Source organism: Schistocerca nitens, chromosome 9 (genome assembly GCF_023898315.1).
Source record: "Schistocerca nitens isolate TAMUIC-IGC-003100 chromosome 9, iqSchNite1.1, whole genome shotgun sequence".
NCBI lineage: Eukaryota > Metazoa > Arthropoda > Insecta > Orthoptera > Acrididae > Schistocerca > Schistocerca nitens.
The window spans coordinates 513,177,753-513,630,319 of NC_064622.1; the positions used below are offsets into that span (position 1 = coordinate 513,177,753).

Sequence of the window (452,567 nt, forward strand, 5' to 3'; positions counted from 1 at the left end):
CCAGTGGGACAACTGGCTCATGGGACACAGACATACAGAAAATAGAGCAAATGCAATGCAACTGTAGAATATTTGGCTGGAAGTGAGTCGATGCATTCAACTACAGCGCGACTGTCCGACTAATTTGCTGTTCTAGCTCGTACATAAGAATGATACTCACGAAGGACTGCACAAAATAACGTGATTGTGGTAATCATCTGCCACCATCGTGGATCTGTAGAGTATTAACGGAGGTGTGCTAGGCGCAGTAGGATGCCTTGGAGAATCTAGACAACCTTGTTACAAATACTGGTAATGTAAATTGTATCTGAAATGTTACATTCTTTAGCAGGATGAATTTAAACGTGCTTACATCCGCCGCAGAACCGTTTTCACTATTTACAGAGCTGCAGCAATGTCGAAAATAGTACAGGTAGCTGAAATCGAGACCTCGCGATTGGTAATATGCTTGTAGAGTGTCTGTGTGCATATGTGTACAGCTGCCAGCGGTGGATGCTTGCGGTTTGGACACATAACTTGCTAACTGGTCGTCTACAAATGACCCTGACGCACTCTGTAGATCGACAAGGGAAACTCTTACGGCCCAAGATGTTACCTGCAGTCGACACACTAACGAATAACTTATTACTGGGGTATTAAAAATATAAATACTCGAGAGCTTTAATTTGTAGACGGCCACAAACCGCTACATATCAGAGTTGGAATGTATTAACGAAATAACTAAGCACATCTGGTAAGCAATAAGAGCATATATGTATGGGAAAAAAATCTGAGCAGCAACGGACATCATTTTCGAACACATGTCAACTCCCAGTTGCAGACCCCTACACCACGGAATGGAAGTCAAATGGACATGTAGAACTGTTGCCAGACTTTACGTTTCCCTTAACTGCAGCGCTGCATGAGTCTGCAGACTTGCTCACTGATGGATCGTGTAATACAACAGCCTGCTATAAAGAGAAGAGACACTTTATTCAGTCACAAACATGCACCGCAGACGCACAGGCAGCGCGCTAAGATCGGATCATACTCGTGTTGGCAGCTGAAACTAGGTTGGCGAGGAGCACGCTGGGGGGCCAGTTTCACACGGTGCCCCGCAGGTGGGCTTGTCTCTGGGCTTCCACCGGCCGCTGAGGTGACACGTGACCGGGTAAACACTTCCGTTGGCCAGGACAATGGCTGCTTGTTTTTCACGGCCGCTTCTCGCGTCCAGTGATAAATTAAAGCTTACCCAACGGTTAAAAAAAAAATTCAACCATACGTGTCGCTAAAGAGCCAGTAGGCTCATCTGAAGCAGAACAGGTGGAGGACTAGGCATGCGATGACCCGCCTCCGACACCGCATTAGTTTATAAGTTACTGCGAGGTAAAGTGTAAAAGTGAATATCTCGGTAACGCTATATGCGACTGCAACAAACGAGGTGTCTACGGATACATCTCGTAAAACTGTATCGGACTCTGATAGTCCATTCACAAAAATTATTCACATATTCAAAAGAGAGGCCTAAAGGTGGATTTTGCTCAATTAAAAACACCTTTTATTACTGAATAAATAGAGGAACAGCAAAAAGTACAGGCAGTACTGTAAATATAGATATACAGCAAATTATTTAATTTATAATTTTAGTTGTTTGTTAATACTTACACTTACAACTTCGAATACAGTGGAAAACCATACAAATTATTGTTTATAAATAAACTATGGTAGATAAGAGGAAACTGATAACAACATAATATATCTCGGAAAATTTTCATATGAAAGGTAAAATTAATAATTTGAGTAAGTTTCTGGTCCAGTAGTTTAAGTGACGTCAGTGGTGCTTGAGCCAGGTATCCTGCGTTAATTTGGGGAGGGGGGGAGGAGGGACCAGGTTCGGACGCCGTTGGAGGTGGTCAGCTGTGTTAGGGGAAACTTTTGTCTGATGACCAGTGGAATAGCGTTAGTTCGTATGTGTGAATTATTCAGAGACCCTACTTTGGGACACAGATATTTTTCGCTATCTCATGAACTTCTTGGTTTTCGGGTTGCATGTGATACAAGCCACATTTGTAAGGTTTCAGTGTGTAGCCATTGTGGAATTTATAATCTGGTGTACGGTGGAACTTTAACGGTTTTCTAAAGATAACTGACGCAAGTAACCTTGGCTTATTCAACCGCATCCAAGATCTTAAGAATCTTGGTCAGTCTCTGGAATGAATTTACTATGGGCTGTTACTGTCGATTTTTCTATGTTCTTATCGGAAATAAACTCGAATTTTTGAAACTTTAATAAATATGTGAATGCGTACATGCTTTATGCATAGCAAATCCTGCCTGAATTTATGTTAAATACTTTTGTGGAACATTGAGTACACTGCGACGAATGTGAGTTGGCGCCCCATCGACGAAACCTAGCCAAACCTGTAAGTCTAGCCACATTTACCGGGACCCATTGAAATTTTTGTGTTGTGTAATGTGTGGGTAAATCTTTTTGTGTAGTGTGGGGGTCCGAGCTGATATAGAACTTTGATTTTCGGCGAGTTGATGAGAGAGATTGTATTTTACTTCGTCACCCACACCACAAGCACAGTCACATGCTACCCGTACGATGGCTTCCAGGCTTCAAGTTTCCAATACATCCATCATCTGCACAACTCGTTGAGTCTCACATGGGTACATAGCGAGTGTTACTATACTTTTCATTATCGTCCTATCTAAAGAGCATGCGTGTGGATCATTGGGGAGAGTGGAACTCAGATTTTTTAGTAGGTTCGTGTATAAGACGCGCAAATATTCTCGTAGCAAACCAAACGACACATGGATATGCGAGCAATATGACCGTATACTTATGGGAAACTGTCGAAACAATATGAACAACGTCATAAAACGGGTAAAGTTCAAAGAAAACCCGTTATAATCACGAAAAATTGATGTAAAATACGTAAAGATTAAGGGAATACGATGAAATATGTAAAATCGCGAAAATGTAATAAGACTATGGATACTGACTGAGAATATATACAATTAGAGAAAAAACACCATGCAATTAGCAATGAGAGAAATCAATAAAATTGTGTGCTGTGGAGGAAGAGAGTGATGGATGCTCCTCTGGCTACTGATCGTGGTGTTTATTTCCTCGTAAGATGTCACTGTTCCTTCCTATGCATTTTCGGCTATCGGCGATCGTTCTATGCAACTGTTGTGAACGTACCATAATTTCCGAGCCGTAATCAGACTTGAACTTCGTAAACGACAGGCGTCATACGTCTCCGGAAACCTATGTAGTGTTTATGTTACAGAGAATCAATGTTAGTGTGCAAAGCAGTTGTTTTATCACTTTGCAGTTTATTGGAGAGAAACTTGCAGGGAGGCATGTGCTGCAAAGATATTTCTAACATTGGAATATTAACAGCGTTGCACTCCACACGACTAATAGGTCGGAAATTGCACAGCTCTAGCATTATACAGTGTTTAAGTGCAGAAACGTGTAGCCCTTGGAATGTGTTTGCGTACCGCAATCATTTCTCTCTTTCCAATATCTTCTTGGTATGGATACCAATTTTTCCCGAGGACATGCAGCTTTACTGTATGATTAAATGATGATGGCGTCCTCTTGGGTAAAATATTCCGGAGCTAAAATAGTCCCCCATTCGGATCTCCGGGAGGGGACTACTCAAGAGGACGTCGTTGTCAGGAGAAAGAACACTGGCGTTCTATGGATCGGAGCGTGGAATGTCAGGTCCCTTAATCGGGCAGGTAGGTTAGAAAATTTAAAAAGGGAAATGGATAGGTTAAAGTTGGATATAATGGGAATTAGTGAAGTTCGGTGGCAGGAGGAACAAGACTTTTGGTCAGGTGAATACAGGGTTATAAATACAGAATCAAATAGAGGTAATGCAGGTGTAGGTTTAATAATGAATAAAAAAATAGCAGTGCGGGTTAGCTACTACAAACAGCATAGTGAACGCATTATTGTGGCCAAGATAGACACAAAGCCCATGCCTACTACAGTAGTACAAGTTTATATGCCAACTAGCTCTGCAGATGATGAAGAAATTGATGAAATGTATGACGAGATAAAAGAAATTATTCACGTAGTGAAGGTAGACGAAAATTTAATTGTCATGGGTGACTGGAATTCGTCAGTAGGAAAAGGGAGAGAAGGAAACATAGTAGGTGAATATGGATTGGGAGGAAGAAATGAAAGAGGAAGCCGCCTTGTAGAATTTTGCACAGAGCATAACTTAATCATAGCTAACATTTGGTTCAAGAATCATAAAAGAAGGTTGTATACCTGGAAGAAACCTGGAGATACTAAAAGGTGTCAGATAGATTATATAATGATAAGACAGAGATTTAGGAACCAGGTTTTAAATTGTAAGACATTTCCAGGGGCAGATATGGATTCTGACCACAATCTCTTGCTTATGAACTGCAGATTGAAACTGAAGAAACTGCAAAAAGGTGGGAATTTAAGGAGATGGGACCTGGATAAACTGAAAGAACGAGAGGTTGTAGAGAGTTTCAGGGAGAGCATAAGGGAACAACTGACAGGAATGGGGGAAAGAAATACAGTAGAAGAAGAATGGGTAGCTCTGAGGGATGAAGTAGTGAAAGCAGCAGACGATCAAGTAGGTAAAAAGACGAGGGCTAATAGAAATCCTTGGGTAACAGAAGAAATATTGAATTTAATTAATGAAAGGAGAAAATATAAAAATGCAGTAAATGAAGCAGGCAAAAAGGAATACAAACGTCTCAACAATGAGATCGACAGGAAGTGCAAAATGGCTAAGCAGGGATGGCTAGAGGACAAATGTAAGGATGTAGAGGCTTGTCTCACTAGGGGTAAGATAGATACTGCCCACAGGAAAATTAAAGAGACCTTTGGAGAACAGAGATCCACTTGTATGAATATCAAGAGCTCAGATGGCAATCCAGTTCTAAGCAAAGAAGGGAAAACAGAAAGGTGGAAGGAGTATATATAGGGTTTATACAAGGGCGATGTACTTGAGGACAATATTATGGAAATGGAAGAGGATGTAGATGAAGATGAAATGGGAGATACGATACTGCGTGAAGAGTTTGACAGAGCACTGAAAGACCTGAGTCGAAACAAGGCCCCGGGAGTAGACAACATAACATTAGAACTACTGACGGCCTTGGGAGAGCCAGTCATGACAAAACTCTACCATCTGGTGAGCCAGATGTATGAGACAGGTGAAATACCCTCAGACTTCAAGAAGAATATAATAATTCCAATCCCAAAGAAAGCAGGTGTTGACAGATGTGAAAATTACCGAACTATCAGTTTAATAAGTCACGGCTGCAAAATACTAACGCGAATTCTTTACAGGCGAATGGAAAAACTGGTAGAAGCTGACCTCGGGCAAGATCAGTTTGGATTCCGTAGAAATGTTGGAACACGTGAGGAAATACTGACCTTACGACTTATCTTAGAAGAAAGATGAAGGAAAGGCAAACTAACATTTCTAGCATTTGTAGACTTAGAGAAAGCTTTTGACAATGTTGACTGGAATCCTCTCTTTCACATTCTAAAGGTGGCAGGGGTAAAATACAGGGAGCGAAAGGCTATTTACAATTTGTACAGAAACCAGATGGCAGTTATAAGAGTCGAGGGGCATGAAAGGGAAGCAGTGGTTGGGAAGGGAGTGAGACAAGGTTCTAGCCTCTCCCCAATGTTATTCAATCTGTATATTGAGCAAGCAGTAAAGGAAACAAAAGAAAAATTCGGAGTAGGTATTAAAATTCATGGAGAAGAAGTAAAAACTTTGAGGTTCGCCGATGACATTGTAATTCTGTCAGAGACAGCAAAGGCCTTGGAAGAGCAGTTGAAAGGAAAGGACAGTGTCTTGAAAGGAGGATATAAGATGAACATCAACAAAAGCAAAACGAGGATAATGGAATGTAGTCGAATTAAGTCGGGTGATGCTGAGGGAATTAGATTAGGAAATGAGACACTTATAGTAGTAAAGGAGTTTTGCTATTTGGGGAGTAAAATAACTGATGATGGTCGAAGTAGAGAGGATATAAAATGTAGACTGGCAATGGCAAGGAAATCGTTTCTGAAGAAGAGAAATTTGTTAACATCGAGTATAGATTTAAGTGTCAGGAAGTCGTTTCTGAAGGTATTTGTATGGAGTGTAGCCATGTATGGAAGTGAAACATGGACGATAACTAGTATGGACAAGAAGAGAATAGAAGCTTTCGAAATGTGGTGCTACAGAAGAATGCTGAAGATAAGGTGGATAGATCACGTAACTAATGAGGAGGTATTGAGTAGGATTGGGGAGAAGTTTGTGGCACAACTTGACTAGAGGAAGGGATCGGTTGGTAGGACATGTTTTGAGGCATCAAGGGATCACAAATTTAGCATTGGAGGGCAGCGTGGAGGGTAAAAATCGTAGAGGGGGACCAAGAGATGAATACACTAAGCAGATTCAGAAGGATGTAGGTTGCAGCAGGTACTGGGAGATGAAGAAGCTTGCACAGGATAGAGTAGCATGGAGAGCTGCATCAAACCAGTCTCAGGACTGAAGACCACAGCAGCATGGATACCAAACAATACTTCAGGAATCGTTAGCGCAAGTGATTTACGTAAAATGTAACTCGTTTTCTAAGTCACTGACAGAGGTTTGTGAGGTACTGCAAATCCTGTGTGTGTACATTTACTTGACAGTTGTCGTGCTTACGAGGTTAGTACAGCATGGTGTGTAACTTCATATGTGAAACATCGGTGCCATGCATGTCACTGTTTCCTCCATTGCTGGTGATCATTTTATAGGACTGATGCCAGCATACCATACTTTCTGAACCATAATCCGATGTGAGGACTATGCACAATACATCTCCGGAAAGTGTAATATGGATGTATCACAAAGAATCTATGTTTTTCTTTGGTGCGGAAGGAAGTAGTTTTATCATCTTAAAGTTTGCCACCGTAGTAAGTGGGATAGAAAACTTGCAGGGTGGATATATGCCAGATGATGGACATATATGTCCTGCATTTAAGTATTAAGACCGTTGCACTCTGAGTGACTAATATTTCGGAAACAAGACGGCTTGAACATTGTAGAGCGTTTAAGTGCAGAACCGTGTGTTTATGTTACACGATCGTTTCTGTCTTGCGAATATCTTCTTGGTACTGACCCCAGACATTTTTCGGGCAGAATGTTTTAAACAGGAGCATATTTGCGTTCTTTGTGCTCCGACAGTAATATTTTTCTTATAGTTTTGACGTGGCTGAGTTTAAACGGGGTTCCAGGCCGTGGGTGAAGAAAGTATCGCTAGGGTCGGGAGTGGTGAGGAGGAGGAATGTTTTGCAGTAAGTGTCTGCCCTCAGTATGCGTAGGTAACTTTCTTTATGAGGAGCAGTTCTCGCTAGCTCGATGCACTAAGAACTGGTTCATTATTCTGTGGGAAAGAGTTTGTTAGAAATATTCTGTACCAACCCTCTCATTGACTAATCAGTTTGTGGTATAATACAACACCTATAATAACCAAATATCATTTATCTTTCGACATTTTAAAAACAGAAATGTTCAAGAAAATTCGTTTTCATTCCAAAGCCAAAGTTCAGTTAGGCACTAACGTCGATAGGGTGATTTAGAGGCAGGGGGGCTACTAACCAATATCCAATTGCAATTAGAGATAATGCTCTCAGAAAGATTGGTAAACACTGATCTACAAGCTAGACTGCTTACAAAACACCATCCTAGAATATTACTCATATGTGTGGGATCTATGGCGAACAGGAATATCAGGTCATATTGAACGAATGGAATGGGAAGAAACCTCAATATGTGATAGATGTAGTACAATGTGACATGCACATTACAGTGGTTTGCAAAGTATGATGTAAATGTGGGTGTAGAAATTTATGTATGCTGTCTGAGAAACCGCGAAAACGAGGTGCGAGGTGCATTTCTCTCTCTAAAAATAAATAAATAAATAAATCGTAGAGACAGCAGGGCGAGCAGCGATGGTGCAGGTCACCCGCTTCACTAGGACTCACTGAACGAACATGGCAGGTGCCATAGCCTGATTTCGCAGAAACTTCGCTCCGTGGAAGAGGAGACATAATAAGCAAACACGTGTCTCGTCTTCTCCGTAAGTTGTCGGCGGCTACTGATAAAACGACCATCGTGATTTTGGATGTAATTTAGATGTCTTTTACAGCGCAAGAATCTCAGCGCAAGTGGCGTAATAGTGGCAAGCGTCGCAGAATCTCAGTTTTGCGTCCCGAGTTCGAAACCCGGTTATAGTCTTTGTTTTATTATGTTTTTTTTATCTACCCATGTTCATAGAAGGTTAATATATGAATGTTTCCTACCGAATTAGGAATAGGAGAGTGTTTATTGATTGTAGAATTACAACTAGATTTCACAATAAATCTCATACATTTACTAGTGTGTATATGGTATTTTCAGAGGTTACAGTCTTCTTAAATTTTCATAATCTTACATCAGTTTGTAATTCTTATGTTTTATTCTTATGTTTATTGTTTGGAAAGTTTAAGAGCAGCCCCTTGGATAATACCGATCACTGAAGCATTGAAAGCATAGAAATTCCGAACATCGCACAAAGGCGGGTTTGCCAGGTTCTTCGAATGGATCACATTCGAGAAAGAAATGTCGTTAACATTACTGAATATTTAATGCTGTGGCAACAATTTCGTAGCAAATCACGCATAGTGGATCACTTTTCCGAAAACAGGCGCTTGCAACTGATTATGAATCAAGATAGTCTACAGGAATTTCTCAAAAAAAAAAAAAAAAAAAATTCAAATAATTTTCTTATTTTTTAAATTCATTCATCTTACATATAATTAAAAGACGAATGAGGACAAAGTTCCCAGAATGAGATTTTCACTCTGCAGCTGAGTGTGCGCTGATATGAAACTTCCTGGCAGATTAAAACTGTGTGCCGGACCGAGACTCGAACTCGGGACCTTTGCCTTTCGCCGGCAAGTGCTCTACCAAGAGCACCTTTGCCTTTCGCGGGCAAGTGCTCTTGGTAGAGCACTTGCCGGCGAAAGGCAAAGGTCCCGAGTTCGAGTCTCGGTCCGGCACACAGTTTTAATCTGCCAGGAAGTTTCAAGGACAAAGTTATTTCAACATACATTGGAAAACATTCGTGTTGTAATGTTCTACGGATAAAGATAGATAAATGAAAAACAAAAATAAAAACAGAAATAATAACGGGGTTTCGAACACGGGGCGTAAAGGTGCAAATACTCGACCCTAGTCACTGCGCCACCTCTTCTGTTAGAGGCACATGAATTATAGTACCTCGAATATTTGGACTGTCGTTTTTCTCAGAAACGGTCGAATATCAACGGACAAACCGACACACGTGTTCGCTTATTTTTCTGAGAAATCGGATTATGGCACTTGCCGTGCTCTTTTCGTCTGCGGCTTGTTTCATCTGCGTCGGGTCACGCTGGCAACGTGTGAGCAGCGCCGTGCAGTTTTAAACGCACCCTCGTGCTTTTGTTGTGCCGACACTAAGTCGCCTAAAGCCAGAGCGCCTTCATAGTCCGGATAGGTCACGGTGCCGCGTTAGCAATGCCGAATCGGCTCTATCGGCGCCGAGTGACTCGCGTACCGCAGCCGTAGCAGTGCCTGCTGCGTGCAGTCGGCGTCGCGCGTGGAGCCGCGGGGCAGAGTGGCCGGCCCGGACAGGGCGGCACCGGCCCGCACACTCACACAGTCACACACTGTGTGACGTCACGTGGCCGCTCTGGCCGTCGCCTGCGGCCGCCGCTGTGACAGGCAGTGGCGCAGCACAGGCCGCCGAGCGCAGCCGGGCCGCCGCAGCTGAGGTAAGGTGAGTGCCGCCGAGCGCCGGCGAGTGCCGACTTCCGCTTACGGCGGGGGGAAGAACCGCCGCAGCCACGCGCACCACTTCCTTACGCAACCCAACCCGGGATTCCTGGATTGCGCTAAACCGCAGCCTGTAGTGTTGTGGACGGGCACGACTCGAACGGCCCGAGCAGTTTACGTAAAAGTCCGCGAAATCTAGAGGCTCTGATTGAATTTGTGGTCTAGCGACTTCCGGTGGTTCGTACGTGTCTTGGCACACCATTATATTCCAGCGATATTGTCGGTTTTAACATTCAACGTTGTAACATAACGTTTTCCAGTTTGCTCGCTTCTGTGGCTGTTGTCTGCGCCAGGGAAAGAGATTTGTGTAGCAGCTTTGAAATTTGATCTCTTATCTTATATTCTGTACGTCAATATGATTTTGACGTACACAGCTGCCCGACTGCAATCTACCGTATTAATATATATATATACTAAGATGGTATCTGTTCTTTCGGACATGTCCGAAAGAACAGATACCGTCTTAGTATATATGTACAGTTACGGCTCACCGGCCACTTGCCCATCTTCTTCTTCTCTGCGAATGCACAAACAGTGCCCGAACTCTTACGGGAATCGGCAACGCGCCGCGAGTAATGAGTATAATGGGTGGTGGCACTACGAATGTAGTGCGGGACAATACGTTGAGAGTGTGGGTTTCGCGGGAGGCGTGCCAGAGATAAATCCATCCAGTCGCGCTTCCTCTGTGTCTTCGGTGGCTCAGATGGATAGAGCGTCTGCCATGTAAGCAGGAGATCCCGGGTTCGAGTCCCGGTAGGTGCACACATTTTCATCTGTCCCCGTTGACGCATGTCAACGCCTGTAAGCAGCTAAGGGTGTTCATTTCAATGTAATAACTACCGTAGTAACTCGACAAGCCCTGAAAGTATCAATGTAAGCCGCATATTCAATCGTGTAGTTGAAGCCCAGAGCCTGGTTATCTCTGTATATACATAGATGGATCCAATTTTCTACAGCGGAAACAGTAGCAACCTTGGACGCAATGTAGTTTGCAGGCCCTTTCTTTCTCTCCTAAAAACACTAATCGTCTCCGGCTCCGAGAGTGTCTTCAGTAATCAACCACGGAGATGGAATAAAACAACCGAGCGTTGTACACTGAGGTGAGAGAAGTCACGGGACAGCGGAGTGCACGCACACACATGGCGCTAGTGCCGTGCACACAAGATGTAAAAGGGCCGTGTACTGCCAGAGCTGTCATTTGTGTGCGTACGGTAGCTGCAGCTGGACGCACGGGAAACTGTCAGGGAATTCAATATTCAGAGATGCACAGTGTCGAAAGTGTGCCGACCGCCTTCACTTACGGACCGAGAACAGTGGCCTCTGCGTAAAGTTGTCAGCAGTAAAAGAGAAGCAACACTGCGTGAACTGACCGCAGAAATCAGTGTGGGACGTACAGCGAACGTATACTTAAGTGCGGCAAAATCTGGCGTTAGTGGGCTATGGCAGCAGTGCCTTTGCTAACAGCACGAGATCGTCCACAGCGCCTCTCCTAAGCCCGCAATCGTATCGGTTGTACGCTGGACGACTGGAAAGCTGTGGCCTGGTCAGATGAGTCTCGATTGGTAAGAGCTGATGGTAGGGTTCGATTGTGGCGCAGAGCCCCAGAAGTCGTGGAAGCAGGTTGTCAACAAGGCACTGAGCAAGCTGATGGTGGTTTCATAATGGTCTGGGCTGTCTTTACATGGAATGGGCTGGTTCCTCTGGGCCAGCTACACCGATCATTGACTGCATATGGTTATGTTAGGCTACTGGGAGACCATTTTATGGACTTAATGTTCCCAAACAACAGTGGAATGTCACTGGGCCACAGTTGTTCGCGATTGGATTGAAGAACATTCTGGAGAATCCGAGCTAATGATTTGGCCACGCAGATCGCCTGACATGAATCTTATCGAAAATACACACATAAAAAAAATTGGATCAGCCCGGTTCCCAGAACTCCTGAAGATAGACGTTGACTGTGGATATTGTATCACAAATACAGTCATTTCGACTGTTCAGAGATGTCACTAAACCCGCCCAAAGATGTAAACAACCATGCATGAGCAGCGCCTATTAGATGGAGGGCGTCCGACAGCCGATGAGTTCCAGTCAGTCCACGAGGAAGGAGGTACACGGCACGTGTTGTATGTAGTTCAACCACGCCTAGACTGTCATTACCGCGGTTCGATCGTGACCGCATGTTACTTTGTGCCAGTAAGGGCTCTCAACAAGGGTACTGTCCAGGCGTCTCGGAGTGAACCAAAGCGATGTTGTTCGGACGTGGAGGAGATACAGACAGACAGGAACTGTCGATGACATGCCTCTCTCAGGCCGCCCAAGGCCTACTACTGCAGCGGATGACCGCTGCCTACGGATTATGGCTCGTAGGAACACTGACAGCAACGCCACCATGTTGAATAATGCTTTTTGTGCAGCCACAGGACGTCGTGTTACGACTCAAACTGTGCGCAATAGGCTCATGATGCGCAACTTCACTCCCAACACCCATGGCGAGGTCCATCTTTGCAACCACGACACCATGCAGCGCGATACAGATGGGCCCAACAACATGCCCAATGGACCGCTCAGGATTGGCATCACGTTCTCTTCACCAATGAGTGTCGCATATGCCTTCAACTAGACCATCGCCGCGCGGGATTAGCCGATCGGTCTAAGGCGTTGCAGTCACGGACCGTGCGGCTGATCCCGGCGGAGGTTTGAGTCCTCAAAAATGGTTCAAATGGCTCTGAGCGCTATGGGACTTAACATCTATGGTCATCAGTCCCCTAGAACTTAGAACTACTTAAACCTAACTAACCTAAGGACATCACACAACACCCAGTCATCACGAGGCAGAGAAAATCCCTGACCCCGCCGGGAATCGAACCCGGGAACCCGGGCGCTTCGAGTCCTCCCTCGGGCATGGGTGTGTGTGTGTTTGTCCTTAGGATAATTTACGTTGTGTCTAAGCTTAGGGACTGATGACCTTAGCAGTTAAGTCCCATAAGATTTCACACACACATAACTAGACCATCGTCGGAGACGTGTTTGGAGGCAATCCGCTCAGGCTGAACGCCTTAGACACTCCGTCCAGCGAGTGCAGCATGGTGGAACTTCCCTGCTTTATGTGAGACCGACGTACGCCGCTACTGGTCATGGAAGGCGCCGTAACGACTGTACGATATGTGAGTGCCATCCTGCGACCGATAGTGCAACCATATCGGTAGCATATTGGCGAGGCATTCGTCCTCATGGATGACAATTCACGCCCCCATCGCGCACATCTTGTGAATGACTTCCTTCAGGATAACGACATCACTCGAGTAGAGTGGCCACCATGTTCTCCGCACATGAACTTTCTCGAACATTCCTGGGATACATTGAAATGGGCTGTTTATGTACGACGTCACCCACGAACCACTCTGAGGGATCTATGCCGAATCGCCGTTGAGGAGTGGGACAATGTGGACCAACAGTGCCTTGATGAACTTGTGGATACTATGCAACGACGATTACAGGCATGCATTCATGCTAAAGGTCGTTCTACGGGGTGTTAGAGGTACCAGTGTGTACAACAGTCTGGACCACCACCTCTGAAGGTCTCGCTGTATAGTGGTACAACGTGCAATGTGTGGTTTTCATGAGCAATAAAAAGGGCGGTAATGTTGTTTATGTTGATGTCTATTCCAATTTTCTGTACAGGTCCAGGAACTCTCAGAACTGAGGTGATGCAAAACTTTTTTTGATGTCTGCATATGATACATAACCAAGTAGTCACCTAGTGTACAAGCCCCTGCACCGGCAACGCTGTCGCAGCTATGGACGGCTATAGAGGCAGCAAGGCTCAGTGGTTCTGCGTGGCTTTCGAGCGTCTTGTAGAGTCCGTGCCACGTGGAGCTGCTGCATGAGACCCGGCACGCTGTTAGGAGGTGCCTCGGTGTGTACTGGATGTGATTTCGGAATACGTTCGCTGTAAACGGAGGGAGCAGACAATCCACCTGTCATGGGTGCATTTGCACCCCGGCATCCGTTACAGTGAGGAGGCTGACTTTAGCGAAGCAAGCTGTATCTATAACAACTGTCGTCGATATTAAATTATCGTACACAGACTACTTACGTGAGGTAAGGAGCCACGGTAAACAACCTCAAATTCCTACAATGCCATGCTTTACGAGGACCCGTGTGGACTGATGAGCGATTTCCAGAACCTTTCCTGTCCGCTTTAACCACGCCGCTTTTTTCTACATCTATACGGAATAAACATTTACGGTTCTCCTGCATTTGAGTGTGATTCGGAGTCAGAAGCTGATGTGAAGCACATTTTGTTCTCGTGTTCCAATTTTGACTGTGAAAGATAGGAATCGCTGAAAACATTGATGAGCATGGGATATCATACAGTTGCTTTTATAAATGGTAAAGTTCTTTAGGAGTATAAGGAAAAATCTGTAAGTTTTAAGAACATTCCTATTTTCATATTTATTTATAGCTTATAATTACATTTAAGAAATAGAACGCACGAATGTATAATTCCAGATTTAATAATATAAGGAGATAATTTGAGATCATCAACAATGTTTCAGTTCAGATCTATAGGGTCGTCAAAAACAGCCTGAAAAGCTTTTAAGTGTGTTTCAGCCGAGATTGTGCTGAGAAGTAGTGCTTAAAAAAAAAGCGCCACACGTGTTCTCTGTATGTTTTCCTGAAATCGAAAAAGAGAGCGATACAAAAGTTGGACGTGGGACGGTAGTGGGGATCGAACCCGAGCCAGAGGCTGCGCAGTCAACGGGGATATCTGTCGCCTGTCCTGTGAGGACTGCTGGCACTGATGGTACCTGGAGGGCCGCCTGGAATTGCTCGCGAGGACGGGCTTCATTTACAAACTTCAATGTTAAGTAAGTCGGAAAAGACACAAGGTATGTTACTTTTTCCTTAACAGTTATTTCTCAGCGCAGCCTATCCTGCAACACATTTACCAAGTTTCCAGACTGTTTCTGACGACCCTATATACAATTTTAATAACACGAAAAGTTTACTAGGAATAATTGGCTTTTACGTACAGCGTGTCTATAAATAGTAAGACTTAATTGTGAAAAATGTAAATAACTTACAGAAATCTTTCATACAGCGCATTTACAAATGTTCAGTGTGGATATCTTTCGTAACACGACAAATGTCCCACGTGTAAACATGAAGCAAGTCTGGGTGTATCGTGGCAGCTGCACATGTTGCCCATTGTCGCAGTTCTCCGACATTTCCCGGAAGCAGAGGAGCGAACCCTCTGTATTTAATGTTGCCCCACACCGCAGAAGTCCACTGGGGTTAAATAAGGTAGATTGTGGGGGCTAGGATACTGTTCCACAACGTCCAGTGCTATGGCGATACGCGACAACTTCTCGATGATAATGTGGTGGCGCTCATCTCACTGGAAAATAAATTCTGTGCCCGTGTCCTATTGTAATTGAGGCACGAGATAATGTTCGAGCATGCCCAGGTGCGATATGCCAGTTACAGTTGACTAGGCAGGAAAGAAAGGAGCGCAAATCTCGTTACAGCTTATAGCACAGAATGCATTTACCTTAGGCGACTCCCGTACATGTACGATTACGTGACGCACTTTGTGCTCATCTCATATCCGAACATTATGCCGATTCGTTCTACCACAGGAGTGGAAGGTGGCTTCGTCACAGAACACAACTTTTTTAAGAAAATCGTCTTCAGTCTGCATTTTGTTGATCATTTCTACATATAACTCAGCCCATTATTCTTTGTCGGTTTCTCTCAAAGCTTGTAATAGTTCCAATTTGTAGGGTTTGAATGACCGACGTTTCTCTAATACCTTCCAGTCTGCAACACTCGGCATATTCAATTCTAAGTTTAGGCATCTCGTTTATTTACCCGGACTGGGAATGTGGGCTGTCGAAGGTGGTCAGAGAGACCGCTGGCCAAAACCCTGACCCGGCGGAGACTCCTGTGTGATGCACAGCCAGTTTCCGAGAAACGATCGTACCAACCAATAACACTTCGTCTCTGAGGTGGTGGCTTGCGACATTTAGTCCTGAATTGTTCTGAACTTTAGAAGCACATTTGGATAAGATGAAATTGTGAAAGACACTGCACACGCTCTGCACCATTATGTGACTCCATGACAGAATAACTCATGCACATGTGCCACCTTGGGGGGAACTTTGCAACCAACAGTGTTAGGCGAGAATAAAACTTGAAAGTGTACTCCATCAAGGGCTGTATCAAACTTATCTGTAAGTTGTTTACTTGTGTGTGTAAGTTGCTTTTGCGTGAGTGTGTGCGTGTGTGTGCGTATGTGTCTATTGTTGACGAAGGCCTTATTGGCCGAAGGCTTTAATTGTGAGAGTCTTTTTGTTGTGCTTATCTGCGACTTAGCATCTCCGCTATATGGTGAGTGGCCACATTCCTTCTCATAATATTGCAAGTTATTTATCCTTTTGACAATTGAATTTCAGTTTTTTAAACACCCTACATATAAGTTATCGACCTACAGCAAACATTCCGTGCGTAACCATCGATTTTCTGGGATATAACAACTTTTCTGTGACTCCTATAAACCTTAGTTCTTGAGGCATGATAGACTGAAAGGGTTGTGTAACGAGAAAGCTACCTACTCTGCATGATATAGGAACACTTTATAGATCAGTTTGACTTGCATCATAGGACAATTTTAGAGAAACACGTTGTCTGCCACCTATATCACGAAGAAATTTCATTTATAAGAAGAGGTATTTGTAATGTATCCATTTAGTGTAATGTACCGATTTACTAACTTCTGTTTGCTGCAGCATCCTTGAACATATTCTCAACTCGAATATAATAAACTTTCTTCAGTCTGAGAAGCTTATGTCCACGAATGGTTTTAGAAAGCATCGCTCGTGCGAAAGTCAGCTTGACCTATTCTCACATGATATACTGAAACTATCTGCCAACAGTCAGATTCCGTACTTATAGATTTCCTGAAAGCATCTGACACAGTGTCCCATTGCAGGCTGTCAACGAAGTTACAAGCACATACAATAAGTTCACAGACATGTAAGTGGCTCGAAGACTTCTTCAGTAATAGAAACCAGTATGTTGTCCACGACGGCGAGTGTTCATCAGAGACGAGGGTACCGTCAGGAGTGCCCCAGGGAAATGATTTGGCGACAGGGTGGGCAGCAATGTGCTGATGTACGGTAAGGTATCGGAATGGAGTGGCTGTAGGAAGATACAAGACGACTTGGACAACATTTCCAGTTGGTATGTTGAATGGCAGCTAGCCCTAAATGTGGAAAAATATAAGTGAATCCGGATGAGCAGCAACATGTAACCTGTAATGTTCGGATACAGTATTACTAGTGTCCTGGTTGACATAGTCAAGCCGTTTAAATAGCTGGGCGTAACGTTGCAAAGCTATATGACGTCGAACGAGCACCTGATAACTGTGCTAGGGAAGGCGAACGGTCCACTTCCGATTATTGGGAGAATTTTAGGAAATAGGGGTACATTTGCAAAGGAGACCGCATGTAGGACGCTGGTGCGATCTGTTGTTGAGTACTGCTACAGCGTTTGGGATCCTTACCAGGTGGGATTGAAGGCAGACATCGAAGCAGTTCAGAGCCGGGCTGCTAGATTTGTTACCGGTGGGTTCGGACGACACGTAAGTGTTACGGAGATGCTTCGGGAACTCAAATGGGAATCCCTGGAGGGAAGGCGACGTTCTTTTCGAAAAACACTATTGAAAAAATTTAGAGAACGAGCAATTGAAGCTGACTGCAGAACGATTCTACTGCCGCCAATACACCTTGCGCGTAAGCACCACGAAGATAGGATACGAGAAATTAGGGCTCATACGGAGGGATGTAGACAATCGTTTTTCCCTGGCTCTGTTTGCGAGTGGAACAGGAAAGGAAATGAGAAGTGGTGGTACAGGGTACCCTTTGCCACGAACCGTACGGTGGCTTCGGAGTATCTATGTGGATGTAGATGTACTAAAACACGAGTTCCCATAGCACGAGTCTATCAGTCATTTGTGTAATAGCTCGTCTGCAAAGACTAACTTCCATACAAACTCTAAATGTTTACTTGACACTACAACAGTTAAGCTTTAGTCACAGTATATAAAAATATTTTTCTTAACCGGTTTCAACGAAATACGTACTCATCTTCAAATGTAAAAATATCAGTTGGAGAATATATAATGGGCATTATGACCATACATCTGACAAAAATTACGAGAAATAATGATACCAGGCAATTGAGGAACGGTGGAACAACTAAGTCAGTACAAGTTGTGCCTATGCTTGCCCAAACGTTCATTCCATGTCCTAATGTAGAACAGATAAAAACCACGCCACGGTGAAATTTTCCATGGTAAATGTTACGCTTTTCGGTCGTTTCAGATTTCTTTTTAATGGCTTGTTAGCCTTTTAAAACTGTTGAAGAGGCAGTAGAATACCGATTTTCTGAAGAGAAAGAGGCAGATATGGTAGCTCTTCCTCCAGTTTTAAATGAGTAGACAGATGAAAACATAGAAGATAGCTTGTTAGGAAATACCTGTGTTAGCTATATTACATGTACTACTGTAATTTTACATGAAAGAGACAAACGAAGACATTATTCATGTTTCTTTTGAAGGAGTCCGTAGACAGGTAGTTAAATGATGTAATCAAGTTACAAAATTTTCGTTTTCTGACTTGGGGAAGTAAGATTCTTGTCTGTCAGATGAACTGAAAGCGAAGTTGCATAGTCTCAATCACAGGCAGGTTTTTGAACATCGCTTTTCGGAAGAAATTGTAAGCATTATTGTAGAGGAATCTGAAAGATACGTTTGGGACTGTAAAAATAAAATACACTTTTCAGCTGCAGCTTATGAAATTTGTGTGTTTGATGGGTTCTTGATCCTTAATGATTATCGTAAATATTTCAGTGGACGAGATTCCAGATCTCAGGATGACGATCTTGTTGTTGAGATAGTGAAGGCTGCAATGAGTCGTAACAGGTATCTTGAACTGAAATGTGTATCACATTTCCGTAGTAAAAAAAAAAAGGCAATGAAAACAAAAGTGACATATCTTTCAAAATAAAACCACTAGCTGGTGCAAGATTATCAAAGGTGAGGAGTCTTTCAGGAAAATCTAATAGTTGATGAAATGATTGTGAGATCCTATGGACGTCACTCTATGAAGCAGATTCCCAGACTCAAGCCCATACGCTTTAGATGGAAACTATGGTGCTCATCTGGTACTGATGGTTACAGTTACAGCTTCTTACTATATTATGGGAATGATCAGAAGAATGATAGTTGGGATCTTCCTCTGGGTAGTTTTGAAAATGCTGTCCATTATTGACGAGTTGGATAGTTACAAAGTATTTTTTGACATTTATAATTATTTTGCTAGTCCGACTAAAGGAAGCAGGATTCCGTGCAAGTGGAAACATAAAAGAAAACAGAACAAGGAAGTGCTCCCTATCACCAGATGATGTAATGAAAAAGAATTGGGGCGTACTTTGAGTCCAGATTTGATAGAAAGAAGAAAATTTGGGTCAGAAAATGGAATGATAATAAGTGTGTTGCTCTACCAACTAATTTTAATGCCGTGCTCCCTAACGTTAATGTCCGACACTGGAATTCATCCCAGAACGAAAAGTTCAGCGTTCCACAACCACATGCTTTCAACACCTACAAGAATTTCGTGGTAGGCGTCGATCTTCACGATTGGCTTAAAGAGAAACACACAATTGCAGTGCGTGGTAAAAGTGGTACTGATACCTTTTTATAAGCTTGGTTGATATGACTATTGTAATGCATACCTTGGTTTCAAGAGGTGCAATGAAGGAACTTCTCTTTCTGCGAAAGAATTCACAACACAAATTACTAGAAAATATCTGAAAAAATGAAATCGGCATGAGGTCAACTGAGGAAAGACCAACAAAACTCGTCTCCTCTCCCAGTACTAATGTAGCAGATATACTTTGTGACCAGAAACTTCACGTCATCCAGAAGCGTGAAAAGCAAAGAAGATGCCAGTTTGAGAATTGTAAAGGAAAGGCTAGAACATATTACGGGAAGTGTAATGTTACGCTCTGTATAGAATGCTTACCCAAATATGATATTAGGCCTTAATTAAATTTTGGTTTTGGAGGTTTTTGGGTTAAAACTTTTCTAAATACAAGTTACTGTACTATGCATAATAATTTTGAAATGTTATTCCGAGTTTATTATCCCCTTATCTCTTGTTATTTTTCTAGTAAGCAGAGTAATGACAAAGTAAGAGCCAAGCTCTCAGTGTCCGCAAATGAGGACAGCCCAATATTTTACATTTAGGCCCCAAGTGAACAAAATTTCCTCATATTTCGATAAATTGGGTTGCCAGGACACAGTTTTCCAAAAATTAAGAATATATGTTAATTGGGTGCTAATGGGTTAAAGGCATCACTCTCCGAGATGATCGGAAAGTGCCCGAGCAGAACTGCACGCCGGCTCGTGAGACACTCTTCCTACTCTTGTAGGCTCTCCATCCCGCACATATCACTTAGCTGGTCGCTCAGGATCAACAACTCCGCCCCAGAAGGAACACGACACTACCCACATCCGTGGGGGCAGTCAGCCTACGCCTCTACCTCAGGAGATCCAGAGCCACTCCAGGAAATTACTTAACATTTCGACCTTTCTGCCCATGTCAGGAGCAAGATGTAGGCCTTTTCATTGGCCATTTACTGCTCCCATTATAGCGCCACAGCTAGCTAGGGGGAATTGCATGGGAGTTAAAAATAGCATATTGACGACAATATTGTCCGAGCATCCGAACTGCCAGTGAAACTGTAGGCACGTGTACAACATGCTGAAAGCGACATTATCGGCCACTATTGCCCTGCAGTGTTGGGGTAACACATTTGCGAGCCGGAACTGTTTACAAGGGGCCACACTACGGCACAGAAATGGACGAAAGAGACCTAGAGGAAAAAAGTTTACATGAAAAAGAGAAACTGGGTTTTTTGGGTGTGCTTCCGAACCCTTAATTTGTGAACTGATACTGGATAGATACCTTTCCCAGATCGCTGAAACCAGATTTTGAGCATACACTGCCACTGAAAAGTTTTCTATCACCTATCACAATTATCCAATTGTGGTTGAAACAGGGATTTCGTTTTGAATATTCTACCGTATCCCCATTATGATACTAAAACAAGTATAAACCCCTGTGTATTCGACTGCTAGCTGGAATAGAGGGGTTGCTCACGGGTATCCACAACAATGCTGACGTGCCCTTACTGGAGATGGTTCGCATTGTTGTACAGTACATTGTGTACATACAATAGTGTGTTTATATATCTGATCGGGTTGATGATGGGACGGACGCAGGAGAATGGGATTGAAAAATGCGCTGTAATTGTAGCTCTGAATCAGGAAGGTTGTTGCAGTAAGACAATAGCAATAAAAGTCGGCGTAGCACAATCCACAGTGGTGTTTATATTGCAGCAGTTCAAGATAACTGCTGCCAATGCACCTGTTTCGCGATATGGAAGACCCAGAGTAACAGCATACTGAGGAGATCAGTCTGTGTATGTGCAGAGTGAACGTCACAGGACTCGTACTGCATCTGAAATTCGCGGGAAAGTAAACAGTACGCGAGCAGCTCCCATCTCTGAGCAGTGAAATACCGTCCAAGCGAACAACGTGTGATGAGTTACGTAGCAGCCAAAAAGACCTGTATCACGGAAACAAAATAAGGTGGAAAGATTGCAGTGTGCAGCTGTGGTCCAAGGCGTTGTTCACGGACGAATCAAAGTCTGAAATACTTGGAAGCCATCGTCAAATGTTTGTTCGTCAACTGTGTGACGCTAACGGAGAAGCATGGTGGGAGGTCGGTCATGGTGTGATGATATTTAGAGCATGACAGAGTCGGTGATCTAGTGATAATTAATGGAACGTTAAAGAAGGGATACCAAACAGCGCAGACCGACAGTGCAGCTCCATCTAGAAGGAGTCTTACTGGTCGTTCCTTTTGGTACCAGGCGTGAGAAACACTTTGGTAGAAGGACTCAAGAGATTCATTAAAGTAGTCTGAAGCAACAATGAAATGCATTTGTTAATATTTTATTGACGTTCACGAGTACAGAGAGAGCCCTAGTAATTTCCTAAACGCGATACATCTACGACCATACTGACGGGACATGAAAAGTAATGTATACAAGCACCATAAAAATGACAAACTGCTGCCCGTCGAACAGACGTGATTCAGTAGTGCAGATCTACTAAGACGGTAGCAGTGAGAATGTGCTTTTTCAAACTTCAGTCTTTGTAGACATCCTTTTCTGTGTTCCTTAGCACTGCTCCTAGATGTACGAGACCCATCATATTTACGGAATCCGTGGTCTCTTGGTTTCCCCAGTTCTACATTCCTGTAGATCAGCGTTTCTCAACCGCCGTGTCCCAACGCATTGATTTTCTGGAAATACATGCCAGGTATGCCGCGAGATTTTATGTTCGTACTTAAGAGTGATAAGTTTCTTTTACTGCATGCCTTACGTTTACATTCACATGTTCCTATTCAAGAGTCTTACGTAATAACTTTGTAAAATTTGTATCTCACTGTTCCATAGCAAAGAATATATTGTCTGCACTTTACGTGCTTACTTTTAGCATCTGTGGAGAAAATCATATGTACAGGAATCGCGAAAGTTTGAAACATACTTTGGTGTTCCTCAAACCAAAAGAATGGTTGAGAAGTTTCTTTTACTGCATGCCTTACGTTTACATTCACATGTTCCTATTCAAGAGTCTTACGTAATAATTTTGTAAAATTTGTATCTCACTGTTCCATAGCAAAGAATATATTGTCTGCACTTTATGTGCTTACTTTTAGCATCTGTGGAGAAAATCATATGTACAGGAATCGCGAAAGTTTGAAACATACTTTGGTGTTCCTCAAACCAAAAGAATGGTTGAGAATCGCGACTGTATACAACAAAATAGTCGACTACCTCTACGTACTCCCACCAGATTACGAACTGAAGCTTAATGATGCTGTTTCACGTGACTAGGGACTGCAACGATGTTGGAGTGAGAGAGAGGAAACTAGGCTCAGAATGGGAGGGAAGCGTTAACAGATAGACGCGGCCTGACCGTACGAAATATTCTCCTCATTTGGTAGCCAGCACCAGCAACACTTGGAAAACACATCGGTAGCTATGCCAGCTGGAATTTTTGTGATTTTCCACGGAGGCTGATTGTGTGGATCATGATATTCTCTTAGAAAAACTCAAGTTTTATAGAATTTATGGCTTTAAACACGGATGGTTTCAATCATACTTGAGTAACAGAATACAAAATTTAGTGCTGCATAATTCAGAAATGCCAGAAAGGTAGAAAATTTTAGTGACTGGAAGAAAAGAGACATAAAGGGACTCCTACAGGGTTCAGTTTTTGGTCCACTCCGATTTCTTATGTTTGTGATAACCTCCCACTTAACATTCAACAACCAAAATTGGTACTTTTTGCGGACGATACTAGTGTTATAATAAAACCCGTTACAGAGAAAAAAAATGGTTCAAATGGCTCTAAGCACTATGGGACTTAACATCTTGAAACGTCCCCTTTGAAAAATTATACAGGACTGTGCTTAACCTGACACACAACATTTTTAGCGCAACGCAATCTGACTTTCAAAAATCCCTACAAAAGAATGGCCCTGACTAACATTAACCTATACCTTTCACAAATCACTTACCTCACCAAAAAGCTTCGTTACTCGAACTACTGCAAAACAGCGAGCGCCACTACTGCCATCTAAATAAAAGATTCAAACTACGGAAGGCACTAACTACTGGTAGGCATAGTTAGGAAATGAAAGATTTTAGTAGAGAACAAACAATGTATTTACCTTAATAGTGTTGAAAAATCATAACATACATAACAGATCATGACATCCAGTCTTACAAATTTCCAAACTCCGCCATCTCTCTCCCCACATCCACCACTGCTGGCGGCTCACCTCCAACTGCGCAACGCTACGCGCTGTTCACATCCAGCTGCCGCTGCCCAACACTACAATGGCAGACAACAATGCAAACTAGCCACAGACTGCACACAGCACAGCCAGTGATTTTCATACAGAGCGCTACGTAACGTTGCCAATAAGAAAACATAAACAGCCTACTTACATAGCCCCCATGCTCCCCACAAAAAATTTTATAAATTGTTTGGGCAGTGGCCAATAATGATTTGATAAAATTTTTCATAATTACAATAACAAAGATATCAAATGTACACACTTATTGATACTATGTTGGTCAAAAGCTAAAATTTTCTCACAGTCCATAAAGACAGTCCTGATCATTCATCACAGTACAATTGCAGTGTTTTTCTCAAAGTCTGAGCAGTAAAAGAAAATGCACACGAAAGTAGTGGATTTCCACGCAGTCTTGAATCAGTAGTGTTGTCCTTCCAAAGAAAAGCCAGTGCTGACTCTTGACATGCAGACAGGTAATGGGCCACAACAGAGCAAACCCACCGCAGAGTCAGTCGAAGTTTTGAAGAATACTGGTAGGTAGGTCATCACAGAGTAGACCCACTGTAGTCCTGGTAGAGATTACGGTATTGGTGGGCCACCAGAGGTGCAGACCCACTGCAGTCCTTAAAGAAATAATGGTATTGGTGGGCCATCAAAGATGCAGACCCACTGTAGTCCTTGTAGAGATGGCTAGCAGCCATCCGTTGCGACTGTGCAGGTGCGCAATCACCATCTAAGATTCTTGCGGAGAATATAGCAAGTCCATAACCACCACTTGTGCACTCACAAAGTTTTTGGAATTGTCCTCAGAACCAGCAATGCTGTTATCCAGTCCCTTGCTGAATTATTAACACACGTGCAAACACTAACAGTCTCTACTTCTCACATATTGTCCATATACTATGACCAACAAAAACGTGTGCAGTGAAATGGAACTTACAAGTTACTTAATTTGATGAACTGGTGTCAATTACAATTTTATAACATAAGAATACAATAACAAAGGTGCAAAATACATCATTAAAAACATAACAATACAGATAACATTTGTGGTAATGCAGGCTTTACAGAAGAATCGAAATAACATATACATCAGTGTTACAGGAATTATGAGATAAGTACATACATAAAGGATCAGAATAACTTTCGAAACATCATCTTCACACATGAGCATTAAAACAAAACAGAATAAATAATGTCTAAACATCTTTACAAAGTATATACATATTATTAGAAAAATACTACAACATAACTCCTATTAGCTAAACACATAAAGTCCAACCCAAAACTTCATTCCATATCTTTCGTCTTATTTCAACATTTGTTTTCACCAAAACATCTTATCCAAGCATGCTTTCTGTATTTATATGTTCACATATTTCTTACCTCATTATTTTCCATTATCTTACATCATTTATTTCCAAAAAAAATCCTACCTAAACTTGTTGTCTCTAAACCCTACTTTTTTGTTCATCTCCTCTTTCAAAATACCTTTTTTTTGGCCAAACCATATTCTTATAGCTTTTCAATGCATTTCTCCCAATTCATCATAGTTAGTTTCTTATATAGTCTACCCCCTCTTAAGCTAACTTAAATCTACTGAGCTCAGATGCTAAACTAAGGAACGAGGCAATGCAGCAGCACAAAACAATTAACACAAACAGCAATGATAAAAAATACAAAAGGCAAAGCAAGCAGCATAAGTTACAACTAATATAAGGCAATGAGCAGCAAACAAGAAAAATAAATCAGTAGTAAAACTGGCTTAAAAGAATAATACAAAGTGAAATTTAGTAGCACTATGCCTGGCAAACAGCAGCAGCAAATGCAAAAACTTATATCTAAACATGACATAGCTCAAACAGAAAAAATATTACACTAAAAATGGCCATGTCTAATACCTATGTCACATCTTAACACTAGAGTGATGCATCACGAGAACTTACACTAGCAGATAAGTTACCAAATCGTAAAGAAATTATTTATGTAATTCCTGTGAAGGGAAATGTCTATTTATGTGCCCTTGTTTCCTTGGAAGTAGATCACAAATTTCTTATTGACTGGATCTGTAGGCATAAAATAACTATATTAGTACATATATTAAATTTTATTTTAACCAATGCTGCAGTGCAGCTAGAAACTAGATATTAAAGAAAATGAGCAAATATGTACAAAGGACGGCATGAAACATCATTCATTAGCCATATGGCGTTTCATAAGGCAGTAAAAATTCTCTCAATTCTCGAGAAAGACGCTTGTCATAATCAGGTGTGCGGATGTAAGTATCTTTCCAAGTAATGAGCGTGTCGTATTTGCGGTGCTTTCTACAAAGGAATGTCAATAGCGAGGATAATGGCCTTTTTTTTTCTCTCCACCTAATGGCTTTCTTTTGTCAGACGACTACCTCTCAGCTGGGCGCCCAAAACGCATTACATCAAGGTCACTTACCTTTCTAACTGAAATATTTACAACAGCAGTCTCATATAAAAATATTTTCACAGGTTGAGAATTTGCGTTACAAATGTGTAGAAAATAAAATCCTTTAAATATAACAGTGTCCAAAAAATTTTCGCCGGCATTGTGATACATTCACGCATTTACACACATTTCATAACTCTTAAAGTACGATTCTTGGTTTCCAACATCCTTTTCATAAATCAGAGTCCCTAACCACTACTCATTATTCCTTACCTTATTACACATATACATATTCGTCGACACTTCTTCAGTATTTCATCATAATAAATAGATATCATAATAAGCATTCCTCATATAGCATCAGCTTATTGATCATAAACATACCTCAACAGCAAAATACACATGGTCGTCATAATAATAACATCATAACACCACAGTCAAATCTCAAAATCGTCGTAGCTTCCTCCAATAATATCAAAACCTAAAGAAAATTCTCTGCTCATTTCAATAGTGTCATCTACCTCAAACGTACTTTAAAAATCATGCTCCCTTACCAAATACATCATTCAAAGCTCTCATAGTATCACAATGGTTCCAAAAAAATATGAACAGTTCACAAAGTACAGACAAAATACAATTTCATAAGTGTGAAGTTACCCAACTGTGTAATTGCGTAAACATGTGTCACTGACATAGTAAAAAAGTTTGTTTCTCTGTTAAATAATCAGATAGCTGTGTAATTTATGTGTTAGAGAAATATGGTACTGATGTGTAAAGTTGTAAAAGCAAATACCATATTAGCTAGGGCTCCTTGTGCTTGCCAAACACATGGTACACAAAGTAAGCGTGTACCCCCCTGAGGATTAATGTAATTATACCCTCAGGTGTTACAGATTACAGCAATGGAATGAAATGTATCACGGAAAACCTTTGTATCATTGTACTTCAAATATCGTTAAAAATAAATGATTTAAGTACAAAGTTAATCACTCAAATACGTGTCCTGTAGCGCTAAATGTGCGTCTTGCTGTAAGATAATCTCTGTGGAAGTGTCATAGTTATCGTCCTCCGAAAGCTAAGTTCTGCAGAAGCCAATGTACTTACCTCATGATACACCAAATTTCAAGTAAAGCAAAATGTTGCATTAAAATCTCATTAGCAGTACTGGTAAATGTTCTAAGTATGTGAGCCTTATCATTGTTACGTAATCGTGTAACTAACAAGCAAGAATGTACAAATAACAACAATGTGTCGTCTGTTCACTATAACAATGCATTCATAATTTCTGTTGAAATAAGTTCTCTTGGTTCTTGACTGGATATTTAACTTCAAACATTGTTGCATATTAACAGATTCTAAGTCTGACAAAGCCTACTATCAATGTAAAGTGAAAAGTTTTATGGCAAAGACAAAGTTAAAAAGCAGATTATCTTTCAATAAACGGTTTTACATGTGAAATGTGGTGTAAACCTTTACTCTTCCTAGTACGCAGCATTTCAACTTCAACGCAATTATCATGTGGTATACGTCGGATTCTGTGAGGTCCATTGTAAACTAGAAAGAATTTGTGACTCAAGTGTTTCTTCTTATGTGACAATGAATGAGCTTTAATGAGAACTTTCTGACCAATATATAATTTCTTTGCATTTGCTTTACCGTGTAGTTTTCTCCTTTTGTCTGCTGCAGATTTTATATTTTTAATAGCCAAATCAATTATGTCTTTGTGTCGAAGTTTACGTGTATTCGGGAAAGGTACAAGCTCTCTGATTCTGTTCGGTGGTTCTTCATTCTTCAGTACAAGAGTAGGTGGTAAAGCAGTGGAGTCATGAGGCATTTCATTCAGCACGTTTTGAAATAAGTGTAAATATCTGTCCCAATGCTGATGCTTTCTGTGACAATAAAGTCTGCACAGCTTATTGATTTCTTTCATAATCCATTCGGAGGGGTTACAATGTGGTGAGTACAATGAAATAAAAAAAGGTTTGATTTTATGATTCCGAAGCATGCGTGACCAAACAGCAGATCTGAATTGCGGTCCGTTATCTGAAATGACTTTACTAACGTGTCCAACTTCACGTAAGAAATTTTTAACAAAGGCGTTGCATACAGACCGTCCAGTGGCTTTACGTAACGGTGTGAAGGAAACAAATTTTGAAGTAAGTTCAACAGCGACTAGAACGTACGAAAATCCATTAGATGTTCTGACAAGCGGTCCCAAGAGATCAACAGCAGCAAATTCTTTTAATTTAGAAGGAATGATAGGAAACAGCGGAGCACGATGGGAGATAGTAGATGGTTTCGCCTTTTGACAAAGTTTACAAATAGACAAGACTCTTCGAATTCTCTGTTCCATATTGTTAAAATAACAAGTCGTTCGAAGAATATGATAACATTTTCGTGGGCCAAAATGTGCATAGCTGAAATGAATGTACCAAATGAGCTTATTAACAAAATCGTCAGTAATGCAAAGTACCCATAGCTTGTCATCAACAGTGCAGCGTTTGAACAGTATGTTGTTTCTAACCAGATAATAATGCCGAATCTGTGTGTGTGTCTTTTCATGCCATTTGCTCTTGATGTCTTTCCAAATCGGATCTTTATCTTGTTCATGAGCAATGTCCTTTAAAGATGTGGTGATGAAGTTTTCAAAGGCGACTTTCTGAATATAAAGAATACTGAAATTTTTCTCGAGGTTGCCTTCTGTGTTACTTTTCTCAAGCCCAGCCGGTGCGCGTGACAGTGCGTCCGCAACAATGTTCTCCTTGCCGGGAATGTAGGCTATTGTGAAGTGGAATTCTTGCAGAAACAATGCCCAACGTTTTAACCTGTCATGATTTAATTTTGAAGACATAAGAAATTGTAATGCACGATGATCACTGTATACTTTTACGTGCTTACCAGAAAGAAAGAAACGGAATTTGTTAAATGCCCAAACGATAGCTAAAGCTTCTAATTCAGTAACGGAATAATTTTTTTCAGATTTTGTTAGCACTCGGCTAGCAAAAGCAATGGTTTTCTGAATGGTAGTGTCATTTTCTATGGCTTCTTGAAATAAATGGGCACCAAGACCGACTTTAGAAGAATTCGTGCTAAGGCAGAAATCTTGTGACAGATCTGGATGAGCTAGTAGTGGCGCGTTAAGTAGCGATTCTTTCAAAGAATTGAATTCCAACTGTGCTTGTTCGTCCCAGTTCCAAATACTATTTTTTCCAGTGAGAGAACAAAGTTTTGGTGTAACTAGGATTTGCATATTCAGAAAACGACGGTAAAAATTTACGAGACCTAGAAAACTGCGGACTTGTTTTTTTGTGGATGGAACTGGAATGGCTCTGATTGCTTCTAACTTTTCAGGATCCGGCTGAATGCCTTCAGAAGAAATAATATGTCCCAAAAACCTCACCTTTGACCTACCGAATTCAGACTTTTCCAAGTTAACTGTAATTCCAGATTCTGCAAAAATACGTAACAAACTGTTGAGGATGCGATTATGTTGTTCCCATGAAGCTTCTGCTATTAGAATATCGTCCACATATAAGGTGATGTGACGTTTTAAGAACTCAGGTAATATGGAATTTAGCCCGCGAATGAATGCTGCCTAAGAAATGTTCAAACCAAAAGGAAGTTTCCGAAACTGATAACAAACGCCGAAACAAAGGAAAGTTGTCTATTTTCTACATTCTGGATGAAGTTCGATCTGATAAAAGCTGGATCTGAGATCAATGGAAGACAACACTTTTACACCATTAAAATTTTGAAGAAGTTCTTCCAACGTTTGCGGCCTGTCTGTTTCAGGAATAATGATAGTATTGATTTGTCTCGAATCTAAGACAAGCCTGATCGATCCTTCTTCTCAACAACATGTAATGGATTGTTGTATGAGCTTACTGCAGGCTCAATAATGCCCTCGTCAAGCATAGATTGTATTTCTGTTCTAACACGGTCCCTATAATGTGCTGGAATTACGTATGGTCTAACACAAAATTTAGTATGCTCAAGAACACGAAATTGGTATTGAAATCCCTTGATTGTTCCTGTTTTGTGAGTAAAAACTGTGGAATGTGCTTGTAAAATCTCAAAAAGGTCCTGCCTACAGTGTCATTACAATTCTCAATTGTTTGAATTTTATTCTGAATTAACTCATTAGTATCAAATGTGTCGTCGATATCATCCCTGTCAGTACTTGCAGAGTGATTGTTAGTGTCTAGTTCCGTAGAAAATTCCGAACTGTTGTCTAACAGAAGGTAAAGCCGATTAATTTCCTCGTCATGGTTTGAGAGCCAATCTTCAAATTTCAAAGCTATTGACTTGCCTTCTTTCGATAAACTTATTTCAGCATCGTGAAAGTTTAAGATTGCTTTGTATTCATTCAAAAAGTCTACTCCCAATATAATTTCCGTCGACAATAATGGAACAATGAGAAAGTTCATGGAGAAGCTGTGGCTTTGACAAAAGAATTCTAAGTTGGTTTGTTGGCGTACATCTACACTTTTTCCAAAGATTGCACCTTGTAATTTAATCTTACGTAACGGAAGTGTGGGGCAATCGTTCGATTTGTTACATTTGCTAAAGGCTGTTTCACTAATTACTGAAATGGGACTGCCAGAGTCAAGTACTGCCGTAAATTTTACGTCATTTACTGTAATGTGAATCACAGGATATGCAATGTTGTTATGTTTTACGTCGAGTTCCTGGAGTAAGATGTCCCTAATGTCTTCCATTTTTACGTAATTACTAGCTACGGCAGCTGCTTCGTCAGTTTCATACGTAAGTTTCGTGGCTGCCAGTGGTATGAGTCATTGCCTATTATCTCTTTGTTGGCGCGCGTCGTTATTGGGATTTGGAGACCTAACTTCTACAAATTCACCTCCTCGAGAGGGCCCTGCTCTGTTTGAATCCCGCCAGTTCTGATGCAATTCAGGTCTGTCGTTACGATCATATCGTCTGTCGTCATGTCGGTAGATTCCATAGTTTCTTTCTTGTCGGTCACGTGGTGGAGAATTTCTCCCTGAATCGTAACTGCGCGCTGGACCGTTGCGTCTAAAGTTATTCTGTCTCCCTTGATAATAATTATTTTGGTTCCCAAATTGTCTGTTTCTCTGATTGTCTCTGTGATAGTCACTACCGCGGAGAGGTGATCTTTCCCTGTAATTATTACTACTCTGCCAACGGTTGTCATACGGGTGGTGTCTGTTTTGGTCACGATATGTGTTGTGAGAATAGCCTTGTCGTGTCCAGTTATTATTTCTTTCATCGCGGAATTGTGACAGATGTGACCTGTAATTGTTGTGCTCCTGTTTTCGCGTTCCGCGATTGTCAGTGTCAATTTCCAGTTCTTGTAAGAGTCCCTGAAAAGCTTCAATGTCGTCTTTGCAACGTCCTGCTAAAATAATATGTCGTAAATGTTCAGGCAATTTGATTAAGCAAATGCGGATGAGTTCTGAGGGGCTGTATGGGTTTGAAAGATACTGATTCTTATGCAACATGTCTTCAAAATATTTGACAAGACTGGAAAATTCAGATTGATCAAAGTGTTTCATCATCATGATGCTATATTTTACTCGGTCTTGTCTAGCTTGAGACCAATATGCTGAGAGGAAGGCATGGTAAAATTCTCCTTCACTGTGACAATCGTGAATGACCGATCGCATTCTTACAGCTGGTTCATTCTCTAAATAGCGACACATAAATTCTAATCTGTGTTCTAACGACCAGTTGGGAGGAAAACAATGAGAGAATTGATGGAGCCATGCTTGTGGATGAATGTCGTTGGCAGAATTCTTAAACGTTTTGAATTTACGTGTAGTAATGAACAGCTTATAGTCAAAATCATCATGTCGGCGAGTCGCATGTCGGTCATTGTTACGTCGTGTCGGCGGTTCCATCTCAAAATTCGGTGCACATTGCCAATTTCTTTCATAACTTCCGAAATGCCCTGTGTTATTATTTTGTGGCTTTTCCGTATTTCTATGTCCCTCTTCCCGTACTGGAGCGCGAGTGTCCTCTGAAATACGTAATTCTTGTATTACCTGTGTCAGCTGATCTTGTACTTCCCGGATTTCTCTTTTGTACTGTGTATTGATTTGATTTTGATTTTCTTTGAATTTTCTAATTTGTTCATACTCTTCAGTGTCAGTGAAGGCTACAGGTGTTGTGTCATTCAGATCATCATCTACCTTTGTAGATAAGTTAGTGAACTGATCTGAAAGTTCGGCTACTTTATCTGATAGTGAAATTATTTTCTCTGTATGTTTTTCTGAACCAATTTTCAGAGTGTCCATTTGTGTTGAAATCGTATCTACTGTGTCCTTTAAGTTTTCCTGAGTTTTTGCAAGTTGCGTAACCGTATCGGTAGATGCAACTGAGTCAATTTTATCTTGCAAGGTCTCATGATTTTCATGAACAATAATTTGCAGTTCTTTTATGGCTGCTTCGTGATTCTGTAATGCATTTTCATAACGCGAAGAAATAGGTTGGAAATGCTCACAAATTTGTGTTTTTACGTCATTACAGACTTTTTGACATTTCGATTCGATTTTATGTAACTCAGTAGTTAAATCTTCACGTGTTTGTTCAAGTGTGGTGTCTAACTTTTGAAGATTTTGTTCCATTGTGTCTAACTTTTTAAGATTTTGTTCCACTGTGTCTAACTTTTTAAGATTTTGTTCCATTGTGTCTAACTTTTGTAGCTTTTGCTGTGTTTGACTCTGATTTTGTTCCATTGTGTCTAACTGTTGCTGTGTTTGTCTCTGATTTTGTTTCATTTGTTGCATTAATTGCAATAATAATGTATTAGTGTCTGGAATCTGTTCCTCTATGCTTTTCGGCAGTGCATTTGCACTGGCAACATTCACATTTTGACAAGCAGAAAATGTGTCTTGACTTATTTGAGAAAACGGTGAGGACCCAAAACCTGAATCTACAGTATTTGCGAGATTGTTTCCTGTCATTTCGGATTCCTGAGGCGAGATGTTGCCGACCGATCGACCGATAATGCTTCCCTGTTCACTAATTGTTTCACTGTGTACACCATTATTTGCAACCCGCTCCATTTCCCTATGCGCAATTACCAAATTACTACTTTGAACATTAGTTAATTCATTACTTTGCGGCGCTAACACACTGCTTTCGTCTTCACTGTCATTTCTCAGTTTACTTTGGAGCCTAGTATTACGTTTTTCACACGCCATAATTGTCACAATATTTCACACGATAACACAGAAAAGCACAATTTGAAGAGCAAAATAAAATAACATAGCAATGGAAATAATGTCTACTTAATTGCAAGCGCAGCTGCGAAATACTTGGTGCAAATCTACATGCATGCCACAACTGTTTTACTGTACAACAATGAAAAACTACACTACAATGGAAATTCTCTCTATAATTACGCGCTGGCAATGAACAAAAGCTACACTAATTACACAAACTACAAGAAATAAATCAGAAGATTCCAGTGAGGTATCCTGGTAGGGTCGCCATATGAAACGTCCCCTTTGAAAAATTATACAGGACTGTGCTTATGAAAATTCCTGGCGGATTAAAACTGTGTGCCCGGCCGAGACTCGAACTCGGGACCTTTGCCTTTCGCGGGCAAGCGCTCTACCATCTGAGCTACCAAAGCACGACGCACGCCCGGTACTCACAGCTTTACTTCTGCCAGTATCTCGTCTCCTACCTTCCAAACTTTACAGAAGCTCTCCTGCGAACCTTGCAGAACTAGCACTCCTGAAAGAAAGGATATAGCGGAGACATGGCTTAGCCACAGCCTGGGGGATGTTTCCAGAATGAGATTTTCACTCTGCAGCTGAGTGTGGGCTGATATGAACCTGGCAGATTAAAACTGTGTGCCCGACCGAGACTCGAACTCGGGACCTTTGCCTTTCGCGGGCAAGCGCTCTACCATCTGAGCTACCGAAGCACGACTCACGCCCGGTACTCACAGCTTTACTTCTGCCAGTATCTCGTCTCCAACCTTCCAAACTTTACAGAAACTCTCCTGCGAACCTTGCAGAACTAGCACTCCTGAAAGAAAGGGTATAGCGGAGACATGGCTTAGCCACAGCCTGGGGGATGTTTCCAGAATGAGATTTTCACTCTGCAGCGGAGTGTGCGCTGATATGAAACTTCCTGGCAGATTGAAACTGTGTGCCCGACCGAGACTCGAACTCGGGACCTTTGCCTTTCGCGGGCAAGCGCTCTACCATCTGAGCTACCGAAGCACGACTCACGCCCGGTACTCACAGCTGCAGAGTGAAAATCTCATTCTGGAAACATCCCCCAGGCTGTGGCTAAGCCATGTCTCCGCTATATCCTTTCTTTCAGGAGTGCTAGTTCTGCAAGGTTCGCAGGAGAGCTTCTGTAAAGTTTGGAAGGTTGGAGACGAGATACTGGCAGAAGTAAAGCTGTGAGTACCGGGCGTGAGTCGTGCTTCGGTAGCTCAGATGGTAGAGCGCTTGCCCGCGAAAGGCAAAGGTCCCGAGTTCGAGTCTCGGTCGGGCACACAGTTTTAATCTGCCAGGAAGTTTCATATCAGCGCACACTCCGCTGCAGAGTGAAATTCTCATTCTGGAAACATCCCCCAGGCTGTGGCTAAGCCATGTCTCCGCTATATCCTTTCTTTCAGGAGTGCTAGTTCTGCAAGGTTCGCAGGAGAGCTTCTGTAAAGTTTGGAAGGTAGGAGACGAGATACTGGCAGAAGTAAAGCTGTGAGTACCGGGCGTGAGTCGTGCTTCGGTAGCTCAGATGGTAGAGCGCTTGCCCGCGAAAGGCAAAGGTCCCGAGTTCGAGTCTCGGTCGGGCACACAGTTTTAATCTGCCAGGAAGTTTCATATCAGCGCACACTCCGCTGCAGAGTGAAAATCTCATTCTGGAAACATCCCCCAGGCTGTGGCTAAGCCATGTCTCCGCTATATCCTTTCTTTCAGGAGTGCTAGTTCTGCAAGGTTCGCAGGAGAGCTTCTGTAAAGTTTGGAAGGTTGGAGACGAGATACTGGCAGAAGTAAAGCTGTGAGTACCGGGCGTGAGTCGTGCTTCGGTAGCTCAGATGGTAGAGCGCTTGCCCGCGAAAGGCAAAGGTCCCGAGTTCGAGTCTCGGTCGGGCACACAGTTTTAATCTGCCAGGAAGTTTCATATCAGCGCACACTCCGCTGCAGAGTGAAAATCTCATTCAGGACTGTGCTTAACCTGACACACAATATTTTTAGCGCAACGCAATCTGACTTTCAAAAATCCCTACAAAAGAATGGCCCTGACTAACATTAACCTATACCTTTCACAAATCACTTACCTCACCAAAAATCTTCGTTACTCGAACTACTGCAAAACAGCGAGCACCACTACTGCCAGCTAAATAAAAGATTCAAACTACGGAAGGCACTAACTACTGATAGGCATAGTTAGGAAATGAAAAATTTTAGTAGAGAACAAACAATGTATTTACCTTAATAGTGTTGAAAAAACATAATATACATAACAGATCATGACATCCAGTCTTACAAATTTCCAAACTCCGCCATCGCTCTCTTACTATGTAAGTAGGCTGTTTATGTTTTCTTATTGGCAACGTTACGTAGCGCTCTGTATGAAAATCACTGGCTGTGCTGTGTGCAGTCTGTGGCTAGTTTGCATTGTTGTCTGCCATTGCAAGTGTTGGGCAGTTGGCTGTTAACAGCGCGTAGCGTTGCGCAGTTGGAGGTGAGCCGCTAGCAGTGGTGGATGTGGGGAGAGAGATGGCGGAGTTTGGAAATTTGTAAGACTGGATGTCATGATCTATTATGTATATTATGATTTTTCAACACTATTAAGGTAAATACATTGTTTGTTCTCTACTAAAATTTTTCATTTCCTAACTATGCCTATCAGTAGTTAGTGCCTTCCGTAGTTTGAATCTTTTATTTAGATGGCAGTAGTGGCGCTCGCTGTTTTGCAGTAGTACGAGTAACGAAGATTTTTGGTGAGGTAAGTGATTTGTGAAAGGTATAGGTTAATGTTAGTCAGGGCCATTCTTTTGTAGGGATTTTTGAAAGTCAGATTGCGTTGCGCTAAAAATATTGTGTGTCAGGTTAAGCACAGTCCTGTATAATTTTTCAAAGGGGACGTTTGAATCTGAGGTCATCAGTCCCCTAGACTTAGAACTACTTAAACCTAACTAACCTAAGGATATCACACACATCCATGCCCGAGGTAGGATTCGAACCTGCGGCCGTAGCAGCAGCGCGGTTCCGGACTGAAGCGCCTAGAACCGCTCGGCCACAACGGCTGGCTCATTACAGAGAAATCAACAGAAGAGTTGGTAAATAATATTTTCCAAAGAATTATTAAGTGGTAATTTTGAAAAAACACACTACATTCATTCCTGCACGACAAATGGAGCCATACCAACAACTGATGTAGCACATACACAGGACTCAGTAAGTAGGGCGGAATGTTCCAAATTTTTGGGTGTACATATTGATGAAAACTTGAAGTGGAGGAAGCATATTACTGAATTGCTTAAAAAATAAGTTCAGCTACTTATGCTCTTGCTATAATTTCTAAACTTGAAAACAAACCTATCAGCCTCGTCAGATATTTTAGTTATTTCCACTCAATAACGTCGTATGAAATAGTTGTCTCGTGTAACTCATCATTTAGAAAGAAACTATTGGTTGCGCAAAAGCAAGCCGTAAGAATAGTATGTGGTGTCCACCCACAGAGTTCAAGGAGCTAGCATTTTAACTGTGCCGTCACAATACCTATATTTTCTTGTAAAATTCGCCATTAATAATCCACCACAATTTGAAAAGAACAGTGATGCACATACCGAGAACACTAGAGGGAAAAATGACTTTTATTACCCACTGCTAATGCTGTCATTGGCTCAGAGAGGAGATCTATACGCAGCGACGAAAATTTTTTATCATTTGCCTAATAACATATATCTGACAGGCAGTGAAGAAAGTTTTAAATCTAATTTAAAATCGGTTCTCCTGGACAACTCCTTCTATTCCATTGACGAATTACTGCTTAAAGACTGGGAGCCAGCAGAAAAAAATTAAGTGTTGTTGCATGAGTACGACTAGAAATATTGCGTTCATTGAAACTTCCTGGCAGATTAAAACTGTGTGCCAGAAAGTTTCGTATCAGCGCACACTCCGCTGCAGGGTGAAAATCTCATTCTGGAAACATCCCCCAGGCTGTGGTTACGCTATGTCTCCACAATATCCTTTCTTCCAGGAGTGCTAGTTCTGCAAGTTTCGCAGAAGAGCTTCTGCGAAGTTTGGAAGGTAGGAGACGAGGTACTGGCAGAAGTAAAGCTTTGAGGACGGGGCGTGAGTCGTACATGGGTAGCTCAGATGTTTCCGGCACGGTGGCTCAGCGTGTTCGGTCGGAGGGTTAGCAGCCCTCTGTAATATGAGAATTGAGTGAATGGATCAACAACGAACTTAAACGGGTGTCATGGGACGTCCGCCCCGAACAAAGGCAACGAACGTAAACGAACAAACTGAGATAATAATAAAAAAAAGAAAAAGATGGTAGAGCAATTGTCCGCGGCAGTCAAAGCTCCCAAGTTCGAGTCTCGGTCATGCACACAGTTTCAATCTGCCGGGAAGTTTCATATTAGCGCACACTCCGCTGCAGAGTGAAAATCTGATTCTTGAATGTGTTCATTATTCCTGTAAACTAACTCGTTCCTCACCATTTCAATAAAAGAATCGTTCAAACGATCTATGGAACATTTAACTATCGAACTAATAAAACATGGCCCATGTAACAACACCTTAAGATGCTACTTTTCCTCAAAACTCGCACTCTCTAAAATCATGTATGATGTACGACTTCCTGAAACTTTCACAAGTTTCTCTGCAAAGGGTTGTCGATAAAAAATACTGCCCACCCGACTTGAGTCGGCCTCGTATGCCCCAGCCACTAGCCATTTAGGAGGATTAGGGGAAGACTGGCCTGTTACTTCCTTTCCTTTTCTTCATTTGGCCTCCAGATTTTGTACTCCATTTAGCCATATAAAACGCTTGCATATGTAGTATACTTAATTGTATGGAAAACAATACATAAATGCATATATAGAGATTTAAAATCAAAAGTGATCAATGAGTCATGAAATTAAGCAGTAAAATATTTACAAAAGATACTTTATTAGTATACAAAATGTTTTGTGATGGCACGGAAAATCTAATAATCTGAAACAGGAAACACTCAGAACAACTTTGAGTTCATACTGCATATCAACAAACATTATCAGTCAGAATTTGCCTTAGGCTGATGTTTTCCAAAAGTGATAAGGCAAAAAAAGTCATAAAAAATCTTGCCTTTATCCATAACACAGCTCACAAAAATTCACTTCTTTTCATTTCAATCGATGTACTGCGTTGTTTTTATGTCTTGTATTTTGATATAACGGCTGGTATGAAAAAATTTAGTGAACATCAGTTGGTGTGGCATTTTGGAGTCGCGTTCGGGACATGTAACTTACGCTCAGTATACGCCAGTCTGAATGTAAGAACTTGAAAAGCCACCCTGAAGTAAGTCAATGTAGCTGACTGATAAGTGTTTGATCGAAACAAGACGGTCTTTGTTTCTCTGGTTACTATCCTGCACAGCGCCCTTACAAGTGCTCGTGCAACTACTCAGTTCGCAAAGGATTAGTGTTACTAGTTTCAGATTTAATTTTGATGTAGACCTGTCTAGCATGAAAGGAGACTTTCTGCTTAGATTTCACACACAGTGCTGCAGTTCTTCTGGTAGTGCAGTGCATACAGAAATTCTATCTTAGAGGACTGGTCACCACAGTTTAATAAATCAGTGTATTTTCCTTAAAGTGTGACTACAAGAAAGTCGAGTTCAATTTGCTGAGGTTCCGATTTATGGCCTGAATGATACGATCTTCTCCGTTAGAAAATGGTTGCACATGGTAAAACAAGGAAGTAAATTATGGGAAAGTGGTTTTCACATGGTAAAACAAGGAACTAAATTGTGGAGCAGAGGTTTCGTTGCTTTCCGCCTCATTCTTCGTTCCATGTTTTTGAGCTTGCTGCTGTACCATGCAACAGTGGAAAGTGTGAAAAAAAGCTGCTCTTTTATACCATGTCGACGTCCAGTAGAGACTTTTTGGTATTCTGTTGTCGAGTTGACTACAAAATGTGGCAAATGTTGAAGTAATCTGTGCACCGGTAAGACATACTACGGAATGTAGTGTAAACACTACATCCTGCTTACTTTTATACAGTGTGAATTTTTTGCTGTACACGTGTTAGATGTGCTCTAATAAAACTGTGAGAGGTACTTGAATCAGTAGAAATGAAATGATATCAACTGGTATTAACTGATTTCCAACTGCTGGTAACGTGAATGTGACAAGTTTCCGAGTCAAAAACAAAACAATAATGTGCCTACTGCCTTTAAAGTAAATGAAACTGTCTGGGACAAAATACTTGAAAGGTAATAAAAAAAATGGTTCAAATGGCTCTGAGCACTATGGGAGTCAACTGCTGAGGTCATTAGTCCCCTAGAACTTAGAACTAGTTAAACCTAACTAACCTAAGGACATCACAAACATCCATGCCCGAGGCAGGATTCGAACCTGCGACCGTAGCGGTCTTGCGGTTCCAGACTGCAGCGCCTGTAACCGCACGGCCACTTCGGCCGGCGAAAGGTAATAATTATACTGAATTGTATAATGTTACTGAATTACATTCATATAATGCGGCAACAAAAATTCTTAGAGCTGTGCAGTTAAATATTAGTATCTGTAGAAAGCGAAGCGGTTCAATGTATACTTAACTTGAGTAATCTACAACGAAAAGATGATCCACTGGTGTAGCAGTAGAAAAGAACACAGCTACTGTAGTGTTGGCAGAAGAGCCAACACCGGGTTGCTAGAGGAGGCCGAAATGCACGCGTTTAATTACACGCAGACTGGCGTGATGTCTGGAACAGTTAAAGGAGTCGAGTCTAACAAGAAAAGAACGTAGTTCTTGGAATACTTAACTTTAATCCATAATCGTAGAACATCGCTCTTGATGATACAGGCTTCACAATATAAATATCAATTGAATACGGCGCCTTGCTAGGTCGTAGCAAATGACGTAGCTGAAGGCTATGCTAACTATCGTCTCGGCAAATGAGAGCGTAATTTATCAGTGAACCATTGCTATGAACGTCGGCTGTACAACTGGGGCGAGTGCTAGTCTCTAGACCTGCCGTGTGGTGGCGCTCGGTCTGCGATCACTGACAGTGGCGACACGCGGGTCCGACGTATACTAATGGACAGCGGCTGATTTAAAGGCTACCACCTAGCAAGTGTGGTCTCTGGCGGTGACACCACAGCTACTACCATCAATCAGCTCGCTGAAAGTTATTGGAAAGCTGCACTGGGTCACTGACGCTGGCGTTTAGTCACACTAGGTGAACGTGTACTTTACAGACAGTGGCCATTTGCAATTTGCTGGCGGCAAGAGGCTCGAGTTATCTTGTATCGCCTTTCGGATGGCCGTCACTGCGTATTAATTCAGGAACATTCATCACCGTCAGTTGTTTCCAAGATTTATTTCGATCGCCGTATATTTTACTGGGCCTTTTATTTAAACTGATGGTCTGTCACATTAACGCGGGACCGATTTGAAGTGATTAGTGTGGTCGTTAACTTGATATTTAAACTGTTTGAGGATGTTACGTAATGTTATTGTTTTAAAGGCTTGTGGTATTACGTTATTCCCTAAAGCTGGTTCTTGCCTTTATCCTACTTAATACAAGAGACAGAAAAAAGTTTCCGTCTGAGGACGTTGTTGCAGCGTGTATGCGAAGTAGCGTGACCGCGGAGCGGTTATATAAACACAGACATGTAGACGAGTGACTAGCACTGCCAATGTCTCTTGCCGACGTGTATGCGATAAATACGGAAACATGAATTTTGGCGACGCTATTAGCATACCAAATGCTTCCAGACAGGGCCAATATACTCTCGTTCTTTCCTCGGCTGCCGATGGACCAACATCCTAGACACCCGTCGGACAATGTGTATGGCGCAGCACGTCTGACCAAAGCCACCGTTGTGGAACGGTGCGCCAAGATTCGACACAAGACGTTCGATCGATTGTGAGGCCGGCCTCAGCCATTACAGAGGATGCCAACGCACGTGTGAGACATTCGAGCGCCCGCCTCATAGTCCTGATCTCTCCCCGTGAGATTATCGCCCCTTCAGTCTCTTAAAATAGGCGTCGAAGGGTCGACGAATCCCGTCGGGCGAGGAGGTGCAGCAGCCAGTTACGAAGTCCTTGACGCAGCAGGACACGGTTTTTACAAACTGGGTACCTTAAACCTTGAGCATCGGTGGGGTGACTACCTAAGTGATCTCCGTTTTACATTTTCAAAGGACATCGCAATCTCCTACGTAATACAAGCATCAAAAAAAGTTTTGTATCACATCTGTTCCGAGAGTTCCGGAATCTGTACAGAAAATTGGAATAGAGATCAACGTAATCATTTCCACCCTTTTCATATGAAAACCACACATTACTTGTTGTACCACCATACAGCGAGTCCTTCACAGGTGGTGGTCCAGATTTCTGTACACACAGGTACCTCTAATACTCAGTAGCACGTCCTCTTGCATTGATGCGTGCCTCTATTCGTTGGTCCACATTGTCCCACTCCTCAACGGCGATTCGGTGTAGATCCCTCAGAATAGTTGGTGGGTCACGTCGACCATAAACTGCCCTTTTCGGTCTATCTCAGGCATGTTCGATAGGGTTCATGTCTGGAAAACATGGTGGCCACTCTAGTGGAGCGATGTTATCCAGAAGGAAGTCATTCACAAGATGTGCACGATGGGGGCGCAAATTGTCGTCTATGAAAACGAATGCCTCGCCAATATGCTGCCGATGTGGTTGCACTATCGGTCGCAGGATGGCATTCACGTATCGTACAGCCGTTACGGCGCCTTCCATGACCACCAGCGGAGTACGTCGGCCCCGCATAATGCCACCCCAAAACAGCAGGGAACCTCCGCCTTGCTGCGCTCCCTGGACAGTGCTACTAAGGCGTTCAGACTGACCAGGTTGCCTCCAAACACGTCTCCGACGATGTTCTAGTTGATGGCATATGCGAAACGACGTCCTGTGGCTGCACGAAAAGCATTATTTAAGAAACGACATTTTGTCAATGGAGTGAGTGATTGATTATTTTGTAAAAAAATTTTTTGTTTTTTAGAGACGCAATCACATTGTTATGACACAGTCATAAGAATGTGATTGCGTCTGTAAAAAAAAAAAGTTTACAAGCATTATGCAACATGGTGGGGTTGCTGTCAGTGCTCCTCCGTAGGTAGCGGTCATCCACTGCAGTAGTAGCCCTTGGGCGGCCTGGGCGAGGCATGTCACCGACAGGTCCTGTCTCTCTGTATCTCCTCCATGTCCGAACAACATCACTTTGGTTCGCTCCGAGAGGCCTGGACACTTTATAAAGGCACATTTACATGCCGTGCGTGTGTTTCCTCGGAAACGCGAAATCTTAATTAAATAATTAATCTGTGACAAATAAATAAAGCCTATGGCACAGAACTGCAGCGCTATGCCGCTGATAAAAGAAAATACAATTACGACATTCTTATGTTTCATTAAGAAGAAGTAGGTCTTGTACAATAGCTGGTGCGGGAAGCACGTATATTTTATTAACTGGCACACCGCCATATTTGATGTTACATAAGAACACTGGGAGTTGCAATCTCACTAGGCACTCGACCCTGTAAAGATTCTATATTTATGAAAGTAAGTTGAATTATTTAAGTGTAGGCTTATTCGTTGACTATATCTGATTTAACTAACTGTGCAAACTTTTTTATGTTTAGTAGACAGTCACCTCTGTACGACGTATTGACATGGCTGGCAAATTATTCTAATATTGAGATTTTGAGTCCGCACCTACCGCAGCAGTCTTTGGAAACGATTTAAATACGAAGTCAGATTATTTAAGTTACATTTCACGGTCAACTACGAATAACATTGCATTTACGAAAAAGCTATTGTCAAGCGTCTGATACCAAATAATTAAACGTCCACGTTCCAGATAAGCAAATATTAGTTACAACCAATCACTATCATACATATACAATAATTATTATTTTATTTTTTTATTTATTTATTTTATAACTTTCCTTGTTGAGAGCCTTTCCTGGCACAAAGTAACAATGCGGACGCGATCGAACCGCGGTATTGACCCTCTTGGCATGGCTGAACTACATTCAATACGAGCCCTGTACCTCCTTCCTGGTGGAATGACTGGAATTGATCGGCTGTCGGACCTCCTCCGTCTAATAGGCGCTGCTCATGCGTGGTTGTTTACATCTTTGGGCGACTTTAGCGACATCTTTGAACAGTCAAAGGGAGTGTGTGTGATACACTATCCAGTCAACGTCTGTCTTCAGGAGCTCTGGGAACCGAGGTGATGCAAAACTTTTATTGATGTGTGTAGCATTTTGTATTGTTTACATTAATGTACCTTTTGAAAATCATCACATGAGCTCATTATAAAATTCGTGCTATTCGTACAGTTTTAGATGATGGCACATTCTGGGGATCACTGTATATCCTTACTGTAAAGTGAATTTGGAGCCCACCTGCTGTTGGGTACTCATTTTAATGCTTCGGTTGTGTGTTGTTTAATGAAAGTTGTTTATTTGTGGAATGTTATCACGCAAACCTCTCGAACCTAGCACCATCACTTCAATTACCGTCATGGCAAGGGTTGACACATTGTTGAATGAACCATTCGCAGAACTTGAAGTGTGCCCGTGCAAAAATCAGCTGCTGGCAGAGCCTGCACACGCTGTGCATGCTCCAGATTCCAGATACGGCAGGTTCTCACGCAGCACTCTCCAGACAGTCTTGTGCTCAGCATTACTTGCTGCAGCTAACTGTGCTACAGTGACGCTACTGTCTTCGTCTCCTGCACGGAGTTCCTCCCGCAGCTGAGCTCTCCTCGTCACTCTACGCCTCTCCCCGTCGCGAGTGGTGGGCTTAAACTCCTTAAGACGACGATCTGTTGGTTCAGACGGCCTCCTGTCGGGGCACCGTCGTTCTGGAAATCTCTACCGACGCAAACGGCGAGCGCCACGGCCATCGCCACCTGGTAATCCGTACAGCAAATAATCGCCAGGTAGTTCCGTACTTGAGTACACCGCTATTGCACTGTACCGAGAACCAGGTCCCTGGCGAACAGTTACCAGTTGCTGCTACGTGCTTGATGATAGCAGAGCAATGAGGTTAGTCGCGTGTCACCACAAACAATGAAGTGAGTGACATGTCAACATTACCTTCGTTCGACAAGAAGAACAAGCGGTAGTTTGGCCATACCTGACCTGGTGCAGCTTAGGGGCGCTCAGCGGCATACGTGGCCTGGATAGGATCCACAACTTGTTGAGTAGAATTTAACACTACATGATTTACTACCTAGCCACCAGGTCAAAAAACAATGCTAGCAAGTAAATAAACATTTACGTAAGGCTACTGGCTGACGATGAAGGGTCTTCCAGAAGAAGCATCACGTTAATGTTCTCAGTAAAGACTATAAATTCCTCAAATGAGCCTGCGATCGTTTTGAATTTTTGTGAATAATACCGTGTAGGTAGTTATTCTTATCCAATAAGCTGATGCCAGGTCTCTGTAAGTATGAGTAGAGTATAACATCTTACATTACTTACGAGTAAATTATGTTTCTAAGATAAATGAAAGTATATTAACACATATAGCTTTATGTTGTGGGTAGCCATAGCCGTTGGCATTCATGGTAAATTGAACTTCAATAAAACCGAAAACAGCTGTAAATTAGTGATTTATTCACGACCGGTTTCGCTGTGTTAAAGCAACATCTTCAGCTTATTTTACGTAGAAAGGAAAGCATGCTTGAAATCTATATATTTACAAAATTAAAAGCAAATCCATATAAAAATACTTAGTGTTACATCATAAGCTTACCAATAACACAACAAAGAGTGAACATCAGATAACAGGAAACCCCGTTTATAATGGCAAACCTAGGAACCAGAAGAACGGATTAATGAACGAAGTAACATAACCTGAATGTCTAAAGACAGCAGTACGCGAAGTTTACATACTCTGTAGTTGTCGAGAAGACAGAACACTGGAGGCAGCTATATACTAAACTAGCGTACAATGGAAGAACACAGCACGTGATAGGTAAGTTGGGATTTTGAACTGTGAAGGTTGGGGAGTGCCTTAACAGTAGAACATGGTCCCTGGGAACCAAAGACGTAGTAAAAACGAGAACGCGACCACTAGCTGGACAGTTCATTGTACCTTTTATTTGGTATTTTTATTGGTTCTCCTCAATTTTTTAAATATATAGATCACAGAAATGCTTGCTTTTCTATGTAGAACTATCTGAAGCTGCCGCTTTAACGCAGCGAAACTGGTTGTTAATAAATCATGAGTTAGCAGTTGTTTCCGTTTTTAGTCAGTTGCGGTTTACCACATATCACATTAAGCAGCCTAGGCGGTATTATTTGTAAAGAAATCACGGAAATGCTGTATTCCGCCAATATGTGATGCATCCGTCAGCCGAGAAGCATCTCTGGACTGTTGCGAATAATTTGTCAGTGACCTCTAGCCGTAATCATAGTGATAAAGAGTTCCGTATGCCTCAACTCCTCTTTGGCGACTTGCGTGCCCTTAAGCTACCCCAGTAATTCTCCCGTGGAAAGCGGAGCTACAGTCTAACGTGGAATCCGAATCACGTGTCGTTCCTGGTGAATCTTCACGTGCTTGAGGGCTGAAGTCTAGGTTACAGGCAGAATGAAGTACTGACCGATCCAACCGCGATTCTTCTCTGCGACCTTTCGGTCTCCAGACATGTGATTTACCACGAGACAGCAATGCACGACAGAACTACAAGAGTAATAGACCGCAGTAAACTTCAGATCACGGGAAGCGGTGTGCCCGCTGCTGGTACAGCCACAAATGGGGACGAGGCGCTGGCCTTGAGCGTGGTGTGGCGGTCGCCGCTTCTTCCCGGAAGCACGCCACGGCCACGCTGCCCGCAGGCCGCACGCTACGCTTTGCTCGAGCCTGTGTCGCGCGTGATTTGCCTACCTGCGCATGCGCACCGATGGCCTCTGAACGCACAGCTTCAGCCTGCCTGCCTAGTCTGTAGCGTCCGTCGAACTCTAAATAGCGAGGTTCCGTCGCTCTGTACGTGATTAGAGGTTTATGACTGTGAGTAGATGCCTGCACGGATGAGTCAACTTCCAAGGGCTGAGGCCACAAGAGCATGTCTTTCACGCGCGTCTGTGACGTAATTCACGCCGCCGTTATAGACCATTGCTCGTTGAGTGAAGACGCCCTTTCGTAAGCTGCGTGCCCGCAGACTTTCGCGTTCAAAGCGGAGCGAGCGCGCTGCGGTGCGGTATTTTACGGGCGTGTTTCGTCACTCTGAGTACCGGCCACGGCTGAGGGAAGCCTGGTGAGCTTTCATCATCTGTCAGGGGGAAGCTGCCTCCGGAGGAAGGACAGCGGTACCGGATGACTAAGAAACTGTTACCTGTACTGCAAGTGCAGAAAGCAGTCGGCGATTTACCTAAGTTCTGTTACCGTACATTTTTTCATTATTTGCATTAGTTACTAATCACTGTATTTCGTATAGTGTAACTCGTTTAGTGTGAAGTTACCACTCTGCAGACACGTCTGCGCAATGTGTCGCCACTGATACGACAAGAGGAGTAGTCGGCATAACTTTATGGAACACGCTGTATGCAGAAGTTCCTTGTGTTAGCTGAGCAGAAGGTTTGGGGGGGGGGGGGGGGTTGTTTGGGAAGGAGACCAGACAGCGAGGTCATCGGTCTCATCGGATTAGGGAAGGACTGGGAAGGAAGTCGGCCGTGCTCTTTCAAAGGAACCATCCCAGCATTTGCCTGGAGCGATTTAGGGAAATCACGGAAAACCTAAATCAGGATGGCCGGACGCGGGATTGAACCGTCGTCCTCCCGAATGCGAGTCCAGTGTTTAACCACTACGCCACCTCGCTCGGTAAGGTTTGGGGACTCGGCAGTTCGCTATTCAGTTTTCAGACTGTCGTTGTCTAAAAATTCATGTCCTTGTATAAAAATAAAAACAAGCATTGCATAAGCAAAGAGAAAAAAAGAGAGTCGCAGCGGGCAGTTACAGCAGTCCAGTCGTTTTGGCAGAAGAGTGGGATGGTCGAGTACTGACAGTTAATATTTTGTTAGTGTCTATAAAAAGCCTACACTAAAATCTATTCCTGAATAGAATGCCAGCAAGTCATACGAGCATGTTAGCGAAACGATCTTCAGGGTAACAGAAGTAATCATAAAAACGATCTCTGATAGTTTTACTACTATTATTCCCTCTTGTCCCTCCTGCAGGAATATTTTCCACACTGCATGTCAATGTGTCCTCAAAATTGGACCCGTCATGTTGCCTCACAAAGCTGTGAAGTACGCATCATGCTTGAATGACATCAACATCGACTTGCCGATGAAAAATTCTCTATTTATTACATAAAACGCCAAATGCACATTCTACATAACGACGTAGCTGAAGACTTTTTCTTTGTATGTCAGGTTTTTTGCTGGATATGGTCTCCTTAAGTTGTGACTCACTGCGAAAGCCTTATCAGCTGCAAACACGTAAGGTATTTTCAGTGCCGAACGATCATTCTGAAGTGGTGAAACAGCTGGCAAAATCAAAGTTTGACTGTAAATTTTTTCTTACCTAGTTTAGTAGCTTTGAATAAATTAGAGTCTCCTTGATGACGAAATGACAAAATGTCTACGAATCTGAAACAATAATGGATGTCTGCTAGGGCCACCAGTACTTTTGTAGTGGTGATATTCGCTGCTTGATGTGCATGGTTTAACAATTCTGAAGTGTTTCCATCTACGGAACCCACACAGTGAGACAACTTTGTTGTCTTCATATACTGGTGGTTAATGTTCTTCCACTATTCTGTACTTGGTGGTTTCATGTATTCCTCTTTTAGCATCTGCCAAACGATCGTTCATGTGTCTCTAATGAGGCCTGCAACTGTAGGTCGGTCGAGAATAAATTCAAGATATAGAGAACGCATCGAATTCCCATCTAGGGAGATACCTGTAAATTTTGATTTGATCCATTAGAAATGGTTGGTGAAACGTTACGGATTTTCTTTTTATTATTTTTTTGCACTAACGTTTCGAGAGATCAGTCCCACATTCAAATGTGTTTTCTGTGTTCTATGCCATTTATTCGTGATATCCTTCATGTGTGATGTGCTGATTGTTCTGTTGTCTTTACTGTACTGTATAAAAGCAAGTGCAATTTTTAACTAACGATCGATCTTAATATAACGACCAATTGAAAATTGCGCCTATTTTTATACGTTACAGTAAAGACAACAAAACAATGCAGCCCTTCACACATGGGAAACACCTTGAATCACCATATCACACAGAAAAAGCAGCTGAAAATAAGAACAGTTCCACGGAACACGTTGTGCAAAACATAACTAAAGAAACTTTGGGACTGGCAGCAGAAACGTTATTTCATAAACAAATTTGAATTACGTGAATCTGAAACACTTTTATTCACGATTTTTTATGGATAAAAGTACAGAAAAGATGGAAAAGTGTGAAAGAGTCACACATGAAATATGTGAAACACGAAAGATGTGGTGATTCTGATACATCCAGCAAACGATATGTATTTTACAAACAGATGTCATTTCCTTGAAAGAGTGATTCAACAAAGGACGTAAATGAGAATTATACATTATTGTCGTTGGATGTATAACTTCACTGGTTGAGATGTAGCAATCAACTTAATTATATAAGAAAACTTTATTTTTTCAGAACTTGTGGGAATAGGAACGCCGTTGTAAGTGATCAGATTAGAATGACACCTGAACATTCATCTGCAGAACGTACACTCAGGCAAAAATCTAAGAAAAGCAAACAAGGTCTGTTTGACGAAGAAACTGTACAAGTATTAAAAGGGCACTTTGCACAATCTACGCCCTCATCTCCCGGACGCAGATGAGATATTTCTCATGTTGCAATGTTCTGTGATTAGAAGCTGAAATTGTAGGACAAACTTGACTTCCAGTTTAAAATCTTGTGAAATTTCCATGCGTTCCTCTTCACCAAGTGGTAGCACAGTTAAGCAGACTGCAGTACTAAACTACGAAAGTAGTGTATCAAATTGTACTGAACAAGATTAACAAGAAACGTTTGTTTCACTTTTTGAGCTTTAAATATATCACGTAAATTCCTTGGGCTCATGGATTTTGAACATTATGCACTAATATTAATTAAACTAATTTTTAGCAATCTGACACAAAGATCAGAAAATAAAAAATAAAATGTACCTTAAACTTACTACAAATTTTTCTTCTGCACTGATACATTCCATCATGGATGTATTCCTGTTAGAAATTCCGTCTCTGACCATGCTCAAAACCATTTCAAATGAGTCAACAGACTGATTAGTGCGCGGCTCGTGTTCTCGCCATCATCTATTTTACACCCTGTTTTCAACGTACTTCCACTCACTACAGTAATTTAAATTTACTACTGTCACTGAGTTGCTGCGTCGCTTGACCGTGAGCGGCGCTAGCAGCGCGTATCGCTATATCCCCTCTCGTAGTATCTTTGCTGACTGCTATGACTTCTCGGTCGTTGTCTGTCGAAAGGAGTTCGGGTCGCGAGTTCCGGTCGGGCAGTCAGTTGGAACGCGTCTGGAGCGCAGTCCGGACCTGCCAGTCGGGGAGTTGCAATGCGGCGCTGCTGCAGTCGGGTTGGGGCAGCAGTGAGCTCTGCGTCGATATGGTTCGTCCGACCATTGCCGCCACGCATCACTTGAGCCGGGCCACGGTCTCGGTGGATCTTCGGTTGGTCGTCCAACCGAACGACGCGTTTTGGCTCGCCGATCTTTCATGAGTCGGCTGTGTGTGTGAGTGTGCATCGACGCCTGATTTGTCTTCGTGTGTCCTTAGTGACGGTTGCGTATCATTCAGGTCTTCGTGCAAGTGTTTGTCAGGTTGTGTGTATAGTTGGCGTGATTTCCTTTGACAAGTTATTTTAAATGTTGTCGGCCTACCGGCTCTGAGAGGTCGGTCGTCTCGTGGGGCGACGTGTAACTGGTTCTCTGAGCTCTTCTGCGCCCCTTCAATTACCATCTTGTGGAACCCGGGCCGGTCCTTTCCTGCTGCAGGGATGTCGTTTAGCCAGTGCGCGTGTTTCCTCTGCACGGTTGGGTCCGAGCCAGTATTTCCGCCGTCGTGTGTCTGGATGTGAGTGCGAGACGCGCCACCAGTGCAGTCGCGACGGAGCAGCAGTCGCGGACGGACCAGCAGGGAGTCGGCCGGTTGTTGCGGACGAGGGAAGTAACCGCGGTGCAGCCGGCTGGAGCCGCTGGCAGCCCGTGCGCAGTGTCGGAGCGTGTGTGGAACCGACCGACCGCTACGAGCTTCGTGGCTCACCGACCCGGGACGTCAGAGTTTAGTAGTGGTTTCAACTACCCAAGCCACGTCTATTCATGATGTAGTGGTTCACTTTGGTGGTTTTCTGTTGGGGAGGTTTTCTGGTGAGCAACACTGAGTGGTTCTACTGCTGAGATTTAGCTGCTATGCGGTGCAATTAACTATTTTGGTCGATTATGACTTGAGTCCAACAGTGGAAGTTTCTGTATTGTGGCTGTTAGTGTTCTGGTTATCTGCCCTGGGCACTAACGTAATTTCAGGCAGCGTCCCTCCCTCACCTGTTGTCGCTATCCAACATGGTGTGTAATTTTGACGGCTAATACATATTCCGTTGTGGATTATCACGTTTGTAAAATTGCCGGTTTGAGTTCTCGTGTACTGATTGACGGGAAGCAAGTCGTTGTGTCGGTCGGTCCGTGGCTGCCCCCTGGTTGGGTTCCGACGCATCAAGTATAGTTGGACTCACCACCTGTCTCACCTAAGTGAACGAGGGCATACCGACCTCCCTCGAGGCTTTCTGAGTGCCACCGGTGTTTAATTATCTGTTGTCAGCTATTTTAAATTTTAGGCTTATGGTTATATGTTTTGTTTTCTTAAAATTTAGCAAAATTGATTTTTAAATTTATCTTTCAAGCTTAACCACTGTGGCCGTCTCCATTTAAAGATTATGGCTATATATTTTAAAAATTTGACCTTTAATTGTGGCCCTCAGCCATTGGTATTGCACCTTGCATATGTTGTTTCTTTAAATTATTTTATTGCTATCTTAAAGGAATTTTTATCTTATTGATTTTTAAGATTTCTTGTTAAAAGTGTTGGCCTTCTGCCTTTAAAGGTCTATGGTAATATATTCTGAAGTTTTGAAATTTAATTGTGGCCCTCAGCCATTTGTATTTCATCTTGCGTATGTTGTTTTTTTAATTATTTTATTGCTATCTTAATTGCATTTTTACCTTGTTAATATTTCTTGTTGGAGGCCTTCAGTCGTGAAAGAGTTGCATTCGGTAAAGATTCGGCTATGTGCCGCTTTGGCTGTAAAGGTTGTTAAATTACAATAAATGACAATTAGAAGTAGAAACTGACCTCAACCCTTGGCCCTTTCCACAATCCTATTACCTGTTCTGCCCAGCGGGTTTAGCAGGCATATCACAGACGTTCTATAGTGTTCGAAAAAGTTGTCTGGATTTACCTTCAGTTTACTATGTGGAAGCACTAACTTTGTCTTTGTTGACCTCTCGCTTAATATCGGATGAATCCAGTATTTTTTCTCATTCGTCATTTCCGACGCCTGTGGACAACTGTCGCAGCACATAATGCAAGGACCGCATTCTTATTTAATTACATCCCACTCATACTTGCAGCTGAACACAAGAGATCTTGCCGCAGCTTGCACTGACGCGCTATTGGTGGGATTTCCCTCAGCTTCATGCTGCGTGAGAAAAGCTGCACGTGTGGCCAGCACTGACCAGTGCCTTGCGTCTTGCGTGAATCACGTCACAGACGCGGGTGAGAAACACACTCGTGTGGCCGTAGCCTGGATTCCACTACCAACACCGAAAGCCGACCATTACGACAACGATAGGATTACATCTCCAAGAGGGGCGCCAGCGACTTCGACCGGTGCAGGAAGAAAAACCGGATAAGCACAAAAGTGGAGAGCAAAAGCATGGTGTTACAGAAATAATTCAGAACAAAACGTGTAAATACGAACAATGGAAAACTGAGCGTACAGACAAGATCTGGAATGAAAATAACCGTCTCCACCGGGGTTTATGGCGATTTTTCCGTCAGTTGTAAAGCGATCGCCAGCACGTGACACTCACCCGCCATCCAATAGCAAAACACTACACTAAGATGAAAGCTATGCTACTCTTCAATTAACAAACAAAATAGCGAGGTATATGAATTAGTATCATTGTAACTAACACTTAAGCAAATAATGATTTAGATCATTGTAAACAGTAGTACACTGACGTGGAAAAGAAACTCATAGGATGGCGATATGCACATAGACAGATGGCGGTGCTATCGCGCACACAATGTATAAAACGCCGGAGAATTGGCAGAGCTGTCATTAATCAATAATTCAAAAACAGCCTTAATCGCATTTATTATTATTATTGCACCGCCAACCAGTTTCAACCCGACGTAGGGGTCACCTTCTGGGCGTTTACACCATTGGTCGACTGCTGGTGGCGTCACTCCTGTCTATTTATAGTTTCCTGCCGTTATGTAGACAGGAGTGGCACCACCATCAGTCGACCAATGGTGTAAACGCCCAGAAGATGACCCCTAAGTTGGCGGTGTAATAATAATAATAAATGCGCTTAAGGCTGTTTTTGAATTATTGATTAATCATACTAATCGCTGCTTCTCTCCAGGACCAAGTTGTCAAAAAAAAAAAAAAAAAAAAAAAAAAAAGAGCTTTCATTGGTACTGAGGTGGTTCATTTGAAAAGGTTTCGGACCTGTGTATGGCTGCACGACGGCAATTAACAGACTTTCAGCGCGAAATTATAGTTGTAGATGGATGCTTGGGACATTCCATCTCGAAAATCGTTAGGGTATCCGATATTCCAAGATCACAGTGTCAAGAGCGCCGAGAATACCAAACTTCAGGGATTACCCCTCACCACGGACAACGCAGTGGCCGATGGCCTTCACTAAACGACCGAGAGCAGCAGCGTTTGCTTTGGCTTGTCAGTGCTAACAGACAAGCAACACTGCGTGAAATAATGATGCGAATAGCTTCCCTAACAGCACGACATCGCCTGTAGAGTCTCTCCTGGACTAGTGGCCATATCGGTCAGATCCTAGACGACTGTAAAACCGTAGCCTGGTCAGCTGAGTTCCGATTTCATTTGGTACGAGCTGATGATGAAGTCCGAGTGGTTAGCAGACACCATGAAGCCATGGAGCGAAGTTGTCAACAAGGCACTGTGAAAACTAGTGGTGGCTCCATAATGGTGTGGGCTGTGTTTAGACTGACTGTACTTGGTCCTCCGGTCCAACTGAACCGATAATTGACTCTAAATGGCTATGTTCAGCTACTGGGACCATTTTTAGCCATTGATAGACTCCATGCTCCCAAACGACGACGGAATTATTATGGATGACAATGCGCCAAGTCATCGTCCCACAATTATTCGCAACTTTTTTGAAGGACATTGTGGACAATTCGAGCGAATGATTCCTTCATCCAAATCATCCGCTGTGAATCCCATCGAACATTTACGGAGCATAATCGAGAGGTCAGTTCGTGCACAAAACCTGAAGTGGCAACATTTTTGAGCAGCTATACAGGCAGCATACACTACTGGCCATTAAAATTGCTGCACCACGAAGATGACGTGCTACAGACGCGAAATTTAGCCGACAGGAAGAAGATGCTGTGATATGCAAATGAGTAGCTTTTCAGAGCATTCACACAAGGTTGGCGCCGGTGGCGACACCTTCAACGTGCTGACACGAGGAAAGTTTCTAACCGATTTCTCATACACAAACAGCAGTTGACCGGCGTTGCCTAGTGAAACGTCGTTGTGATGCCTCGTGTAAGGAGGAGAAATGCGTACCATCACATTTCCGACTTTGATAAAGGTCGGATTGTAGCCTATTGCGATTGCGGTTTATCTTATCGCGACATTGCTGCTCGCGTTGGTCGAGATCCAATGACTGTTAGCAGAATATGGAATCGGTGGGTTAAGGAGGGTAATACAGAACGCCGTGCTGGTTCGCAACGGCCTCGTATCACTAGCAGTCGAGATGACAGGCATCTTATCCGCATCGCTGTAAAGGATCGTGCAGCCACGTCTCGATCCCTGAGTCAACAGATGGGGAAGTTTGCAACACAACAACCATCTGCACGAACAGTTCGACGACGTTTGCAGCAGCACGGACTATCAGCTCGGAGACCATGGCTGCGGTTACCCTTGACGCTGCATCATAGACAGGAGCGCCTGCAATGGTGCACGAATGGCAAAACGTCATTTTTTCGGATGAATCCAGATTCTCTTTATAGCATCATGATGGTCGCATCCGTGTTTGGCGACATCGTGGTGAACGCACATTGTAGCGTGTATTAGTCATCGCCATACTGGCGTATCACCCGGCGTGATGGTATGGGGTGCCATTGGTTACACGTCTCGGCCACCTCTTGTTCGTATTGACGGCACTTTGAACAGTGGACGTTACATTTCAGATGTGTTACGACCGGTGGCTCTACCTTTCATTCGATCCCTGCGAAACCCTACATTTCAGCAGGATAATGCACGACCGCATGTTGGAGGTCCTGTACGGGCATTTCTGGATACAGAAAATGTTCGACTGCTGCCCTGGCCAGCACATTCTCTAGATCTCTCATCAATTGAAAACGTTTGGTAAATGGTGGCCGAACAACTGGCTCGTCACAATACGCCAGTCACTACTCTCGATGAACTGTGGTGTCGTGTTGAAGCTGCATGGGCAGCTGTACCTGTACACGCCATGCAAGCTCTGTTGGACTCAATGCCCAGGCGTATCAAAGCCGTTATTACGGCCAGGTGGTTGTTGTTGTTGATGTTGTTGTTTTTGGGGGAGGAGACCAGACAGCGATGTCACCGGTCTCATCAGATTATGGAAGGAAGAGGAAAGAAGTCGGCCGTGTCCTTCTTAAGGAACCATCCCGGCATTTGCCTGGAGCGATTTAGGGAAATGACTGAAAACCTAAATCAGGATGGCAGGACGCGGGATTGAACCGTCGTCCCCCCGAATAGGTGGTTGTTATGGGTCCTGATGTCCCTGGATCTGTGCACCAAATCTGCGTGAAAATGTAATCACATGTCAGTTCTAGTATAATATATTTGTTCAATGAATACCCGTTTATTATCTGCATTTCTTCTTGGTGTAGCAATTTTAATGCCCAGTAGTGTATCTCAATACATCTCAAGGGGACATTTTGCGTCCGTGCCACGTCGAGTTGCTGCACTACGCCGGCCAGAAGGAGGTCCGTCGCGATGTTAGAGGCATCCCATGGCTGTCCGCCCAAGAAGTTCCGAGACTGATTCCGGGACTGGCTTATAAGAGCCGTCAGCACAGTAGTACAGGTGGGTGGCAGCTTGAATTAACAACTGTAAACAACACATGTGAATTTGACCAGCCAGTTGTTTGTCGGTAGTGTTAAGTAGTGGACGTGCGGCAATATGTGTCAACGGTGTTGTGTCACAAGTAGAAAAGTCACAACTTCTCTAAATCAAGTGTTCAAGACATTCTCCAGATTGTTTTGAAGAAGAAATACGTGTGTTCCACGTTTGTCCCGCTGACCTTGACTTCACAACAACGAACGTGGACGCCTGCTGCGATTTGACTGAAATGCAAAACGCGGATAATTCTTCTCTAGAAAAATATCGTCACGCGTGACGAGACTTGGTGTTATCAATACGAAGCTATCATAAAACAACAAAATGTAGGAATAGACGTGGTCAACGGTTTGAATACATATAACCGACATTTAAGTCAGTGTGGCGCGCTTGTTAAACAATATCACCAAGGAGGGCGTTTCTGGAAGTTCCGCGTGGTTGTGTGAACGTTCTGTGCGATGCAATCGAGTGGCTGAGATTGTGTAGGATGCCTGAAGCTCTTAAGAGCGCCATCTTAGCTTTTCTCAGTTTTTTATTAATCCAATATGGTAAGTTTTTGGACTGACGAGAAATGATGTAGACAGTCTCTATTATCATACATCTGTTAATGGTGCATAAAATAACTTTGTGTCTAAGGTTTTTCGTTATGACTGGTGAGAGTTTGTTATTTTGCGTTTCAGTCTTTAACGTGTACTGTGAAATGTGAATTGTGTAAGTCATTTGTAACGTATGTGACAGTTTCTGCATAAAAGAGCAACAAGATATATGTAAATTTGTCATCAACTGTAGAGAAAATTCTATCATACATTAAAAAATTGCGTTTATTTATGTTGTGTCTTTATCTTATCTTGTCATAGGCGCGCGTAGTTCAGCTCTTGCTGTACGATGTTTCCAAGTACCGAACGGTATGCCGGTGCAGTAAATGCATCATAAGAACACAGTGGTTCGTATATCGCAAACATCACACTTCAATGGCTCAACAACTACCATAACAGAGGGTTTTCAAATGATCTTTCACAAAACGCAAACAAATCTGGTCATAAGTAGCGGCTGTTAGTGGCACAAAAACTAGTGTCCAGTCACTCATGCATGTGACTGGAACTCAAGTTGGGAGTAGCAAAGCAAAGGCAGAAACGCTTGCCTCTGCTTTAAAACGTTCCTTTAGAGAGGAAAACACAGGAATATTACCCCAGCTTAATTCTCTTACCACTGAAAAGATGAGTGAAATAGATTTCAAATATAAAACTGTGCGCAGTTGGAAGAAAGCACGGATCACACCTTGTCGACAAGAAGGGTAGCAGAACTTATCCACCGAACTATCTCCCCATATCCTTGCTATCCATTTGTTGTAGAAATTTAGAACATATTTTAAGCTCAAACATAATGAGGTATCTCGAACACCATGGATTTCGACAGCTAGATCAAGTGAAACCCAACTCGCTCTTTCCTCACATGATATGCCGAAAGCACTGAATCAAGGCAATCAGGAACATGCAGTATTTCTCGATTTCCGAAAAGCATTTGACCCAGTACCAAACCTACGCTTATTATGGAAAGTACAATCATACTATCATACGAAATATGTGACTGGATTGAGGATTTCTTGGTAGGGAGGACGCAGCATGCTATCCTGGATGGAGAGTCATCGGAAGATGCAGAAATAACTTTGGCTGTACCACAGGGAATCGTGTAGGGTCTCTTGCACTTCATGCTGTGTATTAATAATCTGGCGGACAATATTAACAGTAACCTCAAACTTTTCGCAGACGATGCAGCAATCTAAAACGAAATACATTCCGAACGAAGCTGTACAATTATTCAGTCAGACCTTGATAGGATTTCAAAGTGGTGCCGTGATCGGTAGTTTGCTTTAAATGTTCAAATAATGTAAAATCATGCACTTCACAAAACAAAAAAGCATTGTATCCTAAGAACACAATAGCAGTGAATCACAGTTGGAACCTGTAAACTCCTACAAATACTCGGATCTAACGCGTGGTAGGGACATGAAGTGAAACCATCACATAGGCTCAATCTGGAGTAAAACAGGTGGTAGACCTCGGTTTATTGATAGAATACTGGGGAAATATAATCAGTCCAGGCCACAAAGAAGATTGGTTACAAATTTCTCGTGCGACCCATCCTACAATATCGATCAAGAGCGTGGGACCCATTCCAAATAGGACTGACAGGGGATATTGAACGTGTACAGCGAAGGACAGCACGAATGGTCACAGGTTTGTTTGACCCGCGGGATAATGTCACGGAGATGTTGACAAAACTGAACTGGCAGAGTCTTGAGGATATCCAGAGAAAGTCTACTAGCAAAGATTCAAGAACCGGCTTTAAATGATGCCTCTAAGAATTTATTACAAACGCCTACATATCGCTTCCATAGGGATCGTGGGGCTGAGGTTAGATTAATTTTAGCACGCACAGCGTCATTTTTCCCGTGTTCCATACATGAATGGAACGGAAAAAAAGCCCTAATAACTGGTACAATGGGGCGTACCCTCTGCCATGCACTTCACAGTGTTTCGCAGGTTATATATGTAGATGTAGAATACAGGAAAAGTCCTTGCGAATGTGATTTCTCTCCCGGAACGTGTCGTGCAGGAAATGAGTAATAGAAAACAATGACTGGAGGCACCAATTCTTATTTTATAAACGAAGAAAAGCTATTATTTCTTTTCATTAGTGACCAGAGTCGAGCGGGGAAAAATTGCATCGCTACTGGTACTGTCGGGAAAACTTGTATTTTTCCGCTATCATTTTCATTAACCTCGTGAGTGCAGTTGAGGTGCAGCTCGAATAAAGAAACAGCACCACCATCAGGACTGATGTGCTGGCAGCAGCCTCTGGAAGCACTGACGACTTGCTGATCACACGTCTCGTGATCGCAGACCACCCTGTCCCTCCACGTACTGCCTTGTATGCAGCAGGCGGCCAATATGAACAGGTCTGCGGATAGTTCAGTGAATGGTGTTTGCATTTTTTCTATAGTCACAGACTTTGACGATCATGTAGCAATGCCCAAAGGGTGTGTATTAAATGTAAACTTCTTCACCCATTCGTCTGGATTGTACCCTAACATGGAACTGAAGTGCAAACGAGAAACAGTAAAGACAAGAAGAAGCTGTGAAATGTGGCGCTACATTCTACGAAAGAGAGTGTGGAATATCGGAAACCTGAATGTGGTAGCAAAGTTAGAAAATCTGTAAATGAAAATACAAAGTCTCAGTGTGGTTATATTTGGGGATAGTGGAGTGTAATAGAAAGACGGTAAGGATTTTTTGTCAGACGGATATAGGGTAATACCAAAAGCAACAAAAAGGATATATTAGAAAATATTGGAAGCTCCATACAAGGCTATTCGCAGATGATGCAGTTGTCTACAAGAACGTAGCAACGACAGAAGATTTTAGCGATTTGCAAAACTCAGATGAATCTATATGGTTCCAGAGACTTTTCTCAAGTCTCAAACATCCAACTGAAGCAACGAATGAAATTTGTACAAGCTCTGCTTCACACTAGAAGGTTGCACTAACCATGCGCCATCCTTGCACAGTGGATTTGCATGGCTGCATGGACTACCCTAGCACATATACTAGGTAAGCAAGGGTAGTGGCTTTACACGACTGCATATACTACACTAGCACACATGGTAGGTGTGCTAGGGTAGTCCATGCAGTCGTGCAAAGCCGCTGTGCAGTGTGGCGTAGTGTTTAGTGCATTTGCCTAGTGAGAAGCAGGCCGAGGTTCGAATATTGGGCTTGGCACAAATTTTCATTCGTTGCTTCAATTTGCATATATCTGCAAAAGTACCTGAGAAGGACTAATGAATGGGGCAGGGCGTGGCAGCTGACCCTGGATGCAAACAAATTTAATATCTTCCATATACATAGGAGAAGAAACCTACTACTGTACAACTGCAACATTGATAACAAATTTCTAGAAAGAGTATCTGCCGACAAGTATGTAGCGACCTTAAGTGGAATGACGACATAAAACAAATAGGAAGAAAAGCACATGCTAGATTGAGAGTCATAGGAAAAATTTTATGAAAATGTGAGTCATCCACAAAGGATGTGCCTTGCAAAATGCTCGTTCGACGTATCCTTGAGTATTGTTCATCCATCTGGGATCCTTACCAGGTAGGACTAATAGAAGACATAGAAGAGATTCCACGAAGAGCGACCTCTTTTGTAAAGGGACCGTTTTGTCGACGAGAGAGCGTTGCGGAAATGCTTAACAGATCTTGCGGCAGATGCTGGAAGAGAGGCTTTATGCATCACATAGAACTGAAATGTGGAGAGAGCACCTTGCAGAAACAGTCTGACAGAATATTACTTCCTTCCACATACACCAAAACGAGATCAAGTGGTATTTCGAGAATTTAGAGGTAATATAGAAGCATGTAGACAATCATTCTTCGTACACGCCATTCGCGAACTGAACAAGGAAGGGGGAATCAGATGGGGCAGAAGTACCCTTCTCCACACGTGGGTTATTGAGGTAGATGTAGATGAACAGGAGTAGCATCCTTCATGAAAAGGAAGGTAGGGCAGAAACTGAGTTACTGTGAACAGTTCAGTGGTAGGGTTATTCTCATCAGTATCAACAGCAACTCACTGCCAACAGCAACAGTTCAGGTGTATTTGCCAATGTTGCAGGTGGACGATGAAGAGATAGAAAAAGTATATGACGATACTGGATGTGTAACTCAGTATGTAAAGAGAGATGAAAACCTAATAACCATGGGTGGTTGGAACGCTTCAATAGAGTTGTGTAACAATTTTTAGCTATTAATATCGAATACACTGCTCAAAAATCGAAAGAGCAGGAGGCAAGTAGTTCAGCTAGGCGGTTTCTGGGACAGCTTGCATTGTTGCCAAATTTATCCAAGATGGCAGATCCAAATTGGCGGCCATAAATGTGGTAACGTCGTAGATTTTGGGGGCAAATAGGTCAATTGGAGTACCTTCACTAACCTAACTCCCCCCCACCCCTCCCCCACTCCTATAACATCATCTGCCCCCCACCATCACCCCACTCCTGGAAATGGCGTGAAACAGTTGGTCTCTGTCCAGCTGCAGGAAAGGAAGGATATAGGGTATTTATTTACTCATTTTAGCGGGAAATGTTTTCTTGATGGTGTTGTCCTGCTGGTGGATTGTCCTCCCAACCCCACTGTCCACTGTCCCCACTTTCTGCCACACTCGACTCCCACTTTTTCCGATCGCGCACGTGTACGTTCGCCTCGAATTTTGAAGACGAAGTCCACAATACTGCCACGAGAGGGTGCTCAAAACTATCCCATAGCCACCCCCTCCCACACTTTCCACCGCCCCACTTTTCTAGTTTCAACTACTTGTTCGGAAATACTGTCAGAGAGGAAAAAAATTCAGTGTCCTATAGCTACCGTGGTGTTCATCACATTTCTCAAACGTTGAGTGGGCTTAGTTTATATTTGCTGCTGGAGACAGGGATGCTGAGGCATCTATTTTTTATTTTCTTCATTTTTCGAAGCACAGTTCTACACTGGGAAATCCACCTTGGTGTCTAACCACAGATAGGAAAATCAGACCGTTACACATCTAAAAGTTCATGACATAGTTCGAAACCCACAACAGAGCTCTCGAATACCCTGATGTGGATGAATGTAGGTTAATGCGGTACACACATTCATCAAAACCCGGCGAGTTAGTAATGTCAAAACAAGAAAACCATTTTCTTACTGTGTTCCGGGCAATGGCATTATCACTATACATATCGCAAAATGTTTGTAGTTACCTCGCGCTGTCAACTCTCTACTGCTCTCATTTGAGCAATGAAAGGTTCATAGAAACTTTGGAACACCGAGTTTCACATGTTATGGGTAATAGAGAGAGCCATGAAATGGCTCCTAAGGCTTTGAATCGATCTGTTTAGTATGCTTGGGTAGTTAAATTATTACGATCGTTCTTTTCCGAAATAAAAGGACTTGTATCTATTTCCTATATGGCTTACTGTCAAGAAATGTCAATTACGTTGTATGTGAATGCAGTTTCCATTTATGTCGACAGTGCTTGATTCCTAACGGAATCTAGCAGTTATAGTAGTTCACTTGTGCCTAGGGGCAATACTTTACAGTTGAGAAAAACAGTGTTGACGAAAAATATTTTTTACATAGCTGCTGGGTCTATTTTATAAATCTTTCGTGTGGAGCGATAACCTTAGCCATTGTGTTATGCTAAACAGAGAGATATCCAAGTTACTTTCATTTAGGTTGAACATTCTATGTCCTGCACCGTATTCCATGTTCAGTACTGTACCTAATAACTTTCAGATATGTGAAGGGCTTATTTCAATAGTAGTACAAGTCCATTTTTGTTCATTTTGAGATACAGAGTCCTAAAGTTAAATGAACGCTGAAAAATCTGCAGTTGAGAAACCAGAAATATTCAAGCATATGGCTTCTTGCTAGAGATGAACCTTTCTTTCTGTTTGTTTGGATCATTAATTTCAGAAGCATTATAGGCAGAAAAGTGGAGGTAATGGACTTGTACCACTATTGAAATAAGCCCTTTATGTATAAATCTCGCTGCTTGTTAACATTTGTACTGTGTTTCACTTCAGCGATATGTCCTGATTCTGTGTGCCCTCTGTTTTATACTGCATACATGCAGTATTAATTACAGCTCTTTGCAGTTATGAGAACTGATCACAGCACGTGAGATTAATTGTAAATGTAATGCTGTCTAACTCTTTTTCAACAGGTACCTGTGGTGGAGTGCACTAATACTCAGAGCAAAATTCGTGGCGGAATTCAGTACACAGCTGATGTCGTGTGTGTGTGTGTGTGTGTGTAAGTTAGCGGAAATACATAGTCTCTGACATACTTCGTACATGAGTTTCACGATACTTTAGCGATGTGAAAATGTGTGTTTGCTGAGTTGCTACGAATACAAGGAGGAGATATACATTAGGGAAGGGGTTTTCAGCAGACAGGTATTTTGCTATTGTTCACAAGGCAGGCGTGTTTCTCTTTGCAAAAGGCATTTCCCCTCACCGCTCAGGAATCTCTTCGAAGCCAGAAGGCTTAACAGTTGTTGTTCTAGATAGGAATTTTGTTTACAAAGAATTGTTTGGTTCCATTTGTCGTGTACCACACACACAGGTAGAAATACGCTGTTCTTCTAGAGCAGCGCCAGTTTCTGTTTGCTTTCCTCCATCGGTGCACATGAGGTTAAGTGTTCGGATCCTACAGAGTGGATCACATCACTGGAGAAAACAGGGCGAGGGTTAGGGGAGGAGGACGGGAGGTTGCTTCTGCCAGCGTCCTCTACCGGTCGAATTGTGAACTTAGTTGGACCTCTAATCCCTGTGTGAGCACTCGCAGCTGCCTCCACTGTTCTGGCTGAAGGTCTTTTTGTAACATGGATTTGTCATGATTTTTTCGATGTTTTGGTGGATTTCAGGTATTAGCAATGTGTATAACGATCCGAATCGTTTCTCACGACAATTTAGAGAGGTGGTTCTTTTAGAAGATCTTCCTGATACATTTTTTCTGTTTTGTGGCACCGTGATCTGTGTGTTAAGAGCACCAATCCTATTTGTCAGTTCAGTTATAATATCTGCAATTTTAGACCTTGTTTTGGTGTACGATGTTTTCGAAGGCTGTATTGTGAACTAACCCTCCGTTAGCCCTCTGGGACAGTGGAATAGGATGAAGTCGCCAGAGAGCATCATTTAGAAAACCAGGACTGTAGTGTGTTTCGTGGAATAGGTGGGCGGTATTTTCGAAGTTTTTTGTCACGAGAATTGCGGTACAGAGATGAGGTTTTTGATAGCTGGTATTGGGGACGAGCTCGCGCACCATACCCGCCTGTACAGCCAGCCAGATGCAAGCCTCACTCACCCACTTTGAGTGAACTCCATTGGCAAATTCATGTGGACTAGGTTATACGGCAATGCAGTGTTCACGCCGGTTTTTTCGGAAGCGGTATTGTGAATATCTCTCACTTGATACTAATAATTCCAATGAGCGAATGATCATAAAAGTTTCCATCGGGTATGGGTATGAAGGTATCAGCAACGAAAAGCGTCAAAGAGCAGCTTTGACCAGTTTGAGATACTAGCTGAAGTGATGCAGGAAAATCTTACCACGAAATAACACTCGTTTAATGCATAATACTAAATCTGATGAACGTGAATACGCACAGGGGATCATATTTCAATGCTAAAAATCTCTGGCAGGTATAGGTATGAGGGAGAAATAGAGACATCAGCAACGAGAAACATGAAAGAGTAGCTTTGACTAGCCTAATGCTTCTCGTACATGAGCCAGATTTCACTTAGCCGAGGACCACTTTCAGACAGTGGCGGCACATCCAGAGTGTCTGAAAGCTCGCCGCCGTTGACCATTCAGTTCTTCTTCCGTGATGAGTAGTGCGGTGGGTTGCGGGGGGGGGGGGGGGGGCAGTCTTGCCAAGAACTACGTCTAGCAGGAAGAGTCCTTCTTTTCTCTTCTCCATCTTTGACTGATTTCTATAGAGCTGAAAGAGAATCCTCTTGTTCGATTGTGAGGCGGTGTGGTAAGTGATGTCATACTTCTTTGACGGGGCTGTAGCGAGACATGTCACTATAAGTCTGTCTCTCTCTCTCTCTCTCTCTCTCTCTCTCTCTGTGTGTGTCGTCGGTCCGCAGGTCCACAAATTTCGAAAGCATCTTGTTCGACTATGACGTACACTGCCATACTACACATTTCCCGTCTTTGTTTGGTTGAGAGAACATCGATCGAGATCTGTTGTTTACATCGACACGGAGAAACACCGGTGAAGGAGACATTTCCTGGTTTTCTAGGCATTAGAAACACGTATGAGTATGAGTATTAAAATAGTATTTGACTTTGTAGAGTACAAGAATCATTTTCAATCTGTTATACCATTGATATCGGCGTTCATTAAAAAATACGCGTGAAACTATCAGTTTTTTGTATTGTCGCTTTTGCACATAAAAATCTTCGTAGGTGGGATAAGTTCCTAGTTACGCAATAGTTTGCAGCACGTCCGACGTAATGATCTCGTTAAAGTTTCGCTCATTAAAGTTATAATTTCCACCTTTTATCTTCAGAACTACACTGTGGAGGTGATCGGTAGCGTACTGCTATGCGGTTGATATTGAGAACAGTCGCATAAATGGTACGATATTCCGGACAACATTATGAAAATGCATGAAATACTGGAAATTTTCATATGGTACTCTATGATTTCAGCATACAAGTGTCACAAATACCTCGTTCTTTTGCTGTGTAAACTCAGATAGTCTATCTGATATCGATTTCGAGACCGGTAAATTACTTCACGATTGACGAAGCATTTCTCAACGACAGAAAAAAAATTGGAAATTTGTGGTAAGGTCTTACGGGACCAAACGGCTGAGGTCATTCGGTCCCTAACCCTACACACCACTTAATCTAACTTACGCTGTGGACAACACACACACACTCATGCCCGAGAGAGGACTCGAACTTCCCACGGGGCAGCCGTACGGACCGTGGCAAGGTGCCCCGACCGCGCTACTACCCGGCTCTGACAGTAAATGTTCTCGTAGTCCTAGAGTCTGGAGACGGTCTCACGGCAGCAAGCAGGCCTGGCCGGAAGCTGTACCGCTAGTGGACGCCTTTGTGCCGAAGGAACCAGCCCAGCCTTCGTACACCAGTTGGAAGAGTGGCCGCTGTCCACGGAGAGCGCCCGGTCGCGCATCGTGCCGAGTGTGCAGGGGGCAGCAGCGGTGGCCGACTGGCGGACATCTGTATGTCTTCGCGGTATATGTGGGAGTGTGCACCTGCAGTATGCGGAAGTGACGATGTCGTATGGTGTAGGATATGAATCGTGTTTACTACAGCGACGTAGCGACACAGCACGGTGGTATTATCGTCCGTCTGCAAACTTTGAGGCGTTCCGTGGTTGGAGACCGGTTTCGTGTTGAAAAATTCGAGCTTTCCTCGACAGGAGCAGAGCAGTGTAATTGACTAAGTGTCTTCGATAAAGGTTTCTATCTTCCATGATCCTTAGACCACTTTTGCATCGTCTAACTGTCAGTGCAATATGACTGCTGTATGTTTCTTTTTTTCGATCTGTACAAAAATAGTTTTCTGCTGAAATTCTCGTAATTTATCTGCTTGAAGAAAGTGTCAGTGCTCCCGTAGCAGCAGCTGCATTTAGCGGGTAAATTCAGTAAGAACCGACCAGGATGCTCCATTCACAGGAACTTCCATGACGTGTGATAGTCATAAGATATCCTTTGTGGAGGGCAAACGAGTCCCTATAGACTAGCTCGAAAAAGACAGAACATGGCACCTATGTAAAGCTCACGATATCAGAGTGCCACGTTATTTCTTCTTTGTTTCAGTGTTCAGAGACAAGTACACGGAGACCAGCCTCCTCTGGTTCAGACAGGTCGGCTGCTGTCCCCCATCTGCCATTGTGACTTTAGAGCATCTCCAGACCAGCAGTTGTAGGACATCGAAAATTCCAGCCATTTTTCTCTTATGTAAGACAGTGCTTCTAATTGTAGTAGAATCTTTTAGGCATCTGATCTGCTGTGTGTTTATTTTTTCCGTGATCTGCTGCGATTTTCCCGTCTGTGCTTACTTACCAGTGTGGGTTTTCCATTGTCGAACTGTGGTTCGTAAAGCGAGGAAAATAAAAAAGTAACATCCCTTACACCAGCAGCAAGTATAAACTAGACCCACTCAGCATTTCAGAAAAATGATCAACACCACAGCAGATTTAGGACACTTTTTTCTCTTTGACACCGCCTCGAAACAAGCAGCTGAAACTCGAAAAGTAGGGGTTCGGCAGAAAGGGGGGGTGGCTGTAGGATATTTTTAGCACCCCTGGCGGCGGTATTTTAGACTAGGGCAGTCCATCTTCAAACTTCGAGCTGAACATACACACGCGCAATTAGAAAAACTGGGAGCTGAGGATGGCAGAAATATAGGGCGGGGGAGGACAATTCACCAGCAGGATAACGCCACTAAAACACATTTCCCGCCGAAATAAATAAATACATGAAATGAACTCGCAAAGGCATATGAGGACAACCAACAGCTGTAGAATGGAATAACGACAATGAAAATTTGTGCTAAACTGGGATTCGAACCCGAATTCCCACTTATCGCGAGCCGTCGCCTTACCATTTGGCTATCAGTGTACGGCTCATTCCCAGACCCAAACTTCCGTATGTCGCCAACCATGTATCTACGGCCTGTCCTTGTACATTCATTATGTATATTCACGTACATGTCAGATGCCGTACTTGAAAGTTGCTTCCCGGTAACAGTAGACAAATATGTGCATGTCCTAAGGAACTTTGCCTTTCAATTAGATTAACGCAGGCACTGTGCAACATCGTAAAATAAATAAAGTACACTAACCTAACCTTCGTCTCTGGCAGCTGGACCATTTGCCGCCATTTGCAGGGGTGGGGTGGTGGAGGGGGGTGGATGATGTCATGGGAGCGGGGGGGAGTGGTGAGGGGAGTTAGATTACTCGAACACCCTATTTGTCCCATATGCCGCCAAAATTTGGATTTCCCGTCAGTGTGACGATGGTATATCGATGCCTGCCACATTGAATCTGCCGTCTCGAATAAATCTGGCAACAATGCAAGCTGTTGCAGAAACAGCCTACCCGACTGCTGAGGCATACTTGGAAAAGGCTTTGAGACAAGGGGAAGTCCAGCTGGACCACACTAATGGTCAAACAGATATTCCAATATCAGATACTGCATTGCAAGGAGTATCTGGAACTGAAATACAGCGAAATTCTTATTTGTGTTTACAAACCACCGAAGCGACATAATTTAATATAAGACACATAGGGCCGCAAATTTCGTGAGGTACCCCAAAAGTGGATGACTAATGTTGACCATGTGACGTCACCATATGACGTACCTTGCTGCACGCTTAGCGGCTGGGCTTGTCAATACTGCTGTCGCTAGCAGAGGCCCGTGCTGTACATCGCTACGTTACACTACGACGTTTCGTTAATGTACACCGATTCATTGTAGTCTTGCTTTACCTCTACGACAAGCACTATTGTGTCACATCGGATAACGCAAGAACGAAAACACAGTGGCCTAGCGGAGCAACGTGTAGAACTGCACCAACGAGCGAGGGTACAATCGACAAGCTCAGTCGGTGTACATATGTCGAGGTACGTCATCTATTCAAATGTTCAACATCTGTCGTCCACTTTTAGGGTACTTCCCGACATTTGCGGCGGCTTGTGTCTTAAATTACTTGTCTCAGTGTCATCGACGGTGCTTCGGGGCTTTTTAAACGTTAATAAAAATCATTCTGTAGACCCAGATCATAATTTAGTAATGATCAACCGTAGACTGCAGTTTAAGAGACTAGTTTAGAAAAATCAACGTGCAGTGTACTGAGATACTGAGGTGTTGAGGAACGATGACGTGTGTTCGAAGTTCCCATAGGCTGTATATATTGCGATAATGAATATCAGTGGGCAATTTAGCTTAAGAGGAAAGGAGATCTCTGAAGAGCGTGTGATCTCATTCTCTGTTTGCTCTCATACTGCTGCAGCCGATCGTTAGGGTGAGGTTGCCATCGACAGCCGTGTTAGAAAGTTGCTACAAACGCAAAGAGAGCTTCACTGTAAAATTTAATGTAACGTCAGTCTCACAGAGAAAAAAAAAGCTGAACAAAGCCACAGTTAGTGTGAGGACAGCTGCGCGTTAATTGCTCAACCACTGTACAGAAAATCATAAGAAGTTTTGGTCTTATGTCAAAATAGTAAACTGATCGAAGCCTTCTATCCAGAAACTGTGTGGCCATAATGCCATCGAAACAGAAATAATAAGGAAAATTCGAAAATACTGAGGAAGATCGCACTGCAGAATGACAGATACCGAAATAAGTGACCAAACTGCTCCTCCTGTAGCAGCAGCGCACCTTAGGTGGACAGAGAAATGAAGTGCTCCTAATATAAAAACAAAAAAATATGTCTAAGGTCGGTCTGTTGTAGAATGTTTTATGTTGGCGTATTATGACACTTCCGGAGACATCTCTGTAGAAATCAACATGGGTTTCGGAAAAAATGATCGCGTGAATCTAGCTCGCTGTGTTCGCCCACAAGACCCAGAAAGCAGTACATACAGTCTCGCAAGTAGATCATGTGTTTCTTGACTTCCGGAAGGCATTCGATACAATGCCGCAAAGCGTGCGGAATATCGACAGCAAACTGTGCGATAGGGTTTAAGACTTTTTAGAAAATTGCGAACATAACACAGCGTGTCATTCTCCACAGAGAGAAATCTTCAGGCGTATGAATAACTTCGGGTGTACCCAAGGGACTCTTGCAGGACCATCACTTGTTGCATCACATACGTAACGTCGGAAGACCCACGAGGCTTTTCGTGAATGATGCTGTTGTACGCTGAAAGTCGAAACGCTGGAAAATTGAAGCGAAATGCAGGTAGAGTTGCAGAGGTTAGAAGCTTGGAGCAATGACTGGCAACTGACTCTCAACATAACCAGATGTAGCATATCGCATGAGACCCATTATTGTATGATTACGCAATTGAAGAACAATCGATGGAAACAGGCACGTCCGTCAAATGTCTATGAGTAAGTGCACAGAACGATTTGAAATGGAACGACTACATACAATGATTGTAGGTAAGAGAGGTGCCAGAGTGAGAATCACTGGAAAAATCATTAGGAAGTGTGATCCATCCACAAACGAGGTCGCTTTTAAAACTCTTGTTAGACTGGACTTAAATATTGCTCGTCAGTGTTGGATCCGTAACAAATAGGATTGATAGAGAAAACAGAGAAGATCCGAAGAAGAGCAGCATGTCTAGCTATAGATTCATTTACTAAGTGTGAAAGCGTCACAGAGATCCTCAGCCAACTCCAATGGCAGACGCTAGTAAAATTTCGAGAGCGTATACGCATGTATTGGTCTCTCGCTAAAGACTTATTACTCCTGGGTTCAAAGAATCTCTTCTGCCCTTAATCCTAAACAGCAGAGAAATCACCTCACCTTTTCTTCCTCTGCAAAGAATTTGGGGATAATCGTGGACCATCATCTAGACTTGACTGAACACAACTACAGTTTATGAGAATGTGCCAACAACACTTCATTCATTATAGAAATATAAAAAAGTACCTCCTCTCTATATTAAAAAGAAACTCATACAGTCAATAATACTCTCCATCCGTGATTATGGTGATCCTGTTCTCCAAGGACTTCAACATAAAAGCTCATGTTGCCTGGAACTGGCGATGAAGGCTTCTGTGCGCTAAATTTTTTATGTAAGCAGTTTCGATCATATCACTCTTGCCTATGACAATTATAATGGCTACGGGCCAGTAGGCGTGGACACTACCATATCCAGTGTTTTCTGTATTGTCTTCTCAATCATTGCTCTCCTTCCTATTTATCTTGAATTCTTGACTACTACTTGAACAACAGAGCAGAAATATTCGTTCTCAACAAATTAAAATCCTCTCTGTACTACTACATAACACTTTGATTCTCTCTAAATCATTTTCTGCATCTGGAACCCAGCTTTGGAGCAATCTTCCACAAAATATTAGAGAAATTAAAAGCTAATGGCCCATCTTCTGCCACAGTAGCTATGACTTCTTGCAGCTCGCTCTCCTCAACCCTCCATCCCCTCCACCTCCCTCCACTTTTCCCTCCCTTTGTTTACAGAGTTTCTCTATTCAAAATCTCTTCTTTCCTAGCATCCACTGTCATTTTCATCCCAATCCAGTCCTCTTTCAGTATCCCTTCCACTTCTTCTAATACCAAACAAGGCTTCAAAAGTGCAAAACTAATAAATATCATTCTTAACGCCCCCTCCTCCTTATTAGTAATATTATTACTATCATTATTGTTACTATTATAATTGTAAACTATTACTTTGGTTAATAATACAAATTATTAATACTGAGTTTGTTGTGTAATAACTAATTAAAATCATCCTTACTTCCTCCATTATTTTGTCATCATTATTAGTGTTACTTTTATTATTTTTAGTTCCAATTATTATTTTTATCGATAACACAAATTGTTATTATTGGGTAATATTTTTTGTATATGTTGTTCCTGTTCAGACGTAAGAGTGGGCTGTAAGGCCCTAATCTGGTCAGGCTAAATAAACAATAATAAATATAGATCGTGAAGAAGTATGAAGGTAAAATTAAGGAGATTTGAACTTCAACAGAGACTTACGAACGAATCATTCACGACTGGAACAGCAATATGGGGAAGTGATAGTGATACCGAAATTACCTCCGCCACACACTGCAAGATGGCTAATGGAATACAGATGTGGATGTAGATATGGATGTAATGACTGAGTGAATATAGATCTACATTACATAGATATTTTGCAAGCGAAGCCACCATAAGGTGGGTGGCAGACATACCGTAACCGACTACTTGTCATTTTCCCTCCCGTTCGAAATTGCGAGAGAGTTAAAAACGACTGTCTGTACCTCTGTCTACACCTCCCTATAAAACCTAATTTCTCGTATCTTAAGTAGTATGAATAAGGGAGTTTTGGCCCAAAGAGGATTCTTGAGTAAAGTTTCCAGGGTGCAAACAAACAATCTAATTTCGAAATATTCCACAGCCTGCCTCGAAAAACCTAAATTCTACATAAGTACAGTGAAAACAAAAATGTTAAGAATTTCAAGAATTACTGAAAAAATTTAACATGATGATTATTCAACTTTTAGTGAATTAGAATAATCTGTTGTCAAACGATTAAATAGAACATTTAAGAAAAAATGTGAAAAAAATTTTCGCTTCAAGGAAATTACAAATACGTTGAACTGGTTTCGGAATTAGCTGACAAATATAATAACAGAAAATGTTCAACTGTAAAAATATGTCCAAAAGATTTAAATAATGAAACTGCAAAACTCTTATTGAAAACTGTTTACATGAGAAATTTGTTAGATACTGAGCCTAAATATAAAATTGGTGCAAAGGCAAGAATAAGTAAATTCATAGCAATTTTTGAAAAAGGTTATATAGTATATTTTCGAAATTGAAAATGTTATTCATTAGAACCCAATCACAGATAAATAGAAAGATTTAAATGGTGGACAGCTAAAACGAAATTTTCATGAACAACAACTACTGAAAACGAATTTTCCAGATGTTTCCCTTGCTGAATTTTTTTAAAATAAGTAAGGTAATGAAGCTTATGTGAAATGGTTAGGTTTTGATAATTCACACACACAACAGTTGGGTAAATAAAATGTATGTATTATTTTAAATTATTAATAAAATTTCGATATATAAATGGAGTTAGTTATCGAAAATTTAGACATGTTTCATATTGAACATAATTTCATCATGGTTATTGTTTTATAAGAGAAGATAGAGTTTACTTTGTTATTCAAATAAAGGTTAACAAAAACGATTCAGTGCCAAAACCATTTTAGCGTTTTAAATTTAAGTTGCTGGAATTAAATGATGGATTTAGAGAGTTTTGCTTGTTAGAGGTAAATAAAAATTCTTATGAACATTACTTAAAGTTTGATTATGATAAAAGTATTTGGAAACTAAGTTTTGTATTCTAAGAAACGTTTGTTAGATTAATTATATCTTCATGCAGTTGTTCTCATAAATAATTATCTAAAATATTGAAACAATTATGATGGTACATAATTTGTAAATTTTCTTTCAATATTCTTAAAAAGTCTTCACAATTTGCATGTCTGTTTCTGATAATATCTATTTGATTTTGTACATTTGTAATAGTGGTCAAACAACATAATAAAAATAATTATTCTCATAATCTTAAAATGACAAAAGTAGGTCTTAAATTTTCATTGCATACTTGAGGAACAACATGTGGTAATAATGCATTTATTTCTCCATTTCTTTCGTTTATTGTTCCAATTGCACCATAAATTTCTGCACTGAAATGTTCTGTATGATCATCATTGATTTTATGTAAATTATTAAGTTATTTGTTCTTTATTCATTTTTTCAATTCTTTCTTAACTGTATATTGTCCATGTTTGAGAATTGATGGTAAAACATCATAAATAACCCATTTTTTGCTTCTTTTTTATTTTAACATTAAAGAATATAATCCAGCTTCATTAATAAATGTGGCGGATATGTCATTTCTTTTTCAGGACGATTGAAAGACACTTTAAAATTTTCGAATAAGATAGAATCATCTTTGCTAATATTTTTTAAGAACTTGCTTTCTATCTTTATATTCCAAACATTTAGCCATATCTTTCACTTTAAATCACGGATTAATATTTTCATCAATAATTATTAAAACATTTTTATTGTTATAAATGAGATTATTATTTTAAAGTTCTACAAGCGACTCCATTCTTATACAAAAAAATTTAACATGCTTTTTATTCTTAATTCCAATGATTTTTTCCTTATAAATGGAAACTAAAATAATATGATTCGCCTACTGTGAAATCAAGAAAAAGAAATTCAAAAAGAATTTTTACTAAGGATCCATTTATTTGTATGGCTAAATTCTTTTTCAATTATTAGATCTAATTTCTAACCTTCAAAATATTTTGCTGTTTCTCTAAATTGTTCTTTTCTATGATTAGAAGACAATTTATTAATACTGGAAGCCATAAATTTAAGTGTATCTAAAATCTTAGTGTTATTCCGTCTTCAACATATTTACTGAAAGAAATATATTTTTGTTCATTATTTGGAATTGCATCAGTATCTGTATTATCAATTGCTAATTCTTTAATAAGAAAATGAACAATGTAATTTGTTAAATTATGAATATTGTGACAGCCAGAGCGAGAGCACCAGCAGCAGCGAGTACTGTTTGTATAAAGCGTTTATTTTGCATTTTGTTTACGATCTTCCACTAAGGAAGGGATTCTATTTGTGTTTATCTGCTCTGCATAGAAACTAACAGTTCTTGATCGTTAGGAGAGAAATTTATTTTGTACTTATTTGCTGCGCTTAGCTTTTAAATAGTTTTTCTGGGAAAACCTAGCGTAGTTTTCGCGTCTCGTATTTCAGTGAGTGTTTCTTGATTATCAGAGTAGCTCATCAGAAGATTATCTTGGGAATTTGTCACCGTATAGAGTAGGGTAAACATAGTCATGTGTAGGGACTGTGGTTGTTGTGAGCGGACGCAAGGAGAATTGGCCACTCTTCGGGGGCAGGTGGAGGCTTTGTCTGTTAGGCTCATCGAGCTCGAGGCGCAGGCGTCGGCTCGTAGTGGCGTTGGGGCAACTGTGGTGAGACCTATGCCTACTTCGGTGGCCTTGGAATCACATGGAACCCCTGATGTCGCTGCGTCTTCCGGCAGTGAGCATCTTACCGGTCAGCCATCACTCCAGGGTGAATGGCGGACAGTGGTGGGCTCGCGCGTGCCTGGCCGAAAGGCGAAGGTGGGATTTGGCCGCGTGGCAGCTGCCTTACCCCTTTCCAACAGGTACGGGGTGCTTCCTAGCGGTGATGACATCGTTTCCGAGCCACCACAGGATGCCTCGCCTGTTGGGCCAGTGGCCGATTCTCCGGCAAGGTCCCGACAGTCACAGAGGGCGGGCCTATTAGTTATAGGGAGCTCCAACGTTAGGCGGGTTATGGAGCCCCTCAGGAAAATAGCGGGTAGGTCGGGGAAGAATGCCAGTGTGCACTCGGTGTGCTTGCCGGGGGGTCTCGTCCGTAATGTGGAGGAGGCCCTTCCGGCAGCTATTGAACGCACTGGGTGTGACCGGCTGCAGATAGTAGCACATGTCGGAACGAATGACGCCTGCCGCTTGGGTTCTGAGGCCATCCTTGGTTCCTTCCGGCGGCTGGCTGATTTGGTGAAGACAACCAGCATCGCACGCGGAGTGCAAGCTGAGCTTAATATCTGCAGCATAGTGCCCAGAGTCGATCGCGGTCCTCTGGTTTGGAGCCGTGTGGAGGGTCTAAACCAGAGGCTCAGACGACTCTGCGACTATAATGGTTGCAAATTCATCGACCTCCGTTATTGGGTGGAGAACTGTAGGGCCCCCCTAGACAGGTCAGGCGTGCACTACACACCGGAAGCAGCTACTAGGGTAGCAGAGTACGTGTGGCGTGCACACGGGGGTTTTTTAGGTTAGAGGGACCCCCCCCTTGGGCGAAACGATAAAATACCTGACGGCTTACCAGAGAGAACATCAGCATCGTTGATAAAGAACGTCCGTCCTCAGAGACCAAAAACAGGAAAAGTTAACGAAATATTGGTAAACTGCAGGAGTATCCAGGGCAAGGTTCCTGAATTAGTATCGCTTATTGAAGGAAATAGTGCGCATATAGTATTAGGAACGGAAAGTTGGTTAAAACCGGAAGTGAACAGTAACGAAATCCTAGACACAGAATGGAATATATACCGCAAGGATAGGATAAACGCCAATGGTGGAGGAGTATTTATAGCAGTAAAGAATTCAATAATATCCAGTGAAGTTATTAGCGAATGCGAATGTGAAATAATCTGGGTTAAGTTAAGTATCAAAGGTGGGTCAGATATGATAGTCGGATGCTTCTATAGACCACCTGTATCAGCAACCGTAGTAGTTGAGCGCCTCAGAGAGAACCTGCAGAACGTCGTGAAGAAGTTTCGTGATCATACTATTGTAATAGGGGGAGACTTCAATCTACCAGGTATAGAATGGGATAGTCACACAATCAGAACTGGAGCCAGGGACAGAGACTCTTGTGACATTATCCTGACTGCCTTGTCCGAGAATTACTTCGAGCAGATAGTTAGAGAACCAACTCGTGAAGCTAACGTTTTAGACCTCATAGCAACAAATAGACCGGAACTTTTCGACTCCGTGAATGTAGAAGAGGGTATCAGTGATCATAAGTCAGTGGTTGCATCAATGACTACAAGTGTAATAAGAAATGCCAAGAAAGGAAGGAAAATATATTTGCTTAACAAGAGTGATAGGGCACAAATCGCAGAATATCTGAGTGACCACCATCAAACGTTCATTTCTGAGGAAGAGGATGTGGAACAAAAATGGAAAAAATTCAGAAACATCGTCCAGTACGCCTTAGATAAGTTCGTACCGACTAAGGTCCAAAGCGAGGGGAAAGATCCACCGTGGTATAACAATCATGTACGAAAGCTACTACGGAAACAAAGAAAGCTTCATCATAGGTTTAAGAGTAGTCGAATCACAGCTGATAAGGAAAAGCTGAACGAAGCGAAAAAGAGCGTAAAGAGAGCAATGAGAGAAGCATTCAACGAATTCGAACATAAAACATTGGCAAACAATCTAAACAAGAACCCTAAAAAGTTTTGGTCATATGTAAAATCGGTAAGCGGATCTAAATCCCCTATTCAGTCACTCGTTGACCACGATGGCACCGAAACAGAGGACGACCGAAGAAAGGCAGAAATACTGAATTCAGTGTTCCGAAACTGTTTCACTGCGGAAAATCGTAACACGGTCCCTGACTTCAGCCGTCGCATGGACGCCAAAATGGAAAATATTGAAATAAACGATATCGGAATTGAAAAACAACTGCTATCACTTAGTAGCGGAAAAGCATCCGGACCAGACGAGATACCCGTAAGATTCTACAGTGATTATGCTAAAGAACTTGCCCCCTTTCTATCAGCAATTTATCGTAGATCTCTGGAAGAACGTAAAGTACCTAGCGACTGGAAGAAAGCACAGGTCGTTCCCATTTTCAAGAAGGGTCGTAAATCAGATGCGAATAATTATAGGCCTATTTCGCTTACGTCAATCTGTTGTAGAATAATGGAACATGTTTTATGTTCTCGTATTATGACGTTCTTAGATAATACAAATCTCCTTCATCATAACCAACATGGATTCCGCAAACAGAGATCATGTGAAACTCAGCTCGCCCTATTTGTCCAAGAAATTCACAGTGCCGTAGACACTGGCGAGCAGATTGATGCCGTATTCCTGGACTTCAGGAAGGCATTTGATACGGTTCCGCACTTACGTTTAGTGAAAAAAATACGAGCTTACGGAATATCGGACCAGGTTTGTGATTGGATTCAGGATTTCCTAGAAGAAAGAACACAACATGTCATTCTTAACGGTTCAAAATCTGCAGATGTAGAGGTAATTTCGGGAGTACCGCAAGGAAGCGTGATAGGACCTTTATTGTTTACAATATACATAAATGACTTAGTTGACAACATCGGTAGCTCCGTGAGGCTATTTGCAGATGACACGGTTGTCTACAAGAAAGTAGCAACATCAGAAGACTCGTACGTACTCCAGGAAGACCTGCAGAGGATTAATGAATGGTGCGACAGCTGGCAGCTTTCCCTAAACGTAGATAAATGTAATATAATGCGCATACATAGGGGCAGAAATCCATTCCAGTACGATTATGCCATAGGTGGTAAATCATTGGAAGCGGTAACGACCGTAAAATACTTAGGAGTTACTATCCGGAGCGATCTGAAGTGGAATGATCACATAAAACAAATAGTGGGAAAAGCAGGCGCCAGGTTGAGATTCATAGGAAGAATTCTAAGAAAATGTGACTCATCGACGAAAGAAGTAGCTTACAAAACGCTTGTTCGTCCGATTCTTGAGTATTGCTCATCAGTATGGGACCCTTACCAGGTTGGATTAATAGAAGAGATAGACATGATCCAGCGAAAAGCAGCGCGATTCGTCATGGGGACATTTAGTCAGCGCGAGAGCGTTACGGAGATGCTGAACAAGCTCCAGTGGCGGACACTTCAAGAAAGGCGTTACGCAATACGGAGAGGTTTATTATCGAAATTACGAGAGAGCACATTCCGGGAAGAGATGGGCAACATATTACTACCGCCCACATATATCTCGCGTAATGATCACAACGAAAAGATCCGAGAAATTAGAGCAAATACGGAGACTTACAAGCAGTCGTTCTTCCCACGCATAATTCGTGAATGGAACAGGGAAGGGGGAATCAGATAGTGGTACAATAAGTACCCTCCGCCACACACCGTAAGGTGGCTCGCGGAGTATAGATGTAGATGTAGATGTAGATAAACTAGAATATGAGATGAATTTCTATAATTAAGACTGCAATCTTGATGTGCAACCCCTTGATATTTTCCTGTTAAATGTCGATGATCTAGTACTTCCTTTTGTTCTGAAGTAAATTCTTTTTCAAAAATATGACAAGTTTTTGACTCTTTATAATTGATTACATCTTCTTTAGTCAGTTTCATTGCAATATTCTGTTGATATATTCCAGTAATTTCTTGTGGTTCTTCTTTTCACATTTCAATGAATTTTTGAGCTGCATCTGTATAATTAACTGGATTTTTATCATCACAATTAAATTATTTAACGTAATAACGCAATGAAATTGATAACTGTTTTTGATATTTGTTAATAACAGATATTTCAGGATATGATTGACAAGTCTGACATTCGAAATCTGTATAAATTACAAAAGGAAATCGTAATGAATTGTTATAATTTTGAAATTCGATTCTTTGTGGATCAAAAGGCAGTTCTATTTTTACTTTTTCATGTTCTTCAGAATTGTTTCCACGAATGTCTAATTGTACTTGTGAATCAAAATATCATAAACATCTACAACAAAGATAAATTTTTCCAATGTGTTTATTTGTCTGTGTACTAATTAACCTAGAAAGATTTTTTAGCTAACAATAATGTGGATTATTTTCATTTCGAATTGAAAGAAAATTAAAATGTTTTCCTTGTTTATCTTGTATGGTAAAGAGGACATACAATAATTTTTTCTCCTTCAGTATTTTCATATATGTAAACATTAATTGAAAGTTTTCATTTCTTTCAAAATTTTAGAGTGTCTGTTAACTGAGTAGGAAAGTTAATTCCCTCTTTTTCAAAAATGTCGTTTAGTTCTAATCCATTATTTCTATATTTATAAATTGTTTCTGAATATTTGTCCAAAGGATATAATTCAGATTTTGTAACTCAAAGACACCAACTTTGATTTTACTTTTTTCCATTAACTACAGTTTTTTGTATCCATTATTACTTTTGGTAAATCAATACATGAAGAATCAGAAATATGATAGTGTTCATCAACATTTAATTCTAAACTATCTATATAAAATAAACACTAACCAGATATTTCATTTGCTTTTTTTTCAATGCCCTTAATAGTCAATTCATTGATTTTTGATAATAATCTTCTAAATCTGTTGCTCTTAATAAAATTTGGTTAGTTGTTTTAGAATTATTGTATTTCATCTTCTCTTTTAAAATTACAGTAAAATTTCATCTTCTTTGAAATAAAATTTGGTGATTGTTTCTTCTTTAAATTGATTAAAAAATTCTTGTGGTTCCACAATATTATCATTTTTATTAATTCCACAACTTATTTTTCTCGATGCAAAAGCAGAAGCTCCCTCTCGAAACCTGGACAGCAAGCTACACCGCGATGCAGAGCGCCTCTCTTGCAGAGTCTGCCACTTGAGCTTGCTAAACATCTCTGTAACGCTATTACACTTACCAGATAACCCTGTGACGAAACGCGCCACTCTTCTATGTATCTTCTCTATCTCCTCTGTCAACTCGACCTGGTACAGATCCAACACTCATGAGAAATACTCAAATATAGGTCGAATGAGTGTTTTGTAATCCACCTCCTTTGTTGATGGACTGCATTTTCTAAGGACTCTCCCAATGAATCTCGACCTTACACCCGCCTTACCAACAATTAATTTTATACAATCATTCCACTTCAAATCGTTCCATACGCATACTTCCAGATATTTTACAGAAGTAACTGCTACCAGATTTTGTTCCGCTAAAAGAACTAAAAGGTATCAGATAGATTATATAATGGTAAGACAGAGATTTAGGAACCAGGTTTTAAATTGTAAGACATTTCCAGGGGCAGATGTGGACTCTGACCACATTCTATGGGTTATGGACATTAGATTAAAACTGAAGAAACTGCAAAAAGGTGGGAATTTAAGGAGATGGGATCTGGATAAACTGACTAAACCAGAGGTTGTGCAGAGTTTCAGGGAGAGCGTAAGGGAACAAATGGCAGCAATGAGGGAAAGAAATACAGTAGAAGAAGAATGGGTAGCTTTGAGGGATGAAGTAGTGAAGGCATCAGAGGACCAAGTAGGTAAAAAGACGAGGGCTAGTAGAAATCCTTGCGTAACAGAAGAAACATTGAATTTAATTTATGAAACGGGAAAATATAAAAATGCAATAAATGAAGCAGGCGAAAAGGAATACAAACGTCTCAAAAATGATATCGACAGGAAGTGCAAAATGGCTATGCAGGGATGGCTAGAGGATAAATGTGAGGACGTAGAGGCTTATCTCACTAGGGGTAAGATAGATACTGCCTACAGGAAAATTAAGGAGACCTTTGGAAAAAAGAGAACCACTTGTATGAATATCAAAAACTCAGATAGAAACCCAGTTCTAAGCAAAGAAGGAAAAGCAGAAAGGTGGAAGGAGTATATAGAGGGTCTATACAAGGGCGATGTACTTGAGGACAATATTATGGAAATGGAAGAGGATGTAGATGAAGATGAAATGGGAGATATGATACTGCGTGAAGAGTTTGACAGAGCACTAAAAGACCTGAGTCGAAACAAGGCCCAGGGAGTAGACAACATTCCATTAGAACTACTGACGGCATTGGGAGAGCCAGTCCTGACAAAACTCTACCATCTGCTGAGCAAGATGTATGAGACAGGCGAAATACCCTCAGACTTCAAGAAGAATATAATAATTCCAATCCCAAAGAAAGCAGGTGTTGACAGATGTGAAAATTACCGAACTATCAGTTTAATAAGTCACGGCTGCAAAATACTAACGCGAATTCTTTACAGACGAACGGAAAAACTAGTAGAAGCTGATCTCGGGGAAGATCAGTTTGGATTCCGTACAAATATTGGAACACGTGAGGTAATACTGACCCTGCGGCTTATCCTAGAAGCTAGAGTAAGGAAAGGCAAACCTACGTTTCTACCATTTGTCGACATAGAGAAAGCTTTTGACAATGTTGACTGGAATACTCTCTTTCATATTTTGAAGGTGGCAGGGGTAAAATATAGGGAGCGAAAGGCTATTTACGATTTGTATAGAAACCAAATGGCAGTTATAAGAGTTGAGGGGCATGAAAGGGAAGCAGTGGTTGGGAAGGGAGTGAGACAGGGTTGTAGCCTCTCCCCGATGTTATTCAATCTGTATATAGAGCAAGCAGTGAAGGAAACAAAATAAAAATTCGGAGTCGGTATTAAAATGCATGGAGAAGAAATAAAAACTTTGAGGTTCACCGATGACATTGTAATTCTGTCAGAGACAGCAAAGGACTTGGAAGAGCAGTTGAACGGAATGGACAGTGTCTTGAAAGGAGGATATAAGATGAACATCAACAAAAGCAAAACGAGGATAATGGAATGTAGTCGAATTAACTCGGGTGATGTTGAGGGTATTAGATTAGGAAATGAGACACTTAAAGTAGTAAAGGACTTTTGCTATTTGGGGAGCAAAATAACTGATGATGGTCGAAGTAGAGAGGATATAAAATGTAGACTGGCAATGGCAAGGAAAGCGTTTCTGAAGAAGAGAAATTAGTTAACATCGAGTATCGATTTAAGTGTCAGGAAGTCGTTTCTGAAAGTATTTGTATGGAGTGTAGCCATGTATGGAAGTGAAACTTGGACGATAAATAGTTTAGGTAAGAAGATAATAGAAGCTTTCGAAATGTGGTGCTACAGAAGAATGCTGAAGATTAGATAGGTAGATCACGTAACTAATGAGGAGGTGTTGAATAGGATTCGGGAGAAGAGAAGTTTGTGGCACAACTTGACTAGAAGAAGGGATCGGTTGGTAGGACATGTTCTGAGGCATTAAGGGATCACCAATTTAGTATTGGAGGGCAGCGTGGAGGTTAAAAATCGTAGAGGGAGACCAAGAGCTGAATACACCAAGCAGATTCAGAAGGATGTAGGTTGCAGTAGGTAGTGGGAGATGAAGAAGCTTGCACAGGATAGAGTAGCATGGAGAGCTGCATCAAACCAGTCTCAGGACTGAAGACCACAACATCAACAACATCAGATAATCATACAATAAAGGATCCTTCTTTCTATGTATTCGCAATACATTACATTTCTCTATGTTAAGGGTCAGTTGCCACTCCCTGCACCAAGTGCCTATCCTCTGCAGATCTTCCTGCATTTCGCTGCAATTTTCTAATGCTCTGTATACTACAGTATCATCCGCGAAAAGCAGCATGGAACTTCCGACAATATCTACTAGGCCATTTATATACACTCCTGGAAATTGAAATAAGAACACCGTGAATTCATTGTCCCAGGAAGGGGAAACTTTATTGACACATTCCTGGGGTCAGATACATCACATGATCACACTGACAGAACCACAGGCACATAGACACAGGCAACAGAGCATGCACAATGTCGGCACTAGTACAGTGTATATCCACCTTTCGCAGCAATGCAGGCTGCTATTCTCCCATGGAGACGATCGTAGAGATGCTGGATGTAGTCCTGTGGAACGGCTTGCCACGCCATTTCCACCTGGCGCCTCAGTTGGACCAGCGTTCGTGCTGGACGTGCAGACCGCGTGAGACGACGCTTCATCCAGTCCCAAACATGCTCAATGGGGGACAGATCCGGAGATCTTGCTGGCCAGGGTAGTTGACTTACACCTTCTAGAGCACGTTGGGTGGCACGGGATACATGCGGACGTGCATTGTCCTGTTGGAACAGCAAGTTCCCTTGCCGGTCTAGGAATGGTAGAACGATGGGTTCGATGACGGTTTGGATGTACCGTGCACTATTCAGTGTCCCCTCGACGATCACCAGTGGTGTACGGCCAGTGTAGGAGATCGCTCCCCACACCATGATGCCGGGTGTTGGCCCTGTGTGCCTCGGTCGTATGCAGTCCTGATTGTGGCGCTCACCTGCACGGCGCCAAACACGCATACGACCATCATTGGCACCAAGGCAGAAGCGACTCTCATCGCTGAAGACGACACGTCTCCATTCGTCCCTCCATTCACGCCTGTCGCGACACGACTGGAGGCGGGCTGCACGATGTTGGGGCGTGAGCGGAAGACGGCCTAACGGTGTGCGGGACCGTAGCCCAGCTTCATGGAGACGGTTGCGAATGGTCCTCGCCGATACCCCAGGAGCAACAGTGTCCCTAATTTGCTGGAAAGTGGCGGTGCGGTCCCCTACGGCACTGCGTAGGATCCTACGGTCTTGGCGTGCATCCGTGCGTCGCTGCGGTCCGGTCCCAGGTCGACGGGCACGTGCACCTTCCGCCGACCACTGGCGACAACATCGATGTACTGTGGAGACCTCACGCCCCACGTGTTGAGCAATTCGGCGGTACGTCCACCCGGCCTCCCGCGTGCCCACTATGCGCCCTCGCTCAAAGTCCAACTGCACATACGGTTCACGTCCACGCTGTCGCGGCATGCTACCAGTGTTAAAGACTGCGATGGAGCTCCGTATGCCACGGCAAACTGGCTGACACTGACGGCGGCGGTGCACAAATGGTGCGCAGCTAGCGCCATTCGACGGCCAACACCGCGGTTCCTGGTGTGTCCGCTGTGCCGTGCGTGTGATCATTGCTTGTACAGCCCTCTCGCAGTGTCCGGAGCAAGTATGGTGGGTCTGACACACCGGTGTCAATGTGTTCTTTTTTCCATTTCCAGGAGTGTATATTGTGAAAAGCAATGGTCCCATAAGACTCCCCTGTGGCACGCCAGAGGTTACCCTAACGTCTGTAGACGTCTCTCCATTGTGAACAACATGTTGTGTTCTGTTTGCTGTGTTTGCTGTGTTTGGTACCACACACTGCGAAGCGCCAGCCGAGCCTTACACGTGCTATAAAGCTCTGTATCGACTGGGCTACCGAGAAACGGATAACTCCCTAATGTAAGCAGGCACTGAATTAAGAACTGTGCTCAATAGATGTAACGATATTAAATGGGTGGTCCTAGTGTAATGGAACTGCCCAGCATGTCTCGTTTCTCGCCAAGTATCGTACATTACGAAGACCGGTACACCTAATGTATTTAATTTCGCGATGTATTAACAGAACACTTATTGTTTCCTATAATCATTCCTTTATAAAATGTTAAATACATTTGTATCTTTCTTGAAATAATGCCATCATATTGATAGTGTACACATATCTTTCGATGTAAAGATAGATGTATTCAAATATCAGTGAGGTGTCAGCTATAGTGTGTTTGTTGTTGACTTTTGTGTGTCAGTAGACTGCAGTCTGTTGTGGAGCAACGAGCAGGAGTAGTTGTGCATTAGCTAGTAGTAGTGCTTCACTGAGTTATCGAGGAATTTTGTGAAGCATTTGTCATGAAATTGTGGTATCAAAGCGTGCAAATGGGAATTGTGAAATTGTAACAGAATGACAAGAAGAAAATAAAATCGACAAAAATTCATTATGCAGAAGAGTCCTTATTCGTCAAGAAATGAATCTATCATGAGTACTAGGTGAAAACGATTATTGAATGATGAAGATCTACAAGAACCAGATGAGTATATTTTTTTAGTTTTAAGAGTATTACGAACTTCCTTCTCGCTTAAAAGGGATGCACACAGTTACTACTAGATTTCCTAGAACTGTGAACAAGGACAACTGATGATTGTTATTAGTAACAGAGGGGGAGGTGGTTCGTAATACTAGTGTATGGGTACAGGGTGTTGGTCCTCACAAAATCATTAATAGAACACCGCATGGAAGAGGAATACACTAACTACGGTATTACAATTGTGGCTCATATGAATGTAAAGTTTTACAGTCTTTCTCAGCAATGATATAATGACATTAATATGGATCTTAATTAAGCACACAACAAAAGTAACATTTAATTAGAACAAATAAATGAGATACAACTTGCAATGATTAACTTAGCGAAGTTTTCAGGAAAGGAGTTTGGTTCAGAAATAATTATCATGCTGAAAAATTATTCACGTGAAGCATAGACTGGAGGATCGGACCAATCAGGTAAGATAAAATAACATGCTTCACTGCTCATGGGTGAGCTGGCATAAATGTAATCAAGTGTTGCAAAACACCTAATTTCTCTCCATCCTAACAAGCTGACGCCGCCAGACAATCTCACCACAATGACTGTGAAGAAATGCAAGCTGCATTTGGTGGAGGTGACTGCCACAAACAATCCTCCAGTTAAAACTCGTGAGCCAAACTCTGGCTAGTGAGGGAAGTGGTAAGACTCTGCCTGTTCTGCCACCAAAGAATCCGTGTCAAACGGTATCCAGTTAGTCAGCTTCCCGCCGACGCCGTTTTAAGAGCATTTTATGTCGATTTCCACGTTAGCGATTTCTTTTTCGTTCCACCAATCCGTGGTTTTCCCGTGTCCAGAATTTTCAGACTGTCAGCACCTTGTCTCGCACTTCTAGCATTATTTAAGAACTCCCAGGGAGAACACACATAAGATACTGTCAGATAGCATAATGTCAAAGACGCAGTTCGGATTTCTAAAGGGTTCTGGTATTGAGAAGACTATCTACACTTACAGTGAAAATGTACTTAAATCATTAGACAAAAAATTGCACGCAACAGGTATATTTTGTGTTCTGTCAAAGGCATTTGACTATGTAAATCACGATATCCTTTTAAGTAAATTAGAATATTATGGTGTAACAGGAAATGCTGCAAAGTGGTTCAAGTCTTATATCTCTGGCAGGAAACAAAGGGTGTTATTAGGAAAGGGACTATCAGGCGTCATCCAAATAGGAACTAATTACATATGGGATCCCACAAGGTTCCATCTTAGAGGGTCCCTATTTTTTCTTGTGTATATCAATGACCTTCCATCAGTAACATTACCAGATGCCAAGTTTGTTTTGTTTGCCAGTGATACAAACATTGGAATAAATAGCAAATCAAATGTAGTCTTGGAAAGATCGGCTAATATAGTATTTGTGGACATTAATCACTGGTTCCTAGCCAATTCTTTGTCACTAAACTTGGAAAAAAAATCACTACATGCAGTTCATAACTTGTAAGGCTTGTCCCACGAGTACATGCCTAACATACGATGACAAGCAATTCAACTGGGAGGAGCACACCACAGAACTGCTGAAGCGTCTTGACAAATCTCTATTTGCAATGCGAATTGTATCAGACATAGGGGATATAAAAATGAAAAAGCTGGCATACTATGCTTACTTTCATTCCATAGTGTCATATGGGGTTAATTTTTGGGGTAATTCATCAAGCCAAGCTAAAGTTTTCCGGGCACAAAAACGTGCAATATGTGGTGTGAACTCAATAACATCCTGCAGATTCCTGTTTAGGGAACTAGGAATACTAACTACTGCTTCCCAATATTTATTCCTTAATGATATTTGTCATTAAAAAAATATCACTTTTTCAAACCAACACTTGAATTCACGGAATCAACACTAGAAATAAGAATAATCTTCACTAGGATTCAAAATCACTTACTCTTGTACAAAAAGGTGTGAATTATTCAGGAACACAAATTTTCAATAACTTAACAGCACAGTTATAAAAAGCTTAACAACCAATGAAATTCAGTTTAAGAGCAGCCTAAAGGATTTATTGGTGGCCAACTCCTACTCCATTGATGAATTTCTCAGAAGAACGAACTGGTTGTATGTACATAAAGTACAATCTAACTTCTGCACCATTTCAGTGCAATAATGTGTTCATTGTAAATAAGTGTTGTAGTAGTTCTGTTACACGTTTATTACCTTATAAATAAATAAAATCTTTTTTTAAATTTTAAATTCAGTGCATTAATGTGATCTTAGTAAATGAGTGTTGTAAAAATGATGCTTTCATACAGTGTTCATTAAAAAAATGACGATCATTCCACTTGGGACCTCTGGAAGGTACATTAGCTTATTTTAGTTGTAAATACTTGTCATGGATTATTGTTTTTCTGACATGTTCCACATCCTGGAGCAACTCCTCACTTCGGATCAACTGGAATGAAAGGAAATCTAATCTAATGTAAACGGTGAGTCTTTGGGCGAGGCACCTGTCATCATCGCAACGAGGTAGCGTAGTGCTATCCGATTTTCCGCGCGCCGGCCGGCTGCACACAGCTGTGGCTCTCGTTATGTCGGAACGTGCGGACACTCTCATTCGAGGCGATCTACGAATCACACTCAGACACATCGCTGCTCAGCCGGACGCCTCCACTGGTAGTGCTAACATATCCGTCCATCAGATGGGGTACTCATACGTGTGTGCCCGCTGCGGTCCTCGCCGCCTAACAATAGGCCAAAAACAGCAACGAAGGACCATCTGTGCGGAACTGCTTCAGCGTTACGAGGCTGGTCGTGACAATTTTTTATCGAACGTCGTCACAGGCGATGAAACATGGTTTCGTCACATTAAGCCTGAAACAAAACGGCAATCCATGGGATGGCGCCACGCCACCTGTCCTCCGAAGAAAAAGTTCAGATCCGTACACTCAGCCGGCAAAGCCGTGGCGACGGCCGTCCTCATGGCGCTACTCTCACGACCTTCAAGAAACGACTTCGGTGTGTTCGTCGCCGCAAAACTGCAAACAAACTTCTTCTACAGGACAACGCGAGGCCTCACAGAATTCTGCGCACCCGACAGGAGCTCACAAAACTTCATTGGACTGTTCTCCGTCATCCACCCAACAGCCCAGATCTCTCACCTTTCGTCTTCCATTTGTTTGGCCCAATGAAGGATGCACTCCGCGGGAAGCGGTATGTGGATGACAGGGAGGTTATTAACGGAGCGACACGTCGTCCCCGACGTCGACCAGTGGAGTGGTACCGTGCGGGCACACAGGACCACCCAGCGAGGTGGCGCGAGGCCGTCGCATTGAACCGACATTCCGGGCTCCCGGGTTTGATTCCCGGCGGGGTCAGGTGACGACTGGGTGTTGTGTGATGTCCTTACGTTACTTAGGTTTAAGTAGTTCTAAGTTCTAGGGGACTGATGACCATAGATTTTAAGTCCCATAGTGCTCAGAGCCATTTGAACCGAGATTATATCGAAAAATAGGGTTTGTAGCCAAAAGAGTGGGGAATAATATGGTTATTGGAATCCTCAAGAAAACCAACTTGCATTCAGAAAAGAAACGTGCCGCATTAGTTGTTGAAGACCCTCGTACAATGGTCTCTGAATTGGGCCTGGCTGTAAGACGGCCTTATATTTGCTACCGACCGGTGTCACCCTGACTCATTACTCTTAGCGTTTTAGCCATGCTCGTGCTGCCCGCACTGGCAGCCTACGTCTCGTAGAAGAGATCTGTAGGGCCACTGAAACGGCGCCCGTCAGAACAACGTCTGTGCCCCGACTGCCCGGAGGCACCTACTGTCCTCCCGTGTGCAGCGTCTCCAGAAGTCAGCGCCACTCCTTTAGATTAGATCAGAGTAGATTAGTATTTGCTCCATAGATCATGAGTACGAAACTTCGTAATGATGTGGAACGTGTCAGGTTAATAACTGGTGTCCACACAATATGTTACACTACACAAAATATTACATGACAATATTTTTAGTTTTTTTGTGGGGGTTGGGGAAAGTCATCTAATGAGTAGAAGGAGTTGACATTAAGAAATTCTTTTAACTTCCTTTTAAATGCTATATGGCTATCTGTCAAACGTTTGATGCTATTAGGTAAATGACCAAAGACTTTTGTGGCAGCATAAATTACCCCCTTCTGAGCCAAAGTTAGATTTAACTTTGAGTAGTGAAGATCATCCTTTCTCCTAGTATTGTAGCCATTTACACTGCTATTACTTTGGAATTCATTCGTATTGTTGATAACAAATTTCATAAGTCAATATATGTATTGTGAGGCTACAGTGAAGATCTCTAGCTCTTTAAATAAGTGTGTGCAGGATGATCTTGGGTGAGCCCCAGCAATTATTCTGATTACACGCTTTTGAGCAATGAACACTCTTTTACTAAATGATGAGTTACCCCAGAATATGATGCCATACGAAAGCAGAGAATGAATATAGGCGTGGTAAGCTAATTTACTGAGATGTATATCGCCAAAATTTGCAATGACCCTAATAGCATAAGTAGCTGAACTCAAACGGTTCAGCAGATCTTCTGTGTGTTTTTTCCAGTTCAACCCCTCATCGATGCATACACCTAGAAATTTTGAATATTCTACCTTAGCTACCGATTTCTGATCAAAGTCTATATTTATTAATGGTGTCATTCCATTTACTGTGTGGAACTGTATGTACTTTGTTTTGTCAAAGGTTAATGAGAGCCCATTTGCAGACAACCACTTAATGATTTACTGAAAGACATCGTTTACAATTTCACCAGTTAATTCTTGTCTGTTGGTTGTGATAGCTATACTTGTATCATCGGCAAAAAGTACCAGCTTTGCATCTTCGTGAATATAGAATGGCAAGTCATTAATATATATTAAGAACAGCAAAGACCTAACCTTGCGGTACCCCATTCTTGATTGTTCCCCAGTTTGAGAAATCACCAGTTTTAATATTACGTGAACTGCTTATTTCAACTTTTTGCACTCTTCCAGTGAGGTATGATTTAAACCATTTGAGCGCTGTCCCACTCATACCACAGTACTTGAGCTTATCTAGAAGTATTCCATGATTTACACAGTCAAAAGCCTTTGAGAAATCACAAAAAATCCCAACGGGTGACTTCTGGTTACTCAGAGCATTTAATATTTCTTTAGTGAAAGTATATATAGTATTTTCCGTTGAAAAACCTTTCTGGAAACCAAACTAACATTTTGTTAAAACTTTATTTTTACAAAGGTGTGAAGCTACTCTACAATACATTACTTTTTCAAGAATTTTGGATAAGGCAGCCAGAAGAGAGATTGGGCGTTAGTTGTTGACATCCCCTTTTTTATGCAGTGGTTTAACAATGGCATACTTCAGTCTATCTGGGAAAATACCCTGCTTCAGAGAGCTATTACATATGTGGCTAAGAATTCAACTTATCTCTTGGAAAAAAGCTTTTATTATCCTGCTGGAAATGCCATCAATTCCATGTGAGGTTTTATTCTTGAGAGACTTTATTATCTTCCTATTTTCAGAAGGAGAGGTGGGTGGAATTACAATTGTATCAAATGGTGTGGGTAAGGCGTCTTCCATTAACTGCCTTGCTTCTTCTAATGAACGTTTAGATCCTATTTTCTCTACAACATTTAAAAAATGATTATTCAAAGTTTTTTCGACTTCCGGCTCGTTGTTTGTCGAGTTTCCATTCGCTTTGATGGTAATGCCGTCCTTCTGTACTCTTGGTTGCCCTGTCTCCCTCGCAATAATATTCCAAAATTGATTTGATTTTTTTATTAGAGGTATTAATCTCAGACATGATGTCCTTGTTTCGGGACTTTTTAATAACCATTCCATGTAGGCTTTCACGGCCGGCGTCTTCATCAATAAACACTTCCGGGCTAAGTTGCCGTGGTCGATCTATAAAACTTCTTCTCCCTAACGTTTCGTTCTCAACTACGGAGAACATCTTCGGAGGTGAGTCAACGACTGACTGCTAGGAGCTGGGGCCGCCGCTTATATGGATATCGTAGAGGGCGCCACCGCACGTCACGTGGCGTCGATGTGCAGCTATCACTGGCTATCGTCTGTTCTCTCGATTGCAGGCAATCGATTGTCACGTGATTGATGCAACGTCGACCGCCATATCTTATCCAATTTTAATCCTTCTTCTTTACGATTAAAATTGTATTGATGTTTGTGGATTTCAATTGCCTCTCTACACATACGTGTATAATAATGCGACGTCCTCGCTAGCACGCTGGTTTCACCAAATTTTATTTCGTGATCTCCATCCTTAAAAACATGTTCCGCTACTGCCGATTTGTCGATATGTCCCAAGCGACAGTTTCTTTTGTGCTCCGTCAACCGTGTATTGATGCTTCTTTTTGTAGTTCCTATGTAAACCCTGCCTTTCTTAATGTAGCACAGTAGTTTTTATAATATTTGGCTGTTTCTGGGTCATTACTCTTTCTTAGATACAGTTCCCTTTTGTGATTACAAGATAGTTTTATTCCTTTAGTAAGACAAGGTTTTTAGCATATAGGTCATTTGCATATACACTCCTGGAAATGGAAAAAAGAACACATTGACACTGGTGTGTCAGACCCACCACACTTGCTCCGGACACTGCGAGAGGGCTGTACAAGCAATGATCACACGCACGGCACAGCGGACACACCAGGAACCGCGGTGTTGGCCGTCGAATGGCGCTAGCTGCGCACCATTTGTGCACCGCCGCCGTCAGTGTCAGCCAGTTTGCCGTGGCATACGGAGCTCCATCGCAGTCTTTAACACTGGTAGCATGCCGCGACAGCGTGGACGTGAACCGTATGTGCAGTTGGACTTTGAGCGAGGGCGCATAGTGGGCACGCGGGAGGCCGGGTGGACGTACCGCCGAATTGCTCAACACGTGGGGCGTGAGGTCTCCACAGTACATCGATGTTGTCGCCAGTGGTCGGCGGAAGGTGCACGTGCCCGTCGACCTGGGACCGGACCGCAGCGACGCACGGATGCACGCCAAGACCGTAGGATCCTACGCAGTGCCGTAGGGGACCGCACCGCCACTTCCCAGCAAATTAGGGACACTGTTGCTCCTGGGGTATCGGCGAGGACCATTCGCAACCGTCTCCATGAAGCTGGGCTACGGTCCCGCACACCGTTAGGCCGTCTTCCGCTCACGCCCCAACATCGTGCAGCCCGCCTCCAGTCGTGTCGCGACAGGCGTGAATGGAGGGACGAATGGAGACGTGTCGTCTTCAGCGATGAGAGTCGCTTCTGCCTTGGTGCCAATGATGGTCGTATGCGTGTTTGGCGCCGTGCAGGTGAGCGCCACAATCAGGACTGCATACGACCGAGGCACACAGGGCCAACACCCGGCATCATGGTGTGGGGAGCGATCTCCTACACTGGCCGTACACCACTGGTGATCGTCGAGGGGACACTGAATAGTGCACGGTACATCCAAACCGTCATCGAACCCATCGTTCTACCATTCCTAGACCGGCAAGGGAACTTGCTGTTCCAACAGCACAATGCACGTCCGCATGTATCCCGTGCCACCCAACGTGCTCTAGAAGGTGTAAGTCAACTACCCTGGCCAGCAAGATCTCCGGATCTGTCCCCCATTGAGCATGTTTGGGACTGGATGAAGCGTCGTCTCACGCGGTCTGCACGTCCAGCACGAACGCTGGTCCAACTGAGGCGCCAGGTGGAAATGGCGTGGCAAGCCGTTCCACAGGACTACATCCAGCATCTCTACGATCGTCTCCATGGGAGAATAGCAGCCTGCATTGCTGCGAAAGGTGGATATACACTGTACTAGTGCCGACATTGTGCATGCTCTGTTGCCTGTGTCTATGTGCCTGTGGTTCTGTCAGTGTGATCATGTGATGTATCTGACCCCAGGAATGTGTCAATAAAGTTTCCCCTTCCTGGGACAATGAATTCACGGTGTTCTTATTTCAATTTCCAGGAGTGTAGATTAGATGCTATGTCTGCAGGGATGTTAGTGCGAAGTCCCAACTGTGGCATCCGCTGACTACCATACGAAGGGTCACAAGCGAAGTCAATTATGCCACATGTAAGAATTCTTAATTAGAATGGGGGAGGTTAATACGAATGATATGATATAATTGACGAAAATAGTTCATTTTACAAAATACCTTTTTCAGCCGTTGAGTATAACCTCCATTCTTGCTTATGACAGCTTCTTAACGTTTTGTCAGCTTCTGTATTCTCGGCAGGGCACCTTCTTTGATGAGCTGTCTGATTACTCGAATCACCTCACTGGAAGCTTAATCAGTTGTATCAAAACGTTTTTGCGGAGTTGTTACTTCAATCTCGGAAACACTGCAAAGTGTCTGATGCGCTTACATGAGAATGTTATGGTGGGTGGTGAAGTATTTCGAATCCATATTTGTGGAGCGTTTCTTTCAGTGATAAGGCAGTATGCGGTCTTGCACTATCTTGCAAAAACAAGGAATTCAGCTGCTCATGCCTGCCCTTCGTTGACGAATTTTCAGGCACAAAACGTTTTGCAGAAACAGCTTGCAGTACTCGTCTGTTACAGATCGCCCCCTGGGACACTCTGCTTCTAGCTATAAGTCTGTTCATATCATACGCAGAGATCATCATTAGTTTCATCTCGATTGTTCACACGGTGGAATTTCGCGGGCGTGGCGAGTCCGACCTTTTCCATTGTGACGACTGAGACTTCAGTTCTGGCTCAAAATCTCGTAAACTTCATCACGTACAGCAATCCTTTTTGAGAAACTTTTCTCCTTCTGTTCGATAACGTTGAAGCAGTTCTTCTCTAATTCTTTTGCGACCTGCTTCCTGCCATTCCTTCAGATTACGCTGGACCCATCCGGCAGCACCTTCTCTCATCTTTAGCAATTATGATTCTGTGAACTTAAGTAACAGACATTCTGACCTCATACGCAATTTCCTCTCATGTTTTTCGCCCACCTTCTCTCCAAATATCATCAACAATAATATGAGTCGTGTTGTCTGTTGCAGCTTATAGCCTTTCACTTTTTGGCAGCGCTTAGCCGACCATCACGGAAACAAGCAGACCATCGTGATACCGTGCTACGATCCCCTATACACCTCTCTCGAGACATTGTAAATATCCAGCCGATTTCTTCCACGTAGCGACTCGATTTTGATGCAGGAACGCTGGTCACTACGTGTAATCCGACCTGACTCGGTTTCATTTAGAGTTTAAAACTAGATTACTCACAACACAGACACGCGAACCAGCAAACACATTTACGACCGTCAGTCGCCAAGTCTGACTCAAAACTGACTGAACTTCAACTTGATGACGACATCATAACGGTCGCACATACGCAGAGTTTTAAAACGACCGTCATAGATAGGAAAGGTGACTTGACTCTTACTATAACTGACAACATAGCTGTAATTAGCAAAAAGCATGAATCGATCGGTAGAAACATCACTGTAAGTGTGATTAATGGAATTCACGGAAAAAAAGTAGATGTGGCAGGTTGGGAGTGACTGTCGTCTTTCAGTACCTGTAGAAACCTGGCAAGGACTTGTCGACTACATGTCACGCGGGATCACTGCTCTTTTGCGCTCCAGAGGTGGACCACATAACTGTTAAGTAGGTGATCACAATCTTTTGGCTCATTAGTGTGTGCAAAAAAACGTCGATAGAGTCACTGATTTTATACCGAACATTATGTGCGTCGTTTCTCATACAAAACCAGGATCCAAGCCAGAAATAGGAGATTAAAATGGGTGACGTATCCTAGAATGTCATGCAAGTCAACTTCTGGCAGTTTTCAGCAGTTTACCTCTACTGCTTCAAATGAAACAGTAATGGCCGAAACGTAAGGATGGAAACAGAATGCAAGTCTAATTTTCTGGAAAATAAGGAACATGGACACTGTAACGTTAAAAAAAAGGAAGAATGGCGACAGTGGTTTGTTATTATAATGTTCGCCTACCTATCCGTTATAAGCTTTCATAAAATATCTTACCCACTTTGCAGAAATGCCAGGTTCTATCAGTACTACAGTACTACACTTTCCTAGCACCACTAACTTTGGTTTGCTTAGCTCGCGTCTTATGAAGCTATCTCGTAGATGTCGTCCCGATTCGTTTCTTCCCCATATAGGCGCAGTATTCGACGACCAAACAGCAAACTGTGCTTAGCTGAAGTGTCAGTGAGGGACAAAATCCAGTGTTACGGAATAAAGTTATGAAAGCTTTGGATGCCTCATGATTTTTATTCGTTAACGTTTAGCGGTAATCAACAAACTCAAATAAGAGAAATGTATTCGGAGTTGCGAATATGGTCAACCATTAACTGTAGAATTGAATTACGACAGTGAAAATCTGTGCCGGACCGGGACTCGATCCCGGATTCCCCGCTTATCGCGGGCGGTCGCCTTCCCGTTAAGCTGTCCGAGCACGATTTACGCCTAGACCCAAACTTCGATATGTCGTCAACCACGCGTCCACAACCTGTACTCGTCCATCCATTACGTGTGTTCCCATACAGGGGAGGCATTTTACTTGGAAGTCGCTTGCCGGGTGTCGGCGGAAAAATACGATATTGCAGTGCCTGTATTATTCCGAATTATGATGCAAAGTATCTTTGCACCGTAGTTCAGAATAACACAGGCACCGCAATATCGTACGTAACGCAAATAAGATCCTGATAATATTCATACATGCATTAACTGAAATTCTGCGGAGGCTGATTATGTTCAGAGCACCGCGACAGGACGCAATCTAATGATTCACGGGAGTACAATATGTTCAAAACTTCCCACGATCGCTCACCAAGGCACTGTTCAACACGGCAAACTATTTTCGGTAATTCATTACACTACACAGTGTTGCACTGATTCATATCGGATGTAAAACTTCTAGTGAGTTGTTACACTCAAACATTTTTCGAGGCACTGTTAACTGCGACGAATAATTTACCAGAATCGTGTTCCAGTTAACCGATCAGGAGCGCTTTGACTAGTTCGTTCGCAGTAGAACACTCATAGTAGGGAACAGTTTGGCGCCTGCTGGTTTAGTGCGCACGTCTGACTGGTCCATCGTCTTTCACCAACAGCGCCTAAGTTAAAGTGTTCTTCTCATTGACGTTTTTAGTTTATTTAATGACTTTATAAAATTATTATCAACGATCTATCAGTTCAAAATGGTTCAACTGGCTCTGAGCACTATGGGACTTAACATCTGAGATCATCACTCCCCTAGAACTTAGAACTACTTAAACCTAACTAACCTAAGGACATTACACACAGCCAAGCCCGAGGCAGGATTCGAACCTGCGACCGTAGCAGTCGCGCGGTTCCGGACTGAAGCGCCTAGACCCGCACGGCCACCGCGGCCGGCGATGTACTGTATCTTTCGATGGCCAGCATGTGTGATTCCAGGCTGTTTATATGGTAGTCTAGCATGACGCAGTCGCCGCTAGCAGGCGCGTTCCCACTCTCTGACCATTTGCCGCACAACACAATCAGTGCATGGGACTCTCTCCCTACTTTGCTGCTACTGAATGTTCTTGCCGGACAGATGCACTGTGTGGCAGAAACGCCACAACTTGTCACCATCCCAACCCTCGCAGATGCTGACGACGCGTCGACACTCCCCAGACACCGCGCGTTGTAAGCAACACAGTGGCACCCTGATCCATATGGATAGTGACGATCACTGTAATGCGGATTGACAAAACTCATAATGCTGACAATGTACTTTCATTTTTGACCAAAAGTTCCTGAACACTGCCTTAATAAAAACCACAAATACTTAATAGATGTAGAAGCCTTGAACACAGAGAAAAAGGGGGTAAAACTCTGCCTGTTAGAAAATCCAGAAATTAAAGAAGAGATGTGTATATCCCGACACCTAGTATTAAATGAGCAAACCCAATTCAACTATTGACCTCTTTTAGATGATATCACAGCTCCTAGATTGAAGTTAAACTTTGGGCCTCAGATCATGAGTAGATAAAAAGTTCTAGGCCTATGCATACCTATTCCTAGGTATATTTAGTCAAGTTAGTGTAATTGCTGAATTCTGAAATCCGATATGTAATTTGTTAAAAATGGTAATTGAAGTAAGTTTACTTTAAGCTAAGGATCGATAAATTAAGAAGTCGAGATGTTTATCTTGGCCTTATCATCATGTTTACCTTTGCTTTATCTTTGGAATCACTAATGTACTTGGAAATTGACTTATCACCTGAAACGTAGGTTATGCAGTAAACATAATAAAATTTGTGAAACGAGGCAAAACAAGTGGGTCAAATGGCTCTGAGCACTATGGCACTCAACTCCTGAGATCATCAGTCCCCTAGAGCTTAAAACTACTTAAACTTAACTAGCCTAAGGACATCCCACACATCCATGCCCAAGGCAGGATTCGAACCTGCGACCGTAGCGCTAGCTCGGTTCCAGACTGTAGCGCCTAGAACCGCTCGGCCACCCCGTCCGGCGCAAAACAAATGTTTGTTTAGTTAATTTACCATGTTTCACCAAGACCCCACATTAAAATAATGTGAACAGATAACTTCATGGACATCTGCGACTGCTCAGACCTCTACGGCCTCATAGAATAATGAACCACGCCTTATTACAAATCCCGCGTCCGGCCATGCTGATGTAGGTTTTCCATGATTTCCCTAAATCGCTCCAAGCAAATGCCGGGATGGTCCCTTTGAAAGGGCACGGCCGACTTCCTTCCCCGTACTTCCTTAATCCGATGAGACCGATGACCTCGCTGTCTGGTCTCCTTCCCCAAAGAACCCAACCCTTATTACAACATCATTAATCACCAAGATGCATGTATCAAAATCCTTTTTCAGACTGAACTGCGAGGTTTTTCGGTTTGTTTTTTCTCCATAAGTTTCTGCACAGTCACGAAATTCTTGATTGAATAAATGATACTGGAGATAAAAAAGTGTCTTGAAAAAGTAAAACAAGGCTAACAGAATGGAACTGAACTACATCAGGGGGTCCTGAAATCCTAAACTAGAATAGGAGTTTTGTTATATTTTCGGTAGTAAAATAACTAATAATAGTGAAAGCAGAGATGATATAAAATGAGTCTGGCAATGACGGAAGAAGCTTTTGTGAAGAAGAGGACTTAGTCAACATCATATGCAAATTTAAGTGTCAGAAAACGATTTCTGAAGGTACTTGTCTGGAGTCAGGCGTTGCTCGGAAGTGAAACATGGACAAAAAGTAGTACGGGAAGTAAGAGAATACAACAGCGGTTTCCAACATGGGAGCAGTTACCGCCTCAAGGATAAAATAAGATTTTTCTGGGGGAGGGGGGGGGAGGGGGGGAGTAAAAGCAGGAAACATTCGATTCCGCCTATGCCGCGAAATTTAATTTTAAATAGTGATAGCTAACAGATGCTAAATACGTCAGACACGATCATTACCACACGACGCAACGCGGTGGAACTTACGACGCATGTACGAGGCCGTGCTGACAAATAATGCCTGACAATTTTTTTCTGAAAACTGTTGAAGTTTTTAAAATAAAAAACCGTTATTAACACACTACAACATTATTCTTTATGTCTTCATATTTGTAGCCGCTTTCCGCCGGAAGGCTCACAATTGTAGCGTGTACATTTGCAGTGTGAAACGTAACGATGTAAATCAGTGCGTGAGAAACAGCGTGCCGTAATCGTGTTGCGAATTCGAAGGATTCCTCCTCACCTGGAACACCCTCCTCTTCACCATGACAACGCCAGAACGCACACGAGCGCTGAGACATCTGAAATTACCCTACACTTTGTGTGTAAATCGGAGTATAACTTCTATGGTACTAGAGGAAGCTGTAGAGTGCAAAACCTGTACGGGAAGATGGAGACTGGAATACATTCAGCAAATAATTGAAGGCGTTACGTACGAGAGCAACTCTGAGGTGGGGAAGTTAGGACAAGAGAGGAATTCGTGCGGGCCGCACCAAACCAGGCAGAAGTCTGATGACACCCCCCCCCCTTTCCCTGCCCAATGAAGATGGGAAAATTTGAATATTTTTACTGTATGTCGTCTGATGACTTCGAACACACGGTCAGTTTGATCATCCTCCATATAGCCTGACTTGGCCTCATGCAAATTTCACTGGCTTCCAAAACTTTAAGAACACCTTCGGGGACTTCACTTTGCTAGTAATGAAGTGGTGCAAGTGGATGTGATGTTGTGGCTCTGACAACAAAACCAAAGATGCTGCAGTGTCGGTATGAAAAACCTTCTCTCTCGTTAGGAGAAATGTGTTCAGCGCCAGGACGACAATGCTGAGAAATAAATATGCAGACACGAAGAATAAAGATGCAGAATGTTATTTAAAAAGCCTTAACAGTTTTCACATAAAAGATTCGGAAGCATCACCTCGTGTTAACGTCATTATTTGATATTCACGAGCAGTCAGACGAGACAACTCGCCTCAGCCACCGACATGCACATTCACCGACATGGCTGTAGCAAAATTTGTGTGGAAGATGAAACTGTGAAAACTGCAAGTGCTCCTTTCTTAATTGTTTATCATCAGATGAAGTGGATAAAACGTAGTAAACGTCGTTAGTGGATGACACCAGTGCTGAAAAATTGACAGATGTATTGGGGATATTTTTTGTGAAGTGATTTAGGCATTGGTAGTGATCGGCATTTATCTGTGACAATATCTACTGATAACATGTCTGTCCTCATAATAACCGAAGAAAGACGAAAGTAACGAGGAGTAGCATAAATGAGGTTAATGAGAAACTTATCATTAAAGCTGCAGACCACTAAGAAGATTAAGTGAAGGAGTTTTGCTATATTGCAAGCAAAGTAATACATGACGAACAAAGAATGGCTAGCAGACTAATTCGCAAAGAAGATGTTAATGGCCGAAATAAGCCTACTAATATCAAACATCACCCTTAATTTGAGGAAGAAATTTCTGAGAATGTACGTTTGGAGCACAGCAATGTATGATAATGAATCATGGACTGTGAGAAAACCGGAAAAGAAGAGAATCGAAGGGTTTGGGATACTGCACTACGGAAGGATGTTGAAAATTAAGTGGACTAATAACGCAGGAACTAGAGGAGTTTCTCTGCAGAATCGGTGACGAGAAACATCTGGAAAACACTGACAAGAAAGGGGGACAACATGATAGGACACGTGTTACGACATCAGAGTACACCTTGCACGGTTCTAGAGAGACATGCAGAGGGCAAAACTCGTAGGGGAAGACGGAGGCTGGAATACATCCAACGAATAACTGAGGTGGGGAGGTTGGAACAAGACAGGAATGCGTGGTGGGCCGCATCAAACCAGCCAGAAGTCTGATAACCCCCTCCCCTTAAAAAACGGAAAATTTGAACATTTCACGGATGGCTTCGAACACTTGGTCAATTTGATGAACCAGTAGTTAACAATGTACTAATTCTCGAAATGCAGTATTTCGTAGGGAGAATGTGGTAATATCACTGGCTCTTTTAGGATCTGTTTAAAAGTTCGATGTATCTCTTGGAAGTACACAAGCAAAGCATCTCAATGATTGTTTTTGAGTTGCACAGGATTCTTCATGATGCACTAAATAGCCTTTTTTTTATTTCTAATTTCCTACGGTATCAGTACAACTCAGGAGATAAAATTATTAATAAATTCTAACAAAGAGCCACAATACTGATAGGAAATAGCCTGACGTTCAAAGAAGATTATTGTTAATGAAGATCCATGCAGTGGACAGCAAGTGAAAAAGCTGCTCCTTATGTTTCAGATCTGGACTGCCATAAAAATATGAAAGGAACTGTTAATCAGAACTCATGGAGAAGTAATAGTCTAATTCACAATCGATTTATTGATCTTAAACATGACAAGACAGCAAAATTATTAAGGAAACATCATACAAAAAATATTTATTTCACAAAAGCCTTACTAAAATGGGATCTATGGTGGGCAAAGTGATCTGCTGGAGATCGACACACGACACTAACCAGAACACTACTCGCTCTATCTCGCCTCATACACGTGAATCCAGGTTATCGCACCAAATTACGCCACCACCAAACATCTATATTCTACCATACAAAAAAGGGAAAAATATGGTTCGAAAGAACAGGGTGCTGAGAAATATAAATTATAGTGCCACGTCACAGCAGCGAATACTTTACCGTCCTGGTGGTCAAGGCGGCCCACCACGATGGCCGGCCGATGTGGCCGAACGGTTCTATGCGCTTCAGTCTGGAACCGCGTGACCGCTACTGTCTCAGGTTGGAATCCTGCCTCGGGCATGGATGTGTGTGATGTCCTTAGGTTAGTTAGGTTTAATTAGTTCTAAGTTCTAGGCGACTGATGACCTCAGAAGTTAAGTCGCTCAGTGCTCAGCGCCATTTTGAACCACTACGATGCGTTCGGCGACTGAAGTCTTGGACGGCAGCAATCTGTCATTAAATGCGCGTTCCCGAAAAATGCAAGTACGCGGTCTCTCAAATGGTTCAAATGGCTCTGAGCACTATGGGACTCAACTGCTGAGGTCATTAGTCCCCTAGAACTTAGAACTAGTTAAACCTAACTAACCTAAGGACATCACAAACATCCATGCCCGAGGCAGGATTAGAACCTGCGACCGTAGCGGTCCTGCGGTTCCAGACTGCAGCGCCTTTAACCGCACGGCCACTTCGGCCGGCCGCGGTCTCTCGTTCGGTTAATTCACAATGCAGGTACTTCCTTATGAGCCTCTGAAACCCCGATGGATTCCAGTGTGCAAGTGGACATGTTTCCTGGTCTGCAAAACCAATTTGACTCGGTGCCACAACTGTGCGTGTCGGAATACGACAAATGTTTAGATGGCCGACTCAGGACAAATAAGTACACACACGCATCATTCGTTGTGACCGTGATGACATAAGAAGTACCTCTGATGGTTCAGAAGGTGACTGGCACAGGCTCTAAGTCGCACACTAGGAAAGGACAAGTCTCACCGTTTAGGTAGAGACCTGCAGTTCTTTACTAGCGAAGCGCCAGTACAAGAGTGCCTCTTCTTTCTTTCTCTGTGTTTCCTCCTCAGCTCGGTTCCAAAAGCACATTTCTCTTTTTTGACTTCCCCCACTTTCACACAAGCCAATCACGAGTTGGCGCCCGGCATTCTAAGCTCAGAGAATGGTCTTTGCACTGCGAACCGATTTGGCCAATCAGAGACTTTAAAATTAATTGGTAGAAAACGGAAAAAATTCAATTTTGCTGCCTCTTTCCCGTGCCATGTCTTTTGCTAACACAATACAGGGTGGAAGCACAGCCTTCCATAAACAACTTGTTATCTTCCCAGCTGCGTTCATTTCAAAGTTTGTAAAGGACGGCCATAAACTCGTAAAAAAAGCTTCATGCTCCGACAAACATCTTTTGAAACAGAGTCTGGACGTCTGTTCCCCTGTCCCACGGACATTTGCAGAATGTTTACATTTCTTTTGGCGGCTTGCTCTCTTACAAGGGTCCATCCTGTGCTTTTATTCCCGGCCTACAATGCAATGTCGGCGACTTTTCGGCGCAAGGCCGTATACCTGGACGTCTGCCCCTCGTCTGGCGCCAAGGTAATGTGTTTTGCACAATGCGACCGCTGCAAGCGGCTGTTTGGAAATGTCTCCTTACCGTTCTCCAGTAAAAACGCGCTTTGTCACCCCACCAGCGCCGTGCTTTTACTGCAGTCGTTTAAGTCGGCACCCTGTTCCTTTGAACACAGGTAAAGCTTACCGTATTTCTTTCCGTAAAGCACACAAACAAGACCATAAACTGCTGCCCACCATTTCATCACAATGTATGAAGTCAAATCACAGTATATCGTATTCCCTACACCGAATCAGAAGTGGCAGTGCCCTGCAATCTGTCAATGTCGTTCTCGCCTGATGTGGAGAGCACAGCCTCAGTGGCAGGTTAGTTGGCTTGTGCTTTGGAACTGTATTGAACAGGATTATTCTCAGGAGAGTGACCAGCAATATGTTTTTTTTTTAAGTATTTGTGTGGTAATCATTGTACTTCGAGTTCCATTATTTAATTTGTTCTTGGAATAGATTTATTAAGTTTTCAGTTTTCTAATGATTCCACACCAAACTCTTTTCGAGACAGAATATAGATCGGGAGAGGTGGCGTGGCGCCACTGAACGAATTGCCGTTTTGTTTCTGGTGTGAAGCGATTAACCCATTTTTCAACGCCTGCGACGATGTTCGACAAAAGCGCAAGCAAATCCGTACTGTTGGACCTTTGTTGCTCTTTATGGTCTTCTGTTAGGCAGGGAGGAAACCAGCAGGTACATACCTCTGACTATTCAAACTGGTGGACGAATGTTTCAGCACTAGCAACGCGGACATCCAGTTGATCCATCAACCACCTCGAATGAGAGTGTCCGCACACTGCAGTGACAGCTGAGTGTGGCTGGAGACCACATATTTTTGTGGGATGCTGGAATGATGGCAGGGGCCTCGCCCAGCGACTCGCTGTGGTTTTGTTCACTGACAGGCCTCCGTAGACATTCTGCAGGCCCCCATGAATATCTGCCATGCTCTGGTTTCCCGCCAATGAATGACAGCTCTCTGCTTCGAACGCACCTCCTTTACAGGCGCCATATTGAATGCTTCGTACAGCACCGCGATCTCTAGCAATTTCGTGAAACTATGGGAGCTGAAGCGGGAGTATGCCACGATGTTCCACAACAAATTACGTCTGTTTTCAACCGGAGTTGGCTGAGAAGAAATGTGCTGCATTGTAACGCCGCGCGTATTTTCCAAACATCCATCATTAGCTGTTTTATCAACTGCTTCGCCACTTTGAATGCCCACGTGCCCCGTTACCCCGCGGGGAAACACCTCCTTTCCCTGTGTCTGTGAATACGTAAGGACGTCGTTAACCAGACGAACAACTTTTCTGCTGATTACGTGTGACGGATAGTCTGAAGACCACTCAGCGAGTCGGTGCAGGTAAAGAATTTGGTAGCAAGGAAGACACCACATCTATTTCAGCGCCATCTAGATAGCATGTAATTCAGTGTCACATACTGTGAATGTATACCAGGTAGGCGAATCTTGTGGACGCATTCTGGAAACAGCACAGCGCAGGCGACGGAATTACCCTACTTAGAGCCACCAGTTTAAGCGTCCACACAGTCACAGTGTCGGATAAAAATGTGTAAAGCGTCGATTTAAAAATGTATCCTGGAGTGAAAGCATTTAGGAGTAACATTGAGCAGCAATGTGAAATGTGTCGATTATGTTAAGTCAGTACTGGGGAGTGCGAAAGTTAGATTTAATAGAATGATTCCGCTAAACTGCGATGCATTTGCGAAGGAAATCGCACACAAGACATATTTAGAGAGCCTGTATCCGACGATATGTGTGTGGTCATTATGCTCCCACCATGGTTTACCTCGCGACGGATCACTAGAGTAGGGTAATGGAGATTAAGGTGCTTACAGAGGAATGTGGACAGTAATTTAGCGTCGTTCGACACGCATACATAATAGGTGAGAAAATCTAAGATACTGATACGATTTACCCTCCACCGCGCACTGTACACGGACTTGTGTGGTGTACATGTAGGTGCAGAGGTACGCCTGTAGAATGGAGCGAGGCCTAGCTCCCGTACGAAATCTAAGATGCTTGAGGTGTGAGAAGTGTGGGAAAGCTGCGGGCAGAAGCACAACTACTCCAGATGATTGACGTTTTCAAGGACACCAGTTTGTAGATAAAGCGTCGAATCCATCGAAACAAACAGAGCACTCTAGTGATATGGAATACCTGCTGGTTGACGCGCGGCCGCTCCAGAGGAGGCGAGGGGAGCAGTGGTTGGTCCGCTAGCCGCAGCAGAAGGCAGCCGCTCCACTTCGCCTGCCACGTGTCGCTCCCGAGCGCTACCGAAATGTGTTGGCCTCACTTTCAGAGTGCTGGTGCACCGCCAGTTCAACTTTTAAGTGTGCCGCCCCGTCGTAATCACTGTCAGAAAAATAAGAAGTAAAACAAAACCACGATATTTGTGATGTATTCCAGACACTCATTTCCGTAACCTTGCGCTCAGATTACATCGTTTTATTTAATTAGTCTTACGAAAATGGGAAGCGTTGAACCAAGGACGGCTTAACGGATGTTGCCAAACCGACGCTTGCCTGTCAGATATGCTGATTAAAATTTCGGGTCGAAAGGAATTTGCGAAACTAACCGCCAGCTCTGACCAGTGACTGCAGTTGTGACTATAAGTAAGCGTAGACTCGGCAGTTTTGCTAGTAGCTTTGGTTACTTAACGTCGTACCCGCCTTAGCTATACGTTAGGTATGTTGCAAACTTTTCCGGAGTTACCTCAAAATGATCGTTTGCTTTACGTATGTGTTCTGTCCTACAACGTTCCCCCAAAATCCGGAAGCGGTAAACAGTCTAAAAGTGAGTGAGATGACTTACAAAGTGTCGTGTAACCTGCGGAACAACTGGTGTTCTACACAGTTATCCTCCTATCTGTTATTCAAAAATAAACAGTATTTATTGCAAAATTAAACATGTCAATGTTTAATTTAGTCTTTTTTCGAAAATGGTTGATATTTAATGTGGAGAATACAGCGGCGAAGGCGTGAGAGGTAAATCAATAGGCCTGTGCTTCAGAATTGTATTGAACAGGATTGTACTCAGGGGGACGATCAGCAACATGACTTTTTAAATTGTTTATGTATTAATCATTGTACTTCGATATCCACAATTTAATTTGTTCTCACTTACAAATTCATTAAGTTTTCAGTTTTCTAATGATTCCACTCCAAACACTTTTCGAGACAGAATGTAAATGAATTCACACGTCTGCTGGTTTCGCGCAGTGCAGCGCGTACGGTGTGTGCGCGGCTGCCTGTCTTTCAGTCGTCCGCTCGCCCACCAATTTAACGGACACGTGAAGGGAATGCGTTGTTGGTGCCTCCGATTCTCAACATATTTCGATTTCTAAGCAAGAAACAGATGCAGTTCAGTGAAATTTTTCCTATTAAACTACCAACTACTGAGTGAGAAACATCTAATTTACAGGACTGCCTTTCATTTGCTATTGGACCTAATCATCTGAGTTGCAAAGGTGTAAGTGGGTGTGTTAATTTCTTTCTTATCTATAGTTGTGGTGACACTGAGCAGTAGTCATAAAAAATATCACCATAAATAAAACTTTTATCCATAATGGATGAGTTCACTGCGACTGTGTCCATAAAGATTTCCTGAAATTGCTGCGACCACTAGCCTTTCGTGGTTCTTTAGTTTTTATTTACCATGACTGGTTTCGAATAGCCTAGCAATACGTCATCAGATAGCCCCCATTCGTTGCTTGCCTGGAGCATTGCGGTGTCGTATAGTTCTGGCAAGATATAAAAAAAGAAACATGTAACACAGAATATGACTAGAGCTGTTTACACCTTCACATCAACTTATCATTAGTATCCGTTGGCTTACTGCTGTTGCATTGGTCTGGAACACATTACGTAGCTTTCCCAGTAACGTTAATTCTACAGCACTTCACATACTTTGCTACAGGTCTTCGCCGGCCATCGGAGCTCAGTTCGAAGCGGATCTTCACTGAAGACAGTTGTACTCCAGTCAGTGAGATCCAGGCCGAAGACGTGTCTGGAGGCGGCCCGAACAGCGTGGGGTTCCAGCCTGGGGGTCGGCCGCCATTCGGCCCCACGAGCAGGCCTGACGGTCGGTGGTGCCACTTCATTTCATAGCAGGACCGCTTTGGTTGTCATCCGTATCTGTCGACGATATTCTATTAGTTGCTCCTCAGCTCAGGCAAGTCGCCCTGGGCTCACACTTTAGCGAGTTGATTCTCTCCAGATATGGCGAGAGTCTCTATTGCTCGTGATCGTGCTTGCCAAACCAAACCTTTGCCAAAAAGGTCGCCGGATGTCACCCAAATTGAGAACGTCTGGAGCATTATGGGCAGGGATCTCCAATTGTCTCCGGATTTTGACGATTTAATCCGCCAGTTTTACAAAATTTTGGCACGATATCCCTCAAAAGGACATCTAACAGGGCCGGCCGTTGTGGTCGAGCGGTTCTAGGCGCTTCAGTCCGGAACCACGCGGCTGTTACGGTCGCAGGTTCGAATCCTGCCTCGGGCATGGATGTGTGTGATGTCCTTAGGTTAGTTAGGTTTAAGTAGTTCTTAGGGGACTGATGTCCTCAGATGTTGAGTCCCATAGTGCTTAGAGCCATTTGAATCATTTGACATCTAACAACTCTGTCAATCAATGCCAACCCGAATAACTGCCTGCACAAGGGCCAGAGGTGAACCAACACGTTATTGACTTGCTCAATTTGTGAAGCTCCTTCTCTTGAACAAATCACCAAATTTTTCTGAAATTCAGAGGCTGTTGCACGCAGCGTCCGTTATTTTGATTTGTAAATAATAGATTTCAGCTATCAGTTGTCCTTTGGAATATTTATTGGCAGATCTAGAGTTCGGCTAGCAACTAGCCATTCTCAATGCACTATCGTTTTTTGGTCAATGCATGTAATGCCTGTTGGTCTGGCTTTATACACAGTTCTGAAATTGTAATGATTTGTTTGTCTGCACAAGTGCATCACACTTATCGATGTCCGTCCCTATCGGATAATCCCGTCGTAGGCTTATCACAAATCTGATATGTTAACTTGTGACAGGTGCTCCTGCTAATATATTGGGCAAACAGGTGGGTACTTTCAAATTCGATAGAAAGGGCACAGATACGCACTCCACTTAAGATAATTCACTATGTGTAGTTTTGTAGCCCACCTAACACAAAATAGTCATTCAACAGTACTCATGAAAATAAAAGACTATATTCTACACGCTAGAGAGAAACGAACAAAATATTTAGAGATTTCCACCCATAAGAATAAGCCACCCCCACCATCTTAAAGAAACAAAATAACTTAGCAAAAATCTCTTTCTTCAAAATTTTAAAGAATAAAGTGAAAAACTAACAGCCATGACAAATTACATCTTCCCTCGCACACCACCCACTGGAGACGCCGCTATTATTTAACATTACATTAATAGATCCCACGTGCTAAGCTGTAATGTTTAATTCACAAGCAGTAATCAACGTTTATTAAACAAAACGAAACATGTCAAACGTAATTTCAATACTAAAATTGTAGATGAAGTGTTCTGAACTCTTAATTTGAAAGACTTTGTAAATAGTACATCTCAATTTTGAAACATGAATACATGTTACTATTGTAATAAAGAATGTAACATAACTCGATATATAGATATAGTGACACCAATATGAAATGCGAAGGTTGAGCAATGAAAGTTCCCCCCCTCCCCCCCCCCCCCCTCCCAACATAAATGCTTTCAACACAACGTCAGTCATGCTATTTGGTTTATTTACATTCTGTTAAGGAAGTGGAAGCAGCTAGCTGTGGCAAAGTTTGTTAAGTGCTATGGAGTTAACGTTAATAGGAAACATATATTATGTTTTCCAGAAAAGTGCACCAGGAGTAAACCAACGGATACTAATGACTGTAAATATTTCTTGTCACAATGGGTACTTACATGTATCATTTTTACATCTTACCGGAGCTATAGGACTCCCGAATTCTAGAGACAAGTAATAAATGTGTACCATTTGATGACGATTCGTTAGGCGATTCGCAACTGGACATGGCACATAAAAATAAAGAATCCAGAAAGCCGATTGATTACAATAATTTATTGAAATCATTATCAAATTAAATGTATGCAGTTATCATCTAAAAAAAAATATAGTAAGGCAGTAGGGAATTCTGTAAATATTTCAAGCTGACTTTTTCACTGCCTGAAAAAAGTTACATACACACATGTGTCTCATTTCAAACAAAGCCGTAATCGCGGTTGCAAGCTTCTTAAGTCGACGAAATTAAGGGTGAGGAAAATACTTGTAGAAATCTTTGAGGCATATTTGTTACAATGGGTGTTCCATAAGTAATGCAACACATTTTTTCTCGTTCTGTTTCAGTTGAAAAAAATACGGAATTTGTTGCGGGACATCGTGAAATATCCCTGCTACAAACCCAATAGCCCGTGACGTTTCGGTGGGTGACGGCACTATAATAGCCTTCAAAATGGCGTCTGTAACGGAGGTGGGTTCCTAACAGACAGCTGTCGTTGAGTTTCTTTCGACTGAAAACCGGAGAACCGCAGACATTCGTCGACGCTTGCAAAATGTCTACGTAGACCTGACAGTGAACAAAAGCACGGTGAGTCGTTGTGCGGGGCGTCTGTCACAATCGCACCAAGGTCGCGCAGACCTGCCCGATCTCCCGCATGCCAGCCCGCCGCTCACAGTTATGACTGCTACAGTGTTGGAGCGTGCGGACACTCTCATTCGAGGCGATCGATGATTCACGGTCAAACCCTCGCTGTTCTTGTCAAACATCGTGAAACATGGACTGATCACTTTGAACCGGAAACAAAACGGCAAATCACCTCTCCTCCGACGAAAAAGTTCGAAGCACTTCGCAGCCAGTGAAGTCATGGCGACGGTGTTCTAGCACTATGGAGGGGTGACTGTTTGATGCCCTTCCTTATGGTGCAACGATCAACTGTAAAGAGTGTTGTGATGCGCTCAGGAAATGGGAGAAACAACTTCAGCGTGTTGGTCGCCACAAAAGCGCAAACGAACTTCTCCACGACAACGCAAGGCCCACTCAAGTCTGCGTACCCGAGAGGAGCTCGCAAACCTTCATTGTTCTTCATCCAACCTGCAGCCCGGATCTCGCACCTCCTGTCTTCCATCGGTCTGAACCAATGAAGGACGCGCTTCGCGGGAAGCAGTACGTGGATGTTGGGCAGGTTACTGATGCAGCGAGACATTCGCTCCAACGTCGACCAGTGGAGTGGTACCATGTGGGCATACGCTCCCTCCCAGTGAGGTGGCGTAAGGCCGTCGCAATGACTTCCTGGCAGATTAAAACTGTGTGGCGGACCGAGACTCGAACTCGGGGCAATTCCCCCAGCTGTGAGGACGGGTCGTAGCTCAAATTCTAGAGCACCTGCCCGCTAAAAGCTCGAGTCTGGGCCCGGCACACAGATTTAAATCAGCCGGAAGTTTTAGAACGCATTAATTCATTGCTTGGACTCAATGTAGCAATTCTTCTATGTGGCACACACTTCCACACTGCCTCGCAAAGAAAAGCGCTCACACCTAGGTTTGATTCGTGGTGAACAGGAAGTTGAAAGGTGAGTCATCTGCTGCACTGTTGAAAAACAAATTATGTAAGCAAAGCGAAGCTGCATCCTTTGCTGGTGTTATTTTTTGCATAATTAATAAATAATTATTAATAATAAATTATTATATGTGATCGTTTGGGATGTCAACAGTCTCACCTGTCCCTTCGTTATTGGTCACATTTCTTACGATTTTCGAAGTTAACTAATCAGTACGTGTTGTTCGATAAAACTACAGTTGATCATCGCTACAAAGTGAGATTAGTAATCTGTAAGCTGAGGGAATCAAAAATTGGTATTATGAAATTGTCGTCAATTTTTGAAATGTATCCATAAACGAACTCTAGTCTTTCGAAATCTTCTGTAGTCGGCCACAAGGAATTCCTGAATCACATTCCATTTTGGAGATTTAAAGTGTCAAGAAGATCATGCTCTTGGCTATTTCCTCCTTTAAGAAACCTTAGAATCCACCAGTTTATGAGCAACACTGTTACTTTTTGGTTGGTGCACTTTAGGTTATACATTGCTGTGCAGGAAATGTAGCTGAGATATCAATAAAAGTGTTCGCGATCATAAATGATCTATATCTCTTTGTCGCCAGTGGAGAGTCGTCCATTGTCTTACGTATAATTTCAAAGTGCACAACTAAATAATATCTGAATATACTAAGGTCTGTCGACACTGTGGAACGCGCCGAATATATTCCACCTGTAGTCGGTGCATTGAAGAAAGTGGAGTGTTCGCTTACGCTTTGTTTGAGCAGCCATTCCCCGAACCGTGCAAAGTAGTTCCAATTGGTGTGCATTCAGGCAACTGGAGCAAGTCGAGATTGCAAGTCACGCATTTATTTTACTGTACTGTCATTTTAAAAAAAGAAGAAGCCGTCGTCATTGTGTAACCTCAGCATTCAAAGACAGGGAAATATATGGCGAATAAAATCTTTTGTGCGAACCACTTGCTGGAAAGAATGGCAGTTCCAAAATTTTTATGGAATGTCGTTCAAAGACTTTGAACATCTGCTGAACCACGCATAGTGGACACAAATTCTACAACTGCAATATCTCGCAAATAGAGTCTGGCAACAACTGTACGCTCCGGGGCAACTGGAGATTCTTTAACGCGTTTGGTATGGCTCAAAATGGTTCAAATGGCTCTGAGCACTATGAGACTTAACATCTGAAGTCATCAGTCCCCTAGAACTTAGAACAATTTAAACCTAACTAACCTAAGGACATCACACACATCCATGCCCGAGGCAGGATTCGAACCTGCGACCGAAGCGATCGCGCGCTTCCAGACTGAAGCGCCTAGAACCGCTCGGCCACAGTGGCCGGCAAAGAGTTTGGTATATGTTATCTGATCCAAAGTATTGACAGACTCATATGTAATGTAGAATTGACCAGTAGGTGTTTCGAAAGTATAAAAAGAGGCGAGGAGTATTTTGTTACCAGTTGAGAAGCAGGAACAGCAGAAGGATCCACGAGGATATCTCTCTGACTTCGAACGTTAACTAGTCGCTGGAAGTTATCTGAGTAACAGATCCATCACGGACATTTCGACGCTTCTAAAACTACTCAAGTGGGCTCTATGTGATGCGATAGTGAAGTGGAAATTCGAAGGAACAACCACACTAAAACAAGATTAGGCAGATCACATGTACTGACGGACGGGGATCGCGTAGTATTGCGGAGCACGGTTGTAAAATACTGTAGGAAACCGGCGGAAGGAACCACGAAGGAACCACTAGTGAGTTCGAGAGCGCCACCGGCAGGCCAGCCGACGACTGCGCGCAGGGAGTCAGAAGGGATACGATACAACGGTCGAGCGGCACCACGTAAGCCACGCACTTCTGTGGTCAGTTCTAAGCAACGCTCGAGGCGCTGTAGAGGGCGGCGCCACTGGACCGTGGATGGCTGGGAACGAGTGACTTGGACTGCTGGATGACGCTACAGGCCGACGGAAGGGGATGAGCTGGGCGAGTGCCTGGGGAACGTCCCTCCCCTGCCACCGTGGCTAACGACGGCACTGAGGGACGGAGGAGGTGGCGTTACGCTAGTAGGGTGTTTCTCGTGGTTAGGTCGTGGCCCGCTTATTACACATAACAAAATGCCATATGCAGAAGAATACGAAGACGTTTCCACCACTGTGTACTGCGTACAACACAGCAATAATCATACAATGTAGGCTTTCACGGTCGGCGTCTTCTTCGGTTAAAAATTCCGGGTTGCGAGACCGTGGTCTATGTACTACTGGGTAACTGCTTCCTGACGTTTCGTCTGCACCTGCGGGAGACATCTTCCGAGGTAAAACGGCTACTGCCACTAAGGCTCGAGGGGCTCTCGTATTTATAGAAAGCACCTACGACATCACCTTACGTCACGTGATGGCGACGGCCTATCTCTGGATACGACATCAATCTCGATTAAAAATAATCGATTGGTATTCCGTTGGCGCAAAGTCGCAACCTATATTTTATCTAACTTCAAACCTTCTTTCTTTCTACAAAAATTACTATGGTGTTCATGAATCTCTATTGCATCTCCATACATGCGTGATGATAATGCGATGTCCTTGTTGAAACTTTCGTCTCACTGAATTTTGTATTGTGGTTTCAATATCTAAAAACATTTTCCGCTATGGTCGATTTTTCGGCATGTCCCAGACGACAGTTCGTTTTGTGTTGGAATGTGCGGGCGTTGACACTTCTTTTCGTGGTTCCCATATACACTTGTCCGCGACTGCACGGAATTTCATATACCCCAGTTGTTGCTAGCGGGTGCCGTGCATCTTTTGCCCTTCTTACATATTCATTTACCTTCTTCTTGTGTACACCCCATACTTAGCCACAACTTCCCGATACGTTCCGTAAATTTATTAATCAACGACAGAAAAACTTTTCCAGATGGCGACCATTGTTGCTCAGTACTTCCGGCTTCTTCTCTTTTTTGTTGGAGTGCTCGATCAATCTCCGTACAAGCATATTCATTTTTCTTGAAGGTCGATCGTAAGCGATTTAATCCATCACACAAATAAGCCGGCTCGCCGATTTTGTTGGCTCTCTCCACTAAGGTTCTAATGACACCACTTGTTTGTGTATAAGTAGATTGATGGTTTGATTCCTTGTGGAGGTGTCGATTGATGTGTGTGACTCTTCTGTATAGCTTATGGCCCAGAGTCCCGTCCACCCGTTTGATTACAGATGTACGCAGAAAATTAAGTTGACGATTGCTCGCATCCACCATCGGAAGCTGTATCTTTGGGTTAATACCATTCAGATGCACCAAGAAGACATCCAGCTCCTCTTGACCGTTAGGCCGTACTACAACGGTATCGTCCACATAGCGGTACCACTTAGGTGGCCTTTTTCTGGCCGTTCTACAGCGCCCGCTGTTCGAAGAACTCCATAAATAAATTGAGATTTGTTCGGAAAATTCATTGTTGTTCTGGAAATAAGTTGTGATAAGGCAGTGTCTAAATAAAGCCACTATTTCAGTCAGAAAAATATACCTTCTTTTACAGGAACTATAGTAAACAGGGACATTACATCAAAGCTAACAAGCCTATCACTTGGGCGTCCGAAGAGAAAGAAGGCCGTTTTGCCACTTCATTGGTGATTCTCAAAACTTTCGTTGTAGCACCCTTCAGAAGCTTTTTATAAACAATGGAATCCAAAAGGCCACCAATCTCCTTGTGGTAGTCTTCGCTCTTCATAAGAACTTAAGCATTTCCTTTGTCAGCTGTTAAGTATAGTGATGCTCTTACAAGGAAGCAGTTTTCTACATCCAACCAGGCTCTCAGCCTGGAAGTTTTAACTAAAGGAACAGTTCGGAGACGATGACAACAGAGCCTATCACAGGCGACATCTGTGAAGCAATAGTCTGTGGTCAGTAACATTCTCTTTATGGAGTGGCCTGCATAGATTCCCGACTTCAGCCTAGTGGAACGCCTTTGGGATAAGTTACGACGTCCGCTCCAGGCCCCAGACATCGCTACCTTCTCCTAGTTTGTGATCTTGAGAAACAATAGGCTACCATTCCTCCACAGACACTCAGACACCTCACTGAATGTGTTCCCAGCAGACTCCGTGTTAGTGTCCGCTAATATGTGCCCGAATACCTTTGATTACATAGATGGCACCCAAAATATATTAATGATCCTCGTCGAAGTTTACATTATTTGTGAGCTGAGGCTTTCCTTGGTTATTTGCTGCTTCCAAGATTTTCTGATGTACTGTCCGATCCGACTGTCGAAAGTTCGCGATATTTTGGCGGACAACCGTTCCACCATCATCAGGCGGTGCTGATGGATTGACATGTCTCGGTCGCTTCTCTGTGTTTTCATCCCACAGAAGCACTGAAGTACCTTGCCCGTCTGACTCGTAACATGGCTGAATGATGTTTGAAAATGACTTTTGTTTGTTTACCTAAATGGCTCTGAGCACTATGGGACTTAACTTCTAAGGTCAACAGTCCCCTAGAATTTAGAACTACTTAAACCTAACTAACCTAAGGACATCACACACACCCATGCCCGAGGCAGGATTCGAACCTGCAACTGTAGCGGTCGCGTGGTTCCAGACTGTAGTGCCTAGAACCGCTCGGCCACAAGGGTCGGCTTATCTAAATGATGGTTTGTATGAATGTAATCTGCTACGCCCTAAATTGTCCGGTTAAAATCTAAATCTAAAATGTAACTGATGAATAAGGTGGTGGGTCAAAGTGGACGCTCTCTCATAGAGAGTATCTGACTTCCTGCTGATGTATGTAAGGATCGATGGTTCGCCTAAGAGGTCCTTAATGCATCTGTTAGGCGTGTAGCGGTCTGTGTCTGCAATGGTGCGCGGAATTCTATTTTGAAGCGTCTGAAGTTTGTGTAGATGTGTGTCTGCAACCCTTAACCAAAATTCAGACCCGTGTAAGATATCTAGAAGGATTACAGCCCTCTATAACATTAACTTTGTCCTACGATAAGCTTGCCACCCTTGAGTTTGGGCACTACTAACTTCCATGGCGAAAGTTAAGCCTCTATCGAGCGGAATGACAAGAGAGATCGGTGAGTCACTGTACTGTAGTTCCCTGCTGACCACAGGTTTCTGTCTATCAGATGAGATCAACTAGTTCGTGAATAGAGATTTCTGGATTTATCTTAATCTTCCAGACGTCCCACCACTTGACAATTTCGTCTAGGTACTCCTGTAACGTCCTAGAGATGAAGCTGAGGTTGCAGCTGCTTTTGTAGATCGCCATATCATCGGCAAATAGCGCTATTTCACCATCTACCAATTCTGACCTGTCGTTGGTGTTGTTGCTGTTGTTGTTGTGGTCTTCAGTCCTGAGACTGGTTTGATGCAGCTCTCCATGCTACTCTATCCTGTGCAAGCTTCTTCATCTCCCAGTACCTACTGCAACCTACATCCTTCTGAATCTGCTTAGTGTATTCATCTCTTGGTCTCCCTCTACGATTTTTACCCTCCACGCTGCCCTACAATGCTAAATTTGTGATCCCTTGATGCCTCAAAACATGTCCTACCAACCGATCCCTTCTTCTAGTCAAGTTGTGCCACAAACTTCTCTTCTCCCCAATCCTATTCAATACCTCCTCATTAGTTATGTGATCTACCCACCTTATCTTCAGCATTCTTCTGTAGCACCACATTTCGAAAGCTTCTATTCTCTTCTTGTCCAAACTGGTTATCGTCCATGTTTCACTTCCATACATGGCTACACTCCATACAAATACGACTTCCTGACACTTAAATCTATACTTCAGAAACGATTTCCTTGCCATTGCCAGTCTACATTTTATATCCTCTCTACTTCGACCATCATCAGTTATTTTACTCCCTAAATAGCAAAACTCCTTTACTACTTTAAGTGTCTCATTTCCTAATCTAATCCCCTCAGCATCACCCGATTTAATTTGACTACATTCCATTATCCTCCTTTCAAGACACTGTCCATTCCGTTCAACTGCTCTTCCAAGTCTTTTTCTGTCTCTGACAGAATTACAATGTCATCGGCGAACCTCAAACTTTTCACTTCTTCTCCATGAATTTTAATACCTACTCCGAATTTTTCCTTTGTTTCCTTTACTGCTTGCTCAATATACAGATGTAATAACATCGGGGAGAGGCTACAACCCTCACTCCTTTCCCAACCACTGCTTCCCTTTCATGCCCCTCGACCCTTATAACTGCCATCTGGTTTCTGTACAAATTGTAAATAGCCTTTCGCTCCCTGTATTTTACCCCTGCCACCTTCAGAATTTGAAAGAGAGTATTCCAGTAAATATTTTCAAAAGCTTTCTCTAAGTCTACAAATGCTTGAAACGTAGGTTTGCCTTTCCTTAATCTTTCTTCTAAGATAAGTCGTAAGGTTATTATTGCCTCACGTGTTCCAACATTTCTACGGAATCCAAACTGATCTTCCACGAGGTCGGCTTCTACTAGTTTTTCCATTCGTCTGTAAAGAATTCGCGTTAGTATTTTGCAGCTGTGACTTATTAAACTGATAGTTCGGTAATTTTCACATCTGTCAACACCTGCTTTCTTTGGGATTGGAATTATTATATTCTTCGTGATGTCTGTGGGAATTTCGCCTGTCTCATACATCTTGCTCACCAGATGGTAGAGTTTTGTCATGACTGGCTCTCCCAAGGCCATCAGAAGTTCTAATGGAATGTTGTCTACTCCCTGGGCCTTGATCGACTCAGGTCTTTCAGTGCTCTGTCAAACTCTTCACGCAGTATCTTATCTCCCATTTCATCTTCATCTACATCCTCTTCCATTTCCATAATATTGTCCTCAAGTACATCGCCCTTGTATAAACCCTCTATATACTCCTTCCACCTTTCTACCTTCCCTTCTTTGCTTAGAACTGGGTTGCCATCTGAGCACTTGATATTCATACAAGTGGTTCTCTTCTCTCCAAAGGTCTCTTTAATTTTCCTGTAGGCAGTATCTATCTTACCCCTAGTGAGACAAGCATTACATTTGTCCTCTAGCCATCCCTGCTTAGCCATTTTGCACTTCCTGTCGATCTAATTTTTGAGACGTTTGTATTCCTTTTTGCCTGCTTCATTTACTGCATTTTTATATTTTCTCCTTTCATCAATTAAATTCAATATTTCTTCTGTTACCCAAGGATTTCTATTAGCCCTCGTCTTTTTACCTACTTGATCCTGCCTTCACTACTTCATCCCTCAGAGCTACCCATTCTTCTTCTACTGTATTTCTTTCCCCCATTCCTGTCAATTGTTCCCTTATGCTCTCCCTGAAACTCTCTACAACCTCTGGTTCTTTCAGTTTATCCAGGTCCCATCTCCTTAAATTCCCACCTTTTTGCAGTTACTTCAGTTTCAATCTGCAGTTAATGACCAATATATTGTGGTCAGAATCCACATCTGCCCCTGGAAGTGTCTTACAATTAAAAACCTGGTTCCTAAATCTCTGTCTTACCATTATATAATCTATCTGATACCTTTTAGTATCTCCAGGATTCTTCCAGGTATACAACCTTCTTTTATGATTCTTGAACCAAGTGTTAGCTATGATTAAGTTATGCTCTGTGCAAAATTCTACAATGCGGCTTCCTCTTTCATTTCTTCCCCCCAATCCATATTCACCTACTATGTTTCCTTCTCTCCCTTTTCCTACTGACGAATTCCAGTCACCCATGACTATTAAATTTTCGTCTCCCTTCACTACGTGAATAATTTCTTTTATCTCGTCATACATTTCATCAATTTCTTCATCATCTGCAGAGCTAGTTGGCATATAAACTTGTACTACTGTAGTAGGCATGGGCTTTGTGTCTATCTTGGCCACAATAATGCGTTCACTATTCTGTTTGTAGTAGCTAACCCGCACTCCTATTTTTTTATTCATTATTAAACCTACTCCTGCATTACCCCTATTTGATTTTGTATTTATAACCCTGTATTCGCCTGACCAAAAGTCTTGTTCCTCCTGCCACCGAACTTCACTAATTCCCACTATATCTAACTTTAATCTATCCATTTCGCTTTTTAAATTTTCTAACCTACCTGCCCGATTAAGGGATCTGACATTCCACGCTCCGATCCGTAGAACGCCAGTTTTCTTTCTCCTGATAACGACGTCCTCTTGAGTAGTCCCCGCCCGGAGATCCGGATAGGGGACTATTTTACCTCCGGAATATTTTACGCAAGAGGACGCCATCATCATTTAATCATACAGTAAAGCTGCATGTCCTCGGGAAAAATTACGGCTGTAGTTTCCCCTTGCTTTCAGCTGTTCGCAGTACCAGCACAGCAAGGCCGTTTTGGTTAATGTTACAAGGCCAGGTCAGTCAATCAACCAGACTGTTGCCCCTGCAACTACTGAAAAGGCTGCTGCCCCTCTTCAGGAACCACATGTTTGTCTGGCCTCTCAACAGATACCCCTCCGTTGTGGTTGCACCTACGGTACGGCCATCTGTATCGCTGAGGCACGCAAGCCTCCCCACCAACGGCAAGGTCCATGGTTCGTGGGGCGGGGGGGGGGGGGGGGGGGGTCGTTGGTGTATAGCGAGTATAATATGGGGCCTAGAACCGAGCCCTGCAGAACCCAGTCTCAGAATCCTTGATCGTTTCGACGTGTTTTTATCTCCTGACGGAATATTGCTTCTCCACTAGGAACGGATTACTAGTGCTGATAACGTGTCTTGGAATGTCTAACTGGGATAATTTGTAAGTTAAGCCATTATGACAGATTTGTCAAAGCCTTCTTGATGTCGAGAAGGACCACTCCTGTACTCGTTTCGTGTCTCTCGCCCTGCACATGTTTTCCACCAGACGCAGCAGGTCTTGATGGATGGTGCTATGTTCTGGAAGGAAGCCAAAGTGCTCAGGTTTGATTATGATGTTGTCACATACGAATTTGGTGGGATCTTTGCGGATAAGACATTCCAGTACTTTCTCTACAAATAGGTCGGTAGCTTTGGGGTAGGATGGGGTTATTATCGGATTTAGGTAATATTATGACCTGAACAGTGTTCCAGGGAAGTAGACTAGAGAGAGTCATTTGCTTATAAAGTGGTGAGGCAGGTGACTGTGGTAGGAGATAGGTTTTAGGTGTGGGACACAGACGTTATCAGGATTTATTTTTCCGCAGTCGTCCGGTGTAGGCACACAGAAAGCGATTTAAAACGAGTGCAAAATGTGTCTGTAATGTCTCTTGCCTCAGTTGAGGTACTCGTCCGACTATTATTCTCTCCTGCCTATCACTCTCGTCATAATAAGCGACATGAATTCGGAATTGTGACTCTAGCGATGTCGCCAGTACCCTTGGTTTCTCCTCGTCTAATTATACCAGTCCCTGTTGACCTCAGAGTGGCCTGCCTATCCTGCGAATAGCCTTCTGCACTTTCATGATCTTCCAAACATTGTTCATGCATGTCCTTCTCGTCCTTCTCAGCGTTTCTGAGCCGCTCTTCCCGGAAGAGCCTCTGTACTATTGCAGCCTCTGCTTCAAGCCACCTAAGCAAGCGACCGTCGGCGGAGTCACGGTAATGTTGCCAATTTTTCCTCATGTGCCATTTAGAGGTCCCACCAAGTTCGGTGGTCAGTCCAGTGCTTGTCTCTTGAGCACAGGTCCGGAGCGTCGTCGTAAATTACTGGACTGCTTTCATTTCTGTTTCACTCCGCGTTTGCTGCATGTCCTCCAGGTGGTGTAGTACAACGGTAATGTATTGTTCCCAGTGTAACGCCTATGTAGGAGAGTTAATCGGCCGCCTAGAAGGGTGGGCACATAGAACATTTATAAACATTGTAAAATAACTTACTACTGTATGATTTGTTAAGTTGTTTGAGGCCATTTATCTGAAGAGATGTTTTAAAATTTCCATGGACTTTATAAACTCTAAGGGAATAAAAAGAACGACGCACCATGAAGGAATTATCCAGATGGACGGAAATCGGTAGCTGTGAGTATGTGCACAGTGGAATAAAAGAGAACAATTTCAGAAAAAAATGGATTATTCATTCAAGAGAAAGTGTGCTGGCGTAAGCTGTCGCCAGCACTGCAGTCGGCAAAGAGGCTGCGCGAAGATCGGTACCAGGGAAGAGGCCAAAGACAGACTGGCAAGTAAAACACTGCCAACACCCTCTGGGCCGACAGTATTCACATAGCGACCAGAGTAGTGTTCATAGCGGGCTTGTACTTCAGAAGCAGTGAGGCTAACATGGACAATTATGGAAGAGCTTGTACCACAACACCTGGACTATCTTAAGGAGCTTCCCGTTTAAGTTGATAAAGAACCCTGTTAATATGTGCATGCAGTTTGTGTTATAGTAGAGGATAACGGCCAGCAAAGAAAGAGATGACACAAAGTAAAGAACTTCACAAATGGAGCAGGTTAATAGAGAGGATATAAAATGTAGACTGGTAATGGCAAGGAAAGCATTTCTGAAGAAGATAAATTTGTTAACATCGAGTATATATTTAAGTGTCAGGAAGTCGTTTCTGAAAGTATTTGCATGGAATGTAGCCACGTATGGAAGTGAAACATGGACGATAAATAGTTTGGACTAGAAGAGAATAAAAGCTTTCGAAATGTGGTGCTGAAGATTAGATGGGTAGATCACATAACTAATGAGGAAGTATTGAATAGGATTGGGGAGAAAAGTTTGTGACACAACTTGAGTAGAAGAAGGGCTCGGTTGGTAGGACATGTTCTGAGGCATCAAGGGTTCACCAATTTCGTATTGGAGGGCAGCGTGGAGGGTAAAAATCGAGACCAAGAGCTGAATACACCAAGCAGATTCACAAGGATGTAGGTTGCAGTAGGTAGTGGGAGATGAAGAAGCTTGCACAGGATAGAGTAGCATGGAGAGCTGCATGAAACCAGTCTCAGGACTGAAGACCACAACAACAAACAAATAACTCGCTGGTCCACCTCTGGCCCTTATGCAAGCAGTTATTCGGCTTCACGCTGATTGAGAGAGTTGTTGGATGTCCTCTTGGGCATACAGTGCCAAATTCCCCACAATTGGCGTGTTCGATCGTCAAAATCCGAAGCTGGTTGGATGACCCTGCCCTTACTGCCCCAAACGTTCTCAATTGGCGACAGGTCCGGTGACTTTGCTGGCTAAGATATGGTTTGGCAAGCAAAAAGACAAGCAGCAGAAACTCTCGCCGTGTGCGGGTGGGCATTATCTTGCTCATATGTGAGCTCAGTACAGCTTGCCACGAAGGGCAACAAAACAGGGCGTAGAATATCGTCGAATTACGTCTGTACTGTAAGAGTGGCGCAGATGACAACCAAAGGGGGGTCCTACTGTGAAATGATCACTCCTGGTTGTTGGTGTGTGATATTCAGGCTGGAATCCCACTGCCGTCCAGAGCGTCTCCAGAAACTTCTTCGCCACGCATCACGGCTCAGTTGGAAGCGGGACTCTTCACTGAAGACATGCCTACTCCGGCCAGTGAGATTCCATGCCGGATGACCCCGACACCACTGCAAACAAGCTTGTTGGTGTACAGAGAGGTCAACGGCAGTCGGCACAAGGGGTGCCGTGATCTCGGCCTCCTTTCTATGAGCACCTCGTTAATGGTCCTTGTGGTCACTAAAGCACCAGCTGCACGCCGGATCGATGATGATGATGATGATGATGATGAATCTGGGGCTCTGAGTGTCTCTCTGGCGATTCCATTGCTCTCTAGGTCGACTGCCTACTTATAGATGCTGCGTTCAGCCATGGTTCACCCATTCCTGGCAATGTGGTCCAATAGTGGCATCGCTTCTGTTCAGACGACGAGCGATTCGTCGAGCATTCCAACTGGAATCTTTGAGGCCAAGTACAGGTCCTTCCTAACTGCTGACACATGTGTGTATTGTTCACGGATCTGTCTGCATAGCTACTGTCCAGCTGAGTCTACCGAATAAAAGACACAAAGATTTTATACAGTGATATCGACATGTTTTCCGTTTACTATTCTTGCCAGCTGCGCGGTGAAATTGCTCTACAGATTCACGAATTCATTCATCGGCCGCCAAAGTCTACAATTTTGCATTTCCCGCCGATACCTGTATCAATATGAAGTTGTGACCAATTTTCATAACTGCTTCATAGTGCATCTTTTCTGTCTTATTTTTCTTTGACAGCATTTTTCTGATTTGGAGAATCACAAGTGAATGGGTTTTAAGACCTTTCAGCGAATGAAAGATTATTTTCAGATAGCGAAGGTCAAGGCAAAGCAAAGAACTAACGATATTTTGGGGAAAGATATGTGACGAGTATCTATTATTACCAGAAAAGTCTTTAAGAATACTTATTCCTTTCGCTAAAATTTGGTGGTGTTAAAGTAGAGCCGGCCGAAGTGGCCGTGCGGTTAAAGGCGCTGCAGTCTGGAACCGCAAGACCGCTACGGTCGCAGGTTCGAATCCTGCCTCGGGCATGGATGTTTGTGATGTCCTTAGGTTAGTTAGGTTTAACTAGTTCTAAGTTCTAGGGGACTAATGACCTCAGCAGTTGAGTCCCATAGTGCTCAGAGCCATTTGAACCATTTTTTTGTTAAAGTAGATTTGTGACTATGGTGGCAATGAAAACAAGAGCATGGAACCTGCTGACGGTGAGACACAATTTACGATGTGCATTACCCGAGATCAAACAGAATATAAAATAGGCTATTAGAAATGAGTAGTGCCAACCATCTCACTGATTTTATTATTTATTGGTTTAATGAAACACAAAAACACGCGACTTTTATTTGTTGAACGTTGATGAAAAATTATGTAGTTTCCTGCAATTTTAAAAATAGGATTTTCCAAACAATTTTTGTTCCAGTCGGAACTGTAGTTAGAGATTGAGATTGAACTCTGTTAGTTTCTATACGATGCCGTTTAGGGATAATGTTCTCCGAAAATTTGTAAACCACTGGAATAGAAACTTTTGAAAAAATGTTGAAATGTGTGAGACTTCCTAAGGGACGAAACTGCTAAGATCGTCGGTCGCTAGACTTACAGACTACTTAAACTAACTTACGCTAAGAACAACACACACACACCCATGCTCGAGGGAGGACTCGAACCTCCGGCGGGAGGAGCCGCGCAATCCGTGACATGACGCCTCAAACCGGGCGGCCACTCTGCGAGGCGAAACTTTTAAAATGCTGAAGGTCACTGAATCAGATAATTGATGAAAAGGTGATGACTCAGACTGAGAAAAAAGAGGTCTATGGGATAACTAAAAGGAGATCTTTTTGTAGGACACATACCGAGGCATCAATGCATCGTCAATTTGGTTGGTTGGTTGGCTGGGGGAGGGGGCCAAACAGCGAGGTCATCGGTCCCTTCGCATTAGGAAAGGAAGCCGTCTCTGCCCTTTCAAAGGAAGCATCCCGGAATTTACCTGAAGCAATTTCGTTAAATCACGGAAAACCTAAATCAGGATGGCCGGACGCGGGTTTGAACCGTCGTCCTCCCGAATGCGAGTCCAGTTTGCTAACCAGTGCGCCACCTCGTTCGGTGTTAATTTTGAAATGGAGAGAAGTGTAAAGGGTAAAACTGTAGAGGGAGATTAAGACTGGAATACAGTAAGAAGTTACCATGTTCGTGGCCTGCGGCAGTTATGCAGGGCGAGTAGGTCTGCGTGAAAGTCTTCGGATCACGCACTAACAGCAGCTTAATGTACTATCTTTGACCAAACATATTATGAGGAAACTTCAAAAAGTAAGTTAGGCATTATGATGGTAGGCCAAGTAACTTTTATGGAATGATGCACAAAATTTCAAAGTGACTCGCGTCAATTACATGACACTATTTTTGGTCAAATGTGAAGCAAAAATCCTAGAAATAACGCAATCGATTTTTGCCAGAATTTTCATAACCAAGTGAAGAACGAGAAATGGACAAATGTTGTATCGAACTGACCAACGTGGAATCCCTAAACCCAAGACGCGGTAGGACAAGGAAAGCGAGAAAGGGCGAGCCCGGAATAGCAGCGTCATTTGTCGATTGAATGGTTATATGTATTTTAGCACCACATAATAGCCTGAAAAAATACAATAATCTCAAATAATTGTGAGTGACAGGGTAAGGTTAAAGAGTTGCTTACAGCAGTAATACATTCTAGCAAACGATTTTACCTCAACAAGCCACGAAACACAGCGCCAGAATTAATATAAAAAAGTAAAAAAAGTTGTTGATCACAAAATGGAAAGTACAAGTGATATATGCGATGTGACAAATGTGGATGAAAGAACGCCAGAAATCGGCCAGCTGGAGTATGGAAACTAACGAATACATCTCCAGGGCCACACACATGAGTTAACAGCGCTGAAAATCACCACTGATGTGGCTTCCCAAATAAAAGAAGCGAAAGGCGTATGGCTTTAATTAGTTGCATGGACGGTAAATACCTCCAAGAAGTAAAAAAAATTGAAAAAGTTCTTTCCTTATAAAACAGAAGCTGCTCAAATGGCAACTGCCAAGATATCGTCAAGACAATTTAAAAAAAGGTCAGTTAAGGGCTTCAAAGGATTTTCGGAAAACTAATTACATTTCCTCTTCTGTTTTAATCAAACAGGCCCTTAACACGCAAATACACAGCTAAAATCAGCATTAAATCTACTGAAAATTTTAGCAAGTACAAAAACAGCAAAACGGGTTGCGGTTGTCCATACATGAGCCAAGTATAATTCCAGCTTAGGCTCAAACCAGTAATTACATACAAATGATCTGGAAATATTCGTATAACATAATAATAAAGACAGTAGCTTGTGCTTAAGCAAGTTAAAAAAAAATTACCTGCCCAAAATTCATAACATGGGGAATACGAGCATATTCCAAAGGTGATGTACAAGTTTAAGTAAAACTTGGTTACTCTTCAATTCACACTTAAGTGCCTGGCAAAGGGTTCATCGAACCATTTTCTACTACTTACCTTTTTCATACTACTTATCTACCATTCCACTCTCGAATGGCGCTTGGGAAAAAGGAACACCTAAATCTTTCCGTTCGAGCTCTGATTTCTCTTATTTTATTATGATGAACATTTCTCGCTACGTAGGTGTGTGTCAACAAAATATTTTCGCATTTGAAAGAGAAAGTTGGTGATTGAAATTTCGTAAATATATCTCGCCTTTGTTTCAGTGACTGCCACCCCAACTCGCGTATCGTATCAGTGACACTCTCACCCCTATTGCGTGATTATACGAAACGAGCTGCCCTTCTTTGCACTTTTTTGACGTCCTCCGTCAATCCTACCTGATGAGGATCCCACACCGCACAGCAATATTCCACCAGAGGACGGACAAGTGTAATGTAGGCTGTTTCTTTAGTGCGTTTGTCGCATCTTCTGAGTGTTCTGCCAACAAAGCGCAGTCTTTGTTTCGCGTCCCCCACAGTATTATCTATGTGGTCTTTCCAATTTAAGTTGCTCTTAATTGTAATTCCTAGGTATTTAGTCGAACTAACAGCCCTTAGATTTGTGCGATTTATCGTATCCCCAAAATTAATCGGATTTCTTTTGTACCCATTTGGATGAACTAGCACTTTTCTTTGTTTAGTGCCAATTGCCACTTATAACACCATACAGAAATTCTCTCTAGATCATTTTGTAATTGGAATTGATCTTCTGATGATTTTACTAGACGGTAAATTACAGTGTCATCTGCAAACAATCTAAGGGGGCATCTCAGATTATCACCAAGATCATTTATGTAAATCAGGAACAGCAGAGGGCCTATGACACTACCTTGCAGAACGCCAGATATCGCTTCTGTTCTACTCGATGATTTACCGTCTATCACTACGAATCCAGTCACACGAATAAGACGATATTCCATACGCACGCAATTTGATTAACAGTCGCTTGTGAGGAACGGTATCAAAAGCTTTCAGGAAATCAAGGAATAGTGAATCGATGTGAGATCCCTTGTCGACAGCACTCATTACTTCATGGGAATAAAGAGCTAGCTGTGTTGCACAAGAACGATGTTCTATGAATCCGCGTCGGTTATGTATCAATAAGTCATTTTCTTCAAGGTGATTTCATAATATTCGAGTACAGTATATGCTCCAAAATCCTGCTGCAAATTGAGGTCAGTGATATGGGTCTGTCATTCAATGGGTTACTCCTATTTCCTTTCTTGAATATTGCTGTGACCTGTGCTACTTTCCAATCTTTAGGAACAGACCTTTCGTCAAGTGAGCGGTTGTATATGATTGCTAAGAAACGCGCTATTCTGTCTGCATACTCTGAATGTATCCTGATTGGTATACCAGCTGAACCGGAAGACTGTCTTTCTTATGTGATTTGGGTTGTTTCGCAACACCTAAGATATCTACTTTTATGTCACTCGTACTAACAGCTGTTCTGGTTTCGAATTCTGGAACATTTACTTCGTCTGCTTTCGTGAAGGAATAACGGAAGACTGTATTTAGTAACTCTGCTTTAGTGGCACCATCATCGGTAAAATTTCCATCGCAATCGCGCAGTGATGGTTTTGACTGTTTTTTGCCACTTGTGTACCTTACATACGACCAGAATCTCTTTGGGTTTTCTACGATATTTTGACACAATGTTTCATTGTGGAAACTACACTACTGGCCATTTAAGTTGCTACATCAAGAACAAATGCAGATGATAAACGGGTATTCACTGGACAAATATATTATACTAGAACATATGTGATTACATTTTCATGCAACTTGGGTGCATAGAGCCTGAGAAATCAGTACCCAGAACAACCACCTCGGGCCGTAATAACGGCCTTGGTACGCCTGGGCATTGAGTCAAACAGAGCTTGGATGACGTGTACAGGTACAGCTGCCCATGCAGCTTCAACACGATACCACAGTTCATCAAGAGTAGTGACTGGCGTATTGTGACGAGCCAGTTGCTCGGCCACCATTGACCAGACGTTTTCAATTGGTGAGAGATCTGGAGAAAGTGCTGGCCAGGGCAGCAGTCGAACATTTTCTGTATACAGAAAGGCCCGTACAGGACCTGAAACATGCGGTCGTGCATTATCCTGCTGAAATGTAGGGTTTCGCAGGGATCGAATGAAGGGTAGAGCCACGGGTCGTAAAACATATGAAATGTAACGTCCAATGTTCAAAGTGCCGTCAATGCGAACAAGAGGTGACCGAGACGTGTAACCAATGGCACCCCATACCATCACGCCGGGTGATACATCAGTATTGCGATGACGAATACACGCTTCCAATGCGTGTTCACCGCGATGTCGACAAACACGGATGCGACCGTCATGATGCTGTAAACAGAACCTGGATTCTTCCGAAAAAATGACGTTTTGCCATTCGTGCACCCAGGTTCATCGTTGAGTACACCATCGCAGGAGCTCCTGTCTGTGACGCACCGTCAAGGGTAACCGTAACCATGGTCTACGAGCTGATAGTCCATGCTGCTGCAAACGTCGTAGAACTGTTCGTGCAGATGGTTGTTTATTTATTTATTTATTGATTTATTTAACCTGGCAAGATTAGGGCCATCAGGCCCTCTCTTACATCTAACCAGGCATTCTACTTATTTTACATTCATATGTTTTAGTAGGCATGTTAAACTACATCTAGTACAAAAAGTGAAATAAACAATTTGAAAGGTACACCTGGAAAAATACATACATCTAGAGTTTATATTCTTAGATCACAAGTACTGTTATAATTAGACATTATTGAACAGACAGATTTGAGATAGGAGTGCTGGCAGCAGGGAGTATGAGGGAGACTCATGGTGAAGGGAGGAGAAGAATAGAGAGACATGATGAAACATAATTAAGGAAATATAAAGGAAAAGAATATTGCGTGGCTAATAGAGATAGATGAAGAGGAAGGCATCTCAGGAGCAACATAGGAGACGCTAGCTTTGCTATTTGACAGATGAGGGGATTGTCCTTGTACATTAATTTTGTGGAGAACTTTATAAGGATGATAGTAGGAAATGCTTCAACTTCTTCTTAAAAGCAGTAGGAGATTGAATTTTGCGCAAGGTAAGGGGCAGTTTGTTCCAGAGGCGGACAGCGGCAACTGAGAAGGAGTTTGCAAAAGTTTTTGTTTTGTGAGTGGGCACAGTTAGGATACCAAATAAGAGTGACCTCGTGTTTCGATTATGATGACATGACAGGTTTTTAATCTCTGAAGCAAGGTACTGGGGTGTTTGCGCCTCGAGGAGTCGGTGGAGTAGACATAGAGTGTGGTAGTCGCGCAATTTGTCCGGCCGCAGCCACCCTAGCTGGGAGTATGAAGCACTAACATGATCGTATCGGCGAATGTTGCAGGTGTAACGCACACAGGCATTCATGGTTAGCTCTAGCCGTCTTTTGTTTTCACTGCTCATGCCTTGTTGAATCACATCACAATAGTGGAGGTTCGGTAGAACGAGTGCTTGCACGAGCTGGCGTTTCAAGTCCTGTGGAAATATGTTCCGAAACTTTTTGAGAGCATAGAGACAAGCAGACGTCTTTCGGCACACTGCGACTGTATTCTCCGCCCAGTTGAGATGCTCATCCAAAGTTACACCCAAGTTCTTCACTGTTTTCTGATATGGTATTGGAGTACCGTCGAGCAGAATAGGAGGTAGCCGTTCGCGGAACTCTGAACTTATTAATTTCTGATGGGCTATTAAGATTACTTGCGTCTTTTTTGCATTTAGTTTAAGCCCCAGGTTTTTCGCCCATGTCACTACTGAAGACAGATCATCATTCATCTGAGCGATTGCAGTGTTTACATCTTCAGGTCTGACGCTTAGGTAGAGCTGGAGGTCGTCGGCATAGAAATGATATTTACAGGAGGACAGAACCGATGAAATATCGTTGACATATAAAGAAAACAAAAGTGGTCCTAAGACTGATCCTTGTGGCACTCCCGAGGAAACATGTTTCCAGGAAGATTTTTCATTTACGCAGACAACACATTGCTGTCTGTCTTTTAAGTAGCTTTCAAACCATCTCATTGCACTTTCAGAGAAATTAAGCTGTTGCATTTTTCTGAGCATTATGTCAAAGTTAACAGTGTCAAAAGCTTTGCTGAAGTCCAGTAGCGTCAATATTGTTGCCTTTCGATTGTCGATGGCATATTTCAGGTCATCAGTTACTTTAATTAGAGCAGTGTTTGTGCTGTGATGTTTACGGAAACCGGATTGAAATTTGTCATATAGGCTGAATTCATGCAAGTATTCAGTGATTTGGTCACGAACAATATATTCAAGTGCTTTGGAAACAGCAGGCAGTATGCTAATTGGTCGGTAATCACTAGGCAGTTGCGGGTTTTCGATCTTAGGGATGGGTCGAATTAGGCTTCTTTTCCATGCAGTGGGATATATTCCGTTCACGAGGGAAAAATTAAATATGTCAGTTAAGACAGGCACTAAGATATCGGCAACATTCTTAATCATGGTTATACCGATACTGTCGTTGCCTATTGCATCAGAAGAGATTCTCATTATTGCTTTTCTTGCCGTATTTGTTGTTACATGTTTTAGATGGAAGGTATCGTTGTTAGTTATCCTGTTTAGGGATTCTTGTGGACGGTAATTATCAGCTGTGCTGATATTCAGAGGTGCAGAGAAGAATTCATTTAATTCGTTAGCTGACACATGAAAAGTGGTTTCCGATTTTGCCTTTCCGACCCCCAAGCTACGGAGATTCTTCCATAGAGTCGTGGGCGTCAGATCGCTGCATACAAGGGAGCGAGCGTGCCTGATTTTAGCATTGCGAATGCATTGTTTCACTCTGTTCCGTAGCTTTCTATATTCTTCGAAACGCTCGGGTTTCGGATCTGCCTTGAAACGCCTGTGGGCAGCATCCCTATTAGTCATCATTTGACGTAATTCAGCTGTCAGCCATGGAGCAGGAGATTTTCTTACACGGATTGTGCGCACAGGTGCATGTTTGTCATAGAGGGCAGTGAGTTTATCACCAAGTTCATTAATTTTGCCGTCGATTGTGGGTTTTCTGATTATTTGATGCCATGAGATTTCTGAGCAATCGGCTGTTAGAGCGTCAAGGTCAATACGTTTCATGTTCCTACAAGTTATGTAACGCGATTTGATCCTTGGGGGCTGCACAGAGTAGGCCAGGAATATTACATCATGTGCTGAGAGGCCAGGGGCCGATGTTTGACCAACATCTCTTACTTTGTCAGTCTGTTTCGTTGCGATTACGTCTATAAGAGTATGACTGTGCGCCGTATGGTGTGTAGGTTGTAATGGAAGAATGTTCATGCTATTGCAACTAAACAGTCTTCTTAGGTTTATTGCGGAGGGAGTGTCTCTTAGCAGGTCTATGTTCAAGTCACCCATTACGATGACATGTTCGTATTGACACTGAAGTGAATGTAATTCCGACTGGAAGGAACTCATTGAGCTTATTTTTGGCGGCTTGTACACGACGCCAGTCAAGAATTTCCGACTTTGTATATTTATTTCAATGAACATGAATTCAGCCTCTTTTTCTTCAGCAGGATTTGACGTACATAAGACTTTCGCTTTGAGATCTGTTCGTATATACGCGCCGACGCCGCCACCTCGCTTTTTTGATCTGTCTGCCCTAAGAAATGTGTACCCTGGGAGATGAATAGATGCAAGCGTCCCCATCTGTTGACGTGGCTGCACGATCCGTTACAGCCATGCAGATAAGATGCCTGTCATCTCGACTGCTAGTAATACGAGGCCGTTGGGATCCAGCACGCGCTACGGTCGCAGGTTCGAATCCTGCCTCGGGCTTGGATGTTTGTGATGTCCTTAGGTTAGTTAGGTTTAACTAGTTCTAAGTTCTAGGGGACTAATGACCTCAGCAGTTGAGTCCCATAGTGCTCAGAGCCATTTGAACCATTTTTTTGATCCAGCACGGCGTTCCGTATTACCCTCGTGAACCCACCGATTCCATATTCTGCCAACAGTCATTGGATCTCGACCAACGCGAGCAGCTATGTCGCGATACGATAAACAGCAATCGCGATAGGCTACAATCCGACCTTTATCAAAGTCGGAAACGTGATGGTACGCATTTCTCCTTCTTATACGAGGCATCACAACAACGTTTCACCAGGCAACGCCGGTCAACTGCTGTTTGTGTATGAGAAATCGGTTGGAAACTTTCCTCATGTCAGCACGTTGTAGGTGTCGCCACCGGCGCCAACCTAGTGTGAATGCTCTGAAAAGCTAATCATTTGCATAGCACAGCATCTTCTTCCTGTCGGTTAAATTTCGCGTCTGTAGCATGTCATCGTCGTTGTGTAGCAATTTTAATGGCCAGTAGTGTATTAAAAGCATCTCGCATTGACGTGCGCACTAAATTTCGAGCATCCGTAAATCTTAGTCAGTCTTCTGAATTTGGAATGCTTTTTTCGTTGCTTCTGCAACAGTGTTCTGACGTGTTCTGTGTACCATGCTGGATCAGTCCCGTCTCTTATTAATTTATGCGGTATGAATCTGTCTGTTGCTGTCGATACTGTATCTTTGAATTTGAGCCATATCTGGTCTACACTTACATAATTAGCTTAGGAGGAATGGAGACTCTCTCTTAGGAAGGCATCAAGAGAATTTTTATCTACTGTTTTCAATAATATTTTGCGTTTACTTTTAGTGGTTTTGGTTGATATGGTTTTGAGCCTCGCTACAATGACCTTGCGTTCACTAATCCCTGTATCCGTCATGACGCTCTCTATTAGCTCTGGATTGTTTGTGGCTAAGAGGTCAAGTGTGTTTTCGCAACCATTTACAATTCGTGTGGGCTCATGAACTAATTGTTCAAAGTAATTCTCAGAGAAAGCATTTAGTAGAATTTCCTAAGATGTTTCCTGTCTACCACTGGCTTGGAACATGTATTTTCGCTGACAGAGCGAGGGTAGATTGAAGTCTCCATCAATTTCAACTGTACGAGTGGGGTACTTATTTCTAATGAGATTCAAGTTTTCTTTGAACCATTTAGCTATTATACCATCTGAGTTGGGAGGTCGGTAGAAGGAGCCAATTGTTATTTTGGTACTGCTGTTCAGTATAACCTCTACCCATAGTAATTCGCAGAAACTATCTATTTCAACTTCACTACAAGATAAACTACTGCCAACAGAAACAAACACACCACCACCTACTTTATTTAATATATCCTTTCTAAACACGGTTTGCGCCTCTGTAAAAATTTTGGCAGAATTTATCTCCGGCTTTAGCCAGCTTTCTGTTCCTATAACGATTTCAGCTTCAGTGCTTTCTATCAGCGCTTGAAGCTCTGGTACTTTCCCAACACAGCTACGACAATTTACAACTACAATACCTACTGTTGCTTGGCCGGTTTCGATCTGTCTAACTTAAAAAACCGCCCACTCCACGCCACACGGCCCCTGCTACCCGTGTATCCGCCTACTGTGTGTAGTGGACATCTGACCACTTTAACGGAACCCGAAACCCACCATCCTATGGCGCAAGTCGAGAAATCTGCAGCCTACACGGTCGCAGAACCGTCTGAGCCTCTGATTCAGACCCTCCATTCGGTTCTGTAGCAAAGGTCCGCAATCGGTCCTGTCGACGATGCTGCAGATGGTGAGCTCTGCCTTCTTCTCGCTAGCAAGACTGGCAGTCTTCACGAGCTCAGATAGCCGCCGGAAACCAGAGAGATTCTCCTCCGATCCATAGCGACACACGTCATTAGTGCTGACATGAGCCACCACCTGCAGTTGGCTGCACCCTGTACCCTTCATGGGATGCGGAAGGACCCTTTCTACATCTTGGATGACTCCCCCCCGGTTCGCACACGGAGTGCACATTGGCTTTCTTCCCGTCCTTAGCTGCCATATCCCTAAGGGGCTCCATCACCCGCCTAACATTGGAGCTCCCAGTGACAAGCAGTCCCACCCTATGTGCTTGTCCAGACCTTTCAGAAAGACCGGCCACTGCCGCAACAGGCGAGGCCGCCCTTGCTGGCTCAGAAGTACTTTCAGCAGTAGGCAGTGCCCAGACCTGTTACGGAGGCGTAAGTGTACAGCCTTGGGGCCAGCACCAACTTCCGCCTTCCGCCCAGGGATTCGCGACCCCGCCACGGTTCCCCAATTACCGTCAGGCAAGTGTCGACCGGCAGTCATGTCCGAATCCGAGGGCGCAGTGGCATCAAATATCCCAGGCGATGCTACAGGTTCCAGAGGCGCCAAAGCGCTCGCCTCGGGTGTCCCAGTGTCACCGCGGCCCAGGGTAACAGCCTGGAGCCTGTCGGCCACGGCCAACACAGCTTCCATCTGTTTACAGACGGTGGCTAATTCCCCCTGAATCCGTACACAACAGGCACAGTCCCTATCCATCCCTAACATTTTTGTTCCTCTCTTTTATCTCACAAGCCGTTCAAAACGAACAGATGACTGATGACTACGCGCTTTTACACCATCTGGGTACGAAAACTCTCAGATACGAGGGTCACTCCAAAAGAAATGCACACTATTTTTGTAAAAATACAGTTTTCATTCCGCATTTGTGAAAGTAGATACATCCTTCTCGCTTCTTTTAAAACTTAGTTCAACCTGTACCCGTGAGTGGCGCCGTCACAGCATGTCTTCAAGATGGCTGATACACTTGAAGTTCGTCAAAAGCAATGTGCTGTCATAGAATTCCGGTGCTGTGAAAACGAGAGAGTGGGAAACATCCACAAGACGTTGAAAAACGTGTATGGAGATGCTGCTGTGGATCGCAGTACAGTTGGTCGGTGGGTAAGCAGATTACGTGATAAAAACTTGCATGGCAATATTGGGAATTGTCCTCGCAGCCGCAGGTCTCGTACTGCACACACTCCAGACAATGTGCAGAGAGTTAACGAACTGGTGACTGCTGACAGGCGCATCACAGTGAACGAATTGTCACGCTACGTTGCGATAGGGGAAGAAAGTGTTTGCAGAATGCTGAAAGTGTTGGCGTTAAAAATGTTTTGTGCCAGGTGGGTTCCCAAGATGTTGATAGTGGCTCACAAAGAAACAAGAAAACGGTATGCAGCGAAGTTTTGGAACAGTTCGAGAATCGTGGAGATAAATTTCTTGGAAGAATGGTGACAGGTGATGAAACATGGCTCCATCATTTTTCACCAGAGACGAATAGGAGTGGCATCATGCAAATTCACCCAAGGAAAAAAAATTCAAAACCACACCTTCTTCTGGAAAAGTTATGGCTACGGTGTTTTACGATTCCGAAGGACTCTTGCTTGTGGACATCATGCCAAGTGGAACCACCATAAATTCTGATGCATATGTGACGACACTGAAGAAACTTCAAGCTCAATTGAGTCGTGTTCGATCGTATCGGCAAAAGCAGGATGTTTTGCTGTTGCACGACAGTGCACGGCCACATGTCAGTCAAAAAACCATGGAAGCGATCACAAAGCTCGGATGGACAACACTGAAACATCCGCCTTACGGTGCTGACCTGGCTCCATGTGACTATCATCTCTTTGGGAAACTGAAACACTCTCTTCGTGGAAGAAGGTTTGAAGATGTTGACTCCCTTGTGCACGCTGCCAAACAGTGGCTCCAACAGGTTGGTCCACAATTTTACCGTGCGGGTATACAGGCGCTGGTTCCAAGATGGCGTAAGGCAGTTGAGAGTGATGGAAATTATGTGGAGAAATGAAAATATTGTTCCTAAAGGATGTATCTACACACTGTAAAACTTTCAAACATGTAGAATAAAAGACGTATTTAAAAAAAAATGGTGTGCATTTCTTTTGGAGTGACCCTCGTACCATAGTACGCCCGAAACGTGTGAATTAAACTCTGCAAGTACCCAAAAACAAGCAAAGAACTTAAGAATTAAACTATGAAACAAATAAGTGAGCTAAGAGTACGACTTGCTGCTAGCTGCTCCTTACCCAACGGCGGCAGGGAGCTCAGAATATTAAGTAATATAGCCTCTATTTAACATAAAATTTAAAAGCACGTAACGACCGGCCGGAGTGGCCGAGCGGTTCTAGGCGCTTCAGTCTAGAACCGCACGATCGCTACGGTCGCAGGTTCGAATCCTGCCTCGGGCATGGATGTGTGTGATGTCCTTAGGTGTGGTTAGGTTTAAGTAGTTCTAAGTTCTAGGGGACTGATGACCTCAGCAGTTAAGTCCAATCGGGCTCAGAGCCATTTAGCGCATAACGCGAACTAGCGCGGTACGGCAATCAGCCAGTAAAGCGCCGAGGTTATGCACAGCAACGGCGACAACAACAAGCTGCCGCCGCCACCACCCACTGAAAAACCGGCCGTGAAGCTCAGATGACTGAGCACGGCTGTTAAGAAACACCACTTAAGTGAAACAATGGCCAAAAAGACAAGTTAAATATTAATGGCCAACTTCTCTAGAAATGATCAGCATTAGGCCCATTAGTATGACACCAAATTTCAAAATTTATCTTTAACGAAATGTACAAAATGTCAAGAATGCGTAATAATGGCTTCTGTAAAGCCTCTTAAACCATTTAGATGCATAAAATTTGATACAGGCAAATTTAATAAATGCCCATAGAATAAGATCTGACTGCAATTTAGCCAAACCACATAGCAAGGGACCTCGCGTGGACCAAACGGTTGAGCAAGGTTAATGACAAGCTTACCTCTACGACGCAAGCTCTAACCTAATCCGAGGCGAAGTACCTTACAGTTTCCAGAATTAAATTTTCACTGTACAGCCGAGTGTGCGCTCAAATGAAACTTCGTGGCAGATTAAAACTGTGTTCAGGACCGAAATTCTAACTTGGAAACTTTGCCTTTCGCGACAAATGCTCTACTGACTGAGCTACCCAAACACGACTCTCATGCCCTCCTCACTGTTCTATTTCCACCGATACCTCATCTCCGGCCTCCAAGCTTCACAGAAGCTCTGTTGCGAATCTTTCAGGACTAGTATCCTTGGAAGAAAGGATATTGCTGATTGAAAAATTCATTCTCGTCCTCCAGGCTGTGTCTGAGCTATGTCTCTGCAGTACCCTATCTTGAAAGATTGCTAGTCCTGCAGTAACGCAGGAGAACTTTTGTGAAGTTTGGGATGCAGGAAGCAAATGTGTGATGACGCTTCACGAGTCGCGCTTGGGCAGCACTGGGTTTGGCCGCGCCGCGGTGCGGGCCGGGCCGGGCACAGCCGTCCTCACATTGGGCGCGTGTGTGGTGTATGATTGCTTCCGCGTCACTGCACGTCTGAGCCGAACAAAACATCGTTGCCAACGCTGACAGGAAGAACACACTTCACCTCTTCGAATGAATACGCAGGCTTCAGAGCACTGGCCGTCGCCGAGCGAGGTGGCGCAGTGGCTAGCACACTGGACTCCTATTCGGGAGGATGACGGTTCAATCCCGATTGTTCCTTTGAAAGGGGACGGCCGACTTCCCTCCCTAGTCCGAAGACACCGATGACCTCGTTGTGTGATCTCCCCCCACAGACAACCCAATCCACTGGCCGTCGAGCACTTCTGACGTGATGATGTCAAGATCCCCCGCGACGGTCTCATCGGCCTTCACCTACTGATCGTCATCAGCTTCTTTTATGTTAAGACGACTTCCGACGCTGCCTCCAACGAGATTATCCAACGGACGCTACACGGACAGACTCATGGCAACGTTGGGCCAGAGAACGTGGACCACGCCCGACTTGGCCTTCGAACCATCCGGTTTTCGAGCTGCCTTTCAAGGTAGAGAAAGACCATTGTGCCGCTAAGCCCGTCCGGAAAAAGTCCCCACTCCGTAGCCGACACATGCGCACAATTTGTGAGGTACTCGGCGCTCAGCAGTGTGAGACAGGTACGAATAGGCGTCAAACGCTATGACCCACCATACAGTATTTTTGGTGGAGGTCGAGCACTGGTGATTTACAATGGACAACTTTGAACACGATCCAGTTGTGGCGAAGGAGACCAAATCTTTAACGAACGCTTGCAGCGCCACAACTAGAGCCTGACGACATGAACGCCGGCCAAACCACAACTGTCTTTCCACTCACCTCAAACGCTCACGAGACGTAGCTCGTAGCCTTCTCCCAGGATTGACACTATTGGAGGCGTTACAGCACCTTACCACCGGCAGTACCACCCATGAACCAGACGAATCCGACGGCATCGACGATGAATTATTATCTGCTTCCACGGAGACGCATTCTCTGCAAGACTGTGAGTCGTCCACCAGACATTGTGAGCAACAACCACGCCAGAAAGACGCGAATAACATCGCGCCTGACGGCACCGAAGCGGTTTAACCTACTCGGCGAGCACCGCCACCTCTCCACGATGTTGAAACTGACGGATCAATTTCGTGGGTGGATGACGGGGACTCGTCGCATCCACCCTCCGTTAGACCAACACTGAAACGAGCTGTCTTCCCACGACGACCTTTTCGAACGATATGGACTTACACAATCCTCCACGACGATCTTCAGCAACTATGAGCGTAACCCGGTAGCACAGATCCCTCACCAGCCGTAGCAAATAGCTGCTATCAACAACAAAACTTCGGCTCCCACGTTAAACTTCAACTGCTCCATGACACGCGGTGGACGTCGACATCGCCCTGCTGCAGGAACTGAGGACAGCGAAATTGTTCAGGTCATGTGGCGAGACGTACACCGATATGGAACACACCAGCTCCGCATCCTCCGAGGAGGGATTGTAGTTTCCGATGTTGCATATCTACCAATGGCACGTTCGGTGCCCCTGACAGTTGACGGAACCTGAACCGTAAATTTCTATGTACCACTGTACACAGATATATGGAGCATTTAATTTTCGGCAGCTAAGATCATCTCATCGTGAGTGGAGATTTCAACTTCATTCTCGAGTGATACCCACATATCACCATATTCTAGGGACTCCGCTTCGTCGTCTGCCACCTTTCTCTCGTCGATAGTTGGAGAGCGGTGCAGAGCGACTGCTAGGCGCATACACTCGTTAGAAGCAACTCCACCATCCGACTCGATAGGGTATATGTTGCCAACGCTTTAACACCCAATCTTCTCGACGCGGCAGGTCGTCTGCCTTCGTGACATCTACATCTGTACTATTATCCTTCATAGTCAATCTGTCACCCTGGAAACTCAGTGCCACGCTGTTACGAGACGCAGAATGTTGACAACTGATCACAGACACATGCTAGGCTTGTGTTAAACGCATCCTGTGATATGGGACCAAACTGCAGTGGTAGATACAGTGCGCCAAACCGGCCATCAACAGCACCTTGACACAAGGAAGGCTTACTCATACCAGTACTGAAACCTATGGGGGGAACATGGTTGATAGTTACTGGTCGATAAAGTTACTCAGTTTCAAGACTTTTACGCGCCTTGTCGCTATGTGACTCGTAGATGTGTTACAAACGGTGTGTCCCAACGTCCTTAGGAGGCAATAATAACATCCAGATTGCCCTCAGCGAATATTGAGAAGTGATCGCCATGGAAACATGGTTTTCATCCTAATCGAACTTCCAACCACGAGTGCGGCTGCTTCAGCCATGCATTCCTCAAAACAGTGATCGATAGGATGGCGATTCCCCCGTTGTTCATGCAGGCGATCATGTGCGTCAGGAGTGACGTCCAGGCTCGTCGTCAGCGAAGACTTACACAACGTGTATAGATTGAACGCTCAGTACGGCAGCGTTGCCCAGTGTCGAGCACGGTGTACACCATCGTGGTGGAACCATTCATCTCCGCCGCGCGGGGTAGTCACGCGGTCTTTGGCGCATTGTCACGGCCCACGCGGCTCCATCTGTCGCAGTCCCTCGGGTATGGGTGTGTGTGTTGTCCTTAGCGTAAGTTAGTTTAAGTTAGATTAAATAGTGTGTAAGCTTAGAAACCGGTGACCTCGGCTGTTTAATCCCATAGGGTCTTACCACAAATTTCCAAGTTTTCCATTCATCTATGGACTACGGCGACGCTTGACAGGTATTCCACTCTGGGATTACGTTTTCCGCTGCCTCGCCGACGCCGACGGCCCTCGTCCTGCATTCAGCGGCCGAAATACAGGCCACGATGCAATGGATTACGCGTTACACCTCGGAGGCAGGAAGCGCTACGAACGTCGCAAACTCATGCACCCTAAAGATCGGCCGGGACCTTCTCACAGATAACGTAGCCCCATTTTAACCTGTGGACACCGTACAGTGTCTCAGAGTGGTGTACACACGCGACATTCGCCATACCTAAGCGAACAGTTTTCAGGTGCTACCACAACGTATCCAGGCCTCCTATTACGTCTGCTGAATATGCCCTAGAGAGTCACTTTTGCCAATACTCATCTGGCAGCGTGGATACCCCACATCCCACATATACCGCCCAACACCGAGACAATGGGTGCTAGACTGCAGGCGGCCCTCGGGTATTTTATATGTTCCGGACACATTTTCGAAGCCCAGCATGATGCGCTCATCTTGCTTAACTGGGTGGCGGCCTGGCTCTGGTAAACGTTAGAGCTAGGAGCACGGTGTTGTTTGTGGAGAAGCCAGGATATTAGTTTCACTGGAATGTTGACCGTCGAGTTCGCATCTATTTTGAGACGCCCGCCGACGTCATTGGCTCATGTCTAACGTCCAGTATCACACAAGAGGCGGTTCTATCCGGAATAGCGCTACACATGCGCCTAACTCCCCAGGATCAGGAAGACGACCGCCCGAGACATCTATCATCTTCTCCGATTGTCCGTACCCCCAAAACCCCGCTTTGGAGCACGTCGCCTGCAGGTTTCGTGTCCTACAGTTTGCAATCATACCACACCACCGACAGCCGGCCGAAGTGGCCGTGCGGTTAAAGGCGCTGCAGTCTGGAACCGCAAGACCGCTACGGTCGCAGGTTCGAATCTTGCCTCGGGCATGGATGTTTGTGATGTCCTTAGGTTAGTTAGGTTTAACTAGTTCTAAGTTCTAGGGGACTAATAACCTCAGCAGTTGAGTCCCATAGTGCTCAGAGCCATTTGAACCACACCACCGACACCACAGCGACGACACCGGGTTTCCCATCAACGGCAAATATATTCGACGACAGAAACTGCACCGCATAGCGCTGGTGGAGAGTCCTGTGCCCCAATTGCAATGTCGAAGATACGGATTTACACGGTTTCGAGTGTGGGGGAGCAGCAGCGATCTGGACCCTTGTACAGGAGATAGTGGCTTTCTACATCCGAATACTATCACGTCACGTCTCTCTTACCATGCTGATGTATCCTGAAGTGACTTATTTCCCATCATCTAAGTGGCACACCATCACATGGATCAGTGGCATGCCCATAAGCTAGCACTTCAGGGACAACATCGTCGATCTGGCGGACTTCTGGACACGTCTCCATATCCAACAACACACTGTACGCCGACAGCGTTACTATGGGACGACTTTCGCGAACTATTTACAGAGTATTTTTACCAATCCGATCAGGAGCTGGAATCTCAACGAAACGTGGCAACCGAGACAAGGCGATCCCTCCGTCCATCGATAGAATTTACATTGTTTTGACAGTGAGAGACCGTGGAACATGGTGCTGCAGTATTCGTAGTTTCCTTAACTTTCCCCTCCCTTTTTTCTCGTCATCTTCTAAACATTTTCGCTTACACATGTTTATTTGCAGATGACTTCACATCTGCAGTCTTATTCGTTTCCCTTTTCCATCGGCACTGCTGTTGTAGCCATCTGCCTGTAAATATACACAAATAATGCTAGATTCTCCCTTTCTACATATCTTAAAGTCATTTGATGGGAAAAGGGGGGGGGGGAGGTAAGGAGATATTGTGTCGGCTGCTGTGGCAATGAGCACCGACACAAACAAGGAAGGAGAGAAGTTGCGATGGCCGGTAGCAGGAATGTAGAATGATTTGTATATTAAACTTTAAAATTAATATAACACTTTATTTCTACAAAGAAAGGAACCATTACTTAACTTGTTGATTCCTTTGCTTCCTGTGCCTCCTACAGACAAGTATACTGACAATCCGTACTACTCGCAGAACGCAGGCTGAGTAACGTCTTCCTATTACTCAGTACCGATGTTCCGAATTGGGCCGACCCCAGACGGACTGCTGGTTAGGTCAGCATTGACGGGAGGCGCTGGACTCCGTCTCTCTGGAGGTGTGGCGCTGCTCCGTTGGCGAGCGGGTCGGCGCCCTCTCGATGCCGTCTCGCGGCGGCGCACTGGTCGGTGTGCAGTCGGTGCTTTAGGACTGACTGCACAGGGAGACATTCATTGTGCAGCCAGTGCTCCAGAGACCCTCAGAACACACACCCATGAAAGGCGAAGGTCCCATGTTCGAATCCTCGTCTGGCATAGTCTTAATTTTCCAGAAGCTTCGAAAATCAATATCATTTTCATGTTCTGCATCAGTGGCAACCTGACGTTCTTTGGTTGCCGGTGCCCATGCAGCCGGGTGACAGGTAATTTTATCTTCCCCAGCACGACTGCATACTGCATGGTGTCGTTACAACATAAAGCTTTATGCAGTATATTTCTGCAAATATTAGCACAGATAAATACGTCACTTGTAGTCTCGGTATGGCAGGCGCGTCATTTCTAGTGATGTCTGTTTTGTCAGACATGTTCGACAGAACAGAGACCACACGTTCCTGTAAGAGCTCGACGGATCCTTGACGTATATTGCGGAGCGGACGCAGTAGTACCGTCTGCACTCCTACGAGAATCAATAATCTGCGAGTAGGTCGTTAGCGGACGAGGAACGCTGCTTTTCAGCATGCGGTAAGCTGAGGGTCTGTGTCGGACGGAATGTTATTGTTGTGGTCTTCAGTCCAGAGACTGGTTTGATGCAGCTCTCCATCCTACTCAATCATTTCCCAGTACTTACTGCAACCTACATCCTTCTGAATCTGTTTAGTGTATTCATCTCTTGGTCTCCCTCTACGATTTTGACCCTCCACGCTGCCCTCCAATACTAAATTGGTGATCCCTTGATGCCTCAGGATATGCCGTACCTTCTGATCCCTTCTTCTAGTCAAGATGCGCCACAAATTTCTCTTATCTCCAATTCTATTCAATACCTCCTCATTAGCTGTGTGATCGGACGGAAAGCGTGTCTAAATGGCCGAGGCGCTTGCGGCAACCATTTTAGACACGTGGTACGTCCGGGTTCGAGCTCCGGTCCTGCACAAATTTTCAGCTTTCGCTATTGCACTGCCATACTGCTCTGTGCGTCTGGAAGTCACGATTTCTCACCCACCAATTATTAGCCGCGTCAGTGCGACTGGTGTCTGTTCTGTCGGGTATGTCCAGACATCGCTGAGATATACAGGGTGTTTCTGTAAGCGCATGCAAAAATGGAACAGGACATAGAGAATGCTCCACTGAACAATTTGAGTTAGGACACCTGGGGTCAGAGAAGCCAGCTTAAGGAGATATGAAAGCAAACTTGTCTACCGCTTTGCCCATCATTGCTGCTCTCCAGCCTATTTACAACTAACATGCGTACAAGATTACACGTACTGTGAGTTTACTTACATGCTCTCCAGCCTATTTACAACTAACATGCGTACAAGATTACACGTACTGTGAGTTTACTTACATGCTCTCCAGCCTATTTACAACTAACATGCGTACAAGATTACACGTACTGTGAGTTTACTTACATGCACATTCTTCATTTCCTGCAAGGAAACAAGTAGGACGAGCCTCATTATCAGAAAGCCATGATGCAGGTTTTGTTTACTTTACTTCTCCATAAGGTGGCTCTGTTTTATCGTATTTACATTGTTCCACGACAGAACGTGCTATGAATTAACGACAGACCCATTCATTACTCAGTGCTGTTCAGGAACGTAATGTATAATGCGATGGAGCAGTACCCGTACAGTTTTTCCTGGTCGCTGGATTGGAAGGGAAGCTTCCCTTCCACGGCCTGCGAGGTCACCTGACACGAATCCCCTTGATTATTTCCTAGAGAACATCTCAAGTCACTTGTCTATGAGATCCCAGTGGATACGGAGGTGGAATTAGTTGCCAGAATTGTAGCTGCCTGTGATGTGATTCGAAACACATCAGGGATGTTTGTCAGGGTGCGTCAGAATCTTGTTCGCCGCTGTCGTGCTTGCATTGAGGTTGATGGCCGTCAGTTCCACCACACTTTGTAAGATGTGGTACAAATGGCACGTTCATTGTGTCAGTGATGGTATTTGCAGTTAAATAATGTAAATAAAAAGTACACAGTAATGTGATTTTATTCCTACTATCTGGCTGGCTTCTCCGATCTCAGGTTCCCTACCTCAAATTGTTTAGTGAATCATCCTCTATGTCCTGTTAAATTTTTGCACGCTCTTACGGAAACATCCTGTATAATTATCTGTGAAGTTCGGAAGATAGGAGTTGAGGCCCTGGCGGAAGTAAGGTAGTGTGAACGGGTTGTGAGTCGTACTTGGGTAGCTCTGTAGATCACTTATCTGCGAAAGTTAGAGGTCGCGAGTTCAAGTCTCGGTGCACCTCGCAGTTTTAATCTGCTAGGAAGTTCCGGTCCTGCAGTTTGTCGACGCTACTGAGACGGCGGTGCTGGCGTCTACAACAGTGCTGCATCAGCTCCAGTGGGAACGAGAGCACTGGTTAATTGCAGACGATTTTGTGACAGGTTCTTGATTTTATTCAGAGCTCAATTCGTCTGCCCAAATACCTCGCACCCACTGTGTCTTGTAAAGTATGAATTGACCAGACAGTGACCAACTTCTCGCTTTGAATGAGTTATACACAGGCACGCTATGTCGTGACTGGTACTAGAGTGCCGGGAACGCACACCTTGACGTGATAAATAAAACGCCCAGAGGCGTTGCTAACATCACAGTTTACTCTTTGATAAAAATGTAAAAAAATACATCTATCTTTCCCTAACATTTTTCTGAGGAAATGATGCAATGCAATAACAGTGTCTATAAAATTACGAAGGATGTTAACACCAGAACGGGAGAAGTGGTCAAAATGACCCCTGTCATAATTTTTTCATTCATTTTCATATTCAGTTTATTTACTTCGTTAATGAAATCATATGATTTTTCCTAATTTTTTTCTCGTCTTTACTATTATTTATTAGGATTCACAAAACATTTGTATTTTCTTCGACATTTCATTCGATATGCCTAGACCGCCGGAAGGGGTTATTTCGACACCAGTTATTTCTGTTCTGAACATATGTAAATTATCCATCGATGAAGCGGCAACAGTTAGCAGTCATGTAGAGCAATCGCTGGTCATTGTTACAACTTGGGATGCTTAAATTCCAATGTGACACAGTTTATATCGTTATATAGATATGGTGTCTGTTCATTCGGACATGTCCAAAAGAACATACACTGTTGTAACTGCGACCCGGACGGTCGTGGGATAGCACACACGGAAGGCGCGGCGGGACCCGCGGAGAGGCCCGCGAACAACGGAAGAGGACGGACCGACCAACGAAGGACAGAACGAATACGACAAGCCGGCCGGGGTAGCCGAGCGGTTCTATGCGCTACAATGTGGAACCGCACGACCGCTATGGTCGCAGGTTCGAATCCTGTCTCGGGCATGGATGTGTGTGATGTCCTTAGGTTAGTTAGGTTTAAGTAGTTCTAAGTTCTAGGGGACTGATGACCTTAGAAGTTAAGTCCCATAGTACTCAGAGCCATTTTTGAATACGACGAGACCGAACAACAGAGTCACAAGGAAACAAATACGTCCACTCGTACACGAACCAGGAAGTAAGCAGTCTAGCGCAAAGCGAGGTGTAAACCGACGTAAGCGAGATTAGACTGACTGGAAGAGTTTCTTTTTTTTTCTTTTTATTGTGAATTCATTCCCCTGCCCCATATGGGCAGGGCAGTGCTGTCAGCGGCACAATCCGCCGCTCTTCAGCTGAGTGACATAACAGCTTAAAACAAGAATAAAATGATACATACATAAGGCGAGAAAGAGGAACTTAAACAGAATAATAGAAGAAAATGGAGGTAAAAAATAGACTAACACGGAGACGTTCATGGAGGACAGTTAAAAGTCACCAGAAAGTTAAAAAACACAGTTGGCGAGTCTTCAAAACTCAGAGAAGACACTGAATGGACATGCACACGTTAAAAGTCGGCCACAGTAGTAAAAACACTCTGGAACAACACACTTAAAACCCACTTGGAGCACACACGACGAAGAAAAGGGGCAGCACGGGGCGGGATGAAGAGAGGAGAGTCATCAATTGGTACATGAAGAGGCGGGAGAGACATGGGATGGGAGATGAAGAGGGAAGACAGGGCAGGAGGGAGTGCAGAGACACTGAAAGGAGGCACAAGAGATGGAGGGGGAGTAGGTGGGGGAAGCCGCTCAGGAGGAGGGAGGGGGAGGAGAGGGAGCCCTGAGGAGAAGGCAGGAAGCAGGGGTTAGAGTTGGTAGGAAGGGTAGATGTCAGGGCGAAGCTCATCATCCGGGAAGGGTAGATGGTGGAAGTTGTGTTGGGAAAGGAGATGGAGGGTGTGGAGATGGAGAGAGGGTGGGACACTACGGTAAAGGCGCAGCAACTGGTTGTGGTGGAGAGGAAGGGAGACACCAGGGGGTGAGCTGATCAAAGCGGCGGACAATATATAGTGTGCGGATGTGTTCAAGGAAAAGGAGAAAGTGGGGGAAGGGGATGAGGTCGTAGAGGATGCGCGTGGGGGACGGAAGGCGGATGCGGAAGGCGAGGTGGAGTGCACGGCGTTCGAGGATTTGGAGGGCTTTATAGAACCAGGGAGGGGCGGAAATCCAAGCTACGCTGGCATAACAGAGGATGGAGCGGATCAAGGATTTGTAGGTGTGAAGGATGGTGGAAGGATGCAGACCCCACGTCCGGCCGGCCAGGAGTTTCAGGAGGCGGAGGCGGTTGGGAGCTTTGTATTGGATGGTAAGGAGATGGGGAGTCCAGGTGAGGTGGCGGTCGCGTGTGAGGCCAAGGTATTTGAGGGTAGGTGTGGGGTGGATAGGACGGCCATAAATGGTGAGGTAGGAATCATGGAGGTGGAAGGAGCAGGTGGTGCGGCCTATGATGATCGCCTGGGTCTTGGAGGGATTAACACGGAGGTACCACTGGTTGCACCAAGCGGTGAATTGGTCAAGGTGGGTTTGGAGGGTACGTTGGGACCGTTGAAGGGTAGGACAAAGGGCTAGGAAGGCGATGCCATCAGCGAACTGGAGAAGATGAACAGGAGGGGGAGGTTTGGGCATATCAGCAGTGTACAGGAGATAGAGGAGAGGGGAAAGGACAGAACCTTGGGGCACACTGGCAGAGGAATAGAAAGTATGGGAGTTGGAATTGTGGATAGTCACATAGGAGGGACGATGGGAGAGGAAGGAAGCAATGAGACGGACTAAGTTGATGGGAAGAGCATAGGTCTGGAGTTTGAAGAGGAGCCAGACACGGTCATAGGCGTTTTAGAGATCAAGGGAAACAAAGATAGCGGAGCGATGGGAGTTGAGTTGGAGGGAAAGAAGATTGCTAAGGTTAAGGAGCTGGTCGTCAGTGGAGAAGGAAGGCCGGAAGCCACATTGGGTAAGAGGAAGGAGGCGGTGCTGGTTAAGGTGGCAGTGAATACGGCGAGAGAGGATGGCCTCGAAGACCTTACTGAACACAGAGGTGAGGCAGATTGGACGATAGGAAGAGGTATCAGAGGGAGTTTGTTAGGTTTAGGGAACAGCAGGACATGGGAGGTCTTCCACAGGTCAGGGTAAAATCCAGTGGAGAGGAGGACATTGTACAGGGTAGCAAGGACAGACAGGAAGGATGGAGGGAATTCCTTGAGGTGACGGTAGGTGACGCCATCATGACCAGGGATGGTGTTGCATTTGGAGCGGAGGACGAGTGTGATGTCTTGTGTGGTGATGGTTGATGCCTGAGGGGGGTAACCGATCCAAGTACTGGAAGCTAGGGGCGAGTGGGGGGACAGAGGTGTCAGTGTTGTCAAGGACGGTGGGGAAGAGGCAGTAATCAAAGTGGGGATCGTCAAGAATGGAGAAGACCTCGGATAGGTGGGAAGCAAAATGGTTAGCCTTAGCCTTACTGAAGTTGTCAGGAAAGGGTCGATCGTCATGGAGGATGGGGTAATGTGGGGTGGCTGACCAGTACTTGGAGGAGTTGACAGGGATGGTGGAGTTGAGGTGTGTGCATGTCTGGCGCCAGTCCCGGCGTTTCTTTGCTGTAACGATATTCCGGATATGTCGCTGTAATTGCCGGCGGTGGGTGAGAGTATCCCAGTCACGAGTGCAGAGGAAGGAGCGGTAGAGCCTGCGAGATTCACGCAGAAGAATGGCCAGTGGAGGAAGCATAGGGCGGTGAGGGTGGATGAGTTTGGTAGGGACATGAGCCTCCACAGCATCATTGATGGTCTTCTGAAGGAAGCAAGAGGCATGGGTGATGTCATCAGGGTGGTGAAAGGTGAGGGGGTGGCTTTCGACCTGTAAGGCAATGGATTCCCGGTAGGCATCCCAGTTGGCACGGTAGTAGTCATGGACAGACTTTGGAGGGGCAGCTGGGTGGGTGGCTGCAGTGGCGTGACGGGTAGAGGAGATGGTGAGAAGGATAGGGTGATGGTCACTACCGACAGGATCGAGGACATCAACGGCGATGCGACCAAGGAGGTTGGGGGAGGCGGGGTTAACATCGGGGGTGGAGTTACTTTCAGGACGGGTGTGCTGTGGGAGAGGAACAAGGTCACCATGGAGGGTGGCAAGGAACTGATGCCACTGCTGAAGGTTGGCAGGGTCACAGCTGTGGATGCTGAGGTCAGCGGCGATCACATAGGTGGAGAAGGTACGGTCAACATGGGAAATGAAGTCAAAGAGGAGAGGGGCTGTGGGGTGGATATAGATTGTGGCACAGGTGGCGGTGAGGGAGGGAAAAAATAGGTTGAGGAGAAGGTGGTCAGTCGGATCATTGAAGAGGGGTTGAGGCCGGACTGGGACATGCCTGAGGTGGCCTATAGCGACCCCGCCTCGGGCTAGGGGAAGGGGATTGTCAGTGCGGTGAAGGAGATAAGGGGAGGTGTGGGAAACATGGTGGGGTTTGGGGAAGGTTTCATTAAGGATGAAGGAGTCAACCTGGTGCTGGGAGAGGGTATGCATGAAGAGGTATTTGTTTGCAGGGAGGGAGCGAATGTTGAGGTAGAGGAGACTATACTGTTGACGCGCCAGGAGGTTGGAGGTGGGAATGATGCGGGAAGGGGAGAGAGGGGCTTAAATGAGGGTGTCGAGGCGGGTGAAGGTAAAGGGGGCCTGGTTGTGGGAGTAGGTGGCGTAGGTGTTTAAGTGGAAAACAGAGCGGGCGGCAAGGGAAATCTGCTGGAGTGTGTGGGGGTGCTGGAAGGGGTGGATGTTCTGCAGGACGATGGTGAGGAACCGGATGATGTCTTCTGCTGTAGGGGGAGGGCAGAGGGAATTGTTAGGGTGGATGGGTGGGTCGATGGGGCGCACGGGGACAATGAGTTCAGGGTTGGTGGGAGGGGGCTTGGCTTTGCATTTGGAGGAATAGGTGGGGTGAGGTTCATTGCAGGTGTTGCAGGACGGGGGGCAGGCGAGGTTGGGACACTGTTTAAGGAAGTGGGAGGCTTTACAATGGGGGCAGGTGGGTGGGTTCTTGCAGTTTTGCGTGAGGTGGTCGTCGTACAGAAGATAACGCTGGCAGCGGTAGGATTGAGGAGGGGAATGGGACGGGTCAACAGGGTGGCGGCGGTTGAAAATCAGGGCTCCCTGCGTGAGGAGGTGGTCAATGGAGGAGGCGGACTCTGTAAATATATGCATGAGGAAAGAAGTAGGGCCAGAGGAGGCAGGCGGAACGGACTACTGGATGAGCTTTTTTTTTTCCTTTATTGTATTTCAATTCCCCATCGGGGCGGGCTGGCAGCAGCATAGGCGCTGCTCTTCAGCCGAAAGACATAGAACAAAACAATAGAAGACATTTAAAAACAGAAAAGGAGAGAATAAGGTGAACATAGATATAAAAAAGGGGGAACGTCATGGAAGGCAATAGACAAAAAAAAATGGGGTGACTGTAAAATGGAGATAAAAAACTGTTTAAAAGTAGCACACACAAAAAGCCACACACTGCGACGGTTAAAAGAACACAAGGCTCAGTATGACGAGCATAAAGGGAGTGACGGATGGCATAGCACATAACGTAACACTGACGGCGAACCTCAAGGCAGAACACAATTAAAATCACACCTCTTGACGCACACGAGAAACAGCACTAAACACAACACTGATGTGGCACACTGATGATGATCAATACAGAGGATCTGCCAGGCGCTAGGAGAGGAGGGAGACCTGAAGAAGGGAGGGAGGGGAAGAGATGGGGGAGGTGAGCGGGGGGCGCGCGGAAGAGGGCCTGGTAGGGAGGGATGTGGGAAGGAGAGAGGCAAGTATGGGGTGCAGGGTCTCAGGGGAGGGGGGGGGACGGAGGAAAATCCGCTCTGGGAGAAGGAGGAAAGAGGAATGGATGAGCGAGCGGCCGGCGCTTAAGTACGCTCTCGGGGGCGCCGCTATTGGCCGCTGGGACCACGTGTTCCACGGTGGCGCCCCCACACTAAAAGTGGGCCAGGAGGCGCGCGTCGCCACAACTTATGGTGCAGCGACCTCTATGGGTCTTCGACGTCCATGACGTCTGGCGCGGATTCAGATTCCGTGGCGCGCGGTACCACATACACCATATCCATATAAGTGTGTATGTGTGTGTGTGTGTGTGTGTGTGTGTGTGTGAAATCTTATGGGATCAGTCTCTAAGCTTACACACTAAACCTAAATTATCCTATGGACAAACATACACACCCATGCCCGAGGTCCATATAAGTATATAATTCTGGCAATACCGGCCATGACCTTCTTCTTCTGTGCGGATGTAGACATATTCCCCGAACTCTTACGAGACTTGGTAAGAATGTCTTCCACGAGTACTGATTGTGTTGGGGTGGGACACTACGAATGTAGTGTGTGGACATAAAAGGTGAGAATGTGGGTCTCGCGGGAGGCGTGCGCGAGATAGTTCCTGCACTCGCACTATCCTCTGTGCCCTTGGTGGCTCAGATGGATAGAGCGTCTGCCATGTAAGCAGGAGATCCTGCGTTCGAGTCCCGGTCGGGGCACACATTTTCACCTGTCCGCGTTGATATATATCAACGCCCAGCAGCAGCTGAAGGTATTAATATAATTCTAATTCAGTTTATATCGTGTCACTCAGGTCTTTGTACACGAAATACGTTTTCAAACATGTATCGTCAGTGTGGACTTACTGATGTAGAAGTGTTAAATCTCTTTGTGAAATCCGAAGCTGAATCGGAAATATACTTCACTGAAGAAGACAAAGACGTTGTGAACGAGGAGTGATTAGTGGAAGAGGTTTCATGCGCTGATCTATGCCAATCATCACCTCTTCAATCACAGCGGGCACAGGTGGAAGCGTTTACAAAGATGGTTGTTGGGGCAAGAACCGTGTGGGAGATTGCCAATTTCTCGTCTTCTGGAGAAGGTCAGCTGTGTACGTTCTGAAAAAGAGAGCAGATGCCACTGTTTCCCCAGTGCCTCCGTCATATCTTTGACGAAGAGCTGCTTAGTCTGAAGAAGAAATACACAGAATCAAATGCTGGAAAATTACTAAAGAACAGTGGCTGGACTGTGTCACCTGAAGAACTGGAGAGCTGATTGTTACGGCGTAAAGTCAAGCGCCGGCCGCGGGACTGCTACGGTCGCAGGTTCGAATCCTGCCTCGGGCATGGGTGTGTGTGATGTCCTTAGGTTAGTTAGGTTTAAGTATTTCTAAGTTCTAGGGGACTTATGACCTAAGATGTTGAGTCCCATAGTGCTCAGAGCCATTTGAACCATCAAGCGCCGGCACGGCAGTCGGTAACGATAGAAAGTGATGGCAGTGAGAAGACGTCAGGGTGCTTACGTACGTGTCACCTGTCAGAGTCTTATCTAGACGTATCAGGGGTTCCATATCACTCCAACTGCACAAATTACAGAGCCTCCACCTTCTTCAAAAGTCCCCTTCTGATGTGCAGGGCCGATGGATTCATGAAGTTGTCTCCAAACCCGTACACGTCCATCCGCTCGGTACAATTTGAAAGGAGACTCATCCGACCAGGCAACATGTCTGCAGTCGTCAACAATCCAATTTCGGTGTGGATGGGCCCAGGCGAGGCGTCAAGCTTTGTGTCGTGCAGTCGGCTCCGAAAGCCCATATCGGTGACGTTTCGTTGAATGTTTCGCACGCTGACACTTGTTGATGGCCCAGCATTGGAATCTGGAGTAGTTTGCGGAAGGGTTGAACAATTCTCGTCAGTCGTCGTTGAAGCTGTTCTTGCAGGACGTATTTCCGGCCGCAGCGATTTCGGAGATTTGATGTCTTACCTAATTCCTGATATTCACGATTCACTCGTGAAATGGTCGTACGGGAAAATCCCCACTTCATCGCTACCTCGGAGAAGAGGTGTCCCATAACTCGTGCGCCGACTATAACACCATGTTCAGACTCACTTAAATCTGGATAACCTGCCGTTGTAGCAGCAGTAACCCATCTGACAGCTGCACCACACTCTTGTTGTATGATGTAGGCGTTGCCGACTGCGGCGCCGTATTCTGCCTATTTACATGTCTCTGTATTTGAACACGCGTGTCTCATCCAGTTTCTTTGGCGCTTCAGTGTACATGTTGTACAGGGTGTCCAGAAAAGGACTTCCTGATTTCAAAATTAAATATCTCGAAAACAAAGATCGATAGAGGAATGCAGTATATGGTATGTTTATTGTGAAAGCTGTAAGAAGTTTATACAGCAGTTTGAAATAATAGTTACAAAAGCTGCTAACAGATGGCGCTGTAATCGCCATACGTAATGCCTAGTATAAATAGTGATCCGAAGCCCAGAGCGATCAGTTCCACTACTGAAACGTGAAAGGAGGTTAGCGTACCGAAGGAAGAGATTAAAACCATGTACTCCATTGAACAACGCGTTTTTCTGGCGCTAGAGTACCACAGGTTAGAAGAGAGTCCTACAGCAACAAGGCGAAGTTTTCAAGCACGATTTAATGTTCCAAAAGGATCCGATGCGAAAACCGTTCGTATGCTCTTCGCAAAATTTCAACGAACAGGCAGCGTAACTGATGATCTAGTGGGCATGTTGACCGCAAGCAAACCGCAGTTACGCCTGAAAATATCGCCACAGTTTCTGGAATTATTCAGCGAAATCCAATGTCATCCGTCCGTAGAATTGCATCTGAGACCGGTTTGAATCGTTCCAGCACGCAGAAAATACTGAGAAAGAGCCTACACAGGTTTCCATTCAAAATTCAAACGCACCAGGCCATACCCGTACGAGCTGTGCGACAAAGGGTTGCCTTTGCTAATCAGATGCTCACAATGATTGATAGAGAAGGATTTGATGTTGGCTGCATCTGGTTTACAGATGAAGCACACTTCCACCTGAATGGATACGTGAATAAGAAGAACTGGCGATTTTGGGGTTCCGAAAAGCCATTTTGATGTGAAGCGAAATCCCTGTATTCTCCTAAAGTTACTGTGTGGGCTGCAGTATGCAGCAGAGGCATTATTGGCCCTTTTTTCATTCGAGAAACGGTCACTGGTGCACGTTACGTTGCAATTTTGGAACAATTTGTCGCCACACAGCAAGCATTAGAAGATCGACCAGGTACTGAATGGTTTATGCAAGATGGAGCCCGACCACATCGGACCGAACAAGTGTTTCGCTTTCTTGAGGAATACTCCGGGAATATCCCAAATTTACTGGTGCAGGCATGGATTGGCCTCCATAATCGCCGGATTTGACTCCCTGTGACTTTTTTTGTGGGGCACAGTGAAAGACATGGTCTACCCGAAGCATCCCGCCACGCTGGACGAGCTTGAATCGGCGACCTCTGTGGCATGTGAATCCATTTCGGTTGAGACACTACGAAATGTGATGGCGAATTTCATTCTCCGTTTGCGCCACCTCTGTAGTGCCAATGGTGAACATTTTGAAAACACTGTGATGTGATTGTTTGCAAAGATTGTTTTCATACGATTATTTCACTTACGTATGCTGATATGAGCTGTACAGCGTACAGCGCCATCTGTTAGCAGCTTTTGTAACTATTATTTCAAACTGCCGTATAAACTTCTTACAGCTTTCACAATAAACATACCGTTTACTGCATTCCTCTATCGATCTTTGTTTTCGAGATATTTAATTTTGAAATCAGGGAGCCCTTTTCTGGACATCCCGTATATCATCCGTCTTGAACTTCACAGCAGAGACTCGATTAATTGGACTAGTTGTTGTGTTAAGTCATTCGGGTGATAGAAACTCCGGATAACTGAATGTATGAAGAGAATCTATTTTTGTATTATCAACTCTGGAAGGTCACCTTTGTCGCCCGTGTGCACTGATGTACCGCACTGCAGCTCTGCTGGCAGAGAGTCCACGTGACGCAGTGGAGCCCGGAAGACCCGGCACCCACCTGAGTGGGGCGGGCGCGAGGTGGTGCTGGCAGAGTCTGCCGCCTACGTTTGCCTGCCCACGTCAGCGCTACGGATAGCCTTGACACCGAGTCTTTTATCTCCGAGACTCAGCTGAGGTTAGCAACTTGGGACACTCCATGTCAGAACTATTCAAAACGCGAACTGGAAAAAAGTGTTGGGAATTAAGAGGGTCATAAGTGCAGTTCAGTTCGAAGAATAAGGCACTCCACACTACAATGACGTTCAAACTGCTTACAATAACGCACTTCTGAAGTCTGGCTGTCTGGAGATAGTGCGAATTATCGATCCTCATTTTCCTGACAGCCTGTTCCTGATGCTGCGTTCCGGCCACAACAGCCTTACACCACGGACAAAACACGTTTGCTATCCTGTCTAAATGGCAGAGACCGTCGTGCGTAGGCGGGTAGTGCCAGAGCGACATGTCCGTGCACCCAGCGACTATGCCACAAAGATATTTGCTCGCGGTTGATTATCCTTATAATCGCGAATCTGTACGACACGAATACGGATAATGGACTCTCCCCCGTACCTTATACCTATTTTTCCGAGAATTCCGAACATCTTGCTGCTTTTAAAGTATCTGACGCTTTTTCTAGGTCGAAACATCCTACGAACGCTTCCATTATTAACCACAACTTCAGAACTGTCTCTCTGGTGCCTTTCATAAAGCCAAACTGATCGTCATCCAACACATCAACAATTTTCTTTCCCATCTCGTACTGCTTGACTTTAATTTTCTGTGTATCCACCTGTTGTTCCACAAGAGCAGTTCTACACGTACGGACGCCACTTTAGATCACGAGCAGTAGCCATGTGTCCAGTACGAAGGCGTGCTCGGCTAGTGTGTGGTGGGCGGCAGCAGAAGCAGCAGCGGTCGCCCAGAGTCGGCATACAGAGAGAGAAGAGAGATGGGGGCAGAATCAGAGGTTGCTGTCGGACGGCCGTGGCCCGTGGCCCCTGGCCCGGAAGCGCCACTTACAGCCCCCCTATGGGAGGAGGGGTGGGGAGCGGCGGCCTGGGGGCAGGGAGCGGGGGGCTGGGGACAGGGGGCAGGGGGCAGGGGGCAGGCTCAATTAAGAGGCGACCTGCCCGCTGCGCACACAGCCGCGCCCGCCGACGTCCCGTGACGCGCGGCCGCCCGGCCGAGGCTGGGAGAGGCCAGCGGTGCGTAGGCTGCTGGTCCAGGCTGACGTGCGTCACCGGTTCTCATCAGCTTTTCCAAGGACCTCCTGCACTGAAACTAAAGAGACACTCGTTTCGGCATTTTGCTAGACACCCACTAATTTTCGAGCCAAAAAAAAATACAGGCTAACGTTGTTGACGGAAAACCGTATTTTCAATGCTGTATGTCGAAAGATCGCCTACGAAAAATTATTAATATAATATGGGGCCCAACACTGTTAATTTTCCAGATATTTCATTTTCTATTTTCCTATGCTGTAGCTTGGCTAGCCACCATTCAGTGTGTCACGCAGAACCATTTGGCAATGATTTAAGAGCATTACTCGCAGACCTACCTATCCGGCTAATTAGCCTTCTCTACATGACCGTGTACCTAAAGTCCCTAATCTGTGGGAAAAAGGCATCTATTCCGAAGAATAATGCAAAACCGAGAGAAGTAGATGAAGTTATAATCGAATCGCCTCTGTTTAGTATTTTAGCAAATGACGATTAGAAACGAAGTTTGGTTAGCTTTTTATATTTTTATTACGTAAACTAATTTTTAATCAACAGTAGTTAGTGTAAAATTTGGAAAAAAGTTTTTCGAAGCATATCACTAATGAAAATAACCAATGGTCGCTAGTTCCTCATCGGAACAAGAATAATTAAATTGAAGCTGAACTTTATACTCGTAAGTAATCTTACCTAAGAACAGTTATTGGCATCATGACGTAGGAACAGTACCTAACGCACACTTTCTAGTACTTCACAGGACACATGTCACAATAGTCAGGTAATAATAAAATAGCAAACACGTAAAACATTATATTAATTTTCCAAGATCAATTAGTAAGATTGTTTACTGGCTGTTACTCAACGTAATACTGACAGTCGTAAATGTAGCAAGCAGAAAGATTGTTTGAATTTACTCATTGGTAAGACTGCCATTTACCTAGCAGTTACTCTGACATTTCTTTTTAATAAATGCTATAAATTGTGCCACAAGCTATAAATTACAAACATTGCTTTGACAGTGAAATTCAGTGCCCAAGTTACGTACGGTTTTACTACGAATGTAGCAAATGGATTAATACTGGTTTTTGCATCATCCGAAATTATTTATATTACAGCCAAAGATTTCACTGTTACGTAATTGTCAAAAGTTGGAAAAATTATTTTTCATAATCTAATACAATAATGATCACTTCATTTTCAGTTCATTTTCTGATTATCTCGGTCTGTACAAACGGATGGGATGGATAATACTTGGATAACGACTTAGGAACATTATTTAAATAATTTTGTTGAAACCAAAAAAATTCCAACTGCGCTGGTCAGCCTTCTACAATTCTAGTTATAATAAATCTAGATCTTACTTCACTTGACGATGCCGTTGGTTTGTCGAGTGGCTTCATTTAGCGGTAAAATAGGGCACAGGTTGATCATCTTGCCGTACCATGGCCAATAACAACGGCCCACAGTGCTCTTGGTGTTACGTGAATTACTCCTGCTGCATTTCTACTGTGCCCAATAAATGCCATGCACATAGCTTGCCCATATTAAACATCCGCCAAAACAACCAATTCTCTTTTCACTGCTCCGCACTTCGGAATCAGACTTTTTATCTCCGCACTTTTGCATGGCCACACCAGAGAATACACAAAACTTCGACACCAATCGGCTCCTCGCGACTCGGGACAGCTACTTTTTTGGCTCTCTCGCGCGCCCAGCGATAATGCATTTACAATTTATTACACTCTTTGACAATTGCTTTTCCCCGACTAGGCCAGCGTGTCTAGTTACAAAATGTTAACATTCCATACGTATTCGCTTTCTTAAATAACAAATAGCATTTGTAACTTGACAACATATTCATAAGAACAATATTCAGCATAACTAATAAAACAAATTTCGTAAAACACGTAGAAAATGTACGACCGTCCACAGAGTTGTGGTGTTATAAGCCCACCTGTTGGTTGGAGCGTTTCACGAGAAGAGAAGATAATGTTCAGTCAGAAGGCTACGATGACGGTTGAGGTACTGAAGACACTTTGTCACTATTTATCAAGAAGGCAGTCTGGAGTCACACTCTGGCTCAATGCACGGCCCTGTTTTCCGCGTGCTTTCTTACATAACAAGCCGAAGGACACCTTTTTTCTCCCTATTTCCCTTTCTGTTTAGATTCTTGGAAGGAATGTTTGTAGCCATGTAATTATGTAATTTACTATAAATAAAATAAAGTGAGGTTACAAAAACGATTCAAAAATGAAGAGAAAGGAATAAAGAAGGTTGCCTAAACACGGAGTCCTTCACAAAAAAAGACAAAAGACTGTCAGTGCATCAAACTGCCAAACCGCTGGTCTGTGTTTGATTCTTGGTCGTGGCTCGTTGTTTCATTCCACATATTTTTCGGTGTATCTGACAACATTCTGATAATCTAAGTACTTTTCTTTGGCTGTTTTCGAATTAAAGCATTGGGAGGTGTGATTAATAACCAAATAACTTATTTTCGTCGTCATACATAGTACGAAAATGAACCTAGAGTATATTATTGAGTAATCCTAACTGACCGTCTATTCGTGAGCGTTCTCGCAACCACTGTGATGAAACTTGTCTAGAAACGATCAATACATAAGTATTTCTCGCACCATGCGCAACACACGAATGAAATCTCTCCGCATTGAGATTTTTCCCGGTACGTCGTTCATGCAAAACTTATCTGATTCACGTTTCTAAAAACAGATTTATCAGATATGAATTTGGATGCGTACCAAGAGCATAAAAGCGTATTTTGAAAGACAGCCAAGAAAGGGTAACTGGTTATGGACCTACGCATGAATATTGATAGTTTCCGCCTTATCTCTAAATATTGTCTACTCTCCTGTGATGTCGCACGATTTTGAAGTCGCGCAATGAACTTCTTTGCCTGACGGAAAAGGTAAACGTCACATGATGGACACAGAAGGGACATTTCGTGGTATCGCTTTCACGGAACACACCGGTTGAGAAATATCACCTACGAAAGTCCTATCCACCACGTCATGTATCACGATGGAAACAACATTATATATGCATATTTGATTATAAATCACATCACCCGAAGTTTTAACTCAAAATAAGAAAAGCAAGGTATTCCCATTATCAGAATACTATCAAACACACCGAAAAAATATCGAAAAAATAAAACGAACACACACCAGCGGTTTGGTTGTCATTGTCCTCGTCATTTACTCTGGATGGAAGTCACATGACAACCCTTCAAGTTTATCGTTCAATACTCTTCTGTCCGACCCCGGTAGCTGAATGAAAAAAAAAACTGGTCAGCGCAACAGAATGTTAATCCTAAGGGCCCAGGTTCGATTCCCGGCTGTGTCGGAGATGTTTCTCCGCTCAGGGAGGGGTGTTGTGTTGTCCTAATAATCATCATTTCATCCCCATCCGCGCTAGTAGCCGAAGTGGCGTCAAATCGAAAGACTTGCAACCGGCGAACGGTCTACCCGACGGGAGGCACATGGTTCACATGGCTCTGAGCACTATGGGACTCAACTGCTGAGGTCATTAGTCCCCTAGAACTTAGAACTAGTTAAACCTAACTAACCTAAGGACATCACAAACATCCATGCCCGAGGCAGGATTCGAACCTGCGACCGTAGCGGTCTTGCGGTTCCAGACTGCAGCGACGGGAGGCCCTAGTCACACTATTCTATTATTTTTCACTATTCTATTGTTTTTCACCTCGCTCTGCTAGATACACTGAATGTCGGGTAACCAAGCTATAGAATGGAAACACAAAAACGTTTATGACCCGAACGTTATTAGCATTGGACCCCGTATTATATTAATAAAAATGTTTGTTTGAACGCAGTCTTTCGATACACAGCACTGAAAACACGATTTGCTATCGTCAACTTTGACCTCGGCTTTTTTTTTCAAAAATTAGGGGGCGTCTAGCAAAAAGCGAAACAAGTGTCTCTTAATCTTTCAGTACAGAGTCGGTGACCCCCACGTCCCAGCCTGCCCTGTCGCAGACCGGCCCAGAGGCGCGTGCTGAGACACACGGCCTCGCCGCTGATGAGGCGCTACGGCGTGTGACGTCCGAGGCTTTGGCCCACATCGCACAGGCAGTGCGTCCCTCGCCGATGACCCTAAACTAGTTAAGCGCGGCCCACGGCGGAACGCAGAATCGCCTGGTGACGTTGAGAGCGCGTGACGCGGTAACGATGATTGTCTACAACGTGGCACAGTGGAGCACAGGCGCTTCTGGCCGATCGAATCGAGAAACTACCACAAACTAGCTTACGAAAGTCACATGTTTCCAGCATGGCCGCCGAGTGACATCACAGGTATTTTCTTCATCCGCTAAAAGAACTTAGTGTCAAATTTAAATATACTTTGTTTTGTATACTTGCTGTAATGTCCGTTCTTGTCACACAACTGAATATTAGCCTCCCAGCAGGGCTTTTTCTCAAAAAAACTTGTTCTTTAGCTGAAGTCCCGATAATAGCGAAATAACCCGAAATTTTGCGTGATATAAACACAAAAAGTTCTATTCAAGTTTTCTTGATAGTGCAAAATTCGATTATAAAAGACAGCTACTATTTTCATCAGTGTCTATCGTCGCAATAAAAGTGTAGTTAAACGTATCTAAATCGTATTTACCTAACACATTTCGTATTGTTTACTAGTTAGATAGACGCGATCTAGGCCTAAATTTTCCGAGTTATAAACGTTTAAAACCTGACCAAACACACCTGATAACATAAATTCTCTAAAAGCAAAGTAATTACAAATTCATTCTTTTGTCATATCTCTAAATCAGCACAAAAACAACAACCACCGAACATAATACCTTTGTGTCGTTTTTAATTTACGCACTGCCTATCTCGAGTCCTTGACAAATTTAAAACATTCTTTAAACTTAATTGTTCTTTCGAAACTGGCCATGAGTGAGAAATGTGGGAGCTGTTTAGGGTATTCAGTTGAGGGATTTGTTGCCAATCTTAAAGATTTCTACTGGGGTGGATGCACTGGGGAGAATGTAGGGATTTGTTGCCAATCTTAAAGGAAAGATTTCTACTGGGGTGGATGCACTGTGGAGAATGCTGGGAGAATAGAAGAGACTCTCTCCTGAAACTGCAGAGTATGCAATAGGAACATTTCGATTGGGGAACAGGAAAGGAAAATTGTGCCTTTCAGGCACAGTTGGAGGAAGCAAGGAAGGAACTCATAAGGATCAAGGGACATAGGGGGGAGGAGGTTGGTTGGAAACTGGCAGCTCGACGGAGAATAGGAAGAAAGAGAACGCGATCTGACAGTTTTATCACCAGCACCAAAAACAGGTATCCACCACTGCCAGAGTTAAGTGGAGAAGAGCCTCAGGTAGAACGAGGAGCAGGAAATGTGCAGCACACTTCAACCGAGGCCAACAAGCCTAGGAATGTACAGAGTCTTAGTAGAAGAAGAAAGTGCTGCAGCTAGGTAGAAGCCATGGGCGAGGTGTGGGGCCTCAGTTACAGGAGAGTTTAGGGCCAGCATACCAGGCCAGCAGTATCTTCAAGCCAAATGCAGGGCTAAGTCATGTGCTAGAGGACCTAGGGTCTTTACGTAAGAACTTTACAAAATAGGACCATGTAGTGATAGCGGGTAGGGTGGGAAACAGTTTGGACACGGATGGGGCATATGACATAGGTGGTGACCTGGACAAGATAGCTACCTGACTCATGGCACCAACGTACACTTTGTTGAGCTGTTCCGGCGTCACGATGGACCACACCTTGATGGAGCTGTGAGGCGAATCAATGTGGGGTTAGGGATGGCTCTGAGGACAGCGGACTTTGCTCATGTTTCTCTGGTGCCCATCAACAGATGGGGTTCCGCTAGGGATGGCCTACACCTAAACAGGACTGGGAAGATTAGTACAGCTGATTCATTTGTATCAGAAAAGGAACACAGTTCAAATCAAGACATGACCTCAGTACAGTAAGTGAAGACAAACACTTTGAAATGTCAGCTATTGAATTAACAGGGCTTGATATCACCAAGAAATTCATCATTTTTTTGTGTGAGTAGATCTCCCAGTGGTCGTGTGGACACTTTTTTCGATAAATTAACAGAAGTTCTAGATAAAGTCTCAAGTACAAAGGTCAACATAATTCTGTGTGGGGACATTAACATCAACACTACTACCATAAATGAATCCAACAGCACCTTCATAAACATCCTTCAAAGTTTTGGCCTGTCCCTATTGGTCAATAGTGCAACTACAACGACTGCATCAGTAATTGAACATGTGGCCACAAATATGGATAGGGAAAATGTGATGTAGCTGTAAAAGATCTCGATCTATAAGATCATCTGTGTCAAATAACAACAATAAAATCAGGCATCGAATCATTCCCTAAACTACAAGCCTACAAACGACATCTATCAGAAATCAAAATAAAAGATTTTTCAAAACTACAAAAACAATGCTGGGATGAAGTGTATAAGGAAACCAATGCGAATATGAAATTCTCTAAATTCTCCACATTGTTCAAATTGAACTTTGAAAAGGGATTTCCAAAAGTACGCATGTCTGTATCAATATCTCACAAAAACAGATGGATAACAGCAGGTATTAAGAAGTCCTCCCAAACACTTAGACACCTCAGTTAACACTAAACCTGAGGGGCTGCGATGGGGAGGTTCCCCTGTTAGTATCGCCTGTGCTTTTGCATGTGCAGGCGCGTGCTAACCAGCAAGTTTTATTTCAGCATTTGGGGTGGAACTCTGCCCCCACGAAGTTATAAACGTTACTTTTCTTATTCGTAGTCACAAAATTGGTTTTAATTGTTTTAGAAAGAATGGAACGAAGAGTGAACAATGATCAAATTTTGGAGTTATGTTAACTGCTGACTCACCGGATACACGAGATTCTTTTGAAGATGCTGCCGAGTTTAGTGACAATGAAGGAGAAATATCTGATTATGAAACTGACAATGAAATAGAGGACGACGAAGAGGCAGAAGAAGAGAATGTTCACGAAAAAAAATACAAGATATAGCGAGACAGTCTGGTTATTGCTATGGAAAATACCGCTATAAATAAGACCAGTAGTATGGAACACCGATATTTTGTAAAACAACTCTGCATGGCACTGATCAAGACAAATATCAAAGAAATGATAAGAAATTATTGAAATTTTTCTAGGGACTTGTAGACTGCAATGGACGAAGTTCTTTGCAAAAATGTTCAAAATTATAGCAGGGTCGACGAATCTGCAGAGCAAGTCCAAGTGCGGCGGCATCAACCATAAAAAGTTAAAGTTCTGCCTCAAAGACACAAAAACATGTTCTAAATGTCAAAAACATGTGTGCAAAATTCATTTTATTGACTGCAATGAACGACAATAAGTGCGTAGTTGATTCGTTCATGAACTTACTATCATTTTTTAAACAGAAAGTCACTGCCTTTCTTCTTTTTACAATTTACTCAGTGGATTATTATTAGATCCCAAAACATGTTTTTTTTAGTTAATTCCAAAATCTCCGTTTGTGAGGGCGGTGTTAATGTACAGCCTTAATTGTTGGCAAGAAAGTGTTTTCTCTTGTAGTAAATATTGATTTTCCATGAATAGAAAACTTTCCTTTGTTGATTATTAACAACGGTTTAGAGAAACGTAGAAGTAAATAAGTTTCAGACGGTGTCAGTTTTTGGGTGGAAAAGTACCGCACCAAGTTACTAACATCAATCGAAACAGCGAGTGTCGTTAAGGGTTAAAACTTCCTTCAAAGAAGGCCGTATTCATGTTTCTTTTCTTTTTTTTTTTAAAAAAAAAGAGGAAAGCCGTCGTGGCTACAAAACAGGCTTTATTATTTTATGTTTTGCCAATAACACGTTTCGCATTGTTTAAGGCACCTTCAGATTCACCTCCAAAGAAAATACCTAGTTTTCTAAAAAATGTATAAAGTGATACAGATGAAGCTGCTGCATATGTAACTGTATACTAAAGCCTAGTTATTGACACTTAAGAGAAATCTCTCTTTGAAAATGGAGCTGCTAATTGCTGAAATAAGGGGTTTTCACAGATAGATGACGTTAAGAGGTTTCCATTGCCTGCCATTGATAAGTATCTGCAGAGATCTTTTATGTGTTTTAAATACCCGTTTATTGAACATTATTTTATATCAGTAAATGGTCTTAAAAAAGCTTTTCTGTTTCGTATATTGGTGTCTTTGACGGACAGTTACTGCCTTCTGAATTATTTCGGCTATTATGTTCCATTTATTTTTATCTCCAAGGGGCACCACGCAATGTTCTTAAAATATTGATAACGGTGTTTGCCTGCTAAGGCATCTGTATAGACAGCCTATTTGTTGAACTCCTGTTGTGCCAGTAAGTTAGTTTTAGTATTTTCCTTGGTAGTCGAAAGTTTTACTACATCGGGGCCGTGCCTTTTTTAAGAAAAGTTTTCATTTTCTTTGTAGTCCAGTCTGAAGATGCCTTAAACAAGGCGAAACGCGTTACTTTCAAAAACATAAAATATGAAGGCCTGTTTTGCAGCCAAGACTGTTTATCTGTTCAAAACGTTTGTCACTTGTTGCTGTATCATCCCGCCTCGAATTGGAAAATGTACTGTTCATGTTTTCTGTAGGACCAATACTTTGAGCTCAGAGAGAGATAAATTACTGAAAAACTCGTTCACTGCGCATGCGATGCAGTTTAGGTAGTAGTAGTAGTAATAGTAGCTTTATTCATCCGTAAATCTCTTTTTACAAGGATATAGGACATGTCAAAGTATTTACAAGTTTAGATCAATTTACAATAAGCTAATTCGAGTACACATATATTTACAGACTTCTAGTTAGAGACAATCATTAGATTTACTCCTGCTATACAACACCTTTTTTTACAAATAACTTATTAAATAATGTAATGCCACACTGTTCACTCATCTCTCTCTATCAGTCACTGCACACACCATACACACATTGTTGCATAACATTTCACTCACTACACACACAAACACACACACAAGCACACACACACACACACACACACACACACAAACACATACACACACTGGTGGTCTCTGGGCCATTTTCTATATCGCAACTTTGCATTTGCATCCTGAAAAACTGAGTCAGTATCCCTCCATAATTAGTGAGATGTTGAGATCAGAAAGAGAAAGAGGTGTTAGTACTGTGCTATGCATAGCTTGGGGGTAAGTATTTCTGGAAAGGAAAAAAAAGGAAAAAAAATAAAATGAAGGTCTTATGTGGAATATTGCATGTTTTATAATCATTATTATTATTGTTATTATTTATTTGTATAACATTTTTATCTGTTTTATCTAAGTAATCGCTCAATGTATAAAATGTATTGCATACAGGTACTTTTTAGCTGCCTTTTTAAATAGGTGTATTTTTGCAATTTTTAAATTTCCTTTGGTAATTTATTGTACAGTTTTATTCCTTGGTAGAAAATGCAGTTTTGAGTTTTATGTTTATTTTTTCTTGGTAAATATAAGTTGAGTCTATCTCTTGCATGGTCATGGACAGAGCTGTTTGTGCAGTAATTACCAATGTTATTTTTGATGTGTACAACTGACTGGAAATGTATTCACATGGAACAGTGAAAATCCCCAGGCTTTTGAACAGATCTTTACAATGAGTTCGACTAGTATATTTAGTTATTATTCTTATGGCTCTTTTCTGGAATTTGAAAATTGTGTTCATATTTTGTGCGTTTGTTCCCCAAAAAAGAATGCCATAGCTAAGAATTGAGGGTACATATGAATAATATGTAACGAAAAGACACTGCATATTACACACTGATGATAGGATTCCAAGGGCATAACATGCTGATGACACTCTGTTTGCAAGTACCTTTGTATGTTCACACCACTTCAACTGAGAATCAATATTCATTCCTAGAAATTTTGCATTTGTTACACAGTCTATAGAGGTGCCATCTACATTTAATTTAACATTGTCATTTTTCCTCTTCAAACTGAAATTCATGGCATAGGTTTTCTTTATGTTCAATGTCACTTCATTGCTTGTTGACCACTCATAAACTTCCTTGAGAGTTTCATTTGCTTTCACGGCAAGGAGTTCTCTTGTTTTCTCAGTGACTGTAATATTGCTGCCATCAGCGAAGAGAATTTTTTCACCATGAGTAACACTACTGGGAAAGTCATTGATGTATGTCAGGAACAGTATTGGTCCTAATATGCTACCTTGCGGAACCTCTATGTTAATGCATTTTGATGTCCAGGCCAGCGCTCCGCTCTAGGCGATGTTTACTTCCCCGTCGCGGTACTCGTGTTTACAGAGTCCACTACAGGACCGTACCTCATGGCGCACACTTACTTACCGCCAACTTTTTAGCGAGCACCTATAATGATCCGCCTCGCAGCTGGAACGTCAAAGCAGTGAGAAGCTGAAAAATGATCTGAATGAATCCACCCGAACAGAACAGAAGGGATAACGGAATCTACGCCCACTCGAGAAGATACGTTTGGACGTGCTGGCCGACGCAGGCGCTACTCAAGGCGCTCACATACAAAAAATAAAAATAAATAAGCAAATTAAAATTAAAAATATAAATAAATAAATAAATAAAAATAAAATTAAAACTGATTATGGTTAATTTTCATCGCTCACCTGTGATTTCCTTTCCTTTATCCTTGCTCGCCTCCTCATAGCCCTAGGTTAATCGTACTGGGACTAGGATTAGATTGAAGCCAACGCCTGAAGTGGTGCTTTTTTTTCTTATTTAGGGCAAAAGTAGTGGTGGCAATTTCTCTTCCTTATTTTTGAATCCCTTTTATATATTTAAAAAAAAAAGTTGGTAACGGTGCTGGACTGTGAAGTGGACGAGCCGTGTTCAAAACTCTATGAACTATGTTACAACAAAGGAATTCAAGAGCCAGAACTTCCAAAATGAAACGCAGCTTCAAAAACATTGAAAACATGTGTTTTGACAGAGCACAAATAAACTCTTTGATTGTGAAACTGTTTGTTCATTTGTTGCAGCTTACGGGGCAAACTACTATGTTTTCATCATTTCCTTGGGAGTGATTACATTCACACTCATACGAACACCTAAGTCGCGCAAGGAGGCATATGTCACTCACTTACCAGGCGTAGAAATTAGGTGCGTTGGTAAGACATTCCTGTCATATGACACATGTACTGTCACTAATTCCGCGTATTATACACCAGACGTGTTTTCAGGTGGACGGTTCGGTTGACTTGTCGCCTTGGCATCAAACGTTTGCGGTTCCCATTCGAACCTTTCGGCTGCTAATAGAGTAGTTGAGCTGAATCAACTGTCATTATAGGTCCCTTCCTTACACCTCACTCTTTGAAACGGTCGTTACACCACGACATTGACACAAATCTGAATACAGCGAACTGCGGAAAAATAAAATTGACCTGCGAGGGTATTGAACACGGCTCGCCTGCGTGGCAGTCCAACACCGTGACCACTATTTTTTTTCCTTCTGTTTGGTCGTAGCACGTGATCGGGGTGGACGTCACATTACACGCGTTCAAGTTCATCGCTGATCCTGTGGCTCAGTTTTTTTTGTTACAGAGGACAGCCAGGTCTCTGACCGATCCACTTAACCACGACGCTGTTACTCTTTCCAGATGCTCTACGTTGCACTTGTTGTCCTTGCACCGCTCACTGTTTGTATTTTGCTTCCTTTTACACAGTTGAGTACAGCTTCTTCCTGTTTCCACGCTTGATCTGTGTCCAGGTTTTTGACGGGCTGTCCACTGGGCCCTCTTACCACTAAATTAGACGGAGACGTGATGGGAAATTCCTTTGTAAGTTTACACAGAAGCGGAGTGGCAACGTTGCAGTAGAAACGGAACTGTAGACAAAAGACTGACGTGTGGGATGAAAAGTAAATTATCCATAGAATGTAGTTAAGGGTAAATGCAGTTCTTTTTTGTACTGTGATACGTTTATGCTAGAAGATGCTGTGTTCAAGTTATGTAAGGGAAACGTACATAAAAGGACTTCCAACTAAACCCTTCTTCAACAGTGATGTCTCCACTGCAGTTTATGGCGGGTCATGGCTCATCGAACATAGGCCGGTGTGAGGAGGAGGTTACACCATTAAGTTAAGTAGAGAAATTAGGGCTTGTACGATGGAATATAGACATTTTACCTCGCTCCGTTTGTGAAGGGAACAGGAAAGGAAAGGACTAGTAGTGGCGCAATGTGCCCTCTACCATGCACCGTGTGGCTTGCAGAACACGTATGTAGACGTAGATCCGTGGTAGATCTGAAAGTGCTGTTGAGAGATAAGTGTTTCGCATTACACTATTCTGCGCACATCGGTGAATATGCACTCTCTGGGCGCTGATGGCCGCGCAGTTGAGCGCCCCACAAACCAAACATCATCTACGTGATCGCATTTCGACTCAACGTCGCCGGCCGCGGTGGTCTCGCGGTTCTAGGCGCGCAGTCAGGAACCGTGCGACTGCTACGGTCGCAGGTTCGAATCCTGCCTCGGGCATGGATGTGTGTGATGTCCTTAGGTTAGTTAGGTTTAAGTAGTTCTAAGTTCTAGGGGACTGATGACCACAGCAGTTGAGTCCCATAGTGCTCAGAGCCATTTGAACCATTTTTTAAACTCAACGACGTCAACACCTACGATTGCGGTGGGCACGGGATTCTCGAGACTGGAGCGTGGGTCACTGGAAACGTGTGGCCAGGTCGGATGAATCACGTTTCTTGTTACGCCAGGTCGAGGGTCGTGTGTTGATGCGCCCTCATCCAAGCAATCTGCTGCTCCAAATATGCACACCGTAGTACGGACGCAAACCGGTACTCACACTGTCATTTTATGGGGGGACATTCACCTGGGCTTTAGTGTCGGTCGCACATGTGGTACCTACCAGAGGCACCATGACAGCTTTGGACAGCTTTAGATTTCTCTTTTCTTTTTCCCTTGAGCCTTCAGTCTTCTGGCTGGTTTGATGCTGTCCGCCAAGAATTCCTCTCCTGTGTTGTCAGCCTATTCTCCATCTCAGAACGGCACTTGCAACCTACGTCCTTCATTATTTGCTGAATGTACTCCGATCTCTACTTTGCTACAGTTTTGACCCTCTACACTTGGCTCTAGTACCACAGAAATTATTCCCTGATGTCTTACCACATGTCCTACCACCCTGTCCCTCCTTCTCATCAGTGTTTTCCTCGTCCATTCTGCGCAGAACCTCATTCCTTACCTCATCAGTCCACCTACTTTTCAACAGTCTTCTGTAGCACCACATCTCAAATGCTTCGATTCTCTTCTTTTCCGGTTTCCCCATTGTCAATATTTCGCTAAGATACAATGCTGTGCTCCGAATGTATATTCTCAGAAATGTATTCCTTAAATTAAGGCTTCTGTTTGGTTCTAGTACACTTCTCTTGGCAAGGAACGCCCTTCTCGCTAGGACCGGCATTCTTTTTATGTACTCCTTGCTCCGTTCGTCGTATGTTATTTTGCTGCCTAGATAACAGAATTCCTTAACTTCATATACTTCGTGATCACTAATCCTGATGTTAAGTTTCACGCTATTCTCATTTCTGTTACTTCTCATTACTTTCGCCTTTGTTCGATTTATTCTCAGGCTATATTGTGTAACGATTAGTCTGTTCGTTCCATTCAGTAGCTCCTGTAATTCTTCTTCACTTTCACTGAGGATAGCAACCGAATCATGTCACTGATATGAGTTCACCCTGAATTTTAATTACGGTCTTGAACCTCTCTTTTATTTCCGTCATTTCTTCTTCGGTGTGTAGATTGAACAATCGGAGCGGAACGCCACATCCCAGTCTTACACCCTTTTTTATCTGACCACTTCCTTCATACACTCCTAGTCTAATTGTTCCCTCTTGGCTCTTGTACGTATTGTGTATTAAAGGCCTTCCTTATAACTTACCCCTTTTTCCTCAAAATTTCGCACATCCTGCACCATTTGTCACTGTCGAACGCTTTACCCAGATCGACGGATCCTATGAACGTGTCTTGAATTTTCCTCAGCCTTTGCTTCCAATGTCATCCACATCATACCTGCCTCTTTGGTGCCTCTACCTTTCCCAAAGCCAAACTGGTCGTCGTCTAACAGATCCTGAATTTTGTTTCCCGTTCTTCTGTATGTTATATTTGTCAGAAACTTGGTTGCATGCGCTGTTAAGCTGACAGAGCGATGATTCTCGCAGTTGCCTGCCCTTGTAGTCTTCGAAACTGTATGAATGATGGTTTTCCGAAAGTCAAATGGTATATCGCCAGCCTCATACATTCTGCACATCAACATGAATACTCGCTTTATTGCCACATCGCCATGATTTTAGAAATTCTTTAGCATTATTTGATCTTAAGTCATCCAAATGTCTTTTACATTCTGATTCTAATACTGGATCCCCTATCTTTTCTGCACCCACTTCTGTTTCCTCTTGTACCACATCATCGGACAACTCCTCTCCCTCACAAAAGCCTTCACTGTACTCTTTTCTCTGCATTTAACAGTGGGATTCTCATCGCACTCTGAATGTTACCAACTTTGCTTTTAATTTCACCGAAGGTTCTTTTGACTTTTTCTGTATGCTGAATTAGTCCTTCCGAGCATCATTTCTTATTCGATTTTTTCACATTTTTCTGCAGCTATTTCACCTTAGCTGCCCTGTAGTCCCTGTTTAGTTCATTCTTAAGTGACTTGTATTTCTGTATGCCTGAATTTCTCTGAACATTTGTGTACTTCTTTCTTTCATCGATCAACTGAAATATTTCATCCGTCAGCCACAATACTCCGCAGCGAACTGCTTTGTACCTGTCTTTTCTTTCCAACTTCTGTGCTTACCCTTTTCATAGATGTCAACTCCTCTTCAACTGAACTGTCTACTGAGCTATTCCTTATAGTAGTATTTATAGCCTCACAGAAATTCAAGCGAATCTCCTCTTTCCTTAGTACTTCTGTATCCCACTTCTTTGCGCTCTGATTCTTTCTGACTAGTTTCTTAAATTTGAACCAGCTCTTCATCACTACTAAATTTTGATCTTAGTCTGTATCTGCTCCTGGGTACGCCTTGCTATCCAGTACCTGATTTCGGAGTTTCTGGCAGACCATGATGTAATCTAACTAAAATCTTTGTGTATCTCCCGGCCTTTTCCAAGTATACCTCCTCCTCCTCTTGTGATTCTTGAACAGAGTATTCGCTATTACCAGGTGAAATTAATAGCAAAACTCAATTAGTCTTTCTCCTCCCCTCACAAGCCCATATTCTCCCGTAACTCTTTCTGCTACTCCCACCCCTAAAACAGCATTCCAATCCCCAATTATTACGTTTCCATCCCCCGTTACCTACGGAACTAGCCGCCCATCAACCCCATAAAAGTTCTTTGTCTTTTCATCTTCGGCCTGCGACGTCGGCATGTGCACCTGAAATATCGTTGTCGGTGTTGGTTTGCAATCGATTCTGAATAGAGCAGCCCTCTCACTAAACTCTTCACAGTAACTCACTGTCCGGCCCACCTTCCTATTTATAACGAGTTCTACTCCAGTTATATCATTATCTACTTCTGTTGATATTACCCTATACTCATCTGACCAGAAATCCTTATCTTCTCCCATTTCACTTTTTTCTAGCTTCCCTGTCGCATTCGACGCCCCAACTCGTAGAATGTTATCCTTTCGCTGATTATTCACTCATTTTCTCATAGTCACCTCCTCGTTGGCAGTCCCCTCCTAGCGGTCCGAATGGGAGTAGAGTCCGGAAAATTTTGCCAGTGGAGACATCACCATGACAGTTTTTCAGCTATACGCCACTTGTCCTGTATATACACAGTGCGTCTTAAATGCAGCGGTTTCCATCGCCTTCGATATCTTCAGGCCATTGATCATTGCGGATTCTTCTGCTTTTAGGAGCAGTTTCTGACCCTAAGGGCCAGAGAGAGCCCTGAACCTCTGTCCGCTGCTCCGTCCTCTTTGACAAGGCCGTTGGCAGAATGAGAATGACTTCATATGCAGTAAGTCTCCAGCCGTATTGCTGATCATTTTTGTTCAAAATTTAAGCAGTGAAGGATTCGAATCCGGGGCCGAGGACGTTTTGATTACTAATCGAGGACCCCACCCATAGAGCACTGGTGCAGAACAGCTTTGGATTATGTCAACATCATCGCATACTACCTCCTGCATCACTTCGTGCTTGACGTCCTCCCCGACAGAGAAGCTACTTTCCAGCAAGATAACTGTCTGTGTCACGAGGACAGAATCTTGCTACAGTGGTTTGAGGAGCACAATATTTAACTCACGTTGATGTCTTGGCGACCGAATTCGCATGATCTGAGGCCGAGGGAGAACTTCTGGAACCGTTTTGGGGGCCGGCTCTGTACCCACAAACAGAGGGCCTGCAATTTACTGGAATTTTTTGACCTATGCGTAGCCATCTGCTGCCAGATACCTCCGGAGACATATAGAGGACTTCCGTGCCCCGCGCCACGCAGAATCACTGCTGTGATATGACCCTCGGGCGCGTAACAAGGTGAGAGCTTAGAAATTCATGTGACGTGTTAGGTAGGCTAATGATGTAAGATTGCCACCAAATTCCACAACAACTATGCCCAACGCAACCGTGGACGCACAACACGATGGGAAGGTTGTCACAGCCCCTCTTACCCATATTTCACCCATACTTTTCACTCGTCTGCGATGGAGGTCAGAATTGCGAAGCCCACCGGTTTTCTTATTAGTGACTGACGAAAATATTTCAGACACACAGCCGCTCATAATATAAACGTAAAGACCTTCGGGTGGGGGGGGGGGGGGACATAGCCCGCATCTCGTGGTCGTGCGGTAGCGTTCTCGCTTCCCACGCCCGGGTTCCCGGGTTCGATTCCCGGCGGTGTCAGGGATTTTCTCTGCCTCGTGATGGCTGGGTGTTGTGTGCTGTCCTTAGGTTAGTTAGGTTTAAGTAGTTCTAAGTTCTAGGGGACTTATGACCACAGCAGTTGAGTCCCATAGTGCTCAGAGCCATTTGAACCATTTTTTTGGGGGGACATAAAATGCGTCAGCAAACCCAGACATTTCCTTGGGACTTTGATTCACCTCCATTTCGTGGTCGAAAACGACAGTTTACAGTGCGATGAGCAAAACATAAATTTTCTTGGCAACCTTTGACACTGCTGACGCCCTCGGTCGTTTCAACCCTTCTGTACAGACACTGTGGGGCAGCATCCCCATCGAACGTGACTGTGTCCCTTTGGAGTGCAGCGCGAACGCAACTTTTGCTCTTGTGTACAGGCTGGGCCCAGTAGCGACGTTTCAAAATCTTCTGACGAAATTTGAAAACGGTCTGAAGCAGCAAATGGTCCTTATGCTTTTCCAGTGCTCCTGTTTTATGCTGCCTGTGACATCACCAAGGAAAGGTGCGACACTGACACATAGAAGAATAAAATGGCAAAGGGTCTCTCTAAGACCTCCCAGTGCGGAAAAACAGTCGGTGGCACCCACCTACGTACATTAAGGATTTTAAAAGTGTTCCTTTACAGAGGAAACCTGTTATTTCCACCACTCTAATAAGAAAACCGCGTGAGCGTCGCGGTTCTAACCCTCATAGCAGAAGAGTGAAAAGAAGAGGTGGAATGTGGGTGAGTGGGTTTGTGACAACCTTCCCCTCGTGTGACACGTCAACGGTGGTGTTGGGCAGAATTGTTGTGAAATCAGGTACCAATGTGACATCACGATCCCACTTACCACCTCACACTAACTTCTACCCTCTGGCCTTCTCTCCGCATGTCTGAAGGTCGCCGAATGTGGGTGAGTGGGTTTGTGACAACCTTCCCCTCGTGTGACACGTCAACGGTGGTGTTGGGCAGAATTGTTGTGAAATCAGGTACCAATGTGACATCACGATCCCACTTACCACCTCACACTAACTTCTACCCTCTGGCCTTCTCTCCGCATGTCTGAAGGTCGCCGAATACGAGATTTATTTCCAAGGCCCACCGCTTTTGCACCATTACAGGGCAAAGTAGTAGGCACATTTGAGTCAACTGTCAACTTTATTCGTTGGAATGGAAGACAGTTACGATATTTCGAAAAAGTGATCCTTTAATTCTGTTGTGCAGTGTACGTATGGGAATTGGATATGCGTTCTAATCACCTTTTCCCCCCACCTCGTACGCCTCGCTCCACTCTCTGTCCGTATCCTTCTACCACCCATCTCCCTCCTACCACACATTCTCTGTGTCCTCCCACCTCTTTCTTCCACTCTCTCTGTTAATTTACTCCCTCCCCCTTTATCCACCTTCTGTCCTGCCCCTCTCACTAATCTTGATTGAGCCTCGTTACTGTCAACGAATCCTTGAATGGGAGCTGAAGTAGCTCAAAATGAATGGGTAGATCATGGATGTAGTCACTGCTACTTAGGATGTGAGAGGTACCTCTCCTTCTGCTGGAAACGTCAGAATAGCAGCTTCAACGGCAATATCTCGCATAGTTTTAACAGATAGCCGTAAGTGTAGGTTTCCAGTTGAAACTTCCTGGCAGATTAAGACTGTGTGCCCGACCGAGACTCTAACTCGGGACCTTTGCCTTTCGTGGGCAAGTGCTCTACCAACTGAGCCACCCAAGCACGACTCACGCCCGGTCCTCACAGCTTCTGTTCTGCCAGTATCTCGTCTCCTACCGTCCAAACTTTACAGAAGCTCTCCTGCGGCGTGAGTCGTGCTTCGGTAGCTCAGATGGTAGGCCACTTGCCCGCGAAAGGCAAAGGTCCCGAGTTCGAGTCTCGGTCGGGCACACAGTTTTAATCTGCCAGGAAGTTTCGTATCAGAACACACTCCGCTGCAGAGTGAAAATCTCATTCTGGAGGTTTCCAGTTTCCTGTGAAAACGGGGTACGATGAAGAAAACAAAATAGCACGTGGTTGCAAATATTTTATACAAGGAAACGGGAGATATAATTAAGCTAATGGTTGGCGTTAAAACTGACTGCGAGAAAGAAAACGAAACCTCTCATCTTTACAGCACACAATAGCACTCATAGTCGGTTTTAACAGAAAACCTGGACATTGTTGTTTAAAAACATATATAGCACATGTCCTGAATGTTTATTAAAGTATCATGTAAAGATATGAGATAAGTCTGTCAAGAAATTTCAGAGATTTTTGCTAATTTTTTTTTCTTTATTGTTATTTTAAACCTGTACAACAGGCAGGCTGTCAGCAGCATTCTACGCTGCTCTTCAGCCATAGGATACAAAATGAGAAAAAACACTGAGAAGACACATAAGTTACAGAACGGTGGGCAATAAAACAGTAGACACGTAAGGACAAACACGGAGCCGTTCACACTCGACGATAATCCACACTGCAAACTGTCGATACGACGCACAAACACTTAAGAAGACGATGGCACTGGTGAACGATGGAGTGTGACGGTGAACACTGAACACTAAACACGACGGCACACACGAGCCACTGATGGCGGTGATCTCCGGCGCGCGAATGTCCACTCAGCGTGTGCGAGTCCGGGGACCTGCCAACAGGGGAACAGGGGTGAGGTGGGGATTTTTGCTAACGGTTTTTTCCTATTATATACATATCTGTGTATCTATCCACCCAAATTTTTACTAGAGTATTACGTAAAAATACGAAGCAAATCGGTCAAGAAATTTTCGAGATTTTTATTAACTACATTTCTCCTTTATACAGTATATCTATATGCAGGTGAACAGTAATAAAAGGGACAAACTGCACGGACAGATTTCTAACTAGAACTGGAGGACAAAAGGTCCTGTGAACATGTGCCCATAAACGCATCGTTGTCACGGTAGATGGCGCTAACGAACGAAAATTCCTCTGGCGACGCGCAGTGTGATCTTCGTGTGTTGAAGGCTATGTGATCGACTTAGCGTACTGCAAGCAGCATACCGGGAACAAGCCGAGATGGTGTCTGTGTACGGCCAATCAAATGGAAACGGTCGAGAGGCAACACAGCTATACCAAAACGAGTACCCCCACAGACACCGACCACATCACACAACATTTAAAGTCCATTTGGCGTGTTTGTGTGACATGGGTCCTTTCAGACAGTCGAAAGTTCAGGGAGGAGGCGGCCAATGCGTACACCAGATTTGGAGGACCGGGTACTACTGGATACTGGGACGAGCTATAGTACAAGCTCCAGGCAAGTGGCAACTGAAATACGGTTATCCTGCGTCACAACCTACAATGAGTGCAAGGATTATCGGCACCAAATTTCTCTCTACAGGAAAGATTTTGTCTATGGTTGCTGCACCAGAGCGTCACAACTATGAGATTTCTGTCATCAGTCATCTTTAGCGATGAGACAACCTTTACCACAACTTGCATCATCATTCTGCATAATCGTCATCTGTGGACTGCAGACAATTCTCGGGAGAATGGTTGAGGCGTCTCATCAGCATCGGTTCAGCATCAGTATGTGGGCAGGGGTTCTTGGCGACCCATACTCGGACCGTTATTATTCCACAACGCATTACAGTTCGCCAATGCCTCAACATCGTTTTCCCTGGACGTTGAGTTGGATGCGAAGGCCCTGTAGCATGGCCTCCTACATCACCAGACTAGAACCCCCGGGATTTTTATTCTGTGGGCACCTGAAAAGCGTTGTGTATGCTGAACCAGTTCCTGATGTGCAAATACTCCAACAACGTATTCACGACGCCTGTCACGCTATTCGGAGAGCGGCCATCGCCGGCCGAAGTGGCCGTGCGGTTAAAGGCGCTGCAGTCTGGAACCGCAAGACCGCTACGGTCGCAGGTTCGAATCCTGCCTCGGGCATGGATGTTTGTGATGTCCTTAGGTTAGTTAGGTTTAACTAGTTCTAAGTTCTAGGGGACTAATGACCTCAGCAGTTGAGTCCCATAGTGCTCAGAGCCATTTGAACCATTTTTTTAGAGCGGCCATCCATGATGCGACGTGTGGACGTCTCTGAGTAACCGTTCCCCACGTCATGCCTCCTCTCGCTGAGCTAGCGCCATCTGTGGCGAAACTAAGCAAATGCTTCAGACAAAACGAATGTAGATTTTCCCATAGAATCATAATCTACAATAAAAATCCGCGGATTCCAATTGAAGATTTAAAAGTTAGCCCCCGCCACCCGCATACGGGGTAGTGTGACAGGTCGAGTGTGACGTAGTTGGATGTCCCCCTCCGAAACCTATTTTTGATCCGATGAGTGGTTTTCGAGATATTTCAATGTCTTCACCTAAAAGAAACAGCCTGTATATATATAAAGAGAAACTTTTTTCTTGCTTCGTCGTTTGAAAACTTATTAATTACCTCATCACAATCCGTAATTTAAAGTAAATTTTTATTTTGTCTTTCCTCTCTGTAGAGTTTCTTAAGTAAATTTATACACATTTCAGACAAGAAAATGAAATTGATTGCCTTCATTACTTGACAATATTAAAAACTGTTCCCATTCACCTTTTAAAATTACATGAGAATGTCATTTTTATACATATGAGATAAACAATTTTTAATCTTCTACACACAGTACCAGCAAAAAAAATTAAGATTGTTTATAACACATTCATACATTTTTCACGTCTCTTCAGTTGTGTTCCAAAATGGCTGTATACCACGCAGGGTACAGGATATTAAAAAATGTCCCTTTGGATCTTCTGCATTCAGTAGCATATGATTATCTTCAAACATTCTTAATTTCATTTCTGCAGTGTAATTTGCAGATAGAGACGATTTAATGTAGCTGAACGCATATTGAAACAACGTGGTATTTGGCCACTTCAGACAAATTAATTCGAATATTTTTAATTTTTTGTGCCCTATTTTTTTCTTTTTCACTATTTGAATTTTTTCTATAAAAGTTGTCTTTATATAAAGCCCTGTGGTAAATACAGTCTTCAGACTGACTATATTCGTTGGTCTATTTGAAATCATAAATTCAATAATTTCGTTAGTTAAATCGATAGAATAGTGTAAGTAACTAAATGATTGCCTGCCCGGTTGGCCGTGCGGTCTGACGCAGGGCTTTCCGTGCGGGAAGGAGCGCCTGGTCCCCGGCACGAATCCGCCCGGCGGATTTCTGTCGAGGTCCGGTGAGCCGGCCAGTCTGTGGATGGTTTTTGGGCGGATTGCCATCTGCCTCGGCGAATGCAGGCTGGTTCCCCTTATTCCGCCTCAGTTACACTATGTCGGCGATAGCTGCGCAAACCAGTTCTCCACGTACGCGTACACCACCATTACTCTACCACGCAAACATAGGGGTTACACTCGTCTGGTGCGAGACGTTCCCTGGGGGGTCCACAGGGGGCCGAACCGCACAATAACCCTGGCTTCGGTGTGGGGCGGCGGAGGGGAGAAGTGGACTGCGGTAGTCGTCGTGGGGTTGTGGACCACTGCGGCTGCGGCGGGGACGGAGCCTCTCCGTCGTTTCTAGGTCCCCGGTTCACATACAATTCAATACAATACAATACAATACAACTAAATGCTTGCGTTTCAAAATTTGTAATTTACTTTCCTCTATATTTTATTCTATTGCCCTTTCAGCTGGCTGGCTATTGACTAATTCTTCACCTTCCTCTTCAGTGTTTCGTAATTCTATGTGTTGGTTTTCAAGTTAAGGCCTTTTGCTGCTAATTGAAGTATCTTGTTTTTTATCGCCATTGTTTCTTGAATTATGATGGCCTGAATTCCGAAGGATGGTTACACATTCCTTCAGTACACATTTCTGCACTTTTACAAAGTGTATACATCATTCTTTAATTTGTCTTTTTTCAACACCTGATAGAAATCATTTCATAATTCTAGTTCCCTTTGAAAAGTTTAACATGAAATGTAATAATTCGACGGCTAGAAAGCTATAGATGACGTATTTCACTATAGTTGAATGGATTAATGATTAATTAAAATTAAAAAAGTAAATAAAGATAATCTTGTTCTAATTAGTTTTGCTGTAAGATAATCTCAACAATAGCATTTAATTTTATATTAATGTAATATCAACTTACTTGATTCTTTATTTATGCGTAAAGAAAACCTTAAATTTGCTGTTTGTTCTAATTTCTCAGGAGATGTCCATCGACGCAGTTCTTTGACGTCTGCAACGGCCGTAGTTTGAATTGCTGGTACCACCTGAGTCCGAAAATAAAGGTAATTAGTTCACTATTCTCATTTTATGCAATCAATACGTTGCACGCCCTCGTTTCACGTAAAGTGAGCGGCTCCATTGGCTTTTCTCGTGCTGGGACTATCCTCAAGACATCACACGACTGCGAAACGGAGAACTGTACAACCGTGCATCTGCACGTAAGCCTGGTTTAGGTCAGAGCACAGAGCGAACGGGAATGGAAAGCTAAAGTTAAGTATTTCACTGCCTGTCAGCAGTGTGGGGACTGGAAATAAGCAGTAAAATTAGGAATCCAAGAATCATCCTAAAGCTGCACAACAAACGCACATGCGCAGTTACATTAGGCGACCCCACACTGACGCGATTTCTTGGCGAGCGAATTTCGTCCAACCAAGACCAGACTCGCCCATTACACAGGCCAACAGCATTTAGTTCCTGAAATCAGATTCTACTTATCTGGTGACACGTCACCATCTATCGAACGAAATTCTTCTCAATACTGCACTCCCATGGGACTTAAATTAATTATTCGGCAGATGTAATTGTTTGAAAACAGTAGCATGATTCACTCGGAATTCTCAACGCATGACCTTAATTTCAGAATTCCATCTGCAACAAATGACGAAAGTTTAGCAACATTCTTCATTAGTCACGCCGAAATACCTTGCACCCTCTGTTTTTCTGGTTTTCGTGCACTTCTAACTGTAAGTCTCAGTAGAACGCACAACAGATATAAAACTACCGACATAAATAACTGATAATGTCATGTGACACATGTGAAATACTGTATAACTAACTTATTATCAAATTAATACCCCTCGCCTAATTTACACCACACCATGAACTTCCGTATCATATGCATTTCATACAGCTATTATTCATCGAAGATATCATTGCTTTTTCTTTCTCCACCAACGTAATTTTATCATTGCAAATTTATTTCCCTGGTTTTATGGAGAACAAAACCGTAATTTTCTAAAATTCTTATACGCATTGCTTCTTCAAATCACTACAAAATTTTCTGTTTTCAGGGCCAGTTTCGAGTGTTACTTCGTTTTCAGATCAGATATATCGTTACGAGGCTAACACATCGATACCCTCGTAACGAGATATCTAGTCTTAAGGTGGAGTAGCTCCTGATATCGGCCATTAAAATAGGACGTCTTGCGTGGCCTTAACAGAACAAAGAGTATCACTATCAAAGTAATTTAAGTTCTAACTTTAGTACTGATGACAGTTAATATTCGTGCTTGTGAATTTCTTTTATTGATTCTTTAGCTGGTTAACTGCTTTAATTTCCTGACAGTCAGTTGGTTCAGAGTCCGTTGCGTACAGTGCTTCGACGATTTCCGCAGAAATGCCTCTGACTTATTTAAATATTCGGTATCCGACTCAGTGATTTATTGGAAGTATCCTCACGAAGTGTAGTCCACCCACAAACTAGTAGCTTACAAAATATTCGTCCACCTATACGTGAATATTTCTCGCTATCCTGGGGCTCTCCCACTTGGACTGGTTGAGAAACAGAAAATATCCAAAGAGAATCAACGTGTTTCGATACAGGTTCATTTAGAAAGCGACAAATGCGGCAATAGAGGTACCGTGATTCACGCTGTTGTTTACTGTTAAAATTCTGAGTTCTATCAGTACATGCTACCTCCTACAGAGTGATAAAAAGTTTCCAGACATCTGGCTGAAAATGACTTAACAAGTTCGTGGCGCCCTCCATCGGTAATGCTGTAATTCAATATGGTGTTAGCCCACCATTAGCCTTGATAACAGCTTCCAATCTAGCAGGCATACGTTCAATCAGGTGCTGGAAGGTTTCTTGGCGAATGGCAGACCATTCTTCACAGATAGTGCACTAAGGAGAGGTATCGATGTCGGTCGGTGAGGCCTGGCACGAAGTCGGCGTTCCAAAACATCCCAAACGTGTTGTTCTATGGGATTCAGGTCAGGACTCTGTGCAGGCCAGTCCGTTACAGGCATGTTAGTCGTGTAACCACTCCGCAACAGGCCGAGCATTATGAACAGGTGCTCGATCGTGTTGAAAGATGCAATCGCCATCCCCGAATTGCTCTTCAACAGTGGGAAGCAAGAAGGTGCTTAAAACATCAGCGTAGGCCTGTGCTGTGATAGCGCCACGCAAAACAATAAGGGGTTGAATCCCCCTCCATGAAAAACACGACCACACCATAACACCACCGCCTCCGAATTTTATTGTTGGTACTGCTCACGCTGGTATATGACGTTCACTGGGCATTCGTCATACCCACACCTCGCCATCGGATCGCCACATTCTGTACTGTGATTCGTCACTCCACACAACGTTTTTCCACTTTTCAGTCTTCCAATGTTTATGCTCCTTACACCAAGCAAGGAGTCGTTTGCATATATCGGCGTGATGTGTGGCTTATGAGTAGCTGCTCTACCATGAAATCCAGGTTTTCTCACCTCCCGCCTAAATGTCATAGTACTTGCAGTGGACCCTGATGCAGTTTGCAATTCCTGTGTGATAGTCTGGATAAATGTCTGCCTGTTACACATTACGACCCTCTTCAGTTGTCGGTGGTCTCTGTCAATCAACAGACGAGGTCGTCCTGTATGCTTTTGTGCTGTACGTGTCCCTTCACGTATCCACTATCACATCGGAAACAGTGGACCTAGAGATTTTTAGGAGTGTGGAAGTCTCGCGTACAGACGTATGACTCAAGTGACACCCAATCACCTGACCACTTTTGAAGTCCGTGAGTTCCGCGGAGCGCCCCATTCTGGTCTCTCACGATGTCTAATGACTACTGAGGTCGCTGATATGGAGTACCTGGCAGTAGGTGACAGTACCATGCACCTAACGTGAAAAAGTATGTTTTTGGGCGTGTCCGGATACTTTTCATCACACAGTTTTTGTACACACTGATGGAAACAACGTATTACCAAAAAGGAATTAATGTAGATATGCGAAAGCTGAAATACATTTGATTAGGTAACATATTTAAGTGATTAACACAGCAAGATAACAGATTAATGTAAGCATGAGATATGCCGTTTTAAATGTGAAATACTGTTAGATTAAAAACGGGTCTAACGGCTAGAATATTGATTAGAAGCACGCAAACATACTTGCATAGTGTTGAACAGGTGCCGGATGGCCGTTTGTGGGATGGAGTCCGATGCCCGCTGCACTGGGTCGGAATTTTAACGGTAAACCACAGTGTGGATGACAATGGAGTTGTCGTCCGATGATTTCCCATATGTGCTCGACTGGAGACAAATCTGGTGAACGAGCAGGGCAAGGTAACATCGACAATATGTAGAGCATGTTAGGTTACAACAGCGGTATGTTCTAAAACACCCTCTGGATTGCTATTTATGACTAGCAGCACAACAGATCGAATCACCAGACTCACGTACAAATTTGCAGTCAGGATGCGTGGGATAGGCATGGGAGATCATAACTCCAGGTATAGGTCAGTGCGTCTAACATGCAGACAGGCTGGTTGCACGTCCTCAATTGGCCTCCTTCTAAGCGACACATGGCCAACCCCAGAACCGAGGCAGAACCAGCTTTCGTCAGCTCTCCAATGAGACCTCGCTTGACACCACTGAAGTCGTGGTGGTTTGTGTTCAGTGTAATGCACGCTAACAGGAGTCTGACTCGGAACTGCCTTTAAAGTAACCGTTTTTTTCCTTATTGTATATCGCAAAAAGGCCATGAAGGTACAATTAGAGAGATTTGAGGTCACATGTACCATTACCAATGACCGTTCTTCCATTGGACTGTTCGCTACGGTGTTGGAACACAGGGGTTGGGGGAAAAGTAACAGTGGCAGAAAAACTAGCCACCACCACACAACCTATGTGACTTGTGGAATATAGACATACTAGATGCCTAAAACTTGACACATTCTTAAGATATGAGTTTGGTTTTTCGTGGATGGTTTTACCTTGCGGCTCCAGTACGTCTCCAGAGCAGGCAGCAGTACATCTTCAGGATTCAGTAACACCTGATTGCGTTACAGGGTATGATAACAGCTGTGTGCCTTACAGGATTTGGTAACGCCGGCCTGCATTACAGGACATTACAGGATTCAGTAACGCCTTCCTCCATGACAGGATACAGTTATGCTTGCATGCATTACAGGGTTTGGTAACGCCTGTATACATTATACAGGGTGATTCAAAAAGAATACCACAACTTTAAAAATGTGTATTTAATGAAAGAAACATAATATAACCTTCTGTTATACATCATTACAAAGAGTATTTAAAAAGGTTTTTTTTTCACTCAAAAACAAGTTCAGAAATGTTCAATATGGCCCCCTCCAGACACACGAGCAATATCAACCCGATACTCCAACTCGTTCCACACTCTCTGTAGCATATCAGGCGTAACAGTTTGGATAGCTGCTGTTATTTCTCGTTTCAAATCATCAATGGTGGCTGGGAGAGGTGGCCGAAACACCATATCCTTAACATACCCCCATAAGAAAAAATCGCAGGGGGTAAGATCAGGGCTTCTTGGAGGCGAGTGACGAAGTGCTCTGTCACGGGCTGCCTGGCGGCCGATCCATCGCCTCGGGTAGTTGACGTTCAGGTAGTTACGGACAGATAAGTGCCAATGTGGTGGCGCTCCATCCTGCTGAAATATGAATTGTTGTGCTTCTTGTTCGAGCTGAGGGAACAGCCACTTCTCTAACATCTCCAGATACTGTAGTCCAGTTACAGTAGCACCTTCGAAGAAAAAGGGACCAAAAACTTTATTGGCTGAAATGGCACAGAAAACGTTCACCTTAAGCGAGTCACGTTCATACTGAGTTGTTTCCCGCGGATTCTCAGTGCCCCATATACAGACATTGTGACGGTTGACTTTCCCGTTAGTGTGGAAAGTTGCTTCATCACTAAACACAATCTTTGAAACGAAAGATTCATCTGTTTCCATTTGAGCAAGGATAAAATCACAGAAATCGATTCTTTTAATCTTATCAGCTGCAGACAGTGCTTGAACCAATTTCAGACGATAAGGTTTCATAACCAACCTTTTTCGTAGGACTCTCCATACAGTTGATTGTGGAATTTGCAGCTCTCTGCTAGCTCTGCGAGTCGATTTTCCTGGGCTGCGAACAAATGCTTGCTGGATGCGTGCTACATTTTCATCACTCGTTCTCGGCCGTCCAGAACTTTTCCCTTTGCACAAACACCCATTCTCTGTAAACTGTTTATACCAACGTTTAACACACCACCTATCAGGAGGTTTAACACCATACTTCGTTCGAAATGCACGCTGAAAAACTGTCGTCGATTTACTTCTGCCGTACTCAATAACACAAAAAGCTTTCTGTTGAGCGGTCGCCATCTTAGCATCAACTGACGCTGACGCCTAGTCAACAGCGCCTCAAGCGAACAAATGTACAACTAAATGAAACTTTATAGCTCCCTTAATTCGCCGACAGATAGTGCTTAGCTCTGCCTTTTGTCGTTGCAGAGTTTTAAATTCCTAAAGTTATGGTATTCTTTTTGAATCACCCTGTAGTATTCTGTAATGATTGCCTGCATTGCAGGATGGGGTAACCCTTGTCTGTATTACAGTATTTGGTAACGCCTGTCTGCAATACATTATTTGTTAACACATATCTGTATTACAGGTTATGGTAACACCTGTCTGCATTATAGTGTTCGGTAATGCTTGTTTGCATTAGAGGATGGGATAATGCATCTGTGCATTACAGTGTTTGATAATGCCTGCCTCCATTAGATGATATGGTAATGGCTGCATACGTTGGAGGATTTTGTAATGCCTGCCTGCATTACAGGATATAGTAACATCAGTGTGCATTACAGTATTTGGTAACACCTGCCTGCGCTACAGGATTCAGTAATGCCTTTGTGCATTACAGGATACAGTTATGCCTGTGTCCATTGCAGGATTTGGTAATGCCTGTCTCCATTACAGTATTTGGTAACACATGTCTCAATTACAGGATAAAGTAAGACCTGCTTGCATTAAAGGATTCAGTAAGTCCCGCCTCCATTACAGGATACAGTAACAGATGCATGCATTACAGGATTTGGTAATGCCTGTCTGAGTTACAGGATGTGATAACACCTACATCCATTACACAATTAGGTAACACCTGCTTGCGTTACAGGATTCAGTATTGCCATCCTGTATTACAGGATACAGTTATGTCTGCATGCATTACAGGGTTTACTAACACCTGTTTGCATTACAATATTCGGTAATCCCTTCTGCATTTCAGTATTCAATAACGCTTACTGCATTAGAGGATACAGTAACGCCTCTGTGCATTACAGGATTTGGTGACGTCTGCCTGCATTACAGGATATGGTAACACCTGCATGCATTAAAGGATTCAGTAATGCATTCCTGCATTACAGGATACAGTTATGCCTACATGCACTACAGAGTTTAGTAACACCTCTTTGTATTGCAGTATTTGCTAACGCCTGTCTGCATTACAGTATTTGGTAATGCCTGTCTGCATTACAGGGTAGGGTAATGCCTGCCTTCATTACATGGTTCGGTAACGCCTCCTTTCATTACAGGATCCTGTAACAGCTCCATCCATTACAGCCATCTCGTGAATATCAGTATCTAATATTGCGCGAGTGTGTTTTAATTGACTTTACTGTGTGTGGTAAGAAAATTCCAGAGTGGTGCGACATGCTGAGATGGACCATTCCCTTGTATGTCGTCACACTGAGATTACAATTTTCCTTGTGAGAGAACACATGAAGAAACCCAGTCCGATGTGAAGGAACAACCACCCCAAATAGCAGCGCAAAGGGAAAAGACGCACTAATAATAATTTATAAGAAATAAACCATTGAAACCGATTAAGGAGCAACAGGTGACAAACACTCTGAAGGAAACTTTACTTTAATGGCACGACCGGTTGCGGACTACCACGCGCACCTTCAGACGGCTACGCTTGTTTTACTACAGCGATTTGTTTGTCGGCATCGTGTCACTGGGTCCCGCAGTTTTCCCTCGTGTGCAGAGAACAAGCTCCAGGAGCGGACAGAATGCTGCTGGCTAACGTGTTATTGTAATTAAACTAGTGTAGCCATCTGAAGATGAATACGGTAGTCCGAAACCGGTCACATCAGTAAAAAAAAGTTTTCTTGAAAAAGCTTGTTGTTAAATTGCGTCCTATATCAACAATCCTTAACTGAAGTGCTGCTGCGGAATTCATCAGCATAAATCACGGAAAAAATAAAATTCTCACCAAATTGCAAAGTATCGTTACTTCTGAACTAAGAAAAAGAAAAAATAACTTTCATGCAAAAACGACAATATCACACATTCTGTCAACTGAGATTAAGGGAAAATGTATGGTATGTATGTATGGCAATGATCCTGATTAGGTATCGATAATTGCCGGAAATGTAGCTCAGCGTGTTCGGTCAGAGGGTTAGATGCCCTCTGTAATAAAAAAAAAAAAAAAACTGAGTTAATTGATCAACGACGAACTTAAACGGGTGTCTCGCGACGTCCGCCCCGAGCAAATGCAAAGGAAGAAACCGAACAAAATGAGATTTAAAAAAAGAAAAAAGAAAGATGGATAGAGCGTCTGCCATGTAAGCAGGAGATCCCGGTTCGAGTCCCGGTCGGGGCACACATTGCCGGCACATAACTGGTTGGCATCTGTAATAAAAAAACTGAGTAGAAGGATGAACAAACGAACTTGAACGGATGTCATGTGACGACCGCAACGACAAAAAAAAAAAAAAAAAAAAAAAAGAAGTAGAGCAGTTGCCCGCTAAAGGCAAAGGTCACGAGTACGAGTCTCGGTCCGGCATACAGTTTTAATCTGCCAGGAAGTTCCAGTAAGAAAGTACATTCTGGCAGAAACGAAGCTACCACAGATTCAGGAGTGAAACTAGTTGTTGAACTCAAATTACAGCTTGCAACTTTCAGCTGCTGTTGTCTTAATTTCGTAACGCTTGCTGAAGCCTGAAACGTTATCCTATTTTCAAACAGTACACAGACCAGATTTTGCATTTTACGTTGTACTCAACAGTGATTTACGTATACTTCACATTTTTCATGTGGCCATTTCGTCTTAGCTTTCCTGCACGTCCTATTTATTTCATTCTTCAGCGACTTGTATTTCAGTATTCATGAATTTCCCTGAACATTTTGTACTTCATTCATCGATCAACTGAAGTATTTCTTACCCATTGTTCCTTCGCAGTTACCTTCTTTGTACCTATGTTTTTCTTTCCAACTTCTGTGATTGCCCTTTTAGAGATGTCCATTCTTATTCAACGGTACTGCTTACTGAGCTATTCCATATTGCTGTATCTATAGTCTTAGAGAACTTCAAGCGTGTCTCGTCATTCCTTAGAACTTTTGTATCCCATTTCTTTGCGCATTGATTCTTCCTGACCAATCTCGTAAACATCAGCCTACTCTTCACCACTAGTACATTGTGATCTGAGTCTACATCTGTTCCTGGGTACGCCTTGCAATCCAGTATCTGATTTCGGAGTCTCTGTCTGACCATGTTGTAATCTAACTGAAATCTTCCCGAATCACCCGGCCTTTTCCAAGTATACCTCCTCGTGATTATTGAACAGAATATTCGCTATTACCAGCTCAAATTTATTACAGATCTCAGTTACTCTTTCTCCTGGCTCATTTCTTCTCCGAAGCCCATATTCTCCTGTAACGTTTCCTTCTACTCCTTCCCCTACAACTGCATTCCAGTTTCCCAGTCCTACTAAGCCAGTGTTGATTGATGTTGTTGTGGTCTTCAGTCCTGAGACTGGTTTGATGCAGCTCTCCATGCTATTCTATCCTGTGCAAGCTTCTTCGTCTCCCAGTACCTACTGCTACCTACATCCTTCTGAATCTGCTTGGTGTATTCATCTCTTGGTCTCCCTCTACGATTTTTACCCTCCACGCTGCCCTCCAATACTAAATTGGTGATCCCTTGATGGCTCAGAACATGTCCTACCAACCGATCCCTTCTTCTAGTTAAGCTGTGCCACAAGCTCCTCTTTTCCCCAATCCTATTCAACACCTCCTCATTAGTTATGTGATCTACCCATCTAATCTTCAGCATTCTTCTGCAGCACCACATTTCGAAAGCTTCTATTCTCTTCTCGTCTAAACTATTTATCGTCCATGTTTCACTTCCATACATGGTTACACTCCATACAAATACTTTCAGAAACGACTTCCTGACACTTAAATCAATACTCGATGTTAACAAATGTCTCTTCTTCAGAAACGCTTTCCTTCCCATTGCCAGTCTACATTTTATATCCTCTCTACTTCGACCATCATCAGTTATTTTGCTCCCCAAATAGCAAAACTCCTTTACTACTTTAAGTGTCTCATTTCCTAATCTAATACCCTCAACATCACCCGACTTAATTCGACTACATTCCATTATCCTCGTTTTGCTTTTGTTGATGTCCATCTTATATCCTCCCTTCAAGACACCATCCATTCCGTTCAACTGCTCTTGCAAGTCCTTTGCTGTCTCTGACAGAATTACAATGTCATCGGCGAACCTCAAAGTTTTTATTTCTTCTGCATGGATATTAATACCGACTCCGAATTTTTCTTTTGTTTACTTCACTGCTTGCTCAATATACAGATTGAATAACATCGAGGAGAGGCTACAACCCTGCCTCACTCCTTTCCCAACCACTGCTTCCCTTTCATGCCCCTCGACTCTTATAACTGCCATTTGGTTTCTATACAAATTGTAAATAGCCTTTCGCTCCCTATATTTTATCCCTGCCACCTTCAAAATTTGAAAGAGAGTATTCCAGTCAACATTGTCAAAAGCTTTCTCTAAGTCTACAAATGCTAGAAACGCAGGTTTGCCTTTCCTTAATCTTTCTTCTAAGATAAGTCGTAGGGTCAGTATTGCCTCACGTGTTCCAACATTTCTACGGAATCCAAACTGATCTTCCCCAAGGTCGGCTTCTACTAGTTTTTCCATTCGTCTGTAAAGAATTCGCGTTAGTATTTTGCAGCCGTGACTTCTTAAACTGATAGTTCGGTAATTTTCACATCTGTCAACACCTGCTTTCTTTGGGATTGGGATTATTATATTCTTCTTTAAGTCTGAGGGTATTTCGCCTGTCTCATACATCTTGCTCACCAGATGGTAGAGTTTTGTCAGGACTGACTCTCCCAAGGCCGTCAGTAGTTCTATTGGAATGTTGTCTACTCCCGGGGCCTTGTTTCGACTCAGGCCTTTCAGTGCTCTGTCGAACTCTTCACGCAGTATCATATCTCCCATTTCATCTTCATCTACATCCTCTTCCATTTCCATAATATTGTCCTCAAGTACATCGCCCTTGTATAGACCCTCTATATACTCCTTCCACCTTTCTGCTTTCCCCTCTTTGCTTAGAACTGGCTTTCCATCTGAGCTCTTGATGTTCATACAAGTAGTTCTCTTTTCTCCAAAGGTCTCCTTAATTTTCCTGTAGGCAGTATCTATATTACCCCTAGTGAGATAAGCCGCTACATCCTTACATTTATCCACTAGCCATCCCTGCTTAACCATTTTGCACTTCCTGTCGATCTCATTTTTGAGACGTTTGTATTCCTTTTTGCCTGCATCATTTACTGCATTTTTATATTTTCTCCTTTCATCAATTAAATTCAATATTTCTTCTGTTACCCAAGAATTTCTACTAGCCCTCACCTTTTTACCTACTTGATCCTCTGCTGCCTTCACTACTTCATCCCTCAAAGCTACCCATTCTTCTTCTACTGTATTTCTTTCCCCCATTCCTGCCATTTGTTCCCTTACGCTCTCCCTGAAACTCTGAACAACCTCTGATTTTTTCAGTTTATCCAGGTCCCATCTCCTTAAATTCCCACCTTTTTGCAGTTTCTGCAGTTTTAATCTACAGTTCATAACCAATAGATTGTGGTCAGAGTCCACATCTGCCCCTGGTAATGTCTTACAATTTAAAACATGGTTCCTAAATCTCTGTCTTACCATTATATAATCTATCTGATACCTTTTAGTATTTACAGGATTCTTCCATGTATACAAACTTCTTTCATGATTCTTGAACCAAGTGTTAGCTATGATTAAGTTATGCTCTGCACAAAATTCTACCAGGCGGCTTCCTCTTTCATTTCTTAGTTCCAATCCATATTCACCTACTACGTTTCCTTCTCTCCCTTTTCCTACTACCGAATTCCAGTCGCCCATGACTATTAAATTTTCGTCTCCCTTCACTATCTGAATAATATTTCATCATACATTTCTTCAACTTCTTCGTCATCTGCAGAGCTAGTTGGCATATAAACTTGTACTACTGTAGTAGGCGTGGACTTCGAGTCTATCTTGGCCACAATAATGCGTTCACTATGCTGTTTGTAGTAGCTTACCCGCATTCCTATTTTTTTATTCATTATTAAACCTACTCCTGCATTACCTCTATTTGACTTTGTATTTATAACCCTGTATTCGCCTGACAAAAGTCTTGTTCCTCCTGCCACCGAACTTCACTAATTCCCATTATATCTTTTAACCTATCAATTTCCCTTTTTAAATTTTCTAACCTACCTGCCCGATTAAGAGACCTGACATTTCACGCTCCGATCCGTAGAACGCCAGTTTTCTTTCTCCTGATAACGACGTCCTCTTGAGTAGTCCCCGCCCGGAGATCCGAATGGGGGACTATTTTACCTCCGGAATATTTTACCCAAGAGGACGCCATCATCATTAACCATACAGTAAAGCTGCATGCCCTCGGGAAAAATTACGGCTGTAGTTTCCCCTTGCTTTCAACCGTTCGCAGTACCAGCACAGCAAGGCCGTTTTGGTTAGTGTGACAAGGCCAGATCAGTCAATCATCCAGACTGTTGCCCCTGCAACTACTGAAAAGGCTGCTGACCCTCTTCAGGAACCACGCGTTTGTCTGGCCTCTCAACAGATACCCCTCCGTTGTGGTTGCACCTACGGTACGGCTATCTGTTTCGCTGAGGAACGCAAGCCTCCCCACCAACGGCAAGGTCCATGGTTCATGGAAGGAGTGTTGATTATTAATCAAAACTTAAGCGGTTGCAGGTATTGATCCTGGAATCGAGGACGTTTTGTTTACTAATAAAAGACGCTCCCCCCCCCCTCTCCCCCCCCCCTAGACCACGGGTACGTACCTACTAAACAGAAATAGTGTTAGCCCTTATCGTGCTGCTACATATACAAGTATTTATGTCTCTTCATTCATTTGTATAATTCTGTCAGAGCACCAATCTATGCCACAAATATATAAATGGTTGGATCCTGCCTTCGCTACAAAACAAAGTTCTTGCTGGTTCTTCTCAAGCGGTTTGTATTTCTACTCGTGTTGGGGATAAAAGCAGATTTTTCTTCCAGTTCAGAAATTTAGAGCTGAGCACTTACATATTTCTCTCAGAAATGAAGGTGAAATTAAACTACTGTGCTTAATAATATTCGTACTTTTCTATATGTTCTGAACTGTTAGCCCTTATTGGCATCAATAGTAATATAATCGCTGAAAATCATATGGATTACGTATATTCATGCAGATCCAAAGAAAAATTTACTTGTATCCCTTCCTTTAACGGTGTCCTTTGTCCAGTCATCTTGATCAATCTGCAGTAAAATACTTTGCGAGATTTGTGCCCATAGATTCCGGATTTCTCTATTAGTTAACCTGATCAACAGTGACCATTATACTACGTTACCTGACAGTTACAAGTATATTTCCTGGCTTCTTATCTGCTAGTCACATATTCATGCTAGCCGAATTTCCTTTTCATAATCCAGCGTCATTTGCCACGTAAGTGTATTAATTTTTCGTTTTACTTAAGTACTGTGTATAAGATAGAATAGCGCCAGTATCTTTGTGTAGGTATCAAAGATGGAACAGCACCAGTATATTTGTGTTGTCATTTTGTTCTTTAATCTTGAGCTGGGACCTTACTTTCTTCTTACTATGTTTGGTCTTAGTATTACCTACACAAGCATTGTCTTTGCCGTAAGTTTTCTTTACGCTTTCCTACTGGAAGTACTTCATGTCGCGAAGTGAGTACAAACCCTTTCATCTTCCCGCACTGTGGGTAATCGAATAAACAGTTTCCATCATGTCACAATCCGAAAAGGACTGATATATAGCAGTTGGCATCTCTTTTTTAACAGTGATGGTTTACAGTGGGTCTTTAGGAGTACACTTTCTCCTACAGAGGATTAACCCTACGGAGATGCTTTGTCATAATGAGTCTTTTGCATCTTGGCACTTCCTGTTAAAGATATTAATACTTGCCTTATCTTTTCCTCAAGGCTTACTTCCTCCCTTGGCATACGCGTAATCGGTGTAACCCATTTGTTCCTTTCCTTGTTTTTGTTATTAGATCTGATAATGTATATGGCGTGTTATACAACGGAATGTTGTTAACGATCTGCTCAAACACGCCTAGTTTGATGTATTGGTAGCCACCGAATGTGAATTATCGGCGACCTGGATTATATTCATCGCTGGATTGCGATTTCCGCATGGCTGCACCCCATTCGGATTCGGGGCCCGATTCGATTGCTGGTCAGTGTTTCTCCCCTGATTAAATTGTGACTGCTTTCCCCAGTGGTATTGGCACTGTGGATTCCTAGCGGTATTACCACTGTGGATTCTGAAAATTCCTATTCGTACTGTAATGTGGGTGACTATTTGCGGTGGTCGCTACCGGCATCTATTGTTCTGATCGTTCCAGATGCCGTTGCCGTGGTTCGAAAGACCTGCCTTCATCCGTACGCCTCCTGCCATGATTCGGAGAGCTGCCGCCGGCGGTGCCGGCCACTGACATCGCGACAGCCTGCTGTGTGTCAGCAGTCGCTCGCTCGTCGTTGTTGCCAATATACTGCGGCCGGGTGGACGTAGCCTACATTCCGTCCCTACCATTACGATACTCATTCTGGTTGTTATTGTTATTGCTGGCCTTCATATCTTCGTTTATAACGTCAATAGAATCGAGGACCGACAAAACGTGTTCTACATTAATTTCGGGGACCTATACCAGTTATTCTCAAAATGTGAAATGTGCGTCTTCCTTTCACAATTTGTAGAACATCACTGAGAGCCACGAGTTTATCGCAGAAACGAGTCTTATTTCTGTATTTCTCGAAACATTTTCTTGTCGATCCCTGCCTGATGTTGTATGGCCCTGGACTAAAGACTTGTTTTCTTAATCTTTCCTGCACACAGCGCATGCTACAAGGAATGCGTTTTCAAATTGTGCTAATTCGTGACAGCTCTCTGCCGTCTCGCATTCCCAAAGTGCGGCCTCGTCTTGTATAAAACCTAATTCATACTGCATCTTTCGGTGTTGAGTCCAAACTGTAGACAACACGTTTCTAAAAGATTTTACAAAAAAAAAAAAAAAAAACTGGATGAACGGATTTCATTTCTGAGTTTAGCACCTAGAATTGTCGGTTTCTTACATGACTTTCTTTTAGTATAATTAATGAAAGTGTGGTGTCTGCCCTAACATTTCGTGTAAGTGTTTTCTGGTACTATATTTGTGCTAGTTACTGTTCTTTGTGCAGATACCTATGCATGAGAAACTGGGCTATGACATTCACCATTACTCTTACCTGTACAGCTGCTGTTGTTCCATGCTTCCTCCTTAATGTTATTCCGTTCTTCTTCTAATTTCTCCAGCTGTGTTTCCGTTTTTGTTTGCACATGATCCTGTGTAAGTGTTCTGTGTGTCTGATGTACCTCAATTTGTATCTTTAATACTGACGTATTCTGCTCCGTGTACACATCGGTAACAGTTTGTTCAACAGCGTTCTGTAATTCTGTCTCTAATCTGTTGTCGTTTAGAGTCTCTTTCTCTCGTCAAAAATCATCAACTTGTTTTTCATGTTTTGTTGCTGTCATCTACTTGTTTGCCCACGTGTTGAACTGTGGACTGTAGTGATGTGTGCTCTAACCACGTTGTATCAAAATCGTTTGTCAGCTTTCTAGTTTGTTCTGGCATGTCTTTTACTACAGTTTTCAAGATTGAAATCTCATTAGTTATTCCTTCTAAGTCGCCGCTTATCACTTGTATGACGTGATCCTCATCGACTGTTTTGAAATTGTCCTTAATCTGAATGAGATTACTAATATCGTTACTCAAAGCCTCTAATGTTGCTGAAGTGTTGTCAAGTCTTTGATTGTTTTCATCAAGTTTTTGGTTTAGTAAAGCGTCTATCTTTTGCTATAGTTGTGCAAAAGGGTGAGGTGCAGGATGTGCTACTTCGGAACTAGTATTGCTCAGCGTCTGTGACATTGCGTCACTTGGTAGCACGACAACATCGCTACCGTTAACCTGAATATTTCCAACATTAGTCTCTGGTATATTGTCTAAAGTGTTGTCTTCCTCTAACTTTCCATAGTTGTTGTTTAAAACTTAGTTTTAACCGCCGGCCGCTGTGGCCGAGCGGTTCTAGGCGCTTCAGTCCGGAACCGCGCTGCTGCTACGGTCGCAGCTTCGAATCCTGCCTCGGGCATGGATGTGTGTGATGTCGTTAGGTTAGTTAGCTTTTGTAGTTCTCAGTCTAGTGGACTGATGACCTCAGATGTTAAGTCTGATAGTGATTAGAGCCATTTGAACCATTTAGTTTTAACCATAATAACGTGTATGAATTTCTAAAATTAAATAACCTCCTCTTTATTATTCGTCTTATGTTCACCGGGTAAACAGTTCACAGATGACGCTGAAATGTAACTTACTTCTGCTACTGAAAAATATTCCTTTGCAAAACAGTTACGTAATACTAAGCGTATTTGCGCGCTACTACAACAAGTGTCTGTATTTTGTGAAACATTTATATAATGAAAAATTACTACAAAAATAATAAATTTTGAAACTACTAGAAAAGAAAAAATCCATGCGTAGCACCCAGTGGGTCTCGTAAAAATCAACTGCAATCCCCATTTGACTTTAACAAACGCTACGAATGGGTACTGATGTTCCTTATCAGGCGTGCTGTTTTGCTGCCGTTGAGAATTTATTTTAGAATCGGCTTTTTTCCAGATTTTTCTCTTCTGGTTTTACTGTCTCAGAATTTTGGAAGATATTTCCTTGTTACTGTAGTTTGCTCTGAGTCATGCACTCAGTTATATATAACATTAAACGAACAAATATTTATGTTACAATAATATTGCTGCTTTGTAGATACATATATAACAAATAAGATACATATGTATTTATTAACGTCGTGCAGACGGCCGCTAATGTGAAATCTCCTATGTGACTTGCGTTTGCTGATGGGGGTGGAAATATTGTTGACCGCTTAGAGAAAGAAAAATAATTTAATGATTTTGAAAATCAGATACGCCCGCAATTTGAAGATGAATTTTGACGTAATCGTTAACAGCAGCGCGAGAGAGTTACGAACAAGTTATTTCTTAGTGTCTTATTTGATGATTTTGGCTAGTTTTAGGATCTACAAAAAATGCCTGTCATGCTTTAGATCGATATGCGGGAGGCAGAGGGCTTATCTGATGAGCTGGCCTGGAGAAAACTATTGTCCCTTTTATTTTTTGACCATGAAATCGTAAAATCTACAAGCTCTTGAAAAGGATGAGAATTACTCTCTTAATTTTTACGTTCCGCTCAAGCGGCCATTTGACACAGTCCAAACCACCCGGGGATTAATCAGTTTTGACTTACCTCCTTTAACAGCTTCGAAAAACCGCTAAGCTCCTTCGCCTTCTCTTCAGTAAAAGGTGCCACAGGATTATAAAAATAATGCACACCGATTTGCTCATTTGAATGGTCATTATTAAATAACGAACGGACATACTCCCCTCTGCCCAAACTCTGTTCAGCGCTAAAAAATTGAAGGTACCAGAATGTGGCAAAAGGAGGTCATCCTTAACATATCTACTGTTTTGCTAATCATAATAACACATCTGGAACCGAATATACACTCCTGGAAATTGAAATAAGAACACCGTGAATTCATTGTCCCAGGAAGGGGAAACTTTATTGACACATTCCTGGGGTCAGATACATCACATGATCACACTGACAGAACCACAGGCACATAGACACAGGCAACAGAGCATGCACAATGTCGGCACTAGTACATTGTATATCCACCTTTCGCAGCAATGCAGGCTGCTATTCTCCCATGGAGACGATCGTAGAAATGCTGGATGTAGTCCTGTGGAACGGCTTGCCATGCCATTTCCACCTGGCGCCTCAGTTGGACCAGCGTTCGTGCTGGACGTGCAGACCGCGTGAGACGACGCTTCATCCAGTCCCAAACATGCTCAATGGGGGACAGATCCGGAGATCTTGCTGGCCAGGGTAGTTGACTTACACCTTCTAGAGCACGTTGGGTGGCACGGGATACATGCGGACGTGCATTGTCCTGTTGGAACAGCAAGTTCCCTTGCCGGTCTAGGAATGGTAGAACGATGGGTTCGATGACGGTTTGGATGTACCGTGCACTATTCAGTGTCCCCTCGACGATCACCAGTGGTGTACGGCCAGTGTAGGAGATCGCTCCCCACACCATGATGCCGGGTGTTGGCCCTGTGTGCCTCGGTCGTATGCAGTCCTGATTGTGGCGCTCACCTGCACGGCGACAAACACGCATACGACCATCATTGGCACCAAGGCAGAAGCGACTCTCATCGCTGAAGACGACACGTCTCCATTCGTCCCTCCATTCACGCCTGTCGCGACACCACTGGAGGCGGGCTGCACGATGTTGGGGCGTGAGCGGAAGACGGCCTAACGGTGTGCGGGACCGTAGCCCAGCTTCATGGAGACGGTTGCGAATGGTCCTCGCCGATACCCCAGGAGCAACAGTGTCCCTAATTTGCTGGGAAGTGGCGGTGCGGTCCCCTACGGCACTGCGTAGGATCCTACGGTCTTGGCGTGCATCCGTGCGTCGCTGCGGTCCGGTCCCAGGTCGACGGGCACGTGCACCTTCCGCCGACCACTGGCGACAACATCGATGTACTGTGGAGACCTCACGCCCCACGTGTTGAGCAATTCGGCGGTACGTCCACCCGGCCTCCCGCATGCCCACTATACGCCCTCGCTCAAAGTCCGTCAACTGCACATACGGTTCACGTCCACGCTGTCGCGGCATGCTACCAGTGTTAAAGACTGCGATGGAGCTCCTTATGCCACGGCAAACTGGCTGACACTGACGGCGGCGGTGCACAAATGCTGCGCAGCTAGCGCCATTCGACGGCCAACACCGCGGTTCCTGGTGTGTCCGCTGTGCCGTGCGTGTGATCATTGCTTGTACAGCCCTCTCGCAGTGTCCGGAGCAAGTATGGTGGGTCTGACACACCGGTGTCAATGTGTTCTTTTTTCCATTTCCAGGAGTGTATTTAGTGTATCGTTTCACTTTGCAGCTGCTGTTCTCGAATTTTACTCTCATTATCTTTCAATGACGATCGATCCTGATGACGTAACAAATACATTCGGCCCGTTATGAGTTATCGTATGATTTTTTTTTTCCCTTTCGCTGTACGATGTATAAATCTTCGATACCGTGCCTCTTGAAAAAGCAAATAGCTTCCTGTGGTACGGAAGCACCCGCTATAAGAGCACCAGCAATGTGCCCACGTTCGAAATCGCTTAGCTCCGACACAGTGCACTCACAGCTACACACAACACTGTTTTGATGACGTGTGACACTTGCGACGTGTTGAGGACATTGCACAGGTGGCGTCAGTGGTCAAATGTAACAGCGGAACTTGCAGGCTTGGCTAGACTCTGTATTTATGTTCCAGCGAATACATCTCCAGGACCACGCACATGACTTAACAGCGCTGGAAATCGTCACTGATGGTGTTTCCCAAATAAAAGAAGCGAAACGCCTATGGCAATAAACAAACTGCCTTCAATTAGTTGCATAGACTGTACATATCTCTAAGAAGCTTAGTTACGATTTCTACAAATGCTCACCGTCTGTCTTACAAAGTTGCCTATTGTGTAGCAAAGAGCAAGAAACCTCGCACCATGGTGGAAGACCGTATTCCACCAGCTGCTCTGTTCTTAATATCTATTGTGATACGTGAGTAACCTGCCAAGCAGCTGGTGAATGTGCCTTTGTCAGACAACATTTTTAGTCGCCGAATAAACTCAGTTTATTTACCCCACGCTTCGAGTCGGATGCCAAGTGCAGCAGGTGTTTATGTTTAGGAGTCTGAAATCTACCGGTGTGTGTGTGTGTGACCACCTGAACGAGGCTGGAGGGGCCGTGTTGCGGCCGCTGACCCGGCGCTACTCGGGTGGCGGCCACGGTCGCCGGACCTGGTGCCCGCGAGGTTCCATATGGCACAGTGCTTATCTTCCACAGCCACAACAGAAACTCCAAGATTTGCGACACCCCATCGCAGCGGCTGTTCTTCCCGTCACTAGCCTGACAACATAATGGCTCGAGTATAGAGAGAATTGGTGTATGATGAGTGACGAAGGGTCGACACGAAAACACGTCAAAAAAAGAAATACTACTGTACTGTTTGTTAAATTCTTCTTGGAAATTTATCTGTACAGATTTTTTTTAATGGTCTTTCTGCACTCTACGACAAAAAGAACGACGCACCACCGCACCACGAAGGAATTATCCGAATAGGACGGAAATCGTTAGACATGATGTATATGTACAGGCAAACAAATGATTACAATTTCTGGAAAATTGGATGATTTTTTTCAAGAGAAAGAACTTGACATATTGAAGAAGCTAGTAACGTGCCCATCCACTTCCAGGCCTTATGCAAGCAGTTATTCGTCTTGGCGCTGAATGTTAGAGTTCTCGGTTGTCCCCCTGAGGGATACCGTGCCATGTCCTGTCCAACTGGCACGACAGATAATCAGAATCCCGACCTCGTTGGAGGGACGTGCCCATAATGCTCCAAACGTTCTCGATTGCCGGAGATCCGGCCAACTTGCTCGCCAGGGTAGGGTTTGGCAAGAACGGAGACAAGTGCTAGGAACTCTCGCCGTGTGCGGGCGGGCATTATCTTGTCTGAAATGCAAGCCCACGATCACAGAATGGGGTGCAGAATATCGTCGACATACCGCTGTGCTATAAGGGTGCTGCGGATGACAAGCGAAGCGGTCCTGCTATGAAAACAAATGGCACCCCAGATCATCAGCCCTGACTGTCGGGCTATATGGCGGTAGCCAGTCAGCTTGGTGTCTCACTGCTGTCTGGGCCCTCCCCGGACACGTTTTCCACTCGTAATCTCGTTGACTGGAGTAGAATTGTCTTCAGTAATGAAGTTCCGATTCGAACTGAGCGCCAACGACCAGCAAAGATGTGACTGGAGACGCTCCAGATATCAGTTGGATACCAGTCGGACTGTCACCCGCCATATGGTCCGACAACCAGGAGTGACGATCTGGGATGCTATTTCGTAGCCCTTTGCCACCCTCACGGCATAGCGGTATGTCGACGATATTGTATGCCCCGTTTTATTGCCCGTCAGGGCAAGTCATCCTGCGCTTACATTTCACGAACATAAAGCCCGCCCGCGCACGGCAAGAGTTTGTACTGCTTCGCTTCGTGCTTGCCAAACCCTACCTTGGCCAACAAGGTCGCCGGATCTTTCCCAGACTGAAACCGTTTGGAGCATTATCGTCACGTCCCTCCAATGAGTTGGCGATTTCGACGATCTGACGCTCCAGTCGGACATAATTTGGAACGATGTCTGTCAGGGGGACATGCAACACGTCTGTCAGTCAGTTCCAAGCCGAACAACTGTTTGCATAAGGGCCACAGTTGGGCCAACGCGTTATTGAGCTGCTCGATTTCTGAAGTTCTTTCTCTCGAATAAACCATACCATTTATCCGTACTCCTTTGTTTGTCTTTAAACGTACATTACACGTACCGATTTCAGTCGTATCCACATAATACCTTCGAGATGCGTTTTTTTTTCGTTTAGAGTGTAATTACCCTGTGTAGATAAATATTAACGACATGACCAAGTTTCATGCTTGCAGCTTGATTTTTTTTACCAGTGATTGTTAAAAATTCTTGCTGTTGAGAGAGAATTAGGCTGTTTAGGCGTCTGGCACTCCCTTGCGACATGATTACGTGCCGCTTCTCGAGGTAGCGTGACCGCCTGCCTGCCCCCCCCCCCCCCCCCGTCTTAGTCCCACAACACACACACACACACATGCACACGCACCACACTCTCAATGAAGCGCTTCCTGGGCGCTCAATGGCTGCGTGCTTGCGGCCCTGCGCTGCGCACGCGGGCGAAACGCTACGCTACGGCACGCTGGGCCGGCTTCGTGACGGGCCTGAGCAACCGCTGCCACCCGCTAACCAGAAGACAGGCGGCCGTCGCCACACGTGCTGGAAGCGGCCGCGGCCGCACGCCCAACAGGTGCGTGTTCCGGAGCCTGCGTTCCGCGTTGTCGCCCCACACAAATGGCTCAGCAGTTTCTCGTAAGGCCGCCCTCACACGGGACGTGTCCGTCGTCGCGTGGTCCCCACCGGGTTTGGTCCCAGAAATGATCCACGGTTTGGTTCTTAGGTCTTGGGGACGAGGAGAGGGGGAGGGCTCCAACATACTCTTTTGTAAAGGGGTAAAAATTATGTCTGAAAGTGCTCAGTGGTGTGGACGGCGTAAATAATTATGAATATCATGGCAACACAAGGCAGTAGTGCATGTGTGCTGTGTGACACACTTAATTCACAAAACTTGTGAAATACTTTATTATTTATGTTTGTCTCTCCTTTGCAACTTTCTCGATGTTTCTCGTTCCTACAGTATTTCTAGAAGTATATTTCCCTTTTTAAGAGGAGAGATCCACTGTCAGTTTGTGCTAACTTCAGAAATCATTCGCTGCGAACCCCTTCTCTCACTATTATTTCAGTCTTGTAATGCTTCGTTTTGAAGAACACATCGTAACAAACAATTTCCTTAATCACAAAAACTTTTTTCTATTAAAATGTCCAACTAAACACCACATCGGCTCACGACATACCCCTCTCGACAACGACTGCTGAAAATGCGCCAAAAGTCAAATAGATCAGCGACGTATTTAGCTATACAAAGATGTTGTTTGAAAACGATCTATACGAGCAAAGACAGTTTTATGTGTAAATTACAATTTCGACGGCCCACATTATAACTGTTATAACGGATAACATAATTTTTTTACAGAAAGTAATAATAATCATCATCGCAGTAGTTTCTGAAAATTATAAAATATGTTACACTTTTTTTTAACATTGTGATCTTTTTTATGAAACAACTTTTCATTGCATATCTTTACATTTGAGTATAAACAATTAGACTTTATCATCCGTTTGAACGTAAACAGACATTATAATTTAGTGTTGTGCATAATGTTATTCATGCGTTGTGGTGTGTACTACAAAGAAAAAAGTTCGCCACTGGTCAGGTCCGTCATAGCTGTCACAGTGTCTTACAATTTCTGTCCCCTCTCCCTTCGTCCCCCCCCCCCCCCTCCTTTCTCTCCCTTCCAAATACGACTTGCTGTCACTCCCTCACTTACGCGTCACATATGTGTCCGATTTTAATAACAACGACAGTAAAATATGTAAAATGTTTTCATATTACAATAATAAATCGTTTACATCTACGACATACTCCGGAAGCTACCGTCGTTTCGGTGGCAGAGGGTATCTTCTACTACCAGTAATAGTAGTTTCCTTTGCTGTTCTATTCGCAAATAGAGCGATGGAAAACGACTGTCTATATGCCTCCGTACGGGACCTAATTTCTCTCATGTTACGCTCGTGGTTCTTATTCGAAATGTACGTTGGTGGCAGTACGATCGTTCTGGAATCACCTTCTTTAAATTTTATCAATGCAATTCTTCCAAAAGAACGTCGCCTTCCCTCCATTTGAGTTCTCGAAGCATCTTCGAAACGGTTCCGTGCTGATTGAATCTACCAGTACCGGATCTAGCAGCAAGTCTGCGAACAGCTTGTGTGTGTCTCAGTCGTGCTCGTCTTCCGTGTACGAAACCAGCTAGTTTACGTTGGGGCAGCTCAAACGATTATGCCAATAATAGCCGAACCTTGCAATTCGATGCAATGAGATTGTGGAGAAAGGAAACATGTTACGTGAAACCTATACTGATGTACCAAACCATCACGGTGATCTGTTTAACAGCGTGTTGGTCCACCACTGGAAAGCACTACAGCAGCGATTTTGCTGGGTGGGGATCCAACAAATTGTAGTTTTCCGCGTCACACAATTCCCGTAAATCAGGGAGTGGTGGTTTGTGGGCGCCGAGGTGGCACGCTATGATAGCGCCACAGACCTGTTCCATCACATTCAGATCAATAGAATTTGGTGAGTAAGACGCCAGCCGGAATTCGCATTTGTGCTGTTCAAACCACTGTGGCAAGATTCCGGCCTTGTCACGTGGACACTTATCCTGCTGGAAGAAGCACGAAGGGTTGCAGGTCGTCGCTGTAGTGTCGACACAGTTCACGGCTGTAGAATAACGCTGCAGTTGCCGTCCTGTTCCCGTACCGAGTTACACGTTTCGAGAAGCTGTTCGCGTGGACGACGGAGTATCCGCAAAAGACCGCCGGTCTGTGCAGACAGAAACGAGGTCCTTTTCACTACATGACGCGTTCCCACCGATCCACTGTCCAGTCTCGACGATCTCGTGCCCATTAAAATTGTAGTTGATGATGTCGTTGAGTCAACGTTGGAGCACGTAGAGGTCAGCGAAGTCCCATGTTTAACAACGTGCGTTAAACGTTGTGCTCCGAACTCTGTCATTGAGAATACAGATTTGCCGCTGGGCCCGACGGGCCAAGGGCCCCTGCAGGGCATTTAACTGTCGTGTTCTCGCACAACGGGTAAAAGGCAGCGACGGCGAGCGACAGATCTGCCTTACAAGTAAGCACGTAGTCAAGGCAATGAAAATCATACAAACGGGTAGACTTATCGAGGAGGTGAAGCAACACAATTTGTTGTAAATATGATGTAGACTACAAGAATATTTTAATGCAGGTCCGAGCATGGAGGGATATACATGCTCAACAGGATCAAAATGTTAAACATTCTTGCAAAGACTTTGATTTTTACATTGCAATATGCTACAAACAGTGAAGTGTAACACAGTACACCGTTAAGCACTATACATTAATTAGTGCATATTACACCATACCGTAATGTAAGTACGTACGTAACAGTACAGTCGAAAGAGAAAACAGTACATAGTAAAGCGAAAGAGAAAGAACCGACGCCATTGTCGAAATTCCATTTTATTTAAGGTGCTTATGTGTCTCACTTAAGCGAAAATCTGTTATCTAGTCCTATTTGGTATTCGCAACATTGAAAAGAAATAAAACAATACTGCCGGCCGCGGTGGCCGTGCGGTTCTGGCGCTGCAGTCCGGAACCGCGAGGCTGCTACGGTCGCAGGTTCGAATCCTGCCTCGGGCATGGGTGTGTGTGATGTCCTTAGGTTAGTTAGGTTTAAGTAGTTCTAAGTTCTAGGGGACTTATGACCTAAGATGTTGAGTCCCATACTGCTCAGAGCCATTTGAACCATTTTAAAACAATACTTCCTTCTAACACTAACAACCGAAGATGTTGTCCGCACCATAGTTCCATAGTACAATTTAAAGTAATGTTTCTGGTCTTACGGGAAATCCCGCGTCCGGCCATCCTGATTTAGGTTTTCCGTGATTTCCCTAAATCACTCCAGGCAAATGCCGGGATGGTTCCTCTGAAAGGGCACGGCCGACTTCCTTCCCCATCCTTCCCTAATCCGATGAGACCGATGACCACGCTGTCTGGTCTCCTTCCCCAAAACCAACCAACCTTACGGGAAACGTCTGCTACTATCAACTTATAGCATAGATCAACTACTGTTAGGACACGCAGCGAAAAGAATTGTTTATCGTATAAAAAATCTGATATTCACTGTTTTTGGGTATCATGTGCTTTCCGTCTTTGTCCCCGAAGTACTAATAAGCATCCATCACATATATTACAACTCTCTATTGTACGCACAGTACTGCAGATTGATTTGCGTACTTCCTCCAAAGTTTCAGAGGCTCTTGAACGTCCCAGTTCTAAAGGAAAAGCGATTGTCTGGTGACTGTCGCCTGTTACTAAATACCTGAAAAAAATAAAATAAATTATACTGAAAAACTGAATAGACAAATTAATGAGTGAAGAGTGGAACAAGCTGTGGCTATGTTGATTGTGGTAATTCTTCTATGTCAACGTAGACGAGAAACATGTAATATTATCCAGAACTCTATTACGCCACTCTCTTTACCCAACACTTATATCAGTGTACTTACAGTCATTCGCTTCATATGTTACGCAGCAAAACTGAAATGGGAAAAGTTACTTGTTAGTTAGTTAGTTGTTCCACAGATCAACTTCACAACAAACATTATGATGTGGAGCGTGTAAACAGAACACACATGAAATGCTCATATATATCTACAAACAATGTAAAAGTATTTATATGTCTATATGCTGGCCATTTACAACTTTTTTTCTGTAGGGATGACTGATTATTTCTATTAAAGATTTCCTTTGTTGTATAGAAGGAGCTCGTAAGGAGAAGAGTCTTTGGTCTACGTTTGCAGTCGCTTCTGCTATTTGTTCCACTTTTATTTCCATGTGTAGATTTTCAAATGCTTTTCATAGCTGCATGTTTCACCTCTTTATGTGCCAAAGTTCAGTTCACTCAAGAATAATGTAGATTATTTTTCTCTTTACTATTCCATTTACAAATATCTCTGTTACTGACAGTCTCATATGGATTGTTCATGACAGATCTGATGAATAAATGTACTGAGTGTGTGCTTAATATTCCCAGCTCCTTAGAGAAATGTACACATGTACACCCCCACGCATAATTCAGATTACTTTCTTTTGTGCAGTAGATTAATTTTTACTTCTACATGAGGCAGATACGGTTGCAAAACACTACCATGAGTTCTTTGTAGAATAATGGAAAAACTGGTGGAAGCCGACCTCGAGGAATATCAGTTTGGATTCTGGAGAAATGTAGGAACACGTGAGACAATACTGACACTACGACATATGTGAGAACACAGGTTAAGGAAAGCCAAACCCATGTTTAGAGCATTAGTATGCTTAGGTAAAGCTTTTGACAATGTTGACTGGAATACTCCCTTTGAAATTCTGAAGATGCAGCGGTAAAATACAGAGAGAGAAAGGCTATTTACAACTTGTACACAAACTAGACGGCAATATAAGAGTCGAGGGGTATGAAAAGGAAGTAGTGATTGAGAACGGTGTGAGAGGATTGTAATCTGTCCCCGATGTTGTTCAATATGTGCATTGGACAAGCTGTCAAGGAAACAAAAGAAAAAGTTGGAGTAGGAACTAAAGTTCAGGGAGAAAATTAAAAATTTTGAGGTTTGTCGATGACATTTTGATTCTGTCAGAGGCAGCAAAGGACTTTGAAAAGATGTTGAATGGAATTGACGGTGTCTTGAATGTAGGTATAAGATGAACATCAACAAAAGCAAAACAAGGATAGTGGAATGTAGTCGGATTAGATCAGGTGAAGCTGAGGGAATTTGATTAGGAAACAAGACGAAGTAGTAGATGAGTTTTGCTATTTGGGCAGTGAAATAACTGACGATGGCCGATTTTGAGTGGGTATAAAATGTAGACTGGCAATGGCAAGAAAGACGTATTTGCAGAAAAAAATTTGGTAACATCGAATGCAGATTTAAGTGTTAGGTTTTTCTGAAAGGTTTTGTGTGGAGTGTAGACATGTGTGGAAGTGAAATATGGACGGTAAGTAGTTTAGGAAAGAAGAGAATAGAAGCTTTTGAAATGTGGTGCTTCAGAAGATTGCTGTAGATTAGATGGGTACATCTCATAACTAATGAGGAGGTACTGAATAGAATTGGCAAGTAAAGAAATTTGTGGCACAACCTTACTACAAGAATGAATCTATTGGTAGGACAAATTCTAAGGCACCAGGGGATCACTAATTTCATGCTGGAGGGAAGTTTGGGGGATAAAAATCGTAGGTGGACACCAAAGCAGGGAAGATAGTGACGTTGGACTGTTGGGATCTGGAGCGAAGTCGACGCTCTAATTCATCTCAAAGGTGTTCCACTGGGTTTGTGCCGGGCAGGTCAGTCCATCTCAGGAATGTTATTACCCACAAAACATTGCCTCACATACGCTGCTTGATGGCAGGCGATCTAGTCATATTGATTGAATCATTGTCCCCTGGATGTTCCTCTAATGTAAGCACTACATAATGCAGTGAACTGTTCAAATGGTTCAAATGGCTCTGAGCACTATGGGACTTGAAATCTGAGGTCATCAGTCCCCTAGAACATAGAACTACTTAAACCTAACAAACCTAACGGCATCACACACATCCATGCCCGAGGCAGGATTCGAACGGTTCCAGACTGAAGCGCCTAGAACCGCTTGCCCACCTCGGCCGGCAGATGAATACAGACAGTAGGTTCAGAAGGATGTAGTTTGCAATACTTTTTCATGAGATGAAGAGGCTTGCACTGAATAGAGTAGCATGGAGAGCTGCATCAGAGAGGTATTCGGACTGAAGACCACAACAAAAACAACAACAGCGACCACAACATGAGGCTGAATAAGGTACAAATTTCCCTCAAACAAATGGCTAGCCTTTGTTTCATTTCGTTTTTTGCATTTCCTTGTGCACTTCCAAAACCAGTCTTCATGAGACTCTAGGTCAATACACTGACGTCAGGCACCCATCATAGTTATTTCGAGTTCATTACGCCACAACGTGCGCGCACTCGGTGCAGCCGATCTCAACGACCAGACGTAACGACTTCCGACGACAGTAGGCAGAATACAGATCAGTTTATTTTGTTCTGTTGTTTCGATGAATTTTCAGAAATATTTTAGTGCAAGTAAGAAGGGGTTTGTATCAGCAGATGTTAGTTGTGTTGCACAGTTGGGGCAGAGGATAGAGTTTTGGGTTAGCATGCAGGAGGTCGTGGGTTCGATCCAGGGTTGAGGTTAATTTTTTTATTTGCAGATTTCATTCTGACATTTCATACTTCAATATACGCCGTTTCTTACGTCACATGTATCTTAAATTTGCAACATTTTGTCTCTCTAAACGTAACTAATACGTGGTTAGACAAATAAGAAATAAACAGTTGAATTAAATGACCTGTCATAGGACAGAATAACTACAAAAACAATATCAATTTCGAGATTCTAAAGATACACCTGATCCATGTAATGCGCATTACCCCTCTGACAGATATTGTTTTGTATGATTCATACCGACATCGCTAACTGTGAAATGTTCTATTTCGAATTACGCTGCGTCCCTAACCGTAACAGACGTGATGTTTCCACAGTTCCATCGATATAATAATAATAATAATGCATCTAAATACATACTAAACAGCATGCGGTTGCCAGACTCAGTGTTGAAAGGCATGGGACCATGGTGATAACACATACAAATAGTAACGGAGTTTGGACATTATGCGCAAAGTACATTGGAAGCGTAAGTCCCTAACGAAATATATGGACCTGGAACAGGCAAGGATAATAGTTGCTACAGATCTCCGGGTCCATTGGCGGAGGAAGGAGGATACAAAGAAAACAGCTTTCGTATCTAGTGGATGAAGTAATTGTAAAATTCCATGACATGAAAAGGGCTTCTTTCAAGCTGACCAATCTTCCATTTCTACGGCTGTGGTAAGTAACTGTAAGTGTTTTCTAGAGGACCCGCTGCAATCGCTGTTGACGATAAAGATGCCAGCTACCGTACCACCTGGGCTACATTTACCACATAAGAAACAAAGGCTTCAACCCATGATCGAACTATCTTTCTGTTGCATGCTAACCCAAAACTCTATCTACTGCATCAACTGTACAGTAAAGTAACAGTGTGTTGAAAGAGGTAGTTACCATACACGTGGTTACAGTGTTGCCAGATTGCCACTCTTCAACGTCCTTTTTCTGCCGGATGTACTCGCCAGACGAAATTTTGGGACAGACTTTTTTTTTTATCGCTGGCATGTGAGGAGTTGCGCTGCGAAGCCCGAGTGCGCGAATTTCGCTTCACCCTGTATAATAACAAAACTACACTATGTGAACAAAAGTATGCAGACACCTGGCTGAAATTGACTTACAAGTTCGTAGCGCCCTGCATCGGTAATGCTGGAATTCAGTACGTTGTTGGCCCACCCTTAGCCGTGATGGCAGCTTCCACTCTCGCAGGCATACCTTCAATCAGGTGCTGGAAGGTTTCTTGTGGAATGACAGACCATTCTTCACAGAGTGCTGCACTGAGGACAGGTATTGATGTCGGTCGGTGAGGCCTGGCACGATGTCGACGTTGAAAAGGATACCAAAGGTGTTCTGTAACATTCAGGTCAGGACTCTGTGCAGGTTGGTCCATTACAGGGATGTTATTGTCGTGTAACCACTCCGCCACAGGCCGTGCATTATGAACAGGTGCTCGATCGTGTTGAAAGATGCAATCGCCATCCCCGAATTGCTCTTCAACAGTGAGAAGCAAGAAGGTGCTTAAAACATCAGTGTAGGCATGTGCTGTGATAGTGCCAAACAAAACAACAAGGGGTGCAAGCACCCTCCATGAAAAATGCGATCACAACATAACACCACCGCCTCCGAATTTTACTGTTGGCACTACACACGTTGGCAGATGACGTACACCGGGCATTTGCCATAAGCACACCCTGCCATCGGATCGCCACATTGTGTACCGTGATTCGTCACTCCACACAACGCTTTTCCACTGTTCAATCGTCCAATGTTTACGCCCCTTACAACACTCCTGGCGTCGTTTGGCATTTATCGGCGTGCTGTACGCTCCTTACAACACTCCTGGCGTCGTTTGGCATTTATCGGCGTGCTGTGTGGCTTATGAGCGGCCGCTCGACCATGAAATCCAAGATTTCTCACCTCCCACCTAACTGTAATAGTACTTGCAGTGGGGCCTGATGCAATTTGTAATTCCTGTGTGATGGTCTGGACAGATGTCTGCCTATTACACATTACGACCCTCTTCCACTGTCGGCGGTCTCTGTCAGTCAACAGACGAGGTCGGCCTGTACGCTTTTGTGCTGTACGTGTCCCTTCACGTTTCCACTTCACAGTTGACCTAGGGATGTTTGGGAGTGTGGTTCAAATGGTTCAAATGGCTCTGAGCACTATGGGACTCAACTGCTGAGGTCATTAGTCCCCTAGAACTTAGAACTAGTTAAACCTAACTAACCTAAGGACATCACAAACATCCATGCCCGAGGCAGGATTCGAACCTGCGACCGTAGCGGTCTTGCGGTTCCAGACTGCAGCGCCTTTAACCGCATGGCCTTGGGAGTGTGGAGCTCTCGTTTACAGATGTATGGAACAAGTGACACCCAATCACCTGACCATGTTCGAAGTTCGTGAGTTCCGTGGAGCGCCCTATTCTGCTCTCTCACGATGTCTAATGACTACTGAGGTCGCTGATATGGAATACCTGGCAGCAGGTTTCAGAGCAATGCACCTAATTTGAAGAACGTATGTTGTGGGGGGTGTGCGGATACTTTCGATAACATAGTGCATGTCTCGGAATCTATGGTCTGAAATTGCTGTTTTATTGAAAACTCCGAGTTCGGAACAACTTACAAATCAATAGTATGTTTGGCGTTCAGTAAGTAATTGAAAGCATTTTTTTTCTCAAAGCAGGTTGGTTTTATTCATGATTCGAAGACATGATATTATTCCGCATTCTTTTGGCTACAAAACTCTATTTTTCAGCACAATCTCCGTTCAATGCGGCGGCCTTACGCCACCTTAATGGGAGGTCCTGTGTGTGCGCAAGGTTCCATTCTAATGGCCGATGTCAGAGCGAAATTCTTGCTCCGTTTATAACTTCCTATCATTCGCCGTATAGCCTTTCGCGGACTGAATCTTCACAGATTGTCCTTCGTTGCTCTTTATAACTATTAGGCAGTGGGGAATTCAGAGGGTACACACCTTTCACTGCCATGACTAGAGGACGAGGGTGTCAGCACTACCACAGAGACGTCCAGTTGTACAGCGAGGCGTTCAATTGTGATCCGTCAGTCACCTCTAATGAGAGTGTCCATACGTTCCAACGCAGCAGGAGTTACACCTGTATCCGGACGGTCGGTGCGCGGATGGTCGGACAGGTTTCCATGACATTGTTGCGATGATGACTGACATACACCCAACGATTCGCCGTGCTTTTGTTCACTGCCAGGTCTCCGTTGGCATTCTGCGATGCTCGGGTTTTGCGCCATTTTGAAGGCTAGTGCCACTTGGAACTTCTTGACAACAAATTCCGCATTTTTTCAGTCGAAACTGAAAATTTATATTTGTCTTTGACACCTACGCTGAGGGTCAGCCACTGAAAGTTAAACGACATATGTTTACTTGAGAAACTCAGTTTGCACTTTTGTCACACGATATACTGCGAAATATGAATGAATGGCAACAGGCAGATTCCATATTTCTAGATTTCCGAAAAGCTTTTGACACGTTGCCCCTCTGCAGACTGTAAACGAAGGCACGACCATGTTGAATAGGTTCCCAGGTGTGTGAGTGGCTGGAAGAGTTCTTAAGTAATACAACTCAGTATGTTGTCCTCGACGGCGTGTGTTCGTCGTAGATAAGGGCGTCGTCAGGAGTGCTCTGGGAAGTGTAATGGACAGTTATTATTTTCTGTATACATAAATGATCTAGCAGACGGTGTGGACAGCAATCTGCAGTCGTTTGCTAATGGTGCTGTGGAGTATGGGAAGGTGTCGAAGCTGAGTGACTGTAGGAGGATACAAGATGGCTTGAACAAGGCTTCTAGTTGGTGTGACGAATGGCAGCGAGCTCTAAATGTGTAAAAATTTAAGTTAATGAGGATGAGTAGGAGAAAAAAACCCACAATGTTCGGTTACAGCAATAGTAGTGTCCTGCTTGACAGGGTCACGTCGTTTAAATATGTAGGGGTAAAGCTGCAAAGGGATATGAAATGTAACGATCCTGTGAGGATTTTGGTCATGAGGGCCAAAGGTCTACTGGTTTATTGCGAAAATTTTGAGAAAGTGTGGTTCATAGAACGCTTGTGCGAACTATTCTTGAGTACTGCTTGAGTGTTTGGGATCCGCACCAGGTCGGATTAAAGGGAGACACCGAAGCAATTTAGGAGCGAGCTGCTAGATTTGATGCTTGTAGTTTCGAATGGCACGCTAGTATCACGGAGATGCTTCGAAAACTCAAATGAGAATCGCTGGAGATTAGGCGGCTTTCTTTTCGAGGAGCACCACTGAGAAAATTTAGATTCTACTTCCACGAAGATAAGGTACGAGAACTCAGGGCTCATACGGAGGCACACAGTCGTTTCACCCTCGCTCTACTTGCGAGTGAAGTAGCAGAGAAAGTGACCGGTAGTGGTACAGGCTATCCTCCACCACGCACCGTACAGTTGCCTGTGGAGTGTTATGTAAACGCAAATGTAGTCATATGTCTCTTTTGCTGCACTGATTTTAAGTTGTGCATAGTGTTTGTGATCCTGCTTTATATAATGAAGAGTCTCCAGTTCATCCCATATATTCCTAAAATTTGCCCGGTTATTCCATCAATTGAAGAAAGAGTACAATACTCGACACCTTTCCGAGACAGATATAGCAATAGAGACAATGCGGCTCTCGTCTGTTGCCCAAGGAAGTTAGAAGAGGACGAACGGTGACCGGGTGCCGGGCGATGCCATCTGGCGACCTCTGGCGACGGCGTGCGGCGGCCGTTTCGCTAGTTAAAGGAGTCGCCATCGTTTGTTACGGTCATCGCCGCTTCGGCAGGCTGTTTGGGTGAGATCTGCAGGAGTGGCCCGCTTCTGTGTATGCTGTGCTGACGTCACGTGACCTCTCTCGTGTGGAACTAGTGGATGCGGACTTATCGGCTATCCTCGTGTGAATCGCCGCCCAACTGAGGATCTCTGACGTCGCGACGTATTGGTCTTACGTCGTCTGAGGCCACAAAGCCGAAATTTTGTTTCCGTTTGTCACTGAAGGTCGGTAGCAGCACAATGAAACGAGTGTACATTCCCGTTGCGACTGCGGTAGGTTGTCCGCACGTTCGTTTACACAAGGCGCTCTTTTTCCTTCCCGAGTGCTTCAAGGCCGGCAGGTAAACAGGAAGAGGAGATAAAGGTGAGTCGGTAGTGGCAGCTGCGACAAAGGCGTGCACAAGTTGCGTGCACGTGGGAGCGGTCCAGATAAACGAGCGGTGGTCCTGCGATCACCTGCCTGTCTCTGAATGTGAGACACGCCTGTGTCTCAAGCGCTGCACTAGAAAAGAGGCCGTATTTCCCAACAGAATGTCGGAAAGGCGGCATTAGGACTTGAAACTTAATAAAAAGCTTTTTAGAATTGTACTTTGTCCAGAATGTGTAATTAAATGTTATGTGTTCGACAGTATTCGGACACCTATTAGTGGATGTTCTCCTTCTTGGTGGCTTGGACTCTGTTGGCGACACCTTCAGTAAGGTGTCTCAATGTCTGTTAAGTAATGGCAGGGAAGATAGTGACGTTGGACTGTTGGGTCTGGAGCGAAGGCGACGCTCTAATTCATCTCAAAGGTGTTCCACTGGGTTTGTGCCGGGCAGGTCAGTCCATCTCAGGAATGTTATTACCCACAAAACATTGCCTCACATACGCTGCTTGATGGCAGGCGATCTAGTCATATTGATTGAATCATTGTCTCCCGGCTGTTCCTCTAATGTAAGCACTACATAATGCAGTAACTGTTCAAATGGTTCAAATGGCTCTGAGCATTATGGGACTCAACTGCTGAGGTCATCAGTCCCCTAGAACTTAGAACTACTTAAACCTAACTAACCTAAGGACATCACACACATCCATGCCCGAGGCAGGATTCGAACCTGCGACCGTAGTGGTTCCAGGCTGTAGCGCCGAGAACCGATAGGCCACTTCGGCCGGCGCAGTAACTGTGTTCATGTCCTTAGGAACTCAGTGTTTTCTTAAACGCACTAAGGGAACCACAACCTAACAACGAAAGACATCTGTATCGTAGCACAACATTCTCCATACTTCAGTGTTGGCACCACATATAATGATAAGTACCGCCCTCAAAGCACGCGCCAAACCGAAACATTCAACCAGATGGCGACAGGCTATAGCGTGCTTCATCGTTCCAAACCACTCGTTTCCAGTCGTCCAGCGTCGAATGGTGACGCTCTTCACGCCACCTCAGGCGCCGCTTAGCATTGGCCACCGAAATGTGTGGCTTGCGAGGAGCTGGTCAACCATTCTACGCCATTATTTTTAACTCCAACATACCGTCTCCGTGGTAGCAATTTAGAACTCACGAACGATTCCTTCCGCTGATTCGTGAGACCATGCTACGCAACGCTCGACGGTCCCTGGTTGTCAGTGCGCGTAGACTGGCTGCTCTCGGTCTAGCTGTGGTCGCTCCTCGCCGATTTAATTCACAGTCACATCACCAGCAGTCGACTTTGGCAGTTTTAGAAGGGCTGAAACGTCCCCGGTGGATTTCTTACTTGGTGTCGTAATTCACGTCCGAAGTCACGAACCTCTACTGACCGATTCGTAGTGCTGTTGCCGCCTCCTTTCATACGACAGGTTCGACTCACGTGACATCTAGTCGTCAGTACATATGGATGTCCAGATTCAAAATATCTTACGCGACAACAAAACAGTTAAGAAGGGTCATGCTTACACGTAGCTGCGACACGTTCTCTACGCGGGCGTCGACAGCTGCGTCAGGCAACAACTGCTGAAAACCGAATGTATGAGAGGGAATCATAAGCTTTTAATTATGAGTTCAAAAAATCAAGTTAGGACGATGAAAGTTTCCCAAGTTGTTAGTCCTTCTCTTCATATACACCCTCGAGTGCGACACATTTTCCCCGACGAGTGATGCCTTAGCTGAGATCTTGTTTGCAGAAGCCCCCATTTCTGAATGTTGTGGAAACCTTCAACGTCGAAAATCACCACTTCGTCATTCTGGCAACGCCTCCCAGGCAATGGTTTCTCCGTCTTTCTCCTATCCGATAGGTTTCTGGTTGTCTGTCCCTTCATTCTGCGATCCTAGATACTGGTTTAGCCGACATAAGCAGCGTTGACGAAAATTCGACTAAATATCTACCACGCAAAGGCCACATAACTCCAGCCCATGGGCAGTTGCTGAAAGTTAGTTAAACTATCGAGTGTTCGGGATTCTTGCTTGACTCGTTTGAAAAAAAGCCTAAAATTTCCTTTAAGTTGGTTTATTATGTTTAAAACACGGAAAATGTCTGGCAAGTCTATATTTAATATCCCGACATCAATTGTGCAATGGTACTGACTGTCTCTGTTACATTTTCAAACCCGAAAGCAGCCAGAAGTTATTTAGCCCGACACTATATTTTGAACGTCCTGAACTGTCACTGATCCACAACTACTTGAGAGTTGACACATTCAATCGTTCAGTAGGCGTCTTGTGAACAAGTGCTCGCCATAACGCCTCGTTACTTGCACCGAACACACCACGCGGAGTTTATGTACGACATGAAATATTCACATGTGAATGTCTCCTAAAATTAATCACTCGCAAAGCTCAAACTTTCACAAAATACTCAACACTGTAGTTGCTTTTCGTCAACGACACTAGAACCGACCTTCGAGACACTGTGCAATCCATTCAACAGCTCTTTGCTGCCTTTGAGAGAAGTACGTTGTTATTAGCAAGCCTCAACCTTTTTATGTGTTACGGCGTAAAGTCAGCGCCGGTACGCCAGTCGGAAACGATATAGAAGAGACGGCTGTGAGAAGGGGTCAGCCAGTCGCACGCCGACCGACCTCCCTCCAGGGCGACAACGCGGCAGCAGCGGCCCCTAGGTGAAGACGACGTAAGCGTCACGCCCGACTGGTAGCAGCCCGCTTCAATAACAGTTTCCACGTTAGCCACTTCGTTAGCGAAGCATCGTAATCTCTATCATTAGTACTTGTTGATGTCTATTCTAAAGAAGACTGATTATATTTCATGTCGGCCTTTGCTTGCGACACATATCAAAGTTAAATAATTGTAACTGTCTTTTGTAATACAACTCATTAATACTACACTCCTGGAAATTGAAATAAGAACACCGTGAATTCATTGTCCCAGGAAGGGGAAACTTTATTGACACATTCCTGGGGTCAGATACATCACATGATCACACTGACAGAACCACAGGCACATAGACACAGGCAACAGAGCATGCACAATGTCGGCACTAGTACAGTGTATATCCACCTTTCGCAGCAATGCAGGCTGCTATTCTCCCATGGAGACGACCGTAGAGATGCTGGATGTAGTCCTGTGGAACGGCTTGCCATGCCATTTTCACCTGGCGCCTCAGTTGGACCAGCGTTCGTGCTGGACGTGCAGACCACGTGAGACGACGCTTCATCCAGTCCCAAACATGCTCAATGGGGGACAGATCCGGAGATCTTGCTGGCCAGGGTAGTTGACTTACACCTTCTAGAGCACGTTGGGTGGCACGGGATACATGCGGACGTGCATTGTCCTGTTGGAACAGCAAGTTCCCTTGCCGGTCTAGGAATGGTAGAACGATGGGTTCGATGACGGTTTGGATGTACCGTGCACTATTCAGTGTCCCCTCGACGATCACCAGTGGTGTACGGCCAGTGTAAGAGATCGCTCCCCACACCATGATGCCGGGTGTTGGCCCTGTGTGCCTCGGTCGTATGCAGTCCTGATTGTGGCGCTCACCTGCACGGCGCCAAACACGCATACGACCATCATTGACACCAAGGCAGAAGCGACTCTCATCGCTGAAGACGACACGTCTCCATTCGTCCCTCCATTCACGCCTGTCGCGACACCACTGGAGGCGGGCTGCACGATGTTGGGGCGTGAGCGGAAGACGGCCTAACGGTGTGCGGGACCGTAGCCCAGCTTCATGGAGACGGTTGCGAATGGTCCTCGCCGATACCCCAGGAGCAACAGTGTCCCTAATTTGCTGGCAAGTGGCGGTGCGGTCCCCTACGGCACTGCGTAGGATCCTACGGTCTTGGCGTGCATCCGTGCGTCGCTGCGGTCCGGTCCCAGGTCGACGGGCACGTGCACCTTCCGCCGACCACTGGCGACAACATCGATGTACTGTGGAGACCTCACGCCCCACGTGTTGAGCAATTCGGCGGTACGTCCACCCGGCCTCCCGCATGCCCACTATACGCCCTCGCTCAAAGTCCGTCAACTGCACATACGGTTCACGTCCACGCTGTCGCGGCATGCTACCAGTGTTAAAGACTGCGATGGAGCTCCGTATGCCACGGCAAATTGGCTGACACTGACGGCGGCGGTGCACAAATGCTGCGCAGCTAGCGCCATTCGACGGCCAACACCGCGGTTCCTGGTGTGTCCGCTGTGCCGTGCGTGTGATCATTGCTTGTACAGCCCTCTCGCAGTGTCCGGAGCAAGTATGGTGGGTCTGACACACCGGTGTCAATGTGTTCTTTTTTCCATTTCCAGGAGTGTATTTCTTTTATTGTTTGTCTAGCTAACCGAGTATGCAGGATTCCTATACACAACAAATTCCACTTGCAAATTCCCCTTTCGTTTCGTTTATGCTTGCGCAGAGCACATGTAACATCGAGGACAGGCTACAACCGTCTCACTCCTTTCATATCCTCAGGCTCTTATTACTGCAGTCTGGTTTCTGTACAAGCCGTGGAGAACTAGTAGCACAGTGCGGGAGACACTAATTTTTGGGCCATGAATTACCTTCATTAAAATGACAGTTATCACTTTACGCTAAATATATGAACGCATACACCTGGGTAAACATAGAAGCAAGTCCTATACTTCGCTACCAGGTTACTCATAAGTAATTTTAACCATCGTAACAGTTATTGACAAGTAATTGCCATTATGATGACAGTTATTGCACGTTTATTACAAATCACGGGCACAATAGGGCAGTTCGTTCACATATTTGGGTCTAGGGCGCCTTGCCACGGCTCGTGCGGCTACCCCGCCGGAGGTTCGAGTCCTCCCTCGGGCATGGGTGTGTGTCTGTTGTCGTTAGCGTAAGTTAGTTTAAGTTAGATTAAGTAGTGTGTAAGCCTAGGGACCGATGACCTTAGCAGTTTGGTCCCGTAGGAACTAACCACAAATTTCCAAATTTTACGTATTTGGCATTAAGTTGGCTAGCCCAACTAGACGGTTTGTTTACTTAAGGAGAACAATGCCTTCCAGCCGGCCGAAGTGGCCGTGCGGTTAAAGGCGCTGCAGTCTGGAACCGCAAGACCGCTACGGTCGCAGGTTCGAATCCTGCCTAGGGCATGGATGTTTGTGATGTCCTTAGGTTAGTTAGGTTTAACTAGTTCTAAGTTCTAGGGGACTAATGACCTCAGCAGTTGAGTCCCATAGTGCTCAGAGCCATTTGAACCAATGCCTTCCATTGAGGTGGAACGCCCATGCGTCCCCAACTGCCGTCACGTTTTCGCTCATCTGTGCAGTCATGTAACCAAATTAGTTCGCGTTACTGCGAGGTCTATAGTTCGCTTTGCCAAGTAATACTTATCTAAGGTGTTTTAGCTTACTGTAGCAACGTATTTAAGATATAGTGGGAAGCAAAGAGGAAAGATACACTGTCGAGAAAACTCGTAACACTGGTTTCTGGCCGGCTGTCAGGTTGTGTTAGAAGGTAATGTTGTCCAATAGACTCTGGCAACGCACGTGGGGGCGAGTCACCCACATCTACAGAGCGCAGGAAACATGGTATCGTGAATCTGCCTCATGGAGCAAGCCTCGCTGGTTTCAAAAGCTTAGTCTTCAATCTCCTTTCACATGTAGCCACAGGTGTACGTTTATTTTTCTTGGTAGAGCTATCGACTGAAAATAAACAGCCACTGTAAGAATGAGAACAGGAAAGTAATAGGTTTTCTGAGTGCGGTCTGAGGTACATACGCATTATTACATGCGAGCGTAAATACACACCTATCCAGAAATTGAACTGCTTGACATAAAGTATCACGCAGGAAGACAAGAAGTATTTGTAAAAGGTCTGCAAACATTATACACTTCCACAAAAAAAATTTCTCTCTATGTAGCACTTAATTGTCCTAATTATGCTTACTGATCTGATGATGGCAGTCTGCCGAAACGCGTAAATGGTACAGTTGAACTGCGACCTAGATACAAACATTTTGTGTTTAAATTTTATTTCCTGTTCGTATTTACCGTTGCAGATAAAATGGCTTTCTCTTGCATGTTTAAATCCGTCCGTTCCGTGTATCTGAAAGCCGCTAACCTCAGTTGGTTGGACTTCCGTCTGTATCATTACCACTGAGGCTTTTTGCAGATGATGCTGTGGTGTATCGAGAGGTTGTAACAATGGAAAATTGTACTGAAATGCAGGAGGATCTGCAGCGAATTGACGCATGGTGCAGGGAATGGCAATTGAATCTCAATGTAGACAATTGTAATGTGCTGCGAATACATAGAAAGATAGATCCCTTATCATTTAGCTACAAAATAGCAGGTCAGCAACTGGAAGCAGTTAATTTCATAAATTATCTCGGAGTACGCATTAGGAGTGATTTAAAATGGAATGATAATATTAAGTTGATCGTCGGTAAAGCAGATGCCAGACTGAGATTCATTGGAAGAATCCTAAGGAAATGCAATCCGAAAACAAAGGAAGTAGATTACAGTATGCTTGTTCGCCCACTGCTTGAATACTGCTCAGCAGTGTGGGATCCGTACCAGATAGGGTTGATAGAAGACATAGAGAAGATCCAACGGAGAGCAGCGCGCTTCGTTACAGAATCATTTAGTAATCGCGAAAGCGTTACGGAGATGATAGATAAACTCCAGTGGAAGACTCTGCAGGAGAGACGCTCAGTAGCTCCGTACGGGCTTTTGTTGAAGTTTCGAGAACATACCTTCACCGAGGAGTCAAGCAGTATATTGCTCCCTCCTACGTATATCTCGCGATGAGACCATGAGGATAAAATCAGAGAGATCAGAGCCCACACAGAGGCATACCGACAATCCTTCTTTCCACTAACAATACGAGACTGGAATAGAAGGGAGAACCGATAGAGTACCCTCCGCCACACACCGTCAGGTGGCTTGCGGAGTATGGACGTAGATGAAGATGTAGAAGTAGCAACCAAAACAAACACCGCAGGTGTCGGAGCTGGCTCGCTCTGTTAGTTCTCGAGATCCGGAAGACGGCGCACAGCGAATCGTGGGATTGACGCCGACTGCCTCGGTTTCCGGAAAGCATCGACACAGCTCCGTGCTACCTGCCGGAAAACAAAAACCATTCTTACCGAAATCGGAACAAGTATGATAGTGGGTCGAAAGTTTTCCTAGTTTACAGGTCATCAGTATCTCGTTCAGAGGGAGGAAATGTCGTTAAAACTGAATTTAGCGGTCGTCGTCCCTCACGGAAGCGTGATAAGACCGCTGCTGCGCGCGACGCTTGTAAATTACCTGACAGGTAACGGGGTTAGCTGCTGCTACAGTTCACAAGAAACGCAGCTGTGTACACAGAGCTCAAATTGGTAGTCGCTTGCAGATGGCCGGCCGGTGTGGCTGTGCGGTTCTAGGCGCTACAGTCTGGAACCGCGTGACCGCTACGGTCACAGGTTCGAATCCTGCCTCGGGCATGGTTGTGTGCTGTCCTTAGGTTAGTTAGGTTTAAATAGTTCTAAGGTCTAGGGGACTGATGACCACAGATGTTAAGTCCCATAGTGCTCAGAGCCATTTGAACCATTTCGCTTGCAGATGACTGACGTTTGGCAGGAAGACAGGCAGGTAAACCAAAACACAAATTAATGTGGAGTTTTGGATGTAAGTGGATCTACGGCGGTCTAAGGGGTAGATTCTACCCAAATGGCCGCGCTGGATTAGCCGAGCGGTCTAAGGCGTTGCAGTCATGGCCTGTGCGGCTGATCCCGGCGGAGGTTCGGGTCCTCCCTCGGGCATGGGTGTGTGTATTTGTCCTTAGGATAATTTAGGTTATGTAGTGTGTAAGCTTAGGGACTGATGTCTTTAGCAGTTAAGTCCCATAAGATTTCACACACATTTGAACATTTTTCTACCCAAATGCCATCCTCCGCTGCACGTGGTGCTTCCTGCTTTTAAGGCTGAGGAGGCTCTGTCGACCGAGTGACTCCAGGGATAAGCAGTCGCCCTTTCTCTTGCCAGTTGCGGACTGAGATTAGGGAAACTGTTTCAAATTTAGAGGAACCATGAAGGTGGTCAGTGCCATACGAATGTAAAACGCACTGGACAGCGACTACATTAAAGGCCCTACGGCATGTCCACGGCTACGCCCATGGCGAAATTAGCTTCCGGAGTAAGTTCCTCAATCGAATCTCCGAGAGGAACAGTTATGAGTACAGACATGAAGAATGTCAAATGACAAGAAAAAATAAAAGTAGCAATCTGGAATGTAAAATCAATGAGTCAAGAAGGTAAATTACATAATACAATTCAAGAAATTGATAGGATGTGAATAGAGATAGATAGTTGTTTCCTCCGGGTTACCGAAATGCGATGACCGAACGCAGGAGATATTTACATAAATGGACATAGAGTACTGTAATCAGAAAAGGCAGCCAGAAAGCGTGAGCACGGAGTTGGTGTAATACTGTCAGCGAAACTAGCACGGTATCTCAAAAGTTTCGTACCTATGTCAGCCCTTATATTGTTATTACAGCTGAGTCGTAGCCCTAGCGACATAAATATGAGACAAGTGTACGCCCCTGCAACGGACAAAGAAGATGAAGAGATAGAAGAATTTTGTGATAACATATACGGAATTTAGAGAAAACTTAACAAATGTGAGTTGACAATTGTCATGGGAGATTTTAATTCGAAAGTAGGGCAAGGTAGAACCTGAGACATGGTAGGACCATTGGCACTAGGAGAGAGGAATTCTGGAGCTGACGATCTTCAAAATTTTGCGGTGTCAAATGATCTAGCGTTGATGAACACCTGGTTTAAACTTCCACCTAAAAAATAGTGTAGATGGAAGTCTGCAATGGGCAGACCAGGGAAATGTGTGAGAAACCAGATTGATTTCCTATTAGTAAATAAACGTTTCAGGAACATTTGCGCTTGAGTAAAAACATATCCAAGAGCAGACGTAAACTCTGCTCACACACCGCGTGTAGTAGTTTTTAAAGTTAGAATGAAGACAGTGAAGAGAAAGAAAAATCAAATATACAATCTGAGGAAAATAAAAGACCCTATAGAAAAACATAACATACAAACAGAACTCAAGTTGGAGATTAACACAGAAGACATCACAAGTAACAATGTCAACTTAGAACTGAACAAACTACTGGATTTTGTACAGCAAATACTAGAAGAATACATGAAACCAGAGAGAAAGAAGAGGAAGTCGTGGATGAGATACTGAATCTAATGGAGGAGAGGAGATTAAATAAGGGAAACCCAACGGAATACAGGAAGATAAATATGTAGATAAATAAGATATGGGAGGCAAAAGAAAATGAAAAGGTGGAGCAATGCGAGGAAATAGAGTTTTATCTGAATAAATATAATAGTTTCAGTGTACACAACAAAGTCAAAGAAATAACGGGGAAATACGGGAAGAGCATCAGTGGAAAACTAGTGGATCAAGAAGGGAACTTGATTGTGAAATTCCAAGACAATAAAAAGGCGTGGAATAAATATATAGAAAATTTATTTCATGACACTAGATTTACTTTTAATCCAATTGCAAATGAAATATGTGGTACAGATATACCGGAAGTGGAGGTTCAAACAGCCATCAGTCAGTTGGACGAAAAGGCTGTGGCTCGAGATACCGTAGAAGCAGAGTTCTCAAAACTGATGGCTGGAAATCGTGTAAAATGGTTAACCAAAATTTTCAATCAAATTTATGTATCTGAAAGCATTCCATTCGAGTGGCTCAAATCGGAGTTCATTACACTGCCCAAAAATCCAAATGCGAAACAATGCGAAGATAATCAAAACTGTTGGCTGGAAATCGTGTAAAATGGTTAACCAAAATTTTCAATCAAATTTTTGTATCTGAAAGCATTCCATTCGAGTGGCTCAAATCGGAGTTCATTACACTGCCCAAAAATCCAAATGCGAAACAATGCGAAGATAATCGTACCATAAAATTGTTGAGCCTTTCGTGGCCACTTGACAAACTGCCTATTGGCTTCTGTCTCGGGTTCTTCGGCCGACGTTCATCTAATGATTTTTCTGACGTTTCGCCAGCACGAGTGGCTGGCATTGTCAAAGCTTCACCCTCCATTGCCGGTGGTGAACTGGAGCCGAGCTCGCGGGCGCAGGCTATATGTACCTGGCGCGCCAACGTCCGAGGGCTTCTCCGCGGTCATTTCCGGTGCGGTTCTCCTCTTGCTACCTGCGACGGTCGTTCGCTGCAGTACGGGAAGCCAGGATCCGTTGACCTTAAGGCTTTCCTCTTTCTTGTTCAAACTGTTCGCGTGTTTTTGTATTTCTACAGCTTCTCTGAACAAGCGCGTGTGATAGTGCTTCTCTACAGCCAGAACTTCCGTGTCGGCGAATTTTATTACATGGTCGGTCTCATTCAGTGCGTGCTCTGCCACGGCCGATTTCTCCACCTGCCCCAACCTGCAATGTCGCTTATGCTCTTTGATCCTGGTGTTAATGGATCGTCCAGTCATTCCGACATAAACTTTTCCGCATGTGCATGGTATGCGGTATATTCCCGACATTGCAAGTGGGTCTCTTTTCTCCTTCGCCGATCTAAGACACTCTTAGATCTTCCTTGTCGGTTTGAAAATAGTCTTTACGCCATGTTTGCGCAATATACGGCCGATTCTGTCCGTCACTCTGGGAATGTATGGCAGAAAGGCCGTACCCGACAATTCTTTTTCCGGTTCCTTACTTTGCCGAGGGTTGGGCTCTGTTACACTTCTAATATAATTTGTGGAGTAACCATTGCTCCTCAGGACAGTTTCCAGGTGTTGCATTTCTCGTTTGAGGTGTTGCGGCTCACATATTCGTCCTGCTCTCGTTACGAGCGTACTAATCATGCCTCTTTTCTGGCTCGGGTGGTTGTTTGACAGTTTGTGCAGGTATCGGTCCGTGTGAGTCGGTTTTCGATACACGCTGTGTCCCAGATCTTCGCCGTTCCTTGTGACCAGAACATCTAGAAATGGCAGTTTCTTGTCCTTTTCTACTTCCATGGTAAATGTTATGTTGGCATGGAGGCTGTTCAAGTGTCTTAGGAAGTCACTGAGCTGTTCTTCACCATGGCTCCACACCACGAAAGTATCATCGACGTACCTGTACCACACCTTAGGTTTGCAAGTCGCCGAGTCCAGTGCCTGTGCTTCGAATTGTTCCATGAAGAAGTTGGCCACCACTGGACTGAGAGGACTACCCATGGCGACGCCTTCCAGCTGTTCGTAGAAATCGCCATTCCACGTGAAATAGCTCGTGGTGAGACATGCATGGAAGAGCTTTCTGATGTCTAGCGGAAAAATGGAACCGATGTGCTCCAGAAACATCAGAAAAATCATTAGATGAACGTCGGCCGAAGAACCCGAGACAGAAGCCAATAGGCAGTTTGTCAACAAGTGGCCACGAAAGCCTCAACAATTTTGTATTACGCCTCTACGGGGAGGAGATTGGCAGATTGTACCGACGCCTTGACCAACGACGGAAGAAGAAAGCGCGACTGATGTCCTCTCTCGCCTTTCTGTCACGTTGCCGAGATGAATGTGCTACACCGAAGTTCTTGAGATGTAAGCGCCTATTCACCACCGCCCAAGCACATCGTATCTACGACAGAATGGAACGAGCTTTTCTTCGTGAGCGAATACATACAACACGGAGAGACTTGGCAAGAACGGATCAGGAACTTCTGGACCTTTTCTATCAACTAAGTAGCAGAATGCATCGAGACGACTGGGACAAGATTGACAGCATCACTCACAGGAGCATGCAGAACGAACTCGAGCGCTGCACCGAGCGACAGAAGAAAAAGTTTGAAAGATGCCGGAAGCACACCGACAAGGCGACTCCCGACATGTCACACACAGTGGTCAACCTCACTGAACGACAATTGACCGAAGTGTCTGTTCTTCAAAAAGGAGGGAATTTCGCTATCATCCCAAGAACTATACCTATGGAGGACATCATTGCCAGCACCGAAGCAGCCATTCGTACCCTTCCTTGTGAAAGAGCAGAGGAAATACGCACGGAAACAGCCAGGATACTGCGCCGAGCAAAACCACCAGCTTGCAACCTGAAGAAAGAAGAGGTACAAGCCATTAAGAATCTCAACGCCGACAAGAGTATATTGGTACTGCCTGCCGATAAGGGGAATGCGACCGTCGTAATGAAGACCGAAGATTATGAGCAAAAGATCCGAGACCTATCAGATCCGACGACGTACCGAAAACTAAGCGCAGATCCGACGCAACGTATCACACGGAATACGAATCGATTAATCAAGGCGTCTTCTCTGCCGGCGGACGTACAGAGAAACCTGCGCAACACAGAAGCCCTACCACCTCGGCTGTATGGATTACCCAAGATCCATAAGAACAACGTTCCACTGAGACCGATCGTTAGCGCTCCTGGATCACCGACATATAAACTGGCAAAACACTTGGCCTCTCTGCTCCAGCCACACGTGGGGAAGACCGACACATACATTATGGACTCAGGACATTTCATTGAGAAGCTGAAGAAACTGAAACTTGCACCAAACGACATCCTGGTCAGCTTTGATGTTGTTTCGTTATTTACGAAAGTGCCACTCAGTGACGCTCTGGAGCACATCGGTTCCATTTTTCCGCTAGACATCAGAAAGCTCTTCCATGCATGTCTCACCACGAGCTATTTCACGTGGAATGGCGATTTCTACGAACAGCTGGAAGGCGTCGCCATGGGTAGTCCTCTCAGTCCAGTGGTGGCCAACTTCTTCATGGAACAATTCGAAGCACAGGCACTGGACTCGGCGACTTGCAAACCTAAGGTGTGGTACAGGTACGTCGATGATACTTTCGTGGTGTGGAGCCATGGTGAAGAACAGCTCAGTGACTTCCTAAGACACTTGAACAGCCTCCATGCCAACATAACATTTACCATGGAAGTAGAAAAGGACAAGAAACTGCCATTTCTAGATGTTCTGGTCACAAGGAACGGCGAAGATCTGGGACACAGCGTGTATCGAAAACCGACTCACACGGACCGATACCTGCACAAACTGTCAAACAACCACCCGAGCCAGAAAAGAGGCATGATTAGTACGCTCGTAACGAGAGCAGGACGAATATGTGAGCCGCAACACCTCAAACGAGAAATGCAACACCTGGAAACTGTCCTGAGGAGCAATGGTTACTCCACAAATTATATTAGAAGTGTAACAGAGCCCAACCCTCGGCAAAGTAAGGAACCGGAAAAAGAGTTGTCGGGTACGGCCTTTCTGCCATACATTCCCAGAGTGACGGACAGAATCGGCCGTATATTGCGCAAACATGGCGTAAAGACTATTTTCAAACCGACAAGGAAGATCTAAGAGTGTCTTAGATCGGCGAAGGAGAAAAGAGACCCACTTGCAATGTCGGGAATATACCGCATACCATGCACATGCGGAAAAGTTTATGTCGGAATGACTGGACGATCCATTAACACCAGGATCAAAGAGCATAAGCGACATTGCAGGTTGGGGCAGGTGGAGAAATCGGCCGTGGCAGAGCACGCACTGAATGAGATCGACCATGTAATAAAATTCGCCGACACGGAAGTTCTGGCTGTAGAGAAGCACTATCACACGCGCTTGTTCAGAGAAGCTGTAGAAATACAAAAACACGCGAACAGTTTGAACAAGAAAGAGGAAAGCCTTAAGGTCAACGGATCCTGGCTTCCCGTACTGCAGCGAACGACCGTCGCAGGTAGCAAAGAGGAGAACCGCACCGGAAATGACCGCGGAGAAGCCCTCGGACGTTGGCGCGCCAGGTACATATAGTCTGCGGCCGCGAGCTCGCCTCCAGTTCACCACCGGCAATGGAGGGTGAAGCTTTGACAATGCCAGCCACTCGTGCTGGCGAAACGTCAGAAAAATCATTAGATGAACGTCGGCCGAGCCGGCCGAAGTGGCCGTGCGGTTAAAGGCGCTGCAGTCTGGAGCCGCAAGACCGCTACGGTCGCAGGTTCGAATCCTGCCTCGGGCATGGATGTTTGTGATGTCCTTAGGTTAGTTAGGTTTAACTAGTTCTAAGTTCTAGGGGACTAATGACCTCAGCAGTTGAGTCCCATAGTGCTCAGAGCCATTTGAACCATTTTTTTGAACGTCGGCCGAAGAACCCGAGACAGAAGCCAATAGGCAGTTTGTCATCGTACCATAAGTTTAATGAGCCGTATCTTAAAATTGTTTTCGAGGTTGATACGCAGAAGAATATATAGACTAGGTGAGGTGCAGATTGCCCCTAATGAGATTGGGGTTGTTAACGCCCAAGGTACGAGAGAAGCCTTGTTCAGTGTACCAAGTATTGTTTCAGAGAAGTTAATAAAAATGAATTTGCTTACCTAATAGGTTACCAGAAGGTTTTTGATTGATAAAAACATGACAAATTGATGAAGATTTTCATACATATTGGAATGGACGAAAGAGATATACAAATTATCAAGAACCTATACTGGGATGAAACAGCAGCGTTGCACGTTGATGGAGAACACACTGACGTGGTCAAAATTCTTAAAGTAAGACACGAATGTATCTTGTCACCCATCTACTCAATATATACTGAGAATTCATATTTATAGAAGCCCTGTAAGAAACAGAAGGAGGAATTTTGATAAATGGAATAAGATTAAACAACATTCGATATTCTGATGATACTATCGTATTTTATGATATTATTCAAGCGTTACAATTATTAATGGATACAATTGTAAGAGTCAGCGGTCGGATGGTCTTGAAATACAGCACCACAAAGACAAAACTCATAGTCATATTCAAGGAAAATATTACAGGAGAAAACATAGTGATAAAGAATAAAACAAAATACATACCTTGGAACCATAATAAATAAAAATTTGGATACCTCGCAAGAAATCAAAGTTCTCATCGGGAAAGCACAAAGTGTGTTTCAGAAAATTAGTGCTGTCTTCAAAAGCCATGACGTAACCCTAAGAACAAAAATCAGATTTTTGCACTGCTATGATATTCTGTCCTCCCATATGTTGCAGAGATGTGGACTTAAATAAAAACACAGAGAAGAAGCTCGAGGTCTTTTGAGTTGTGGCTTTACAGATGGATCCTGAGGATACGTTGGACCCAGAGAGTGACAAACAGGTTTTGAGAAGAATGAGCGCAACATCTAAATTAATCAAGACAGTGAAATGCCGAAAGTTGTAATATCTAGGACATATCATGCATAATACAAATAGATATGATTTCCTATAAAAAATTCGTCAAGGGAAAATCAACAGCGAAAGAGATCCTGGAAGAAGACCAAGATCTTGGTTTGACAACATTAGATATTGGTTGAATATGTGTCCAACAGAACTATTTCGTGTTGCCGCCAACCGCAGATGGATCATGATGGCCAACATCCGAACTACAAAGGCAGCGATAGAAGAAACAATATATGGAACTGATATCGTATGAGTAGACAGTAGGCGATAAGTCGCAACCCTACAGCGCGACTAAAGTTGGAACGGCCAGGCAATGGTATTGCAGACAACAGACTGAGACCTATTTGAAGAATTCTCAGGAAGCGTGAATCACCGACAGAGGAAGTGGTTTGCAAACTTCTTGTCGCAGCAATTCTCTCCTTATCGGAATAGCACTCGAGTGTCAGCAGTCTGGGACAGTTAACCATTTCCGGTTAATGAAATAGATAGTGGAGGTTCACAGAAAATCTGATCGATTCGCCACAGGTTTGTTGAGTGTACTTTGCACGCATGTATCACGGCAGCATTCACTACATTTACATATACATTTACATTTATTCTACGCTATCCACGTTACGGTGTGTGGAAGAGGGTACTTTGTGTACCACAACTACTTCCCCCTTTCCCAGTCCAGTATGGTTCTCGGGAAGATCGATTCACAGTAAGCCTCCACGTGGGCTCCAGTCTCTCTGATTTTACCTCCATGGCCTCTTCGCGAGATGTACGTATTAGAAAGCAGTATGTTGGATGACGTATTTTAGGAACGTGCATTTGCCGAAGTATAACAGTAGGCCATACCGTGATGCAGAACGCCTCTCTTGCAGCGTTTGCTAGTGCAGTCGTCTGAGCATGTCCGTGGTGCTTTGGTGCTTACTATATCAACCTGTAACGAAACGTGCTGCTCTTCTTTGGACTTTCTCTATTTTCTCGAACGACTGTTTTGTAAGCTACTTCCTTCTTTGATGGACTACATTTGCTGAGGACTCTTCCAATGAATCTCAGTCTGGCAACTGCCTTACTCGCAATTAATTTTATGTGGTCGTTCCACTTAAGACCGCTCCGGACGAATACTCCTAGATATGTTATCGAAGTAACTGCATCTAGTGGTTGTCCTGCAATCGTGTTATCATACGACAATGGGTTTTTCTGGCCTTGTGTTCGCAGAATATTACATTTGTTTATGTTGATGGTTAGTTGTCACGCTCTACACCAAGCGTCGATCGTCTGCACGTCTTTCTTTTTATATATTTTCCTCTGAAGTCTACATAATAAATTTGTTTTTGGATAGGTCCCGGCTTTAGCAAACAAAACCCTCTTTATACAGTACAGTTTTGTACAGTTTTCAGTGGGATTTTTGTTTGCTTTCTATCAAATAACAGGAATATTCCTTGCTACTGACTGCACATACAGAATTTCGGTATACTTAAAAATCAAGAAAAAAAACCGTTTACACATATGCTGTGGTTTCTGAAGTTTCCTATACTTTGAAGTGTAACTCCTATTCTTTTTCAGTTACTCATCTGCAGCCACGCAGAAAACTAGATTACGTCGGAAATTACGCATATAATGTTAAACTGTTGTTTTACATTATGTTACTCCATGTGAAAAACTGTGTCTCTGTACATGTGTATGCTACACGTTTTGACTTACTTTTGCAGGTTTCCACACTGTCTTTTCAGTGAAAGCACACTTCTAACTAACAATGCATCACTGTAGAATAGGTCAATGTGTTCTGGGTGGGAGTTCTCAATCTTGGCTCGAGATTAGGCTGTGAGCGGTGTAAAGCTACACTATGTGATCAAAAGTATCCGGACACCTCCAAAACCATACGTTTTTGATATTAGGTGCATTGTGCTGCTACCTACTGCCAGGTACTTCATATCACCCACCTCAGTAGTCAGTAGCCATCGTTAAGAGCAGAATGGAGCGGTCCGTGGAACTCACGGACTTCGAACGTGGTCAGGTGATTGGGTGTCACTTGTGTGATATGTCTGCACGCGAAATTTCCACACTCCTAAACATCCCTAGGTCCATTGTTTCCAATGTGATAGTGAAGTGGAAACGTGAAGGGATACGCAAAGCACGCCGGCCGGAGTGGTCGAACGGTTCTAGGCACCTCAGTCCAGAACCGCGATGCTGCTACCGTCGCAGGTTCGAATCCTGCCTCGGGTATTGATGTGTGTGATGTCCTTAGGTTATTTAGGCTTAAGTAGTTCTAAGTCTAGGGGACTGATGCCCTCAGATATTAAGTCCCATAGTGCTCAGAGCCATTTGAACCATTTGAACGTGTAAGTAGGCTGTTTAGGTTTTTTTATTGGTAACGCCACCTCTGTATGAAAATCACTGGCTGTGCTGTGTGCAGTCTGTGGCTGCTTTGCATTGTTGTAATACTCGCCATTGTAGTGTTAGGCAGCTGGCTGTGAACAGCGCGTAGCGTTGCGCAGTTGGAGGTGAGCCGCCAGCAGTGGTGGATGTGGGGAGAGAGATGGCGGAGTTTTGTAATTTGTCATGAACTGCTATATATATTAGTACTATTGAGGTAAATACATTGTTTGTTCTCTATCAAAATCTTTCATTTGCTAACTATGCCTATCAGTAGTTAGTTCCTTCAGTAGTTTGAATCTTTTATTTAGCTGGCAGTAGTGGCGCTCGCTGTATTGCAGTAGCTTGAGTAGCGAAGATTTTTGTGAGGTAAGTGATCTGTGAAACGTATAGGTTAATGTTAGTCAGGGCCATTCTTTTGTATGGATTTTTGAAAGTCAGATTGCGTTGCGCTAAAAATACTGTGTGTCAGTTTAAGCACAGTCTCGCGTATAATTGTTCAAAGGGGACGTTTCAAACGTACAGCACAAAAGCGTACAGGCAGACCTCGTCTGTTGACTGACAGTCCGCCGACAGTTGAAGAGGATCGTAATGTGTAATAGGCAGACATCTATCCAGACCATCACACAGGAATTCCAAATTACATCAGGATCCACTGCAAGTACTAAGACAGTTAGGCGATTGGTGAGTAAACTTGGATTTCATGGTCGAGCGGCTGCTCGTAAGCCACAAATCGCGCCGGTAACTGCCAAACGACGCCTCCATTGTTATAAGGAGCGCAAACATTGGGCGACTGAACAATCGAGAAACGTTGTCTGGAATGACGAATCACGATGCACAATGTGGCGATCAGATAGCAGCGTGTAGATATGGCAAATGCCCCGTGAACTTCATCTGCCAGTGTGTTTAGTGCCAACAGTAAAATTCGGAGGCGGTGGTATTATGGTGTGGTAGTGTTTTTCATAGAATGGCATGCACCCCTTGTTGTTTTGCTTGGCACTGTCACAGCACAGGCCTTCACTGATGTTGTAAGCGCCTTCTTGCTTCCCTTTGTTGAAGAGCAATTCCGGGATGGCGATTGCGTCTTTCAACACGATCGAGCACCTGTTCATAACGCACGGCCTGTGGCGGAGTGGTTACACTACAATAACATTCCTGTAATGGACTGGCCTGCACAGAGTCCTGACCTGAATGCTATAGAACATCTTTGGGATGTTTTGGAACGCCAACTTCGTGCCAGGCCTCACCGACCGACATCGATACCTCTCCTCAGTGCAGCACTCTGTAAAGAATGGGCTGCCATTCCCCAAGAAACCATCCAGCACCAGATTGAACGTATGCCTGCGAGAGTGGAAGCTGTCATCAAGTCTAAGGGTGAGCCAACCCCATACTGAATTCCAGCATTAACGATGGCTGGCGCCACGAACTTGTAAGTCATTTTCAGCCAGGTGTCCGGATACTTATGATCACACAGTGCGTTTTGTCAGTAATGGAAACTGTGAGGGTCTGTGGTTTTATTGTCACATATCTTCTAAAAAAAAGCTACCAACCACTAATTTAAGACGTTTTGTTCAACACATTTCATTTTTGCAACTCATTACCGGATTAGAAGATTCTTTCAACGTCAGATGCCTGCATTACGGGATGAACTGCCAATCAGACGTTAACTGTTTTGCTTCCCATGGCGCCCTGTCGTGAAAATAAATTAAATGATAAAAATTCATAAACGAAATGTAGGTTTATAATATCTGGAATTGCATAGGGGCTGTTAGCACCAGTATTGGCACTGAACGTGTCTTGACAGCTTTAAAGACTTGAGTTTTTTTTTACTTTCCGTGTACCATGCTGCTGTGACACGGCAAACGTACCCCGTGCTATAAACACATCCATGAAATCACAAAGTAAAATTTGATTCACCATTAACACTTTTACGTCGACAAATCTGATATTTGCAAGCTGTAATGTTTGTGGAAATCAGATTGTCCTAATGGTGACCCAACTTTTAGTTTTTGATTTTGCGGATGAGTTTATACTACTCGGGTACGTTTACCGTGACACAAAGCATGGTACACGGAAAGTAACAAAAACTCAAGGCTCAAACCTATAGAGGCACGTCCATTGCAAGTACTTGTGCTAAACAGTCATTATGCAATTTCCAAATTTCATTTATCTTTATTTACTTTATGAATATTTATCGGTTAATTTATTTTCACGATAGGGCACCACGGCAATCAAAACAGCCAATATCTGAATAGCAGTTCATCCTGTAATGCAGCTGTCTGACGACGAACAGAAGTTCGAAACCGGGAATGGCATGTAAAAATAAAACGCATTGAAGAAAACGTCTTTAAATTTGTGGTTAGTAATTGTTTTTATGACATGGTGAGTAAGGAAGGCGTAACTTTTTATACAAATAATCTATGTTAACTTATATATGGTGGAGGTAATTCGGTATGTAAAGGGAGATGAAAATCTAATTGTCATTAGGGATTGGAACGTGGTTGTTGGGGAATGAGGAAAAAGACTAAATGGGTTCTACAATAAATTTCACCTACCAACCGCGAATACTCTGTACAAGAATCATAACAGGTTGAGGTGCACTTGGGAAAGGGCGGTGAATAGGAAGATTCCAGTTAGATTACATTTTGGTGAGGCAAAGATTCCGAAATGAGATATTGGAATGTAAGGCCTACTCACGAGCAGATATGGACTCAGATCACAATTCAGTAATGGTGAAGAGCAGGCCGAAATTTAAGAGACTATTCAGGAAGAATCAATGCGCAAAGAAGTGGCACACGGAAATCCTAAGAAATGAAGAGATACACTTGAAATTTTCTGAAGCTGTAGATACGGCCATAATGCACAGCTCAGTAGGCAGTTCAGTTAAAGAGTAATGGACACGTCTAAAGATTGCTATCACAGAAGATGGGAAGAAAAACATTGGTACAAGGAAGGTAACTGCGAAGAAACCATAATTCAAGCGATCGACGAAAGAAGGAAGTACAAAAACTGTCAAGGAAATTTATGAGTACAGGAATACAAGTCACTTAAGAATGAAATAAATAGGCAGTGTAGGGAAACTTAGGCGGAATGGCTGCATAAAAAACGCGAAGAAATCGTCGGATGAAATTGTCGGGAGGACTGACTCGGTATACAGTAAAGACAAGGCAATCTTCGGGGATATAAAAAGCAACGGCGGTAACATTAAGAGTGCGATGGAAACTCCACTGTTAAATGCAGGGAAGGGAGCGGATACCTGGAAAGAGTGCACTGAAGTCCTCTGTGAGGAGGGAGGGAAGAGATAGGGAAGAAATAGGGGATCCAATATTAGATCAGCATTTAAAAGAGCTTTGGAAGACTGAAGTTAAATTAAGACAGAAGTAATTGATAACATTCTACCGAAATTTCTAAAATCATTGGAGGATGTGGCAAGAAAACGACTATTCACGTTGGATTGTATAACGTATGAGACTGGCGATATACCATCAGACTTTCGTAGAAACATGATCTACACTATCCCGAAGACAGCAAGAGCCGACAAGATATTTCTGTATTTCTGTAACAGCTCATGCATCCAAGTTACTGACAAGAATAATATACAAAAGAATGAAAAGAAAATTGTGGATGTGTTAGATGACGATCAGTTTAGTTTTAGGGAGCAATTCTGAAGAAAAATCAAAAAACACTTTAATAGGATTGCAAGGTTAGCAGAAAAGCTTCTGAGAAGTTGGGAAGGTAGGAGACGAGGTACTGGCAGAATTGAAGCTGTGAGGACGGGTCTTGAGTCGAGCTTGGGTAGCTCATATGGTAGTAGAGCACTTGCCCGCGAACGGCAAAGGTCCTGAGTTCGGGTCTCGGTCCGGCACACAGTTTTAATCTGCCAGGAAGTTTCATATTAGCGCACACTCCGCTGCAGAGTGAAAATTTCACTCTGGAAATGTCCATGGGAATCGTAGAAGATAAAAACTGTTGAGGAAGACAGAGATTGGAATACATACAGCAAATAATTTAGGAATTAGGTTGCAAGTGCTACTCTGAGATGAGAAGATTGGCACGGAAAAGGAATTCGTGGTGGGCCGCATTAAACCAGTCATAAGACTAATGACTAAAAAGAAAAAAAAGAAATAAAAAGAAATTATATCAGTATAGAAAGCTACAGAAACCACAGCATTCTTTACAAGGTATCAAACAATTTTTGTTCCAATTTGTGGATACTTAAAAACAGAAATTATATATATACAGACAGTAAAGAGCCACTTCTCCCGTTATTTAAGAGAAAGCAAATAAAAACCGTGCTGAATATGAAGGCTGACTAAAAAACGAAGACGAAGTTGTCTGCTCAAAGTGGACAAAATACAAAACAAATTTAATTGTAAGCAAACACGAGAGTGAGCTTCAACCTCAAAATGAATACCATGCATGTCTTCATGAACATGTTTCAGCTAAGATTACCGAAAGGTTTTTATAGATCTATGAATGCAGTATATAAAGGTTCTCGTATCCACAACTAGCGAGTCTACAGAGTGTTCAGAAATTCCCGTTACAAACTTCTAGGAATTGTAAAGAGGAGTGAGTACATAATGCTGTGAATAGTAACTGATGTCCGGAAAAGTACCCCTTCCCTTCTACGATAGTTTCAATTCAGATGGGTAACGCGTCCACGTCTGTTGAGGGAAAGAGGAAAGTCCCAGAGTTGCTTGTCCCGGTATGCTATATGGTAGACAGGATGACGTGTACTACGTGAGACTGTCACCTTGTGTCACGTAACGTCTGCCTTGCTACGGAATTCCTGTAGAGACAGAGGAAGATCTGCTGGCACGAGTTATGGTCGCTTCACTGGAAACTGAAGAGACACCAGGTGGGATGGAGAGTGCGTACCAGAACATGCTTCTTAGGTACAGTGTCTGTAACAATGTTGGTGGTCGCCACATCAGTACTTTCTGTATGTACAATATGCTTCGTTTTGGAACAATGTAAAAACGTAATGTTTAAGTGTTATACAGACAAATGTGCTTAACTCATAAATGGACGCCTCTTTATGTTTCCTTTCGAACTGTTACCTAATGACTTAACTGCATCACAGCTGATTCAATGCCCCAAGCAGAAGCGTATGAGTTAATCATCTGAACTGAAACCATTCTAGAACAGAAACGGTATGTTTGCAGACATGGTGTTTTATTCAAACTATTGTGTGCTCACTCCCCTTTACAAGTACGTAAAGTTTATAGCGGCAATTTCCGAACATGTTGTATATAGCCAAAGAATCGAGAGTGAGGGTATCTTCTCTGATTGGCTGAGAGCGGTTCGACTACTGTAATACCTGCAACACTATTATAGATTGATTTTTAACGTCGAATACCGATTCCGTAGTATATTTTTAGGCATGGAAAATGGTACATGTCGTCGTACCACTGCATGCCAAATGTCATTTCATTTTTGGTAACGCAACTTCGACAAACATTAATGTTGTATGTCGGGTCCATGGCGAAAATGATTTTGGTAGCTAAATTTTGACTGAAGGCCGTCTAGGACAATGTAGAGCTATGACCAGCTTAATTGCTGTTCCTTAAAGTGGAAGTAGGGATGGTTGAGTCTTCAGAAAATGAAGCTAAAAACGTTCCACTCTGGCAGTTAACCAAGAAGACAGAAAATAGAAAGCTGCACTGTGGACACCTGTAAATAATTCCATTCTGTACGAAATAATGAGTTTTTAGGAACTTTATCATCCATCCGTCTATCGGTCTCTGTGTCAGATTCCTTGTTCTTAGCAAGAAGTAAGGGTATATAGTTGAAATTTCTGTCAAATGCTGATGCTTACGGTTCCTTGGCGGTGTAAATAATTTAAGTTTTCTAAGTCCATGTTGTCATAAGATACGTGTCTATATGTCACTTATTTTGATACAACCTCTCTCATCAAAACCTGTAGATGAACTGCACATGCATAAGCCAGGTCTGATGATCAAGCGGGAAAGCGTGTGCTGGGAAACAAGGTCGTTGTGGGATAGAATCTCAGTTGGACTACGGATTTCTCAGTCCTAACCTAGACCTCACGTCTGAACAATTTGAGAAACTTTACTTGAAATGGAAGAATTGGAAGGAAAGTTAGGGGGGGGGGGACTGCCAGTCGCAAAGGGCATTGTGGAAATGCAATGGCGAAAGTAGAAAATTTTTGCCAGACCAGGACTCCAACTCCAGCTTACTGTCTCCCATGAGCAGTTGTCTTAATTGCTTCGGCCATCCGTACACAGTCCCTGACCGGCGCAAATATCCAACTTAACGCACGATATAATGCAGCATCGCTCGTCCATTAACCCCTATTGCAAATTATTGCTTCTAGTAGGAGTTCGATCGATAGTAGGGGGACAAGATTCCTTCTGGTGCATTCTATTAGTGCAGGTTGCCCACATCAGGGGCAGGTATGCACTCAGGGGCAAACCTCCTTTGATTGACAGGTTCTGTAAAGTGATTTTCCATGTCACCTGCATTTCCTTTTAATTGACAGGTTCTAACCTATTGTACCCACCCTGCCTTCTCCCCTCCCCTTCCCCCCCAAACGCCCTCCACCATCGATGTTACAGGTACACTTTCAGGTCTGAGTTATTGGAATAGGCCCCCCTCTCTTATCAATTTGATTGACTATTTAATTAAATTGATCAATTAGTTAACCTCTCTGGTGGGAAACTGCCACACACCCCTGGTGGGAAGTTCAAATTCCATCAGCACAATGCAACTTCTACTCACCTAAGAAAATGGTGGAAATATAATTTAGGTCACATTGACTACTTAATTAAGTTGATCAATTAATTAACCTCTCTGGTAGGAAAATACCACACCCCCTGCCACGCCCCCTGGTGCGAAGTTCAAATTCCAACAGAACAATGCAACTTCTAATAACCTAAGAAAATGGTGGGAAGATAATTTAGGTCACATTAACTACTTAATTAAATTGAACAATTAAGTAACCTCTCTGGTGTGAATGTGACATGCCCCCCTGGTGGGAAGTTCAAATTCCATCAGGACAATGCAGCCTCTACTAACCTAAGAAAATGGTGGGAAAAAAGGGCACATCCACAAACCTAAGTCATCCGAATGCCACCTCTTCCTAGGAATTAGCAGGAAAAAGACTCAGTTGATCGATCATTTGGAGGGTATTCGACTGTAGTGTATGGAATATTGTTTAAACAATTTAGACATTGTGTGGAATACTGTTTATTTAAACAATTTAGGGGAAATTGGTGGAGAGGAAGGATCTCATAACAGGAAATTCAAGGGTATATTGTTTATTTACAAAAAAAAAAAAAAAAAAAAAAAAAAACAGTTTCTGGGGGTTGGATTTCTCTTGCTCATCATTCCCTGCTGTCTGGAAACACTTAGGTCTTGTAAGAAGTAATTACGTGGAGCAAACATGATGCATAAACTAATGTTCAGCACTGTGCTCTGGGTGTCTTAACCTAATGTTTGGGCCTTTGTCAGCACTTAACATGTTGTTCTGTTAAACGGTTTTCCATGTCACCCCCAATTTCCATAAAATATTCTACCGCCATTGATACCAAATTAAGTAATTAGTTACGTCCTCCCACCATTTTCTGGTACACCTTTCGAATTTCACACGCTTTTGAAAGCCATTTCTGGCGTATTCTTCTTTGCCACACACCATCTTAAAGTTTTGTACTGCGGTTTACATAAAAATTGTGCAAATTAACCTAGTGTTCCGCACTTAACCTGCTGTTCTGCTACATGTCACCCGCTCACGCACTCCCTCCCATTAACTACTGTACCGCTAAAACCACATTGATATAAAAAATGTATGCAAATTAATTAAATCTGTATTCTTCACATGTATGGGGTAGTTTTTCTTAATTTGCTGCATCCTATTGGTTCGTGAAATCGATGGAATATAGTTCAAAGAAAACATTGCTAATAAAAAACACATCCCGCCCCCACCGCAGCCGCCGCTGCCGCCGCCGCCGCCTCGAACCACCGCCGGACGCAAGGCAGCGTGAGCCATCGCTCTCACACCGCTGCAGGTGAAAGTTGGGTCTATTTTCGTGTATACAGTGAGAATTCTTCGAGTGTTATACTGTCGTCAAAGAACTGCAATGAGCGCTCAGGCTGGTCCCATACGCGATGACGCATAGCTGTGGTACGGTCCAGCACCGAGAGAGATGTTACAGTGCTTCCCTGAACAGCACAGGGTGCATTGTTCCTCGCGCAACATGAGAGACGCGTCTAACAGTGTTTAACTGCCCAACGTGACTGATGCAACACCACAAAGTACGCGCGCGTAGCTACAAACCCTTGCAAGCACATCTAACAAGGTTCTCAATCATATACTGATGTCAAATGACTATGTAAAAATAATAATCAGGACGACCCGCGGAAATTGTATAATGTCCCAAAAATAGTTACCGCTCGCTTTCTTGATGTCTCAGCTTGTATGCACACTGAACGAGAGGTTATGTCATGATAGCATGGGTAGATCTGACATAAAATCGATAGAATTGCGAAAAAATGACAGGGGAATAGGTATAAATTGATCTAATATACACCCAAAATGTGGGGAAATTGAGGAAGTACTTGCGTATCTTCTGGGTCGCGCCGAACAATTTCTACATGGGAACAAGTATGTGGCAACAAGAGGAATCCAAGAAAACGTCGACATGTAGGGAATCAGGGAGGCGGTCAATTTTTTTTCATCGAGGCAGCATTATACTGTATGTATAGTGAGGTACCAGTGATACACGCGAGTTGACTACTGTATTTAATGCTTTCCAGGAGGACAGAGAGCCATTCACATCTACACTTACTTGCATCTGCATTTAAGGATAACAGACGACGTGATAGATTAAGATGCAGCTGTAACGAGGTACGATTTAATGGTTGACTGATGCATTCTAGAGAAGGAGAAGTTGCTGCAGGTCTATTTTTCCTGAGTTCTGCCCAGATGCATCAGTCCCGTGACATAGCCTGCATTCTACTCATATACAGCCACGTGTTCTGTATGTGGTTTAAAGCACTGTCTACTTGCGATCGTTAATGGTAAACCTCTAAGTCATCAGAGGACTTTCATCTCATGTGTGGTGAAACTTGAGACATTCCTCTAAACGAACTTCGATTTATGCGATGTACTCCATTCCCCCTGTCACATCTTAGGTGTAAAATCGAGACATCAGCGTCATAACTAAGTTAGCGATATGTGCTTGTGACGTGCTGCAATCCATGTGTACACATTTGCACGTCAGATGTCCTGTTTACAGAGTTAGTGACGGAATGACTTGTAATTTTCACATGTCGGACGGTGCTGCTATGCGTTTATCTGTTTCTTTCTAGGAGGTATCCCTGCTACTAGCGGTCATTTTATATAGGCCTGATGCAGGCATCGTATAATTTCTGAACCGTAATTGGATGTGAACAGGGGACACTATATGTTTCCGGAAAGCTATACTGTTCCCGTATCACGCAGCGCAAATGTTCTACGGAAGTAGTTTTTTCGTTTTACTGTTTGATAACGTAGTTTATCATAGAGAAACCGGGAGGAAAGATGTACGTCATGCGTTTGAAATACATTTCTCACAATGTAATATTAACAACGCTACATTCCATACGGCTGATAGGTCGGAAACGCATGCGATCTAACTTTATGACCCGTTTTAAGTGCAGAACGTTGCAGCCGTAGGAGTGCGTGTGTTTATGTTCTCTCTTAACAATACCTTCCGGATACCGATCCTAGACTCTAGAACAATACTTTAGAGTTGATAGCTTGGTTGAATTACGTAAAAATGTGTCTGACTCTGTCCATCTGGAGCTCCATCACGCATAAAAGTCATTCGTTTCTTGTTCTTCTTCTTAACTGTCTGCTATTACATCACGACCCTTTGCAATCTGATACTATACATCGATAAGGACTGCTAAGCTCCTCGAAATGGGCGCATCTCGAGAAATCTTGTGCACTTGGATGTCTGAGGACTCGGTGAGCTCCATTCATTCGCGAGACCTGGAATGTAGCGGTCTATTTCTGGTCGGATGCAGATTAAATCGGTAGCGACGCTGCAGGGTGTGCTGGTCAATGACAGTGCAAGAGGGTCTTTCACCCTAAGACAGCGAGAATGCTCTGTGACTCCCATCTGCATAAATTATGCACTACGCCCGGGGTGTTAGAAATATATAGAGCATTGTCTGGTATACTTCAATGATGTATGTGCTCGCGAATTAACATTGAATGAAATCTATCTACATTTGAATGATACTCGTAAAGAGGAGAAGGGGTGCTTTAGCTATGATGCTGAAATTGGGAAATATGCTGTCACATCATTGGTGGGTTTGAAATAAGTGTAAAATTGCTAAAATTGTTAGCACTGCCATCTGTGATGCTTATTATTACAGTACATCGATGTTGTCTTTTCCATCCCATCTGTCCACTGGTACACTATAGGTTACCACATAATGATTGACTGACATCGCTTGTTTGAGTTGGAGAGAGAGTTTTGGCGGCTGGGCTGTACCTTCTGGGATGGATAGCACTGAAACAGTGATCGCGTAGACGACTGCAATATGAGGAATCAGTCGAAACGGAATGTAGAGTTATCAGCTATTCCATAAGTGTGAGAGATGAATCTAAATTTGGAGCTCGTGAATCACCTTCGGACTGTAGTTTAGAAACTATACACAACGCGAGCAAACTCTTCCGGTTTCCTTATGTTGTTACTGTCTTTTATTTAAGATCAGCCGATGTGTGGCGTGTTATGGAATCCGCCATAAGAACATGATTTACACCATGCAACGTTTAGTTTCCTGCGAAATGCCGTGGATCAGAACTTCTTATGTCAGTTTCGAACCTGGCACAGGCCTCAAAGTCGTGGCATAAAAACGAGATACTTGGCATTGTACAAACGTATGTTAGAAAACATTGTTTCAAACAACTAAACAGGACCAGAGGGAACGTCTTCTGCGACTTAATATAATCTGTGGCATACGATCATTCGTCTAGAATATAGGTGATCAAATTTTAAAGTGGCCTCTGCAGTGGCTGTATATTTAATAGGATCGTGCCCACACAGGTGGCAGTAGCAGCAGCAGTCTGAGGGACGGGGTGTACCATTAGGAATGCTTGGAGGGCTGCACGCTGCGCCATTCTGGGAAGCTGTGCATCATTGCGCCAGCATCGGTTCCTAGGTGACTTCTATATCGGTTGAAGTTAGTGGGGCTTTTATAGTTCGTAATTTTTCTCTGTTGGGGGGTAGAGAATAACGATGATAGCATGTTGGGCTGATTGATTTCAATGGACACGGATCTCCTTCGGGCTGTAGTATCTGTATCTACACTCCTGGAAATGGAAAAAAGAACACATTGACACCGGTGTGTCAGACCCACCATACTTGCTCCGGACACTGCGAGAGGGCTGTACAAGCAATGATCACACGCACGGCACAGCGGACACACCAGGAACCGCGGTGTTGGCCGTCGAATGGCGCTAGCTGCGCAGCATTTGTGCACCGCCGCCGTCAGAGTCAGCCAGTTTGCCGTGGCATACGGAGCTCCATCGCAGTCTTTAACACTGGTAGCATGCCGCGACAGCGTGGACGTGAACCGTATGTGCAGTTGACGGACTTTGAGCGAGGGCGTATAGTGGGCATGCGGGAGGCCGGGTGGACGTACCGCCGAATTGCTCAACACGTGGGGCGTGAGGTCTCCACAGTACATCGATGTTGTCGCCAGTGGTCGGCGGAAGGTGCACGTGCCCGTCGACCTGGGACCGGACCGCAGCGACGCACGGATGCACGCCAAGACCGTAGGATCCTACGCAGTGCCGTAGGGGACCGCACCGCCACTTGCCAGCAAATTAGGGACACTGTTGCTCCTGGGGTATCGGCGAGGACCATTCGCAACCGTCTCCATGAAGCTGGGCTACGGTCCCGCACACCGTTAGGCCGTCTTCCGCTCACGCCCCAACATCGTGCAGCCCGCCTCCAGTGGTGTCGCGACAGGCGTGAATGGAGGGACGAATGGAGACGTGTCGCCTTCAGCGATGAGAGTCGCTTCTGCCTTGGTGCCAATGATGGTCGTATGCGTGTTTGGCGCCGTGCAGGTGAGCGCCACAATCAGGACTGCATACGACCGAGGCACACAGGGCCAACACCCGGCATCATGGTGTGGGGAGCGATCTCCTACACTGGCCGTACACCACTGGTGATCGTCGAGGGGACACTGAATAGTGCACGGTACATCCAAACCGTCATCGAACCCATCGTTCTACCATTCCTAGACCGGCAAGGGAACTTGCTGTTCCAACAGGACAATGCACGTCCGCATGTATCCCGTGCCACCCAACGTGCTCTAGAAGGTGTAAGTCAACTACCCTGGCCAGCAAGATCTCCGGATCTGTCCCCCATTGAGCATGTTTGGGACTGGATGAAGCGTCGTCTCACGCGGTCTGCACGTCCAGCACGAACGCTGGTTCAACTGAGGCGCCAGGTGGAAATGGCATGGCAAGCCGTTCCACAGGACTACATCCAGCATCTCTACGATCGTCTCCATGGGAGAATAGCAGCCTGCATTGCTGCGAAAGGTGGATATACACTGTACTAGTGCCGACATTGTGCATGCTCTGTTGCCTGTGTCTATGTGCCTGTGGTTCTGTCAGTGTGATCATGTGATGTATCTGACCTCAGGAATGTGTCAATAAAGTTTCCCCTTCCTGGGACAATGAATTCACGGTGTTCTTATTTCAATTTCCAGGAGTGTAGTTTGGAGACGTACCACATTGCACGCATTTCCGCCGAATGGTCAAAACACGGCCCTGTTGCACTAACTCAGGGCGTTCTGTTCCCACACGGGTTGCAGAAGGTGGTGGATATGTCTTTCTCCGACTTCCGCCCAGTTCCGAATTAAATTTGAATGATCACAAGCGGGTGGGTGTAGAAATGGGAGAAGTTGCAAAATGCGTAGGGGGTGACTAAAACCATGTTGGAATTTTACTGTAGCAGCTAGGTTTGGGAAAGGTGACTCGTTTTGAGGTATGGGAGTGCCAGAAATATGATTGAGTAGTGGTTGTAATCATTAAAGGAATTATCAATAGGATCCATTGCAGGTATGTGCTTGAATGGAAAGACCTGATTGCAAATCGAGGACATCTTTTCTGTTGGATAGCGTAACAGTAGAGATCTGAGAAGCTAGTGTACTTTTTTTCTAATGACATCAATCAGCACATCATCTACTACTACTGTTTGTGTTCCGTCTCAATCAGTCATCGCCTATAACTCAGTGGATATATCGCAGAACCTCTGATATGGTACTGAAGCAGAATCCGCTACAAATACTATAGAATTATCTAGCTGGAGTGGTGTGAAGGAGTCGTAAATACCGCTTACATTCCACGTTCCTTAGCCGAATCACTTTCAAAATGCGTTAATTTTATCACGAGGTTTCATCGTGGACTACGTGTTGGTCTGATAATATACATTCCTATGATCACTGTCACAGTATTTGTCCAGAAAAAAACACCTCATTCAGAGGTAATGTCATATCTCGATTCGTAAAGCGGGTATAGCTTTAAAACGGATACTTGTGTGCACCTGTAGAACGAAGATCACTTGTGACAGTAACATACGGTAGTTGTTGCGATTGGCTTTTTCTTTAACATCTGGCTGATTACATCTCTATTTCTAAGACACAGTGGTAGCACTCGCAAGATAAACCTATGAGACATGTCCACCCATGGTTGATTTTCTCTCAGTATTATTTTGTATCACTAGCGATCAGTTTTTCACGAAGTATTATACTTAGTAGTAGGGGCTGCATGAAACATTCGCATTTGGGCATCAGGGTTATAAAGTATGTGTTTGTCTCCTGACTTGTGCAAACGAAATGACTATGTCCAGTCATAAAGACTGTATGGATTGACGTGGAATACTGTGATAGCATGGGAAGAGTATGTCAAGTCATAAGAATGATACTGATATTTCTATTTCCAGAGCCACAGGCGTCAATAGAGTGTATTTCCGATATTTTGCTCATTGTCAAATGCTGTTCAGTTGAGACTGTGATCGTAACATTTAATCGTAAGTACAGCGATAAAATATACATGTGACTGGTGTTCTAGAATGATTCCATGTATGCATGGCCTGTGGTTGGAATGATTCACGTTTCCCGTTAACAGCAGCAGCCGTCTGTATGCAGGGGCCTGTTGGAGTGTAGGAATGTATCTGAGTTAACTTCGCCGTCGTCTAGACGACCGAATAACGAACTAATGCTTAGTATGTGTTGGGCGGCTTTCGTAATCAAGTGGAAATTCGAGAAGATTGTGTGTAGAGGTGTGTTTGCACTAGACTGTTATTCCCTCCCATGTAAATTGTTTGGTTGACTGCTTCTGCACATTTCGCGCCTTTATTTAATTGAGGGAAAATCGATTGTGGTGTGTGCATCTAGCATGTGGAAGACACATTTACCAGGTCTCTAGACATGAGAAACATCTTAGGCGACCTTGTAAATAGTGATGATTTGGAATCTGCTACATCACCGACATTGGTATTCGTGAGTGAAAATATCAGTTTTCTCTAATTTTTTTTTTCGAGTTTCCGAGTAAATGTCTTCATAGACAACAAGTTTCGAGTTAGTCAGTGGTTTACAGCATGCCCCACCTAGCTAAAGTTTAGGGTTTCCAGAGGAATAATTTCCAGTCTATATCTTCGGAATTATGTTGCATGAGTGATCGGTAGGATACTGCTGTGTACTTGGCATCGAGAAGTACCGCGAAAATAGTATAGTATTGTGGCAAGCCATGCGAAAATACATGTGTTCTTGTAATCTCCGAGTCTGGAGATGCCTGTAGAAAAGCGAGCAAGCAAGGACACAGGTTCGGAGCAGAAACAGTAGTGTTTGTGCTGATGGGAAACGAGCTCGAATTTTTAGAACAACTCTGAGAGCGACTTCAGTCAGCTGAGGGTGCTCTGGTCACGTGTTGAGGATGGATGACTTGTGATCTTCGGCCATGGGCAAATGTCTAGTACCATCAGGCGTATACATGGTACTGTCTGTCTTCACAGTATATGTACGAATGATGTAAAAGGGATGATTTTGTTTGGTGCAGGATACGAATTCTATGATTACTATATCGACACGGTTTGCAGAGATATATTGCTGGGTTGGAGATCGGTTTCATGCACTAACATTCAAGCTCCTGTCCTTGGTGAGAGAGCAGTGTAATTGAGTAGGAGTCTTTTCGTATCTGACGTTATATAGGGTATGCAGTGATGTATTGATGGGTCCCATGTCAGTTTCACATTCTAATACTCAAGCTCCTGTCCCCAGTGGGAGAGCAGTGTAAATGAGTCTTTCTATATTTGACGATATGTGTGGTAGTTTGTAAGGTTTAATGGCCAGTGCAATATAGCGATCTGTGTAAAATAACTGCTGAAACTCTTGTCTGCAGAAGGAAAAAGGCAAACGGTGCTTCGATACCAGCGGTAATAGTAATCCAGCGGGTGAATTCGATAAGAGGCAATCGTAATGCTCGATTCATTCACATCCTTTGTACTGGGATATAGGAGCCTTTACATGGTGGATGGAACGTTTGTGTGTCTTGAAAGCAGGAAGGATAACACGTGATGAACTGGGTACCACGTTAGGTACGCAACGAAGACTGGATTCGAAGTCGTTCTGCGGTATTTTCGTAAACAGGTTCTGTTAGGGCAAGAATTTTCGTGTGTACAAGTTGAGACATCAAGAAAGCGAGCGGTAACTATTTTTGGGACACTATACAATTTCCGCGAGGTCGACTCGATTCTTATTTTTACATAGTCATGTGACATCAGTATAAGATTAAGGACCTTGTTAGACGCGCTTGCGAGGGTTTATAGCTACGTGCGCGCACTTCACAGTGTTGCGTCAATCATGTTCGACTGTTAAGCATGGTTAGATGCGTCTCTCATGTTGCGCAAGGAGCAATGCACCCTGTGCTATTCTGGGAAGTATTGGAACATCTCTCTCGATGCTGGACCGTACCACAGCTATGCGTCATCGCGTATGGAATCAGCGCGAGCGCGCCTTGGAGTTCTGTGACGTCAGTATAACACTCGAGGAATTCTAACTGTATACACGAAAATAGACCCAACTTTCGTCTGCAACGGTGTGAGAGTGATGGCTCGCGCTGGCTTTCGTCTGGCGGTGGCTCGAAGCGGCGGCGGCGACTACGGCGGGGGCGGCGGTGGGTCTGGAGTTGCAGGATGTTTTTTTACTAGCAATCATTTGTTTAAACTATATTCCATCGCTATCACCAACAATAGGATGCCGCGAATTAACAAAAACTACCCCATACATGTGAAGAATACCGATTTAATTAATTTGCATAAATTTTTTATATCAATGTGGTATTAGTTGCACAGTAGTTAATGGGAGGGAGTGCATGATTGGATGACATGTAGCAGAACAGCAGTTTAAGTGCAGAACACTAGGTTAATTCGTATAATTTTTATGTAAGACGCATCAATGATGGTAGAATATTTTGAAGAAATGGCTGTAACGGATTGTGCAGCCACGTCTCGATCCCTGAGTCAACAGATGGGGACGTTTGCAAGACAACAACCATCAGCACGAACAGTTCGACGACGTTTGTAGCACCATTGACTATCAGCTCGGAGACCATGACTGCGGTTACCCTGACGCTGCATCACAGACAGGAGCGCCTGCGATGGTGTACTCAACGACGAACCTGGTGCACGAATGGCACAACGTCATTTTTTCGGATGAATCCAGGTTCTGTTTACAGCATCATGATGGTCGCATCCGTGTTTGGCCACATCGCGGTGAACGCACATTGGAAGCGTGTATTCGTCATCGCCATACTGGTGTATCACCCGGCGAAATGGTATGGGGTGCCATTGGTTACACGTCTCGGTCATCTCTTGTTCGCACTGACGGTACTTTGAACAGTGGACGTTACATTTCAGATGTGTTAAGACCCGTGGCTTTACCCTTCTTTCGATCCCTGCGAAGCCCTACATTTCCGCAGGATAATGCACGACCGCATGTTGCAGGTCCTGTACGGGCCTTTCTGGATACAGAATATGTTCGACTGCTGCCCTGGCCAGCACATACTCCAGATCTCTCATCAATTGAAAACGTCTGGTCAATGGTGGCCGAGAAACTGGCTTGTCACAATACGCCAGTCACTACTCTTGATGAACTGTGGTATCGTGTTGAAGCTGCATTGGCAGCTGTATCTGTACACGCCATCCAAGCTCTTTTTGACTCAATGCCGAGGCGTATCAAGGCCGTTATTACGGCCAGAGGTTGTTCTGGGTACTGATTTCTCAGGATCTATGCACCCAAATTGCGTGAAAATGTAGTCACATGTCAGTTCTAGTATAATATATTTGTCCAGTGAATACCCGTTTATCATCTGCATTTCTTCTTGGTGTAGCATTTTAATGGCCAGTAGTGTACTTAAACCTAAGGACATCACGCACATCCATGCCCGAGGCAGGATTCGAACCTGCGCCTAAAACCACTCGGCCAGTCCGGCTGGCCATCTCCAAGTAACTACTGCAGCCTACATCCTTCTGAATCTGCTTAGTGTATTCATCTCTTGGTCTTCTTCTACGATTTTTACCCTCCACGCTGCCCTCCAATACTAAGTTGGGGATCCCTTCATGCCTCAGAACATGTCCTTTCAACCGATCCCTGCTTCTAGTCAAGTTGTGCCACAAATTTCTCTTCTCCACAATTCTATTCAGTACCTCCTCATTAGTTATGTGATCTACCCATCTAATCTTCAACATTCTTCTGTAGCACCACATTTCGGAAGCTTCTATTCCTTCTTGTCCAAACTACACTCCTGGAAATTGAAATAAGAACACCGTGAATTCATTGTCCCAGGAAGGGGAAACTTTATTGACACATTCCTGGGGTCAGATACATCACATGATCACACTGACAGAACCACAGGCACATAGACACAGGCAACAGAGCATGCACAATGTCGGCACTAGTACAGTGTATATCCACCTTTCGCTGCAATGCAGGCTGCTATTCTCTCATGGAGACGATCGTAGAGATGCTGGATGTAGTCCTGTGGAACGGCTTGCCATGCCATTTCCACCTGGCGCCTCAGTTGGACCAGCGTTCGTGCTGGACGTGCAGACCGCGTGAGACGACGCTTCATCCAGTCCCAAACATGCTCAATGGGGGACAGATCCGGAGATCTTGCTGGCCAGGGTAGTTGACTTACACCTTCTAGAGCACGTTGGGTGGCACGGGATACATGCGGACGTGCATTGTCCTGTTGGAACAGCAAGTTCCCTTGCCGGTCTAGGAATGGTAGAACGATGGGTTCGATGACGGTTTGGATGTACCGTGCACTATTCAGTGTCCCCTCGACGATCACCAGTGGTGTACGGCCAGTGTAGGAGATCGCTCCCCGCACCATGATGCCGGGTGTTGGCCCTGTGTGCCTCGGTCGTATGCAGTCCTGATTGTGGCGCTCACCTGCACGGCGCCAAACACGCATACGACCATCATTGGCACCAAGGCAGAAGCGACTCTCATCGCTGAAGACGACACGTCTCCATTCGTCCCTCCATTCACGCCTGTCGCGACACCACTGGAGGCGGGCTGCACGATGTTGGGGCGTGAGCGGAAGACGGCCTAACGGTGTGCGGGACCGTAGCCCAGCTTCATGGAGACGGTTGCGAATGGTCCTCGCCGATACCCCAGGAGCAACAGTGTCCCTAATTTGCTGGCAAGTGGCGGTGCGGTCCCCTACGGCACTGCGTAGGATCCTACGGTCTTGGCGTGCATCCGTGCGTCGCTGCGGTCCGGTCCCAGGTCGACGGGCACGTGCACCTTCCGCCGACCACTGGCGATAACATCGATGTACTGTGGAGACCTCACGCCCCACGTGTTGAGCAATTCGGCGGTACGTCCACCCGGCCTCCCGCATGCCCACTATACGCCCTCGCTCAAAGTCCGTCAACTGCACATACGGTTCACGTCCACGCTGTCGCGGCATGCTACCAGTGTTAAAGACTGCGATGGAGCTCCGTATGCCACGGCAAACTGGCTGACACTGAAGGCAGCGGTGCACAAATGCTGCGCAGCTAGCGCCATTCGACGGCCAACACCGCGGTTCCTGGTGTGTCCGCTGTGCCGTGCGTGTGATCATTGCTTGTACAGCCCTCTCGCAGTGTCCGGAGCAAGTATGGTGGGTCTGACACACCGGTGTCAATGTGTTCTTTTTTCAATTTCCAGGAGTGTATTTATCGTCCATGTTTCACCTCCATATATGGCTACACTCCATACAAATACTTTCAGAAACGACGTGATACTTAAATCTATACTCGATGTTAACAAATTTCTCTTCTTCAGAAACGCTTTCCTTGCCATTGCCAGTCTACATTTTGTATCCTGTCTACTTCGACCATCATCAGTTATTTTGGTCCCCAAATAGCAAAATTCCTTTACTACTTTAAGTGTCTCATTTCGTAACCTAATTCCCTCAGTATCGCCCGACTTAATTCGACTACATTCCATTATCCTCGTTTTGCTTTTGTTGATGTTCATCTTATATACTCCTTTCAAGATACTGTCCTTTCCGATTAACTGCTCTTCCAAGTCCTTTGCTGTCTCTGATAGAATTACAATGTCATCGGCGAACCTCAAAGTTTTTATTTCTTCTCCATGGATTTTAATACATATTCCGAATTTTCTTTTGTTTCCTTTACTGCATACTCAATACATAACATCGCGGATAGGCTACAACCCTGTCTCACTCCCATCCCACTGCTTCCCTTTCATGTCTCTCGACTCTTATAACTGCCTTCTGGTTTCTGTAGAAATTGTAAATGGCCTTTCGCTCCCTGTATTTTACCCCTGCCACCTTCAGAATTTGAAAGAGAGTATTCCAGTCAACATTGTCAAAAGCTTTCTCTAAGTCTACAAATGCGAGAAACGTAGGTTTCCTTAATCTAATATAAGTCGTAGGGCCAGTATTGCCTCACGTGTTCCTACACTTCTACGGAATCCAAACTGATCTTCCCCGAGGTCGGCTTCTACCAGTTTATTCATTCATCTGTGAAGAATTCGCGTTAGCATTTTGCAGCTGTGACTTATTAAACTGATAGTTCGGTAATTTTCACATCTATCAACACCTGTTTCGGATGGAATAGTAATTATTATATTCTTCTTAAAGTCTAAGTTATTTCGCCTGTCACTCGAAATAGTTACTATTATCTGTACACATAATTAAGTCTGCACGGAACCCTGAAAGAGCGCATTTGTCTAATTTTGTTTTTCCCTTGTGATATGGCATTAGCATCGTCCGCAAATAAAATTTTGTAATATTTAATGTCAAGAATTAGTTAGAGTTACAGTACATAATTTTTGTTTTTTTGACATATGAAAAAATATTTCCGCATTTTTATTGCTGTACAAGTAAATACGTAACGCGTCTGGTACTCTGCAACTGCAATACTAATTACGTACAGAATTACTTACTAAATTTTCTGCTCGGTAAAGAGAACGAAAGCTCCCATTGCCTGTGGCAAAATACCAGATGACGATGATAATAAAGAGAGACAAGCGGATAGTATTCGATTGTGATACTGTTGTTGATCTTCTGGAGCCCGTCATATTGCTTACAAATTGCAGGATCCTGCTATAGAGGAATATGAAATGGAAGGAACACGTAAACTCAGCAGCAGTAAACGCGGGTGTTAGATGGAGTTTATAGGAGGATTCTGGGAAAGTGGAAGTCGTCTCTAAAGGACACCCTACGGAAGATGGTAGGTGACCGAATCCAGAGAACTGCTCCAGATTTCGGCGTCATTATAAGGTGATTTATACAGGCCCGTTGCGAACACCTCACCGCGTCTCTGAATTTGTAGTCGTGTACTTAATGAGAACTGGAGGAAAGCCAACAACGTAGTCTGGAAACCCCACGAGTGTGCGGAGTTGCGCTGCCTTTGTGGTAGCTGGCGTCGGGACCACAAGGGTGACAGCAGGGGGGTTGGGGCGCAGCGCTAAATGGGTAGGCAGCCAGAAGAGACCCTCATTTCCAAGCGGAGTCTGTGGTGTTCTGAAAACAGCGGTAATTACGCTGCTATCGAAAATCCCATTCCGGATACAAACTCACAACGTGATAAAATTCTCTCCAGCTTCCAGCCGCGTCAAGTGGTTTCAAAATCGACGAGTTTTCGGCCGAGTACTCCTGTCTCTTGGTTGCTGCCGCCGCCCTCCACGCTGCGCCCCCTCAACCGTCCGATGGGCGAGTGCCAAGCCGTGCTTAGCTTCAGGCCGCTGTTTTTTTTTTTTTGTTTTTGCTGACAGTGTGCCACAAATTTTTATCTCGATCGCTTCTTTCATTACGCTATCTGAGGAACTATCAGTCCATTTAATCACTGATATCGCTTCGAATGCAATACGATGTCCATCTTCTAGAGATCGCTACCGCTGATTTCTCAGGGTAAGAGCATCTCTCGTGTTGTACACAGCGCTGTCCAACAGCGCACACAGTCTGTCCGACTTCAAGCCGTCCACGCCCTCACGGTATTTTACACACACTCCTGGCGTTCTGTCGCCTACGTCATGTTTCACAGGCGTCATACGTTATCGAGTTTTCGTTGATGCCCAGACGACCGAATCGATTTTATGCCTCGGAGTCTGCTATTATTGCCTGTTGCTGGGCCACAGAACGCAAGAAACGCAAGCTTCTTCGTATCCTTCGCGGATTCCTTCTCCTTCCGTGTTTTCGGAAAGATGGCTTGCGAAATCTGGTGGTTGTTGCAGCCGTTTTCCTCGAATACTTTCGTTCTGCAGGTTTTCAGCGTCTGAGACGGCTTGCGCAAGGTGCACCACGGTCGTCAGAACAGTCATTCCCGTACAGTTCTTGGTGCAGTGAGATATAGAACGGGTGAAATCGATGCCGATGTAAGATTCTGCACACACTACTGTGACTTATTCCTACACCTCGAGCAATTTATCGTACACTCGCCTGAGGTTTGTGAGCAACAGCAGCCATAACAGCAATTTGTTTCCATTGCGAGTCGCTGCCGTTGTACGTCGACGTTTTGTGGGAGCCCAGGAAGTTTCCGTGAGTGTCTTGCACATGTCGCCAATGATTCGACGTGACGGACACTGTCGATCTGGGTAGCGTTCAGCATACAGTGTCACAGCTGCGGTTGCATTTCTGTGACATTCGCCATAAATTAAAATATCTAGTGTTTCTTCATTACTGAAGGCCGACATAATCGACTACATGGCGGAAAATGTAACAAGCCACAAGAAGACAGGTTTTAATGTGGCAACGTATGTGAATTACGTTACAGTATGAGAGTAATTCAGCATACCAAATTAGGAGAGACTTTTACACTAAAGGTAGAGCGTGCCGTGGTGATATTGGTATGTTTACGGCTGGATACAGGCGCCAGTGCAGACAAACCCTGCTTTCAGCACAGTACTACAGGGTGTTTCAAAAATGACCGGTATATTTGAAACGGCAATAAAAACTAAACGAGCAGCGATAGAAATACACCGTTTGTTGCAATATGCTTGGGACAACAGTACATTTTCAGGCAGACAAGCTTTCGAAATTACAGTAGTTACAATTTTCAACAACAGATGGCGCTGCGGTCTGGGAAACTCTATAGTACGATATTTTCCACATATCCACCATGTGTAGCAATAATATAGCGTAGTCTCTGAATGAAATTACCCGAAACCTTTGACAACGTGTCTGGCGGAATGGCTTCACATGCAGATGAGATGTCCTGCTTCAGCTGTTCAATTGTTTCTGGATTCTGGCGGTACACCTGGTCTTTCAAGTGTCCCCACAGAAAGAAGTCACAGGGGTTCATGTCTGGCGAATAGGGAGGCCAATCCACGCCGCCTCCTGTATGTTTCGGATAGCCCAAAGCAATCACACGATCATCGAAATATTCATGCAGGAAATTAAAGACGTCGGCCGTGCGATGTGGCCGGGCACCATCTTGCATAAACCACGAGGTGTTCGCAGTGTCGTCTAAGGCAGTTTGTACCGCCACAAATTCACGAAGAATGTCCAGATAGCGTGATGCAGTAATCGTTTCGGATCTGAAAAATGGACCAATGATTCCTTTGGAAGACATGGCGGCCCAGACCAGTACTTTTTGAGGATGCAGGGACGATGGGACTGCAACATGGGGCTTTTCGGTTCCCCATATGCGCCAGTTCTGTTTATTGACGAAGCCGTCCAGGTAAAAATAAGCTTCGTCAGTAAACCAAATGCTGCCCACATGCATATCGCCGTCATCAATCCTGTGCACTATATCGTTAGCGAATGTCTCTCGTGCAGCAATGGTAGCGGCGCTGAGGGGTTGCCGCGTTTGAATTTTGTATGGATAGAGGTGTAAACTCTGGCGCATGAGACGATACGTGGACGTTGGCGTCATTTGGACCGCAGCTGCAACACGGCGAACGGAAACCCGAGGCCGCTGTTGGATCACCTGCTGCACTAGCTGCGCGTTGCCCTCTGTGGTTGCCGTACGCGGTCGCCCTACATTTCCAGCACGTTCATCCGTCACGTTCCCAGTCCGTTGAAATTTTTCAAACAGATCCTTTATTGTATCGCTTTTCGGTCCTTTGGTTACATTAAACCTCCGTTGAAAACTTCGTCTTGTTGCAACAACACTGTGTTCTAGGCGGTGGAATTCCAACACCAGAAAAATCCTCTGTTCTAAGGAATAAACCATGTTGTCCACAGCACACTTGCACGTTGTGAACAGCACACGCTTACAGCAGAAAGACGACGTACAGAATGGCGCACCCACAGACTGCGTTGTCTTCTATATCTTTCACATCACTTGCAGCGCCATCTGTTGTTGAAAATTGTAACTGCTGTAATTTCGAAAGTTTGTCTGCCTGAAAATGTACTGTTGTCCCAAGCATATTGCAACAAACGGTGTATTTCTATCGCTGCTCGTTTAGTTTTTATTGCCGTTTCAAATATACCGGTCATTTTTGAAACACCCTGTACATGCGATGCGTTACGTCAGAAACTGTGACGCCGTTGCTATCCTTTACAAGCCGCGTATTTCAGAACTTCCGAGGTTTAGAAACGTGAAACCAAGTGTGTTACCACTAATTGTATCTCTAGTTGTCATACTTCGCAACAATAAAAATTATGCATAAGACGTCCATCATTCTGATATCGGTACCGCATTATTTGACACATTATAAGGTACAGCTCAAGAAGGGGCTAAACTATCCCCCTTTAGGAGTGCCGTCAATGAAATACAGGCCAATGATGTGTTGTAGTACAATACCACACCATACATTAACACTCCACTGACGTAGTACGTCAATCACATTACGATTACTTGCAGCGTAAGGTGCGCGCTTGTGTCTCAGGACGTGCGCTAACTGTGCGCTTCACTTGTTTCAAGCGTCAACTTAGCTTCGCAATTTCTCGGGATGTAACTGACGTATAAATTGTTACAGAAAGGCTGGACGATATATTCATGAGAAAGAGCTTCACAAACTTAGCAAGTCAATAACGCGTTGGCCCGCCTCTGGCCCTTATGCAGGCAGTTATTCGGCTCGCCATTGATTGATGTTGAACTGAGGAATATCTTGCCAAACTCCGTCCATTTGGCGAGTTGGATCGTCAAAATCCCGAGCTGGTTGGAGGGCCCTGCCGCTAATGCTGCAAACTTCCTCAGCTGGGGAAAGATCGGGCGACATTACTGGTCGAGGCAGGGTTTGGCAGTCACGGAGACAAGCAGTAGAGGCTCTCTCCATGTGCGGGTGGGCGTCGTCTTGCTGAAATGTAAGTCCAGGACGGCTTGCCGTCAAGGGCAACGAGACGGAGCGCAGAACATCGTCGACGTAGGTCTGTGATGTAAGTGCGCAGCGGACGACGACAAAAGCGGTCCTGCCGTGCGATGAAATGGCTGGCGCACCGGACCGTCAGTTGTGGTTGTCCAGCCGTATGGCAGGACGACACTCGGTCTGGTACCCCACCGCTGTCCGGGCCATCTCCACACACTTCGTCGCTTGTCATCGGGGCACAATCTGAAGCGGGACTCACCACTGAGGATAATTACACTCCAGTCAAGAAGCTTCCAGACCGATATTTCGTCTCTCGCCGTACGGATCTGTTTAATATTATCTGACTACAGGCGTTCCTAATGTGTGCGAGAAATAACTTTCCATTGGGGGCCGGCCGCTGTGGCCGAGCGGCCGCAGGTTCGAATCCTGCGTCGGGCATGGATGTGTGTGATATCCTTAGGTTAGTTACGTTTAAGTAGTTCTAAGTTCTAGGGGACTGATGACCTCAGATGTTAAGTCGCATAGTGCTCAGAGCCGTTTGAAAAAAATGTTCAGATGCGTGTGAAATCTTATGGGACTTAACTGCTAAGGTCATCAGTCCCTAAATTATCCTAAGGACAAACACACACACTCATGCCCGAGGGAGGACCCGAACCTCCGCCGGGACCAAACGCACAGTTCATGACTGCAGCGCCTTAGACCGCGAGCCATTTGAATTTTTCCATTGGGGTCTGGCTTCGGTAGAACGGGAGAGAAATAAGAATTGCCAAAAGGGGATATTCTTTGAATATTATATTCGATAATTAGTTAAAAATAACTACTATCAGTTACTGGGCTCAATATATTTCATATTATTTACATTTCTATCAGTGGTACAGGCCAAAGCTGCTGTTCATAACTTGGATGTGAAAAACTGTAAAGACTGAGAAAACCAGAAATATATGTTGATGCCCTGATAAACACCCTTAAGTGAACTAATATTGTATTGTTTTTTTATGTGAACCGGGGGCCTAGAAACGACGGTGATGCTCCATCCCCGCCGCAGCGGTCCACAACCCCACGGCGCCTACCGCAATCCACTTCACCCCTCCGCCGCCCCACGCCGAACCGGTTTATTGCCCAGGAAACGTCCCACCAGACGAATGTAGCCCCTATGTTTGAGTGGTACAGGAATGGTGGTGTACGCGTACGTGGAGAACTTGTTTGCACAGCAATCGCCGACATAGTGTAGCTGAGGCGGAATAAGGGGAACCAGCCCTCATTCGCCGAGGCAGATGGAAAACCGCTTAAAAACCATCCACAGACTGGTTGACTCACTGGACCTCGACACAAGTCCGCCGGGCGGATTCGTGCCACGGACCAGGCGCTCCTTCCCTGTCCGCAGAAATAATATTAGACAGTTTCCTGCTGTTACTGAAAAAGTCGAAAAGCAGTACTTGAGTAAGTCTGAATCTGCAGCGTGACGGTGGCCTGTTGTCGTCCACCAGCGAGGGTCCGTTAACTGGTAGCTCTGCAGTTGGAAAATGTTAAAGATTCTGAAATTCTCAAGGTCATGACATGGGGGTTACAAGATTTCTGCAAATAATAACTGAGTTAACATCCGGCACATATATTAACCTTTAAGTATACAATTTCACTCCTTAATCTCATTTGCTCAGATACATACTGCATTCGACACGAAACAAAACGTAAGCGAGAGATGGCTGCTACTCATCCCTCTTCTTTATAGCAGAAACAGAAAGGTAATATTACACAATACCCTTTCCAGGGATAATACTTCATATACATAGTTTTAATGTTCAGCGCACAGGTCTCTTACTCGCATTTGACTGTTATTTGGTTTTGTATTCATATTTCACTTCGTCTTGAAACATTTCTCAAAAGAAAAAAACTCATGAAAAATTGTAAATAAATTATTCCACTGTGATTCATAGATGTCCTGTCCTTTCGTTTGGGACTCTGTACCGCACACGTGTCTGGAGACGCCAGTTGGAAAGAGTTTGGCACAATTTCCTTCAGAAGGATGCCCGAAAATACTATACGTCAGTGCTAAACTGATTAACTACTTGCATAATGGCTAGAGGTTGACCAGCATGTTGTTAACTTGCTCAACTTATTAAATCCTTCTGTTACATAAATCATTCAGTTTTTCTGAAACAGTAATAATTTGTTTGTACACGCATACCGCATCTACCGATTTCTGCGCAATTCGGATAATTCATTCACGACGCGTCGCTGTTTCTTCCCTTGGAGCGTATGTAAGCCATAGTGGCGTAATAAATTGTTATACAAACACTCGCATACTTCCAATTGGCAATTTTAAAAATACCGTCTTCTAATCTTCCTGGCGTTGCGATTTTAGTGGCTGACTGTGTACGCAGGAAAGGACTGCAGTGACTCCACGAACCCGTAATCTTATCTTTACCTGCGGCGACAATGAGCTGTCAGCTTCCATATCGCAGCCGTTGGAGCTCTTACGGAGTCTGCCGTTAACCGTGACAAAGGAGTCGAGTGGACGTTTACTGCTGTTTGTGTGTCACCCCGCCACCCATCTGTGTAGGAACAATGGTAATTGTGCCGACAGTCACAATCGGCCTTTCGCCGGAAGCGTGGTGTTCTGGGAGCCAGTTCAGGAGCCGCCTGCGAGCGTCAGCGCGATTCCGGGCCGGGAAGGGACCGCCGCGACGTCCGCTCCCCCTTCCCCCCCCCCCCCACACACACACACACAGAGTGGAGCCGGACACGGCCTGCCTATCCCGTGACAAGACGGGTAGCCGATGCCCGCATTGGATTCAGCGGCCACGAACCCCTCCGGAAGCTCGAGTAAAAAGTGGTCACCGTCCAGATTCCGACTACCGAAAACTCACGCTTACTCAACGACGGTTATACCTTTGACCAGTAACAGCTTTTAAGAATCGGACTGTGTGATCAAAAAATACGGCGAATGAATTTATTTAGCAGCAACCACTGACTCTACAACTATTTGATGTATCGCGTACAATAAAAATAAACGGACACTGTACTGGCGGAGGTGTTATTTGCGCTCAGCTCGTTCGCGTGAAAGAGTTCCGACGTGATTATGGCCGCACGCCGGCAATTAACACAGCCAGTTTCTTTAAAGAGCATACTAATAAATGGTCTAACCGTCGTACAGTAAGACAATGTTTCCGTTGTGTTCGCATTATTTGCAATAAGCAAAGAAATATACACTCCTGGAAATGGAAAAAAGAACACATTGACACCGGTGTGTCAGACCCACCATACTTACTCCGGACACTGCGAGAGGGCTGTACAAGCAATGCTCACACGCACGGCACAGCGGACACACCAGGAACCGCGGTGTTGGCCGTCGAATGGCGCTAGCTGCGCAGCATTTGTGCACCGCCGCCGTCAGTGTCAGCCAGTTTGCCGTGGCATACGGAGCTCCATCGCAGTCTTTAACACTGGTAGCATGCCGCGACAGCGTGGACGTGAACCGTATGTGCAGTTGACGGACTTTGAGCGAGGGCGTATAGTGGGCATGCGGGAGGCCGGGTGGACGTACCGCCGAATTGATCAACACGTGGGGCGTGAGGTCTCCACAGTACATCGATGTTGTCGCCAGTGGTCGGCGGAAGGTGCACGTGCCTGTCGACCTGGGACCGGACCGCAGCGACGCACGGATGCACGCCAAGACCGTAGGATCCTACGCAGTGCCGTAGGGGACCGCACCGCCACTTGCCAGCAAATTAGGGACACTGTTGCTCCTGGGGTATCGGCGAGGACCATTCGCAACCGTCTCCATGAAGCTGGGCTACGGTCCCGCACACCGTTAGGCCGTCTTCCGCTCACGCCCCAACATCGTGCAGCCCGCCTCCAGTGGTGTCGCGCCAGGCGTGAATGGAGGGACGAATGGAGACGTGTCGTCTTCAGCGATGAGAGTCGCTTCTGCCTTGGTGCCAATGATGGTCGTATGCGTGTTTGGCGCCGTGCAGGTGAGCGCCACAATCAGGACTGCATACGACCGAGGCACACAGGGCCAACACCCGGCATCATGGTGTGGGGAGCGATCTCCTACACTGGCCGTACACCACTGGTGATCGTCGAGGGGACACTGAATAGTGCACGGTACATCCAAACCGTCATCGAACCCATCGTTCTACCATTCCTAGACCGGCAAGGGAACTTGCTGTTCCAACAGGACAATGCACGTCCGCATGTATCCCGTGCCACCCAACGTGCTCTAGAAGGTGTAAGTCAACTACCCTGGCCAGCAAGATCTCCGGATCTGTCCCCCATTGAGCATGTTTGGGACTGGATGAAGCGTCGTCTCACGCGGTCTGCACGTCCAGCACGAACGCTGGTCCAACTGAGGCGCCAGGTGGAAATGGCATGGCAAGCCGTTCCACAGGACTACATCCAGCATCTCTACGATCGTCTCCATGGGAGAATAGCAGCCTGCATTGCAGCGAAAGGTGGATATACACTGTACTAGTGCCGACATTGTGCATGCTCTGTTGCCTGTGTCTATGTGCCTGTGGTTCTGTCAGTGTGATCATGTGATGTATCTGACCCCAGGAATGTGTCAATAAAGTTTCCCCTTCCTGGGACAATGAATTCACGGTGTTCTTATTTCAATTTCCAGGAGTGTATGTGGGATACCAGCTGTTATCGTGTCGGTCCTCCGTTTGTCCGGCGTAGTGCAGCAGCTGCACGTGGCATGCATTCAGTAAGTCGTTAAAGTCCACTGCAGAAATATTGAGCCGTGTTGCCTCTACAGCTGTCCGTAATTGCGAAAGTGTTGCTAGGGCAGTATTTTGTGCATCAATCATCAGTTCAGTTGCATCAGAAGACCAAGTCCAATCCGTGTAAACACATTCCACCGCATTATGGAGCCACCAAGATTTCACAGTGGCTTCTTGACAACTTGGGTGCTTGGCATCATCTCTTAACAACTCAAATTGGAACTCATCGGACCAGACCACAATTTTCCCGTCTCCCAGGGTCCGACCGGCATGACCACGAGCCCAGCAGAGGCGCTGCACGCGATGCCGTGCTGTTACCAAAGGCACGCGCGCCGGCACTCTTCTGCCACAGCCCACCAACGCCAGATCTCGCCGCACTTTCCCAACTTCCTGCCTTCACTTCACGCAGTGGGCTTGTCTGTTAGCGCTGGCAACGCTACGCAATCGCTGCTCCTCTCGGACGTTAAGTGAAGGCAGTCGGCCGCTGCGTTGTCCGTGGTGACAGGTAATGCCTGAGTCTGGTATTCTGGGCACACTCTTGACACTGTGGATCTCGCAATAGTGAAAACGATTTCCGCGATGGAATTCCCCAACCGTCTAGCTCCATCTATCATTCCGCGTTCAGAGTCTGTTAATTAACACGGTGTGGCCACAACCGCGTCGGAAACATTTTCACGTGAACCACCTGAGCACAAACGACAGCTAGGCGAATGCAGTGCCCTTCTATACCTTATGTATGCGATACTAGCGCCATCTGTATATAAGCACATCGTTATCCTACGACTTGTCACCTCAGTGTAATTTGTACGATAGCTTGATCCGTTGAGCTAGGCAGCGCCAAGTTAGAACACCTTCTGACTCATCAGTCAGCGTCCACAAGCGCTGAAGTCAGTCTGTGTGTTTAACGTGTTCGCCGCGTATCGTTGACTCGAACAATGAGTGAACATTGAGCTCAGTTTCAAGTTGCAAATAAGTGTCAAAGAAATTCATCAAATGCTGAAATTGGTGTATGGTGATAATTCCGTAACTCTGAAGACTGTTGACATGTGGTACAAGCGATTTAACAGCGAAAATGAGTCGGTAGAAGACGAGCGACGTTCACGACGTCCTTTGACCTCAGAAACAGAAGAAAACGTGCAAAAAGTCGCAAAAATTGTTCGTTAAAACGAGAAAATTGCTATTCGAGAGCTTACGGAAGAACTTAGCATCTGTTACGGGTCCGTGCAAAGCATTTCAATTGATAATTTCTCATTTCCTCCTCTACCTTGCCTCCTCATAGCATTCGTGTGTCATGATGTACGCATCCTTTTAAATGTATTTCTGTGAATAATTATTATAGTTTATGCCACTAATGGCTTTAGTTTTATCACTTCTTGACGTTAATCAGTCTCTTATGTTATTAACAGATTACCAAGTTCAAAAGTGAGTGAGGTTTGTTGTATAAACCGGTTTGTTGTATAACCGGCTTTGGCGAAGTTTGCAAGCCACCACTGCAACCAACTCACCGACTTAATTAAGAATCTTAGTAATTGTGTAGAACCTGCTCTCCATTTAATTAAAAACTCTGATTGCCCAGTGCAAACTGAATTATTGCACTTGAAATGTTTCAAACTTTCACGGTTACGAAATTACAAATCTAGACCAGATGTTCTGAAAAAATAATACCTGGAGTCCCAGTCCTTTTAAATACGTAGATCTTTCGCCAGTTTAACTCGCCCAGTTATTACTATGGTGCGTTAAAAAGCACAGCGGGAAATGCACAACAGTGCAGATGCAATAACGATCCACAGCATAATCCGTGACCATCTTTCAGTATCGATTTCTCAGCAATGTTATGGTACATGTGCTACGTATCAAAATGGATTCCCAAAAAATATATTTTTTAAGTGTAGCTAAATCTATTTTGTGCTGAGTCTTTGGAAGCAACGTTGCAGTTGCTCGAAGATTGCATTCGTTAAATGTTCTTGGTGCCGTGTGTATATTTCATTCGAATATTTATACGACAAGTACCATCCATCTAGTTGTTCGAGAGAAACTGAGGACATGCCCAGAGTGAGTGAAAGAGCCAGTGGAAATCGACCAGGATTAGGTTTTTAATTCTTCACTAATCTATTTCACTTGCGAAATTTCTTTACCTGTCTTGGAATTGCTCCTTATTGATTTAATTACTTTATTAAGCCTCCTATTCCTGCCAATTTCGAGACGGAAAAAACAGAAATAAAAAAAATGCATTTGGTAATAGAACACAGGTCCTCAGCTCCAAATCGAGCTGCCTCTGTCTTTACGCCAGCGGCACTTTCGTTGGGCAGTCTTTGCCTTAAGGGTACATAAGCGGCAATGAAAAAGTTTCTTTCCTCAATTTCTAGGAAAATATGCGTTTGCGGACACCATATATCAGAAGAAATATGATCATTTTTCAACTATCGATCGATCCTGTCGATTTTGAGTCGATAGCGCGTGATGAAACTTCAGGCATGGTTTTCTCAAAAACAAGGGGGCGTCGAGAGAAAATATCTGAGAGCCTTTCACTGTAGGTTGTATACGAGCGACCTGCCAGACACTAGCCGTATGGGTTGGCCGTATCTGAAGCATTCGTATCGTCTGTGAACGGCTTTTGTGGAAACAAGTGGCTCGATACAACGACGGAGTCTGCCACGAGAGCTCCACTTCTCTGTGTTTACACCGAAATAGCCGATTCCGGAAGCCTTGCGTTCCACTTCTGTACATTTCTTGAAAATCTTTTACGAAAAGTTTCAATGCCAACAACCATTATATCGTGACTACGAAGGCTTTCCCGGCGTAATAATTTATAATATTCTTCTCGGGGATGCAGCCGGATCATGACGTCATCAAGACACAATATTTCCGCGGTCCAACTGGCCGCCATCATCAGGTGAGAGCGCTGGTGCACAATCTCGCTCTTCCGGCGAGATTGCTGATTAAATACCTCGTATTTGTAGAATGGCGTCAGCTTATAGTATAAAATTTCATACTGCAACTTGGAGTGCGATGATTTGAAACTTCCTTGGAGATTAAAAATGTATGCCGGATCGGGACTTGAAACTGCCACCTTTGCCTTTCGAAGACAGATACATTATTATATACGAGGGCTATTCCGAAAGTAAGGTCCGATAGGTCGCGAAATGGAAACCACGGTTAAAATCAAAAATGTTTTATTTGCAACAGTTAGATACACCTTGCAGCTACTTATCTCCATAGTCGCCGACCCGACTTAGACGTGTATCGTAGCGTTGTACCAACTTTCCCATACCCTCGCTATAGAAGGCAGCCGCCAGTGCTCTCCGCCAATTCTCTACGCTGGCCTACGGCTCGTTGTCTTGTGCCGAAATGTTGTCTTCATAACCAGCGGTTCATGTGACCTGAGCTGAAACTCAGAGGGAGACAATTACGGGCTGTATTGTGGGTAATCTCACATTTCCATTTGAAAACGATGCAGGAGCATCTTCATTGCCCCTGCAGAATGCGGCTGAGAATTGTCTTGGAGACGAAACAGCACGACAGTTATGTAATGTTAGCTGCATAGCTTCAGGGGAAATTTCTCACCAGGCCCCCGTACTTGGCGGCAGACACTATTTTCTAGACATCTTTACGCACTCACTGCGAGCTCAGAAATGAGAAGAGCGACGTGATGCTAACTGGGGTTATACTAGAGACACTACCCAACACATCTGTGCAAAGCTTTATCGGATTTTCATAGTCGTTTCCATTTCGTGACCGATCGGACCTTACTTTCGGAATAGCCATCGTATGTGTATGGTGTCTGTTCGGACATCTCCGAAAGAGCAGACACCATGACATGTGGAATAATCGGATCTACTGCCGGATGTTTGAGTCGCTCTGGCACAATATTTCGCCCATGTAACTCGTTGCCTTCTTCAGGTGCTACCTGAGACTGCCGTATTGGAGGATCTTGTCCAGTATTTATGCCCAGAGGGCGCTGGGTGCTCTGTTTGCCGTCCGCGCCCGCCTGGCGCTGCTTGTAGGGTGATGTGTCTTCCCTGGTGCTCCCTCGGACGTCCGCGCCCGACTTGGTCGCCATCTGTGGCAGCTCTCTGAGGCCCGTCCTGAGTCGGGCGTTCCGTTCGCGGTCCGCGCCCGCCTGGTGCTGCTCCTGAGGTTTTGGCCCCTCCCCGGTGCTCCGACGAACGTCCGCGACCGGCTCGTCCACCATCTGTGGTCGTGGCAGCTGTCTGGGGCCGGACCCCCTCCTTGTGGACCTCGGGGAGTCCATAGAGTCTGGGTGGTAAAGGTGCTTTGGGATGCGCTCTGGGCATAAATACTGGACAAGATCCTCCAATACGGCAGTCTCAGGTAGCACCTGAAGAAGGCAACGAGTTACATGGGCGAAATATTGTGCCAGAGCGACACAAACATCCGGCAGTAGACCCGATTATTCCATATGTCAAGATCTCGCCGGGAAAGCCTGAAGAGTTACAACAGACACCATGTTCGATCGTGATAGCTCTGAAGAATGAAATTTCAATGAATTACAAACATCAGCTGTGTACGGGACGCTGATGTAAATCAACGGGGACGGCTGACAATGTGTGCGCGACTGGGACTCCAACGCGGGGTCTCCTGCTTACCACACAGGCGCTCTAACCCATAACCGGGGACACAGGAATCAGCACGGCTGCCGCTCAAGAAGAAGAACAGAAATACATTAGCCAGCAAAACAAATGCTTCGTACTTGTTTATGATGCGCGTTCAGTTAGTAATGCAACACTGTTTTCTGGAAGCGTGTTGATTATGTGCAGGATTACTGTACACCATATTATTCCAAACTCTTGTAGCTACAAAACCCTAATTTTCGACATCTCGGTTGAACGAGATGGCCTTACGCCACCTTACTGGGAGGGCCAATAGGGCCGCTTGGTACCACTCTACTGGTCGACATCGGAGCCAACCTGTTGCTGCATCAGTATCCTCCCCCTCATTCAAGTACTGCTTCCCGCTGAGTGCATCCTCCATTGGGCCAAGCAGATGGAAGTCGGAAATGCGAGATTCGGGCTGTAAGAGCGGATGAGGGGGAACAGTCCAATGAACTGAGCTTTCGGATGCGCAGACTTGTGAGAGGCCTTGACTTGTCATGGAGAAGTTCGTTTGCATTTTTGTGGCGACGAACACGTTGAATTCTTTTCTTCAGTTTCCTGAGGGTAGCACAATACACTTCAAAGTTGATCGTTGCATCATAAGGGTCGGCATCAAACAGAGTAACCCTTCGGCGTCCCAGAAGCCTGCCGCCATGACGTTACCGGCTGAGGGTGCAGCTTTGAACTTTGTCCTCGGAGGAGAAGGGGTGTCGCACCATTCCGTGGATTGCCGTTTTCTTTCGGGTTGGGACTGATGAACCCATACTTCATCGTCTGTGATCACTTTCGCCAAAAAATGAGTTGTCAGCCTCCTAACGTGTGAACACTTCCAAACAGATTGTCCTTCGTCGCTCTTCACGGTCTTCCGCCAAGCGGTGACGAACCCAGCGGGGAGGCAGCTTTGAGTACCCCAACTGGTGGGTGATTGTGTAAGCATTACCAACAGAGACGTCCGGTTGAGCTGCGATTTGTTTGATTGTGATCCACTGATAACCTCGAATGAGAATGTCCGCACGTTCCAACACTGCAGGAGTCACAGGTGCGTGCGGCCGGCCGGACATGTTTCCGCAACGTTGTTGCGATGATGACAGATGCCTCGCGCAATGACTCAACGTGCTTTTGTTCACTGCCAGGTCTCCGCAGACATTCTGCTAGTGCCTATGAATATCTGCGATGTTCTCATTTTCCTCGTGACGACTGGGTGTTGTGTGACGTCCTTAGGTTAGTTAGGTTTAAGTAGTTCTAAGTTCTAGGGGACTGATGACCATAGATGTTAAGTCCCATAGTGCTCAGAGCCATTTTTTTATGTTCTCGTTTTCCGCCAAAAGAAACCCAGTGTCACCTCTCTGCTTGGGACGCAACCCCGTCACAAACACCATTTTAAAGACTACGTGTAGCTCTATAGGGCTTCATGAAACTGTAGGGGCTGAAGCAGGAATATTCCACGCTGCCCCCCAACAAATTTCACATTTTTTCAACCGAAACTGGGCGAGAAAGAAATGCCTTGCATTATTTATCGTACGCGTCTCGTAAGTTCTATTAAAGCTAAAAATGTTCAAAAAACTACTGCAGTTTCTTGATAACTTTCAGCATTTTTTTTATTTACGCAAAGGGAGGATTCAGCATGCAGGACTACGAAAGAATTTGCTAACATCGCAAAATGCACATTAGCAGGCTAATGTGCATTTCCAACTACAATACGCACAGCTCATAATGTAAGTTGATACATAGTTTATGCAACGTAACTTCTGAAATACTCAGCAGTGCTAGTTTCATTCTTCTTTGTTACCAATAGTACTATGTGCTTGAGTAATGTGGAGGAATTGAAATATTAAAATTACTCGTATGACGACATTACCTTCACAGCAAAATGTCTTCAATATGCAAAACCATTTATGGGTTAACGTTGTAATATATGCACAGAGACTTTATCGCTAATACAAGAACTCGTTATGACTATATACACATCCTGAAATACAAAAACTGCCTAATATACGCGTTACAACTCAAGTGAAATGACAAGTGACTGAAGATCAGATGATTGAACAACAATATACAATTTCGTCACTGCACAAAATAGAGAGAATGAAATCCTCTTCCTCATGCTCCCGATAGAGATCAACAAGTTTTGACTTCGAGTCTTTCCCCACTATGACAGGAACTGTATCCGGATATTTCCGTGTAATTTGCTAGCCTCCTACCTTCCTTTTCTTTAAATGTTGTTTTTCTTTGTATTGAAACATCATTCTAGACTAATGTAAATAGCTCGGTCTACACAGACAGCGGATCTTACTTCCCGAAGGCAACGCCCACAATTCATTGGGCTATCCAACCCCCTTTATTTAGCTTTCATTAAACTGAGTTAGAATTAATTACAAGGTTTCCAAATGTTCATGCGTAGATGAACCATTATCATTATGTCCTTCAAGTCACTGAGATTAAAGAAGGAATCAATAATAATAATAATAATAATAATAATGACAATATGGTGACAGAAAGACCAACCACCGCAGAGAGCAATTTGCATCCACAGGAGCATTTCTTTTTTCACAACAGAAATTTCAAACAATCTAAATCTTCTAACGTTAACCTATCGTATATCTCTCGAGCAAAAAAATCACACCCAGTAGTTGGAAGAACTACAATTACACCCATCTACAAAAAGCATGGTGGATGTGATCCACAAAACGACCGTCCAGTATCCGACATGAATTATTTTAAAACGTTAGAACATATTCCGAGCTCAAATATGATATCTCGAACAGAATGATCTCCTTCCTGATAACCAGCAGGGATTCCGAAAACATCAATCATCTGAAACTCAAATAGTTCAAATGGCTATGAACACTATGGGACTTAACTTCTGAGGTCATCAGTCCCCTAGAACCTAGTGAACCGTGATTTATTTTCAAAGAATATTCTTAAGAATTTATTTGATTTTGTAGCGATTCATCAAGAACATTAATCACACTATGTAAGCATGGAAGTAGTTGCCATGGAGTAACTGATGAAATCATAACCAAATTCCTTTTAACAAATTCCTTTTTATTCACTTTCATAATGCCTAAAAGCATTTTTTAAAAAGAAACAGGTCTAAAATTATAATCATAAAGCACCCTCCAAATATCAAAGTTACAATTTATTCAGAGGCAGAAAGAAACAAGTTTTTACTGTATGAGCTTTCGAGCAGTGAACCTTGCCGCTCCCTTTTGACACGGTCGTAGTTACGACTGCTCACAACAGCTTCTGAAAGACTACACTGGTGCAAATCTGCAACACACCAGATAACTTTAAACTAAGAGTTTTAACAATTTACACAAGCACACAAACTATGCATCCCCCGTAGGAGGGATGGAAATGGTATAAAACACTAACAATTAAAATATTAACCTTGCCAACGAAGGTGCAACTTCTAAGAAAAGTCTTACGGTGAAAGGGTGGCAACGTTATATACTAAAATGATCATTTAAACAAAAGCCCATGAAATGCAATCTTATATAAAATTCTACAAGGTTGGCCAAACAATAGTTAAGATGCTCTACAGTACACAGATACCGCCTCTCAAGATCATACGCAATAATATCAAAGTTTCCAAACATCAAAACATATTTCAGCTATTAGGCATTTACACTCCAAGCAGTAAATTCGTTAACACACCAAATCCGACAAACATGACAGAGGCAGCTACTAACGTACGGTAGATTGATAGGGAGATTACCGAACAACCTGAACCGCAGGTTGCTCTAACCCACCCCTACTCCACAAGGGAAAAACGGAGCACACAATTTATAAACAACTAACTTCCCGAGGGTGGGCAAACGGAGAAGAATGGTGGGACGACCCCAAAGAAAATCGGCTGGTGACCTCGCCAAGTAGAATTTAACAAGAGTAAATCAAACAACATATCACCAATGACTTAACTTCTAATAAACTGCGATTTCTCGAGAAGACCTGGCGCAGCACCCCCAAATCGCTCTCCCGAAGCGTCCGCTGCCAGCCGCTTCAACGGATGCAGGAAGGGGCGCCGATCTCCCGTCTCACGGCGTCGCAGCTCGCGCCGGCCAGACCGATGTCGTGGTTTGACTCCTGTTGCTCTCGTGTCGACCGCGAAGTCGCTACCCCTCGCTATACGCCGCGGCCCACTGGACTCACGTGGCGACCTCACATGCGCCAACGCTCAAGACGGACAAATCATCTTGTGTCTCAGTGCGCGACCGACCAACCTATCGATCCAACCATCAATGACCATTGCCGGTGCAAACTCGAGCAGACTGGCGGCCTAACGCGCAGACTCAGACGCAGGAACTAAGCCCCGACCGGGCGACCATTCGCTGAGTTCTCTTACTGGCGGAGTGGAAAGACACTCTCTTTTTGCCGGCATTAAAGGTTGATCCGAACGACAGACATACTAGCACTCCGAACGACAGACAGACACTAACTGCCTAACAAATGCGGACGAGAGACAGACTAGCAAGCTGGGGACGAGAGACTGACCCAGACTGACCAACTGACTGGCGAGCTCATAGCGCCCCTTAAATGCACGTGAACAGGCAGCCTTTCCCCTTTCCCACCAGAGGGAGACACCAAAGCTGCGATTGCCACAGCGGCGCCACCGCCAGAAACGAGGGCGACTGCTTCACACTACGCGCTGCGGCGCGCTCTTCAAAACAGCAATTTTTACCACGGCTCACCTACAACTACTTAAACATAACGAAACTAAGGACATCACACACATCCATGCCCAAGGCAGGATTCTAACCTGCGACCATAGTAGTCACGCGGTTCCAGACTGTAGGGCCTAGAACCGCTCGGCCACCCCGGCCGGCTGTGAAACTCAAGTCGCACTTTTGTCACATAACATACTGAAAGCTATGGATGAAGGCAGTCAGGTAGATTTAGCATTTCTCGATTTACGATAAGCATTTGACTCAGTACCACATCTACGCTTATTATCACAGTACGACTCTATGGCGTATCAAGCGAAATTTGTAACTGGTTTGAGGATTTTTTGCTATGGAGGACGGAGCAATTTATCTTAGCTGGAGACTCTTCAACAGCAATTCTCGCAGATGATACGGTTATCTACAGTGAAGTAGTGTCTGACAGAATCAGCATAAATATTCAGTCAGATGTTGATAATATTTCGAAGCTGTGCAAAAATTGGCAACATGCTTTAAATATACAGAAGCGTAAAACTGTGCATTTCACAAAACGAAAAAATGTAGTATACTATGAATACAACATCAGTTAGGCACAGCTGGAGTCTGTGAACTCGTACAAATACCTGAGTGTAACACTTAGCAGGGACACGACGAGGAACTATCAAAAGGGCTCTGTCGTGAGTAAAGAAAGTGGTAAACTTCGGTTTGTTGGTAGAACGGTGGAGAAATACAATCAGTGCACGAAGGAGACTGGTCGCAAGTAACTCGTGCGACGCAACTTAAACACCTCTTCAAATGGCTCTGAGCACTATGGGACTTAACATCTGAGGTCATCAGTCCCCTAGAACTTAGAACTACTTAAACCTAACTAACCTAAGGACTTCACACACATCCATGCCCGAGGCAGGATTTGAACCTGCGACCGTAGCAGTCGCGCGGTTCCGGACTGAAGCGCCTAGAACCGCTCGGCCACCGCGGCCGGCTAAACACCTCTTCAAATGCGGGGAACCCACGACCATTCCCATCGAAGCGCAAGTCGCCGAAGTGGCGTCAAATCGAAAGACTTGCACCCAGCGAACTGTCTGCCCAACGTGAGGCCCTAGTCACACGACATTTATTTCTACCATACTTACTGAACGTATGCAGGGTAGGACAGCACGAGCGGTCACAGGTCTGTTTGACCAGCGATAGTGTGTCACTGAGATGTTGAAAGAACTGAACTGCCAGAATCTTGAAGATAGACAAAACTATCTAAAGAAAGCCTACTTACAAAGTTTCAAGAACCCTCTTTAAATCTTGGTTCTAGGAATGTACCACAATCCCCTACATATCGCTCCCAAAGGATCGCGGGGATAAGACTGGATTAATGACAGCACCCACCAAGGCATTTAAACAATCATTCTTCGGGAACGGGTAAAAACCCTAATATCTGGTACAATGGGACGTACCCTCTGCCATAGTGCAGATGCAGATGTAGCTGCCAGGTTGCAGGGCTTTTCCATTGTGTTGTGTCATATACTGTTTCCACTGCTTTTAGTTGCATACTGGAAAAATTAAGTATTTTGGTAAAATAAAAATTCCACGTGAATCTTAATGATGTGACTGATTTGTTCAGACGTTTTGCAGATAACAGTGACCAGTCCAGTTTTATCAGGAAAAAGAAAACTGGCGTTCTACTGATCGGAGCGTGGAATGTCAGATCCCTTAATCGGGTAGGTAGGTTAGAAAATTTAAAAAAGGAAATGGATAGGTTGAATTTAGATATAGTGGGAATTAGTGAAGTTCGTTGGCAGGGGGAATAAGACTTCTGGTCAGATGAATACAGGGTTATAAATACAAAATCAAATAGGCGTAATGCAGGAGTAGGTTTAATAATGAATGGGAAAATAGGAACGCGGGTTAGCTACTACATACAACACAGTGAGCGCATTATTGTGGCCAAGATAGACACAAAGCCCACGCCTACCACAGTAGTATAAGTTTATATGCCAACTTGCTCCGCAGATGAAGAGATTGATGAAATGTATGGTGAGATAAAAGAAATTACTCAGATAGTGAAGGGAGACAAAAATTTAATAGTCATGGGTGACTGGAACTCGAAAGTAGGGAAAGGAAGAGAAGGAAACTAGTAGGTGAATATGAAATGGGAGTAAGGAATGAAAGAGGAAAACGCCTGGTAGAATTTTGCACAGAGCATAATTTAATCATAGCTAACACTTGGTTCAAGAGTCATAAAAGAAGGTTGATTACATGGAAGGACCCAGGAGATACTAGAAGGTATCAGATTGATTATATAATGGTAAGACAGAGATTTAGGAACCAGGTTTTAAATTGTAAGACATTTCAATGGGCAGATGTGGACTCTGATCACAATATACTGGTTATGAACTGTAGATTATAACTGAAGAAACTGCAAAAAGGTGGGAATTTAAGGAGATGGGACCTGGATAAACTGACTAAACTAGAGGTTATACAAAGTTTCAGGGAGATCACAAGGGAACAATTGACAGGAATGGGGGAAAGAAATACAGTAGAAGAAGAATGGGTAGCTCTGAGGGATGAAGTAGTGAAGGCAGCAGAGGGTCAAGTAGGTAAAAAGACGAGGGCTAGTAGAAATCCTTGGGTAACAGAAGAAATATTGAATTTAATTGATGAAAGTAGAAAATACAAAACTGCAGTAAATGAAACAGGCAAAAAGGAATACGAAGGTCTCAAAAATGAGATCGACAGAAACTGCAAAACGGCTAAGCAGAGATGGCTAGAGGACAAATGTAAGGATGTAGAGGCTTATCTCGCTACGGGTAAGATAGATACTGCCTACAGGAAAATTAAAGAGACCTTTGGAGAAAAGAGAACCACTTGTATGAATATCAAGAGCTGAGATGGAAACCCAGTTCTAAGCAAAGAAGGGAAAGCAGAAAGGTGGAAGGAGTATATAGAGAGTCTATACAAGGGCGATGTACTTGAGGACAATATTATGGAAATTGAAGAGAATGTAGGTGAAGATGAAATGGGAGATACTGCGTGAAGAGGGGGGGGGGGACAACATCGTGCATTGGAATCCAGAATAAAACCAACTTGCTTTCAGAAAAAAATGTGTTGCGTTACTTATTGAACGCCCCTCGTGTGCCGCATAGCCTCAATATGTAAAGTTTCATTATTTGCTATCCTTTTCCGTTGTTATTTTTCTTTCTGACCAGATGTGTAGTAACCTAGCACTGGTGGGACACCGGTGCCCATGATAAATGCTTGCACAAGTCGTCACATATCTGCCAGAGATGGGGAACTACCGTGAGTCTAAGGAAATACACACGAGACCAGCACTGACGAAAGAGTAAGGTGTATCCGTCGTTCTTGAAGCCGTCCTCGCGCTGTTGTTCGCCGCAGCACTACGCAGACCACAGATTAGCAAACCTGCCACTTCCGTTCTAAAAGTGTAAGATGGACGTTTCTCGTCTCCTGTAAGCCCGAAATGGGCCCACACCGGAAGTTTGACGTAGGGAAATCACCGCAGGCGACGGGAAGCAGAAGTTCTGGCCCTCAGAGGCGAAACTGACGAGTGACTCGACTTGTGGGATGCTACTAATTTCTTAAATTTTTTTTAACTACGGGAACTTGTTTGGCACCCAACGCAGCCAAAAGCTACACGCTTCTGTAAATACACTAACACAAGAAAGAAGAAAAGCGACGCACCACAAAAACAGTTTATGAATGGGACGGGAATCGGTAGATGTGATGTACATGTACAGACAAACAAATTAAAATTATTACTGTTTCAGAAAAATTGGTTGATCTAATAGAGATAGAGTTTCACAAATAGGGCAGGTCAATAACGCGCTGGATCACCTCTTGCCCTTATGTAAACAGTTACTGATTGACATAGTTGTTGGATATCCTCCTCATGTTTATCGTGCCAAATTCTGTCCAATTGGCGTATTAGATCGTCAAAATCCTGAGCTAATTCGAGAGCCCTGCCCATAAAGCTCCAAAACTTCTCAATTGGAGAGAGGTGCGACGACCTTGCTGGACAAGGTAGAGATCAGAAAGCGCGAAGCCGTGTGCGGGCAGGCATTATCTTAATGAAATGTAAAGTTAGTCTCGGATACCATAAGGCTCAATAGAATCGGACGTAGGGTACCGTCAACATAACGACGTGCTGTAAGCGTGCCGCGGATGACGCGAAATGGGTCTCCCCTGGAGGGCGGTTGTGAGTGTGCTATCCCACCATTCTCCGCTGGTCACCGTGGCTCAGTTCAAAGTGGGGCTCATCACTGAAGATAACTCTGCTCCAGTGAATGAGATTCCACGTCGAAGGAGTGCCTGCAGACGGCTAGCACATAACTAGGATACACTGCTTGGCACTGATTGATATAGTTGTTGGATGTCCTCCACGTGGTTAATGTGCCAAATTCTGTCCAATTGTCGTATTAGATCGTCAAAATCCTGAGCTAATGGGATGGCCTTGCACATAGGTCTCCAAAGCTTGTCAATTGGAGAGAGGTCCGGCGAACGTGCTGGACATGGTAGGGATCGGAAAGCACGAACCCGTGTGCGGGCATTTATTATCTTAATGAAATGTAAACTTAGTCTTTGTTACCGTGAAGCGCAATAGGACGGGACGTAGGGTATCGCCAAAATAACGACGTGCTGTAAGCGTGCCGCAGATGACGCGAAATGGGTCACCCCTGGAGGGCGTCTGTGAGTCTGCTATCCCACCGTTATCTACTGGTCACTGAGATTCAGTACAAAGCAGGACTCAACACATAATATAATTCTGCTCCGGTGAATGAGATTGCATGCCGAAGGAGTGCCTGCAGATGGCTCACACAGCAATAGGACACTCTGCTTGGAACTGATTGATATAGATGTTGGTTGTCCTGATCGTGGTTAACGTGCCAAATTCTATCCAATTGGCGTATTAGATCGTCAAAATCCTGAGGAAATAGTAGGGCCCTGCCCATAGGTATCCAAAGCTTGTCAATTGTCGAGAGGTCCGGCGACCTTGATGGACAAGATAGGGTTTGGAAAGCACGAGTCTGTGTGCGGGCGGGCATTGTCTTAATGAAATCTGGGTTACCATGAAATGGAATTGAATGGGACATAGGGTACCATCAACATAACGACGTGCTGTAAGCATCCCGCAGATGACGCGGACGGGGTCACCCACAGCGGGAGACAGTGAGTCTGCTATCCCACCGTTCTCCGCTGGTCATCGAGGCTCATTTCAAAGCGGGGCTCATCACTGAAGATAACTCTGCTCCAGTGTATGGGATTCCACGTCATAGGAGTGCCTGCAAACGGCCCTGGCAGCACTAGGATACTCAACTTGGCACTGATTGATATAGTTCTTAGATGTCCTCCTCATGGTTATCGTGCCAAATTGTGTCCAATTGGCGTATTAGGGCGTCAAAATCCTTTGGTAATTGGAGGGCCCTGCCCATAGATCTCCAAAGTTTGTCAATTGGAGAGAGGTCCGGCTACCACGCTCGACAAGGTAGGGTTCGGAAAGCATGAAGCCGTGTAAGGGCGGCCATTATCTTAATGTAATGTGGGTTACCATGAAGCGCAATAGAATAGTAGGGTATCGTCAACATAACGACGTGCTGTAAGCGTACCTTGGATGACGCGAAAGGGGTCGCCCCAGCGGGCGGTAGTGAGTCTGCTATCGCACCGTTCTCCGCTGGTCACCGTGGCTCAGTTCAAAGCGGGTCTCATCACTGAAGATAATTCTGCTCCAGTGAATGAGATTTCACGTCGAAGACGCAGACGCTCCTGGCAGCACTGCGATACCGACCTGACTGTCGCCTGCTGTACGATCCGACAGCCTGGAGTGTTGTTCTGGGATGCCATTTCTTTTCGTAACAGGACCCTTTAGCTTCTCATCTGCGGCACCTTTATAGCGCAGCTGTAAATCGAAGATATTCTATACTCCATTTTGTTGCTCTTCATGGTAACCTATCCTGGGCTTACATTTCAGTAAGATAACGTCCACCTGCACAGGGCGAGAGTTTCTATGGCTTGTGTTCGTGGTTGTCAAACCCTACCCTGGCCAGCAAAGTCGTCGAATTCCTCCCCAGTTAAGCACGTCTGAAGCCTTGTTGGAAGGGTTTCCAACCCTGTTGGGATTTTCACGATCTAAGGTGCCAGCTGGAAAGAATGTTTCACGATATCTCTCAGGAGGACATCCAACAATTCTATCAATCAATCCCAAGCGGAGTAACTGCTTGCATAAGCCCCAGAGGCGGACCAACTCATTATTGACTTGCTCAGTTGGCGAAGCTCTTTCTCTTGAATAAATAATCCAACTTTTCTGAAATTGTAATAACTTGCTTGTCTGTACATGGACATCACATCTACCGATTTCCGTCGCACTCGGATAATTCCTTGCTGGCAAGTCGTTTTTTTTTTTTTTTTTTTTTTTGCCTTACAGTGTAAATTCCTGAATTCTTCGTAGATGTAGCTTAAAGTAAACTAGCACTGAAGCTTCCTGAGACATTAAAATACCTTGGTAGACCTGGACTTGAACCTGAGTCGCTTTCTAGCGATTGAGCCATTTTTTTTAACTAAAATATTATTGTGCTGAAATACGATGAGTGAATTTCTAAGTTGTACAAATGTTGATACAAAAGTTAACCACAACCAACATACCCTTCGTATAATTACAATAAAAAAGGAATTTGTTTTAAAAAAATTAAAGAAGGAAACAAGAAGAAAGAATAGATTTGTACCCACAAAATATAATATATTTGAAACAACATTAATTGATAGTACGAGATAATTCCTTGCTAAGTTTTTCCTCTGGTCTCAATATCGGTTCCAGTATCACACGTCATGCATATTACTCAGTGGGCTTTCACGCTTCGGTGATTGACGTTGCAACTCTCTGGCCCTGGTCTCCGAATTGTAATGAGTAACGTGGCTGTTTGTAACCAAACTTTCTCGGTGCGTGAGAAACAGAGTGCTGTAATCGAGTTTCAAATTTGGGGAGAGCCTTCCCTCATGGAGCGCCGTCTCCTTCGGCATGGCGATGCCCCACCACACGCGAGAGCTGCGACATCTGCAACAAACTTCGGTTGTCTGTCGTCCACCATCCTCCATGCAATCCCGACTAGACCCTGAAACGTCCCCTTAGAAAAACTAATGAATTACTGTGCTGATAAACCTCTTACATTATTTGATTTCCAAACAGCTGAGCAGAACTGAAAGTACTCAGATATTTCACTCTTTACCTATTCTGATCAACACTAAACTGATACGCAATATTTTTAGCGCAACGCAATCTGACTTTCAATAATCCCTACAAAAGAATGGCCCCGACTCATATTAACCTATACCTTTCACAAGTCAATTCCCTCACAAAAATCTTCGTTACTCGAACTACTGCAATACAGCGAGCGCCAATACTGCCAGCTAAATAAAAGATTCAAACTACTGAAGGCACTAACTACTGATAGGCATAGTTAGCAAATGAAAGATTTTGATAGGGAACAAACAATGTATTTACCTTAATAAGTCATCATATATATATATATATATATATATATATATATATATATATATATATATATATATATATCAGTTCATGATATATAGTATGACAAATTTACTCTTTCTGATGGACACTCGTCCAGATCATCCGCTCTCAAAACTGTGCCATCTCTTTCCCCACATCCACCATCGACCACTGCTGGCGGCTCACCTCCAACTGCGCAACGCTACACGCTGTTAACAGCCAACTGCCCAACACTACAACAGCAAATTCCAACAATGAAAACCAGCCACAGACTGCACACAGCACAGTCAGTGATTTTCATACACAGCGCTACGTGACGTTACCAACATAAAAACCTCAAGAGCCTACTTACAACGCCATCCGATTTTGATGTATTTCCAAAACCTAAAGTACACCTCCGAAGACTTTACTTTGATAGGAACGAAGCAATGGATGCGGAGGCCAGGTTGTGGCTTCGTCATCAGAGCGAAACATTCTGCAGTGATGGTAGCAACAAACTTGCCTCTCGTCGGACAAAAGTTTTCTCCGCTAGGGTAACTATACAGAGAAATAAATACGTAGAGATGAAGAATAAAAATATAGAACGTTAAGAACGTCTGTTTCTTTTAAAAAAGCTTTAAGTTTTCACATAAAAATTCGAAGCCATTACTTGTCAACATGCCCTCATAACTTCTTCTTGCAGAAAATTTTCTCTTGTTATGGTGATGTTTGCTTTTAGATGTAAATTAGAGAAATTAAACAGCAGAACTCTAAATTTCCACCGAATTTTTGTTGTTCCTAATATAGTCTACTAATTTCACATGAGTTATAAGAAATCGAACATTTGATATTTATGTTAATGATACAATTTATTTGTTCAGATCTGCTGTAGATGAAAGTTATTTGTCCAAATTTCTTTTAATTAAGCTGTACAGATAGTAAAATTAGGCGTGGAATGCAAAATATATCACTCTCTTCACTTTCACTCGACGAAAATTTGTAGTTACATCAAACAATGCATTGGTTCTATATATGTAATCTCAAGATATTATGCATTTCAACCTATTGTCTTTGCAATCCTACATCATTTTTCTAACTGTATTGTTAGGTCAAGTGATTCTCTCACTGAGTCTAATGCGAATCCGTGAGTGTCGTTTCAGCTCTTAGCCTGTCTCCAGAATCACTCGCAGGTGATGACAGTCGACATCTGGCTTCTAGGTGAGATTTGAGACGCCAGTGTCGCGATGACAAAAACCCGATAAATTTATGTACGTCATTGCTCTTGAGGGTGACGAGAAAAAACGTCAAAAGACCGAAAAGCCACAATCAAGGAAAAATTTCCAGACTGGCCTCAATATATGTTGTTTATTTTATTTATTTAACCTGATCTGATTAAGGTCATCTGTTATTCTATTACATCGGACCAGGGTCTCGTATATACAGTACCTTTTTTATATCGTAGTTTCTTAACGAATAACAGTTTTAATATGACAAGTAGTGTTATAATGCCATCAGTGTCTGAAGCGGCAATGTGAGTAAACAATACTATGAACCAATAGAGCTAATACTGTCAGAACATGTACTACTACTGCTTCTACTACTGTAATAATAATAATAATAATAATAATAATACCCGTGGAGGCCCGGGAAAAGAATAGGCCTCCGGTATGTTCTGCCAGTCGTAAAAGGCGACGAAAAGAACAAACCACTAATAGGGCTAACCCCCCTTTCAGTGTGATTAGTTGGTTCAGGACAGAACTAAAGAAGCCTCGGACAAGCGCCGTCATGGTCGGGGACGACGCTTGAACCCTATGCCCGCCCACAATGGTAACGACACTGCTAGCCAATTGGAAAATGATTCAAATCCAAATAGAGGTGTTTTGCAGGATATGCTTCCTGCAACCACCCTAGAAGGAAAACAAAGACAGAGGATGAGATGGTCAGATGAAGTTAATCGACACCTCATGGTCTGTTATTACCAAGCAACAAATCTAGGAACCAACACAACTGGATACAGATCACAAGTATACGCAACATTTATCACCAGATACCCAGAATTAAAATTTTTAACAGAACAACGACTAGCTGATCAGATCCGTGTAATAATCAAAAATAACAGGATACCCCAGTCAGAATTAGAAAACATCAAACAACAAGTTCAACAAATACTGGAACAAAATAATGTGCAATCAGAAGAAGAAGAAAATACAGTAATGGACTCAAACATCCCAGAGCAAACAAACAAAGAACAACACGCATCAATTAAACAGTCAGAGGAAAACGAAATCTTAAGACAGCCACCAGAACAAGCACAAATAGAACACGAAGTGACACACATGTTAGATATAGAAGAAAAATTACAGCTGACATATATAGAATACAAACACAGAAATACAGACATTAGACCATTCTTGCATAGACCGCCAAATAACCCACAAGTCGAAACAACAATAAAAACTATCAACACAATCATACACAACAAAATAAATCAAAACACAACTATGGAAGAGTTACAACTACTGGTTTATATAGGAGCACTCACTACACTAAATATACACACTAGGCAGAGATCAGAACCAACCAACACACAGAAGAAACCCACAAAACCAGCATGGCAACACAGGCTACAGATCAGAATAGAAAAACTGAGAAAAGACATCGGACAGCTAACACAATTTATAAGAAATGAAATGTCAGAAAAAAACAAAAAAGGTTAGGTAAAATCTCACAACAAGAAGTGATAGAGCAATTAGATGAAAAGAAGCAGAAATTACAAGCATTGGCCAAACGACTTAGAAGATACAAAAAAAGTGAAAATAGAAGGAAACAAAACCAAACATTCAACACAAACCAAAAGAAATTTTACCAGACAATAGATAACACACACATTAAAATAGACAATGCACCAAACATAACAGACATGGAACACTTCTGGAGCAACATATGGTCAAACCCGGTACAACATAACAGGCATGCACGGTGGATACAAGCAGAAACAGATACGTACAAGATGATACCACAAATGCCTAAAGTGATAATTTTGCAACATGAAGTCACCCAAGCAATTAATTCTACTCACAATTGGAAAGCCCCTGGAAAAGATAAAATAGCAAATTTCTGGCTAAAGAAATTCACCTCAACACATTCACATCTAACTAAATTATTTAACAGTTACATTGCAGACCCATACACATTCCATGATACAATTACACAAGGAATAACTTATCTGAAACCTAAAGATCAAGCAGACACGGCAAACCCAGCTAAATATCGCCCCATAACATGTCTACCAACAATATACAAAATATTAACTTCAGTCATTACACAGAAATTAATGACACATACAACACAGAACAAAATTATAAATGAAGAACAAAACGGCTGTTGCAAAGGAGCACGAGGATGTAAAGAGCAACTGATAATAGATGCAGAGGTGACATATCAAGCTAAAACTAAACAAAGGTCGCTACACTACGCATACATTGATTACCAAAAAGCTTTTGATAGTGTACCCCACTCATGGTTACTACAAATATTGTAAATATACAAAGTAGATCCTAAATTGATACAGTTCCTAAACATAGTAATGAAAAATTGGAAAACCACACTTAATATCCAAACAAATTCAAATAATATCACATCACAGCCAATACAGATTAAGTGTGGAATATACCAAGGAGACTCATTAAGTCCTTTCTGGTTCTGCCTTTCTCTGAACCCACTATCCAACATGCTAAATAATACAAATTATGGATATAATATTACTGGAACATACCCACACAAAATAACACATTTCCTATACATGGATGATCTAAAACTACTGGCAGCAACAAATCAACAACTCAACCAATTACTAAAGATAACAGAAGTATTCAGCAATGATATAAATATGGCTTTTGGAACAGACAAATGTAAGAAAAATAGCATAGTCAAGGGAAAACACACTAAACAGGAAGATTACATATTGGATAACCACAGCGACTGCATAGAAGCGATGGAAAAAACAGATGCCTATAATTATCTAGGATACAGAAAAAAAATAGGAATAGATAATACAAATATTAAAGAAGAACTAAAAGAAAAATATAGACAAAGACTAACAAAAATACTGAAAACAGAATTGACAGCAAGAAACAAGACAAAAGCTATAAATACTTATGCTATACCAATATTGACCTACTCATTTGGAGTAGTGAAATGGAGTAACACAGACCTAGAAGCACTCAATACACTTACACGATCACAATGCCACAAATATAGAATACATCACATACATTCAGCAACTGAAAGATTCACATTAAGCAGAAAGGAAGGAGGAAGGGGATTTATCGACATAAAAAACCTACATTATGGACAGGTAGACAATTTAAGAAAATTCTTTATAGAACGAGCAGAAACTAGCAAAATACACAAAGCAATCATTCATATAAATACATCGGCTACACCACTGCAATTTTATAACCACTTCTACAACCCTTTAGATCACATAACATCAACAGATACGAAGAAAGTAAATTGGAAAAAGAAAACACTACATGGCAAGCACCCGTATCATCTAACACAGCCACACATCGATCAAGACGCATCCAACATATGGCTAAGAAAAGGCAATATATACAGTGAGACGGAAGGATTCATGATTGCAATACAGGATCAAACAATAAACACCAGATATTACAGCAAGCATATTATTAAAGATCCCAATACCACAACAGATAAATGCAGACCTTGCAAACAACAAATAGAAACAGTAGATCACATCACAAGTGGATGTACAATACTAGCAAATACAGAATACCCCAGAAGACATGACAATGTAGCAAGAATAATACATCAACAGCTTGCCTTACAACATAAACTTATAAAACAACATGTTCCCACATACAAGTATGCACCACAAAATGTACTGGAGAACGATGAATACAAATTATACTGGAACAGAACCATTATAACAGATAAAACAACACCACATAACAAACCTGACATCATACTCACCAATAAAAAGAAGAAATTAACACAACTAATCGAAATATCCATACCCAATACAACAAATATACAAAAGAAAACAGGAGAAAAAATTGAAAAATACATCCAACTGGCTGAGGAAGTCAAGGACATGTGGCATCAGGATAAAGTTGACATTATACCAGTTATACTATAAACTACAGGAGTCGTACCACACAATATCCACCAGTACATTAATGCAATACAGCTACATCCAAACTTATATATGCAACTACAGAAATCTGTAATTATTGACACTTGTTCAATTACCCGAAAGTTCCTAAATGCAATGTAACATATACCGTACAGTTAAAAGGAAGTCACGCTTGATCAAGGCCCGCGTCACCTTCCATTTTTAACCAGACATAACGTCTGAGACAAGAAAGAAATAATAATAATAATGAGAGTAATTGCGACAATAATATCAATAATGATAGTGGCTGACATAAAGAGTTCATAAGTGTACAAGACAGATGCTTCCTGATACGGCGACTTCTGGGGAAAGGAAATTTAAGAATATTGCACCAGCTAAGAGTACCGAGAAAAGAAGATTTTGTTGGAAAGAAAGATGTATAAGTGTCACAACAGCGTACAGGGACAATTGGTAATCCTTATTGTTTTTAATAGATATGTCATTAACTGTCTTCTGAAACCGGACATGTTTGTTTCAGTTTCATAATATAATACGGGAGGTTAGTCCAGAGTCGGGTTCCTGCTAATGAGAAGGGCTTCGAGAAAGTGCATGACCAAAGAAGGGGATAGAAAGGATTTTGTTCTGATGAGAACCGGTGTTTCTACCATGTTGTTCAAAAACGAGAGTTAAGGTCGAGGAGAGATATGAGGGACACTGTACGTTTATGAGACGCTAGAGAAGACAGAGGGTATGGAAACCTCTGTGCTGCCTGCACGCAACCACGATAGCTGTGCATGTGATGGTGAAATATAATCAAAGAGTCGAACACCAATAACAGACACCTTGCAGGATAGCATCCCTGTAATCAATAGTTGGAAGTATGTCTGTACGAGTTCTTTTCCAAGTCAAGAGGGAAGAGCTTTTTATATTTTTGTAGGAAACGGGGAGATGCTGAAGCCTTCTTGCACTCTGCTGTTACGTGCTCAATTCAATCTAGTTTTTCACCTGTTGTTACTACTAGACTCTTTCCTGAAGAAGATAAGCTGATATTTGTCCCATTAGTGCTAACAATGGTAAGGATTCCCTATATTTCTGTCTAATGAGTCTAGAATGACCAACCAGTACCGTCTGGGTTTTGGATGGTTTGAGATTTATCCCTATATCTTGTGCCCATTTTAATAGCGTGCACATGCCGCTATTGAGATTCTCGACAGCTGTCTTCAGGTTTACTGGTTTTGCACTTACACACAACTGTAGGTCGTCAGAATATATGCGGTATTTGCAGTAGGACAAAGCATATGACACATCATTTACGTAACGCAAAGCGTACAGGATCCAATACCTAACCCAGGGAGACGCCTGATTCCGCCTGCCTTCATTGTGACTTTATGGTGCCGGCGTGACGCACTGCTGGCGAGACGTCAGGTATGAACGAAACCATTGCACTGCACTTGGCGAGGAATTTAAGCAGCTAAGTTTGGCAAATATGTCGTAGTCGATTGTGTCAAAGGCTTTGCTGAAGTCTAAGAAGCACACGATAGTCGGATCTTGTGCAACCAAGGCAAGCTTCAGGTCATCTTATTATCTTTATTAAGGCAGAACTTGTGTTGCGATATTCACAGAAACCTGATTGGTGCTCGTCGATAGGTTGTTTGTAGTTTGATAGTTTGGCAACTGGCAGTGGACTGCACATTCTAAGGCCTCGGACAGTGTGGGACGAATGCAAATAGGTTGGTAATCGGAAGGTGCTTTGACAACGTCCATTATAGGCAGTGACTTAACTAGTTCCTGTTTCTAGGCCTCAGGGAAAACACTTGTGGTATGGAATCTTATACGCATGATGGTTTTTCTGACGGTATTGCAAGCAAAATGCTTTAGATACAACTTTTTTTTGCTACAGCTGTTAACCCTCCACGAATTAATCAATAAGTCTTTGTTTCGCTTGTGGTTCAGTTTTGGTTGTGGGTAATGTGAAGTACTACTATTTAAGTTCTTCGTCTGGGGCATCATCAGCTGCGACTTTTAGTTTGCCTCTACAAGAACTACGCAGGTTTTCCCTTAGGACATCTGGTCTACTTCTGTTGTGGGTTACTGCCTTAGTATTTCTCACCATTTGACTCACTCTGTTACGCTTCTGATTATAAGCAATACGATTTTCAGTCGTGGAACGTAGTTTGTACATCCGACGTGCATTGTCTCTGGCATTCATTTACGGGGCGACATTTATCATATTTATGGCGGTTCCTGTGACGATACAGACACTTTTCTCACCCAGTTCCAAATGGTAATCGTTTGCTTGCGTAGATGTATGCATGACATATTCGCTTCTACACTACACGCTTCGCATAATGCTGAGGGGCTCAGTCAGATTACAAGCTTGACTCACGACCCGCCCTCACAAATTCCCTGTCGCCAGTACCTTATCCCCTATTTTCCGAACTTTTCAATATTTATGCTCGATAACTTGCGGAACTAGTACTGATGGAAGACCAGACATAGCGAAGAAATGTCTTATCCAGAGCCTAGGGGATTATTTATAGGCTGAATTTTTGGTTCCGCAGCGTAGTGTGTATTGATTTGAAACCAAGACGTGTGCAGGAGAACCGTGAAGTTTGGAAGGTAGGAGACAAGCATTGCGGAAAGTGCTATGTTGTGCTCGGGTATTGGGTAACGTTTTCTCGACGACCTCAGGGACAATGATACACAAAAATTTATTTACTTGTCTTTGCATCTCGTTGTTGTTGTGGTCTTCAGTCCTGAGACTGGTTTCATGCAGCGCTCCATGCTACTCTATCCTGCGCAAGCTTCTTCATCTCCCAGTACCTACTGCAACCTACATACTTCTGAATCCGCTTGTGTATTCATCTCTTGGTCTCCCTCTACGATTTTTACGCTCTACGATTTTTACCCTCCACGCTGCCCTCCAATGCTTAATTTGTGATCCCTTGATGCTTCAAGACATGTTCTACCAACCGATCCGTTCTTCTAGTCAAGCTGTAACACAAACTCCTCTTCTCCCCAATCCTATTCAATACCTCCTCATTAGTTATGTGATCTACCCATATAATCTTCAGTATTCTTCTGTAGCACCACATTTCGAAAGCTTCTATTCTCTTCTTGTCCAAACTATTTATCGCCCATGTTTCACTTCCATACATGGCTACACTGCATACAAATATTTTCAGAAAGGACTTCCTGACGCTTGAATATATACTCGATGCTAACAAATTTCTCTTCTTCAGAAACGCTTTCCTTGCCATTGCCATTGCCATTTTACATTTTATACCCTCTCTACTTCGACCATCATCAGTTACTTTACTCCCCTAATAGCTACTTTAAGTGCCACATTTCCTAATCTAATTCCCTCAGCATGACCCGACTTAATTAGGCTATATTCCATTAACCTCGTTTTGCTTTTGTTGATGTTTATCTTATATCCTCCTTTCAAGACACTGTCCATTCCGTTCAACTGCTCTTCCAAGTTCTTTGCTGTCTCTGACAGCATTACAATGTCATCGGCAAAACTACTCAGAATTTTTCTTATGTTTCCTTTACTGCCTGCTCAGTATACAGATTGAACTCTTGAAACCTTCAGAATTTGAAAGAGAGCATTCCAGTCATCAATGTCAAAAGATTTCTCTGTGTCAACGAATGATAGAAACGTAGGTTTGCCTTTCCTTAATCTATTTTCTAAGATAAGTCGTAGGGTCAGTATTGCCTCACGTATTCCAATATTTCTATGGAATCCGAACTGATCTTCCCCGAGGTCGGCTTCTACCAGTTTTTCCATTCGTCTGTAAAGAATTCGCGTTAGTATTTTGCAACTGTGACTTGTTAAACTGACAGTTCGGTAATTTTCACATTCGTCAACACCTGCTTTCTTTGGGATTGGAATTATTATATTCTTCTTGAAGTCTGAGGGTATTTCGCCTGTCTTATACATCTTGCTCACCAGATGGTAGAGTTTTGTCATGACTGGCTCTCCCAAGGCTATCAGTAGTTCTAATGGAATGTTGTCATTAGAATCAGTAGTTCTAATGGAATGTCCCGGGGCCTTGTTTCGACTCAGATCTTTCAGTGTTCTGTCAAACTCTTCTCGCAGTATCATATCTCCCATTTCATCTTCATCTACATCCTCTTCCATTTCCATAATATTGTCCTCAAGTACATCGCCCTTGTATAGACCGTCTCTGTACTCTGAAAACTCCCATTAGAAAAATTTATGAATTACTGTGCTGGTAAACCCCTTACGTTATTTGATTTTCAAACAGCTGAGCATAACTGAACGTACTCAGACATTTCTGTCTTTACTTATTCTGATCAACACTAAACTGACACACAATATTTTTATCGCAACGCAATCTGACTTTCAATAATCCCTACAAGACAATGGCCCCGACTAACAATAACCTATACCTTTCATGAATCACGTACCTCACAAAAATCTTCGTTACTCGAACTACTGCAATACAGCGAGCGCCAATACTAACAGCTAAATAAAGGATTCAAACTACTGAAGGCACTAACTACTGATAGGCATAGTTAGCAAATGAAAGATTTTGATAGAGAACAAACAATGTATTTACCTTAATAAGTCATCATATATATATCAGTTCATGATATATGTTGTTGTTGTGGTCTTCAGTCCTGAGACTGGTTTGATGCAGCTCTCCATGCTACTCTATCCTGTGCAAGCTTCTTCATCTCCCAGTACCTACTGCAACCTACATCCTTCTGAATCTGCTTAGTGTATTCATCTCTTGGTCTCCCTCTACGATTTTTACCCTCCACGCAGCCCTCCAATGCTAAATTTGTGATCCCTTGATGCCTCAAAACATGTCCTACCAACCGATCCCTTCTTCTAGTCAAGTTGTGCCACAAACTTCTCTTCTCCCCAATCCTATTCAATACCTCCTCATTAGTTACGTGATCTACCCACCTTATCTTCAGCATTCTTCTGTAGCACCACATTTCGAAAGCTTCTATTCTCTTCTTGTCCAAACTGGTTATCGTCCATGTTTCACTTCCATACATGGCTACACTCCATACAAATACTTTCAGAAACGACTTCCTGACACTTAAATCTATACTCGATGTTAACAAATTTCTCTTCTTCAGAAACGATTTCCTTGCCATTGCCAGTCTACATTTTATATCCTCTCTACTTCGACCATCATCAGTTATTTTACTCCCTAAATAGCAAAACTCCTTTACTACTTTAAGTGTCTCATTTCCTAATCTAATCCCCTCAGCATCACCCGATTTAATTTGACTACATTCCATTATCCTCGTTTTGCTTTTGTTGATGTTCATCTTATATCCTCCTTTCAAGACACTGTCCATTCCCTTCAACTGCTCTTCCAAGTCCTTTGCTGTCTCTGACAGAATTACAATGTCATCGGCGAACCTCAAAGTTTTTACTTCTTCTCCATGAATTTTAATACCTACTCCGAATTTTTCTTTTGTTTCCTTTACTGCTTGCTCAATATACAGATTGAATAACATCGGGGAGAGGCTACAACCCTGTCTCACTCCTTTCCCAACCACTGCTTCCCTTTCATGCCCCTCGACTCTTATAACTGCCATCTGGTTTCTGTACAAATTGTAAATAGCCTTTCGCTCCCTGTATTTTACCCCTGCCACCTTCAGAATTTGAAAGAGAGTATTCCACTTAACGTTGTCAAAAGCTTTCTCTAAGTCTACAAATGCTAGAAACGTAGGTTTGCCTTTTCTTAATCTTTCTTCTAAGATAAGTCGTAAGGTTAGTATTGCCTCACGTGTTCCAACATTTCTACGGAATCCAAACTGATCTTCCCCGAGGTCCGCTTCTACCAGTTTTTCCATTCGTCTGTAAAGAATTCGCGTTAGTATTTTGCAGCTGTGACTTATTAAACTGATAGTTCGGTAATTTTCACACCTGTCAACACCTGCCTTCTTTGGGATTGGAATTATTATATTCTTCTTGAAGTCTGTGGGTATTTCGCCTGTCTCATACATCTTGCTCACCAGATGGTAGAGTTTTGTCATGACTGGCTCTCCCAAGGCCATCAGTAGTTCTAATGGAATGTTGTCTACTCCCGGGGCCTTGTTTCGACTCAGGTCTTTCAGTGCTCTGTCAAACTCTTCACGCAGTATCTTATCTCCCATTTCATCTTCATCTACATCCTCTTCCATTTCCATAATACTGTCCTCAAGTACATCGCCCTTGTATAAACCCTCTATATACTCCTTCCACCTTTCTGCCTTCCCTTCTTTGCTTAGAACTGGGTTGCCATCTGAGCTCTTGATATTCATACAAGTGGTTCTCTTCTCTCCAAAGGTCTCTTTAATTTTCCTGTAGGCAGTATCTATCTTACCCCTAGTGAGACAAGCCTCTACATCCTTACATTTGTCCTCTAGCCATCCCTGCTTAGCCATTTTGCACTTTCTGTCGATCTCATTTTTGAGACGTTTGTATTCCCTTTTGCCTGCTTCATGTACTGCATTTTTATATTTTCTCCTTTCATCTATTAAATTCAATATTTCTTCTGTTACCCAAGGATTTCTATTAGCCCTTGTCTTTTTACCTACTTGATCCTCTGCTGCCTTCACTACTTCATCCCTCAGAGCTACCCATTCTTCTTCTACTGTATTTCTTTCCCCCATTCCTATCAATTGTTCCCTTATGCTCTCCCTGAAACTCTGTACAACCTCTGGTTCTTTCAGTTTATCCAGGTCCCATCTCCTTAAATTCCCACCTTTTTGCAGTTTCTTCAGTTTCAATCTGCAGTTCATAACCAATAGATTGTGGTCAGAATCCACATCTGCCCCTGGAAATGTCTTACAATTTAAAACCTGGTTCCTAAATCTCTGTCTTACCATTATATAATCTATCTGATACCTATTAGTATCTCCAGGATTCTTCCAGGTATACAACCTTCTTTTATGATTCTTGAACCAAGTGTTAGCTATGATTAAGTTATGCTCTGTGCAAAATTCTACAAGGCGGCTTCCTCTTTCATTTCTTCCCCCCAATCCATATTCACCTACTATGTTTCCTTCTCTCCCTTTTCCTACTGACGAATTCCAGTCACCCATGACTATTAAATTTTCGTCTCCCTTCACTACCTGAATAATTTCTTTTATCTCGTCATACATTTCATCAATTTCTTCATCATCTGCAGAGCTAGTTGGCATATAAACTTGTACTACTGTAGTAGGCATGGGCTTTGTGTCTATCTTGGCCACAATAATGCGTTCACTATGCTGTTTGTAGTAGCTAACCCGCACTCCTATTTTTTTGTTCATTATTAAACCTACTCCTGCATTACCCCTATTTGATTTTGTATTTATAATCCTGTAATCACCTGACCAAAAGTCTTGTTCCTCCTGCCACCGAACTTCACTAATTCCCACTATATCTAACTTTAACCTATCCATTTCCCTTTTTAAATTTTCTAACCTACCTGCCCGATTAAGGGATCTGACATTCCACGCACCGATCCGTAGAATGCCAGTTTTCTTTCTCCTGATATATAGTATTACAAATTTACTCTTTCTGATGGACACACGTCCAGATCGTCCGCTCTCAAAATTCTGCCATCACTCTCCCCACATCCACCACTGCTGGCAGCTCACTTCCAACTGCGCAACGCTACGCGCTGTTCACAACAATGCCAACCAGCCACAGACTGCACACAGAACAGACAGTGATTTTCATACAGAGCGCTATGTGACGTTACCAACATAAAAGCCTAAACAGCCTACTTACTTAGAAAACCTAAGCAGCCTACTTACATAGTAGAAAACCTAAACAGCCTACTTACAACTCCTTCCACCTTTCTGCTTACCCCTCTTTACTTAGAACTGGGTTTCTATCTGAGCTATTGATTTTCATATAAGTGGTTCTCTTTTCTCCAAAGGCCTCTTTAATTTTCCTGTAGGCAGTATCTATCTTACCCCTAGTGGGATAAGCTTCTACATCCTTACATTTGTCCTCTAGCCATCCCTGCTTAGCCATTTTGCACTTTCTGTCGATCTCATTTTTGAGACGCTTGTATTCCTTTTTGCCTGCTTCATTTACTGTATTTTTATATTTCCTCCTTTCATCAATTAAATATTTTTTCTGTTACCCAAGAACTTCTACTAGCCCTCGTCATTTTACCTCCTTGATCCTCTGCTACCTTCACTACTTCATCCCTCAAAGCTACCCATTCTTCTTCTACTGTATTTCTTTCCCCCATTCCTGTCAATTGTTCCCTTATGCTCCCCCTGAAACTGATCCAATGAAGGTTGCACTATGCATAAAGCAGTACGTGGATGAGAGGGAAGTTATTGCTGCAGCAAGACGTTGGCTCCGACGTCGACCGGTGGGGTAGTACCATGCGGGCATAAGGGCTCTCTCAGTAAAGTGGCGTAAGGCCGTCTCAGTGAACGGAGATTATGTGGACAAACACGATATTGTAGCCAAAAGAGTGGGCAATAGTATGGTGTATTAGAATCCTGATTAAAACCAGTTTGCTTTCAGAAAAAAAATGTGTCGCATTAGTTATTGAACGCCTCCCTTAAGACGATCCCAGAAAGAAAAGTACAGAGGACTGAGGTCAGGCAATTTTGGAAGCCGACGCATAGGCACTACCCTCCCGATCCATCTCCGACCATACCGTCGCACTGGACGCCAACCCTGCATCGGTAATATGGCGGTTCCACGTTATCCATCTGCCACGCTTACCAAGCATGGGCCCTGGGTAAAATTTTAGTCGCATTAGATGCGGGAGGTAATAGGAAAGCTTACGTTTCAAATGCATTTGCACTAAGTAGGACAATATTTCAGCTTGAAATTAGAGGAGGCTCTTAACCACACATTGGCAGTTACCTCGCAAACTGCAAAATTTTAACATACGGCAATTTATTTACAAAACTAGGAAGGTGGAAGACATAATAAAATTTTCTAGGTTTGGTCCTTTCTTTTTGCAGCTTATTTCCACCCCGAGGTTAAGTGTATTTTCATGAAAGAAAAAAGTCCATCCATTTGAATCAGTAATGAGCTGCTTCAACAACGAAGCAGCTAAACAACAACGATTGCACAGTTAAACCGAAATCAGTTGAGCCTATCACTACAAATTTTTTTCTGAGCTAAAGACATTAATTTGTTGTTATTTCAATTAAAAATGTCGTACTCACAAGTAATAAAGGTAAAAATAAAAATTTACCTGCCGTTTGATTTTCTAACTCGGGGCGGGCTGGGACATACAACATTATTAATAAGTACCTTCTCAGTTTCAGGAGATGACTGTGCAAAAATTACGGGAGACACAGAAATCAGAGAGACATCGGTGAACAGAGAATCTCTCCAAGTTCTTAACTCACGTTACAGACGCTCCGTACGGGCACCGTCTGTGATGCAGCAAACGTCAATACGTGCGAGCAGCCTATGGATACCTAACTGCTTGCGGAGGCTTTGACAGCAGCTCGCGTTGCCAGACTGTTCATTGTGTTGCCTACCTGCAGGCCTGAACTCATTCCACGTGACAATACGGAGTGGAGTGGGTGATTGACAATGAAACTTGGACGCAACAAAACCCACAGGTGCTAGCTGTAAGTATAAAAATTCTTCAAAGTGTTAGCGCGCTTCCCTTTACCAGGGTTTAAATTGATACACAGCAAAAACATGCAGCTAATTCCATTTGGTTCTCTGATATCCTGTTGTGAGACAGGTTCAGGCGCAAGGATAAAATGTGGAAGCACCAAAAATACAATACATTACGATGACTTCAAAATTTCTTCCAGTCGCTTAGGAATGGATAAATACAGGACCTGTACAGTTTTCACGGTAATTTTAAATCATTTTTACTGCAAAACAGTGGCAATTTCGGGTAACGACGACGGACCTGGACAGCGATCACGTACCCTTTTCTCCAAAGTAGACAACAGAGGCTCATTAATACTGACTTTGGTGATTTTGGTAGCCAGAGGGATGGGACAATTCATCCTCATGCTCACAAAAACAGTACTGAATGACATGGGCTATGTAGAAAGGGTCCCCGTCGTCTTGGAAGACAGCACGACCATTGGGGAACAAACCTTGTACCGTGGGATGGACCCGATCGACCAAAACGGTCACATAATCGTTGGTACACAATGTTATCTTGCAGAGTATCTTCTATGGAACCCATGGAATACCAGGTACGGCTGTCCAAATCATCAACGAAAGTCCGTCATGTTTCACTCTCTGTACGTGAACTCGACCGGGAGAGTGACAGCTCTCGGAATTCCAGCTCCAGCTCACCCTCCAGTTCCCTACTTACAGAGTTCCCTTTTTGTGCGACATTCAGTTCTGCAGTCACTTCAGTTACACAGAACGCTGTTCTGACCGCGTCTGATGCTTGCAACGTATTGCGAACGTTCGTGGTCAAATGCAGCACCACAGCCTGCAGACTTGGCTTTCAACTCCATTTACGTTGAATCACACATTTTTCGGAGGTGTTACCATATTTTTGTTCCCATAGTTGTGGAAGGATTAAATGAAGCACACAGTGTTCGGCTAGAAACAGTTCCGTACCGCAAATACGACCGTACGGACCAACTTTGGTATTGGATTGTAGAGTTCCAAGAAAATAGAGCACAGTATCTCATTCTTAGCGAATAGAAATCTTCAGACATAATAGTAAATTCGGGTGTCCGCGAACTGAGTGCTACAGGACCACTGTTGTTCACAATATATATAAATAATGTAGTTGGTAACGTCGTAAGCCCATGAGCCTGTTCGTGGATCGTCGTATTGAATGCACAAAAGTCGGAATGCTAGAAAAAGGCACTGGAACGAGCACGTAAAACTAATAGTAGGAAAGCCGAATGCCAGACTGAGTTTAGGTGAAAGAATCTTCAGAAAATGCAGTCAGCCCACGGTGGGTATACCGTATAGCGCTTATAAAACTGGATATCGTGAATTCCAATCGTTGGACAGATGCTGCACACGAAGACGTGACAGCAACTCGCGTCTTCGTATGAAGGGTCTGTCCAACGATTGGAATTCACGATATCCAGTTTTACGGCGATAGATCATAAATTCGTTGATTTTAGAAAAAAACGTATGGGATCTGAAGATGGTAAAATATCTTAAAGTGTATGGCTGTTGATAATGTTTATTGACACAGAAAACTAACTGATTTAATGTCGCTGCAAAAATCCTTTTTTTTAAATTATTAATTGTACGACTGCACGTCTTCGGTCTTAGAGAATTATCACGTACCTTCACAAAATAATTCACTAATGACGCAGCATATCATACAAGACTCTGCAGCTACGTATATTTAAACAGCACCCACCGTAACTGTGCCATCGTGTGCAGACGTCGTACTTGTCACAAAATTGATGTCACTAGTACCGTTAGTACCGGTGTACATCACAGTTTTTAAAATTACTTATATTTCAAATACTATTGTATACAACATGCATGTTATGGCTGTGAGTATTTAAATATATGTAGGTGCAGAAACTTGTAAGGCATTATGTAAAGATGTGAAGATACTTGATAATGGTCTAAAACCGAAATTTTGCAGATGACAGCCGCTGGCGGTGTTAAATCGTTTAGACCCCCTCTCAACAGAGATCATTCGTTCCTCGTAGAGTCAATCAATGTATTGCTCCGTCATACATATATCTGCAGAAAGGACCATGAAGGTAAAATTGGAGGGATTAGAGCTCACACAGATGCTCAACAGGAACTGTTCTTCGCGCTGACTATTAGCAACTGAAACAGGAATGAGGTGCATGAAGTACCACAAGCTGGCTTGTCGATTCTAGATGTAAATTCCTCCGGTGCCCACTACGCCAGTGGATTAGGAAGAAACACGAGTAATTGAAGAAGGAAGTCCCACAAAGCTCGTCAGTATATGGAGAAGTCATGATTGAGTGCCAAGAACTCTGATAAAAATTTCTCTATTATACGGGTTGGTCAAAATGTCCTGGAAAATTTATCATCCTCCTTAACGTCGGCAACCTGACTTACAATACTCACACCCGGAGCAGATGGAGTTAAGTTGGGTGGCCTATGTTAAGGAGCATGAAATATTTTCCGGGACATAGTTATTTTGACCAGCCAGCCCAACCATTTTCGGTCAACAGACCGACATCAGTTATCACAAAATATTTATAACTAAGTCCATGTCTCGTGATTGTTGCCGACCTTTTATACTTCAGTTATTACTCATTTTATATTATCTGACGACATTGAATTTATATCGCTTTGCACGCTGCTGTAAAGATTTTATGATAACAGATGATGCTTTGTGGACCGATACTGGTTCTGTGTGAAACAACTTCCACCTCTTGTAGCAGCAGTTTACTGCACATATCTAGAGGAACGAAGTGTTTCTAATTATTGGAAAAAACTCAGGTTTTCAAGAAGGGTCGTCGAACAGAGGCACAAAAGTATAGGCCGATATCTCTGACTTCGGTCTCTTGTAGAATTGTAGAACAACTTGTAAGCTCGCGTATTGTGAAATTTCTGGAGACGGAAAATCTCCTCTGTAGGAATCAAAATGGATTCCGAAAACAACGATCTTGTGAAACCGAGTTCGTTCTGTTGGTGCATGACTCCCGGAAAACAATAGATACCGGCGCGCACGTTGAAGCCACGCTCCTTGACTTCTGCAAGGCGCTCAATACATTTCCGCACTGCCGCCTCATGAGCAAAAAACGGGCGTACGGAATACCAGACAGCTGTGTCACTGGACTGAAGAGTTTGCAGAATGTCATTCGGACACCCACGGAGTGTTTACAGTACCACTACTTTTCACAATGTACAGGATGTCCCAAGTCGAGTATCCAATATTCAGCAATATGTCTTGTAAACGTGAAATCTAAAGTGCATACCTTAAGAGCTATGAGCACGTGTTCATGTTCACTACTGCGAAACACATCTCTTCCACTGAAAAAGTGATCATAGACTTTCATGTGAGCATTTTAGAGCTCATGTTTACTGAACATTCTTTTTCTTGTTATACTCCGTACTAGCTCCTCCAAAAATACTGACATCAAAGAGCTTGCAGTAGAAAAGATTTGTTTCACAATACCGAATATGAAGTAGTGCCCACAGCTCTTATGGCATGCGTTTTACAGGCCATGTTTGCTAGAATTGTTTACTTGGGCTGATCATTCCTGTCATATCACTAAATATTGGTCATTCCTCCTGTGACGTATTAAAAATCACCTAACGGATAAAGTCCCAAGTTCCATGAAGCTTTTCACGGATTATGCTTCAGTATACACAGAAGTCGCAATGTTAGAAATTGTAGCGAAATGCAAGAAGACCAGCAGAGTATCGTGGGTTGGCGCACGAATTTCCAACAAATGTAAGGTATCGTGCACTAGTAGGCAGAAAGAACAAATGTTCAAATGTGTGTTAAATCTTATGGGACTTAATTGCTAAGGTCATCAGTCCCTAAGCTTACACACTACATAACCTAAATTATCCTAAGGACAAACACACATAGCCATGCCCGAGGGAGGACTCGAACCTCCGCCGGGACCAGCCGCACAGTCCATGACTGTAGCGCCTGAGACCGCTCGGCTAATCCCGCACGTCGCAGAAAGACCAGATATTGTATAATTACGTGATCATTGGAAGCAGTCACTTTCATAAAATACCTAGAAATACGCTTAGATACTGATTTAACATGGAATGAACACACAAAACTAGTAGCAGGTACGGCAGATTCCAGACGAAGTTTCTGTTGAAGAACCGTAAGGCAGTGTAGTGCACGCATGAAAAAGATAGCTTACGAGACACCCTTCGACTAATACCGATCGAAGAAGTAGAGAAGATCCACTGAAGAGTGGTGCGTTTCGTCACGGTATAGTTTAGTCGGCGCGAGATTAAATCGATGCTCAACAAACCGCAGTCGCAGAGAGCCGTTGTGCAACACGGAGAGGTTCAAAAATGGTTCAAATGGCTCTGAGCACTATGGGACAACTTCTAAGATCATCACCGAGCGAGGTGGCGCAGTGGTTAGCACACTGGACTCGCATTCGGGAGGACGACGGTTCAATCCTGTCTCCAGCCATCCTGATTTAGGTTTTCCGTGATTTCCCTAAATCGTTTCAGGCAAATGCCGGGATGGTTCCTTTGAAAGGGCACGGCCGATTTCCTTCCCAATCCTTCCCTAACCTGAGCTTGCGCTCCGTCTCTAATGACCTCGTTGTCGACGGGACGTTAAACACTAACCACCACCACCACCACCACCATCTAAGATCATCAGTCTCCTAGAACTTAGAACTACGTAAACCTTACAAACCTAAGGACATCACACACATCCATGCCCGAGGCAAGATTCGAACCTGCGACCGTAGCGGTCGCGCGGTTCCAGACTGTAGCGCGTAGAACCGCTGGGCCACCCCGGCCGGCAACACGGAGAGGTTTGGTACTGAAATTTCGAGATATTACTTTTCTGGAAAACTCCAACAATATATTACTTCCTCCCACATATACCTCGAAAGATGACCACAGTGGGAGAATTCTAAGAATTATAGCTAATACAAAGGTTTACTGACAATCATTCTTCCCACGCAGCATTCGCGAATGTAACAGGGAAGGAGTGATCAGTTAGCGATACGAGAAGTTCCGTCTGCCACACACTGTCAGGTGGTTTGCGGAGTACTGCTGTAGATGATGTAGATAGTTGAATATTGCTCGTGAGTCTGGCATCCGTACCAGATAGGACTGATAGAAAAAATAGAGAAGAGCAGCGTGTTTCGTGCCAGCTTCATTAAGGGGGAGATGTTCGTGAAAAACACACGCTGCACCAAATCCACAATTCTCAAGATTCGGCAATAAAATTTTGTGCCATGCTTCACGTGAAATTAATGCATTTACTGTTAAATTCCTTGGATTATATATACACTACTGGCCATTAAAATTGCTACACCACGAAGATGACGTGCTACAGACGCGAAATTTAACCGACAGGAAGAAGATGCTGTGATATACAAATGATTAGCTTTTCAGAGCATTCACACAAGGTTGGCGCCGGTGGCGACATCTACAACGTCCAGACATGAGGAAAGTTTCCAAACAATTTCTCATACACAAACAGCAGCTGTATGGCGTTGCCTGGTGAAACGTTGTTCCGATGCCTCGTGTAAGGAGGAGAAATGCGTACCATCTCGTTTCCGACTTTGATAAAGGTCGGATTGTAGCCTATCGCGATTGCGGTTTATCGTATCGCAACATTGCTGCTCGCGTTGGTCGAGATTCAATGACTGTTAGCAGAATAGATCGATGGATTCAGGACGGTAATACGGAACGCCGTGCTGGATCCCAACGGCCTCGTATCACTAGCAGTCGAGATGACAGGCATCTTATCCGCATGGCTGTAACGGATCGTGCAGCCAAGTCTCAATCAACAACCATCTGCACGAACAGTTCGGCGACGTTTGCAGCAGAATGGACTATCAGCTCGGAGACCACGGCTGCCGTTACCCTTGACGCTGCATCACAGACAGGAGCGCCTGCGATGGTGTACTCAACGGCGAGTCTGGGTGCACGAGTGGCACAACGTCATTTTTTCGGATGAATCCAGGCTCTGTTTACAGCATCATGATGGTCGCATCCGTGTTTGGTGACATCGCGGTGACCGCACATTGGAAGCGTGTATTCGTCATCGCCACACTGGCTTATCACCCGGCGTGATGGTATGGGGTGCCATTGGTTACACGTCTCGGTCACCTCTTGTTCGCATTGACGCCACTTTGAACAGTGGACGTTACATTTCAGATGTGTTACGACCCGTGGCTCTACCCTTCATTCGATCCATGCGAAACCCAACATTTCAGCAGAATAATGCACGACCGCATGTTGCAGGTCCTGCACGGGCCTTTCTGTATACAGAAAGTGTTCGACTGCTACCCTGGCTGGCACATTCTCCAGATCTCTCACCAATTGAAAATGTCTGGTCAATGGTGGCTGAGCAACTGGCTCGTCACAATACGCCAGTCACTACTCTTGATGAACCGTGGTATCGTGTTGAAGCTGCATGGGCGGCTGCACCTGTACACGCCATCCAAGCTCTGTTTGACTCAATGCCCAGGCGTATCAAGGCCGTTATTACGGCCAGAGGTGGTTGTTCTGGGTACTGATTTCTCAGGATCTATGCACCCAAATTGCGTGGAAATGTAATGACATGTCAGTTCTAGTATAATATATTTGTCCAATGAATACCCGTTTATCATCTGCATTTCCTCTTGGTGTAGAAATATTAATGGCCAGTAGTGTAGTCAATTTTTTATGGGATTTAAAAATTTTCTTTCCAAAAAGTATTATATGTATCTTTCCTACAAAATTTTGTCTGTTTAAACTGTTTGTGCATAGTAACCTTCTCTCATGAGGTTTTTGGAGTATATGGAACAGCAGAACATTGATCATTTTTGTAGTGTAATACCATAAGTGCAATATAAAAATCACACAAAATTTCAAGCACTTTGGCTCATATCTACACTAACTCCCAATCTAAAATTTTACTCTTGAGACAACTTTTATTCGGTTTATAGAAATGTGTGTACAAAACTTAATAATTCTAGCCATCGGTGATTCTGCGAAAACGGCACAATTTAAAATTCCTCCTAGCATCTTTTGTCAGGTCACCACTTCAGAAGGCCTCAGATTTGTATCCAGGCTCTTTTTCCCCTTCAAGGTTTCTCTTCTGGTTTCTTCTTTTTGGCCTTCTTTCCTTTACCAGGTCTTCAACTGACTTCAGATATAGAGAGGCGCTGAAAATCTATTTTGGTCAAGATGTCTTCCGTGAAATTTCCTATCTTAAAGCCCATCCTCTCTAATACCTTTATGCTCCCTACCTTCGCACCATTAAATACAAGAACTGCATCATGAGTTGCAATTCTGGTTGGTTGGTTGGTTTTGGGGAAGGAAACCAGACAGCTTGGTCATCGGTCTCATCGGATTAGGGGAGGATGGGGAAGGAAGTCGGCCGCGCCCTTTCAGAGGAACCATCCCGGCATTTGCCTGGAGTGATTTAGGGAAATCATGGAAAACCTAAATCAGGATGGCCGGACGTGGGATTGAACCGTCGTCCTCCCGAATGCGAGTCCAGTGTCTTACCACTGCGCCACCTCGCTCGGTGCAATTCTGGCTACTGCTGCATATCAAAATGTGGTTTTAGGGCATCGTTTCCATATGAATGAATTTAGAGCGTCATTTTGATTCTCGGTTGTGCCACGAACACACTTTTTTAAACAAGATGGGCCAGAAATCTGTAAGTGGCTTGACAATATGCAGGATCCAATTTGGAAGCTCTCCTTGCGAAAGTAGGGTTTGTTATATGTCTGAGCCTGTAGATATTTACACCAGCCAATGTGACACAGATCTGTTGACGCCATGTGTAAATATGCAGCCCATACTGCACTTGTCACGTCACTCACTCTGGACCGGTTCTGTCTGATAGCCTTACCGTAATACACTTGAAGACTGTCCATCATCGTGTTTGTGAGTCACTTGTGTCCACCAATACTGTTCCTAAGATACGGAAGAGTCACAGACATTCTACAAAACCAAAGGGTGCATATTACAACGTCCTAGTTGTATTTCGTGCAAGTTTGCTTGAAAGTAACCCACGGAATGGAAGTTCACTGAGCTGGTATCTAATTTTTGCTTCAAAAAATGGACATGGCTGGAACGTCACGTCAGACACTTAATTATTTTTCAGGCATTTCGGTGCGACTTCATCATTAAAACTTTAGGAACTTATTGTCCATGAGTTCTACTAATAAATAAAAAATAAATTGAAGATTGACATTTCCGGTAGTTTCATGGACGGCCTCCCTTATGTAATTACGAAAGAGCTGAGCCACAAACATTGGCCTGTGATTTAGTGTTAAAGTTTGGAGGGTGTACATTCCTAGTAGAGGAATCCAATGTCATGCTTCCAGGCACGTACATCTGGCGAAACGACCGTGAACATGAAATTAGACAGATTGGAGCTCACGCAGGCGTTTACCAACAGTAGTTGTCCCCCACGAACCATTCTAGACTGCACAGGGAAGGGAAGAAGTGACGACGATACACAAGGGACCCTACGCGACACACCGTAAAGGACCTCGCGGAGTAAACACTGAGGTGGCAAAAGTCACACCATAACGATAGACACATAAACAGATGACGGTAGTAGCCCTATGTAGTGTATAAAAATGGTAGCGCATTGGCGAGGGTGTCATTTCTACTCAGGTGATTCGTGTGAAAACGTGTCTCATCTGATTACGGCCGCTCGACTGCAATTAACAGACTTTGAACAAGGAATGGCAACTGCAGCTAGACGCATGGGACTTTCAATTTTTGAGATCTCCCGAGATTCACAGTGTCAAGAGTGTGCCGAGAATACCAGATTTCAGCCATTGTCTCTCACCACGGAAAACGCAGTGGCCGACGCTCTTCACTTAACGACTGAGAGCAGCACCGTATGCGTAGGTTTGTCAGTGCTAACAGACAAGCGACACAGCCTGCAGTAACAGCAGAAATCAATGTGAGTCGTACGATGGACGTAGCCGTTAGGACAGGGAGGCGAAGTTAGTCGTTAATGGTCTACGGCAGCAGCAGACAGAGGCGAGTCCCTTTGCTGACGGCGAGACATCGCCTGCAGCGCCGCTCCTAGCCACGGGACCGTATGGGACCTGTAGACGGCTGGGCGACCGCGTCCTGGCCAGATGAGTCCCGATTTCAGCTGGTAAGAGCTGGTGGTAGGGCTGGAGCGTGGCGCATACCCGACGAGGCCGTGGATACGAGGTGTGCAAGCTAGGGATCGTTCTATAATCGTGTGGGCTGTGATTCCTTTTTTCTTTTTTTTTAATTCTTTATTTCAATAACAATAATGAATACACAACATAACCCACTTCCTTATATGATTAGTGGGTCCTAATTTGTTTAAACATAAAATGCAGCTAATTATAATTTGATTAATTTGTGAGCTACAGCTACAGCTATAACTAAAGACAATGGGCAGCTAAATTCCTACAAGTACTATTATTAGTATTTAGTGAATAATCTTCAACTAGAAACTCTACTGCCTGCAACGTCACAGTTGTGTCAGAGATATATATAAACCTACTTTATTGCCTTGCCCATCGAGCTAATCCCGATGGGCGTTCCCCTGACACTGGGCAGGCCAAGATCTTATTCGCTGCAGGTTCCTAATAACTAATTTCCTAATCTAAGTCCTACTAACTAGTTCTAACCTAAGTCAAATCCGGTGCTTTGCCTAGTGTTGGTGATATTGTTCCCCACTCCCCGTAGTACTGTACGTGGCGGATTCCAGACTACGAGAAAGTCGGCCTATCCACGCGCAGGCGGTATAGCAGTAGAGCGCTATTCAGTATTTAGTATGTCTTAGTTTTTTCATTAATTTATGTCCCTCAGGTATTCCTTTAGCACTTTTCGTGATACCTCATCTGCTAGTTTATTGAGAGTTTGAAAAGTGTCTTCTTGTCTTATTAGTTGGTAAGTGTCACAGTCAGGTAATTGGTCACGTAATGTAGAAGCAACATCATTGAAAAGCGGGCACTCGTAGATCACATGATCGGGGGTACCCTCTGGTTCACCACATTCACACGCGTGTGTTGCCCTTTTCCCGAACCGACATAAGTATGTTGGGTATGGCCCATTTCCAGTGAGAAAATGGATCAGTCCTCTAGTGGGTTCAAAGTATCTCATTTTCAGTCGTTCCCTAACGCTTTGAAGAAATTCAAATGTTCTACGCCCTGTTTCATCCGCCTCCCATAGTTCTTGCCACAATTGTTCGCCCCTTTGCCGAATCTCACCCTTATCCCTAGTCCCAGCGCCTAGTATCTGTTCTGTCCTCGTAACGTTTCCTTTCTTAAGCCAGAACCACGCTGCCTGCTCTTTAATTTTGATGTCCAGGGGTAGAGCCCCATTATGACAAATAGGGCTCCCCCTGGTGATGTTCTGTAGGCCCCCACAGGTCTGAGTATCATATTCCTCTGAAGCCTTCCTACTGTCATGGCGGGCGCTACCTTCGTGAGCCTGTGTGCTCAGACTCCCGAGCCGTAACCCACTATTGATGTTAAGATACTATTAAGGTATAATTTTATGAGATGAGGGGGGAGATGAAATCTTTTGTGTCCGATGGAGATGAGATTGTTTAGTGTTTGAAAGGCTTTCTGGGTTACGGTGTCGATGTGTTTCCCGAAGTTCCACCTTTCGTCAGTGACGATTCCTAGGTACCGTGTTTCACGTCGCCGAAGAACCGGCGAGCGCTCGATTCGTACAGTAGGGTTTCTGATTAATTGTGCTTTTATTAACAGGTAAGTAGATTTACTTCGTGATACTTGCATTATAGTATTTTGGCACCATAGTTGCAGTTTGTTCAGGGCACTTTTCTATGTCCTCGCGGCTACGGCCGCCGACCAACAGGAGGAGGTCATCTGCATAGGCTATCACATTTAGCACCTCTTCACTTTGCTGTAAATTATCTAATAGCGGCTCCATTTGGATGTCCCAGAACAGGGGTCCTAGCACGGAACCCTGGGGGCAGCCCTTAGTTATTGATTTCCCAATTCTCCCGCGAGGGGATGTGTTTTTTTTTTTAAATAATCTTTATTTCAAATCTTAATAATTATACAATTTCAACCCACTACCTTACAATGATACAATGGTTACAATTGCAGCTAAATCCTAAGTTATATTCAAGTAACTAGTGAGTAAAGTGAGCTACAGCATAATTACTTGATTTTGATTTTATGTGAATTACTTAATTAACCTATCTATTGACTGGTTACTAATGCCTACAACGTTACATATGTGTCAGTCAAAAGTATAAACCTACTTATAGAGCCTTGCTCATTGAGCTAAATCCAATGACCGTGCCCCTGACACTGGGCAGGCCAACATGTTAGTCGCTGCGGGTTCCTAGAAATAGTACCTAAATCTAAGTCCTACAACTAATCCTATCCTAAAGTCAAGTTCGGTGCTTGTCCAAAATCGGTAATGTTGCGCCCCACTCCCCCTAAGTCCCGAACGCGGTGGATTTCCAGACTGTAGAAGTCGGCCTGTCCGCGCTCAGGCGGTATGGAAAGTACCAGACTCTATAGGTGTTTAAATATTTCTCATATTCTTGCTACACTCCTGGAAATGGAAAAAAGAACACATTGACACCGGTGTGTCAGACCCACCATACTTGCTCCGGACACTGCGAGAGGGCTGTACAAGCAATGATCACACGCACGGCACAGCGGACACACCAGGAACCGCGGTGTTGGCCGTCGAATGGCGCTAGCTGCGCAGCATTTGTGCACCGCCGCCGTCAGTGTCCGCCAGTTTGCCGTGGCATACGGAGCTCCATCGCAGTCTTTAACACTGGTAGCATGCCGCGACAGCGTGGACGTGAACCGTATGTGCAGTTGACGGACTTTGAGCGAGGGCGTATAGTGGGCATGCGGGAGGCCGGGTGGACGTACCGCCGAATTGCTCAACACGTGGGGCGTGAGGTCTCCACAGTACATCGATGTTGTCGCCAGTGGTCGGCGGAAGGTGCACGTGCCCGTCGACCTGGGACCGGACCGCAGCGACGCACGGATGCACGCCAAGACCGTAGGATCCTACGCAGTGCCGTAGGGGACCGCACCGCCACTTCCCAGCAAATTAGGGACACTGTTGCTCCTGGGGTATCGGCGAGGACCATTCGCAACCGTCTCCATGAAGCTGGGCTACGGTCCCGCACACCGTTAGGCCATCTTCCGCTCACGCCCCAACATCGTGCAGCCCGCCTCCAGTGGTGTCGCGACAGGCGTGAATGGAGGGACGAATGGAGACGTGTCGTCTTCAGCGATGAGAGTCGCTTCTGCCTTGGTGCCAATGATGGTCGTATGCGTGTTTGGCGCCGTGCAGGTGAGCGCCACAATCAGGACTGCATACGACCGAGGCACACAGGGCCAACACCCGGCATCATGGTGTGGGGAGCGATCTCCTACACTGGCCGTACACCACTGGTGATCGTCGAGGGGACACTGAATAGTGCACGGTACATCCAAACCGTCATCGAACCCATCGTTCTACCATTCCTAGACCGGCAAGGGAACTTGCTGTTCCAACAGGACAATGCACGTCCGCATGTATCCCGTGCCACCCAACGTGCTCTAGAAGGTGTAAGTCAACTACCCTGGCCAGCAATATCTCCGGATCTGTCCCCCATTGAGCATGTTTGGGACTGGATGAAGCGTCGTCTCACGCGGTCTGCACGTCCAGCACGAACGCTGGTCCAACTGAGGCGCCAGGTGGAAATGGCATGGCAAGCCGTTCCACAGGACTACATCCAGCATCTCTACGATCGTCTCCATGGGAGAATAGCAGCCTGCATTGCTGCGAAAGGTGGATATACACTGTACTAGTGCCGACATTGTGCATGCTCTGTTGCCTGTGTCTATGTGCCTGTGGTTCTGTCAGTGTGATCATGTGATGTATCTGACCCCAGGAATCTGTCAATAAAGTTTCCCCTTCCTGGGACAATGAATTCACGGTGTTCTTATTTCAATTTCCAGGAGTGTAGTTCAAGTCTCCCAGATATTCCTTTAAAACTTTTTGCGATACCACGTTTGCCAATTTATTGATGGTCTGAAAGGTGTCGTGTTGCCTAAGTAAGCTGTACGTGTCGTGGTGTGGCAGTTGGTCACGTAACATTGAAGCTACATCATTGAAAAGGGGGCACTCGTAAACGACATGGTCAGGAGTACCCTCCAGAACACCACAGTCACACGCGGGTGTAGCCTTTTTCCCGAATCGACATAAATATTTCGGGTAGGGTCCATGACCAGTGAGAAAGTGGAATAGTCCCCGGGTTGGTTCGAAGTATGTCATTCCCATCCGTTCCCTAATATCAGGAAGAAGATCAAAAGTTCTACGTCCGGTTTCTTCAGCTTCCCAGGATTCTTGCCATACCTAGTCTCCTCTTAATCTGATCTCAACCCTGTTTCCAGCCCTGATGCCTAAAATCTCTTCTGTTTTCTCTATGTTCCCCTTCTTGGCCCAGTACCAAGCGGCCTGCTCCCGAATTTTGATGATCAGGGGGCAGAGCCCCATGATGACTAACAGGGCTCCTCCCGGCGCAGTCCTGTATGCCCCCACTGATCTCACTAACATGTTCCTCTGCACTCTTCTCGCTGTCATGGCAGGCACCACCCTCGTGAGTCTGTGTGCCCAGACTCCCGAGTCGTAACCCACTATTGATGTGAGTATACTATTGTGGTATAATTTGATGAATAGTGGTGGGAGATGAAATCTTTTGTGTCCAATGGAAATGAGGTTATTGAGTACTTGAAGGGCTCTCTGAGTTACGGTGTCAATGTGCTTTCCGGAGGACCACCTTTCATCAGTGATGATTCCAAGGTATCGAGTCCTTCGTCGCCGGAGAACTGGTGAGTCCTCAATCCTGACTGTCGGGTTACGAATTTACTGCCCTTTTAGAAGAAGGTAGGTGGACTTGCCTGGTGAAATTTTCATCTTTGTACTTCGGCACCAAAGTCGTAGTATCTCTATAGCATTTCTATCTTGGGCTCTATGTCTTCTCGGCTACGGCCGCCGACCAGTAGGAGGAGGTCATCTGCGTAGGCTATCACCTCTAGCACTTCTTCACTTTGCTGTAATTTGTCTAGTAATGGCTCCATATGGATGTCCCAGAACAGCGGACCTAGGACGGAGCCCTGGGGACATCCTTTAATAACAGTTTTTCTTACCCTTGTGCTAGGGGATGATAGCCAGACCTCCCGATCCTCGCAATAGCTCCTAAGACACCCATATGGCGGCCCTGGACACTGCTTCTTCCGTAAACAGGAGAAAAGCGAAGGCCACCACAGGTTGTCGAAGGCGCCACTTATGTCTACCATCACGCCGACAACGTACTTGTACGGGGTAGAGCCACAGACCTCGGCCGCCAGGGCGATTGCATCAGATGCCGACCGCCCAGGCCTGAAGCCGAACTGCCTGCTGCTCATCCCGCACAGCACTCGGTGTGCAGCCAGTCAGACAGTAGTCTTTGTAAGATCTTCCCAAGCAGGTCGAGCAGGCAGATTGGTCTATAACACTTCGTTTCTGCTGGGTCTTTGTCGAGTCTCTTCTTGATTACCACCACATTTGCTGTTTTCCAAATTCGTGGAAACTTTCTCTGCCTAAGGCATTCGTTTTAAAGGTGCGTTAGAGGCGCAACTATCAGGGGGGGGGGGTGGGGGGGGGCAGGAATTGCACCATCTCAGCCGCAATGCCATCCGGCCCGGGAGCTTTCCCTCTCTTTAGAGATTTTATATGGGCAGCCACCTCCTCTTCAGAGAAGGGGTAGACTGCCGTTGCATTTTCGTATTCATTATTGTCGTTATTGCGCAGCTGTTGTTGTTCATCGGTCTCCCCATCCGCAGTGTCGTCAGGTAGCAGGGACTGGAGAAGGGCCTCAGCAGTCTCCTGCCAAGACTCCGTCATCCCGCCCCCGTGCCTCACGGTCGACAGCTCCATGGGAGAGCGGATTTTTTCACGGACCCCATGCATCCAAGGCTAGTTGATTTAGGACAAAGTGTTCCCATCTTTCGGATCTCACTTCGCGCAGTTATTTTTGAAACCTGTCTTTAGGTTCCCGGTACAGCTGCAACCACCTTTGTCTTTCCAGCCAGCCGACACTGCGCTGGTAGTGCCTCCTGAGCCTTCTGACAGACCGGCGCATCTCCTCCAGATCGGCTGACCATGGTGAAGAGGCCGCCATGGCCTTCCTCCCAGTAGGTACAGCAGCTTTCACCGCTCGAGTTATCACGTTCCTCAGCTCTTTTGTCCACGTCAATGTCCTGGTGTTGTCACCTTCTGGCAATGCAGGAATGTCGGACTCCCTTGCTAATCGTTCCCAGTCGGCTCTTTTGTAGTTGTATTGCACCTCCCACCCCATGGCCCAGCGCCTCTCTTTGTCTCCTATGGTGAAGGTAGATTGTGGTCGCTAGTGGTGGCGTTCTCTTCTACCCTCCATTGCTGAATGAGGTTGACTGCATTTGGCGTGACCAGGGTCACATCAATATATTATTCCTCGACCACCTCCCGCCACATAGGTCGGAGGGCTGCGCGGCTTGTTGGCCACCACTAGTTGCAAGGCCACGATGAACTCTTCTGCCTTCTCTCCATTTAGATCCCTGGTGCCGCTGTACCATAGGGGGGATTTGGTATTAATATCAGCAGTTATTATTACTCTCCGCCCCTGCAATGCCGTGACCACTGTAGTCAGATGTCCCAGATGTCTCTCGATATCGTCTCCATACTGAAAGTACATGTTGATGGTAATGAACGCTCCCGTTGGAGACTGCAGCTCCACGACGTTGCAGTGGCTGGTTGTGAATTGTGACAGTGTTGTAGCCTTCAGGAGTCTATTGGGTGCTATCCTCTACTTACAATTTGCCAGGTCGCAGCTGCGAAAGCTATTTTCCCAGTGTGGGAGTACGGCTCCTGCAGGCAGAGCACATCCAGTCTCCTCTCCTCCACCTCCTTACGTAGCTCCTGCATCACCAGTCTGCTGTTGTGAGTGATTAGTTGGCCAATGGTAATTTTCGTCATTTACGGAAAGTACGTATGAATTCTGTCATTTGGCCAGGTCTTGCTCCAGTCAAACGTAATACGTCCATTTGCCAAAACTGCTTGTTCATAGATGTCGTCAAGGTCGAATTTTTCTCCTCGCCTTTCAAAGAGTTTCTTAAGTAAGTCTCGCAGGGCTCCGACGTCGGTGGGGAGATACACTGACTTGAGCTGTATCCCGTCCACAGCCTCCATTACCGAGAAGGTGACTTTCCTGCCATTTTCGTGTCTCACCCGGACCACGTGTCTCAAGGCAGTGGTCAGGATAGTCGGCTGCTCCAGTCTCGCTAATTGCATAGTGAATTCAATGTTGGGATAAACTCTGACTGGGTCAACTGGTGGCAATCTGACAACAGGATCTGAAGTGGTTTTTCACTAGAACTACTTACTGTGTTTTCTTGAACTGGTTTCTGCTGAGTTCCATTCTCTTCTGTCTTTGAGATTGCCACAGCCTCGGTTACAGGAGGAGGGAGTTGTAGCTGTGAAAGGGAGCTCCGTTTGGGTCCCCCTGTCTATTGTGAGAGAGTCAGTTTGAGTGCTCGTGACGGTGGTTTCAATGGTGGCGCCCGTAAGCGACCTCAAGAATTGCTTGAAAGCACTTGCCCTCATGGCATCCCTCCTCCTTTTGCTCGGGGATTTTCTCTTAGGCATCCTGTTAGCCTTAGTACAATCAGCCATAATCTGTTCTTGGTATTAATCTTTGTTCTAATAACCTGTAGGTGTAGCAGTTGCGTCCGGTGGCTCCGCAAGGTCTCTTGCCCGGTCTTTTGCAAGGGATGCAGGCTGCTGCAGCCTTGCAGTCTTTCCTAACATGACCGTCTTCACCACATTTCCAGCAGGCCGACCCCCTGGTACAGTGCCTCAAAACGTGGTCAAGGTCTCCACAGTTGTGGATGTTTGCATGGAATGGACTGGGACATCCGGTCCAACTAAACCAATCATTGACTGTACACGGAAGCCAGCCATTCGTAGACTTCGCGGTTTGTAGATGACAAAACGCCACGTTTCCGAACCAAAATTGTTCGCGATTGATTTGAAGAACAGTCTCGACAGTTCGAGCGAATGATTTGGCCATCCAGATCGCCCGACACAAATCCCATTGAACATTTGTGGGAGATAATCGAGAGGCCAGGTCGTGCACAAAATCCTGCTGCGACAACACTCTCGCAATTTTGGACGATTATAGAGGCAGCGTGGGCCAATATTTGCGTAGGGGACTTGCAACTACTTGTTGAGTCCATGCCACGTCCAGTTGCTCCACTACGCCGGGCCAAAGGAAGTCGGACGCGACATTAGGAGGTATCCTGTCACTTTTCTCACCTAAGTCTAGATGGAGCTCTTGGCGGTGAATCGATACGCGGTAGAGAGGGAAGTACCCTCAGCCGTGCACTTGGCAGTGACGTTAGCCCTCGCGTCTCAGGGTTGTCCCGGGAAGCACCGCCCACGTGACTCGGTCGGCCGCCGCGGCAGACACGGCTGGAGGCGGCGCCAGCAGTCCTCTATCAGCGCCTAGGGGAGGGGGCAACCGCCGAGTTCTGACGTCACGGGTTACTTGCGCGGCGCTTAAGAGACGCGCAGGAGGCAGCCGGCAGCAAAGGCCGAGGCCCTGTCGGCGGACCAGCAGCGTCTTCTGGGAGAGTATACAGGTAGGTGGAACCGCGTGACGCTGCGCTGCCCGCCTCTCAGGTCTTACGAGATATCTTGTAACGCGTACTCGACGCCAGTGCCTATCACACCGTGAACTACTGCTGATGCCGCTACGCTACCTATAGCACAGTTCGACTCCCAGCACCCTTTCATGCTCATTTGGAAAACGCACATTCGCTCTGTAGTCCGCGAGCCACCTTAGAGTGTTCCATCGCGAAAAACGACTGTCAGTAAAGTTTCGTGTTAGCTCTAATTTCTCCAATTTAGTCGTGGTCATTTCGTGAGACATATTTGGGAGGGATTAACATGTCATCGGACTCTTCTTCGGAAATACACTCTCGGAATGTTGAACAGTAAACCTCTCCTGAAGCATCTGCTGCTTATATCGTACTTCACAAGTTGACAGCAATTAAGTAGGCCTGATAGCAATGAAATGCCCTAGGAGGGCAAAAACACATTGAACTACTCCAGAATGAGATTTTCACTCTGCAGCGGAGTGTGCGCTGATATGAAACTTCCTGGCAGATTAAAACTGTGTGCCCGACCGAGACTCGAACTCGGGACCTTTGCCTTTCGCGGGCAAGTGCTCTACCATCTGAGCTGCCGAAGCACGACTCACGCCCGGTACTCACAGCTTTACTTCTGCCAGTATCTCGTCTCCTACCTTCCAAACTTTACAGAAGCTCTCCTGCGAACCTTGCAGAACTAGCACTCCTCAAAGAAAGGATATTGCGGAGACATGGCTTAGCCACAGCCTGAGGGATGTTTCCAGAATGAGATTTTCACTCTGCAGCGGAGTGTGCGCTGATATGAAACTTCCTGGCAGATTAAAACTGTGTGCGCGACCGAGACTCGTCGGGTGCTCGCACTTGCCCGCGAAAGGCAAAGGTCCCGAGTTCGAGTCTCGGTCGGGCACACAGTTTTAATCTGCCAGGAAGTTTCACATTGAACTACTGCTTTGCGGAAGTTCGGTTCTTAATACAAATATGCTCCCAGAATATGCCATACGCGTAGCTTGTCGAAAAAAATGTACGAATGTTGCCAGGTATAAAACACTGCTACGGAGAGAGACGATAAAACCACCTATGTATATATATTGTTGCAATGATAATAGTAATAGCCTTTCCTGACCTGGCTCAACGGTGAAATGCTTTTCACTAACTTAATAAAAATTAATTTCATTTTTTAGAATGAAAGCTATTATCTCAATATCGTTGAGCAAAGATGTTAATTCTGATACGGGCTAGAGCCTTGAAATCTATTCTTACTTAAATTCAAAATGTAATCAGCCAGGCTTAAATGTAATCACTTTCAAATATTAAGCAAAAGTGCACCATTACGACAAACGAAAGTCAGATGGTTAAAAGAATCTCCATACCAAATTTCTTATAATTTTATCTTCTTAATTATCTCACATGGAGAGAGAAAAAAGGTGAAGGAACACACAATTCAGTTTGATACGCACATTGTGGAAGATACTTGCATACAGCGTCCTCTACAAAGAGATACATCCGTAGTTTTTCGCTTACAGAAGAAAAGTAAAAAGAATTAAGACCATTCTTCTTTAGCATCAGAGACACACTTCATTGTGACAGATTTTATAGAATACGGCTTCACTGGGCTATTACAATACACTGACGGAACATAACTACATTTATTTTTCCGTACACAATATCAACTAACATCTCCGAACTATCTTACAGAGCTTCCGACGCTTTCTACTAGATCATTTATATACAATGTAAACAGTAACGATCGTATCACATTCCCTTGCGACACTCTTGAAATTACCTTTACATCTGTCGATCTGGTTCCGTTAAGAACGACTTGTTGAAATCTGTCTGCAAGGAAATCTCGAATCCAGTGGCAAAGCTGCTCCGACGCTCGGCGATCTCGTATTTTGTTCAGTAAACGACGGTGGAGAACTGCGTCAAATTCCTTCCTGAAGTCAAGGCACATGCCATCAAAATGGGCGCATTCGTCTTCGCTCGGGATCTTATGGACCAAGAGAGTAAACCGAGTTTCGCGAGAACTGCAGGGGAGATTTTCGTTTTCCACAAACATACTAAAACATGCTCATAGTTCTAGGACAGATCGATATCAATTATGTATTTGAAAATGGATTAAAAACAGTCTTGACCGCAATTAAATATTTATTGGCAACGGTTATCGGTTTCGGTCAGAATGTGACCATCCGGAGACCATTTATACCATGATGGTTGGCGGTGGAGGTGAACGGAGCAGGTGGTGTGTTTCCACGAACATGAACTGTTTGAGCAGCTGACGTCCGTGCAATGACAACACCTGCTCCGTTCAGCTCCACCGCCAACCATCATGGTGTAAATGGTGTCCGAATGGTCACACTCTGACCGAAACCGATAACCGTTGCCAATAAATATTTAATTGCGGTCAAGACTGTTTTTAATCCGTTTTTGAAGTATGATAGCCAGACCGCTGTTTTTCTCCGCGAGAAGTGTTCCAAAAATACGCTCAGTCGCATATTCCCTATAAATATGAGCATCTGCTCGACGACTTTTCTTAAAAATGGGAATCTCGTGCACTTTTTTGCAGTCGCTAGGTACCCTTCGTTGCTGCAGCCGCCTACCACAAATTGCTGCTATAAGGGGAGCCAATTCTTCCACGTAAACTCTGAGGAATGTCATAGGTACCATAGCCGGTCCAGTTGCCTTTTAGCGTCCGTAATTACTGTACTCTTGTCTCCACGGTCACCACGGGAGTGGATACGCAGGGCTCCGTACTGCATTCCCGTATTCTGCCGAAGACTAGTTCTTGCAAGTCTGTAAGTTGGCGAGACAGTCGGCACCTCTCTTCAGGCGACGAGATCGGGTTTTTCAGCATGTACGTGAGTCTCTCCCGTGAGTAAAGAAGCTACACAACTTGATTACTATAGAAATTATTTTTATGCCTGTCGATTTCGTCTCGTTAAGAACGACGTATTGAGTTCTATCTACCAGAAGCTCCAAATCCTGCCATAAACCGGATCCCATACTCAACAAGCTCGTATTTTTGTTTCGCTAAAGACAGTAGAGAACTGTATCAAATAGGAGTTATATACTGTATCAAGCGGACTGAAAGTTTTAATTATGGCACTTGAACGTCGGGCGCTCACTTTGCAACCGTATACAGGGCGCTTTACTATTATAAACGAAAATTCGGAAACCGATGGTTCCCCTGAAACAACGCGAGCACAAAGGCAGTCACGCCACTGTTCATGTCTAAACTGAGTTCTGGACAATGTTAGTTAGTGTGAAAGCAGGCGTGTGTGGGCAGGGGCACACTTTTATGTGGCTGTGCGGGAGCAGAGTACGTAGTCCGAACATTGGACAGCAAGTGTATCGGTCGTACCTCCCAGGTCCCACGACTTCAAGTCTTTCGCTTTCCTCTGTGGGTGTGTTTAAAAGCTTTAGAGTATCGCAACCCTGTTGCATTGTTGATGGCTGTCAATTCATTCGGATCACCCTCGGGATTTTTTAACTGCGCGGAGCAATTCATGTTTGTGAGATCAGTGTTCCCTGCGGTGATCGGCGAGAGACATTAATTGAACCTTGGCGGTATACGCCGCTCACCGAAGATATACAACTAGGCGAGAAAACCTCTGGATAACGTTCATTTCACAAGACTTTCTGCAAAACGACATTCTGACGTCAAGCGCAGCATCGACAACCGCTGCAGCTACTGCCGTCCTTCATTAGTATTAGTATTGAATACGGGCCTCTCACAAGACTTCATGCACGCGTATCGGAGATATATAAAAACACATTCTTAGTAAGATTTATTGTAATTATTGTTATAATTAAACGTCACATAATGATTTATCGGAATTTAATCCTTTCATATAAGAGTTCTGTCTCAGAAGTGAGTTGCTATTGTCAGTAATTTATAATGAAACACGCTTGTCAAGCATGAAACACGCTTGTATTAAACTTGCAGTATGCCGTTTCAAGGTAACGGTGCATTGGAAATCTATCACAGACATGTCACCATTATTATTAAATGTCAGTTAATAATGCATCGAGATTTAAGCCTTCAAGAGATACTATCATAATCAAGACAAGAGACTACTATCTCATAACAAGTGTATAATGTCGTGGTTTCTTGCGTCGGTGGATGTAGATTCGTATCCTGCTACATTCAAGTATTCTCTTCGTCACCTTAGCGTTGTTAACAAGCTCTGGGACTTTCTTGTGAATGAAATACAAGTGTGTTCTGCAACCTTTGATGTTATCTGATCAGAGAACGAATAGTGAAATAAATATTTGGCCATTTCCGAGTGTGTCCAAGAGGACAGCTAAAATTGCTAAGAGTGAAACGTGGAGCAACATTTATATTCTTCACTGTCACAAATATTTCGCTGTTTCTTTCCGAATATGAGGCAATTTTCAAGGGTGTGGGTAGACAGAAACCTGAGAGTACAGTTTTAATTGCTTCGATTCAAACGAGCAGCAATAAAATTCGTATTCTTTCTTCTCAGAAATATTTGGCTCTTTATTTCCGAATATGTGGCGATTTACGGGTGTGTGGTTAAGCAGAAAACTAAGAGAACAGCTCAAATTGCTGCGAATGGAACGAGGAGTAATAACACGCACATTCTTCCTTGTCACAAAGTCGCTAGCAGCTCTTGCGGTTGTCGATTATTGCGCATGATTTCAAAATGTCGCCGCGTTTGCAGAAAGTCCTGTCAACTGAGTGTTAGCCCCGATCATGAATAGAAAGAAGTAAGATTATATTGTGGACGCTTCAGGGGTACGCAGTAGATGTTATTAGGAAGCCACTGTCATTTCGGGACTTTTTTCATGGTTAAGATCCGCCGTTAGGAGATTTATGTTGAGTGATCTTTAAATACACCCGATCGCGTAATCTCATTGGTTCCAGTAGGTACATTGTAAAGAGATTATTGGTAACTGCTTTCAGAATACACTTTCTGTTATTGCGAAGTTAAAAAGGTACGTTTTCAAAGACCTGCTTTATTTTTTTTTTTTTTATTCACATATCACATTTCTGTTTGTACTTGATTCGTGAATCGTATGGAAAGATGTATCATGTGTAAATACGTTATAATAAATTTTTATTTGTTTAAATATTGATTAAAACACTTTAACAAAACTATATTTTATTTAGAAAGTGTATTAAACAGCGTTTTTAATGCGTGAATGAAATACTTTATTTTGAACATTTCAATCGTGAGTAGTCTTCGGACGGACGGACAGGACGGAAACAGTCGGGCACAAAAGCTCCACGAAAATAGCATTTACCGTTTTGACGGATCCCCAAAAAACTGACCTTCTATGGGGATATTATATACATCAACTTATACCTACTTTGCAGATGAAAGTGTTTCTACCTTCCATTGAACAATATATGCCGAAGATTTTCAGTCTTTCGATTTATGTACGCTGAAGAAGAGAATTCTCGTCGATGAACTTTCTTTCCACAGACGATTAGATTCTTGCCCGCACATGTGTTACGACTAGTAGGCATGCCATTTAACGTACGCATTTTAAAAGCTTTGATACAAATTCATACTGAACACTATAACATCGGCTTTATACGTGTTGCAGAATATCACGATTGATTTACTAAATGACACTCTGTATTTCTAACGGCTCGGCGGAGAACTCCCTGAATGAAATATGGCACTCGCGCGTCATTTATTTCAAATCGGGGAATCCCGGACGCGCATACGTGCAAAGCATTCAGTTCAGTTCGGAGAGGCCGTAAAGATTAGTGGACACTAACATTTTCTATGCTTGGGATTAATTTCATGAAACAAAGTTTTATCCATTTCATTAATTATATTCTCTGAATTAAAAAGTTGACTTGAGGCTTTCATTCCCCTCCCCCCTTTAAATGAGATTTTTTGAGATTTTTCCGAAACCCACCCCCTCCTATTTTGAACTCACATAATTAATGGACGGCCCCTAACGGTCCCAGACGAACGAACAATATTGCAAATGGGTAAACAGCGGTTCTATAAGTGAGCTTCTTCGTAAGCGAATTACAGTTGCAAACGTTTGTGCCACTAAACATCAGACTGGCATTTGCCTTCCAAACGGCTGTGTTTGCGAGTCGTCTCGCAGCAGACACTGCCAGCTACTTGACGGTTGTAGCTCAGTTCTACGCCTTCCCATACAACGATGATCCGAAATGTTATGACCAGTTGCTTAATAGCGTATTGGTCCTCGTATTGGTACAGCAGCGATTCTGCCTAACATGGATCCGAAATGTTCTTGCTGGGTTTTCGGAGGTAGGTGGCCGATTACCATCCTAAATCTTTGCCTGTTGTTCGCAAGAAAATGAAATGAACCCTCCTACTACGGTGAAACATGCGTGAGTGTTAAAAAAGAAAATTGTATCTACTCAGTGGAAAACCGTTAGTTATATATGTTTTTGTGTTGTCAGTTCGTATCTTCTACAGTGATTTGGAACTGTCTCATCTCTTCTTTTCACGCACGGAGCACATCATATGCGTGTCTAGGTTCACTTAGGTTGTGAAAGTACATTATTACTGAGACAAATGGCAAAGAAGTGTGTTTTTCTCCATACGGTAATATTGAAAAAACTGGTATAAGCCGGCCTCGGGAGAAAGTCAGTTTGGGCTCCAGAGGCATGTCAGAACATGCCAGACGATACCAATGCTACGACTTATCCAAGAAAAAGGGCTGAGAAAGGCAAACCTACGTTAATAGCGTTGCTAGATTTAGAGAAACTTTTTGAGAATACAGTTTAGAACACGCCCTTTGAAATTCAGAACGCAGCAGGGATAAAATATAGGGATTGGGAGGTTATTTACGAGTTGCGCAGAAACAACACTACGGTTACAATCCTCAGGGATTGCAGGACATCCGCGAAGACGATAGCTTACAAAATCTCGTTCGACGAATAGCTCAGGGTTGCTCGACAGTCAGGGATTCATAGCAGTTGGGATTTGTAGAGGATATGGAGAAAATCCGTAGAAGAGCAGCGCGTTTCGTCCCAGGTTGATTTAACAAACGTTAAAGCGTCACGGAGGTGCTCAGACAACTCCGGCCGTTGGTGGTTCACTATTCAAATTTCGAGATCGTACCATCGTAGAAGAATCGACCAATCGCATATCTCGCGAAAAGGCCGGAGGGTAATCTTAGCGAGATTCGAGTTCACACCAAAGATTTTGCACCACCGTTATTCCCGCGGACCAGTGGCTACGGGAACAGGAAAGGAGGGCTGTGACATTGGCAGACAGATAACGCGCCACCACATACGTTAACGTGGCTTGCGGAGTACACATGTAGGTGCATCAGATTGGTGCGTAAGTTCGTAACGTATTTCCACAAGTTTAATATTCAGAACAAATACACCTAGAAGAGACTTTATTCATCAACAATACATTCTTCTTCATTATTTACAACAATCTACGAACGTTGCGGTAAGTTTTCGATTCCGCGACTGCAGAAATCACGTGGTTTTGAGGCAAAGAAATTCGTGGAGCCACGTGAGACGTGGGACACACACTCAGGGATACTTCAACTCAGTAAAGACAAGTCACTAAATACCAGTCGAAGACTAAGTGTAGCTTGTAATTTCCAACACTTTTTATTTAACATTTGAGTGACAACAGCAAACTGCTGTTACCGGAGAATAATATACATAATTGCCCTAGAGTTTGACAAAATGACTATGGGCGTCAAAGCCTACCGCAAGCAATAAACAATTTTAAAACCCTCTTTACATAAATTTTAAGAACCATACAAACAATAAATAAACAATAAATAGTTTACTGGGAAAAACTTCCACAGAAGCAGGACACCTTTAAGATATAACAGCAGAAAGAATTCTCAATTTCTTTTCCTGAATAAGATATTGAAAACGCAGTACAATTAAAGGCATCTTTGAGGTATTAGAAAATTTCAGTAACAAATAACGGCACATCAGAGGTACGCGGAAACTACAACTCAGATCGAGCCTGAATGAAAGGTGAAAGGAATGGTAAAGAAGGAAAGACGGACGCCTCGGCGTCACCAGGAACAAATAGTAACACACTCAACTTAAATTCGCCGAATAACTGGAGTCTACTGATAAACACAGCGACCGCGCTATCGGCTACACTTCAAACTGGCCTCCGCCAAAGCGTCGTCCCACAGTTAAACGACCAGCTGCAACGGACGACGCGCACCGCTGGCTATACCACTGAAACCACACAGCAACTGGGCAGTAAACAAAGAAACGCAATCCTTAAAACATTACAAAAATTCCAAAACAGGAATACGACCACAAGGGACCCACAAGGCACTCACATTCAGAATTAAGCACTTCAAATATCTGCACTACTTTGTCATTAATAATATGTGCAGACAGGCTTATTACTGCCAGATAAGGAAGAGATAATATACTCAAATATAGCTGGTCATAGTGCTAAATCATGCACTCGTAACTTAACTCATAACATAATCCCATAGCCGATTAATTATTTTATATATATTCCATAAACACAGACTCAGTAATTTCAAAACGACAAGACTCTAGCCCCTGCTTGTTCACCTCTGAACACATTACCTAAACACCAGAAGACAGCTAGAAAATGTAATCTGTGGTTATTTCGGAGTACACAGACACGCACTTAGATATAAACTCCTTGCCCGTATCTTAAGTGCGTATTAAACAGGCGAACCTCATTCGCACAGGTAACTGTTCAATACGTTGTGCACCAGTGGCCAATACGAAACAGATAACATGGGCGTCCAAACAATGGGGGAGCTGTTAACTGCAAACAGCACAAAATTCAATATACATACATATATTCAGCAGGACTTTCAGAACCTGAATAATTCCCACCGTTTGATTCTGTAGGATATCCGGTTGCAGGCTGATACACAGCAAAGCCAATTTCACATGTTCACATCGTTTAGCAGCACAGACGAGACCACCGCCCTCTCACTAGAGTCTAGACGCAGTACGCACTCGCCGACTCCGTCCGCAGCCCCACTGCCCACCTGCCACAAAGAGGCAGAGCGACCGCCGACAATCGGACTGCACACCGGAGCGCCAACCGACCGACCAAAACCAGCCGTCTCACCACAGCGTCGTGCGCTTAAATAGCCGGAAAGAGACCTAAGAGGAGAGCCGCGGTCACCCGAAAAAGAGTCGATGTAAATGTCTACAGAGAAGCGACATCAGAAAAAGAAGTTTCCTGAAGGCTGTTCGGTAGAGAACAGAAAAGATGACAATCTGATGGCCCAAGATCAGGTGAATAATATGGGTGCGAAATGACTTCCCAACCCAACTCCTCTATAGTGTTTTTTGTCGGTCTAGCAGAATGCGGGCGGGTTGTCGCAGAGTAGCATCGCTTCACGCAGTCTTCCTGGTCGTCGTTCTTGGACTGCATCTGCAAGGCGCCTCAGTTGTTGACAGGAAATGTCGGAACTGGTGGTGACGCCTCGGGGTGAGCCTTTCGCAGCACACCACATTGTCACTGTTCCACCAGGTGCGTAACGTCTTTTGTGAATGCGAGCAGGTCTTTTTACGGGGAGTTGCAGCTTTGTTGGGCTCAGTCATTTCTTGCTTTTCATGTATCAGCGTAAAGACGCCATTCGTCGTCAGAAGTAACGATACAGGATTGGAATGGTCGGTGTCGTTGACGAGTCAATTGATGACGAGCAAGCAGAGATGCACGTATGGCCAGCCGATGGTTTTTGTGATTTTGACTTACAGCATTTTTTAACCTTCCCCTTTGCATGCAAATATCGAAGGATGCTGGAATGATCACAGTTCATCACATTTGCCAGTTCTCGAGTACAATGACGTGGATCATTATGGATTAATGCGTTTAAGCTATCTCCATTAAAGCTCGACGATCTTCCTGAACTTACAGTGTTACATATCCCTCACTATCGAACTGTTCGTAGATGTACAGAACGTAAATATACTATGTTGAACTGCTATTCTAGTGTTGTTCACGTTTGTATAATTTCGTAATGGCAGAAACGTTGTATTAGCAGACAAATGTTATTTATGTATGTATGTATGTATGTATGTAGCTGTCTCGTTGTCTAGTGTATCGGCTATTGTTTATGCTTTCCAAGGGTTTTTGTTTCAGTAAAAGTAGCTGGACATCATCAGTATTTGTTCATAAATTCTTGACACATTCTACAACACCACTTATTTAGTACATGCATTGTGCAACATTTCAACGCAACACAAAGAACTTGATAATTAAGTTGACCAATCTCGACAACAACTAAAAGTATTACGAAGCGTTCCGTGCTTCAAATTTCAACAAGTATTACGTACATAGCTTCCAGATCCATCTAGAAAACGGGTTGTTCAGATGAATTTTATTGTGACTGTGTTAACTAAAATTACTTTTCAAGCATAATTTACATAATGTTCTCTCGAAATAATTATTTATATAAAGATTTATGAATATAATAATTAATAATGAAGGTTGCAAATTTTGACAATATAACAACTGTCTTTGTATAATTGTTGATTGAATTACCGATACAAAAATTAAAAAGTAAAGCAGAAATTTTGTTTACATGAAAACTAAAGCATAATAATATTACTTCCACTGTAAAGTGGTTTTTGACTCATTTAAGTTAACAATTGTGATTGCCAATTTTTATGGTTCAATATCGATGATGCTAAATGGATCGATAAGATAAAGAAAGCCATGCTGTTACAAAAACACTGTTTTAGTGTTCAAATACATACAAAATTATCTTTAGATGGAGAGTACATAATTTAAATATAAAAATTAACTCAAGTCTAGCCGAAATTTATGCGGAATCGAACATTTAAGGTGAAGTACGAAAGTTCTGAAGAGGCAAGACTCGTTACAACGTGGAGAGTCACTAATGTCAAGAGGATCCTCCTTAAAACGGGAAAGACCATTTTCTTCCCGTGCTTTGTCCGGTGCCATCATCCCGATACACGGCGAAGATGTTTCTGACTGCCTCTGCTACTGTCACCTCAGACAGAAGAAAGTGTCGGAAATGTTCCGATTTCTCCGCTTGGCACTCGATTTTCTAGCGTCCACTGCTCCACTCACTGTCTCCAGATGACAAATTGCCAACATGTAAACTGAAATAGCAACAGTGAACTAAAAATAAAAAATTACAACCGATAAATAAACCCACAGCAACCGGAATACAAAACAAAAACGCTACGAACTTACGGAACTACCTAATAGTTGCCACGCGTCTCGGCTGTCTTCTTACGTCACTGGCTGCGCTGCTCGTGGCAGCCCCATTCCAGCGCTGCACACTTGTCCAGGCAGGTATAGTCTGTCGGTAAACTGAAGAGCGAGCGAGCGAGTACCCACTCTGCCAACCCAGCTACGTCACAAGGCGCTTCTACAGGCTGTTTCACAACGTAGTACCGGGCCTATCGCGGCGCGCGCTTCAAATCTCTGGCGACGCCGTGTACAGATACTTCTCGGCTGCGTTTATTTTTAGACAAATGCATTAACACCATAAGGAATACAAAAAACGATAGCTTCTTCCAAAACACAACATTATAGAGTAAATAATATTAACTTAAGAACGGAAGTCAGGATTCTACTACAAACATAGAACCAAATGCCTGTTCATGTGAATGTATGTTCCTCTATTGCTATTCGTAAAACGAACCCCATATAATGCAATCAGTCTGTAGAATTTCAGGCTTGTTCTTATGTTGTGTGCCTACTAAAAGGTACAAGTTTTCTTTGAAGGGCTGCATTGAAACTTAACAATTCTTGCAACACAAAGAATGTTTAAAAACTAAGCAGAAATTTATAATTTTGTGTGTTGTATTAGTCCGATTTGCACTACTTTTTTGTCACGGTCTTCGTAAACATTCCTCAAAAGTATGTGTTCAATGTTATGCATATAGGGTACTTACTCTGTTGTCAGCTGTCTGAAAGGTTACATGTGTTTCGATAGCATCAACGATTATTTGTTTTGTATAAAAATAAATAAGAGAATCTGTATTAAATTGTGTTATAAAAATGGAATAGAGTCTGCGAAATTATTAGAAATGGTAAATATTGATTTTGGTGAGCCTGTTATGAGTAAACCAAGGGCAGACAAGTGGTATAAACATTTCAAAGCAGGCCTTAAAGGACAGCGGTTTTACAAGCATGGATGAGATTAAAAATGCACAGTTAAGAGACCTATAAAGTGTCCCGAAGAAACAGTTCGCAAAGCGTTTCGAGAATTGGAAAAAGCACTGGCATAAGTGTATAGTATGTAATGGGTAATATTTTGAAGAGGATGACGTTGGTGTAGATTAACAAATAAAGCTCTTACGAAAAAATAAAAATTAATGTGAACGCACCTCGTACGTCAAGCTTTCTGCTAAGAAGTTCAGAATAGGTGTACATGTTTCGACGGAAATTTCAGCAGTGTTTAGAATAGCTATTGCGCACATTTTTTTAGCAATATCACTTAGGTGAATAATGACCGAGATAGAGATTTAGTGTTCCATAAGCATCAAAGGTTTTATGTGATTTTGAAACTGTCTATAACGATAGGTTTCCTGCCAAAATTACTAGTTTTCCTTCGTGGCGCTTCTAATAAACCGTGCAGCTTATTTTTCCATTCCTTACTTATGCGTCCTATTACGTGAGGCTGACGTTTGCAGCCCTTTGATTGGGACTGGTAATATTAGCCAACAGTTCTTTTTGGGTCGCCTCTTTAATACACGCAGTAATAACATTAGAAACGATCGAACGCTCGTTGCTCCCCAAATACCTCCACTTCTTCGTATTCTGCACATTTTCTTGAAGTGTTAGACGATTATCCATCACTTCCGGATATCGAAGTACATCAGTAAGTATACAAAGTTAACCCATTGACGCTGACAACTAAGATCCCACGAACAGAAACGACGTATATCACTGCACGCCGATCTACACCGCTAGACCGATAACGGGCAACAGATTTTGGGTACCCCTGTAGGCCGGTGGCGGCGTTGGTCCGGGAACGGCCGGCGCGCAGAACGAGCGAGCGCGGCCGTCGATGACGGGGCATTACGTGACGTCTCGTTAGGGCCGGATCTGGTGTGACGTCACAGATGTTTCCTCGGCGGTGGACTCCTCCTGCAAAAAAGTGCGGAACGGGACTTTTCGCTGGCCAGCTGCGCGGGCGAGGCGCCCCTCTCCTGCTGCGGAGAAGCACTATTGCCCGCCCCTTCCCTCCCACTGCCCTCCCATCCAAAAGGACCTGTGCGGCAAGCGTGGCAGTGCACGAAATTGCTGTTCTCTCGGTACGTTGGCGGCCGTAACATATTAGTAAATACAAGTGGGACGAACTACATAAACCCCCGTCGTGTTTGTAACGTATATCGTGTGTATGTGTGGTTGCCTAATGTTGTTCCTACAATGCAATCTCGCGCCAACGAACGATTAAAACGTCCCTGCCATTAACAACCAATATCTTGGATATTCCTTAAAAAGAAGTATTGTGCTGTGGTTTTTCTTCACTTTAGTTTACCAAATCAAACCAATTATTCCTATCGCGACGCTGCTAGAATGAATCACAACTTGGATACCGTTTCGGATATACTTTCGGAGTGCAATAAATTGTATAAATATGAAGTACACAATGTCAGATTCTACCCTAAGTGTAATTTCGAGATTGGCAAAACGTATGTTTGACTTCCTTTAGATGTCTCCCCCTTTTATTAGATGGACACAAATAGTGATTAGGAGTGAGAAACAGAAGACCTACACCCTGTCTGGCACTTTCAGAAAATGCTCAGTCGACAAGGGAATGGAACTCAACACATTTACTATGAGTGTCTCCCTATCCGCCGAACCTAAGTGCCTATATCACCCACTGGAGTACGAACAGTTGCCGCCCTCGGTGGTCTAGCGGTTCTAGGCGCTCAGTCAGGAACCGCGCGACTGCTACGGTCGCAGGTTCGAATCCTGCCTCGGGCATGGATGTGTGTGATGTCCTTAGGTTAGTGAGGTTTAAGTAGTTCTAAGTTCTAGGGGACTTATGACCACAGATGTTGAGTCCTATAGTGCTCAGAGCCATTTTTTTGAAGTACGAACAGTTACGCTACACCAATGACTTGCTCACTGGGGCGTTGGCCGCCGTGCGGATGGTGTACTTGGCGTTCCTGTCATTCCCTGTCTTCTTTGCAATTCGAATTATTAAGAATGATACAAACTTTCACTGTCGTATCTTCAACTTTGTGAATTTGATGCATATTTTAAATAGTGTGTGTTTTTCACGAACATCCGCTCTTAACACTCAGTGAGAAAAGTAATAGTCCAGATGTGTGTATCATGATAACTTGTCCGTCGTACAAACGATTCCTTGACATACATCTCTTTTAGTCGTAACCGTTGAACCACAATATTTGCTTATTAAGAAATTTAACTGTTTAGTTTTAATAAAATAATATATCCAAATCAGGAGCATCAAAAGTCTTGCCCCAGCCGAGCAGCGTTTAAACGTTCGTCCTACATCTGTCACCGGCGTGTTTGATGTCGCCAGATTGGTGCCATTGCTTCGCTACGTTATTTTCGGAAGTCTGAGTCATGTTTGTCGTGGATTTTATACGTTTGTAGGTAGTGCGCCAAGGTCTCCGTGAGCAATGTAGCTCAGGGCTTTACTTACTGAGGAAATACGCTCACCGATTTATACTGATTTTGGAATATCATTCCTGGCTGTTCGTCGAATGAACCCTTGTTTACCCTGAGTATGTGCTCCAAAAGCGAGAGAGCAATTGGAAATGTCTGTAAAAAAATGCAATAATTTTTATGTTTTAGATCATACCCCTGTTCCCTTTCACAGGTTAAAGGAAGATTTGTTTAGGCATTCTGTGATATGCTCCATCCAAATGAATTAACTATAAAGCTATACTGCTGTCAACTTCTTACAGATCCACGTGCTCATATTTTATGCTCACCTCCCCTGGAAGCCTCTGGTATCTTTTCATCTGTATGTAGTGAGTATTTTCAGATTTTAATTACACATAATTGGTGTCCAAACATTTGTTTTTAACAGCTGTATCTAAAACTACACTCTATTGGCTGTTTATTTGGTTTATGTCATCATTTTTGTTCGTAAATCTGGAAACAAAAGGTAATCAGCATGTGGCGTTGTTTGTGATGAAAGGGCATTAATGAGCGTGTCGTGGAGATATTATCACAGACGTGGAAGTGTACGAGATGTGTGCCGTGCCACGTCACACAGAGCACTGTTCTCGTGGTCGCGTTTGGAAGAACTTCTCTCAGCGAGAGCACAAACGTCGATAGTCAGAGCTAAGGGTAAGACCGTAGTTCAAGCGATTTCGCAAACGATACACCGGAAAAGAGTTTTAGGCCACCCTGCGACACTCTCTATCACTTACACTTTCACACATAAAGCCAAAAGATGTATGGGTTAAGGCAGTTTGTCATTAAGATAGACAGACGACAACCACACAACATCTAAAATAGTGACTGATCGGTCAGTTGGAAAATAAAAGATGAAGTACCCACTCTGGAAACACATTAAAATATTCGACCTAAGACACGACTGAGAAGATCAGACATCGAACAGAATTTTAAAATCTGAGATGTAGCTCGTCGTCCACTAAAATAGAGGGCATGTCAACAGGTGACTTGGTTGCGGCCCTCATGCATTGGTGGACAAACGCATTCAGTCAGACTGTGGTGAGCACTGCATTCTGGTGGATCCTTCTCCCGTGCGTGAAAGGATAGCGTCCTATGCAGGAGGCGCGTTAAGAGTAACTCGTCCGGCCTCAGAGGCTGGAAGTAGGCACGGCACGGCACGGCCGGGTCGCTGGTTTACTGGACCACAGCCCGTTGTTTCTCAACCCTAACCACTCTATATCCCACAGACGCACGGTCCTGTGCCTCAACTGCACGTAGACAGGTAACTGCCAGTATAGGACAGCGCATCCAGAAATTGTACAAGGGGCCTTCAGTAAGTGATGCAACACGTTTTTTCCTGAAAGTAGGTCGGTTTTATTCATGGTTCCAACACACCATATTATTCCCTACTCACCATATTATTCCCCACTGTTTTGACTACAAAACCCTATTTTTCAACATAACTTCCGTTCAATGCCACCTTACTGTACTGGGAGGGCATATATGCCCGCACACGTCGAACCCACCGTCTTGCTGCACCAATAACCTCCGCATCACCGACGTATTGCTTCTTGTGGAGTTCATCCTCAGTTGGACCAAACAGATGGAATTCGGAAAGTACGAGATCCGGGCTAAGGGTAGATGAGGAAGAACAGTCAAATGACGTTTTGTGAGCTTCTCTTGAGTACACAGACCTGTCTCCTTGTCACGGAGAAGGATTTGCATTTTTGTTGCGACAAACACGCTGAAATCGTTTCTTCAATTTCCTGAGTGGAGCACAATACACTTCAGAGGTGAGCGTTGTATCATGAAGGAGGACATCAAACAGAGTAACCCCTTCAGAGTGCGAGAAGACCGCCGCCACGGATTTACCGACTGAGAGTACGGCTTTGAAGAGAGGTTGTGTGACTCCACTACACGGATTGCCGTTTTGTTTCCGGTTCGAAGTGATGAACCCACGTTTCATTGCCTGTGACGATATTCGCAATCATCATGAAGTGCAAGCAAATCCGTACGGCTGGACCTTCGTTTCTATTCATGGCCTTCTGTTATGCAGGGAGGAATCCAGCGGGTACATAGCTCTGACTACTCCAACTGGTGGATGAAAGTGTCAGCACTACCAGCACAGGCGTCCAGCTGATCCATCGACCACCTCGGATGAGGGTGTACAGCAGCGGCAGCTCAGTGCGGCTGGAGCCCAGACGTTGGCATGATGGCAGGGGCCTCGCCCAGCGACTCGCCGTGCTTTTGTTCACTGCTAGGTGTCCGTAGACATATCTGCCATGCTCTGGTTTCCCGCCAAAGGATGACAGCTCTCTGCTTGGAACACACCTCCATTACAGGCGCCATTTTGAAGGCTTCGTACAGCACCGCGATCTCTAGCAATTTCGTGAAACTATAGGAGCTGAAGCTGGAGTATTCCAAGATTTTCCACAACAAATTCCGCCTTTTTTCAAGCGAACTTAGCCGAGAAGAAAATGTGTTGCATTGCAACGCCGCTCATATTTTTTGGAAATTGTGGTAAGATCCTATGGGACCAAACTGCTGAGGTCATCGGTCCCTAGGCTTACACACTACTTAATCTAACTTAAACTAACTTACGCTATGGACAACACACACCGATGCCCGAGGGAGAACTTCCACACGGACTGTGACAAGACCCCCTAGACCGCGCGGCTGCCACCCGCGGCTGCTCGTATTTTCCAAGCGGGCACCGTCAGCTGTTTCATCAACTGCGGGACACTCTGAATGCCTACGTGCCCCGTTACGTCGCGGGAAAATACCTCCTTCCCCTGTCTCTGTAAATTCGTAAGGACGTCGTGAATCGGACGAACAACTTTTCTGCTGACGGATAGCCTGAAGAGTACATAGCGAGTCGGTGCAAGTAAGGAATGTGGTACCAAGGAAGACAGCACATCTCTTTCAACGCCATCAGGATAGCGTATAATTCAACGTCATATGCTGTGAATGTATACCAGTTAGGCGAATCTTGAGAACGCATTCTGGAAACAGCACTGCGCAGGCAACGGAATTACCCTGCTTAGAGCCACCAGTGTAAGCGATCACACAGTCACAGTGTCGGACAAAATTGTGAAAAACGTCGATTTAAAAACGTATAATGGAGTGAAAGTATTTAGGAGTAACACTGGGCAGCGATAATAAATGTGACCATTACGTAAAATCTGTGTTCCGGAAAGCAAAAGTAAGACTTACTTTTGTTAGAATGGTTCCGTGAAAGAACGATGCATTTGTGAAGGAAATAGCACACGAGACATATTTAGAACATCTTTATCCGACGAAGAGTGTGTGGTCATTATGCTGCCACCATGGTTTACGTCGCGAGGGACCACACAAGACTATGGTAATGGAGATTATGGTGCGTACAGAGGAATATGGACAGTAATTTTACCGTCGTTCGATACGCGTATGTAATTGGTGAGAAAATCTAAGATACTGGTACGATTTACCCTCCACCGCGCACTGTACACGGACTTGTGTGGTGTACACGTAGGTGCAGAGAGACGCCTGTAGAATGGAGCGAGGCCTAGCTCCAGTACGAAATCAAGATGCTTGAGGTGTGAGAAGTGTGGGAAAGCTGCGGGCGGAAGCACAACTACTCCAGATGATTGACGTTTTCAAGGACACCAGTTTGTAGATAAAGCGTCGAATCCATCGAAACAAACAGAGCACTCTAGTGATAGGGAATACCTGCTGGTTGACGCGCGGCGTCTCCACGGGAGGGGAGGGAAGCAGTCGTTGTCCGCTAGCCGCAGCAGAACGCAGCCGCTCCACTTCCCGTGTCACGTGTGGCTCCCGAGCGCTACCGAAATGTGTTAGCCTCACTTTCAGAGTGCTGGTGCACCGCCACTTCAACTTTTTAACCCTAGGATGCATGGTGCCGAAAACACTCATGAATGCATATGCAGGACCTCCAAGGCCCTGCCCTAATTAAAAATTTTCCTCTTTTCATATAATCATCCTTTGGAGTTAAATTTATTTATGTCAAATTTATTGTCATATTAAAAGATTCCTAAGATTTAGTAACAGGATCAGGTGGGCCTGATTAACATTTTATTAATTTTTTTAAAAAACTCTAAGAGTGAATTTTTATTAGTTACATCCATATACAAATAATTTTATTAATTCACTTATAAGTTGCACTTTACATTTTATAACATTTATTACAACCAATTTCTTCAGTTAAAACAAACTCATTATTCACAATATTATGTATATAGGCAATACTTTGACAAAGAGTTATTATTCATTGTTCACATAAAATTGCATTTTTCTTAGTTTTCAACACGTGACTAACAAGAAGCACAAAGAACGCCACTTTGTTCCTTACAAATGTTGATTTTACACTTAATGCATGTCGTAGCACTTTTCCTGTGTTTAATATATGGACAATAATTGCATCTTCTTCTTTTTCCTGAAACATGTAGTTGGTTTGGCAATATGACATCTTTTTGAACACCGCGTCTTTGCATGGCATCAACGATTTTCTTTGGAAGATTAGGAATCTGAATACGAAGTTCCATTAGTGGTCTTACCAATTCCTCTGCTAAATCTCTTAGGAACAAACGCCTTTTATCACTTCTTCCGCTATGGCATGTCAGATGTTGGGCGGAAAATAAAATTTCACTGTTCACTGCTGCGACGTCCGACATATTCATCCATAATGCAAATGGCCATTTTCTTGTTTGTCTGTTGCAAGTGTAATAACGCATTTTCTGGTCCATTTGATCTACTCCACCCTTCGTAGAGTTATAGAACTTTATTATATCTGGTTTCTTTTTTGCATGAGTTTCATCAATGTTTCTGTCGTGATGCATTGTGCTAATGAGAGCTACAGACTTTTTCTTTTTGGGAACATAGCTCACCATTGTAATGTCACCTCTAAATGCAAACAAAGAGGAATGAATCGCTCTTGAGGCAGATGGTTTCATCTCATTAGGAATTTCTGGTTTATTTTCTTTGATTGTTCCCATCACCGTAATTTGCTTTGAAGCATCTCTTCTGCCAGCTGCACACTAGTAAAGAAGTTGTCAACAGTAATATTTTTTTATGGTCCTTCAATGCTTTTAGCAAGATCTTTCACCTCATTCAATCCAAAATTTTTCTGAACAGGTTCATAGGGCTTCCTTCCCGTGTAAACAATTCCGTCTAAAGCATATGCAGATGTAGCATCACATAACCAAAATATTTTATGCCATACTTGGCTGGTTCAAAGGGCATACACTGGGTGAAGCTGCATCTACCACGGAATGGGACTAGCTGTTCGTCAACTGTGAGCGAATCACTGGTAACCATTCTATTTCTACACTTGTCAAGAAATAGTTCCCATACATAGCGAACAGCTGCAAGTTTGTCATGTGCAGATCGAGCTTCACGGTTACGCCCTAATCATTCTCCGTATATCATCGAATCTATTTGCTGACATGGTGGCCTTATATGTAGGATTTGCCTTTTCATCCAAGAATAATTCTCTAATAGGAACATCCCAACTCTTCTCAACACCAGAAGGCAATAAAAGACCAAGAATACCCTCCATTTCAGCAAGCGAAACGTTTTTACACGTTTTACCACGTCAAGCAGCCACTCTTCTGCCTTCAATATTTGTGCAGTTGATGATTTCCTCTAGTACTTCCTTGGGGATGAAATAGCCCCAGGCATCCTTAGGTTTACAGGTTTTCAAACCACGGGCTGGACCAGGTGCCTTCTTTACGATATTATGGACTGGCGTACGAAAAGTTGCAGAAGGATCTAATTTCCAAATCGTTCCATTCCGACTAATGCATGTGTGGTCTTCTATACCTTTTTGTGATGGTTCTTCATTTTCAGACTCTGATGAAGTAATATTATCGGAAGGACTGTCATCTACCTCAATATTCACATCTGCAGGTTCATACTTGCAATACTTGCATCTTCAAAAATATTTCGTTCCTCGCAAGAATCATCTTCTGCAAACCACTGAGCCACAAAACTTTCAAAATTAACTTCATTTGCACGTACTGACTCTCTTGCTTTGCGTGTCGAAGCCATAGCAAAAGGCGTGTCTCTCGATCAGCAGCTTGTGCAGCACTAAACGAGTCATACTCGTAACAATATGGGCATTGCAGCAACAAACAAACTACAGTAACAATGAGGCTGACAAGATCAGCACAGGATAACAATACTATGCAATAATAAAACATAGCAAAAAGATCAATAATACACCGACATCGCCAATATGTGAAAGTAGTGTGTGTTATTTTTTAGTTATACTGTTAATGCTACAACTACTGCTGCTGTTGGCACTCCTGTTGCTGGAAATACAACTGCAGTTATTGTTGAATTAATAACTGCTCCCAAACAAATGTTGAAAGCAATATAGGCTAAAGAACATTTACAAATGTGTGAGGGCTTCTGAAGCACTGCTTATGCATTCAAGGTGTATGGGTAAACGTATTGAATTATACAAAAAACTTAAAAAGGTATCTCGCTCAGACTTGAGGAATATCACAGTGTTAGTGAAAGAGTACTGGAAAACAGTTTGAAATCAAACAAAAAATTACAGAATTTTTAAAAAATGAAGACATACAAGGGCCTCTGAGGCCCTGTATATGCATCCTAGGGTTAAATGTGCTGCGCCGTCGTAATCACTGTGAGCAAAATCAAAAGTAAAACAAAAACACGATATTTGTGATGTCTTCTAGACCCTCACTTCCGTAACCTTGCTCTCAGATTACATCGTCTTATTTAATGATTTTTACGAAATTGAGACGCGTTAAAACAAGGACGGCTTAACCGGATGTTGCCAAACTGACAAATGCCTCTCTGATATGCTGATTAAAATTTCGAATCGAAAGGAATTTGCGAAACTGACCACCAGCTTTGACGAGTGACTGGAGTTGTAACCATAAGTAAGCGTCGACTCGGCAGTTTTCGTAGTAGCTTTGGTTAGTTAACGTCGTACCAGCGCTACCTGTAAGTTAGGTGTGTTGCATACTTCTCGGGTGTTACATCATAATGATCGCTTTCTTCACGTATGCGATGAGTGTCCTACAAGATTCTCCTCAAAACCAGAAACTGTAAACCGTCTAGAAAGTAAGTCACAACACATAAACTACGCAACATTTGTGATCTACATAATTATCCTTCTGTCTGTCCAGTGTTTATTGCAAAATTAAACTTGTCAATATTTAATTCAGGTTCTATTCGAAAATCGTTGATTTTTAATGTGAAGCAGAGTGATGTTGTAGTAAAAATAAAGAAAACAATACTTTTTTATCACATAGTGCTAGAAAACGGAATTTCCTCAAGAAAAAGGTAATATAAAAAACATCAAAAGAAAAACATTTCAAACATCGCTTCAATACTTAGTCGAACTCATATATAACATGTTTCCGTTATTCATAAATAGCTTTCACAATCATCATTCTTCAATAGTAACAGGAAACTCCTCCCTGTGATCATGATGAAGAACGATGTATCCTCTCTCTCTCTCTGTGTGTGTGTGTGTGTGTGTGTGTGTGTGTGTGTGTGTTTGTGTTTGTGCGCATGTAAACTGTACTTGCATTTCAAGTAATTGCTTTGGTTACATAGAAAAACAGAAGTTAAGTGATTCTTTATGGATATAAAATATACAAGGGAGTAACACTGAATGATACGCGCTTCTAATTACGCACAAAACAAACAAACAAGAAAACAAATAGAAATCTTCGGCTCTCAGTTTGTATTTTATACATGCATTTATGTTTCTTTCCCTACTAATGCTGTCGGTAAACCTATCATTTACTACTTTATGTAGAGTACCAAAACTGCAGAACCGTTGCTTTGGTAGAGCTCAGCACTACTCGCTGCTGAGACGTCATTTTTCGGTTTATATTTTTGGAATGTTAATTATAATCCGTCTTGATTGCAAAATGTTTATTCATATGACCGGTTTCGGTTCATCTAGAACCATCTTCAGATCTGATATTTCGGTTACAGGAGTAACCCGTCCAAATACAGCAACTTTCACATGCTGCGTCACATTAACATTGTAAAATCACTGATTGCGGCTATCGCATCAGACATTATGTCGGTTTTTGCAAAATGATATTTTTGGAATTGACATTCTCGTAGCGTTATTTTCTGTCATAATCTCGTCGTTTATGCGAAAATATTCTGTTCAAATGGTTCAAATGGCTCTGAGCACTATGGGACTCAACTGCTGAGGTCATTAGTCCCCTAGAACTTAGAACTAGTTAAACCTAACTAACCTAAGGACATCACAAACATCCATGCCCGTGGCAGGATTCGAACCTGCGACCGTAGCGGTCTCGCGGTTCCAGACTGCAGCGCCTTTAACCGCACGGCCACTTCGGCCGGCAAAATATTCTGTGCGTGGGAGGTTCTTGAGAGGAGAGGTATAGGCTCAGATTTGATGAGAAAATAATTTAAATTTATTTGCACTGTTCTTGATGTTTTCCACTTAATCTTTTTTATTCTTTCTGATTCTTTACTTGCTTCGATTTCCTTACATTTTTTGTTTTTTCCTTTCAATTTGTACCATGTATCGTGGTATCCATTACAGCTGTAAGTATACTATTACGATACTACATTCGTTTATTTTCCGACAAATACACTGCCTGACAGAGAAAAATGAGGTACTGAAAAGACACGGTCTGGCGTGAATGTAACTTGGTACGCAGGTACATCATCGGCGGGTGTCGAGACGATTAGAGTTCCAATGCTCTGCGAGAGGAAGGACGGTCACCACAGAGCATTACTGCTGTTCGTCTTTGGTACTGTTACCAGGCCTGTTACGATACAAACCCTGAGACAAAAAAAAAAAAAAAAAAAAAAAAAAAAAACGACTTTCAACGAATTGACTATCCGAATGGGGCGCAAATCGGTACATGCGATGTACTTGTACAGACGAACAAATTTTTACAGCTTCAGAAAAATTTAATGATTCATTCAAGAGAAAGAGCTTCACAAACCGAGACAGTCAACAGCACGTTGGTCCACCTCTGGCCCTTGGGTAAGCAGTCAGTCGGCTTGGCATTGACTGACAGAGTTGTTGGATGGCCTCGTGAGGGATATCGTGCCACACTCTGCCCAATTGGCGCGTTACATCGTCAAAAGCCCGCGCTGCTGGGAGAGGCCCTCCGACAATGCTCCAAACGTTTTCAGCTGCAGAGATCCGACGACCTTGCTGGCCAAGAAACGGTTTCGCAGCACGAAGACAATCAGTACAGACTCTCGCCGTATCTTGCTGAAATGCAAGTCCAGGGTGGCTCTATAGGACGGGCAAGAAAATGGGTCGTGGAGAGTCGCCGACGCATCGCTGTGCTGTAAGGGCGCCGCGAATGACGAGAAGGTAAGTCCTGTTCTGAAAAGAAATGGCATCGCAGATCATAATCCCGGCTTGTGGCCATACGACGGGCAACAGTCAGGTTGGTATCGCACCGCTGTCTGGGGCATCACCAGGCGCGTCTTCGCTGGTCAGCGAAGCTGAAGACTCTAGTCAATAAGATTGCACGCCAAAGACGTGTCTGGAGACGTCCAAGACAGCGGTGGGATACGAACCTGACAGTCGCCCGCCATACAGGCCGACTGGGTTGCCCTTTCTTTCTGCAGTAGGAGAGCTTTGGTTGTCAGCCGCGGCACCCTTACAGCACACAGAGGTACTTCGATGACAATCTACGCCCCGTTCCGTGTCCCTTTATCGCAAGCCATCCTGAGCTTATATTTTAACAAGGTAATGCCCACCCGCACGCGGCTAGGGTTTCCACTACTTGCCTCAGTGGTTGCCAGATCCTGCCTTGCCCAACAAGGTTGCCGGATCTGCCCAAAACTGAGAACATTAGGAGATTTATGGGCAGGGCCCCCAACCAGCGAGGAGCTTGGACAGAATTTGGGACGATATCCCTCAGGACATCCAACAACTCTATCAGTCAATGCTTGCGTGAGGATCACAGGTGCTCCAACGCATTGTTGACTTGTTCAGTTTGTGAAGTTGTTTCTAATGAATCATCAAATTTTTTTCTGAAAGTGTAATGATTTGCTTGCCTCATCTATTGATTCCGTCCTGTTCCGATTCTTTTGTGGTGCGTCGTTTTCTTTGTCTTAGTGTATATAGCTTGCGGGAACAGCGTCACATGTTGAGTGAACTCTGTGAAGGACACGGAAATGCTGTGTAGCCTTGAGGGGCGTCGTTGTCACACTAGGCAGAGTTGGATGGGACCTCATTGTGTGTTTGGCCGGCTGGACGATTCCTGCAGTTTGGCCATGTTTGGACGTGAAAGCTTCCGGTCGATCATGTCATATCAGCGCAAGGGAGAATCGTCTCTTTGTCTTTCGTAACATCTTCACATTTGCATCCGCCAGCCCAGAACAAGTCGTGGCCATTAAAAACTGAGTTTCACCTGGCGTGTAAAATGATCGGATAACTTTCGGGAATGCAGCCTGGCGGCGTCTTGGAAAACCTCCGACATTTCGACAGGTGAACGCCCACTGCTATTTTTAAATTACAAATCCACGGAGAGAGTTCTGTGCAAGGAAATGGACAAACACACATACACACACACACACACACACTGCAAATACTGGCGCCACCACACAACCAAAACTGACCAGCCTGAGAAGTTATCGATAGTGAATCTTTACAACCAACGCGTCATGTACCATTAACTTTGGTCCCCCTTATTGTCTGACGAAGCAGAGAGCACATTTGCTCGCAAAACCATCAATTTGTGTTTACAACACCTCTTGTTAATGCTTAGGCACTAGCGCATTAGCTGGAAGCACATGCCAGAATCTTCAAGTTATTATGTGTATTCCATAGCATGACTGGTGCCAACACAAACAACAACAAGGAATATAACAACTTGAACATTATGGTGTGCTTTTCCAGCTGTAGGGATAGTGTTATTAAGGAAACAGTTGAGATTAAATTAGCAAGTGACCATACAAATAGAGGTGGAGGCTTTTTCTTAAATTCTGTGTGGAATACTGTCCTGTCCCTGATCAAACAACAGAGGAACAGAGTTAATGCTATTTTGCTCATTGATTATAAATATTCACTATCGATAACTTCTGACGCTACTGAGTTTCGGTCGTGCAATGGTGCCAGTGTTTGCAGTGCGTGCGTGCATGTGTGTGTGTGTGTGTGTGTGTGTGTGTGTGTGTGTGTGTGTGTGTGTGTGTCTGTGTCTGTGTCTGTGTGTGCGTGCGTGGGTGTGTGTATCTTCCCACATACGTCCCGCATACCAAGGTTTCAAATTTCGTTGCACAGAGCTCTCTCGTTGCGTTTCTACGCAGGAAATGACAGGGTGTTCACGTGCGGAAATGTCGGCGGTTGTTGATGACGTCACGCGGCTGGTTTCCTCTGACTCGTTTGAACAGATAGAGGACTCGCTGCAGCATTTGGTGGCATCTCGCATGCTTAGCAGTGTCCGGACTAAAGAACTGCCACCCTACGAGTAAGTCGTCGTTGACAGTAAAACACAAACGGTATGCCTGAAGTTGTGCCGTGACCGGGAAAGTAAGGGCCGATGGTGAACGGCGCCGCGTAGTGTTTTGCGGTTCTCCGCTATTACACTGTGTCACCATCGTCGACAAGCGTGGCGGCATCCCAGGGCGAGGTGGCATTCTTCCGAAGGTTTGGAGAGGCACAGCCGTGTTTCTCCTGGTTAGCGATCGGGTATGACTTCGGGTCACAGTTGGTAGCGGTGCAGCGAACTCTGATGACACAACGGTACGTCACCGACACCTTGCGTTCTCGTGCGTTACCTCTTATGTGACAGACTCTTAGTGTCATTTTCCAACAGAACAATACTCGGCCGCACATTATGCGCTAGTCTACGAACTGCCTGCGTAATGGAGGTACTCGTGTCGCCACCAGTCCCCACATCTGTCGCTGCTGCCTTCGCTGTTCCATCTCTCACAGCTAACTCTTCGACGGCCAAGAAAACGAACGATTTCACCTGATCAGACCACTCGGCAATAGTGATAACGCAAAAATAAACGTGAATGAACTGAACTAAGCAACTATGAAAGAGAAGTGCGGAACAAGCGGGCAACGTTTGTAGCAGACGTGTCCCGCCGACTGAAGTGGTGAGATTCTAGCACGTGTACAGAAATGGGATGCCTGCCTGACTTCGCACCTTTGCATGTGGCCCCTTGCATCCTCATGCAATGGCCACATCCATCTGCTGCGCACAGGAAGTTGCACAGGCGTAAACGCACCTTATGAATGCAGTACCCAAATGTGATGAATATGGGACAGAGCGAAATAATTTCCAAGTGAACCAGATAGGTCACCGTGCAGTCTTTCTATACCACTCACAGTTGCTCCATAAAAACACAAATTACGTCGACAAGGAATCGTGATGAAATACACATTTATATATACATTATTTGTACATTAATGCATGTGTCGCGCTAAATTAATATCGGAATTTATAGTGCGGAGACTTCACCGTGGCAGTGTTAGGTGTGGAGGGACGGTATTCTGAAATGTCACTGCGTGAGATATCGATAAAGGCCGGGCCTGTACGGCCTCTTTTACGGTAGCGCCAGCATTAACAGAATTTGCGGCAGCGAATGCCGAGAGCATTTTGCGCTCGCCTTGGTTTTGTGGTAAGTGTTGCTCGTTTTGCTATTTTAAAATGAGTGAAGAGGCTAATCTCGACACAGAATCTACATCTACGTGACTACGGTGCAATTCGCATTTGATGTGCTCGGCAGAGGGTTTTTTCGGACCACCTTCTGACTCTTTCTATACTGTTCCACTTCTCAAAAGCGAACACTTAACATTATTTGTACATTAATGCATGTGTCGCGCTAAATTAATATCGGAATTTATAGTGCGGAGACTTCACCGTGGCAGTGTTAGGTGTGGAGGGACGGTATTCTGAAATGTCACTGCGTGAGATATCGATAAAGGCCGGGCCTGTACGGCCTCTTTTACGGTAGCGCCAGCATTAACAGAATTTGCGGCAGCGAATGCCGAGAGCATTTTGCGCTCGCCTTGGTTTTGTGGTAAGTGTTGCTCGTTTTGCTATTTTAAAATGAGTGAAGAGGCTAATCTCGACACAGAATCTACATCTACGTGACTACGGTGCAATTCGCATTTGATGTGCTCGGCAGAGGGTTTTTTCGGACCACCTTCTGACTCTTTCTATACTGTTCCACTTCTCAAAAGCGAACACTTAACATTATTTGTACATTAATGCATGTGTCGCGCTAAATTAATATCGGAATTTATAGTGCGGAGACTTCACCGTGGCAGTGTTAGGTGTGGAGGGACGGTATTCTGAAATGTCACTGCGTGAGATATCGATAAAGGCCGGGCCTGTACGGCCTCTTTTACGGTAGCGCCAGCATTAACAGAATTTGCGGCAGCGAATGCCGAGAGCATTTTGCGCTCGCCTTGGTTTTGTGGTAAGTGTTGCTCGTTTTGCTATTTTAAAATGAGTGAAGAGGCTAATCTCGACACAGAATCTACATCTACGTGACTACGGTGCAATTCGCATTTGATGTGCTCGGCAGAGGGTTTTTTCGGACCACCTTCTGACTCTTTCTATACTGTTCCACTTCTCAAAAGCGAACACTTAAGATTTTCTCGTGCGAGCTTCCTCCGCCAGTCCTAGCTGTTAAGCATCCCATAACGCAGACCAGTACCACACAAGACAGCACATAGGTTACTTCGTGCGCTTTTCAGTACACCTGTCGTATCGTATAAGCACTTCGCCAATAAAACGGAGTCTTTGGTTCGCCTTTCCCACAACATTCTCTACGTGATCGTTCCAGTTTAATTTGTACGTAATGCTAATCCCTAGGTATGCAGTTGAATAAACAGTCTTTAGATTTCTGTGATACATCGCGTAACCGAAATTTAACAGATTCTTTTTAATACTCATGTACACGACCTCATGGTTTTTATTGTTTACAGTCAATTCTCATCTTTCACACCATACAGGCACTGTGTCTAAATCATTTTCCAATTCGTTGTGTTCTTCTTATAAATTTACTAAACAGTAAACGACGGCGACACGTACAAACAATCTAAGAGGATTGCTCAGAATTTCTGCTAAGTTAGGAACAGCAGCGGCTCCATAACACATAATGTTGCATGTAAGATATTACTTCTGTTTTACTCGATGACTTTCTGTCAGTTACTACAATAGAACTTAACCGTGCTGACAGGAAATCGCGAATCCAGTAGCTGAACTGAGACGATACTTCATACGTACACAATCTCATTAGAAGCCACTGGTTAGGGACGGTGTAGGAAACCTTCTGAAATCTAGAAACGTGGAATCAATTTGAGATGACGTGTCTGTAGCGCTGCTTACCGCGTGCGAATAAAGAGCTAATTGCGTTTGATAAAAATCTTATTTTCAGAATCCCTGTCGACTATTGTTAATAGATCGTTTAGTTCCAGGAGATTCATGTTTCGAAAACAGTTTGTGTTCCAAAAGCCCTGCTGCAAATCAGAGTCAATCATATGCGTCTGTTATATATACTGGTTTACTCCTTTCTTTCCTGAGAACTCCTGTGACCTGCGCAACTTTCCAGTCTTTAGTTATTGATCTTTCAGATGGTTCAAATGGCTCTGAGCACTATGGGACTTAACTTCTATGGTCATCAGTCCCCTAGAACCTAGAACTACTTAAACCTAACTATCCTAAGGACATCACACACATCCATGCCCGAGGCAGGATTCGAACCTGCGACCGTAGGGGTCGCGCGGTTCCAGACTGCAGCGCCTAGAACCGCTCGGCTACCCCGGCAAGCTATTGATCTTTCCTCGAGCGAGCTGTTCTGTGTGATTGCTAGGTACTGAGCTGTTGTTTCAGCGCACCCTGAAGGAAATGCAATTGTTATACACTGTAACTGGAAGACTTTTTAAGGGATTTAAGTCGCTTCGCTACGCCGACTGTATCTACTTCTAAGATACTCGTGTTGGCACCAGTTCTTGATTCGGTTTCTGCAATATTTACTTCGTCTTCCGTGGTGTAGTAATTCCGGAGTAGCGCGTTTCGTAGCTCCTGTTTAGCGGCGCTCTCATCGGTAACGTTACCACCGCTGTCGCACAGCGCACAGGGGAGGCATCGATTGGGTCTCGCCGCTGATGTAGCTTGCACACGACAATACGACGATCGTGGTGTACCGCGTGCGATGTCGACGACCCTAAAACAGATCGTGTGTCAGCTCTGCTATCGGAGGAGCACAGAACACGCGAGTTGTCTTCTGCTGGACTTGCGAGAGTGAGGTGGTGCCTGTCTCCTTCCACCAGCCCTCCCCCCCCCCCCCCGGCCCCATCCCTTCCCCCACCTTAACCTGTGGCGGTCTAAGTCGTCGTTTGTTTACGCTTACGACCGGCTGCCATGTTAAAGCGTGCCCACCTTGTATGGTTCAAATGGCTCTAAGCACTATGGGATTTAACATCACATCTGAGGTCATCGGTCCCCTAGACTTAGAACTACTTAAACCTAACTAACCTAAGGACATCACACACATCCATGCCCGAGGCAGGATGCGAACCTGCGGCCGTAGCAGCAGCGCGGACTGAAGCGCCTAGAACCGCTCGGCTACATCGGGCGGCGCACTTTGTATGTACTTCGAATAATGTACATAGTACTTGCATTGCATTTGGATCTTGGACAGAAATCAGATGTACGATACTGCAGTGCCTGTATTATGCACTGCATCGTACTTCTGAACGACCCGGGCACTGCAGTAGCGTATTTATCCGCCGTCACCGGGCAATCGACTTTTAAGTAAAATGTCTCCCCTGCACGGGAACATACATAACGGATGCACGAGTTGACGACATGTGGAAGTTTGGGTCTGGGCTTGCTTGGATAGCCTAATAGTAAGGCGACCGCTCCCGTAAGCGGGAAATGCGGGTTCGAGTGCTGGTCAGGCACAAATTTTCATTACCATCAATCCATTATGCAACTGAGGGTTGTTCATATTCCAAACTTGAACACGTTTCTTGAAACCAGGCTCGTCCCCTCTTCGTGGAATTCCAGGGTCCTCTGCTTCCGTACATACTGTGTTGCAGACCGCTTCACTTCGAGAACGGAAGTGGTCGAATAGTTAGTCAGCAGTCTGTAATCGCTCATGACATTCCTTCGTCACTGTACCTTACGAAGATAAGTTTACAGAGTTGACTGCAGGATCCTCATAAAGCGTTTAGTGGAACATTATCGGAGTATAACGACTGGACTCGAACGCAGTACGGGCATAATTTAGGTGTGCTCTTACTGTTTAACGGCGCTGCTGGGCGTCTGGCGCTCCCGCACTGTACTGGAGGGCCTCGTCAAACTTTGAACCTCGGTTTCTCGTAAACAGCTGAGAATCAGCATTCGTTGCATCTGTCTGTGTGGGGGGGGGGGGGGGGGGGGGGGGCTTGAAAAAGCGGGATACATCAAATTATGCTTTATTTTTCCAAAACACAGTTACAAAACACATAACACATTCATCACACCTGCAAAATTCAAGTCTCTAAAATGATCTGTGGCGTCTCACCTCCTCCGCTGCGCTGGCATGCAAGAACTCCGCGAAATTCGCTATGTCCCCCTAACACCGCATTTGCATTTAGTCAACAGCACGTTGAATTTCCCTCCTTTAGCCCGCGGGCTTACCGGGATTTATTGAAATGCGCCAAAGAAAAAAAAAATCGGAACTTGTTAAGTCGCGTGACCTAGGTTGTCGCTGCTGGTCAATGTTTCGTGGGATGAAGCGATCCGCAAACCGCTCATGTTTCAGGGGAAGTGTGACAGGTAGAAGCATCCGTCTGAAACCGCAGCTCTTGAACGTCAATTCCACTGAAATGACACCATAAAAAGTCTGTGGCCATCGTACGACGGCGTTTTCCATTAACTGTGTAACAGCTTGTTCTCCCTTTAAAAAAAAAAAAAAAAAGTGTGCCGACGATGCCGCCACACAAAATCCACAGCAAATCGTCACTCGTTGTGAATGCACTTCCCTCTCATGACCCGTGCAAGCATTTCCTGACACCCTACATGTGGCAGTTCTGTCTGATCGCAAATGCATTCGAATGAAAGTGCGTCTCGTCTCTGGAGACAGGAACGTCATCTTCCTGTCGTGTTTGCAGAAACCAGTCGAGGAAATGTCGCCTGTTCTCATGATCGGCTTCTTTCTGCTGCTGCGTTAGCTGAATTCTGTAAGGATGGTGATGAAAGTAAACTGTAGAATTCGCCGCACTGAAGAATATCCTGGGACCAACTCTTTGGAACAATGCAGAGCCGAACTCGTTCGACTAACACACACTGACTGTCACGAACCACCATGACGTTTTGCATAGTTCAGCCAGAAGGAGGTTTCCCGGAACACCGTTGAACCCGTTTTCTCGAACTTTACAACAAGTCTGCGAAACATTGGAATTCATTCGATGCTTCATTGCGTCTTGCGTCCTAGCATTGCGTAAAGACGTCTCGCAGTTACTGCATCACTTTCTCATTTCCGCTGAAACCGGCAACTGTCCGACGCTCCCTCGCTTCGGGATTCTTTAAAGAATCGACCTCCCATCTGTGAAAGAGAGTCAAACGTCTGATAACTTTACAAATGAGTTCATGTATTTATCATTTGACGTGAAGCATGTAATACCTTTGTGGCTGTAGATGCAAAACCCAGAAGAGGTTTGAAATTATGTTTAAAGTTTGCTGAAAGTTGCTAAGAGCGCTCATTGTCGAATGCTGGTTGGTTGTAGTGTGCGTAATTTGCGCTGTGGTTTCAGAAAAACCTGGTTTCCGAGTTCGAGTCTCGGGTCAGCACACAGTTTTAATTTGCCAGGAAGTTTCAAAACCTGGTTTTTCTCGCATATTTAGCACCTGATATCGCCTGCCCTAAGTATCGTAGAACGATATAATTTTGCAGGTACACGTTCCGTGGAATATGCGTATACTGTCCGCAAAATATGTTGCGAACGGACTTGGCACTACAAAATTATTAAATTAAAACGTCTTTCCTGACGCTGAAGTTGTACAGCATTAACAGCGAAATTTTTTGGGGGTATCAGCGAGACATAGTTTCGAAAATGTTTAAAGTTAAGTGTAAAATTGCTTGGAAGTCTCTAAGTTCCCCGCTTCTCTAGTACTGGTTGGATAACGCATGAGTAATGCGCTCATCGTTACTGACGCTGCCTCAAGACGAAGGGAGTTTCTAACAGGAATACGTGTCATGCTGCCGGCCGGAGTGACCGAGTGGTTCTAGGCGCTTAAGTCTGGAACCGCGCTGCTGATACAATGGGAGGTTATCAAGATTTAAGTAAGTTTGAACGTGGTGTCATAGTCGGCGCACGGGAGATGGGACACAGCATGTCTGAGGTAGCAATGTAGTAGGGACTTTCCCGTACGACCATTTCATTAGTATACCGTGAATATGAAGAATGCGGTAAAACATCAAATCTCAGACATCGCTGCGGCCGGGGAAAGACCCTGCAAGAACGGGACCAATAGCGACAGAAGAGACTCGTTCAACGTGACAGAAATGAAATCCTTCCGCAAACTGCTCCAGATTTCAGTGCTGGACCATCAACAAGTGTCAGAGTGCAAACCATTCAACGAAACGTCATCAATATGGGCTCTCAGAGCCGAAGGGCCATTCGTGTTCCATTGATGGCTGCACGACACAAATCTTTACACCTCGCCTGGGTATGTCAACATCGACATTGGACTGTTAATGACTGGAAACATATTGCCTGCTCGGATGAGTCTCCTTTCAAATTGTATCCAGCGGACGAGTACGGGTATGGAGACAAGCTCATGAATCGATGGACTCTGTATGTCTACAGGGGACTGTTCAAGCTGGTGCAGGATCTGCAATGGTGTGGGGCGTGTGCAACGTCTAGACACAACTCTGACGGGTGACACGCTCGTAAGCATCCTGTCTGATAACTTGCATCCATTCATGTCTATTGTGCATTCCGACGGACTTGGTCAAATCCAGCAGACAATGCGACACCCCACACGTCCATAATTGCTGCAGAGTGGCTCCAGGAACACTCTTCTGAGTTTAAACACTTCCGCTGGCCACCAAACTCCCCAGCCATGAACATTGGTTCAAATGACTCTGAGCACTATGCGACTTAACTTCTGAGGTAATCAGTCGCCTAGAACTTAGAACTAATTAAACCTAACCTAAGGACGTCGCTCGGCTCCAGACTGTAGCGCCATAAACATTGTTGAGCATATCTGGGATACCTTGCAACGGGCTGTTCAGAAGAGACCTCGAACCCCTCGTACTCTTATGGATTTTTGGACAGCCCTGCAGGATTTGTGGTGTCATCTCCCTCCAGCACTACTTCAGACATCATTCGAGTCCATGCGATGTCGTGATGCGGCTTTTCTGCGTGCTCGCGGGGGCACCACACGATATTAGGCAGGTGTACAAGTTTGTTTGGGTCTTCAGTGTGAATTTTAATTGAGTAGACTATGCAAGTATTTTAAATTTTTAGATTCGGTCAATGATCATGTGATATACTGGAAATCAGATTTTTGTTGATACTAGTAAGTGACAGATAGGCAACTTAAGTGGTTTCGAGCATCGTGCACAACTGTTAACACGCGGTGCATGATTAAAGGCACGATGAAGAAATTTGGGAAATTCGGAGTGAAACGACAATAGGAATGCGTTTGGAACGGAAATGGTACACAGCAACGTGGCATGGCCAATCGATAGATACAAACGTACTACGCGATTCAAAACCGGCTCGCTCTTCACAGCGGTACAAAGCGCGAACCAGACTGGTGACGCGTTGAGCGCGCGGCTCGCCCGTTTGGAACGGCGTCTGTCGCCGGTCCCCACACTGCACCCACCCTGCGGCTGCGGATCGGCGGGGCGACCGCGTGGGAGCGGCGGCGGCGGCGGCGGCGGCGGCGGCGGCGGCAGGCTCCCGCTGCCCCAGCGGCGCTCTCCGCCGCGCCTCCAAGCGTTCGTCACAGTTCCGCAGCGTCACTCGGTAAACACAGCGCGCAGGCACGGAGACAGCTGCGCGGCTGGAATCGAGACTCGCGACCGGGAAGCGAACTTTTTCTTTTGTTCGGAACTTTCCCATTCAGCCAGCTAATCACAGGCTTTGGAGGACTTCAGATCAAGTAAGGCAAAAGGAATAGACACAACTTTCCATCAGGATCTAAAATCATTAGAGGAAGTGGCCACAAAACGACTATCCACGTTCGTGTGAAGAATGTACGAGTCCAGTGGCATATCTTCACACTTTCGGGAAAATATCATCCACATACTTCCGAAGAGTGCGAGAACTGCTTCAAATGGCTCTGAGCACTCTGGGACTTAACATCTGAGGTCATCAGTCCCCTAGAACTTAGAACTACTTAAACCTAACTAACCTAAGGACATCACACACATCCATGCCCGAGGCAGGATTCGAACCTGGGGCCGTAGCGGTCGCGCGGTTCCAGACTGAAGCGCCTAGAGCCGCTTGGCCACACCGGCCGGCAGTGCGAGAACTCACAAGTGCGAGAATTATCACAAAATCAGTTTCACAATTGATGCGTCCAAGTTGCTGAGAAGAATAATATACTGAAGAATGGAAAAGAAAACTGAGGAGGTGCTACATGGATTTACAAAATGTAAAGGCACGAGAGAGGGTTGCGACGTGCGGTTGATAATGGAAGCAAGACACGTTCATAGGATATGTCTACCTGGAAAAAGCGTACGACAATGTAAGATGACGCAAGATGTTGGAAATTCTGAGAAAAATAGCGGTAAGCTGTGTGGAGAGACGTGTAATACACAACATGTACAAGACCCAGGACAGAATAATGAGAGTGGACACCGAATAACGAAGTGCTCGGATTAAAAATAGTGTAAGACAGGGATGTAGCCTTTCGTGCCTACTATTCTATCAAAGAAGCGTTATCGAAATAAAAGAAAGCTTCAGCAGTGGGATCAAAATTTAAGGTGGAAGGATATCAATCACACGATTCAGTGATGACGTTGCTATCCTGAGTGAAAGTGAAGAAGAATTACATTATCTGCTGAATGGAAAGAACTGTCTAACGACTACAGAATGTCGACTGAGATCAAGTGGAAGAAAGACGACAGTAGCGAGCAGTGGCAAAAATGAGAACAGCGAGAAACTTAACGTCAGCATTGATGGTCACGAAGTAGATGAAGCTAAGGAATACTAGTGCCTAGACAGGAAACAGCGGATGGCGGACGGAGGAAGGAGGACACCAAAGGCAGGCTGATAGTGCCGTCTGAGTGGTGAGTTGGCACGCGTTAGCAGTGGTAGCTCGTTGCTGTTCCTGGCCAATAGAAGTCTACTAGTATCGTACATAGGCCCTCATTTCAGGAAGAAATTTCAGAGGACGTACATTTGGAGCACATCATTGTGTGGTAATGAAACATGGACTGTGGGAAAGCCGTAAAAGAAGAGAGTCGAAGCATCTGAGAAGTGGTTCTACAGACGAATGTTGAAAATTAGGTGGGCTGATAAGGTCAGGAATGAGGTGCTCGTGCGCAGAATCGGAGAGGAGCTGAATATCTGGAAAACACTCACAGGCACAAGGTACAGAATGATAGGACATTTGTTAAGAAAAAAAAATGGTTCAAATGGTTCTGAGCACTATGGGACTTAACTTCTGAGGTTAGCAGTTCCCTAGAACTTTGACTAGACTGTAGCGTCTAGAACCGCTCGGCCACTCCGGCCGGCATATGTTAATAGATCAGGGAATAATTTCCACGGTACTAAAGGGAGGTGTAGAAGGCAAAAACTGGAGAGGAAGACAGAGATTGTAATGCATCCACTAAACAGCTGAGAACGTAGGTTGAAAGTGCTACTCTGAGATGGAGAGGTTGGCACAGGGGAGGAATTCGTTAGTGGAGGGCCGCATCAAACATGTCAGAAGACTGGTGACTCAAAAAAAAAAAAAAAAAAAGGAAATGTCATATCTTCGTCACATCGGCCTAAGCCAGCAAGGCGAGCGGACCGCTGCTGCGGCGCGCACCGGAGCTACCGCCGAAGGAGACAGCTGGGCAAGAAGTGCCTTGCTGTGGTAGTGGCGAGTAGAAAAGTGTCGCGTCGTAGTCACAACGAAGCAAATTGTCGCGTCTCTCCGCGCCACAGCAGGGGCAAAAAAGTGGGGCAGAAGAAAGTCGGCATCACGAAGGGTTCGCCGGTCGTGCAGCTGAGCCAGACTGCCGGTCGACGCCCCAGAAGTCGCGGCCTGCCCTCCCTCTGAACGCAGAGCGCAGAGGTGTCGGGTGGAGAGCACTGGTTGACGCGATGTCGGGCTGCTCCAGCCACGAAGGGATCTTCGCGTCTGTTCACCCGGACTCGCCGATCTGCGTCGAGCAGCGCGCGTACCCGGCCACAGAGCAATCGTGAGCGCTCTGGCCGCCCGTACCCCGATTCGCCACCGTCGCGAAAGCAGGCGGCTGCGCGTACAACAGAGGAGACGACAGAAGCTCCTCCGGTGCTGCGACGAAGGAGCAGCCCGGGACGGGCTGCGTTCTGCGTTCGGTAGAGCAGCTCTAAGGCTCCGCAGCAGGAGGAGACGGCCGCCGTCTGCCGTAGCGGTGCAGACGCCTGAGGGCGCCAGCGGCGGAGGCTGCCGGGCTCCCCTCGGACGGCAGAGGCTCTCCTGACCGCCACAAGAGCTGCCAGGGCTAGGGCCAGAGCTGCGTGGCCGAGTACTGCGCAGTGTGTCAAGTGCTCCGGCGGAAGCTCCGGTGGCGGCGTCGCTGGCCGGCTTTCTCGAGCCACCGACAGTCCGACGGCGCGGAAGCCGAGAGGACGACGAGGAAGGGGCGGGGCGCAGCATGGGGGCGGCAGCGGGAAAGACCGGCCGGAGGCGGGCGTCGGGGAGCACTTCCCGCCCCTGACAAGAAGACGAGCGACGTCCTTGGCGCCGTCGTACAGCAGGCAACAGCAGCCCCACACACGTACGTCCCTAGACTGGCAACATCGCACACGGTATCGTAGCTGTCACTAAAGCCGGCACTTCGGAATAGCAATACGGCGGCGAGCGCGGAGGACTTGTAGACAGCTGTTTATTTACTGGTTAAAACGCTCGTAAGAAATGGGAATAAACTGATACAACTACGTTACCTTTAGACTTTTGAAATAACGGTCAACACATGCTTCGTGTTTGGCTGCATATTTTCGAACAAGGGAAACGACACGTCTCAGTGCAAGCATAATTACAAACATTTTATGTATTTTTGCTTTTGTACTGTATGTAAGTCTAAATAATCACATGTTTGTCTTAACCGAAACACCGGCAGTATTACGAGGGTCGGTCAAAAAGTAATGCCTCCCATTTTTTTTCTACTTAAAGAAATTAAGTTAAGTGAAAAATTTGAATTTGGCGCCATTCCTCAAACCTTCTTCTGCAATCCACTGCAGTAGTAACTTTCTGTGTCAACAGGTGGCAGCACAGCAGAAGTTTGTAAGATGGCCGACATCGATGTTCGTTTGAGACAGCGTTGTGTGATTGAATTCTTGAATACAGAAGGTGAAACGCCCATACGCATTCATGAAAGACTGAAGAAGGTGTATGGTGTTGTGACAGTGGATGTCAGCACTGTTAGACGATGGGTTCGTCGTTGTAAGGAAGCTGAAGGGCAAACATCGTTGACTGACGAAAAGCGGAGCGGCAGGCCGGTGAGTGCAGTGACTCCACACAACATTCAGCAAGTTGATGACATCATTCGTGGTGACCGTCGGGTGACTGCAGATGAAGTGTGTCGCATTATTTCTCTTAGTAAAGGCAGTGTGATCACGATTATTAAACAATTGGGGTACTCAAAAGTTTGTGCACGGTGGGTTCCAAGAATGTTAACCGATCAGAATAAAGAGGCAAGGAAAACAATAGCCTCCCAACACTTGCAGCGCTTCCGTTTGGAGGGAGATGAGTTTCTGAAAAAAATTGTGACCGGGGACGAAACATGGGTGCATTTTTTTGAACCCGAATCAAAGAGGCAGTCAATGGAGTGGCGTCACACAAGCTCGCCGAGGAAGAAAAAATTCAAAACTGTGCGATCGGCAGGGAAAGTTATGGCAACAGTTTTCTGGGATACAGAGGGTGTGATTCTGGTTGATTTTTTGGAGCAGGGATGCACAATAAATTCTGTTCAATACGTCACAACCCTCAAAAAACTTAAAGCACGTCTTCAGTGAGTTCGCCCAACAAAATCAATGGCAGATGTTCTTCTTTTGCATGACAATGCAAGACCACACACCAGTCGTCACACCTCTGACGAGATTGTCAAAATTGGATGGGAAGTTTTGCCTCATCCCCCATACAGCCCTGACCTGGCACCATCAGACTTCCATCTGTTCGGGCCACTAAAAGAAGCTCATCGTGGGATTCATTTTGAAGATGAGGAGGCCGTCAAAACATCCGTGCGTCAATGGCTTAGGAAGCAGAGCTGTGATTTTTACCGTGCTGGGATACATGCCCTTGTTCAAAGATGGACCAAAACTGTAGACATGGGCGGAGATTACATTGAAAAATGACAAAATGATCCTCAATGTTGTGGTTTTCAACCTATGTAATTGCATTTAAATTTCCTGACAATTAAACGTAGAAAAAAAAATAGGAGGCATTACTTTTTGACTGACCCTCGTAAATAGTTTATATCTACTTCAGGGAATTTAATAATCCAGTATTATCAGACTCAGCTAACTTACGTGTTTTTAACCATTTTCTATCAACTTCGGCTTTTCTTCGAGCTGTATACTCCTCATAAAAGTGTTCCTATAAGTAGAACGTGCTTTTTGTCGTTGATAACGTCCTCATTCATTTGAGTGTGCCTACGAAAACTACAGTCTGCTTTGGTTCAAATGGCTCTGAGCACTGTGGCACTTAACATCTGAAGTCATCAGTCCCCTAGAACTTAGAACTACTCAAACCTAACTAACCTAAGGACATACCCGAGGCAGGAGTCGAATCTGCGACCGTAGCGGTCGCACGATACCAGACTGAAATGCCACACCGGCCGGCACAGTCTGCTTTAAACGTGTGGTCTGGCAGAAGTAAAGCTATGAGGACGGGTCGTGAGTCGTACTTGGGTAGCTCAGTTGGTAGAGCACTTGCCCGCGAAAGGCAAGGACCCGAGTCTCGGTCCAGCACACAATTTTAATCTGCCAGGAAGTTTCCTATCAGAGCACACTCCGCTGCAGAGTGAAAATCTCATTTGTGTATGTATATTGACGTTCTTCTCATAACACGATTGTACATTGCGTGTTTTAAACTCAATTAGTGCTCAAAAATTTGCTCAAATCCAGAATTTCTTTAAGCCACCTCGTAAAGCTTAGTGTTAGTACCACACACACTGCTTGGGGATACACTCTTCCGGTATCAGACGTTCCCGGGGGGTCCACTGGGGGCCGAATCGCACAATAACACTGGTTTCGGTGGAAAGAGTGCACTGCTGCAGCCTGTTGTGGGGTTGTGAACCACTGACGGCTACCGCGGGACGAAGCCTCTCCATCTGTCTAGGTCCCAGGTTCAATACACGACACACACACGACACACAAACTTGCAGATGCCGACATACCACCTCATCAAACGTCAGCCTTCGGTAAAAGGGATGTCTGTGAGCGGTCCTTAAAGCTGTCACAGCGGCACAGACGGCCGCGTTCGCACCTGCCCTGGCTGCTGAGGCCACACGACTGGGCACAGAGCTCGCACGAGACGTGAGACCAGCAACAGGGGTGCACCGTCGCAGAAGGCCGTCACCGAGAAGACGACCGCGGTACTGGTGTCTGCCCCTGGAACCGCTCCAGCAGCGCAGCAGGAGCAGGCCAGGGCGCCACGAAGGCGCCCGTCGCCCCGCCGGCAACGGCGGCGACCCGCCAGCCACGGTGGAGACCGGCGCCAGGGAAGAGCAGACAGCAGCACTCACCGCGAAGCGCGAGGAGCCGGCGTGCGGCTCACCGAAGAGAGCGAAGAGCGGCTCCCGCGCTGGCAGCCCTGCCAGAAGACCGACCGCAGAAGATCTGCGCCGTGCAGCAACTGAAGAGGCCGAACACCAGCGAGCTGCCACGGCTGACGCCTGCCTCATGCTGCGCCAACTCACCACTCACACGGCACTGCAGAAGTGCTCACAGCCGCGCTCTGCACCGCCCCACGGGACAGACGCTACTATGACGAACACTGAGGCACGTGGTAGCCACTTCCAACATAGCCTAGCCTTGAATGATCCGCCACAGAAAGCAAGATATCCGCTATTTGTCTTGCTACCCGTCCAGACTATGGCAGAAGCTTCTTCCCCTTGGCTCTTGCCTTGCCACGCCCCCCCCCTCCTCACTCCCCCTTCTGCCGTTAAAACGGCAACTCTTCATCGCTTTTCGTCCACCTCTACCACCTAGATGGACCTGTATTAGTGGGCAATCCTACCAAGACGCACAATAACATCTCGTAAACTCCTCGATTTGCAACTAACAATACGGAGCTGAGAGCAGATATTTTGAGATGGTCACCACGTTGGTGTGGGCGTCGAAGAATTCCACCTTCTTTTTTAAAAAAAAAGAAAAGGAAATGTCATATTACAATTCCATTTAGCAATTCATGAAGTTGACATCATTGAAGCCGTACCTTTGTAGGATGTAACGCAGGGTTAAAAAAGGACTGAAACGACATAAAATAACATTTAGAATCAGAGTATACGAAAACCAGTAAACACCCCGAAAATGGAACACAGGGGTACACACTAGTAGTATACTATAAAAATCCTGCTATTAACACAATAAGGAATGATAAATCGCCGTTGGAACACAATTCGCATGCTCCCAAAACAGTCAAAATTAATGACTACATTAACAATAAAATGTTCTTCGTACGTCTTGTGAGAATTGTTTTAAAACTATCGGACAGACAACTGAATGTTTGTGCGGGTCGATAAGCACCATCTGGACAGAATAGGAGAACAATTTACAAGAACCAGAGTTTCCTATCACAGCCGCGCGTATAGATAGGCCAGTATCCAGACTTGTACACGTAGGAGACTCACAGCGACGTAAATTTAAAAGCTGAGCGTTCCATGTTCTGCAGAGTAGCACGCCCGGATATATTCACTTGACTGAACTTTACTCTTCGCCTGGCACTCTAAGTTGAGGAGCATTAGCTTAGCAGCACAGTGAGCCACCTACATGTTGATGTTGACAGTGCAGACGAACTTGTACAGTGGCTCATACGCTGCAGCACCGATGGATTCTAACAATGTTTTGAGGTTTCTTAGAAACTGATGACCATGAGCCCTAAGATTACTAACAAGGACGTTTAGGTGGTCCGTGTTTCGCGGACAACGTTGAAATATACGGTTCGGATCTTCTTCCTCTCCGCAAACACATAGAGGGATGGCGCTTAGGTTGAGCCGATGGAAGCGTTTCTTGAGCTTCCACTAATTACATTACAGTAATACTACACTACTGGCCATTAAAATTGCTACACAACGACGATGACGTGCTACAGACGCGAAATTTAACCGACAAGAAGAAGATGCTGTGATATGCAGATGATTAGCTTTTCAGAACATTCACACAAGGTTGGCGCCGGTGAGGAAAGTTTCCAACCGATTTCTCATACACAAACAGCAGTTGACCGGCGTTGCCTGGTGAAACGTTGTTGTGATGCCTCGTATAACGAGGAGAAATGCCTACCATCACGTTTCCGACTTTGATAAAGGTCGGATTGTAGCCTATCGCGATTGCGGTTTATCGTATGGCGACATTGCTGCTCGTGTTGGTCGAGATCCAATGACTGTTAGCAGAATATGGAATCGATGGGTTCACGAGGGTAATACGGAACGCCGTGCTCGATCCCAACGGCCTCGTATCACTAGCAGACGAGATGACAGGCACCTTATCCGCATGACTGTGCAGCCACGTCTAGATCCCTGAGTCAACAGATGGGGACGTTTGCAAGACAACAACCATCTGCACGAACAGTTCGACGACGTTTGCAGCAGCATGGACTATCAGCTCGGAGACCATGGCTGCGGTTACCCTTGACGATGCACCACAGACAGGAGCGCCTGCGATGGTGTACTCAACGACGAACCTGGGTGCACGAATGGCAAAACGTCATTTTTTCGGATGAATCTAAGTTCTGTTTACAGCATCATCATGGTCGCATCCGTGTTTGGCGACATCGCGGTGAACGCACATTGGAAGCGTGTATTCGTCATCCGCATACTGGCGTATCACCCGGCATGATGGTATGGGGTGCCATTGGTTACACGTCTCGGTCACCTCTTGTTCGTATTGACGGCACTTTGAACAGTAGACGTTACATTTCAGATGCGTTACGACCCGTGACTCTACCCTTCATTCGATCCCTGCGAAAACCTACATTTCAGCAGAATAATGCACGACCGCATGTTGCAGGTCCTGTACGGGCGTTTCTGGGTACAGGAAATGTTCGACTGCTGCCCTGGCAAACGTATTCTCCAGATCTCTCACCAACTGGAAACGTCTGGTCAATGGTGACCGAGCAACTGGCTCGTCACAATACGCCAGTCAGTACTCTTGATGAACTGTGGCATCTTGTTGAAGCTGCATGGGCAGCTGTACCTGTACACGCCATCCAAGCTGTGTTTGACTCAATGCCCAGGCGTATCAAGGCCGTTATTACGTCCAGAGGTGGTTGTTCTGGGTACTGATTTCCCAGGATATATGCACCCAAATTGCGTGAAAATGTAATCACATGTCAGTTCTAGTATAATATATTTGTCCAATGAATACCCGTTTATCATCTGCATTTCTTCTTGGTGTAGCAATTTTAATGGCCAGTAGTGTATAATTGTCGACAATTTTAATGGCCAGTAGTGTATAATTGTCGAGAAGCTCTTCGATGTTCGTGCCTCATTATTACCATGATACTAGTGGTGTGAACTACTGCGTAGTGACTTCCTTTGACTTCAGATGTCCGCGACCATTCCTCGTGCCACTTTCCACGCGTAGCTATCATATCTGTGAGAGGTAGTTTATACAGGGTGTTACAAAAAGGTACGGCCAAACTTTCAGGAAACATTCCTCACAAAAAAATGGTTCAAATGGCTCTGAGCACTATGGGACTCAACATCTTAGGTCATAAGTCCCCTAGAACTTAGAACTACTTAAACCTAACTAACCTAAGGACATCACACACACCCATGCCCGAGGCAGGATTCGAACCTGCGACCGTAGCAGTCGCGCGGTTCCGGCATTCCTCACACACAAAGAAAGAAAATATGTTATGTGGACATGTGTCCGGAAACGCTTACTTTCCATGTTAGAGCTCATTTTATTACTTCTCTTCAAATCACATTTATCATGGATTGGAAACACACAGCAGTGACTTCAAACACTTTGTTACAGGAAATATTCAAAATGTCCTCCGTTAGCGAGGATACATGCATCTATCCTCCGTCGCATGGAATCCCTGATGCGCTGATGCAGCCCTGGAGAATGGCGTATTATGTCACAGTCGTCCACAATACGAGCACGAAGACTCTCTACATTTGGTACCGGGGTTGCGTAGACAAGAACTTTCAAATGCCCCCATAAATGAAAGTCAAGAGGGTTGAGGTCAGGAGAGCGTAGTGGCCATGGAATTGGTCCGCCTCTACCAATCCATCGGTCACCGAATCTGTTGTTGAGAAGCGTACGAAAACTTCGACTGAAATGTGCAGGAGCTCCATCGTGCATGAACCACATGTTGTGTCGTATCCCGTATGAAATCATGATAACGTGCTCCATTGAGCGTGGAAGAACGTGGGGCCCAATCAAGACATCACCAACAATGCCTGCCCAAACTTTCACAGAAAATCTGCGTTGATGACGTGATTGCACAATTGCGTGCGGATTCTCGTCAGCCCACACATGTTGATTGTGAAAATTTACAATTCGATCACGTTGGAATGAAGCCTCATCCGTATAGAGCACATTTGCACTGAAATGAGGATTGACACATTGTTGGATGAACCATTCGCAGAAGTGTACCCGTGGAGGCCAATCAGTTGCTGATAGTGCCTGCACACGCTGTACATGGTACGGAAACGACTGGTTCTCCCGTAGCGCTCTCCATTCAGTGACGTGGTCAACGTTACCTTGTACAGCAGCAGCTTCTCTGATGCTATTAGGGTTATCGTCAATTGCACGGAGAACTGCCTCGTCCATTGCAGGTGTCCTCGTCGTTCTAGGTCTTCCCCAGTCGCGAGTCATAGGCTGGAATGTTCCGTGCTCCCTAAGACGGCGATCAATTGCTTCGAACGTCTCCCTGTCGGGAGACCTTCGTTCTGCAAATCTGTCTCGATACAAACGTACCGCGCCACGGCTATTGCCCCGTTCTAATCCATACATCAAATGGGCATCTGCCAATCTGCATTTGTAAACATTGCACTGACTGCAAAACCACGTTCGTGATGAACACTAGCCTGTTGATGCTACGTACTGATGTGCTTGATGCTAGTACTGTAGAGCAATGAGTCGCATGTCAACACAAGCACCGAAGTCAACATTACCTTCCTTCAATTGGGCCAGCTGGCGGTGAATCGAGGAAGTACAGTACATACTGACGAAACTAAAATGAGCTCTAACATGGAAAGTAAGCGTTTCCGGACACATGTCCACATAACATCTTTTCTTTATTTGTGTGTGAGGAATTGGTTGTGTTTAGCTTTCATTATCTTAACCATATGGACAGGTATCATTTATGATTTATAATTTTGCAGATGCGTCTGAAGATGGATTACATGTCCTGAAATCAGGTTTGCTCTCCTTTTTAGAAATAAGTAAATTTTACTTTAGCGGATTTTGTCATTGATCGTGAATAACAGTTTTGGATGTCCCACCTGCAGAAACAATGTAAACAGTGGCTGTACTCTTTGTTATCCCCTCGTCCTTGGTGGAATTAAAAATGGCGTGTTGTCTTGTACTGGACCGGCAGTATTTTTCTATACTGAACTGCGCTTCAGGGAAGGACGGATGTAGTTAGCCGATGATGCACGGTCTGGAGCACCACACTGCATTACCGATGACATCGTCCAGCTGGTGGATGCACTCATTACCCAGGACCGCCGAGTGACAGTGAAAGCCATATCCGGCGTGGTCGGATTGGGCGTCGGAAGTGTTCACACGTCATGAAGGAACGACTGCACACGCGCAAAGTGTGTGCCCAACGGGTGCCCAACAGTCTTCAACCACAGCAGGAAGCATGTCGAATGGCCCACTGTCTTGCTCATCTGCGGCGCTATGATCGGGAAGGGAGTGCGTTCCTGGCACAAGTGGTGGCTGGAGATGAGTCATGGTGTCATCACTTCGAACCACAATCAAAACGACAACGTCTCCAGTGGAAGCATCGAGGGTCACAACAACCACCAAAAAAATAAGCCAAGGCCACACGAGTGCAGGACAGGTTACGCTGACGTTCTGCTTTGACCAAGATGGTCCCCTTCTGATTCACTTCCTGCAGCACGGGACAACAGTGAATGCCCAGCGTTACTCTCAAACCTTGACCACCCTTCGCCAAGTGATCAAATCAAAACGACCAGGCAATCTCACGCGTAGGGTCATTCTGCTCCATGACACTGTAAAGCCTCGTATGGCCAACACAGTCGTGGCACACCTGCAGAAATTCACCAGGTTCTCGGTCACATACAGTCTGGACCCTCGGACAATCTCCCTGTGATTACGCCATTTTTGGTCCCCTTACAAAAGCTCTGAGGGGTAAACGATTCACCTCGGACGACGTACAGCTGTACCTGCGGAACTGGTTAACATCTCAGCCCCGGGAATTTTATGAGACAGCCATTCACCGCCTTGTGTCACTGTGGGACAAGTGTCTCATTAGCCAGGGTCAATACTTCTAACATACAGGTACTGGTTTCTGTAATTATGTCTCCGGCTTGTTTCTTTTTGAACGCCCCTTATGCATAACTGATTCGCCTAGATGGGCAGCGTTCAGTGCTGATGCACATTTACGTTGGACCTGCAGCAGGAATCTCACAGCAGCTTGCACGGAGGACATGGACGGTGACTGTGGGAGGGAGCGTGCGAGGTAGTCGCGCATTTGCGGTAAACTCTGTGTCAGGTTGGCGCAGTGGTCAACGCAGCTGCTTCGCAAGCACGAGATCCCGGCTTCGAGTCTCGGTCCGGCACACATTATCACTCGTCGCCGCTGATTCCGCATCAACTCCCGACGCAGCTGATATCGTTATTTCCTTCCTTTCTCTTTCCTTTCTTCGCCCTCCACTTACAATTTACATAAAAACAGACAAGACGGCAGATGAAAGCTTTCTCTGCTGCTAGCGCCGTAGCAGAGAGGATGCGAACTTCCTTCGACGGTCCGCCAAAGAACCGACAACCAGCGAAACACATGCGGGGTAGTCGCGCGGTCTGTGGCGTCTTGCCACGGTTCACGTGCATCCACCCTGTAAGAGGTTCCAGTCCTCCCTCGGGCATGGGCGTTTGTGTTGTCCTCAGCCTAAGTTAGTTTAAGTTAGATTAAGTAGTGTGTAAGCCTAGGGACCGATGACCTCAGCAGTTTGGTCCCATAGGAACTTACCATAAATTTCCTAATTTCCAAATGCTGCTTGCCTGTGCTAGTAGCGTTTATCGACCTATATCTCTAACGCGGATCAGTTGTAGAATTTTGGAACACGTATTGTGTTAGAGTATAATGACTTTTCTGGAGACTAGAAATCTACTCTGTAGGAATCAGCATGGCTTTCGAAAAAGACGGTCGTGTGAAACCCAGCTCGCGCTATTCATCCACGAGACTCAGAGGGCCATAGACACGGGTTCACAGGCAGATGCCGTGTTTCTTGACTTCCGCAAGGCGTTCGATACAGTTCCCCACAGTCGTTTAATGAACAAAGTAAGAGCATATGGACTATCAGACCAATTGTGTGATTGGATTGAGGAGTTCCTAGATAACAGAACACAGCATGTTATTCTCAATGGAGAGAAGTCTTCCGAAGTAAAAGTGATTTCAGGTGTGGCACAGGGGAGTGTCGTAGGACCGTTTCTGTTCACAATATACGTAAATGACCTGGTGGATGACATCGGAAGTTCACTGAGGCTTTTTGCAGATGATGCTGTGGTATATCGAGAGGTTGTAACAATGGAAAATTGTACTGAAATGCAGGAGGATCTGGAGCAAATTGAGACATGGTGCAGGGAATGGCAATTGAATCTCAATGTAGACAAGTCTAATGTACTGCGAATACATAGAAAGAAAGATGCCTTATCATTTAGCTACAATATAGCAGGTCAGCAACTGGAAGCAGTTAATTCCATAAATTATATGGGAGTAGGCATTAGGAGTGATTTAAAATGGAATGATCATATAAAGTTGATCGTCGGTAAAGCAGATGCCAGACTGAGATTCATTGGAAGAATCCTAAGGAAATGCAGTCCGAAAACAAAAGAGTAGGTTACAGTACACTTGTTCGCCCACTGCTTGAATACTGCCCACCGGTGTAGGATCCATACCAGATAGGGTTGGTAGAAGAGATAGAGATGATCCAACGGAGAGCAGCGCGCTTCGTTACAGGATCATTTAGTAATCGCGAAAGCGTTACGGAGATGATAGGTAAACTCCAGTGGAAGACTCTGCAGGAGAGACGCTCAGTAGTTCGGTACGGGCTTTTGTCGAAGTTTCGAGAACGTACCTTCACCGAGGAGTCAAGCAATATATTGCTCCCTCCTATGAAGATCTCGCGAAGAGACCATGAGGATAAAATCAGAGAGATCAGAGCCATCACAGAGGCATGCCGACAATACGAGACTGGAATAGAAGGGAGAACCGATAGAGGTACTCAAAGTACCCTCCATCACACACCATCAGGTGGCTTGCGGAGTATGGATGTAGATGTAGATGTACCAGGCAGAATATTATCGTGCGCCGATGGGTGTTCGCTTCGGTGTGAAGGGGAGAAGGGGTCGCTCTAGGCGGGCCTACGAGCTTCCTCTGTGTCGGTAGTGGGGAACAATCGGTGCGCCGCAGTGCGCACGTTGTCCACACGTGGGCGCGAATCGCGGTTGGAGAGGTCTCGCCTATCTTATCGCTCGCCGATTGCTTTCAGCTGAGCGTGTCGCGCCGGCCTTGCTGCGCGCCGACGGACTCCAGAGAAGGCCGCCTTTGTTCCAGCAACCAGCGCAGCGACCACGATGCGCGCCGACGTCAAACCGCCGCTGCCGCTGCTGCTGCTGCTGCTGCTGGCGACGTGGGCGCCCCTAGCGGCTGCTAGGAGCACCTCGCTCCGAGACACGTCGGCTGGTGAGTGCTCTACTGACCACTATTTTACAGACATTTATTTATGTTTCACTCTCGTGTAAGCCTTCAGAGGACCACGTGCCACTTTCAGTTCTTCATGTGCTCAGCGAACTAAATCCGAGGGGCGTTCGTCAACAAGTGCAACACAATTTTTTTTTTCTGAAAGTAGGTTGGATTTATTCAGGATTACATTACACCGTATTATCTCCCACTCTTTTGGCTACAAAACCCTATTTTTGAAGAAAATCTCCGTTAATTTGGGCATCCTAAAACCACATTAGTGGGACTGCCTGCATACCAGCACGGCACCTCTCCACTGGTCGACGTCTCGATGCAACAATAACTCACCCATCATCCGCATACTGCTTCCAGCAGAGCGCGTCCTTCATTGGGCCAGTCAAATGGGAGTCGGACGGTGCGAGGTACGGGCTGTAGGGTTGATGAGGGGGAACAGTCCAATGAAGTTTTGTGAGCTCCTCTCGGGTGCGTATACATGCGTAAAAGTCCTCGCATTGTCACGGAAAAGGAGAGGTTCGTTTGCATTTTTGTGGAGGCGAAAGCGCTGAAGTCGTTTCTTCAGTTTCCTGAGGGTAGCACAGTGCACTTCAGAGTTGATCGTTGCACCATGAGCGAGGACATCAAACACAATAGCCTCGTCAGAGTCCACAAGATCATCGCCATGACTTTACCGGCTCAAGGTGCTGCTTTGAACTTTTTCTTCGGAGGGGAGATTGTGTGGCGCCACTACATGGATTGCGGTTCGAAGTCATGAACCCATGTTCCATCACCTGGACGGTGTTCGACTAAAAACTGTTACGATCAGCCTCGTAACGTGCCAGCATTTCCGCTCAAATGGCCGTTCGTTCCTCTTTATGGGCTTCTGTTACGTGGCGAGGAAGCCAGCGGGTACGTGCTTTCGAGTACACCAACTGGTGCACGAGTGTGTCATCATCCCCAACAGAGACGTCCAGCAGTTGTGCAGCGAGGTATTTAGTTTGATCCGACGACCTGCTCGTGAGAGTGTCCGCACGTTCCAACATTGCAGGAATCAAAGCTGAGTGCGGCACGCCGGAGATCGGACGGGTTTGCGGGACCTCGTTGCGATCATGAACGACGCCTCCCGCTACGACTCACCGTGCTTTTGTCCACAGCCAGATCTCCGTTGGCATGCTGCAAGTCCACGAATACCTGCGACGCTCTGCTTTTCCGCCGAAAGAAACTCAGTGACAGCTCTCTGCTTGGAATGCACCTCCGTTGCAGACGCCATTTTCAGTGCTACGTATTGCGCCGCCACCTATCGGAACATTATGGAAGTATAGGATCTAAAGCTGGAATATTCCACGATGTCCCACAACAAATTCCGCATTTTTTCAACGGAAATCGGCCAGAAAAGAGATGTGTTGTATTACTGAATGCCACTGTTGGTACTCACTCCCATAAAAGAAAACAAGCGATGCTTTGAACTGTTGGCTGTGGATGGCATAGGTCTGTTACTGGAGGGTCCTAAGACCCTCCACCGCTGACCTGTCGAGGCAGTGGAGTGGTGTGTGTTTGCTAGTCGGACGTGTGGGAATTTGCTCCTCATTGAAAAATCCAAGGAGATACAGTGGTATTACTAGGCCAGCAAGGTGAAAGGGAACGCTAAATCAGGTAAACATGTCTTCAAAGAAGAATCAGATTGGAACAGTTCCTATAATGAAACATTAACAAGCCACAATCAGTTGCACAAACTTACAAAAATGTCTATGAACAAAGGAAACTCGGCCCAGTTGGTATACCAGTACACACCAAGAATGCCCACCGTCCACCGGAAAGGTTAACATAGTCTCTTTAGGTAATATGAAGTGACACCGTTGATATTCTTGCTGTACAGCAAAGGTGCCTAATTTAATATAAGGATTGAAGAACTATGCGATACGCAAATAACTGGATTTGCACGGGTAAACCAACAAAAATGAACACTGTAGAAATTTATATAGTTTACGAATTGGGAATGTAGTGACTAATCTAGAACAATAACCAAAAGAATAGCACTTTTAATAATTCACTTGTGGTCTATGGGTGAACTAATCTAACAACGTTCGAATTTCGGTTCACATTGCACTTGCTATATTGTAACGGATGCTCCAGCGGATATTTGATCATCAGAAATGAGGCAGTGCTGAATAATTCGTGCCCCGAAGCATCGTGTCCGTGCTATGCCAACGACTTCCTCATAGGCGTCAAGAAAAGGCTGCAATACTGTTCGCTTAGCAGGCACACGAAAGCAGCTCACCTTCAACGTCTCCACATATCGCGCGCCTATTTCGCAGCACTACTGCAAGCCGCGAAGTTGTGATAAACTAATAACCTGAACATGTAAGAGGCATTTCATCACTGCACTCCTCGTGTGGACAGCTCGGCATCGGGGCAGGAAAATGGTTCAAATGGCTCTAAACACTATGGGACTTTACATCTGAGGTCATCATTCCCTTAAATGTAGAACTACTTAAACCTAAGTAACCTAAGGACATCACACACATCCATGCCCGATGTAGGATTTGAACCTGCGACCGTAGCAGCCGCGTGGTTCCGGACTGAAGCGCCTAGAACCGCTCGGCCACCATGGCCGGCCTCGGGGCAGAAAGTGTCGGTGAATGTAAATGCTTCCTGTAACATGCATTTCGAGTTAAACTCAGGCGCTGCGGCAGAGAGGCGCGTGTGGGAAAAAACTGTTGTCCTAGGATGCTTTCAGCTCGCGACAAGGTGTTTCCCGGCTGCCGCGTCGTCTGCTACAGTAGTGGAAATCAGCATATAGGCATGAATATCTGCAGGAAAATTAACATTGTCGGTTGGAATAGTTGTGCACAGTGTGTATTCAATAGTATTAGATCCATTATACTGAGGAATGCCGTCAAGTGGTACTGCATTTGATGCCAGTAGCACAGTATATAAGAAAACGTCAACGATTCCGGTGGTAGAGGGTGGAAGTCGGTGTAAAGGCAGTCCCCTCTCTGCGGTGTGTGTGTGTGTGTGTGTGTGTGTGTGTGTGTGTATCTTTCCTGTAGGTAGGAAACAGACACCATTAGTGCCAGCGCGTTTTCTGTACATAAACCACGATTGTGGCATTACCACGCGGAAAACAGATAGAATGTGATGGAAAAGAAAAATCGGTGCAAAAAAGGAAATGACACTCTCTAACCGTCAAATAGCCAAGAAGCTGAACCTTTCAAGTACAGTGATTTATAATTTCGTTAGACTGGGCGTATGATATGGAGAGAACGGAAAATTTGGGCAACGTAGAAAATTATATGAGGCATATAAAGGGTTACTTTCGTGCAAAGCAAGGGCCAGAAACCTCTATTCTTCTCAATTTGTTGCTGATTTACACGTGCCGGTAACTGCCAGATGTGTATGACAAATTTTGTCACATGACAAACATCTTGCATTCAAGAAACGACTGCAGAAAGCTGCTCTAAGAAAAACTGCTCTAAGACGCACACATACAGGCTAGATTGAAGTTTGTTGAACAACATGAGAATAGGTTAAAGTGATCTTTAGTAATGAGAAGAAGCTTTAGATAGACCGGATCGATTTCAAAATGATAGGCATGATGTAAGGAAAGAGCAGCAGGTGAGAATGAGCAGATATTTTGGTGGTGGAAGTGTTGGGCAACCTTCTGGAGCAAAGGTAAATCATGCAGTGCTTGGGTGAACACCAGAATGAACTCTAACATGTATACTGACATGCAAGAGACAGAGTGGATAAGAATTTACGAGTACCTAAGGGACAAAAGTCTTATGTTTGAACAAGATAATATGTCTGTGCATGTTGCTGCTACAACAAAAAAGTTGTTTGAAGATAAAGATATCGGTGTCTCGCCCTCGTCTGCACATAGCCTGGATATGTACTCCTTGGAAAACCTTTGAGGAAGGCGTGTTTATGGCAGTGGTAGCCAAAAAAAAAAAAAAAAAAAAAAAAAAAAAAAAAAAAAAAAAAAAAAAAAGCTTACACGCTACTTAACCTAAATAATTATCCGAAGGACAAACACACACACCCATGCCCGAGGGAGGACTCGAACCTCCACCGGGACCAGCCGCACAGTCCATGATAGCAGCGCCAATTTGCAGGCCGAATGTGAACTGAAAAGGGGGATACTACAAGAGCTAGCGGCAATGTCACTGTAAGTACTGCAAAGCCTAACAGAATCAGTGCCGAAGAGAATTTTTGAGGTAATTAAGAAGAACAGACGTTGGAAAATGTATTAACAACTCAACAACATAACAGGACGCCTTTATACCAGTTTCCATCCAGGAAATGTAAACGCTTTATTTTGTTACTGGCGTTATGAAACAAATTATGTAATTCCGTCATGACTGTTCGTCTCTTATATGTATCTACAACTTTCATAATAAATACGGTATATGTATGCTGCAGACATTGTAGATTATTTTCGTAGGAACGCTGCCTTTATTCTGGTTTCCACTACCGTGTAATCGCCTGCTAGGGAAGACGGGTGGCGGGTACGAACACATAGCAGTGAATCGCCACAAGCGCAGTAGACCGGTCGGCGCAGAAACGTGGCAGAATGACAAAAAGGAGCTATGGTGTTTCAGCGTGTCCGTGAACACACACCCTGAATGGAGCCGCCCGTTCTATTGGTTTGCCACTGCAGACTGTCCAACACGTCTATGCTGAATGCTGTAAAACTCACACCCGTGTAACACGGTGAAAGACCGGTGGTCGTAGAAACATCCTAACAAGAGAAGGACTGAAGGCAAGTGTCACACCTCGTCGGTTATGAACACACTAGCATTTATCGCTGTCGCTTACAACAAGACCATAATCGGTTTTTGTGTTTATACGTTTCTTCTTTATATTTATTGTACGTGAAGTTCAGAGCTCACATATCAAACTTAAAAAAAAGTATCCAGTAAATGATCTGGTAGACACGGTGAGCAGCAATTTGCGGTTGTTTCTGGGAAGATGTCGTAGAAGACTGACGGTAGGTTGTTACATGATGAAATAGACAAAATTTCTGGTTGATGTGATGAATGGCAGGTAGCTGTAAATGTAGAACATAAGTTATGTGGATGAGTAAAAAAAACAAAGCTGTAATGTTCGGATATAGCATAAGTAATGTGTTGCTTGAACAGTGCCTGTCGCAATCTGGGTGTAACGTTAGAGAGCGATATGAAATAGAAGGAGCATGTGAGGATTGTGGTAGGGAAAGCGAATGGTCGACTTTGGTTTACTGGGGGAATTTTGGGAAGTGGTTCATATGTAAAGGAGACCGCATATAGTACGCTAATGTGACCTATTCTTGAGTACTGCTCGAGTGTTTGGTATCCGAACCAGGCTGCATTAAAGGAAGACAGTGTAGCAATTCAGAGGCCGGTTGCTGGATTCATTACCGGTGGGAACTGAAATGGAAGGGAAGGTGACGTTCTTTTCAAGGAAAGCTATCGAGATAATGTAGAGAACCGGCATTTGAAGCTGATTGCCGAATAATTCTACTGCCGTCAATATACATTGCGTGTAAGGACCACGAAGAGAAGATACGAGTAATGTTCATTAATGTTAATGAGCCGTGGTAAAAATTGCTGTTTTGAAGAGCGCGCCGCAGCGCGTAGTGTGAAGCAGTCGCCCTCCGTTTCTGGCGATGGCGCCGCTGTGGCAGTCGCAGCTTTGGTGTCTCCCTCTGGTGGGGAAGGGGAAAGGTTGCCTGTTCACGTGCATTTAAGGGGCGCTATGAGCTCGCCAGAGTGTAACCCATGCCGCCTCCTTTCTCCAGCAGACCTTGTCTGAGGCCGTGGAGGCCCACGTCCCTACTGTCGCCATCCATCCCCACCGTCTTACCTTACCCCCACAGGCCGTCCTCCTCCTCCGTGAATCCCGCAGCCTCTACCGTGCCTTCCTCCGCACGCGTGACCCGGACTTACTACGACGCCACCGGCAACTCCAGCGACACCTTTGTAATTTGCTCGCGGCTAAGAAACGCCGGGACTGGCGACAGACGTGCACCAGTTTAAATGCTACCCTACCTATCAACACGTCCAAGTTCTGGTCAGCCTTCCGTCGCCTTACCGGAACTAAACCCTCCCCCTACTATCCTCTTCTCCATGATGGTCACCCCTTCCCTGGCTCCCTTAGTAAGGCCAATCACTTTGCCTCCTACCTCTCCGATGTGTTTTCCATCCCCGATGATCCCCAGTTCGATTACTCCCTCTTCCCGGATGTCCGCGATCGAACTCACACCTCTGTCCCTCCCCTCGCTCCTGGTTTCCAGTACTTGGACAACATTGCACACACGGAACTCAATGCCCCTATCACTACACAGGATCTCAGGCTACACTCCGCACAAAACGCAACACCGCTCCTGGTCACGATCGTGTCACCTACCGTCACCTTCGTGAAGCTCCTGTCCCTTTCCTCTCCACTCTGGCCAGGCTCTACAATGTAGTCCTGTCCACTGGTTACTACCCCGACCTGTGGAAAACCTCCCGTATCCTGATGTTCATTAAACCTGGCAAACCGGCGTCCGCTGTCTCCTCCTACCGTCCCATCAGCCTTACCTCGGTCTTCAGCAAGGTCCTGGAATCTATCCTCACCTGACGCATCCACCAGCATCTCCGCCAGCACCGCCTCCTTCCCGTTACCCAGTGTGGCTTTCGGCCGTCCTTCTCTTCCGACGACCTTCTCCTTCACCTCACTCATCTCCTTTCCGACCAGCTTAATTCCCGTCGCTCCGCAATCTTCCTCTCCCTGGACCTCGAACGTGCTTATGACCGCGTATGGCATTCCGGTCTCCTCTTCAAGCTCCAAACCTTCGCCCTTCCCACTAACTACGTCCGTCTGATCGGCTCCTTTCTCTCCCACCGTCCTTCCTACGTCACCATCCATAACACGGATTCCTACACCTTTTTCCCCTCCGCCGGTGTGCCCCAAGGCTCCGTCCTCTCCCCCCTTCTGTACCTTTTGTATACGGCGGACATGCCGCCGCCGTCAACCCCCGTCCACCTTCTCCAGTTTGCCGATGACACCGCCTTCCTTGCCATTGCCCCCACCCTGCAGCGCTCCCAACACCTTCTCCAATCCCATCTTGACCGGTTCACCACTTGGTACAACCAGTGGTTGCTCAAGGTCAATCCCTCCAAAACCCAGGCGATCATTGTAGGCAAAACCACCCCTTCCTTCCGCCTCCTTGATTTATATCTTACCATCTATGGCCGTCCTATCGCCCTCACTCCCACCCTTAAGTACCTTGGCGTCACCCTCGACCGTCGCTTCTCCTGGACTCCGCATCTCCGGACAATCCAAGCCAAGGCACGCTCCCGACTCAGTCTCCTCGAGCTCCTTTCCGGCCGTACGTGGAGTCTGGCCCCCTCCACCATCCTCCACACCTATAAATCCCTCATCCGCCCTATCCTTTTTTACGCCCATCTGGCCTGAATCTCCGCCCCCCCTACCTTTTATAAATCCCTTCAAAGCCTTGAACGCCATGTTCCCGCCTCGCCTATCGCATCCATCTCCCCTCCCCCACGCGGATCCTGTACGATCTCATTCCGTTCCCCCACCTCCTCCTTTTCCTTGAAAGGATACGGATCCTGTACACCTCCCGCAAACACGATCCTCCTCACCCGCTTATCTCGCCCATCCTCTCCCACCCCCGCCCGCTGCCGCGCCTGTATTCCCACGTCCCACCCGGCCTCCATCTCTCCACCCTCCTTACCCTCTCCAAAGGTGGCTTCCGCCAGCTCCCCCTCCCTGATGATGTCCTCCTCCCCTCCATCTACCCCTCCTATCAACTTTGATCCTGCCCCCCCCACTTCCGGTGTCCTTTCCTTTAGGCACCCTCCCTCCCTTCTTTTCCCCCCATCCCTCTTCCCTCGGGCTTCCCCTCCCCCTTCCTCCTTTCCTCCTATCTCCTCTGCCCATGGCATCTCTGCTCTCCCCTCTCCCTCTCCCACCCCCCCTCCTCCTTTCTTGGCAGGTCCCCGGACTCGCACACGCTGAGTTGACATTCGCGCGCTGGAGATCACCGCCATCAGTGTCTCGTGTGTGCCGTCGTGTTTAGTGTTCAGTGTTCTCCGTCACACTCCATCGTTCACCAGTGCCATCGTCTTCTTCAGTGTTTGTGCGTCGTTTCAAAAGTTTGCCGTGTGGATTATCGTCGAGTGTGAACGGCTCCATGTTTGTGCTTATGTGTCTACTGTTTTATTGCCCTCCGTTCTGGAACTTATGTGTATTCTTCCTGTTTTTTTCTCATTGTGTATTCTATGACTGAAGAGCAGCGTAGAATGCTGCTGACAGCCTGCCTGTTGTACAGGTTTTAAAATAACAATAAAGTAAAAAACAAAAAACAAAAAAAATCGCCAGAGTGTCAGTCTGGCAGTCGGTGCAGTGAGTCGACAGAGTCAGTCGGAAGCCAGACACTCGAATGTTAGTCAGTCGGCTCTAAGTCCCAGTCGCTGTTGGGTTGTGAACTGAGTCGGGTTCGTCGTTACTCCGCTGTTGGACGAGTTGGCAATCAGCAGCAGGCAGGTCCGCACGGTGCAAGTACGCGCCGGGACCGTGGTCGACGCAGACGGAAGGCCGTTGGTCGATCGGTCGGCTGGTCGTCGGATGACGACATGTGGTCTGCTGAGCGCTGACAGCAGTATCAGTCGGGAAGAGTTGGCAGCCAGCAACAGTCGGGTCCGTATGGTGGTAGTATTCGCCTGAAACGCTGTCGGCGAAAGGGGGCTGCCGTTGGTCGTTTGCTCGGCCGCTCGTCTTAGTCGACGACGTCTCGGATCCTCAGGATGAACACCATTGTCCGTGTCGGGATGTGGTTGGACCTTGTTGGTTCGTTGGAACTGAGCAGCGACGTAGTCTCCACAGCGCAGAAGCCAGGCCGGAGCTTTTGGCGGCGGGCACGCGCTGTTGCATTTGGAGGCGCTACCTGCGAGAGCGACTTTTCGGTTTCGTCCGAAGCAGGATCCTCAAGTTGAGTAATTAGTGACTTCTTTTTAAATTTAGACTGTTACCATTTGTTGGTGGGTTGTTGTTTCCTCAGCCGTTCACGCGTGTGATAACAAGTGGTGTGTGTTGTTGTCTAAAACCCGCAGCCTTCTTCGGTAGTGATTTGACAGTTGTGACTTGTGTTTTCTGTATTCTTTTAAACTTGTATTGAGTGGTGTTTGATGCCTTGATCTTGGTGAGGCCGAGTTAGAAGGTGTGGGTATCTTGGTTTACTCGACATCGGCCGATATTCTCTGTTTGTGCAGTTGGATCTGACGGTTGGAAATCGGTCAGATTGTCGGTCGGAGTGCTAGTATGTGTGTCGTTCGGAGCTGCCTCTGTCATGTTTGTCGGATTCGGTGTGTTAACGAATTTATTGCTTGGAGTGTAACGGCCTAATTCCTGAAATATGTTTTGATCTTGCCTGTCGTCTTGAGAGGCGGTATCTGTGTACTGTAGAGCATGTTAACTTGTTTGGCCAACCTTGTACAATTTTATATAAAATTGCATTTCATGAGCTTTTATTTAAATGGTCATTTCAGTAAATAAGTTGCCACACTTAAACCGTAAGACTTAGAAGTTAAAATCAAGTTTTACTTTCGGTGGCAAAGTTAAGATTTTAATTTTAGTATTTTGTACCATTTCCATCCCTCCTAAGGGGTGCATAGTTTGTGTGCTTGTGTGAATTGTTAAAACTTTTAGTTTAAAGTAATTTGGTATGTTGCAGATTTGCACCAGTGTAGTCTTTCAGAGGTTGTTGTGAGCGGTCGTAACTACGGTTATGTCAAAAGCGAGCGGCAAAGTTCTCAGCCCGAAAGCTCATACAGTCAAAAATGCCTCTGGATAATTTGTAGCTTGATATTCAGAGGGTGCTTTCTGATTATAATTTTAAATCTGTTTCTTTAAAAAAAAATGCTTTAGGCATCATTAGAGTGAATAAATTACCATTTGTTAAAAAGGAATTTGCTTATAATTCCATCAGTTACTCCCTGGCAACTACTTTCACGCTCACATAGTGTGATTAAGTGTGTTAATGTTCTTGATGAATCGCTAGTAAATAGAACAATTTCTTAAGAATATTCGTTGAAAATAAATCTACGGTTCAGTTAACACTACTCATACATACTTATCCTGTAAACTGACTCGCTCCACATCACTCCGATAGAATATTCGTTCAAATAATCTATGGAACATACAACTATTAGCTGGTTCTCTCCAGGAGGGTCACTACTATTTCGTCCATTGTGCTTCTTAGGTAGTTTCCCTTCCAGTTTTCCTTCACCCTCTCACTGTGATGCTGTTTCTTTTTCTTCCACCATTGCTCCTTCGATGCAAATTCTGAAGACTGGTGGGTGGGGGTGGTGGTGGTGGGGGGGTTTAAGGAGGGGCAGAGGAGAGGGGGCGGAGCGCAGACTGCTTACTTGCGTCATACGCTTTCTAATCCGAGCACTTCTCTCGATTCTTGTTTATTTCCTTCTTTTTTCTTGTATAGATTACATATTATCCGTATTTATGTGTATCTCATACCTTCTTTTCAGTAAATTTGAAACATCTTGTTCCGTTTTACGCCGTAGACCTATTTTTCTAAGCTGACAAATACTGCGAAAACGTCTTTATTTTTCTTAGGTCTCGTTGCCGTTATTAAACACAACGCTCCAACTGTCTGTCTGGTGCCTTCACCTTTCCTTAAGTTAAACTGATCGACAGTTAACTTTTGTGTTCTCTTTCTGGTCAACATCTCTTCCGCATGAGCCGTCACGCTGACAGTACCGCCTTTATCTACCTTCCTGTCTGCGGCACTGTGTCGGCGTTGTTCCGCGCGTCCTAAGGTATCTCTCCAGTCTCATAAGGTTCAATACACTAATTTCACTAATAGTTTGGTTATAACTTCCCCTGTTAATTTTAGAAATTCCACAGAAATGATATCTGCCGTTGCCCAAGGAAGTGTTATAGGCCTCCCGCTGTTTCTAATCTACATAAACGACTTAGGAGAAAATCTCAGCAGACATCTTAGATTGTTTGCACATGATGCTGTCATGTACCGTCTATTAAAATCATCAGGACATCAAAACTAATTGCAAAATGATTTAGACACGGTATTTATATGATCCGAAAAGTGGCAGTTGACCTAAACAGTGAAAAGTGTGAGGTCATCCACACGAATCCGTTAAATTTTTTATTACACGATAAATCTCACACATCTAAAGATTGTGAATTCAACTAAATATCTAGAGATTACGAACAACTTAAACAGGAACATACAATGTTGTTTCGGGGACAAGGCAAAGACTGCGTTTCACTGGCAGAATTCTTAGAAGATGCAACAGGTCTACTAAAGAGACTGCCTGCATTACGCATGCCTGTACTCAGCTGTAGTACTACTATGCGATATCCTATCCTTTCTTTAAAAAATTTTTGGCTTTCGGGGGTGCTATTCAGCCATCCCGAAAAAGAAATGCAGTATTAGAATTGGTTTTGAGAATTCATGGTGACAATAAACGAGTAAACAAGACGAAAATGGAACACAGGATACATAGTGTTACTATGCTATAAAGATCCTGCTGCTATCACAAAAAGAAACGATAAATCGCTGTTGGTACTCATTTGGGATATTCCCAGTTTCGTCCGCATTAATAACTATACATCTAAATTATTAATAAAACGTTCTTTGCATGTCCAGTGAGAATTGTTTCGAAAGCTGTGGAAAGAGAAATAAATATTTGTCCAGGTCGATAAGCACCATATTTAGAGGCTCAGCGCTCCATATTCTGCACAGAATCGCGGGGGGATATAGTCAGGTAGCTGCACTTTGGTCTTTCCCCGGCATTCTAAGTACCAGGAGCACTGGATTAGCAGCGCACAGAGCTGCATCTCGATGTTTGTTGTAACCGCGACCGAAACCGTCGCGGGGTTGCCGAGAACGAGCGCGCGGCGGGACCAAACGGGAGCGGCCCGCGAACAAACAGAACGAGCGGTGAAGGACGGACGCGAACAGCGTCGGACGACCGAACCAGACCTAACGAACAGCAACACGCAAATAGCAACGGGGTCACAAGCGAAGCCCCACGAATCCACGACGTCCACTCCTACACGGAAACCTGTCTGTAGGCCAGATATCATCAGACTACCTGCTGAGCCAGAAGCAGGCGCTTAAATACCTGATAGAGTACGTTACTATTGGCCGCTGCGACCACGTGGTCCACCGTGGCGCTGTCATATTATACGCTGGCCAGGAGTGCGCGCGCAGCCGCGGTTTACGGCGCGACAGCTGGACAGACGTCTAGTGGTAATCGAGGTCCATGCTGTCTGGCGTGGTTTGGAAACCCGTGACGCTCGGTACCAGAATGTTGGCACTGTTGACGAACACGTACAGTACGTTATACGTTGCTACATCGTTGAAGGCTGCTTGGGAAGCAGCCTGAAGATTACTTGCAAGAGCGCTGATGTGATACTTGTTCCGAGCACAATCTAGAAATATATGGTTTGGATATTCTTCTTCGCCGCAAACACACAGAGTGGTGTCGGTTAGATTGAGCCGATGGAGGTGTTTGTTGAACTTCGAATTAATAAATTTGAGTCGTGCTGTAACTGTTTTGAAGTTCCTCGATGTTTCTGCCCTATTATACCATGGCCCTCTTGTAATCGTGAAGTCAACTAATGTATAGGACTGTCTTTGACTTCAGATGTCCGCGACTATTGCTCTTGCCAGTCTGAGCACAATCGCTTGGGTATCGTATCTGTGAGAGGGACTTTATTATAATATTTAATAGCTCCATGCAGAGTTGCCTGCTTTGCTAGGGCATCTACTTCATTTCCAGTTATCCCAGAGTGGCGTTTCATCCGAACTATCACGATGTTGCGACAGTTCGTCTGATCCCGAAACATAACGTCGAGAACTGTTGCAGCCATGGCATTGGTACAACTATTCTGGTGGGTTGTAATCAATTGTAGGGCTGACATACTATCAGAGATTACGAGTAATGTGTGCCGTGGTCTGTGCGATAGCAGGGCTTCCAAAATAGCAATCACTTCGGCTGTCACAACAGCGGAGTGTGGATTCAGTTCGTACAGGCCTCGTTGTTTGCTTCGGGGTGTATTGGATCCTTGCTTACTACACAGCGTAACAGAATTACAGCATCACGCTGTGGTGACCGGGGCCACCAGCCGCAACACACATGACGGCTGTTGAGCGCGAGCCACGGAAAGCAACGCTCGCGCTGTGCATAGCAGCGACGCGCGAGCCTCCCAGGCCGCCAGGAGGCGCGCCGAGAGGCACGGACTGCCAGCTACCTCGCCAGGCAGCGGCAGGAGGTCGCTGGCCGCATCGCAGGAGCACGCCTGCATCTGGCCGCGAGCTACATGGGGAGCAGCACGTCCCTTCCTAGCTAGAGAAGCAGCTGTTTAAGACAGCGCAACGCCGAGAAGTAGGCTTCTGCGTTGGAAAACAGCTTTCTCGAGTGTTGATCGTTTCAGTGTTTAGTTTTGGCTCCAGGGAGTTAGGTAGAACCAAATCCACAGAATTGTAATTTGACTGGAGCCTCAGAAGAGGAGGAGTTAATTTGTAATTACAAATTGTGAAGAACATTCTGGTTTTCGGACTTCTTTCGAAACGTCGCAATTCTCATCCATTAACACGCTCAAGTTTGAAATTTAGCTCAAATACGCGTACAACCTTCCCCTCTCACGGTGGCAAAGCGTGGCGACCCGCGAGTCACCGTCAGGAGCGACGACGCTTCGAACGCAAGGTGTCGACTCTGCGGAGAACAGCCCACTGCCCGGAAGGTCGTGTGACGAGTGACGTGGGTTAATGATGTCGCATCGGCACCAAATTTCACCACAATTCTGCCCAGTGGCACCGTGGACGTGTCACGTGATGAGAAGGTCTCCTCCATACATCCTCTTACCCATATCTCACTCCTTTTTTTGATGCCTCTGCGATGTCTGTGAAAACCGCAACGCCGAGCCCTGAATTCGCGCGAGTTCGTGAGTGGGCGAGGAAAGTATCTCAGACACACTACCGCTCAGAATCGGCACGGAAAGGCCGCAGGAGGTGGCATAAAGGACATCAATGAAATCACCACTTTCCCTGAGGCATCGGTCCCCACACACTCCGCAATCGAAAACGACAGTTTGCAGTGCGACGAGCAACAAGAAGTCGTTCTTCAGACCTTGGGGGTTCCGACTTTTCTCTGACACTGTGGAGCACCCGTTTAGCAGCAGCGCGGCCACAATTTTTGCTCTCGTGTACAGGCTGGAACCACTAGGGACTGTTCAAGACCATTCGACGAAATCTGAACGTGATCAGAAGCAGAACAGGGTGCAACATTGACACACGCGTGTCAAATTGCAAACAATCTAAGACTAGTCGGTTTGGAACAATCCTCGGTTGTTGCACCCGCCCACCTTATAGAGAATTTAAAAAATGTACCTGTAAAGACAACCCGAGAAGAAGTCCTAGGTGCCTGCAGACCAGCAAACCATTCGACACACCCCAATTCCGGATGGCCTGCTATCAGATACAAGAGCAGCAGCCTGGCGGCGAAAAAGCATCTCCGAAGCCTGTCCTCAGTCGCCTGGGACACTGAGTCCTCTCCGTACAGGTAAATTTTTGAAATTCTCATTAAAGGCGGCGGCTGCCACCGAGGATTCCTCCCGCGTGTGCCGACCCCTTGCTGTCTTACGTCCTCGAGTCCCAACTGACATCGCAGGGCGCCATGGTTTCGCACCCTTACAGAGGAAGGTTGTACGCACCTTTCAAATTTAAGCGTCGTAGTGGCTGGGAATTCCATTAATTATGTTGCGTACTGTAGATAGCATTGATGGAGTACACCGAAAAAGCGGACCGAGCGAGGTGGCGCAGTGGCTAGCACACTGAACTCGCACTCGGGAGGACGACGGTTCGATCCCGCGTCCGACCATCCTGATTTAGGTTTCCCTTGATTTCCCTAAATCGCTCCAGGTAAATGCCGGGACGGTTCCTTTGAAACGACACAGCCGCCTTCCTTCCCTGTCCTTCCATAATCCGATGAGACCGATGACCTCGCTGTTTGGTCTCTTCCCCTAAACAACCCAACCCAACCACAAAAAAAGCTCCAAGAAGGATAGCTCGTTTTGCATTATCGCGAAATAGGGGACATAGTAATATGGATATGATACGCAAGTTGCGGCGCCAGTGATTAAAACAAAGACGATTTTCGTTGCAAACAGATCTTTTCACGAAATTTCAACCCCGAAGTTTCTCGTCCGAAAGCAAAAATATTTTGTCGACGCCCACCTACACAAGGAGAAATTACCATTTTAATAAAATAGGAGAAATCAGAGCTCGCACGGAAAGATTTAACTTCTTTTTCCCGCGCGCTATTCGAGAGTGCAACGGTAGAGAAATAGAGTGAATGTGGTCCGATGAACTCTCTGCCAGGACAGTTAAGAGTGAATTACAGAGTAATCATGTAGGTGTTGATACAGTCTATTTCTTCCGACTTGTTTATTCGCAAGGGTGCCATCTCTCTTCTTAATTCTTCTCTAACACAGCATCCACCATGTCCTCCATATCTACGACGTTTTCTCCTTCTATATTAGCAGAGAGTTTCTCCCATTCGTAAAAGCCCTCTGTGCAGCCTTCCCTCGTAGCATATCTATTCTTTGCGTGTAGCCGTGGAGGTCCTCTTGCACTCTTAACGTTGATGGCTCTGTATCATGTGATATGGCGCGTGTGATTGGCCATGTGCTGCTCCTTGCCTTCTACCTATGGAATATTTGTTAAACTGTGAATGCTTCCCCCAAAATTGCTTCGAATGGGGTGATCCATTTACTGCATCGGAATATCCCACAACAGAAGCTCCAGGATTTTACTAAATTCGCACACAATATTCTGTTGTGTTTTGGTGTTTATTCGTGTTGCATTGGTGAGGGTCTTGAAAATGTTTCTCACTCAAGTGGCAATAAAATACTTTCCCACTTATCTACATCACCTGTCTGTTAACACTGTTCTAATTTAAGTTTCCGGTGCTTTACTCTCTGTATAGTGCGTAAACGAAGAGGGCGTCTATCTTCCGTCGTTGATTAAATTATTCCCTAACTGCGCGGACCATGTTGTGAAGCAGTTAAGAGTTTCGACGGAATGTACGTGCTGTGTTACTTGCGCGGAACCACTGCACCGCTGTGCGTCGCTGAGCCTGACGTGGCTGCAGCCCGCCATACATGAGTGTCGGCGTGGTTGCTAAACAGACAGCAGATGAGACTGTCTCAACGCGTAGATAGTAACTCCGTACCGATATTCGTGTAGAGGTTCGTAGACACTAGGCCAACGAACGACAGACACAGGATTCGGCCGAACATTGGTCGCCAATGCCTTGGCGTTCGGCTTCTCATTCTTACCAGACGCAGGGCTTGGGGCCGAGGAATTCGGTTATGTGGAATCGCGGTTGGCTCTCACAGCTTGCCGCCGTTGCTCCCCTTTTGTTGCTGTTCTAAAATAGCCTTCTAATTACAATTTCTTCGGCTAATATTATGTGGGCCGAAACAGGTTTAGGAGTCGTCACATGTGCAGCATTTGTTTTACTGCGAGAAGCTGACATCAGGAAAAAAGTAGGGAGCAGTGTGGTGGGACAAAATAAATCTCTGACCTTAAATCTGAATTGGAATACTGGTTCTTTCATAATTTTTTTTCCTGATGATAGCTGCAGATTTAGAAGCACTATTGAATTGTGTAGCCCCTAAAGTTTCCAAAGACGACACCTTTTTAGGAGTGCTGTACCTGCAGCAGAAAATTAATAGTCACTCCTTGTTTTGTTTTTCTCTCTTTGTCGTTCACGGTGATCTTTTCATATTGTGCATATCACTTTCTAATAACGGAGTTATTTCCCTCCAAGCGTCTAATCATTTCAGTTTATTTTTATAATCGCAGATCCTAGGGGCTCATAAACATCCTTATCACGATAAAACTCTTATCAGCTTTAATGCTCTCTCCATATTACTCTCCATACTCCAGTATTTCTAAAAACAATAAATACACACTCTTAGCGAGAACAGGCATTGTGTGCAGGGGAAACAGCGACAGTTGAAATTATGTTTTTCAGAACAACCACTTAGTATGTTTTATGACCCGTTTCGCTTTTTAAGGTAAGAGCCAACTACTGTATTTTAAAGTGCCAATTCCGGAGTTTGTGATGACGCTCCTGAGAAATTAAAGACCAAAACCTGTCAATGAAATATACTAAGTGAGACTGGTGCCTGTCTTGAAAAACTTAAATAGGCGCCCGTTCTAGACACACACCAAATCTCTACTGAGCCAACGAACACTAGCCAACGAATACTAGAGGAGGGATCCCAAGGCCAACCAACTGCCAACGCTTTGTTGTTACCGCCAGCAGACCGAACCACAACCGAGGCCATTCGCTTCATTGCAGCCCATTTGCCGCCCGTACATACTAAGAAAATATCGACCAATGAAGCCGTTCGCTATCGTTCGTTGGCTTTCGTTGGCCTATTGTGTTCGCATTTTAACGGAGCACAGCCTGAAGTATTAAAAACCGTCACTTATACAGCGCTGGTAACTTGATTTGTGTATTCTCTCCATGTTTCTAAATATCCGCCCACAGTTGACTATCGAAGTAGTTCGGAGACATCCTATTTCCTATGACAGATCAAGAAGTTCGGGAATACTTGGCATCCTGTTGCGGTTTTAATCTTGCCCCAAGGCTTTGTATATACTATAAACCCCCTTCAATAAAACTCACTAAACTCAGAGAAATATTTACGGGAGAAAAGCTTTTGTCAGTGTTGACTGGACTGCACATTCTGAAACATTGAAAGTAGTAGGGATAACATACAGGGAGCGAAACCTTATCAACAACTTGTACAAAAACGAAACTACAGACGTAAGACTTAAGAACATACGAGGTTGGTTTGATAAGTCTGTTAAATTTCCATGAAGGAACGGAACATTTTTGTTCCACCTTCATGGTGGTTGGTAAGCTTGTTTATTCCGAGGATCACGTACAGCTTACAGTGCATTCTTGACAGTCGCCCGAATCGGTCAGTGTGTCGACTGCGATTGGAAATGTAGAAAACCGAGTTCCGTGTTGTTATCAAACGTTTTAATTTGAAGGGGTAGACCGCCGTACAAAATGAAACGGGCTTGGATGAAGCTCACATGGACTCTGAACCATCACTGGCCCGTTTACTTTTGGACTAATGAATTTAAACGTGTTCGTACAAGCACCAGAGACGAAGCGCGCTGCTGCCGTCCAATTAAGATCACCACAAAGGAAACTCTTGACAAAGCGCATGATATGGTAATGCAAGACCTCCGAATAAAAAATCGTGAGATTGCTGGTACTTTAGGCATCTCAACTGAGCGCGTGCATAATACCCCGCACGAAGATTTGCCTGTGAAAAAGTTGTGTGTGAAGTGGGTACCACGGTTGCTCACAGTCGACCAAGTTTCTCACAGTCGACCAGAAACGCATCGGGAACAACATTTTATCACAACGTCTGGCGATGTTTAACCACATCCAGCAAGACTATTCGTGCTGATTTGTGACTCTGATGAAATCTGGATCCATCATTACACACCAGAGGCAAAATGGCACTCAAAACAGGATGGTGAAAGACATCGAAGAAGGCAAAGAGCACTTTTTTCAGTTGGTAAGATGATCTTCATAATTCAGAAGGAGTAATGCTCATAGATTACTTGGAAAAAGGCATAAACATAATTGGAACCTATTACGCTGCATTGTTGTATCGTTTGAAACTTGCGCTGGCTGAAAAAAACCATGGTTGGCAAGCAAGAAAGTGCTGTTTCAATAATGCACATCCCACACACCAGCGATAAAAATGGCGAAAGCGCATGAAATGGGCTCTGAAATGGTTCCTCGTGTATCTTGTTCACCAGACCTGGGACGCAAGTGGCTTCTTCCTGTTCGCTAACTTGAAACTTTGGCTTGCTGCGAAGAAATTTTTATCAAATGAGAAAGTGATAGTTACAGTCAACGAAAATTTTGCAGAGTTTGACATAACCTATTTTTCCAATGGGAGAAAAAGTTGGAGGACCACTGGACGAGGCGTATATCCCTCAAAGAACACCGTCGAGAAGGAAGGTGACTTGTTAACGAAAGAAACATTTTTTCATACTTTTTCACGAGACTTACCATACCTGAGGGGAAAAATTGTGCGTCGTTCTCTTTATCAGGGGATGGACGAACGAGGTCAATCGAGAGCAATTGTTTGTGTGATACATGCCTACTTGGAGACTGAAAAACTTAACTGCGGCCCACTGCTCTCCGTTAACAATGTAATCGATAGATATGGTGCAGCTCTAAGCATGAACAAAAATATTGTTGAGAAGATTGGCAAGGAAATATTCGAGAAATAAAGGAAAGCTCGAAAAACATCGTAGCTTGGAACACTTGGGGAAAAAACGTTCTATGGATTAGGGGATTACCGCTACAGATTCATCTGCCAACGATGCGGTTCATTGTCATGTAATCATTATTATCACAGAAAGGAAAAACCAACATTCGGTAAGTTACTGGTCCCTCTTAATGAATCAGATCTTTTCTACGGCAGTCTCATGTTGCTAAATAACTACAGTCACGGGTATGATAATGCTTCAAGCATCTGCCATAGCGGCGGAAGTGGTGTGAGTGGAGTTTTTGCATTACCACAATAGGAATTAATTACGGGTGGATCCAGCTGCATGTTTGAAGTACTCACTTTACAGTGGTAGGTACCAACATAACAAAATTATATTTTTGTAGGTTTTGACATTTTAATAAGAATGCCTTGTCAGCAACGACTCGAAATGAAGTTAGTCTCGTTAATTCTGTCGTTATACGTTGCTGTGTACTGTAGTGCCTGTTCGTCAAAAACCTTCGATACTGGTCTAGTGTGTGTACTACGCTACCCTCTCAACGTGAAATAAATATTAATAGAAGAAAAATGTGAAACAGATTATATCACACAAAATAAATATTACCGTTTGCAACATAACTGCAATATTTATTGTATTACTTTTGTTCTTTGACCCAATACCAATACTGATTGGCTGGTTTGAGATACGTTCTGGACTCTTAAATGTGGATATGTTAGAAATAAGTAAGTCGATCAGCAAAATTAATATGGGTTAATTATAAACCTAGCGATCCGCTTCAAGTAACAAAATGATACGGGCGACCGATTAGTACTTGTCGCGCGAGCGGACAATAGCCCGTCATATTTAACTGAAATTATGTCGTGTCAGAAAACTCTAACACAGTTCCACTTTGGAGCAGTTGAAAAGTTCATGTATTCTTAATATTTCAATCGCCTAATGTGTTCACTTAAATTCAATAACAAAAATGTTTTCCGCTTGTCGAAAATTCTGTAAAGTTGTCAGAAAATATAGTTTCGTAAACTGTCCGTGTATTGTCTTAAAACTGTGTTTGCGCGGATGAAAATAACATGAAAACGTAGTGCACCTCTTCCTGAATACATTGATGTACACTATTGAGCCAAAACGTGATGATCATCTGCTTAATAGCTTGTTTGTCCGTCTTTGGAACAAAGTACATCACTGATTCTGCGCATTAGGAATCTGGCAGTTTGTTGACAGGTTTATGGAGGTAGGTGGCATTAGATGACGACGCACACGACATGAAACAGATAACAGGCCGCTGATGTGCCACGCGGTGACGACGCCCGATAGCGACACAGATGGGTTCCACAAGATCTACAGCAGGCGAATTCGGTCACCGAGACGTCAACGTGAGTTCACTGCAATGCTCCTCAAAGCACTGCGGCACGGTTCTGGCTGCGAGACACGGACAGTTGTACTGCTGAAAGATGACATCCCCATCGGGGAACACACCAAGCCTGAAGGGATGGAGGTGGTTCGCAGCTGCCGGCGAGTCTTCGATTACTACCACAGCTCCCATGCGAACGAAGAAGAATGTCCCCCATAGCATAATACTGCTCCCATCAGCCTGCGTCCCTGGCGCGCTGCGCATTTCGAGCAGCGGGTCACCTCGATGACGGCGTTCGTGGAGACTGCCGACGACCTAGTGTCGCAAAAGTGTGATTCACTCCAAGAGCCGACACGTTTCCATTGACCGATGGTCGAATCCCGATGGTACGAGACCACTGTAGTCGTAGTTGAGAATGTCTATGAAGAATACTCAGTACTGTAGAACTCTCAGTATAATGTCGTTTATTGAAACTGAACTACACTTCTCGAACAATCAACAATCACTATATACACACAAAACAAATAAATTGTAGAGCGTCGGTAAGGTCCGCCGGAGCTGGTCCTAGCTCGAAGAGGAACTGGCCGTAATGTTCTTTTTTCTTTTTTTTTTTTTCCTTTATTGAATTTCGATTCCCCCCGAAGGGGGCGGGCTGGCAGCAGCTTAGTATGCCGCTCTTCAGCCTACAGACTTTGTTTTAAAAAGAAGATAATATATAAAAAAACAGGCGATAAAATGGAAGACTTAAAGGGTAACATGGCGAAAAAATCGTGGAACTTAAAACAGAACAAAGGGATGATGATGCTAATAAAAATACATACGAAGCAGATAGGTAAAATAATAGACAGAGAATTAAAAAAACACGGCGACAGTCTGGTTTCTGTTCGCAAAGGACATAAAATTCACACCCAGCGACAGCATGGTTTCTGTTCGCAACACGGGAAAAGATGAAACAACACTGAACATTCACTGGAACACAGCGCTAAAATATGACATACGACAGCCGAGAGCACGTGGGGGGAAACTAGACAGATGAGGGGAAGATAAAAAAGGGGGGAAGGTGAGGAAAAGCGAAGGGGGGGGGAGGGGGGACTGGCTGTACTGCTGCTGCACTGGCCTTATAAAGCTAGCGGAGGCCGGCGGAGTACTCCAACTTTCCCTGTATCTGTGAGGCGACCTCTGCAGAAAAAGGTTCGCAAGTTCTGTTGATTTGAAGAATTGTTTTCCTCTTGGTTGCGCTTGCAAGTGCTTGTGTAGTCTACACGGCAGGGGCTGTCTGTGGCAGACGTAACAGTCTACATATAGGGTTGGCCGATGTACGACGAACGTTGTTCTCCGAAGCACTTGTGCGTGCAACAGCATTGTGCCACACGATCCTACTTAGCAGAACACTAAAACCTCCGAATCCCACGTTCTGTGAAGAGTCGTGGACGTGCGAAAATTTAGCGCCTAGTGGTAGTTTCACTGTCCTTCTACCTCTTTCCGTAGGTGCTCGTGACAGTTGCACGTGAACATTTGACCAGCTTCGTTTTTTGCGAGATACTCGTTTACAGGCTCTGCGTAATAATAATCTGCCTGTTATCAAAGTTGCTTTTCTCAATGGATTTCCCCATATGTAGACCATTTCTTCGCTAGGGCGATCCTCCTTCCGCGTCTGCTCCGCTTACACACTTTTGTTTCTGCGTCACGTGCCAGCAATGCCACCTGTCGGCATCTAACGTCGCGGTGCGCAGCAGTCATAATGTTTTGGCTCAGGACTTAAAGTAAATACACTACTGGCCATTAAAATTGCTACACCACGAAGGTGACGCGCTACAGACACGAAATTTAACCGACAGGAAGAAGATTGTGTGATATGCAAATGATTAGCTTTTCAGAGCATTCACACAAGGTTGGTGCCGGTGGCGACGCCTACAACGTGCTGTCGTGAAGAAAGTTTCCAACCGATTTTTCATACACAAACAGCAGTTGACCGGCGTTGCCTGATGAAACGTTGTTATGATAACTCGTGTAAGGAGGAGAAATGCGTACCATCACGTTTCCGACTTTGATAAAGGTCGGATTGTAGCCTATCGCGACTGCGGTTTATCGTATCGTCACATTGCTGCTCGCATTGGTCGATATCCAATGACTGTTAGCAGAATATGGAATCGGTGGGTTCAGGAGGGTAATACGGAACGCTGTACTGGATCCCAACGGTCTCGTATCACTAGCAGTCGACATGACAGGCATCTTATCCGCATGGCTGTAACGGATCGTGCAGCCACGTCTCGATCCCTGAGTCAACAGATGGCGACGTTTGTAAGACAACAATCATCTGCACGAACAGTTCGACGACGTTTGCAGCAGCATGGACTATCAGTTCGGGGAAGATGGCTGATGTTACCCTTGATGCTGCATCACAGACAAGAGCGCCTGCGATGGTGTACTCAACGACGAACCTGGGTGCACGAATTTTTTCGGATGAATCCAGGTTCTGTTTACAGCATCATGATGGTCGCATCAGTGTTTGGCGACATCGCGGTGAACGCACATTGCAAGCGTGTATTCGTCAACTCCAACTGGCGTATCACCAGGCGTGATGGTATGGGGCGCCATTGGTACACATCTCGGTCACCTCTTGTTCGCATTGACGGCACTTTGAACAGTGGACGTTACATTTCAGATGTGTTACGACCCGTTTATTTTTTTATTTATTTATTTATTGTTCCGTGGGACCAAATTAAGGAGAAGTCTCCATGGTCACGGAACGAGTCAATACATGAAATTATAACACGATATTAGAAACAGATAAAATGAAATATAAAAAAACATATTCAGGTGACAAGTCGTAAGTTTAAATGTAGAAAATCAACAATGTAACACTGGAATTTGTTTAATTTTTCAGGTCTTCCAGGAGCTCCTCGACAGAATAGAAGGAATGAGCCATGAGGAAACTCTTCAGTTTAGACTTAAAAGTGTTTGGGCCACTGCTAAGATTTTTGAGTTCTTGTGGTAGCTTATTGAAAATGGATGCAGCAGAATACTGCACTCCTTTCTGCACAAGAGTCAAGGAAGTGTATTCTACATGCAATTTGATTTCTGCCTAGTATTAACTGAGTGAAAGCTGCTATCTCTTGGGAATAGGCTAATATTGCTAACAACAAACGACATTAAAGAAAATATATAATGTGAGGGCAATGTCAGAATTCCCAGATTTTTGAATAGGGGTCGACAAGACGTTCTCGAACTTACACCACATATAGCTCGAACAGCCCGTTTTTGAGCCAAAAATACCCTTTTTAAATCAGAAGAATTACCCCAAAAAATAATACCATACGACATAAGCGTATGAAAATATGCGAAGTACACTACTTTTCGTGTTGAAGTGTCACTTATTTCTGATACTGTTCTAATGGTAAATAATGCAGCATTTAGCTTCTGAACAAGATCCTGGACATGGGCTTCCCACAACAGCTTACTATCTATCCGAACGCCTAGGAACTTGAACTGTTCCGTCTCGCTTATAATATGCCTATTCTGTCTGATCAAAATATCGGTTCTTGTTGAATTGTGAGTTAGAAACTGTAAAAATTGAGTCTTACTGTGATTTAGCATCAAATTATTTTCCACAAGCCACGAACTTATTTCATGAACTACATTATTTGTTACTGTTTCAATATTACACACAAGATCCTTCACTATCAAGCTGGTGTCATCAGCAAACAGAAAAATTTTTGAATCACCTGTAATACTAGAAGGCATATCATTTATATAAATAAGAAACAGCAGTGGCCCCAGCACCGACCCTTGGGGAACGCCCCACTTAACAGTGCCCCATTGGGACTGAACAACACTACCACTCTCAATATTGCGGAGAATTACCCTGTGCTTTCTGTTCTTAAAGTAAGAGGCGAACCAATTGTAAGCTACTCCCCTTACTCCATAATGGTCCAACTTCTGCAGTAATATTTTGTGGTCAACACAGTCAAAAGCCTTCGTTAAATCAAAGAAAGCACCCAGCGTTCGCAACATTTTATTTAATCCGTCCAAAACCTCACAGAGAAAAGAGAATATAGCATTTTCAGTTGTTAAACCATTTCTAAAACCAAACTGAACATTTGACAGCAAATTATGTGAATTTAAATTCTCCAGTAACCTTGTATATACAACCTTCTCGATAACTTTAGCAAACACCGATGGCATAGAAATAGGTCTAAAATTGTCAACATTATCAATGTCTCCCTTTTTATAAAGTGGCTTCACTACCGAGTACTTTAATCGGTCATGAAACCGACCACTCCTAAAGTTACAGATATGGCTGAGAACTGGGCTTACATAGACCAATACTTCAGTATTCTGCTAGATACCCCGTCATATCCATGAGAGTTCTTGGTCTTTAGTGAATTAATTATTAAATCAATCTCCTTCTTGTCAGTATTATGGAGGAGCATTTCAGGTAACAGTCTCGGAACACTTTTTTCTAAGAGCGCTATATGATTCCCTGTTGGGACTAGGTTTCTATTTAGTTCACCTGCTATATTCAGAAAGTGATTATTAAATACTGTACATCTATGCGACTTATCAGTAACACGGACATTCCCACTACGCACTGATTCTACTGTATATCCTCGGCCTGTCTCTGCAGACCAGCCACTTCCTTTACGACTGACCATATGGTTTCAATTTTATCCTGAGACTTAGCTATTCTATCTGCATACCATATACTTTTTGCCTTCCTAATAACATTTTTAAGCACCTTACAATACTGTTTGTAATGGGCTGCTGCATTTAGATTTTGACTGTTTCTAACGTTTTGATATAATTGCCACTTTGTTCTACAAGATATTCTTATCCCTCTAGTCAGCCACCCAGGCTGCCTGTTTGTGCTAGTACCCTGTTCTAAACGTTCTAACGGAAAGCAACTTTCAAAGAGCATGAGAAAAGTCTTGAGAAAAGCATTATATTTATCGTCTACTGTATCAGCGCTATAAACATCTTGCCACTCTTGTTCCTTTATAAGGTTTACAAAGGTCTCTACAGCAACTGGATCAGCTTTCCTGAACAGCTGATGACTATATTTAACACGTGTTGCAGCACAAAAATCTTTTAAAGTTAAAATTTGTGCATCATGATCTGAAAGGCCATTCACCTTTTTGCTAACAGAATGCCCTTCTAATAATGAGGAATGAACAAAAATGTTGTCCATGGTTGTTCTACTGTTCCCTTACACTCTCGTTGGAAAGAATACGGTTTGCATAAGATTATATGAATTAAGGAGGTCTACCAGCATCCTCTTCCTTGCACAATCACTTACACAATTAATATTGAAGTCACCACATATAACTAACTTTTTGTATTTCCGATAAAGTGAACCAAGAACCTCCTCTAGCTTTAACAAAAATGTTGTGAAATCGGAGTCTGGGGATCTATAAATAACAACAGTTAGAAGTTTAGCTCCGTTAAATTTAACCACACCTGCACAACATTCAAACACCTTTTCAGTGCAGTACTTTGAAACATCAATTGACTCAAATGGGATGCCGTTTTTCACATACATGGCTACTCCCCCACACCGCAAAGAGCTCCCCGAAAAGCTGCCACCCAACCTGTATCCTGGTAAAGGAAGCCTCTGAATTATCTCCTTATTTAAGAAGTGTTCAGATATACCAATAATTTCAGAGTCAACATCTATAAGCAGTTCACTAACTTTATCTCTAATACCTTGTATATTTTGATGAAAAATACTAATTCCCTCATTACCCGGATACCTAAGCTTTGTCAAAAGTGATTCCCTTGTTAGAGAGACTTCCCTTAAGCAGGAATACCTGTCGGCTGACTTCAATCTAAAAAAGGTGCAGCTCTAACACCCACTACTGCAGGAATTTTCCCATGAGTGATCCCACCAACCCCACCTATGCTGTCACCTATAAGCTTTGCCAACCTCCCCTTCCCATACCTGTTGAGGTGCAGGCCATGTCTAGTGAAACCCGTCCTGCTGATAGACTCCACCGACACCACTGAAATGTGACCCATGCTTTCTGTCATCAGCGCACCCCCAAGTCGCATGTTATTACGCCTGACGGCTGTATTAAGATGAGGCAGATCGTGACGCTGAAACAGTTCCACGAAATGCACATTCGTCTTGCCAGTCTGAGTGGCTGTCTTTTCCAGGTCACCATTTATGTTATACTCCCCATCCCTACCAATACTAATACCAGCCCCACCCACAATCACTACCTGATCCTCTTTAGTAAAATCCCTACATAACCCCCCTATGTTAACAGTCACCTGAGCCAACCCTACATTAGGCTTCACAATGCTGGTGACATGGTACTCACTCCCCAGCACTTCCTGCAACTGCTGGCCTACACCTCTGCCATGAGACCTAACAGCAGAACCTTCTTCTTCCTCTTCGACTTTGCAACCGTTCTAGGCACAGTAACTACTGAGGTCTGCTGCATACTTCCTACATCTACAGCTACTAGAGATTCCTCTCCACTAGACTCTGACAGTTGGTCATATCTATTGTAAACACCAAAACTATCTGAAAATCTTCTTCTCCTAGCAGATCTCTTGCCAACAGCCAGCTCCCATTCCCCAACCCCCTTCTCCCTCCTCATCCTATCTAGCTCCTCCTGTGCCTTTTTCAACTGCACCTGAAGGGCACAGATCTTACGCTCCTGCTCCTCTATCAACTTACCCTTGCTACATAACCTGCAGTTCCAGGGGAGGATCTCACCAGAATGCCCACTGGCTTCCCCACTGCATTCCCCCCAGTGAAAATACTTCGATGAAGTCTCACACCGCAATCCACTACACACGAACCTACGGCAAAGCCCACACTTCTCACTCATGATAAAATTTTACTTTTGCTAAGTTCCGCTACTACAATAAGAAGATGTTAAAAACCTGACTACAATAATCACAAACTTACTCTACAAGGGAAGTAACTACTATTATTAACAGTATTAATAAACAACAAATGTGAATATAACAAAAGACTAATACAGAAAGAGAATCAAACGTCTAATGACACAGTAACGAAGCTGAAAACAGTTCCCAAAAGGTTCTTCTGAAATTATTCCACCAGAAAACACCAAGAACACCGGTTGAAGACTACTGAAGTTCCTAAATAAACCACTATACACAAACAATTAATTAGTACTTAGCTTTTGATGCGCCGCTACAGCTGCAACTGGTCAGCGCGGAATGTAAACACGGGCAAGAGCTTAAGTTGCTCGATACGAAACACTCACAAATATCAGGTCACAACACAAGAAAGGCAGAGGTGAATGAAGAAACCACTAATACGTCACTTATATAGTAATTATTATCACAAAAACCGTTAAAATATGTATCTGAAACCTAAAAATATATGAAAACTTAGAGAGCGATCTCACACGCAGTCACTCGCTTATGACGTCACACCAAAAAAGTGACTCTACCCTTCATTCGATCCCTGCGACACCCTACATTTCATCAGGATAATGCACGACCGCATATTGCAGGTCCTGTACAGGGATTTCTCGATGCAGAAAATGTTCGACTGCTGCCCTGGCCAGCACATTCTCCAGATCTCTCACCAACTGAAAATGTCTGGTCAATGGTGGCCGAGCAACTGGCTCGTCACAATACGCCAGTCAGTACTCTTGATGAACTGTGGTATCGTGTTGAAGCTGCACGGGCAGCTGTACCCGTACACGCCATCCGAGCTCTTTTTGACTCAATGTCCAGGCGTATCAAGGCCGTTATTACGGCCAGAGGTGGTTGTTCTGGGTACTGAGTTCTCAGGATCTATGCACCCAAATTCCGTGAAAATGTTATCACATGTCAGTTCTAGTATAATATATTTGTCCAATGAATACCCGTTTATCATCTGCATTTCTTCTTCGTGTAGCCATTTTAGTGGCCAGTAGTGTACTTTGCGAGATGGAGCGAGTTGATTGAAGTGTAAGATGACTCGCTTATTCTGTGCGCCTCCACCTGCTCCCGCCGAAATGTAAATCCTAAAGTAATTTTGAACAGACTGCCACAGCCTACGTTAGTTGTACGAGCCTTAGATGTGAGTGGGTGGGTCAGCAACTGTCTGACGAGCTGTGTGTGTGCCCGCAGAGCGGCGGGCGGCGCAGGCGGAGCCGCGCACGGGCATCACGGTGTCGGCGCAGGTGTCGGCGTCGCCGCAGCGGCCGTACGTGGTGTGGTGGGAGGGCGCGACCGCCGACTACTGGCTGTGCCTGTGGGACCGGGACCCGCGCGCCGGCGACGCGACGCCGCTGGCGCGCCTCGACCTGGGCGCCGGCCGGGCCGACCAGAGCGGCTGGTGGGACACCGGCATCGCCGCCGCGGACTCGCACTCCGAGCCGCCCAGGTCAGACACTCCTTCTGTCCCTCGAACGCACCACACACGAGGCGGTCTACAAAACAACCTCATCCCCTTTAAAACTCTCCATTACATTTGTCCCACCCCTGCTTCCACTGTTCCAGCCATTTTTGCAGGCATCTTTGGAAATGGCTCACAGCTCCTCCTTCGTTTTTCCCTTCACTTCTTCAGTGTCGTGAAATCGATGTCCTTTCGTGCCCCTTTTCATGCTTGGAAGTAAGAAAAAGTCTCCGCGAGCCAAGTCAGGTGAGTAACGTGCGTGGGGCAGTGGAACCGTGCCAATTTTAGCCAAAAACTGTCTATCAGAGATGGCTGTGTGTGCAGGTGCGTTGTCGTGGCGGAAGAACCAGTCTCCTGTCTGCCACAAACCGGGTCTTTTTTGACGAACACTGTTCGGCAATCTCTGACAGTTCATCGGTCTATCGACGGTCTGTGAGCGCAAGCTCTGGAATTTTTTCAATATTTTCGCCTATTCGGGCAGTCGATGGACGTCCAGAACAAGGTTTGTCATCCATCGCCTTTCTTAAATCGAGCAAACAACTCTGACACTTGAGTTTTTCCCCTTGCACCATCTTGCTGTTTTCAACAGTACAACAGTTTCAGCAGCTTTTTTACCGAATAAAAAACAAAATTTCACAGCTGCACATTGTTCACTCTTCTCTTTTCTTGGGGGCGGGGGCGAGGGGCGTATCCCCTCATATTTCCACAGTCGCGCTTGTTCTCATCCACGGTACCACGATCCCACCTGATCTTGTTTGTTTTCACCGGATCCGTCCATGATCCTCCATGCTTCCAGTTTTGATGTGCAGCCGCCAGCCACTAACTGTGCTGGTGGATAGTCAGGTGGCAGATCTTCAATTCCCATGCTGAAGAACCTTTTACGGGGTCTGTCGTCGAGGTCCGCAGTCAGTGCCAAAGAGAGGACTCGATCACGGAATTGTTTTTGTGAGCTAGGGCTCGCAAGACTAACAGCTCTGTAAGGCTTTGGCACGGACGTGGTTTTTGTACCCCTGTTATTATTCGACATGTTTCATTAAGACTTATATCGACTTTCTTCGCGTGGTTTGATCTGGACCATAACGTGCAGGCGTATTCAGCTGTAGAGGAGCATATTGCCTGTGCGGTGACTCTCAGGATAGTCGATTTTGCTCCTCATTTGCGGTTTATGAGTTTTCACAAGATATTATTTCTCGAGGTCACCTTCTGACAGATGTTTCCACAGTGGTGGCTGTATGCCAGAGATCTGTCCAACATCACACCCAGATAGGGTGGTTTATCCGTGGTTTATAATGTGGCATTATTTCAGGAAATGCTGTCTTTTCGATTTTCTTGCCTATATCGAAGGTGAAAAGCGCATATTTGAGCCTTCTAAGGATACGGTTGAAGGGAGCCATTTCGATAGCATTCAGACGAGTGCTTCCTCCAGTGTCTGCTCGACCTCGGAAGTCCCCTGAGCTGCGACTGCCGTCTTATCTGCGTATAGGGAATGCTTAGTATGATCAGGTGCTGGCTGGTCGCTAGCGTATGGGTTAAGGAGGAGGGTGGAGCAGGGGTCAGAACGCTCCCATCGGGCAGTCCATCTGTTGGAGTTCTCCACCGGCCTCATCATAAGAAAAACGTACCTGTCGCAATGTTCCTACTGTGTGTTGTGCTGCCATTGTTTATGAATACTTAGTCGTACTTAGGAGGTAAAAAGTAATTTTGATAGACCGCACTTTACACTGAAAATAAATGTGCACACAGTTCTAGAACATTTGGCATATTTACGCAAATATTTACTCTGTACCTACCAAAACTGAATTACATGCACAGAAAATTGTGCGCTATCTGCTAACTTATCCATTATTTTCACATTTTTTACATGAAAATAATTACCAAGCAGTTAGTATATTCCTTAAATAAGATACACTCCATTGCCAAATACAGGGTGACGTACGAAATGAGTCACATAGTTTGTCTCGTACATAATATACGAGTCGCTCCAGATATCGTGCTAAGCATCGCAACAGCAGTAACAGTAAAGCTTGGAGAAAGAAATGGGTTACGAAATGCCTAATTCACGAGACCGTCGCTAGGAGACTAGTGTCGACAACAAGGTCGATAGCGGAAGACTAACAACTCAGCAGCGGTCGACAGTTGTGTTACTTATTCCCGACACGAAGTCGTGTGTCGGTCAGAGGCGATTTTCACAGTAGTTTAACACACAATGGGCCTCTAGCAAGAGAACCATCCAAACCGTGCACAGGCTGTACGATCAGTCTTGTACGAGAAGGATCAATATGGAAGCGATACGATCTCGGACGAAGATTGTGTGTTCGCCAGACAATACTGATGCAGTACGAGTTGCTCTACAGAGTATCTCTGGCAGCTCGTGCTGCAAAGAGACAGCAGCGGTATATCCAGATCCGCCATTCAGTGGATTCATGAATGTGGTCTCTGGATATCTGTACAAGATGATTTCTGCTGAGAAATCCATTGTAGAACGTAAGCGGTAGACACTACTGTTAGTTTGCTGGGTGGAGAATAAGGTTCAAATGTTTCAAATGGCTCTAAGCACTACGGAGCTTAACATCTGAGGTCGTCAGTCCCCTAGACTTAGAACTACTTAAACCTAACTAACCTAAGGACATTACACACATCCATGCCCGAGGCAGGATTCGAACCTGCGACCGTAGCAACAGCGCAGTTCCGGACTGAAGCGCCTAGAACCGCACGGCCACAGCGGCGGAGGATAAGGGAACAAACTCTGAACAACGTTTGGTTTTCAAAGGAAGCGGAATTTCATTTCGACGGCTCTGTTAACGAACAACATGTTCGCTCCAGGGCTACTGGAAATCCGCAAGTGCTTCATGAACGACAATGTCATTCTCAGAGCGTTAAAGCGTTCGATCGTCCCAGTTCCCAGTCGGCAATAACTTCGGAAGCAACGAATTAACATATGTAGTAGCACCAGAGTGGCGGTGTGGTGTAACGCCTTCCAACGGATGTGGTACCCTCGTGATACCAAGTCGTCCATGACGTTGTCCCCATCAATGTTCGACTTTTTCAAATGGTTCAAATGGCTCTGAGCACTATGGGACTTAACTAGTATGGTCATCAGTCCCCTAGAACTTAGAACTACTTAAACCTAACTAACCTAAGGACATCACGCACATCCATGCCCGAGGCAGGATTCGAACCTGCGACCGTAGCGGCCTCGACTTTTTCGCGTTGGCCTTAGTGAGACAGAGCGATGCTGTCGTTGCCTCGAAATGGATCCATCATATCGTCGGATTCTCGCCTGCCGACGCAGGATTTGGCTCCGTCGACGATTGGCCTTTCTTGCCAGGACGACGGAAGCGCCAATCTCCACTGAGGTTCCCCTGCGTCCCGATTCAACCTCCTTTCTCAAAACGAAGAGCAACACAGTCATAGGGTAGGGGCCGTAGGAGCCGGACCCTTGCCCTTTTACCAATGCGAATGGTTGGTTGGTTGGTTTGGGGGAAGGGACCAAAAAAATGGTTCAAATGGCTCTGAGCACTATGCGACTTAACTTCTGAGGTCATCAGTCGCCTAGAACTTAGAACTAATTAAACCTAACTAACCTAAGGACATCACACACACATCCATGCCCGAGGCAGGATTCGAACCTGCGACCGTAGCGGTCGCTCGGCTCCAGACTGTAGCGCCTAGAACCGCACGGCCACTAGGGCCGGCGGAAGGGACCAAACAGCGCGGTCATCTGTCCCATCGGATTAAGGAAGGATGGGGAAGGAAACCAGCCGTGCCCTTTCAAAGTAACCATCCCGGCATTTGCCTGAAGCGATTTAGGGAAATCACGGAAAACATCAGGATCGCCGGGCAGGGGTTTGAACCGTCGTCCTCCCGAATGCGAGTCCAGTGTGCTAACCACTGCGCCACGTCGCTCGGTGCCCTTCTACCAACGTATGATTACGATCCAGTGGACGTGGCAAAGGATGCCACACTGTCGTGAGCTTTTTGCGAATATGCTGTACCTGGTATTGAAATGTCAAGCAGTTGGATGATGTCTGGAGCCCCTTTTCTGTTGGTATGTATCATTGTTGTTACCTTGCTTTTGATAAAATTGACAAAAAGAAGATAAAAAATGTTGACTTAAGTGGTCCGCTTGGTTTTTCGTCATGAACCCTTTTCAGGCGTATTGTTAGAGATTTTCTTTCATTTGTAGGTCCTGTTCGTCTACTTTTTTGTTTAATTAATAAAAAACGAACAAAATTGTTTGCAGGTCATAACTGGAAATGATTATTTCTTTCTTTTTTCAATTGTAGAAGCCAAGTACGATTAAGAACGATTTTGTTTCTTTGCCTTTTAAGTACCGAGTTGTTAGGTTTCAACACAAAAAAATAAATAAAGATAAAAAATTTAAAAAAGCCCAGTAGCATGTGTAGGACCAGCATAGCGAGACGCTGACGGGAGGCATCGTGGCCAGGCCTCCCGATTCGACTCCTTGTCTCCACCCAGCCTGAACCTGACTGTGGCCCTGCTGGTGGCGGTACAAGTTTTAATTCATTGCTCCTGCGTAGATAATTTACACTGAAACGCGAAAGAAATTGCTGTAGGTATGCATATTCAAGTACAGAGATATGTAAACTGGCAGAACACGGCACTGCTGTCGGCAACGCCTATATAGGCAAGAAGTGTCTGGAGCAGTTGATAGATCGGTTACTGCCGCTACAATGGCAGCTTATCAAAAGTGAGTAGTCGGAGCACGAGCGGTGGGACACAGCATCTCCGGGGTAGCGATGAAGTGGAGATTTTTTCCGTACGACCATTTCACGAGTGTACCGTGAATATTAGAAATCCGGTAAAATATCAAATCTCCGACATCGCTGTGGCCGTAAAAAGATTCTGCAAGACCGGGACCAACGACGACTGAAGATAACCGTTCAACGTGACAGAAGTGCAGCCCTTTCGCAAATTGCTGCAGATTTCAATGCTGGGCGATCAACAGGTGGCAGCGTGCGAACCATTCAACGAGACATCATCGATATGAGCTTTCGAAGTCGAAGGCTCATTCGTATACCCTTGATAACTGCACGACACAAAGCTCTACGTCTGATCCGCCGGCAATGGACTGTTAATGACAGGATGGTCGGACGAGTCTCGTTTCAAATTGTATCGAGCGAATGGACATGTCGGGTATGGGGGCTACCTTACGAATGCATGGATCCTGCATGTCAGCAGGGCACTGTTCAAGCTGGTAGAGGCTCTGTAATGATGTGGGGCGTGTGTAGTTGGAGTGATATGGGACCCCTGATAAGGCAAGATACTACTCTGACAAGTGACGCGTACGTAAGCACCCTGTCTGATCACCTGCGTCCATTCATGTACATTGTGCATTCCGACAGACAATTCCAGCAGGATATGCGACACACAAGACTTCCAGAATTGCTACAGAGTGGCTCCAGGAAAACTTTTTCTGAATTTAAACACTTCCGCTGGCCACCAAACCTCAGAGACATGAATATTATTATCTGGGATGCCTCGCAATGTGCTGTTCAGAAGAGATCTCCACCCCTTCGTACTCTTACTATTTGTGAACTGCTCTGCACGATTCAGGGTGTCAGTTGCCTGCAGCGCTACTTCAGACACTAGTCGAGTCCACGCAACGTCGTGTTGCAGCACTTCTGCGTACTCGCGGGTACCCTACACGATATTGGGCAGGTACCCTAACAGTTTCTCTGGCTCTTCAGTTTATAAACGCCTTTTATTTGTCGCAGTGTTTCCATATTTTGGAGGAGTGAGAGCGGTCGCGGCTGTTGCAGCTACGAGGCGACGGACCTGGGCCGGTGGGCGGGGCTGGTGCCGCGGTCTGCGGGCGACGTGTCGGCGTCGGCGGTGGGCGTGTCTTCGCTGGCGACGCGGCCGCGCTGGATGGAGCGGAGCCGCGCGCAGCTGGGTCCGCTGCCGCTCACGGCGCTCTTCCTGCCCGGCACGCACGACTCGGGCGCCTACAAGCTGTTCAGCGCCGCCGACGCCGCCGCCAGCGCCGCGCTGCCCAGGGAGACGCTCATCGACAAGTACTCCGTGGCTCAGGTGGGCGCGCTGCCGGGCCGGGCACAGCGTAAACAGCGCCGAGCGGATAACAGCTTTTTACACTACTGGCCATTAAAATTGATGCACCGCGAAGGTGACGTGCTACAGACGCAAAATTTAGCCGACAGGAAGAAGATGCTGTGATATGCAAATGATTAGCTTTTCAGAGCATTCACACAAGGTCTTCCTTTACAGTTTTTGCCCTCTAAGGTTCGCTCTAGTACCATGGGTCATTCCCTCATGTCTTAACAGATGTCCTACCATCCTGTCCCTTCTCCTTATCAGTGTTTCCCACATATTCTTTTCCTCTCCGATTCTGCGCTGAAGCTCCTCATTTCTTACCGTAACAGTCCACCTTATTTTCAACATCTCAAATGCTTCGATTCTCTTCTGTTCCGGTTTCTCCACAGTCCACCTTTCATTACCATACAATGCTGTACTCCAGACGTACATTTTCAGAAATTTCTTCCTCAAATCAAAGCCTATGTTTGATACTAGTAGACTTCTCCTTGCCAGGAAAGCCCTTTTTCCAGTGCTAGTCTGCTTTTGATGTCCTCCTTGCTCCGTCCGTCATTGGCTGTTTTATTACCAAGGTAGCAGAATTTCTTACCTTCGTCCACTTCGTGACCACCAATCTAGTTTCTCGCTGTTCTCATTTCTGCTACTTCTCATTATCTTCGTTTTTCTTCGATTTACTCTCAATCCATACTGTGTACTCATTAGACCGTTCATTCCATTCAGCAGATCGTGTAATTCTTCTTCACTTTCACTCAGGGCATTTGTTGTGGCAATTTTCCAACGGCGAACAGTTCGATCGTGAGGTCGAGCGCACTGACTGGAGGCAACTAGCTTCAATGAGTGAAGTGTGAACTAACAAGCAATCTTATGGGGGCTGTATTATACGCTGGATGTATGCACCCGCAATCTAGGGGTAGTAAAATAACTGAGTGATGGGATCAACAACGAACTTCAACGTATGTCGTATGACGTCCGCTACGACCAAATAACAACGAACAATAACGTACAAAATGAAAAAAAAGGTGGGGTAGCATCTTTGATTAGTAATCGAAACGTCCTCGGTCCCGGGTTCGAATCCCGCCACTGCTTAAATTTTGATTAATAATCAGCATTGGCGGCCGAAGACTTCCGGCGTAAGAAGTCGCCCTCATTCTGCCAACGGCCTTGTCAAAGAGGGCGCAGGAGCGGGGTGAGAATCTACCCCTAAAGGTGGAAGAATCAGCAATGATCAACGGCGTGAGGATACAGAAGGCTATGGAAACTACTGCATTAAAGACAAGTAACCTGTATATACAGGACACGTGGTCTGTAATTGAATAAGTGTCGTGATGGTCTCTCCATTGGCAAAAGATTCCGGAATAGTCCCCCATTCCGATCCCCGGGAGGGGACTGCCAAGGGGGAGGTGACTATGAGAAAAAGATGAATAATAAACGAAAGGATAACGTTCTACGAGTCGGATCGTGGAATCTCAGAAGCTTGAAACTAGAAACTAGAAAATCTGAAAAGGGAAATGCAAAGGCTCAATCCAGATATAATAGAGGTCAGTGGTCAAATGGAAAGAAGATAAGGATTTCAGACCAGATGAGTATAATATCAACAGCAGCAGAAAACGGTATATACACTCGAATAGCAAGCCGGCAATACTGTGTGGCCCATACTTGCGTAATCACCCTCCCTGAACAAAAGAAGTTGGATATACTGAAACCTGAAGCCAAGTAGTATGAGGTGGACCAGGAGAAAAATCTGGAAGGTTGTGGAGCCATCATGGCGACCATTTTGCAACTCTCTTAGATGCAACTTGTAATTTCAAATAGAAACAGGGTCATGTGATATATCAACCACACAGAGAATTGCATGACAGTAACGATGGTGCCTTTCATTGCGCTCGAATGGTGTCGCATTTTATACAGAACAACGCAAATGCTGGTGATAAGACATAAAGGCTAAATGATGTGCTCTCAATGTTGCTCAGAAAGCTGCAACGTTGTTCTTAGGTACTTGATCCATTCTTCACTGACTTTCGTCAACGCATATACATGAAGGGAGCCCAAGTATAAACAGTCCCTCCCTGAGGCATGCGAGATTTCTGATCTTCACCACATACACAACGACCTACGCGTGTCTCAACAGATAAAAATCGTCATCAGTCTTCTGACTGGCTTGATGTGGCCCGCCATGAATTCCTCTCCTGTGCTAACCTTGTGCTAACCTATTCATCTCACTTGCAACCTACGTCCTCAGATATTTGCTGGATGTATTCCACTCACTGCCTTCCTCTACAGTTTTTGCCCCCTACAGCTCCCTCTAGTACCATGGAAGTCATTCCCTCATGTATTAGCAGATGTCCTATCATCCTGTCCCTTCTCCTTATCAGTGTTTTCCACATATTCCTTTCCTCTCCGATTCTGCGTAGAACCTCCTCATTCCTTACCTTATCAGTCCACCTAATTTTCAACATTCGTCTATAGCACCACATCTCAAATGCTTCGATTCTCTTCTGTTCCGGTTTTCCCACAGTCCATGTTTCACTACCATACAATGCTGTACTCCAGACGTACATCCTCAGAAATTTCTTCCTCAAATTAAGGCCGGTATTTGATATTAGTAGACTTCTCTTGGCCAGGAATGCCCTTTTTCTTCTTCTTCTTCTTGCGTTATGGCCGCTGTAGGACCACGGGTAGCCCTTTCATGGACTGCATTTTCCTCTTCTTCTCCCAGAACCTCTTCATTCTTTCTCTTCTCCTCTCCCGCTCTTCTTCCGAGATCTTTACTTTCCGTTTCTCCTGGCGGCTCCACTGGTGACATTCTAATCTTTTACTGTATTCTTCTCTGTCATTGATCTCCGGCATATTGGTCGGTGTATATTTGTTCCTCCAATTTTCCTTTCCTTCGACCTTGATCCCCAATTCCAACCAGTCCTTCCGAAGTTCAACAACGCACTTGGTTCCTGTCTTTCCCCTTGTCCTCCCTGTTGTTTCCCACACTCTCTTCGCAATTCTGTCCATACTCATCCTAACTACATGTCGAGCAAACCTTGCCGAGTCTGATTTCCCCGGATATTGTTCTCATGTTCCGGTACAGTTCTTCCCCAGGTCTTCGCATCCACCTCTTCCCACCTCTTTTGGGACCTAGTATTTTTCTCAGTATTTTCCTCTCTTCTTTCTCTAGTTACTCTGCCCCATTTCTTCCTAGTGTCATCGTCTCAGCAGCATATAATACTGCATTCCTCACTGTTGCCTTGTAGTGGCTTATCTTTGCCTCTGTGGATATATTCCTTTTATTGTATACCTCTCTCGTCATGCAGAAGGCTGACCTCATCTTCTTTATCCTCTCTGTTATTCCCTCCTTGCTCCTGTTCCTTCCTGTTATAAATTCTTCCAGATATTTAAATTTGTCCACCATTTGCACAGTGCCTTCCGGTGTTTGCCAGTCTGCAGTGGTATTCAATGTCTTTGTCTTGTTGTAGGCGATCATCAGTCCCACCTTTCTGGCTACCTTACTTAAGTTGTCGAGTTGTGTCTTTGCGTCGTCTTCCGTCTCACTTACTATTGGTATGTCATCTGCAAAGGCTAGGCAGTCCACTTGAGCCCTGTTGTCCTTTTTGTCCCCCACATGTGTCTTTGGTATTCCCATTTCCTCGTTTATTGCTCTCCACTGCCTGATCACTTCGTCCAGTGCTATATTGAACAACAATGGTGACAACACATCTCCCTGCTTAACACCAGTCTTGATCTCAAATTCTTCTGACAGTGCTCCTCTGAATCTCACCCTTGCTTTTGTGTCTGTCAGAATTTCTTTTATGAGTTCTTGTGTAGTTCCATCAAGTCCTCTGTTCTTTAGGATCCTAACAAGAGTCTGTCTGTCGATGGAGTCATATGCCTTTGTGAAGTCCACGAAGGTTATTACTGTCTTTTTTTTAAGGCCCTATGTTCTATCAACTGCTTTAGGATAAATATCTGTTCTACGCAACCTCTTCCCTTCCTGAATCCCGCTTGGTAGTCGCCAACTGTACTTTCTACCTGTTCTTCTACTCTCTTGAGCAATAGTTTTGACAGCACCTTGTATCCGACCTCTAGTAGCGATATTCCTCTGTAGTTGTTTGCATCTCTCTTGTCCCCCTTCTTATGTATTGGTACAACAATTGCATTCTTCCATCCTTCTCGCAACTTCTTTGTTCTCCAGATCTGGTGAATTATGTTGGTCATGTTGTCTATTGCTTTGTTGCCTCCCCACTTTATCATCTCGGCTGCTATACCATCTTCTCCAGTTGCCTTATTATTCTTCAGATCGCTTATGGAATGTGCGACTTCATCCCTGGTTGGAGGGCGTGACTCTCTCTCTTCTTTGTCAGTCCCCAGTTCCAGCTCTTCTTCAGGTGGTTCACAGTTCAGCAGGTCGTGAAAGTGCTCTGCAAAAATCCGACAGTTCCCCTTCGCACTGACAGCCAGCTCCCCTTCCTTATCTCTTACAAACAGTTCTCTACCCTTGTATCCAATCAGACTCTTTTTGAATTTCCCGAAAAAGTGTCTGCTGTTGTTTTTCCTGAAGTTGGTTTCAATCTCGTCCAGTTCCTGCTTCATCTTCTGTCTTCTGGTCCATCTTATTGTTCGGACTGCTTCCTTTCTTGCTCATAAGAAAATTTCCCATTTTTCCGGGTCCTTCTTGCTGCTCCAGTCTCTCCAGGCTTTCCTGCGAGTCTCTACCGCTTCCTCACATTCTTTGTTCCACCACCAGTGCTTCCGTTTCTTTTCTTCCTTTCCCCATAGTTCAGCCTGTTTCGCCATATTTCGCCTCATATCGTCCCATTCATTGAATGATTCAACTCCTTCCTCATATCTGGATCAATTGTGTCTTAATTTGTCTCTGTCTACCGTTATGTTTTCTGTTCTTCTGTTCGTCTGTGGCAGTCTGTCCCTGTTTGGAATCCAAAGGCACTTAATTCTGTAAGATAGTGATCCGATTCTATTCTTGTGTTCTTCCTGACCTTTGTGTTCATGATCTCTTTAGCATTTGTCCAGTTGATTGCTATGTGGTCAATTTGGAATTCCCCAAGGCGGGTGCATGGGTTTGACCATGTCATTTTCTTACACGGTTTGGCCCTGAAGCGTGTTGTCATCAGTCTCATTTTGTGTTCTCGACATAGTTCAATTAGCCTTTCTCCATTTTTGTTTGTCCGCTGGTGTGCAGGGTACTCGCCCACTACTCCTTTATGTTGCTTCCAGTCTGTGCATTATAATCTCCTACTAGTATCTTTACATGTCTACATGGTATGTTTTTTAGTGTATCATCTAGCTCTTCCCAGAAACTATCAGCAACTTTCTTGTCTTTCCTATTCTTGTCATTTGTAGGTGCATGTCCATTTATTATTGTATACTTTTTGTTCCCTGCTTCAAAAGTCAGTGTTGATATCCTTTCTGACCTGCTCTTCATTTCAGTTATGCCACGCTCGTATCTCTTGTCTACTATGAACCCTGTACCAAAGCATCTAGGCGCATGTCTTTCCTTTCCCACTTTAACACCTGGTTTCCCCTTCAGTATCATGAAGCCTTCTGACTCCACTGTGTCTTCGTCAGTGTATCTTGTTTCTTGCATCGCTAATATTCCAATGCTTCTCTCTTTCATCTCATCTATTACCTGTTTAAGTTTACCAGTCTTAATCATTGTCTGTACATTTATGGTTCCAATTCTGAAAGTCTTTTTAGTTTTAATCTTCTTTGAGGTTCTTGGGAGCTCCGACTCTTCCCTTATGCACTTTTTGGCAGGTCCCCCAGAATCCGGATGCCTGCTTGCGTCGAACTTGGTCAACGGGGGATTGTCCCCCTGGGGTAATCTCGATTCCATAGTGCGATCCATTCCATGAGCTAAAGAATTTTTTGTTGGGACGGCTCGTGTCCGTCCAGTTATACGACTGAAGTTGTTAGCCCCAGAGGATGTGTTCAGGCCGCCCCTGACATGGGGACACAGACGCCTTTGGTAGCCGCCCCAAACATGGAGAACCGCCGCTACCTGTTATGTTTATCGCTGCCCTTTTTGCCATTGCTAGTGTGCTTTTCATGTCCTCCTTACTCCGTCAGTCATTGGTTATTTTACTGAGTAGGTAGCAGAATTCATTAACTTCATCTACTTCGTGACCATCAATCCTGATGTTAAGTTTCTCGCTGTTCTCATTTTTGCTACTACTCATTACCTTCGTCTTTCTTCGATTTACTCTCAAACCATACTCTGTACTCATTAGACTGTTCATTCCGTTCAGCATGTAATTCTTCACTTTCACTCAGGACAGCAATGTCATCAGCGAATCGTATCATTGATATCCTTTCACCTTGAATTTTAATTCCACATTCCATAGCTTACCCCTGATTTTTTCAGAATTTCGAACGTCTTGCACCTTTTTACGTTGTCGAACGCTTTTCCCAGGTCCACAGTATGAACGTGTCTTGATTTTTCTTTAGTCTTGCTTCCATTATTAACCGCAACGACAGAATTGCCTCTCTCGTGCCTTTACATTTCCTAAAGCCAAACTGATCGTCATCTAGCGCATCCTCAATTTTCTTTTCCATTCTTCTGTATATTATGCTTGCAAGCAACTTGGATGCATGAGCTGTTAAGCTGATTGTGTGATAATTCTCGCACTTGTCAGCTCTTCTCTTCTTCGGAATTGTGTGGGTGATGCTTTTCCGCAAGTCAGATGGTATGTCGCCAGACACATACATTCTACACACCAACGTTAATAGTCGTTTTGTTGCCACTTCCTCCAGTGATTTTAGAAATTTTATTCCTTCTGCCTTACTTCATCTTAAGTCCTTATAAATTATGATTCTAATACTGGATCAACTATCTCTTCTAAATCGAGTCCTGTTTCTTCTTCTATCACATCAGACAAATCTTCCCCCTCATAGAGGCTTTCAATTACTCCATCCACCTATCCGCTCTCTCCTCTGCATTTTACAGTGGAATTCCCGTTGCACTCTTAATGTTAGCACTCTAGCTTTCAATTCCACCGAAAAGTGTTTTGACCTTCCTAAATGCTGAGTCAGTCCTTTCGATAATCACTTCTTTTTGAATTTCTTCACATTTTTCATGCAGCCATTTCATCTTAGCTTCCCTGCGCTTCCTGTTTATGTCATTCTCAGCCACTTTGTTTCTGTATTCCTGAATTTCCCAGAACATCTTTGTACTTCCTTGTTTCATCGATCAAGTGAAGTATTTCTTCTGTTACGCACGGTTTCTTCGCAGTTACCGTCTTTATACCTTTTTCTTTCCAACTTCTGTGATTGCTCTTTTTAGAGATGTCCATTCCTCTTCAAGTGTACTGCCTACTGAGCTATTCTGTATTGCTGTGTCTATAGCTTTAGAGAACTTCAAGCGTATCTCGTCACTGCTTAATACTTCTGTATCTCACTTCTTGGAGTACTGGTTCTTCCTGACTTATCTCTTAAACTTCGGGCTTCTCTTCATCACTACTACATTGTGATCTGATTTTATATCTGCTCCTTGGTGCACCTTAGAATCCAGTACCTGATTTTGGAATCTCTGTCTGACCATGATGTAATCTTACTGAAATCTTCTGATGTCAATCGGCCTTGTCCAAGTATACCTACTCCTCTTGTGATTCTTGAATTGAGTATTCGCTATTGCTAGCTGATATTTAGGCTCGATTAGTCTTTCTCCTCTCTCATCACTTGTCCCAAGTCCATGTTCACCTGTAACGTTTTTCCTATTCCTTCCCATACAACTGCATTCCAGTCCCCCATGAATATTAGATTTTCATCTCCCTTTATATATTGTATTACCGTTTCAATATCCTCATATACTTTACCTCTTATCTTCAGCTTGCGACGTCGACATGCATACCTGAAATGTCGTTATCGGTGTTGGTTTGTAGTCGATTCTGATAATAACAACCCTATCACTGAACTGTTCACTGTAGCACACTCTGTACCCTACATTCCTATTCATAACGAATCCTACTCCCTATTTCTTTACTTACAATCAAACGGCTACTGTCATCTTCAAGACTCCAAAAATTTATCTTATAAAATGTGTTCATTTTGAGTTTGACCTGACGTCATGTAGATAAAATGTATCGCCTTATCTACACGACAAGATAATTTGACGGGAGGTGCAACTCACGATGAACACTTTTTATAGCATAAATTTTTGAAGGCTTGAGGACGACAATAAAATCTCTCGAAACCGGTTGTTTGTAAATAAATAAATGTTTATGCGAACTTGCCTCTAGAAAGTTTTCACCAAGTAAAGCTGATCGCTTCTTCTAATTTCTCAGCATGAGAAAATTCAGTCAAATTGTAGATTAGTTTGCGGTCGAAAGTTAGCAGCAGGAATTTTACTGTATTGGTGACTTGTAAAGAAAGTTAAGTGGAAATTCGTAAGATGGCATTCGTGGGAGTTTCGTCTTAAAATAATTACTTACGTTTTGCCAACGAGAATGCTACGAGGAGCGTTCAGTAAGTAATGCAACATTCTTTTCTGAAACCAGATTGATTTCATTCGGGATTCCAATACAGCACATTATCCTCCACCCCTTTGCCACAACACCCTAATTTTCATCATAACCTCCGTTCAATGTAACGGTCATATGCCACCTGAGTCGGAGGGCCTGCATGCCCACGTAGTAACACACTACTGGTCGACATCGGAGCCAGTGTCTTGCTATGTCAATAACGTATGCATCATCGATATACTACTTCCCGTGGAGCGCATCCTTCGCTGGGCCAAACAGATGGAATGTGCGTAGGCAGTGAGGAATCCAGCGGGCACACACCTTTGAATAACACAGCTAACAGACAAGTGTGTCAGCGCTACCAACAGAGACGCCCAGTTGTGCAGAGAGGTGTTTGAGTGTGACCCATCCATCACATCGAGTGAGAGTGTGCGTACATTCCACGTGCGGCCGGCCGGCACGCAGGAGATCGGAAAAGTGTGCACGACCTTGTCGAGATGATGACAGACACCTCGCCCATCGACTCACCGTGCTTTTGTTTACTGCCTGGTCTCTGTAGATTTCCCGTAAGCGCCTACGAATATCTGCGATGCTCCGGTTTTCCGCCAGAAGTAACTCAATGACAGCTCACTGCTTTGTAAATGCCTCCATTATGACGGCATTTTGAAAGCTATGTATAGGGCCGCCACCTATTGGACCTTCATAAAACTACACGGGCTGAAGCGGGAATATTCCACGATTTCCCCGTAACAAATTCCACATTTTTCAACTGAAATTGGCTGAGAAAGAAAAGCTATTGCATTACTTATTGAACGCCCGTCGTATTTATCAAATGGGGGAAGAGAATTGGTCGTGTCATTTCCAAAGGAGACGTACCAGAATTTGACCTGAGCGACACAGATGATGCGAGAAAAACCCGACGAACGGCCGCCAGCTTCAGTGTGGGAGTTGTGTGACGGTGACGGCTGTCCGCAGGAGGAGTCTGTGCTGTGGCAGCTGGCGTTCGGCGTGCGCTACCTCGACCTGCGCGTCGCCTACTACCCGCTGACGGACGAGGTGTGGTGGCTGAACCACGGGCTGGTGCGCTTCCGGCCGCTGGCCGACGTGCTGCAGCAGGTGCTCACCTTCGTCCAGAACACCCAGGAGGTCGTCGTGCTCGACTTCCACGAGTTCCCCGTCGGTAAGCCACTCTCCTACTTGCTCACACATTTCATCCACTCTTCGTGTATATGTGGCTCTTACTCAGTTAGGAACACAAACCGGTTATAAATCTAAAGGGGATTTTGCTAAATGGGAACAAATTGAACCAAACCATCCCTGAGAGGAAGAGTGGCCAGAAATACGCTCTAAGACAAAAAAGCGACGGACCTCGAAGGAGGTATCCCAGTCGGTAGATGTGGTGCACACGTACAGACAAAAGAAAAATTGAATTATTTATACAAGAGCATGAGCTTCACAAATTGAGCAAGTCGATAATGTGTTGGCCCACTTCTGGCAATTATGCGAGCAGTTACTCGGCCTTATATTAATTGAGAGAGTTGTTTGAAATCTTCCTGAAGGACGGCGAGCCAGATTCTGTCCAATTGGCGAGTTAGATCGTCAAAATCGCAAGCTGGTTGCTGGCACCTGCTCATAATGCTCCAAAAGTTCTCAATTGGGGAGCGATCCGGCCACCTTGCTGGCAAAGGCAGGGTTTGCAAGTTCGAAGACAAGCAGTAGAAACTTTCGCCGTGTGCGGACGGACAATATCTTGCTGAAATGTAAGCCGAGGATGGCTTGCAAAGGCTCCTACTATGAAAAGAAACGACACCCAGACCATCACTCCTGGTTGTCGGACTGTATGGTGCGCGACAGTCAGGTTGATAACCCACCGCAGTCTGGGCCATCTCCACACACGTCGTCGCTGGTCGTCGTTCAGTTGGAAGCGCGACTCATCGCTATACACAATTCTACTCCAGTCAATGAAATTCCAGGCCGAAGACGTGTCTTGAGACCCCTCAGCCAGCAGTGGGATGCCAACGGCCCGAGAATCGGGAGTGACTGCCTGAGGCGCCATTCGTATTCATAACAGAACCTCTCGGTTGTCATCCCCGGCACCCTTGCTGCACAGTGGTACGTCGGCGACATTCTACGCCCCGTTTTGTTGCCATTCGTGGCAAGCCATGCTAGGCTGACATTTCAGCAAGATAATGACCGCCCCCACACGGTGATAGTTTCTACTTCTTGTCTTTGTACTTTTGAAACACTATCTTGGCCAGCAAGGTCGCCGGGTCTCCCCCCAACTGAGAACTTTGGAGCATTATGAGCAGGAGCCAGCAACCAGCTCGGGAGTTTGACGACCTAACGCGCCGTCTGGACGGAATCTGCTACGATGTCCGTCAGCAGGACATCTGGCAACTCTGTCAGTCAGCACCAAGCCGAATAGCTGCCTGCATAAGGGCCAGAGGTGGACCGACACGTTATTGATTCCTGAAGTTAGTTTTCTTGAACAAATCATAAGATTTTTCTGAAATTGTAATCCTGTGTTTCTTTTGAACATGTCCCATTCCGTTCGGACAATTCGTTAGTGCTGCGTTATTACTGGATTTTTTTCCCAGCGTCAGTTCGGGTGTGTATTATTCACAACGTCTCACAGGCGAGACATATCCAAACTCCACGGACGTGCCGTAAGTAATGCCTTTCGTGGTGCGAAGAGTGAAGTGGCTACTCAAAGATAATCCCACAGCACACTGTCGTCTTAAATGTAAAGCTAAAACACTTGCTTCCAGTCATTGAAACCTACACTGTCAAATATCTTTTCTCGCCTCCTTAAGTGGGTATACCTAACTTGGAACGCGTCCACATTCGTTGGAAACTGATGTATAAGTCTTGTGGCAGCGTAATTAACTGTGTGGAAATCACCCAGACTTCATTCTCGCAGTATTTGAGAATGAGAGCCCTTAGCAGCTTCTGACTATCTTTACACATAATTTCAAACATTTTCGAATCTGTTTCTCGCTGACACACCCCATGACATCAGCATAAAGCATAAATTTAGTACTTCTTTACTACCAACTTTATTAGCAACACATTTTGTAGACAGTATCCGTGTATACCACTGAATGTACCTGCAGAATTACGTAATTGTACGACACAGATCAGGACATACGATTTCATAAACACTGAGCTGCACGATAAACCTTCAGTGTCTGCAGCCACACAGATTTTACAAGCTTAACGTCGAGTATTTAACACATTAACTAATTAGTAAAGTGGACAGATGTTTGAAGGTGTTTCATACGGCCCAATGCGATTCTTTAAAGAAACAGGAATGGGGGACGGAAGCTACTGTTACTTTCCAAAGTTTTTTTTTTTTTTTTTTAATGTTATGGACCAAATATTGTTCGTATGATTGCCTCCCAAAAGAAAATTATGTGCATAAAATTTTACAAAACTACATTTGTTTTCATAATAAATGAAGTTCTCCCCCTTTGACAACACCCCGGTATCGTGGCGCGTGTGTTGCGCATGCGCAGGCTTCCGGCAGCAGGGTCGCCGGCTGGGCAGCGTGCACGACCAGCTGGTGGCGGAGCTGCGCACGCAGCTGGGGGCCGTGGCGGCGCCGCCCACGGCCGGGGGCGGCGGCTGGGCGGCTACGCTGGACCAGCTGTGGGCCGGCGGCCGGCGCCTCGTCGTCTCCTACAACGACGCCACCACCGTGGCCGGCAACGCCGACTTCCTGTGGAGCGCCGTCTCGCAGAAGTGGGGCGACGTGCGCACGCTGGACGACCTCCACGACTACCTGCAAGGCCTCTACCTCAGGTGCGCCACCTACTCGTCAGGGTCGCTCAGTGACGTCAGAGCGATGTGTACACGTCCAGATGCACATTTCAAGTAAACCCGCCACTTCACACCCCGACTAGTCGGTCGCCACAGCCCCCCTGTACTGACGGGAGTGTGAGATGGGGCAAGCAGGTAGAGGTCCGCCAGAAACCGACGCACCCAGACCACAGACGAGACCGTTACAAAATCGCCCACACAAGGGTGAACGGGTCGGGGCACGCCCGCTCCGATGGGGATTGTTGGGCGACTGTTCGGCTTGTGTACGGGGGTCTTAAGCCGAGGGTGACACTGACGTCACCTTCTCCTGAGTGTGAGCGAACTCACGGCAATCGCATCATATACCCAAAGGAAACAGCTATAAATTTGTGACAAGAAATAATATACGAAGGTTCCTGCCTAACCACAGCCTCGGAAATCGCTATATATTCTGAAATAAACAGCCGAATATTTGTCAGAAGTGAGGTGACGAAAGTCGTGAGATAGCGAAATGTACATATACAGATGGCAGTAACATCGCGTACTCGAGGTATAAAAGGGCAGTGCATCGGCGGAGCTGTAATTTGCACTCAGGTGACCCGTGTGAAAAAATTTCCGACGTGATTACGGCTGCACGACGCAAATTAACAGATTGGAAAGGTAGTTGGAGCTACACGAATTGGACGTTCCATTTTGGAAATCGTTAGGGAATTCGATATTCTGCATTTCACAGTGTCGAGAGTGTGCCGAGAATACCAAATTTCAGACATTACCTCTCACCACAGACAACACAGTGGCCTATGGTCTTACTTTACGACTGAGAGCAGAGGCATATCCGTAAAGGTCTCAGTGCTAAAAGACGAACAGTTCTGTTTGAAATAAGTACAGAAATCAATGCGGGACCTGCGACGAACGTATCCCTTCGGACACTGCAGCGTAATTTGGCGTTAATGGGCGTTGGCAGCCCACGAATCCGCGGACCCAAGTTGTCAACGAGGCACTATGCAAGCTGGTGGTGGCTCCATGTTGCTGTTCACCGTGTTTACACGGAATGGACTGGCGCCTCTAGTCAGACTGAACCGATCATTCACTGGAAATGTGCTGCTACTTGGAGACAGTCTGCAGACATTCGTGGACTTCATGTTCCCAAACAAAGACGCAATTCATACAAATGACAATGCGCCATATCACCCGACCACAATTGTATACTAACGGTTTGAAGAACATTCTGCACAATTTCAGCAAATGATTTCACCACCAAAATCGTCCAATGTGGACCCGTCGAACATTTATGGGACGTAAGCGAGAGGTCAGTTTGTGCACAAAATCCTGCACTGCCAACACTTTAGCGTTTATGGACGGGTATGGAGGCAGCATGGCTTAATATTCTTATTGGGGGCTTCCGACGACCTGTTCGGTCCACGTCACATCGAGTTGCTGCACCACCCCCCGCAAAAGAAGGTCCTACACGATATCCCACGACTTTTGTCACCTCAGTGCATAGTCGTCATTGTAGGGCCGCTCACAGGGGTTGCAAGACCTACCACTGCCTAGGGCGGCAAGATTTGGCGAGTGGCAAAATCTTAATTTTTAATATGGTTACAGAAGGACAAATTAAACAAGAGAATAAGACATTTTACATAAATGAATAAGGGGGAAGTACAAATCATGCACAAAATCTAGTGCCTTACCGGAAATTATGTACGGAGTTAGGTAACAAATTAAGCACCGGGTTTGCTCACCTTGGCTGCATCTTTCAAAATACCAAAGAATGTTGCTAATGGCAATGTTGCCATCTCAGTTTCCATCATGTCCCTACACAAAACTTGAAATGGCGCTTCTGACAACCTGAGAGCCCTTAAGGAACAAAACAGTTTATAAAAAATAAAGATATATATTACTACACAGCAACGTTAAACTCCTATGCCGGTATCACGGAGAAAAGCTTAATAATAAATAAAGAACAAGCAAAATATGTACCCTAAACGTTTCACTTCTGTTTCATTAACTGGTGGCCCGTACGCGATTCTGATCTTGTACACCTAACTTATTCACGTCAACAAGATGTAGGAGCAGGTCCGATATTTGAAAATAAGATGTCATGGGTGAAGGACTTTGTGAAAAAGGTTGAGTATGCCTGAAAACGCAAGGAGCAGGTGTGGGGGACGGGGGGGGGGGGGGGGGGGGTGCTTGAAATGTTTGCCACGGGGCGACAAAACCCCAGGAGCCCGCCACATGTCACACTGCTGCTCGATTCACTCGCACCAATTTAAGCTCTACTGTGTAAGTTCCGGCCTAACACTGCCCTCGGAAGCCGCAATATATTCGGAAAAAGCGACCAAATGTTTGTGACAGACATGAGTGCAAACGTTACTGCCACTTCCAGAATCTGTTAAAAACGCGAAGATGAAAAAAAAAAAAAAAAAAGATACGGGGTGACTCATAAGTCCATCAGTATTTGAAAATTCAATACTTCACGGAATACGAGGGTGGTTTGGTAAGTCTGCTGCATCTTCATGAAAGAATGGAACATTTTTGTTGCGTCTTTGTTGTTGGTAAGCCTGATTACTCCAAGGATTGTATACAGAATTTCAACAACGTACAGCGTGCTGTTCATTGTAGACTGTGATTCAAAACGGAGAAAACCGTGTTTCACGCTGTTATTAAAGATTTTCACTTGAAGGATTGTGCTGACACAAATCGAAACAGAATTGGATGAATTTCATGTAGACTCTGCACCATCACTGAAGACCATTTACTTTCGGATTAATGTACTTCAACGCGGTCGGACAAGCACCGAAGATAAAGCGCGCTGTGGCCGTCCAGTGGAGGACACCAGAAGGGAAACCACTCACAGAATCCGTGATATGGTAATTCAAGACCGCCGAAGAAAAATTCGTGAGATTACTGAGACTGGGCGAGTGCATTATATCCTGCATAGAGAATTGGCTACGAAGAAGCTGTGTGCGAGGTGGGTGCCGCGGTTGCTCAGAGACTGTCAGAAACGCATCCGGCACAACACTTGAACACGATGTCTGGCATTGTTTAATCGCGATCGGCAAGACTATTTGCGCCGATTTATGACTGTCGATGAAACCTGGATCCATCATTACACTTCACAGTCAATGGTGTTATAACAAATGCTCAGCATGTCGGACATCAATCACCAACAATACCTGTAGCCGAGGGAAAATATCGTGAACAGCACTATACAGGATGTTAGTAAGTATCGTGAGAAACTGCCGTCGGATGACGAATTTAGCATCCCTAATGAGTAGGATGGTCGCGGTAGCCTTGTAACTTCACATAACCCCACAGCCAGTAATCACACGGGTTGAGCTCTGGTGAGCTGAGACGCCAAGAATGACGGAGGTGGCGGCTCAGCACGCGAGATGTGCACAAGGTATCTTTAACACGCGTAGCTGTATTTTTGGAGTGCCATCCTGCATAAAATTCGTACCTTCCAGCTGTTTATGAACCAGGCTACGGATGACGCGATTCTGTAACCTGTCACGATTCTCTCGCAGCGTCACTGGCGTGCTGCTGTCCGGCGCCTTCTGTTGGCCGGTTTTAGAACTCGTTTTTTGTTTCAATAAAACCCCTAGTCACTTCAGGCATGCGTCTCAAGATTTACTTCTCTACCTACATTATTCCGTCTATTAGTGTATTTGGAAATGATAACGGACTTTTGGATCACCCTGTATATACACGGAGAAAATTATTTAAGCCGACAAATTCTGGGAGCTTGCACGGGACACCAAAACAAACATTTTTCTCTAATGTCTTAATTACCTGCGAGTATATTTAAGGCGGTAGAGGGCGTAACAGTAGCAGCTCTTGTGCATAGAGACCAATCGAACAAATGTAAGAAACGTCCTTCATGAGCAACTGTTAATCCATTTCAGTTACAGTGTGTGCACAACCTGGATTTAGATAATTATCCACAGAACTCAAGTTTCCGCAGTGGCCTCTGGAACAGAGTCAAATGCCTCCTACTTTTCCGTCTTGCGCGCTGTTTTCAGGTGGAGCAACGTCCGGGCGCGGTGAGGTCTTCCACAGTTCCCGTGTTGTGTTTTGAGTGAGGTTAATCTACATCTACTCGCGCTCATGAGTTACGGTTTCACGTGAATTTGGAGGTAGATGTTGGTGATTGTTTAATTGGGCCATCTATCTAGGTCATTAAATGACAGGCATTACTGGAGCTCCATTGCCAGATGTGCTGCATGACGTTGCACTCGCTGCAAGACAGCGCATGACGGGGCGCTGGCACATTTCAGTCGTCCTGTGCGTCGTTTCTTGAACCGATGGTTTCCAGAAAAGGTGATTGACAGAGGTGGTCCTGTACCGTGCCCTGCTCGATTCCCTGGTTTGACCTCTCTGGACTTTTTTGTGTGACGAGAGATGTGCAGCTTGTTTACAAAACCCTTGTTGAATCAGAAGAGGATCTGGTTGCTCAGATAGTATCAACAGAAGTAAGAATTAAGGACACTTAAGCAGTCTTCGACCAAGTTAGACAGAATGCGACCGACCACTGTAATCTCTGCTCACAAGTCAATGGAGTCATTTTTTAACCACAAGTGTAATTGTGTTTTGTTAATGTTGTTTTCTCTTAGTAATAAAGAATTAAAACTTGTTTGTTACTTTTTGTCTTCACTGAAAAACACACTACAAAAATGTGTTTTCATTGTCCACGCAACATCCTAGAGATCGATAGTTTAATTTATTTTCATACAGAAAAAATGGTTCTCTATTGGTTTAAAAAATCCTCACAGGAAAATATGACATTAGACAAAAATGTTAACTTCAATGTCCCGTGGAACCTCCCACAGTTTGACAATTTAAATAATTTTCACCGTGTATAAAGGATGGTACAAAATGATACCAGCAAATTTTGTAGAGGTTGTCTTCAGGAACAGGTTAAGAGTAGAACCTGTGTCTGGAAGCGTCAGACAATGACGCCGTAGACTGTCAACTTTATAGGCTCCGGCGCCTGCAACTAGGCCACCCCCGTGGCAGCAAACACGACCTCGTATGCCAATGGACTGCAGTCGGATCGTCTCGCAACAGACGGTGTGTTGCTTGTTATTGAATGATCGGGACTCATTGTCACAATCATCAGTGGAGAAGATGGAGCTAGCTGCTGTTAGACAAATCTTCTCTCCTATGAATACAATGCTTTGTTACCTCATTGAATGGGGGTCCTGGGAATGGCTTTCCATAGGTAGTTTGTTTTCCTCATGGACCCTCTAAAATTTCCAATGTTTTTCGGTACACACAATGTAACAGAAAGATACTGTCAGGTATTAATGTCTACCTAAGCAGCAGCCGTCGCCGACTACTCCACTTCAATTTGTGGCTATCAGCTGTGTTGGAAAATTCGCTGTTTTTACTTAATTTAAAGGGAAGTAAATATGAATGCAAAGAAAAGAGGAGGCTACATAAGACTATTCCATATGGAAGACAACAGAAAACATTTGTCTAGGAGTGAAAATTACTATTTATTCTATTGTTACAGAAATTAAATAAAACTGGAGGAGGTGTTCAAAATGCCTATCTTCGGCATCGCAGCACGCCTCACACCTGCATACCGCTGACTGGCAGATTGACTCGAAGACATCAGGTGTGCCCAAACATGTACACACGTGGCACGTATTCTTGCATCTAAGTCCATCGTTGAGTCCACTGGGCTTTCATACACAACATTCTTCAGTTGACCACACAAGAAAAAGTCTAACGGGTCGAGATCAGACGACAGACAAGTCCACATCAGCCAATTCAGTGATCTCCAAAAACCTGTCCGACATGGGATCTGGCACTAAACTGAAATGTGTGGGTGCCCCATCATGCTGGCACAACATACATCGACAGGATGCAAGTGGCACCTCTTGCAGTACTTCCAGCAGTACTTCTTGAACAAACATTACATATACTTCCTGTGAGTCGAGAAGGAAGCGTGTAGGGGCCAATCAAGTAATTTTGTACCATGCTAGCCCATAAATTTATAGTGAACCTTTTTTCATGACCTTGTTCATGTGTGGGGGGGGGGGGGACTCTCTTCTGCTCAAATGTGAGGATTATGAGTACTGAAGAAACCCTCATGGCTGAAGGACTCCTCATCAAAAAATGCAAAGAAAATGGTTCAAATGGCTCTGAGCCCTATGGGACTTAATATCTGTGGTCATCAGTCCCCGAGAACTTAGAACTACTTAAACCTAACTAACCTAAGGACATCACACATATCCATGACAGAGGCAGGATTCGAACCTGTGACCGTAGTGGTTGCGTGATTCCAGACTGACTCCTCATCCATAAACAATGTAGCCACATGGCGCAATGCTGAAAAAACCACTGCCCAAACTATATACTTGGGGCAAAATCACGGGCTCTCAGCATTTACGCCTTCTTGAAATGAAATGGATGCCCTCCCTCCTCATGCATCACTCTCAAAACTGCTACGTGATTGCTTTGCAATGTGTGTGCCACAGTATGAGTGCTGCATCAAATCTCTGTAACATGTCCTCTTTAAATAAAAGTGTGCATATGCTTCATGAATGGCATGCTCTGTTTTCATGTCTATTGATATCCGTTTCATGTAGATAATGATGAATAGTCGTGAAAGTAGAACAATCTGGTTGACACATATTTGAATATCTTTACCCATAGGTGTATAAAGCTGCGTGCTCATTTCCTCTCACTTCACCATAAACGGAATGCATACCCACTGCTAAGACCAAGTGAAGTTCTCCAAGATGTGGCACAACTGCACGAGACAAACTGCTGAGAAGCATTGTGTTTCTGCTGCATGTATTCATCTTTCCTCTGTGCTACCACCACTGTTAGCACTATCTGCATTGTTGTGACAGACGTGGATGTGTTTGCACCATCTAACATCCACAATGCTGTCTTGTCTACTATGAGACATTCTGCCTGCTGTCCGTCAGCATACAAAGTCACGTTTGCTGCCAAAAGGGTGGCCTAGCGGCAGGAGCTGGCATCTGTAACTTTGACACTCCATAGCATCATTGGATGACATTTCCAGACACTGGCTCTTACACTCAATTTGTTCCTCAAGACACCCTCTACAATCCCTCAAAGTTTGTTGGAAGAGTTCTGTTGCTCCTTGTACATTAGCATATATAAGGAAGGATATCACTTCCCTCAACACTGTAACTCGATGTCTGTAGCCAAATGCGTACACTGAACAAATGTAACTCTTAACATTATTATCATTTATCATAGAATTTCACGGAGGCTTTTATCCCTGATGTGCCAGTAACTGACATTTAATGTTAAGGAATCATAACATGTTAACATGTTTGTGATGAATCTTTAACGCGCCATTGCCTCGAGATGGCATACTGCCGTAACACGCTAGTTACAATGCAAAGGCAATGAAATACAATGAAATCAGTGTGGCATCTCCAAAGCTGTCTTCTACTATGGTCGCATCAAGTGCCACATCATTTTAATGCCACTATCCAATTATCCGAGCATCTCACTAATGTGACCCTACCTGTATGCCCACACTATACCATTGCAGAGCATGCCGAGATCATCCTGTACCCTCTTTCTGCAATAGTTTTTCTATACAGCAAAGTCATCCATGAAGAGAGGCAAGTGCTCACTCTCCTAGAATCTGGAATACAGACTTTTACATCATTTCAAGATTTTCATGCACTTCGATTTTACTAAACAGCAGATTTAGCATAGCCATTTCTTTGGTGTGGTGTCACACTTGACACATTATTGCAATAAAGGCTAATTCATCAACGTTTTATAAGAGAATTTCTGATGATGTATGTTGTTTCTCCACTTGAAGAGTATCAGTGGTGTTTCACAACTCTTCCACATGACTGATTTAATCATATGATGATGTTGTTTCAGATCAGATTTCAGGTCATTAAAACAATAAAGGAGGCATTAATAATACAAAAAGATTTACTTTACATTTACTAAATAAGTCCATGCTTATAATAAAAATGGAAACATGTATGTGTTTGTGTTTGTATATGTGTACGTATGCACGTATGTTCCACATCTCCTCCTAAACCACTGGACCGATTTCAAGCAAACTTGGTACAAATATACTTTACTGTTAGGCAACAATCAGTGCAGGGGTAAGAAACACTTACCTATCAAAGTGGTATGGGTGACAAAGAAGTGCAGCCTGTGACACATGAATTCCCAGACTTTATTAATACAGTGTTTGAGAAAGAGTGCACTTAGCGACTTGTAATAAAATTTACATTCAAACTTTTGCAAGATTTTTTCTCACTGACAAGTCATACAAAATGATGACTGGAAAAATATTTATCAGCTACTACTTTTCCACAGTTCATGTGGTAAGATTACCGCATTAGGCATGACGTTACAATTTATTGCTTCTTAACCACTAACTTTATTCATGACACATTTTACAGACAGTATGCATGTATACTTCTGAACATAAGTGTAAACTGATATCATTGTAGCAAACTGATATCATTGTATGACATATAGTTCGGGAGGTATAACATCATAAACTGAGATTTGTAAAAAAGTACCACACCGAGCATGATGTTTAAATTTATTACTTCATTGCTACTCACTCCATTTGCAACACATTTTGCAAATGGTATCCACATATGTCACTAAATCGACCTACAAAATTACGTCATTGTGTGACACATAGTTCAGGAGGTATGACATCATAAACATTAAGTACAAGGCCAGATGCCGTGGGGTACAGGTGTGGCTGCACAGCTATAAATACCTTGGCAATGCTGGGTTTCTCCACTCGTATGCTCACATTTTAGGTATCAAAAATTTACCTTCACAAACCTGTTGAGTGGGTAACTGCAAATCATTGAAGGTCAATAAATTTACTGCAGCTCTTGTCAAATTTAGTTCCTGGAGCAAGTTCACTGAATCAGTTGTACTGTATATAAAAACTGACAGTATTTTAATATTGCTCCATCTTGCATAAATTTATGCAGATGCTCATGCTAGACAGATTTAGCAGATTTTGTATATCCACAAGGAAAAACTTCATAAAGATCTTAAATTGTGTGTACAGTTTGATGGAAGTCACTAAGTGCTTTCATTCTCAAATACTTAATGAACGAAATTTGGGTATTTGTGCACAGTGAGTTATGCTACTTCAAGACATCTACACAGTTTCTAACTGTAATAATAGCGTTATTGTGTTAAATCTTGAACATGAGATTATACCTCTTAATGAGTAGATCAGCACATCATTTTTAATTCAGTCAATAATTAATTGAAATATTAAAAAATCATTTTATTTATTTATTTTTGTCCACGGAAGCCATAGCCAGACATCGTGGAACTGAGACCGCGAACTGTGAAACAGACTAACCATTTAGTAATATAGACTGTCAAAAACTCTATATTTGGTATGTTTGTTTTAATTTTGAAATAATATTAATTGGCTAATATTCAGCTTCAATGCATGCCCATTTGTACAGGTGATTTATTGTTGAACTAAAATCAGAGTAAAGTAAAAATACATTATTAACTTTTAGTAATGTTATATCATTACACAACAGCAAATTAAACTTCTGAACTCTGGAAAAATCAATCTTTTTATTACAAAATGTGAATGTATCGAGCGCTTCACTAAGTTCCAGTCTCCAGTCAAAAGTGTCAGCCACAGTAGTTCAAGCATAGCAGTTATCTTTATTATTGTGAGCAGTTGTAGAGTAAGTGTTGACTACATGCCACACTGATCTTCCTGCAGCCCACCGACTGGGCCCTGGGCGGCGATGGCCGAGCTGACGCCCAACACCATGGATGTCCTGCTCGACCGCCTCGGTGGGCTCCGCAAGATGGCTGACCTCGTTAATAAAAATGTCACTGCCTGGTAAGTGTCTGCATACTGTCCTACTTTCCTCCTCATACCATTATTTTATCCTACATTATTATCAGCATGCCAAGCATCATTGGGAAACGGGAAAATGGGAAGCAATCACTGCAAAGTCACAGATAATATTTCCCATAAACCAGAAATTCTATGATTTTTATATTAAGGCATAATCCCTACTTAGAATTGACAAATAATTCAAAGATAATAAAAAACATATCTGATTCAACTTCTGAGTTGCACGGTCACATTTATTATTAGCAGTGCACAGTCTCTCAATAAATGTGACATCACCGAGTTGTTATTTGGACTCTTTTTCACAGAGTAGAAACCTAAGAGATATTGAAACAGGTACAACACAAACTGTACTGTTAAACACACTGGTAGCAACCAGTCTGAGGCTCTGGCTACGATTCTCACACTCGAGAAATGTATGCCGTAGGCCACAGAAAGATTGAGTGCAAACAGATGTGTCAGAGAACCTATTGGCTGCTAGAATGTGCACAAAATAGCTTGGCTCCTGCCTGTGTAGCTGGCACAGTAAAGGAGGGAACAATGCTAGTGGTGTGCCCTCTGCACAATAGGGGAAGTGCATCTCAGCAGCATAAGCTACTCACAATTAGAACTTTTAAGCTGCAGAAGCAAGTCTCAAGTCTGCAAACAGTCATACTATCAGTTGGCTAATGTGACCAATAAAATCTGACAGGTCAGTTGTCTCTTATTAGAAAATCAGTATATCGACAACTGAGACAAACTCTTCTAACGGGTGGAGCACACAGCTCAGAAGAATGTAGTGGACATGCTTTGTACTGAGAAAGAGAATTCTTTTCTGTGCAGGTACCAAATTAATTTGCATGAGTCCCTCCAGAACTCCACACTGCTGACTACCTCACGAATGGGATCCAAAACCAGTGAAGTTCTGGAACGATTAATCTGCCCTCGCAAAGCTTGCACAATTTTATTATTGAGTGAGTGTGGGGCTAGGCACATGCATTGTTGATGTAGAATACATTTCGATGTTTCCCTTATTTTTAAACAAGTATAATTAATGTTTTGGTGACTTCTGCCTCTGAAATGTCTGTTGATTAAACTTTACTTTGTTCTGTCACACTTTTGACATTCTATTAATTAAATACATTCTTATTTCTCACATTTTTGTAACTTTCATACCAACATTGCCTGTGGTGAACCCCTTCACAATGTCACTCATCTCATGCTACAATAGCTCATATCACAATGCAGCTGAATGTGCAAGCACTTGATAATTCTATTTTGGTGTATAATATTTTTAACAACTAATTTTAGTTGTCTGGGACAGTCATCAAAGTATTTTATGTGGAGATGAAATTGTCAGCCAATGAACTATCAATTACATCAGGATATTATGTTATTATATTATGAAAAGGAAAGTTGTACTCACCACATAGTGGAGGTGCTGAGTTGCAGATAGGCACAATAAAAAGACTGTCACAAATAAAGCTTTTGGCCATTAAGGCCTTCGTCAAAAATAGATCACACACACACACACACATGACTGCAGTCTCAGGCAACTGAAACCACACTGCGAGCAGCAGCACCAATGCATGATGGGAGTGGCGACTGGGTGGAGGTAAGGAGCAGGCTGGGGACGAGGAGGGATAGTATGGCAGGGGTGGCAGACAGTGAAGTGCTGCAGGTCAGACGGAGGGCAGGGGAGAGATGGGAGGGGTGGGGGTGGGGGAGGGGTGGTATCACAAAGCAGAGAATTAAAAAACTGCATGTGGTGGTGGAATGATGACTGTGTAATGCTGGAATGGGAACAGGGAAGGGGCTGGGTGGGTGAGGACAGTGACTAACGAAGGTTGAGGTCAGGAGGGTTACGGGAATGTAGGATGTATCGCAGGGAAAGTTCCCACCTGCATAATTCAGAAAAGCTGGTGTTCGTGGGGAGGATCTGTATGGTACAGGCTGTGAAGCGGTCATTGAAATGAAGGATGTCATGTTTGGCAGTGTGTTCAGCAACAGGGTGGTCCACTTGTTTCTTGGCCACAGTTTGTCAGTGGCCATTCATGCAGACAGACAGCTTGTTGGGTGTCATGCCTACATAGTATGCTGCACAGTGGTTGCAGCTTAGCTTGTAGACCACACAACTGGTTTCACAGGTCCCCTGCTTTTGATGGGATAGGTGATGTTAGTGACTGGACTGGAGTAGGTGGTGGTTGGAGGATGTATGGGACATGTCTTATATCTAGGTTTATTGCAGGGGTATGAGCCACGAGGTAAGGGGTTGGGAGCAGGGGTTGTGTAAGGATGGATGAGTATATTGTGGGGGTTCGTTGGATGGCAGTGGAAAGGATAGTAGTCAGGGCATTTCTCATTTCAGGGCACAACTAGAGGGAAGATATTACAGTCAGACTTGCAGGAAGTGGATTTGCAGATCATGAGCCACTTCTCCTTACACTCTGTAAGAGGAAGCCAGTTAAAACGGAAGAACCTAAAGTAGTAATGGTACAAGGACAAAAGGAATAATACATAAGTATGTTTGTTGATAGATTAGGAAGTGCAGATTGGGACTTTATATATAATTGTCAATCTGGAAAAAGGGAAGCTGAAATTACCTTTGATAACTTTTTAAAAAGTACACAGATTTATGGTATTCTTGTTCGACAGTAAAAAAAATTAGATATCCAAGTGAAATGAAAAAGAAAAGTCTGAACTAGTTTACAGAAGAGCTGGCAGACATTAGAGGAAACATGCATATGCAGTACTAGATAAGCAAGCTGCCAATCAAGGAGCAAAACAGAGCATGAACATTCATAGGTCATATCTGAAATGCAAAAAATACTACAAAGCTAAACTTCTTCTGGCAAAAAAGCAAGCAGTGGAAAACTATATAGAAAGGGCTCCCAATAAATGCAAGGCAGCATGGCAAACAATAAAACAAGAGAATACACCAAAATGTACAGAAACAGCTCTGCTTGAACCTGAGGAATTAAATCAATACTTTTTAAACTCAGTTAAAGAAATAAGTAACAGTATTAAAGTAACAAATTCATCTGCAATGGACCCTGTTGGAACACCACTGTCTGTTAACCTGGCATTTCAGTGGAGGGCTGTCACACCTGCTGATGTTATAAAAGCTGTATCCAAATTTTCAGGTTCTAAAAGTATGGACTGTTATTGGTTATCAAATAACATAATTAGAAAGACAATACACTCAATCGCCAAACTATTAGCTTTTAGTTTTAATAAATGTGTAGAACTTGAGAGTTTTTCCAGATGCACTTAAGGTATCAAAAGTCGTCCCAGTTTTTAAAATTGGGGACAAACATCTTCCCCAAAGCTAAAGACCAGTCTCCATTGTTCCAATATTCTCAAAGATATTTGAGGCACTGATACACACACAAATAAGCAACTTCTTTGAAAAACACAATATCCTATGTATCAATCAGTTTGGTTTTCGCAAAGGGAAAAACAAAACAGTGGCCATCTTGGAAATCATTGACCAAACCTTAACAGCTTTTGAAAACAGTAACATGGTATCACTGGTATTATGTGACCTAAGCAAAGCTTTGGATTGCATTCCTGTTGGTGTACTACTGGGGCAACTAGAGTTTCATGGGGTGACAGGAAGCACTTTAGCAGTGATAAATTCTTATTTAAGTAACCAAACCAATTCGTTTCAGTCAAAAATGTAAATTCTTGCATAATGGAAATCAGCACAGGTGTACCACAAGGGTCTATCCTTGGACCCTTCTTCTTCATTGTAGCTATTAATGGAAATGTCGTGTGCCTAGGGCCTCCCATCAGGTAGACTGTTCGCCTGGTGCAGGTCTTTTGATTTGATGCCACTTCGGCGACCTGCATGTTGATGGGGATGAAATGATGATGATTAGGACAACACAACACCAAGTCCCTGAGCGGAGAAAATTTCTGACCCAGCCGGGAATCGAACCCGGGCCCTTAGGATTGACAGTCTGTCATGCTGACCACTCAGCTACCGGGGCAGACAGCTATTAATGATTTACCTAAAAACATAGCCCACCCTGTCATGTGTTATGCTGACGATACAGCACTACTTACCACACATCAGAACATTTCAGATCTGAATATTTATTTATTTATTTATTTATTTATTTACGTCCTGAATCTTTGTGGTATATATACCATACCTTAGATGTTGGACAAAATGATATTACATTAATATACTGTTACATTGGTGTATACATTACATTTATAAACGAACAAAAGAAACACTTGATAAGGGCCTGGACTGGTTTCCAGCCAATAAGCTCCTGTGCAATCCTGATAAAGCCCAACACCTTTTAATGAGAACATCAAATGAAGTAGGCAATAAGTTGGTAAAACTCTTGTATATTCACATTGACTCTAAACTCTACTGGGAGGAACATGTCAATTACGTATGTGAAAAAATATCTTGGGTGGCATACCTTATCTTGAAACTAAGGGCGGTAGTGAGCTTGGAGTACCTCAGGGTGACATACTTTGGGCTATTCCAGTCACATGTTTCATATGGTCTGACTATATGGGGGCACTCCCCTCACATCAAGAACATCTTGAAATTACAAAAAAAAGTCTTATGCATAATATGTAAAAGAGGTCATAGGGAGCACTGTCGTCCTCTTTTTTCCAGACTCAGAATACTAACGATTATAAATTTATACATCTATGTGTCTGTACCCTATATTAAAAATAATATTTCAGAAGTTATTGCCAGAGAGGAAATACATGAACACAACACCAGGGCTAAGTGTAATTTAGACATACCACACCACAGATTAGCAAGAACAGGAAATTCCCACAAAGTTAACCCACTCAAAATGTTCAATAAACTGCCAGTTCATGTTCATTCTATGGATATAATTTTTTTTTTAAATTAAGTGGTACAGCTGGCTGTCAGATCATCCATTCTATTATGACATTAAAGAATTCTTTGAGATGCCTGAGGAGGATATTAGCATCTGTCTGTAGTTAAACATATTATTATGTGCTGTGTAATTACATAGTGTAAACAATACAATACTATATTATATTAGATTATAGTATAGCTTATTGCATTGACTTTGAGAAGCTATCCTGGTGTAATTTGGTACACTGTCATGCTTGAAATGTATTCTATAATGTACTGACACTTGTTTATTTTGTTATTCTATATGAGAAAGCCAATATCATTGTAAAATGATCTATGTTGAATAAAATTCTTGATTCTTGTAGTTGAAAACCTGACAGAGAATGTAATTCAGTTGCTCCAGTCTTGGGTGGTACTGAGTTATGAGGGGAATGTACCTTTGTGGCCAGACGGGCCAGATGGTGAGATTTTAGAAGGTGGTGGGAGACTGGAAGATAAGTCACAGGAGATTACTAAAATATTAACATGCTGTGTTAATTATCCTGGATATCTCCATTTCAAAAGCCTGTGATTAAATGTGGTATTAAGAGGTCCTGTTTACATTTCCACTGAAGATCAGATAGGTTTTAAACAATTATTCCAATGTAAGCATCTGGCCTAGAATACTCCATTATGTCTGTGGAGTAAGTCATAATTCAATCATTTTCGATTCTCACTGAGTTCACACCTTTCTTGCTATCTTGCTAGTCCTTCAATAATTTATTTTGTGTAGCGGAGTAGTGGAACATGTAGTCTTTAAGATACAACAAACTGTAATGTGCCTGAGTGGCTGATGATTGTGATGGTAAGATTCTTAACTTCAATGACTGTTTGTTACACCTCATTTTACCCAGTAATGTTGTTGAATATGTCCAAATACTAGTAAAGAATTGGCCAATATGGATTTTTAGCCTTCACAGTAGCAGAGAAATTGCAGCTACAAATTGACACCATGAAATGATTTCTGACACTTGAAAAGTTGTGCCTGCAAAGAGAACTTAGACCTTCACATGGCTACTGCTGCTACTACTAGTTGTTAATTCGTCCACCACCCACACCTAGAACTTCAATATCCCAGCCATCCTCACAAGTCCTGGTAAAATGTTATGCTGTAAACTTCTCGTCTACATGCTCTTAGTCAACTCACCAGTTCCTTACCGGTCATCAGCGCTGTGGCACACCGGCTTTCACAGCCCAGGTTAGCATTACAGAGATCAGGGATTTGATCCTGCCTGTAAATGTGTGCAATTAGAACATGTAGTGTCATGTCCTGTTGAGCCAAAACATTATGACCATGCACCTTAATAGTGTGTTGGTCCATTGTTGGAAAGCAATACAGCAGTGATTGTTTGTGGCATGGATTTGACAAGTCTCTGGTAGGTTTCCAGAGGTATAAGGAACTCAATGTCAATGAAGAGGTATGTAATTCCCACAAATTGATGCCAGTGGTTTAGTAGCACACACTAGCCTTCCAGATGTGTTCCGCTGTGAATTTGGCAGCTGAGACATCAGTGTGAGCTCACTGTCATGCTCCTCAAACTATTGTGGCACAATTCTGGCCCTGTGACATGGACAGTTATCCTGACGGAAGATGCTACCACTGTTGACTGAGCACATTAACTGTGAAGTAATGCGGAGTGGTCTGCAATAATGCTCATATGGCTCGCACTCATTATGGTGCCTTCAGTTAGTTCCACAGGTACCACAGCAGCCCTGGTGAATGCTCCTCTTAGAATAATATTGCCTTTTCTAGCCTGTGCCTGCAGTACAGTGTGTTTCAAGCAGCCGTTCATCTGGATGAAAGAATATCCAGATACAACTATCAACCTTGTACAACAAGGAGACATGTTTCCATTGATCCATGATCCAGTCAGGATGCCATGCCCGCTATAATTGTAATCAATCAGGGATTCATTAAATCAACATGGGAACATGTAGGATTCATCTACAGTGGAGATCTAGGTTCAAATGCACTGGCCTGTGTGCTTTGAAACACTTGTTTAGTTTATTTTTTGTCCATAGATCAAATGTTACTATTATATTAGACATGCCATGTTTACAGTTTTGTATAGAATAAAAGAAATTTCTTAGAAATTTGTCATTGACAAATAAAAAGAGTTTTTTTCTAATTAATGCATTATAGAGGATCAATATTAATACACAATGATGAAATATACTTATAGCCTACATTCATTTATGCAGCAGTCTTGCATACTTCAGGAAATTCTGCAAAGTTACATATTTTTGCCATGCTGCCTGAAAATGCTAATATTTAGACAAAATGAAAACTAATGTTTTAGTTCATTTAAGTTGACCATAGTGCAGAAAATATTCAGACATATACACATAGTAAAAAATCATTTAAATGATATTTGCACCCAATACACTAAGACTGTACATTTTCTTTCATATTTTCAGCACTACACTGTTTTCCTTCTCTCGAGAACTTTGTCTACAAGTGAAAAAGAAAGTGTTTTTTCTGCATTTCCAACTTTACATTTGTCCTATGGATTTGCCTACAACTACTTCTTCACCTAGCACCAACATCTGGAGATGAGATGTTCCTTCAGTTTCGTTTCTGGTGCTCACTTCCTCTATGTTCTTTATGCTAAGTGACAGTCTGTTATAAAATAAGCTTCCTGCATTTGTAGGGTTCCTGTTTGTCATTTTCAATCTTTTGCTGCAAATATGGTAGTTATCTCTTGTTCTTGTGTTGTGGTCCTATACCGGTATATCTCTGTTTTGATGTGCTGTGCAACTTACCATTAAAACAAGTATTGTCATATATGTACAAACTTGGCACAGTCAATATCTGCAATTCTTTGAATTAGTCTTTGCATAATTCCCATGATGTTAGGTTAGGCATCTGATGCCTTTTTTTAAAGTTTTAATCTGCCGCTCCTCCCAATATTGGTATATAGTACAGTGTGGGAAGATAAATCTTAAGTACATTTCTAGCTCATAGGTTTCAAGATGGTGCTGGTTAACGTTGTTAGTTAAAACTGTCACAGCAAAAATGCAATTAATAGTGATAAGAAGTGTAAAGTGGGTGACAAAAGGAACTCAGTGCACAGAGTGTTGACGCTGGTTCCACGAGAAATGCTCAAAAGTGTGTGTAGAATTTGTAACAGATGACTTTACTTGGACATGCTGAATCTGTGTCACAGAACTACATGAATGATAAATCATAAACGCTTCAGGGACAAAGATGAAATAATAAAAGTGCTTCAGACTGATATCGGTGCTTTAAACAATAGGTACATTGCTCTCAGTGAAAAATACAGTGACTTAGAAAAAAGACTGTGTGGAAAAGAATCCCATCCTAAGACTTCCACACTTCAAGTACAGATACATGGCACTGAGCAAAAAACATCGTCTCCTTGAGTATTGTGCAGGAGAAAATCAACAAGAGTCAGCAAAATAACTGTGACCAATAAATTCACTGCACTGCATCTTGAAGAATTTTACAAAATACCGCGTGAAAAAAAGACTGTTCAGCACTCGATTGCTAACGAATACAAGATAATTGACTTGAAAGTGCAGCAGTGTTCGCAGAAACGTGAGGTGAAATTATTTGGGGACAGCCATGCACAATACATCTCAAATCTAATGTCAATGCAGGCTGGGAACAATATAAGTATTTACAGTGAAGAAAAACCGGGGGCAAATTTCGACACAGTTACTGCTGGTATAAACAATGAATGCTCCGAACACAAAAAAGGACTGTGTAGTTCTGATCGGAGGTGCAAACGACGTAAACAAAAACAATGCCAGCAGATTCATCAAGAAACTGATCTTAGTAATACAATACTTACATTTCACCAATTTTATTGTAGTCACTCTGCCACTCAGGTATGACCTACCTGATTGGCCATGTGTCAATAAAGAAATTAGGCAAACTAATAATAAACTGAGATTTTTTTGTGCTAAGTTTACAAACGTAAAATTATATATATTAGTGGCTATGAAAGGAACAGTTTCACTGGACATGGTATGCACCTGAATCAGCATGCCAAAGGGAACTTATCACAACTATAAACCAGGCTACAGAAGAAATATTTCACGAAAACAACATCATAATTGTGCTAGGTGCTCCTTTACAGGGAAAGTGCTAAAGCAGACCAAATGTTACAGGATTTTGTCCGAAAATAAGGACAAGCTTCCTGAAGAGAAAGTTAAAATACACAAAAGTAAAAGTAAGATATTAATGGCTCAGAGAGGGAACAAAATAGATGTAAAGTAGGCCCACTTACCATCCTGCAAGTCAACATTTGCAGCATTAGGAAGAAGCTGGTAGAGCTGTAACATTTTTGTAAAATAAAAAAAAAAAATGTGATGTACTATGTGTCTCAGAACATTGGCTTACAGAATATCAGGTAGATTTGTTCATACCCAATGAGTACATTCTGGCAGCTATAATGTGTAGAAATGAGAGAAAAAATTGAGAGGCCGCAATATTTATCAGACGGTGTATACAGTTCTCTAAAATAGATGTAATTTCATACTCCTCAGAATTAAATAGTGAATTTACTTGTATAAGACTAATAGACCAAAATATTGTAATTGTTAGCTTGTATAGATCTCCAAATGGTGATGTTAACTTATTTTTAGAGAAATTTGAACAGATGATGAGAAAAATCTTAAAACTCAAAACAAATGTAGCAATACGTTGTGATTTCAACATTGACTGGCTAGACACATAGGAACTCAACACAAAAACATTCTTAAACCTACTCAGATAACTTAATCTTTATTACACTAACAATAGCTCAATACCTGGAAATGCCTGTTTGGACAATATTATAGTTAATTTTTAGGAGACCTATACAGTGTAAGCACTGCAGATGAATGTTTTGCAGATCACAATCCTCTACTCCTAACACACCAGTATACACAGTCAGATAAGAATTACAAGGTTGCAAATAAATAGCCAACCATAACGTGGGTTAGAGGTCATGAAGAGGAATATGTCAAGATATTCACAGACTCCCTCAGAAAGTATACTGGGACTTTGTTTATGAATATGACACAGATCAATCAACTGTTGAAACTGAATTTAATAATTTCTTTAAGGCATATACTGGCGTATGGTACTCTTGTTCACCAATGACAAGAAACAGTACTAGGTAAATGAAATAGAAAAGGTAAAGAGCTTAAATGGTACACTGATGACCTTGCTAGTATCCGGGAAAAGATTCTTTCACTGTACAAAACATATAAAAACAATGGCAAATGTGGGACAGAACAAAATGATACTTATTATAAAGACTACCTGAAATGTAAAAAACCTTAAACTTGCCAAACAAGCTGCCTATGAAAATTACATAGGACGAGCCCCAAACAAATGCAAGGCTGCTTGGCATATTATAAAACAAGAACATACTTCTACCCAAACACAAGATGTTCTACTCAAGCCAGAAGAGGCCAATAAATATTTTACAACTACAGTAAATGAATTAAAATCAAAAATTAAACAGACATACCAGCAATTAATATACTTGCTGATCAGCTACCTAAAGGTCATGAATTTCACTGGGACCCTGTCACACTCACAGATATCATAAATATTGTTAGAAAATTTTCAAACTTGAAAAGTATGGCCTACTACTGGCTATCTAACTACACAGTAAAAAGAACAATACACCTCATTTGCAATCCACTTGCTTTTATTATTAATAAATGCCTAGAATTTGGAGTTTTCCCTGATCAGCTCAAAATTTCTGAAGTTATACCTATATCAAAGGGGGGGGGGGGGGGGGGGGAACACCTCCCTGAAAACTATGGACCAATGTCTATTGTACCAGTCTTTTCCAAAATATTTGAAGCAATTTTCCACAAACAGCTAAGTAACTATTTTGAAAAGTATGACCTTCTCTGTAATAGACAGCATGGTTTTCGACAAGGAAAAAATATCCCCTTTGCTGTCCTTGACATAGTTAATCAGACATTAACTGCATTTGAAAATAAACAAAGAGTCCCACTTGAACTTTGTGATCTGAGTAAGGCATTTGACTGTGTCCCATTTGACATCCTACTAGCCAAACTGAAGTATTATGATATAAATAATACAGAGTTAAAATAATCAACTCTTATCTAAATAACAGGAGACAATTTGTGCCAATTCAAAATAGACACTCTTCTATGAATAATGTCACATCTGATGTACCTCAGGGTTCTGTGCTCTGTCCTTCCTTCTTCTTTGTTGCAATTAATGATTTGCTATCTTATGTTGGGCCCAAGTCTTATCTGCTAAGCCGATGATGCAACCTTAATCGGCACAGATCGAGATTTATCAAAGCTACACCAAAAATCGCAGGACACTCTCACTTTAACACTAAACTGGTTCTCAGCTAACAAACTCCTATGTAATCCAGAGAAAACTCAGCATCTGCAGTTTGGACTGGCTAACAAGGTAGAACCAAAATCCATAAAACTGCTTGGAATACACATTGATTCCAGACTACAAGAAGTTATCAAGGGTGTCCTATCTCATCTGGAAACCATCTGATCTAGTGAGTAACAAATATCTCAGAACAGCTTACTTTGGACATTTTCAGTCTCATATACCTTATGGGCTGTTACTATGGGGCCACTCATGTCATGTCAGTGATGTACTACTGCTGCAGAAAAAGGTGCTACAAATAATGTAAAAGGTTGGTCCAAGGAAACACTGCCATCCCCTGTTCATCAAAATGAAAACAATGACAGTAATAAATCTTTATATTTATGCATCACTGATATATGTAAAAAAGAACAGAACAAAGTTTAACACCAGAGAGAACACACACTTTCATGACACCAGAAACAAAGAGAATATTGACATTCCTAGGCATAGGCTGACAAAAACAGGCAACTCTCACAAAATGAACTGTTTGAAATTATTTAACAAATTACCACATACTGCACTCAATGCATCTTTCATTAATTTTAAAAGTAAACTACACAAATGGTTCATAGACAATCCATACTACAGTCTTACAGAATATTCTTTGCCACTTGTAACATAGAAATTGAGTTTTAAGTCTATGATTGCAATACTGTACAACTGATTACTGTAGCATAAATAATTTGTACTTGTAATGTAAACACTAACTAATATACCAGGTGATCAAAAAGTCAGTACAAATCACGGAATAATGTAGATAGAGAGGTACAAATTGACACACATGCTTGGAATGACATGGGGTTTTATTGGAATCAAAAAAATACAAACGTTCAAAAAATGTCCAACAGATGGTGCTTCATCTGATCAGAATAGCAATAATCAGCATAACAAAGTAAGAAAAAGCAAAGATGATGTTCTTTACAGGAAATGCTCAATATGTCCACCATCATTCCTCAACAATTGCTGCAGTCAAGGAATAATGTTATGAACAGCACTGTACAGCATGTCCGGAGTTATGGTGAGGCATTGGCGCCGCATGTTGTCTTTCAGCATCCCTAGAGATGTCGGTCGATCACGGTACACTTGTGACTTCAGGTAACCGCAAAGCCAATAATCGCACGGACTGAGGTCTGGGGACCTGGGAGGCCAAGCATGACGAAAGTGGCGGCTGAGCACACGATCATCACCAAACGACGCACACAAGAGATCTTTCATGCGTCTAGCAATATGGGGTGTTTTTTTTAGTTCTAATAAAACCCCATGTCATTCCAAGCATGTGTGTCAATTTTTACCTCTCCATCTACATTATTCCGTGGTTTATTAAGTTTCCAATTGTATACTGACTTTTTGATCACCCAGTAGTAACTTCTTATGCATCTTGACATCATTATAAATCCTATTTCACTGCATGTGGTCAACGGCAAATAAGGAATATGAATCAGAAGCAATGTTTGTATGTTCATTGTACAGCCCATTCTTTTCATTAAGAATATATTTGTACTTATTTTTTTTTTTTTTTTAAGATTTTATCGGTGTGATTTCCCCTGTCAGAAATTTGTCCACCTCTGTTCCCACAAACCTATTACAGTCCACTTCTTCTAAATTTGCACCTTCAATGCTCAGAATGAATTCCTCTGGGCCATTAGTTCTGTTTTTTTTTTCAAATTTTGTACACACAGTTTTCTTTCTGTTGATCAATAAATTATTTTCTCTAAAATACCATTCTGTCATTTCCAGATTTTCACTGGTTCTTTTTCCCAAATCCTCCATTAAGTCACTACATACTATTAAAGTTGTGGCATCAGCATACATAATCACTTTTTCATATACTGCAGTGGACATGTCATTTATATACTAGATAAAGAGCTGAGGCCCTAGTATTGAACTCAGAGCTTCTCCAAATTTTACCTCCAGGAAATCAGAGTAGACATTTTCCTGTATATTTCCAGATTTAGGTTTTATTTTGACACACTGTTGTCTGTTTTCAACAAAGGTTTTTATAATGTCCGCAGCTTTTCCTTTTATGCCATAGCAATCTAGTTTTTCTAAAAGAATTTCGTGACAGACACAATCAAAAGCTTTTGAAAGGTCTAAACGTACACTAGATACTTTCCTTTGATGATCCAGTTCCTCAGTGGTGTGTGTTACAAAATTTGCTACTACACTCTTGCTGGATCTCCCCTTTCTAAATGCATATTGTGCTATATGTAAAATATTTTGTTTCTCTATGAAGTTTATAATTCTGTCTTTAATCACTGCTCCTACTATTTTAGACAGAACAGTTGTGATTATTATGGATCTATAGTTACCTCTGTGCCCAAAACAGCAATGTATTTTACCATCAGATCTACCGCAGACTGCTGTTTATCCTGCTTTACAATGTGGGCAAGTCTGCAACCTCCACATTCCGTGGTGAGATGTGGATGTCCAGTACCTTCATGCCTACTCATGTTTCACTCAACCTTCAGCTACTTTCTATGGATGCTCACTAAAGTAGCATGTGAATAACTTGCTGGATCTGTTATTTCCGGGTGCTGAGACGTAACTCTCTGACATTTGTCAAAGTCACTTTACATCAAAACACTTCCCCATTTGCAACCTGTTTAGTTACTAGAATGATTCCTTCATCACCTCTGCTCCACTTGTTTCGTAGTGGCAAGTGCCTCCAGTACCACAAGGCAGCATCTTTCTAACAGTGGAAAGTGGTCAAAATGCTTTGGCTCATCCATGTAAGAGATCGAATGTCCATGTTGTGGTATGGGTGTTTAGATTGTGTTGTGATCAAAGAAAATAACTATACAGTAACCATACCCAGGGACCTGCAATGATATTGTATTTATATTAGCTCAGTGCATACGTTTGTAGTGTCTTCATTTCATATGTTGATATTCTGGTTGCTATGGTTCAGATATTGATGTTTCTATTTGAGTCCACATATTGCCATTTGGTCATTTGGAGATACTGACTGGAGCTGTGGATGCTAGAAAATGGAGTGCCAAGTGGAGAAATCAGAACATTTCTGACATATTACTCTGAATAGAGGAGTGAAAGCAGTGAAGGCAGCCGCTGTGCATATATGAGGATAACGCCACTGGACAGAGCACGGCAAGAAAATTGTTTTTTCATTTTAAGGATCTTTTGACATTAGTGACCCTCCACATTCAGAAGGACCTGCAAGGGTCTGTGATCATTCCACGATTGTGCAAAATTTGCATGCAATGGGGAAGGTTCAAAAATAGGGCTTATTGGTACTGCATACGACATGATGAGACCCATATTCTGATAGACTGACAAAAAACACCACAGACTAGTTGGATCAGGGGGCCATTCTGCACCTATTTCATTCAGCTGATCTTGTGCCCTAGACTGTCACCTTTTCTGCTCTTCATCAAACAACCTTCAAGGAACTTCCTTTATGGCTGAAACTGCACTCTGAACATGGCTCAATGAGTTCTTCACCTCAAAACCACCCGATCTCCACAATTGTGGAACTGAGAAATTACCCCAGCATCGGTAGACTGTTGTAATAGTCAAGGAGAATATATTATTGATGACTAAAGTCTCTGTTATGTGTATCTGTTATGTTTATTAAACTAATGGAAATACTAAAAGCTTATGTACCAATCTAATAGCTATAATAATGATTAATAACTCTAGAATACAACTCTAAATGTGACTATAACCAGTTTTAATCAGGACTGCCTATCTGCAGTAGCAGAAGTGTGTGTTATGAAAATAGCCTTCCTGACCTGTCAATGACATTATCTGTGCAGGTACCGTGGAAAGTGGGGACAGACAGTGAATGCCGTGGCAGTCGATTTCTTCCAAGGAACGGCTATTGTGGAGGCCGCCATTGACTGGAATCTGCAACGTGCTGCAGAGGCCCGGAAGGCCAATGTCACACTTCCGCTATGTTCCTCAGCACCGGGAAGGACAGGAGAGCTGTGTCCCTCGACACCGGGAAGGCATCTATGATGACATGGGCGTAAAGTGCCAGAGACTGTTCCTCAGTTTCTGTGCCTCCTACAGACAGTTCCTATATCCCCTAAATGCTAACATGGACAGAAAGTGGGAAACCACATCACTACAAGACGGTGACTGGCACAGTTCTGTGTACTGCCTACCATAACTGTACAGCAAAATAGCAACAGAGAGCAAACATCATAATAGTGCTATTAGATATTCTGCCACATCTGTGACCTATTAGATATTCTCCCACATCTGTGACACCACTGTCATATCGTGCAGCCACATCTTGCAACTCTGACAGTTTTGAGTGATCTAGTATTACGCAATTACATGAAAACATGGCCGTACTTTGTGGTACCTCAGATTAATGTTCCTGATTGTGTGGTTACCTTGAAGATAAGGGATTGAATTCACCATTTTCTGCATTGTATGAGAATCGGATGATAAATCTTGTGCATATCTACTTAATGAGCTATGTCTGCATAGCTGCAGCAGGATAAAATGATAATTCCTGTAACGTATCATCCATATGTTTGTATGAGTTACCAGACATTACATTATAAGAAACAAATGAAACTGGGTTTCTTTTTACAGTACTTGCATGTTATACCTAGCAACGATTGTCATGAGGAAAACAGACCTTATTGAGATAAAAGTAAAAATTAGAAGAAAACTAAATAGAGTTTGATATCAGTTTTCTACTGAAAATCTCAAACGCTAAAGGCTCTAACTGTTGCAACTCCTGACAATATATGTTAAACTCATTCTTAATGTTTACAGTCTGATGCGGCCTTCGAACACAGAAGTTTCAGAGCTTTAAATAGTTGTTTCTCTAGGTGAAAGTTATAGGACACAAATATCCACTGACAAAAAACATGCTGGAATAGTTCATATTTGTCCATAGTTCTAGCACTGTCTGTATTTTACTTGTTGTTTTGAATCACAGATCCTACAAAATAAGTGCAGTAATTTACTAAAATAAGCAGGGTACCTGCTTTGTCACAGATAAAAAAAAAACATAGAAAACAGATTCTGTCCATTGATTGATACTACAATTTATATTTCCACATAAGTTTATACTGCTTTCATAAACTACGTCAATTTTTCACACTTCATCAATTATAGTCACCCTCGAAGAAAGTTTATGTTCAGTGAATACATCAAAACTCAAGACATAAATTCTTGTTTTATGAAATTCATCACAGGTCTACAGTAAGGTTGTTCATAAGTTCCTCTAGGACTTCAGAAGACAACTGGGTGGAAACTCCAAGACATACAGGAAACGGAGATACATCAGTGGGAAGAGGCTCTCTCCGAGTTTTTAAGTCACATTACAGTTGCCCAATAGGGTACCACGTGTGATGTGCCAGTCATCAATATGATAAACTCTATCCATACATATCAGATGAATATGCAGTTGCAAATAATGACTACCATCAGCTGTAGAATGGAATGATGACAATGAAAATTTGTGCCGTACTGGGACTCGAATGCAGATTACGCATTTATTGCGAGCAGGAAATTCACGTTTGAGTCCCGGTCTGGTACAAATTTTCATTGTCACCATTCCGTTCTATAGCTGATGGCAATCATTATTCGCAATTGCAAATTCATCTGATGTGTTCGTAATGGCTCTGGTCACTGCAGTGCATCGTCATCAGAACAACACAGGCACTGCAGTGTCATACAGGTCCCAGTATGCCACAGACAGTATCAGCAACCACATTAATTACCCTGCCATGTAACTCTCCCAATTAAGTGGCAATGGAAGCAGGACTTCGACATAACTCCACAAGCAGAAATCACACTTAGTTACGTCAGGTGACTATAGGAGCCACTGAAGAAGAGGAGAGTCAAATCCAATTCATTTCTGAAGCAGTTCAGCATTGTGGTACTATCTTATGGTGAAATGAAGTTTCCATTGGATTGCTGCCATTATGGCATAAACCACTGCTGCAAAATTTCCAGATACATGAAATCAGTTGTCCTTACAATGAAAAACAAAATTCCATGAAAAATTGCTCTCCTCCAGTGAGGACAGCAAGTCATCGAAGAAGTCAGAACAGAGCTCCCTGTCCCAAGTAGTCAGTGTATGTAGCAACTGTAGCCAGTACAGTTTTATACCCATATATTTGCATAGAAAGTGCCAGACAGCTGAATGTCGTACCTGCAGCTCTCTGCTCTCATGTGTCATCCATTTCTTCCACTCGTGATGAATGAGTCATCAGATGTCTCATTCCATTCAACATATCTTGTTATTCTTCTTTATTTTCACTGAGGATAGCAATGTTCTCAAGTGAGTCTTATCACTGATATCCATCATCACTTCTTCACTGCACAGATTGAACAGGAGGAGTAAAAGACTTTATCCCTGTCTCACACTCTTCCTTCATCCGAGCACTTCATTATTGGTCTTCCAGTTTTATTGTTCTCTCTTGATTCCTGTACATATTGTATGTTACCCATATTTTCCTATAGTTTACCCCTATTTTTCACAGAATTTTGAACATCTTGCACCATTTTACATTGCTAAATACTTTTTCCAGATCGACGAATGCTATGAACGTGTCTCGATTTTTCTTTTTTACTCACTGTCCCAACTGGCCTGTTTTCTTCACACCATAGAAGCTGTCAGTCCCACGGAATGTGTTGTACCATTCTCAATTGTTCTGTCTATTAGAGCTTTTACTTGATACGTGCGACGAAATCATCACTGAGACATCACAATAGATTTGCATTTAACAAATTCAAGGACACAAAAACATGTATCACTCCACTATATGCCAAGTTCAGACAGGTCTGCCTCCTTGTGGTGCCCTCTGAAAGTAGTTCATGACACATACTATGAAATGAAACTTAGATGGATGATCTGTCCATGGATGTGTATTATTTCTCTGTAGATACTTACGAATAATCCTGAACTTTTAAACCATTGTAGAAATGAAAACAACATTTAAATTGTTTGGATGACTTACAGATGTCATGTCAGACAGGATTGTGTATTTCCCTGAAACAGCTGCTCATCATCTTCAGTTCCTACTTATACACTGCTGTTGTGGCTCGCCAGTTTACGTGCTGGCTCACTAGAAAACAGCAGGTGGCAAAGGGTAGGGCTATAACGTCACTGTATACAAATCATAGAGGATGTCGCCATTCAGAGGCCCTTGCTGGAAAAACACACCATGGTCTTCAATGCGTGGGGTGGGAAAAGCGCAGCTGCAAGTCATGGACCCAGCATATAAATGTGGGCAGGCTGTTGGTACCCAGTTAAACTATCTTGCCAGGACAGTTATTTAATATTTTATTTACTTAGAGAGAAATACATGCTACCAATAAAACAGGACTTATTATTCCAACTTCTGCATGCAATACCACAGTTGTTTTTAATTTATGTTACTGCTATAAACAGCCAGTGTTTAGTTTTTGGCTGATATATCATTTTAGGTTACTTTTATCCACTTAACAAATCAAGAAGGTCTACCATGTACAACATCTTTCCTTTGGCAATGGTTTTTCTAATTTGTCCATAACTTATGTGCTCAACCTTTGACTACCATACATCAATTGGTTAGGAAATAAATGCTACCCAAGCTCTCTGGACCTGTAACAGCAATCACAAGCTGCACATTATTTCAGAAATATTATATTCATTGTGTAACATTCAAAAGACATGAAAGACTTTCATCAATACCAACATTAATCTATTAATGAATAGATTACTTTCATTTCAAAACAAATAGATATTAAAAATATACATCTGCACCTGGTGGCGAAAACTGGAATACATATTTTCTATTGTAAATCTGTTCCGCATCAATGCATCAGCATGTCTACCAAGTTTTGCTTCCATATGATAACTGCAACCCACACTGCACCTCTGTGAGTAGCTGCATTTTAATTATAAGCCTCAGTGGGCACTGTCTCCCTCAAGTAGGAAGAGGTACTTTGATACCACTGTTCTGGAGATGGGTCCTTCAGTACTAGCAATTTTCCCACATCTCATCTGGTTGAAATAGGTTCCATTTCTTTCTTTTTTTAGTTCTATTGTGTTGTAGTAGTACACTAACTTTGTTAAATTTGCTAATTCAAGACAGATGTGATGAAATGGATCACATGCAACATCACATGAGAGTCAATTACTTGACTCCATGAACAAACAGGGATAACATGTCCACTCATTGGAAAAAGGGGGTGTACAAATAGAGATCTTATATGGCATGATACAACATAAATAGTGTAACTGTTTAAACAGAAAATCTAAAATTCTCAGAAGAGACTGAATTTAATGATTATAAAAGTGAGACAGAGAGAAAGTGCATGCAAAATTCATTGTGTAGCAGTTATCATACTATTTAAAAACATCTTGTTGTCTTTCTTCCAGTTAATTTTGCTTCTCTATCCCTCTTTCTGTTTTGAACACAGACTGCATTAAATAACGTATCGAATGACGTAGTCCACACTTAAGTATTTTGAGACTTGCCATTAACCAAGCAAATCTATTAAAAAAAAAAAATAAAAGTGAGTGTATCTCTTTCTGCATCCGCACAGTTCAACAACCACTATGAGAAGAATGGTTTCATCTGCACCTGCATTTTTCATTTATATTAGCTGAAAATGAGGTAGCAGCAAAGATAAAGCTGCTCAAGTCAGTGCCTAATCAACAGAAAGGATGCCTGAAAAGAAAAATAAGAATGAAAATGTTACACAAAACTAAATGTAAATGAGCCGTGCATGGCTTGTGTTCATGCCATATCTCATTTGACATCCTGTTTTTACTGTACTACCACCTCATTATGTTAATTACAATTACTGATGTCACGGAGTTGCCACTTTGCCTACCTGTGAGCGGCAGCAGTTGCGCTTATCGATATAAGCCCTGGTGTATTATCTTTGCTGACTGCTATTACTTCCTGGTTGTCATGTGTTGGCAGGGAGTTCGGATCTGCCAGGAAGTGGGACTGCACCTGTAGTGCAGTTCGGACCTGGCAGGCGTATAGCTGGGACACGGCAGAAGTCAATTGGGTTGGATCAGTAGTGAGGCTTGGATAGCCATGACTCACCTGACCATTGGCGGCACACATGACTTGAAATGGGGACGGTCTTGGTTGATCGTTTTACCAGATGTGTGCTGGTTGCTTACGGGTTGGCGGTGTGTGTCTCAACTCGTGGTTCGGTCGTCTCATTGCTTGGTCACCGCTTTTAGCATTGCAGCATTGGTTGCGTTCTTTGTCCTGGTGTTTGTGAAATTTTCTGTAGCTTGTGATGTCGACTGCTCAGTTATTTTAGTGCTGTCTCCATGCTGGTGTGAGAGGAGTCGGTCAGTTGGCGCGGAGCAATGAGGAAATCTATGCACAGTTTGGCCGAGCCCGCTGGCGGTCTCTACGCAGTGCCTCGGCTGTTCCCATTGCTATGAGGTCCGTGGCTCACTGACCCTGGACACAAAAGTTGAATTTGGATTTAACTAACCGGCAAGTCAAGACTGTTCACATTGTGCCGTTTGGTTCTCGTTGCTGGCTGTTGGGACAATCCCACGAGCATCGACGTGTGTGTTCGAGTTGGCAAAGGTTTAGCCTCCGTCCAGTGGAGTCTAACTGTATTTCGTTATTTGCAATTGAAGTGCGCCAGCAGAATTTTCTGCCTTGTGGCTATTAACGTTCCGGTTACCTGCACTGGCCGTTGACGTAAATTCAGGCAGTGTCCTTTCCTCACCGTGTTGTCGCTGTCCAGCAAGGTGTGTAGTTTGACAGCTTAATGTATGCTTGGTTGTGAGCTTCCGTGCCTTTTACATTTTGAATTGAACTCCCAGTTGTGTGCTGGTCGAGTGGAGTGCAAGTTACCTTGTTGGTGGGTCCATTGACTGTCTGTTGGTTGGGTTGTCATTGGATCGAGAATGGTTGGACCAACTGCCTGTCTCACCTAAGTGATTGTTAGTATTTCAAGTGCTGGCCAACTCCCGAAACTTCTGAGTGCTGTTAGCTGCACTGCCTTTTCTTAATTTTGTTGAGTATATTTGTATGGCTCATAGCCGATGGTTTTGAATTAAATTTGAATTGTTTTTAGTGGTGTTTCAAGCCACGGGCCTTCAGCCACTTTAAAATTAAAATTCCTTGTTTGTCAAGTGTTGGATTGTTTGGGGCCTTCAGCCTAATTTAAGATAAGTCTTTGTTGCTTAAATTTATTTTACCTTGAGTCTTAAGCCATGGGGCCTTCAGCCATTTTTAAATTAAGGATCTTTGTCTTTCAAGCATCAGACTGTTTGGGGCCTTCAGCCTAATTGAAGATAAGGCCTTCCGCTTGTGTTTTTTATTTAATTTTACCTTGAGTCTTAAATCACGGGCCTTCAGCTGTCTTTAAATTAAGGTTGTTGCTTTTCAAGTGTTAGATTTTGGGGCCTTAAGTGGTTGTGCCCTTAAGGCATAAGATAGTGTGGTGTATTCTGCCAATAACTAAGTTCAAGAATTTGTACTGTAATTTTTGGTCAAATAAATAAAGTGATATGTGTTCGAGTGTAACTGACAGTTGCTCGTTTTGGCCCCTTTCCACAATTCCAACTACTTGTCCTGTCCTGCAGGTTTAGCAGGGCATCTCAGTAAAAGTTATGGGCCAGCAGTGGGATGTGTGATCAGTATGAACTGCTGTTCTGTTCATTTGTGACATCACACAGAACTCTGCCAGTTAAAAAGCCTGTCAGAAATTCAGGGGAAAAGACACTGCAGCATATGTTGCAATGGATGTCTTTTTTGAAAAGATGCTACATGAAGTCAGGAACTAAATTAAAACTCAATCATGCTCTCATGCTCAAAGGCCTGTTCAGCAGTACAACTTAAATCAGTTTCTGTACAACATGAACATGGCGTTAGTGGTGCTGAATTGTGGACAAATATGAGGGCTGTGCTAGAAGTACCTGGTCTAACAAAGAAAACACAAAAAGTTTTGAAAAGAAATTTTTATTTCTCCACATTGTCTCCTTTCAACTTGAACCACTTTTCACAGCGATTTTTAGGAGCTTCAATACACCATTTATAGAGTTTTTTTTTCTTTTTTTTTAAATTAAGACTCAATGAGCTCTTCAAAATAGCCACCTAACTGCAGATTACACCTCTCCATTTTTGGCAAATCTTTTACCACTATGCCATTTCTTCAAGTTCATTGCAAGTTGTCATGCTCATTGCTGAGCATCATGACCCCATGAACCAAGTGTCTCCTTTTCTCAGAGCCAGCACTTGTCTTCATAGCTGTGAAGTTATTATTGTATAGATCAGTGCTGTCAGATGTTAAGGGACACTAATAATAATAATAATAATAATAATAATAGCTTTATTCAACATCGAATGGTACACTGCACATGTACAAAGAAACAGTAATGATTACAGTTATTTGTACAATACACAAGACACATTCTTCGTCATTAATTTACAACAAAATTACAATAAGGTGTTAACTTATTTCTATTCACATAATTTCACAAAGCATTTGTTGTTCTTCATATAAGTGTGGTACTCTTCTAATGTGTAGAAAGGGTGTTTTACTAAAAATTTCTTAAGCTGATGTTTCAGTTTAATTGTAGGAAGAGCCATGACTGCTCTAGGCAGTGCATTAGCTAATTTTATACCTGCATACTGAGGCCCCTCTTCGTAAAGTGCTGTTCTGTGGCTGCCAATGTAAAATCTTTCTTTATTTCTAGTATTGCACTGGTGGAAATCTGAATAAGTGTTTGGGTGCAGTCTTTTCACAAGTAATATGTCTTTTAGAATGTGTGTGTTTATAACAGTTAACACCTCTGTTTTTGGAAACAAGTTGCGACAAGATTCCCTATATTTTGCTCCACAGATTATTCTCACACCCCTTTTTTGAAGAATGAGTAGCTTATCTAGATTAGCTTTGGTTGTTGCCCCCCAAATTTCAATACTGTAGTTCAAGTGAGAGGAGAAAAGAGCATGGTATGCAGTCTTTAGGACTACAGTGTCTCTACAGAACTTGCTAATAGTACTGATTGCAAATATATTTTTTGACAACTTAGTTGCTAGAGAGTCAATATGTGTGTCCCATTTCAGGTTGCTTTGGATTGTTATGCCAAGGAATTTTACACTAGACTCTTTCATTACCAATTCGTTGCCCATGTATAATTTAATTTCATTATTCAAACTACTTTTTTTAAACTCCATCAAACATGTTTTACTGGTGCTTACATTTAAGTGGCTTTCATTAAAAAACTGAACAATTTCTTTTGTCACATTATTACTCGGCCTCTAGTTCATTACACGATTCCTTTTTACACACAATGGACATGTCATCGGCATACAGAACAATTTTGGAATTTATAGTACAGTATTTAATATCATTTAGATACATCAAGAACAGAAGGGGGCCCAACACCGAGCCCTGGGGCACGCCATATTTTATGCAAGTGATCTCTGATTTGTAGACACCACTTTCCATTTTAAGTAGAACAAACTGCTTTCTATTGCTCATATAACACTTTATTAGGTCATAAGCAGCGCTTCTAATGCCCATGTTCCATAGATTGTCTAATAGGATGTCAACGGTCACATAATCAAAGGCTTTTTCCAGGTCTAGGTATACACCTGCCACATGTTCCTTGCTTTCGATACCCCCTAACACCTCTTCAATTAGTTGAGCAGCTGCAGTGCTAGTTGATTTACCTTTTACGAATCCATTTTGATTTTCGAACATCAGGTTGTGTTTGTTAAGAAAGTTTATAATCCTGTTGTATATAACTTTCTCAACTATCTTGGAAAAGACAGGAAGGATTGAGACTGGTCTGTAGTTTTCTATTTTGTTGTTGTCGCCTTTCTTAAAAATGGGTGTTACCTGTTCTATTTTTAGTCTGTCTGGAAAGTTGCCTGAGTCTATTATATTGTTGACTGCTGCAGACAGAGGTACAGACACATTTTGGCTACAGGTTTTTAAAACATTAGTATTTAGGCCACCATGCCCAGCTGAATTAGAGGGTTTTAGAGAGCTTATGATGCCCATTATTTCTGCACAGTTTGTGGGGGCTAGATATATACTATGGTCACATGTATTACCTATAAAACTGTAGTGCATGTTTTTATGTTTGTCATTTATGGCTTCCCCTATGGAAGAAAAATATTCATTAAAAATATTTGCAATTTCCAGTTGGTCTTTTATGAGCATGCCATTGTGGTTAATAGTAAAGTCCATACAGGATTTGTCATTGCTGGTTCTAAACCTGTTTATGACTGCCCAGATGCCAGTAGTTACGTTGTGTGAGTTTTGAAGCTTATTTGCAACATAGTTGCTCCTGGTCTGTGTGAGTAAGTCCTTATAGTGTGCTTGATATATTTTGAAGGCTTCCTTTAGCTCAGGAATCTCTCTATTATTCAGCATTGCACTGTGGAGTAGTTTTAATTTTTCCCTCGCTTCAGTGACATTACTATTTACCCAAATATTTTTGTTTATATTTTTTGTTTGTTTCATTTTTGTGATTACAACTGGGCATGTGGTATCAAAGCAGTAATAGAAGTCAGCAGCAAAGTTTTCATATGAAAAGCTATTATTTTCAAACCATTTTATTTGTGCTAGCATGCAATTTAGTCTATTTATGTTGTCATTATACATTATTCTTTTAGTTACAAACTGTTGCTTTGTGGTGACAGTGGGGGCCTCATGGCGTTCCAATTTAAGCTGTACTGCATGGTGATCTGAGATGGCTAGTTTTAAAACCGATGCACTGTGGGATAGGTGGGTCATGTTTGTTATTATGTTGACAAGACATGTTTTACTATTGCCAATTTCTCTAGTGTGTTCCCGAATGAGTGGCGTCAGGTTAAATTCATCACACAGACGATGTAACTTTTTTTGTGCTGACATCATTTGTTAATAAATCTATGTTTATATCCCCTGTAACTCTAATATTTACATGACCATTTGGCCCAGAAAATGTTGTGTCTATATATACAAGCAAGTCAGAAAGATTTACAAAAAAGGTATCTGTATTTGCTGCAGGTGGCCTGTAAACACTGATAACTGTTATGTTATCTCTACCCCATTTCAGGTTTATTGCAGCAAATTCTGAGACTCCTTCCAAGCAGAAGGTACTCACATCAATAACATTAAAATTACTTTCATTTACAGTGAAAATTGCTACACCTCCCCCTGTCTTGTCTTTTCTACTGAAGGCTGTGCAGAATTTCATACACAGTGGTTGACTAATGCAAATCAGAGCTTCATTGTACCAATGTTCAGTTACAACTAATATATCGGGTTTGTCAATCCGTGAAATTACATCTAGATCATTATGCTTATTTCTAAGACTACCAAGATTCTGGTGTATGATTTTAAGGCTGAGTTTCACCTGCTGGACCTTAGAGGATAATTTTGGACTAGCAATGAGGCCAGCAGGCTTCACAAGTTTCTCTGGCTTGCCAGCGGTGGCTGGTGTTGTGGCAGATTTTGTTGAGGTGGGTTGTACCACCCCATGGCAATGGACTTCTTTTGATCACTTTGTGAACAATGTCGCCTGACTTCCTCAATAATTTTGCTACTAATGATCTTTTTGCCTCTTTTGTTCATGTGCAGACCATGAGATGTGTGCAGCTCCATCTTGCTACATCAAATGAACCTCCCATAATAACGACACAGTCATTGGATGAGGAGCCACACTGCTGCATGCACGGCTTCACCACAGCAGAAAGAGGGGCTCCAGGCTGGATGTGGCCACAGCTGCAAAGTTGTCTTGCATGCTTGCGATGTTTTGCGCTATTTCGCGTCCATGGCTGTCTCCATATAATAGAATCCGGCCCTGCTTGTGTTTCTGATTGTCGTCGTTTCTTCTGTTTTTCTCTAGGGACGATTTCTTGCATGTAATTTCACAGATTCCACTTCCTTGGACGGTTTGTTTACGTTCAGTTTCATGTTTTGTACACGAGTTTGGGACTTCGTGTTTTCTGAACTTATCACTGACAGTTTTTTTGCTGCTTGAAGGATTACTTCTAGTTTGCACGGACTGAACTTGTTCTTGTTCCACTATTTCTTCGAGAATTTGAAACCTGTTTTGAGTATTGACGGCAGGAAAGCTTTCCTTGGTTTTTAGTTTAGGCCTGCAGTCGTTCATCAGGCGCTGTTGTTCAAATTCACAAACCTTCTTATTTAAGAGAGTAACTTCTGCCTTTAGGCTCTGGATTTCACTTACCATATCGCCGACTAGAACAGATATTCACACCTACAGTCACAAATTTTTGCTTTATGATAATTATCTGAGTTCTGAACGCAGCACTGACTACAGTTCCAGCATGTTATAAATTCATTATTTTCTTTCACAGATGAGTCCACTTTTGCATATCGAAAATGATACGATTTATTACATTCCTTGCACATGATTCCGGTTTTCAGTATTTTTCTGCATTTTTTACACTTTTCCGCGTCAAAACACGAGTTTTTACGTAAGCTAAGAACTTTACCATGACTATTTGCCACCATCTTGCACTGAACTCTGCAATCATCTGCCACAACTTTTCCCACACAACGCAGTCAAAGGCTTTCCTATAGTCAAGAAAGAAGATGAAGACAGGAAGTTAGGAAACTGAAAATAGTTACAGGAGGTTAAACTTGGTGCATAAGGCACACAAGAAAGCAATTTGAATTTAAACTCATTGATTTTGGCCACGGTGATAATTGATCTGTGAATTGTCATAATGGAATGAAAATTTCTTTTCCATTAAATACGACCATTTTTGCTTGATTTCATCACTCAAACACTGCAATGAGTGCACCTAATACTTAACATTATTTTTCTTTACATAAAGATAACCCATGAAATTCATACCACGTGTATTCCAAACAACTGACACCATGGCCTTGCTTGCAGATGGAACTGACTTTGGCTTCTTTGGAGCTTATCCTCCCCTTTCAGTCCACTTTTTTTACTGTAATTTTGTCTCACACTTGAAGTGATGGAATCATGTTTCTTCCACAGTCATGAATTGATGTAAAAAGTCAGCTTTATTGCAGCAAAACATCTCCAAACAGTTGACTGAAACATGGTTGCACCACTGTCTTTGTTCCATCGAGTGTAAATGTGGCATCCATATTGCACACACTTTCTGATGTCCAGATTTTCAGTCAGTATACAATGTAGAGCATTTTTGAAATGCTTATGATGTCTCTGCTAGCTTGTGCTTTTTCAGTCAAAGGTCATCCAATTTAATTTCGTGGATTTTCTTCACAATTTCTGGCATTGTAGCTTCATTTGGTTCTCTACTGTGATGTTCACCTTGGCGAATGGGCCCTTAAATTCTGCCACCCTATATTTTACTGTTGTAAATGTAGAAGCAAACTTCCCCGGAGTAAAATATAACACAGCTTTAGTATTGGTTGGACTAAGACCTTCCAAGTGGAACTATTCTATCCCATGATGGTGACTAGTTTTATCCATGTTTACAAATTTACTTGTTGGTGCTTTCTACCATAGTCATTTGATTGAAACAAGAACCATTAACTATGGCTCAGGTTGGGTACTAGTGTATCTTTCATCACTTGGTTTCAGTGTATAATTAGGCACACTTGAAGACGCAGGGTGAACAACAATCTGGTTGGGAGGCCAGACAGTGACAGCAGTTCTACGATGGTGATCGACACTTTACAACTTGAGGAGACACACGCCCAGTGCAAAGTTGCTACGCTTCAGTAACAAGTCATGTGCATGGGGCAGTTTGCAAGATCAGGGACCCTGATGCAGTGAGACCAGCCCTTGGCTTACTAAGAATAGGCAAGTTATCAGAGCAAGGCAGTCAACTTGCGAATAGTGTCAAACTCAGCGTCATAACGTGCTATAACCCCTGTGATGTCATTCTTGTTCAAACAGCAGTCACCTTACACATTTCATCAGACCTAATGAGAGCAGAAAACCAACAACAATGCAGTCTACAAAAATGCACTGAATTCCACCATACCAAGAGAACCAAAGAATCACAGTCAAACCACGAGGACTCATTGGTGGAAGAGGAGCAACGCTCAACAGATGACGATTCTGCCAATCCTCTGATGACTGCTTTGAAAATGACTATAAAAAGCAAGCAAGACATGGAAATCACAGAAGATGAAATTCCCCATCTTACTAACTTGCAAACCTACTAAAGAAGACATACAACCAGGACACAAACCACAGAAAAACAATGTGGAGCCCTCCAAATTGTTAACACGATAAATAAATAAAGCCTGCACAACTCAACACAGCAACACAGAAGATGATGCGGAGTTCTTCCTTTAATGACTCCGAATGGTACAAGACAAGTGATATGAGGACACAAACTACAAAAACAGGTTACTGAAGCCTTCTAGATTACCATACCTTGAAATAAAAGTCCAAATCAAACAACAGAGGACTGTAACCAACAAGAGAACTCAACTATGAAGATTCACATTTTAAATATAATTCTTCTGAAAATCTGCCAAAAAAGATGATGAACCACGTCAAAGATGACAGCAACCCACCACTTCAGGCTCAAAACCATTAACAGTACCAACAATACCACATCTGGTGGTCTACCATACCAAAAATTACCTGTAGCACTATAATGCACTTAAAGAGACCATCCCATGGTCACCCTGCCACAGGGGACCACACTGGAAAAAATTGATAACAAAAGATATCTTTTACTGGCAAGAAGCAGGATAGAAAAACCTACAAACCTAAAATTGGACCAGCACAATGAAAGAACTGCCAAGGATTATTTTGTGCCACCAAATATTGTCATACACCAGTACGTTGTGTTAAATGCAGCTTCAAAAGTGGGTGAACATGACAAGTACTTCCTCTACCATGGGGCAAATCATGGTGTTGATATGTATATCGTCAAGAAGCCATCCAAAGATTAGAGACTAGATGAACACCAATTAAAACAGGAACATAAACATCACAATCACCACTTACAAGCTCAACAATAACGACCACAACAAATCAGACTCAACCTTCAACCAACTTCACAGAATACTAAGACCTGGGCTTCCCTAACTAAATGACCACAATACTAAAACACTGACAAACCTGCACAGGATACCTGCTTTGGGACAGTTCTAAAGGAAATAGCATGAATGGTGAAATCAGTTATCAACCTTGGGATCATCTCTAACATTTCCAATACAGCCAGCAAGATCAAGAAGCGAGAGATGACACTGACCATCTACTAGCCCTCTTTGAAGGTATTGTAACCTTTATGGTATAAAACAAACAGAAGCAGAGTATATTTTATGTGAGACATGAAATTTATTGTATGGAATGCCAATGGTATTAAAAAAAATGAAATAAGACTGTTTCATCACCCAACATACCACCGACATCGGTTTGATCTCAGTAACTTGTCTACTACATGGAGACACCTTAAAATTAAGGAACATGATCTGTTACAGAGCAGACAGAAGCAAAAACAGAGGAAGAGGCACTGCAATTTTTGTACACAAGTCTCCCCACAGTGAACAGATACCGTGCCTAAAAGCCATGGAAGCCAAAGTAGAAATGATTGCAACCAGTACCAGATTAGATTACATTAGATTAGATTAGTTTTTCATTCCACTCATCCATGCTGAGGAGATCCTCGTGGATGTGGAACATGTCAATTTTTTTTTAAGCTGAAATAACAATACTAATAGTATGAATATATACAATACATCATTTGTTTCTATTAAAAAATTCGTCAATGGATTAGTAAGTCTTTCAGGCTCCTTTTAAACTGATCTTTATTTGTAACAAAATTTTTTATGTTTGCTGGCAAATTATTGAAGATGAGTGTTCCTTAGTAGTGGACCCCTTTTTTAACTAAAGTAAGTGCTTTTAAGTCCTTGTGCAGATCATTTTTGTTCCTGGTATTGTATGTATGAACTGAGCTGTTTGTTAGAAAAAAGAGATATATTATTTAGGACAAATTTCATTAAGGAGTAAATATACTGAGAGGCAGTAGTTAGTATAACCAGTTCTTTGAAGAGGTTTCTACAGCACGTCTGTGAATTTACTCCACAAATAATACATATTACACACTTTGGGACTCCTAAAACATTTGTTCGACTTGAAGAGTTACCCCAAAATATTATACTATATGACATTCTGGAATGAAAGTAGGCAAAGTATGCAAGCTTTTTCATTTTTATGTCGCCTATGTCTGCTAACACTCGAATTGCAAATACAAATTTGTTAAGGCGTTTCTGCAGTTCTGTGGTGTGCTCCTCCCAACTGAATTTATTATCAAGTTGTAATCCCAGGAATTTAAGACTGTCAACCTCTTCTATCTGCTCTTCTTCATACTTTATGCATATGCTGGGTGGAAACCTCTTACAGGTTCTGAATTGCATATAGTGAGTCTTTTCAAAGTTTAATGCCAGCGAGTTGGCTTTAAACCATTTATTAATATCGCTGAAAAAATCATTAGTAGATCTTTCTAGAACTACACTCTACATACTATTGATTGCCATACTTGTGTCATCTGCAAACAAAACGAACTCTGCTTCTGGCAGTGTAACTGATGAGAGATAATTAATGTACACAACAAAAAGCAATGGCCCTAAGAAGGATCCTTGTGGAACACCACATGTAATTTCTTCCCATTCTGATGATGACTTAATTCACTACTCCCTTGCACTGACACCCATTGTTTCCTGTTAGCGAGGTATGACTTGAACCATTTTGCAGCACTGCCCGTGACACCATAGAATTCTAATTTATTTAAAAGGATGTTGTGGTTCACACAATCAAATGCCTTTGACAAATTACGGAAAATACCTGCTGCATGTAATTTGTTATTTAATGAATTAAGTACATTATCTCTGTAGGTGTAAATACCCTTCTCGATATCAGAACCCTTCAGAAATTCAAACTGTGTTCTTGATAATATGTTATTTGTGGTCAGATGGTTGAAAAGCTGCCTGTACATTACTTTTTCTAAAATTTTTGAGAATGCTGGCAAAAGTGATGGTATCTCTTTATCCCCTTTCTTGAATAGAGGCTTAACGTCTGCATATTTTAGCCAGTCAGGAAATGTCCCAGTTATAATAGACTGGTTACACAAGTAACTTAGAATTGTACTAAACTCACAAGAACGTGCCTTAATTAACTGTGTTGATATTTCATTGTAACCACTAGAATGCTTTGTTTTTAAAGATTTTATTATGGAAGTTATTTCTTTTGGTGAAGTGAGTGCCATATTCATGTACCTGAAGCTATTTGTAAAGGCTAGTTTCAGATATTCAAGAGCATTATTTACTGATCCTGACAATCCCATTCTATCAGTAATGGATATAAAGTACTTGTTAAATAGATTTGCCACACTGTGCCCATCGGTTACTAATGTCATCTACCCTTAATGCTATTTGCTCCTGTTCCTTTCTGGTTCTACCAGTCTCCTCTTTCACTATATCCCATATTGTTTTTATTTTGTTCCCTGATATTGCTATCTTCTTCTCATAGTGCATTTGTTTAGATGTTTGAATTGCTTTTTTTAAAGATTTTACAGTATTCCTTGTATTTAGCTCTAGAGGAAAACAGTTTTCAAACATGGTACTGACATTGTTCATGAATGTGCTATATTTTTCATTCATGTCATGAGCAATATAAACATCTTTCCAGTTAATATCTTTGAGCAGTTTTCTAAAACACTCAATTTTTGGTTGATTGACTACTCTCCTGTACTCAGATTTAGTAGTCTTGATAATCTGCTTAGAATTTACATCTAAAACAAGGAGCTGCATGTCATGATCTGATAGTCCATTTATTACAGGTTTTATGATATGATTTTGTTCCTTTGAATTGTCTATAAAAATGTTATCAATGGCTGTCCTTGAGGATTAAGTGATCCTAGTTGGAAAGTTAACAGTGTGAGTTGAAAGACAACATTACTAACTGCAGTAAATGTTTACTGGAAGATTGCATTAGAAAATCTGTATTAAAGTCACCAGCAATCAAAATTTCTTTGTTTCCTCCTGTTAAATAACCCAAAAGAGCTTCTAGATAATTTATGAATAAATTATAATTTCCTGCAGGTGCTCAGTAAATAGTTACTATTATATAGGATCTGTTATGGAACTCTACTTCTGTTGCACATGCTTCTAGATGCTGCTCCAAACAGAATTTATTAATGTCAATGTTCTTGAATTTAGGGCAGTTTTTAATAAATGTGGCAACTCCTCCTCCATCCATATCTACTCTGCAGAAGTAGGAAGCTAGCTTAAATCCTGAAATGTCTAACATATCTATACCAGTGGTCACTTGACGTTCAGAGAGGCAGATTATGTCAATTTGGTTAGATGAATTCATTTCATCAATACAAATGAGTAGTTCATCAACTTTATTTCTGAGTCCCAGAATGTTCTAGTGTAATAAAGATAACTGATACTGCATACTAATGGGATTATAACTGCTTTGGCGAAGATGAACTGGCAGTTTCTGATTATTTTCTGTTAAACATTGTTTAAATGGAGGCTGTATGCTAAAATCTGACTCCTGTTCATCTGTTTTCTCGAACTGAGTGTGTCTGACAATCTCTCTTAAAACTCGTTTTCTTTCCCCCTTCCCCATCCCTCTGACGCCTGTGGCCACTGGTATTTTACCAGTTGTGGCAGTGTCCCCCCTTAAGTTTTCTGCAATCAACCCAGACAGTTTTCCCTTCCCTTTCCTATTGAGGTGAAGGCCATGCCTAGTGTAGTCCCACCTACCGATAACATCCACAGGAATCAAACCAATATGGGACCCTATATCCGTCCTAAGCAGCCACACCAACTCCAATTTCACCCTCCCGACGGAAGAGTTCAAATGAGGCTGATCATGGTGTCTCAACACAGACACAAATCCTACACTCGTATGCTTCATTGCTGATGCTATCTTCACCAGGTCACTCTCTGTGGAATATTCTGAGTCTCTGTCAATGCTATTTTCCGGACCACCCACTATAGCCATGGCATCCTCCTTTGTGAAATCCTTGCATAAAGAACCTACATCCTCTGTTACCTGACCCAGATCTGCACTAGGCTTGAAAAAGTTTGTGAACCGGTACTCTGGACCTAGATTTTCCTGCAGTAGTTGGCCAACACCTCTACCATGGGAACTACTTAACAACAGAACTTTCTTTCTCTTTACAAATTTCCCAACCTTTTTAAAGTCCTTGAAAGCTTGTTGTGCCCTTTCTACAGCTTCAGCTACATGAGGCTCATCCATTTCTGACTGAGGCAACAGGTCAAATCTAGTTTCAAGATTTATGACAAAGCTGTCTGATGCTCTCCTTTGCCTGTCCCCCATATTAACTGTTGCCACTTCCCACCTCTGTTCACCCATCTCCCTCTTTAACCAGTCCAGATCCTCCTCTGCCTTGTCTAGGTCAGCTTGAAGAGCTGCAATTTTCCCTTCCTGTTCCAGTATTTTCCTATCTCTACTGCAGATCCTACAATACCACTGGTGAGCCTCATTTATGTCCCCATTTCCCACGCCACTACATTCGCCCCAATGAAAGAAACTACAGCACCCATCACACCATACCCCGGAACTAACGATCCTACGGCATGTCACACACTTCTCACTCATGGTAAAAACAGAAATCGTATAAGCTGATTTAAGTAGTGACTAAAACGTAAACAAAGGACCCTAGAAACTATTCAGGCAGATACAAATAAATTGAAAGTGTACTAATAAAAAAACTGGTGATTACATATAAGTTTAAGTCACTGTTTACTTATGATACACGCGCGTGAAATTAAGCCTAAAATCCGTGCTATAGGAGCGAGAAGGAAAATAAACTTCTTACCCCGTTTAATCTTCTTTAACGCTTCACTAACACTTCCACTAATGTAACAACACTTATATTATATTTATACCAACTGGAAATGTTTACCTATAAGTTTAATTCACTCCTTACTTACTCCATGTTACCTCTCTGCTTGGTACGCACCGTCATTACAGACGCCATTTTTAAGGCTACCCCATTTTTAAGGCTACCGTAGCTAGGACAGTAGCAGTCTATCTGTGAGTGAGGAAAGACTTTACCAGGATAGATGCAGAAAACCTCACGAATCTTGGTAACTATGTCTTTTAGGATCTGCCTTAAGTTCAAAGCATGTCTCTTGGAAATTTTGTCATACCAACAGAAAAGGTCAATTGCTCTACAATCTGGACGACGACGTACCCATAGACGTCAAGACACTGAAGGAAGTGATATTAGTTCCATTTAACCATTGATGGTATCAGACATTATTTACATTTTCATCTGCAAAAACACAGAAGCTGGTATCAATTTGACCATGATCAATGAATTAACCTCTCGATGGCACTACCTTCACAGTACCAAGAAGAACTGCCACCTCTACTCTTAGAACCAAAGATATAGAAAAACAAATACTGAAAATGGTGGCAAAGACCAACAAATAATGCATTGCTTACAAGGTGAACTCCGCAGCAGAACTCAAGAATGGAAATATGTTAAGTGGGAGGATGGTTTGGAGTCCTTTCTCCTACAATCTAAAGCAGAATAACAACCAACAAAGACCATTATAAGACAGAAAAAATCTTAAACATCCAATACTCACACAACAGGGAGTCTCATATGAGCCGCACATGATTGCAGAAACTTTTGTAGAGATGAATAAGGTCTCTGATATACACATAACACCTCAAGAATCAGAAAAAACAGACAACCAACCAAACAGCAAATGGCTTCCATTACTATCCACATGGACAGTAACCTGAGCTCACAACCCTTGGAGAAATAATAAAACTAATCAAATAAATGGCAGTACAATCTGCTCCTGGAATGTATGGCATAGTCAAGGATAACCTTTAACAACTAGCAACCTACATTATGAACAAATCACTTCAACTTTGCTAGTTCCCTGTGCATTGGAAGATGCTAAGGATAGTGACAATTTCAGAGCCAATTAAAGCTGGTAGATAATTACAGGCCCATAAGCCTCCTCACCAAAGTCTTATCCTTGAGTTTACAAAGACAACATTATTAAAACAGGAAACTACCAGAGAGGAGAAATTTTGATTTAAAAGAAAGTTATATGCTAAAGTGCAGTTTATGGCTTGCTGAACATACAACACATGACATCAACTTCACAAAATCCACAGTGGCCACATTCATGGACAGGGAAAAAGTATATGATAAGATATGGAGAAATAACCTTATCAATAGTCCCATTACACAGACCAAAATCCTAGTCTGCGATCTGAAATTACGTAATAATTTATCCAGGACAGTCACAGTCTCCACGACAAGAATTGCTTTAGGCCACAAAACACAACAGCTATAATTTCACAGAGCTCTGTCTTATCATCAGTTCTCTTTAACATCTACATCAATGACCTGCACCTAACGCCCAGAGTAAAGCTTGCCACAGATGTGGATGACACAACACTATACGCAAGTGGATGCCAACACTTTGCCTATATTTCAAAGATCCATTGACACCTATCAAAGACTGAAACAATGGTGCTGACTTAATAAAATTCAGCACAACATGACGAAGACCAAAGCAGTATATTTTACAAGAAAAGAATCTGGAGTTCTATAAAAACTGGTGAGATGCCAAAACCATCACCCCACCATCACCAAAAGTACAATACTGGAAGTTTTGTGGATCAGCAAGCGAGGACTACATTGCGAAAAAGTGCCACAAATGCCTACCGATGACTACGGTGCTCGTACCAATGGATCTTCGAGACCTGCCACGGGAACAGATACTGGACACCCAAAGCACCTTAAACACAGAAAAGCTTTGAGAAAAAAATAATTGCTACCACCAAGAATCACCATCAAAAAAGCAGTTCCTTCATGGTTCAATCCCCATCATTAAGAAATTTTTCATACCGTGACATAACGACAGTTCTGCTATAAGGTCTCAGTTGGCATGCTCACAACCTAACAGGTAGGTAGGTATAAAGCGACAGAAACTCAGCAAGCAGAACAAGAAATAGAAAAGCCAAATGCTAACTAACTGACTAAGGAAAACACCACAGAAAGCCCAGGTGGTAGGGGCCCCTACCCAAAAACAAAGCAATAACAAATGGCACTCTCAGACTCAAAAAGATGATGGAATAATATTGACTACATTACAAATGTGTTATTTGCGTATACGTTCAGATTTGGACTGTGACTAATAAATTTCAGTTATCCTTTGTAAGACATTAGGACAAAACAATTAATACATATCCAACACTATAATAAAAAATAAGAAAATGATAATATGTCCATAGCATTACTGCAAATTTCAGGGTCATTTATCCTAAGTTGCAGGTTATGTTACACTGGGATAAGTGGAACACTGGCAGGCAGACTTAAAGGAGTGCTGTAGCTCATGTCATTAACGGACACCAGACTATCTTCTTGCGGCGCAGCCATCGCGTGATGCCACAGCACTCTGGATGGGGCAGCCCCACAAGTCGTGCCAGCCGAGTCTCACAGTGGCATCAGGACTGGACTGGGCCGTGACATGTGGCTATCGGCTCTGCCGATTCCTGACGGCGCTATTGCTTACGTGCACAAGCAAAGTTGTGATCGACATCCCAGCAAAGTTTGAAGCCTTACATCGAAGCATCTCTTGTTAAGCCATAAAAGTCAAGTGTCCCACACTAGAAGGATCTTGGCCCCTAGCTATTTGCAAAACTACTGCGGATGAGTCCGCACATTCGAACAGCCAGCTTGGGTTTGTCATTCCAACAGTCCTACTATTTTATGTCAAACGTACAGACGTGTGATGTTTGACATAAGATATGACTGTCAGCATGCTAAGACAAATTGGTTATACAATTGTGGATAATTTCGATATGGTTCAGTTTCAAAAGAATATGGCATGTTTTTAACAAATCTGTTGTGCCCTACATCCTGGATGATAGTTAATAACAGAAACCGGTAGATGACTAAAGATACGATAAACAGCTGAGGGTTAAAATGTGTTTTACAAAATACTCCACGGCTGTCGAACCTCACATTACATATTTTCAAAACCCCTATTTCACCCACTTATGGTTGGAATATCAAAAAATCCCACCTTAAACAATGTCTACAGTACAAGATCAACACCCTCTGCAAATTTCAAGTTTCTATCCTTAGTGTTCTCCGTTGGGCAAGTCACTCAGTCAGGACATCGCCTTTTAAATATAGAGATTTTTTTTTTGTACTGAGGCCAAAAATTGAAGCTAATTGTTCCTGTCAAATAAATAGTGTCAAAAGGGAGGCAAATCTGGACCTCTAATGAGGCTTATATTTACAACAGAAACCAACAGCACAGCTCTCCCAACCCACAGGCACTGAGTCAGCAAGCATCATTGTTCAAGATGATCAGCAGTGTGTAAATATTGCCTAAGTATTTGTACTGTAGTGTTGCATTCTTTTTTAAGTGTGCTTTGTTCTCATCTCGACCCACGAAACAGTTGTGAATAACAGGAATCTGAATCTACATCTATATCTTTATTCTGTAAACTACTATGAAGTGTGTGGCAGACGGCACTTCCCAGTGAAATATTCTGAGAATGCATGCTGTTACAGTGTGATTACCTGTAAATGCCACATTAATGCAATAAATGCTCAAAATGATGTCCATCAACCTCAATGCATTTGGCAATATGTGTAACGACATTCGACATTCCTCTCAACAGCAAGTAGTTTGCCTTCCGTAATGTTCGCACATGTATTGACAATGTGCTGACACATGTTGTCAGGCATTGTTGGTGGATCACGAAATCAAATATCCTTCAACTTTCCCCACAGAAAGAAATCTGGGGACGTCAGATACAGTGAACGTGCGGGCCACAGTATGGTGCTTCGACGACCAATCCACCTGTCATGAAATATGCTATTCAATACCGCTTCAACCGCACGCGAGCTATGTGCCGGACATCCATCATGTTGGAAGTACATCGCCATTCTGTCATGCAGTGAAACATCTTGTAGTAACATCGCTAGAACATTACGTAGGAAATCAGCATACATTGCACCATTTAGATTGCCATAGATAAAATGGGGGCCAATTATCCTTCCACCCATAATGCCGCACCATACATTAACCTGCCAAGGTCACTGATGTTCCACTTGTCGCAGCCATCATGGATTTTCCGTTGCCCAATACTGCATATTATGCCAGTTTACGTTACCACTGTTGGTGAATGACGCTTCGTCGCTAAGTAGAACGCGTGCAAAAAATCTGTCATCGTCCCGTAATTTCTCTTGTGCCCAGTGGCAGAACTGTACACGACATTCAAAGTCGTCACCATGCAATTCCTGGTGCACAGAAATACGGTACGTGTGCAATCGATGTTTTTGTAGCATTCTCAACACCGACGTTTTTGAGATTCCTGATTCTCACACAATTTGTCTGCTACTGATGTGCAGATTAGCTGCGACCGCAGCTAAAACACCTACCTGGGCATCATTTGTTGCAGGTCTTGGTTGACGTTTCACATGTGGCTGGACACTTCCTGTTTCCTTAAATAATGTAACTATCCGGCGAGCGGTCCAGACACTTGGATGATGTTGCCCAGGATACCGAGCAGCATACATAGCACACGTCCGTTGGGCATTTTGATCACAATGGCCATACATCAACACGATATTGACCTTTTCAGCAATTGGTAAACGGTCTATTTTAACACGGGTAATGTATCACGAATCACATACCGTCCGCACTGGTGGAATGTTACCACGTACTTATACGTTTGTGACTATTACAGCGCCATCTATCACAAAGCGAAAAAAGTGGTCCAACTAAAACACTCATATTTCTTTACGTACTACAAGAATATGTAATAAAAAATGGGGGTTCCTATTTAAAAAAAAAAAAAAACGCAGTTGATATCCATTTGACCTATCGCAGTGCCATCTAGTGGGCCAACCATAGTGCCAACTGGTTTCCCCCTTCAAGCTAGATGAGTTTCGTTCTTTGTAGTTTTTTCATTTGATGCATATTTTGTGAGAAATATCAACGGAGCACCCTGTACAGTGTTAAGCAGACAGTTCGGGTGATTAACACCGGTAACTGCCAGTGTTGCACTATCACAACTTTATTGTGTAATTGTGTCCTCATATGAGGTAAACAAGCTTAGCAACCTTATCCTGTGACCACATAACCACCTAGTTTTGATAGAGCCTCAGTCTGATAAATTTTCAAACTTTTTATCTTTTCACAATACTGAACACTTATACCAGACAATTATATCTTTTGTGGTGAACATTTCAATTTACCCATTTCAATGTCTCAAACTATTCTACAATATATATTACAATAACAACGTATCAAAGGCCGTGGGCAAGATCAGGATATCATCTGAAAGCTAGACTGCAAGCAACTGAGGCCTGGAGTCAAAAGACCCTTGAAAGACTGCTACAGAAAATGTAAATATATTCTGAAAATTACAATATTAATTCAGCAATTGCCTACAAAAACTGGAGACAAGAGAGGTTAGGAACATCCAACAAGAGGAGTCGAGCGAGGGAGAAGACAACTGCACTGGTGGACAACTAGCGACATCTATTGGAGAAACGC

At 43.9% G+C, this 452,567-nt stretch overlaps 1 protein-coding gene across 3 annotated transcripts; it reads left to right on the top strand.

Annotated features, from left to right (window-relative positions):
- The first annotated feature begins 9,771 nt into the window (after positions 1 to 9,771).
- On the top strand, positions 9,772 to 429,056 carry LOC126203009 (PI-PLC X domain-containing protein 1-like). Of its 3 annotated transcripts, XM_049937210.1 has the most exons (9): positions 9,772 to 9,825; positions 177,260 to 177,341; positions 355,441 to 355,569; positions 384,366 to 384,621; positions 390,417 to 390,687; positions 400,146 to 400,350; positions 402,686 to 402,971; positions 412,708 to 412,830; positions 427,877 to 429,056. In XM_049937210.1, the coding sequence occupies exons 3-9, from the start codon at positions 355,461 to 355,463 to the stop codon at positions 428,076 to 428,078; spliced, it is 1,452 nt and encodes a 483-aa protein (XP_049793167.1). In that variant the 5' UTR covers positions 9,772 to 9,825; positions 177,260 to 177,341; positions 355,441 to 355,460; the 3' UTR covers positions 428,079 to 429,056. The 3 variants fall into 3 exon arrangements, with proteins under 3 accessions (XP_049793167.1, XP_049793169.1, XP_049793168.1); XM_049937212.1 differs by lacking the exon at positions 9,772 to 9,825 and having other exon boundaries at positions 177,266 to 177,341; positions 355,376 to 355,569; XM_049937211.1 differs by lacking the exons at positions 9,772 to 9,825; positions 177,260 to 177,341 and adding an exon at positions 306,631 to 306,743.
- The last annotated feature ends 23,511 nt before the right edge of the window (positions 429,057 to 452,567 follow it).

What these genes read in the sequence shown, in the direction of transcription:
- LOC126203009 (XM_049937210.1), top strand. Translation starts at nt 355,461, where the DNA reads ATGCGCGCCGACGTCAAACCGCCGCTGCCGCTGCTGCTGCTGCTGCTG. An exon ending in GCTCCGAGACACGTCGGCTG is followed by an intron (nt 355,570 to 384,365) that starts GTGAGTGCTCTA and finishes GTGTGCCCGCAG; the next exon opens with AGCGGCGGGCGGCGCAGGCG. An exon ending in AATAAAAATGTCACTGCCTG is followed by an intron (nt 412,831 to 427,876) that starts GTAAGTGTCTGC and finishes TTATCTGTGCAG; the next exon opens with GTACCGTGGAAAGTGGGGAC.